This window comes from Netta rufina (assembly GCF_964035555.1).
Source record: "Netta rufina genome assembly, chromosome: 3".
In the NCBI taxonomy this organism is placed as follows: Eukaryota; Metazoa; Chordata; class Aves; order Anseriformes; family Anatidae; genus Netta; species Netta rufina.
The window spans coordinates 2,453,038-3,029,753 of NC_140125.1; the positions used below are offsets into that span (position 1 = coordinate 2,453,038).

The window sequence follows — 576,716 nt, forward strand, 5'->3', positions numbered from 1 at the left end:
CTCCCTGAGTATCACTGGTACAGGAGAAACACCAAGACTTCTAAAATGGCAGGTGATTTATTAATTGGAGGATGGAGAAATTGCCAAGCCCAAATGCATCCCTCAGCATACGCTGCTGGCACAAGGTGCAAACAGTGCGTGCTTAACCATGAGAGTGAGGGAGAGGGCTAGGCTGTTCAGGGAGCATAGCCACATAGCAGCACTTACATGTGGCAGCACAAGGGTGGTTTTCCACCACAGCTCACCCTCTTTTTGCAGGATAGGAGGGGAAGTCATTTTCTTCTCTCTTTCCCAGAGCGACCTTATTGTCAGTAAGTGGTTTGGCTGTTAATTGCTTTGATTGCAAAGCAGGAACACTTTGGAAGCCCAAGGCCAGCTGCTGCCACCCAAACAATCTGGGAAACCAAGTAGCAGCAGCAGCTCAGCTTCGTGGCTAATGGGGAGGGCAGAAATAGGAGAAATCCAGATTTGCTCATTACCTGGCTTACTCTTTCTCTTCCTCAGTCTGTTTCTGATTTCTCTCATCACGTGCCAGTTACCTGTTCCCTCTGGCCTGACCTCGCTGTCTCTCTCCTGCTCTCTAGCCACTTGCTTTACCTGTGCATATGCTTTTACCCTCGAGGAATCAGGCACCACGTTCCTGCAACGAAACACCTGAATCACCATCAGGGGTGGGAAACTGCTCCCGGCCCAGAGCTACTCTCCATCCCATCGAGCAAACTGCTTCAGCAGCCCCAACTCCTTCACCAACACCTCTTGGAGGACTTAAAGCAAGGCTTTAAAACAGGCATGTGATGACAAGCACAGATCCCTGCCATGTCTGTGTGGCTGCTGGCATGGAGGCTGCATGGATTACTTTGTGGAGCAAGACCCTGCCAGTACATTGTGCTTTGGAGAAAACTGTCAGCCAGTACCAGAAATGAAGTTAATTATAAGGCCTATCAGCCACAAGGCTGGGTAGTGGAGGCAGCTGGAATCTTCCAGGGTAACAAATTCAGCCACAGTAAAACCATGGCTTTGACTTACGTGATTTTTTTTATTTTTTTTTTCTAAGAGAATAAGTGGGTTCTTTACCTCCTGCTACTTGAATGTGCAGTTAGTCACACTTTCAAGTGTTATTCTCTACTTCCAAAAGGAGTAGAAATGACTGGAAAATAGCAAACAATATGACAAAAGAGAACTCAAATCCTCTTGACTACAAGAACTTGGACTTTAAATCTCCCTGAATCTCGTAAGATAGAAATGCAAGATTTAGCAAGTCTATGAATATTTTAATTGGAAAAAAAAAAAAAGCACCAAATTTCAGATTATGTACACACACAAGCATATGTATCTGCACACAAACTAGGAATGTACATGCTCTGCCACCTTCACTGGCCTGTCCCCTCTTGCTGAGGCTGAGCTCAGATGCCACGATGTAGTTTAACCTGGACCAAAGGGAGACTTGCTGAAGAGCCTGTAATTCCAAGCAAGCATGCCACCCTTTTGCCTCTCCTCTAGACCCCGCTCCTAAAAATACTCATGCTGGTGCCAGCAGCGAAGCACTGCTAAGGCAGGAGCCATTTCGACATCTGGCTGCAGCACCGTGCTGAGACTCGCGCTCACTGCCTCTCAGCATGCCAAGCAGAGCCCCAGAAGCTTGCTTCCCAGGCAAGATAAGAATATTTCATCTGGCAAAAAAAGAAGGCTGAGCACCACTGTGAAGGTAGGCTGCAAAGGCAAGCTTTAAATACAGCGAAAACCTTGTTTTCCATGGCTGCAGTGAATGCGGTGAGCAGCAAGGGAGCAGTGATGGAGCACAGGCTGGATGTTGGGAAGCTCTGTGGCAGGACAGCTAGCAGCCCTCGAGAGGGGCCCCAGAGGTGACAGCTAGCATGTGTGACATGTGGAGAGGCTGGGAAGGGAAGGAAAGGGAGAATGAAACTTCAGGCACCTTATGGGAAGGTGCTGGAAGGTCGGGTGAAGCTTCAGAGATGCTGGTTTGTGCTGCTATGGTGGAGACACATGGACAGGCCATGTGGAAGGACTCGGTAGCTCACTGCAGGGCCAAAGGATGAAGGATTCGGGGCAAAGGCCAAGAAAAGCCCTGGCAGCACCTTTGGCCTGGTTTTGGCGAAGGATGGGAGAGAGCAGGAAGCTGGCAGGGCCCATGACAGCCCAGTGCTGGTGGGATGGTGAGGAGCAGACTGCCAAGGTTGGGGAATGTCACATCACACACAGTGCTGCAACAGGCGTCAGTGGGCGTGGGAGCCACTAGGACCCTGGTCAGCACCTCTGACACCTGCAGGCACTGGTAGAGCTAAGTGGGCATGGCCTGAGGCCAGGGAATGGAGCAGAACAGGCCCAGAGGGATAGAAGAAAGCTATGCTATCAAAAGTGAGCAGCAGCTCCTGCACCAGTGCTGAGCCATCTGCTACCCGAATGCTGCATCGCAAACCACACCAGAGAGCAGCTCAGAGGGATGCTCTCCAGCATGGCGTCACTGTGGCAGCAGTGCCATCAGAGGAAAGGGAGGGCTCTTCATGTGCTTGTCATAATGGGAGAAACATCCTGGGGTAGAGGTGGTTTCTCACAGAGGGCTCTGCACCCACAGATCGCCTTGCGCTTGCTTGCAGGCACTCAGGGGAGAGCCCAGTGCTGCACGTGCTTCCCATGACCCAGCGGGGCCAAGCTTTAAAAGCAAGGCATGCTGAAAAACAGTGTCCTTAAAATGAAAGCTCCTGATTTCTAGCTAGCTACCTGTCCCATTATTGTTTTTTGTTTTGTTTTGTTTTGTTTGTTGTTGTTGTTTGTTTGTTTGTTTGTTTTTCTTCAGAATTTCATCTTAGCAAAAATGCTAGAAATTACATTTTTTAAGGGGAAAAACTTTCTCCTATCCCCAGGAGCGGGAAGACTTTTAAGAAGACATCAAGATAGAGGCAGCACAGTAAGAGTTAGAAAGGTTTTAACATCCTTAACAGAGGCATCCCTGGTGCCAGGTGTGGGCTGGGGTAAGAAAAAGGTGCTGGAATCTGGATTGTTTCTTTCTCTTAAACTGAGATGATACAGAAACGGTATTGCAATGACTATTTTTGGGTCTGCCTAAAAACACACAGCTGTATTTTCTGACATAAATTATGAACACTGCAGAAATCCAAACATGTCTTTTTGTAGCTAGTCATCTGGGCAGAAAGCCAACAAACACTGAGCTGCCAACCCCAGCTATTCAGAAACCATGAGTCAAGCCCCCCAGATCCTGAGGTTGACTCAAGCACTGTGAGGCTTCAAAATACAAGGTCCAATGGTGCTGTGCTCAGGAGGAAGCTGAAGCAGCACCATCACTTATGATTGCCTTGCTCCCCTTCTCCATGTGGTGCCAGTTCCGCAGCCCTTGGCCACATGCATGGTCAGGGACCCAAGGGAAAGCCAGGTCAGAGATGCAGAAAAAAAGCTGGTATTGGCAGCTATCTATAATGATAACACACACTTGGCGCCTCCAAGCACTGCTCTGACAGGCGCTTCTCAAGTGATTTACCTTAGCAATGCACTCTTTTTTTTTTTCAACATTTATAGTGCAAAGAGTAAGCACAAGAGACAGACCTAAACTTTGCAGAAGTCACAGTGCCCATAATCACTGCTGAAGCCTGCAGCCCCATCCCATCTTCCTGAGCAGTGTACAGACCTCAGGACAGCAGACAGAAATAGGTTATTTCCCTCCTAGGTATGCAATGTTGAGAGGGAGAATTCCTTAATGTCCTTGTGGCCTTGTGGCTGTCAAAACCAGAAAGCAGATTACAGTACTTCAATCCTTCTTTAGTATTTTGACTGCAACAAGCAACATCCCAAGTGACCTGTCACAAAAATTCAACCTCAAATTTCTTGAAACAAAAGCAATGCAAGGAACAAACCCTTTTCCTATCACTTTTGTAACAGAATTGAATATAAATTGCTGGTTGCCCTTCTGATATCTGACTAGTGTGAGGGCAGAGAAGCAGTCAGAAGATATCCCAAAAGGCACTGCTGCTGTAGTGCTAGGATGCTCTCACGTGATGGAATCAGCACAAGATGTGCTTCCTCAGCTTTGGGCAATACCTTTTCCAGAGGGCTCCCAGGGCCCTATACAGAGGTGACCAGCTGATGTCTTCAGACCTGGCTAAGACATGTCAGAAGGCCTCGTGGTTCCAGGAGGCTATATCCTGCACAACACAGGGCACCACTGCTGCGTCATACCTGGCCTGGCTACAAGGCTGGGCTCAGGCAGGAGTGCCGCCATGTTACCCAGGGGAGCAGGCAGGTACCAAACCCCACACACCATGGAGTCAGCTGGTGTTAGCTTTGTCCTGAGGACAAAAGGAGAGTTCCCTGTCAAGAAACAACAGCAAAGCTGTGTTATACTGCCAGCTTGTTGTGATATACAAAATACATAAATATTCGGAGGAAGGTGGGTGGCACAGAAAGGCTGACTGAATGCCATATCATGGGGCATGCTTGTATGAGGAGCACTGTGAAATGTTTTAGTGCAATACTAAATTAATCACAGAATCACAGAATCACAGAATTTCTAGGTTGGAAGAGACCTCAAGATCATCGAGTCCAACCTCTGACCTAACGCTAACAGTCCCCACTAAACCATTTCCCTAAGCTCTACATCTAAATGTCTTTTAAAGACTTCCAGGAATGGTGACTCCACCACTTCCCTGGGCAGCCTGTTCTAATGTCTAACAACCCTTTCGGTAAAGAAGTTCTTCCTAACATCTAACCTAAAACTCCCCTGGCACAACTTTAGCCCATTCCCCCTCGTCCTGTCACCAGGCACGTGGGAGAACAGGCCAACCCCCACCTCACTACAGCCTCCTTTAAGGTATCTGTAAAGAGCAATAAGGTCACCCCTGAGCCTCCTCTTCTCCAGGCTGAACAAGCCCAGCTCCCTCAGCCGCTCCTCGTAGGACTTGTTCTCCAGGCCCCTCACCAGCTTCGTTGCCCTTCTCTGGACCCGCTCAAGCACCTCGATGTCCTTCTTGTAGCGAGGGGCCCAAAACTGAACACAGTACTCAAGGTGCGGCCTCACCAGAGCTGAGTACAGGGGGAAGATCACCTCTCTAGCCCTGCTGGCCACACTGTTTCTGATACAAGCCAGGATGCCATTGGCCTTCTTGGCCACCTGAGCACACTGCTGGCTCATATTCAGCCGACTATCCACCATCACTCCCAGGTCCTTCTCTGCCTGGCAGCTCTCCAACCATTCCTCTCCCAGCCTGTAGCTCTGCTTGGGGTTATTGCGCCCCAGGTGCAGGACCCGGCACTTGGCCTTGTTGAACTTCATGCAGTTGACCTCAGCCCATCGGTGCAGCCTATCCAGATCCTCCTGCAGAGCTTTCCTACCCTCAAGCAGATCGACACACGCACCTAACTTGGTGTCATCTGCGAACTTACTGAGGGTGCACTCGATGCCCTCGTCCAGATCATCGATGAAGATATTAAAGAGGACCGGCCCCAGCACCGAGCCCTGGGGGACGCCACTAGTGACTGGCCTGCAAGTGGACTTGACTCCATTTACCACGACTCTTTGGGCCCGGCTATCCAGCCAGTTTCTAACCCAACGAAGAGTGCACCAGTCCAAGCCAAGAGCAGCCAGTTTCTTGAGGATAATGCTGTGAGAGACGGTGTCAAAGCCCACCTTCTTGTTCTGCAAATGCCTGCTACTGTGTGTACAAGGGAACTGCATACAGGAGTAGGTCTGTAATTCACACAGGCACTTCAGAAGCAAGGTGCAGCATGCAGCACAGGCAGTGCATCCTTCCTGAAGGCTACTGCAGGCTCCTTCGTGAACCATGCAAGCCTCATGCACCTGACCTAAGAACAGCTCCAGCCTCCAAACACACACGTTGCTTTTTTCCTGTGGATTTCAGACAGCTGAAGACAGGCAGTTATTTTAGTTACCTCTGAAGCTAGCGGGAGAAAATGAACAAATCCTGAGTGTGGAGAACACCCACTCCTGAGCACAGACGCCTTCTGTCTCACCTGCTCCACTGGCAAACCCACAGTTTGACATGGTCAGCTCACATTCTGCTTTCAGGAATTCGGGCCACACTTGCTATGCTCAGGAGAAGCAGCTGAGCTGTGGTACAATTAGCCATGCTGGCATTCTGACATCCTCCCCTTCACCCTTTTCCATTTGAAATATATTAGTAACTAAGGAAACAGCAGTTCTGTGGCTTGGTGCACCGCAATGTCCAGAGGTAGAACTGGACAGTGATCTGCCTGGCCACAGCCCCAGCAGCAGCCCGGGTGCAGCAGGACCCTCAGGCGTCCCTTGGGAGCATCAGGCTGCCCACCTACCCAGGTGCTGAGCATGCACCGTGGGACTGGGCCAGCAAACACGAGCATGCCTGCTCGCTCACCAGAGTGCAGGTTGCAGCGCTACACACAGGGAAAATGCTATTGCTCAAAAGCAATACAGCTGAGTGAATCCTGGAAAGAAGCAGCTGAATTATGTTCACTCACAGTTTGGCTACTTGCATTATATTTATAAACCTTCATAATTTTCTTTTTTCCTCTTTTTTTTTTTTTTCTACTCACATAAAACAGCCTCCAGAAAGGGCAGAGCAATCAGACTTTTTTTTAAAAGCAACAACAACAACAACAAACATCTGTTTGTAATGAACCTTTTAGCACTAAAGAAGAGAAAGCAAATCCTTCTAAAGAGAAAAGGCACAAGTACACCAACACAAGCCTCTGCTCCCTCCCACCACTAATGTGCACCCAAAACCTCACCACGGTGTCACGGATGCATCAATTTGCCCTGTAGCTCCACAATCTCACTTTGCTGTTCTGTTTCCCAAGACTTAATGCACTTGCATATAAAGGAAAAACAAATTAGCTTAGGCTAATGCATTTTTCCATTGCCAGTAGGCAGTTCTGGAAAAGTATATGGAGGAGATCAAAGAGATAGGGTCAGAAAGGAGAATGTAAATGTTTATACCCTGCTAAAAAGAACAAACTGCATTCCTACTGTTTAGGAGCACACAAAGTAGGCGAAACAAGCAGATCTACCTGCTCCGAGGCAAGGCTACTTCATAACACTGTTCTCACCATGTTTTGCAGGGGTGCCCCATTTACTCATGCTGCGCCTTGCTCCACATCCCAAGCATGTGCCTCCTCCTGCTCCCTCTGCACTCCCAGGTGGGACCAGGGCAGAGCAGGTGCTGAGGTGCCCATGAGGCTTTCTTCACAAAGCAGCAACAAAGAGGAGCATAACTCCCCCAAGGCAAATAATCTGCTTTGCTGCCTGCAGCTTCCCTTCACAACTTTTAATGTTCCATATTTTCCACCCTAAAGCAAGTCAGGAATTATGTGAAGCACATTCACCTAGATAGGCATAGCTTGGAAAGGGGCTTTCAATTGCAGGCTGTAGCTGAGTTTTACAGCCCTGGGACTGCTCAGTCCCAGGAAAGATGTCATGTCATGCACAGGGCTGCCTCCCTATGCAGAGTCCTGCTCATGCTTGGGTGCTTCTTGCACGTGAACACAAGAGATGAGCCCAGGATCCCTCCTCATCTCCACATCTCCCCTGTGTTCAGAGCAAGCAGCAGAACCATCTTAGCAGTTGATGCACAATTTTCCGGAACCCCTCCAATAAATTAAAAGGTTTTCTGCTACAGCTTCTTGCTAGCATGCTTACAGACACAGACAGGGATTTTCTATACCAAGCTTGAATCAGAGAAGAGAGGGTGAGATGAGAGACATCCGTCCTCTTGCCTGAAGGCAAAAGTAACCATATCCTAATGTTTGCAAAGAATTACTTAATTTGCTCCTAAATTCTACCAGAAACTTTATTCCAGCACCTCACTGTCCTTTCATTTATAAACCTTTTCCTTGTGCCTAACAAACCACCTCAAGCAAGATCCAAACCAACTCCATCCTTTTCCCACCCACAATAAAAATTCATAGAAAAAAAGTGTTTAATTTTGGAAGCATTTTGTAAAAAGAACGTAACCCCTGTTAAACTCTGATGAATTAAAGGCATGTCAGAAAGCAACCCAAATAGCACAAAAAATTATAGTCTTAATTTCAAGGCAGTTGAGAGGGTGTCTCATCACAGGTGCAGAAAGAACATGGACATAAATCTGAAGAGTTACAGCCCTGTAGACGTGTGCTATCCAGCTCTGCAGCACTGGCTGGGAGCCCGCAGCCTGGAACAGCCCGTGCAGCAAACCCCAATGAGGTGAGGTTGATGATGGCTGTACTCTGCCAGATGCCAAGGGTGTCTTGCACCATGCTCAGTGGCTGGGGGCAGGCACGACAGTGCCCAGCACCCTTCCATACCTCACCCATCAGAGCACATTTCTCTTGCTGCCTGCTTGTGCCCAAAGACCCTGGGGCTTTCTCAGCCACTGCTGGGCAGGGTGCAGGCACGCCATCAAGGTACTAGTGCAAAAATAGATCTGGTGAGGCGCTGGAAGTGATGCTGAATAATTAATGTTCCCAAAGCTATTATTAACCTTCAAGCAGCAGCTTTTTCAGGCCACAGGCTGCTGGATGGGAGACAAATTGATGAAAACAGGGAGGAAATGGGGTTACCTGAATTAGGCAAGCATTCAGCTAAGGAGCAACAGAGAGGCTGTGGCTGCTGCCGTATGGAGCTCCCAGCCCACCGGAGCCTGGACACAGCTGCTGCCAGCAGAGCCTGGCTCTTTCAGGACAGGCAGCACACTCATGAAAGACTGACTCATCATGGAGTCAGGCTCTTACCTGCCTGCCCCTTCCGCCCAACCCACAGCCTGCAGGGATAACGGGTTCTCTTAGGCAAGTGCCATGCTGTCTCTTATTACAGAATCACAGAATCACAGAATTTCTAGGTTGGAAGAGACCTCAAGATCATCGAGTCCAACCTCTGACCTAACGCTAACAGTCCCCACTAAACCATATCCCTAAGCTCTACATCTAAATGTCTTTTAAAGACTTCCAGGAATGGTGACTCCACCACTTCCCTGGGCAGCCTGTTCTAATGTCTAACAACCCTTTCGGTAAAGAAGTTCTTCCTAACATCTAACCTAAAACTCCCCTGGCACAACTTTAGCCCATTCCCCCTCGTCCTGTCACCAGGCACGTGGGAGAACAGGCCAACCCCCACCTCACTACAGCCTCCTTTAAGGTATCTATAAAGAGCAATAAGGTCACCCCTGAGCCTCCTCTTCTCCAGGCTGAACAAGCCCAGCTCCCTCAGCCGCTTCTCGTAGGACTTGTTCTCCAGGCCCCTCACCAGCTTCGTTGCCCTTCTCTGGACCCGCTCAAGCACCTCCATGTCCTTCTTGTAGCGAGGGGCCCAAAACTGAACACAGTACTCAAGGTGCGGCCTCACCAGAGCTGAGTACAGGGGGAAGATCACCTCCCTAGCCCTGCTGGCCACACTGTTTCTGATACAAGCCAGGATGCCATTGGCCTTCTTGGCCACCTGAGCACACTGCTGGCTCATATTCAGCCGACTATCAACCATCACTCCCAGGTCCTTCTCTGCCAGGCAGCTTTCCAACCACTCCTCTCCCAGCCTGTAGCTCTGCTTGGGGTTATTGCGCCCCAGGTGCAGGACCCGGCACTTGGCCTTGTTGAACTTCATGCAGTTGACCTCAGCCCATCGGTGCAGCCTATCCAGATCCTCCTGCAGAGCTTTCCTACCCTCAAGCAGATCGACACACACACCTAACTTGGTGTCATCTGCGAACTTACTGAGGGTGCACTCGATGCCCTCGTCCAGATCATCGATGAAGATATTAAAGAGGACCGGCCCCAGCACCGAGCCCTGGGGGACGCCACTAGTGACCGGCCTCCAGCTGGATTTGACTGCATTCACCACAACTCTTTGGGCCCGGCTATCCAGACAGTTTCTAACCCAACGAAGAGTGCACCAGTCCAAGCCAAGAGCAGCCAGTTTCTTGAGGAGAATGCTGTGGGAAACGGTGTCAAAAGCCTTGCTGAAGTCAAGGTAGACCACATCCACAGCCTTTCCCTCGTCCACTCAGCGTGTCACTTTGTCATAGAAGGAGATCAGGTTCGTCAAGCAGGACCTGCCTTTCATAAACCCATGCTGACTGGGCCTGATCGCCTGCTTGCCCTGCAAGTGCCGCGTGATGACTCTCAAGACAATCTGCTCCATGAGCTTCCCTGGTACTGAGGTCAAACTGACAGGCCTGTAGTTCCCCGGGTCTGCCCTCCGGCCCTTCTTGTAGATGGGCGTCACATTTGCTAGCCGCCAGTCAACTGGGACCTCCCCCGATCACCAGGACTGTCGATAAATGATGGACAGTGGCTTGGCCAGCTCCTCTGCCAGTTCTCTCAGTACCCTTGGGTGGATCCCATCCGGCTCCATCGACTTGTGCACATCCAAGTGCCGTAGCAGGTCACCAACCAGTTCTTCATGGATAGTGACGGCCACATCCTGATCCCTGTCCCCTTCCACCAGCTCAGGGTACTGAGTATCCAGAGAACAACCGGTATTGCTGCTAAAGACTGAGGAAAAGAAGGCATTGATCACCTCCGCCTTTTCCTCATCTCTTGTAACTAAGTTTCCCCCCGCATCCAGTAAAGGATGGAGATTCTCCTTAGTCCTCCTTTTTGTGCTGATGTATTTACAGAAACGTTTTTTGTTATCTTTAACGGCAGTAGCTAGATTGAGCTCCAGATGAGCTTTGGCCTTCCTAATTTTGTCCCTGCACAGCCTCGCTACATCCTTAAAGTCCTCCCTAGTGGCCTGCCCACTTTTCCAAAGATTATAAACCCTCTTTTTTCTCCTAAGCTCAAGCTGCAACTCTCTGTTGAGCCAGGCTGGTCTTCTTCCCCGCCAGCTCGTCTTTGGGCACGTGGGGACAGAGCGCTCCTGCACCATTAAGATTTCCTCCTTGAAGGGTGCCCAGCCTTCCTGGACTCCTCTGCCCTTCAGAACTGCCTTCCAACGGACTCTGCCAACCAGTGTCCTGAACAGCTCAGTCAGCCCTCCAAAAGTCCAAGGCAGCAGTTTTATTGATCCCCCTCCTGACTTTGCCAAGAGTAGAGAACTCTACCATTTCGTGGTCACTCTGCCCAAGACAGCTCCCGACCACCACATCTCCCACCAGTCCTTCTCTGTTTGTGAAGAGAAGGTCTAGCGGGGCACCACCCCTGGTAGGTTCACTAACCAGCTGCGTCAGGAAGCTATCTTCCACACTCTCCAGAAACCTCCTAGACTGCTTTCTCAGGGCTGTGTTGTGCTTCCAGGATATGATGATGCTTGTGGCTGCACTCTGGGCAGGGGACCCCACTAAGGTCTGAGAGGGGACAGCCACATCCCGCCTGCCGGTCCCCGAAGTGTCCCTCCTGCACATACTGAAGGAGTTCTGTGTTTTAAGTGGTTTCTTTGCATGGGGAGATGAGCGCCACATCCTCCAGCGTAAGTTTTCCATAGGCCCTTTTGTTAGGAAGGGTGACTTACAAGAATATCATTGTGAGATGTTTTCTCGATATATTTTTAGACAACAGAGGCGCTGGTCCAGTGAGTTACTGCTCCAGTACTCCCCTTAAGCTGGACGCAAAGCAATGGGATCTAGCTTAATGGATCGCTTCGCAGCGCCATTGCCATGATGCTCTGCTCCCAGGTGTCATGAGCTCTCACAGCTGCGTCTATTTCTGTCACTGCATGTCTTAGTGACGTGTTTTGCTCCTTCCTTGTGTACAGAAGAACCAACGCATCCATCCAAAAGCCTTTCACCTCAGCTTTACTATACTCTGTGCTTTATCCGACCATGCACAGCAGCGTCTGTTCTGAGCACGGCCAGGCACAGCAGCACCGCTGAGGTGCGCTCCAAGGCTGGGCTCAAGGCATTGCACCATTTCACACTCACTCTTGTGAGTGAGCACTGTGCACATTTAGTACTGCTACAGCATCATGAAAATGAGCAAGGTTTGTGCAGTAAGGGAAAATCCTGCTTCTGTTCAGCTTGTGAGCAGTGTCTGCTCTTTTGCAGCACCTGCCACCATGTTTTACACACTCTGAGAATTTAGCACAGTTAAAACAAGTATGGAAGGCAAGATTTTCCTGGCAGCGTGACAGATAGGCACCTTTGCTGCTCAGTTTGACACATCTTGTGATGGGAGCATCCTGATAGGTCTACAAAGGGTTGGGGACAAAAAAAAAAAAAAAAAAAGACATCTGACACTAATTCCTCTATATGTATAAGCAGACAGGCTAGAGCTACAGGCGAGTCACACAAAAGCTCCCCAGATCATAGCAACAAGACAGTTTTGGAGATGGGACCTGCCAAAACAAAGCATGTGGCAAGCAGCTGCAAAAAGCTCCCAGGGGGGCACCATATGGGGCTGGGGCAGCCACCCAGTGTCACAGGGGAGCAGCTATGGTGACTTGGCCACTGCTGTGCCGAGCCTGAGCACAAACCACCTACAAAACCCACAGCAACACTTCAAGAAGCCTTCACCGGACCAGCAAGAGGCAGAGAAAGGAGGGATAAAAACATGAATTATTTCCCAGTAAATCACCACCTAGCAGCTCTTATTTGAACACAAAATACATTCAGCACTGTAGGAGAGAAATCTCCTGCTTTGCAGTCACTTCCCTGCAAGAGTGAGTAGAAAGATGCTATCAGCCAAAGTTTCATTTAAATCTGATGCAACCAACCAAAAATTTTCAATGACACATTTTGTTTTATACCACTGTCCACTAAGATAACAAAGCAGAAAAAGGAAAAAAAAAAAAAAAAAAAAAAAAAAAAGCAAAAAAAAAGTCATGTGCAACATTTAAAAAGTTAAGACACATTGTGACAACATCTTTCAACAATAAATCACTGGTATTACTAAAAAGAACCCATGAGCTAGGTATTTTCCTTTTCATACAGCTTTTAACACGCAGTGGCTCAGGACGCTCAGCTCTGTGGCACACAGCACTGCTCATTTGTGGCGTTTGCCCCATGAACCAGCCTGGGCTCCTTACCCTCCTGGTCGAGCCCTGCCGTGCACTGCAAGGAATCCCCCTGCATCACATCCCGCCCACTGCATCCCCCGACTCCACAGGGTCTCAAGTGCTCAGCACTTGGCAAGAGCAGAGCTAAAAAGCACCATCTGTGGGCAGACCTTTGCTCATTTTTCATCACTAATGATTTAAAAAAAAGCCAGTGTGCAAGCAACTTTTAAGAGACGAGGAAGCAAAGAAGATGATTTGAAGAAAGATCCTGGAAGGATGCATAGCCACATCTGCTAAAATTTAGCTTAGAAAAATTGCTTAGTAAAATGGTAATCATTCAAAAATATGTTTCTACAAATAAGCAAGTCTCTTTGAAAGGCAACATTTAGGTCTGTGCAGACACTAAGTCCAGAGCTTTGAAAAGTTCTACTCTAGCTCCTTACTCTGCTGGATTTGCCAAGTCAGAGGTTGGCATACCAGGCTTCTTGTGTTTGTTTCAAAGCTAAAGTGTTTCAGAAGAACAAAAAAAAACAACACTAAACACTCACAAATGAAAACTGAAACAACAAAACAAAAGCCAAAATGCAAATAAACCCCACCAATCCCCATGTGTGACTTCAAAAGCAAAGAGCTCCCCATCCCACCAGTGGGGCAGAAGGTACGTCCATCAAGAAGGGCTGTAAGTGCCACTCCACACTGTCCTGAACACGGAATTTGGCTAACTCAGTGGAGAAAACAGCCCTGCATGTAAGGGACTGTGGAGACCGTCAGCAGCAGTGTGGGATGGACGAGGGGATAGATGCGGAGGTTGTCTCCCATAGGAGGCACTGCTCGACACCACTCTGAGGCTCGTGGGATAAAAAAGGTGACTGTTGCTCTCTAGGTGGTGCACAGTAATAGTACAATGGACTTTTTCTGTGGGTGAAAGCAGAGCTGCGGGTGTCAAGAGCTAAAGGGTGGCACAATGGAAGAAGACACCAAGCAGAGCGCAGAGGCAGCAGTGCTGTCTGCCACAGGACACTGTGGTGCCTGTAGCCGCACGGGCTTCCAGAGGGACCTGAGGGTGAGCTAGGCCACCAGCAGCTGCCAAAGAGTAGTACCACAGCTTGGATGTGACTTCCTTTCACCCAGAATAGCAGCAGTTCATCGGCAGGTAGGGGTGTGCTCATCTTTAGCAGAGAAGCTTTCCACTTAAAATAGACACAAAAAGGACCAACCTACACAGGCAGCATTGATAAAACTTGTTTCACTAGCTCAGAGCAAGAGCCGGGCATGGGTGAGGCCACAGCCTCCACGGGTACCGGAGCAGAGACCTGCTGCAGAAGGATGGTCAACATGAAGAGGGCTTGCTGAGCCGAGCACAGCCGTGTCTAGGAAATAAGGGAGCAGGTCAGTGAAGTGCTGCAAGTTATTTTGAGTCCAAAACCTGCCACCATGCAGCCACCAACATGGCACAGAGGGAGCTGCAGCCAGCATCTCAAACAAGATTTGCCGAGAACAGCTCTGTCTAAATCAGAGCATTTTTAATTCAGAACTCACACCGGCTCCAAAGTCTCCAAGGAGATTTCCTTTGGAAATTTTCTATTGAGAAAATAAAAATAATTTCTGAAGAAAAATAAGACCTGCAGTAAACTGCCAGAGTACAAGTTTCAATACATAATGATTTTCAGCCACTCCATTGCCAGGTGGTACTTTAAACAAGAGTTATGGGAAATATCTTCATTCAGATGCAGCACGTCATACTGATACCTGCTGGGCACCTCTAGCAGGCTGCCTGCTATGCATGAGCACCACAGGATGCTCGTAGAAATCCCACCAAGAGGCATTTACTGTAATTTTACAAGCGCATTGGTTGTAAATACACAACCACTTGTTAGCACACAGCTACACTGCGGGTGCATGGAGGCTGCCAAAAATGTATATTGAACTGTAAATAACCAAAGCCATAACTAAAACCACACACTAGTGAGCTGGCTTTGCCGCAGGGCTGTACCACCAGTCCCTCTGTGGCATTTGTATCATAGCCATCTCGCCCCAAGGATTTGTGGGCTTTTTACCCCTGGGCCCTCGGAGAGCTACTCTCAGGCTGCAGCTGATGGATGGTGACCGGGTGGGCACTGGCAAAGCTGCCTCCCATGGGTCAGGGCAGAGAACAGGGACGAGAAGTTGCGAAAGCCTAGCTTGTAGAAAGGGGCTAGGTAAGCAGCCACTTGCTCATCATTCCTGAATTTCATTCTTCAACGTTTATAAATACAAGGGAAAAAACAAGCAAAACCCAAGAAGACAAAACCAACCCAACCACCGTGTCTTTTTGCTAAATAAGGCCATTTGCAGCATTTAGGGAAAAAAAAATCATTCCATCTGACTTCAGATTTGCCTTGCCACATGGAGCTGAGAGGAGCAAAGCAAGCACAAGAACAAGACTGGTTGGGCAGAGCAGTCCAGAGGCAACACTGCGCTCGCGGCCAGCTACAGGCAGAGCCCCCACGAGTGGTGCATCAGAGGTCACCAGAGCACAGGGCAGAGAGGGGCCAGGCACAGTGCAGGGTTTGCAGTCAGCACAGCTCTGCAGGGTACCAGGGATGCTCTCAGTGCTCAGCCCTGCACCAGCTACACTGCGGGTCTGGGCACCCACTGGTCACAGTCAGGCAGGGAATAAGCATGCCTTTCTCTTGGGTTGTATAAAGCTGCTTTACCACTTCCTGCCTCCCTGAGAAGCGCACACGTTTACTTTTTGACTTCTGAAGTGACTGTTATGTTTTCATCTAGCATTTGCTAGCCTACCTTTCAGGATTCAGAGGCTGGTGGAATTTCTTGTGGCCATGCTGGTTTCAGGAAGAAGCTGTGGATCAGGCAGAGACGTTCCAAAGGGCTGGAGTCCGCACAGGGCTGAAGTGGGACTGACTCGTCTCCTGCACACCCCCAGTGCCCAGTGGTGGGAACATGAACGTGTGATGTCCCACAGGACCACATCAGTGGGACCAGGCACCGGGCAGCCCCTGGTCCTGTCTCTCTAAAGAGCCATGTGTTTCTGGGAATGTGAGCCCAGCTGCAGCAACAAAGGTACAACTTCATGCACAGCAACTTGCGTGCCCTGGCCATGTTTAAAATGATGTAAACTCCACAAGATTACATGAAGGCCTTCACTCTACACTGGGTACTGACAGCTCTTTTAAATACAAGTAAAGATCGTATTGGGCAGACCACAGCTGGCATTTCAGCTTTTTAATTAGTCAAGTTGTTGTCACTGTGAACGCCTCCTGCCTTGGTATCAATACTGTTTTTGTTGTTGTTGTTGTTGTTGTTGTTTTTTGTTGTTTTTTTTTTTTTTTTTTTTTGTTTTTGTTTTTGTTTTTAAATGAGCAGTTATAAGCAAAATGCTAGAAGAGGAAGGCTTCAAAAGACCCATGTTGTCTGCGGCAGTCTCATATTCTGGAGTAATGCAAACATGGCAAGCATTTGGATTGAGAACAACAATCACCACCACGTCACCCTTGTTAACAGGTAAGGACAGCTGTGGCACAAGCATCCTCTCAGACAGTGGCCAACAACAGACAGCAAGGGAATGGCGCAGGGCTAGGGCACAACCAGCAGATGTATGGACCCAGCACAGACTTTCCCAGCAGCCAGCACTTGGAGATTGCCAGAGTTGGAAGCTGCCTCTGAACCCCTCAGCAAAGCAGTCACAGGTAGGTTTAGACCAAAGATTTGTTTAATTGTTTTTAAGTGTTTCTAGTTTTGCCTTCCCTAAAATGTCAAAAATCAGAATTTATCACTTACCCGAGCATGGGCTAAACTCTCCCCTCGTGTGTCAGGGGGACGGAGAGAGGTGTGAGCAGCCCCTGGCTCTGGGCAGTGAAGGACATACGTAGGACCACACGCTCCATCCAGGTGCACCATGTATTTTAAAATGGACACTCCTGCAGCTAGACCTTGGGAGCCAGTTCACCGCAAAGCTGCTTGAGAGACCCCAAACCAAACCCAGGCATTTGGGGGTATTTTGCAGTGTTTCTCTCGTTGTTGAAGGCACCACATCCCTGGGTCAGTTCGCTTTGTCAAAGGTACCCGCACCTTTGAGGCAAGGCAGATACACAGCCAGCAGCTCCCATATCCCCTTCCCTCAGCTTGCCCAAACTTCCTCATCTCTCATGCTCACAGGAGAGTGGCTCTGCAGACCGCCACTTCCCAGCTCCAGCTGTCCTGCTGCAGTTCCCTGAGGCTGCCCTGCCTCTGATGAGTCCAGACGTCACCAGCTGCAGGACGCAGAGCAGCACACGGAGCGGGTGACTCACAGAACCCCTGAGAACAAAAACATCAGGAGAGCAGCCTAGCACGAGCTTCCAAAGGAGAGATGGGTGAGCTGCATGGGCAGGTGTTTCAGGCCTCTTAGTTCTGCTGCTGTCAGCTGTCTTGTAGTACCTCAGGGGATGATGAGCAAACAGGCAACGGGCTAGCAATGCTTGTTTTCTTGAGATCCTCCATTCTTTAAAAAGTTTACTAGAGGAATGTGTTCCACTTGAAAAGTGACTAGTAGCTGACCTTTGTCTTAACTTGGTCTATGTGGAGAGATGGGGCTGCCCAGCAAGGCAGAGCCCAAGCACCAAACCAGACGCAGACACCGCCACAAAGACAGGCCCATGGGGAAAAGCCTCAGCACGAGCTTGCTGGGCAATGTCCAGAACTGAAGTGCAAGTTCAAGGAAGCATCTCGACTTACCTTTGGCAAGGAGCACACACACTGGCAGTGAACATCCTGCTGCCGTCTGCCCACAGGAATCCCTCACTCAGCCAGGGTTACAGTGTGAGAGGTGTAGAAACCCCACTAGCCCTCTTTCTGCTGATGCCACATGCAAACATCTGCATCCAATGGCTTTGGTTGGGTTGTTTCATCACACAACAGCACAGGTCTCCAGCGTCATAGTTCCACTTTCCCTGCTTTCCTGTCTTCTAAAGCTCCAGGAAAGTGGTGGCATGGTGAGTAGCCCCCAGATCTCCAGCAAGCCCCTCCAGGGTCCAGCATTGCTTTCACATGGAAAACTGCTAAAAGCAACAGAACAGGAACATATGTTACAGCAGGTGGAGAAAGTCAGGACTCTTTCACCTCACAGAAGGAAAAGTACCCAATTGCCACAGCTTGCAATTCAGTAGTGAATTATTTGACATTCCTCAAATGCCCACCTGCCCATACCTTTTAACACTGTTAAAAGTAATGGGCTGTCCAAAGCACTCTGGACAGCATGGGAATGACTGCTCCCTAAGACTTGGTTTTCAGCATGCCCCCCCCAGAAACAGCGGGGGTAAGACCCACAAGTGGCACTTCCGCAGCGAGCCCCGCAGTTGCTGGCAGTGCACTTTGCTGCACTGTCCTGGGCCACACCATGCAGCCCTGGCTGGGACTGCAGTTGGAAACTGTGGTTCTGATCTGTCTCCAGCTTTCACAATGTTTTCCACCTCAGATCCTGGGGATTAAGTGTTATTTGGTATTGCAAGTGTCTGGACTGTGCAGCACGCAGGCTACGACTTGGTTGCCATCATGGAGACATGGTGGGACCACTCTCATGACTGGAGTGCTGCAATGCCTGGCTATAAGCACTTCAGAAGGGACAGGCAGCACAGAACGGGTGGTGCTATGGCTCTCTATATTAGAGAATCTTTTGATGTTGTGGAACTCAAGGCTGGGAATGACAAGGTTGAGTGTCTTTGGGTTAGGATCGGTGGGAAGGCTAACAAGGCTAGCGTCCTGGTCGGGGTCTGTTATAGACCGCCGAACCAGGATGAGGAGACGGATGAGGAGTTCTACAGGCAGCTGGCCGAAGTTGCGAAATCGTTGGCACTTGTTCTCGGGGGGGATTTCAACTTCCCAGACATATCCTGGAAGCACAACACAGCCCTGAGAAAGCAGTCTAGGAGGTTTCTGGAGAGCGTGGAAGATAGCTTCCTGATGAAGCTGGTTAGTGAGCCTACCAGGGGAGGTGCCCTGCTGGACCTTCTCTTCACAAACAGAGAAGGACTGGTGGGAGATGTGGTGGTCGGGAGCTGTCTTGGGCAGAGTGACCACGAAATGGTGGAGTTCTCTACTCTTGGCAAGGCCAGAAAGGGGACCAGTAAAACTGTTGTATTGGACTTTTGGAGGGCTGACTTTGAGCTGCTCAGGACACTAGTTGGTGGAGTCCCTTGGGGGGTGGTTCTGAAGGGCAGAGGGGTCCAGGAAGGCTGGGCACTCTTCAAGAAGGAAATCTTAATGGTGCAGGAGTGCTCTGTCCCCACGTGCCCAAAGACAAGCCAGCATGGAAGACGACTGTCCTGGCTCAACAGAGAGTTGCAGCTTGAGCTTAGGAGAAAAAAGAGGGTTTATAATCTTTGGAAAAAAGGGCAGGCCACTGAGGAGGACTATGAGGATGTTATGAGGCTGTGCAGGGACAAAATTAGAAAGGCCAAAGTTCATCTGGAGATCAATCTGGCTACTGCCATTAAAGACAACAAAAAATCTTTTTACAAATACATCAACGCAAAATGGAGGACTAAGGAGAATCTCCATCCTTTACTGGATGCGGGGGGAAACCTAGTTACAAAAGATAAGGAAAAGGTGGAAGTGCTTAATGCCTTCTTTGCCTCAGTCTTTATCAGCAATACCAGTTGTTCTCTGGATACCCAGTACCCCGAGCTGGTGGAAGGGGACAGGGAGCAGAATGTGGCCCTCACTATCCAAGAGGAAATGGTTGGCGACCTGCTACAGCACTTGGATGTATGCAAGTCGATGGGGCTGAATGGGATCCACCCAAGGGTACTGAGAGAACTGGCAGAGGAGCTGGCCAAGCAACTTTCTATCATTTATCGACAGTCCTGGTGATTGGGGGACGTCCCAGTTGACTGGCGGCTAGCAAATGTGACGCCCATCTACAAGAAGGGCTGGAGGGCAGACCCGGGGAACTACAGGCCTGTCAGTTTGACCTCAGTGCCAGGGAAGCTCATGGAGCAGATTGTCTTGAGAGTCATCACGCAGCACTTGCAGGGCAAGCAGGCGATCAGGCCCAGTCAGCATGGGTTTATGAAAGGCAGGTCCTGCTAGATGAAACTGACCGTTTCCCACAGAATTCTCCTCAAGAAACTGGCTGCTCTTGACTTGGACTGGCGTATGCTTCATTGGGTTAGAAACTGGCTGGGTAGCTGGGCCCAAAGAGTTGTGGTGAATGCAGTCAAATCCAGCTGGAGGCCGGTCACTAGTGGTGTTCCCCAGGGCTCAGTGCTGGGGCCGGTCCTCTTTAATATCTTTATCGATGATCTGGATGAGGGGATCGAGTGCACCCTCAGTAAGTTTGAAGATGACACCAAGCTATGCGCATGTGTCGATCTGCTTGAGGGTAGGAAAGCTCTGCAGGAGGATCTGGATAGGCTGCACCGATGGGCTGAGGTCAACTGCATGAAGTTCAACAAGGCCAAGTGCCGGGTCCTGCACCTGGGGCGCAATAACCCCAAGCAGAGCTACAGGCTGGGAGAGGAGTGGTTGGAGAGCTGCCAGGCAGAGAAGGACCTGGGAGTATTGGTTGATAGTCGGCTGAATATGAGCCAGCAGTGTGCTCAGGTGGCCAAGAAGGCCAATGGCATCCTGGCTTGTATCAGAAACAGTGTGGCCAGCAGGGCTAGGGAGGTGATCTTCCCCCTGTACTCGGCTCTGGTGAGGCCGCACCTTGAGTACTGTGTTCAGTTTTGGGCCCCTCGCTACAAGAAGGACATGGAGGTGCTCAAGCAAGGCCAGAGAAGAGCAGAGAAGCTGGTGAGGGGTCTGGAGAACAAGTCCTACGAGGAGCGGCTGAGGGAGCTGGGCTTGTTCAGCCTGGAGAAGAGGAGGCTCAGGGGCGACCCTATTGCTCTCTACAGGTACCTTAAAGGAGGCTGTAGTGAGGTGGGGGTTGGCCTGTTCTCCCACGTGCCTGGTGACAGGACGAGGGGGAATGGGCTTAAGTTGCACCAGGAGAGTTTTAGGTTGGATGTTAGGAAGAACTTCTTTACCGAAAGGGTTGTTAGGCATGGGAACAGGCTGCCCAGGGAAGTGGTGGAGTCACCATCCCTGGAAGTCTTTAAAAGACGTTTAGATGTAGAGCTCAGTGAAATGGTTTAGTGGAGGACTTGTTAGCGTTAGGTCAGAGGTTGGACTCGATGATCTTGAGGTCTCTTCCAACCTAGAAATTCTGTGATTCTGTGAGTGTGTGTTTGGGAGCACCAGGAAGAGGAATATCCTGCTTGGGAGGACAGAGCCGGACACCGGCCTCAGCCACTGCTGCATCAGAAGACCCAAACATTGGATTTCCAGTGCTTATGAAAGCTAAAGCACTGGAACATTCCTAGGGCTGGAAAACAAACAATCTGAAATTTATTCCCAAAAGCAGATGCTGAATCACTCTGATGAGCAGTAGGTTGTTTACTGTCAGTTTTTGTGAGTTTGACATGAATCATCTGGCAGCATGGAAGAAAAGTAAGGGAACAAGTGAGCAAAAACACACAGCCAGTGTAACAAAAATTAAAGAAAAAAAGAATTAGTCTAATTTCACCAGCTTTAGGGATTGGACAGTTTTCAGAAGCTTGAACTACATACATATCTCCTTTTCTGCCTAGATTCATACCACCCGCTCTTGGGGGTGCATTAGGAACCGACCCACCTGAGGCTGTGATCAACAGAGAGATGAGCACACGCATGGGGAATTTGTTCTCCACTGATGATGAAAAGCAAGTGGGAGCAAATTTTATATCTAAACTGAGGTAGGATTATTGACGTTCTTCGAATTTCAAGTTTGAATTACATTTTGAGTGCCTGGATTTAGGCATTCTGATCCAAGAGAAATGCTCAGAGCTGTACAATTCATTACGTATAAGACTGAGAAGACTCCTGTGCTTATACATGTACATTGCCTAGGGTATCACAGGCAGCACCATTTACACACCGCCATGTGGTCTCTAGCCACCTCAATGGCATGCAACACACAGCAGCTGCCACCTGCGATGAGGACAAACTACTACAGTGCTGCTGAGGGCGCTACATGGTTTGCAGGGTTGTTTCCCCACCCTGCAGCCAGAAGCCACTGCAGAGCAGGGCACTGGGAGCAGAAACCAGGGGACATCTCCCCACAGGTTTCCAGGAACACGGGACACAGGGCACCCAGACCATGGACACAGGGCACCCAGAGAGAAAAGTGTCTCTGGATGGCACCCGGCAGCTTGCGCTGCACCCAGGGCATGTCCAGCAGCCATTGTTTGCCAGCAGGCCCTCTGCCCCTTCCCCTGGGCCAAGCAGGAGGGAGCTCCATCCCAGGACCCCAAAAGCCAAGTCTGAAGTCTGTGTCTCCCCATCATGTTCTTCAAAGCATCCTGCTACTTGCAAATGCAGAAAGGAAAGAAAATATACATCCCGCTAAGCCACTTAAAATAAACACTGGGTACTGCTTGAAACTCTGAACTCAAAAGCTGTAATCTGCAGCAGGTTGCTTCCGAGCAAGTTGCCGACTGCCGAGGTGGCCTGACAACAGCCCTGCAGCACCAACAGGGCTATCAGGATCTCACCTTTCAGCATCTCCAGGACAACTCTCCACAGCCCCCAGGTGCTGCTAAAGTGCCCAGCTTAGGGATAAAGGAGCAGGAGGGGACAGCCCAGGGAGGAGGAGAGCCTCCAGGATGCATCTGTCTGTCCAGGGACACATCTGCTGCAGTCACCTTCACTGCATTCAGATGGCACCTTGGTTCTGGTCTTTTTTGTGCTGCTGTTTCAGGTTTCTTCACCTATTCACAAAACAAAGAGAGGTAGAAACATTTAATGGGATAATATCCTTGCAGAAGATATTTGGAAAAAAATAATAATCATACATCATGCATTTGAAAAAAAAAGGGGGGGGGGGGGGGAGGGGGCAGCTCTGAGAATATGTAAATCAATAAAATAGGAAAAAAGTACCAAAGCTGAAGTCATTATCTCCTGATATCTCACAATTATCACCATTATAACTCTTATAAATGAAGTCTCAACTCAATCTGAATTTAGTAATATTTATACTTATAAAAGGTATAAAAGGTATAAAAGGCAAGTAAACAGTGCTGGGTGTGCGGGGAGTTTATGCTCCACCAACACACACACACAAACATCAAACATTCTAAATATACAGAACATTGCTTTTACATACTAAACCCGAGTATGCCTATACATTTGTACAGTCAGGAAAGGTAACAAACAATCATTTAAGTTCCATAACTTACTAAAATCGAGTACACCTATACATATTCACGATCAGAAAAGGTAACAATCCTTTAAGTTCCATGACTTAACAGTCTCCATTTTCCGTTCCTTTTCTTGATTACATACAAGTCTCCATTTTCCATTCCTTTTGAGCAATATGTCTCGCTTTAAGTTGTCAAGCAACTCGGTCTTCAGGCCTTATGTATCCCATTCTTCCCGGATTGAAGAAAAGCATATCCATCTCCTTTTCAAGGCCAATGAGGCCTGGGACAAAAGGCACGTCCAGGTCACCAGGGGGGGTAACAACAAAAGACTTCGATGGCTGTAGCAGTTGGATCAGTAAAGGAGCCCGCAGCTCCCTCACTCTCTGGCAAGCCACACGTTTGTGACTGTGGCTCCACAGGGCTCTTTAAGGCCTCAGAGATTGCTCGCCAGGTGCCAAGCAATCCCACTGCAACCTTGCCATTTTTAGTTGCAGAGTCCCACACCTTGACCTCAATTTGGCCCCGTGTTTCAGGATCATAAACTGTCTGATTGTTAATAAGGAGAACAAGTTGCAAGGTTACCAGGACAGTCTTTGTTCTTAATGATGTATGATACCCCATAATGCGCAACTGCTGACCAGTGAGGGGCAGTTGCGTGCGTGGCTCCACTTCTCTCAGCTCGAGCTTCTCTCCAGCTCCAGTGCGCCCATTTCCAGCGACTTTCTGTACAAGCTTCTCTGAGCAGTTTGCTGAGTCTGGCCGAACCTATCTTTATGAGGCAATCAATGTGCCTGTTCCCATCCTGGTCTCCATTCTGCCAGCCTGTTCCTCTTCACTCCTTTTTTCCTGCTTCTTTATTGATGTAACTTAATCGTGTTGCCTTTTTTATCTTGAGGGCAGGGTCCCCTCTTATACCCTTCTCCCCACAGCAGTTCTTTTCCAAACAACTTTTCATTGGTCAAACAATTTTGAATGTAACAGCAACAGCAAACACCCAGAAACTTCCATGCCTTTATGGCTGGAGAACAAGAAACCAGAGACTGCATGGAGTCTCGTGAATCACCCTTCTTTGTTCCCTCTAAACTCTTTTACATTCCTGATGGCCTCGTCGTTAACAGTCTAATGTTATCTCAACCACGGGGCTTTCCAACCCCCATGGCCACATTCCCAAATCTCCCCCTTCTTTATTAATATCAATCATTTTCTCGACAGGAATTACCACTCCATATATAACAGTCTGATAAGCACTTGTATTTGGAGGATGATCCTCTGCTTTTCAGAGTTCCTTTTCTGCCCAATACAATCCACTGGTACGACAAAGCTCAAACGCAAGGGCCAAAACTGGGGAGCTGAATTCTGCCAAACAATCCCTTTTTTTTTTTTTTTTTTTTTTTAAGAGGCATCTTTGTCTTTGTCACCTTCAAGTTCCCAAGAGCAATGCAGCACACAAGACCTCCAACAAGAATAAATTTATTCCTACATAGATATATGTTCCACAGGGTCATATAGGATAGAGGAGATCCATGTCAAACCAGATTGGAAAGAGCAAGCGCTGCCTGGCTGCCTGGCTGCACAGAGCTTTCCATGCTGCAGAGGGCGAGCTGAGCAGAACAGGTTCCACTTCTGCCTTTCTCCCCCATTTTTCAGAAGGACAGGCTGCATCTGGCACTGGGGACACTGCAGATCAATAGCTTCTTAAGTGACGGCAGACACTTTGTTCATGCAGTTTGTCAGTTCTGCCAATTTCCATGATCTACTGAATTTCTCAACCGCTTCTGCCATAGCTCTACCTAGATAAAGCACACTATTCATAGATATGTCACAGCCAACGTCAGACATCTCCAAAAGGGTGCCATTTCCACAGAATCAGGCAAGCTGCTGCTGCATTAGGGGTGCTAGCAGCTGATGCAGTGAGAAAACAGCCCCATGTGCCCCCTGGGATACCTGCCCTTAGCTGCTGCAGAGACAAGGCCCTGGACACAGGCTTCTCACCAGCAGAGCCTGCACTTATCTGGCTGTCGCATGGGCTTGAAGCAGGCATTTAACCACACAGGACAACAGCATGCACATGCAACCCATGCAATTGGCATGGTGCAGGCAATTTGAAAGAATATTTTAAAAATACTCATTTACAAAAGACTGAGTTGCATGCAAGCTGAAAAAAGTTGAGATTGGTTAAGATTTGGTATTAAAATGAATAAAACCAGAGGCACACAGTTCTGATTCAATGTAATACATCTTGAATGCTTTCTATGCAGTGTTTCACACTCATCTCACCTGCAGAAACACTGTGAGCTGTTCGCATCAGCTGCCTCTGGCTTTTGCTGGCTCTGTGCAGCACTTGTACAGGTGCTGCATTTTGCGCTGTGGAGCTGATGTCTGCTCTTTTCCCAGGCTCCTTGGGGTGCTTTGTGGCATGAGATGCAGCATGGCACTGGGCTGCAACACAGAGCCTAGCTGCATCAACGTGGGGCTGAAACACTCATGGCTGTAACAGTGGGACGAGACACCGCAGGTGCTGGGCTACAAAGTGCTGCAGGCAGGCAGAATCACACACATGCTTAAAGTCAACACCCCTCAAACCTTTAAGACAGTCATTACTGCTGCTATGCTTCTAGCTATCAAGCCTGAAAGCTCAAAAGGGGAATAACTTCAGATGCAGAGAGGCAAGCACTGACCCTCATCGCCTCAAGCCCCAGCACTCTGTTTTTGCAGCCTCGAGGACTGCAGATACGTGTCCTGCACTGGCTGCTGGCACACCGAGGTGAGTGATCGTGCCAGGGCTGGCACTGCCCCTGTGTTGGGGAGACTCAGCATCTCAGGGGAGACTCACCATCAGGGAGGACAAGAACATACTAAAACTTGAATTTGCTTAAGTAATAAATGTAAAGTGTGGAGCTGATAATAAGCACGCAACAGCCATACCTGACTTTGTACAGAACTGCTCTCGTTTCACACTAAAACAAGTTACAACATGTTGGAGAAAAACAAGAGGATAGATTAAGTGTGCTCTTATAGTGCTCCTGTGTTGTTTTGCTAAAACCAACAAAGGAACAAAATTTTCTTATGTGCACAAGAACTTTACTGGAAAAGTGAAATTAATACACCTATTTATTCACCTATTATTGAAATAGAACAAAAATGCAGAAATAAAGCAGCATGGTTTAAGCGGTAAAAGAGTAATTATTTCTCATTCCAGTACAGAATATTGTATTAGTAATGAAGTTAAACAGTTTTAGTCAAAAAAACATAGGCTTTTAGATATAATTCAGTTTTCTACATTCAAATCAGCTATGAGAAGAAAAACAACCAGATCTATTTCCTGTCCACAGCCCATGGCAACTTAAACATCCAAGATTCTACCTGGGACTCCAGCAATGTTGTGCAAAACAATATAAGCCAGCTTCTTTCCACACATTTGTAAACTAAAAACAGAAAACAAAACCAAAAAATCACCAACCCAGCTTTATACGAAGGCATTTAGATAAGGCACATTCCTAATGAAAAGGGAAAAACGTATAATTAGATGATGTGGTATTATAGTATTATTCCCAACAGCGATGCAAAGCTGCACAGAGATAAAACAGCTGTCAGATAAGCTTCATGATTAATACCAAGAAGTCTTTGCTTTCAGTTCTGTTGCTCTTATAAGATATTCACCAAAGTCACAAACTAAAAACACAAACAACTTTCATAAGACGAGTAATGCAGCTTTTCCTTCTTACAGTCCTTTCAGAGAGAAAGAAAGGCAAGAACTTCACTGCAGTTTAACCTTTAACTCCAACCACTTTTTTGGAAACAAACATACAAAACTAGCCACATTCATTTATAAAATCCACTTAGTATGCATTTGCTCTGATTCAGGGAGGACCAAGCAGAAAACACACTAGACTTCCAGTTCCAGAAGCCACATGGATGAAGCTACAGGTATTCACGTAGCATGGTCTGGCCCCTGGCTAGACCATGAAGCCCTCAGCCAGCACACAAAACACCAGGCAGGACCTTGGGTTAGCAGCTTCTGGGCACATTGTAAAATGGGACACCTGCCCTCATTATGGGGGTGTGAGCATGGAAGATGTCCTGGTTTCAGTTAGGACAGAGTTAATTTTCTTCCTAGTAGCTGGTAGAATGCTATGTTTTGGCTTAGGATGAGAAGAGTGCTGATAACACCCCGATGTTTTAATTGTTCCAGAGCAGTGCTTACACCAAGCCAAGGACATCTCAGCTTCTTGCTCTGTCCTGCCAATGGGCAGGCTGGGGGTGCAGTAAGAGCTGGGAGGGCACAGACCCAGGACAGGTGACCCAAACTGGCCAAAGGGGTATTCCATACCATCTGGGGTCATGCTGAACAATATATAGAGGTGGCTAGCTGGGGGAGGGGGGCCAGACTGCTCAGGGTTAGGCTGGGCATCTGCCAGCAGGTGGTGAGCAATTGCATTGTGCATCACTTGTTTGTATACATTATTATTAGTAGTACTATTATCATCATTGTATTATTATTGTTATTATTATTGTTGTTATTATTATTTTCCTGTCTTATTAAACTGTCTTTATCTCAACTCACAGGCTTCACTTTCCCGTTTCTCTCCCTCATCCCAGAGAGAGAGGGGGGAGGGTGAGCGAACAGCTGTGTGGTGTTTAGCTGCCGGCCAGGTTAAACCACAACAGAAGAGAAAGGGGAAAAGGCTCGAGCAGCGTGGATGCTGCCCAGCCAGATCCAAAGCACCCCTTGGCCACCTGGTCCTGCACAACAGATCCACCCCTGACTCCCTGGGGGACAAAACAGTCACCCCCCACAATGCACAGCAGAGCTCAAATGCCAAAGCCCACACATGGCTGCATAGAAGTGGGATTGTTCACCATTTTGCTGTGGTACTCTGAACACCGCATTGAGCTCTGCTCCGCTTTTACACTGTCAGGGAAGAAAGGCCACAAGTTCATCCAGTGAAAATTTATTTTCCACCACCAAAAGCCTGGTTCGGTCTCACAAAAACAGCATCTTTACCACTTAAATCAAACAAGATTAAGGCTTTCGGTACAAACCAGCTGTGACTGTTTCACTCGCCAAGTTTCGAAGTCATGAAAGATTCGGGATTAAAAATACAGCAGAACATCAGGGAAAAGTTCTGTCCTGTCAAAACAGGACTGGCAAGCACCAAGCCCACCCCAGCTGTTGCTACCCCGTTTGCCAGGATGGCTGCAGCAGAGGTCACTTTGGCAGACTGGAAGTGCCTTTGCTTCCAACCCAATGAGGTAACTGCTGCTGTAATGGGAACAGGTTGCTTTACACATAGGACTGGAGCACCAGAGACACACAATACTCACTGGAAGGGAGTGGAACCCAACATCTTAATGGGTATTCTTCCATTTCACGTGGATGGCAATAGGAGGTGCCAGCCCTTTCCAAATGCAACTCTTGAAATGCTTCTGAAATGCCCAAATGCCCTTCTGCAGCAGTAGCTTTTAAATGGAAAATGAAACATCTTAACAATAGAGACATACCCCCTCAACAAGCTGAGACAAAATAATGTTCACTTAGAAATGTGTTCATCACAGAAAGCAGGATGAGAAATGCATGTACTTTACTAGTATATCAAAGATTGTCATCAAGAAAATCCACAATGAGCTATAAATGTAAGGAAATTTCATCGTGTTTATGGGAGAAGCAAGTTTTTTCCTGCAAACAGATGTGAAAACAAGGCAGTGAGAACAAAGACCTTGTTCCCTAAAGTAAATTTTTACTCATCCCAACCATTTTCCATGGCAAACACACACTTCTGTCCCTGTGCTGAACAGAGGGTCAGTTTGCTGGAATGAAATGCTTTATGGACCATGAATTTTAAACACCAACCTCCAACAGCTCTACTGAATATTATTAATATAGCAGAAAGCAATCCATAGATATGCAAACAAGAAGAGATAGTATGGTCTCCCTAAATGGTATAATCCATCTGAAAAACAAACAAAGACATTTCAGTAAAATCACCCAACACTTCCCATTATACCCCGCAGTACTAGCTACTTTTAGTTTTTATCCATCACTGGGGCAATTCCATCATATTCATACAACTGCTCTCGGGATGCGCTGATCATCGCTTCAGAACACGCCAGCACAGAAATCAGATAGAACACATCTCCAGCAATGCTTTCCATTGCCATCTTGGTAAACATCTGCTCTAAATAATCATGTTTCATCAATAATACATAAAGAACATATTCAGCATGGGTTGTGAAACAGATGTATATTGAACCATTCAATGAAAATGAAATTTCCATAAAGAACAAACATAGTCACGTACTGAAGCAGGAATCCTGCATTCAGTAAAAGCCAGCATAAGTAGTTTTATAAATTGGGAACTTTGTTTTTCTTTTTAAATTTTTAGTTGTCCTTGTTTTCTGTCATTCTTATTATTGTTTTTCACGTGATCGTTCTCCATGTTCTCTACAGAAAGAATGCTTGATCAGTTCTTCCAAAAGCCAACAATAAGAAAATTAAATCCCTTTGGCATCACTGCACAGAGCAGTTGCATAACAAGCCCAGTATATATAGAAATTGCATTCCAAGTGTTTACATAAGAGCTCCAAATAACACAGATGTAAAAAATAAATAAATAAATAAATAAATAAATAAAATCAATTTACAAGCCAGCCCTGCAAGCGCTTTTGTGTCTAATAACTTGGAGCAAGTGGATCAGCTTACTAGTGGTACATGGTTAATTTTGTCCTTGTGCTGTTTACATAACTGGAAAAGAAAGATTAAAAATTGAAAAGGCAGTGTGTAAAATAGTGATTTGTTCATCTTGATGACAATACTCTCTCTAGCCAGAAAGACTGGCACAGAGGCTGATGTTTTATAATAATACAAGCTATCTAAAATATTATCCAGTTTCTTGTATTCATGCAAATCACCGTGTACTCTCAGATGAGACTTCCACAGGTATTTCTGCATGTTCTCCTCCCAGTCTTAGTTTTAATGCCTGCATCACAGATCAAGAAAATCTAAATTGTTCCACAAGCTTTAAAGCAACTGAAGTCCTAAAAGCAACCATTACCAGGGGGATCCAGGCTTCTAGCAATTCAAAGAAAAACAAAACAAAACAAAAACAAACAAAACAAAAACAAAAACAGGGTAACTGCACTATATAAGGCTGTCCTACGCAGGAGAGGGATGCTGTGTGCTGAGGAGGTTGCTGGGTATGAAGTCACATCAGTTCTAATCCGACCTATGCATCTACAGTCTGAAGGCTATACATTTGTCAACAGGCAACAGGTATGAACTAGAAACTCTGATGAAGAGGTCAGCAACACTGAAAAACAAGTCATCCAATGTTGAAACATGGGATAGAAATTAGAAAACAATTGATTAAGAATGAATAAGTGCTACATTTGCGATTGTGGGAATAAAAATGTTTTCGCAGTTACATTGTTTAAAGGTAAGGAATGTGTTATTGAGATATGCTTGCAGTGATAAGAAAATGTAGTGGGCGACCTTGCAAAATGCAGATAACGAGACTCCTTAGAACAATTAGGTGAAAATCACAATGTTAAGTCAAGTCAGGTAAGTGAAGAAACATTACCACTTCAAACAGTAAAAAAAGTCAAAAGACATTTGAAATTCAACAGGCCAGCAACTGAAGGCCACGCATTGTCTGTGAAGCATCAGATAGACTGTGAACCTGGATTACCCACTCCGTGGGGAAACAGGGGAGGGTCCTGTCATCAAAAAGTACATAAACTGTGTTTTGGAACCAGTAGGTGCGCATGACTTTTGTGGGACTACCCCCTGTGCTGCCCAGCACTGAATAAACATAACTACTTTACAGTCTTACTGATTGTGGAGTCTGTTTCCGTGAATCAATGTCACTGAGCAAACTTGTTCATTTCTAGCTCAATAAAATGTTTTATGCATGGATAAAGGGGGATTCTAGGGAGCAGAGCCCCACAGCCCCACACAGAACTCTGGGGGCAACAGGCACCAATCCCTGGGGGCACAAAGCCACGGCTCTGAGGGGGGCAAAGGGGTGTTCCACAGGCAGGGAAGGTACAGGCCAGCTGCAGCAGGCTGCAGGCGGGCAGGGCAGCTGGAGGCAGACAGTGAGGAAGAGCTGGAGCCACAGAAGGGATGGAGCGCTGCTGGGGTGTGACAGTGCCAAGAAGCCAGGTTAGGATGCACCCCAAATGCAGTACATTACAAATACTACCCAAAATTATCCCAGTAAGAAAAGCATTTATAAACATCATCTGACACTTACGTTTGAAGAAAAATAAATTTCTGGAATTGCCTTTCTCTAAATGGGCAACATGGGTTAATAACAGACCATCTGCCAGTACCTGGAGTATCTTGCAGAACCAGATTTAAAAAGGCAAATTTTTCCATGTGCGAAGCTGCAGGACGTCAAAAGACCAAACCACAGTGGAAGAGATGAGGGAAGCTCCAGCTGTAAGGAACAGAGAAGAATAATTGCCAAGATCACAAAGCAAGAGGCAGCTGCAAGTACAGTGCTGTGGGGGCTGCTAATGGGATTGAGAGCACTGCATTTAATGTTTGCATTAGCAATCCAGTCAGACTGCCCTGTTTCAGCCACAGTCAAGTTTCTTAGCTGTAAAACTGGAGCAGAGAAACCTGCAGGAGGACCAGAGAATGCTATGAACCATTTGGAAGTACAAGACAAGATGCTCAATGCCATGAGCCAAATCTACTGTTAGTAAGTGCAGAATATATACATACATACTATACACAAAACAATATATGAGCGTGCGACTTTCATATCTTGCATACAGTGAGTATAGGTGTAAAACAAGTACAAAAAGGAGTATATTTTAGAGCAGTACAATTTACAAGTCAGCCTGCAGGCAAGAGGAGGCCGACATGAAGCCAGGCCCACAGGAGATGCCGGGCAATGCGCCAAGGCCATGCTCCTGCCACCTGAGCCCTGCTTTGGCTGCTAGTGCCAGGGCAGGCTGTGCATGGGCCCATGTGGGACAGGGGGAAGTTTCACGTGTGCCTTAGCCCCGTCATCTTCTCCTGACATGCTTTTCTTGTTTCTGGTGGGTTTTCTATAACCTGACGTATAGAAAACTGACTCCACAATCAGTAAGATTGTAAAGTAGGTATGTTTATTCAGCGCTGGGCAGCACGGGGCGGGGGGGGGGGGAGGGCAGGGTGTGCATAATCCCACCAAAGTCAGACACACCTAATGTGGCAACTTGCTTTGGTTATATGCATAAAGAGTTACATACGTATGAAGTTTCCCAATACACCTATACATATGCATAACCTGTCCCCACTTAGTATTAAAATTAGCTACAAGAAGTCATTTCCATAAATTCCTCTTGTCTGCGCTTGCTCGGTGCCTTGTGGTGGTGGGTGCTGAGGGGATAAACTAAGATGTCTTCATCAGGGTTGAACTTTTCACCTCATCTCTTTGCCCACGCTCTCTGAGGCCTTGGCCACAATCTGGGCCATGAATTTGTTTTGGTCTGCTTCTCGGTGTCCAAGGGGCTCCTGTTACCTGGAGGCCTAAGCGCAGCACAGGCACAGCACATCGCAAATGTAGCACATATTCATTCTTAATCAATCACTCTCTGATTTCTAATCCCATGTTTCAAATCCACAAGTGTTTTTTTTTTGGTGGGAGGCATCCTCACCATGCATAGAAAATACTAGAAACCAGAAGGCAAATAATCAAGACAATAACTTTAAAAATTGAACTAATCTAAAAATATAATTACACCAACTGCACTAACATTGTGCTTATAGCACTCTGATATTATTCCTATGCTGCCTCAACATGAAAGTACAAGCTGCAGCATCTCTGGGGAGCCAAAATGCCTCCAGCAACATTGTATTAAAGGGTTTGAAATGAAGTGATAGAGAAGTTAAAATGCTGGATCTGGGCTTTATTCACATTCAGGAGAGAAATCATTCTTGGTTGCAGAGTTGTGAGAATACCACACAACTGATAGGTATCTGGAATTCATAAAATGCATTTCTATTATCGAAATCCTGCCACCATTTTACATTGCAAATCACTTCCACTCCAGTCTCAGGAAGATCCCCTTGTTATAAATAAAAATACAACTCAATCTAAATTTAGTAATATTTATAAAGGCAAGTAAACAGCACTGGGTGTGTGGGTAGCCTACACTCTAGCAACATGCACACACGAACATCGAACGTTCTAAATATATAGAACATTGCTTTTACATATTAAACCCGAGTACGCCCATACATATGTACAACCAGAAAAGGTAACAAACAATCCTTTAAGTCTATTGCTATTAATGTCCATGACTGGGGGAGCATAGTTGGAGTTGGTAATCCTGGTTGAAGTGCTCCCATATCTTCCATGACTTCATTAATTTTTCTCAGATCATGTAACAGTCTCCATTTTCCATTCCTTTTCTTGATTACAAACACTGGAGAATTCCAGGGCTAGTCATGGGAACAATATGTCTCACTGATATAGTATAAACTCACTTTAGGATAGAATAAAGCTTGTGGTTTGATATTGTATAAACTTACTTTAGGATAGAATAAAACTTGTGGAATGATATTGTATAAACTTACTTTAGGATAGAATAGAACTTGTGATTAAAAGTTAGCAAGGACAAAGTAAACAACATCTTGTTATCTGTAGACCTTCTGTTACGTTTAAGCATTTTATTTGAAAACACCCCATTATCCGTTAACACTCAGTCAGGCTAAGACTTGAGATAACTTGAGTCAACTGTCTGTTATGTCTTGTTAACTGAGACATCCTGTTATCCGCCGACCCCCCCAGTTAAACCGAAAGACAACTCAGCATTTTTACAGCCTGGAAAACAACTGATTAAGAAAGTGCATTACAAGGAAGACCTACGGCCTTCCTCCCAAAGACCACTGCCCACATCCTGGAGACCCTGGCCCACAATTCTTGGAAGGCTTTGCGCAAGCGCAAGGACTAATAAGCTAATTAGCATACGAAGTGAGGGTAGGCGGGGTTAGGTAATGAATATGTATATGTGCTAATTGAATATTCATTGTTTCACTGTATAAATATGAGATAGTTTGTCACTTCAAACATGCACGATAAGCGGAAGGATACCCCGTGCATCCAGCGCTGCAATAAAGAATATACCACTTAAGGAAATTCGGCTTTGATCTTTAAATCAATTTGGCATCCCGGATGGGACAACCTCTCTGCTGGTCCGCAGGACCCGCTGGGGACAGGACTTCCTAGGGTACCCCTGGGATTTCCCGGAGGGACTCCTCGACTCACTGGATCACTGCAGAGGCAGACAAGGACCCCATCATTGTAAGTGAGTATATTCTTTATTCTGGTTTGGTTTTCTGGTAGACCGGTCATCTGGAACTGTCCGTTAAGTCGGAAGGTGATCTTCTGCAGGACAGTATTCGGTATATACTTTGTGGTTAGTACCACAAGTATATCTGGGGACCTTGAGGTCCATCTGGATCTGGAACTGTCTATAAGTCGGAAAGTGATCTTCTGCGAGGCAGTATTTGGTATATACTTTGTGGTAAGAACCATAAGTATATTTGGGGACCTTAAGGAAAGAGCTCGCTTTAAGGTCCATCTGGAATTGTGTTGCCTATTTTGGTTTTCTGACTCATGGATTGTGTTATTAAACTCTGGTTATTGTTACTGCGATTTTGGCTATTTTCTTGGTGATAATAATAAGTTTCGTGACATTGTTATAAGAAAGATATCGTTACAGTGTTACATATTTCGGTTTTCTGACCTATCGCATGTGGAATTTGACTCTGATTATTGTTATTGTGACTTTGGCAATATCTCCTGGTAATAATAGTAGTTTTGTGACATCGCTATTGAAAGATACCCGCGTGCCCACATTTTTGTAAGTGATACATATATTCTGAAATTGTGAATTAGAAAATGGGGGGGTGAGAAAGCAGTGAAATTCCTAAAAAAAGTACGTTGGGCTGTATTTTAAGTCATTGGAAGGATATAGGAGGGGTCCCGGGTGGAGGTGAAAATAAGAAAACTCTGATAAAATATTGTAATCAGTGGTGGCCTCTTTACAAATTAGAAGAAGGAGAAAAATGGCCCAGAAATGGGACTTTGAATTATAACACTCTATTGCAATTAATGTTATTTTTAAGGAGGGAAGGAAAGTGGGATGAAGTCTCATATGCGGATATGTTTTTTACTCTGAGAAACCACACAGAATGGCAGAAGGAGTGTGGCATTAATCTGGCTCCACAAGACCCTTTAATCTTATCAATTGAAAAGGATATGAGGAGGAATGGTGGGGGGAAGATAAGGAGGTGTTGTTCGGCATGTAGCATTGGGCAGAGATGTTTAAAATTAGATGAGCCAGAGGAAAGGATGGAAGATTATGTTTTGCCACCTATGACTGGTGATGTAGGTACTGGAATAGAAGTTGGGAAAGTTGAAAATGACATAGAATCTAAGGGGTTTACTCCAATAACTGCTCGTACACGGAGTAAATTAGGACCGATAATCCAAGCCCCTCTGCGGCAGGCTATGGGAGCTAATGGACCTGCTAGAATTAAAGTACCCTTCACAACTAATGAACTAGACTCTTGGAAAGAGGCAGTGACAGGGTATCGAGATGATCCAGAGGCGGTGGCTAAAAGGTTTGAATTGATTGTGAAAAACTTAGACCCGGATTGGAGGGATATAGAGATAATGCTGGCTGCATTATCAGAAACTGAAAAACAGTTAATAGTTAAAGCTGCTAGAACGCTGGTACAAAGCCAGGTAGCCTCGGGAATCCTGCCCGGCACAGTGGAAGTACATGTGCCTAGGGCGGATCCTAATTGGGATTATAGTGATAAGAATGATTATAGGATACTAAAACGATATCAAGAATGGATTAGGATTGCTTTAGAAAATGCAATACCAAAGTCTGTGAATTGGTCAAGACTATATACAATAAAACAGGGAATCTCAGAAACCCCGTCAGAATTTCTTGAAAGGCTGAGGGCGGCAATGCAGAAGTTTACCACTATAGACCCTTCCTCAGAGGAGGGTAGACTTCAGTTAGTATCTCTATTTTTAGGTCAATTGGCAGAAGATATTAGAAGAAAGCTTCAGAAAATGAAGGAACCAGATGTAAGGGATTTAGAAAGATTAATAGAAGAAGCCTGGAGGGTGTTTAGAAATCGCGAGCGGAATGAAAGACAAAAGTTAGGTGAAACAATTGCAACTGCCACTGTGGCAACCCTGTGAAAACAGGAAGAGCCTCTTCAAGGCAGGGGAAGGGGGGGAAGGATGATGCGATCCTCTTTGCGGGCTGAGCAGTGTGCCTATTGTAAAGGGGTAGGACATTGGAAAAATGAATGCCCGAAGCGGCAAGAGGGAAACAAGCTAGTAATGATTACAAACTAATGAGGGGGACCGGGGGACTCTACCCTAGCAGATCCACTGGTTAAACTTAAGCTAGGGAAATTGGAACAGGAGATGGAATTTTTAATAGACACGGGAGCTTCTTATTCAGTGCTGAACCAGAAACTAATACCAGAAGATAAAGACTTTGTGACTGTGATGGGAACCACTGGCCAACAAGAAAAAGCCTTTTTCTTAAAACCATTGAAATATAAATTGGGAAAACAAATGGGAATACATAGATTTTTATACCTGCCTGGATCTCCAAAATCTCTATTAGGTCGAGATTTGTTAGAACAATTAGAAGCAGAAATTATCTTTGAAAAGGGGAAAATGGAATTAAGGATAGGAGAAGAACAACTAATAAATGTGTTAAGCTTGGCACTAATACAAACAGACCCTAAAAGTGAAATACCCTTAGAGATCATAAATCAAGTATATCCAGGAGTTTGGGCCACTGAAGTTCCTGGAAGAGCTAAAAATGTGACCCCAATAATTACTAAATTAAAACCAGGAGAGAAACCTGTTAAGGTTAAGCAATATCCTTTAAGGATAGAAGATAGGAAAGGAATTAAAGAGATAATTGATAGATTTATACAGTATGGATTATTGATTGAATGCGAATCAGAATACAATACACCCATATTGCCAATTAAAAAGGCAGATGGAAAAAGATATAGGCTAGTTCAGGATCTGAGGGCCATAAATAAGATCACTGAGGATATACATCCAGTAGTGGCAAACCCTTATACTTTGCTGACTAAATTAAGGAATAGTCAAGTCTGGTTTACTGTACTGGATTTAAAAGATGCCTTCTTCTGCCTACCTTTAGCCACTGAAAGCCAAAACCTATTTGCCTTTGAATGGGAAAACCCTGACTCAGGCAGAAAGACACAGTTAACGTGGACAGTGCTACCACAAGGATTCAAGAATAGCCCCACTATTTTTGGAAACCAATTAGCAAAGGAACTTGAAACTTGGATACCTCCGGACACTGAAGGGGCTTTGTTACAATACGTAGATGATCTCTTAATAGCTACCGAGACTAAAGAGAGTTGTATTCAATGGACTATAAGTCTCCCTAATTTTCTGGGTTTAAATGGATATCGAGTCTCTCAACAGAAAGTCCAGCTGGTTCAACAACACGTGACCTACTTGGGATTTGGAATTTCGGGAGGTCAGCGAGAACTAGGAACTGAACGTAAGGAAGTCATTTGCCGGACTCCAGAACCCCAAACGGTAAAGGAGCTACGAACCTTTCTAGGAATGACAGGTTGGTGTCGCCTTTGGATTTATAATTATGGACTAATGGTAAAGCCTCTATATGAATTGATAAAGATTAACCAGTCAAAGTTAGTCTGGACTGGAGAAGCACGAAACGCCTTTAAACAACTTAAATGAGAATCGATGCAAGCTCCGGCTTTGGGATTACCGGATCTCTCGAAACCCTTTTGGTTGTTTTCTCATGAGAGACAAGGGATAGCTTTGGGAGTACTAGCACAAAGACTGGGTCCCTATAAACAAGCAGTAGCTTACTTCTCTAAACAATTAGATGAAGTAAGTAAAGGATGGCCCGGATGCCTTCGAGCTGTTGCAGCTGTTGTTATCAATATACAAGAAGCTCGGAAGTTTACAATGGGACAGAAAATGACAGTGTTAGTCTCCCATACGGTCTCAACAGTTTTGGAACAAAAAGGAAATCATTGGCTTTCACCACAAAGATTTTTAAAATATCAAGCAATATTAGTAGAACAAGATGATGTGGAAATTGTGGTCACTAACATCGTAAATCCAGCTTCTTTCCTTAGTGGAACTCTGGATGAACCTATAACTCATGATTGTATGGAAACAATGGAGACTGTGTATTCTAGTCGACCCCGAGTTGATCTTTAAATCATCACTTTAAGTTGTTAAGCCATCGGCCTTTGGGCCCTATGTATCCTATTCTTCCCGGATAGGAGGGAAACATTTCCTTGTCCTTTTCAAGGTCAATAGGGCCTGGGTCAAAAGGCACGTCCAGGTCACCAGGGGGCGTAACAGCAAAGGCCTGCGATGGCAGTAGCGGCTTTTACAAGGTCGCCTGCTGATTTTTTTTTTTTTTTTTATCACTGCGAGTATATCTCAGTACCACATTCCTTACCTTTAAACAATGTAACTGCAAAAACAACATTTTTATTCCCACACAAGCACATGCATGGTGCTTTACAGGACAGATGAGGGCAGGTCCAGGGACAGATATATTCAATGCTTTCATTCTTCTGATTTCTCCCACCACCACATCCAGATCCAAAATACAGTCTAAAATAGAATTCAATTTATTTCCTTCTGGACAGTGATGGAACAAATGGGCTGAAGGAGATCAGTTCAGCTTTCTATTACTGTGCACACATTAAACATTAAAGTTGCTATATTCCTTCCCCTAGTAGAAGTATTAAAAATGCACAGAACATTTCCAATTTGAATTCCATAACTATCCATAATGCTTTCATTGTTTTTTTTGTTTTGTTTTGTTTTTTCAGTTGTTACCCTGTCACTTCCCCAAGCAGCTTCTTAACCCACTTCCTTATCCTATTCTGTCTGCTTCGTACTACCTTTGAATACAGACGGATTCCATCACCCCAGGTTCAATCTAAACAAGAAAACAAAGAAGTCCAGGAAGCATTCTGGGCATGGCTAACCCTGTCTCAGCAACGAGTACATCAGACCTCATTGACAGAGCAGAGCAGTTTGCTACACACTTAGTATTGGCCTCTAACTCCCAGTTTCATCTTATCTGACCTGGTTCTTTCGGGCTCTCCCCAAACCTCAGATGGTGCTCCTGGCAAGGTTCATGCTCGCTTCCACAGTAGAAGACTGCTTTCCAAAAACAGGGTATTACCCGAGGGACCGGTAACCTGCAGGAGCAATAACGGTGTGTTATGCATCCTGGGGAAATCCCCTTTTCCCTCCTAGCCCCAGAGACAGCCTTCACAGCCCATCAGCACTCTGCTTTAAAGCCACCACAAGGAATACCAGAGGCAAACTGCCATACACATAGCTCCAAGTTTGCATATGAAAGGAGAAAAAACAAACAAAGGAAGGAGTAACAGAGCATATTACTAAATTCAGATTGAGTTGTATCTTCATTTATAACACGAGGTACATGGCAGAGAGTAACCTGCCAATCCCGAAGATAAAGCGAAGAAGGGCTCACACCCACAACTAGATAAAGCTTTCTGCTTTAGAAACCCAGAATTAAACCTCTCCCTGTCCCAAAATTACAATGTAGGGGTGTGTGTGTGTCTGGAGGGATGATCAGGATGTTAAAAAAGCTTCTCAAATGTATTTTTCAGATGATTCATCACCAGGACTGCAACTGTTGATGTGACTTCTATGGATAATTTCTTTGTCCATGAAAACCTGTTTATCAATATTATTGAAATGAATACATCTAACTTCGGAAAAAGATATCTAACAATAATTTTCCAGATTAAAGCTGGAAACTACAGCACGTGTGATTTCCACTGCTCTGCTAACAAAAGTCCTTTTGTTATCTGTATCACAACCAAGAGTGAAAAGAAATACTTTATCTACCCGCACTCTGAAAGACTGTAACATATTTCATTGAATTTGTCCACACAAATGTTACACATTCAGCCAATTTGCTCACATCCCCATGAAGAAACTCAATTTTTCTTGTTTTCTATAAAAAGGAAAAAAATATTGTCAGTATGAATCCCATAGTGTAGATGCTAAGCCCCTATTTTTTCCCTAGAGAAGTGTAATCACTGTCATCAACTATGAATGGAATAGGAGCATCTTTACGCTGACCCTTTGTCATTTTATGCCTCTGTATTCTCTCTCTCAAGCACTTTATAATCCATGGCTCTGTTTTGCCTTTCAAGCAAAACTTTGTGACAGACTTACAAGAAAATGTTTTGATAGCTCAGGTAAGTGTCAGCTAGTTCTTTTTTTTAACTTTTTTTTTTTTTTTTTTTTTTTTTTTTTTTTGTTATATAAACACGTTCAAAGAATTGTGAATTTGCAAGTTGCAGGTCTTCTGAAAAGACCCAGCTTCAGCACATACTGGTGATCAAATACAGTTTTTCTTTATACTTTAAATGTATGTAATTTGAGTAAGATTGAAATAAATTACAGCAAATTAAACTTAAGTAGATACCGCTTTTTACTAAGGTTTCACAAATTGCTGGGACATTCTCTTTTTACAATTTTTATTCTGTAAAGGGCATTTATTTTCTGAATTAATTCTGAAAGCAATGCATTTGTAAGATTGCATCACAAGGAACAAATAAAATTATATTTCAGTTATTTATACATTACACTAATGACACATTACAGAGCAATTATAAAGATCAGATAACCAACTGCTACTGGAAAAAAATAAAATAAAACAACAAAAATGACATTTTTACTGTAACATTCAATGACGTTAAAGAATTATTCAGCAGGAATTAGTTGCCTAATCTCTGGCTGTCAGCATTGCAGGATGGTTTATCTGTCTCTTCCTGCTGAAGAAAGCAAAGACAGAAGCACTGCTGTCACGCAAGCTCCCAAGCATGAGCAGAACAGCCGGCGTGACCACAGAAAGAAATGCAGTGGACAGGGAAGACAAGAGAAGGACAAGTTTAAGTTTGTTTCTTCCCCAGGCCATGTTCGCACGATGTGGGAGGGATGGCAGCACATATGTCAAACATCATCGTGAGCACCAGCGGCCAGCCCCATGCAGGGGCGCCCACCAGCAGCTCCAGGAGCTGCAGCACACGTGGACAGCGTGTCTTGGGAGGAAGAGGGAATAAGCCTTGATTCTGGCTGTTCCCATACAAGGACAGCCTGGAATGCACCCAGCAGCCACACGGACACTGGGCACTTAGTGTAAAAGCTTACCTTTGGGCAAGGAACAGTGCCCTGAGCATGTCCTGCAAGCCCCATCTTTAGGTATGAAGAATGAGATTCATGGATTAAGGGAAGAGACCAAAGCAGTCAGATGCTCACACAGCAAACAGGAAACTCAAGCAGGAGGCAGGCAGGTAACCTGCATCTTCTCCAGGCTTTTGCCAATGTCACTACCACCAGCAAGGCATCACCAGAAAAAAAAGTCAACAGGGGAAATTGGCAGTCCATACAGTGAGGGCAAAACCCTTGAAAGAGACAGCTCCTCCCCAGAGAGGGGCAGAGGCTGGCAGAGCCCTGCTGACCATGGCGTGGTTGCACCCTCACAGGGGCAGGGGTAAAACAGCACATTGCATTTTGAGCCACTCCATGCCATCCCCCAGCAGTTTACCTGTCCCCACCTCACCAGCTCCCACCAGGTGACCTGAACAAAATGAATGTCTCACCAATTTTGCTAAGACCCTGTTATATATGGAGTGGTAATTCCTGTCGAGAAAATGGTTGATATTAATAAAGAAGGGGGAGATTTGGGAATGTGGCCATGGGGGTTGGAAAGCCCCGTGGTTGAGATAACATTAGACTCCAAACGATGAGGCCATCAGGAATATAAAAGAGTTTAGAGGGAACAAAGAAGGGTGATTCAGGAGACTCCATGCAGTCTCTGGTTTCTTGTTCTCCAGCTGGTTCTCTTGTTCTCCAGCTGTTAAGGCATGGAAGTTTCTGGGTGTTTGCTGTTGTTGTTACATTCAAAGTTGTTTGACCAATGAAAAGTTGTTTGGAAAAGAACTGCTGTGGGGAGAAGGGTATAAGAGGGGACCCTGCCCTCAGGATAAAAAAAGAGAAGGCAACACGATGTGATGAAGTTATGATCAATAAAGAAGCAGAAATAAGGAATGAAAACGAACAGGCTAGCGGAACGGAGACCAGGATGGGAGTAGGCACTTTGATTGCCTCATAAAGATAGGTTCAGCCAAACTCAGCAAACTGCTCAGAGAAGCTTGTACAGAAAGTTGCTGGAAATGGGCGCACTGGAGCTGGAGAGAAGCTCGAGTTGAGAGAAGTGGAGCCACGCACGCAACTGCCCCTTGCTGGTCAGCAGTTGCGCATTATGGGGAATCATACATCATTAAGAACAAAGACTGTCCTGGTAACCTTGCAACTTGTTCTCCTTATTAACAATCGGACAGTTTATGATCCTGAAACATGGGACCAAACTGAGGTCAAGGTGTGGGACTCTGCAACTAAAAACGACAAGATTGCAGTGTTATTGCTCAGCACGTGGTGAGCAATCTCTGAGGCCTTAAAGAGCCCTGTGGAGCCACAGTCACAAACGTGTGGCTTGCCAGAGAGTGAGGGAGCTGCGGGCTTATCCACCAATCCTTCTGCTACACCATCAGCCACCCCACACTGATACTGCCATCACAGGCCTTTGCTGTTACGCCCCCTGGTGACCTGGACGTGCCTTTTGACCCAGGCCCTATTGACCTTGAAAAGGACAAGGAAATGTTTCCCTCCTATCCAGGAAGAATAGGATACATAGGGCCCAAAGGCCGATGGCTTAACAACTTAAAGCGAGACATATTGTTCCCATGACTAGCCCTGGAATTCTCCAGTGTTTGTAATCAAGAAAAGGAATGGAAAATGGAGACTGTTATATGATCTGAGAAAAATTAATGAAGTCATGGAAGATATGGGAGCACTTCAACCAGGATTACCAACTCCAACTACGCTCCCCCAGTCATGGACATTAATAGCAATAGACTTAAAGGATTGTTTGTTAAACACTTGTCAGAATTTGGAAAACTTTGCCATGTTTATGTTTCAATTGATACCTTTTCTGATTGTACATATGTATAGGCATACTCGGGTTTCTTATGAATATGTAAAAGCAATGTTCTGTATATTTAGAAAGTTCGATGTTCATGTGCGCATGTTGGTAGAGCATAGGCTCCCCACACACCCAGAGCTGTTTACTTGCCTTTTATAAATATTACTAAACTCAGATTTAATTGTAGCTTCATTTCTTATATGCACCATCCAGAGGGGAGAGGAAAGAGCTCTGTTTCTCTGCTTTCTAGCTTCCTACAGATGCCCTTTCCTGGACAAACCTTGCAACAGCTCAGTTCCTCCAAGCAGGAATGCAGGCAATCCTCATAGAGGACCAGGCTGCTGCGTTTACACACAATTTGGGTTGAGGACATCTTGTGCTAAAGCTGTGAGGGTACAGATGAAAACAGGTGTACGCATGATGGAGGTAGTGCTTTTCTGTGCGTGTGGGTGGGTGGTAAAACATCACCAGGGGACATAGAACAGAATTTGGAGTTAAAGGAAAACCACCTTCTAAACAAAATACTTTGCCCATTTAAGGCAACAGAAATATCAGCCACATGCTGTTTACAGATTGTTGGTTTATATAGTTTTAATTGCAACGTGTTCTACTCTCAGATGCTTTAGTCATATACCCTTGTAAAGAAGGTTAGCCTGCTAACTGATAAGCATCAGTTTTTTATTTTTTAAAATTTACCAATTACACTTTCGGGCAGCAGGAGGAAGAGGGTTGAAGGTAATTCTGGTAATAAGTTCCACTCTTTGAAACATACATTGTTGGTGTTTCCACTGGGGGAGTTAACAGCTTTGCTCGAAGTTGCAGTTACAAACCCTAGCCCTCTGATGGGACTTGGGTACACAGAGATACAGAGCAGAGTGGGACTGGTGGGCATGGCTGCTGGGGAAGTGCCCAGCCTTGCCCAGCTGTGGCCAGAGCTGGCTGCAGGGCACTGCCACACACAAGCCCCAGGTCGCACATGCTAGAGCAAGCCTTGCCACAACAGGAAAGTATGTCTCACCTGCAGAGGCTGCCTACTCCTCCTCCTCCCCAAAATACTGCTCTGCAGGAACCAAGCCCTCTGTGTGTCAGCCCCTTTGCTTTCCACACTTGCAATGCTCAGCTGGGACTGCAGGAAGAATATTTTCAGTATGCTGTCCTCAGTTTTAACCTAACTTTGAGCTCTTGCAGAAGCAGATAAACCATCTGCTAATAAAACACAGCGTACAAGCATATACAAATGTTTATCTTCCTTCAGGAGCAGTGTTTTATTGACTGATTGTATCTACACAAGTGGAATGAAAGCACAAATACTGTAAATCTCTCAAAGAGACATCTTTTTTATGAAAAGCAGGAAAGAGGCAATTTCTATAAAGATAACTTGCAGAATTAAGAGTAAGGAAGTGAAGAATGTTCTTAAAAAAAAAAAAAAAAAAAAAAAGGAAGAGCAGACTGCAGCTTCTGAACTTCAGTAATTTTCAGACACACCATCACGGAGTGAGCTTCCAGCAGCTACGATTGCCAAGTTGGTTGGCCTGCCCAGGCAGTGACAAAGACTCTTGTACCAGGTATGCAGCCCACACTAAGTCCTATCACAGGCCTTTGCATAACAGCAAAGGTGACCCCCTGGTGACCTGAACATGCCTTTTGACCCAGGTCCTATTGGCCGAGTTGCTTAACAACTTAAAGCGAGACATATTGTTCCCATTACTAGCCCTGGAATTCTCCAGTGTTTGTAATCAAGAAAAGGAATGGAAAATGGAGACTGTTATATGATCTGAGAAAAATTAATGAAGTCATGGAAGATATGGGAGCACTTCAACCAGGATTACCAACTCCAACTATGCTCCCCCAGTCATGGACATTAATAGCAATAGACTTAAAGGATTGTTTGCTAAACACTTGTCAGAATTTGGAAAACTTTGCCATGTTTATGTTTCAATTGATACGTTTTCTGATTGTACATATGTATAGGCATACTCGGGTTTCTTATGAATATGTAAAAGCAATGTTCTGTATATTTAGAAAGTTCGATGTTCATGTGCGCATGTTGGTAGAGCATACATGTCGGCTCCCTGCACACCCAGCACTGTTTACTTGCCTTTTATGAATATTACTAAATTCAGATTGAGTTGTATCTTTTTAAAAAAAAAAAAAAAAAAAAACACCCAAAGGTATAACTGATAACCTATTTGCTCAGCAATAATCCTGCAAGCATGCCACATTGCATCTCTGCCCCCTGTCCTTGCCAGCTTGTGAAATTCAGGTCATGGTCTTTGTGCTATTACTCAAAGCCCTCCATCTTCAGGAGGCTGCCTATAAATATCAGAAGCCATTTCCTTCTCTGTGTAGCTTCAAAATCCTAGTATAACAAGGCTGCAGAGAGGGCACTTTGGATCAAGGCAGTGGCTGCGAAAGATAAGGGAGCCTGCTAGAGGAGTCATGGCCTCCACTTCCACAGCTCACCTCCCCAGAGCCACCACTTGAGGAGCTTCCAGCTCAGAGCCAACTGCAAAACTAATTTCTTTGCCTGAATTGACCTCACAGAAGTGCCTTCTAAGCAGGGAAACACAGCAAGCCCATAAAGCATCAAATAAAACAAAACCCTAATAAAAATAATCAAGTTACTCTTCCTATGTACAAGAAGAAGAAGAAGGAGAAACAAGATTATTTCCACATTTAAGTGCTTGTGAGGAGCTCGGATGCTACAATTGCCATTACATCAGTAAGGAAATGGCTGACAGCTGGCTCATCAAGACATCTACAAATAATGCAATACATCTTCAGACCTGTAGTTAATTTGCCAAAACATATGCTACAACTAGCCTGGACACTATGTTCTTTTAAGTAGATGAATCAACTATAGGGTGACACATAGTATATTAGCATTAATCGTAAGTTTATATTACCTATGTTACCTATATGGGTAACATAACTGTGTTATAGGTATTTTTATGTGCATATACCCAAAGCCTTCCATGCCAATTCTGGAAACACACTTTGCAAGGAGAGAAGCAGTTCCCCGTGCTCTGAGGCATCACCCATCAGTGGACCAAAGCACCTTCAAGACAAGGACTGCCTGGTGCCTGTGGCCGAGTGGCCCTCTGCAGTTATCACCAATCAGTAGGTATTTGGTGTGACCTCCTGCAGCCCCATGGGTGTTATACACCCGTCCCCTCCCTCAGACAGCTCAGAGCAGCCACCCGTACAAGGGCTGTCCAAGGATCTCCTCTGTCACAAGCTCAACTCATCACCTGTTTGAGCAGCTCCTGCAGGCCTGCTCCCATGGGTTCCCCACATCAGAGGGGAACAAACAGGCTTGCTTTTCTGACTGCCCAAAGCTCTGCTTCAGCAGTAGCTCAGAGAGTGGCCACCTCAGGTCCTCGAGTGCCCACAGAACTGATGAAATAAATAAATAAATAAATCACTGGCCTTAGTTTTAAAAGATGTGAAGTCTGAATGGATTTTTCTTTTTTTTTTTTTTTTTTTTTTTTTTTTTTTTTTTTAAGAAAACACAGACCTCTGTGAGGCTGTTCCTACAAAGTCATCTTCTGCAGCATGCTTTACAGTGTCAGATTTTGCTGTGTTTAGTCTGGCATGGGAAAAAACAACAGCTGATTTTATCATAAAATTTCAGAATTTGAGTCAAAATACATCTCTGCTGACTGCTTTTTAGAAGCCAGATGTGTCATTGCACCATTAAAAAGAAATTACTTCTGCATCTGTTCTAACCATCCAGCAGTAATTTAATCCTGCTTAGTGTCCAGAACACAACTGTGAAGTACCACTTAATAAAATTGCAATTGGTCTAGGAGCAGATCTTCAATCCACTATTCTGTATGCCTTCCCCCCCCCCAACCTTTTTTTTTTTTAGGACAGTTCTTTGCTTGAAGATTCAATATCACCAAAACATACCCTAGCAGGTTTGCAAAGATTAAAATTGAATTTGGAAAATACAAAGAATAAACCTTTAAATGATCTTTGAAGTGCATGGGAGAGTATTCAAAAGGCTTATAGTTTAAAAACAAACAAACAAACATGCAATGATCCTGCTGTACTTATTTTTAACATGCAGTTTTTCTAATCCTCATATTTGACAACATTGTCCAGAACTGGGCTTTAGCAGCACTGCAGTGTCTCTCAGACACACAAAAGACCTCACACTTTACCACATTCCTCAGGTAGCAGCAGGGATGTTGCAGGCTCAGTTTAATGAGGCCAGTTGTGTTTTTGTTTTGCTGTTCCTGTACAGAGCCAGTCTTCATGCTAGTGGAGGTCTGTGAATTATTTCCCAAGACAGACTGTGGGAGCTTTGCAGCTCCAATTCGCCAGCACACCACAAAACCCCTGCCACAGGTGCAGGACAGGAGCAAGCCAATGTCATGGGCACCAGCTGCTTGAGACAACCACAGGCTGCCCTGGGAGCTGCAATTCACCTTTCCCTCCTGCTTTCTCACCCACCAGATATCACTTTGGAGCTCTGGCTTCCCCAGATCAGGCTCCTTCCCATCTCTCATATAACAGGAAGAAGTTTGGTTGATAATGCCAGATTCTACCCAAAATTTGTGTTTTTGTATAGAACTCTCTTCATATAGATTGCTGACTGCCTTTTCCTACTCCATCCTCACAGTCAGGTCTCTGTGGCTGCTGAGAACATCTGCAGACCTCCTCCCCCTTCCACTGTTCTTCCATAAACACTAATTTCCCAGGAAGGTCTGCCTGAAGTTCATAACCCACACCTTTGTCTTCAGCACAATGGGAGTTACTGATGGGCTCCTCATCCCTCCAGCCTCCTCGCACCTGTTTCCCCACAGCCTCAGCAGATGATAGTCACAGGACCAAGCCTTTCCACTGCCACCCCATCCTCTTCCTCACATCCACACTCCAGCCACGTGGCCCGCAGTGCTCCTGAAACTGGGCCAGCAGTGCAGGAGGATAGGTTGCCATTAGCCACAATGCCTAGTTGTTCACAGAAACTCAGCCCTGAATTCAGGCATGCAGAGCTGATGGGCTTCTGCAACTAGTGCAGCTGAGGAAGACCAGGGTTATAAGCCATCCCCCTCTCATTCAGTGACCCTTTGCAACTCCACCAGCCAAGCAGCACAGAAGCATGCTGCAGTAACAGGCGTCTGACGCAATGAAACTGGGCCTGGAGGCATCTGCTGAAGCGCGTCCTTGTTCAGTCAAACTCAGGCATCTTCAACAGTCCCATGGGAGACAGTTGTGGCCACATCTGCTGTGTGGAAGGGATAGTTTTATGCGTCTGGGGGAGGCATCTGTGCAGGGGCTGGTGCTCAGGAGCATTTCTGGAGACAGATGCTCAGACACTGACAGTGTAGCTCTCCATCAGGGAGAAGACAGATGACATTATAGCCTCTACCAGAGTCGCCACCTCAGTTTCTTGATGCACACTGTAATTTAGGTCAACATCACTTTGACACGTGTTATAACCATTTCAGCCTTTCTCTTCAGAGCAGCGCAAAACTCAGAAGCCTGCAGGCGGTCAAAGGCATTCTCTAGTAGGGAAAGAGTGGGGAGGCAGAGGAAGCAGCTAGGAAACAAAGCTGAGCCTAGGTACGGCCTTGAGCAGTTCATTTGCATTTGTTCACATCTCAAAGATTCAGGAAAGGCCAGGAAGCTCAGAGCTCAGGATAGGGGAGAGCACCCCAGTGAAGTGGGGACACCTGGAAGAAAAGCCATTTACCTTGGGGAGGATGAGGCAAGGGGCTGCGGCAGTGAGACAAGGGTAGAATAACAACAAAACCACCACAACAACAAACTTTTCAAAGCAAACTTTAAATTGCACAAGACAATTTTCCACTTCTGCAGTTACCATCCAACAGGGTGTAGGAAACTGCAAAGGCGGCATAAATCTCCTCTAAACTACCTCCCATCTAGTGCAGCTGAAATATTAGTTCTCTTTTAACCTAACAGAAGCCAGCCCCACCTGTTTAATCAAGCAGGCAGTTTTTCCACCAGCATGAGAGCTCTTTAGATCTACCAAAAAATAATAATCCTTGCAAACAGTAAATTGCTATTATGCTATTATCAGGGCTATGGCTTGCCAGGATACAAACACTATTTCAATATAAGGATGAAAAATGAAATAAAGACACCTAATGATATGTCATCCATACAAACTAAAATAGCCTGTATAAAAGCCACCACTGCATTATCAATACAGTTTATCGCCAAGTTGCCTCAGTTACTAAAAAAATGTGAGTTCTTGCATTCCTCCTTATCACTAGGAGAGGAATTCTGTTGAAATTATTCAGAATCTTATTAATTATTCAGAACTGTATACATATGCATTGTGTGGATTATACATGTTATAAATTCTCAACTCAATCTGAATTTTGTAATATTTATAAAACAAATTTTTCTAAACATTATAAAAGGCAAGTAAACAGCACTGGTTGTGCGGGGAGTCTACACTCCACCAACACGCACACACAAACATCAAACATTCTAAATATATAGAACGTGGCTTTTACATACTAAACGCAAGTATGCCTATACATTTGTACAATCAGAAAAGATAACAAACAATCCTCCAAGTTCCACGACTCAACAGTCTCCATTTTCCACTCATTTTCTCGATTACATACAAGTCTCCATTTTCCATTCCTTTTGAGCAATATGTCTTGCTTTAAGTTGTCAGGCAACTCTGTCTTCAGGCCTTATGTATCCCATTCGTCCCAGATCGAAGAAAAGCATATCCATCTCCTTTTCAAGGCCAATAGGCCTGGGTCAAAAGCACGTTCAGGTCAACAGGGGGCATAACCTAATTGTCACCATTGAAAATTCTTTTGCTTAATGTAACAAAAAAGAGAACCCCCTCCCCTTCTCTCCTTCTGCATCTCAGTTGCCTCTTTTGTTCAAAGAGGTTGCTGCAAAGCTCACGTAACCATCTCCTGATAAATTGCTAAACTAGTGTATCAACATCCTGCCTTCCTGTCTCACGCTGGGCCAACATGACCAAATAAAAAAAAAAAAAGAAGTTGAACCACAACACCGAGGAAGACTACGGCCTTCATCTTCACAACCACCAGAGGGACAGAGACAACCCCCTAGCAACAGTGCGTGCAGTCACAGAACATACCAGGATGTGCTGCATAATCCCGGAATTACCAAGCTATAAAAAGGGACCGTGGCAGGGGTGAGGTGCACGCTGTTGGTGGAGCCGAGACTCCCCGGTCACCCAGCGCTGTTTTGCTTGCTGTTGCTTACTCAATAAATTCCTTTCTATTATTAATGCAATACTCTCTGAAAATTAATTAAGGGGGTAACTTATAACAACCATGTCCTCCCTCATATAAGCAAACCAGCAGCAAATAGGAAACAAATTGCCTGTAGCCATCAGAAAGACAAGAACCCGGCACATGTCCAATTGTACAAGGCTTGCACGGTTTTCCACAAATGCCTGGTCCAACAGCAAAGCAGCCAGGCACTTCAGCAGGCCGCCTGCAGAGAGACTGGCACCACTGTGCTTCCAAGGGCAGGGCAGGCTGGCAAACTCCCAGCTTGGTGCACCCTGTCCTGCTGCCAGGCCAACCCACACACCCTGATCTGCCTCCAAACAGCAGCCGTGCACCCAGTGTTTTGCTTCTTCCTGGCTCACACACAGAGCAGGAAAAGGGGAATGGTGTGAGTCTTAAGTGACCAGAAACACCTGTGCTCTGTAATGCCCACACAAGGAGCAGCTCACTCCTCTTCTTATCTGGTGCTCTTCATTCAGCTTCTGTCTTCAAGACAAAGCAAACATCGCCCCAGCTTTCAGCAAAGAGCTCAAAAAGTCAGTTGTCACCATAACATTGCTGCACTCAGCTTCTCTTACAAATATTTTTGAGAAAAATCTTTAATGGGCTTGAGTAAAGCATGCAAACCAGGAGAGCTTTATCCAGAAGATGGTAAACATTTCAGATTTTAGCTACAATTAGTATGCACACATTGTGAAGTCCAAGGACCCACCCAGCAAGCCCTGGAAATTGCAGCTGCCCTACAGACCCTCTTCTCTGCCAGCAGAAAAAATGTGCACGCGCCAAAAATCTCTTTCAAAATCTGCAATTTTAAGGAAAAACTACTGCAGAAGACATTTCTTCAGCTGTTCCCATTAGATCTCAAGTACGTTTCAAACGTTTCGAGCTATACGCAAGCCCCAGGACGCACCGATCACCCAGTATTTCCTGGTCTGTAAGAACCAGGAAATGTTCTGTGCCCTGAACGAGTGCCCTGGAACTTGCACTCGAGCAGAACACCTCAGACGAAGTGTCTCTGCTGCCGCCTGGTGCCCCAGCATGCCTGGCCAGCCGAGAGCTGAGCTCGGCTGCCGGGACACAGCTGGACCACAGCAGCTGCCTCCCACTGAAAAATTTAAAGACTATTGGCAAAATTAAAGCCCAGAAGGCGTAAAAACTAGTATAAATTTAGATAAGCTAGATTTTACCTTGTACGTCAATACAGTATGGTTGGTTTTACAAACAGCACTGATTTACTGTGCAAGCTTTTAGGAAGATTCCACAAGAAAGAATTGGCACAAACATACATCAGCATCACAGCCACCAGTTGCACTGAAATTATCAAAGCAAACAAAAGCACACACACTCAATAATCAGGCTTTAAGAGAGACTGTATAAACTTACATGGCTGATTAGAAAAAACAAACATCTAATCCTACCTGAGAAGAATGAGGGTTAACAAGACCATATGAGCAAGACTTTTCCTTGCTGGTCAGCCAGCCGCATAAAATAACATTACTGAACATGGGACAAAACAGGGCTGTAAGGACTTACCAGGTTAAGCAGAGGATTGCACACTCATCCTGTGAGCGCTTCATATATGCACCCACTCCAGCAGATACCCCAAGAGCAAGGGAAACACTTCCCCAACTCCATGCTCTCAGCATTCCCATGTTTGCAGGCACATTCCCAGCAAATGCATTCTACCTTCACACTGATGCCTCTCACCTACAGCCCCTACCTGACAACCACCACCCCCACACTTAACCTGAACCCCCACCTGCTGCTCTCTCATTCCTAATTTAAAGCCACTTTCCTCGCTGGATTGGTCAACCTGCAGGCAAGTAGGGCCTGCAGGTTGACCTAAGGTTCTAAGGTTCCTAAGGTTGACCTAAGGTTGGCCGAAGGTTCTCCATGGCCAGGTGCATCCCATCTGCCATCAGCCTTCCAAAAGGGCTCTGCAGGGGTAAAAGCCCAATCACTGTAATTGATACCAGCTAGCACTGAAACCAGGCCCAGGCCCCTCACTGGGCAGGGTCAGGGGAAACCACCTGGGCTCTCCTGCCCTCGAACATCACCCAGGGCCACATGGGACCCTCCTACACAACCTTTCTGTACCTCTTCTGGACATGAACAAGAGTGTTTTCTATTGTACTAATGATTTTGTTTTTAATTAAAAAAAAAAAAAAAAAAAAAAAAGAAAAAAGACTCCCCCCAAAACTTTATGAAAGAGAAATCTTATGCTCATTGCTTTTTCCCTCTGCAGTACAAAAAGTAACACTGAGAAGCCTGCTTATGCTGTTTCTACTTTATTTCCAATAGATAATTTACTGTAAAAAAATTGCCAATATATTTATCTAAATATCTCTATTATGTAATACATGTATATACATTTTTTTGTACTAATTTCTATAGAATTGTCTTTCAGGTGTTAGTTTCAGTATACTTAGTTTCTATTATTGTCCATCCTGAATAGTTTTCTGGGATAAAAATTGACCTTGGTAGGAAGTTGAACAGATTGCAATCAATAGTATATACTGTTTTCAACTATCTACCGGATCATACATATTTTACAGAACTACTGGAAAAAAAAAAGTCAAATGAAGAATGAGCTGAAGATATCTTTCCCATTAAATAAAGTAGATCTGTTGTCTTGGCAAGTTAATATCCCTGTGCAGTACTGTGATGTTTTCTAGGAGCCTGAGAAAACAGTTAGTCTTGTCCTAAAAACAAAGCTGCTGTCCACTTACAGTTCTCAGACTGCTGCAGATTCCTGTACTTGCCTCAGGATGCTGCCTTTCAGTTGCTAGAAATAAGACATGATAAAAGAGAATCACCTCCAATACAGTACTTTTTTTTCAAAACAAGAATTTCTCTGAAGTCAAAAATAGTAAAACCCTTCAAGTACATTTATTCATCACCAATGAAAGTACTGTACAACACCCAAGAAAAGGAACAGGGGAAGGCAATGTATTAATGCTGGCTTTCATCAATGTCTTTGTCTGGATCCACTTCTGCAGCTTCACTCTCCTGTTGCTGTTTCTTCCAGAGTTTAGCCATTGCAAGTAGTTTGAGATTAGGCTGATTGGCAGTATCTTCTGGGAAAATATAATCATAATATTCCTCCCAGCCAGCATCAGACTACGGAAAAAAAAAAAAAAAACAAACACAAAGCAGGTTTAATTTGCATGTTAATGTTAGCTATTAGAAGATGCTTCTAATAAGCATAAAAATGAAATAAAATTAAAATTAATGTTGGTTACAACATCCATAGAAGCTAAAACTAGTAAGCTGAATGGGTGTGAGACCGTACTACTTCTGCTGTGCATAACAACCAAGCAGATGTGATTAACAGCTTACCTAGTTTCTCCAAGTTGCTAAACAAACACTGTCAGTATAGTACTACCTACAGCTAGTTTCATTTGCCTAGCCTGCTGAAGAGCAAGGAGCTTAACAGTCTGTATTTCACGCCAATGGTTGTCTTCAATCAGAGCAGTAATACTGGTATGCAGTTAGAGCACTCATCACTGCTGAATTTGTAAGGAATATCAGATCCCACCATAAAGCCATCAAAGCTTCAGAAAAAGTACTTGCATTATGTTTTCTCTTACCCCATCTTCAGCCTGCAGTTTTCTCCTCTTCTTTATTTTTTCAGGCATAAGTTTTTCTATTCTCTCTTTGGTGGTATCAGTTCCGAATTCCTCTTCAAAGTTCTTCCAGGATTCCAGAAGCATGACTCTCTCCTCTTTCTCCTCACAGTTTCGCATTGCCTTATTAGCCTCTTCATAAATCTGCCGACATCTTGACAAACTCTCTTCCCTTCCAGCGGATAGTTCAAACTGTGCAAAGCTGATCCATACCTGTGGCACAAAAAAAAAAAAAAAAAAAAAATCAAGGTGAAACATCCATCCTAAAGTCTTACAAAAATGACAGGTTAAATGATAGTTTAAAAGAAAACAAAGCAACCAAAAAATGAAATATCAATGCAAGTCTAAAGTACTTTTGTTTTTTATAAGCAGATACCCAGAAATTTCATGTTTGTTTCACGTGTAGTATTTACCTCATTTTGACAAGACAGAATATTCACATGAGCAACTTTGGCAAATCTCTTGCGCTTATTTTCAGGTCATGATAAATCTGTTTGAATTCAGTCAAATGACAGCACCAAATTACACCATGAAAATCACAACTAATTTTTCTTTCCAATATTTTAAAATCTAAAATTCCAAAGCAATTCAGCAGGAAGAGGGCTGCTTTCCAAAGCTTCTCCAAAGCCTTCTTTCATATAAGATATTCCTTTTGTTATAGGAAAGTTAAAAATTTATTTTCCCTTTTAATACCACTGACATGAAACTGAACTTAGATTCTCAGTCAATTTCAGACAGCCAGGTAACCAAAGCAGTCAAGGCTTTCCATCAACCATGGACTGAATTCAAGCCCAATTCTGTACTCTGAGTACCTTAACATGCTGTGTCCGTTGAAGTAATCTGCGGTAAAGATTTCTTGTTTTCTCATACTCCTCTTGCTCAATTTCAAAGTCAATGTAGGATTTCCAAAGAACCTGCAAAACAGAAGTCTCTCCTTACATTCACAGCCTCTTCAAACAACCCTGTATCTAATACTGAGATAATGCCCCCAAAAAAAGTTTTTAATGGAAGAGCATGGATAAATGTGAACATTGTAAAAATGAATTTCAGAGACCTGAGTATTAATTCACTGTACTAGCTAAGATTAAGACTAAGTAATATGAAATCTTGCCCACATAACCCATTTAGCTTACTCCTGTAAGCATGTTTCTCTCCATTCTTTGTCATGGGTTTTATAGTCTCGTGGTACCCTGCTAAGAAACAGATGCTACATTAATGAGACACAGGCTAGGCCGCTATGGAAAGCGGTTCTGTTCAAGCTGTTAGATCATTTACATTTTAATTAGACACACTATGTAACAAATACCTTAAAATTACTCAAATGTTAAGTTCATCTTCCCCCTTACCTCTGGCATGTCTAGCCGGGGCTGGCCAATAGCCAATTCATATATTGCACGGGCTCTGTCAATATCACCAAGAATGGTCTCCAGTTCAGCAAATTTAATCCATGATGTGCAGTTTTCTGGTGCAAATTCCAGGAATTTTTCATACAACTTTCGGCAACGATCAAATTCTCGCAGTTGTAACTCCAGTTCAATATAACCCTTAAAAAGTTTGTTTTTTGGACATTTACCTATGGATGTTCCCTGTTAAGAAGTCAAAAGCCAAAAAACACTTACAGATACTGCCAAGGAGGAGAAAAAAAATCCTGCTATTTCTAAACAACTTTTTACTGTTTGGTATTTAACTGAAATGCATTTTTGAGCGGAGTCTGTTTTAAGACACTGGTCAGGGTTAATATGAAATCTAATCAATGTCTGCAAAATGAGTTTGCGTACGTAAAACATCAACAAAAACCTGAAAACAGAAAACTTTCTGCCTGGTTACACTTTTAAATAACACCAACTTGCCATGAAGTATTAATTGAATCTCACCATGGCTCAACAAATGAACGCTTCATCTTGCATCAAAAGCTGAAGAAAGCACAGTACTAGTCTGTGCCAGTCTTCCAGGTAAGCAGTTCTGAAGTACCTTATAAAACAAATTATACCAAGAGAAACCATCTCCTGGACCACCAGTACTATGCATCATTAGATAGAGAATTGTCCACATTACCTGACTGCTGACTTACAGTAATGGATAGATGGAGAAGAAAGTTTAAACCAAATTTGTTTTGATATGCTTCAGCATCTGAACAAAACTGTCTGTCCTCAGCCACAAGTATCAAGCCATGAGAAAGCAGTTTCTGATTTTTAATTTGGGAATCTTTTGAAGCAATAGTTAAGACTGACCACACCTATGACATGTATATAGTGAGCTTCACTCTGACACATTTCTGAAGACAAAGATTATTTATTAGGCACTGAAACCTCTGCTCCTTCCAGCTGGTATGAATAAGTAATTTGAGACCAAATTCCCTTAATGCAATTCTCCTGCACAGCTTCACTACACATTCCCTATATTGGTACTTAACAAAAATGGAGGAAATCAAAACTCTGAAATACTGATTTGGTCACCATTAGGTCTCTCCAGCTCTAAATATGCATTTTCTGTTTCAAAATACGCTTGGTTCTTCCCCATGGCCCACCCCACTACTATTTCTTAAGCAGCATAGGGTTCAGCCTGTCCTGGCTCCAAGTCCCAGCGTTTCTCAAACCCTAAGAAAACAAAGAATCCATGCAACATCTGCAGCCAGTGAAAAATAAGGCATAACAATGTACTGCCCGCATGCTGACAAGAGCTTCAGGATCAGGAGTTGAATCTGTTCTTCTGCATGGTGACAGTGTGAGACCTAGATACTCACCTCAGGACAGAAGCAAGGCTTCTTGCCAAAGAGGTGGTTCAAAATCAACTTACTGCAAAAGCAAGGTTAACTTTATGCCAAATATAGGTCCAATCCCCCCCCCCAAAAAAAGATTATGGCTGCACCAACAAAAGCTGGTTTGAAAGATAAGCAAAGTAACCTACTACAAAAAGGTCTGTCAAACTAAACAACAGAAATTAAACAACAATAGGAAGAAGAGAAGTCTAAAAGAAACTGAGGAAACTGTGGTTTTCCAGAGAGACCAAAAGAGCCTTTCCAGAATATACTAAAACTATTATGCCTAAAACAAAAGGTCTGGAAGCAGGGTGCTGATTGGTGACTAAGGTAATTTGGAAGCATCTTAAACTAAACTAGAACAGAAGTGTGCTTCAAGACAGATGGTTGTCCTCTCCTGCAGGGAGACATTAACAGCCTCACAGTGGACTTAATCCCTCTGCTTTGTGTTGTTGTTGTGGTTTTTTTTTGTTTGTTTGTTTGTTTTTTTCTGGCCAGGGGCAGTAGTCCAGCTCAACAGAAAGTTTTATTAGCACATTAGAGGGTAAACTTGATCCAGTGTCAGCTACAGAAGGCCATTCACATTTATAATCTTATCATCACTGTGACATGCGTACAATCAATTTCCTCTTTAAAATCAAGCCACCTCAACTGCTACCATTACTATCTTTCTCTCCAAATTCCTAACAGTCACCCAAATTATTGAAAGTATCTGAACCAAGGGGAAAGCAAATTTTTCATTTTAGAAGGTTTTCTTGCCAAAATGCATTCCATCATTCTCTGACATGGTAGTGAATACTGAAGAGAAGCTCTCGAGCTGCCCCAAAGTCCCCATGATTGCTTTTGTCAGCAACCAAGTAGCTGGGACTTAATCTATTATGCAAGTCTGAATTTCTGAGAGTCAAAAAACGCCTACTGATTTGGCTTTTTAAACAGCTATTGTTAGTATAAGTATCGTTCAAACAAATCACCAGCGGTTAAAAATTTTCAAGTGTACTAAGCTTATTTGGGTACTCTTGTGTTAAGATGTATGTTTTGTCAACTGAAACGGGAAAGATGCATTCATTTCAGTCCGTGGCTAATTCATCGTATCAAGCTATGCTTCGTTTTAAATCATACATGACAGTAAATACTGGTCCCTGCAGATTTTCTAGAATGCTTTATTTAAGTGGATTAGTAGTGATTTATAAAGGACAATTTAAGATCTTTTAATGTCATTCCCTTGTTACTATTAGTTAGTAAAGTCAATTATGGAATTAACCAAAGCTTACCAAAGCTCTTCTGGCAAGTGGAAGATTTTTCTGTCGTATTTCAAATTGTGCATACAGCAGCCATATTTTGGCAAATGTAAACTGAAAGAAAAACAACAATGTGATGCCTGGGTTGGAAGCTTAGCAATTAATTTGCACGTGTTCACTAAAAATCACCTCTGTCTACATACAGAGACACATTATTGCTACTGCAGTTAGTTGCATTTGACTTCTGTGTTTTCCTGCTGAAATTGATGAGAGACTGCAACCTAAAACAAACTCTCTACTCCAAGACAATTTATTCTACCATGGATGGAAAGTAAAAATAGCCAGGACAGAAGTCTCTCCAAGGAAAAAAAACACTAAATCAATCAACTGATTGGTAAAACATCAGCTATTACTCAAAAAAAAATTGCTAATCAACTCTTAATTATTATAGATTAACACTAATCCATCTAGTTGATACTCATATGACGTGACAAATGACAGATTAGAGAAGGACTAAGTACAGGGACTAAGATTTCTTGACATTCCAAAGCAACATGTTGGTTAATTGTTTTCAAGGTTTGGCCATGCAGATATTTTAGTTAAAATTCACTAGGAAAAAAAAAACAAAAAAACAACACCAAAAAGTCAGAAAGTCAGGTATTGAAGACTGTAATGGAGGATGTAAACTCTAATGATGGTTTATGAAATGTACCTCCCTCAGCTGGGACCAGGTAAACAATTAGAAATAGTTACTACAAAAGGTGGTAACTCTACATAAAATTGACTAACAGATATTTTGCAAAGACTACAAACAAACAGGTTGAGAACAGGTATGAAAGAACTAACTTGAGGAGTAAATTAAGGGAAAAGAAGAGATAGAACAATCTTCTACCATTTAACAGCACTGAAGTGTCCACTAAGTATGTGATATTTCAGCTTTTTGTAGCATTCTTGATCACTTCAAAATACTGATGAAACATTAATTTCATTCTGTACGAGGAAATCTGACATCAGTGTGTAGCCTACTGTTTCCCAGTGATGATGCAAGTTACAGACAACTTATGCCTTAAATGGGGGGGGAGGGTGCACACACTATGGATTTTGGAAAATTAACTATGAAACTGGAAGGGAGTCTACTTAAAACCATGTATAAATACCTCCCTTGTTCTTGAGCAGTGTCTTCAGAAATGTGCTAGTAGCATTTTGGAGGGGCTTATGCACCTCAGCCTTGCTTTCTACACTATGCCTGATTAAAGACAAATTAAGGGACTTCTGAACCAGAAAATAGTGGAAAGAAGTAAGGGCAGAAAACTAAAGGATCTCAGTCCTAAGGATTTTAATCCAAGACTTTATATGAACTTGAAGGAGCCATACCTTCTTGTGGGGAATGAGCTCAATACATGCCTGATAAACTTGTCTGGTTCGCTCTGGATCCTGTAAGAACAGGCAAAACTAAATATTTCATTCACTACTCAGATTATGCTACACAGTTTTATATCACACAGTGATTACCAAATGCAGAACAGAGTATTTTTAAGCACAGGAGTTTAGAATCACATATACTTAAAAATATATATTTTTCTACATATCTGTATGCACAATTTAAAAGATAGTAACTTCTGAGTGTCATTAAGTCTTTTGAAACAAGGTTCCTCATTAAGAATGATACAATTATACCAATAGTGTTGCATTTAGGGTGAAAAAAAATATCTTTTTTCCTTTTACCAGACACAGAACTATGATTTTATGAAATAAAGCACAGCTATATTACATGACTGATAACAAGATAACTTGACTGATAGACAAAGTCTTGAAAAGCCACTGTAGTGAGAATTTATCTGCTTCGCAGAACTTCACAAATAGTTTTATCATACTACTTGTAATACCACTGTATTTGTAAATTAATGTTATGACTGATAAACAAAAGAAATAGTGAAGCTTAAATACTTGTCTCCCATGTAAGGGAGATGTTACACACAAATGCAAGTGTCTGTGTATAGAGGGAAAGATTTAAATAGCAAATAATGTAGCAAATGACACAAAACTTTTTTTTTTTTTGTATTAACGTATCTGTAGCTATTTAGTGTAAGGAAAATACCTGGGAAAGAAAAAGACTTAGAATTACTACTTGCCTTTGCTTCCAGCTCTTCATATAATGCATAGTTAATCCAAAGATAAATATATCTCTTCCAGTGTCTCTTCTCTTGAATTGGAGGAACGTTGGCAATGGCTCTTTCGTACACTTCTCGGACAGTCTCTGCATCTGCATCGCTTTCAACTAACCTTAAGTAGTCAAACCATGCATCATAATTATGTGGATTTGCCTTTCAGAAAGATGGGAGCAGAGAAATAGGAAAGAAATGTCAGTAACTGGAAATAACAACATTTGTTCCTTTGCTTACAGTTTCTATGTAGGAATTTCTCTTTTAAAACTAATCACTGAAATATTAGTAAAAATTGTCAGTCTCCGGTATGCTAGAGGTAGAGGTTTTGAGGGGAGGAGTTTGGGGTTAAGGTTGGTGCAAGTGTCGTTATTTCTCTGTTTTTATTTTTACCTACAAACGTTCTTTGAGAAGGCAAACCCAAGTATGAGCAGAGGAAATGAAGAACTGTGCAGAATTGAATAATTTGGTGAATAGTAGATAGGTATGGCACATCAGTTTCCTTACAAAAAGGTGTTTCTGCACAAATGAGTAGACGTTACTGCATAACAGAAGTGAAGGAATAAGTTACAAGCTAATTTGTGAAGGGTAATGAGTTCTCAGTGCAATCAAAAACTTTGGCTCCACCATCTACACTAGACTGCAGAAATGAAAGAGCAGTGAACACAAGTATTGTTCTCTCGCCTGTGGATGGGATTCTGTCTCCACAAAGAACATTTCTTGGAATATTTTTTGGCTGAAGTACCACAGGTAAAATAATAAATATAATAAAAAGTCAGTCTTCCTGTTATGAGACATTTGCTTCCCTTAAGCAGCAGGTGGATGTATGATGAGCCCAGTGAATATCCGTAATAAATACCTTCACCTCCTCTTCATACTGGAATCTTCTCTTGCTGACAATGATGTCTTCAATTCCCCTTCTATCTCCAAACTTCTTCTCAAAGATGGTGTAATTTTTGAAGAGATTTTGAGCGTCCTGTTTTGGAATTCTATCCAAGGCATATCTGTAGATCACCCTTACTCTTTCAAACTGAAAACATTAAACATCACTTGAATTGTATTTGGAATGCAAGTCTTCTACCCCATAATGTGTGTTTTAGTATGTCAATGACCTTTTAGCGGTATTTAACGTAAATGATTGTTTCAGTACAGGACTAACACAAATCTCCCTGAAGAGTAAGACTTGAAGGGGAAAAAAAACACAAAACCTATAAATACCAAAATCTATCATCACTTAGTCATTTACAGGTTTGGAATATTTAAAATATTTTTAAGGGTCTGTGGTCTGGAGTTCAGAGAATGTTTTGAATTACTAAATAGCCTGAGCACTTCAACAAGAGCATCTGGGAAGTACATGGCTTACGTAATTCTTCTTTTTATCAAGCAGTCAGTTGATATAAAGTGTCGAACTTTTAAATCTGAGGACAGGTATTGGATTTAAAGGTGCTGTTTTCAAGTTTGGTAGATTTTGTGCTTACTTTATTAGAATATATTTACTCAATATCACCAAAAGGCAAATAGGAGCTAGGCAAAAAAACTGATTCCTTAACTCAGACTACAGTAAGACCTCAATGATTTTGGAAAAAAACAGAAGTATTGAAGAGATCGTTAAGCAGCCTGGAGTTTGATATTCAAAAAGAAATCTTGTGGGGATAGTTAGTATCAGCCTGATGTAAGGAAGTCTTACTTCTTTCTGGTTCTCCTCAAATTTTGCAAAAGCCACATACAAGTGCTCATCCATATGGTCTTCTCCAAAGAACTCCACTGCTCTCTCATATACTTTCCTTGCGTGAGCAAAGTAACAATGCTTCTCTTCAAAGCGAGCATACTTGATCCAGTTCTTCACATCAGGGTGAACAATAACAAGTAGAGCTACGTTAAAGAAACAGTAGCACTTGAATCAGACATCTCAAATTTCATTCTTCCCAATGACTACAAACTCATGGACTATATGAAACAACTTCCACAGATGATATATACAAGGGACACAACTGGGAAGAATACAAAACAGCTCTGAGTATGCAAAGGCTTCATGTTCAGTACTGAGAACCTGAATCTTAAAAAATATAAAGAAGTCAGACAAAGGTCAGGGAAAAGGTTGAGGAGGAAACTGAAATAAGTGACGACTACAAAAAAGCCAGAAGTATGAGTGCTCCTGCATATTCACTGTTGTGGCAGGATATGTCCATTCACGTAACTGAATTTGGAGGCAAAGCGTGTGTGCAATACCAACTGCTGGATCTCAGCATGGTGTTTTACCCCAGCACACCCCGGTAAAAAGGAGCCTAGGGACATACCTAGAGACAGAATAGACAAGCAAGAAATGAAGAAGTCTAAACTTGGCTAGCAGTGACCACGCACTAAAAAGGATATATCTCTCATAAATGGTACGTGCCCTATCCACCTCCTTGTATCTCAGCTCGAAGTTAATATAGGAATGCCAGGCTTGCTCCTCTGGTTGCCACTCCATCCAACGTTCAAACACCTGACGAGATCCAGCAACATTCCCCAACATCTCTTCCATGTAAGTATATTTATACCTTGGAAAACAGGATCAAGTGTTACGATCACTTTGTAAGTACATAAATTTTAATCATTTTTCAAGTGCTTAATACAAGCATCACTGTGACTTCTACACCTATTCCCCACTTGCACTCCAGAAACACCTGTAGTGTTGTGATGGGCAGCATGCAGAAACATGAATATCCTTCTCTCCATACTCTTACCATTTGAAAAGTATACAACTATTCCAAAACTAAGCCTTTACCTCTGGCTAGCCTGAAGAACTGCAGAAAGACAATGTACTTTTGCATGATGCCAGAACAAAACAAAACAAAAGATCTCTTTGGGGGTAAAAGAAACGTTCCATTCTCTGTAAACGTACCAGAACTGGTTCACCCTAGGGAGGGTGGTAATGGCTCGATCCCAAATGTTTCGGGCATGATTAACCTGGCGGTTCTTCATTTCCATTTCTGCATATTTCAGCCAGAGTGTGACATTTCTGTAGTCTACATCTAGAGCACGCTCGTAAATGGAACGGGCTCTGGAAAGCAAAGAAAAGTTAAGTTGTGCATTTAACATGCCTCTAAGACAGTGGTTATCAATGTTTCTTAAGAGGTTTAAGAGATCTACAGCTATATCATAATTACCTCTGTATTTCTTTTAGGCTTTCCTCCCATTGTGCGTACTTTATCCAGTTACTGATAACAGTTCTGTTTTTTCTTATGTTATCTTCAAAAGTCTGAGAAAAAAATTATTTCTGTAAGTAAAAAAAATTCTTCTGTGCAGACCAATCTTTTTATAAATGGCTTACAGATTATTATTACTAGAATGAACTCTAAATGTCTTGCATAGAATCACAGAACGGTTTGAGTTGGAAGAGACCTAAAAGATATCTATTTCCAACCCCTCACCATGGTCAGGGACACCTTCCATCATTTTGAGGTTCCTCAAAGCCCCGTCCAACCTGGCCTTAAAACACTTCCAGGGATGGGGCATCCACCATAGCTTCTCTGGGCAGCCTGTTCCAGTGCATCACCACCCTCACAGTAAAGAATTTCTTCTGAATGTCTAATTTGAATCCAGTTTTTTAATTAAAGTCATTAATCTTTGTCTTATCTTTGCACTCCCTGACAGAGTCCCTCCCCAGCTCTCCAGCTAGTCCCTTTAGGCACTAGACGGCCACTCTATGGTCTGCTTGGAGCCTTCTCTCCAAGCTGAACCACCCCAACTCCCTCAGCCTGGCTTCATAACAGAGGTGCTCCATCTTTGTGCCCTCCTCTGGGCTCATTCTCATACTTCCATGTCCTTCTTGTGCTGGGGCCCCAGAGCTGAATGCAGGCTCCAGGTGGGGTCTCATGAAAGCAGAGCAGAGGGGGACAATCCCCTCCCTCACCCTATTGCCATGCTGCTTTTGGTACAGGCCAAGGTATGGGTGCCTTTCTGGGCTGCAAGCATATGTTGCTGGCTCATGTTGGGCTTCTCATCAACACCCCCAGGTCCTTCTCCTCAGGGCTGCTCTCAATCCATTCTCCACCCAGCCTGTATTTGTGCTTGGGACTTCCCAAGCCCAGGTGCAGGACTTTGCACTTGGCCTTGTTGAAGCTCATGAGGTTCACCCAGGCCCACCTCTCAAGCCTGTACAGGTTCCTCTGAATAACATCCCTCCAGCATGCCGAGCGCACCACACAGCTCGATGTCATCAGCAAACTTGCTGAAGGTGCACTCAATTTCACTGTCCACATCACACACAAAGATGTTAAACAGTGTCAGTCCCCAGTGCTCTTCCCCTCTCCACTAATGTTGTAACCCCATTGTAGAAGAACACCAGATTTGTCAAGCACAACCTGTCCTTAGTGAAGCCATGCTGGCTGTCACCAATCACCTCCTTATTCTCCACGAGGATCTGCCCCACAATCTTGCCAGGCACAGAGGTGAGATTGACTGGCCTGTAGTTCCCTGGGTTTTCCTCTTCTTTCCTTTTTAAAAATGGGACGTTATGTTTCCCCTCTTCCAGTCAGTCGGAACTTCACCAGATGGCCACAGCTTCTCAAATATGATGGACAGTCACTTAGCAACTACATCCCCCAGTTCCCTCAGGACCCATGAGGGATATGATGATATATATCATCAGGTCCAGCAGACTTACGCACCTTTAGTTTCCTTAGGCTGTCTCAAACCTGATCTTCTCCTACTCTGTGTGGTTCTTCATTCTTCCAGTCCCTAACTTTACCTGCTGGGGCCCAGTCCATGTGGCTGGAGCTCTTGTCAGTGAAGACTGAGGCAAAAAAGTCCTTGAATACCTCAGCCTTTGCCTCTACCGTGGGTGACCAGGTCTCCCGTTTCCTTAGGGAGAGAGCCTAAAGTTTCCCTAGTCTTCTGTTTATCACTGATATACATGTACCTACAGAACCCTTTCTTGTTGCCCCTGATGTGCATGTCCAAATTTAATTCTAACAGGACTTTCGCTTTCCTAAGTTAATCTCCAGCTGCTCAGACAATGTCTTTGTAACCCTCCCAGGCTAGCTGTCCTTCCTTCCACCCTCTGTAGGCCTCCTTTTGCTGTCTGAATTTGGCCAGGAACTCCTTGTTCATCCATACAGGTTTCCTAGCATTTTTGCACAGCTTCCACTCTGTTGGGATGCATATCGCTCCTGAGCTGGGAGGAGATGATCCTTAATATTAACCAGCTTTCTTAGCCCCTCTTCCCTTCAGGGCCACATCCCTTGGTACACCACACCAAGCAGATCCCTGAAGAGGCCAAAGTCTGCTCTCCTGAAGCCCAGAGTAGAGAGCTTTCTGTGCTCCCTCCACGTTGGCCTAAGGATCCTCAACTGCAACTTCCCACAGTCACTGCAGCCACGGCTGCTCTTGACTTTCAGATTCCCCACCAGCCTCTCTGTTGGTGAGAATGAGGTCTAGCATAGCACCTCTCCTTGTTGGCTCCTCTATCACATGGAGAAGAAAGTTGTCAGCAATGCATCCCAGGAACCTCCCGGATTGCCCACACCCTGCTGTATGACAGGTATCAGGGTGGTTGAAGTCTCCCCGAGGACCACCCAGACTTGTGAACAAGAGGCTGCTTCTAGCTGCCTGTAGTGGACTTCATCTGCTTTACCTTCCTGCGCAGTTGGCCTGTAGCAGACTCCCACTATATAATGTGGCCCATACCCACCCTCTCTGTAATCCTGACTCATCAGCTCTCCAGGCAGAGCTCCAGGCACTCCAGCTGCTCACTGACATTAGCGGGCAACATCCCCTCCTAACCTTCCCTGTCCGTCCTTCCTAAAGAGCCCATGTCCTTCCATCCCAGCACTCCAGGAGAGCCAACCCACCACTAATGCCAATGAGGTCACAGCCCTGCAGGTGCGTGTACATCTGTAACTCCCCTTCTTTACACCTCATTCTATTGCTTAGCACAGAGACACATTGAAGTTGGGCCCCTGATGAAGGTGATGTATGGGCTGGAACAGCTGGAATTCCTTTGTGCTGCTCTTCAGGTGCTCTCCTACATCTCTCTACATCTACACAGATGTAGTGACAATACATACTCAACACAGCACTTCCTAAAAACTGCATAACAGAGCAGCTAAAAATGTTGATTGCTATACAGATAAGGACTAAACTCAAGTTCCTGCAAGCTGATACCTGAAATATTGATGGAACAGTAACTGAGAGCACTAAAACTGTGAACTCTTTTTCAGTCTCCTGGTTAGCAATTCCAGTGTCAGATGGAATCTAGTCTGCGTGACCATGAATACACTTGAATGCACCAGCTTAAGTTTATCCGCTTTGATTTGTATACAGCATTGTTTTACGTTTTTCTTTAAAGCATGCTGCCTTGTGATTATTCCCTGGAATTAATATTTTGGCTTCAAATGTAATAAATTTCACAGCTCAGTGCGATGGTGACAGTGTTGTGTTCGGCTGCTGTCAAGATCAATACTATTGGTATAAAACATGTGGCTAAATACGGTTCAAACACAGCCAATGTGGTGGCTTTTTATTGCAATTCATACAAGCAAATAAAAAAAAATAAAAAGTTTGTCTCTAGTTGTTGACTATATCTAAAAAGTAACTGATCAAGCCTAGTTTGTTCAAGCAAAGCAGTCCTTTTCAATAAAGAAAAAAAATATACCTCTAATCTCACATGCAAAATGGTTGTTTCAAGACAACTGTCAAGAAATAAGCATGATTAGTACAGAAATCTGTTCTAATGGGTGTCCCACAACGCTTTAGTTCTACAAAACAGAAGTATTGCTTGTGAACACTGTGGGTTTTTTTAAACAGTTGACATGGAAATATCACCAGCACTACTACAACGATTGCTAACGTTACATCATACCAACTGCCACAATATTTGTGAAGAAGCTACATACAAATCACGTATGCAACCCACCTTGCAATGCTTGAAACATACTGAACGCAGACACATAACATGTATTACCAAATTTCGTTAAACATGTTTATACCTTAGTTTTTACACAATAGTTTTTCTAACAAAGTGCTATTTTTTAAAGCGTAAAAAATGCAGAAATAATAAATATGAAGAACACTGCGTTTAAATTAAGCATATTAAAATTTTGGTGCTTTATAGATTTTTTTATTAATATTTTTTAAATTTATTTTTGCTTTTACCTTCCTTTTCCGAAGTTTGTAATCGTTTAGCTCTTCGACATCTGTGATCTTCTGCTGAGGAGGTGGTGGGAGAAGCTCGAGCTCTCTCTCCTTTGCCTCCCTTAACAGCTGCTCCGCTGTGATCTGGACTTCGGCGGGTGCTTTGTTTTTCACCTACGAAGCGAAGGCCCGGTTAACGCTTCCCCCTTCCAACGCGCAACCGCAACCTCCCGTCACGACGAGGACGAGCTCGGGCCTCAGTCGCCGAGCCGGGGCCAGGGGCCAGGGGCCAGGGCCCAGCTGGGCCGGGCCGGGCCGGGCCGGGCCTCCCCTCGTGCCGTGCCGTGCCGTGCCGTGCCGTGCCGTGCCGTGCCGTGCCCCGCTCCTGCTCCCTCCCCCTCCCCCTCGGCCCGTCCCCAGCCGCCGCCCGGCCACCTTGGCCACTTTGGGGATCCGCTGCTTCCCGGCTGCCGTAGACGCCATCTTGTCGTCCCGCGCCGCGCCGCGCCGCGCCGGCCCCGCCCCGCTCCCGCTCCCGCCCCCCGCGCAGCCCCGCCGCGCGCCGTTGCCGGGGTAACCGCGGCGCGTCCCGGCAGCGGCAGCGGCAGCGGCACGGCACGGCACGGCGGGGCGGGGCGGGGCGGCGGCGGGCAGCGGGTTAGTGCCCGTCACGGCCGGAGGCCCCGTGCCCCTCAGGGCCCCCTCAGGACCCTTCAGGCCCCTCAGGGCCTCTCAGGGCGGTGCGGTTCGGTTCCTGTCTGTCAGGATCCTCTGACTGCGGTGCCACCGACCTGAGCTCTGCTTTGGCCAAAGTGCACCGAGCTCTCACGGAGCTGCCGTTAACGCTAGGCCGTTCTCATCCCCAGCGCTGCAGGCTCGAGGCTGTTCAGAGTTTGAGGGGACCGGCGGTGGGCACTGCTCGGATAGGTAGCGTGCAAATACATATACGTGAATAAATGCAAAAGCAATTTGTGTCCCGTTAAGGACATTTCCTGTGTAGCATGTAGAAGGCATGCAGCAGGCGTTATTGTCTACGTTATTTCTGCATGTGCACTGTGAGCACACTGTACATGTGTGTGTGCCGGCAGTAACCCTGTATACAGAGAGAGTTTCACAGGAAACAGGCACTGAAGTCCATCTGATTGCACTTCTTCACAGCTGTTATAAACATCCATTTCAAGTAACTGCATTGAACAATGGATTGCAACAGGAAAGATCTGCTAGAACCAGCAATGTTTTCTTTCTTTTTGTTACAGTTTACAAGATGACTACAATAACATCTTCAAGAGGACATACAGAAGTAGTTAGCGCCAGAAGGACAGACTTACGTGATGTTTCTGATATTATCAGCCTCTTCAGCCATTTTACAGAAGATGTTTTTGGGAGGATTGATGTCATGCACCTTTTGTAAGTGACACTGGTTTTGGAACTTTTATTTGGATATGACTGGCAGAGACCTGCCTCTAGGACAGATTAAAGGGAAATGCCCGTCTTCATGTTTTTACACCCTTATAACAGCTTTTGTATCTGTTCTCAAAATTTTTAGAATACAACCTGATTATTAAGTGTTAAACTTCCCTATGCTTTTCTTTGGTATAGTTTCTTCAAGTTCTGAATTAAATTGTTTTCACAGAGAAAAATCTAATCTTTCTCTGACACTCTGCAATGAGAAGAATGAGGTTATAGCCCATGCTGTCTTTCTGGATTATCCAAATTGGAATATCACTGATCAATCTGATTGGGAATCATTCTTACATAAAAACTACCTTAACAACAAATGCACTGTAAGTAAATTGTGTGATTTTAGTTGATTTTTTTTTCACTTAAGTCTCAGGTACAAAAATATACATAGGCCTCTAAAATCCCTTTTAGGTAGATCTGAGGTGTTCAGGCCAAAGAAGGTGGTTATCTTTCTAAACTCTCAGGTGCTCAGAAGTTTATGAGTACCTGTGCTTTTGCCACTACTGTAAAATAAGTTAACTGTCATCCTGACAGAGGCCATTAGGGAATGCAGGTTCTTTGCTAGACATGTCCAGAACACATCTAATGCACTGCGCTAGCACTGAGAGCAGCGTGAGCTATAGCTGCCACCAACATTTTTTGTTCAAATACCTGTCCAGCTCTGGTGCTATCTAACAGAGCATTTACCCAGGAGGTGGAGACCTTGCTGTAACATACTTCTTATTGTAGGGGAACTGAAATCCTAATTTCTCACCTTTTGGAATAAAGTTCTGCTCTTTTACACAACGGAATCCAAATTTAATGGCTTCAGAGAAGAGGAGCATACTCCTCTTTGGAAGATGCTGAATTACACTGAGTAGAGGACTGTGCTGGCATGAGTATCTTGATTCTGGAGAGAGTTTTTTCAGTGCTGGTGTAGATATGGCTGCACTCCATTCTGTGTGGTGCCAGTTTTCATAACGGCTCCTCAGTCAAGTTTGTAAATTACCCTTAGAAATTATGGACTAGAAATAAGTGCTTAGAAGTTTATTCAAATGCTGTCCCTCATTCAGTCCATCTAGGCACTGGATCATCCTGTTATTGTTGAGAAAAGACCAAAAACATTGACCATAAACCCTTAAAAGCTAGGGAGCATGTGCCAGAATAAGGTATTGGTGATACTGAAATTACATCCCAATGTTCATTAGTTTTCTGGTGCTGTTCTGGGTGTTATTAAGCAATGGCTTGCAGAAAAACTGACAAATACACTGATTGTATTTAAAACTGCTGTGCGTGCCATTAAGAGAAATAAAATTATTACAGCCAAAGGGAGTATAGGGGAAAAAAGACCAACATGCAATTTTCTTGTAATCTGTTTTCTTTGTCACTTGAGTACACTTTGTGTACTGGCATATTGCAGACACAACCACTTCATTCACTGTGCAGCTGCTGCTGTTGGTTTATGCTGTGCTGTCAGTTCTGCAAGCTCTTCCTCAGGCTGTCTGCTTGACAGTATCTTGCAGTAAAGCTGCAGCTGACTTCAGTGTCAGGGGCATACAAAGAGAAAAGGAGACAAACAGACAAAGAGCTTTAGCATGTTAGGAATTACTGCTCAGAAGCAGGAGTAAAAGATGCTTCAGAACATTAACGAGGAGCAGAAGAACCCTTGCTTTGCTTAGAATGGAGATTATTTCCTAAAATCTAAATAGAATATTCAGTAGATCTTTCATGCTTCTGTACTGGTAAAGCAATTGTACATGTTCCAGTTGAGATTCTAAGTGAGATTCCTTTACTGTAAGGTGTTTTCCAGGTTAACTGGAGGTAAATAGGAAAGACATCTTTTAGTCAGCTCTGTTTCTGGATATTTAAATGTGTCTGACAATGCAGTCATAAGATCTTGTATTTTTTCCTACATCTTTTAAGGGAAGAACAATTTTGGGAGCATGAGGAATGTGTAAGCTTTTTTTTTTCCCCCTGAAAACCTGGGAAGAAATAATGTCTTTATTAATCAAATGTTAAATGTTGTTAGTTGTTGTGGTTAAATGGAAATTTTATTAGTTAACACAAATAAGGAACAGAACAGTGTTACAAATAAAAAAGTGATGTTTATAAAATCACAGTAACTAGCAGTAACTTACAGGAACTATAACATCACTAAGAGTAAGTTGGAGTATGAAGCAAATTTAAAAATATTACATCGGCACAAATCATAATATAAAAAATGTCCTTTATTCATATAGCTTTATCCACACATGCCTTGAAGGCAATGAGTTACTCACATGCAAAGTTACTCACTTGAGTGTGGATCACAGATTTTGGATTCGTGCATGTTAACATTTGGGTAGACCATAAATACAGTATTCATGGTGTTTAGATTCTCATTCTTCATGTTCTAGCCTTTGAACACGCTGTTCATGCATCTTTTTGTGGCAAAAGAGGAATATGCAGCTGGATGTTCCCAAGAAATTATTAGGTGAGTTAGTATGCAACTTTCTGTAGTGAAGCACGTGCACTCTCCTCCCATTGTTTGCTATCAGTATTGCAGTTGCAAGGCAGATTGAATTTTTTTATTTTCTTAAATTTCCACTCCAAAATTCCATGAACTACAGATTATACAGTAAAGTCACAAGCTATGCAGTACAAATAGCACAATATATCATGTTAGCTAAATACTCAGTGATTGCTCGGGTTATTTGGTATCGCTCAGAACCTACTTATATAAGCAGAGTGAATTGCATTTGGTGCTGCTTCTGTGAAATGTAGTTACTTTGTCATGTCAAGCCAGGTCACATAGATGCCAGGTCAGAGATGTGCCAGCAGAGATCTGGCATCTTTAATTTTTTCACTACTGTGGAATTGATATAAAAAGCAGGCTGTTTGAAATCTAAGTATTAGGAAATTGAGGGAGAAATAGGGTAGAAGAAACAGTAAATGATGCCCTGATTAATTCCATATCATATTATTTGTGATAAATAAAATGCTTTAATTTTTGAGCCATATGGGCTCTTGAAGTAAGATTGGAGACACTGGAGAAAAAAAAAATCATGCATTAAAAGACTAGCTTCTGTTTCTGGTTTGGTGTAGTGATGAAAGACTGAATACAGTCATGTTATTTGTCCAGGAGGGTTTTTATTGAAATACCAGAACTGCAGTTCATACTTCTCTTCATACCAGCTGATGAGAATTTAGGTAAGAATTTAAAACTTTTTTATTCTTAAAATAACGAGAAGTAGTTATCACTATTATACTATGTTGATGAAGTGTGGTGTTTGTTTGTTTGTTTGTTTGTTTAATATATTGAGAACAGTTACCTTTTTCTAAACATAGAGAAACCACAGTCTTAAACTATCCTCTAATGGACATCCCTTGTAAAAGCGGTTTACGTAGCTGCATGTTCCTTTCAGCAGTCTATCCATTTCCTGCAGTCTTAACATTTGCCAGAAATGGATAGGGCTTCAAACAGAGGCACAGGTGTCTCAGAAATAAATTCCCACAAGTTTTGTGAAAACGTCTGGCTGAATGGGGTCAAGAGATTGAGATGTGTTTGTTGTCTGGCAGGCAATGACTAACACACCAGTCAGCCAGGCATCATACCTATGCATCAAAAACAGTAACATCCAGTACTTTCTCTCACTTGACCAAGTGAGTACAAGAGGAGAAGAGGGCTGTTTGTGGTAAGGCACGGAAGGAGTGCTGGAGACATGGAAGGAATCTGGGGTTTAAATTCAAAAATCCATTTTCCTCAAATAGTTTTGCTTATAATTTTAAAGTTCAAATAATTAAGTTTCTATGCTTCTCCTAACAGATTTTTATTGTTCACAGAGCCAGGCTTGGAAAGCGCCTTTGAAAAGATGATAACTGCTCCAGGTTCAGCAGTGGATACAAACTTTACTTTGCTTGTGAGCCCCAGACATCGGTATCATCCGCAGCTGCATGTTCGCAAAGCAAGGTAATGCAGTTTTCTTGCTTCTACATTTATGAGAAGATCTCTCGAGCAATTTAAAGAATTCCCATTTTGATTTACAGCATCAGTATCTTAATTCAGAGGCCATGATTTTTCTTGATAACCTAATTAAGTAGTTGTTTTATGATTATGCTGTTTTTATTCTACTTCATCGCAAGATCAATTGTATTTTTTGTAAATCTGGTTTTCTATCTAGAAATAATAGAAATAATACATTTTTTGGTCAGCAATGTTTATTCTGTGAATGTTGGCTTTATTGTCTTGTGTGTTTTAGTGAGTGCATATAGTTTTCAGGAGCATATTCCAATTAATTTTTCGTATTTTTTAATTGTATCATACTTTGACCAGATGAGCAAAAACTGAAGAGGAGGGTTTATCATCTAGAGCTATTAAGTAGAAGTAGAGACTCCCTAGTTCCACTAATCTGTCAGACATGGAAAGTAACCCCTCTGCTCTTGTACGTTTTTTTCTGCATAAGCACTTCACTAACTTACGTTCCCTGTCATTGTGTATCAGGGGAGCAGACCAGCAGGCTCCTCTACATTTTTTTTAATTTACTGCATAGTGTCAGGTATTTCAATGTGTACAGTTTGGAGCAAAGACTTTTTTTTTTTTTTTTTTTGTATGATATGTTTGCACAATGTGCCTTTCACACAGCTTTGCAGTTATTTTGGGACTCATCATAAATGTCATTAAAAAGTTGAGAAAGAAAAAAATTAATATTGAGTCTCTCTGCCCATGTATTGGTAGTGTACACCAGGTAGAGAAGCAGGTTCCCCTAGCCGAATGCCTACTGATGTCTACCTATGTATAGACCATTACAACTATGTTTTTTTCTTTCATTTGAATTCTGCTGCTTATGCCAAATTGCAGTTTTCTGCAAGTGTCAGCACTGAGTACACTAAGCAAGAAATGCAGTTTTTGCCCCAGACAGGCTTTATGTTTTTCTGTATAGGTTGCTGTATCATATATGCTATCAGTGCTTTGTAAATGCTTCTCTGTACTGTGGTCAAAATATAATTAGTATGTATCACATTTTGGTTCACTTATTTTCCTCTCCATGCTGCAAAGAGCACATGTAGTGTAATGTTTCATGAGGTAATAATTTTGATTCTGAGTCTTTCTGGTGTTGTTTTCCTTTGTTCTAAATGGAAGCGCTGTGTTGTCCTTATGTAGCAGTATTATGATTTAAGAGATTTTTCCAGTCCTTGTAATAGAAATTGAAGTTTAGGGACAAGCACGCCTCTGGGAGGCTTCATCATACAATACTGATGTATAAACAGTGCTAATGGAAGGTAATGCCACAATAGGAACCTCTGTCTGCCTGGTAAATCCACACCAATCTGTTCATGAAATAGTTCATGCTATCATCTTGCACTGGGTGCTGACAGAAACCTCTCTCTCATAGAGAGATGTTTTATACATACTTGATTTTGCCAAATAGGCCTGAAACAAATCTGCAGACTGTGCTATTTATCCTACAGTTTTATTCAATGCTTACAATATCCTATGGCTTGGGTTTAGAGCATTGTGAGATAAAGGGCTGAGACCTGATGTTGGCCACTTAAAACCATTCTGCTGTTGGTCTGGATATTTCATTATGTTGCAAAATCATTTGCATACCAACTTGATCTACACTTTTTTAAAAAGTAAGGTCTTTTTAAAGGCTTTTAAAAATTATTTCCTTTGAGTAGTCTACCATCTATCAATATATGAACAAACCCTTAATACTAAAAAGTTATCAGTGGGTGAATTAATTCCTAAGGATTTAAAGTTTTTCTGTACCCTTTGATTCTAACTGTTACAGTTTTTCATTTAATTTGAATCACATTATTTATTTTGATGGCCATCAGATATTGGCAATAGGGAATATTTTTGACATGACTGGAAGTGTCAAGCAGGCTGTAGCAATATAACACATAAGAGATACTGTCTTGCCTGGGACTTCTGTAGTTTTTATGAATAATATACATGATTTCATTTTATTAAAAACAAAACAAAAACAAAAAAAAACTAAAAAACTAGAAAACTAACCAAGAAACTGCTTATTTTGTTTGAATTACACAGTCTCTGTTGATATTCATATTTAAATAAAGATGTATAGATAATACAGATTCTCTGAGTAAGAATTATATTTCCAGGAGATGCTTTGCCTTTCCTTTTGCTCTGTATTCACTTTTGTACTTCGCTGGCATCCATAGTAACATTCAAAGGAGCCCTTTAGAGATTTATCTGTGTTGCCCACAGCCACCTGCCTAGCAACATGTTCTGGGTCAATGATAGGAGATTAGGGTAATCTCTTTTCCCTCTTCCCTTACTTATGGTGAGGGGAAGCAGTAAACTGATACTTTGCTTAACCATTAATTTTGAAATTGTTCTCTATCTGACCTTTATATTGTGAAATAAATCTGTAGTGTGCCTGAACCCAGTCCACGAAGCCTTTATGTTCTAGTTTCTAGCTGATGTATCATCTTTAGATCCTCTTCCTTGTTTTTGTACCATGTATGTAAGACATCACAAATGTGCAGCTCTGCGGAATTCCTTTATTGTGCTTGTTCTCTGTCCAGGAATCATATAGTGTTTTTATATATTTTTAAACGATTTTTTTGTTTTGTTTTGTTTTGTTTTGCTTGTTTGTTTAAAAAAGGTCTAAGGTACTGGTTGGGGGCGTTGCAGAAACTAAAAATAGTTCTGTTCCTACAGTTTCTAGTTTGCTGGGAATTGACTAGGCATATGCAGAGCCTGCTGAGTGTCATGAGCTCAGTGTATGTATAGCAGTCTCTGCACAACACAAGTGTGCAGAATTGCCACCTGCGTCTTGAGAGGTGGCCTTGTGGTGTTGTGCTTTGCAGAGCAGAATGCTGTGAGGGACTTGGAGCAGCCTGCATGGTGAGGCATTGCATTGGCAAAGCATTCAGTTTGGAGACAGGGTCTGTGTTGTTATCTATCCCAGTGAAACAACAGATTTCAATTAAGACTTCAGCCTCAATCCTCTACCTATAAATCAGTTTAGTTTCTTTGAGGTTTTATAACACGTTAATGAATTTGCTATAATTACTATATGAAAGCAGTGAGGTTCTGATAATAGAAAACCTTTCTGCTGTTTTGCCCTTGAGATACTACTGCCTGGAAAGAATGGTAAGACTATCATTTTAGTTTGAAATACAAAGAATGGGCATTTATAATATATTTTTACAAGGTTTCATTGTTTTTGGAGCTTCATTTCACTTACAGCATTTGAAATGATTCTATAGACAAGTGATTTATAGTGTCTTAACAGTGAAAAAGGATGAAAAAGTGTGGCTTGGAAGTTTGTCTCCCCAGCAGCTGTCTTCAGTTTTGAGGGAATAGTCACAATATTCTTTCTTAGTTTCTCAAGCTGGCTTTCTTAACTTAAAACTCTATAAAAGAATCTGGTGACTGCCTTCCAGAAGAAAAATTAAATTATCTAAAACTCCTGGCAGATGGAATAGTTCTGTGACTCAGGGCATCCTAAAGGTCACAAGTTAAGCATTTATTCACCCCACTCAAAAGGCTGTTAATAAGGCGTGTGTAACAGATACCCACTGGAGTCTGGAACAGCTCCCATACTGTCCATCTTGCGTGAACAACCTGCTCGGCTGACCTGAACAAAAAGAGGTCAGCGCAACTGGACCAGGAATGGAGGCGTGTACAGGTCCTTATCTCGGGGCTGTTCTGGGCAACGGGAGCAACAAGGGCAAGTGGAGAGCTCTCAGACAGATGGCCTGAGAATAAGAAATAATGTCAAATAAAGGGGGTCTGTCAGAAAGGTGGTCTTACTCAGAAGGTCACATCCTTCTGGTGTGTAGGAGCGGCAAAAGCCATCAGAATTGTCCTTCTACCACTTGAATTGTCCTTCAGTCTTGTGTCAGAGTCCATCAGTACTTTGGTGATCAGACTGTGATTGATAAATTAGAATGTCTGGCCCAGCTGTGTTAACTTTAAGGCTTCTGTGAAATCCAGAAACATGCAAAAAGTGAAAATTAGAGTAGCTTTATTTGTTGTTGTTGTTGTTGTTTTTCTGCACTTGCTGCCTGTACAGAGCTAAGATTTCTAAGCTATGGGTACAGGTACTTGGGTACAAGCGTGTACAAACTTGAGCAGCCGCAGCCTGAAGCAAAATGCAAGTTTTCCTAAAGCTGATGGAATTGTTATTAAGCATTCTTGATAACGATCTTCAGAAACATGTTTCTACAGCATGTATCATTTTCAGAGAAAAGAACTATTTTACAGTATTTTTCTACTGACACTGCGGGGGGGTTGGGCAAAGGATGCCCCGGCCTGAGGACTGAGTGGGGCCGTGGAGAAGGGAAGGGAAAGGAAGAAAAAGGAAGGGAAGGCGAGGCGAGGCGAGGCAAGGGAAGCGAAAAGGGCCTAGGCCTGCAGCCCACCCGGAGGCCGCCAGGGGGCGGGCGAGCCCCGCGACGCTGCAGGCCGTCGGGGGGCGGCTGCGGGAGGCCCCCCGGGGCTGTGCCGGGCTGGGCGCCCGCTCCTCGGGGTGTGCTGCACGCTGCATCCCGCGGGGGTCACCTTCCTCACACGGTTGCGCTAGCTAAGGTGGTCTAAAGAACGCTAGGAGGAAGGGATTTCCTAACCGTGCCGTGAAAGCGGCTCCTCCTCACTGCCCACCGCAGGCCGATTTTTCTGAGCCCCTTCCGAGCTACAGAGTTGTCTCCCGGACCGCTTACGTTCTGGCATTGTTTACAGAAATAAAGCAGCGATTTCACCCTGTCACGGGAAAGTGTTCTGTGCTGGAGCTGCTTGGCCCGGGCCTACATGCCACGGGTGCAGCACATACCTCTGTTGAATTCCTTCATGGCAATTTCTACACGTTGGTAAAAGCAGTGAGGTTTTGGTGAGACTTGCATTGATCCTGCTAAAGAATTAACTTTTTTTTAGGTTGATTGATGAGAAAGAGCCTGTTATCTATTTAAATAAAAATCCATGCAGTCTGGGGCCTGTATGATTCTAACACTGAAACTTGGACAGCTTAGGAGTCAGCTCTGGCTGCTTTACGCCAGCAGCACGGACACCAGACTGGAGCAGCAGAGGCAGACCTGCGCTCCCACCTATGCAGAAGGCTTTTCATGAGGCAGAGGGATACAGTAATTGCACTTTGGCCTTTGTATCTTTTTCAATGGTGGAGCATTAACTTGACCTTACAAAGGCATAATGGTTCAATTTCTGCCAGTTGACTCCCACACTGCTGTGTGTAATAACAGTAATCAAGCCAATACTCACTACTGTTTCTCCCATACAAGAAAGCACTATTTTGTATTTTTTTTTTTTTTCTTCTTGTTCTTAACAGACACAACTGACTTCCTAAATTGCACTGGTGTAGCTCTTCTTGAGATCTCTGCCAACTCTAACAAACTGAGATTGGGCTCGCTGAGTGTAATTATTTTAAATGAGGCCAAAAGCCCAGATCCACCTGGCCTGAGATGCCTTAGGCAAGAAAATTTTGAACAGGGCTACCCTCAAATTTTTTGCTTTGGGGGAAAGATAGCCATCTCCATGGTGAAATCCAGATCTAATGTAGGTTGCGTTGGCTCTTAATAATACTTTTGTCTCTCTGGTGCTGAGGCTACCAATTTAGTGTGTGTTAGGAGATGTCCTACATGAAATTACTTCTTCACTGGTAGGGGCTTTGGATCAGGTATTTTTAATATCTGTCAGTATGCTAACAGAAGGGAACAGAGGTATTGGGACCTGTTAATAGGAGAGTTTTAGGGCATTACATAATCTCTTTTTTATAGGTTGGAAGATTACAATGATCTCATGCCAATCTGGACGCGTCAGAGTGAGACTCTGAAAGAAACCTATAGTGAATATTTCCTTGCTGATATAATAGAACATCAAGATGAAGAAAATCAAGCTGTTGTTTGTGAGGTCAGTCTGTCATATGCTCCTGTTTGATCTAATCACCATGTTAGTGATATAAATGTAAGTAGCTCATGCTGCAGCTCAATGAATAAAAAGAACAAGCTCACTTTTGGAAGGTAGAATTCATAATCTGCACACACACAATGCCCTCTGCCACTTTCTTTGCGTATCTCAGTTCTTTAGGAGTGGTATCTGCTGTTAAATAAATGAAGCAGCAATTCCTGGTAATTGTGTGGATTCTTTCCAAGTAATTGGAACAGGCTACTCTGAAAAAAGGGTTACTGTTTTAGACATTTTACATTATAGATAACCAGTTTTAATTCCTTGTGAAAATTAATATTGCATGTGAAAACTAGTAGCAAGTAATCATTTCTCAGTTAAAAATGATGTATTTTTTTCCATCTCCTGGCTGGGGCAGTCGGATTTATGCTGAATTGAAGACAGAAACTCAGGAATTAATTTAAATAAGAAAGAGGTACTAATAGCTATCCGTCTGAAAATTCCTCTTAATATTTTCATGCGTTAGTAACTGTGCATGGTATCGTAAGCTGATAGGCAACATAACCTACTTAATTCCAGAAGTCTGCTTTCTATACCAAATGATTTTATAAAACCTTAACATGTAATCACTGCCATTGGAAGCCAAATAGGAAACAATAAGCCATTAGTGTAATAGCACATTACAAACGGCTATCTTATAAATATAATACATTTCAATTGTACGTTCATAGCTCAATATGATACCAGCAAAAGGTGTTTCAGGCCCTCATATTTTATACTTGCCTCTGCTGCTGTGAAAGACACCTCCATGCAAACCAAGATAGATGCCAATTTTCCCTGCAGAGAATGAAGCTGGCAACCTCTTTTTGCACATATGGTAGATGGATTGGTTAATCAGCCTCTGCTGAGCCTTGGGCCTAAAATTACACAGCAGCCAGACAACTGCAGTGACCCAGCTTTTGTTCAGTTACGCAAACAAACAATCACTTGTTGTTTGGGGGAAAAAAATTAAACTTGATTTTTTTTTTAATTTTTATTGGAGTGCTGATGGCAGAATAAAACAGCTATACAAATCCATCCTGTGAGTTTTCATAATGTTTTTAAAGAAGGCTTTCATTATGTGTATTAAGGAAAAAAATATTTTGATTATTTGTTTTATGAGAAAGTTGAATATAGGAATAACATTTGAAGAGTTTCCTACTACTAGACTGGTCTCAGCTTGAAGCCAAACCCCTCCAACATATTGGTTCTAATTTTCCAGAGTCTGTTTTCCTATTTTCATCTCAACACTGCAACTTTCTGGAAACTTTCAGTAATAATCAAACATTATGTGACATGCCATTTCAGTGTTACAGGGATCTTGTCATTCCCAGGGCTTTTTTTTTTTTTTTTTTTTTTTTGAAGGCTGATTATTAGATATTTTTAGAACCGGAAAATACTCAATGCTTATAATTACTTTTTATAATACATACCGTATAACATTTTAGAACTTTTTACATACTGTACATTTTTTTTTTTTTGTAGGAAAATAAAATATGCTTTTCAGTTTGAGCACACTTTATTTATGAAATAGCATCAAATGATTAGTCAACCATCATGGTTAGCTAAATCCAGATCGTAGGTTAGTTGCACTTAAGGAAAAATTATGCCCTTTTTGGAGTTCTCTAGTTGAAGGGTGTTGTATTGAAATAGTAGATCATATTTTGATCCATATAAATAATTCTAATCCCCCTGCAAATCATAACCAGAAGAAGAAGAAGAAGATCTAATATAGATGGTGTAATACACTTAATTGAAAAAAAAGATCTTTAACTTTCCCTTATACTTTTCTTTTACACACAGCTACAGCTAGTATGCTGAAATTCTTGTTTTGCCCTTTTTTTCACCCTTTCCTCCTCACAACCTTTTTTTTTTTTTTTTTTTGTCCTCAACTAAAATTATCTGCTCAATTTTTGTGTGTGTATGACATTGTTTTTATATTGCAGGCTGGAGACACTGTAGTGGGATTCATGAGCTTATGCTCTCAAGTAGATGTTTCCTTGTTTCACGCGTGCTTTGACTTACGACCTTTCCATGGACTCTGTAAACCACATCCTGAAGATGTTCTCAAAGCGCCATGGGAGCCAAGCATTCCAGAAGGTACCTATATGCTAAAATTATAGGCAGATTTAAGGTGCATTTATTTCTAGCTTCTGAACAGGTTTTGAAAAAAAATGGAAGAGGACATAGGCTTATATTAGTAAGAAAAAAAGAATGTGTCTGCGCTTTGGAGATGGTTGCCTGGTGTTTTTTAATTCAGGGGGGCTGGTCTGTACAATGTGTCACACTGAAGACTCTCATCAAAACAGAGGTATGAGGTATAAGTAGGTTTCAAGTTTTGGAAAGCCAAAAAATAGCGTCTACTTCCCATCAGTTAGCTACAGTTGTGCTGTTATATTAAGACTTTATTTTTAAACTTGGTTCTAATGTCTGTCAGCCACTAAGCAGCTGGTTATCAGTGGCTGTCATGTTGTCTTGAGATTTGTGCCCTCTTATTTCCTTGAGGCCCATTTTCTGCTCTGTCTGCTTACTGTTTGCAGTCATTTAGGTTATGAGGTTTTGGAAGATCAGGAACTGTTTTCATTGTATTTTTGTGTTGGACACAATATGAAAAACCACCTACAAGCCATCTTACTGCAACTAACAAATTGCAGTAACATGAATATGTTGCCTATTTAGAGACCACTAATAATTTACAGCTGTCATCATTATTTTTCAGTGTTGAAGGTCTTTTTGTCCAGAAGGGCAGCATTTTGCTGTCTGCTAATTATTAGTAATAGAATTAAAGAAACACCACTAGGTTGTTACATATCTGCTTGTTTGAACACAAAGCACCAGGCAAAAATGCAACTGGGCAGCTTCAGAGCAGTCTCCAGCTGGTATCTCATAGCTGAAAGCCATGGAACAGTAAAGGGAATGAAAAAAAATGCCTTCCAGCCACACTTGTGGACTTCCCCTCCCCTGCAAAGAAGAATATTACTGGTAAGAGATGAAGGAACCCAGCTGCCTTGTCCTGTATCAGTCCACGCTCCTGGAACTTCAGGAGTATTATTTCAAAAGAGGTGACAGACATATACAGAAATGTAGATAGGACTGAGGGAGGAAGAAATATCATTTATGATAGTCTCTTCTAAAAACTAGACCTCTTTTTCGTTTCCTGCAGTTCTGGGCCAGCCCTCCTTGCACTGTTTGGTCAGGAACAAAGTTTGGGAAGAACTTTCCCACCCTGCAAAGTCATGCAAATTTTGCTCAGGATTAGTTCTTCAATAAGCTATATGAAAATGTGCAGAAAAGTATGAAATATATTTCATTTTAAAACTACAAATATTATCTCAGTATTTTAAATTCTCATTAACTATGAGTAGTATTGACTTCACTTTGACTTCTGTCTTACTGCTATATCAGCAGGAAGTTTAGACATATATGTCACCTAATCCCTTCAATCAGCAAATTTGCTGATGATACAAAACTGGAAGGAGGAGCCGGTATGGCAGAGGGCTGTGCTGCTGCCCAGAGGGGCCTGGATGGTCTGGAATAATGAGCTATTGGATTTTTTAATTGTTTAAAAAAAAAAAAAAAAAAGCATGTAAAATCAGCATAAATGATCCTTTTCAGGTTTCTGTAACACCAGCTTAGCATCTGAGTGCTTTTGAGAAGCGCATTAAGCACATTGGTTAGCAATCTCAGACATGATTCCCTCTCTTTTTCTTCTCCATTTAAAAGCTGTATTACCTTTGGTGGTTGTTGGTTGTTTGCAATGCTGTATTTACTTTTTAAGTACAAAAAAAAAAAAAAAAAAGGAGTAGTATACCTCTATTTGGAGTGGCAAATAAGTTTTGTGTCATGGATCCTGTGAAATACCTGCCTTCAGCACTGAGACAATTCTCAACATCTGTCTCCAGAAGAGAATGGCATCAGGAGCTGCTATGACCCTACTGTCTCCTCCATCTGTCTGCTGAGTGGGCAGCCTGTGGGTGCACTTGCAGCTGCAATTCTGTTAAGCTACAGCCACAGATTTCAAGCTTGTTGTGTTCAAGAGCAGCCTTGGGGAAAGAGAATTATTGGTAGGCTTTTTCAGATATCTTGAACACAAATCATTAAGGGTCTCAAAGACAGACACCTGAGAAGGAACTTGATTATCATCAGTGAATTGCCTGGCTCTGATACCATTCTTAGAGGGTGAGCCACTAGAAATTTAACAGTAAAATTAGAGGTAGCCCATGGCTATATATTGCTCAGGAATATTAATTCTATTATCATGGAATAATAATAAAAACTGTTGTGGTAACTCTACATTTTAGAGCATAAAAAATTATAACATCTTAAAATAGTTTTGCTTGTCCTAAAGCATTGCAAACTGTTGTTTGTGCCTGCCCAGTATAGCCAAAAAGAAAGAAAGAAAGACAGAAAGAGAGAAAGAAAGAAAGAGAGAAAGAAAAAACAAACAAACAAATATATACTGTTATTTGTCTAACCTTTAATAATCAATTCAATAAAGTGTTAGCTTGTCGCAAGTTACTAAAGTTTTATACGGCTTATTGAAAATATATGCTTTATGATGGATATTTGATAAATGTCTTTTATAAACTATTAACAAATTGTTTATGTAAACACGAAGACTGCATTTTTCAAATGGTTGGAAAAAAAGCTCTGATTCAGGTTTTATTATTGCATGAGACATGAGTCAAAATTCATCTCAGCAGTCATTCGTGAAAACATCCAGGAAAAGCAGTGGTGTTTCCTTTATTTATTTATTTATTATTAAGAAAGGAAAAGAAAAGAGCCCACCATTTTAATAAAGAATTTTAGAGACCCCCCCCATTGGCCATCATTGCCAAAAACAAAAAACAAACAAACAAACAAAAAAGCATAAGCATAGTTCCCCTTCTGTCTGAATTCTTCATTTTATTAAAAATTTAGTTTGAAAAGGGAATTGTATGAATTGTATCTTGGGCTTTTTTGGTAAATGGAGACCCAAATAATAGTTCCAACCTGGTAGTCCATTGATAAACCTTTCCAATATAAGGTCCTACCTATGTCCTTGTAATTTACTATAGTGTCATTGACAAGTAGTTTAAACTTGATTATATAGTATAACATGCGCATGGCTGTATAAATGCTGTTATAATGATGGCACCATTTTTGTGGTCTATTGTATTGGAAATGTGCTGCCAAATTGTCTTTTGTCTAGGGAAGCTTTGCTAACTTTGCATCTTATATCAATAGAGGACCTCGACTTTCTTTTATTGAATTTAAAGGCTGAGAATTTAAAATGTGAGCCACATTCCTTTGTAGAGTATTCACATGTTCCCATATGAGAAAACAAACAAACAAACAAAACAAAAAAAGGGTATTTTTTTCAAGCTCGTTAGCTTAAAAATAGAGACCACAGGTTGATAGTATTTTTTCCTTTCAAAATGTAGTACTGACTAATAATGAAAGAGTGTACAAAAATCTGTGTTTAACACAATATTGATATGCCACTTACATTTCAGGGTAATTACAGTAATTTGGTTGTTACTCTATATGGTGTCACAGATTAGTAGCCAGAAAACATTATGATGCAGTGGGAATGATTCAAGGGCTTTTCATCAGGCTTGTTGTTGAACTGGCTTCTTGATCCTGCTGACTGATACCTCTGCTAACAACCTAGCAATCACAGAATTATTTTAATTTTCTTTTTGTTCATGTTCCTTACTTCACTGAGCGCAACGATATTTACATTCTTTGCAGTCACTTGTGTACAGCATATATATAAACAGTGATGCAGCTATATTTGACAGTAGTGAATGGTGGAGCCATTAAGGGATTCATTTTAGTGTGAAGTCAGAAACATATCAATATTTACATGACAGCAAGAGGCTTGTATTAATTAACTTTTGACACCTGCAAGGCTGTTCATAATGAGAAGTGTAGCTGGGTTAATCAAAACGACATTTGATCATTTCTGTGAAGTCTCACATCTGTGATACCACTGGAGAAACCATGATTTCTAACCCCTGTGTTTCTTCTTGCCCTGCAAATTGCATCTGCATTCTTTTCTGCTAACAGTGAAACAGATCTTCAGATAACAGATTTTTTTAAAAAGACTTTGGGCTAAACTTCTTTTTTTTTTTTTTTTTCCTTAAGTAGAAGAAAGCTCATTACTCTATGAAGAAAAATGCTCATGTCAATGAATGTAGCTTAGATGGATTTACCAAATTCAGACAGAGGAGTGAAGAATCCTATTGTGCTGTAATTTTTGAAACTTTTTCTCCTTCTCTTGGAGCTCAGAAACTATGACTTTCCTGTGTCACTGGAGCTTTCACATGCAGGGATGTACTGGCCTGATCTGTTTTCTACAGCCATGATACCTATATCTCAAGAGTTTATTGGTTAAAGTTATTTTCAGACTTCATTTTTTAATATAAATGCAGTAAACTGAGATTGTATCTGTAAGATTAGGGAGGGGATGATTTAAGGAATGGCAGAACTATTGAAGAGAGACACTCAAGGACTAAAAAAGAGCAGCTGACATTTAGCTTTAGTAATTTTAAGTGGTTATTTGGTGTCATATGTAGGCTTTGCTAGTACTTCAATGGTTCTTCTCCAGGTTGATGACTAGAATAATTTTAGTCCATAGCATTAACTTTAGACGTGGCCTTTATGGGTTATCGGGTGATCTGTGGTTCTGAATACCCTCACCTTCTACTGACTTTAAAGGGAATAATCCATCAGCATGCAGATTTAGGAATTGCTTTCCCAAAAATACTTTACATGTGCTGGAATGGTGATTGCCTGCTGTCAAATGAGCATCAAGGTGTTGTGAAAGTTAGTAGTCTGCTCTCTCACATTGGTGCCAGGTACCAGTAGAGTTCTGTAGGGCTGTTGTGTGTTGCTGTGTAAACTGTCAAAATCTGTCTTAAGATACAGGTTATGTAATTAAAATAAAATATAATGCATTGTGTATGTTCCACACTGGTACTGGACATTTTTATTGTGGTTTGTTAACATTTTAATTATCAGCTCTGGAATTGCTCCCAGCCAAAGGGGTAGAATGGCAAAAAATGCATATAATAATATTTAGTTAAACTCCCTAATATGTAGGTGTTTGTTTTAATTGGATTCAGCACTTTATCAGAAATGCTGTAGGTATGTAAACGTATATATTGCATCATGTACGTATATATTCTGGCTGTTTCTCAGGTCAGTCATTGATTAAAAATCGATTCATAACATGGCTGCAAGTAATTTAGCCCTATCAGCTAAGGGAGCTGTTTTACTCACAAAAATATTACTACTCTAATTGGGATGAACTAAACTAGAGTGACACTGTAATGTTGCTGAAGAAGGTAGGACGATCTTTCATGTAGATTTAAAACCTGGTTTCTGTGACTTTGATTGTCAATTGTATTTCCTTTCCACTGAGCCTTTTTTTTTTTTTTATGCTGCTAATGTCTAAAAGCCTGCCACACCTGTGGTCATGGCTACTGTGGGCATTTTGCATGCAGTTCAATGAGTGTCTGTTTTTTGGCTGAAAAATCATACACGAAAGAATTGCAGTGGTTGATGAAGTGCTTTGAAGCAGTTGCTTCAGCATCCAGGAAAAGCGGCAGAGAAGAGCATTTTTTAGATGAGATAAAGAGGCAAAAATAGGCAAACTGAGAAGCGTTGACCAAATGGCAATCACTTTTTATAAGAAATGAAATAGGGGTTATAAAGCTAGTTAAATTCAGCAAATGAGAAGGGAATTTCAATCCCTGTTTCTTGTCCCTGTTTGTTCCAATAAGTAAGGGTTATGGCTTGCCTAGGTTTTATTCTGAATTTCAGTTCTGTTAGGAGAATTAATGTGAGAATCAAGAGCCTTCCTCATTCTTATGGTCATCAGAAAAAAAGGTAGCAGCAGACAAAGTTTAAGATACCAGTCAATACACTACTCACTCATATTTTTCTCTTCAGATAGGGTCAACATTTATTACATGTAATAAAAGAGTTAGAAATTGCTTCCCAACTGTGTCTTGTTCAATTCCTATTTTAAAGCCAATTATCTGATTTTGCCTTGAGATCAAATTGTCTAATGAAGTTCTAGCCAAGTAAATACAGGAGTCTATTTTAAATGTGGTTATTACAAATAAATAAAAGAAATCTGTCAACAGGAGCAGTCTGGCACACTTACTCTTTAGTTACTGCTATGATTCTGATGGTTACACTCTCATTTTTATACATGTTTATTCTTTTTCATTACACAGATGAAGATAAAAGCAAACAAACAAGTCAGGAAGCAGAGTCCATTTCATCTCAAAATGTGGAACATATTAGTGACCAAGATGCGGCTGTGCAGGTAATACGCCTCTATACAGCAGTGCTGCTAACTTTTGAAGTTAATTTGAAGAAGACGTGGAGGCTGCTAGGACAAGCATTGTTTCCACTCCTGCACTGTCTGCTGCATGTGCCCACACTAGTGTCTGCTGTTCTGCATAGCTCAGAAGCTGCTCTAGCTAGGGTCTGGTTGGAGGTGGCAATTGTGATTAACCAGAGGAGTTCTCCCATCTAGTTCCACCTGAACAGCGGGCAGCATGGGAATTGGAACAAGTGGCACAGAGGGAGAAAAAGGATGGGGACTGCTGATGCACATCTGCCACTGACTAAAATAGACAACCTCAACAGTCGAGGTTGGCTGCCATGGAGCCGGTGCAGCTGCAACCGCAGCACCCGCCCATGAGTTACAAGGGGACCTCTGTCCCTTGCTTCGTGGCCCGGGACAGCAGTGTGAGCACGCTGCACGTGCCGGCTCTCCCGAGAGAGGCTGACAGGGAGCGGGTTGGGAGGGGGTCCCTGCTTGACACTTTGAGCAAACTCTCCCTCTGCTTCCCTCACATCCCCAAGCCCCCCTAAGCAATAGGTTTGTAGCATTGGACAGTGAAGTGGGGGGAGGCGCGGGAAGGTTCCCCTAAGAGGTTACCAAGGACGAGGCAGTCGACTCCACGCATTCAGACTGCCTCTGCCAGGAAAGAAAGAAGGATGGTTGTGGGAGGCGACTCCCTTCTCAGAGGAACGGAGAGCACCGTTTGCAGACCAGACCTGAGCTGTAGGGAAGTGTGCTGCTTACCTGGGGCTTGGGTCAGGGGCATAACTAGAAAACTCCCAGAGCTGGTTCACCCCACTGATTACTCATAGGTCAGGCAGGCAGCGATGAAATCGCTCAGAGAAGCCTGTGAACTATGAAGAGAGATTTCAGGGGGTTAGGGTAAATAGTTCAAGGAGTGGGAGCACAGGTTGTGTTTTGTTCTATTCCTTCTGGGGAGGTGAAGGACATGGAGCGGGCTAGGAAAACAAGGGTAATGAGTAAGTGGCTGAGAGGCTGGTGTTGAGACAGGAATTTTGGGTTCTTTGAGCATGGGGCAGTTTACTTGACCCCTGGTCTGTTGTCGATGAATGGAACACACCTGTCTCAAAGGGGGAAATGAATCCTGGTGCAGGAGCTAGCATGACTTATCGAGAGAGCTTTAAACTAGCTATGATGGGGGAAGGGGGGTAAAACAGCTCACCAGAGAAGTGCCTAGGGGAACAATACTGAAGCTGGGGGTGAGGCAGATGTCTCATCTGAAGTGCATCTACACCAATGCACACAGCACAGACAACAACCAGGAGGAGCTAGAAGCAATTGTGCGACAGGCTAACTCTGACCTAGTTGCAATAACTGAAATGTGGTGGGATCACTCCCATGACTCAAGTACTGTGATGGATGGCTACAAGCTCTTTGGAAGGGATAGACAAGGTAGGAAGGGTGGTAGTGTGGCTCTTTAATATAAAGAGTGTTTTGATGTTGAAGAGCTTGTGGTTGGGAATGATAAAGTTGAGTGTCTATGGATAAGGATCAGGGGAAAGCCTGTAGGGGTGACATCTTGGTGGGGGTCTGTCTACTGAGACTGCCTACTCAGGATGAAAAGATGGATGAGGCATTCTTTGGGCAGCTTGCAAAAGTTACACGATCACCAGCACTCGTTCGCATGGGAGACTTCAACTTCCCTGATATAAGCTGGAAATATAATACTGTGCAGAGGAACCAGTCCAGGAGGTTTCTAGATTGTGTTGAAGATAGCTTTGTGACACAGCTGTTTCAAGAGCCTACCAGGGGAGGTGCCCCACTAGACCTGCTCTTCACTAACAGAGAAAGACTGGGGGGAAATGTGAAAGCTGGGGACTGTCTTGAGCAGAGTGGCTGTGAAATTGTAGAGTTTTCTATCCTTGGTGATGTCATAAGGGTAACTAGCAAAACTGCTGTCTTGAACTTCCGGAGTGCAGACTTTGACTTTGTCCTGAATAGGACACTTGTTGCAGGGGTCCCTTGGGAGTCGCTCCTGAAGGGCAAAGGTGTCCAGGAAGCCTGGACAATCCTCAAGAAAGAAATATTACAGGCACATAAGCAGGCTGTACCTGAGTCCTGTAAGACTAGATGGAGGGGAAGAACACCAGCATGGATGAACTGGGGACTTTTATTGAGATTTGGGAGAAAAAGACGTTCTAAATGTCTTTTAAAGACCTCCAGAGATGGGGACTCCACCACTTCCCTGGGCAGCCCATTCCCATGCCTAACAACCCTCTCAGTAAAGTTCTTCCTAATATCCAACCTAAACCTCCCCTGGCACAACATTAACCCATTCCCCCTCGTCCTGTCACCAGGCATGTGGGAGAACAGACCAACCCCAACCTCGCTACAGCCTCCCTTGAGGTACCTGTAGAGAGCGATAAGGTCGCCCCTGAGCCTCCTCTTCTCCAGGCTGAACAAGCCCAGCTCCCTCAGCCGCTCCTCGTAGGACTTGTTCCCCAGGCCCCTCACCAGCTTTGTTGCCCTTCTCTGGACCCGCTCAAGCACCTCCATGTCCTTCTTGTAGCGAGGGGCCCAAAACTGAACACAGTACTCGAGGTGCGGCCTCACCAGAGCTGAGTACAGGGGGACGATCACCTCCCTAGCCCTGCTGGCCACACTGCTTCGTATACAAGCCAGGATGCTGTTGGCCTTCTTGGCCACCTGAGCACACTGCTGGCTCATATTCAGCCGACTATCAACCAATACTCCCAGGTCCTTCTCTGCCTGGCAGCTTTCCAACCACTCAGCTCCCAGCCTGTAGCTCTGCTTGGGGTTATTGCGATCATTGGGTCCAACCACCCTGCCAAACCAGATTCATTAGAGCAGGCCACCCAGGTAGGCATCCAGACGGGCCTTGAATATCTCCAGAGAAGATAACTATTATTTTATTAATATATTGGTCTTTGACAACAATTTCTATATTTTTAAAGAACATATTAATCTAGTGTTTTAGAAATGAAAGCATATTAAAAATACCTCCTCAAAGTTTCGTGTTTGTCAAGGTGACAGGTAAAAACTACATCCTTGCATGTCTGCTTGGAATGTTCTAAGATAGGAATGATACAAGACTTTAATTTAAAAAAAAAATTTCTTCTGCAATGTTTTAAGTGATCACTTCTCTTATTCTTGCAGAAAGGTGAAGTGACTACCATTTCCCATACTGAACTGCTTTTAGATGATATCATGCACAAAGATTTTAAAGCCTCAGCAGCACCCCTCCTTGAGACTGAAGAAAAAGATACTTTCCGTCCAGTGTACAGAGGAGCTTCGAATGCTGTCTGTATTCGTCTATTTTGTATTGATGAGAAGTATGAGACTAGGTAAGTGTGGATGAATATTTACTGCTTTCCTAATCTTAGTGACAACTTTTAATGTAACATTTTTGGACAAATCTGAAAGTGACAGTACCTGCTGAAACTAGGTTAGATTTTTCTTTCCTTTTTTTTTTTTTTCTTTTACTTTCACTGGTAACTTACTGAAATTTTCAGCCTCCAACTAGAACTTCCTACCTCTGATAGAACTATGGGGACAAAAATTAGCAAGTTACTTTTGGTGGAAAAATGCTGGTTGAAATTGGATGTTTCTTTTTCTAAATAAACATTAATTTCAAATCTAAGAGAGAAGTGCAGTGCTTGTAAATCTGTGCTCATAGAAACACTGATACATACAAAACACTGGTACATACAAAAGAATAATCATGTTGCAGGAAGTCTGTACAAGAACAGTTAATTTATGGACAATCTAGACTAAAACAAAATGAAGCAAGTCAATTATTCCAGAATAGAATAATTTTTTATTTTAAATTAATACTGAGGTGAGGGACTTGCTCTGAAATGACTCCCACTACACCAAAGTAACAATACAAAACTGTGATCTGCTGCAACTATGTTGAGAAATAATTTCTCTGTAGCCTAGCTGAATTCTCTGTTCATAGTGTCCTTCTTAGGATAAGGATCTGTCATTTCTTTGCCCACTTCTGACATTCTGTTCTTCATGTGCACCACTGTTGTTCCTGTTCAAGATATGTTCATTGTGTTTATCTCTGAACATTGCAGTCTCTTTCGTCTCTCCCTGGAGACATCTCTGGAACAGTTTGAATTCCAAGATGGATATCTGTGGAGAAGATAACATTCCTTTCCATAGTGTTCTCCTAAGATTTACACTCATGCAAGGTCCTCTCTTCAGAACTGAGGAGTCTGTAGATCGTGGTGTTTTCAGATATTTTCCGTGTATGCTTCCCTAACTTGCACTAGCTTGATCCACCTGTTTGCAACAGGTACTGACTGTTAGAAAAGCAAATATGTCTGAGAGGATGACATGAAGTAATCCTGGCTGTATCTCAGAATATTGTCCTGAAGGAGTTACTGCTGACCCTGCATGGCATGGATCCCAAAATAGTAGTTTGGTTTTAGTGTAGGTATGATTGAATCTTAGCCCTCAAGGGAAGTTCACTGCTGAGGCATTTGTGTTATCCAGTAAAGTTGCTAAATGTTTCCATCTCCTAGGTGTAGAGCTGTCTTGTGGCTTGCTAGTGCATTGTAAGTAAAATGCAAAGGAACCAAACTGCTAGTATATATCTGCAGATGTTTGATACTTTTTTAAAATCCGCTGAAAAATGTCCTACCTCTGTGCTTGAATTCCTTGCTACCAAGAAGGTACCAGATACCAAAGAATATAAAAATATGTTGCTGCAACATTTATCCTTTCCCTTAGATATTTTCCTAACTAGTCATAATTATGAATTACATGTATATAGGTGAATATATAATACCCTATCAAATATGTATTTTTAGCAATTTTAGTTTTCACATTTTTCACTTAATCACAAATATATTAATTTTAAAATACCTCTGCTTGCATCTAGTAATGTTGTTGGTGAAGAAATTAAAGGGAGCTTAGTTATTTTAATTACAGGTCTAGATGGGGAGAGGTTTTATCAGTATTTTTAGGTAACCTATATCCGTATAGAATATCTTCAGAAGACAAATCTTGTACTTTGGAACAATACTTCATAAAGCTTCATCATAACTCTGTTTGATGGGTTTAGAGCTCTTTGGTATCCTTAAACACAGGAGAAATAGGATTAAATTATTAAATTTCTTACAGCTTTTTAAACTCAGATGTCACCTTTCACTGTCCCTGTTGGACAAAGAGTGTAATTACTCCAAACCAGGAGGTGAGAAGTGGAGAGGTTAAATGGTCAGAAGCGATTTCAAAATATTGGTGTTGCCATTAGTCTGATAAAGTACATTGGATAGGTTTGCCAAATGGATACTGACACAAGCCTTGGAAATACTGTGGTGCATGACAACAACTTTTTGTAATCTCATTTAACGTTTACTATATAATGCTGTTCTCTTAGCCCATGGAAGTCTTCTGGAAAATATTTCTTGAGTCAGTAACATCTAAGTCAATTTTTTCCATTCAGTGAAGAAAGCAATGTTTTGATATTATTTCCGATGTTGAGGCTTGTTCTTGTTAATAGTGATGCTTCAAGCATGCTGACGTGCAGCATATGACATCTACAATTGATTAACATTGAGTTAGCAGGACTGTCCAATTAGCATTATGCATAAATATTCCTTGCATTTATGGAGAAGTAAATATTGAAATGTTTAGGATCTGTTTGTTATGCATTTTATGTAATAATGTTTGCTCTTGGTTGCAGATCACTGGATTTTTTGCATTATGTTTTCAAGCTTTTTCCAGTACGTATACTTTAAAGTTTGTGTATGCTTGGTGTGACAGAAGTGCAGCTGTCAGAATGAGTATTTAGGTCTGATGCCTGAGTAATTCAGTGACTCACAGGAGTACAGCATGGCTAGCTACACTGTGCTGAGTTACCCTGAGTCTGACTTCTGTTTTTGGCTGATTTTGGCCTTTCTGTATTGTCTATATAAGTTCTTTGCTTATGTTCCATGGGGGATTTTTTTTAATACATTTTTTGAGGTGCACATTTAGAGAGCAAATGTTTCAAACTCCTTTAAAATTGTGTATAGATCTATATGGTACCTAAATTAAAAATAATACCAAAGAAAATACATTACAGGAGCCAGAGTTAAATCATAGGAAGCAGCACTATTAAGGGAATCTGTATTACTTGCCTATATCTTAAACCGTGGGTGTTTAGGGCAAATCTAACGTGAGGTAAACTAGGATATGAATATACAGTGCAGTAACTACTTACCAGGTGTAGTAAGAAAAAAATTAATCACACAATGTGCTCAAATTGACTGCAAATACGATGTGCATTTGTATGAATAGGCAACCTGTAGCACATGCACACCAACAATGCCAAATTCAGGACAAGATGAACATCACTGTATGTATATAAACTTATATTCTTCAGGTTTAGTGTGTGTGCAGTGTAAGCTATGGTACTGTGCATGCACACTGACTATTTGTTCTGGATCTTAGGACACCCTGCTCTCCTTGATGGTCTCACTTGGCTGCAAATGTGCAAAAGATCCCCGACAGGCATACATTGTCTTAAAATTCCACTGCAACAGAATTGCAGGGTAGAAAAAAAAAACTCTCAAGGAAAATAAATAAACCCTAAAGGTGTGGGCATAGGCATAATGTTTCCACTGAGGAAGAAAAGAAAAACAGGGAAGGGAAGGACCTTGAGGGAATGCCAGCATTTTAACTAATAAGTCTTTACTACTGAAGCTAAAAGGCCCATTTCTGTAAGCCAAGTTTATGTTGGGCTCATCAGTTCCTTTGTGCTGCCCAGGCATCGAAGTATCTTAAGTAGAACAGCATTTGGAGCATATGGATGTTTTAAGCATATTTTTTAAGTTAATTTATTTTCTTTTTATCCCATCTAGTCAGAAGCTTTTGTGTAAAGCTGACATTGAGATCACTAAGAACCTATATTCTCTGCAAATGTTTTCAGGACAAAGACTTCTGTATCATCCTTGTGCCACATCATGTGCCGGAGTTCTGCTTGATCCGGAGTTTTGTTCGTGTTGTCCCTTACTTTACTACCCAACTTGGCCATGAGCTTTATGTGTTCCACCGTGCAGGATTGCTCAAGTGAGTCATGCACCTCGTGACAACAAATGATGTATTCTGAGTTACTTTTGTGGAATATACTTGCATCATCAAACCTAGCACCAGATGCACATTCCTTCATTATCTCAGAGCAAGCTGATATGTCTGCATGGTACAGCACAACATCTTGCAGAAATGGTAGCTTGAGTTCCAAAACCAGTATAGTTGAATAGCATGGGACTGTGCTTGGAACAATTAGGATCCAGGGCTAAGTAACTTAGTCTTCAGCAGCATTACTGCAACTGTCTCACTTCTTGTAGAGTGAATTCTAAGCCTACTCAGATGCATCTCCACATAGCACTATACTAGATGGTGTAGAAATATCTTATATTTTCAGTAAAATAAATTAATTAGTGACTTGATTTTTAATGAAACAAAAAATAAGGTAATTAAACATGTAAAAGCAAGTGGTCTTCTGACTGCCAGCATTTATATGGTTTCCTGTAAAGTAAAAAGAAAATTGCAATAGAAGGATTCCTTGAAAGTATGAATGTATGGTACTAACTTAATGAAGATGAACATTATTATGGATGAGTAGCTTCTCCAAGCTACTTCATTGTAGAACAAGGCCAACCAAGAAATATGGTGCCATGTTTGACCTTTAGACTTGAGTTGGTTTGAATAGCATTGATATTTGAAAGCCAGGTGTAGATTTAATTCTTGGAAACATGATAAAATTCTCTTGCAAGAGAGAACTGCAGTAATGTATTTCTTGAACATACACAGCAGTAACTTCATTGTTGAGTATCTATTTTACCTAATTGATCTCTTTTTCTTGTGTGTGTCAAATCAGGTATTTCATGTTTTTCAAATTTATGCTACTCTGAACATTTCTGTAGTCTGAAGTATTGGTAAACTGGGATGCAGAAACTCTGTCTTTATAACTTCTGTCACAATCCTTCATTTGTATCACAAGCCTGTGCTGGCCCAAACACCAATCTTAAATTTTTGACACAGTAGGACATTTTCCTTTTGTTTCTTATTAATGTAGCTAAATACTCTGTGATTTCAGAGAAATAATTCTGCTTTAGTTGCATACGTAATCACCACTGATGGTATACAAATAGTCTCTGCAGGAACTGGCCAGCTACTCTTGGACATACGCAGAAGCCTTTTACCATGAGATGAAATTTGGCTTCTGTGTATTGTGTAAGAATCCAGCTGGACAAAGATAAAGCCACTGGAGTAATTCCTGTTAATCTCAGTCACAGCTGTTCAGTAATCCAGCAGTAGGATTGGTAGTCATGAGTCCTTTTGCGATTTTGTTCAAAATTAAACTCGTTATCAAGGTTTTTAAAAGACCTTAACATTCTGATTAAATTGTGCATATTCCAAGTCATACCAGTCTTTCCATGACAACAGAATAGTGTCATTAGTAGCATTTTCCAGCTTTCCTGCAGCTGTGCTGGAAAGGAAAAAATAGACTCTAGGTGAGGTTTAGGATCAGAAGAGGTGTGGAAGAAACCAGGTGAAGCTTTTAGAAAGTTTCTGTGCACAACTTGGTGTACAACAGTAGATACTCCCTTCGGGAAGAGGGAAGAAAAAAAATTATGAAAAAGTAAAAGATCAATATATTATACTTGCACCAAAAGCTTTCAAAAGGCATGTGAGTGAAAAGGACATCACATAAAATGGATTAAAAGGAAAACAGGGGTAAGAAGGTGGGAATGTGAAGACATGAAAGGGCAAAATCAGAAGAGGCACAGGCACAAAATGAGATACTGATTAGCAAAGGTTGTAAGAGGAGTAAGAAAAAGTGTTAAGTACACAAAAAGCAAGAGTGCAGCAAATGGAAGTATAGGTCTACTACTTAACAGTGAAGGAGAAAAAATAACAGATGAGAAGGCATAGGCTGAACTGCTTAATGGGTACTTTCCTTCAATTTTCACTAAAAGGCATAATAATAATAATAGTATACTGGCTTCTGAGCAGTCAAAGGAACTGGGCATCTAAAGTGAGTTAATTCTTTGCTGGAAGAGAAATGAGCCCAAACCTTGGATAGTCCTTTCTGTTCTTTCATATTGATAGTGGATCTGGATGTTTCATTATTTATATATTTATTTTATTTTTAAAACAATTTTCATTTTTTATGTGTTCTATTTTTTCTAATGCTAAAAATGTAGTTCATGATTGGCCCAATTGCTTTCTCTTGGCCATTGGAGGGGGAATAACTCAAACCATGGGCACACTAGAGTGGCAGGGAGATAGAGTGCTCACAGGTTGAAGAGTTAACCAGATTGCTGGTCTTGCTGGCCATTATCCTCATCACTTGTTTCATCTTGCAATTAGCTGTCTGTGGAAATGTGTTAACAAGTGTGGAAACTGACCCAAAGCTCACTTAGAAATTCAGGATTAATTCATAATTTGGATGCCAGCTGCAGGGTTTCTTACAGAATGCAGTAATCAAATGTATTGTATGCTTTTGAGCACTCAAATAATTGAGTTGAAAGTATTCCATGAGATCGAGCTGTGAAATTTGCCATAACATATCATATATTAGGTAGGTATATATTTTTAAAATTACTAGAACTGATATTAGAACCATATTCCACAAAATCAATATTAATGTGACTTAGGATGAAGAATAGCACATACAAGTTTAAATTGAAAACAAGAACTACAGGAATGGAAATTATACTACATGAATTGCAGGCTTTTGTAAACTGTGGGTAAAAGATCTTAATTCTTGGAAATTAAGTTTTAATTGAGTTCCTTGAACAGCACTCCGTAAGTCTTAATTGCATGTGCATCTTGTTTAACCATGAAGTGTTGATGCCTTTAAAAGATAACAATAATTTCTCAACTGCTGTAGATGGTTACTGTGAAGTAAATTTTTTCGTTTTTGTGTGGGAACATGTTTTATAACCAAGTGTGTGAACTAGTTAGGTGCCAGGGTATTCCTGTCTGTAGTTAACATGTTGGTGTTTTTTGCGCAAAAAAACTGTTGGAACATGGTACGTTGCATAAACATTTTTATACCGTGTCACCGTCACGTGATTAGTAATTGGCAATTTTATGTTTAGCAGAGGCATTTTATTTGTGTAAATTTATCCTCACGTGTAACTGTTTGAAGAATTGAGGCCCAACACAAGTGTTAGTCATTTGGTGTTTATTGGAGAAATTCCTGTGTTGTATTGATATTTCTGCCTTTCTTTTGTTCTATATCTGAAGATAACAGTTGGCTCTACTTATTTTTTTTTCTCCCCCCACCCCCTTTTTTTTTGCCCATGCTTGTATATTAATGGATTCTATTTTTATTTTTAAAGATTTCTTACTTCTTGTCTCTGGCTTTTAGTCTCAGGAACACATGATACCTTGTGGTTACAGCTATGGCTAGTCTTTGCTTTGTGCAATTGGGATTTAAGTGTTTAGTATCAATTAAAGCAGCATTCCTGAGTTGTTTTACGCAGATGGTGTGTGATCTTTCCTGTTACTACACAATAAAATTTAATATATGCATTTGGAACAACTGTCATGTTGCAGCCAATTTCGGCTATGAAAAGACATATTTAGTGCTTATAGAAGAAAGACATCTTCACATGTGTGATAACTGTAGCCTTTAACTTGTAACAGAGAAAACTTCTACTTTTTTTCTTTTTTAATAGATCCTTTACTGTAAGAAGAGCAACAACAAATGATATACCTGGTGTCAAAATGCTTATTAAAACCCTTAGCTTGAATGAAAGTATATTGAATGACTTAAAGATATTTACTTCGGCTCGCAGGGAACCAGTGAGTATTTGCTGCAAATGCATTTACAATAGAATGGATAAATAGAGATAAATACATCAAGAATTTATTCTGTTACTCCTAAACAGGTGTACTGTGTCAGTACCAGCAGTTGGTATAGGCTGTATTCAGCCTGACTTGATGATTAATCTGATCTGTGGACTAGATCAACTGCCCCTTTTTCTGGTGATTCTGCAAATGCTGAGACAGAAGCAGGATGGATACTTTGTTGTTGTTGGCCACCCACAGCCTGATTTCCATTGTTGGTTTTCTTGCATGTACATCTGACTGCATGATGAACATGTGTTCATGTAACACGTGTTTTGTGACATGATAGGGGCCTATTTCTCCTTCCCATAACACAACCAGACATATGCTTAGGAAGCAGTAGGGAACATCAGAGTATTTTTGCTTGCTGGAACACACTACATGGACAAAATGTGCCTGTGTTTATGTTGCTGTTGCCTTTCAGGATGGGACCCCTGTACAAGCATTCATAGCAGAAGTTTTGGATCAAATCGTTGGCATTTCAGTCATTAGAGATGAAATGGTAAATTCTATTTATATTTTCCCCATTTGCTATGTTTGTGTTGTATGAAAATAGTAACAGTGAGCCCTCAGCAACAAGGGCTGAGTTCTGTGCTTGTCACTATACATGTACCTAACAGAAAATACATGTGAAAAATAATGCTTCTCTAAGCTTTCTATCTCTTTCCTATGTAAACTGTATTATTTCCCTTCTCATGGACTATGATTGACATGCAGATGAAAAAAATATTATCCCGTTATTTGCAAGAAATTGTTTGATGGGTTCTGAAAGTATGCCTCCTGCATCCTGTTTTGGTTCTTTAGCATAAAGCCATTCTGCCTCCAGGTGTTTGGAATTACTTATTTTGCCCCCAGTATCCAAAGTCAGTGAGCAGTTTTGCTAAGCATACTGCAAAGAGTAGCAGCTGTCCTTCTAGATTTCCTTTCTTAACTTCTTTTCCCAACAGTAGTTTATAAATTGCACTTGACTATAAAACAAATGAGCAAAAAACATATGCTCTAATGGAGTACCAAAAAAAGATAAAGTTGCACATTATTCTTGGAAAGTAAAAAAAAAAAAGTTCTTTAATGCTTAGTTTTATGGACTTCTGCTATTATTGAAAAGGTATAGATCTTTCAACAAGAAAGATCTTTCAACAAGATCTTTCAACAAGAAAGATCTATAATCTATAATAAGATTTTTTGTTTTGTTTTGTTTTTCCCCCATGAATGTCCATTAACCTTTATCAGCAGTTGTTGTGAAGGGGTCAAATATGCATTCCCTGTAAATGAAGGTGGACAAATAGAATAGTAGTTTTTGATACAATTAAAAGATTTCCAATAAAAATGTGTTCAGTCAATGTGCTTTTCAATTGAGAATAATCCTTAAAGGCTCTTAATTTTCACTGGAACAGGCTGTCCAGGGTGGTTGTGGAGTCGTCTTCTCTGGAGATATTCAAGGCCCATCTGGGTGCCTACCTGGGCAACCTGCTCTAGGGAACCTGCTTTGGCAGGGGGGTTGGACCTGATGATCTCTTGAGGTCCCTTCCAAACACTTCAATTCTGTCATTCTGTGATTCATTTTGGTATTCTTATTTAATTCCTTAATTGATAAAAAGCAACTCATTGGCTCTTGCTAAAATACTGTGGATGTAGCTGTTTCATCACTGCTGATTTCCAGTTTCTTACTTTCCAGGATATTGAGTATATTCGATCACATTACAATATTGAAGACTTTATTCATTTTAACCACCACGAGCAAGAGGAACATGGACATCTTAACCACTTTGCCTTAAATCCAATATTTCATCACTATACCAAACACTTTTTAAAGGAGATTCTTCGCTTAGCCCACAAATCTTCTCTTTACTACCCTATTTATCCACAGTATACAGAGGCCAAGGTAATAAGGAAGTTGTTTGCATTTTACATATGAAAAATTGTCACCTTTGCTCACTTTGTTCTTTTTGCTTCTATGACTGACTTTGAACAGGAATTGTCTTAGCAACCTGGAGCAAATTGTACTTTGTTTTCTTGTGCTACATAACCTGCATTCACGGACAAATCTGTTGCATAGCAGGCCTAGTCTGTAGTGCTGTTAGCAGTGCACGCAAGTCATGACTTCCTCAGTATCTTCAGGAAGTACGTGGAGGACCACAAGTTTGGTGTGTACTTGTCCATGGCTCTTTACCTAGGCTGTTAAGAGAGAGGAGCTCTTCTTAGGGGGTGGCTTCTTCTGAGATGAGTGAGTCTTTGTGAGTGTCTGTTTTTCTATCAAATTTAGAGGATCCTAGGGCAACTGTCCTCTAAATGTGGTTAGATGCCTAAAGTTACACACGTTAGTATGTTGCCCTGGGTGCAGCACAGTAGAAGAATAATTTGTTTGCTACCTCCTCATTGTTTCTGAGTGATGTACATCCTGCTTCTTACCCACATAGGTCCTCGTATTTGTTGTATGAGCCCCTTCCATTAAATATACTGTAGTACTTATGGTCAAGTTTCTGCCCTTTATTGTCCTTTCCCATTAGATCTGTTACAGGATGAGGTAGCAAGCATTCAGTATTCCCAGTCCTGCCTAAGTAGGACTCTTCGAGTTAAAAGCTGTAGTTTGAGTTCATTTCTTGCCCCTAGGTTGGATGTGTAGTTTCAACTTTGTACAAACAAAGAACTGTCGCAACTCATCAAGTGAGTTTTCTGTTTAATTGCTTTCAATAAGCAAATACATCTGACATATCTTTGTCATTTGCATATCAGTTACCAAGCAAATATTAAATGACAAGGTATAGTGCACATATATCACCTTTATATTTAACAATTTATATTTCTTGTCATAGTTTATTACTAGAACCAAATTGAGTTGTGCTGTCTCACATACAGCTACTCAGCTACACAATGAGTTTTGAGAAGTACTCCTATTTGTTAAGATTCAGAATGAATTGGGGGGCAGGGAAGAAAAAAGGAATTATGTCACTGAGCATTGTACAACATGAGCATGTGCAAGGGAAAAGTATCAAAACAACATCCAAGTGGTTTATAAGAACACTTCGAAAGTGATTTAGATACTTCAGACTTTCATCAAAACTCAGGAGGATCTAGGCACCTCATTGTTACTGAAAACAAACGTGTTTCTGCAAGCGCTACAGAAGAAAAATAAGAACCTAATCATGGATGAGAAGATTAATTTCCAAGAACATAATTTGTGGAAGCAGAAGAAAAGATTCTTCTAAAAATACCCACGTCTGTCTTGTTATCAGTCTCATGTCAGGCAAGAAAAAGGGAGCACAAAGTAAACTTTACAATCATGTCAATGCATTTGTGTGCAGCCATCTACGGCTAGTATCTGGTCCAGCCAAGTCACGTAGGCTCCTTGCAGAATTAATTGAGAAAACACAGTATGTGCAGAGGGCAGTTCATCTATCGATCATAGCTACCAATCTTAGGACAGTAAGAATTGCCCTCTGGAGATGCTCACCTCTTTCTTCAGCTCTGAGGGGTGTCTGCGTGGCTAGCTGGACTAAGCTCCAAGCTTTTAGATGGCGACTGAGATGAATTCAGTCCTCTGACTTATGTGGTTTTGGAATTGTCACCTTTTTTAACATAGGAATTTTTACGAGTTGGACGGGGCCATTTTCAGAAGGGTGTATTTTTCTGCTTCTCCAATGTGCACTTTTGTGGAGTTCTATGAAGAACTATTGGTTTCTCTCTTGAGAAACCAATATCCTTGTATAACATTAGGTTCTCAAGTTCTTCAGAGGCACTTACAAAAATGCAGTTTAATGGCAGTGGATAGAAGGAGACGTTAATCATACTAATAATTCCAGTTTGGTCTATTTCCAGGTTAGAGTTTCTTTAAGTTACTTTAGCTCATCATTGCTTTCTAATAATCAGTAGAAGTGGTATTTTACTCAGTTCTCAGTGTAGTAACATTTTTTTCGATCTTTGTGGATGGAATGGTACTTCAGTGTAATTTAGTTTGAATTAATGGTCGTTCTCTATTTCCTGTAATTCTTTTCTTTTTTTCCTTTTCATGTCATAAGTTATGATGGAGCTAGTCATACCATAATAGATGGAATAAAGCTACATCTAATGATCCATGCTAGTCACATTAACATTAGGGTTTTCATTCACTTCAAGTTTATGCCAGTTTATTAACATTTATCACTTGTATGAAATTGACATTTTAGTTGGTATAGAATTTTTGTATAAATTCATAACCGTTCTCTGCCAAACAAGCAAAGGTTAACAGTAAGTAGATAACATAGCTTAATGAGGTCAAATCAAGCTGATTCATGATCACTATAGAGAAAAATATCCTCCTGGGGAAAATACTTGTGCTGAATAATCCCATAAACCAAACCACTTGTTTATCTGTCATTCCCACAGAGATAGTAATGTAATTACTCTCATAATTATCTTCATTAGTGTCAGGAATTATCTGCAATTCATTCCTCTGCTCTGAGTATGTTTGTTTATTTACTGATTTTTCTCTCAGATTTAGCCAACAGACCTAAGAATTTTGTATTTGCAAAGCCATACAAGAGACATCTGTGATGCACTGATCTGACATTCTCTCTACTGAAATATAGATCTCTGTCTTTCAGTTTCAGAATCCCCATGCCCATTCCCTGACATCTGCCCTTCATTACATGGTTCCCGTGCGACCAAGACGACAGATTGTCTATCCTCTGGAAGAGCTTGGCATAAACGCTCCATCAGAGCAGGTCTCCAAGGATCAGGTGGGTAACAGAAGCAGTAGCAGACAAGAGGCGTAGTGCCAGCTAATGCAGGGTTTGGCAGATGGGATGGCATTACCAACTTCATGTTGATAGGTTGCTTCTTAATTACATTGAACATGGTGTCCGTACCTTTACAATCTCAGCTCTGCTTCTGCACTACCATCACTTCTTCTAAGCTTGAATTTAAAACATATTGCAACCAGCAATCACTGAACTATTACATTTACCTACTAATGCATGCTTATGTTTTACCAATATTTTTCCACGATGGTACTTTCAGACTCATAACACATTTTAAATGTTCTGACTTACTATTTATTCCCGCTTCGTGGTAAGTTTATTTATGTATTATGCTCTCCAAGTGCAAAAATAGTTTTATGCTTCTGACAATTTCTGTAGAAATTTCTTATATCTTTTTTTTTTTTTATCAATCCCAAAGTCAGTTTTCTTCAATGCATAGGGTACCTTCAAAAATGCTTCAAAATACCAGGAATAATTTAACAGCAAATAAAAAGTTTCTTTTCACTACCAAACAGTTTTTACTTATGTAGGACTCATACAGTCCTTACAGAGGGTCCCTACAGAGTTTCTGAAATTCAAGTCTCTTAAAATGTCATTGGTTAAATAACTTACACTTCATGCTATCTTATAGTTTTAAATAACTAAAATATGATGTGAAGAGGCTCCTCACAAGAATAACTAGTAAAGCTGAAATACTGTGGAAAAAAACAATTAGTGATAGATACTCTCAGTAGGTGGCTGTAATTTACTAAAGAAATATAATTAGAGAGCTTTATGTCTGTCTACTACCTTCCAGTTGGCTGAGATGGATTCCCATATAATATTTTTAGTGCTGTCCTTTTCGCAGTTAGTCAGTAATTTTTGGCATTCAAAACTCTTAATTAGGCAGCAATTGGCAAGGCAAAATCCAGAGCATGGCTGAGCCCATTGAATTGAGATTGGGTTTGTTGAACAAAGTCTTTCCCTCAGCATGTACATCCTTACCTTCCTCTTCTATACAGAATAAACTATCTAACCCTTCTTTTTTAAACTCCTTCCTATTTTATCTTTAAAGTGTGCTGTTACTCCTACTAGAAGAGCTCATCTTAGTGTTTTTATTTGAGATAGAAAATTACAGACCTCCAATTTCTAAGAGATTTGCAAACTGGTGTCTGTTCCATTCCTGGGTTCTTTCTGAGCATTTCTGAGAGTTGCAGATAGTGAGATAATTGTTTAAAATCTCCAATGTTTAATAAATTTATGTCGAGTAAAACACACAAGGATTTCACTAGCAAAGTTTTGCTGGGGGAAAAAAAAGTTAGCACTGTGTAAGTATCTGTGCATATGCACCAGCATTAATTATAGATTTTTGACAGACTGTGTTCTACCAAAACTGACATCTGGGGTTGATCCCTAGGCAGTAACTTGAGGATAAAACTAGTCCTGTACTGCTGTCTCTAGTTTTCTGAAATACCAAGAATGTGAAACCGTACAAAGCTAAACTGACTCTTCTGTTGAGTGAAAGAAATGACCTCTGGTCAGCATTGGTTGGGAAAGCTTCATAATTTAAGAGGTAACCTACCATGGGGAACTGCATATGCTAGTATAAGTAAAAAGCTGTTGCTGCTTTCAGATCTTGGATATTTTGTTAGCTCTGGCAAGTAGCCAGGCATAAGGCATTTGCCCTGTCTTTAATGTTGCAGAAAGGAAGATTGATGCAAATCAATAATCCTACTCTTCCCTGCAAAATCCTGCAGCTAAGTTGCAAATAAAACTATGTGTATTTTTATAAAATTAGTATATTAGCTTTCAGCAGTCACAGTATTATTATACCTCTACATTATTTTAGCAATCAAAAGGTGTGCTCAGGCACTCTGTAAACAGAAAGGCACAATTCCTGTTGCAAGGAGCAAGATACTATATATAACTCCTTGATAGATTAACTCTGCCAAATGGAAAGGTTAAGAATATCAACCTCTAAAAATAACGAGACACATTTTGGCCATGGAAGAGAGATGCTAGCAGGCTATAAAGTGAAGTGAAAGGGAAATGAAAAAGAATGTTGGAAGGAAAGCGTGGAGAAGAAAGAGGGGAAAATGAAAGGCAGAAGAGGCTGGAGTAGGAAACTTTCTGAGGCAAGCACCTTAATGACAGCAAGGAGAAAATGTCATTTACCATCTTTGTCAGGATGGTTTTAAACAAGATCTTTCCCAAGCTGTTGTGTAGATACGGGCAGGAACTTGCAGGGTCTTAAAACTGTTGGGCAAGCAGGGCTTCCAAGTAGTTGAGACAGCTCCACCTGTCCTTTTCACATGTTTCTTCTGGCTTGCTAAGCTTCTTTTAATTGAGGTGTCTTTTTCTTATTATATTAAAACAAACAAGCAAGCAAGCAAACAAACAAAACCCACTTATTTCTGAAATTAGTGCAAGCTCACTTTGTTCCTGAAAGCTGAAGGACTTGCAATTCCTGTTTTAGGTAGCTCTGCAATGTTGGCAGTTTTTTCACATGGCATTTACAATCTCTGTGTTGTAATTTAAGTCAATTTTGAAAATGTAGAATTTTCATTTGAAAATTATTTTTTCAATTCTTTTTCAATTCTTTCTTGAAAATTCTGCCTTTCCTAATTAATCGCTTGAGTATCTCTGTTAAGATGGAGATAATTGTAATGAAATTCTTGCTTAGACACCCACAAGATGCCCCTTGATATCTAGCCATCAACATCTGCTTCTCATCTACTGCTTTTGCAGCTTTTTGCCCTCCTCTTGTCCCAGCCTTTTTTAAAGCTGTCTCTCTCCTTTTCTTGCTGCAAAATTTATTTTTCACCAGTAACAGCTTGGGGCTCAGCAGCTCAGCCATTCGGTGTCTGAGCACAGCTCTTGATTTGTGCATATATATCTCTGTAGGCCATTTGTAACTTAGTATCATAGAGAGAGTACACAGTGGGAGCCTGGGGGCTCAATCAATTTGTGTCTTTCTTTAATACGTTCCAGCCTGCTTGTGACCTTGACGAGATTCACTTGTAAACAGTGACCAAGTACAGATAAAGAGGACCTGCAAGGACTCTCTTCCCTGTTTCCTTCCTCCAAAACCAGAAGCCAAAGCAGTGATCTAAATCAGGAAAGCTTTGCCCTCAGCTATTTCCCACGTGTTGCCAGTCCAGATGGATTGTGACTGTGCAGAAGAGAGGTGGTTTTCCTGCAGGTCTGGATCAGTTGTCATAGACAGATGAGCACCAGAAGTTGATTTTTTGTCTGTAATAACTTGCTCCCCTAATCCCTCTGTCAAAGCTCTAGTCTACTCCAGAGTCTGGAAAAAGAGAGAAGAGGAAAACCCTATGTGCTACTCCGAATGGACTCCTGGCCTGCTCACACCTGTTTTTAGCAAGCAGAATGAACTGGGTTTTATGGTGTTTATGACAGCATGGGTCCTTCCTTCTGTAGTCTTTCTCAGAGAGCTTGGTGTAAGATAGAGATATTAGCTTTTAATGCAGAAATTTATCATATGAAAACATAACTTACGAATAACCAAGCAACTATTTAACTGCAATTATCCAGCCACCCCATTCACTCCTTGTCCTTTCATTCAGTATTGTTTCTAGTTTGAGACAGGCTTTGGCCTGTGTTGCCTCTTTGCTCATGGTTAAAATGGCTGTGACTCTGAAGAAATATAGTCTTTAGACACTCTGTTCCTCTTCTCTGATTCTTGTCCTTGTTATTAAAGCCTTGCACTGGTTTTAAGGCAAGCACTGTTTTTTTCACTGTTGTTCCTAAATCACGACTCTGTACTGCTTTGTCTTGTGCTTCAGAAGACCTGACACTTCCCAAGCAGTGCCTGTCCATTTCCTAAAGGGCTGAAGATTCTTATGACCATAGTAACATCTTCCTGTAATAGTCACTAATGACAGTGTGTGTTTTTACTGCATTCCTTGAGATGGCAAATACCTTTTGCTGCTGATTTTCTGTCTGATCCTGCAAAACTCTATCTTGCATCCCTTTACGGAAGAGATTGGGATAAATCAGGTGAGGATTTACTGAGAAGGCACAGAGGGGGGGCAGCCTTATGCTTCCCAGTCTCCTGCTGCAGCCCTCTGGAATGGTGCTATTGTTAATGGTCTTATTTGCATTTAGTCCTGGAAGTATCCAGACTTTGAGATGCCTGTTAAGCCTGCACTTCTCTAGCAAGCATATCAGAGGTTCCACATATTAGCTCAAAATTGCATCAGGCCATACATCTGCCAAGCTATAGAGTTTCATGACACAGACCTGAAAAAACTCCTGTCTGCTCATTAGATCAAACACTTTCTACAGCTGTCCCAAATCAAAAAGAAATCTCTGATTTTTTGTTTTCTAAATCAGTAAACAGCATTGAAGCGCCAATTGGCAGAAGATCCAAAGATTCAAAATCTTAATTCCCACAGTGTTAAAACAGATTATTATTGTGTTTTGCACATCTGTCAGTCATTTCAGTCATTTATGTTAAAAAGCAGTTGGTTACAGCAGAATACTAAATATCTTATGAAGTGCTGCTGGCCTTTAAGGTGCCTGTACTTGTTGGTGGAGTAGAAAACTGTAGATAATGAAATAATTTTTAATGATATCTTCATAAATAAACAATTTGTAAACTTGTTTGCTTTCTCACCATCTGGGAGCATTCTGTTATCCATCTGCTTCATGTAATTATCAATAAAAGGGAAGAATAGGTGATATAATTAACAAGAATAACTGATCCACAGCGAAGAACAAAAATGTCACACATCTGTCAAATTATTTTCTTGTTTCTGCCCTATCATTATTATTCATGCTATTGGGTTTATTATATATGTTTTTATTTCATGGTATCATTCAAGCTGTCAGGTTTTATTGCACAGTTCAGAATTGTTTCTTGTGCTATAGCTTATAAAAAGAAGGAAGAACAATTGAATGTTGTGGAAGTCTACACAGCATTGTATAAATCTATTTTAAAATAACACACACAATAAATCTTTCTCGGGTAATTTTGTACTTCTCAAGTCATGCTACAGGTGCATTAAAGGAAATGTCTAAACTGGGGCAAGAAGTAATAGGTGAAGGAGTGACAGGCAAAAGCATGGAGTGAGGTGCTCAAGCCAGACTTGAGCTTGCAGAGCTAGTCCACTGTGAACTTGTTCAAGGGTTGAGTGTTGCCAGGGTGCCTGGATTGATGTCCAGGAAATGACTAGGGGGAAGATTACCTGTACAGCAGTGGGTTTGATGCTGCATCCCACCACAGAAAAAGTTAGCCATAGTTCTGTGAATGCCTTCTCTTCAACATTATTCAGTAAAAAAATCGAAAGTGCACTGAATTACTAAAAGTGGTTAAGAAAAACTGTTGTTGCTATTTTACATTATAGCTGTCTGCCCTCCCCTAAAATGTATTTTGACTTCATAGAAAATCTGTAACGATAGGAAATTTCATTTTGGCTCAGTTTGTTCTATGTAGATTGAAGTGAGGCAGTGGAATATATTAAAAGTGGCTAAAACATGAAAGTTGTTTGTTGTTTTTTAAATCAGTAAGCCTCTGTTAAGATAAAAGAGAATTAATGTAGAAAAAAAAAAAAAAAAAAAAAAGCTTAAGTAAAATGGGCAAGAGAATTCCCTGCTTTTTAAATGTTAAGATTGACGGATCGAAGTAAAAATACAATCATTCCTACATGATATAATTTGTATGTGAACATGTTGATATTAAAAACAAAGGCTTGGCATGTAGTTTTCATTTAAACAGGGAAGTAGTATTAATTTTTAAAGAAGTAACTGTTGCTTAAGATGCTATTGTGCCTGAGTAATGAATTTTTAATGCTGTTGTAGCATATGCATGGATTAAAATCCATTATTTATTGTACCTCCACTTGCTCGGTGAAGGTGATGATTTTTATAGCACCAATAGTCATGCAAACACAGCCATTCTGAATTGATGGCTGATAATAAATTTCCTTACTGTAAATGTCAGTGGGTTTTGTGTATTGCTGCCATTACATCTTGTTTGGAAGGCTGAGTATTACACAATTATGGGAGGCACCAGATGGCATCATTAACAGGAATGCTCTGAATGTTTACCACTTATGTGCATGTGTGAAATTAAAAGTAAGGTGACCTATCTTTATTTTGAAAGCATGATGTCAGTGCTATACAGGTGTTAATGACATTTGCAGCTAACTAAAATAGTAATTTCTGCTTAAAAACAGGTCAGACTTGTTTTCAAGCTGTTTCAAAACATTTCCAAAGACTTTGAAAGTGGTATAATTGCAATTTGCAAGGAGGGAAATAGATGTTTTTTTCTCAAAGAAAGGTAATGTTGATTATTACAAAATGAAGAACCACAGCTGTTGTCACTAAAATATGACTCTACTGCAGTAAGCTGTGAATCAATCTCCCCTTGTATCCTCATACTGTTAGTAATTATGTTTATTATTTTCAGTGTGAAATGTGATGCTTGCCTGTCTTTTAGATTTTATGTTTTAAAGCTCTTAATTTTATACATGTTTTACATTCTTCAATGAACTTGGTACTTCAGGAAAAATCTACCTATGTGCCTTGAGCCTGTGTGTGGAGTAGGTCTGACGGACAGAGATGATTCTGCCTTCTCCCTTCCCAGAGCATATACAGTCCTGTTTTGAGATGGGTATCGTGGAAGTTATGATGTGCTGTGGTGGTTTTCTAGTGGTACCTGTTATTAGCAGCCATATTATTTATTTTCTAAAGAGAAATCCCCAGAGGGAAACCCTCCCGAGCCAGCCATCAGTGACAAATTTTTACCGTGAGGTCCTGTCAGGGATGTTCAGCTTTTACAGTTTATAAACAGAGAGGTGAAGCAGGATTTGCTTAAAATCAAAGCTTAAGAAAGTCCTGTCTTGTGGAAAAAAAAAAACACATTGTAAGGTCTGGAAAGACTAGTGGTATTTTCAGTTGCCTATAATTTTGCTGTTTATAGGTAAATCTTGATTTTAATTTACTTTGTTTATTCTACATGAAGGTAATACAGTCGATGTGCATTGTGGTGGCACAAGAACTATGTACAAATAAAATACATAATAAAATAATTAAAAACAAACAAACAAAAAAAAAACACAAACAAGAAGTTAAGGAAACGTTTAAGTTAATAATGGTCTGTGGCTGAGACCTTGGTCCTAGTGCAGGAAAGTATTTTTCCATATCCATTTATGTTTAGAGCCAATTTGAATAAATGACTGTTATCCCATTAATTTTAAATGGCTTTGGTTCAGACTGTTAGACTCTAACTTCTCTTGTGAAATTACCAGTAACAAATTAGTTTTGTTTTAAAATGACTACATTTGCAATCTACTGTATTTACCTTGGAGTTGGAGTGACTTAGTAGATGTTTGATAATTATGCCACTAAAAGCAGGATTTGAGGAATTCTGTCACTTCTGATACTTGGGAAGCGTTTGCTTGTTCTTTTGACCCTTTGGGCTCCAGCCTTCTCTGTGCAGAGAAGGAGGGCAGAGCGCCACAGCTCTGATTTTGGTGCAGAGTAATGATCAGGACCAAGCTTCAGGGACCTGCTTGTGGGACCAGGATTTGGAAAGAAACTTCTGCCTTTTCCCTATGGAAATGCACGGTAAAGAAAACACTTGGAAATCAAGGACTGTAAGATTAGCAATGAAAGCTGGGTTGGCTATTGTACTAGTGTTCAGATGTCTTAGAAATTTGTTCAAGTAACTTGTTTAAAGATGTCAGTTACCAAAATTAATTGTATTGGTAACATGGTTATTGCAAACTATTCTCTACGGTAATTTTCAACATCTAAATTATTTGACACGCGTTTTTCATGTTTTTCAATTAGCATTTTATTGCAGTCTTAGGCTGATAAAAGAAAACTTTGTTATTTAGCATCTGCCTGCTTTAAAGGTGTACGTTATGACTTTCTCAGGGTCACTGTTGCAGGATCATGGTGAGGCAGGAGCTCCTGGATGCTCAATTTCTGAGGTGGTTTGCACCAGCTGAATTGCGGATACAGTCACCAGAAAATCTGAAGCACTTGTTTAGCTTTCTTGCAGTTGTGCCTGGGGCATCTGGTACACTAAATGGTACAAATAGAGAAACTATGGCTATTCTTCCCTGATGAGAAGGCAAGAAGCTGTTACTGGTTACGGATTAATTGCATTCTTTAGGGGAAGGTATGTCATTCAGGGGAGCTGATCAGTGGAAAAGCAGAGTATTCTGCAAGAGCAGGCCTGCTCTTACCCCTGCCAGGAGGCATGTGGGCCACAGGGAAAATGCAGATGAAAGTTTGCTTCCTTGGGCACCCCAGCGCTACTTATCACCAGCACTACCGAGCATGGCACAAAGGTGCGCACCGGGAAGCTGCTGGTACCCACTGCAACTGCCAGCACGGTGCAAGTGCCAGGAAGGTGTCCAGCAGAATGGTTTCCATGGCGTCTCCCCGAAGTGCCTCTGCCTCTCCAGAGCAGAGCCATCTCCATGCCGATGAGCAGCAGAGGACTCAGTGCCATCCCTGTCCTCCTGGGCAGCAGTGCCAAGTCTGTGGCTGTGTGCTTGCAGCAGCCTGGCACTGTGTGCTCACCAGTATCGTGCAACCTGGGAGAGTTTTGGCGCATGACGGTGCCACCTGAGCTGCTGCTCTTGGCAGTACCTTGAGGTGCTGGGAGCCCAGTGGCACTGCCAGGGCACAGTGTCCACTGCAGGAATGCAGCAGGTAGGGCTCCATGGATGCCATGCAGTCAGCAGCTCAGAGAGATGCAGTGCAGCCTTGGGATGTGTGCTGCATCACTCATGCTTCCACTGGGGGGAAGTGCTGTCAATTAAGAGGACGGTCTGTGGGGCTGCTGTCAGCACTGCAAGCCTTCATACATGTAGATGCTGGGTTTGTGTGCAAGATGGAGGCATCGGTTGTTCTTCTTGGCAGATGACTGAGGGATTATTGGTGGCATCTGCAATGAGACATTGGGATAACCAACAGCACTGATGAGCTGTGTGCAGTAATTTACCCGCCCCTACACATTGGCCCAGCGTCCAATCCAGTTGCTGTTTCCAGAGTACTTCAAACTGCTAGGATTCTTGACTTGGTTCGGTGTTTCTGTGCAAGCTGTGTACAGTCAGAGCATTCTCATTGGAGTCCTTTATCCAGTGACTGGCTGTCTGCACTTCTCTGTTGTATGGACTTGAGCTACAGAGGTCAGCTCTTTGCAAGGATTTTCAAAAAGCAGGACAAGGAGAGAACCTTCCAGCACTGCATCAGTAGCATCTACATTGTTATTGCGAGCTCTGGTTTTGCTGCTGTAGCTTCAGGCACAGCTAGAGCCTTCCTTGGAGAAAATCAATATAGCTTGTTGATGTTATGTGCAATAGACCTTTGATGGTTTATATAAATTTGGCATACGGAATTGTAAGCCATCTAGTCCAGCCCCTCCTGTATTTCCACATTTGTGCTTTGAGTCCAACTATATAATATCTGGAAGGTATTTCAGGCTGAGGCTCCTAAATGTTGCTACATTTTTGTGTTTTTGTTAATCTTGTCAAAAATAATGTTTCCATTTTATTGCCTGCTTCCCCTCTCCCCTCCAAACACTTGTGGGATAAAAATAAGTAGACAAAGATGAACTGGGAAGCAAGAATTGCCAGCAGAGCATTAGTGACTTTCTCAAAACAACAGATGAGCATTGACCTCTGTAAAGCTGATTTCTTTATCTTAAAATCTGAGGAAACTAACTCTGAGAGCCAGCTGTATGCTTTGCCCACTTGCAAACCCACTTTACGCACTTGAGTGGCTCTGCTGCAGTTCCTGTGCCTTCCTGCACATCACTTTCTTCAACCAACATGGGGGAGAACTGAACTCTCTTTGAAAAAGGGAATGTTTAGAGTTTAGTCATTTGTTCTTTTAAGCTGAGCAGCAATCATGAGATCTTCATGCAAGTGCCCAACCCTCTTGGGGTTGGACAAAGAGTTAATGTTAATTAACTGGCCAAATGTTAACACTAAAAGGAAAAAAAGAACAGTTTCTTACCATGGTAACAGTGGTTCTGCGAGGATATTAAAGGTGTCCATGTCTGCTCTCTTTTGCTGCTCTTTGGAGTTTGACAGTGAATCCCTGGTTTCATAGGGAGTCATAGGGATTGTCATAGGAATGATCATGAATGTATAATTTGTGGTTTTTCTAGAAGCTGAAGATCAGAGTTTCCTCATATGAAGACTGATGTAATAATACTGACTTCATTCATAAAGGCCTTTTGAGGGCTGTGCATGAAAAATGTTAAATAATGGCTACATTTTATCTGGTTGGTAAAACTGAGTTACTAAAGAAAGGTTCTTCTTAAAAAAAAAACAAAAAAAAAACAGTTAAAATTAAAAAGTTATTCAGACTGCATTGTTGTTGTTGTTTTCTTTGTTTGTTTTTCTTGTGAATCAAATGGAGCTTGAAATTAAAACAGGTCTGTTTGTTCACTCTCTTGTTTGCCTGCCACTGTTGCTGATCTCAGCACTGGTCCAGGAACAGGTTTGTTGATTGTTTTTATTCCTTCTGATGCTTTTTAAAGTAGCAGACTTCAAGTTAAGTAGATCCTGCATGGCAGTACCTGTCATTCAGATTTCTCGGTAGCAAGTGCTCAGTTAAAACAAAAGCTTTGCATATAGGTGTGAAATCACAGAAAACAGTGCTAGAAGGTGCTCCTTGCTGGAGGCCTCCCCAGGTGGTGCACTGTTACCTCCAGGAGTAATAAAGGGTCTGTAAAGGTGCCGAACACACAAGTGAGTCAGTTCCACGCTTACCTAGTAGTGCCCTGAACTCAAGAGTCAGGCCTTCTGAGTACAGTGGCACTCTCACATATTTAACATTTAGCAAACACTTGATTGTTTTCAGCTGGATAAGGCCCAAGTGCTCAGTGTGTAATAAAATCAAGTCCAATCTCTGCAGCTTTATGGAGTCTTTGCACGAACGGGTCTAGCAGTGGCTGCAATAGCTCTCCTTGACACACTTGGGATGTTTTACTAGGATGTATTTACCAATACCCAATTCAGAATATCCCACTGCTCCTTTTCTGTCAAAGCCCTGTCCAACTTCTTTTCATTCTTGTTTGTTTGGTTTCCATTGTTTCTGTTTAAGTGAAGGTGGAATTTAATATAAAACCAAACCTATTTTAAAAACAATAGCAATAAATACTTGTATATATCTTACAAATAGTCCAGGGCCCATTGCTTAAAAAGAGAACTAAAAGAAACTACAAAATACTCTCTACCTGAGTTTGTACTACCATTGTATACTGTGAGTAAATGTACAATTAATGCATTCCCAGGCACTAGGCAAACGGGGTGGCTACCCAGATGAGAGATCTGCATGTGCCTTGTGGATGTATGATGCTGCTTCACCTACTTTGGAAGTGGAGAGGAAAAACTGCATACAAACGTGTTCGCTAAAACCAAATTACTATTTTTTTCACTGCTTACTTAGTGGAGAAGGATGTGTGATTTTTTTTAATTCTGTAAAATTTCTTCTTCTGGAACATATACTATGCGATGATGAGTAAGACATGATTTACATGCAGGATTTGTGTTTTCAGTGGCGCATTGTGAGAAATGCATATGCATTTTTAATGTAAGTAAAGTTTGAAGGCCTCTAAGTGGATGGCACTGATGGTCTACATGGAGACATATCCCCCATGGGCTAATCAAGAGAAGTCACCTTTGTCAGCAGCTGGAATTGAAGCCGTAGGTGGGCGCTCTGCCTTCCCAGGTGGAAGCAATGTGACAGGTGGTGCAATGGCAGAGCCTGTCAGATAAGAGAGTAGAAGGGAAAAAAATAAATTAAAAAAAAAATCAAATCTCATTTTGATAATCAAAGAAAATACTTTTCTCTGAGCTATGTGTGCCTTTTCTAACAATGGCAATAATTGTTTTTCGCTTCACATTAGTTAATGATTTTTTTTTATTTAATAAATCCGATACAAAGTAAACAAGTTAGATTTTGCTATTGACCTATCAATTATGATGTCTGATTGTTCCTCTGGGGAACATATGTAGTCATTTGTCCTGACATTTTGTTAAAATAAGGTGGTATTATGGGACCAATCCACCTAATTCCTTACTCCCTGGGGTCATTTAGTGTACTTAGCCGTTAGAAAGGTGATTTCTGAAGCATGACAGCTGTTGGTATTAGGACCATTGTGTGGCAAACAAAAACGGTTATATTCTACTCATATGCTGCCTTTGTATCATTGATACAGAAGCCATTTCATAAATTAGATACAACTCTTCCCTAGAAAATCGTATTACTGCTTTATATTTCTTTGTTGGAGTGCATTAAAAAACAAAACAAAAAATGACAACGACAACAACAAAAAAAACAGCACTGCAGTGGAAGATGTTTGAACTTGGCATTGCTGTAAGGTCTTTTGGGTTTATCCTATTAGTGGCCAACATTCCTGTCTAGTTATTTTGGTTGATTAGACACATTAGAAGTTTCTCTTCATGTTCTTCTTACCATTTTATTGAATTTGTTAAAAGCCATGCTTCAGCAAAAGCATCACTGATAATTTTTCCTTCAGAAGGTGTTGCTTTTTTAGAAATTTGCTAATATGTGTACAGCTAAAAATAAAATAAAATAAAAAAAGCCTTTCATTGCTCCTGACTGCAGAATTCACAGACTCCAGGGTCTGAACACACAGCACCCTCAGCATGTATTTGTGGTGCCATGAGATCTCCATCTCAGCCCTTGCAGAATAATGCTAGGCGTTGCAGTCAGGGCTTACCCATTCCGTATGCTATAAAAGCATAGCACAAGTTTTGTTTTAAGCAATGCTTTTATCTGCACTAATAATTTTCATCTATTCTTGTTTCTGAAAATCTTTAACAACAACATGTTTTCAGTGAGATATATAATGTTTGTTCAGTTTCTGAAATGTGGAAGTGTTCTATCTTCATTTATGATCAAACTCTTCTTATTGGCAAACCCTGCTGTAAAGAGTGTTTAACCATGTTAGAAAGCACAGGCTTTGGATTAGAAAGTTGCACTGGATCACAGAAAGCTGTGGATGCCCTACATATCGTCAGCTTGGGCAGCACTGCAGCCATTACATGCTCAGACTTGGCTATGGCTCTTCGGTGTGGGGCTGGCTGAGACTGCGGGCACGTGTCAAGCTTTGCACTGCCAACTTCCCCATTAAGCAGGACAGTGGTCCAGTATACTTTCTAAGGTATCTTCTGGAATTTTCTCAGTGGAGTTCAGCCTACTCATCTCAGAGATGAATCTAACTCACCACTGGATGTCATCATTGCACTGTGAAGAACTACAGCCAGAAGACCATTTATCTGGCAGTAAAAAAAAAAAAAAAAAAAAGGAAAAGTTGCCTGCCCAAAGAACACATTTAATTGCCTTGTCTTAAGTTGTTTCCTCTAAAGTGATGATGGTTTGCAAATAGTTGACCCATAATTTTGCCTTAAGATGTGGCAGAACACTCTAGTGTGGTATACAGCTTCTGTAGCGAGACTGCTGAAATCTCATCTGTAGGTCACCACTGCAAAGACATAGCATAACAGATTGCCTGGGGATCTCAGTATGCCATATTCTTCTTGAAAAGGCCAACGTCATTGCCACGGCTTTAAAATAAAGTACTTATTCTTCATATGTTGAGTTACTCTGTCGACTAATATATAGCAAATATTTCTACTGTAATTTTATAGGAGGAATTTAGAGGGCTTAATTTTATTAACCTGATGTATCCCACTAGTAATAGAGGAAAACCTGTCAGAAGTCCTACATTGCTTCCTCTTTAAGTGACACTGCAGAAACATATAAGAGAAGTGGCTGACAAAGTAGCCTGGTTTTCTATTTCTCCCTTCAGTGCATCCATAAATCTATAATTATTCAGTCTGTGAAATGTGAAGGTATATAACCCAAAGCAATACAAAAGAAAAAAAGCAGAGATGTGCTGTAAGTTGGAAAGTGTTTCCCTGTCTTTCATCAAAAATTTGAAAACTAAATATAGTTTGGGGCAGAAAAAATAAAAGTCAAATGCAATGTTGCCTCTTGACTCTCTTACATTTTTGTTAATCTTTCAGTTAGTTCAGGAGGTCTAAAGAAACAGTTACAATGAAAATACCTGAAATTTATTGTCTTAACCATGTATGCATTACATGTGTATGCATTGGGAGAAAGAAAACTGAGAAGGTTGTTCTGTATTTAATAATATATATGTATATTTTGAAAGAGATTGTGTATTTAGCTAGCACATTGAAAACGAAGGCATTCAAGACACAGCTTCTTAATGATTTTACAAGTAAAAGCATTTCCATAAATGAAACAGCAGGAGTAAAAATTGCTCCAGAAGGTAAAAAAAATGATATTAGCATGATGTAAATATGTGCCCCAGGAGTTAACTAAGTGGTGGTAAATTCTAGAAGAGACAGTATTTTTAAACCTTACAAGACTTTATAGTGTCTTTTTAAAGAGAAGCCAGAACATCAAGCTCTGCTAATTTTGTGACCTATTAAAGATGCATACATTTCACCATTTTTAGTACCTTTTATCTACTGTATTATCTTGTGGTGTCCATGGGAATATCATGATGATAGTCATGTCAATGACCTGTAAGCTTTGTATGAGTGCAAGGCAGGACAGTGCTGATGCCTTAATAATTCTTAGCAGACTTTTCCAGTTATTTTTAATGTATATCTATGTCACTATGTCATCTTTTTTTTTTTTTTTTTTTGGTTGTTGTTGTGTACAGCTGAGTTACTCTTTGAACCACATAAATCGAAAGTTAATAACAGAATCTAAAACGTCCATCAACAGTAGAATTGTGGTGGTTGGTGCATCTGATGTTGGAATCTCATTTCTAGAAACGCTTGTTTTTTGGTAAGTTTTTAATTTTATTTCCTTTACTGAGAAGAATACATTACTTTTGTTTGACGGGGTTTGCTTCTTCCATTTAAAAATCATTTCAAGCTGCTTTTTTAGTCAAAAAAAAGGGGGAGAAAAAAAAAGTGTAGATGTGCTTTGACTCTGTATCCAAGTAGAAGCTGTTAAAGTTCTGAGCCTGTAATTTGAAAATGTAGAGACGTTAGTGTCTCCACCCTGACTAACTGTGGAATTCAGAAGTACTTGCGAGGATACATGTAGATCCTCAAAAAAAAGGCCCACCAAAAATGCGAATTCCACATACTTACAATCACTTTGACCATTAGTCTTATACAAAACCACTGTAGGTAGAGATTAAGTCCATAGCCCTTCACATGTGCTACAAAGCACTATTGATTGTTAAAGCTAGTTCTGCCTATTGGAACCACAAATCACTGTCTGAATCCCTCCATTCTCCTACCTCATGGTGTTGTTTCCAGAGCTGTGCAGGATGCCTAACATGAGCTTGTTGAGATGTACCCTCATGAGATGTACCCATCACCTAAAAGGCGAAGTAGCATACCTCTGATTCTGATGAGGTGTTTGTTTTGAGTAGTGCTTGGGAACTGGAAAATTGCTGTTTCTGGCCCCTCTGCCATTTTTACTGTAGGCCCTGGAGTGAGCATGGGAAAGGTCTGCTCTCTGGCAGTTACAAGCCTGCCTGGTGGCCCAACAGAAGGACAGGCTGTTAGCAAACATTAAAGAATTTTTCAGCAGTAAAACTGGAAATTGGCTTTGTTTACCTTGGGTTATCCAAACTGGAGTAAATAAACTATAAACTGGTTAAGAAGGGGGATAAATGTATGCAACTGTTTTTATACCTTCCTCTCTCTAAGCCAGAGCCAGCTGTGGACACAGTCTGTTTTACAGACTTTCCAAAATTAGGAAGGGGGACCCTCTCTCTGCTATCTCACTGCTTACACTTTCTATGCCAGTACCCCATCCATACCGATTTTATGGGGTTATCAGAATGTTAGTCTGTGTGAGAATGCAATTGTTGTTTTCCTCGTAGGTTAAACATACACATAAGAAATGTCCTGAAAGCATTGCAAAAATGAACATAAAATGCAAATTCTGAGTGTGATCATGACAACAAAGCGCTCATTACAAAAACTAGTGGAGTTTGGCATCTGTATGGTGGGCAGAGAATGGAAAATTTTGCCTACTTTTCCAGTTAAACCAGAAGTTGGTACTTCTACAACCATTAATGACATCACAAATTAAAATATCATTATAGCAAGAGAAGTTGTTGCACTGGTTTATGAATATTGTTAAATTACTAGAACAGTGAAGAAAAAACATCTGCTTCTTACTCTTTTCTTGGCTCCTGACTTTTAATGTAGAGCATCCTCTATCCGCCTTAGGGTAAGAGCACTTTATTCTCATCTTCCTGTTCTCAGCACTTTTAGGCATTTAGTCCTACTCAAAGTTCAGCTGAAAACATATTTAGCGCTATTAGCTGCTTTCTCATTATTCATCCTGTGCTGCTTATTTCTATGCTTTCGGTACAAAATACTGTGAGGGGAAAAAGAAAACTATTTGTGCACCAACCAGGTCTGTCCTCCTTAGCCAGAAGGTGTCTACCTGTAGTGAACAGGACATACAGATGGCATAAGGGTAGTGGGGAAATCGTTTATAACTCTGAGACACCTCAGCCAGTTGTTTTATTTAAACTATATTCTAGGAAAGAGTTTGTGCAGAACATGTCCTTCTTGTACATAGGAGAGCACTTGTCTTCAGCACTGCACAAATGGAGTGCTCCTGCTTAGGAGAAATTGAGTATTGCTCAGAGAATGCAGAAAGCAAGCTGTACTTAGTGCAAAATGTCACAGAATTTATATTAACATATGTACAAGTTTAAGAAAGATTTTTTTTTTTTTAATTTTCTTAGCAGCAGCAGTTAAAGAAAGTCTGATCAATGTGAAGGTCTTTTAATACAATCTAGTTTGATTTAGTCATAATTTTCTAATACTCTGTGCAAAGGTTACATGCACTAAAAATAGCTAGATTGAATCAATTTGTAAGCCCCTAATCCTTAAAAAGAGGAAGTAGTTTTCTCCTCATTATTCTTCATACTTAATTATTTTACATTATCAGTCACCATGGAAACACACAAATGTAATTCACTTACCTACCTAACAATTATTAGAACTACATTTTACAAGTGTTTTCAACCTGTTTGAGACTAAAGAAATATATTTTTCAGTGGACAGGAAAATAACAATGAGAACAGTGTCTCCTCCCTCGAGCATGCAGAAGGCTGCCTCTTGCTCCACCGCGCTGTGCCAGCGGCACTGCAGCTCTCGGCCGATGTGCCTGGGGCAGAGTGCGGTGGGGCAGGGTGCCAGGGAGCAGCCATGGGCACTGCGTCCCATCCGCCGGAACAGAGTGAGCTTTGAAATGCTGCTGCAAAGGGGGGTGGATGCTGGGAACCACCACCTTACAAACTGCTGCTGCAGTCCTTTGCTCTGGTTCGTTACTGTGCTTTGAGAGTTTCTTGGACCAGGTCATCACAGAGCTCAGAGCGCTGGTGTTCCCAAATCAGTCCTGGCTGTTTCAAAGGGCAGTGCAAAAATGCTGCAAGTGAGTATATGGAATGACCTGCCAGTAGGGGAAACTTCTTCCTAGTGCTGGCGTACCGTGAGCCTTGGAGTACCACCTCCGATGTGCTTAATCTAATGCCAGGTCAGTGAAGGTGATCTCATTGGGCACGTTGTTTACCATCAAAATAAATAGCTTCTGCTGATTTTCTTTTCTTGAGTGCAGTCACATTCGGATCTGTTCCGAGCTATAGTGCTGCGTTTTTTCAGGACACATACGAATTTTTTATCCAAGGGACAGGCAGATGTTGGAGGAGGCAGCTCTGGGCAGTGGTACAGCTGTGGGCTTGGCTGTGCAGCTGCCAGCAGGTACAAGTGTGAACGTGGGTGCCCTGAGGGCCTGGTCAGCATGTGAGGAGCTGCAGCAAGCTAGGCAGCAGCTCCAAGGTGCTGCAGAAGGGGGACAGCGAGTTGCATCATAAATTGCTTCAGTAATTAACTTTCCTGCAGGAGCACAGCAAGCAGGCAAGCAATTGTGATTCCTACAGTTCCTGCATGAGGCTTCTCCTGGGCAGTGCAATTATGCGCTTCCCCTTGCACAAAGCTGGGACTCTAGTCGCTCTAGCACTAGGATGGGGCATACACAAACTGCAGCAGCATCAGACCACTTGTTAAAGCAATGTAAATTCTGAGGGATGGCTAGTCCTAAAGGAGAAGTAGTAACTGAACAAATATTCCCCTTGTGAGAAAGCAGTTCAGCCCGGCAACGCGGAGGCTCTGCCTCTATTGTTCCCCACCCTCCAAACCGTCGTTGCAACTGGCACTGCTGCCTCCCCGTTGCTGTGGATGTGGGGAGAAAACTGTTTCAGCCTCAAGCCAATTAAATCCAAAACGTGGTTAGGCTGAAACTGCAAGGTGTTTTTAGTTTCGTTTGAGTGACTTGGTGTTAAAAAAAAAAAATAATCAATCAGGAAAAAGTTGTAACAGGTCCTCCAGTAGATACATCTGACCTTCACTTAAGCTTGCAGTGCTGAGTCACTACCACTGACAAATTATCATGAATGAAGACCCTAAAAAAGTCTGATTTAAGAAATTTTAAAAAGTTGTATTTTTGTTGTCCACACGGAGTTGTATTTTTGTTGTGTACACGGAGTACACGTATAGTTTATAAATAAGAAAGCTGTTTTATGCATTCAGCTTGCAAATGTTAAATGAAAATTGGATCTGAAAATGATTTGAGCACGAAAAACCTATTTTCATTAATATGAATATAGAATATCAATAGCTATGAATATGAGAACAGGGGTAATGGGTTGAATTCAGAGTTCTGAAAATACCAATTCTTGGAGGTGAGCTTCAGCAGAAGAAAGAGCAACTGCAGATAAATAATAGATTTCAAACACTGTGAACACCTAGACATTGAAGTACCAAGCTGAATAGATATCCGTTAAATCATTTTCCCCTACATGTAGTTCCTGGAGGATGTCAGCTCTAGCACATTTTAATCTCTTCCTATTCCCAAAAACTGAAATTATTTAAAAATAAGCTCATTGTTAAACACTAATTTATCAGGAGAGCAGAGTGTTTTGTTTTTTCTTGTTTGCTTTTATGAGTTAAGAATGATGGTCGTAGCAGCAGAGTTAGGCCAGAAAAACATACAGTTCAAAAAATAGCATTTGTACTTAATTCTGGTGAATGATTCACAGAACAGCATGTTAACTAGTATGCTCTCAGGGCATGTGATTGAAGTTTGGCTGCAAGAATGCAAAAACCTTGCTCACAGCAGTATCTTGTCATTGGTTCTGCTGTAGTGAGCCAATTAGCTTCTTTTCCACCTTTTTGCATATAGCTGTGGAAAGCGTTATTGTCTTCTAATTATAGGGAAAATCCTTTTTAATCCATGATTTCGAAAACCTTTTTAATCCAACCTCTTTTGTAAACAATGCCTTATTCTCTGAGGATGGTGCAAATATACATAATGTACTACACAAAATAGCAATAAATGAATGGCAGCTAAGACCACATTTTGTATGAAAAGGTTGTGAAATACATTTCTCTTTCTATTTGGATGCTTTAAAATGGTTATTGCATTAAAAAGTGAATGTATTAAAGTATTTTTTTTTTTGTCAAAGTCATGAATTTTTCTCTTAAAATAGAGTTAGAATCCAATACAGTCAGTCTGCCTGCAGGACAGCTTCTCCCTTCCTGAGTTAAAGGTGTCTGAGATGAGCATAGAAATGGCTGGGGATTTTAAAGCATGCTTTCTGACAGAACAACTACAACTGCCGTTATCTGGCAGCACAGTATTATACGATATCCTGCACATCTGTCCTGTTTGGCAATAGTTAGCATAATGCTTGCTGTTTAATTAGGCTTTTTACCTTTGCATTTGTCTGAGAACATCTGAAGCCTTCCATGTTGCCTGTCACTAATTAGTTGACTAATTAAATAGTTAATGCTTACTTGCTGATCACAGAACTAACATGTAATGAATGGTTTAGTGATCTTCATTGTTTTATACTACCTGTCTTTGCCACAAGAATCGGTATGTATGTGCTTCCTTTTGACTGCTGTTTTTTCATACCAAGGCAAACCCAGAACAATGTTGTAGTTGACCATGTGTTCACTGTCACCAGGCCCGCATCCTTCAGACATTGTTGCCTTCCATCATTTCTGATGAATAGAGATCAAGTTGTGACAGAGATAAATATGATAGGTCATATCTCGCCTTGTTGTGTAGTCACTATCACAGTGAACGTTGTCAGTGACTGATACCAGACATAAACTGGGGAGAGGACATGGGTCCTCAGCATTCCCAGCAGCCATTTGACTAGCCTCTGCCAAAAAATGGCACTCAATTAGCACCGATGTTTTGTTTATATTCTTGTTTTAGAGAGCTTTCAATTTTAAGTAAGATTATTTCAACTTCATGTACTTGTCCTTTAAACATACGCAAATACTTGTCTCAGACCAAACTGTTCTTTTGCACTTTCAACTTGTATTTGCAGATTTTATTTTGTTAATATTTATATGTCAGTAGTTGTAACTTCTTTTTGTATATTTAAAGTGATCCTGGAAATAGTAGGTTTCTCATAAAAGGCCTGTTTCAAAATTGATGTGAGTCAGAAGAATTTTTACAGAATTATATTTATCAGGCCTTACCTGGTGAACCAAGTGTGCCATCGGTATGGCTGTTTCAGCAGCTCTGAACAGAGCTCGGTAACCTGACTACCCAGAGCAGCTCTGGCAGCAATCTGGTCAGTGCAGTTCAAAGCAAATAGAGAAGCATTGCAAGTGCAAACACCACATTTACGCTTTTCAGTTACTTGCTGAAGTGATAGAGTAGCTGTACTTTCTGTTCTGTTCATATTTATTTTTCTTTGTTTTGAAGATTGCTTCCCAGAGCTGCTGCAGAGGTGTTGTAAGGATCAAGTTCTTCAAACCAGTCTATAACCTGCCTTTGGATTGGTTTGGAAGCAAAGTAAACTTCTCAGACTAGTAAAATGGAGAAATAATTAGTTGGCTGATGGTTATGTTGTGATTCTGCCCTCTAGCGATTGATGTAGATTAGATTCCTGTTGGTCTATATTTACTCTAGCATGCAGTGTAAGGGTTGTGGCAAACGAACATCAGAAATCACAATACAAATGAGGGTAGTTTCTTTTTCCTTTTTTCTTTTTTGAATGTGTGATGAGCTGAAATTTTAAATTTTCTGGATTGCTGTAACTCTTGTCCAGATCCCAGGAAGGAGAAGAGCGTGAATGCAGTTTACATTGCAATGAGAGTTGGGTGTCCATAAGATATATTCATGAGATGGTGAATCTTTACCATATGCCCTGTAATCTGGATTCCCTGAGTGAAGATTGGCTAGGTTCGATGGAGCTCCTCAGTGCTGTATCTTGGTTGCTTCCAGTACCCAAGCACTATGCTGCCTTTCTGCGTAACCTGTAGCACACTGTGCTGTGTGGTTTGTTTACCTGGGAGCTGCTAGCATCTTGGCATTAATCAGGCACAACGCTGGTTCCGCATTAGCTGCAGGGCACAGGCTGTTTGGGAAGGATGCGCTGTTGGGGAAGTGTCACATTGTCTGGGTAAAGAGAGGGGCACTACATGGTGCATGGTGCTGTACCTCTCAGGGCTGCTTCTCTTTCCCGGATGCAATATCAGCGAGGCAGCTGTGCTCATCAGACTGCCAGGGCTGAGGGTGCTGTGAGGCCCAGATTCGCAGCTGCTACATGCAGATGTTTGAGATCAGGAATTTTGGCCCAGCTGAATCCTCTGCCAGCCATGCCCCCATCCTTCCCAGGCTGCCAGCTTTCTGCCAAGAGAATGTGGTGCTGGGGTGGTGCCTCGGAACATGCAACTTTTATGAGCATCTTCTCTTTCTTCATGCTCTTGCTATTAGGAGGATAAATATTGGTACAAATCTCAAGCTCATCAAATTCAAGGGGAGCCCCACATCCGTGGGCTTTTCTAGGGTACATACTTTTTAATCTGTGTGAAAGCAGCATTGCCAAATCTGTTTCAACCACTATCAGAGTCAAAATTTTAATCTCCTTTGCCATAACATGCAATAATTTGTGGTAAATAGCCCCAAAAAATAAAAAAAGCAACTTAATTTTGACCTTGATAATTGTCCTATAACATTACAAATGTCCTGCTACTGTCCTGTCCTATTACGAGTTGGAATTTTCATTCTCTGTTATTCACTGAAACATTCACACGGGAGTAGACAAAACAGCAACCTCTCAGCCACTCTGTAGTTTTACTTCCCAGTTTGTGGTGCCTTTATTTGTGGAAAATGGTGATGTGACTTTGAATCTGCCAGGTGATTAGGTTTAAACAGCTAGAGACTGTAACTACCAGTGTCATCATGAGATATCCCTCATTTTCTGTCTAGAAAAATAATTGCCCTGTTTTGTGCTTTGAACAGTGTGAAATACTGAAACATTCGTGGAATGAAAATTGAAATTTTAGTTAGGAAATGCTATAGCAAAGGCAATGGCTAGTGGTACTTGGATTTGGTCAAATTCAAAGCCAACATACATTTGGGATGACAGTGCTAATCTTGTAAATTTTGTAGGTAGGGGTGTTCCCGCATAGGGATATGTATGCATCAGATTCAGATGTGTGTTTTGTATGGGTAATGGAAACAACTCTTCAGATTTTGTTCTGTTCTGTTGTATAGCAATTCACAGTATAAGGTCTTTGCCATGCTTTTTTAATAAGCAAGATCCTGAAACTACAACGAATCTGGGTGAATATTGTAGTTTTGTAAAGAGGTTTCTAAGAAACCTGTCATTGGGTTGTCTGACCAGTCAGAATATGGCTCATATGATGCTACAGAAATGCAATTTGTGTGGTAAATGTGTAAATAAGCAAGTACCTATGACTCAGACCTGTGTGCCCATTCAAAGCCTTGTATCAGATGCCTTGTATGTACCTTGCAAGTACTGGCAAGACACAGTCAGACAGTAGGAGAAGAGAGCTGAACGAGAGGTGGTTAAGGGACGGGGAAGAGCTTAATGGTAAAATTGCAAGGGTCAATATGGGTTGAGAAACAAAGTGTGGAAAAGAATTAGTCTAACAAAGGAGAAAAGCCTCAACTGAATTAGTTTAGAGTCACAGTCACTGGAGAAGAATGATGCGAAAAAGAATAGGGGAAGCTGAGTTGACATAGGTGAGGAAAGCAAAAAATGTTGCTGGGAAATGAGAGGTGGATAGAAAGGGTAAAAGCAGTGACAGGAAAAGGGTGGCAGGGTTGTTTCAGAGAAATGAGTTATGATATGGAGAGGAGTTTGACAGAACATGGAAGAAGACATGTTTGGTAACATTCAGGGAGTAGTCGAGATTAGGGGGTGATTTAAAGCTACCTAAAAAGGAGAAATTAAACAAAGAATTGAAAGTACAAAGTACAGAGAGAAAAACATAGTTTGTGCCATCGAATACCAAGTTTGTAGAGAGAGACCCAGTGAAGGAGAGCAGGCAGCTGGGGACAGAGAAATACTCACAGCATCACTGAAGGCTGTTACTGAAGGGTCAAACTAAAATAGTTTAGTTTTTTGAAAGGATTCCTGCATAAGATGTCAGAAGTGGTGGTCATGTCTTTCACAGCCTGGGCTTGTAGGCTGCTCTCCTTTGGAATTCAGCATCTGATACAATTAATCAGCAGTACAGCCACTGGGAAGTTTCAGGAAAAAACACTGTACTTTATTAAAAAGTACCATTCCACCCAAATGTAAGTGTTTTTAAGGGCAAACATTTTCATATAAGGAGATAGTTACTGGGACATCACAAAATGTTTTGTTGGGGTTTCTTTTTTAAAATAAATTTCATCTTGAAATATTTAATAAATTAAAATCAGACCCAAACATTTCTCTCTTAATCTATGTTCTAAATAATTTAAAGAGTATTTTCTGAAATTGAAATCAGTGGTGTATTTCACCAATGTTGTGGCCTGTCTTGGAACAGAAACAGTCATGTTCTGGGATGAAGAAGGTGTGAATTTTCCCACTGAAGTAATCAACTGACTTACCTATTGCCTAGGGCCAAAAGCGTTAGTCACATTAAATGCGAGCTACTGACAATCAGATTCACTTATTGTTTTAGTTTTGCTGTTGTTCTTCTTGACACATCTGTCACTGGTCTTTGGAGGACGAATTATAAACAAGCAGGAAGAGGAAGAGTCTATAAACAAGCACAGTTCATAGAGCAAATGAATATGTGGAAAACCTCTTTCTTGACTCTTGCATTGAAAGGTGTCCCAGTAAAGACTTTATTGTTATCCCTTCTTTCCTTGAGCAAATTCATTCACAATCATAACACTTTTTTAAAAATGTTGATCCAATGGAGAAATGGCTTATCTTTGTTTACTTGTAATTAGAGATGGATGACTTGTAGATGGACATCTGTTGGTCAGCAGTTAAGCTAAAACCCTGTTCTGAGGTTTGTAATTGATGCACTCACTAAGGTTCTTGAGAACAGAGGCTTTTGGTAATTGTTGATGCAAACAATAAACCCTTTCTGCTTCGGTCACTGACTATCTTACCAAAAGCTTACTAACTAGGCAGTGTAAGATCAGCTGCAGAGCCTTCATAATACCAGGATGGCATCACATAGCACCACACAGGGAAACAGTTCTGCTGTGTTATTTTCACATAGCTTCATATCTGATTCTTACTTGTCTGAGTTGAATGTAGCTGTTTGAAGTGTGGGAGGAAGAGGAAAGGTAGAGGTTTTTACAGCTCTGCCTGAGACAGCAGTGGGCTTTGTCTGAGTAAACAAAAGCAATTTAGTATACTGCAGTGTGAAAATGCATTGCTCGTAAAGGTTGCTCCTAAAGTCTATAGTACTAAGCAACATATTCATCACTTAGTGAAAATATGCATATGTGGTGTTTTGTTTTTTTTGTTTTTTTCACTATTATTAGCCACCTTTGCTAAGCTGAGCGTTTTTATTTGCAGTTTTGTGTGGATCTGTAAAATGTGTTAGAAAATCTTTTCCTTTTGGAGATGTCTGTTCTTGAAGTCATGTCTTGATGACCTTGCTCTTGAAAAGTGTGGGGTGCTGATCTTCCCCTTTTTTTTAAAAAAAAAAAAAAAAAGGTTTGCATAAATTGTTGTATTATTTGTGTCAAGAAGAGGTTCTGCCTATACCTTCCTTGTGGGGTGAGACCTGTACCTGGACACGTGGACTTTCTGTGCCCTAAACAGCAGGGTATTGCCTGCTGGGACTCGTTTTGTATCACCTCTCTCTCATTCAGGGCTCCTTCTTCCCCACAGAAGTCATAAGGTTCATTTTTTTGTTGCAGAGCAGTGGGGAAATTTCTCTGAATCAGAGTTTCATTAATGAAAGAAGTTCTTAACCTAATTATTGGAAGTGCTGAAAACAGACTGTTACCATTTTTAGAATTATCTAGATCTGCTGTATTTAAGTGCACTGCTACATGAAAGTTGAGGATATAGTGTAATTATGACATTTTGGAATTTTGGAATACCAGATATGAAAGTTAAATTGTTCAATGATTATGCATACAGGAGATCAGTAAATGGAGCTACATATTTTGGTAGTCATGTTGGTATTATCTTCTGTAATCCTTTCTTATTTTATTTTTTATGAATGACTGGAAAACTTAAAAAAAAAAAAGTGTGATGCTTAGTTTCAAATAAATTGAAACATATAGGTTCATGTAGACTATTTTGCTGCACTTTATTTGCTGTCACAAAAGTGATTTGACTCGTTATTCGTGATAATGAGGGATTAATGAATTAAATAATTCATTCAGACAACTTTTTCACCATCTAAACCTATGTTTTTGCACCACACACCCAAGAAGGAAAAGCATGGAGGCAAAAAATCCTGAGAAACTAGCCAGGAATATTTGAACAGATTTGCAGATATACATAAATGACATACTAAAAATTTTGTTCATTTGTTCCTTTTATTTTGGTCACAATAAATTGGCAATCCAATTTAATTTCAAGGACGGGTGTTTAGACTTGCTTTTGTAGCTGTCCACTAGAACTGTGCAGTGAAACCCTACACCTTTTACTTATTTCCCTAGATACTCTAATCCCTCCCTGCTTCACCAGTATCTTTGTGCTGTTCTTCCCTTTGTATCCACAGCAACATGAATCCCAGCTGGAATTACTTGCTTCTGAAATGCAGGTGCACTTGTTTAATGTTGCATTGGTTCGGGCTCTTAACTTGAAGACTTTTTCAGCAGATGGGAACCTGTGCTTTTACCATGCTCCCTATAAGGCATCGGCATATATTTTAGAAGCACATAAGACATTCTCTCTTCTACCTGTTTCTCAGAGCCTTTGTTGTTTTCCCATTATTAAGAGCTTTTAGGCATCAGTAAGGAATCCCCAGCCATCATAAATAAACCATCTTTTTGTTAGTCTAGAAATAATAATGATATGTGGAGAAAAGGGTTGAACGATGTCAAGTGGTAACATGCCTGACAGTCGCTGTCCCAAATAGTCGAACCCATTACCTGCCTGTAACTCTGTGTACCACTGCCTGACAGTAACCACGGCCAAGCACCTACAGGTTGCTTGTATTTTTCAGGCTCATATTTAAGTGCCTATATATAAATTTAAAATACTAAGCTGAGGCATACCAGCTGCACTTCTCAAATCTACCTTTATAATCTTCATGGCTAGTTTTTGCTTTTATTTTCGTACTTAAAGATTCTGATAATTTTCATGAATGTCAGTTTGTGTTTAAACCCAATAATTTTGATCCTTAGGTGATAAAGAATTTTACTTCCCTGTTTGCAAACATGACCATTATTTGCATGAAATTGACAGAGATAATTATTTATTGCCTGACTTTTTTTTTGAAGGCTCTGCAGTTGTCAAGTTTTCAGCACATCACAAGTGTCTAACCTTATGCCCCATTGGCTTTATCAGAATCATAGAATTAGAGAATTATCTAAGTTGGAAAAGACCTCTAAGATCATCTAGTCCAACCCTAATCCGACCAGAGCTCCTTGCTGCAGCAAATGTGGCAAGTGGCTGAAGTGCTAGGGGGAGGATTGTCTTCTACTGTGGAGGCTTTGCCATTCATCTCTTTGTGGAAGTCAGTTAAAAAAAAAAATCTGTTCACCTCCCACCATCTGCTTCCAAACTGGGGAGGCTCCCTGCCATCCCATCTTCTCCGCTGTGCTCACCTCTAACCTCCAGTCTTCCACTGTCTGCTCAGACAATGCTTTACCTCACAGTTTGTGGTTGCAAACCTTGAGTTCTTCTTTGCAGAAGAAACGCAATTCATGTCACCCACAGTTTGAGCCACAGTGTGGTTAGTGGCCACAGGGCTGCTTAACAGTGAGCCTTTCTCCAAACCGAGGTGCCCGTGGGGTGTCTGCCTCTTTCTGTCGTGTGACACCTCAGTGCCAAGGGACAAAGGACCAAAGCCAAGGAAGCCTGCAACTGTTCTTCGCTCACTTTTGGCAATTCCAAGTTGAGATCTGGGACTGGAAGGGTAGTATCAGGTACCACCCCTGGGTCTCTTCTGTTCTGCCTCTGACATCAGCACCCCCTTTTGATAGCTTCAATCCAATTTCCTTTGTGTATTGATTTATTTTTTTTTTAACATAAAATAGGAATCAAAGTTATTACTGATTTCATCATAGTATTTCAAAGAGTTGCTAATTAATGATTTGATGCCTACAAGATGAACGAATGGGAAACATGAATTAATGTTTGGGGCGTATGGGAATGCCGTGGGAGTTCTGAGGTAGAAGTAAGTTGTTAGTAAATCGTACTGAGTGAGAGGTCTGAACTGAAGCCTCACATTTGATGGGAGAGAACTGAACAAATACCATATGGACTAAATAGAGGTACAGCATCTGTAGAAGAAAATAGTATGTGATCAGATCAATAATGTGCACCATTGTGCAGCCATGCAAAACAGGTACATTATTGTTGCTTGGGACCCTTATTCTACCATTTTTCTGATGCTTGCTTGCAGCATTTTCATCCTGACTATAGTTAATGTAATTTAAACCTAATGTTATTATAGCACCTGGATTTGGAGACATTGGCAAGCGGCCATTGGGCAAGTAGAGAGATGATTTCAGCTCTGAGTTGAAAAGAAACTTCGGTATTGGGAGGGCAGGCAGGATAGAAGAATGTCTGGGATGACTGTGTACTGTTGTAGCCATTTTCCTCATAATTACGTGTAAACTATGTGGCAAGCAGTTATACCATTTAGGTGTCTATAGTTTATTGCAATTACTCACATTTGCACCCAACTAGAAACACTCCATTAGCACAGATGACATCCTGTACACTTTAAATTCAGTTCAATGTATTGGGATAACTGTCATTTACCACTTTATATCACTCAAACAGCATAATGTGGCCATAAATGAAGAGCAAATTCTATTTACACCCACTTCTGCAGAGTGACCTTAATTTAAATGAGAATCAGGCCCATAATCTGTATAAATATATGCACTCTGTTACATTAAGGTTATTTATTACATTGTGCTTGGCCTGAGTATGCATGGAGATTTACCATAGATAATCCATAATCCAGAATTAAACTATTAATACGCATTTTGAGAGTGGCAGCCATAACCTCAAAATTCCTTGGTTTAAGAATGACCTTTAACTTTGTTTGAATATATTTTTTAAATGTATGAATAACAAATTAACATCGGTTGATAAAAAACATTCTGATTCCTTTGTACCATTTGCATCAATCCATACTTAACTTACACAAAGCCTTGAAGATTAGAAGGCTTAATCACTCATAATATTTATTTGTTTTTAAATGTCAGATCACATTTAGTTCAACATACTGTCAGTCTTGTTCCCCTCCACCCTCTGGTGTTAATGAAACTACAGAAGTAAGTACTCTTCTTTTTCTGTACGAAGACACAATCTTAGCAAGATGACAAACCACGTTGTGCCTCGCCTGTGTAAAGGAGTTGTTTTCTGTATCCTCCTGCACATGGAATTGAAGTCTGTCTTGTTCCCCTGATATGGCTTCCTCCTTTCAGTAGACCTGGTGCAGGAAGCAGCCACATTTCTTGTTGTCAGGAATAATTTTTAACTTTCCTGCAGCCATGTCTCTGCTTATGGAAGGTGAGCTATGAACAGCAGTAGCTGGTCCCAGTTCTCCAACAGAACCACAGCTTCCTGTGTTTTCACATGTTGTGTGATGGTGTACTGGAAAGAGTGCATTACTCATGAAAATGACACAAAGAAGTACAATGCTCTGGACAAGACCTTGCATGTTTTAGAACCCTGCTTTAAGCATAATACATTGCAATGTTGCAGAGATTGACTTCCCTTGTAGCATGCACTCAACAAACGACATAAAAGTGATAATTAGAGTATTGCACAGTTTTTCACCAGGTGTCTAAATAACTGCAGATTTCCAGCATGATTTTTTTTAAGTGCTTCTTGACCTTTCTTCTGCTGGTACTGAAGCACATTCTTTGATCCACTCCTGTTAAGCAAAGTGCTTGAAATCAGTGAGACTCACCAGACTGTGTACTGGATTTCGTTTTTCATTTTTTTCCAGCCTTTGAGCAAAGACATGGTGGTCTTGCAATATCTACTGTAGTCATGGAAGTTAAGTCCTGCCAGAAAGTCTTAGGATCAGCATTTCTAGTGACATCAGAGAATCTAAATATTTCTGTCAGGATTGCGACAACGTTGTGCTACAGCTCAAATAAGAGCCATAAGGATGGACTGGGGAAATCAGTTATCTGTCAATACAGCTTATAACTATATGCTAAAAAGCACTCACATTATAACTGTACCAAATGGAGCCTCAGAAAAATTTCATTGGTTTAACTGTGGCATGTCTTTCTTTCCACAGTCCGCACCTGAAATTTAACAATCTGACCTTGATTTCAATTCATGGCCTTCCAGGAAAAGACCTTCCAGCCTCCAAACATAGAAGATTTTTAATTAACAGGTTTGATTTAATATCTAAACTCTACCGTAGCTTCAAAGGAAAGCATAACACTTTGTAATTTTCTGTGAACTTGTGCTAAATTTTAAATAGGAACATAGGCAGGTGCTCTCAAAATGATGCAGTCTCTCTATAAAACATGCATTCACCTGTGAAATGCATTAAATATAACTGTTACTAGGGAAATAGCACAAAGCATTACTAAAGCAGTAACTTCAGGGTAGTGGTCCATCATATTATACCAGGACGCTGCTCTGCTGTCCAAGACTTCTTAGATTGCTTAGATCTCCAGGCTAAGGATAGATGACAAAAGATGTATGTTTGATGTTTAAATATTGCTTAATTTAACTGCCATGAGTTTTGTTCCAAATAATGCTGATAACCTGTGAGGGAGCTGAGTATGCAGGGGAACATTTAAGATTAAGTTGACAGACTTGGAAGAACTGTGCTGCATCAGTCCTGCTGCTTGTGAACTGTTTGTGTGTCAGTCATTGGCCTGTGTTTGGAAGTCTTGCTTCAGTCCCTTATGCTCGCTACCCCCTGGCTGGCAGATCTATGATTCTGGTGCAGAATATCTCAAGGGAAGACTGAAAGATGCTTGTGTCCAGTGAGTGGTCAAATATTTTCACAAGTTTTCTTGTTTGCCAATAAATAGAGTAGCTTCCAACTAGTAGGATAAAATTTTGCCTCATTAAAATTGACAGTGTATAATTCTCACTTAAATTTAGTATATTTCTTTTAGGCATTTTATTTTTTATATTGGAGTAGTCGCTAGGAATCCACACTCAGGACAAGATCATGGTTGTTCTGGACATTGAGAAGCACAGTCATTTTGAGTAGCTGGCGATGAACTTGGTATAATTTATGTGGATTTGGCATGTGACATTTGGAACCAGCACATTGTTCTTACCAATTTTTTACTTAGAAAGCAGTAAAGCCCTAAAGAGACAGCTCTTTAAATGACAAAACAACTCAATGTCTCCTTAAAACGGAAATCTCTACAAAGCCATGGAAATAGTGTGATGTGGACATGTTTAAAACTAACTTACCATATTTGGAATTTTGCCCTGTGAAGAGCAAGAAATTTTTGATAACTAGTTACCAGAATTAATTTTTTACTGTAGAAAGGGGTGTTTTTAAGTACAAGTCTAGGAAATGAAGAGATTGTATACTCACGCAAATGCATGTACAGTTTTTCTGGAATATACTGTAAAAAAAAGACTTGTAATAACAAAATATCCACCCTGACGGAAAGTTGCTGTTCATGGCTGCCTCCCCAGAATTAGCTGTTAACATTTGAAAGCAGATTAAGAGTGAAAATGGAACTCTGCAGGGTACGATTTTTGAAAGCATCCCTGTGATTTTGGAGTGTCAGTCTCCCAGGAGCTGTGTACCTCAATTATAAAGGTGCTTTTGAAAAACCTAATCTCTTCTTGATGTCCATTTTATTTATAGATTTCTGCATGATTATAGTTTAGAATTGTCAGTGGTTTTCTTCCCTTATTTATTTCCTTCTGGTATTTGTGAGTATAGAGAATGCAGAGCACCTCAGAAAGCCTGGACATTCTGTTCTAAAATTCTTCAGGTCATGAAAGCAACTTTGTTTGTTTCTCCTTTGGTTCTCTATTTGTTATTTTCATCATCCTCTAGGATAATTTGGGGAAATCACTAACAGCAATTAATGTGTACCAGTCAGCTCTGATGTTTTAGAATGTATATTTTGGTACTAGGAGTAAAATATTTTTCGGTGTTGAGTCTCTGAGTTCATAGAATCATTAAGGGTGGAAAAGCCCTCCAAGATCATCTGGTCCAGTCTTCCCCCTACCACCAATATCACCCACTAAACCATGTCCCTGAGTTCTCTTAGTGAAGACAAGCATTTTTCACATCTGCACATTTCCCTCATAAACCTGTCAATTTTGTTTTCTTTTGGATAACCAGTATGATAATTTCTCCTTTATGCCTGTTAATATTCAGTTCATCTTGCAGAGGAATTCAGTTGCATCTTATAGACTTCTGAAAGTTTGTGGGTAGGGATCATTTTAGGGAGTTTCCAACATCTTTCATTCTTGTATTTTGGAAAAGTTCATTTGGAAAAAGATCACCAAGAAAAAAATGGATATCCCTGCCTTCCTCTTTCACCTCTGACAAGCATTTTCCTACCTTTCTACTTATTTTTAAACTTTTCAGACTAACACTTTGGTACAAAGGTGTTAAAATACCAGTGGTGCCGTAACTGTATTTGCATCTCACCATATTTGCTATTGGTGAAGCTGAACACCAAATGAAGCACAAGTGAAAAAAAATAACATGAGAATCTAGAATAGGATAAAAAAATGGATTATTAAAATATTTTCTCTGCAGGTACAAAGGTCTCCTCCTCACATCAAGCTGCAAATGAAAAGCAGAATAAAGCATTTATTTTTGAGTTTGTTTTTAAATTATGTGGTTGTATGGCCTAGTGCTGGGAGGGATTATTCGGTTTTAGCAGAAAGTTGTCAATTTGTAACTGAGTATTTCATAATGACTAATCTTTTACTATAGGCTGCAGTAAACTTCACAGCAAGAAAACAGACTTGAACCACTAGGGGACTTTGGCTAACTCACCAGATGTCTAATTAATGCCTGCTGTCAGCTGCTGAAATGTCACTTACAGATATTTTTTCTTCACAGCCACTGTTTTAATGATGAAGATTATGCACAGATGTCACTTTGTTCCTGGGTTAACGTTGTGGTTGGTAAAATGACTGGCATAAATCGCACTGCCAAATACGTAGTTATTTCCAAGCAGAGAAAAGTACCGTATGACTACCTTGTTCTCTGCACAGGACAGAAATACCAGGTAAGATTGTGTGCAGAGAGAAGGAATAAATAAAACAAACAAACAAACAAACAAACAAACAAACATTTTTTTACAGTGAAGAGCATTTCTGTGATTGTGATCAGCAAAGGAGTAGAGTACTCCATGGCAATTGTATAACCAGAAAGCAGCCCTACAGCATGGCAGGTTGTTCTGTTTCAGTGCAGCTATAGAGTTTGGAGCGGATAAGAGAGGGAGATTTACAAATTTTTCTACCAGTAATGTCACTACTCAGTACCAGATATTAAGCAAAGCTGTCAGTATTTTGCCACTGTGACCATTAAATCCACTGAAGAGTAGGCCCAAATGACATGTGGCCCCAGCCACAGGAGACTTAACTCCAGCTGGTTTAACACCGTTTGACCTAGTTTTGGCAATGGAGGGAATTCCTTATCAAATTAATTACTCAGTTCTCATGATGACCATGCCTAGTGCTGTATGTTATTGTAGCACACGGTTGTGTTTCAAGTGAGATAAAATGCTTCAGGGAAGGTGACCTATGATATTCAGTGGAGTCTCACAGCATTTATGTTGGGGGACACAATCCTGGGAAGTGAAGGCTCAAGAGTGAGAAGGGCCAGTTTTCCAGCTGGGCTGCTTTGTTTTAGCCTTGGTGACAACTAAAGCAATTTTGCCATTCCCCTGGTTTACAGCAGCAGCACAGGTCTCAAAAGAGTGTATGTGTAAAATGAACTTGTGTGGGGTGGAACTGAGAGCTCTGTCTTGCTGCTGAATCAGACCTCTGTGTGCTAGATAGCTTCTTCCAGTTCTGTATCATTAGTTTAACTGTGATTGCACTATTGACTATGAGATGGGTATGGGGTGTGCTCCATGAAACCTCTGCATTACATGGAGTACAACATGTGTGCAACAGATTTGTGGAGCAAGAAAAACCCATTTTTTCTGTAAACTCTTCAGAGTTGAGACACACTTCAAATGACAATCTATGTTCACTATTCATCAGGGATGAAACAGAAGTTAAAGTATGGTCTGAATGACTTTAAGTGCTCCTAGAAAAAGATATTTGGAGGCAACTCTTAATTTGAAATATAAGTTGTGGGAAATAACTACACTGCAGGGGAAAGAAAAATAAGAAAGCAAGAAAAAACTCAGGTTTTATCTGTCTTCAAGAAGACAGATATTCTTACTTCTAAGCTCTATAAAATAAAACAGGAAGGAATTATTTTTATCATATGTTTTTTGTTTTATTACATAGAGCTGATTTTAAAAAATCTTTTGTAGCAGTACTCCAAGATTTATGCCATATATTCATTCATTCATTTGTTCCAGGTCCTGTCTCCTACTGGAGCAGATATCAGTAAACTCCCAACTAATAGAGATGTCCTAAGTGAATGGCCACAGAGATACACAGGGAAAGTCCCTTCCAATCATTTTAATCTCAATGACGATCAGGACTGTTTAAAGGCATTGCACTGGCTGGAAGAAAACATTGTCAACTCAGAAGGTAGGGGTCTTGTTAAACACACGCACATTTGCAGAAATGTTTTCTGGGCTTATTGTTTCCTTAATTCCATGGTGTGATTGGTACCTGATTAATTCTAGCAAAGTGTTTCATCTGCTGTGCTTTGTTTTCCAGATGAACTTAAAATTTGTTGTCATTTTTGATACCCAGCATATTTAGCTAGGAAAAAAAAAAAAGAAAAAAAAAAGTTTGGGATAGATTAATTATCTGTAATTATCATATAAAACAAAATGAATCCCAAATGCAAAGCTAGTTGGAGTCATTAATTAGGCAACTAAATAATAATTTAATTAGTGAGTGTGTTTTTATGTTGTATAGAAAAATACCTAGATTCGAGGCATAACGTGTCATCTGTGTTCTGTTGCATCAGTTACAGATTTACACATAGAACTGCAGGCTCCCTGTATTTTCTTTTATCCCTTTATATCACACATTTGTGCAGGTTTTTGTCCATCATACCTGTATTTCCTGAGCCTGCTCATGTTTGTGTTCTTCATATATTCACTGAATGTGCATACTATAGAAAACACCTGGTATCGTCCAGGCTTCTGAGTTAAACTCTTTCAACTGCAGAAAAAGAGATCAAACAGTGAATGAACTCACATGTCATCTCTTCTTTGTGACAGATCTGAGTCAGGGCAGAGTTCAGAGCAGGAAAGCTGTCTTTGTAGAAAGTTCCTGTCAATTGAATGCAACAATAATTTCCTAAAAATGTAGTTGAACTGGCTTACTTGGTAGAGAGTAGAATAATGAAAATTGATAGTTATTTGCTATGGTCTGCTAAGTTTGTGCTTTGCTTGGCAGACCTTTAAGGAAGTTCTCAAGATACTGGAGGTTTCTTTATCATCCTCCAAGTCTGGCTGTGGTCAGGTCAGAAGACAATAAACGTGGTGATGTCTCAGTTCACATTTTCCTCAAACAGCTTCCTGGCCTCAGGCATGTAAATGGTGCAATCTGTATGGTTTTGCCTAGTGTCCAGCTGACTGGCACAGCTGCATTTGCATAAACAGATGAGGTGGTTGCTTCTCCCTGTTTGTTACTGCTCATCTTTCATGTATATCTGTGCATGCCCAGTCCTGGAATGTGCTCCAACACATCTGAGCAGAAATGCATCTGAGAAGGGGCCAGTGTCCAGGATGCAAGGCACCCAGAACTGTTCCGCAGGCACAAGGGCAGTCTTACTACACCTCATCTTTTTTGGGACCAACGCACCTTTATTACTACTAAGTTAATATTAATAATTTCAGTATTGCTGCTGGCTTTTGCTGTTGTGTAAAGATGGATATATTAATTAGGCACTATCATGTCTTCAGCTGTAAGCTAAATTTACGGCTTCTGCTGTGTCGAGGCGTGTTTTCCTGCCAGAGGGTGCCTGGAAGCACACGGCAGGGTCCTGTGGGACTGAGCCCTGGGCTAGGGCTGGGACCAGGAGCAACACCCCCAGAGCTGGGGCAGCTGGCACAGGGGGCTTGGGGCATGGGTCTGTGCTCAGCTGCCCCAGCTCCATGGAGGGCTGAGGAGGAAAAGCTCTGGACAGGAGAGGGAATGAATATACCTCCAAGACCACTTGTAGTTCTGGAGCTTTTTTTGAAGGGAAGTGTTAAACACTGAACTTCACTGTGTGAGTCTTATTAGCCTAATTGGGTGAAAACTTCATTTGGTAGCACTGATTTTGAGAATGGCTTTTAATTAAGAGTTAAAGTAGAGGCTTTAAACTGCCTTTTTTTTTCCCTGTGCAAATGCTGGGTACCACTTCATTCTGGTTGAAACCAGCGGGTGCTTTTTTACCAAAGTTAAGCAGAGCAGGATCAACCTGGTAGCAGGTTGGCAGGAGGAATCACACATGTGCTGAGCAGCAGGAGATGCTTGAGGACCCGTGGGACAAGCAGCGAGCCACATCCTTTGCTGCTCCGCAGTTGACCGCTCCTGGGCCAGTAACTCAGAACGGGCTGACTGCTGTCTGGGGCCCGGAGCAGAGCAAGCACCAGCCCCTAGCCCTGGTGCTTCAGCTTCTCTGATGAAACCCAGCCAGCTAGTGCGTGTAACCTATTACAACTGTAATTGTAACTAATTGAAATTCATCTCCTATTAGCACTGCACTTTCCATGAAAATAAAAAGTAGGATGGGAGTAAAGTAAGGAACAAAACTGTTTTAATGGCCCAAAATGGAGCAATTATTTTTTCTCTTTACCTAAACATAGCTTACTGCTTTATTAAAAGCATGTTTGTAGGGATACTACCGTATTAAAATTCCAGTGCCTGAATCACCAACCAGAGACACTGATGCTTTAGCTAATACAGGTTTTCTTCTTTAGCTTTTGCAAACTAAAAAGAGTCAGGTCATGCTGGGGTCACTGAAATCTTGTACTTCCACTTGTGGAAAATGAATGAGCCTGCTCTGCAGCAGAACACTGACATTTGAGTAATAAATAATAAAACTACTCTAGCAGTCTTTTTTTATGGCTGCTTTTTTTCCATAGAAGATTATTATGTTTACTCACAGATAGATACATTTTCATGTAGTTAAATAATAAAAGCATCCTGAGGAATTGCTATCTGTCCAGTGAACATAATTTCAGTCCATAATGAATATCGGTAGTTCCTTGACTACTAGCATTGTAATCTAAAAAGCTACTAATATTGTAATAAGCAGAAACTGTAAATTGTTGATTTACAAGAGGTCAGTAAAGGAGCATTGCTTTCCTTAATCTAATGTAGTTGTATTAAATATTACCATATAAAACAGAATTTTAATTTTCCTTGAGAAATGCGGGGCTGGAATCTGATCTTGTATATACAGAAATGCCAACATGTAATGCAATCACTGAACTCCCCCGCTGAAGAGGCTGGTTCCACCAAATGGTGAAGATCTCTCTGCTGCCCAGACTTTTATGCCTTAGAGTCAGAATGACACTTTGCTAGCCTGCACCTTAGGTAAGCACTTCTCATTCCCTGTTGCCACTGAGAAGGGAATTCTCAGTCTGTCCTACAAGAGCTGTGCCATTTTGCAAGGGTTACCTGAAGGCGGAGCAGATTGGAGAGCCTGGCAATGCTTTCTATTCTGACAGAGAGAGCAGGGAGCAGAGGAGCAGTTTTCAGGCCTTGCTCGGATGAGTACTTAGTGCTTTATATTACACCGACCTTAGATAAAGCACACAAATGCCCTGACGTATCCAGGTCTGCCTGCCCCCTTGCCAGGAGGGCTGCGAGTCCGTATTCTGCTCACACAGAACTTGCTACCTCCCGTCCTCGCCTGTTTGACCTTGTCTTTAACTGCACAGTTTGAAGTGGTACAGCTTCAGTGGGCGAATGCTGCAGGATCCTACTGTTATAAATGAAGTATCAACTCAATCTGAATTTAGTAATATTTATAAAAGAAATATTCATTAAAAGTTTAAAAGGCAAGTAAACAGCGCTCGGTGTGCAGGGAGTCTACGCTCCACCAACACACACACACGAACATAAAACATTCTAAATATACAGAACATTGCTTTACATACTAAACCCGAGTACGCCTATACGTATGTACAATCAGGAAAGGTAAAAATTCTTTAAGTTCCATGACGTACTAAACACGAGTACACCTAAACATACGTAAAATCAGAAAAGGTAACAAACAATTCTTTAAGTTTCTCCATTTTCCATTCCTTTTCTTGAGTACAAACAAGTCTCCATTTTCCATTCCTTTTGAGCAATATGTCTCGCTTTAAGTTGTCAAGCAACTCGGTCTTCAGGCCTTATGCATCCCATTCTTCCCGGATAGAAGAAAAGCATATCCATCTCCTTTTCAAGGCCAATAGGCCTGGGTCAAAAGGCACGTCCAGGTCAACAGGGGGGGTAACAGCAAAAGCCTTCGATGACTGTAGCAGCAGAGGGGCCCATGGCGTAGCAGTTGGATCAGTAAAGGAGCCCGCAGCTCCCTCACTGTCTGGCAAGCCACACATTTGTGATTGTGACTCCACATGGCTCTAAGGCCTCAGAGACTGCTTGCCAGGTGCTGAGCAATCCCACTGCAACCTTGCCATTTTTAGTTGCAGAGTCCCACACCTTGACCTCAGTTTGGTCCCATGTTTCAGGCTCATAAACTGTCTGATTGTTAATAAGGAGAACAAGCTGTAAGATTACCAGGACAGTCTTTGTTCCTAAGGACGTATGATTCCCCATACTGCGCAGCTGCTTACCAGAGAGGGGCAGTTGTGTGTGCGGCTCCGCTTCTCTCAGCTCGAGCTTCTCTCCAGCTTCGGTGTGCCCATTTCCAGCAACTTTCTGTACGAGCTTCTCTGAGCAGTTTGCTGAGTTTGGCCAAACCTATCTTCATGAGGCAATCAATGTGCCTGTTCCCGTCCTGGTCTCCATTCTGCCAGCCTGTTCCTCTTCACTCCTTTTTCCTGCTTCTTTATTGATCATAACTTCATCACATCGTGTGACCTTCTTTTTTTTTTTTCTTTTTTTATCTTAAGGGCAGGGTCCCCTCTTATACCCTTCTCCCCACAGCAGTTCTTTTCAAAACAACTTTTCATTGGTCAAACAACTTTGCATAAAACAGCAACAGCAAACACCCAGAAACTTCCATGCCTTAATGGCTGGAGAACAAGAAACCGGAGACTGCATGGAGTCTCCTGAATCACCCTTCTTTGTTCCCTCTAAACTCTTTTAAATATTCCTGATGGCCTCGTCATTAAGAGTCTAATGTTATCTCAACCACGGGGTTTTCCAATCCCCATGGCCACATTCCCAAATCTCCCCCTTCTTTATTAATATCAACCATTTTCTCGACGCGAATTACCATTCCACATATAACACTACCAAACAGTCTGTGGCTTTGGAGCAAAAGGCATTCCCTCAAATGGTGGGAAGTGTAGGTCTGAATCAGAGCTCCCTTTGCCTGTGGGGAAAAATGGAGCTGGTTGAAATAGTGGCAATGCACTGTGAAAGGTGCAGTGATATCCAAAGGCTGATTTCATACCGCTCACAAGCGTCTGCCTTGAACGTGCTGGTTTCCCAGCAGTGTGCAGTTCTGGGCGGGCTGCTTCGCAGCACAGCATCAGGCCGGTGGGTCTGGGACCTCCCAGCAGTCACCTGCACAGAGCAGTAGGGGCTGCATCCGCAGGGGCCTCTCCGCTGTCTGGAGATGGAGGCTTGGCAGGAGGAAGCCACAGAGCTGGTGACTTCCTGTACTGCACAACGGCTGGTTTTCTCTATGTTGGTCTTTTCTAGTTTGTATATGTTTTTCTGCATGATGCGTTTAATTTGCTCCTGTTCCCCATGTCCCTCCAGTAAGTGCTTTGACTAAGCAAAACTGAGCAAAATTGAGGAGAGAGAGGAGAACAAAATAAAAATGGGTGTTTTTTTTTTTTTTTTTTTTTTTTTTTTTTTTTTTTTTGTTGTTCCCAAAGGATTTTCAATCAAAATAATTTCAAATTATGGGGTCAAAATGAATGTCATACTTCTGTGTTAAGTACTTGCCTACTTTGTGGGATGTTTTGTACAGATTCTTCACTAAATTATCTTAGCTACTGTTGCTAGGTAACATTGTTTGCTTCATAGCATCAGAGAAATAAGAGGGTCAAAGAGAGCAATTTCATGTTATTATCATCTGAGTTACACTAATAAGGTTTTCATTGTACATCTTAGAAATTTGCCCCCCTTTTTTTTCCCCCTTAGGGAACGTCATTGTCTATGGGAATACAATTGACATTTACACCACGGTAGAAACCCTCTTATCTCTTGGAATTAATGGATCTCGCATACATCTCGTGCAGCCTCCACTCACCTCAGATGTTACTTGCCTTAACAACAGTGAAATAGAAAGTGCTGTTCAGGAGGCACTGTCAGAGGCTGGCGTGTCTGTTTATTATGACAGTATCCTGGCACAGTGGAGCAAAGGTGACGACCCAGACCTTATCACTTGTGCTGCTTTCACTACTAATACAGAACCATTCAAACTGCAGTGTTCAGTAAGTATATGCTTTCATTGTATTTCCTTCAGTCTGTTCTTTAAGACAAAGACCATCAAATCGTGATAGAGTCCCTTGATGATTTATCTATTTTCTCATTGTCGCTAGAAGAATTAGCATTCACTCATTAGTCTGAAGGATTGTTTTGTAAAAATCCAAATAATACCATTGTTAATTCCCTGACTGATTTGGATTTAAATGTATTTTAGTCAGCTGACTCACAAATAGTTGAGTGACAAATATTCCTAATACATTTTCAACATAATTCTAGAAATTTCATCTCCATGAACCTTATCTAGGTAAATTACACACACACACTCACACATCTGTGAGATCTGAGATGTTTTTTAACCTTTCCCAATGGGCAAAACAGTCCTGTTTCTCATCATTGGGATAATCTGTGTGAGTGGGCTTCTAGTAGAGTCATTTTAAAACATGCATCCTTAGGAAGCCTTAAGGCCCTCACAGCACATCCCCACAGCCAGCAGGCTCCTTTGTGCCTCAAGTCTGCTGTAGTTCTGGAAAGGAAGGACCACATAGCACCCCCAGAGAGCTCCCCAGCCACCAGTGGTCCCTCCAAATCATTGTTTTTTTTTTCCCCAGTCCTTTTCCGTCTATGGATATCTCAGCCTTTCCTGAAGGAGCTGAAGACCTTGTACAACACTTTTATCCACTGGCAATCACCTTTGATCACCATATCAGTAGCGATGTTCCTCTTGCTCTCTCCTCATATACAACTCTTCAGTTTCTCCCCTCTTTCCCTAAAATCCCTCTATTTTTATTCTTCCACAGAGATGTGAATCTGTTTTTTGTAACTTAATATCCATTCACCACCTCCCCACGAGCCCGTCGCCTCTTCCCCATCACTTTTCCTGTGTGGCCTGTGCCATTCCTTCAAGACCCCCATTTCCTCGCGGTTTGTTTCTCTTGCCCGTTGTGCCCCTTGCCTGTCTTTTCTCCGGTCATGGCTCTCGTCTCTTGTGGTCTTACCCAGCCTCTAAGCTGAGGGACATGCAGTTACTTGTGATGTTGGGGGCTTTCTGTTCTCCAAACCCAGTTCAGCTGTCTTGTGGGGCTTGCAGCCGCCTGTGAGGACGGACTCCAAGGACAGGAGCTCCAGCAAGCAGCTGTGTCTGCCAGGGAGCAGGCTGTGCAGGAATTGGCACTGCAGCCGCGCTGGGCCTTTTGGGATTTGAGCCAATGTCAACTGTTGATTGGCAGTTTTTAGGGGCTTAATTTGTAGAGTCCTGCAGGATAAAAACAACAGGAGAAAATCTCTTTCTTGAATGCGGCAGCCTCCCTCTTTCCCCTCCCAGGCTGACAGATGGCTCCCAGCCCAGAGGCTGCAGCAGTCCCCTCCCTCCCCCCCTCTCTCCCCTCCCTCCCCTCCCCCTCTCTCTCCTCTCCAGTCCAGTGGCACTGTCCAGCCTGTCAGCAGGCAGGACACCAGCCAGAGCTTCCCTGATTTTGGATCTGCTAGATGGTTAGCCTTTCCTTAGCTGCACATTGTTCATTACCTGTTTATGTACAAAAAGCACAGAGGCTGTAGCTCCTCTGCTGCTGTGTGCCTGCCTCACCAGTAGTGCTAAAATTTCGAGCTCTCTTGGCTTCCCTCTCCTGTGCCTTTTCTCCTGACTGGCTTGTCCAGCTGGCAGTAAGCATTTCACACTTGCCTTCAGTCCCTAGGACAGCTCCGTGGTGGTGTAATTGGGTAATTCCTTTACCCTGGTCACAACTGTGTCCTCCCTGAGGCTGACTGTAAGCGACGGATGTGTTCCTGATGGCTGTTTACCCTGATGCGGTTACGTCTCGGGCTGCTGAAGATGAAGGCAGTAATGTAATGCACACTCATCCGATAACTTCTTTCACCACCCTTTCCTTGGCTTGCACAGTAATATTTCTTGGTTGTGGACAGGAGTATTCATTGTCATGTAATCATTTTAAAAGCTGAGGGCACTGATGAAGGAGAAAGCTCCTTTTAAAGGATCTGGAGCTTCAATATATATATATTGCAGCAACAAGATGATAAGTCTTTGTTCCCTTTGCACACCATGTGATCTCACTGAAAGCATATCTCAACTTTGTCATTACTACTTTTAACCCTCAATGCCCAATTTACACTCTTGTTCTATGCTCTTGTTGGGAGCTGCCAGCCATAATTTCTTCCTTTGTAAGAGACATCTGAGAAGATCCTGTTTGTAGCTGTAGCTTCTCCCGCTTCTGTTGCTTATGATGCTTTCTGCCAGAGGTGAAGGTGTGGGGCAGGCAGGAGTTTGGGCTTGTGCCCCCAGTCCCAAGCTGTAGTGACCCAGGCTCACTCACCAATGCTTCATTTCTTGTGCCCCAGGACTTGGGCCCCCCTGAAGACACAGGACTTTTAACTTCACCGGTACCTCTCTCATCTTGGCCTGAATAGGCACTTCTTTCCTGGGTGAGCACGTTTTTGGCTCCAGATTTCAGGTGGGCATTTGCCTCTCTAAATCACTTCTAAACATTGTAGAAAAGCAAATAAATCAGGCATCAAAAGATGTGTTAGATGTACGTGATTCTGAGTGCGGTCTGAGAGCCTCTCTGTTAATCAACATGCAGAGCCGTGCAGAGCAGGCAGACAAAAGGGGAGGGCTGGCAGACCCTGCAATCCTCCCCCTCGCACTGCGCTGGGTTTCAGAGCAGCTCTCGGGGCACCCAGTGCGTTTTGCATGACGTGCTGTGTGCACATCTGTTCCACACCGGCGCCTAACGTGGGTGGAAATGGTGGCTGCTTCCAGCGCCACCTGCTTTGTGGTGCTCATCGTGGTGGTGCTGCCTCAGCTCCCATTCTGGGGAGCGGGGGTCTCATCTGCTTTCTGGCATCCCAGGAGAGGGACTAGGCAGATGCCACAGGAGGACAAAAGAAGGGAATTATCACTAGCTTTTTCTTTCAGACTTAGAGGAGGAATTCAGGGATTTAGGGCTATTTTCTTTCAATGCCCTTGAAATCCCCTATGGGGAAGACAAGCTCATGGCCTCAGTAGATGCTGCTCCTGGAATAAATCCCTACCTCAGGGCCAGTTCTGTAAGATGAGCAGTAGGACAGAGGGGGCGGTGTTTACAGAGTGGAAGTCGTGTCTCTTTTCACTCCCATAAACCAAAATGTACTGAATATGTATCAGCTCCATTTATTACCAGATTCAGAAATGGACTGCCAGATATACCAAGGATTTCACTTAGCTATGGTCTCTGCGCTGACCCAGATAACCAGCGGGTCTGTCTGACATCCAAGACCTGTGCCTCTGAGAGCAGGGTAACTCCAAGCAGTAAGGGCGTGCAGAGTAATCTGCTTCCTAAGGCAAGCATTTTACAGGCCTGGAATAGTTAGAGATGTGTTTCAGCCCTGACAGAGTTTGAATGTGCTCTCCAAAGTTTAGGTCACTATGAGGTATATTAAATTTGAGCGCTTTCCTTTTCATGTACATGTTCAGTCTTTTTATACCTCTCACAAACTTCTTGGCCTCCACAGCACTGACTGGCATAAATTCAGTACTTTGAATGAGGATGAAATTTCTTCTGAACAATTTGAGTTTCCTATCTTGTAATTTCATTGAATGTGCCTGTGCTGGTAGCCATGGTTGCATAGTTTGCTGGCATACAGTTAGGCACAACAGTTTGAAAAATATTTGTAATACATGGTTATGCTGCTAAAATACAAACTACATTGTGCTTTTTCGATTAATTTGTTTTTCAATTTAGCTTCACCATTTGAAAGAAGCAAAACAACTTCACGAAGAATTCAAGTCTGTTTCATACACTAACACAGAAAATGTGCACATCTACTCAGGCTATCTGACATATGTAATCTTAGAGTTTTTTTAAATCAAATTAATTTACTTAACCAGAAGTAGGTGAGTCTGGTTTAGTAATCCCGTTCTGATCCAATATTTGTAGCTTTAATTTTAGTTGCTATGAATACTGGATAAGAAGGATTTATCTGTGTATACAAAATCAAACTGTATTTCATGTTCCTGTTTTTATAAAATAAATAACATTCAGAATGAAATGTATATTTTTATTGATGAAATTAGCCAGTAACTAATGTATAATAACCTGCATTTGTTTACATTTCTTCTTAGGCATTTTTCAGCTTTGCCTACAGGACTGTGGATTATGAAACCTTTAAGGCAATTAATGATGCTTGCCTTGTTTTTGATGGAAGACTTGTGATTGATACCGAATTCCATACTAATGATGTCAGTATCAGGGCTGCAGGTTCTTTAACAAAGTACTCCAGGAAATATTATGCAGATGAATGGACACACAGCAACTTCAATTCAAAAGAGATTGGCTTTGAACTTGCTACATCTATGCTGAATCTCTTTGATCCAACCCTTAAGCCCTTTTCTAAGCCACCAGAAGGCATGGATAGCCTCATCCCCATGTACAAGGGGTGTAAAATTAAAGGTATGTGAAAATAGAATTCTGCCATCCTTTCATACCCTCTTTGTTATTTTTGCTGCTATATAGTCAGTGTAGGTCCATTTCACTTCAGTAGCCATCTAATGGCAGTAAAGTCATCAAAACTCCCTGTACAGTCAGTGGAGAGAGGTGATGGCCTCTAGGTGATACCAGGGAGTGATTCTGCTTGCATTCACGCAAGGATTCATTTCTTCTTGTCACCACCTAGCTCAAGATATTTAAAAGCTTTGTCTAACCTATGCTAGATTCCCTCTATTTTCAAGTGAGAGAAACAGGAGCATCCAGAACATGACTGATGCAGTCTACTGGGAGGTATCTCAGATGGGATGCATTATTTACAAGAATTACATGTGAAATATACCATGTAACCTAACATTTGCCATTCCTCATTTGTCTTTAGCTCTGTAGACTTGTCTAGGAATTGGGAGGAAGGGGAAAACAAACAAACAAACAAACAAAAAAAAACCAAACAAGCTTACACTGAAGATTTTTGCTAATAATGGACCAAGTTGTGCTTTTATTTATATTGCAGTCATGATCAGAACTTTTCAAGATGTGGCTGCTGCACCAATACGTATAACAGTACCAAAGCACATGAAGCCACAACAACAAAATAAATTTTCCTCTTTAGACACGGTTAAAAAAATAGTAATCATTCTGGGAAAAGGAGGATAAAGAGACACTTTATTTTCTTTTCTGTGCATGAGTGAATAAATCTCATCTTTTCATTTATGGCAGGAGGTGTTCTTCCCAGAGGTTGTAATTACTTGCATATTTCCAAACCAGAAATCCCCATCCAGTTGGACATAGAGCTTGCACTGTCTGACCATGTAAGTTATGTTATTTAACTTTTCCTTGTTTTTTTCCTCTGTTGGGAAGATATCATGTTTGCTTTTCCTCAGTCCTCTCTTTTTCAGGATGGCCTTCTTTTTGCTTGTTTCTCTAGAGAGACACAAGTCATTTTCTCAGTCACATGGAACACGTTGCTTTTGAAGTTCCTACCAAATAGGTAATACACAGAACATCATGGTAGTGGTGGTATTTGCCATCAGATTCGTGTAGTAAATCCAGAGTCTGATAAGCCAGCGTGCATCATATAAATCAGGTGCAGCTGGTGAATTATAACAGTATGAATTAAAATGAACTGAACCTCTTAGATATTCATTACCATACTTTCTGATATTTGGCTTTCTCCAAAACTGTACTTTTGTTATAAAGAAGAGATAGGATAGCATTAGCTGGATTTCACTGAAATATGCTTTCAGCCTTAGCTCTTACCTTCTTTCCTCTGTAATAAGGTGCCATAAATGCATACAGATGATAAAATGTCACAGTCTTATCAGTGAAAATCAGTTGATTTCTAGACTAGAAGGAAAAGAATGTATCCTGGAAGGGATGGTGTGTACTTTGCTGCTAGAAAACAGCCAGTCCTAGAACCGTGAGAGACTTCTTTCTCTGAGTGGGAAAGAGGGAAGCACTTCGTGCAGTTAGGCTATGTGGAAGATTCTCCCATGACACTAACGTGAAGCCACTTCTCTTACTGCAGAACCTCACTTGTGAAACGTGAAGACTAGATTCATGTATTTTAAAGCCAGAAAGGACCATGCACCTATTCAAGCTTTGTACCTTTGTACATTGTATCTTTTTCCTTAGGGATTTCTACATCAAGCCCATTCTTGTAGATGAGGTAGAGTGTTTTCTCAAAGACTACTTCAGTGTTCATTTTAAAACTCAGGTAGCAATGGTCCATAGAAAGAAATGATGTTTTAAAAAGGGAATCCATGCTTTAGAGAGGGAAGGAAATCAAAGCATTGCTCACCTTGTTTTCCAGCTTTTCAGATCCAGGATGAGCTGTCCGAAGCTGCACATACTGGGAAGCAAAAAGGACTATCAGAGAGAGAAAAATAGATTTTGTCAGTCCAAATTGCTAGAACATGATAAGAATTCTTTTGCTGCAACTTTGACTCTCCATTGTCTGAAAATATAACATCTTTAAAGCTGCTCCACAAAATTCATGTAAATCCTAAAAGAATTTCCCAGGAAAATAGTAAAAGAAGCTAGTGAAATGTATTAACTGAGAGATGTGGAAGTTACAAAGGCGACTGTAGCCTAGCAACAGGTTTTAAAGATATATAAATCGGAACATGAATACAGCTTTAAAAAATAGCTTCAAGCTATTTGATCATCCCACTGTGAGGTCTAAAACACATTTTTACATTTTTGTCTTGTATTAAGTAATTGGTTTAACTAGCTGAAACTAAATGCTAGAGTTTGAGCATCAACATCGAACACTATTATTTTTTTATTGATAGTGATAATGTAAGCAATAGTCGGCAGCTGTGTTTGTATTAGCAAGAGGGTGTCACTGAGAACAATTCTAAATGATGTGTGTATATTTGCATGTGTGTGTGCGTGTGCGTGTATATATATGCATATATATATATTTTTATGTCATGTATGTATATGCATATATTTTAAAGTAATTGTAATTCCAGGTAACATCCAAAGAGATCAAGCCCAGCCTCCTGCAGCTGCAGACAACCATCTAGTTCATAGTCATTTATAAAATTTAAAGACAGGGTCCTTCTTGCTGGTAATTTTATTGTTGGAAGGCTGCTCCTACACATCATACCTTGGACTACTACAGAATGATTGACATGTGATAAAGCTGTGGGTTGTAACATTGAAGCCTGCTTGTAACTGATTAATGTGGTAATATCAACTCTCTGTCTGTTGTCATATAGCTTCTACAATGCACCATAAATTTGGACTCTGCACATATACTGCTTGTATATCCATATAAATATATATGTATATACACTTATAAATCTGTAGGGAGAATGTAGGTATACTAGTGTGTTCTTTGTTCATCAAGATGCTATCTTATAGTAAGTTATGATATGCCATGTGTATGCAATAGTATGGACACTGTATAGAATACAAGGACAAACAGGTTTCGATTTTCCATAAACAGAGTGTTCTTGTGTTTGAGATGCCCCAGGTCATCCCTTCTGACCTCCAGCTGCTGCTCCATAAGGTCACAGGTCTCCCATGGTTCCTTTGTCATAACTGCCAGCCCAGTTCGGATGTCCCAGATACCCTTAGGTGTCTCACGTGGCACTCGGTCATGGGCAGCTGAAGCCTATGCTGTGCTCGTGGTCATATGCTTCACAGTTCCTGTGCAGTTAACCGAGGTCTAAATCACAGAGCAAATCTTTGTGCCCAAATGATGGTATCTTGTATAAACTGTGGTACCAGGAGTGGATATTCTTGGTTAAAAATGTTTGTGGATTTTAAGAAATGGTAAATATCAAATATCAAACCCTAGCAGATCCTGTATGTATGCCAGGTCAGGTGTTCTTTCCATTTGCATAGTTTGCCTTTTATTTTGTGTTCCAGGGTATGGAAATTATAACTGGAAAGGCAAGACATGGGAATTATTTTAGAATGCATATCAACAAATATAGTATGGTAGATAGCATCACCTGCTTTTCAAAGACACCTTTTCCTGTGTCCAACTACATTTGCTTGTATGGACAGCATGAATGTCTTCTTAATGATCTTCATTATCGCTGGAATGAAGGGCAGATTACAGACCTTTACAGGTAAGATTAATTCAACATTGTGCGTAAAATTTATGTTCTGGATGAATTGTAGTTTTCTTTTCTTATGATTTATCTTCTAGCTGTTTTCCCTTAGAGCTCAAGATAGATTTAAAAAAATATATTTTCAACTACTTGGCAAAATTATCAGTGGCAATGCAAGCCCTAAAGAGATTCCTGGAAAGAACTGTCTTTCTCAGATTTATTTAGAGAAGGAGCAGTGGTTTACTTGAACAGCTTTCATCTGAAAGAGCATTTCAGAATCATTATAACATTTGCTTAGAACAGTCAGTAGGCTTAACTCATTAAGCTGAGTCTGAAGAATCCTTTTTTATTTTTTAACTCAAGATTAATATTCAGAAGTCAAAATTAAAAATCAGTGCTTTAATCACTTCAAATCAAATTTTTATCCAAAGTTTTCTAGGGAGGTTTTAAATCACACATAATGTTAGTCACACTGCTTAGCTTGCCTGTCAGCTGATGATAAAACAAATCCTAGAATTTATCCTGTAGACTGTTGTCTGTCTAAATGAGCATAGGGAGTTACTTTTACTTAATTTTATAGCCGAAAGCTGTGGCAGGAGTCTGCATGCTTAGTGGACGTTCCCCATCCAGCTTGCAGGCCTCTAAAGCAGTTTGCAGCAGTGAAACAGGTCTTGAAGATTTTCTGACGTGCTCCCCTCCACCTGAGCAAGCGCAGGGCAGTTTTGGGGACTAGGCATTTTGGGGCAAGGACTGAGACTCAACTGGAGAGACTGAAAAGCCTGGCTATTTCTATCTAAGATCTATGTCCTGTCTCTTCTGAGAGACATTCTCATTGCTTTTGAAAGCGCGAACTTTAATTAAATAAGTTGTTTTGGAAAAAGGGGGGTGTTTGAAAAATGAGATCTACCGTATCTTTAATCTTCTGCTACTACTGCAGAACTTGATATTTCAAAAAGTTACATGGACTAAAAACTCAGACTTGGTTTATTCCTTATGCCTCAGCTAAAATAAGTGCTTTTGAGTTCAGGCATGGCAAAAAAAATCCTGAGTTTCATTCATGTGATAGAATTCTTTGAGCATGTAATTAAAACTTGTCAATACATCTTATTTGGATTTTTTTTTTTAAATCCCTCGCAAGTGATGGCTTGGGACAAAGAATTGTCACAGGTACAGTGTAAGTGAAGTACTTCCTTACACAAACTGGTTTGGAGACAGACAGCCAAGCACAGGAACAACTGGTAAATTTTCATCATGATACAAAGCTGATAGTGGTGCCTTAAAAGTCTTTAGGCATGATTTGGTTATATTTTTAACTGATTTGAAGAAAGACATAAATGACAGTAAAGCTTTCAGATTAAACAATATTATTTAGATAACATTTAGTAAAAGTTTGATGTAAAGGATGCACTGTGGTCCAAGAGAAGTTTTGTGTGATGACAGAAGTCTGCTAGTCCAAAACAAGCTAGTAATATGTAGTTTTAATGGCACAGTCCTCCATGCCTACATTGCATTGACTGTGCTGGTAGTTGCAATCCTCTGTAGGAATGAAGCACCTGGTATCTTGAGACAGGGACTTATGAGTCTCTGAATTCCTGTACCTCTTTCTCTAGCTTTTGCACTTCTGCTGGTTCAGTGTCAAAAAGCTTCACTGGAATATGGATAAGGCATTGTACGTGGCTGAGGACAGAGAAATGAGAATGTCTGCTGAAATGGGGGAGGGAGGGAATCCAATCAAGCCTTTCATTTAATGACAAAAGATTGGTTTGTATGCCATGTCTTGAGAATAGTGGTATCAGCTGTCGTCTCAAAGGGTGAGCTCCCCTGAAAAGGACTCGGTGCGTCACTGCAGCTGGATGTGCGTCTCTCTTATTTCTTCAGATGCTTTGCACTCCTCTTTCTGCAGTCTGTCCTCATTCTAAATATGTCAGAGACTGACTCCTCATTCTTTGTTATTCCCCATCTTTTACAGGAAGATGGGATGAACTCAAATGTTAACTGTGGGTTTTAGAAGTTTCTTGTAGAAAAATGCTTCTTTACAGATTTCACTTCAGGAGATCCAATATGCCTCTGCTGGGAGGCGTATTGATTTATAGAAAAGGTTGGGTTTGTTTTCCAAGAGAGCAATGGCACCCAGCAAATGTAAAGTTCACATAAACAGTATTCTGTCAGCAGGTGTTAAGTAGAAACTGAAGGTGGATGGCACAATTGTATGAGATAAAGGCCAAGACTGCAGAAAATTTTCTTCTCACAGCTGATCAGCTAATACATTTTGAGCACTGGAAGAAGCTCAGTATTCAGGTTGTGGCAAGGTATCATCAGCCTTGTTCATGGTGCTACAATATGCAAACACAGCTGTGAACTAATCTTTTCTGTGAACCAATCTTTTCTGTGAACCACAAACATTGTCAGACACACTTGTGCTGTTTGCCCAGATGTGGTTAGTGTCAGTAGTTACATGCACTAGCAAGTTTCACACCAACATCAACATCTGGAAGAATACGTCATTTTGCTTTGGGATTTCTGTCTGCAACACAGGTAGCGGTATTTTCCTGACATTGACAAAACCAGCATTTTTTCCCTTTCACTGTGTTACTCTGCACTGGGCGTGTAGCCCAGCCCAAGGACCTCAGTGCAGCTGCACGTCTGCACTCCTGATAGCCACACACAGATTTTAAAGAGATGAGACGTTATCTTTACAAATGGACAGCTTATTTCTTCATGAAAGCAATTAAGTGTGTATTAGCCTCCATTGCTGTCATGATGGTGACAGGATCCCTACACACTGTGCAAGCTCATCAGGGGTTACAAGCAAGATCAAGTTCTAAACATACATGGAGATTTAAAAAAATCTCAGGAGAGATGGAGATCCCAGTGACAATCTGTTAATAGGATAAGATAGGCCAGTCAACATAAGAAAAATATATAAAAATAAAAATATAAAATTTATATTTTATAAAAATTTATTATTATTTTAAAAATTTATTTAAAATAATATTATTAGTATTATAATTTATTATTATTTTAAAAATTTATATTTTTAATATATTTTTATATATAAAAATATAAAGAAAAATAAGAGGGGCAGCTTTATCTGATGCCAGCACTGACACTCAATGGAGGAGTCATCAGCTCTTGCAGAAGACTGGTTGCATCTTAGCTGGTCTTTGTCAAGGCTGTTTATTGGCCGAAACTGCTGGCAGCCTAGCAGGCTCTGAAGCCATGCAAGGTCAGGGTCCTCTTGCACCCACATACTCACAGGCACCTCCACAGCCTGCGTGTCCAGGAGGTCTGGCCAGGATCACAGGTGTGCCACACAGGGGCACACTGCTCATCAGTCCTCATAGCATCTCTTCAGCTCTTCTTAAGTAGTGATGCTGAACAAAGGTTGCCAAGGCAGAGTGAAAGGGCTAGTGAGAAAAGGAGGAGACGGTAAGAAGATGAAGCAAGCTGCCTGTAAGCTCCATGTAGCAGTCCTAGTGCAAAGCACATCAGCACAGGAAATTGCTTCCTTCAGGAAGAGGTACAGCAATGGAAGAAGGCTGGGAATACAATGTAGTCTTAGAGTGTGCATATCACAGAACCACAGAATCACAGAATCCTCTAGGTGGGAAGAGACCTCTAAGATCACCCAGTCCAACCTCTGACCTAACACTAACAAGTCCTCCGCTAAACCATATCCCTAAGCTCTACATCTAAACGTCTTTTAAAGACCTCCGGGGATGGGGACTCCACCACTTCCCTGGGCAGCCCATTCCCATGCCTAACAACCCTTTTGGTAAAGAAGTTTTTCCTAATATCCAACCTAAAACTCCCCTGGCACAACTTTACCCCATTCCCCCTCATCCTGTCACCAGGCACGTGGGAGAACAGGCCAACCCCCATCTCGCTACAGCCTCCTTTAAGGTACCTGTAGAGAGCGATAAGGTCGCCCCTGAGCCTCCTCTTCTCCAGGCTGAACAAGCCCAGCTCCCTCAGCTGCTTCTCGTAGGACTTGTTCTCGAGGCCCCTCACCAGCTTCGTTGCCCTTCTCTGGACTCTCTCGAGCACCTCCATGTCCTTCTTGTAGCGAGGGGCCCAAAGCTGAACACAGTACTCGAGGTGCGGCCTCACCAGAGCTGAGTACAGGGGGAGAATCGCTTCCCTAGCCCTGCTGGTCACACTGCTTCTTATGCAAGCCAGGATGCTGTTGGCCTTCTTGGCCACCTGAGCACACTGCTGGCTCATATTCAGCCGACTATCAACCATCACTCCCAGGTCCTTCTCTGCCTGGCAGCTCTCCAACCATTCCTCTCCCAGCCTGTAGCTCTGCTTGGGGTTATTGCGCCCCAGGTGCAGGACCCGGCACTTGGCCTCGTTGAACTTCATACAGTTGACCTCAGCCCATTGGTGCAGCCTATCCAGATCCTCCTGCAGAGCCCTCCTACCCTCAAGCAGATCGATACATGCACCTAACTTGGTGTCATCTGCAAACTTACTGAGGGTGCACTCGATCCCCTCATCCAGATTATCAATAAAGATATTGAAGAGGACTGGCCCCAGTGCTGAGCGCTGGGGGACTCCACTAATGACCAGCCTCCAGCTGGATTTGACTGCATTCACCACAACTCTTTGGGCCCAGCTACCCAGCCAGTTTTTAACCCAATGAAGCATACACCAGTCCAAGCCATGAGCAGCCAGTTTCTTGAGGAGAATGTTGTGGGAAACGGTGTCAAAAGCCTTACTGAAGTCAAGGTAGACCACATCCACAGTTTACGTGTTTGTGTACAATATGCAACAATATACAATGTTAAACCTAGCCATTAGAAGACTATCCATTAGAAAACCATGAAATTGAAAAATGTTTTGGCATCTCTTGTGGAATTAAGATTGTCTTGAGGCTTATATGCAGGTGAAAAGTGGCCTTTGGCAAGGAATATGAAAATGTGATCAGTGATTTCTCTGTGTGGGATAGAAAGAAGAACTGGTTTGGGTGATGTTCACATGGTCTGTAATGATCTCACAGCACTGGGTGAGTGCAAACCTGATGTTAAGGCTGAATTTCTCTTGCTGGGAAAAAAAAAATTCCTTTTAAACTACTACATGTTACACCTATATCCACTTGCAGCATTTTCTAGCAAGTTGTGAAGTGCCATTAGTGGAAAAAAAAAATAGACTGAAAATGTTGCAGTTTGTTAGTTAAGCTTACAAACTTGCTGGTTTGCAACATTCATTCCCTTCATCCTTTCTTTATGCCTTATTTTGGGAAGGGCCTTCTTATAAGCCAAGAAAATACATCGCTTTAATCTTTTGCTCTGCATTTAGATTTCACGGCATGGCATCTAGTTCCAGGAACGGACACAGTAGAACAGCTGTCACCTGGGAGCCAATTTATTTCTGTGTAGCAAATTGTCTTTTAAATAATTAGAGACTGCACCTAGCAATGAATTTCCTTGATGATTTGCATTTGGTATGAAGGCTGAAGGTTAACCCCATGATACCGGATTTCCTGGCCGTAATGGGCCAGTGCCATTTTCAAATTAGCATTAGTGACAGGCCCTCAAGATTCAGCTAACTTGAAGAAGTAACCCCTTCCGGTTGCACGCATGAAACTGCTACTAAAGGAGATAAATAATGTTTCCTTGTATGGAGGGAAGAGTTCCATTGATTTCAGTATGAGTTCAGCATGATTAAAAGCTGCCTCTAAAAGAAGCCTCTAGGACTTCAAGTTGGCAGATTTACAAACCTGGTGAGCAATAACTGAAAAATAAAACAAAACAAACAAACAAAAACAGCACATAGTTGTGAAACTATATTTCCTTGGTCCCATGGCTAAGAAATGCACTAGGGCACTTGAGAGTCTGTTATCGTTTAGTGAGCTGAATACTCCTCCTCCGTCTGACAGTACTTTGACAGCTCACTGAAAGTCTCAAATGCTTTTGAATTATTATCATGTTTAAGGGAAACAATGCTTTTAGCTTTGTGTTGGCTGTTCTAACTGAATCTGATGGAACTAATGATTTTCCAAGTTTCCTTTCTCCTACTTTAGCGGACAGATACTATGGACATCCTTAAAGGAGGTCTCAGTGCAACTCTACAATTGCAGAGTTAAACTGAATGCTCCTCAGAATGCCCAGCTGCCTTAGCTGTGATCTCAGTGACATAGATATTAATGTGATAACAACAGATACTAGATTTTTCAAAAACAATTGCCTACAGTTAAGCCTGATCCTACCATGTGTTAGGTACTCCAGCTTAATTTAGAGTAGCATCTGAGTGGCCCAGTCCATTACTTAGCTAAACATGAAATTAAGAGCCAATGTTTTTGTTTCTACCTATGCAAACAACATCTGAGGAAACAGGCTGTTAAGCCAAAAGATGGTCACAACCAGTCAGACAGCTGTCTCTTCTGGCTGCTCATCCCTCTGGCTGTTTTACAGGATGCCATGGTCTGCCGGGCAAGTTGTCAGGGTCGTAGACAGGCAACAGTCCCTGACCATGCAAAGTCTCATTCTCACTTGTCATTGTGCTCCAAGAAGCCAGCACAGCATCAGCAATGGTCAGTCTTCCATCTGCCTGGTGCCGCCATGGCTGGTGCACTCACTCCGTCTGGGCCTTCGGCCACTGTGTTCCTGAGCAGAGAGGTCTTCAGATGTTGCTGTCAGACATCAGGCAGATACAACCTTAGGAACCACAGACAGTATCCTGAAGCTGAGGATTTTGTGTACATTCTTTTCATGTCACTTGGATGTTTCACAGTATTACTACCTAGATTTGGAATCCACTTCAGGAAGGAATTTCTGCAGGTTTTATTGATTTTCTGTAAGGTTGCATCTTGAAAAGGCTCAGATGGAATTTAAGCACCTAAGAGTGAGGCTCTTCCCGACAGGGAAGATTTTTCTTGAAGGGAAAAGAAAGCAAATCCCAGCAGGTGTAACATGAAGCACTCCCTACACCACACTCCTTCCTTTCCCTCGGAGGTCTCTAGTGCTCACTGAAACCCTTCAAATCCTTCCCATTCCCATAGCAGCAGATAAAAGAGGCAGGTGTGGGAAGAGGCCTGAAATACTTTTTCTTTTAAGCTTGTGCATTTGGTTTTGGTTGTCAGTGCTCCACACTGCTTCACAAAGGAGGAATGTAACTGGCCAGTTGTACCCTTTTGTATGCTTCTGAGGTGAAGGCAACTGTAAGGCAGTTGCCAAGTTATGGAATGTGTTTACAGAGCAGTGGAATCTCCCTTTGCTGCATCTTGAGTACAGAACATATAATTACAGGGGTCTCCTGGTACTTGGCAACCAAATGGATGCTCACTGGCATCATGCCTTTAATATGAGAGAGAAGTGCTTCATATAGGCTTCATTTGGCATTAATGAAAACCAAATTTACTAACACAATGCATAAAAATCTGGCCCACTAGTTTCTAAAATACTTAACTAGCTTATTTATCAAATTAGGTGTGAGTGCTTTTCTTACTTGGGATGTTGTAGGGGATTTTCTTGCTTGGGATATTGCATTAATGAACTTGTTTTCAGACATGACCTGCAGAAGATGCTGGTTGCATCCAATTAATGAAGCAGTAATGCTGATGACAAGACAAAGGAGCACCACTATTGCATGACGGCGAGAGAAGCAAAGGCAGCAGTGCTGGGACAAACAGCACGGATTTGGGCTGGCAGTGATGAGGAATCCTGTCATAGGCACACCATTATGCCGACCAGTTTCTAAAAGGCACCCTCTGAAATGTTGTGTTGATCAGCCATCCCCTTCTACAGTTTCTTCTTGGGCTCATTCAGAGTTTACTCTTAGTGTAACGCTGAAGTTAGGAAGATGCTGTATGAGAAGCGCTTCTGGTACTTACCAGTTTGTAAAGCATGGTGATAGACTAATGCATGATGTGGCAAAGTGCTTGAATCACACGTAACACAGAGTACTAAGTGCTCTATTTATACTGCATTTATATTTAGCTCTTACCAGAAATGTGTTTTAGCCATCTGTACTCACTAGGCTTCGGTTTGCATCCTGGAGCCATCTCGGTGCACACAGGCTGCATGCCTGGTGGAAGAAACGAACTAGCACGATGAGTTGCATGCTGGTGTCCTGCCCATGAGACCACATGGCAGTCAGCCCAAGAGAACAATCAGAATAAAACCCTGAAACACGTCCAGTGGGGGTGTCACATCCACTCCACTGTCTGAACTGTTTGCTGATATAGACAACGCCTTTGAGATTCATACAGATAAGTGCTGAAATTTTGCATTAGTTGATTTAAAATAAGGACTGCCCTTCTTCAAAAAATGAGAAGAAAACAACGTGAAGGATTCTCAGAAGTATTTTTTCTTGTTGTTTTGATTAGGGGAGGAACAAAAAGGCACCGAGTAATTTCTGAGTGTGCGAAGTAGTAAGTTAATTCCTACTTCTTATTTTGAGGGGAACACCTGAAGATTCAGACGTTGCTCTATTATATATGTCAACTTTCCAGCTATAACTGGGAAGTGCATATGTAAGATAAGACTTTGCTGCTCAGTCACGGTTAGAGAGATGTACTTCTGGGCATCTCCACAACCAGATGTTTAGGAGAAAAGCCTTGCAAGGTTACCCAGTAACCATGTAGAAGTTTTTGAGGTACCCCTGTTGGCATAAGTACCTAAATCTTGTGTAACGCTCTGTGCCTATTAAAGTCTAATTTTTTATTTTTTTTTACCAAAGTAATCCCTGATGCAAGAACCTAAGTCTTACTGATACGCAGTCAGACAGAAGGCTCCCAAACACACAACAGCAAGGAGTGAAGGGGGTCAAGCTGCCATTCAGTAAGGAGCCTTGGAAAATTCCACCCACAAACTATAAAAGCAGATAATACCACTGGATGTTTCCGTAGCTGTTCTCTTCAAACACACTCATTTATGCTCACGTTAATTTTTTGTACTAGCTGTTCAAGCTAAACGCTTAAATATTTTGAGCAGTATAAACAACATTTGCTTCTTTCAAAGTAACTGTTGGGCCTTTTCTGCTTAAATTCAATTCACACATCATAATACTATGTACTTTAGGCTAAAAGTGATGTATTAATCAGTGTCATTTAATGAGAGTTTAAGCAGAAATGCCACAGTGGATTGTTTAATGGCACAGCTCTAATAAATCTCACAGCATAATAGAAAAATTAGGAAAAAGAACATTTGATGTTTCCAATATTATTTTTTAAAGGACTAGTTACTGATATACATTTATTACATATAGCCTGGATAATAATTGATTAAACAAGAAATACATTTTACATACAAAATCTGGTTTTAAAACAGACTTTCCAAAATGGAGCATGATTGTTCATTAAGAGAAAAACTAGACTGCAGTGCTGTCCGAGATGTGCTGGGTCCCATACATTAGCACACTGCAGTTACATTTAAGGGATTCCACCTGAGGCTTTTGTTCATCATGCGGACAGTGAGACTTATTTTCTGCAGGCTTGAAAAAAAACAGAAAGGAAATGTGGCAGGTAGTGAGCATGGCTGAAAGGGACTAATGCTACTCAGTACACTTTGCAGCCTAATTAGAGGACAAATTGTGTGCTTTTTATGAAGAGAGAGCAAAGGAAAAATGAACGCATGAAGGGATATCAAAGCACTAACATCTATTTTCCTTACTAGAATTAAATGCTAACCCCAAGGTACCCTGGTAAAGCTGTACTTTCACAGCAAATCAATACCAATGGTAGACCCCTTTAGGTGACTTTCAGTTTTTATATATTAATGTAGTTTTAAGAAGCAGCTAACTTGCTAATGAAGAGCTACGTTACTAAGAAACCCCACGTCCAAATTAGTAAGTAAAGGCCAGTCAGCTGAGTCTTACCACACTAATTTGCAGTCAAACATTGCTGATTCATATTAATAATTATGCAAACCATTATGAATGATTGAACTCTGAATTCATAAGCAAGTAATTACAGAAAAGCAATCATACCACTCCACACAGCATATTTGTTGATTTTGTGAGTCAGATTTAATTTCCTTTTAATTGTTTTTCATAATACATTACATGTGAAATAGTCTTATGTGAAAAAATGCAATAAACCTTACATGAGGGTCAGCTATAATTTTTCTGTAGAAAGAACAGACAGCAATGTTTTTATATCAGATCTAAAAGGCACAAAGTTTAGAAAGTTTAAAGAGTAGCATTTAGTGACAATGAGATACACAATAACTGCTACTATCTAGTAAAATAAGCACTGGACACAAATTCCCAGTGCTGAAATAATGGAGAATGTCTCTATGTGGTTACTGAGAATAGGAAAGGACTGCAGCATTTCAACAGGAAGCAAATGCTGCTAAGATTTGTTTTTTAACGGTGCCTCCAGGTAATGGCACTTTATTGTAACATTTCCTGGATATTAAAAATGCAGAAAACAGAAGTGATTTATCAGTCATGATGGATAACTGGCCTTTGCAAAGTGAAGGTGCTGGCAAGCAGTAAACACTGTAAACCATGACCTACCATTCCTACTGAAGTCACCATGTCTCTGCAGTAGCCCCAGTGTGATGCTTGTGTGTGTGTGTGTTGTTTGTTTTTGTTGTTGTCTTGTTTTGTTTTGATTTTCTCTTTGTTTTGATTGGGGGCTGAGCCTTGCCCGCTACAAAGGCTTGAGTCAGTGGCCATTTGTCTTGAGCAACAACTGAGAGATTCGTTACACTGCACTGTTTTTTGCTCTTTCAGCTGCAAACAAAAGGGTTCGATAAACCAGAGGTTTTAAACCAGTTGTCTTCCAAGTGGAAGGCTTTACTGCTTCTGTTAAAAGTAGAAAAAAACCCACAGGCTTTCTGTCTATGATTTACTTACCAAAAAGGACAAATGAATCATCAGCCTATAAGTTAATGAACTGCATCACTATTTTGTAAATATCCCTAACACAATAAATCATAGATCCAGACTCATTGTCCATAAAAGTACTGATTTCACTAATTACTGGGTCAGAGCAGTAATAGTCCCAGATTAATGAATTCAACAGGAGTAACTCAAATGCTTGGGCAAATGGGTGTTCAGTGAGTGGAACTATAGAGCAAGGAGTTAAATAGCATTCTTGCTATTAGCATGCCATTGTTCCAACTTGTGCTTGATTGTTCAGCAATTTTAAGTGAGTTTTAAGAAACTGCAAACCAGAGAACATTTTATATTCTTTGTGATTAAGAACAATGTTTTCAAGTGCTTCATTATGGGAGTTAGCACAAGTTGGTGTTGATTTTTACTTACATATACAAGCTGTTTTTCCAAATTATTGGTCAGTTGATATATAGTAGGAAATGCTCAGTGTTTATGGTATTTGTATTGTCAGCAACTGAATTTCTACTCTCTGATTTCTGGTCCACTTATACAAGGTATAGCTACAAATATTCTATATCTTCCACTAGAATCACGGTATTTTTGTAATAGATTCTTAAAAATATCAATTATTTTCCCCAAAACAATGAATCTTCTCTTTTCATGGCAAGATGGGACATTTCTTCTTATACATACTTCTGTCCATCCCAACAACAGTTTCCTCTCCCCACTCCTTGGAGTGGAATTCCCTGCTCTTCATAGGTACTCGTGGTGTAACTGTAGTATACTCAAGCCCAGGTCAGCTGAGCAACTGTTTAGTTTTGTCTGTGTTTGTCGTTGTGGATAAGTTTGTGTCTGTAATTGCAGCACCTTTCCCTTACTGTGGCAAAATTTAGCAGAAGGAATGAAGTATGCTGAAGCAAAGGCACACCACCAGTAGGGTAACTTTTTCCATCACATGCTAAAAGCACCAATGAAAAAGTCAGCTTTCTTAAATGGCCAAAATCATTTCAAGTCTGAAGAATCTAAATGTGTTAAAAAATTATTTTGAATATTTTGAAGGCTTAATATTTGACAACTGATCAAATTGGAGCTGGCAGGGCTCATTGAGAGGACTTTAAACTAGGTAAGAAGGGGGATGTGGAGGCTCATTAGAGATGAGCCAGAGGGAACAATGTCAGGGCTGGGGGAGAGAGCAATGGCCCAACTGAAGTGCATCTACACTAATGCACGCAGCATGGGTAACAAACAGGAGGAGCTGGAAGCCATCGTGCAGCAGGCAGGCTATGACTTGGTTGCCATCATGGAAGCGTGGTGGGACCACTCCCATGACTGGAGTGCTGCAATGTCTGGCTATAGGCTCTTCAGAAGGGACAGACAGCACAGAAAGGGTGGTGGTGTGGCTCTCTATATTAGAGAGTGTTCTGATGTTGTGGAACTCGAGGCTGGGAATGCTAAGGTTGAGTCCCTATGGGTTAGGATCAGTGGGAAGGCCAACAAGGCAAGCATCCTGGTGGGGGTCTGTTACAGACTGCTGAACCAGGATGAGGAGACAGAAGAAGCATTTTATAAGCAGCTGGCAGAATTCGCGCAATTGCCAGCACTTGTCCTCGTGGGGGACTTCAACTTCCCAGACATATCCTGGAAATACAACAGAGCTCAGAGAAAGCAGTCTAGGAGGTTCCTGGAGAGCATGGAAGATGCTTCCTGATGCAGCTGGTTAGTAAGTGTACTGGGGAGGTGCCCCGCTGGACCTTCTCTTCACAAACAGAGAAGGACTGGTGGGAGATGTGGTGGTCGGGAGCTGTCTTGGGCAGAGTGACCACGAAATGGTAGAGTTCTCTACTCTTGGCAAAGTCAGGAGGGGGATCAATAAAACTGCTGCCTTGGACTTTTGGAGGGCTGACTGAGCTGTTCAGGACACTGGTTGGCAGAGTCCGTTGGAAGGCAGTTCTGAAGGGCAGAGGAGTCCAGGAAGGCTGGGCACCCTTCAAGGAGGAAATCTGAACTGCTCAGGAGTGCTCTGTCTCCACGTGCCCAAAGACAAGCAGGCGCGGAAGAAGACCGGCCTGGCTGAACAGGGAGTTGTGGCTAGAGCTTAGGAAGAAACAAGAGGGTTTATAATCTTTGGAAAAGAGGACGAGCCACTGAGGAGGACTGTAAGGATGTTGCGAGGCTTTGTGGGGACAAAATTAGAAAGGCCAAAGCTCATCTGGATCTCAAACTGGCTACTACCATTAAAGATAACAAAAAAATGTTTTTATAAATACAACACAAAAAAGAGGACTAAGGAGAATCTCCATCCTTTACTGGATGGCGGGGGAGGGGGAACTTAGTGACAAGAGATGAGGATAAGGCTGAGGTCCTTAATGCCTTCTTTGCCTCAGTCTTTAGTGGCAAGAGCAGTTGTTCTCTGGGTACCCAGCCCCCTGAGCTGGTGAAGGGGATGGGGAGCAGGATGTGGCCCTCATAATCCACGAGGAAATGGTTGGCGACCTGCTACAGCACTTGGATGTATGCAAGTCGATGGGGCCAGATGGGATCCACCCAAGGGTACTGAGAGAACTGGCAGAGGAGCTGCAACAAGTCCTACGAGGAGTGGCTGAGGGAGCTGGGCTTGTTCAGCCTGGAGAAGAGGAGGCTCAGGGGCGACCTTATTGCTCTCTACAAGTACCTTAAGGAGGCTGTAGTGAGGTGGGTGTTGGTCTGTTCTCCCACGTGCCTGGTGACAGGACGAGGGGGAATGGGCTAAAGTTGTGCCAGGGGAGCTTTAGGTTAGATGTTAGGAAGAACTTCTTTACCGAAAGGGTTGTTAGGCATGGGAACAGGCTGCCCAGGGAAGTGGTGGAGTCACCATCCCTGGAGGTCTTTAAAAGACGTTTAGATGTAGAGCTCAGTGAAATGGTTTAGTGGAGGACTGGTTAGTGTTAGGTCAGAGGTTGGACTGGGTGATCTTAGAGGTCTCTTCCAACCTAAGTGATTCTGTGATTCTGTGATACAGTGATACAGTATCATTCAGAGATAGCTGATGCAGCCTGGAAACTTTTGCATTTCAAGGATTACATTTCTTTAAAAAAAAAAGTAACCCAAGAAAAATGGACATCTAATTTGTGACTTCACCAGTAAGTGTGGGAAGCCGTGGAGACAAACAGAAACTTTAATCACAGATTCACAGGAGATGAGCTTACCAGTGACTGCTTTATTTTATGTCCTAAAAAATGCATGCCGCTCTGACAACCAACTGCATGTGCTTACAGTGCTGGATGATGGAAGATGCAACATTGAGCAGAGTGCCTCTGACCTGAGCAGGACATAAAGCAGGTCATTATTGACCTATGGGCTGCTTTGTTATGACACAGATGTGATTTCAAGAGATCCATATGGATCCTAGCTATCTAGAGACATTTACCAGAAGTTACAAAGGGATGCAAACCACTTCATAGATTCTCTGTGAAAGAGTGGGGATAGCAGGAGGCAAGGAGTTCAATTTGGTTTCATTACTGTTGCCATAAAAGTTTTACATAACAAAAGAAGACCAACAAACAGCATCAGACAACATCACCCAAAACTGTGGTTCAAACATGCCAGTGGTCTACCACAGGATTCTCCGAAGGCGTTCTCACAAGGAACCAGTGCACAGCTGCCCTCTAGGCTGTTGGAATCCTCCTTCATCCCAGACTCGCAGCAGAGAAGTCACCAGGAGCGCAGGTGGGGCAGCCACAAGCATCCAGCTGGCGAGGTCCTTGGCTTCAGTTCTCTTAGCTGGGTTCTGCATGAGAGCCTTTCTGTCTTGGCACGCGCACACCTTCTGGTAACCTGATGAACTCACCTGCAGGCAGTGACTGTTCCTCCGTAGTTTAATGAGCTGTTGGCTCTGCACTCCTGATCCACAAGGTGTGCCCCAGGCCTGACCACAGTGGCACCAGTTATTTCTGCTGTCATCTGCCTCATGGAAGCAGCAAGAAAAGGAATGGACGTAATTAAAAACCTATTACAGTCCTTGTATTAAAAAGTAAACCATTGGGTTTTAAGTTGTAATTAATGAGATTGGCTTTCAAATTAAGAGGAATCAGAAAACAAGCTTTTTTTTAAAAAAAAAAATTGGTTTCTAATTTCTTTTTGCTACTTTTGATACATTCACATCACTGCTCTTAGTTTCTCTTTCCACTGGTGATTTTTTTTTTTGAGAGAATTTCAGGTGAGATTTTCCAAAAAAAGTGCCAAATATAAAAATGACAAAATCGGCAACAATCTTTATAAACGTATCTTTGACGGTATGCGTGGGAGCTACTTGGGCCTCACTTTGTTTCATTTTTATGAAGGGAAGCCCAACTTGCAGAAGGTTGGAAAATACTGCTGTGGTGTGATAAAACTGGTCTGTATGAGTATTACAGTTATGCCAAGCCTGCAAATGGTAAGGATGATTAGCATTTTCCCTATGAGGAAAGACTGTGAGACCTGGGTCTGTTCAGCTTTGAGAAAAGAAGAGTGAGAGGGGTTCTTATCAATGTTTACAAATATTTTAAGTGTGGGAGACAGTGGGATTTGGCCAACCTCTTTTCAGTGGTTTGTGGGGACAGGACCAGGAGCAATGGCCACAAGATAGAGCACAGGCAGTTCCGCACCAACATGAGAAAGAACTTCTTCACGGTGAGGGTGACGGAGCACTGGGACAGGCTGCCCAGGGAGGCTGTGGAGTCTCCTTCTCTGGAGATATTCAAGGCCCGTCTGGACACCTACCTGGGCAGCCTGCTCTAGGGAACCTGCTTTGGCAGGGGGGTTGGACCCGATGATCTCTTGAGGTCCCTTCCAACCCCTACAATTATGATTCTGTGATTCTGTGATTAAATCTATCAGAGTAGATAAGCTCAGCCTGCAGAGCTTCACCCTTCTGCCATTAGTTTCTTACCACGGGACTTCAAATTATTTGTAAAGCTGTAATTATTTACATTTTTTTCTTAACTTTGTGTTGCTTTTTTGTTTTGGTTGTAAGAATTGATTCTTATTTGAAGGCTTCTGCTTCAATCGTTAAGATTTCCTGGCTTTCACATCGTGCAGTCAGCGGCACACCTCATGCCTGCTGCACCTGGCTTACCCGACAGGACCATTGCCAGAGGTCGGCACCAGGTCCTCACTGCCTTTGAGAGGACACATCGCACAAGTGTGGCCACTTCAGAATTAACTTCCCTAGAGACAACAGCGTTGTTCTTTGAAAGTGCTGTGTAGGTGCAAATGAACTGCAGAGTAAAGCTCTCAGACTGAAAACCGTTTCCATGCATACTCCATTTTTGCTTGCTAGCAGTAGCCAACTTTACCCATTTTTTGTTGTGCTGTATCTCTTCAAAAGTGAAATATTCCCTGTCTTTTGTACAGGATGCCACTAAATATTTTCCTCCTTCTTCCCTTTCATCTAATATAGGCTATATATGACAAATGAGGCAGAACAGACTTTAAATATTGTTTGTCAATGAAAGGCAAGAACAGCTCCCTAGCAACAAAAAAGATGTCGCTTACTGTCTTCAAAAGGAGACCATTTCATCCCATCTCGTTACAAATGCCTTCCTGTGATAGCTGCTTTAGATATAAAAATCTGCCAGCAGGGGATCCCCGTTAGGAAGTGACCAAGTTTGAAAACCCGTTATGCTTCTGGCAAACATTGTCATCTTGTACATATTTAGCCTGATCACTCTGGCAGGTTATGAAAGACTAAATGGTGCAAACATGTGGCAGATGCCGTTCTCATGATAGTTGAGGAGCCTTTGAGCCTCCATTGGTAGCATGCCAGCTTCATCTTGTATACTGAAGAGCATTATACTTTCAAACCTTCTACAGCTTGCCCTGAGGGACTGCTGCTAAATTGGTAATAAAATTCAGAATAAGCCTCAGAAAGTTGACTTGTTGGTTTGGCTTCGATTTTTTTTTTTCTCATTATTAAACTTTGCTTTAACAGCTATACATAGATGTGCTTTCTCAAAAATACCATATGTCCTTTTAGAAAGGTGCTTAGAATGGAAAAAAAAAATAATAATTAAAAAAAAAAAAAAAAAGAAAGATAAAAATGCAGAGCCAGCACAGCAACGGAAAAGTGTTTCTGTGAAGTACCTCTATAAATTGCCTTTGATGCTTACGTTTCTTCAGATGAAGAGAAGTAAAAGAAATCAGAGAGTAAAGGTTGTTTACTGGTAGCTCCTCTTGGCAGTCTATCTGGAAAATGCAAACAAAGCATTTTCCAAAAAGGGCATTTTATTCACATCAAATATTGTAAATTGGTGGCAAATTTAATTTTTTAAGCTCCAAATCTGGGAACAATGACAAGAACTGGCAAAAAAATGCACTTACTGGCTGAACTGGTGATGGTAGCAGCAACATAAAGCATCCCTGAAATATTTTATAAACATTATTTAGTGCGACATCTTGGTGAGGTAGGTGAATGATGTAATGAATGTAAGGCAGTTAGATGTGCCTCAATCAAGAGATGAAATCACCATTAGGGTTAGAATTTGAACCCAAATACCAACGTGTAAACATAAAATGTTTGGCTGGTGGAACAGGGCATATCAGTAAAACTGGACAGCCTTTAATTATCTTAATGTATTCTTATATAACACACACACTCACACACCGCCCTTCTCCTTGCTTTGCTACCTAATTTTGACATTAAGTTAAAGGTTTGGGTTGGGTGGGGCTTTTCTTCTGAAACTGAACTTGCTTCAATATTTGGGGAATATCCTGTTCTCTCTGCACCTTACAGGTACATAATTACTTAAATTAAGATACTTGAAGCTGAGCTCTTTAGCACATTTCATATCCAAATGACCAAGTAGCATCAGTCTTGGTCACATGGTGCCAGAGACTCTGAGGCTGGGCAGGATTTACCGTAGCAAGAACATAGTATTTGTAATAGCGTCAATAAATATTCATACTGGGAAAACATCTACCAAGAGCCCCACTGTGCCAGACACTGCAGATCATATGTAGAGGCAGCCCCAGCCCAGACAGCTGACAATACAAAGTGAAATGCAGATGAAGGGAACACAGTGAAAAGGGAAAAAAGAGCTTATCATGAGATGAGCGTGTAAAAAAACAAACTAAGTTCTGCCAGGTACACAAAGTGTTGTGAATTGTGCAGGCCATTAATGAGAGCTGAAGTTTAATTCAAAAAGAATGAAACTTTTCATTCAAGAAGAATAAAACTTTCTGAGAGGCAGAAAATAGGGCAAATTGACATTACAAAAACCTTTCTTCTGCCAAAAGGAAACAGCACATTTGTTTTCTGTAGAGACAGATAAGTCAGACTTATTAAGTTTACATGTCACCTTTTAAGTTGCTTTTACGCAGATGTTCACTTATTGACCATGCAACTGCATTGAGCAGTAGCGCAGGTGCACTCCTAACAGCAGTGCCAGCAATGCCACTGACTTTCCAAAGAGAGCAACATTGGTTGTGGCCACGCAAGTGCACCCCTCGTAAAGCCTCCCGGGTGACCCTGTTGACATCCGTTCAGTCGTTCTTTGGGTGAGCCTCTGGTTAGCATTAGCAAGACATACACATGCACAGCATTTTGTGAAACTGTAAAAATTATTTTTCCTTATAGAGGCAACAGAAATAATTCACAGCTCTGTAATTGAGTTGCCTCACATTGTATTTGCAGCATTGAAGTTCTACGTCGAGTCATGTCCTCGCCATCCTTTTACTCCTTTTTCACAGAAGAATGCTGTCATGAATGCTGTCAGTGGAAGAAAAAGTTACAAGAGCTTCCTCCTAGAATAGCCTCAATTTAGCTTCAGCACACTACTGCAAAGAACATATTGCAACATTGTTGTGGCCTGTTTTTCTGGCCTTTATTAATCCAGAAACCTTAATGATGAACAACATTTGTGTCATTGTCTACACAAATTTAATTTGTTTATGCAGCAGTTCAGTTAATCCTGCAATCTGCTTTTCTCAAATGAGGACAGATAATGGAGACACCGTTCTTTACAGGTCTTTGGGCTTTTAAATTCTGATAAAATCAGGATTCTTCACTGGGTCTTGCCACAGCTCTGAATTAAGCCACTTTAAATGTAATTACTGAAGCTGGCTGTACATCAGGAACATCCATTAAAAGAATTGATTGACCATGCTGTTACGGGAGGCATTTCATGAACAAACGATCATGATGGGTTCAGAACTGTAATTTATAAAGGCAAAAAAGCAGGTAAATACTTTATTAGTGGTTAATGAGAGGTTCACAAGATAACTAAATTTCTTCTTTTTTAACCAGCTACTTCAGGGAACCTTGGTCCATGGCCATCTATCACGATCAGTTTATTGATCTCAAGAAGGAACTGCGCCAAATCCTGCTGTCGGAACAGGTAAGAAAAATGACCAGTGAGTGCATTTTATTATTTGGACAATTTGTTAGTGTTGTTCACTTTGGTTTCTTTCCCCATCCTTCTCCTAAAGTGTTGTGTTTCTGTTTAGCTATTTCCTTTGGGAAACCTGAACAGATCCTATACCTAGCCAAGGGGTTTTACCACGTATAGCATACTGTTTGGTTTCATTGTTTTGGCACATTTTTAGATTTGTCAGTAGAACTTTTCACTAAATTGCTTTGTTTTCCAGCACAGCATTTTTACATTACACGTGCAGTTTAGTAAAAATATCCAGGAGGATCTGGAGGCTTATTTTGTCCAGTTATCACTTAAAAAAAAATATCCTAATAGGAACACACTAAATGCCATTCTAAACCTGTCTCAGTTGAGGCTATGAAAAGTAGATTTTTCAACATCTACACATAGGGAATGGCCTTTGTAAATAAAAGAGTCATTTTTTTTTCAGTGATAGGTGGATTTCCTCAATAAGAATTAAAATGTTTGCTAGTGCTGTTTACAGCTTTAGCCTTCGTACTGTAGACAAGAGGCATAAAGCCTCAGTAGCCTGTAAAAACCCCTGCTCAAAACCCAAACCCACAGCACACCGTGAAACAACTGCTGTCTGCAGCAGATTTCCAGCCACCCAAGGACTGCCCCACCCCAGCGCATTTCTGGTTGCTCTCAGACCTAATGGCAGCCCGAATCCTGATCCTTCCAACCTGCTCTTAGGGACCACTTGGCCTTCCCTTTCCTCATGCTGTCTTTGCTTTTGTTTTATGCAGTGAGATTCTGTGTGAATGCAGTGTTTTTAAGCATTCACTTGCAAAGTTTTTAACTGCAGAAAGCAAACAGAATCAACTATGGACGGACAGAGGCTGACAAAAGCAAGGGATGCTGCGTGGACGGCAGCCCACCTGCTCACAGGACCCAAACTGGTGTGCTGTCTTGTGTCACAGCTGTAATACACAAATGCTCAGCCCCTGCCTCCTCCCAAAGGGCAAGATGCAATTTTCCTCCTATTGTCATGATACTGACAATGCCTTGGTACATTTTTTTTTTTTTAGATTCTCTTGAAAGATACCTATAAAAGAACACAAAATGAAATTCTGTGCAGAATGGGAGGCCTGATGAGAAGTGTTTCTCCTGCCATCACTCAACCACATTTCACATGCTGTAAATGTGAACAACTTTAGAGAAAGGGGAATTGGTGTCCTACAAATGTCACTATTAGAGATTTGCTTGCCTTACCCTTTTCTAGTGGCAGCAGACCTGACACACAAAAATAGTCTCACTGAATGCACCAAAGGCACCTCTATGAGCCAGAAACACAGATGACAGTAACTGCATCTGGATGCAAATTTGGCTTTGCTTTTTGTATTTTTGCTTGGATTTTCTTCATGGTGATTTTAACAATACTTATTGACTGCCACTTTTGTACACTTTCCTCGGGCGCTCCTCCCTGGCACGCTACCAGAGGCATGGTATGGAATACCTCACACGTGCCTTGGGACTGGCTCGGTGTTGCTGTGTGGGGCAGGAGACCTGCCGTCTGTGCTTCCTGTTGCTCATAGCTCAGCTCACTTCGGCATGCAAATAAGCTAGTAATGAAATGTAAAAGCGAGGAAAAAGCATGTCTTATAGGGAGTTGGTTAAGAACCCAGAGTAAACACGCACAGGTCAGCCGTTTCCAGTTACGGTTTCCACAGAGACTGGTGATGAGTCTCACGCGTTTAGGGGCAACGTTTAAGGAAATATTTAAGGAACACCGAAGCAACACATGCCTGGAGGGGCCAGCTGCGGCTGGCACGGGGAGCGCTTCCAAGCCCCGTGCAGAAACCTTCACCCAGCGCCGCAAGCGGCGTGCGCACGGCTCGGGCGCGGTGCCCGTGCCCAGCGCCCGGCCCCGTCCCTTCGGCTGGGTCCCCGCCAGCACGGCCCGGGGCTGGGGGGGGGTAACCGGGACCCGGGGGGACCTGAGCCTGGGGCGACCCCGTCCCGCGCCGCGCCCCGGCTGAGCGCTGCCGCCCCGCAGGTGCCCGAGCCGCCCCCGGAGCGCCTCGCGGACGAGCGGCCGCTGCCCCCAGAGCCCGTCCTGCGCTACCTGCGCCGCCACCGCCCGCACCTGCCCATGTACGCCCCGGCCGCAGGTGAGCGGGGCGCCGGGGGGGGCGGCGGGACGGGCCCGGCTCTGAGGGGAGAGGAGGGGGGGGGGGGAGCGGGGGCGGCGTCTCGGGGGCAGCCCCCGGCGGGGGGGCGCGGCGCGTGCCCGGCGGGCCGGCAGCTGTATGCTAATAGCGGGACGGGACCGGGCGGCACGGGGGGGGGGCGGCACGGGGCGGGCAGCGCAGCCCGTGGGCCGAGCTCGACCCGTGTCGGCCCGGCCCGGCCCGCCGGCGCCTCCCCCGGTGCCGGTGCCGGGAGCGGCCCCTCCCCCTCGGCCCTTTGTGCGGCCCCGGGCGGCGGGGCGCAGCTTTATGCTAATGCCGCGCACAAAGGCGGCCGCGCCGGGCCGGGCGGGGGGTGCCGCGCGTGCCGCCCGCCCGCCCCCGCCCCCAGCACCCCGGGCCGGGCCGGCTGCTGCCCCCCACCCCCCGGCCGCCACCTGCGGGGCGCTGGGCCCGGCCCGGCCCCGGGCTGCGGGGCGCGGACAAAGGGCCGAGGGGCAGCCCTAGCACCTGCCGCGTGTCCGCGCGGCCCGGGAGCGGCGCTAACAGGTAGCGGCCGACCCGCGGGGCTCGGCCCCTCGCGGGGCAGGGGCAGCGCCCGGTCCCCCGCCTCCCGCGGCGCCCCCCGCCCGGCTGCAGGGGCTCCGTCCAACGCCTGACGCCGAGCGGCACCCCGGGCCCCCGCAGCGCGCCGGAGCCTCCGGACCCGCACCCCCATGGAGGGGGGAGGGGGGGGAACGGGGACGCGGCCCGCGGCGAGGGGAGGGGAGGGGAGGGGAGCGGGCCGGGCCCCGCGGCGGGCGGCACACAAAGGCCCACGCGTGCCGGGGGCGGGCCGGGCGTGTGCCGCGCCGCGGGGGGGCGGCCGGGGGCCCGGGCTCAGGTGCAGCCGCTCCGCCCGCCGCCGCCGCCCGCCGCGGCGCCGCTGATTGGCCGCGGCCGCCGCCGCCGGGCCGAACAATGGCCCGGGCCCGCTTAAAGGCGGCGGCGGCGGCAGCGCGGGGCCGAGAGGGGAGCGAGCGCCGCTGCCGCCGGGCGCGGAGGCGGCCTCCCGCGGAGGCGCCGCCAAGATGCCCCGCGGCTTCCTGGTGAAGCGCAGCCGGCGGCCCACGCCCGTCTCCTACCGGGTGCGCGCCTGCCGCGAGGTCGCCCCGCTCCCCGCCGGCGGCGGCGCCCCGGTGCCCGCCTGCCCCGCCGCGCCGCCGCCGGCTCCGCGGGACTCGCCGCCGCCGGTGCCCTTCGGGACGCCAGATGCCGCCGTGCAGGCGCTGTACAGCCCGACGCGGCCCGTCAGCAGGGACAAGTACCTGGAGCGCGGCTTCAGCCTGGGCTCGCCCGTCTCGGCGGAGTCCTTCCCCGCGCCGGCCGTGCCCAGCACCATGGACCCGCTGCTCTTCGCCCCCGCCGAGCTCAAGCTCTGGGCCGCCGCCGCCGCCGGCCACGCCGAAGCGCCCGCCGCCAACAACGGCCCCGGCGCGGCCCCCGCCGCCCCCGGCCTCGCGCCACCCCCCCCCGGTTGGGGCCCCCCCCGCCGCCGCCGCCTCCGGCCGCCCCCAGCCCGGCAAGCGGCCGCCGGGCGCGGCGGAGCCCGGCAGGCAGAAAGCGCCGTCGGGCAAGAAGGCGAAGGCGATCCGCAAGCTGACCTTCGAGGACGAGGTGACCACGTCGCCCGTGCTGGGGCTGCGCATCAAGGAGGGCCCGGTGGAGGCGCCGGCCAAGGCGCGGGGCGGCTGCGCCCGGCCGCTGGGCGAGTTCATCTGCCAGCTCTGCAAGGAGGAGTACGGGGACCCCTTCGCGCTGGCGCAGCACCGCTGCTCGCGCATCGTCCGCGTGGAGTACCGCTGCCCCGAGTGCGACAAAGTCTTCTCCTGCCCCGCAAACCTCGCCTCCCACCGCCGCTGGCACAAGCCGCGCGCGCCCGCCGCCAAGGGCGGCCCCGAGCCGGGCCGGGCACCGGCGGAGGAGCCGCCGAAGGAGGCGAGCGGCAGCGAGCGGGACACGCCGAGCCCCGGCGGCGGCTCGGAGGCGGGCTCCGAGGAGGGGCTCTTCGAGTGCCCGCGCTGCGCCAAGCGGTTCCGCCGGCAGGCCTACCTGCGCAAGCACCTGCTGGGTCACCCGGCCCCGGCCCCGGCCCCGGGAGCGGGAGCGGCCCTGGCCCCGGCCCCGGCCCCGGTCCCGGTCCCGGTCCCCGGTCCGGCCCCCGAGCCCGCCGCCGAGGTGCCGCCCGCGCCGCCGCCCGCCGAGTGCCGCCTGTGCCCCGTGTGCGGGGAGACCTTCCCCAGCAAGAGCAGCCAGGAGCGGCACCTGCGCCTCCTGCACGCCGCCCAGGTCTTCCCCTGCAAGTACTGCCCGGCCACCTTCTACAGCTCGCCCGGCCTCACCCGGCACATCAACAAGTGCCACCCGTCGGAGAACAGGCAGGTCATCCTGCTCCAGGTGCCGCTGCGCCCCGCCTGCTAGAGCCGCCCGTGCCTTCCCGGCCCGCCGAGCGCCTCCCGCGGGCTGCGCACCGGACTCGCCGCACCGTTAGCTTTAATATGGCTTGTGAACTGCTGGAATCTGGCTTTACAGTTACTTTTCCGGGTTCTCTTTCTCTCTGTGTCTCTCTCTTTCTTTTTTCTTTTCTTTTTTTTTTTCTTTTCTTTTTTCTTTTTTTTTTTTTTTCGCTTATTCTTTTCGTTTTTTATAAATGTGAACAGATCAAAGCGCTTCAGGAGAAATGAGAATTTCCTTTAGTGTAGCCACAAATGCCTTGACTCTGCTGTTGTTGGTCTCCAGAAAATGCTGTAGAAAATGCCTTAACTGTGACATGCCAACTTTCTGTTTTCGTTTGTTTTGCCCTTTCTAAGGTAGCTTATGAGTTGACTATTTGTATATGTTGGTTTGCATAATTATGTTATTTATTTGTTATTTATTTATATTAATTATGAAGATTGATATTATTTGATTGCAGATGTTCTAATGCGCTTTTTTTTTTGTCTCCCCCTCCTGCCATTTCACTGTGCATTTCAGAAGATTTTTTTTCTAAAGGGATCTGCTAAAAGGTTTTAACTTTTATACCTAGAATAACACACAGTCTGAACCATTTTATCCTGTGCAACCGACAGCTCTTACTTTTAGATGCAATCTCTTTTTCTACACACATTATTTTCTTAACTGTTAGCTATTTATAGAGTGCTTCGATAGAACTGTTTCAACTGTATAATTATTTACTATTCAAATAAAATATTTTCAAATTCAGACTTGCCCCCACTGCCTCCTGCTTGGCCCAGCCAGGGGGACTGGGGCCGGACCCTGCCTGCCCTGTTGGAGGGCACCCCAGTAGGTACCGCGCTGCTCTGTGCTTTCTGATGAGATTAATTAAAAGGCAGTTATGGGGGGGGGGGGGGGGAGGGGGAGAAGAGCGAGGTGAGGCAGGCTGGGTCCCAGGGGGGCTGACAGGGATAGGAGCCCCAGGTGTTGGCCCCCAGCCCGGGTCAGGCTACAGCTGTCCATGCACTGCGCGCTGTGCTACGGCAGGCGAAACAGCCATGGAAGAGTGGTGCAGGGGAAGCAGAGGGAGGGAATGTGTGTGTGTCACATTTGGGGGAAAGGGTGAGAAATTGGAAAGGTTCTGGCATGTAGGAAGGCTCCTGGGAAGCCTTCCTGTGCGCTCGGAAAGGCAGGCTCTGAGGCTCCCTAGGACGGCTGTGCCTGGTGAGAGGCAGCCACGCGTGTGCAGGACCCACTGGGGCCCGAGCCCGCTGCCCCATGGGGGGCTCTGCAGCACCCCCAGTAGCTGTGGGGACCACTCCAGCTAGGAGAGGCACAGCCCAGTGGTGTGAAAGACCTCAGGGCAACGGCTGGGGCAGATGGAGCAGCAAGCAGGGCGCTCCACTCACCCTGCGGGCTGGGGCAGTCAGCCCTGACGTGTGGTGGTGCACACACTTTACTCAGCAAGTAATTTCTTCATTTTTTTAGCAAAAAAAATATAAAATATTAGCATGACTGGGGAGGATGCACACTGGGCCAGTGAAAGCCCTCTGGCAGGCTTTGTGGTGCCACCGTGTCATCTCTCCCTCCAACAGCAGAAGCCTCGGAGCCACCCTTACGGCATTATGGCACACAGCTCTGTGTGGGAACGATGGGCCCAAACCCCTTGTCACTTGCTGGTGTGCTCAGGGCCTGGCATGGGCTGAGGGCATGGCTCAGGTGTTTGGTTGCTCCAGGCTGGGGACAGGAGGGCACGCGGCCACCTTGGGCATGGTGCTGCCTTCAAGGCATTCATTAACCAACCTGTTCCTGCTGGGCACGCTCACCTGGAGGCTATTGCCTGAAATGGGGCTGTTCTGCCTTGGGAAAGGCAGGCGGCCATCTGGAGATCCCCAGCTCCCCAGGAATGCTCCAAGTATTTGTTTACTTATTTATTTATTTTTGATATAGCTTTTATAGGAAGAAAAAGATAGTTGCTGAGGTTTTTGTTTGTTTGTTTTGGGGTGCTCGTTTATTTTTTTATTTTTGCCTTGTTTAGTCGGGCCAAAAAGCACTGAAGCCACCAGGCACTCACTGTCTCCACTCCTAGGAAACCAACCTTCTTACACCAGGACTGGCCTCAGGTCTAGGCAGAGCTGTGGTTTTAGCAGAAAATTGATACACTGAAAATGAGCGTAGTCTTGATAGCCTCAGAGCTACAGGCAGCAAAACATGTTTGGCGAGAAGTTTTGCTTTGCTTTTCCCTGTTCCTTGGGGCCTGGAAAGCCCCAGGGATGGGTCCGTCACAGCCTGCTGGGGCATAGCTTCCCATGCACCGGCAGTGCCACTTCACCAGGTGTCCAAAGCAGGAGCTCCCCAGGGAAATTTTTGAACACACGTTGAAGCCCTCCTGGGCTGCCGGACACTGTTCCCAGACCAAAGCCCAGTGCATCCATCAGAGAGGCCCAGAGGATGCACGTCTCTTCAGCGGCATCCCAATGGAAATCTTTGTGCTGAAAACTTGCTCCATATCAGTGTCAATTTCCTAATATTCAGGAGAATTCTTTCCTGCCCAAGCAGGAGCCAGATCAGATCTGTTGGAGCCAGAAGAATTTCCCAGGTTAGCAGGGCTATGTCAGGGTAAGCATCAGTACCCACGCTTTTACTGCATCTGCTGCTGGGAACCTCAACTGCTGAGGGAAGCATGGGCAGGGGAGGCTCGGGCTTTGGGGAGGAGGAAGGAGAGAGGAAGCTTGAGTGCTTTGTAGAGTGAGGTCCTTTCACAAATCCCCCGTGAAACTGGGGCCTCGCTTTTGGAGTCGCGGGGCTATAGAAGTCTTGGCAGAGGTTGTGCACTGGGGTTTCACCCCTTGAGAGACCCAAGCGGCGTGGCTGAAACCCAAGCTGCAGCTGCCACGCACAGCAGCTTCTGGGAATGCAGGTGTTGCCTTCCTGGTGCCATCTTCTCGCCATCCGGCAGCGAGGAGTGGCCAGCGCTGTGCAAACAAAGCCTTCTGCTGTCAGCTAACAAATCAATTTGCTGATGGCTCTGAATTCATCCAGCAATAACAGGTTTGGGCACCTCAGAAAATGCTGAGCCTACCCAAAACGTGATCTCCATTTTTTTGAGGCAGGTACAGAGGTCATCAGCTTTCCGTGCAAATGGCCATATATGTTTGCCTGTTTTGCAAAGCTCTGGATCTGGCCCCCTCTTTGAGCACACAAAGAGTTGAACACATGGTCTGAAATGGATTGTTTGCAAACTGAAAGGAATCAGGGAGATTAATTACAGGAACCTTCAGGGTCCTGAGAAATGCAGCTCAAACACCGTCACTGGAGCGTGGGCATACAGCTGGTGATGAGCTGGAAAGAGTTTTCCCTGCAGCGTTGTCAGCACAAGAGGCGGTGCAGCTAACAGGGGAACAGCTGAAACGCTCTGTAATTAGATGATCTTTAAGGTTCTTTCCAACCCAAACCATTCCATGCCTCTAATGCCACCGCTCGGCTGCATGTTAACAATTGTGGTGCCGACAGCACTGTAAAGTAGCAGCTGTTAATGCTGTCCATGCAGCAAAGGAGCAAAGGGGTCTGGGACAGAGCTTTGGCTTCAGATTTCAGTTTCCTTCCCCACACAAACCTGCTTAAAAACTGGTGTCAGTTTTGAAAGAGCAGGTGAGCGGGGAAGCTGCTGGAGGTTCCCCCAACACTGGTGTGGTGGCATGGGCTGGGACTGGGTGATGCAGGTGGCGGTGCCATCGCTCTGCTCTGCCACTGTCCCACATTCCTCACCCTGAGCTCAAACATCTCACATACTGCCACACAGATAAAGGAAAGGGCCTCATTATGGCCATAAATGGTTTTAATTAAAACTAAGTTTACAATTTGCATAACAAAGGTCTGCCTAGTGGAAGGGTTGAGAAGGCCATGCTAGTATGGCCTTCCACGTTGCAGGTGGGGGCACCAGGACAGGGCACTGTCTGGCTTTTCTTTGCATTTCTGTTGTGAGGTGTTAATGAACGTGCTGCTGGGAAGCACCACCGAGTCCCAGCACTGCACTGGCCCTGCCACATCTGTGCAGGACGCCCCAGGAACTTGTGGAAAGTGGCTCCCAGCTGCTGGGACTTTGGTGTGGCTCCTGCCAGGCGGCCTCCTAGGCTGGGTAACTCACCCATTATAGGCAGCAACAACAAAAGACCTGATTGCCTTGAAGCTCAGGGAGCACAGAGCCCTCCCTGTTCGTCACCTCGGCTCCAACTTGCCATGTGCCTTATCAGCATCCTTTGGGCCACAGTGGCTTTAGACAAACTTAGTTTTTTAAAACGCCACCCATGTGCCAGGCACTGGCTCACAGCAAGCCCTGCACAGGATGGCAAAGCCCCGGGCAGCTGATGTAGCTGCTGCTGGGGTGCGCGGGGAAATGCTGCATTTCAGCCTGAGATGTGGATTTTATTTATTTATCAGGATAAGGACCCAGGTCATCATTTCATTTGCTAATTTTATAGTTTTTCATATATATGAATTAAATCTATTCCAATAACAGTGTAAAAGAAAAAAAAAAAAAAAAGAAGGGAAAAAAAAGCATCTGCATCCAATGGTTCCTTAGATTCGGACCTAGAAAATTTAATACATGTAAATGAAACAAATTATAAAACTAACTAGATGATAGCTATAGAATTTATTCTGTATAATAAATTATAAATATGTAAATTAAATGAATGAAGATTAGATGTTCATATACAAATTTATCAATATTTGTATACGTTATATTATGCAGTATGGCACATGAGATATATAATGTATTAGAAATTATATGTTGCCTGTTATATAAAACCTGTTATAGAAAGCATATTATAAAGCACTGTATGTAGTATATATGTATAATTATTTATACTTTATTATTTAGATAATGAAATATTTTCTTATATAATTTTGTATGTATTAGCTTTCTAAGACTATACTGTTTAGTGTATAGAGTGTTCATTATAGAATGCACTGTTTTATATGTATATGCACATATTGCATACGGGGCATATACATGCATGCACAATGTATGTACATTATATATTATGCATAATCTATGATCTATAGTCTATGTATTGTCCATATTATATTGTACATTGCATCAAATATTCTATGATGTATGTTATACTTTCATTATATGACATATATAGTATCAAGTATTATTTTGATAATTAAATATAATCTATGATGTGTTATTTATACATTACTGAGATTATATAACCATGTATAACTTATAGTAAGTACTTATGCTTTAAAGAAATATACTACATATAATATGAAATATTGTAGTTTATGTAGTATATACAGAATATATTATAGTCTATACAGCAATGTGTGTATGTATAGATGTAATATATACATGTATATATGCATATCTAGTATATATATGTGTGTGAACACATGCATAATATAAATATACTAAAAATAAAGTAATATAATATACAATATAAATATTGTATATGCTTTCTGCAAACCATAATATAGTTGGATAAAAATAATAAATATTTGTATAATAAAATTTAACATTTTATTGTTACATATATATTAATAATGTACAAAGAATATAAAATTTATTGTACATAGGACATTTATACTACATTACAGTGCATATTTTATAATATATATAATTTATAATATATTATGTATGTCATGCTCCTGCATGCTGGCCAGCGGGTGCAGTTAGGGGTACAAATGGGGCAAGTGAGGCCTTTACCAGAGTCGTTTGGATTAATTCTCCATTGTGGAAGAGAGCAATTCAAGAGAGAACTTGGTTGTCCCTTCAGAAAGAGCAGCAGACATTTCAAAGCTGCTTTCGCACTGCCAAATAATCCTGTATCATTCCCACTGGCCTAAGTGGGTATTAATGCCTGAGCACCCCCAACATAATTACGACGGAGCACACAACCCCCCCTTCATTTTTGTAAGTGATGTCTCTGCAGAGTAGAAAATTGCCGTAAGAAACATTGTTTTTAATGTCTATGCAAATTCCCAGCAATGGGGCATTACACAGCTTAGGAAGGGAAGCCTTGTCATCATGCATTTCTTGCAATGAATGGTATATAAATAATGTCTTCTGGGGTTTAGTAATGCTCTGTAAGTGTTATTAGCAAGATGCTGCAAAGCCCCTTCAGAGGAGGCTGGTGATGATGTGTGCTGGGAGCATGCTCAGCCACCGAAATACTGCTGAAGTGCACGTGCGCTTGCTGGCCAAGTGCCGTCATGAGTGTGCCAAAGCATGAGGTGGGGAAACACTACCGACAGCAGTGCTGCCTATGCTTAACAGCAAAGTCTTTTGCTGGGGAAAGACCAGCCAGGTTGGCATCAAACGTTCTGAACCGCAGCAGTCACTCTTAAATGTGTTACTAGGTGGCCTTGTGATCCCCTTTGCCTTGCATTTCAAAACCCAGGATAAAACAAAAGCTACCTGCTGTCCACCAGAAATGAATTATTTGGTAAAAGTACAAAACCTTTATGAGAAGATGCCAGAGGGTTTCAGCAGGATGTCTTTCAGGTGGGTTGGTCTCTCCCTGTCCACAGGTGAGCGAAGCACATTCCTGAGCAGCCTGCAACAAGTGCTCACTGCAGCAACGCAGCCACAGGGCCTTGTTGCACACCGCATGCACTGGGCTTTAGCCCCAGATCCTTGACCAGGTTTGAATCAGACCTGAAAAACCATTAGGCATGCAACATGGTGACCCATGCGGGGCAGTTCGTGCTTCCCGAGCTCAGCTGCTGCCCCTGGGCATGGTGTGGGGACAACAGCCCCTTGGGAATGGCCACTGCCAGTGGCAGCAGCCCCAGTGTCACAGTGCTGCTCACTGCTCTTTAAAGAAGAAGCTGTTGTGAGCTCAGGGCTGTGAAGTTTCTGAGGGGTAACAGGACAACTTTGTTATTTACTTTATGGTACACAACTTCAGTTGAGTTTTCACAAATTAATATTACTTTTTCTTTTTTTCTTTTTTTGACATCAGGAAAACACTTTTTACTGGTGTTTTAATTCTTCTCTGAAATAGAGATGTGTATTGCTCTAAAGAGAAAAGTCTCACTTTATTCAGAATGCTTTTGAAATTATTTCAGACCATTTATTAGCTAACTAAGAACAAGACAGCATCGTGTATTCCATCATGAAAAAAAATAAATTAAAATATGTTTTATTTTCCAATTTACCCCCACACAATCAGTAGAAATCAAAACCAAAATGTGAGGCAGAAAATCAAAATGTCAGTCAAACACTTGGCCAGCGGACTCCTTCCCTGCAGGATTCCTGCGCTCACCTGGATCCCAGGAATGCCAACTGTGCCCCGCACCCGCTCGCTGTGTGGCTCAGCTCCCACCCTGGATGGTGAGAGTGCCCAGCCAAAGGCACGCTGTGGGGATGTGCCGCCAGTAAGCTGCTTCACAAAGCTAACAGCAAAATGTCCCATGAGCTTGGTGGTACTGTATTTGTGACACAGTGTTGCACATTTACAGGGAAGCACTGCAGAGAGGTGATGACGCAAAAACAGGCGGACACTCAAGTTAACACATAAGTGGAAGTGCAAAAAATGGTGGCCCAATCATGCATTTTGCTTCACTTAAAAATCAGTCCCCTTCACTTCAGACAAATCACATTAAGTTCAGAGACGTTCACTTAAATGCTGAGTAGCATAATAACCAAAAATTGAACAAAAAAGCAACAAGAACCAGACCTGAGGAGGAACAGGAAGGCCAGCGGTATATCTGTCATACTGGACAGAGATACTGATGTTCAGAACACCCAAAAACCAAAGGTAATGCAGATGAGCTTTACCGCCACATGCCCCAATCATCCTCATATGAAGAGTGGCTGGGGGATCTGGGCTGCACGGTGCCTGCCCCACCACGGCCACCATCAGGTCCTGCGTCCTGCGGGGGCACTGGGGCTCGTGCTACTGTGCCCTGTTGCGTCTCGCTGGTGCAGCAACTGCCCATTCCTGCCTTTGGTCTGGATGTCTTCCTCATGCTGCCTGTTTGCGTTCATGCAGTACATCTTCTGGGTTGCTGTTTTTATAATACATGTTTTCTTAAGGTATAAAAAGTTTTCACCCCTGGAAACATAGGATACATGTAGTATGAAATACATTTCCTATTCAAAATAAAAGATTTGCTTACTACACAAAGTGCCAACAGGACACTACATGTCCTTGAAAACCTTCAGATTTATTTTATTCTAACTAAGTAGAGATGTTTCAATTTGCAGATTATTGCCCTGATGTGAAAAGGTGAAGTGGTTACCTCAGAAGTATACTGTCTCACAATTATTCAAGCCCTGGTGAGTAGTCATAGCAGATGTGCAGCATTTGCTCTTCAAAAAGAAATGTGGCTATTTTTATTTTCCACGCATAGTGAGCAGTTCACATTATGCAGCCACCACAAACATTACTGGAAAGGACTAAACAATCCTGAAGCTAAAGCCAGTGCTGAGAAAGAGGTCTTTTGGCTAAAACACGTGCAAAGATGTGAAATGTTTGTACCAAGCTGGCACCGTAGCTGCTGACTAGTGGCTGATGCCTGGCACAGGGTGCTGCCACCCCCAACCCTCCGTTTGCCACAGGCCGGCATGTACTGAGCATGCTGAAGAGGAGCTGAGAAGCCTGGATTGCTGCGGTGCTGAATGCACCGAGCACAGGCTGGAACATCCTCAGCTTCAGGATTTTGCACAATAGGTAGTGATGGATGACCTTGAATAAGATAGCATGATTAAGCAGAGCGATTTCAGTGCAGGTGCTGCCATTTGATGAAACTGGCAGCACCCTCCTGCATTTCAGATCAATGGCTTCTCTGATTATTACTAATTCTTAGCTACATGCACAAAACCTGCATTGGATGACTACTGAAAACAGAATTGGAGCAGAGGTTGAATAGATACTGAAAAGCACCTCAATCACTCACCCACACTTCAGAGGAGGAGGAGATTTGTAATGTCTAGTCATTAGAAAACTCTTCTCTACTTTGACAAAATTCCCTAATACACAATTATGTGTTGGACGGAATGACTACAATCAATGCTCTGAAATTACATTAGGTAACTGGTTTCAGCACTGGTTTGTGTCCTCTTGCTGCAACAGCTGCCTTGCACACAGGTGCCAAGGGAGGAGAGGCGCATGCTGCCGGGAGGGCTCTCCAGCACCGCCATGCTCCTTGCAACAGCAACAGACAAGAGAGCACATGGTGATAGCCCAGGTGATGTTTGGTCATCGAGGATGGCTACGTGAATACAATGATAATTTTACAGAGCAAACCCCTCGCCCATCCCCTTCAGCACATGCTCATCCCAAATTTCAAGTTCTGTTGGCAAAATACATGGCTCGATACATGTTGAGGTCTTTACGGTTCCTTGAAGGGGGTGCATTCCCACAGCCCTTCAGCTGGAAGACTTGCTGAGTGTGCTGGTGGAGCGGCGAAGCTTCCCAGAGACTTTGCTCCTGGTGGCACGTGGCAGCGTTGGCGAGGTTGGCTCCACTAGCTCTATTCCTACGGTGACAGTAAGGTCGGCGCTTGTGCTTGTGGTGAGGCAGCCTGGAATACAGAACGGGCATAGAGAAGGTGCCTAAGAAATGAGACAACCTGCCTGCAACTTGTGCAGCTGAACAACTGCTTTGCAAAGGGCAGCCCCTCTCCACCTCCTCTTCCATGTTACTCAGGGGTATGACAGCTGATCTGAACATTTATGTCAGAGACTCTGCCCAGGCAGCTGAGAGGCTTAACCCTGTGTTTTCAGGAGAAATGAGTGGTTTCTGTGCTAGCTTCCAGGCAGAGCTGGTGTGGGACTGTGAGTGGCCCCCGCACTGGTCTGCACAGCACCTGCAGCAGCCTGACACAGAGCTCTAGCCACAACCACAAAGGCAAAATGGAACTCAGAAAATGTTTCTTTCACGTGTACAATTACAATGATATTTCTTGCTGCATTTCACCAAGAGATTTTTCTGTATGTGGTCTATGACAGAGGTCTGAGAGCAAGCTTCCAGAACGTGCTCATGAGGCTCCCTGGAACGTGTCTTGGTAGCTGATAAAAAATAAAGAATGCCAAGTTTTTCTCCTTAGCTCCATAATTCAAACAGGACACCAAATGCCCATCAGTGTCATTGTTCTCATGACCAGCACTCAGGAATGGTGTTTGTGAGCTGGGAAATACTGGACACCAGCAGTGCATGCTACATGCATTTACACTTTGTTGTTCAACAACATGAAGTTACACCTCAGTTACTCCCCAGAGGTGATTATGACTACAGGTCAGGGCTAGATGGGTTGTCTGAATAAGCAGCTGGGGATATGACTATTGAACTAAAAAATAAATGAATAAAACTGAGTGTGTGTGCACACAGCTCTCGCCTGTCCCCTGCGCAGCCCCTGCCGTGCGCTGGGGAATACTTGCATACATGCTGCAACACCACACTGCTCTTGCTGCTGGGGCTTTGACTCGTCCCAAGGCATTTCTTGGCGTGAATGTCATTTCATCAGCTCCCTTGGGCTGCAGTATTTTTAAATCATGTTACAACTCTCTCTCCATCTCTGTGTGTTTTTTTCTGGTGGCAGAGGAACAGCGCCGTGCTCAGGTGTTTGCAGCCCCTGTTTGTGTTACAGAGTGGGGCTGAGCCCAAACCAGAGGCCAGGGCCGGTCCCTGCAGCCAGATGAACACCTCTGAACTCAGACCAATGGCTGGATTTTGCAGCACAAACCTACTTCCAGTTTGACAGGGGTCTGTATCTTCTGGCTGTGCCTTTATTTGCCTTTAATCTACATGATGGATGACTGCAGGGATGTCTAACACACCTTCAGCTCACTAACCCGAGTGACTCAAGCATGCAAGAAGTACTCTGCAACTCAGCACGTGCCTGGGTTACATGCTGAAGGCATCAAAATGCTCAAGTCAAATGTGCTGGTTAATTGGTTCAGAGACCTGCAGCTTTAGGGAGAGCACACTTTATCAGCAAGCCCTGCAAACAAAGGAGCTGCCTGCGCTCCTGATGGGGTTTTCTGGTAGCATTGGCAGTGCCACCTGGTACGTCCACACAGCGCTCAAACCTCGTGACTGACTGGGAACTCTGCAGTGCTTGTTGGGCACAGGCAGCCCCTCATTTTGTTTCCTCACTTGAAGGATTAAGACCTGAGCCCTGTGCTGTAGCTAACTCTGGATACGTTGGTGAATCAACATGATAAACGCTGTAAAGCTGAGGTGTGGCTGCAGCTAAATCTAAAGCCTGTCCTGCTTCTCTGAAGTCCTGTAGCCAGTTTACAACCTGGTGCTCACATTTCGGATGCAATCTTTACTTACCACATTTATACTTCAAGACAACTGACTGAAGGGAAAATAGCACATTAAAAAAGGGTGAAAAACATGAAAATGTGCAAAGGCATTTTCTGTGAAAAATGTGGAGCTGTCAGTTTGGGATTAAAAAGAAAACCTGCGGTGTTCTTCGCAGGGAGAAAAGCGTGGGGGAGAAAGGGGGTGTGAGGGAGGTGCCGTACTTTACATTCCTGCAGTTGAGCGGCATGGCAGATGGTCAAAATAATACAGTTTTCACCAAATGGACAAGCTCAAGCAATATTCATGCAGGCTCCCAACAATGACTCGCCTGCGCATATGAAAGGCTGGGCAGCGGCGGGCAGGGCGTGGGACGAGGCGCAGCCCGGTCCCCCCATCCCAGAACCCTCCGGCCCCCAGCCCACACATTCCTTCAGTCACAACTTTCTCCTAGTGAGTCCTGAGCTTAGCAGTCAACCTTGGAGCAGCCCCTGAACCACCATGATTGATAGGGAGACGGCAGCTGCAGAGTGAGCGAGTAATAACCACAAAAGATAAAGGCTTTCATACAAATATTATAATTCCACTTGCAAGCTGTCTGACACGGACTCTAATTACATGGCCTCCTTGTGGGGGAAGCCTGCAACTTTGTTCACTCGCTTGGCTGGGGAGAGGGCACGGGGCTGTGCACGGGCTGCTGAGGGGCTCGCTCGTTTTGTCGCTGCTGCTGTGGTCCTGCATTTGTTTCAGAGGGTGCACAGACAGCGTGCAAGTGGAAGTTGTAAAAATCAAGCAGCAGCTCTGGAATGGTGTATTGAATAAAAAGTATTCATTTTCAACTCACAAGTGGGCCCCTGGAGTGCTCGGGCCCTTCAAAATTCAACCAAACAGGTGGAATTCGCCACAGGGGGAATTTGCCCATGGGGAGCACATCAGCCTTTCCCTGTGGGCAGCAGGAGGGCAGGGGTGGTGGGACGGCGTTAGGGAGAGGCAGAGACAGCCTAAGGCCAAGCCGCCAGCACAGGAAGAGTAAGAAGAGGAGGAGGAGGAAGAGAAGGAGCATGGTTAGTGATAGAGCACGACGCCAGCAGTGTGGCCTGTGGGAAGCATCGCTCTTACCTGCGGCAATTACCGTAACGAGACCATTACATATTCTAATCTAAAGGGAGAGAACACAAAATGGTGTAAATACAGGAACAGCACACACATTGCGCTCACGCGAAACCCAGGCCGGTTGCCCATGGGTGCTCAGCAGCAAGTCAAGCACAGTGGGCAGTGGGCTGAGTGAAAGGGCCGCCTCAGCACCAGGGACCTGGGGAGAAAGTGGCGACTGCTGGCGTTCTTCTGGCTTCTGCTGGTGCATTGATTGGAAAAGCAGAGGAAGGAAATGTTGGCAAGAATTAGAATGAATAATTGTCATCTTCAACTTCTGCCAAACTTGCAGACATGGTGCCATGGGCATCCAGCATCCTCTTACTCCTACATTTCCAACATTGTTAGTGGTCATACAGGTTCAATCTGGGTAAAATTAAAGACTTCTTGGAGACCTAGACTGCTATTACACTGTAGCCAGGTTAAAAAATCAGAGTGAACAACATACACGTCACTGTGTCACATAAACTTCACGCAGGTGGAAAGTAATGTTTGTGCATAAAAACACAGCACGTGCAGGGTATGCCTGCACACCAACAGGATCAGGCACCTCCGCAGCTCTTGCAGGTATGAATACTTTACGGTGATGCAACCTTAAGATCTTAGAATAAGTCCCTTGCAGAAAGGGATTAAAAATTCAGTTAGTAATACAGACAAAAGCACGCTTTAAATGAACAATTATCTTTTGGAGAGCTGCAGAGATCTGATTTGCTTTAATCTACTGAATAGAACAAACCAGGCTTCTCACACAACACCAGGGTACATTTCTCCAGGAAAAAACAAAACAAAACAAAACAAAACAGCAAAAAAACTCTTTTAAGCAATTTTCCCCCATCACAGGTGGGGTACACATTGGGAGCTCCAGCCTGTGACGGTGGGCACAGCAGGCCTGGCTCGCTTCGTACCTGGTCAGCGTGGCTGGTGCACAGGAAGACCAGGGTGGCCACTTGGGGCGAACCCATGTGCATGAGAATGGACCCTAACAGCATGTGTGATCACTGAGGATCTCAAAGCTTTGCACTTGAGGTAGATCCATGAGGTTTCCACATAGGTCACGACTTATCCCCACAGTGAGCCTACCGGCCACTAAGGTTTCACTGTGGAAACCTTTGTTTCTTCCCCAGTAAGTGTGGAGGCAAGAAAATTGCAGAGAGAATCACATGGGAAATCCGCTTAGCATTTTGACCTGCTCTGCTTTCCACTGACAAGGACACAGCTGAAAATACCATGTGAGTGTGTTCTGAAGCCATTATCAATAGGTAAAGGAACTGTGGCTGCATTCATTCAAAACCAAACATGTTTGTATGCCAATGACATGAAATGCAGGTACAGCAGCAAACTATGCATTATGGATGTAAGAGATCGAATCTTTGGCTCTGCATCTATACCGTGTGCTCCTTTGCTCAGGTGTCTTGTGTAGCACCATCTGATGAACTATGCCATTGTTCTGCCACCAGTGGCAGCTGCTTGACACCTGCATTTGGCCCTTCCGTGGAAGAAAAGGCAGGTATTCTGGATGGGGCCACCCTGACCTCCCCCTGCTAGTTTCATCTGGAGTTTTCAAGGGGCTGGACTCATGCCATCCACTGCACTGCAGGCCGTGGCAGCAGTCCCATGCCTCCCCTGCCATCCTGCATGGTTCATATGCCCCCAAGCCAGCCCAGTCGGCACCACGCACATTTGCCTCAGCGTACTCAGGTCAGAGGAGCTACAGAGGGCACAGAGCTGATGCCACCTTAGGATTTGCTTCATGGTACCTAGCATGACTGTCCTGTTGGGTAACAGAGCATTTCTGACCCTCATGGGGAAGCCAGGAATTTCACTAACTAGACAAGAGCATTTCATGAAAATATGTAAAATACCGTGCTGCCGACACACACAAAATCCAGCTCTTTACAAACACGAGGGGTCTGACCAGCCCTGGAGAGTGGCGTGGCATGCCAAGGGCATGGGAGCTTCCTTTGCGTTCCTCCCATCTGGCTGCTAGTGGGGTGCTTGAGCCCCTCAGAGTGCTCCGGGCTGGAGCAGATTAATTAAGGGGGATGCCACAGCCTGCAAAAGATTTTCACTGACTGACCGAATCCCACAGAGGAAAATCAGCGTTTCTGATTTCTAGTGTTGTCTCTGAAACTGTAGCTAGTGCTTCTGTGTGGGAAGGGCTGTACTTCCACTTGCTCGCTGCCTCATCATTCGGCAAAATTCTGACTGTTCATAGCACCCATCTGTTATCACAGAAAGCGCCAGGGTTTCTCAGCTTTGCCATGAGAAGAGGCAGAAGGTGGACAGAGTTGCTGTGTCACATTGTTTGGATACCTCATGCGGGTGTCACTAAGTGAGAGGGAAGGAGGGAGTGGAAAACATGAGATTTATTTTGTGCATCTTGCTGAAAGGCATCTCTGGGGAGAAAGGGTAAATTTGGGGTTTCTGCAGAGCCTCATGACTTTCCTCCTTCATTAAATCAGGTAATTATGCTTGATTCAATTGAAAATTTCATTTGGCACCTTTTCATTCTCTGCTACCAAGCAGTGACCATGGCCAAGAGAAAAATTTACCAAGCAGGGAGAAAAACACTTTGGTGTCTGAGGGCTGGTGAGGTTCATGACATGGTTCGTTAGTGTGTGTACAAATACACTTGCGAGCGGCCAAGCAGGGAACAGTGCACTTACGATCGCAAAACAAAAACTCTGCGACTGGAAATGATGGGAGGTAAAATTTCAGCATCCCACTGGGTTCTGCCTGTTTGCGATGCAGAGAAACAGGCAGGGCCTCCAAGAACTGCTGGATGAGCAGAGAGCTACCATGGGAGGAACACTGTGATGGGACGCCTCCCCTTCCGCACCGAGAGCTCTGCCACCAGCAGTGGGGATGGAACAAGTTCTGGAATCACGCACACATGGCACCACAGGTCCTGAGAGCTGCTCCAAACCAGCACGTGGCTTGGCTTGGCTGTGCCGTGCACAGACCAGTGGGGTCAGTGACCACGCAGCCCTGAGATCCACACGAGAGGTGGCAGGGCCAGAGCTGAGCCAGTGTGAGAGATGCTCCAGTTGGCCGAGTGTGGGCCACCCAGGGAAACGGGGTGGAGAAGCGCCTTGCATCTTGCACCTCCTCCTGCATGATCTTCACAGGGAAAGAGAGAAATATTTAATACCTGCAGTCCCTTCCCATTTGGTATAGCTTCCCACCCCTCGCTCCACCTCCCCAAGCCTTCCCCCCTTTGTTTACTGCCTGGACAACTTCTACCACTGCAACGATTCGATTCGCTTCTACGACTGCAAATTTCTCTCTGGCAGCCTCCCACGCAGAGTGCAGCCAGCTCCCCACAGCCCTCACAGCGAGCTTGGCACGGCACAGCATGGTGTGCGTCCTTCCACGCAGGATGGGCAGCACTGCACTGGGACATGAGGAGTCTGCCGCTCCCACTGCAGCACATCCATGGACCTGTCCGCAACCGCTGCCAGATGGTTTCAGCACCGCCTCCTTTCCCTGGAAAACTGGCTTGGGGGGGGGGCTCTGCTCTGCCAGGGCATTAGGGAATGCTGCACCTCTCACTTACTAGGAACTCATTTTTCAATTTCAGGCACCATGCTTGTGTCGTTAAAACTCAACACTTGTCATGTGCTGCACTTGCTGTAAGTAGTACCGTGACACAGCCATTCGTTTTCAGATGGGCATTTTCTAATATTCAGCTCCATCCAGCTTCCCAAAAATACGAATATTACACAAAACCTAGAGAGACTTTTATTCTGCCTAGTACATAAAACTGCCCAAACATCCTACAGATTTTCAAGTAGACAGGGATTCTCACAGACAAGGAATGAAAAAAGAATAGCAAAACCAAACCAAACCAAAAAGAGTCACTGCTGAATTATATTTAAAAATAGTGCAAATATGTTCAAGACAACAGGAACTTCCAGGTTCTGTTTTGCTTCTGCCAAAAATATATTTTAAAACGACGCAGCCATTGGAAATGTTCTTTTTGCTTTAAAGTGAAAAACATAAAGCTCAGCACTTAGTAAAAAGCATTTTAAAATAATCCAAATCTTGTTTGTTGTACGCTTACACGTTTTCTACAAGAAATTTATGCGTATAAAAGTCCAGAGACAAAAGAGAAGCATGTGTCATCTTTTCAACAAAAAGGCTGCAAAATCTCAGTTTTATGTAAATAAGCACACAGGGTTCCCAAGGCTTTAAAACCAGGGAATGCTGAAAACGTCTATAGTTCCTGAACTCAAGTGTTCCTCCTGGGCAATGCTATAATATTAATTAAAGAATCCATTTATCAACAGATACCACATGTCAGTGTTTTCCAGCACAGTTTTCCTGACACTCCAGTGAAAATGATGCTTTAAAAAATGAAAATGGAAAGCAATAATCCGAGATTCTTCTGCCTGCTGTTTCATTCTGCAGTAGCGATTAGCAACTAAAAAAGTAAAGATTTAAACTATATCCCTTCTGATAACGTCAAGCATTATGCTTTATTTTCCAAATCATTAGCATGCACAAGAATGACCTCATGGTGAACAGATGCACTTGGATATGGCAGTGATTAGATCAGTCCTCTCAGCAGTCAAGTGTGCCCATTTCAATTAACCCTTTGAAGCACTAACAACAAGCCTGCAGCGCTGAAAAGCAGGTTTGTAGGTTCTCTTGAAAGTAGAAAGCTACCCCTGCAAGTATAAAAGTGTAGAATCTAAGTACTTCTCTGGCCAAACAGCCATTTCTTTTCCCTTCTAGAATATCCAACTAGTTCTGTTTTCGAAGAGTCAATACAGTTCTGGCTGCTTAGCTTGAATGAAAAAATAATGATTTTTAGACACCAGAGGCAATTAAAGTTGGAACGCTTCTGTATCTGTTTGCACCTGTTTAGTTTTTATGTTTTTTTTTCTTTGTTTTGTTTTGTTGTTGTTGTTGTTTTTTTAAGCATATACAAATATTTTGTTGGATAACTGTTTTCTTTTTTTTTTGGCGGAGGGAGCAAGAACAGAATAAGATAGCAGCTTAAAAACCCATCCTTTAGAAGGAGAGAAGTCTGCAGAGGGAAAGGATAAGAATAATTCAATAGTGTTGGATTACTGAGGATTTCCTGGGCTGACTCTCATACCCAGCCTAATTAAAATACAGCATGTAATGCACCAGTTTAACAACAAAGGACTGTATTCTCATCTTTTGTTCCTAATCTGCACATCCCCTAAATGAGTTCGGGGACGTCTATTCTGCCCACCAGCCTGCATTTTCAGCGTTTGAGATATACAGGGGTATCTATGATACGTATACGGAGTTTAAGGCTCTACTTCTGAAAACAGCAAGTGAGGTCAATTGGACTGTGTTTGTGCATAAAACAAACACCTGCAGAACTATTTATGATATGAGAAACTAAGCCAGGGCAGATTTTAAGAAGCCTGTTTGAATCTAGGGGAAGCATCCCCAGAGGCAGTATCAGAAAACAAAAACAGATAATTCAAATAAATAGATCGTGGTTAGTAACACACCAATAATGTGTGTCATTAATGGCTACATATTGAATCCATTTAATGCTTCTGATTTGCCTCTTGTACTGTATTAACTGCTTAAAACAGTCTTAATTTTAATAAACATGTAGTTACTCACTGAGCTGTTTTATTGTGCACATGTATATGCAATGATGACAGGATTAAAATTAGGTGGCACTAAGAATAAAATCAGAATAGAAATAACCTGAAATTGACCTGAAAACTTTAGAAGCCAGGCAGGGTTGGCGGTTTCAGCTGGCTTCCTGCTTGAGAAAGGAGAGAACACAGCCCGGTGTCAGTCCCACACATTTACATCTCTGTGGCTCGTTTTTCCCCTTTCTGAATAGCGGTTCCCCTCTCGCACGAAGACCTTGCCGTGATTCCCCAGGGCAGCCACCCAGCCTACCCAGCTCACACCCTCCCGGCTGCACCACCTGCGCTGCGTCGGTGGCCCCAAGCACTTTGTGCCCTGTCTAATCCGTAACAGGGGCAGAGAGATGGCTGCAAATCTATTCAGACTTCACCTGGGTTGGGTCTCTGTTTCAAAGGACTGATTCTACAATTTGAGGAAAGATCAAAGTATGCCTTATCCTCTGCTAGACAGAAGTGTCAGCCTTGTGTGTTCGTTCCCAACGGAGAACAAACCGCAAGGACTTGGTGACTGGGGCATTGCCGGGGCAGCACTTGCAGGCACTCCCTGGGCTGTGAGTGCCAGAGCTAGGCTGAAGGCTGCCGTCAGCAGGCTGCCCTGCTTCTGGATGCTGCCAGTACGTTTGTCAGCACTCACCGATGTAAAACACCATCGGCGTGTCAATGCCAGCAGCGCTGTCGAGCAATACTCAACTGAACATACAAGTAAGTGAGTAGGTAACGTGGGGAGACTTCTTCAAACAAAGAGCACTCCCCGAGGCATGGATTCACATCTCTACCAGCAGCAGAGCTCATCCCATCCAGAAAACCTTATTTTCATGTGCTGACGAAACTCTTCTTGCCTCATTCCTGCCCCACAACAACTTCCAAAGCCCTCAGGAGTGAGATGCTGGGGGTGCCCCCAATGGCACGTTGCCTCCAGAGAGCACCTGGGCTGGGTCCAGCACCGGCAGCACTGCTGTGCCACCCCCATGCTCCTGGTGCTGGCAGGAGAGGGCAGGAGGGACGTGGCTGACGCTGCCCCAGCCCATATCAGCCCTTTATCTCTGCACATTGCTGATCAGAAAGGAATTGTAACTGACAGACTGGGGGCAAGGTGGCAACTCTGACCCTAGAAGTCACAGCCAGACCCCAGCTTCTCCAAGAGCACGAAGTAAAATTGTGATGTTTGGAAGCCTGAAAATCAGGACCTGACAGTGGCAGGTCTTTAGAAAATAAAATCGTGAAATCATAACATCACATTCAAGTACTAATTATTTAACAGCATTCTGAAAAATGTAAATGTATTTAAAATAATTTTTGTATAGAAAATAGATCACAGAATTCAGAAAGCATGACTACGGTGTTATTGAATGAATGTGTCCTTGTTTGTTGAACTAAATTTGATTAGAGTAGGATCCCTATGTGCTGCAAGAGGAACATGAAAAACAAACAAATGGAATTATGCATAGAGAAAAACATTTAAAATATATCAATATCTACTTTTTTTTTTTTTTTTTTACTGATGCATCAACAGATAAATGATCCAAAGTGCTAACAACACTGGGCACAAAATCTACATTTCTATTGAAATTGATAATTATTTTTTTTGTCTCAGACTTTTGGCAGAGAATATAAAAGAATTTAATTCACAGCTGCTCTACTTTTTAATGTAGAAAACATTAATCAAAGCTTTAAGTTATAAGCTTTTCTAATGTTGTTTAGTATTCCAGTTCAACAAAGATCAATAGAGGCCATCCCTGTGTTTCTTGACGCCTCTCCAGGAAGCAGAGGCGCGATTATGTAAATAGCACTGGCTCCCCTTTACTTCTGCCAGCTTGCTTATCTCCAAAGCCTTCTGCCTGCTGCTACTGGCGACCAATGCAAGTACATGCATACACCTCTTATCTCCTAACAAAGCTCTGAAAGCACAAGGATTGGAGCCAGTAATGTTAAACAATGATGCACGGCTGATTTTATTTGTAAGTGATTTATTTTAGTAAATTTAATTTCTTCCTTCAATTTTTCAGTTTAGATGGAAGATACATTATAACAAGTCAGGCTGAAGAAAAATAGAGCAGATGTCCTGCAACATTTATACAGGTTTGAAAAAATTTGTTAAACTATCTGAAAGTGTAGCAGGAAATAATTAGAAAGTGCCAGTTTCACCCAGTGAGTGTAAAAAGGGGATTAGGGAATCTTTGTTAAAGAATCCAGCATGTAGTAACTGTATACTTTCTGAGGATGGAAAAACTGGAAATCTGCATTTCAGAGCCAGTGCTCCCTTTGAGGAGACACGCATTTAAACTTAATTTAAACAGCAAAGTAGCAGTTCATATCTTACTCACGCATGCTAACTTAAAACCTCGATAGGACATATGAGGAATAAATTCACAGAGTTCTGTATTAAATTTTTGTCTTTCGGTAGAGATGATGAATTATCATCATCATAAAAGTCTGAAGTGTGTATACACATAAACACACACACACACATTTATTCATACATATATTAAAAAGAAAATTTAAAAAAACAAAACAAAACAAAACAAAAAAAAAAACAAAACAAAACAAAAAAACAAAACAAAACAAAACAAAACAAAACAAAACAAAAAAAAAAAAACACAAAACAAAACAAAACAAACAAAAAAAAAACAACACAGATTCCAGACCAGGTGTTAGAAGAAAGCCTACAATTTGCTCATATATATGTAAAGGAAATGCTAGCATACTGCATGTGGCTATGATTTTCCAGTGGAACACCATTCTTACATTTCTTTTGCATTAATCCCTGACCCTGGTATCTCAGCAGCATAATCCCCATTTAGCATTAGTAGCAACGGCTTCTACTGTGAGGAACTATTTTTCGATAAGTAAGCACCGATTCAGGCAAAGCTTTTGAACAGCATATTCCCAGCTCAGCAAGAAACCCACACTCCTGAATGAACCGGAGCACATTACTGAGAGAAAGTTCATTAACCTTGCTAGATTCAGGGGTTAACAGGATAGCTGAAGAAAGGAACAGAGTGAATAGCTTTGATGCAAAACAAATTAAAATGAATGTCATCATTCCTTTTGATATTCATTAGTTGATTCAGGGGAAGAATGGTTTTCTTAAATTTGCAAGCATTTATCTACAAAAAACAGGTGTACATCTGCTGCTCAAGTGCGTCTTAGAGCTAAAGAGAAGAATAACATGCAGAGACTCACCAGTTCCACCGAGAGAGTAGCTGGGAGAGGGAGAAAAGACCTGAGCAGCAAAATCCTCAAACGTCATTACTTCTTTATGGTTCTGGATTATTGCTTCAAGGTACAGAGCTCTTTCCTCGTAGCTGCAACAGCCAAGTTAAGGAAATGTGTGCACAGAGTTAAATGCTCTTACATGACGTGCAACACCAGCAGTTCAAGGCCACAGAAACACTAACAAAGCCGTATGCTGGTGTGGAAAAGAGAGGACCCAAACTACACAATTCTGCTTAACAGTTCTGAACAGGGGCAGCCAGGAGTGAGCACGCAGTTGCTTGAAATGATGGATGACACCTTTTAGCTTCATTCGTGAAAAGTTGTGACTCAGTAGGTCCAACAGATTGCTAGTTACAGGGGGTAAACCTAAAAAAAAAAAACAAACAAACTCCAGAGTGCAGGCTTTTCGAAACCACAACCCAATTTTAACAGAAATTAGCATTATGGAAAGCTCCTGGCACACCGTCTTCCTGTTAAAATAACCCTGTCAGACTAGAAAAATGGTTAGACTTGGGGGAAAAGCTGCAGAATAGAAAACAAACAAACAAACACATTTATTTGATCATTATACTTCTTAAAAGAAATTAACAGTAATAAAAGCAAATCCTAAAAGTGTGAAGTTTATGTTGAAGGCAGATGCTGGAAGGTGTAGCATTATGTATCCTAAATGAATGATGCACATGGGAAAAAAAAACTTGCACGCATTATTGTCTGCATAATGCAGACAATAAAGCAATCTAAAATCAAGACTATTGCCTTTTAATTAAAACTCGGCAACCTGGAACACACAGCATTCAAATGTGTAATCAAAAACCAGTCACCAATAAAACTTACAAGCGTAACAAGCTGAAGCAACTTTCCAGCTGTCTTAATAGGACCCCTGCTTGCGGCAGCTTTTCAGAGTGGAGAAAGCAAATCTTTTTCTTTTGTGTGCAGCTTCTGTTTTCTCAGAAGGTGAATCATACACTTCCAATAACAGGATAACGCCTGAAACAAATCTACAATGGGCTGAAGAACCTCACGTATGACTTTATGAATTAACGCTTGCAGGAGCCAGTATGACATCTCATTTTCCATTTCCTTGTTTTAAACAAAAGTTTTCAGATCCTCATTGTGCTTCTGTTGTGCAGAAATGTATTCTAACTCTACGAGGCTGTTATGGGGGAGAAAAGGCCAATTTAAATTTAGAAATTAGGAGCAGACAGAGGAACACCAGTGACAACATAATGCAGGTGAGGGTATTTAAAATTGAAAAGCATTACTAATGAATATTGAAGTGCCATTTGTGACTTTCATCACGTTAACAAAAACACTTTTAAACAGCATTAAAAAAAAATCAGAGCACTTAAAAAAGGGACACGGTGGCTCTAGTGTTTTGCCTCAATGGGAGAAAGCAAAGCGCATCTTAGCTGTATGCAAGTTCCTAGAGTCGCTGTGGATAAGACAAAAAAAAACACAAAAAACGGTAGTTTGGGCTTTAATGCTAGCAGAAGACGGCAGATATGTGATAAATCTTCTTACAAACTTCCCGTGGAAGCCTGAAGAAAGAAAATCAATAGATGCCGTTTCAGAGTGTGCACCTGCTGACAGCGTTATTTGCTTAGCGGTGCTCCCTTTTCTCCTCTAAGCCCAGGAGAACGCATTCCTGATAGCGCAAGCATTAGCCTGCCTGCATTTGGGGCTGCCTCCCTATTATGGGCTGAACTCCTGATGACTCTTGTTAATGAATAGGCTGCCAAACTTCCTAGGAGAGGAGGCACACGCCTGGGCCCTATTCTAAAGGGACTGACGGATGCCATTCACTTCTCATTACGAAGATGCTTATTCTGTGGCGTGCTTGGCTGTTGCCAGGGCTGTGCAGCGCGCGCTTGGGCTGTCAGCGGGGCGCACGGGCGGCACAGCCGTCTGGCCAGCAGCCCCTCCGCCGCAGAGCTGGCACGTGCGGGCGCAGCAGGGAGGGAGCGAGGCGTGACAAATCGCTGAAAGGGCTCAGCCAAACCAGCGGCTGCTGGCCACCTGAGCCTGTCGCCCCGCCATCCGTGCGCCCTGCGCTGCACGCCCTGCGGTCTGCTGGCAAGCCCATGCGAGGCGAGGCGGGCAGCCCAGAAAGGCTCTCCTTGCCACGCCTAATTGCATCCTGCTGCTTAATAGAAGGCCTGGCACATCCAACACCCCAGCGGACAACGTGCACAACAACCGCCAGCACGGCAGAAGTTTGTACCCGTTTTGTTGAAGGCTGCTCAGAGAAACAGAGCTCCAAGGTTTCGAGAAGGTTAGCTGCACAGCTCTTACAGCCTGTCCTTACGAGATGGAAGATAGCCCAAAGTACACAAAAAAATGGCCAAAATCCACTCGGCCAACCAGCTGGGCAGCCAAGGGAGAAGCACCTGAACAAGATCACCAGGCACGAGGGCTATGTCAGCACCCAAAGCTGTGCAAACTCAGCAAGGGCTGTCAAAATCTGTTGTGGGCATCGTTAGTCAACAGTCAGATACCCTGGAGTCCCAATGATGTATTTTGGAGGGTCCAAGAGAACACAAAACACCCAAAGAACAGCAATATGAGGTGGGGTGTGCAGAAGGCTTGGGGATCAGCATTTCAAAGCCACTTTTACCATAGCAATCTGCAATGGTCTCTGAATTGCAGCCCCAAAAGCTCCCTGCCCATCACCACCCAACAGTGCTCCCACCCCGGTAATCACAGTACAACACCCAGGCTTGTCAGGGCTGCAGTTGTTGTACATTTGCTGTGCCCTCACCCTGAAGGACCAGGGATCAGATTTTACTCTTTTAAACTTATTAGAACATTAAGTTATGTAAAAACTTTTTAACATGAAATTTGTGTCACATCTCTGCAATGAGCATGTGACATGAACCTGCCCCTGAGTGCGAAGCCTACCTGCATTATTTAGGTGAAGCCAGTATTTGCACAGGGCCATATAATCTATGCCTTGCATGCATCAGCAGCTCAGCTTCTGCTGCTCATTGCTATGCTGCAGGTTGAGCAGGGCCAGGAGAAAGCCCAAAGTGCCCGGCTGGTGTTGCTGCAGAAGCCTCAAGGCTAAATTGCTGAAGTGAAGCATGCAAATCATTTCTGGGGATGGCCTGGCTGCAGAGGATGGGTTATGATCTTGAACCCTACCCTGCCAAAGGAGCTGGACAGCTGGCTTCCCTGATTAACTAAGCCCCCATTTATCTGAAGGTTTTGGACATCCCCTGAGATCTCCCGATAAATGGAGTTATACCAGACATTCAAAGGAGATGATCAAAAGCAGCCTCTTTTAATATGTACGGCAATTTGACCTACCTCTTACGCGACTGTATTATTTTACATTTTGCTTCTACTACGACAACACTCTAGAGCAAAATGCTTTCAATAGGAACAAACATTTTTATCTGATTCACACGCTGAATGCAGAGAGCCATGAGAAGGCATGAATTTATCGACCATGACTATATATATATGAATGCATGACAGCAGGAATTTAGCTGCAAACAGAATACAGCAAATCTCAGTACCTCAATGCTATGAGGTTTTATAATTCTTTTATCACTTTTGAAATTATTTTAACAGCTCAACTATGCACTGCAAGCCGAGTGACAACCATCGCAATGCTCAGATGAGCTGCTTGAAACACACCGCGCTGTCTTACTGCAGGTAGCGGGATGTGCCGTGAAATCATGTGAGCCCCACTCCGGACCTCCTGCCGGATGGGGAGCCCCACAGCAGACAAAAGGCAGCACTTCTGACAGCTGCCCCACTGCAGGGAGCAGCTGGCACAGCCCCAAGCCAGCTCCCCCGGCACACAGCGCCACGCCAGCACAGGGAGCTCCCTGGGAGAGCCAGGGCTCTGTGGGGCTGGGGACTTGCCGGGGGGTCGGGAGGCATGCCGTCCTGCTGCTGCCCCTCCGCTCTGACTGCAAGCTCGCTGCCACACAGCCGCAAGCTTTAAAGGGGGTTCTGTGCACATTTTGCCAGTAAAAGATGTGATCACGACCCGCAAGCATCAGTCCCACATTTAACCTCTACGAGATGGTGACAGCTTCAGACGTGCAGTGCAAAACACAGAGACTTTGGACATCCCTCCAAGCCCTGACTTCAAGCAAAACTACCAGGTAACCATCACTGCCAGCAATTCCTTCTGGACCCTATTTTTAGAAAACAAAAACATTTTGGCAACATTTTCATATTCTCACCAATATATGGAAACAACCATGCGTTTTGTTGACATAGCACTCTTTTCATGCAAACAAAAGCCGAAATTATTTGTGTTTTTTTGAGCAGGCAAAGCGAGAACTGCCTGGCTATCCTCCATGGCTTGTTGTTTGCGGTGTGCCAGTGCCAGGGGGCTCCTGTCCCGGACTGGGACCCAACTGCTGGAGTCCATGAGGAGCAGACGGTGATGCGACTGTTCCTCTGGCTCCGGAGGGTTTGCCAGGGAAGTTAATGCCGACTGTTGGCATGAACTGATTGCAATTCCCATCTGTGATGTGAATCCCACCCCAAGAAGGGCTTTCAGGGCATCTGGCCAGTGGAGAACCTGAAAGTATAGAGGCAGACAGCTCTTTCCAACCCATCAGACACCAAGGCTGTCTACATGATCACAAGCCAACTCCTGCTTCCACCCAAACGGAGACTCGAAGGAATGATAAATTCTTTGAACTTATGGTTAAATGCAAGAAGCACATTTCACAACTCTACCCCAGGGGTTTCCAGCCTCATCTCCAGCTCATGCAGGTGATTCGCAGGTGTTGTGCAGGCAAGACACAGAAAAACTATTTTGCAGGTAGCTGTTTGCTTGGGCTGGCCTGACAGACCCTGCAGCAGAGGAAAGGCAGTGCTGTTTTACTGGCTGGCCTTTCAAGATGTCAGTACTGAAGAAGTACAAATAAGTCATTTCTGACCGTTACATTTATTTCAATATCCTCTTAATTTGTACCATGAGAACCAAAGCTGGGTACACAAAAAGATTTTGCCCCTGACACAACAACAGTGGTTTTGAAAACAAACACAAGTATAAATGTTTGGGACTTACCAAAGTAGAATAAAGCAGGGGGCATACAATTGAGGCCAACAAATGTGGTGGTAGATGACCTTTATATGCCTGACTGTCCCCCTCATGGCTCTGAGCACTGAAGAGCTACTGTGCTTTTAAAATGCTGTGATAGGTAATTTCAGTGTGAAAGTCAATCTGCTTCAGTCACTTATGGTCTAGTAACTGTCACCACTGTGTAAATTTAACTGAAAACTTTTCGGGGAATTTCAGTAACATATATCCTTCACTGAACAGGTGCAATTAAACTACACCTGTCAGCAGCTGCAGATTTATTTATTTATTTATTTTATTTTAAACCAAAACATCTGAGATTATTTAGAGAGTGATGAATTTTTAAAGACTGCTACTGTGCCATGGAACACCACCAGAGGAGGCTGCCTCTGTGTAACTGTCTTGACTCAAAGCAATGGCTGCATGAGCAGGAGCGAGTTGGCTCTGCACCCTGTGCCAGCCCCATGGATGCCGTCTGTTCATCTGTCTGCAGAGCAGCCAGGGCAGAGGCTGCTGCTCGCAGGCAGGTGCCAGGGCTGCTCCTCCTTCTCGCCCGGGCAGAGGCGGGCAGAGGACCCTCTTCTACCGAAACGAGGAGAGCATCCTCTCTGCAGCATGACTTCCCTCTGCTCAGCCACCCTTCCTGCAATTTGCTTCTCCAGCTGCTGCATGCCACATGGGGATCTGCAGGCACAGGGAATGGCTCAGCCAGAGCCCCTGTTTTTTTCAGAGCCTTTGCTCTCACCCAAACCAGCAGGTATGGAGAGACTTCCCAGCAGATTTGTGCTCTGCAGAAGGCGTGCCTGGAGCCTCAGTACCACATGCCAGGAGCTTTGCCATCGTCCTCCCCAGTGTGGGGCTGGTGTCCTGCCAGCGGGCTACAAAGGATGCTAAGTAGTGACTGATACAGACAGGGCTTCAGGTACAGCTGTAACATAGAGCAACATATAACCTGTAACTGCTTAAAGTAACACAGCAGACTTCCTCAGCACTTCCAAAATGTACTGACACGTTTGTTTGCCCGTGGATGATCACCATTAATTGCTTTAAAGAGGAAAGTGAAGCAAAACAACAAAAACATGCTTCGCACTGTCTGAAACCAGCTCCCTGGAAATCAAGCCATGTCACAGCAAACTCTTACCCAAGGGCCCCGTGGCAGAGAGCATACGCTCTTGTTCTTCGAGCTGAGCCTGCTCCGGTGCTGGCCTGCAGCTCTCACCAGGCAGTGCACGGCCCAAGGTGTGCTGCAAGCCACCAGCCTGGCAGCTGTGCTCACACTGCCCTGGGATGTCAAGAAGCTGTGGCACATTAGTCATGGCGAGTGCTGCAGGGGAGACTTTTGCATTTATTATGAATAAGGCAGAAAACAAGCTTTCATCTTAATTTACTCCTCTTCCTCCTTGCAGGAAGCCCCTAGGAGAAGACAGCATTATAGAGCAATCACATAATGGTAGGAGGGAAGGAACAACAGGTTGCTTTCCTAATACGACACAGTTCTGTACTCGGCGCTCATGTTTACCCACATCTTGAGCTTTTTTTATTCTAATGTAGAGTACTTGTAATGATCCCCTGTCAGGTATCCGTGTTGGTATAGATACCAGCAATGTTGACAATAATGTTAGAAATGCACCTCATTTCCTTTATCAGTTTTGTTTAACTGAGACTGTTCTTAATATAGCAGAAAAACAACACTGCAGCACTGCACAAAGCAGTGGCAAAACTACCAAACATACATGTAGATAGAAAAAGGGCACCCTGAGCTCTGTGTTGTACAGATGGCCCTCTGCACATCCCAGGTCCAGTTACAGCTGTACTTCATGCTTCACCATACTGATAGACTTTGATTACAATATTTCCATTGATTAAAATGATGCCATAATTGCCTATTGCCAGTTAGTGCACCAGAAGCCCTAGCTAGTAAATCATTCTGCAGAGCACACAAAGGTTTAACCACTAAGAAGCTTTCTCTGAAAAACGGTCTGTCATCCTGCAAGAACTGTGATGACTTCAGTTATGCAAGTTTATGGCCAGTGCATCGTTGCCTATCCCACTCTAACACATACCCTACAGGAACAGACACTGCCCAGGTCTGATTGAAAGCCACCTTCCCAGGGTCCCGAAATGCAGTGGCTTTCTCTCCCGAGGACAGTGGGATCAGATACCTACTGGCCATCTCTGCGCACTACTTACTCCTGGAAAAGAGCTGCACTGGGCAACAAAAAGGATGGGTGAGAGAGGCACAGAAAGAGGGGGGCCAGGGTAATCCGCAGGTCTCCCCACAGCAGAAGACCCCTGGCGAGACAGACCTGCACGGGAAGTTCATGGAGAGCAGAGCCTGGCCATGATCTGCCTTTGCCTACACAGCGAGTGGGAGCTGCTGTCGTGCAGACACTTCGCTGCCTGGGTCCAGAAGGAAAGCTGTCCAGTGGCTGCAGAAGACAAATCCCTAGCTCGTATTTTCACAGAGATCATTATAACACTGTAGCTGTCCCACTTTATCAGTGTATGTACAGCTGCTGATGCTCATGTTCTGCAATTATCTGGCTTGTTCCACAAACTGGGTGATCATCGAGGGCTAAATAACTGCAGGAAAGGTCACATGTTACCGAGCAATGCTTCCCCCATGCTTTGTTGCAGTCTTAATTTCATTCAAACACTAACAAAATGCACCTATTTCAGTAACTCCACTAATGGGCTGTTACTTTTGGACATCTTAGAAAAAGGGCAAAGGTACAAAGGTTCAATTATTTGTCATTTACTTATGCCATCCAGTTCCTTCAAATTGGCTGCTTGAACACACAGAAATAATATATTATCTTTGGTCTACTATTGTTAAGCACATAGCAGCAATACTATGCCCTTTTGTTGTTATTAGCATCTTTGTTACAGCAGACACGTGTTACAGGGACGGGGAGGCTTCCTTTCAAAGCGTGAGTATTTTTGCACTAGAACAGTGTTCTGGTAATTTGTTGTTCGTGAAGAACAGCCATAGGGTTTTCAGCCCTGCTCAGAACTGCCCATGCTGCCCTGTGGGACGGATGGCAAAACTCCTGAAAGCTTTTATCAGGCAAACTGGGAGAACTTTTGAAAACCCAAACCCCATAATAACAGCAATAAAGGCCAACAAACATAACACCAGATGCAAGACTGTGAACCGATGTCCTTCCAAACACGTAATCATTTCAGAGGTATCATTCAAGTGGTTGCAGAAATGATTTCTTGTGAAGCCTGACATTGTGTTGCACTAAAAGCCTTCACAAAACTTTGTGGAGAAAGAACCAGCTCTGTTTGCATTGACTGGTTGGCGTTTGCAATTCCCATTCTTTGAAGAAAAAAAGCATGACTGAGAGACTGGACACTTCAGTGACTGTTTGGGAGACTGCAGTGTTGTTTTGGAGCTACAAAACCAAAAGCCACAAAACATTGCTAGCAGGATCGTGCCTCTGCCTCCCGCTTCGTGTGGGTGCTTTCTCAGAGCTTGCACTGTGTGCGTCAGGTTAAGCATAAAACTGCTAAGTCATTCATTTTTGCAGCATGTGTGGACCAAATATTTAACTAAAGTCAAACCTGGTGTGTGCTATCACACAATATAGCCTATCTGAACGTGTGACATAAAGACATTGTCCACCAGTGCCTGTGATTAATTCACCACTTACAGATGGCTGAGCCATGTGGGCATTATTCAGCCTGTTCCAAGAGCGAGATCCTCACTGCTTGGCTGGGTGACCTACTGGAAACGAAGGGCCGGTACGTGTTAAGTGAGAAACAAATATGCTGTGTCCACACAAATAAATTAAATATGCCCAGGAATGCTCTGGCTCTTCATCTATCTTGCACAGAGCACCTTGCATCTGTGCTACTTAAATTCCTTGGTTTCCAAAGCAGGATGGCTACATTCAGGTATTTTACTCATAAGAAGCGAGAAAACCTTGCAGAGGGGGTGCATCATTACCATCATTTTACAGTTGACAGAGGTACAGAGAGATTGGAAATGTATTTCAAAGTGATAAAGGATGATTTTGTGGTTAAGGAACTGTATAATAACCAATGTCCTGCCTCCTCAGTAAGGAGTGCTTGGAAAAATTTTAAAAATGCAACTGATATATTTTTTAAAACACTTCCACTAACTAATCTTAGAAACATAAAAGTGACTTAAATCGGGATTTTTCATGAATAAGAATTTTGTAGTTTTAAAATCTTAGTCAAGTAGCTCTCTTGCTCCCTTTTTGCAATGCTAGATTTTTTTTTCTTTCTCTTAAGATAAAGCATTTGCTTTTGGCAGCAGTAGCACACTGTGAAACACCCAAATCCAAGCCGTTGGCTAATCTTGGAATTCAGTATCTTTACCTTCAGGCCATGTATGTGTATTAAGTAGGGAATCAAGTTCAGCAGAAGAAGCAGAAACAGTTTTTCTCATAGCTTATTGTTTGTATTTGACAGCTGTTGGAAACTGCTTACATGCTGGAAATATTAATAGTCTTGATGGAGATAAGTGAGTCAGGCAAGCAGGAATTACAAGTGCTGTTTATCACATGGCTCTACTATATGGCTGCAACTTCCTCTGGACAAGGCAGATAATGAGATTTGGTCACAAAATACACGCAGCAGACGCTGGAATGTTTACTTGGAGCAGTAACCAGAAAATAAACAGGGTGGCAGGGCTAAGTGAAAGCCTTGCGCCTTCTCATAAATGCGATGCTGCTCCCACAGGTCCACACAGTGGCAGCGATTGCTGCTTGAGCCTATGCAGAAGAGGAGAGCATCTTTCTCTCTCCTATGGACCTTTTGCCAGTGCCTCACAACTCAGCTGCTGTAACATCCCACGCAGCGCCCACCCTCAGGGCACTCAGACATAACGCCGGTGCAGAACGCAGCCGTCTGCTTAGCAAGAGAGGCCTTGGCCTGGATCCGCACTGGATCCCCACAATGGTCCTAGGTGGAGCCTCTGACTGCCGGGGTAGGGGTCTCCTCTCAGGGATGTGCCTCACAGGGATGCTCTGTGGCCAGTGCCAGCCCACCCTGGCTGGGAGTCCCCCACCATAAACACAAAGCAGATGCTAGTGGGGGACACTCCACCACAGACCCAATCTTCCAGCTTTTACTGATGCTTTTAGGAAAGGAGCAGACTGGACTGTAGGGCCTGTGGGTTTTGTTTATTATCAGCTGATGACAAAATCCTGTTGGTAGTCATTTACATCTTTAAAATTTAATAAAATAAAAAAAAGAGGGAATAGTCTGTAAGAGCATAAGAAAGAGACTTATAAAGTCTTCAAAACTGTTGCTGTATTTTGTCATTACATATTTGAAACTACAAACACAAATACATGCACATACATCCACAGGTACACTTCTCCTTATTTCAACACATAATTGTATACACCCTTCTCAGTGTATGCTAGCATTGCTACCCTTACTGCTATATATGGAGTGGTAATTCATGTCGAGAAAATGGTTGATATTAATAAAGAAGGGGGAGATTTGGGAATGTGGCCATGGGGGTTGGAAAGCCCCATGGTTGAGATAACATTAGACTCTTAATGACGAGGGGAGACTCCATGCAGTCTCCGGTTTCTTGTTCTCCAGCCATTAAAGCATGGAAATTTCTGGGTGTTTGCTGTTGCTGTTTCATTCAAAGTTGTTTGACCAATGAAAAGTTGTTTGGAAAAGAACTGCTGTGGAGCGAAGGGTGTAAGAGGGGAGCCTGCCCTCAAGAGAAAAAAAAAAAAAAAAAGGCAACTGGATGAAGTTATGATCAATAAAGAAGCAGAAAGAAGGAGTGAAGAGGAACAGGCTGGCAGAATGGAGACCAGGACGGGAACAGGCACATTGATTGCCTCATGAAGATAGGTTCAGCCAAACTCAGCATAACTGCTCAGAGAAGCTCGTACAGAAAGTCGCTGGAAACGGGCGCACTGGAACTGGAGAGAAGCTCGAGCTGAGAGAAGCAGAGCCGCACACACAACTGCCCCTCACTGGTCAGCAGCTGCGCATTATGGGGAATCATACGTCCTTAGGAACAAAGACTGTCCTGGTAATCTTACAGCTTGTTCTCCTTATTAACAATCAGACAGTTTATGAGCCTGAAATCTGGGACCAAACTGAGGTCAAGGTGTGGGACTCTGCAACTAAAAATGGCAAGGTTGCAGTGGGATTGCTTGGCACCTGGCGAGCAATCTCTGAGGCCTTAGAGCCATGTGGAGTCACAATCACAAATGTGTGGCTTGCCAGAGAGTGAGGGAGCTGCGGGCTCCTTTACTGATCCAACTGCTACGCCATGGGCCCCTCTGCTGCTACAGTCATCGAAGGCTTTTGCTGTTATGCCCCCTGTTGACCTGGACGTGCCTTTTGACCCAGGCCTATTGGCCTTGCAAAGGAGATGGATATGCTTTTCTTCGATCTGGGAAGAACAGGATACATAAGGCCTGAAGACCGAGTTGCTTGACAACTTAAAGCGAGACATATTGCTCAAAAGGAATGGAAAATGGAGACTTGTATGTAATCAAGAAAAGGAACGGAAAATGGAGACTGTTAAGTCATGGAACTTAAAGGATTGTTACCTTTTCTGATCGTGAATATGTATAGGCGTACTCGATTTTAGTAAGTTATGGAACTTAAATGATTGTTTGTTACCTTTCCTGATTGTACAAATGTATAGGCATACTCGGGTTTAGTATGTAAAGCAATGTTCTGTATATTTAGAATGTTTGATGTTCGTGTGTGCATGTTGGTGGAGCGTAGACTCCCTGCACATCCGGCGCTGTTTACTTGCCTTTTATACCTTTTAGAAATATTTGTTTTATAAATATTACAAAATTCAGATTGAGTTGAGACCTCATTTATAACATTACTATCATCACATTCTCCAAATGCACATATTCACCTGAAGTCAGACATGTCACCACACTGGCATGCTGCCTCTTAAAAACTTCACATGCCACACCAGGTTTGCTCCTCACGCTGCTCTGCTGCACAGTGCAGCTCGAGAAGGGCACAGGTCACAGCATTGCCTCAGAGTCAGTATTTTCTAGCTCCATCACAGCAGTACCAAAGCGAGTGCACGTTTAACAGCCTCCCAGCATAATGGTGTACTCAACACCATAGAAAAACTGAACTACCCAGTGATATTCTAAGTCATTCTCAGCCTTTAAAATGAAACAACTAGAGACAGGAAGCGGGAGATGATGACAGATCTATTATTCAAAATCCCTACCTGGAGAACTGTTCATCAGCCTTATGAGACAATTTGCATTAACTTGCAAGATAATTTTGCTCCTGTAAATCAGAAGTCAACTTTTGTCTCACCATTACTCCTCAATCATAAGAGACAGCAAGCAGAAATTACCAAAATATTTTCTCGTACACACACTTCAGAAATCTGGATGCTCTGAAAGTTGAAAAAGTAATTACTGACAGGTTAAACATGACAAGAAGCGCAAAGGCAGGAGGATGATTGCAAAATAGTTTAAATAACTGAGGAGAGGAATCTGGTGTATGTAGCTGTGCACCACAGCACAGAGCCCGTGTCCTGTGGGTGGGCATGAAGACAGCTCCTGCTCCTTGCCGAGCCTCTCCCTGCAAGTTCCCCACAGGGCTGGCCATGGAAAAACAGAGGATGTCTGCCAGCAACCCCCTGATCTGAGCACCTTTGAAAAGCACAGAACCTCTCTATAAACTGGCTTGCCTTGCCTTTAAAGGGCATCACAGTGACCTTACCTGAGAAATTGTCTGCTACTACCAGCTGCCACACTCCTGACAGCAAAAGCAGCACATGCTGGGGCAGATTAATGTGTAACACTCCTGCCACAATGCTCTGCGGTGCTTACTGATTTACCTGGTAGGTAAACACACAGCCCTGCAGAACGGCAAGAACAGAGGATGATAAAATTGCCTAGAAAACCTGTGCTGAATGAGGAAGGCCAGTGCTTAATCGTGCACTTGCACATGCGAACTGTGGGGTACTTGTTGCCCACTGCATACTTACAAACCAATTGAGATTACATTCATCTATAATTTGGTAAGTCTGCTTTTCATGTTTCTGTGCAAGATGCTACAGTGGTTACTTAAATGGGGTGTATATGCCGGGAAGTCAGGATACTGCAGTTATCTTCATGTTAGGCTTCATGGCAGATCACGTGCATATTGCAAGACAGCTTTTGACTGCCTTTCTTTTTGTTAAGTACAAAAAAAGTCTTCTCTGTGTTACACAAAGACACCTGAATAGATGCCTTTCTGCATCACAGATGCTCTTACAGAGGCAACGTCAAGCCCGATCCCGAGGTCACAGCCACAGTACAGTGGACTGTGACAGAACAGGGCCGCACTCCACATCTGCATGGGCATGAGACTGGCTGCACCGAGCTGCTGCCGAGCAGCACGCAGAGGTACTTGAATGTACAGGTGCAGAACTTCCTCTCCTGTCACACAGGCACAAAGGTCACCTCCATGCCTCAGACACTGCTGATGAACCAGCAATCTCTCCACCAGATTCCCACTCTTTGGTTGAGGAAAAATCTTTTCAGATTAATTTATAATCATATGTTTTTCACCTACTAAAGGTTAATAAACCATCACTGTCAGATTGATAAGAGTATAAGGATCAGGCTGCTGCAGCCAGAACAAAATATAATTACACAAAATAATTTTGCCCCTTCTACTTTATTACAGATCTTTTCATTATGTCTGGGACCAACACTGAACAGCTCAGTTTCAGGTCTATTATACTTGATAATTTACATTCATTACAATCAGGGATAGGTAACTGTGGGGCTTATTATCACATCCATTACCAGTGACACCATTTGCAAGATGCTCAACACTAAATGTACTTGTTGCTGCAGCAATACAGGCTGGGAAATTGCTCTACATTAGAGGGTAGGAAGGAATTGTGCATCAGGAAAACATGGCCAAGAAATCAGGGGGGATGTCCTGACTTTAAGTTAAAAAAAAAAAAAAAAACAAGGTTGCGGGTGTTAACATCATAATCCAGGCCATTCGTGACCAGTGTAGATGTCCCAAAGTAGATCTGGGGACGAGAGACCCCCAGGCACAGGGGCTCTGGGTCCAGCCCAGTGCGCACCTGGCATCCTCGCACTGCTGGGTGCTGCAGCCACTGGTGCCCGGTGCCCAGTGTCCATGGGGTAGGCACAGCGCTGCACCTGGTGTGCCGGTGCGGGGCCCTCCCCAGCAGCTGACTGCAAAATCTCCCTGCCAGGTGGCTGTGCTTCAATTGCGTCAGCTAGGCATTGTAGGGTTAACAAGTATCCGAAGGAAATCTTTTATTCATATAACACAGTACGCCTTTTGTTGATCTTTGAATAATGTTGCTTAAAATCCATTAAATTAAAATACTCTTTCAAACATGCAGACGGCAACAGGTACAGCACTATGCATCCACTGCTTTCTGCTCTACCAGCTTTGTCATTGGCACGAATGAAAATCTGATCCCCAAAAGCAAATGATTAAGCCAGCATTTAAAACAACATTTTTTTTTTTCCCTGGAAGTGACCTCTCAGTAGGGGGAACGGATTCCCCTTTCACTGCATAGCTCAGCCAGTGTACATGCTGTGATGTCTCTCAGTTTCCCCAAAGGAGTAAATTAAAATTCTGGTGCATGTTTATGAAATCTGCTTTTTTACTTATACAATGGGCAGTGTGGGGGGAGGAAGCAAAACTGAAAATGTAAGGGAGTCCTTCACAAAGAGGCAAGCTAATACGATAGCTTCACTGCTGCTAAGTTCTTCTAAATGTTCTGTTGTTTCTAGAACATTTAAAATATATATTTTCTCCCCCCACAGGCTTTAAGAAATTCCACTTGGTCATAGAAGCTTACCATCCTATTTAATTAAGGGTCAAAAAATGAGTTAATGACTGAACTGCGTAATGTGGAATTGAAACAACCACATTCTAAATTCAGGCATGCGATGCAGACAAGGCACATCACCAGGAGAGAGGTGGGACAATCACCCCCGATGCAAAGACCCCAGGTACTCTGGAGACTGGGGTTGCACAGATATACAGGGGAAAGCATCCACGAGCAATTCCGCCGTGAAAGCAGCAAGATGCTGGCACAGGCTTTGTGCTCCTGCCCATCACCAAGGTGCCTGGGTTATGGAGTGTGCATTTCCACCACGATGAGATTATAGGCTGATTCCCAGAATGACAGCACTTTGTTAAAATGGAAAATTAATCTGATTTGAAAAGGCAAACGAGAGAGCTAGTGCTGCTGTAGAGGAGGCTGCCATACGGAGTAGAAATCCTGCGTGAGTCAGAAGTGGCTTCTGCTCTCACCTCCGTGAGCAAGCACCAGTGAGAAGCGTGTTGCCTCAGTGCCTTTCCCCACGACCACCCAAAAACGCACAGGAGCCCCAGCAAAGGAGCCGAGCTGCTCCGCCCCACACAGCTGTGTCCACCTGCTTCCCGATGCGTCTCACTGTAGGCAGCATAGAAACCGCGCTCCCTGATGTGCCGTGCTACCACGACCACCATCAGCCACGCACCTGACCCGTCCCCAGTGAGAGCCTCAGCGCAGCGCTGCAGCCGCCTTCAGCTTTGTGGACTGGGAGAAAGACCCCTGCAGAAGCAGGGGGCTGGGGAGCAAAGTGCCTGGTGCACAGGATTGCTGGATGCTCAGCGGAATTGCTTTGCTCTTTTATTATTTTTTTTTCCATTTTTAATCAGGGTACCAAAAGGAAAGGCTTTGGTGGCATTCAGGCTCAACAGTCCTTGTCACAGACACAGGCTGAGCAAAGAGGGGGAGTTTTCTTTTTGTTCTTAGCTTTCATTAAAACACATCAGTTTTTTCTTATTCTTAACACTGTTTCTTGAAGACAGTGCCCTTTAAGTTGAATTTCTGAAGTTCTTTGAAGCCCTTCACTGCTGAGTCATTTCAGACATAAAAGGAGGTAATGGGGATCCCAAAGAGAAAGGGGAAGAGCAGAAGATGAATTTTTAATGAAGCATCAAAGCTGGGGGAAGTAAACAGGGAAGCAGACTAGGGCCAGTGATGCAGGCAAGAAGGCACGGGACAGGAATGCTCTGTGCTGCTGCCACTGCACCTTCAGAGAAAAAAATTCAAGTGCAGGTGTAAGTGCAAGTGCAAGGCTTTTTTTCCATTTTTTTAAAGTCTTAATTTTATCAATTAAATACTTGACAAGCCATAAGCTTTCTCAACTCCCACCTTTTAATTAAATTTTATTCTTTTAATTACCTAAGAGAAATTGCATGAGAAACACTTTTGAAGATTTCCTGGTTTATAGTTTAATATGCAACTTACTATTTTTACGATTACAACTTTTACAAAGCTTTAGTTTTCTACTGCTTGAGAAACACAATAGGCAATTTTTCTGATTCCTGAGCAGAAGACTGTTGAGCATGTATGTGAGCTTACACTTTCCTAAAGCATCCATCCTACAGCTAGTTTATAGTTAGTGAGTTTACTAACTCAAAACTCAAGCACCAAATTTCACCCAGTTTTAATAAGGAAGATTTTTATCAGTTATTTGTCCACTACTCTGTCTTCCATAGAGCACAATCAATGCTAAAATAGCTCCTGTACAATCGTACACTAACACTTTCCATATTTATCTTCACAGGGGATTCAGTGAACTATTTCTTAGCAGTCAAGAACAAAAGGAAGATCAATATTTTGGCAAAAGTGAGAGTAGATATAAACAGCCTTTCTCCCTGCAAATCTATTACGGCAACTGTGTTGTGACCTGCATCAATCCCCTGCTACGTGAGCTATGAGTAGCCTGCAAAATTTCATCCATTTTCTGGAAAATATCCACTGCAACACAAGATGAGCCCATCCAAATAATTTCACTTGCTAATTAACTTTGGAAATACATTATAGCCTTGTCTTCAACAGTTATTTTTACAGACTACAGCACCCACCACACCACCAAGCTTGCTTTCTATTTTAAAACCGAATTGTATGACTTGGTATAACAGCAGTAATGCTGCCACCTAAGTGGATTATTTAAAATAAAATATTTGGCTTTTTGAAACATCTATTTTCAATAAATGCCTTGGCTTTGCTTTGGTATTCATCTGTGCAGGCACACTGTTATCTGATCCCAGCATATAATGCCATTAATATTATTGCATATTTATATTATGCTACCTCGAGCAAGGTTTGGCTACCAGGGTATTAGAATCTGCCTCCATGAGGCAGATACTGTTCTGCAGCTCAAAACAATGACCAGCACTTCTGAATGAAAAGAGAGAAAGTGAACATTAGCACATCAAAGGCCCCTTTCTGAAAGAAGAAAAATTGCATGATGCACACTTTAATCTTTCTGACAATCTATGCATGGATTGAACTGAATTCTATTTTTCACGTACATGTGAATGCTCAATACGAGGACATCTTTACCAACAGCAAAAAGAACACAGGGCATGGTAGTGCAATCTTTGAACTTGTAAAATATGGATTAACATGCAATAATATTTAACCACTGAGAGAGAACAGCGTCCTTCTTGGCTTTCCTCATAAACCCAAATAATGTAAACATACATTTCACAGGCAACATACTGAGAAAATGTTATAAATATTTTTATCCTAAAATAAAAAACAACTTGAGAAATGTTCTCCCAAATGGAATACAGCAAATATTAAAGTCTTCAACTGAATGTCTATTATTTAAAATCAGCTACCCATCACAGAACAGCCTTAATTGTTAATTCGCTTAATTAGCACTTCTATTTAGCTGAGGGCAGAACAGGACTCGTGTTTACAGGTTTAAGAGACAATATTGCTATAACATGTATGCAACGTATATTACACTAATGACGCCCATTCTGCTGCCGTAAGCTCAGAGATTTCTGCACACCTCTGCCATCACCCTGCGGAAGATGTCTGCTGGTCGAAGCCTGGCTGGGGCTCCCAGCTCCTGGCACCAGGCGCAGCGGGAGACGCTTCCAGGCAAGGCGAGGGCATACCAACTGGCTGGCACGGCTCTCCCTCGACACCCTCAAGCAAGTCCTTGCAGTGTAACACTGAGAGCTTTGATTGCCTCTTTTCCGCTGAGGCGAAACGCAGGTTCATTCTGTTTCCTCAGGAGCAAGCCAAGAGCAGAGCACTGGTGATGAGAGCCCCGGGCAGGCGCCTTCCAGCAGCTGCACGCCTGAAGCAGAGCACGGAGCTGTGGGGACTGCAGCATGGCCTCTAGGCACAGCCAGCCAGACCCGCATGGCCTGCGGAGAAACCAGAGGGAAAGGGCAAACAAGCGAGGGGCAAGATCTTCTCCTCCTTCATCCTTCATCAGGATGCTCTGTTTGCTGTTAAAATTTCGCCGAGGTGGCCTGTGCATTTTTTCCTGCTGACAACAGGCTGAAGTGTTGAGAACAAATGCTTGTGGGGAGCAGGAAAGGCACTTCACAGGAACCATGTCCTAGAGTTTTCTTCTTGTAAGCAAAACTGCATCCTCCAAACTAGAAGCTTGTAAAGGAATGTCATGGCTTTAGAAGCAAGACTTACTAAATGCACATGATGAGTGAATTTGTCTCTAAATAAAAAAATAAGCCTAATTCATTTGGTTGTAGCCCAATCGCAGCCAGTGGAATGAAGTTCCAGAACAAGCCAGATGAGATCCCAGTGCTCAGCTTGCAGAACACCACCAGTGGGGAAAGCCGAGGCTCTGAAGCTGAGCCAAAGAGCCCACACCTGGCTCTTGGCACAAACCAACACAATCCTGAACCTAACATGCACACTTCTCAAAAGGTCTGTGGGACAAGCACTTCTCTCGCAGACGTGCCAGTGCCTGGCAGTTGCACGGCTGCAGCCACGCGGAGGGGCAGCACACCGCATTTTCCACTGCCCTGCACTTGTCCAGGCGGGGGTCAGCACAGAGGGGAGGAGCACATGGGTGAAAATAGTGGAAGAGGAACTTAAAGATAGCTCTTTGGAAATGTTCCCTTTTAGGGCACTGGAAACCTTCGACATTCAGGTTGGAACTGGTCCAAAAGAGGACAGTGACTTGAGGAAAACCCCCGGTAAAAGATCAACATGGCCGGGAACCCCAGCAAAACAGAGAAGATTGCCTGTGCCTTGCCTTACGCAACTACGATGCCATAGAGTAGCATACTGAAGGCAAAACAAAAAACAGGTGCTCTTGATACTGTTTTCACAAACAACTTGTGAAATGTAGAAGGCAGGCAACACAGCTCGTTTTTCTGAACACAGCGGCTGCAGCCCTGTGCCTAAGGCTCTTATTTCACTTCAGATTTTGCTTCTCCAGGCCATGCGCTTACTCAAAGCACCAGCTAAAACGCATGCTGCGGGAGAAAAGAGTGGCTGGCCCGGACAGATGGCCTGTTTTAGAGGCAGAATAGGATTTTGAGTGAGTTGAGCGGTATGACTTAATTCTTGTCCTGAATATTTAAGGTGAACACAAGCCAATCCAAAGCGGGTGAAGCACAACTACAGAACTACAACACTGCACCATACCAAGAAGCCAGCAAGAGACCAAGAACGCGAGAACACCCTCAGGAAAGGTGTCCTTTTCCTCCTTTGCTAACCACTCAAGCTCCAGAGCTGCTTGTGATTGTAATTTGACATTTAAATTCAGTACAGCTATTTGCCTATGAATTCCTAATGCACAGAAACCTTCTAGGGCTGTTTTTCTGAAAAATTATAATACTCTTGAAATATGGCCTCTTCTGTCTGATCAGGGAGCAGAAATGTACTTTCATTTTTAAAAATGCAGCCATCTGTTCATTCTGCACAAACCACTGACTTCCCATGCTGCTGCACAGCCAGAACGCCCGCAGATGCCACAGCAGCAATGCTCAAAGTATTTAGGAACTCCTGTCCTACTGCTTTCTCGTTTTTCGCTGTTCTGGCCCATTATTGCCACCGTCCCTATGATACCTCCCAGCAGCACTAGCCATTCCACTGAGCCCTAAAATCTCATTATACTGAGTATTACAAACAAGTAAAGCTGTCTCGGTGCTGATGTTCTACATGCCACAAAAAGATGATATACAAGGAGTGGAAAATGTGTCTGCGCACACTCTATTTCAATTTTTCTCCCAATAAGTGCTAAGTATGAGCAAAATGAAACATTTTGCTTATTGGTCTGTGGGTCTGTGTATATCTTCTTCAACAATACCAGGGAAGATTAAAGCACTGCTGTTCTAGGCTTTAACAAGAACAAGAAAGTCCATGTGAGCCTTTTATTTGCAGCACCAGTTTTACAGAGATTGCAACTGACATGAAAAAATTATACTAAAAGTAAAATTTCTCTAATTTGCCTTAAGAGATACAAGTACTTTGTGTGTTGACTTTTGGGATTCCAAAATGCACGTTGCTGTGGTATTAAAAAAACAACAACAACAACAAAAAAACAACGGAAATGCTGGCATGCAAATCCTATTCAACAACTTGAGAATACTAAGAGCTTTTACAAGGAAAAGAACATGTTAAAAGTTCATTAATTAAACAGTGCTTGTGAACAGATGGAATGGCTATCTGGGCTCTAATTACTGTAAGTTGGTACAGAGGTTTGCAGACCTTAATGGGGTTCAATAAAATGAATGATTACACATCAATCACAATTAGAGAAACCTGTAAGATTAGCTGAATTATCGTGGCAACAAGTCATAAAACATGGGAGCACAACCCAGCAGGCTCTGCAAAACCTAATAAAGAAAACGTTTCTGGCTTAAAACAGTTTTTCTGGATTTGAACAATTCTTAGCCCTTGACACCCCCACAAACATGCTCAGTGCTTTAACTAGAGGGTTATACCGTCTTCCTCTCACATCTGCATAATTGATGAGCTGTAGAAAAGTGCAGGGGAGGACAGCACTGAAAGGGTTAGCAGAAAGAAGGTGAACAGGGCAATGCTCTGAAAAATAACGGGCTACGGAAATGAAGGGAGCAGGAATCTTTTGTTGCACATTAAATACATTATTGAAAATAAAGACACCAATGTGTCTTTTTATCTTAATAGCTAAATGAAGATGTCAAACGTCGGGTACACAGGCTGCTTAAAACCAGTACAATTAGAAAACAATCTGCAGCTAGCTGGAAAACTGTAGTCAAGGTTATTCAAAACTGCTAGGTGTGGGTGCAGCTGCTATTTCTGCAGTGCCAAGCCTTTAAAGTAACAGCGAGTTTTATTTAGCAATTATGGACAGAAAGCAGATCACAGCCCCTTCTGTGTCTTACCACTGGGCCTGCACATGGGAAATGGGACTGCCAGAGCCTCGAGTGTCCCAGCTGGGACAGACTGCAGCAGCAGGGACAGGAAGGTGCTAGGCTGGGGACGGAAATTAATAGTGAGGGGAGGAGTTCACTTGTGATACGCCAAGTCTCCAAACATCAGCTTCAGTGCTTGTTCCATGAAGGAACATGCACGGCTCTCTACTTTTGTCATTTTTCCAGTCAGGCAGGCACAGCGCTGAAATACTCCAGAAGTCAACTTTCAACAGCAGGGAGCTCGATAGAGTGACAGGTATGGCACAAAATCAGGTAAGAGCTTTCAGACTGAGAGAAAAGAAAAATGCATGTGAGCTTGGGGTTATTTTCTTTAGGTTAACCAGGTCACTTTCAGGTTGATGTATTTTTGATGTCAAGGCTTTGCAGTAATGAACAACTGAGCGAACGCCAAGCCTGTTTCAGTGATAGCACTAACATTTCTAAGTGAAAGTGCTGCTGCTGAAACAGCACCACTTTGTCCAGCTGAAAGGTGGGCAGGGGAATGCCTACAAGTTCCTGTTTAGGAAGCCAACAAATTGTAGACCAGCAAGGTTTTACAAGATCACCTGTTTTAGCCTGTTAGGCAGGTGAATGAGATGGATAATCCTAAACCAATACCAATAAATCTAGCTGCTCAGCAGAAGTTATTGGATCTAAAAAAAAAACTGGTCAAGGCCAATTTAGAGACAGTATTAAAAAGCAGAAAATTAAGTTTTTTTTTCTTTCCTTTTTTTTTTTTTTCTTTTTTTCAGAAAATGGCATGTTTACTAGATACTTCCTTAGTATTACATGTAAGTAATTATTATAAAGCCATCTGCTCTTATACACACACAAGAACACAATCTTACTCTGAAATACACACAAAGACATGATACTGCGGAAAGAAAATATTCAAGCTGAATAAGCCAGACAATGAGCCAAGCATTAAAAAGTATCTTTCTCTCATTCCTCTCCCTTGTTGTCTCCAAGCTTTTGTCTCCAACCTAATAAAGATGTCTCCAGTAACAAGATATTCCAAAACGTCTTCAAGTGCACATAGAAGAAAAAATCTTCCTTCTTTAAGGTATGAAGTAGGATTACAGTGATACCCATTAAAATAGCTCTTGTGTAATACCCATTGACATTATGTATGTCCTTGTCTTAATATTAGATTCACGGAAACCCTGGACCAGCCAGGCTGCACGCAGGCCAGGAGGGGATCTAGCCTCACCTCCTCCTCAGTGTGGCCAACAATGAATTCGGAGCCTCACTTTTACTTAGAGAAAAACAAAGCAATTAAAAAAAATCAAAGCTACACTTAAAACATCTCTCCCATTGAGAAAACTATGACTCAACTTCTGAAGGAAGTAATTGCAGCATGTATGGCTGATGAAGAACCTATACTGAATCAGGTTTTCTCTAAAAATGAAAACAAGGAAAAGTTTGAAAAAAATGAGTTAGAAATACCTTGGAGATTGCACCTTTGCACTAATGGAAGTGCCTGTGTAGTCAGGCACGTGCCCGAGAAGAGGCCCACGTGTGTGTCAAGCATCTCCACGCCCTCCCACAACCCATGGAGGTGCACACGTGTGGCTCAGGGCCCTGGGAGCTGCCCTGCAGGATGGAAACCACAGCTCCTGAGGTTGGCACCCAGGCTTTGGGAGAAATGAGCAATCGTGCGTCTCACTGGGGCTGTGACAAGCCCCCTGGCAGGCCGGCATACGGTCACCTGCCCCTCCACAGCTCCCAGCTGCCCCCAGCTAAGAACCACTTCTCCTCACAGGTGTCACCTGGCACAAGGGCCAGCCCTGCTGGGCCAGGCCCAGAGGCTTGCTGCAGCACGACGTGCGCTCACAAGGAGCCCGAGCAGCCATGATCCTGCCACCTCCATATTTCATCTCGCATCCCTTTGTTCTTTTGTTGTGACGGAGGAGCGCGGGGCTTCCTGCCACACCATCCCGCTCGACCCCACGTGCACTTCCGTCGTGCTTTGTGCCTTGCAACAAAAGTGGAGGAACCCGAGCTTTTCACTCTCCTCTAACGAGTTTTCTCATGACCTACATAATCTCACTTTCACGCAGAGCACCCGCGTACCATGCAACCAGTATGTGCTTTAGTTTTCTCTGATTTTTGCAGCTTAATTTGATGATCACGCTGTAAAAATTAAGACACATCCTTTTAATCTAAATTACTCAGGGTAATTCCACATAATTTTATTAAAATGTAGAAATCATTGCTGTACGTTCCGCACAAAGGAATTAGTCTGGAAGGCTAAGAACAAGCATCAGTGGTAACAGCAGCTCCCTCTAGTTGGAAAGAATGTTATTTTTCTCCCCGAAGAACTAGCATACAGGAAAGATAACCAGATATTAAAAGCTTTTTATCACAAGTAGCTAGTTAACTGCACTGTTGAATATGATCGCTGCAGACCCACTAACAACATTGCTTTGATTCTCTCTAAAATGAAAATGACTTTTTATCCTCTGTGCTGACTTCAGACTACTTTTCTAATATGTAACTGCCAAAGAATAAAAACAAACAAACAAATAAACAAAAACATTTCACTGAAAATCTACTTTGGAACAAAACGAAACAAAACCACCCATATGTTAGAAAAGCGCTCTGAAAACAGCATTTTACAGAAATTCAAAATAACTGTTAGAACTTGCATATGCTTTAAATAAATATAGGGTTTCATTTATTGATCCAGAAGCTACCTCCTTACATTTCCAAGGCTTTGAAACTAAAAGAGGAGGCTTTTTAGCCCGAGGGGTTAAAAGTGTGGGTGTGGAAGTGGGCTTTTGTTAGAAAAATTAGCAATGCTATGAGTCATTGTGCATTAGCGGCAGAATAGTTTTGCATCTTGTATGAATCCAGACACCATATGCCATGCGAGGGCCTGCTACTTTATGCGGTGCTGCTGCTGTCGGGCGGCCACGTGGGCATCCCCAGTGGAAAGGCTGTCTGCGCGCGGCGGCGGGCGCAGGAACCCGGTGATGCGGACACGCTGGACATTGTCGTGAGCAGCAGGAACAGCTGGTAAGCTAGCGGAGCTCGCTGAGCGAGCAAAGCCAGTGCGCCGCAGAGCCGGCGCCCAGCCAGCATGCTAATGAGCGTGCACAAAGCCCCTGTGGCACAGCGCGCGCAGCCTGGTCGCTGGCTGGACTCGCTGCCCCAGAGCTCGGGGCAGTCGGGACACACCTCGGGGTGGCCACAACGCTCTGGCCAGAGCCATGGCTGCATGGCAGCCCAGGCCAGGCAGGACTGGCGGCACAGCTGGCACACACTTTGTCCATGCGAGCATCGCACAGCCTAAGCTGAATGCAAAATCTGTTCAGATAATATTGCCTTTTTGTAATTTTTCCTCCTCCACCTGCAACAAAAGCCAAAGAAGAATAACCCACATAATCCAAAGCACAAATGAGTGCGTGGGAGCAAGTTTCTAAAAGATGCAGTGGAGGTTTCAGCTACAGAAATCCCAATAAAGTTTACAGGGGCAGAAGAGCAAAGCCATCACAAGCTGTTTTGAAAACACCAAGAACATAAAACTGTTAATCTGTCTGGTGTATGCCTGAAAAAAAAAAAAAAAACAACAAAACAAAACAACAAACACACAGAACTTTGAATGAAGTAGTTAGTGTTAGCCTGAACACATCCATTCTGGCTGCCATCGCCACCGTGAAGAGACCCACCATAAACACGGGTTAGGTGCTGCCTAACGTGATGGAAAGCAGCACACAGCAGGCGCTTGCACCCCTGCGCGTCTCTCTCGAGCTCACACCTGGCTGCCAGAGGCACGGTTACCAGCTCAGTTGTACACAACACTATACCACACCGATCTGTACTTGCTATTGCAACTTAAATCACAGATTCCACTGCAGGTAGGGCACTCACAAAACTGCCCCTTGAACAGAATTGCTTTATTTTTTATGGGGAACAACAGGAACAAAACTGTGCTTTACTTGGGAACATCCAAGAGTTGTGCGGTGCTTCCATACCTGGATGTGGAGAAACTTGACTTCCAGCCACCTTAAGGGCAGCAGCAGGACACAAACCCTTCTGCACAACTCGTTTGATCCAGTGCCTAGGACACAGCAGTTTAAAGCAACACTTAGAACAAAACCCCAGCTTCTTGCAAAGTTATCCACGTACAAACAAAATGACTTTTTTATTCCATTTCTTCACCAGTAACGAGAATATCATCGAAAGCAGCAGCTTCTCCATGACGGCAGAGGGAAGTCAGGATTCAAATTCCCAACTCCAAATCCTGACCTGCTGCTTCTATTCTATACATTGTACAGTTTCCAGCATGATCATGACTTTCCAGTCTCTAGCAGGGGCTGAAATAGCATAGCTGTGTATTTTAATAAGCTTGTTTTCAATTAGTGCATGTGTACATCATTCAATGAGCCCAGAATTGCCTTTTTTTTCCTGTTTCTTACAGATCACACACTGAATTCACTTTTCATTTAAAAAAAACATTACATTCATGATATTACTTAAATACAGGCTCTTTTTTAGGACTATTCATTAAGTCACTTAGCAAATAAAAGCCTTTAAAAGTGCTGGGGTTTATTTACTTCTACCAAAGAGAGACCAGCTCCAGCAGGAGCAGCAGTTAGTGCTGCTTCAAACCCTGTTACAGAATTAGCCTGGGACTTTCTTAGCAGCCCTCAGTGATCTGTACAGCTTCCGGTTGTGGAGAAGAATAATGATGCTCTCTATGTTATAGCAGAAAAATGAATTGTATTGTTAACAGGAAATTACAGACATCCAAAAAGGTGGGAAGACTCAGGGTCACTGGCCTGATAATATTTTTGGAGGGGCAAGAGGTATTTTATCACACAAAATAACTCAAAACCCTGAGAATAATTTTTGTAGCCATCCGTGGGGAACGGACTAGCTGAGAGCAATGAAAGGTGAGAATCCATCTGGAAGGTCGGGTGAGGAGTTGCCACAGTCATTAGGATTACAGGCCAGGCAATCTCTGAATCAGGAATGAGGGACACCACCAGGGGAGCCAGGATGGCACAGCTTCCTGTTGGCACACATGTTCCAAGAATAAATAATGGACTGCGCTTTCTTACCCTGCCTAGAGCTCCACTCGCTTTTTATCAACCACTTATACATGGTGCAAGCTTCACTGCTGCCTGCCTTCCTCCTATAAAACAGTGAAAATAACAGGCCGATAACAGAGGTACATATGCAAGATGTGTGTTCCGAGGGAACGCGAGCAGGGACAGGTGCATACAGATTTGTGCACAAAAATACAGAAACTTAAAACCATTGTGTCCACATGCGAAGTTCGGATCGGCAGAATCATTATGCGCTCTTTAGATATTCACAAGTGGGATGCAGTAGATTTCTCTGCAAGTCTATGAAGAGCACTATGAATAAGAGCTGAAGGGCCGCCTCCACAATCCCATGTAATGCCACCTAAAAGCTTTGCCACGCATGACTTATTACAGGCTGCAGCAGATTAGAGGCATCGATCGCTGCCTGGTGAAGATTCTGGCTGCGAGGCGGGAAAGCAGCCGCAGAGGCCGGGGCCCAGCCATCAACTGGCTGCTGCGGGAGCTGTGCCACACACCAGAGGCCAGCGTTGCCTTACGCCACCCATGAAGCCTCCGAGGCGCTCGCCAGCATCCCCTGAGCAGCATCGCATGCTGCTGCCTGGCACTCGCCCCGCCATGCCAGGGCTGGTTTCGGCAACACAACGACTGGAGAGGCGGCAGACAGGCAGCTCTCCTCAGACAAAGCAGCAGAGGAGCCTGTGAGCCACAACCCATCATTTCGGCAGAAAACTGTCAGATGCTATGTCATATAAATTGTCACAGCTCATGTGACACAAGATTTAGAATTTCATAGTCATTTCTAACAGCATCCATATAGCCCAATGGCACAACTTCTTTGGATGAAAAAAGGGGAACAAATTACAAACTCTTCTCCAAAAAGAGTAGCAGGCTTTCCATTTTGCTTGCAGTGCAATCAAGCACCCCTTTATCATCAGAATACAGTTCTGAATGCAAGCTGAAAAAAATACAATTTGAAAAGTACCCGAAAACACGTTTTCAGGCATCTTGCTTTACGTGCACCTACAAAATGTGACAGTCATTCAAACGACTGGCTCAATCACAGCAAATGTTTATTTTTTAGTGTCCAACGAAACACACAAGCAGATCAATTGCCCTATATTAAACTAATCATAAATCAGTTTAAAGCAACAAAAGCAATTTGTTTTGAATTCAACATTGATAATCTTTGCTTAATCTTGATTCCAGACATGACATATTAACATGTAGTAGATATGCTCATATCTTAATACAATGTAATGAATTAAAGTTATGGGTATTGTTTTTTTTGTTTTTAATCCTAGTGAGCTACTTGCTTCGTATAGGTAAGCTGGCATGCCCTATTCATCACAGAGCATAAACCTTTATGACTTATGCACGTATCGGATTACCTCTCCAAAGGGCTGTTTTCTCCTGGCCCACATGCTTGCAAATCTTAAGCAGGGAAATGGTGACATCCAGTGCTCAGATACTATGTAAAGCATATGCATCCTCGCAGTGCTTTTTGTTTGTTCTAATGCAGACACATTCACGATCTACTGTACAGACGCACTAACACAGAGATGTATTATGTTGCAGCAAAGCCCTGTGAATGTTCAAGACAAACTCAGGAAGAATTGAAAACTCAGTATCAGATTTTCCTCTCAGACTGAACAGCAACAGAAACTGCAATCAATTTTGGAAACAATTCTTCAGCCTGAAGCTGTGGCAGTAACTAAGTAACTACCTAAGTAACTAGTAGACTAAGCAAATTTGGATCGGCCCTTACAGAATTCTATTTGTGTAAATGAAAGAAAGAAGAAGCAGCACAGCTTATATGAGAGATTACTGTGAGGACTGCATCTCCAAACACACTTGGACAGCTACCTGAAACATTGTTTTGACAGCAAAAAGAACAGCCGAGTGATTGATGAGTTGGCATGTTGCCCCTGCCATGAGATATTTCTTCTTCCCCTGAAGAGCATCGCAGTACTGTCCTCTAATCAAGATGCTATAAAATACTACAAAAAACACACAATAATCAAAAGGCAGAATAAGAAAAATAAAATTCCGTAAGACCAAACCAATTTATCCTAAAAGTCAGGATGCTTAAAAAGATAGTTTTACAGTAAACACGTTAATTCTTAAACCCTAAGAGGCACTAAATCATCATGTACCCATTCACAGGAAAATAAATGTAGCTTAAATTGCTAAGAAAATATTTCAAAGACTACAAAAAATCACTGGAGAGTATGGTTAAAATCAAATGGTGCATGTACACAGGGAGATTTCATACTTTCCAGCAGATTCCTCACAAAGAGCAGGTCGAACTTGGGGCAACATCTCAGACATGTCAGAATCTCTTCTGCTTTTCTTCAAACTCAGTTAGTGAGAGCAAGCAGGACTACAAGTACAGGGGGGAACAGCAGTAAAACACCACAAATAACATCAAAACATTTTTTCAATTAAAAAGAAGCTCTTTTATTTTTTTAATCTCTTTTTTTTTTTTTTTTTAAGTGACGGGTACAAACAGAGAAATGTGGCCATTCACATTCAGGTACAGGGGTCTGCTTCTCAAACTTATCTTTTCCTCTGCATCACTGTACCCATTTTTCAAACTCTAATAAGCTTTTCTCCCAACTTAAGAAGCATTTACAATTTTTTTCTAAGCAAACCATGGTATAATCTTTTAGCCACTGCGATTTGAAGAATAGCTGTCTTCTTGTGAAGATAAGCTTGCACTACTATTTTTCTCATTTTTAGAAGGATAAAAGAGAAGAATCTGGGATGTTCATTCCTGTTGTTATTATGAAATGTGTGAGATGAGAAAGAATAAGCAACCTGGTTATAAAAGTTCATAAGTAAACCTGAGAGTGACTAAAAAATCTAAAAAAAGAACAATGTAATTCAATGAGCAAGGAAATTACTCCATTTTGCATGACAATCTGGATTCAGGATAATCAAAATTGCTTTTCCCTGTGTGTTCTAAGGGGATCTTTTTGTGCAGACATCACTATACCCAGATTCCAAAATCTTTGTGGAGCAGTATATTATGGACCAGCCACCAAAGTGCCTGACACCTGCAGGTTTAGTTACATTTCCACATTCAGTGATTTGCTTGCACCTGAGCTTTGATACTATCAGCTTCAACAGCATCTGTAAATCAGACCCAAAATAACATCTTGGGGACAAGCCATGTTTTGTTTCCCCCCCTCCCCCAGTATTTATCTTTACAGATAAGACCAGCTCTCAAAGATGTGTACCACTATATACACTGCAGCTTTGGGCAACTGGGACTCCAGAACAGACCAATGTTGAAAAATCTTTTTCCAACACACAACTAATGTTATATTAACTGGAAGAAAGCATAAAGATACAATTTTTAAAGTATATCACCACCCCTAACATTCTGGGAAATGTTCTGTACTACTGGAACCAGAGCAGACACTTGCTCAGGGGTCCTGCTCGACAGGCCCCTCGCTGAGTGCAAACAGCCAGTTACTGCTCTCCAGCTACGGCTGCCCGAGCAGTTGGCCTTCCACCTCTGCCATGCCCTCTCTTACAAAATACAGATCACACCCAGATTCCCCCAGCAGCCTGAGGGACTGATGTGGTGTTTTCCAGTGGCACCAGTCCCGCTCCCCCCAGCAAGCTGTGCTTCCCTCCCCTCCTCTGGCCCAAAGAGCTGCCCTCATCTTCCCCCGACACCTCACCTGTCCCCTGCGAGCTCTCTACCTGCAAGGAGCTCTGAAATCCTGTCAGGCCTTGTAATTGTGAAATGGTAGGAACGAAACAGAAGCCCAGACATTTGTGGGTGCAATCTGCCAGGCCAGCACACGTGAAACACCTTGGCTCAGCCAGTCCTACTCCTCTGTCAGGGGCTCAGCAGGTGACAGAAGTGGTTTACAAGAAAGAAACGGGAAGAACTGGAGAAGTTGCCCACAAGTATAAGGGGAAAGTCATGTTAGTAGTGATTAAAGTAGCTGGGAAGGGTGACTTAACATTGCAATTCCTCCACAGAATGCTGCAGGTGGAGGTGGAACAAGGCTGGCGCTGAGGTGCTGCACAAGCAGCAGGCCGGCAGCACCTCCAGTTGCAGCTGGCAGGTCTCAAATTACTCACAGTGGGGTATCTGTGCCCTTACTCTGCTCTGATACCAGTAACACACACAAAGCAAAACAGGATCTGGATATTTTGCGGCAGACTGCATACAGAGAGATGGTTTTTTTTTTCCCAGCTCGATGTTTATTTTCAAAGACATAACTCACTAAAATATCCCAATTTACATTTGTTCAAGAGCTACGTTTAGGGAGTTCTGAAGAAAAGCTGTTGCACAGCTGTGAAGAAAAACACACGCTTATTGGAGGAAACACAACAATTTGATATTTTATTCACATGCGGATATTTTTTACACTGCGTCACATATTTTACACAGTCCACGGATCCATGTTTTCCTCCTTTGTGTCCAGTTTCAGTTGCCAAAGTCTTAAAAACTGACTGGTTTTCATCCCTGCTCTTACTGCCTAAACCCTTCTGCTTATAGACTGGCCTTACTCTCACAGACCGAGATTAGCAGCCTCTGCTTTAACTGGGCTCTGTAAGAGGAACTTCAGTTTTTGCACAGGCAATTGTTTGTCTGGGAGATTGTAGTTTCCTCCTTTCTCCATCAAACAATAAGGTGCCTTTAACAAACTCAAAAACTTGCATTAATATATACAGAATCACAGAATCCTCTAGGTTGGAAGAGACCTCTAAGATCACCCAGTCCAACCTCTGACCTAACACTAACCAGTCCTCCACTAAACCGTATCACTAAGCTCTACATCTAAACGTCTTTTAAAGACCTCCGGGGATGGGGACTCCACCACTTCCCTGGGCAGCCCGTTCCAGTGCCTAACAACCCTTTCAGTAAAGAAGTTTTTCCTAACATCCAACCTAAACCTCCCCTGGCACAACTTTAGCCCATTCCCCCTCATCCTGTCACCAGGCATGTGGGATAATAGACCAACCCCCACCTCGCTACAGCCTCCTTTAAGGTAACTGTAGACAGCGATAAGGTCACCCCTGAGCCTCCTCTTCTCCAGGATGAACAACCCCAGCTCCCTCAGACGCTCCTTGTAGGACTTGTTCTCCAGACCCCTCACCAGCTTCGTTGCCCTTCTCTGGACTCTCTCGAGCACCTCCATGTCCTTCTTGTAGTGAGGGGCACAAAGCTGAACACAGTACTTGAGGTGCGGCCTCACCAGAGCTGAATACAGGGGGAGAATCGCTTCCCTAGCCCTGCTGGCCACACTGCTTCTTATGCAAGCCAGGATGCTGTTGGCCTTCTTGGCCACCTGAGCACACTGCTGGCTCTTACTCAGCCGACTATCAACCAATACTCCCAGGTCCTTCTCTGCCAGGCAGCTTTCCAACCACTCCTCTCCCAGCCTGTAGCTCTGCTTGGGGTTATTGCGCCCCAGGTGCAGGACCCGGCACTTGGCCTTGTTGAACTTCATGCAGTTGGCCTCAGCCCATCGGTGCAGCCTATCCAGATCCTCCTGCAGAGCCCTCCTACCCTCAAGGAGATCGACACACACACCTAACTCGGTGTCATCTTCAAACTTACTGAGGGTGCACTCGATCCCCTCATCCAGATCATCAAAGATATTGAAGAGGACTGGCCCAGTACTGAGCCCTGGGGGATGCCACCAGTGACCAGCCTCCAGCTGGATTTGACTGCATTCACCACAACTCTTTGGGCCCAGCTACCCAGCCAGTTTTTAACCCAATGAAGCATACACCAGTCCAAGCCATGAGCAGCCAGTTTCTTGAGGAGAATGTTGTGGGAAACGGTGTCAAAAGCCTTACTGAAGTCAAGGTAGACCACATCCACAGCCTCTCCCTCATCTTCCAGCGTTGTCACTTTGTCATAGAAGGAGTTCAGGTTCATGTAGCAGGACCTGCCTTTCATAAACCCATGCTGACTGGGCCTGATCGCCTGCTTGCCCTGCAAGTGCCGCGTGATGAAACTCAAGATAATCTGCTCCATGAGCTTCGCTGGCACTGAGGGGCCTATAGTTCCCCGGGTCTGCCCTCTGTCCCTTCTTGTAGATGGGAACCATGTCTGCTAGCCGCCAGTCGACTGGGACCTCCCCTGATAGCCAGGACTGCCAATAAATGATGGAAAGTTGCTTGGCCAGCTCCTCTGCCAGTTCTCTCAGTACCCTTGGGTGGATCCCATCTGGCCCCATCGACTTGCATACATCCAAGTGCTGTAGCAGGTCGCCAACCATTTCCTCGTGGATTATGAGGGCCACATCCTGCTCCCCATCCCCTTCACCAGCTCAGGGGGCTGGGTACCCAGAGAACAACTGCTCTTGCCACTAAAGACTGAGGCAAAGAAGGCATTAAGGACCTCAGCCTTATCCTCATCTCTTGTCACTAAGTTCCCCCTCCCCCGCCATCCAGTAAAGGATGGAGATTCTCCTTAGTCCTCTTTTTTGTGTTGTATTTATAAAAACATTTTTTGTTATCTTTAATGGTAGTAGCCAGTTTGAGCTCCAGATGAGCTTTGGCCTTTCTAATTTTGTCCCCACAAAGCCTTGCAACATCCTTACAGTCTTCCTCAGTGGCTCGTCCTCTTTTCCAAAGATTATAAACCCTCTTTTTTCTTCCTAAGCTCTAGCCACAACTCCCTGTTCAGCCAGGCCGGTCTTCTTCCGCGCCAGCTCGTCTTTGGGCATGTGGAGACAGAGCACTCCTGAGCAGTTCAGATTTCCTCCTTGAAGAGTGCCCAGCCTTCCTGGACTCCTCTGCCCTTCAGAACTGCCTTCCAACGGACTCTGCCAACCAGTGTCCTGAACAGCTCAGTCAGCCCTCCAAAAGTCCAAGGCAGCAGTTTTATTGATCCCCCTCCTGACTTTGCCAAGAGTAGAGAACTCTACCATTTCGTGGTCACTCTGCCCAAGACAGCTCCCGACCACCACATCTCCCACCAGTCCTTCTCTGTTTGTGAACAGAAGGTCCAGCGGGGCACCTCCCCTGGTAGGCTCACTAAGCAGCTGCGTCAGGAAGCTATCTTCCACGCTCTCCAGAAACCTCCTAGACTGCTTTCTCTGGGCTGTGTTGTGCTTCCAGGATATGTCTGGGAAGTCGAAGTCCCCCACGAGAACAAACGCTGATGATTTTGCAACTCCTGCCAACTGCCTGTAGAACTCCTCATCCGTCTCCTCATTCTGGTTCAGCAGTCTGTAACAGACCCCCACCAGGATGCTTGCCTTGTTGGCCTTCCCACTGATCCTAACCCATAGGGACTCAACCTTAGCATTCCCAGCCTCGAGTTCTACAGCATCAAAACACTCTATAATGTAGAGAGCCACACCACCACCCTTTCTGTGCTGTCTGTCCCTTCTGAAGAGCCTATAGCCAGACATTGCAGCACTCCAGTCATGGGAGTGGTCCCACCACGCTTCCATGATGGCAACCAAGTCATAGCCTGCCTGCTGCACGACGGCTTCCAGCTCCTCCTGTTTGTTACCCATGCTGCGTGCGTTAGTGTAGATGCACTTCAGTTGGGCCATTGCCTTCTCCCCTGGCCTTGCCATTGTTCCCTCTGGCACACCTCCAACAAGCCTTATTTCAGCCCCTTCCCCCTTCTTACCTAGTTTAAAGCCCTCTCAATGAGCCCTGCCTGCTCCTGGGCTAGGATCCGTTTTCCCCTTAGACATAGGTGAGATCTGTCTGCGGCCATCAGGCCGGGTGTCAAGTAAAGCGCCCTGTGGTCAAAAAATCCAAAGTGTGGCTAGAGGCTGGTGCCAACACAGATGTGTCTGGTGCGCTTTCCGTGTCCTCTCTGTACCCCTCCCTGCCACTGTAGGGATGGATGAAAACACCACCTGCACTCCTGCTCCATCCACTCCCCATCCCAATCCCCTAAAGTCCCGTTTGATAGCCTTCAGGCTTCTCTCTTCAATATTATCACTGCCAGCCTGGACTATCAAAAGAGGACAGTAATGAGTGGGGCAAACCAGGCTGGGAAGCTTTCTGGCAACATCCCTGACCCTGGCCCCAGGGAAGCAGCAGACTTCCCTACGGGTAGGGTCAGGCTGACAAATAGGGCCCTCTGTTCCCCTAGGAAGGGAGTCGCCTACAATGATTACCCTTCTGTCTTTCTTGGTGGAGGAAGTCTTGAGGCATGGAGTTGACTTCCTTGCCCTAGGCATCCTCCTGGGTACACTTTCTACCTCATCCTCACCCACCGGTCTCTCAAGCTCCAGGGCCTCAAACCTGTTGTGTAAGGGCAGCTGGGAAGGTGGGGCCAGCAGGGGGGTGCATCGTCTGCGAGGTCGAGCAGGGACCTGTCTCCATTCCTCCTCAACTCCCAGGTCCCCTCCCTCTGTCCGACGGCGACAGGGCAGGGGGTCCACCCCCATTTTGGGTGTCCCACCCCGGTACCTCTCCTTCATGCTCTGCAGGGAGTTGCTCCACCAGTCTATCTCCCGCTCACACTCCCTGATGGCCCTCAACCTCTCCACCTCCTCCTTGAGCTCTGTCACCGGGCTGATCAAGTCATCCACCCGCTTGCACCTCACACACACAGTATCTCATCGAGTGGCCTCGATGCCAGAAAGAAAGCCCTGCCTGTCCCGATCCCCTGCTCTGCTGCAGAATGCGTCTGCCTCGGAGCCGAGCACCTCGGCAAGTTATGTACATTAAGTATATTAAGTATGATAATACATATCATACATTATCATGTAACAATTTTAGAAAGTTTAAGACTTAATCTTTTGCGTTCTCATGTAATTTTAAGCCCCCTTATTGTTTGTGATTTCCATAAAACACACACGCATACTTAAAATGACAATTACTGCCTGAAAAAGCAGAGTGGTGAGGCTGCTGAAAGACATTACCTTGCACTTAACAGTTACTTAAGTACGGTGAGAGTACCAATTAGTACAGTCTGCGGCCGCTCAGTCTCAATGCTTCAGTGCACCAAGAATGGACTGTTCCTGAAAAAATGATTATTTTGGATATACACTAATATACAATCAGCCATTAACATGTAAACATTACAGCAGTTGCAGAGAAAAATGAGCTTTAACCACTCCACAGACAACTCAGCTATGCGTAAGTGCCCTGCTTTTGCTTCAGTGCAATGCCATGACATGCCATTTGATGTACACAACTTGTAGCCAGAACAGCTTTAAACTAAGATTTAAATATAGTTAATTATTTTTAATGAATATTTATCTTGGCCTAGAGAGTGCCTTAAAACAGAAGCAGTTACTTGAACACAAAAAAATGGATTAAAAAACCTTGTGTGTTCTGCCATAGTTATGTTTCTCATTTTCAGAGGTATTCCTAACAGAAAAATGTATTTGGGTACGACAGCGGAATTTGTGTCATCACAACCAAAGGATTACAGTGCAAAGCGAGATTCTCCCGTGGCTCTGTGGTCCTGGTCCCCATGGAAACCAGACTCAGATACTGTCCCCCGCTTGCTGGAGCACCCAGCTCGGCAGCCTTTTGTGCCTGATGAGATTTCTTCCACAACCTTCCAGCAACAGACCCTACCGCTTCCTCCTGATTCTTTCCTAATTGAGATGCAAATTAATCTCTGGCTGATTACACTTCCCTCAAAGCCCCTGACAAGTGCAGCTGTAACCGGAGTTTGCAGACTTTCCAACAAGTGACTTCAGCTGTCACTACTCGCATGCCGCTGCCAGCACCCAGCAGCATGCAACCCCGCACAGCACTCCCGAGGGTCACAATGCTTCTCCCACCTGGGAACCACGGCAGTGGAGCATGAGTGCTTTGCTTTACAGTGAAACTTCCACAGGTGCCCGATAAACCAGTCCCTCTGCCCTCCACTTCTTTTTATTACTGCCCCGTGATTTCCCTTGGATTTGTCAGTGTTTTATTACCATTGAGCCATTTACACCAGACGAAGTGTTCATTCAATTCCTAACCATGCTGGAATTGAGAAAAAAATTACCTACTAACCCTTACTACAAATGCTGACTTGTAAAATGTCCTGTACAACAAACAGCAGTGGAAGACTCTCTGGCTCTGCCTTAACACAAGTGTTTCTGTGCTCATCCAAACTGCAAAGCTATGTGCTGCCAAACAGCATCCTTCCCTTTTCCAGGATTATCGCTTTTTATTTCTCCATTCCATTCAAATATTTTATTTCACCTTTGAGTTATTTTTGCTCCCAGTATGACAAAGTTACTAAAGTCCTTTATTTACCTGTTAAATTGTTGGGGCTGCTCTCCTTTTGTTCTCCAAATAACAGCTAGCAAAACCAACACCAGGGAGAAAAGTCATACTGAGCTTGCACATTTTGCGGGCTACAAAGTAGTGTTACTGCAATGGACAGGTTCAAATACCTCCTTTATACATCCATACATTTACATGCCAATTTCTGGCTCATTAAGAATTTTAGTATATCTTTGTGTTTATAGGGAGCAATTATTGTTGACCTTTTCTATTCAAATAAATTTAATTTTCTACAAAAAATGTTGTTGATGTCTTTCTTTCCTACTCCAGCATCATCCTGATGGGACCTTCCCACCCCATTATCTTTGTCCAGTTTCAGAAGTTTCTCAGTTCTCTTTCATCTATCAAATGGAGATGTAGCAGTTGATCCACAAGAGATACCACTGGTGCAAAAGCAGACACAAAAAAAAAGGAAAACAAAACAAAACAAAAGTAGACACAAAAAAGGAAAACAGGAGTCAGAGGAGAGAGACAGTTTTAGCTCGACCCCAAACATATGCTGAAAAGTGGTATGTGCTGCCACATTTGTGCTGCTCATGTTTCAACAGGGACAACGAAGGACCCAGAAAGGGACCCTGTAGGAAAGTGGGAGCACAGCAGGTGGGTGCAAACCACCTGCTCACAGAACAGTGTTAGCCAAAAGACGAGCAGGATGCAGAAATCTAAGGACTCTTGGGGAGCTCAGTGGTGGGATTACAGGAAGAGGCAATAGTGACACTTCATTCTTGTCAGTACTGTTTTTTACATTGATTTTTCTACACTATTTCATTATTACACATTGACTTTACCAGCAGATGGATTAAACTAAATTCCACATAGAAGAATTTTAGTAATTAGCTAGACTGCTCTCATTAAACAAAAGTGGAAAACCTGGCTAGTTTTGAATCATCTGTTAGGTACTGCCATGATTTTGCAATTGATGTACTGCACTCAACTGCTTATGCAGCAACCACCAACTGGCTTTGTTTTGTGTATGAAATGAGTAAACAATGAAGTTGATCAAACATGAATTTATTTAACTACAATGTTATTTTTAAATTCCAAGGACTCTTGAAAAGTATACTGGATAAAATTCAGCCTTACTTAAAAGAAGACCATTTTGAAAATACTGTATTTTAAAAATGTGTTCCAAACTAATTAATCAATATTCTTTCAAAGCTAAAAACATTTATGAACTCTTCCTAAAACTCATACTATTAGAAAAATCCTCAAATCAAGAGTTCCCCAAAGAAAACACTGTATAGTAAGTGTTGTTCTGGAGATAAGTGATAAGATTAACAAACAAGCAATAAAACATTTCTTGCATAATCATGGCATTATGAGAAAATCCTAGAAAAAGTGAAACCCAATAATAATACTATTAGTCTGCACATCATGTAAGAATAAAAGTTTATCCTACAATTTATGTAGGAGAAAAGCATACCGTCTAGTTATCTCCCATCAACTGTTAGAAAATGTGTTCTGAAAATTCCCTATTACAGAAATGGCTTGAATAAGACTGGAATTAGGGAACTGAAACATCCATATGAGAGGCCAAATCCCATCTGTCTTGTTAATATAATGAGTCCAAGTAAAGTCAACTGGACTACTTTCTTGAATAAGATAAGAATACAATTAAGCTATGTATTAGCCTAATATACACTATTATTGGCATTAGAGAAAATTGATTATCAATACTTATGGTTCAAAGCATCAGTGTTAAGTCCAAGCCCACCATCAGCGAGAATGTCTGCAACCTCTGGTGAGAACATTCTTGTGATGTTATGATTTTTTTAAAAATAGTGGATGGCAACTGGGAGTGAATGACTCTTAAAAACATTGAGCTTGACATGAAGAAAGCTTTGACCTTTTCTAGGAAGTATTTATTAAAGCTTACCTCTTAGTAGCAGGATATTCAGAAGTAGGAACCCTACCAAGGGGAACTTTGCATCATCAGCAGGAAAGGATACAAGCTCTGGTAGAGTGGGATGAGCGACTTGACAGCTCTGCTGGCGTTGATGCATGTGGCACATATAAGGCTTGGCAGAAGCTTTGCAGTCACAATGGCTCCATCAAAGAGAGGACCAAAAAATGGCACCTGTAGACCCCAAAATAAAAACAACATGTGAAATTGAGCCAAAGGAGGCTGTGGAGCATGGGAGCAAATTCCACTGTTAGAAACAGAAACAACACACCCAATGCCCACAGGGTTTTCACAGCAAGGCACCTGCTGCTTGAGAAAGGTAAGAGGCAAGGGGAAGAAGATTTCACACTTCCCAGCTCTAGGCAAAAGACTAGTAAACTATTTTGCCAGGAAGCAGTATGACCACATTGTTTTACATACTGACACTTCTAGTATGATATTAATCCCAATTTTTTTTAAGCATTTAACCTTCTGTAACTATTACCAGTAAGTTTGATGTGCATATGTACATGGCATATTTAATGAGGCAAGCACGAGCTCATTATATACATTAACAAAATTTGCCAATGAATTTGAAGTTCATGCTCCATTTGGAGCAGATACTGAGAGAGGTTTGTTGTCTTATATTTCAACGTGAGACCATTGGCTGAGTCCCCCCCTGGCAGGAGCTTTGGCAAAGAAGTATTCATTTCAGATAATCCTCTATAAACTCCTTCCATGGACTTCTCTAAAGGAAATAAAATAAAATAAAATAAAATAAAATAAAATAAAATAAAATAAAATAAAATAAAATAAAATAAAATAAAATAAAATAAAATAAAATAAAATAAAATAAAATAAAATAAAATAAAATAAAATAAAATAAAATAAAATAAAATAAAATAAAATAAAATAAAATAAAATAAAATAAAATAAAATAAAATAAAATAAATAAAATGCTGAACCAAGATAACGAGGTTCAGGGAAAGCAGGGGAGATGGCACCTGTAAGCAAAGCTGGCACACAGGCAAACAGGTCCATCCAGCATACGGCATCAAGATGTTAGAACTGTGTTACTGCAGGGTTACCTCCAGAGAAACCCTCCACATAACGTCATTTGGTGGCATATGGCTCTTCAGACAAAGGCTACATTAGGTAAAAGAGCCCCACACACTTTATAAAAGTGAAAAACATCTGCAGTGAGGAACATATAACAGGCTTTGCCATGTCAAAAGCAGAGACAATCTTAACGATTAACTGTAAATTTCAGCATCGACAAATAGTCAAACTCACTTCCTTATCAACCTCAAAATGAAAAAAAAAAAACAAAAAAAAAAAACAACAAAAACAAAAACAAAACAACACAGAAGCTAGCAGCAATTAACAATATTTAAGCTGTGGATTTTTCCATCTGTACAGGGGCTTATCACATAAATAAATACCCTCTATTATTCTTCTGCAACTGCTTGTGGGTGACTGTGACAGTCATTCAATAAATGGACAAAGAGAATAATATAAATCCCCTGCATCTAGGGAATTCCTCTAATTAGAAGTGGCAATGAATTACAGGAGAAATTTGGATTTAATATAACATCTGCAAATGACAGCTGTCTTTTCACAGTTTTGTCATTCCTTTACTTAAAATAATGAACTCCCCCTCAAATAAAGACTAATGTAAAATGTTTCAACAGTATTCCTTTTTCCTTTCCTTTCCTTTCCTTTCCTTTCCTTTCCTTTCCTTTCCTTTCCTTTCCTTTCCTTTCCTTTCCTTTCCTTTCCTTTCCTTTCCTTTCCTTTCCTTTCCTTTCCTTTCCTTTCCTTTCCTTTCCTTTCCTTTCCTTTCCTTTCCTTTCCTTTTTTCTTTTCATGCTAGCATTACTAACTAGCCAGCTGGAAAGGAAGGTGACAATAAGAAAATCTATGCCACAAAAGTGATAATGTTCTAGAGCATCAAGTTTCTCCAGTTTAAGCAATAACATTTCTAAGTGAAATTTTTAACACACACTCTTACCTTTCAAGTGTTGACAAAAAGAGAAAGAAATGTAAAACTATGTTTTTATATAAGCACAAATAAGCCTGTGAAGTACATATTAGTATTAACATTATATCACACGCAAATGCTAGATATTCAAATCACATTAGCACTTACATATGCTACCGGACAAAGAAATTCATTCTCAGTCTTTTCGGCCAGCAAGCTGAGGGCTTACAGGTTGTTGTTACACTATTTCAGAAGCACCTGGAGTCTAGGGAGTGAGGCAGATTGTCTTAACCTAGGATTACTGAATTTTTATACTGAAAGTATACACAAGGTGTGTTTATTTTGTACACCATTTATTTGCATACATTTTTAAATATCTTTCAATGGGCACTCTGCTGCAAATTTTTCAAAAAATATCTCCAATCTGACAGACTTCTTTAAACAAAAAGTTCAGTAGTGTTTTCTATTGTACTCTGAGAAACCACACTTTACTACAAAAAAAACTTTTCAAACTAAAAAGTAGGCTCATTTGAGCTGAATCACAAAACTTGGGCATGCTCCTTTGCTGCTTGTGGGTGCTTGTGCCTGCCAGCTTGCCCCCAGCCATAATAACGCTGCCAGCCCAGGTACCGAAAAGGCAACAAAAAGAGGCGTGTGGAACAGTTGTGAAGTCTATTACTTACCCTGCACATGATTATTTTGTAAAATACAGAACTTTCAGAAAATGCGGAAACATGCTTTTTCTCAAGAAGAAAACTACATTATTTAAATTATTGCGTCCTAGGCACATACTTTGTCAAAAAGTATTTTTCACGAGCCAAAGTTAGCATACACTGTCTGATAGGAAAAGAAAGCAATGAAGCAGAGGATAGAGGTGACTTTGTCAGAGTGCAAATGATTTTACATTGGCAAAGCAAGACAAGCGTAGCCCACGTGAAACCAGAACCAAGAGCAGATCCATCAGGGTCATTAAAGTTAATGGGACGCCATGTACCGCCAGTCTCCATCCGTACAGCGCCTGCCTTAGAGGGAGCACGAAGGGACAGAGAAACCGAATGCCTAGGAACACACTCCCCTGTCAGTACTTCTCTGTAAGCCAGTATTTAAACAGCCATTTGAGGAAAACAGGGTTTCGAACGGTTACAAAAAAAATCAGTAGGCTTAGACAGGAATGAATTTGAAAAAGAAAAAAGAAGTCAAGGGAAATTACCCCCGCCCCGCTACTCCAAATGTCAGTGCAAGTTATCCACGAACCAGAAATTAATATTCACCACATTGCAAACACCTGCTTCATTATAATTTCCAAGAAAAAAAATAATTATTTTTGTTGCACACAGTAAAAGTAGGCAAGGTTAAATAAACCTTTTGAGCACAAAGACTTCACTTCTATAGCAAGCAGCACTAGTTAAAAGACTGGGGAATGGGTAAATTATTGTACCAAATGGCTGAGAATTAATCTCTGATGACTAGCTGCAATCTAACGAGGCATCTGTGTCCCAGGGAACCCACAGTATGTCCCTGGCGGTATGTGCAGTGTGTAGAGTCTGCCTGGCATTCTTTGTCCTCTTTTGCAGGCAGCTTTTCGTCTCATTGTTCAGAATATCCTCATGCATCTGTGACGCGTGGAATGCATTCACACTAACAGACTTACTATTGTCTTCCCTCAGAAGCTTTGTCGAGCAAAGACTGCATCACGGTTCCTGATAATTATATTGCTTAATTAATCAAGACAAAAAAAATTTGCAAATCATTGCCCGGTTGCCAAGCAGGGAGATAAAAAATGAAAACAATACAAGCTGAAGCAATATAACAAAAGTAACAGCTATCTGATCAGAAATTCTTATATAATGAAGCTATTAATGCTAAATCGGTTAATGTTAACATTGCTCCAGGTGTCTCTACTTAGATGCAAACAAAAAGGCTAACATTATGTATATAAAAGGCCAAATGTTGCCATGGATTCTGTAACCTGATAGAGAGGACAGCCTTTTCATTTGATTAGGGAATGCAATTTAAATACCAGGGACCGAAGCCAAACAACAGACATTTCTTTCTGCAAGCCTCTTTCATTCACCCTGGGGTCAGTAGCTGGTGAACAAAAGGTCAGCCACACTTGCCCTGGAAATGTCTGGATTAATTTTATTACATTGTAATGGTTTGTACTTTAAATGTAGGGATAACACTAAATTTCCAGTTAGCTATTATTCTTTCTGCTGGTTGGGTATTTTTGACTAATATACAAGATGACATAGCTGTTCTCGGGTTGATTCATAGAATTTTCAAGCATGTTCATAGAGCTAAACTTTGATTTTCCTTATGGAAGACTAAAAGCTAAAATTCCCAAGAAGTAAACTCTAGAGTTCACCATCAAGTACAAGGGAAAAAAAACACTCTTTCAAAACATAAAAAAAAAAAAATCAAGTTTGAAATGTCTAGTCTGATTAATATGTAATAGCTCCCATCATTCACAACTCCAAAAACATCATATACAGCTGCTAAATATGTCACCTGGTGAATGCATTTTTCCACTGCTGGTTATTTTCTTGGACAAATACTGTCCCTCATAAAAGGGAAATAGTATTTACCGCATAGATTACTTTCATAAAGTACATACTATATATGCCAGACAAATATAAATACCAAAAAAAAAAAAATCCATTATTTGAAAAAAAAAAAAAACAAAAAAATCAAAATTTAGTCGTATGACAATTAATTAAATGGCAAATAATAAAACTCAAATACTTTGCTTGATGTAAGGATATCCAATGCCTGTACCATCCCACTGAGTCAGAATAGGATGAGGGTCTCGAAAATATGCGAGGTTATGCCCAGTGTCGTATGTACAACAGTTGATAATTCTTATGGGGTGAATCAGTAGCAAATGAGAAGCTTAAATTTTTATTATTTTGCTTCTGTTGGCTCACGTTGGAAATTCATCATGATTTTAAGCTGTTTGTACAATAACTTCTATTGGTTTAGAAATCTGAAATGTTTCTTTAAGCGCTAAGCAAAATATAACATGAATTAGTAGCCATTTCAATTGCTACTCACATTTCTACATTTAAAACAAAAACTCATTGCTCAGTATGCTTTTAAACTGAGGACAGCCTATATATAGTATTTGCTGGGAGAAAAAAAAAAACAACGCTATAACACTGAGCTTTATTTAAGCAACAAAACTGTTGGTCACATGTGCAGCACAAATAATAGATCCAATACAGCAGTCAAAACATACCTCTGGTTTCTTCATTATCTCTATGAAAAACATGTGATTCTTCATTGGATAAATAACAATTAAAACATCTCCAAAATCTGTTGGTATAATGCCCCTGCGGTAGTTCCTGGTGTGTTCAGACCAGACGATGTGAACCTCATCATTTCCCAAGTGACGAAGCTGCAACAGCAAATTGGCTCTTTATTAATCAGAGCGATAACAACAGTTTATGAGGGGTCATGGCTTACAAATTGAATTACAATGCTCAATACTAGAAATAATTCATTACAGAAAAAAGTTAAAATATTGTTTTTCTTCAGTTACTCATGAAAAGATCAGCTAAATAATTTGCTTCATTCAGAACACATTGTTATCTGATAGCTTAATTAAGTAATTATCAAATTAGCCATTAACATGGTATGTAAATGTACATTACCTACAATAATTTAAGGCGGAAATCTAAGTTACTAGAACAAAATGTTAGGCAGCAAACATCATATGTCAGTTACAATAATGCAGCTCTCACAGAAATGTGAAATGCCTGGACTCTGGATGTCAAGAAACTTTCCATCATGGACCTCTCTTTCTTTCTCTATTTACTATATTACAAATGTTTTCTTGAGGTCTCCATATATGGTGAGGAAGACTCCTCTTTTGTTTGAAAATGGATGCAAAATATTTTGGACAGTGTAAATTACAGAAGAATGGGAAATACTGGGTAAGTTACTTTGTTTGGAGCAGTCACATAAAATATGGATCAATTATAAGTAGGACATACCCCAAATCCATCTAAAGATCTGTGTGTTTGCTTTGTTAGATGGGAGGAACTGGAGGTGATCTAACAGATGGTAAAAATTATTTGGCAATCATGTACAAGCTATGCACAATAGTTTCAACTGTAAGCTTTAAAGTTAATATTTAATCCACATGCAGAATGCCAGCCTAATGTATAAAGAGAGTTTAAGTCCCACTTAAACCTTAAAAGACCACCACCCCTAGTTTGGTGCTAGCCCCTGAACAATGTGGACAATAGACCTAACGAAGCTAAAATGTAGCTCTGCTTCCTGCATTCTCTGTAAAAAATTAAAAAAATAAAAAAAAAAAAAAAAAAAAAAAAAAAATCGTTGGTAAATAATCTCTAGGGACCTCATAGCAGCTGGTATTATACCAAAGAATATTCCCTCTTCAGAACCAGGTAGCATCTTTAAAAGTAAAGAATTTAAATCCTACAAGGTTGGTTGAGTGGCAAACGGTACCCTAGTTGTAAGAGAAACATGCAAAACTGTGAACCGTGACAGGAATCAATATGCCTTTTGCCTATACTTTGTACTCCAGCAGAGTGAAATGGAGCTACACTCAAAGTAGGATTGAGATTCTCAGTTTGTTCTAAATTAAATAAAAATTCAGAGTTGTATTTTGTTTAAAGCTATACATAAAAGCCATTTTTGAAGAAAATGCAGTCTGTGCTTACAAGAAATTTGGAAACATTAACAATACTAATAACAGCCTCTTACATGTAGAAAATCAGAATAAAAAACTGTTCTCATGGTCATCCCAACTTCTATTTTATTACTCAGTAAAAACAAAGTCATACCCAAGAAAATACTTATGCTGACAACATCACAGTGCAGACCAGTACATACAAAGCTAGATAGTAATTTAATCGAACATCCTGACTTTGTTTTCACACTCGTATCTGAATAAGCAGACGCAGCTAGGTCGCCTCAGAAATGATTAAGGCAACAGGTGAAGTTTTCTATGACCAACTCTGCCCGGTGCTAGGGCTTTGCGTAGAAAAGTTATAGACCGCGAGGATTTGGCATGGCCGCTCCATGCCTGGCTGAAGTCGAGCTGCAATTCCTGCAGAAGCTGGGAAGCCAGGACCTAGCTCGCAGCAGCAGTGCTCAGAGCAGGCCAGGCACTGGGCTCACAAGCCATGACCCACATTTGCTCGGCGGAGCGGAGGCACCCAGCTCACCTTACAGAGTGAGTACAGGCACTTGCTCTGTGGCATGGAGAAAGCCCACAACGGCTTTAGCAACCTCTGCTTATAAATAAATAAATAAATAAATAAATAAATATGAAAACAGACTTTTGCAAGGCTATGCAGTTGCCCTGTTGCATAGGGAAATTCAAACTGGAGACAGCTCACTTGTTTTACTACAAGAAAACCAGGAAGAAAAGGGTTGGTTCTGCCTTTCTTCATGGTGCCTTGGGAATGGTACATGGCATGTATAGCTACAGAAACAAAATTCAAAATAGGTCCCAATGCTGGTAAGAGACCCTTTTTAATTCACAACAAATCATTCTCTTAATAATCAAACACTTTTCATACTGAAAAAATCCCCAAACGCTTTATACCTGTATCACACCCCAGAGAACAAGACTCAGTAAACATGAAGTCAGTGCGACCTACACTTGTTTGAGACTGGAAGTGATGGCTCCAAGCCCCAAATCCTGCAAACATCAGTGCGATGATGAATTACTCTTTGCTATGAGTACCACCTCATTACATGCAGAGAACTGCTTTTAAAGCACAAGTTACTATCTCTTTGGTTTTAAACCATACATCCCTAACCACTGCATTTATACAATGCAGTGCCACAAATGTACAATTGGCATCAACCAGAAGTATTTGTCCTTGTGAGATCATTCCAGCGATAAAAACCATTGCAATAATCTTATCAGTGGCAGCACACAGCTGCAGCTTCCTGGGTCACTCGCTCACAGCACTGGCTGTGGTGGCCTGGGCTCCCCAGTGGACATCACCGAGGTTTGCTCCACAGGCCAGAGCCCGGGTGCACGCCAGGTTCCCCGTGCAGGTGGAAAGACAGAAACACCTGCATCCGAAAGCCCAAAACAGCAAGAGCATGAAGCACATGCTAAAATCCCGGGGAACGAGGAGCAGCCTGAACGCTTGAGTTTATCGTATCCATGTGACCCTGCCTGAAGCTGGGCGTTGCGCCGATGCTGGTGCCTCGGGTGTGCTGCCGGCCCGGGTGACTGCAGGGCCCTGGGTGGCTGCAGCGCGTGGCGGCAAGGCAGTGCTCACAGCATATACCTCGCGGCCTGACCCCTATCCCTGCTAATTGCGTTACAGAGCCAGCTGGCTCCAGAGAGGAGTCATCTGTTTGACTGAAAAATTCCTGCTTGTGGGGAGGCACGGCTGCTACTTTCGCTAAGTAACAGTCAGGTCTGACATCCCCATTGTCTGGCTGACAGTGCGCCCATCCTAAAATCTAAGTTTTATTTGTAAATTAACCGAGAAACTTCCTGCCAGAACAGTGCTGCCTGGAGACTGATAATGTGTGCCTTTCATTCCCTTTCACTCTTACTGTATCACTGCCAATTTGTTTTTCTGCTGCTCGCCAGCCCTAGGCTATAAAAGCCTTGTAAGACATAAGTGCAATTATAGTCCTGGAGTCAAATGAATTGGACAAATCCAATAGCACAGCTCTGTCCCCACTCTGCAAACCCCTACAGCAGTTAGATTAGCTGCTAAAAATCTAATCTAGCTCTAGCTAACAAATTTCTGCAGCGAAGGAGCAAGAGTTCAGTATGGGGTTGCAACCAGATTTCTGAATTGAAAAATTTCTGCTTTGACAATGGGGGGAGATGGAATGAATCACTTGAAAATTTTGCAGCCCATTTTTAAACCGTTAGATGCAATTTAGTTAGAACAAGAAAGGGGTCTGCAGGATGCTGTTACTATGATTGATTTTCGTTCTTGCCACAAGACATCCAGATAAAAAAAATTTAGAACCAATGATGCTGAACCCTACAGCAGCAAGAGATATCAGTTGAATTTTAATTATTCCACAAGAAAGCATTTCTTTCAGGGCTAAGTCTTATTTTAGAGTGGTTTGTTGCGTTTTATTGTGTTTGCAGGGGTGTTGTGTTTTGTTTATTTTGTGTTTTTTGTTTTTTTTTCGAACGATATAATACGTCAGCATATACTTCATATAAAGGAATACAAAGTGCATATTACTACTGTATGGCACAAAAATAAGAGGCCAAACTCATCCTCAGTGGAAGTGCACTTATTCTTGTGAATTTATACCAGGAATGACTTTATCGTCTTGTGTTCAGTAAAAATAAAGAAACATAATAACATTTAAATAAAATTATTGCATCTGCTAAATTCCCCAGCCCACAGAATTTATGGCCTGCTGTACTACTTTCCTGGCCAGCAGGTGGTTAGACCTTCTGTTCAGCTCCAGAGTTTGAGAGCCAAGCAAACTGGTATTGAATGCTTTCTGCCTGTCCAGAGGCAAAATAAGCAGGGAAGAAAACACAGAAATGACAAAGATTTAGGAGATAAGGGGGAGCTTAGAACCCAAATAGTATCCATGCAACCCTATCTGATGGAAGCATTAGGAAGGCAATAAAAAAAATCTGTGACCCCCATCACACCCTGAAGGCAGCACAATGACATTTTCTCCTCCCAGCAGTGTTGGTCTCTAATAGCATAAATTCCTTTTGCAGCAAAAATGGAAACGAAGCAGGTACTAACTTACAAGATCACAACCTTCCTTCTTCTCACAGCTGCTATGAAAAAGAAGAATTAACCAAAAGAGGTAGTAGATAAATAATGTTTTAACCATAAAACACCTGGATGTACTGCCTCGTTAATCTGAGGTGAAGACTTCAGCCCACCACGCGCTAACTGTTCAGTGAGTAAGTGGAATTATTAAAACACTCGCAACGATGTTGAGCGCTGCTGCAAACAAAGAAGAGGCTTTCACTGCTGGATGAATGACACACAACATTTTGTTTGAACGTGGCTCTCTTAGCCAGGCACATTGCTCATAAGTGCAGTATCACCAGGTGGGGAAACAAATACTTTTTCTTCTGCTTTAACAGTATGTCACAGACAGGCACACGTTTCTTTTCAAGCACGCACCAGTTGTGGCCTGCACACAGAGGAGCTGCCAAAATCAACATGGGTCTGTGGCAGACCGAGGGATTTTTCTACTAAAGCATCAATGCACTTGCCTTCCTGTATCTCAGTGTAAGGCCTCCTTCCAGCTAAGATTCACAAGTGAAAAATCAAAAAAATGGACACTTTAGAGTTTACTTTTAGGGTGATAAGAGCTCTTAAACAAATATTGTCATTAGAAATGGTTTGGATTTACACTCAAATCACTGGTTTCAAATGAGGGCTGTTTCATCCATCAGCATTGCCAAGGAATTAGAGAATTATCTATCTTCCAGAATTTTATGGTGCCTCGTACATGTATCTTGTCCTCTGCATTTACATGAAGTTTGCTAAGAAGTCTGTGCTAATTTGTACAGAAATACATGCTAAACCAACACATTACCAAACAGCTATGGCAAATCAAAGTTTTTTTTGTGCAGAAACACAGCGTCACAAAAGATTGTGCAACCCACTGTTTACAGAAGGACCAGCTCCCAAGCTCCATTAGGTTGCTCAGAGCTTTGTCTTCCCTTACCGGAATACACAGTTTGATCCCTGCAGGGCTCCCATTCCTATAGTAGATTTAAGATTTTTTAAAGTCTTAAAGCAATTACTGTGAGGTGTTTTCTGTGGATAGTATGTACTGGAGCTGGCCTTGTTTCCTAACACTTCCTGACCCAGAGACTGGCAACTACTAAATGCTTTTGCTTTTTTTTCTCATGAAGAAGAAATTCTCCCAGAGTAAATTTAGGGAAGAAAATTAAATAGAATAACCAGACTCTCTCCATGGCTGTGTTAATTATTAATACATGTGTAAATTAGGGGAATTAGTAAAATAGACTGTTTGCAAGTAAAGCCCATTTTTCCCTGCATGGTGGGCTCTGTCAGACTGTGCTCTCTCCTTTCCCAGCTAATTTATTATTCAACAGCTAGACGAGATATTTCACTACCTTTGCTATGCTTCCATAACATCCAGGAGCTATGACTTAAAAGGGAAGATTGGACTAAATGACTACAATTTGTCCAGGAAAAGACTGAAAAGCATGGTAGCAGTTCTCAAACATGAAAAGATCTGCTGCAAAATGATCTCTTTGTAGCTACCTGGGATAGGGTAAGAATAAATGGACCTAAACTGAAGCAAAGTAGATGCCACAAAATATTTTCTCATGGCACAAAAAGTAAGTCATTGGAGTATGTTGCTGAGGGAATCTATAAAGCATTTATCACAGGAGGTTTTTAACTAGCAGCTGGATAAACACTAGCCAGGAACAGTAAAATACGGATAGATCTACCTTGGTTCAGTGACAGAGACTATACAGCTTCTCAATACATGTCACAGCACTACCACCCTACTCTAAATTACTCTGATGACTCTTTTTTTTCCCCATAACTATGTAAAACCCCTAATAAGAAGATAATGAGTTGCATATTTGAAGACAAACGTTATTTTGTTGATATATATGTATATTTTTAAATGAGAGGCATTAGAAAAAAAGAGAGGATCCAGCTTTACTATTAAATGCTGGGCAAGTTTTTAGAAGTGGTAATCAGAAAGTCCAACTTTTGATTTCTAGGAAAAGCACATGCTATTATGAAAATAACTGGAGAACAAATAAAATCATCTAGTGACTTTTATAGATAATTTTCAGAGCACAATAGTATCACATGGTAGACTGAATGGATGTGGTAGCATTATTAACACACATTAACAACCTTGTAGGACAAGTTGCCAATCCTAATTAAAAAGGCAAAGATTTGGTATGCACCTAAAATCTTCTTTGACTAAGCAGCAGTTGGCAAGCACCATAATCTCAAATCACTTCTTGTTAGTAAAGACAAATGATTAAGTACTGATACCAACAAAATTTTGGGCTGGGTTTTGGCCATCTTTGAAGCAGAGTCTGCTTGTCACAATTGTGAATGACTGGATAATGGCTTTAAATATCAGCTGGCTGCTTTTGGTACTATGCTTGTCACTTCTCTTTCACTTCTTTTCTTTTCTGTTACACACTGGACGATTCATCTGTAAGGTTTTATTATGCTGCATTTGGTTGTTTTGTTCTACCATACTACAGCAGCTTTGGCAGGCAGACAACACACAAATGAAATTATTGCTAATATTATTACTAATGGTGGTATTTGAGGCTACCATGGAAATGTTAATTGTGTTGCAGAATCCAGAATTTAGATGCCATTTAATTCAGATAATCTGGCTGCAGAGCACCATGTGGCACAGAAAAGATGGCCTGCTAGGACCAGTTAGCATGGTCTGTTTTCAGTGTAAACTTTAATTTAAGCACAAGACTACATCAAATGTTTTGAAATACACAGGAAATGAATTACCTTTTTGGTCAGTGAATCATCTGAATCTGACGGCATTCTTGTAGACACATGAAAAATGATTTCCACGGTAGAGGTAGCATAATAGGGTGCTGTTTGTCCAGTGCTGCCGTTGCGCTGCAGGCCACCCATAAATCCACCATGTGTTGAGAGATCAACCTAAGTGATTGAAAGTCATAATTAGAAGAACCATTCTTTCTTAAAGACTGACAAATAACCCTACTTATTAATAAATCAAGACCTGGCAAGTTTGTTACCATCCCAGACACAGAGAAATCTTTCCATACAGGTTCATGATCTTAGCACTAGATCTGTTGGTTTCCCATTCCTGTATTTGACATTTACTGAAAGTAAACAACTATTAACTAGGTACTGTGTGATTATCTACAAGGCTATTCTACCTTTCTATCAGCAACCTGCAGCAAGGAAACAAAAGTACTGTCATGCACAGCTGCTCTAAGGGTTACACATGGCTTAGCAAGCCCACGCAAAGCATACACAGTGAGAAATAAGGTGCTAAGAAAATATAACCAGTAAGAAAAACTGAAGAAGAAAATCTTTTTTTTTTACAAGAATAAATATTTTAGAAGAAATTACTCAAAAAGATTGTTCAGGAACAATGCCCTTCTGAAGACGAGCCTGTGTCTGAAAACTTGCGTGTTTTCCCAACTGCATCATTCTAACTGGGGATGCTACCTCTCCCTGTAGACCCTGTTTCACTTACATCCATAGATGTGAAACACAGCTACTGTGTATTTCCAGAAAACCATAAATGTTCACACCACTTAGGTTACTGACACACCATTTCACCAATGCTAACTAAATCCAAATGTTTTTGCCTTCTGTACAGCAGTCCTTTGTTTGGGTAAGTGGTCTGACCATGTGAAGAGCTCAAAAGAGCTAAAATTAAGGTAAAAATTAAGCTACAGCTTTTAACGATGCCGAAAGCAGTAATGTCCAGTGCAGCGCCACTTATCCATCAGAAACAGGAAGGATGTACAACAATAGTGCTAATAAATTATAAAATTATATTAGAAGGGACTGTACTTTGTGCATGCCAAGCGAGTGGCAGCAAACAAGTGAGTTAGAAGAACAAAGTGCTGTACGCTCTTCCTTGGATACGTGCGTACAGATCATCTAAGGCAGACCTGAAAATAGCATTTGCTTCAAGCCTAAGAGGTGACAGATATTTTTTTAAAAAAATAATTAAGTACTTCATCCCATGCATGACTGCACAATGAATGAATGAGTGGTCTGATGGTTTTCTAGGCTGGACATTTTTAAGATTTGACTCAGTTTCTTCCTTAGAGATACCCAACAGCTTTCACTGGTGGAAAGCACAGAAAGGATTCTTTCTTTAGCCACTCTGGCAAAGGATCTCAGGACCTTTGTCAGAGGACAGTCTGACCAATACTGCAGCCTGATAACACTGAATGAAAACCGCCCTAAGCATTCTTATTTTCTTGGCTGAGCTAGGGATGAGTAGAAAAAACTCTTTTGTGCCAAAAGGCACAGAAAACACAGAGAGAGATATAAAGTAAGTAAAAGTTTTGAGAGTATAAAGACATGGGAACTTAAAGAATATGGGAAACTTGACTTGTTTAAAATGATACAGTTCTGGGACACAACTGGCCTGAAACTTCACATCCACTTTCATAGCAGTGTCTGCTATAGCAGGGAAAATGGAGAGACACTTTATCCCAGCTTTGCATAGCTGTGTCACATATTAGCCTCAAAAACATCATCTTTCTGTTCTGTAATACAACATTCTTGTTGTATCACATTCCTGCTTTCCTGTTTCTGCTAGCTAACACAAATCTAAAGTAACCTACAACGTATCCTAGCTTGTAGGAACAATACGAACACTTTAATTATTTTGTAACCTGCTAATTCAAACACACAGTTTCCACAGAAACTACTTTAATAAAGTAATGATTAATAATATTTTAACATTAACTAATATTTTAGATGTTTTTAGATTAAAGCTTTTTTCATGTTAGAAGGAAAGTGTACTTACATTACCCATCATATAACTGAAATTCTAAACAGTGAACTCTGATGATGTTAATGAACTTAGTTTATAAAGAAGGTAAAAACCTTCTAAAACATCCTAAACAACATTTCACTGTTCCTGTTCAAACAGAAGTAGCATGTGGATTTATAGAATTCTGTTAAATTAAGTGATCTTCTCAGTACTGATAAACATTGCCATACATTAAAATTTATCTTTCTGTTTTGAGAATTTAAAAATATGCAATTACATAAGCAGTTTATTTTCCATTTACCTATTTTAACTGGCTTACACTGATTTTTGTAGGTTTTCAAATCAAATATGTTAGTTTGCCTAAATTTGTGATTATTACCTCCCAACCCAGTCCAGCAACAAAATCTTCATATGCCTGGCTTCCCCTTGCATTGGACAGTATTGAGCATTTGTCCTCCTGTCCTTCTGCAATGTAAAACACTGCAATCTTGTGAGTTTCACGGCTGTAATTAGATATAACAAGAAATGAAAATTAAAATAGGTTTTAGCTCAAATGATTCTTTAGATCACCTGCCCTCCGAAAGCTATGGACAGATGACCTCCTTTTACTCTACATCTGCTTCTTTTCTGCACACAAAGACATCACTTAAATTAGAAATATATATGTTCACCATTTTTTTCCCACATGGCAGAGATAGTGCAGTTTGGAGTGCAGAGCAGGGTATATTCTTTCTGTTTATCAGCAAAAGAACTGATGACCAAGTTCCATTTACAGGCTTTATCACACACATCTGTGCAACCTTGCTGAAGACGGTAAGATTGCACAGGTGTTAATGAGAACATAATTTGATCAACAGAATTTTAATTATGGGGTGATGATATATGAGAAAAGAAAAAAGCATATGTAGACTTTCAGCTCCTGGGTTAAATTTTACATGACTGACAGTTATAGTTGGCTCCTTAGACAATGAGTGGATTGGGTATGAAAATTGTTGGGATGAAAGAAAATCAGAACTCTACAATACTGCAAACACTTTTCAAATAGCTATGGGCCAAGGAAATAAAATAAAACATAAAAACATAATATTCAGAAATCTATCCTGACACTACCTGGCTGAAAAAAAAAATAAAAATGGAGATTACCCCTTGAGTACCGCTCTTGACAGAGGGATCATTCTGAAGAAAAGTCTTTTGAGTGAATCAGTGCAAGGTTATCAACAAATTTTGGAACTTCTTCCCTCCCCTCTCAAGTAAATAAACCAGGAAAAGGGCTGTTGTGTCTTATTGTTCACTATTTTGAATTCTATGTATATAGTACCATTGAAAATAGCTTCTCTATTCAGTCTACGGAACTCTTTAGAAACAAACAGTCCATTTCTCATACAAATATTTGTATTGCTAGCACATGCAATTTTATTTTTTTTGATGAGGCATTTATTCTTTAGAAACTGAGTTTATCCACAGTGTGCTTAGTAAACATTACCTACCATTGGCGAGAATCCAGATTTTTCAGTTCTCTCAGTAATTTTGAATTTTTCTTAAGAATATGAAAGCTTTTCCTACAAATATATTAAAAAAAAAAAAGAAGGAAAATGCAACACAGATAGACACAGTATTTTTTCATTCAAAATCCTAAGAGAAGTAATCAAACTAGCGTGATTCAAATGACTACAGTCAGACCCAGAAGCAACTCAGATAATTTCAAACTGACCAGACTTGTTTGGATGACTGTAAGTCAGAAGAGCAGTGCTAGAGCAGGGAAGGGACAGTGGGTGGATCTCGATTTCTTTTCAAGGTCAGAAGCAGCAAGAGTACTGTAAACATGTTCTGAACCCTCTGTTCCTACCTTCTATCCCAGGAGTTCATTCCCAAATCATTTAGCAACAGCCGACAGAAATAAAAGGATGCTTGAGGTTCAGCAGGACACGGTTCTTCTTGACGGGCCACCTTCATACTGAAGCCTGAGCTGCATTTAAAAATATAGTCTTTTTCCTGGGCACTCTGCCTCATCAGGGCTTCGGTGATTGCATTCTCTTGTTCGTAGCTCATACCAAAGGGTGGTGGCGATGGCTCATTCAGCTTCCGCTGGGGATGTAAAAGGCATTCAGGACTAGTGTTACCAATCTTCTCCAGCAACTTGTCAAGAGCATCTTCTCCTTCTTCCACATGAGAAATGTCTTTATGGGAACTGAACTGGTGCTCAGGGTTGCCTGAAATCACAAATGAGCTCGGAGTACTCTGCCGTGGAAGGCAGCCCTCCAAAGGTCCATATAATATTCTGCCATCCCAAGAGTACTTCCCTGAGATATCTCTGACAATTACCCTCACATCTGAGGGGGCTACTGCTGGCTCAGTGTCCTTCTTCTTTTCTGCAGGGATCTGGAGGTATGATATAAGAGTACTGTCATTAAACACAAAGAGCTGCAAGTTGGGGCTCCGGAAAACTTCTGATGACAGCTCAGAAGATTCCACATAGGAGTTGTCATGATTCTCACTAAGGAGACTGTGAAGGATGGCAGGACCTCCGCTGAGTGGGTAGTGGCTCAAGTGGTTCACCAGATGAGTCATAACCATGCGTGCCGTTAAAGGTATTAATTCTAAGTTCCTTCTTCTTTTTTCTAAAACAATCAATAAAGAGATTACAGATCAGTAAGAGCAGGAAGAGGTAATTAAAAAGAGCATCTGCAATTTTCTGAAACATTTTGAAGCTTGCCTTAGTTGTCCTCCAAATCATTCATTTTCAGTAAATCATTTACAACCACTGCACAAGAAATTCTATGCACCACATGTTCTACACAATTTCTTTGCATGTTTTTTGCAATTCTACGCAAACTCAAACCAGAGATGCAACTGGAAAACAGTGCTTCTCCAGCTTTAGCAGTCATTTGAGAACAGCATCATGGAAAAGTTCATTGCATCAGGTGAGAGGAGATTTTCTGGATCCACAAGCCCCTCTCACATCGCAGGCAAATACATCACAGTTATCTCATGAACCAGTGGTGCTCTAGAGTTACGTTGTGCCTCCAGTTCTCCTACTGGAATGTTATTCCAGAATTATCTCTCTCTTATAGCCAGAACTTTCTCATTGCCAGTCTAATTTTTTTCATATTCAGCTTAAATCCATTTTTATTTAGCTTATATTGTTTTCCTCTTTCCTTGGCATTTATAGTTTCAAATACACTTTCAGACAGCATGCATATCCCTTTTCAGCCTTCATTTTGCTAGACCTCAAAAGCCAAAATTCTTCAGCCGCCCCTCTTAAAAAGTCTCTTTATTCTTTACCTGAATTCCCTGCTCCAGTTTGAATTAATCTTTTTTTTCAGAAACAATTAAACCGAAGCATTTGTAGAGCACTAACACACCCGAGATGAGAAACACCTTGTTCTACCTAAAATGGCAAATGTACCTGACACATAACTTTTTCTTTCTGCTGTTCACAATATGTCCCTAATCAGCAAGAAATCTGTGTAAAATAGGTTTTTAGTTATTTTTTTCTTGTTTTTTAAACTGAAAACACATATACCAAAAAAAAAAATAACAGGAAAACAAGCTGTAGAACTCAAAAATAGTACAGTAATAAAATCTGAAAATACTATTTTAGAGCATCATTGCAAACCCAACAGTAGCTCACACCACTTAATATTGCATCTTTACTTTGACTCTTCTGCAAAAATATACTAATGCATATTAATATATTATTTATAATATATGTAATCCATTGTTTTTAAAGTTTTTAACAAGTGTTTGAAATAAAAGTGGTCTCTAAGATAGAACACTCAAATATAAATTACTTCATATGCTTGGATGCATACCCAAGGTGATTTCATGTAGTCTGTAACATGATGCAGCTAGATCCAAATAATCTTTTCACTTTTGACACAGGTTGAATTGTGAATCAGCAGGAACAGCTTATTTATGCAGATTCATAATTTGGTTCAAATCACACATGTCCTTCCAAAACCACTCAGAATAGGTAAATCATCTGTGACAATGGATTCATTTCTACTGAAAAATTCAAAAAGGCAGCTGCATGCTTCTGAAAGAAGCTTGATCTTAGTTGTTGAAATTCTCTATACCAAATTTTAAGTCATACCGAAGGCAAAAACAGATTCTCAGTCTACTCAACACCTGCAGAACTTTTGCACTGTATGGCACCACAATGTAATTTTCTTTCTCCTGTGACAGTGCTAAAGAGCATCGTCAGCAACAGATTCTCTTACAGAGGCAACAGCAGTTCATAAAATAAATATATTAATTAAAAACTTCAAGGAGTAATTGCTGCATGCAGTAAGATAAGCACATTTGCAAGGGAGAGATGTAACCTGGAAACTTTTGTTTCCTAGCTGCTGCATGTAGACATGCTGGTCCTCATCACTGAAAATTCTCTTACCCTCAGCAACAGTAAGCAGGTTGCCCAAATCTGTGACAGAGTGGCACAGGGCTGGCTCAGAGCTTGTGACATTTCCCAGTGGCAAGAAAGGGTCATAGTCACTAGACGAGAGATCCGCAAGACTCAGAACGTAATGGCTTTGCTGAGTATACGTACTGGAGCCATTCACACAGCAGTGCAAAACCTGCGAGCAGACAAGCACAACACTGAAGGAGCAATGAAGTATATGCCAAAGTACCCACTTATACAGCAAGGAGTGACCCACCATGATTTTACATTGTGAAAGCCAGCCCCTGCTACAAAAAAAAGCTCTGTCTAAATTCAGTGTTTTTAAAATAACTCTCTTTTTCATGACCTATTCTGTACTTTAGCAGCTCACTTAAGGACTTATTTTGTATTTTAACACACCACTCCAAATAATTCAAATATTTCTGCCAAGATTATTTTCCCTGGCTTGTTGTTTTGAGTATTTTGCCTTTCTCTTTTCACTGCCCTCTATGTTGCATGTCTACCTCAAACAAACTGCTTTTCTTCCTTTTCAAGATCCTTCACATTGATCTTATCCTCTTAATATTTTAAATTCTTCACGTCTCCCCTGTATGACTCTGCTCACACTTTGTGTTTCTCTACAGCTTGATAAAAAATGCTTCTGTGACTAACAGGATCTGTAAAAGGCATCTTTAAACATCTAGATATAATAAATCATGTGCATTCCTCATACTCACTCTATAAATATAGTCCAGTAAAGGAGCTTTGGATGCATGTTGATCTTCAAGGACACCAGCAGACACTGGCTCCAGAAGCACTTTCATGGGTAATGCCATGCACCAATCCAACAAGCAAAGTAGCAGTGAAACTATAAACTAAACAGAAACATGTAACACAGTATTTAGGTATTATCTATCAAGCTCACACAAACTTAGAGGTACATTTTTAGAAGTTTAAACTAAGACTTTGTTTCAAAGCCACTTCATTTAATGAGTAGTTCAAACAGCACAAAGAAAGACAGACACTGCTCACTTCAGCAACAAACCTTTTTATCTGCTTCCACAGAGGAGTACTCCGCGCTTGGCAGAAGAAATGCAATAGTGGCCAAGAGGATCTATGTTAAAAGAAACAGAATTACAGAAAGACATTTATCTTCTTTCATTACAAAGACAGAGAACTAACTTCACTTGAACAGGGCGTGAAAAAGGTTAAATTCTCTTAAGAGCATCTAACTGCTTTTGTAAATAAATGTCCAAGTGAAACAAAGTTTCACTGAACATTTTAAAAATACATGACTACAAATGAGAAATGCACACTGCTCCTAGGATTACAGCAAACCTAACAATACTTGCAGAAGAAAGCATTAACAGAAAGCTATGGTTCCAGCAGCTTAAGTAAGGAATTAGGGGAACTTCGCACACAATTTCCATAAAAATGGTTTAAAGAAACTGACATACTTCAGTAATTTTTCTGGACAGAGAGGATTCATACTTCTGCAGCTTTTGCCAGTAAGACACTAGCAGTTGAAGAACATCACAGGCTACCTGAGCTACCACTTTATTAGAAAACTGTAAGAGAAAAAAAGGTAATTAAAAACAAATAAAATATTTAGCTATCATACAGTACAATTAGTTTTTCTACTTCTTAAATCATTTTACATCTATAAAAACAATTCAAAATGTTAATGCCACAAAATCACACAGTCAGCATTAGGAAACAGCAGACAACATTATTGACATAATCCTAGCTTGGTCCACTGTGGTAGGGGTCTTTAGATGCATAATCACATCCTATGTTTGCAAATATTTTGCACTTTTATATAGGATGTCACCTTGGCCCCACTGAAGAACTATACATATACTCCTTGGCAACTTCATAGGAGCCATAAGGATCTGAACCACGCTCACTAGAGATAATGAGCTACTAATTACATGTAAAGGTTCAGAACCAGAAGGTATCTTTTAGAAGATGACCAATGTCATATCACTAATACTATGGAAAGACCCCCAAGCAACTTCTTGTCAGTGGTTTAAGCAATGAAAAGAAAAACCAGCACACTGCACTCCATATAACCAGCAACTGTTTCAAAAAATAAAATGTCTATCAATTACAGAGACCACCTCAGTACTACCTTTAGTGTCACACCTATGACATTGATTGCTTCCTTCACTTGGGGGTGATTTGTACACTGCATTAGTTCTTCACATATCCAAACTCCAAGGCCACAAATGGCTATGCATCTTTTTTAAAGGGAAAAAAAAAAAGAAGTCAGAAGTTTTAAAAGTATCTTGTCTTCATCTACACTTCATTCTTTCCAAATTTGCACTTTGGAAGGTAACCACTCCTCCACCAGACAGCAGCTATCACTGTACGGTAACACTAGACAGCTATTAATAAAAAATCTCAAAGGAACAGTGACTTTTCATCAGTCAAATAAAAAAGTTAGAAAGAAACCAGTTAGAAATAAATCAGCACTGCAAAGATGTGATTTTTTCCAAATTTACTTTTAAGTAAATTCAAACAGAGCAGAATTTTGTAAGTTCTAGGCATTTAACCACAGCATATACCATCTTTGGAAACCAGGAATATTCCTTGAAATCAAAGACAATATAAGCAGGCCCTGTAAAAACAAAAAGCAAACAGGGAGGAAAAAAGCAATAAATGAAGGATGTGCTCTCTTCTCCCTCACACAGTAGGTCTACATCTTCACAGCACAGAGCAGACCTCATCACAATGCCACAGTAAGGAACTCAACTCAACAGGGTCAAAAAATAAGGCAGGAGTAACAAATCAGCTGTACAAACACAGAAAAATATGTAGGGAGAAAGTTTTTCCAATTTTCCCATTTTTAACTTCATTCAATATTTTACCTTGCAGCTTCACTTGGCTCCTCTGTAGCATTCTTCAATAAAATATTTATGAGGTAACACTAAAATGATAAAATAAATCAGAGTAAGTGTCCTTTTCATACATGCACTTTATTTGAACTTGTTTAATTTTGACATAGTTGTAAATGAAACGAGTTTTAAATCTTAGTCTATTCTTAAAGGACTTTAACTACATTTTGTTTACTATTTTTACCACAATTTTATTTCGTCAAAAGAAGATTGCTTACTGATTGCACTTCAAGTATACAGACCCTTGCAGATGAAACTAATCAATCCAAAATCATGTACAGGCAGCAACGTGGAAATCAATTCATTTTCAGAGTTGGAAGGTGTTTACTATGAGTGTTCAGCACTTGATAATACAAACTATGGTGTACAAATTTTCAGCAAGTTAGATTTTGACCCAAAAAAAATCAACACAAAAGACTTTAAAATCTAGCCTGCTTTAACACTCACCTGATGAGACTCTGGGGTGTGATAAAGAAATCCAGAATGGAAGCACTGGAAGAATGTTTTGCATTCTGTCCATTTTTACATTCTAAAGCCATACAAGGAATTCAGAAATTCCTCCCCAGTTTTAGCTAATTTTCCACAGTGGATCAGCATGGTGTCTCAAGTTTATCAAGGAGCAATAGAGGTTTGTACAAGGGCAACCACCTGAGCAGGTTCCACCAGCTAGTGATGCTCTAGGTCGCGTTTGTTGGGGTCTTTGTGGGAGGGTGTGCATGTGTGATTTTTCCTTTCAATGTTATTTTTTAAGGTCATTAAATTACAAAGTTTTCCACTGAGCAAAATAATTAATATTGCAGGGTATTTCACTGAAGTTAATGCCTGGGGAAAGACCATTCATATTAAGCTAATGGTTCTGTGTAAGAGTGGAATCAACTTAGCATTTTACTGTAATACCAGTAAGGCAGAAACTGTCTCCCCTCATACACACTCCACATCTCTTAGAGAACAACCTAATATACATAGATGCAATGAATGGGCACTTTAAATAATACCACGTCCACTGTTTAATGAATTGATGTGACAGGCATCTGGCTGGAAAACATAGCATTTGATCATAGCCAGTTCACTCTCCTTGAAAATAAAATGTAATTTGTACTATCTAAGCTTTGCTAATTTTATGGTGCATGTTAGGAAAAGCAATGCTTATCAAGTAAGTACATATAATGTGCGCAGTTGTGGGATTTTGATGAGAAGGAGGGATTTATTATTTAAACAAAAAGTGTACAGTAAAAAATAAGTGATTAAATAATAAAGATATGTTAGACTTACTAATTAAATGTGGCTTTACCTTTACATCTGCACTTCCCGCGATGATCTCACCAGCTTCTGAAATGGGCCGCAAGAGTGGGATTTCTTGGTAGATATTTGGAAAGCAAACAAGAGAACCAAGGATGGTATGAGCTTCTGAACGGGGAGCCTAACGAAAGGAAAAGTAAACAAAAATATTTTCTTCATCAAGTTATGAAGATAACATAAGCTGTGAGGCTAGTGTATATTACTGCAAATACTAAAAGTGCTGTATCCACAATACAGTGCAGAAAGTGTCCTGAGGAACATGTCCTGAGTAGCTTTTCCTTTAGAACTACTGCAAAATGAGCACTAAAGCAGTGACTAGCAAACGTTTCTTTGTCTGTGCTTTTTGCTGCTGTGTTTTTCTTTTTTCTGGTGCAGAACTCCTCCATCAGTGTGGATCTGGCACTACTCATGCTTTTTTTGTAACACTGAAAATACATTGCACACTGTTTTATGCTTATAGGAGAAAAGAAAGGTGTTTTGTGTTCGTTTTTTTTTAAGAACTCTTTCCATGGAAAGTCAAGCTTTCACTTCTTATTCGCATTTTAAGATTTATCAGAAATCAGGCTGATCAGCTTTTTCAGAGATGCCAGAAAATTAATGTCTAAGCGCTGAGGGACAATGCAACCAGACTCGCTGTTTTGTTTCTGCTTCAAGCTGGGAGATCTGTGTCCCCGTGCACCACCGTCTGCTCAGAAGCACAGACATCATGAGCAACAGTAAAAACATGTGGCCAGAATGGATCAAAAGGTCTCCCCTAAATTGCAGTTCCAGTGCTTTCCTGTTTTTTTTTCCAGGGCTGTCACATCGTTACCCTTATTTTGGCATCCACCATTAATTTGCTGGTTTATTTTACTTCATTAATTTAATGGTTTAGAATCCCATTTCTGTTAGCGTTGATACTTCGTAAAACATTCTGCATTACAAAACAAGTTCCATATCTCAATCAGTGAAATCATCTCAGTGAAAAATGCTAACAAGATTCTAAGACCCAAGTCGTGCTTGTAGCACACAAACACATGGCAGCATTGGTGAGGATATGATTTCTCACACTTTGGCCTTTTGATGAAACACCTCAGCAATGCTAGTATATCACCTTATCCCCCAGTTTCACACATCAGCTGCCATGGTATCTGCCCCCCAAGAGCCCCATTTCACCTTGCACTAATAAGCCTGCACCTGTTAGAGTGGAGACATCCCAAGCTTGTTAGCAAGCGGGCTCCCACAGGCCGGGCACAGGTCATTGCCATACTCACCTCCAGCATGTCTGCACTCAGCACTCTGGCTGCTGCTGTAATGAAGTCTCCTATCAGCATCGTAAAGCCAGGTAGGCCCAGGAAGAAAAACCAAGGTGGGCAATGCTTTATGACAGTATTCAAGATATCCTGAAAAATGAAGATAAGTTACCTGTTTGAGTAAAAAGATTAAAACAAAACAAAACAAAACAAAACACCAAAACAACAACAGGAGAGTTTAAGAGGATTTAACTTTGTAATTCACCAGTTCCCCACTCATCGAAGTGATGTTTCCCAGAGCCACATGCCTTGTCGCATAACAACTGCGGCTTTCTTTTGCATGTACATTTAGTAAGAAAACGGCATTTTGTATTTCAGTGACATTTGCACTCTTAAATTCCTATGAAAAAAACAAACACCTATGTCTCTTCATGTCTAAGTGTAAAATAACTGTTTGCTTGTGAAACAAGACTTTGGATAAAGCAAGACATCCAAACTGTTAATCAATTTAAGACGAAGTTTTACACCATCCCAAATGAGGTACCTCCTAAAACAGTATTACTCAGAATTCTGTAGCCGTAACAATAATGAAATGACACAACTTACTGTCGCCTTTCACCCAAAGGAACTTGAAGCACTACCTGACAGCAGGTAGCTTACACCTGTTAGGCTGCTCTAGCACATACATTTCAACTACACTGGGCTGGCTGAGAAGCAGTGATGTCAAATGCAAGAAGTGATTGCACTCAGCACAGTAACAAAGATAAACCTATAGTAACTAGATTGCTACTATTTGCTATTCTAAATAACTTAATTGCAAGTACAGATAAGCCTTGGGGGGAAAAAAAAGATTAAAGACTTTTTGCTGAACTTTTAAAGAAAGTTTTCTTACTATTTTTCAAGAGGTTGCACTGCACTTGTAATACTAGACCACCAGCAACAGCTTTACTCTCATAATTACCCCATGGCACAGACCATATTTGAGATAAGCATTTCGAATTTAATCCTTCCTCATGTTTCAATTCTTCACAGTCTCTTCAAATCAGAGAAAAGTTTCTGCATTTAAGACTTTCTTTCTAGGACATTTCAGAAGGCTTATAATTAGGCTCAAAAGCTAAATTATCCTTACCTAGAGCATTACATTTGCAGAAGAACATGCTACAGTTATTTCTGTATTGAGTAGAAAATTATTTTTCTTCTCAATAAAATTTAAAAAAAAATTGTGAAGGAAAACAATTGTCAGTGTCCACCCTTACTGCTTTTATGATGTGTGAAAGATGGTCTGAATGTAAATTTTAGTCTGAAAATATGTCTTTATGCTCACTTTCTACATCAGAAGCTAGAGAAGTTAAGCTGATTTTTCTCTGTTTGAAGATATGCTTTAGCCACACTGGTATTTTCTCAATGCACTGCTCAACACCTGGGCAAAACCTATTTATTATTCTCCTGAAGTATTTACAGCAGTAACATCCTACAAAATAACAGTGTTATATATTTAAAATATTACCAAATAAATATTCGTTTTTAACATAGTACAAGATAATGCTTCCACTTTCCTGAATAAGCTAGAATGCCACTCGAGTTAATGTTTAAACTAGTTTTAATCACTTCCTTTGATACATTTTAAAGTCAATATCAGTCAATGCAAACATTCAAAAAGAAAGAACAGATGGATGCAGCAGCTCATAAAGTGGGTGGTAAACTCACGCTCCAAGCAGAACAAAAGACCCACCTTTTCATAATTAAGGGGCTGATTAACGCACCTCACTCCTCGCAGCACAACACACCTGTAATTACGAATGGAGCCAGGTACTGAGATGTGTTTGGTCTCTGAATAATTGGGCATCAAACCATAGAGCAACAGATGGGAGTACACTTCTGTTGACATATGCCACAATAAAAGAGCCTGTGCTAACCTGGCTTAAAAGGTAACAGAACATAGGAAGTACAAAGACCTGCTACAAACAACTGTGTTAACTCCTGTCCTTGTTCCATCAATCCCATCTGTTAAATACCACTGTAACGATCGCCTTGCATCATCAGCTCTTAGCCATGGTCATTGAACAGAACTCTTAGAAAATTAGGATAAAAAAATGTAATTGTAGAACTGTTGTTTTAACACCTTAATACCTATAAGCTTACAGCACAGCATAAATAATGCAATTTTTCACATATGCTGTGACAACACATTCACTACAGAAAGCTGCTAGAGTTCCGTTGCATGGATCTATTTGCTGTTTATGAGATGTACAACCACTAAAAAAAATATATTTTTCATAGTTAGAAGGCAAAAACCTTTGGAAAGTTTCTTTTTGGAAAGCTAATGAAACAATCCTCAGCTTTTCTTTTTTGTTACGTAGAAATACAGACCTTCTGGCACAGATCATATGCTGCGATGATACAACAGACTCAGAACCAATAAAAGTTAGCACTGTGCACAAACAGCCTAGTTTTCCATTAGTTTCCAGTGCCATTTTTCACCTCAGGCACTTCACTCAGTATTAGTTTGTGACAGCTTTAGTGACTTCATTTAAATTAGTACAGGGCGGAATACATCCTGAACATCATCTTGCTCTACTAGAGCTTATTGCAAACAGAACAGATTGGAAAGAAACCACACCCCAGGAAGGCGTTTGCAGGTAAAATTTTACAATTTTTCTACTGTTTCCCAGAGAGCACACTTTCATGCACAACACAGCTAACAATAAAACCATGACTTCACGTATTAATTCAGTAGCATTGCAAACTTATCAAAAGATTCAGGTTTATGAGAAAGTGGCCCAGTGAGAACATACGTCCTATCAGTGATATTGCAAAAATCAGGTAATTCAAACAGAGGCAAGTTGTTTCCTTCCCTTTAAAGCACTGTTCTATAAATGTAAACTGTGTTCAGCAGCTTACAGCTTAGTAAATGAATCACTTTAATTGAATGCTATGTACACAGTAACTGGAAAAACACAAGCAATAAGAAAAACATATGGTGATGGCAATAGAAATTGGTTTACTCATTCTGTACAGTGTTGTTTCTTTACTTCTTTCATAATTGACCTTTAGAATGATAAATGTGTAAAATAATTTTGGCTTATTATGGCTCCGAACCTTTCAGCAATTACACAGAATGAAAATTTAAAAGGAAGTATTCATTCTGGAAGCATTTCAATTGTTTACATAATTGCACAGCTATAATTTAGTGTTCATGTTGTTAAAGAAAAGTGAAAAAAAAAAGGACCATTATGGACTATTTCAATTCAAAATGATGCTCTGTAGCGTTAAAAATGGGGAGGAAGGGAGAGAAGGGGGCAAACACACACACATCTGTTTCAAATGGATTAACCCTATAAAAGGCATAATATTTCTGTATAGGGTAATCTAGTAATCCAAATAATTTGGTCATAAACATCCAGTGAGTAAGTGGAAAAAAAATTCAAGTTCACTGAAAGGTTGATTACAAAAATATTCTTCACCTAATTTTTGTTCAAGGTTTTGCAGATTACAGGTGTAACAAAATAGCCTGCCATCTGCCTTCCTCACGTTTCCAATTGTCCCTCAACAGGAACAACATGGATTTTTTACTTAAAGTTCACTCTGTTCTTCCCAGAGACATACCTCATTTGGGGCTGAAATTTACAGCACAGAGAAGATTATTAATTTAAACAGGACATAAGTGGTAAATCCTTCATTTTCCTTTTATTTTAAAGTAACGACTGATTCCATTTACTTATTCCAAGCTCTCCCAGCTGGCATTACATTTTAGGTAAGAGTTAACTTGTCAAAAATTAAGTTCCGATAAAAGTTTGTGAAGAATTTTAACACACTCAGAAAGCACAGGACTGCTTGTCAGAAAATCTATTTCAATCTGTCATTTAAACCTAATCTTCAAAAAAAATTATCTTTGCTGAAGTATCTTGTGATTAGATGCAACAGAGAGAGAGACTGAAAACCAGAATACATGTAATATATTGGATTTGGAAAACAGATGACAGACAGATTATCGCATAAATTACCTGCTGGTAATTGTTACTTGCCCCCAAACTACATTAGAAAGCTCTTTTAAAGGTGCATTTGGAACATAAAAACAACCTTTGTGCTCATATGGAGAAGTGCCCAGATGCCTTATTAACAGAGATCAGACAAATATCTTAAGTGAACAGAAGTTTGTCCCATTTTAAAGTATGTTTGATATTTCTATTGCCTACTGCCTGAAATGCTGAGACAGCTTTGTGTTGGCAGACAGACTTCTCCCAAACACCTGTGGCAGGACCACCAGGGAGTCTGGCAGTGAGATGCCAGCACATGGTGCCAACCCAGCTGCAGTGCTGGGGTGACCCCCTCATGGGGAAGGTAGCTTAGGGACGGGATGATGAGCAGGCATTTGTTAGAAGAACACACAGCTCCTACAGTTGGCATTACCTGGTTCTGCCTTTCTTCCAGTCAATCCTAGCAGCTGTTTTTCTCCAGCACTGCCAGTGTATCCTCCTGGTGTGGGTGAGCAGAGGGGCATGCAGAGTCTTCTGAGAGAACTGCTCACCCAGTACAGAGCAGGTAAATGTTCTGCAGAAAGGCAGATGTGGGGGAGACTACAGAAGGAGAAAATTGAGGTAGCTACTGGAAGGTCACAGCAAACTAAAATATGTGACTCTAAGCCTTATTATCTAAAGACTACGTTATGATTTTTTTTTAATGGCAGTCTGGAGAGAAATGTAAATATGTGCTATGGTTTCTGAGATGTTGTATAACTAAGAGTCCTCATGTGAAACACTATCAGACAGAAATCTAGGCAAGAAGTACTTATCCCACTGCATACATGAGGGAAGCTCCCATCTACAGTACCTTTGGAAGACAACGCCCCACACAGCTACCACACATCCCAGTGCACAGCACCAGTGATCTCGCAGCCATGAGTTGAAAACTGCTTCTTGTTGCAGAGTAAGAATTTAACAGAAAGATATAAAAGCTTACAAGCAACTCTATTACAAAATGTTCCATATTACAAATCAGCAATCACACACAAAACTTCAATCTTGCCATACTCTGCATTTCTACATGAGCTTACTTTGAAACTGACAAAGTTTTCTTTCCACAGTAAGCAACAGTTTATTTTAAACAAACTAAGGGGCTTATAGACAAGCATAACATATATTAATATATCATTATCATTACTGGTAAATTATTAAATCTAGCTCCTTTCTTATACCACTAAAAGGACCAAGCTAAAAACGTGGCTGTTAACTTCTCCATCTTCAGCTGCACTGCATGCTGTGGGCTTATGCTGTTCTGCATAGCAAAAGAAGCCAGGTCTCTGTGTGCTGAAATTCAATCACCAGGGACATCTGTCAACTCATTTGGATCTGGGCTTTTTTCCCCCCATATTTAAAGTTAGTACTGCATTTAATATCATTAAACAACAAAAAGCCCTTAGTGCAGTCTTTAGCTGTCCTTTTCAGAGAATCTCTGAAGTATGTATTTTTTATTATGTTCCTTACTATTTCTTTATGAAGTAACCTGCTCCAAAAATATGCTGGCAAGCCAGTATAATTGCAGATTTACTGAACCTAATTGTTGAAACTCTCTTCAAAAGCCAGGAATATAACTATCCTGTCAGCTCACTTTTCAGATAACAATCTCTAACACTACAGGCCAAAAATGCAGTGGCATATGTTGTCAATAGCTTACGGCAAGTGTGTTAACTGATGCCAAAGCCCTGGTAGCAGGGTGAGACTCTCCCCAAAAATGACACGAAAGAGCTGGCAGTTCCAAAACTTGCAACATTTTGAAAAGCTGCCTCTTCTTCTACAGAGAATACCAAAAGTTGTAGGAATTAGAATTATCTCAATAGTTGTTTTTCTGAAAAGGGGGCTGAGTAGCATTAGTAGAATTTTGGAATAGAGTTTTAGGGTGTTTGGTTTTTTTACCAGAAAAAATAGGGAAGCTATAAAAGAAAAAGCTTACATACTTCAAGTTCGTGATGCAAAAATTACTGCTACAGTAAGCAGCCAGTAGAAATAAGAAAAAATACATTTCTTTTCTACACCTAGACATTTGTGCATTGCAATATTAGAATTCAGTTGAATTTTAAAAGCTGTATGTATCATCCAAATCAAAAAATATGAATTCTTACAATTGCTGCAAGTGGGGGCTTTTCAACCCTTAAACTCACACAGTTATGCCCACCCAAGCTGCAACAGGCTCTCCTGTGGAATCCTCTAAAAATCTCTTCCCAAGAACATGCCATGATTCTCCATAGTTTAAACCAGGAGCTGGAGCAAATGCAGGTGACACCAGGATGGCTTTCATGAAGCTGCAGACTGAATGATACAGTAAAGAAATGGATGTTGCTGGGAAAGACCTAGGCATTCCTGTAACCACTGCTGCCTGGCTGAGTTGATACCAGAAGAAATACTGGATAGAAAAAGTCTGTCCTGCACAGGTGTGATGGACTAGAAAGACCCTGAAGGCATTTGAAGGCTGACAGACCTCAGTGGTATAAAGGGCAAAAGAACTGAAGTTAATGCAAGCAGTACCTCCTGCATCCTGTCTGAGTGATTCCTGATACACTGTCTTCTCAGGATTTTCAGTCAAGCTCTGGATGCAAGTGGAAACATTGCCTTCGCTACCAGGTGAAGATAGTGTATAAAAAATGAAACCATGCTCTAATTCACTTTCCTCTGTACTGGTGAGGGAGGGGAGGTGGAGAACCTGAGTGAACTTTGTTCATAAAAAGCAGTGGGAAAATCTGAACTCACTAGAGCATCAGAGAAATGCCCACTGGCTCAAGTGGTACAGGAGCAGAATTGTTGTTGCACAGTCACCTGTGCCCTGGGTTCAGGGCACTTGGCACACTGAAAGTAGTTGTGGCGCCAGGCTGTGACTTACTTCTCCCACCTGAAAAGGTGATGCAATTGTTGCAGAGAATTGTACACTTCTTCAAGTGGAGATGTTTGTTGTTTGACACTCAGACATGGATAAATTAGCCATGGCTTAGCTACAACACTGTCTCCTTTCTCATCTGCTGAACTAATTGCTAAATCTTGAACTCCAAGTATCATGGGAGCTTTTTATAAAATATACCTTTACATTGCTCTTTTATATGCTCCAGGGGACAAGTCTTCAAAACTAGGTTGCACTTTGCATGAATGTATTAATAAATGTATTATTTTGTTTTTTACCATTACCAAAACCTACACAATGCAGCAGTAATTTTGTATACTCATACCCTCAAGAGAGGAGTGAAACACAATTGAGCAATTTAGAGTAACAGGTAATGGAAACAGTGCATACATTAGAGGAGGAGGGCTGCATTCTCCCAAGTCTAGGAGAAACCTTTTTCACCTATCCAGATAGCTACATGTATCTGGACATGTATCTACTGAAATAAATACAACTACTATCTGCTCAGAAAGTCCAATTACTGTCTTTGGTAAGGTATTTATCTTTATATTGAAGTCCGGCTTTCATTAAAATTAATTGTATAACTGCACTTTGCTCATGTAATACAAGATTTGTGGACTTTTTTTTTTTTCTTCTAAGAGAAGTACATTTCAAAAAGATATATTTCTGATGCTAAAATACTGATAATCATATTCAGATTATAAGGTTTCTGACCATAACTTTACTAAATTATGTAGCCATATAAAAGGCTCATCTAAAACAACCAATGTGATTTCCTGGAGCTGGTCTACCTTTGTGTTGCTTCTCTCCATTAATTTTTAAAATTGTACTAGTCACATACATAGAATGAAAATTCCCCCATGAGAAAATCCCCTTCTCCTTTCTTCTGTTAATGTTCCATAAAAGTGAGAAATATATGCTTATGTTTAGGAAAAAAAAATCACAAAGCAGATTGCTCTTTCTTTCCACTACAAGATCTCCAATTTCCAGCCCCTTCACGCAAAACAGATCAGATTTCCCCCACACCTGGGTAGTTTAATCTTTTGGCGGCAAGGTAAAAGGCTGGTGAAATACCTTGCCTGCACCATCAATCTACCTGTGGAAGAAAGACCCTGTGTTCAATCATTAGGGTACCAGATGGCATCTAGCATAAATAACTCCCTGGCTCCACCAAAATACTTGAGAAATATATCCATGACCCATATTAACAGTTGTTCTGTTATTCTGCCTCAAACAATACATTCCTGCAATTGTATTTATTGCAGGTGTTACCTTCAACATGCAAAATATTGAGCTACTCTAAACACCCATTGAGCAATGTGATCCTAATCAAACTGCAAATATGGAAATAGGTATAATGAACTGGCTTTGCATCAACATGTTGCACGAGAATTGAAGCCCCAAAGCACCATGAGTGAACATCTCACATCATCCAGTATCATAGCTAATGAAAGCAGAACTGGAAGGACAGTAACACAAGAGAAAACTTGCGGTCAAGTGTGCCACCAAGAGGCAACAAAAGCAGAACCAAGAGAGCCAAGGAAGAATAAAAGAGCAGCATTAGTGTGCAAAATATCTGGGAAACCATGGAATGATCTGTACTGCCTTCATCAGCCAGTCTTCACTTCTTGATCTTAGTGTCTGCATTGCAAATTTGCACACAGACTGAAATATGAAGTGCAACAAAGCAACAGGCTTAAAATCAGTGGAGCTGTTATTAACACCAAACCACAATGAATGGTGAGAAATACAGCTCATCAAGAATCAATACCAGGTTTTAAAAATCACCAAGTCTCTATGTAAGAAACTCTTTTCCAGGATTTTTCTCCAGTGTCACTAGTAGCACACCAGGACAACTAACAGAAAAACTCTGGCCCAAACCATCTGTAGGAGACCTAGTCAGTTCTCTTCCTAAAAAGAGAGCATGCTGTGAGTCTGTGTAAAGAAAAAAACAAGTTATCCTAAATGCATGCCTTAACTTTTGAAGGTGAGAACACAGGAAGATGTTTTTGCATGTATCATAGTATTAGTGTTTTGCTTTTAGGAAGTATAGTTCAAAGAATATTCTGCTACTAATAGTTTTTCTTCTTCCATACCTACAGAAGCACTTGGGAGCAGGTGGAAAGCTTGCAGAGAATGCACGACAGATGGTTTTCTTTCCTTTATTTTTGCAAAACAGGGACACGTGAAGTTTTCAAGTGCAGGGTTATGCAGGCCAGCACAGAGAGAAGGACTGAGTTGCTGATTGCAGCAAGGCACCCATGTTCAAGGTGTGAGCAGCATGTTGCACGCTGGTAAAGCTAAAAACAGCTTCACAACGTTTAAAAAAATGCACCACTAACCCAGCACTAGTTATGCAAAAGAACAGGCCTTCTTGGGGATTACAGGAGTAGCAAAGATTGGTAACAACTAGCATAACCAAATCTGTGCAAGACTGTTCCCTTTGGCTTGATAAAGGTGCTAGAAGTAACTCCCTGAAGCAGCAAATACCTCTACAGATTTTATAAAGAGGTCCATGTGCCCTCTGCTGGCATCTGCAGTGCAGCTCTCACCATTGTATACATCAGAGTATTTCTTTTAAGGATGAAAACACACTGTTACAGCTATAAAAACACAGGCATGGTTTTAGAATGTCTATTTTGCTGAGAGTATTTCTTATAATTCTTATGCATATTTAGCTGCTTCTGTGGTCCAATAATCCTTTTCCAGCTCAAGTTTTTTCCTCATCTCCCACCGACTACATTATTGGTTAGGCCAAACCATGGCATATAAACCCAGAAATGGCATTTATTCACATATTTATTCACAGACACAGAATGTTTAGCCAAGAACAGCTGTCCAGAGTGGTAAGATAACCTGAAGAGTATGGAGAAAGTTCAGACTGTAGTCTAATCAAAGAGAAGAACGGACTAGGCTATACATGGATAATTTCATACAATCGTTTCTTTCTGCTTCTTCAAAAATGAAACTAAAAACATTTCCATCAGCATATGGAAAAAAATGTATTTTTTTTTTTAAAGAAGGCTTTTACCTGGTCTTCACTTGTTAAGCCAAGGTGCATCACAAAATAAAAATGAACTAGGAAATCAGAATTCGGCAGAACATCTTGACGCCTAGTCATCATAGCACAGATCAGCCTGTATGCCTGAAGTTTTCCTTCCTTATATTCATTTGGCAGGGTGGTTGCCTAAAAAGAGCAAAAGCCTTGTTTTACTACATTTTTCCTAGTAGTTAGTTAATACAAAATTGTTATTTTCAGCAGATTTTCCATACAGCAAATCTATTGTATTTATTAAAATAGACTTGAGTCCAAATGTCCTCTGGAAGATATCTGTTGTCTTAGAAAGCAGTGATTGTGACAATTATGAATTATGCAACTGAACACTCATAAATTTAATATTTATACAGAAAAAAACACTAATGTGAAAATTTTAGAAATAACTTACCTTGAATAACCATGATGCAAATATTCTGAGAGGAGGAATTAAGACAGGAGGAGAGGGAGTTGACTGATTATCCATACTTATAGCAAGGTTGTCCCTTACCTGGTGTTTTTAAAGGATGAGAGTTAATAAGCACAATAGCTTACTTTATTAATGTTATTTATTTCATATTATTATTTTTCTATTTTATTATAGCACCTCAAGGCGCTATACCCTGTGCTACCCAAACAGTTCCTCTTTAAGCAAACACCTCCAGGAAAACACATTCTATAGTGCTATATAGCCTAACCAAATATTATCATTTTAGGTTGTACCATCTGCTTTTACACTTAACACAACGTTTGCAATATTCTATTCTATACCTCTGTTTTCTTTGCTACCGTTTCATGATGCCATGTAAATCAACTAATCTAAATTCTCATGATTAAACAGGAATATTTTTTTACTCAGGATAGCTACTAGAAATCAAACAAAATCTGACAAAACTTATGACAGAATCCTCCAAATATCATGCTTGTGTTCCATATACTAATCCTAAACTAAACTTAAGTATCATTTTTACAGGAAAAAAAATATTATATGAAAGTTTGATATACTATACCTTTGCAAGTTTATACCACAGCTCATAGAGATACCCAAAAACTTTTGCATGAATTTTAGGTGACTGTATATTGTTCACATCTCCAAGAATTCCCAAGATCCTCCTCCATAGCACAGCAGCAGAATCAGGATGCCAACCAATGAGACTTCCACCGGCAATTATACTGCAGTCATCAGCAAGATATTCACTGCTGTCTGTAAATTTTAAAATGCTCAATTTCACTGAATTACAAATGCAGTGTACAATATAAATGGAATCAAAAAAGTGGGAATATCAATACAGAATAGGAATAGTAATTCTGAACATTTCTGATGGGATCTCACCGAATATAAACACTAAGCAAATACAATGACTTGGAAATTACAAGCAAACATCAGAAAAACATAAAGCATTAGGCTGGATAATAATTTAAAAACATCAATCACTTTTGCAAGAGTATCACAGTAGTTCTACGAGTTGTACAAAAGTATGTCTATACCTAAAATCTCTACATAATAGTTTCTTCATTTTTCCTTTTTTTTTTTTTTTTTTTTTTTTTTTTTTTTTATAAATCAAACCATTATCTTCTAGAAATCATGAAAGCCTACAATTCCACAGTGTTTGTTTCTTGGGGTTTTACACAGATAACAAGAATATTATGGAATTCGAGAATGAAGCTTAATATTATATAAAGCAATTCAGTGAAGCATATCTAAAAGCCAATTATATAAAACATATATGAAATCAACAAGTGAGATTAATTTTTCCTATGTGATGACCTTGGGCTGTGAAGAGGGTTTCTCTTTCACAACAAAGTAGTCTCTAAGCAAAACTCTTTTGGGTTAGGGAATTGCATTTCCCTATGACACAAGGAAAAGACACATCAACTTTTACCCAGAAAAGATAAAGAGCAAAGATTTATGTTTTAATATAAACAGGAACTTTAGAGTAGAGATACCTGAAAGTTTTGGTCTCAACAAACAGAACATACGTAATTGTCATAAATAATTTGTCACTGAGTCGCACCATTTTATTTCTAAAGAGTACGCCTAAAAATGTTTTGTGACAGAAGTACCAAAAACTTAAAATGTTCATTGTGAAGTTTGGAAAGTTTACTACCATGCATAAAGACCAGAGCTGTGGATTTATTTATAAAAGGACACTTTGGCCTTCCTGGGTAAGCACACTCACAAATTAGAGGGGAAAAAAATGACACAGAAAAATAGTGAAGGCATATTGCCACTCCTGCAGGCCCTAGGCACAGGTAGACTTTCTTGATGATGATATACCTGCATGAGATGCTGCCTCCACGCATCGCACATTGCAGAAGAACACAATGATCATCTTCCTAGACTAAACGCAGAAGGCTGTTAAGACCTATTATTCCTTATAATTTTTTTTCATCTCAGAAGTGATCTCTCCCACTAAATCATCTCCCTCTTCTACATTACTCAAGGGAGCACATGGTTCAAAGCAAAAACTGGCGAGAAAACACAAGCTAAAGGGCCTTCTGTATAGAGACAACCCAGCTATAAATCAGTTTTGTATCAGACAGACTGCCCTCACTCAAGGCTTTTTTAGCAGGAAGGCAAATGCAGTTAAATGTACTCTGTACATGTCTGAAACTCATGTACTCTGAAAATATATTCAATCAATAACTGGCTTTTACAGGTAGTATTTCCATTGCTAAGTGTCTTTTCTCTGTAGAGAGCAATAAGGTCGCCCCTGCGCCTCCTCTTCTCCAGGCTGAACAAGCCCAGCTCCCTCAGCCGCTCCTCGTAGGACTTGTTCTCCAGGCCCCTCACCAGCTTCGTCGCCCTTCTCTGGACTCTCTCAAGCACCTCCATGTCCTTCTTGTAGCGAGGGGCCCAAAGCTGAACACAGTACTCGAGGTGTGGCCTCACCAGAGCTGAGTACAGGGGGACAATCACCTCCCTAGCCCTGCTGGTCACACTGTTCCTGATACAAGCCAGGATGCCGTTGGCCTTCTTGGCCACCTGAGCACACTGCTGGCTCATATTCAGCCGACTATCCACCATCACTCCCAGGTCCTTCTCTGCCAGGCAGCTCTCCAACCATTCCTCTCCCAGCCTGTAGCTCTGCTTGGGGTTATTGCGCCCCAGGTGCAGGACCCAGCACTTGGCCTTGTTGAACTTCATGCAGTTGGCCTCAGCCCATCGGTCCAGCCTATCCAGATCCTCCTGCAGAGCCTTCCTGCCCTTGAGCAGATTGACACATGCACCTAGCAGATCGACACACACACCTAAACCTTTCTTTTAAAGCTTTGGGGATTTTTTTTTTCCTTTTTTGTTTTGTTTGTTGCAGTATTATGAATTCCCAAAGTGTTAAAACAGATGTTATTTTTAAGTGTGTTAGAATGCTCCTTCAACAGAGAAGAGATCATCTCTCATCAGAGAATTTAATCCATCTATTCTGTTCAGGTGATAGCATTACACTATTTTTTGCCTTACGCTGTGGAGGTTTTGACAGCAAAACAAAAGGTTTTTTATTTTAGAAAGCCTCCAAATCTTAAGACCAAATATGTATTTTGTTGGAAAAGAAAATTAAACACCCAAATGAATCCAAGTAACCATATGACATATCAAAATCCTGAAGGCTCAGCTTGTGACATAATTTTACTACAACAGTAGACATTGTTCACAAGTGAAAGATGAGGAAGGGACTCAGATCCTTCCCGCGTTCTCCATGTAACAACCATGCAGCAAACAGTAGCAGGTTTGACTCAGATAAGGTGTTCAAAGGAACAACGTGAAGGTGTTCTCTGACTGTGTGGATGTACAGTGAGCAAAAAGAGGGTTGTGTACACCATAAGGATAACTTAGATTTTCTAACATGCCAGTCTGAAATAAGCTGTACACTGTCTTATACGCAGCCACACAGTATGAGCGGACACACGGACAAACAAGTTGGACAAGAACCAGAAAAGCAGCGAGAGCATGCCAGATCCATTGGGTAATTAAACATTTGTTACCACACTACTCTTTTAGTCCACATTACCTTTCAGATTATTTTATATAGCTCATTCTGTTTGTGAACACAAAAGAGCAATTTCTTGTATCACAGACAAAGCAATGAATTTATCATACATAACAATCCTTGCCAGGTATTGTATTACTACCTTTTATATAATGGTAATCTGAACTATGGAAAAAGGTGCACTGGTTCGTCAAACCAGCAGTATTTTAAAGAAAAAGCGATCATGAAAAAAATACCCTTGAAACTATACAGCTCATGAGTAAAAACAGCAGATAAGATAGTTTCACATGTTACAGTATTAAGTTACTGAAGTAAAAACCCTGACTCACATCTTGCATATTAGATGGAAAGGTACCCGGCTAAGAATCAAAACATTTTAGCAGATAACTGTAAGTGTGGGATATGTCAAAGATACTATAACTAAAATTAAAAGGCAAAAGAGCTTTATTTCCATATTAACTTTTCTGAGAATGCTACTTATCACATTCTGCTGGAATACAGGCAATGCACACTCTGAAGTATAAATAAGGAGGGTAACAGGATTAAGATGAGAAAAGTTGTTATGCATTAATCAGTTATTTCCCATCAGTTAATATATACAGTAAGGAACTCCCTGCACTTTCTTAGGCAATTCTGCTATGAAATAAAATCTATTAATTTAATAGAAATTTAATTAATTAATTTTACTTGAACACTAGTGCAGGCTAAGAGAGCACAAAGATCAACTATCACATTTCTGCTGATGAGCAGTAATTTGACATAGCAAGCAATGCAATCATTTTCAATTGTGCTTTCATTTTCTGGATTAGAATGTATTGGCACCTATGTCACCTTCATTCTAATTATACAAATTCCTTAAACTCTGGCCATTTAAATCTCTTTTTTGACATAACAAAAGCTTGGTGACATGCCTAAAGGAACATACTTTTTAATATGCAAACTGAACTGTATGAACTGCTTTTTGATACAAAAATCTAAAATAGTAAATATAGTTTCTGGACTAGAGTACCTGTTAAATTTGCATTATCTGAAGGACTAAGCTGAAGCCAGTGAGGTGCATCAGTATCCACACAAACATCTGTTGATGCATTAACTTCATGGTCTTCTTCAGAAGCTTGCCAGGGGATGAGTGCAATCTCTACTTCATTATTATACCCAATGGATGTGTCACTGCTAACACTTTCACCTAAAGCAAACAGAAGATTAAAAAAGATCTCAGATCCTATTTTTAAAAATTGCATTAACAAAACCTGGTGAGGAAAGTGCCTAATGTATCTGTAACAAGAAAAAATTATCACACTGATTTAAATTGATAAGCTTAAGAAAAATACTATATTTCTTGGAACTCACTTTTTTCTCTCTCCCTACAGTTTCCATGTGTTTGTTGGAAGTCTGCTTTCAAATCTAATTCATCTGTACTATTGCTCCTTTGTACTAGTACCTTCAGAGAAAAAAAAATAGTATTAATCTGAGTTTATTAATTACATTTTTGAGAACTACATATTCTTGCAAATTCAATACACAAACACACATATAGAGAAAGTTACTAAAAGTTAATCATAACTGAGTCAATATATTTTAATCTATACCTGGACTACCAAATATCTTTAGATGTCTTAAGGACACCATCATGTTTTCAGTTTCTATTTCTACTCCCTTTCTTAAACTCAGTTTACCTACTAAGAGGCACGACTTTCTACTGATGTTTTTCCACAAAGCTGAAACCATTCAAAACTTTCAAAAGTATCAAAAAACCTTTCAGGAAGAAATTGGTAGTCATCTCTTATGTTGATGCATTACTTTGTTGCAAAACAACCCATTTGAAAGCACCTAATCTTTTGTTTACCTTAATTTTTTATTAGTTTTTTTTTTTTTTTTTCAAATGGATTTATAGCCTACTTGCTGAAAAACCATCAGGCAATTTTCTGCTTCTAGATGATACTCCTCCGTCCCTAAGCGTAATTGCTTTGCTTTACATCTGGTAGATCACCTTCAAATTCACATTTCTTGCATTTCCATGTCATCTATAATAGCAAAACTTGGTTTCTGCCAGAAAATAGAATACCATGTTGTTTGTCACTATATAAGTGTGCAACAAAACCCCCATGTTCTGCACCTCACCCCTAGGAGCATACCAGATCTAACTGCTAAAGGAATCTCTGCTCTGAAACTCCTCAATTCAACTAAAAATTCTGAAATTCCCTTTTAATTTTGTATTTGTAATTAGTAGTGTTATTTTTAAATAAAATTCTATTTTTTTCTGATTTGCTGTCCAGACCATTAATCCATTTTCTTTCTCCATATATCTGAGAAAGTAAATTATTGCCACCAAAGACATAACTAGCTCACAGAAATTATTATTATATTAATGAAGGCTGTAGGTTTGGTTTGTTTTGCTTTGAGCTGGGCATCATTCAAGCATTCCCAAGAAAGAAATGCTTCCTCGTGCTGCCTGATTGACTGCAGAATCATTTCTCCTCCATGGCAAATCTAGCTTTTGGTGATTAGTGATGACAATATGCAATTGTGTTGTGATATTAAGTCAAACTGGTCCACATAGAACATCAGCAACTTATGTTGTATATACATGGTCAAACCTCAGCTTCCAGTTGCAAAAGAAGGTGAAACTACAATGTGTTTGACAGCCCCAGCAGCATGTGCTTGTAAATATTTTATAATACATGCCACAGGAATAGAATGGGGAGACAGATTAATTTTTAATTTAATTTTAATTTAATTTTAATTCTCCACAACTACTGAACCTATTCCTCTCCCTCTCCCCTCACCTCCATCACATGTAGTCCACTAGATTTTCCTTCCCACTGTAAGGCACTTTGTTATTCCTGACGTGATTAATGAAAGCACTTCAAAAAAAACCCTTGTCTCTCCAGAGGTGTTAGTATTTTACTAACAGTACTTTAAGTCCAGATATATGGGAGAGCCACGGACCAGAGATGAGATTCGTCTTGAAGTCCTCCATGTTGCATTGCATTATACTTCCACAAAGATGAAGTCATTTATTATTTCTACTGCTTGTTCCAAAGTTGCATTAAAAATTTACAAAGCTTGCCTGTCCTAATGTTAACTTATACAAATAATCTGCAATAAATAACTAGTGTTACAAATTGTGCTGAAGGAAATTATTTTCCTCAATACTTCAAACCATCAACCATTTATTCCACTGTAGTGTAGCTCTATAAAAGCCATGAATTATTTACCAAAAAAAAGTGGTGAACTTGTTTATAATTAATAAAGGAAAGCAAAGATGTCTTTTATAAGAATAGCATATAGCCAATTACATAAAATTGTGTTGGCAACTTACAGTATCAGAAGTCACAGAACAAGCATACCAAATAGCATAATGAACAGCTACAGTTTAATCCCAGATCCTATATTGGAAACGTGACTAATGAATTTTCATACTTTCACGTTGCTAGTTTCAAAACACTAATAAAAATCTGATCAGAAATAAAACATTTGTTTTATTTAAAACATGATATCATCAATAATCATTCTCTATTTTGCCTTACATGCTCAGCTTCATGTTCCTTCTTCATATATTCCTTATTTTCCTGAACTGATCTGGAGTCTGAAGAAGATAAATTATGAGAACTTCCAGCCTTCTTACCTAGAAATTTTAGAAGGTAAAAAAGAAGTATAGAAATTTGTGGGATGAAAGTGCATAGCAAATTGCAGGAAAAAATCAGCTACATTTACTTATATACTTTTCATATTTACAGGTAAGTGAAGTAATAAATACTACATAATTTTCAGGGCTTAATCAATAAGATGGAACGTGACGTTTTAAAAATCCTTCATAAGCATAACGCACTTACACAATCAGAACAGAAGTAGAACTGTTAACTCGGATACACAAAATTTAAATGCAAGTCAGATAAACAAACATAAAGAGTTACACTGAAAATGCATGCTTTTAACAAAGCCCTGGTTTATTAAAGGTTGTGCTCTGCATTCACAGTCCACAGCTTCTTAAAAACAGTTTTTTCAACAAGATACCAACAACAGATTTACTAAGAAAATGGGATAAAAAGCATTTTAGAACCATGGCTGGAAAACAAAGAAGATAAGAGCAGCATCTGTGAAGCTCAACAAGTCTCAGCACTTTTTCTTCTAAGTGTAGCATTGCTATATTTCATCAATATTACCTTGAAAAAAATCGGATGGAAACTGATCTGCAATATCTGAAGTGCTGCTACTTCGAGTTATTTGCTGCTCCTGGTCTACAAATAGGCCTGTGACTTCTGTTCCTGCTGAAGTTTCCAACTGCTGGGATTCTTCAACTTCTGTTGATTTAGTTAAAAAACAAAATATTTGCACAGCCTCAGAATTTTATACGAACACTAACTCCTTAGCTACAAAACCTATGTGAAAAAGCAACCCACCCAAATATTTGAAACTCCAGGTTACAAAAGCTAGAATGTGACCACTAGTTAAAGAAGTTAAATTATTCTTAGAAAAAATGTAAAGTTCGGAGAGAGATGTATGAGCAGTTTCAGTGGCAAAAGATCTAGAGAAAAGAGAAGAATTACTTCAGGGATTCAGTGTGCACAATGAAGGGTTGGAGGACGTCATGAGAATAAAGCTATCTTTTCCATTGCTAGATACCTAAACTAGACTCTGTTTGTTCTGGAAAAAGAAAGAAGAGAGGCAGCAAAACTAGTATAGAGTACAGAGAAAGTTACTGTGGTTACTGACTTTTCCTCCATAAAGATGGAATGGGGACATCAAAAAGGGAAAGAATTAAAAAAAAAAAAAAAAAAAAAAAAAAGCACAGATTCTGGAATAATTTGTGAAGACAAACTGAATCATGCAGCTTTTTTACTGTAACTGAAAATCCAAATAAAAAGAGAGGAGAGAGAAGCATGAAAATTCAAGTGAGAAAGTAAATTGATACACTGGGGAAGGAGCAACAGGAAAATTTTAAGATGAGCTAGCAACACACTTATAGAAATATAATTCTCTTGGCATTAAGTGAAAAAAGACAGTAACATTTGGGACCAAGTGTGCTCCTATTCAGTAATAATGGCTTTAGTTATAGCAGCAGTTAATGCCACCCAACCTAGCTATTAACTCTTCTCCTAGAAATCAGTCAAAGACGTGACACACAAATCCCTTCAAAGCTGACCTAACAGAACTGTCAGACTGTCCAAGAAGATCTATAGCTGAGTGTTACACACAGTGAATGAGATTTTTTTTTTTAAATCAAGTAGCTCAACCTTACAAATTTATTCACTTGCATATTTTGCTTGCACTATCTCATACATTCAAGCATGTAACTAGTTTCTACTCAGTTCCTTGAAAAGACCTTGCTGTCCTCATTTTCCCTTAAAAGGTTACTTATTTTGATAATGAACACAGTTCTGGTAACAGAATAACAAAAACATTTACCTAACCATTCTTTTTCACCCTTCATAACTTTGAAAAAGGACAAGATATACTTCCATTGAACTTGCTCATCTCCTGATGGCTACCAATATTACTTAACACTGTGTTTTGAACAGATCCAGGCAAGAGACACAGAATCAGAGAAAAACATCTCATTCCACAATCCTAAAGAACAATTAACTGGACAGAAAGAAAGCAGACAGACAGCAGCTTAAAAATATAAAGAACATTTATAAAAACGATGACTTTAAAGTACAGTACCTGACAGTCTGTGAGAGCAAGAAGTGTAAGAGATACCAGGTAAGAGAGAGCTCACAGTGTGAAGCAGAAGAGGTACACTTTTAGTAGCTGGCAAAGCCTCATAAAGATGAACACAGTTGCTGATAGATTGGCTTCGCTTAGCTTCCAGGAAAAAATAAAGCAAGAATTATGTCAGAAAAAATAGCAAAATATTTGGATTTTGGAATATCATGATACAACAAAACACATAGCTTTTGAAAAAAATTTAAAATGTTAAGCTCTGAAATATTTCCTAAAGGCTGTAAGTCAATAACATGCAATGCATCTCACACACTGTAATTACAATAATCAGTAATTTCTGAATCACAATTCCACAAAGTGGAATCTTTCATTTTGTCAGCTTGTGATTACCATTCATGGGCTAATTTGACTTACCCTTTTTTCTTCTCAGTGAAGTACCTGTAGCAGTACATACAGCTCAAAACTGAAGAATAGAAAACTTATTCAGCTTACCCTCTGTTAGCTATGCTCCACCCTGACCCCCTGACCCTCAGACTAACTACCTCTTCCATTCATTCATCTCTGCTGAAAATAATCCATTTTCATCCAAGAAGTGGGTTACTGTGCTTCTCAGAAGTTAATCTAAAGATACAGGTACCTCTGCTTTTGCTTTTAAAATTAGGGATCCTAGCTCCAGCCTGGATAAAGCCCTGAGTACTCTGGTCCGAGCAGACAGCTGACCCTGCTTTGAGCAGGAGCTTAGACCTGATGACCTGATGTTCCTTACATGCTGAATTATCCTGCAGACTCTGTGTTGGGGGTACTGAGTCTTGCTTTCTACATTTATGAAGAGGATGATGAAACGGATACAAATTATGTGAAAGGTTTTGGACTCTTAAGACATGATGGGAAGGTAGAAGCGCTCAAAATATTGTTGGACCTGTGAAATTTTTCAAAACTAGAAATGAGAATGAGAAATGAAAATGAGAAATGAGAAAAAAAATCAAAATGAGAAAAACATCTCTAAAATAGCAAAATGTTACATTTTATATCCAGTACTCTGTTGGCAACTTTTCTCATAATTTGTAATAGAGATGAGCAGCTCTCTCTCCAATGGGATCTGAAAGTGGACCTTTTATAACTTGTGGATTAAATACTCTGTATCACGCTACAAGAAAGCACTTTCCAAGGTAGCTAATGCTTTAGAGACTTTTTTCCAAAATAGTGGTAGTGTTCCAGACATCCAGACATAGGTATGAAACATCTGTGTTTAGGCATTTAGTTAAGTTGCACTATTTTTGCAAGCTGTCACAACTCAACGGTTGATTTAAAACTCAAGTGTTATTGAATGTTTGGGAACATACACATTTAGTTATGGTCTATACCTGTCGCTCTCTGACGAACAATATTTCTTGCTTTCTCAACTCCTGGGGCTCCAGAGGTGGTAGCACTTCTGAATCTCATTGGCTCTACAACTTCTGGATGACTTTTCCAGCTTAATGAAAAAGATCTTCCAACTACAGCGGTCTTCTGAGGCTCTAAAATGCCACCTTAGAGATAAAGAAAACAAACTTTTCTAGCATCGTATGCTTTGGCATGTATTCTTCTACAGTATGAATGGTACAAGCACTCCAACGTGAAAAAAATATTCACCTTCAAAACAGCATAGTTGAAGGAGTAACTCTTTTTTAATGATAGTAAAAATTCAGCTATGTGCATCAGTTGCAAGGTGGCATATAAATGCAGCCAAATAACTGTAATTAAAGTTCGATGAAATTACATGGAAAGGAATTTTGACATCGATGACTATGCCAGACTACAGCACAAGAAACCATGTTTCATTACTGTTCTAGAGAAAACACTGATTTTGAACGCATACTGAATCTGCTAAATAGCTACTATCTATCGACCTCAATTACCTTTCATACCTCAGTGAATGATGAGAATATAAAAATTCAAAGCACTTTATATTTGATTAATCAGGTTCTTACACTAGGATTGAGAGGTATTTAATGTTAGATTAAATTAATTTTTGAACTTAAATATCTAACTTGTTTGATACAAAAAGCACTGAAGCATGGAGACTAACCCTTTCCTCTCTGCTTTTTTTCTTTTTGTTCACTGAGTTTATCCAAGGGTAAGTTTGTCATTTCTACCCCATACACAGTTCTTGCCAGTACTGCTGTTAGAGAGTCCATGATATTGGCCCACTCGTTTATCAGCTCCTCCCAGTCAGTCAGGGCAGACAGAACACTGAGCAGTTCATCCCACAGCTCCCGAGAAATGTAAACGCTCAGATTTGCTCTGATCCAAGCCACAATAAGGGTCTGAGAGGAAAGAAACAAGTGATAGGTCATGCATTTTTACTGAAATTAATTCAATGCACCAATTCACATGCTGCTAAATTCAACACCAACCTGCACATTAGCACTGATTATCAGTGACACACAGATACTATGCACAGATACTTTTCATCAAAAAATACTCCCAGAAATATGTGAAAGTTACTAAGGAAATTTTAAAATTCCAAAACATATGTTTCAGGTGATCTTATGTTTCCAGGTAAGCTGAAACAACACTTTGTTTATATAATAATGATAGAAAACAGAACTGCCTGCTATACCTTCCAAATAATTAGTGATTGAACTATGCCTGTGACATTTAGGCTTCAACACTGTAGCTGACCACATTATGTACCAATGATGACCAGATATTTTCATCTCATTAAAAAGACCTAGTTTTGAGATGCCAGATGAACTTCCTCCTAGAAAAACTTACATATAGCTCCCATTTTAGAGGAACTCATTGAAAATATCCCACACTGAGACAAGTGTTTGCTACCATCGTTTGTAACAGAGCCCTGAAGAACTGATCAAATTAGCCGCTTCTGGCAGCTGGAATTAATTGTATTACTGCAAACGAGACTTATTTCATGTTTTAAAAATAGGTTGTATAGTACTGCATAATACTACTTAAGCAAAACTATGGGCAATCAGCACTGAAAACAGGTGTCACACGTACACAAAAAATACTTACGCGAAAAAGTAACCCTGACATGCTCTGAGCAAACGTATCCTTTATATGTTTTTCTTTTGGCTTCTGCATCACAGCTTCTGTTATTCTGAGGAGTATCTGTAACATCTGTTCCCTGGTTCCAAAATAAAATTGCACTTTTTGTTCACATGTGTTATTAAACATGCTTGTTATTTTTCATCTACCAGAAAAAACTTTTAATTCTCAATAAGTCTTACACGTTGGGAATGTGATCTTACACGCTCACTAAGATTTCAGAACTTTCGCAAAATAACATTAGTTGGTTCTGGACTGTAAAAATTAATTTTTGAGAAGGTGAAGCCAGGAATGGAAGTAATGACCAGAATCTTTAAATGAAACAGTATCATGATGAAGACATGGCAGAACCTACAATCTCCCAAATCAGTTCATATGGAATTCATAATTGTGATGTGTAACAAGATCTACACCTGAGTAAGTCCACTCTCCCTCTCTCCTGACAATTTTCCCATAAATTTTAAATGTTGATATATTTCTCTTAGATGCAGAATATAATAAACTTACCATGTCTTTTTATTCATTGATAGTTCCATTATCATGCGCCTAAAAATGCTCAGAACTGCCTTGCAAGCATCAACTTGCTCCTTCAGAAGCACAGGGACTTCAGTGCATGGTTCCAATAAGAAAACATTAGCAGAGTTTGTCAAGAACACCTTCAAGACAGGCATTTACAGTCAGTTTAAATAGTGTCGAAAAATTAAAAAAAAGGTCAAAGACTTACAACCAAATACTTGTCATCCTCTAGCCAAGCCTTTCACTTTTCTTAGAGCAAACTTCATGTTTTACATACCGCTTTATTTTTCTAAATAATTCTGGTAAAAAGTCAGGTAGCATTATATGCCCAACAAAGGCATGTGTTACATAGTCTATGTCTTGCAGGTATCTATTCTATTCCCTCAGGCAAGAGCACCATTCCTCCAGCTACTCATTTCCCAGCATTACATGCTTAAGCAGTCACCAATATTTTCAGTAAATGAGGTACACTGAAGCAAATGTACAGTTCTAATTCCTAGTACCAACAGTAGAAAAAAAATGCAGCTTTACCTTAAAATAGGTATCTGGCTCTAGGACATGGGTGCATGGTTTAATATGCTTTTTTAAAAAGATAAAAATGAAGTCCAAATTGTATATTATGAAAACCATCAACTCTACAGTTTCTTTCCTTAATTTCATACTACAGAAAGACCTGTACACAAGCTCTTCAACCAAAATGTGGAATTATAATTTATATAAGCAAGCAGAACATTATTTTCAGTAATACAGAAAATGATAATTGAACTACACATTGTAGCTATATCTCCCTTTTTCCATTCCCAATACAGGGTGTCTATAATTGGCAAGAATGAGAGCTGTCATGTGCTGAGCTCAGCACATCTGTTTGCATAACACTGTGTGGGTGCTAACCTAGAACCCTCACAAATTGCTCTAATCATAAAGTTTTATATGACTATATAATAATATGTAGTAAAGTGACTCCATGACTCTTAGAGCCTTCTAATCTCTATACAGCACACCTGTAATGCAGCTTGAGCACCAGCTTTAACATTTTTGTCCTCGTCTTCTAATACACATCCTCTGTTAACAGCACTGGTAAAGGAGTATGTTCTTCCCCAGCTGGATGAGCGCTTATGTCCTGAGTGGTCAGAGGAAAGCTTTCAAAAACATCATTCAGTTAGTGACCAAGAAGAAAGGAACATGTCCACATTTATTCAGTATCATTTCAGTATCATTTTCAGTATCATATGTCAAAAGCAGGAAGAGATAACTGTCACATTGTCCTATGTCCATTTCAACAAGGAATTAATGTCGAATATTTACAGATTCTAAGCAAACAGCATATGGAATTTAAAGGTTCATAAGACTTCTAATAGCTATGTTATTTCAAAGTATTCTATATTCAAAATATTCTATATTACATTTTGTTGTCACTGACTGTAGTAGTATTTGAATTTAAGCCTGGAAAAAATATAAATTCTTTATGAAAATCATCTGTCAAAACATCACAATTTTTACTACTATTTTAAGAAGTGAACCATCTTTCCTTGTAGAAAAAATAATTCCCATTAACTAGTTTTGCACGGCAGTGTCAAAGTCAACATTTACTGATGATTCATTACAGGACATGAAAAAAACGATGCCACAGAATTTTTATCTATAATTTAATTTCCTAGAGTTAAGGATCCAAAGTTTTGATAAAGTGTATATAAATTAGTAGATATTTTCAAACTCTTAAATAATTACCACTGAAATTAAATAGACCTACATGCACTAGGCCAACAGACAGTGTAAATTTTAACACTGCAGCATATATTATTTTTTTTCCATTACATTCTCATTACAGTATTTGTATAGAAAGGGAATAATAAAGAAATTTTATTTTTCAAAGAGCTGCAATCTTTCTTTGCACTCAGTAAGGCCTACTGAACACAGTAATATTTTAGATTTGTGCACCTTAGATAAAGCACTTTTTAATCCTGATTTTCTGTACTTCTTAAATTTTTACTTAAATTTTACAGAGAAAAATTAAAAGATAAATAATGCTTTGCAGCAAACAAAATAATGTAAATAACTGATACCATACATGTTTACCATCCGTTTGCACTGATGAATCCTCTAAGCTGACAACAGTATCCTCTCTGTTTTCCTTTTTGTCTGGCTCCTCCATGAACACAGGCTTCTCTTGTAATATCCACTTTCTATAGACCTTAACCACTTTTCGCGTTGCAGATATATCAGAAGAAGGCAACAAAAAAGCCTGAATTTAAAGTTAACTACTTTTACTATATATATTTGGGCACAGCAATTCATGCATATATAAACACACACGCAGCATCATCACCCATAAATAACGTAACTCAGAAAAAGAAAGAAAATGCGTTTTTTACATTTATGTCTGTACTAGGAGCTATGGTTAATCAACAACATATGCATATACCTACAGCAGTGTGGGATTTCACAATTCTGTAAGCATTAACTTCAAGTGACTTCCATGTTTTATTTGTTCAAACAATAAAAAAGAGGTGGTTTTGTTCATACCAAGTTCTCTAACTTTGGGTGGATTCATCGCACAAGTTGTTACTAAGCCAGAGAGGCCTGGCAGGCTAAACTTGGATACCACGCTGCACTTTCTGAAGAAGCTGACTTCAAATTACATCACCAGTATATGATATGAAATGCCATTTCAGCAAGTGTAGGTAAAGACAAGACAGTAAATTATGATGAGGACAGAAGTGGCAGGCATTTGATCGTTTTCTGATAAAAGTCAAAAATCAAAATAATGAATTTACTTTCATCTTGCTACCCAATGTCAGTATTTGGAACCATTCTGTAAAGATGTCCACTTCGAAAGCTTTCAAAGACCGTACCACCTGCTTTCCCATATTTCTGTTGGTCTTAGGCATCTAAAAAACCACATGTCTACAGTAATGTGTGTTAGCCTCTTCCAATATTTTAAGTCCTAAGAAATTACGCACTCACTAAACTGTGAAAAATGTCTAGATATTTTTATTGGCTGAGTATTATTCATTGTTTTGCTATAAATTTCATCTGATCACAGAAAAATTCATAGACTTTAAAAAACAAATCTCACTACATACTAGCACCAACCATTGGAAAACCTTTGGACTACAGAGAACTGGCACAGAAATCAATATATAAAAATTTTATCTGGTAGAAAACAAATTGTATTTGGTCAAGACAAAATGCTTCTATTTTGGCATTACTATGTACTATATTACAAAGACACTGAAAAAGACTGAAATCCATTTTTCAAATTAAAAAAAAATCTCTTCCAACTGTGAAGAGATTACCTGCTCTCCATAGTTAACAGGGACAAAAACTATAGCATTGCATTTCAGAATACACACTGATAGCATGTCTTCCCATAACCATTTTAGCCGCAAAACATTAAAAGGGTATCTTGCTCAGGTTGGTGGAAATCTTTGCATCATATAGTACATTTCCCTTTCTCTAGTCAGCACGAAGTACAACATCCAACAGCTTAATGGGGTTTTCAACTAATAGTCTACAGAAATTAAAGGGTTATCAAAAGCAAGCTTATATACGTCACTCAACAATTATAAGTGAAATTTCTGAAAATGTCTTCACGGACACTGTCAAGTTATTAAAGATGCAGAAACTGAAAAAGCCTAGACTATTAGAAAAACAACAGCTCATCTATGGGATGAATGACTACTACAAAAAAAAATAAAATGCTTTCTGTAAGGCTGAGAAGTAAGGTAGAAAGAATTATATATATATGTATACATATGTATGTTTATAAAGCATTCCAGAATTCATAGGGACTAGTGAGATTCCTCTAAGGGAGAGATAAACACAGAAAAGATCCAAGTGCTATTATTATCTGCTTCAGTTACTGAACACTGGCCATATTTAATAAAGATAAAAGTGCTGCATCGTACTAGCCTTTGTTCCCTGGAAGCTGGTCTAAGCTGGTCTAACTTTACAGACACTTTGAACAAACACCAGGAGACGGCAGCATACCACAGAGGTTCCCAACATACACAAAACACTCCCTGTCAAAATCACATCCATCCCACAAAAAGCTGTACAAGTTCTTACACTGTGCCACACAAAACACTTTCAGTAAAGCATGTGTGCTCACTCGTCTTCTGCACGGTGTCTCCTCTAAATTTATGTGACCTAAAACTGATGTTTCAACCAACTGCTGCCTTGATAACACATCTAAAGAAGGTGAATTGCCAGTAGATCACGTATTTTTATCCCAAACAATACAAAAGATGTCAAAGTAAAGAGTACGAGCAGAAGCAATCAATAATGTCCAAACAGACGTTAAATGCTGTCTTTGACCACAGGAATTAGAATCTTACTATTTCAAATAGCAAGCTAATAAAGTGTCAAATTCAAGTATGACAAATTGCTACTTAGCATCAGCAACAAGTTTCAGTTCCCACAGAATTTTTTTACTTCATCATTAAAAATAGACCTAGGAAGGAATCCAAAATAAGTGTGTGCTCATGTGATTAACATCATTTGACCAGTTATCTGACCAGCAGCCTTCAGTGTTCTTTCTAATGATGATGACATTTCCTTTTTAAAAAATCATGTAACAGCAACTACACATCCACACGTACCTGTCGAAACACCTCATTAACAAAGTTAACATATCCTCGTGTGGACAAGAGGATTCTCTGCACCATCTCATAAACAGTTCGATGCTGCTCTTCGATGCTGCAGAGGCTGGAACTACTGAGCCGTCGGTCAGACAAGGTGCTGCTGTTCGAATGGCTTCTCTCCTGCTCGCCTGCATAAGACACGCCAGTTTCCAGCTCTGGGTTTTTATCTTGATTTACAACACCAACAGTCTACACAGAAGAAAACATGTGCCTAATTAACTTACTGGAGTACTGCATGTCAAAAATCTGGGGTACTTAACTCAGAACTCACGATAGCAACACTCATTCACACTGCATGCAGGGATTCTAGCCACCAGGAAGTGCAACTTTCAATCTACTTCTTGATACAGGAAGGAATTTGTTCTTGTACTCTATATGATATATACTTTCTATGAGTCCTCCCAGCCCAGCACAACTGACTGACTCGTCAACCACTCCCTAAGACAAAAAAGAAGACATGCAGTGGTGGGAGTGGAAGAAGGGACACACAATGGAGAAACATCTCCAAGTCCCTTTGATTTTTGAGAAAAGATGGATCACAGCTCTATACATGGCTCGTACACTTAGGCATTCCTAACCGCTCTTTGTCAGGCATTGTTCTGCCATAGTGTTGCATGTCTTTTCCAATATTTCATCTTGAACCATATCTGGCTAAAATGATCAGTCCAGGGAAGAAAGAGGACTTAGCCTTTAGAAGACAGTCAGTAAAACTTGAATTGAGTTACCAGAAAAAGAATCCCACTTCCACCAACCGAAAGCATTGCCCAAATGCAGTTCTGCTTTTGTTTACTTCAATAAGGCTGCCACCTGTTCGTCAAAGTGAGCAGTAACAGAGCAGCAATATCATTTCTACTGCTTTTGATAATGAATGTTTTTGTACAGTCCTGCCACACCAGTGAAGCACAGGCTACAGGCAGTGAAATTTAAGACCATTAAAAAGTCAGCATGTGCCAAAAGCTGACACACTACTGCAGCTAAGTGATAACTTTTGACCAGTTTCCATTTTGAGGGCAGCAATATCTTTACGTATCGTAAATATCTAATTGGTATTAGTGGTCTATAAAATTCAGTGAAGAGAAAAAAAATTCATTTTCCAGGGTATGTCAGTTGCAATGGTACAGCAACTATTTATACAGAAGGTGTAAATTCCAACGAGAAAAAATAATAATAATAAAAAGTGCTTGTAGTAAGTAAGCTACATCTAGCTGTTCCAGGGTTTCAAAATTCTGCACTTCAAAACAAACTACAAACTTCAAAAGCAAGTAACATGAAAATATGCATTTTGACTTTCAGAGTTAATAAATGCTTTTCCACTCAATCCAGATGTGACACTGACCTACGATTCAAGAGAAGAATATAGAATTGACATTGATTCTAGATTTGTAATGGGAAGCTGGAGAGTCTCTTAAAAAAATTTATTTCTGCAAGATTAATCTTAAATCCCTAATCCTACAGAAATCTCAACCAGCAATTTGAAAGTAAAATATTTTTCTGTTATCTCATTGAAAGAGCTGCTATAATCAAGAGTAAAACAAAATGGCTTTTGATGTTACTGGAAAACGGTCTATGCCACAAATAAATTTGACAGTTTACAGATTAAATTCCAAAAGTCTAAAGATAATACTGATGATGCTGTTAAGTTAAATACCTATGAGAATAAAAAATACTAATAAATTACTAAAGGGATTCCCTTGAAGACTCCCTCCTTTATCAAAGAAAAAAAAATAATGAATTTACGAGTACATAATTTATTCACTGGGAAACTGCATTTCTTTCTTCTTTCAGTTGTCAGTGTATTGTGATCATTTGCAAGGTTTCTAGCACATATGCAAGCAAAATAAAAAAAAATGAAAACTTTAAAGCACACCTGAATAATTTTAGGGAGCATTTCTCCTCCATTTTTTGTATTCTGAACAGCAGTTAAATATTTCTTTTCAAGAAAGAAGGTAACAAGCCACTTAATAAAAACAACTCGAGCTGCCATATATGGAATTTTTGTGCTATAGACATTTTCATTGTTTCGTGTTGCAGTAATGTATACTGGTCTTGGTCTTATATCAGGAATATCTGGTGAGATAAAAAGAGAAGATGTAAAGAAAATTTAATATTAAAAAACTGTAATTGCTTCCAGACTTCAGTTAAATGCATCGAACATGTCACCAACAACATTTTGTCCATATGAAATAACAGATGCAATGACTTACTATTTTTATTATATTAACGCTTATATTCATAATTTTATTAATTCTAAAGAAAAGCAAGAGAATAAAAGCACAAATCTCTCTTGAAGTTCATAAATTGTATCAGGCAAAACAAAGGAAAGCAAAAGAGAAGGACTGCAAGTAGAAAGGTAAAATCTGAAACGAAGAACTATTCCTTCTGCAACATAAGTTAATTTTATAACTTTCAGAGTTTTATTGGTAATGTAGACAGAGAAGGTGTTTCAAGAACACTCGATAGTAAAAAGATTAAGAAGAAAAAGGGCACTTAGCACATGGAAAAGAGATATTAGTCAGGCGCAAATAGCATGGCACAAGCTGAAATAAAAGAAAGAAAATGCATGGGAAGAAGTGGAAGATTGACAAAGGGAGACTGGGTGTGTCATAATTAACTCAGAGGCATAGATTTGAGGGAAAAAAATCACTTGTATACAGCTGAAAAACAGGGAAGGACTGTGCTCTAGCTGTCAGCAACGCAGTTGAAGTGGCACAGAGGTGACTTTAGACACTAAATTGCAAAGGACGGGAGCTACAAGTCAGAGGAGGGAGGGGAAGGATGACGAAAACAAGGTTGCAGTACATCAGGTGAGTATTAACAACAATGCTCCTATTGACTCTAATATATAATTCAATAGAACATTAGCAAAAGGTCAAAGAAAAATGTAAGCATTCCTAAAATAACATGCTTTTAATCCTACAGCTGTGCTTCCTAGAGATACTTCTAGCAACGCAAACTAGCTCATTGTTTCTTTCATAGCTACATCTGTTTCCTTCCATTTGTCCCTTCATGTTCATTTTATTCTTTTCAAGGAAACAAGAAGTAAAATAAGAAAAACTTTAAGTTAGCTGCTTCCTCACACTTAGGGAAATTTCTTTAAAAAACCCTGTCAGAGAGCATGTTCTGTCTCGATTGCACATCACAGTTACATCAAGTCCTTGTTCACTTGATATAAATGCTATGCATGTGTATTTTAAGGAAACATTTACAGATTCTTCTTAGGAAAGAAGAACCTGGCCACCCCATAGGCAGCAATGAACAGCAGCAACCTCCTGGACTATCACAAAAATTAAAAGTTGTACTAGGAAAAAAATCAAATCAAGAGAAAAGAGAGGAAAAATCCTTATTCACCAGAACTGTAGTAGTATGCCACTAGATAACAGAGATGCTACTGAAAACAGTCACCATTAATTATTTTTCTATTTAAAAGACAAAATTCACTGCTTACCTAGAACAGGTTTGTAGAGGTTAGTTAGCTTTGTAAAAGATGGAAACAAGTGTGGAAGGTAGTATTTTCTAAACAAGGTAAAGAGAAACTTAAACCCAGTGTCTTGGTTCTCCTTATTCTTCCACTCCAAACTTGCAGCCTTTGCCATGGAGTTAAAAAGAAAGAAATACAAAAAAAGTTTCAAATTAATATTTTCTACTGAGAAGCATTCCACACTGATGACAAAATGCTGTTCTACAGAATAAGTAAGATGAATAATTGTGTTTTAATAAGAAAGATGAAAAATTATCACTGTCCCATTTTTTTTTTTACAATAAGAACAGTAAGAATATAGGATATTACCATGAGGACTCTAGCACATCAAACAAAGCAAGCTCATTAGAAGTAAGCATATCTGTGCTGTTTTAAGGCAGTGAAACACCAAAAATGCAGTATTAATGTTTTTAACAAACTTGCTTCTTACCTGTAAATTTAGACAAAGTTATGAATGTCTCTGGGCTACACTTTCATCACGAATAAGTTTTTAATCAGAAACATACCCAATGCCTAGGTTTAAAACAGCTGCACACATATGCAATACTCCTTCGAGATACTTGACTCGAGGCACAAGTAATTTCCATTGACAAGGAAGAGGCTGACATCTACGTTTTTAAAGGCACTCTTTTGTTCCTGAACAGATCAACGCCAAGGAATCATACATGTAATTTCAAGAGAAATCTTTATGGATGCGAAGTAAAACTGTGTGCAAGTTTGGATAACAGTAATAAATTTTGTTCACATTTCTGAGAAAATTTAGTATTTTTACCAAAAATGGCACACAAAAAAATATCTTGGGGATGATTTTCCCGTTAAAAGAAAAAAGAAAATGCAGACAACAGCTTCTTCCTGGAAAAGCACAAGAGCAGCTCTGTACAGAAACAGTGCAAATGATGTTCTAACACTATACAGTCCTTCAAACATGAATAGTTAAAAACATGATATCCTCCGCACCTGAATTACCATATATTTTAACAGTAGCTGAAGAAAGTAGCAGGTTTGGTCATCAGCAATTTTCTCTCCAGAAACAGCTGGCAAAAGTGGGGTAATTTCTTCTGGAAAGATCTTAGCTGAAATAAAAGGAGAATGCGTTAAACACAGAAAACCTGAAAATAAAGAAAAAATAAAACCAATTTGATGATTACTAATGTGCTTATAAGTTGCACAAAGCCAAAACTGCTTGGGCTTCCCTTATTTTTGCCAAGTCCCACCACATGTAACTGAGGACAGCACCAACCTTTGATTTATTGCAGTTTGGAAGGGTTAACACAGTCACTGCAGGTTAACCAGTAAATTGTAAATCTACATAACAACATATTTTGCAGTAACATGTTCATGTAACTGCATCTCAATTCAAAAAAAAAAAAACAAAAAACAACCAAACATCCCCACAACTGTTCTGAGCTCAAAATGACAAGACCTGAAGGCACTACAGCTCCTACAAAACCAAAATCTGAACCATCTCTGAATTACAAAGACAAATTGCATCATCCTTGTGACATCTTTCCCGCAAGCAGCTCTACAGCTCCATGATGACTTCAGGGGAAGGGGGAAAGCAAAACACCTAGCACAGGAATTCTGTTAGTTTACTCACCATCTGGTGAATTAGGAGGACTAATGAGGTTATCTAGTGTACAGGGACCTCGTGAGGACATAATTGGTGGAAAACCAGGCACAAGGCATGCAAATATTAATATCTGCTCTTCTGCACAGTTAGTCTGAAGTGCTTGAAGCCAGAGAAGAAACAGTCGTATTCCTTCACATCTTATCTACAAGGGGATGATTTTGTAGAAAAAAAAAATATTAAAACAAATTTGAAAGTACAGTAACACAGTTAAGTAGTTAAGAAAGTGCAGGACAAGTACATTCATTCAAATTCTGTCCTAGCAAGTCTTTCGGTCATACCATGAGTAATCACATCACTAATTTAACAAAAGCAGAGAAGGGCGGGAGCAAACTGTAACCAAGGTGGTGGCACTCTGAGGAGACAATATTACTGCCCCAACTTCAGCTAGAGGTCAAAATCCCATGGCTGTGCTCCCCCGACTGATGGGTCAAAGGCAGCTCAGCCCAGCGGTGTAGGAAGAACAGCAGCAAGTGGAATGTGCCGGGAAGCTGCCCCTGCTCCAGCCCTGCCGAGCCTGAAATCCTGGCCCCACACAGCCCATGCAAGCCACTATCTTCAGCATCAGCAGGACCAGAAGATTCTCATGAAAATTACGATGCAACAAACCACCCAAGGTAGAGTACTCCATAAACTTACTTTCTTCTTTTTCATTATGCAAGATGCAATTTTAGTTTTAGTAATTTATTTAGAAAAGTGGATTTAAAACTATTTAGCAAACAAGCAACCAATGTATTTAATACAATGCACTTAATGCTAGAGAGATCTGAAAGATGAATAATTAAGCAAAACACGTTTCTACCTTCTTTGGGTAAGTTTAGAAAGGTCACAAAATAGCAGAACAACTGCTATTATATAGCAGAACAAAAAAAAATAATACGAATATTAAAATAATCTAGTTACAACATTAAAATTTGTGATTAAAAGATGAATAATTAAAATTACAAAGCCTAACAATCTTAAAAATTGATACTGAAAATCTGTAAAGTAATATGCTTCGTACAATTTAAAGTAAAAAGAAATAAGGATGCATCATCAAAGAGAGATACCTTGAGGGAGTTTCCAGTGTGCAAAAGTTTCTTCAAAATTGACGCTGGATTAGAAAAATGAAATAGACGTATATCAGATACTAAGATGGTCACTTTCTACTAGAATGCTTTCTAAAAAAACACTACAGAAAAAAAGCTACTTTCATGCTATTTACTATGTATCTACTTCACTAGTAAGAAAACTTGAGTGAGAAAACACAAAATGAATCAATTTACAACCATCAGCATCATCATCAGGTAAATAGTTCTTTAACATCAAATATAATGTCTCTTTAGAGCAAGGTACTTTGGTTTTAGTCAGATGATAATCTTCTCAAATTGTTTTCATTGAAAAATAAAGTACCTAGAGAAAATTTTGACCTGCTAGTTTGGGGAAAATGCTTTAAACAAGTGTATTTAAAATTTTAGGCAAATGTATTAGTTTCTGCAAAGTAACAAATGGACCATAGTAAGTCCAACTTATAGGAATAATGCATTCAAATAGAGTAATATTGACTATTATGATAAGAAAAAATGCTAGAAATCGGTATGATATTGTATATGTCCATTAAAAATATATATACATTAAAATTGCAAAACATTTTTATTCTTGTTTTAAAAATACCCAGTCAACTATCCATAGCTTCACAAATCTGATCTAAAATCAGAGATCTTATACATCAAATGCTTTAGTTACAAAACATTTTCAATCCAATTCTTAGAAAAATAACATAAAGTAGCACTCAGCTATTTCACCTGGATTTGAGAATTATGTGCCTTACTTAAATGTGACACCTCAAGATTCACTATTTCACAATTTTAAATTATTAACATATATAGCAAATACATATTAACACACATGAACATTAAGCAAAAAGCAAATCACAAGGCACACTTGCAAATAATTGCAACACCACATCCTTTAGCTCATTTACTGAACACAGATGTAAATCTATCCAAATATGACTATTCAAGAGGAGCATAAATATAAAGAATATATTATCTATGAAACAACTGACTAAAAAACAATTTGTTCTAGACTAAGTCAGATGAAATGGAAGTAAAGTAGTCAAACAAATGTCTCCTTTTATTTTTGTCAGTGCTAACTGGAAATGTGAGAATAGCCCTTGCCCTGACCTTTAACTTCAACTCATTATTTCTTCTGCAACAGCAAATACATTGTTCTGAGAAAACACATTGCAGCTGATGAAATGGTGCTGGAAACCAAACCAACTAACCAACAAAAGTACTACACAGAAGAAATATATGCCCCCTCTCCTCCCAAAGCAGCATAATTTGTCCTATTTCCTTTAACAAACAGCAAGACAAAATATTGTGACCAGTTTGGTAGCACTCAGAAGCAGAATTTTCACAGTAGTAATGAATCAAAGATTTTTAGTTCAGAGGAAATCAAGTTAAACTACTTCAGTGGATTACAAATTGTTTTGACTATCAAAATTAAAGTATTTTACCTTTCAGTATTTCTGCACCCATTTGACTCTAATTTATTCAATCTGGTCAAATTAGGAGAGGAATAAATTTTTCTTTCTGTCTCCTGTACATGATCTCAGGGCCAAAATATTCATTACAAGAGCACCTCAGGCCACAGGGAACATTTAAATAATTAGAAAATTAACTACCTTGAAAAAAAAAGACAGTTAAACTTTTTCCCCTCAGCATTTTTAGAATATAATTTTAAGATCTACTCAAAATCCCTATACTACCTACATGAAAACCTAAAAAAAAAAGTTCAGAAAAATTAGTCCTGCTTTTCTTATTTCTGAAATTCACAAGTGACCAAACAAAGCCTGTGTTAAAGTCATAAATGAAGTTGTAAGCCAAGCACTCTGAGTGCCTTAACTAAGGTGCCAACTTCAGTCTGTTGTTTCTATGCATGAGTTGCAATGCATCCTCCAGTTCTATGTTTATGAGGTTTTCTACAAAATCCTTGCCTATGAAGCATGCAAAATGGTCAGGGGAGTAAGAGAAAGAAGCAGAGCTTTACCAGTTCCAAGACTTCTCTCTGTTGGACTCCTCCCATTCCCTCCCTTGCTCCAGCACCCAGAATACGTACTGGAATACCATGGAGCGCAGACAAAGAATGGATAGCCTCTTGGTTTGACGAAGTGTATGCCATCCACAGGTATCTATCTCATGGCTGTCATGGCCAGCGTCAATATTGCAACGTGGTGCTTGGCAACTCCTCCATTAAATGAAGGATCACTGGGACAGCTGGGGCCAGACTTGCAGACATACTGTGCTCAGAATCCCACTTTAAAAGGCCAACAAACTGTGGGCTGCTCAGAAAATATATTAAAAAAAAGAGCTCCTAAGAAGTTTATACTTTTGTCCTTAATCTCTTTGCTTTACCATTCTTGCACTAAACCACAAAATTCCTCTTTAATTGCCACAGTGTGATAACTGAGTGCGACACAAATATTAATGATCTAAACTGCCCAGAGAATAATATCACAGGAATATCACAGAAGAAATTAAGCACTTATCTACTGCAGCAGTCCAATGGTTCACGTTTCATTTAGCACAGCCTCTGCTCAACTACTGAACAGCCACCAATTCACAGCAGAAATGTTACAGAATATATTTCCAAAAGGAGACAAGGTTCAAGTTCAACATGTATTTTTACACAACGAATGATCTTTACTACTATGAACTTGTATGGGCAATCTCACACACGATCACTCGTGAAAGATTGTCACAATGCAAATTTGAAAGAATGTCAAATATAGATTCCATAACCCTCCTCAGTCTTGATTTTTGGTGTTAGTCTGTGAATGCAAATGGAGACCTAATTAGGAAAAGGTGTGCTGATTTAAATCCCTCATCATCTAGTAGCTAGAAAGAGATGAAAGGGAAGAGGACCCATGTACATCCAAAGGTAAAAAAAAATCCAAGAGCTTTCATGCAAAAATAAAAGTGAAGCAAACAACCAAAACCACACAAAACAAAGAACACACAGAGCTAGCTATCTTAGCAGGTAAACAGATTTTCCAGATGTTTCAAGAATTTTCAGCTGCAAATCTCATACAGAAGTACAATTTGTGTATCGCATAAAATGAAGCGAGTCTGTGGTTTACAGGACTTGCGGAACCAGTTAAGTGACTACAGAAAACATTGACTTTATTTTTACTAGAATATTTTTAAACCATTCCTTCTTACCTATACTGCGAAAATGCCATCGATAAAAAATCCTCTCAGGTAGTAGCTGCAATATTTTCTGCAGGAAACAAAACTAAATAGTCAAATTTTCCATAATAAACTGGCTCATTCAGAGGATACAGACAAACTAATACACAAAACATAAATGAAATGGTAACATACAGAGAGAGAGAACACAACAGAAAGCAGATACCTATTGTAATCAGAACTGCTGCCCATTACTTTACTCTCTTGTTACGGAGAAAGGTACTTGGAACAGTCCTGAATCAATACCATGGCACTGGCATGAGTTGCTTTTACCTTCCCCCTGTCTTGGAATGCCCCAGCATTTCAGAATATAAACTGAATTATAAGGAAGAAGTTACAGGTAAAATTTTCTTCTAAGAGGCTCACTTTGGGTTACATTTTTCTGAAGTGTCTAGTAATGACTGCTGTTAGATTGATACATTCCAGACTTTGAGCTTCAGTGGCTTAGGTCTGCCTTTTTATCAGCTAATGTGGTCTGATCTCCCAGCTAAGGCAGAGATGGACAGCGGTGCAGTTATTTTTGCTGTGAGATGATTTACCTGTATTTTCAGCTGCTGAGTGAAACTGAGCCAATTCACACAAAGACAGACTAATTTAATTCATAGCGCATGCAGTTAATAAAGCACTTATGAGGAATAAAATGCGGCAATCTTCCTCTGTAGTTTTGGGCTGATGCTAACCGAGGCAGATCAAACAAAGAGATTTGGTCAAGCCCATTTCCCCTTAGTTTTGTTACTCTGCAGGGCACCAGCAAAGCAAAGCAATTTAAGCATATGCCTAAGTGCTTTTCTGAATGGAGTCCTATAATCTCAGTTGCAAAGAATGTTCGGGGCTTCCAAATGTGGACAATAACGTTTATTAGGTAATCTGAATAAACCCAAACTATTTAGGGGTCTTACTTTGGTAAATATGGCTTTTAAAGGGAGTTTAAGTCAGCAGGTTCCAAGGCACTTTTTTTTTTTTTAAAAAAAAAAAAAAAGGATTGGCATTATAGACTAGGACTTGGCAAGTAGGTGTCTAGTAGGTGTCTTGTTAGTACAGGACAGCTAAATTACTGATGATCGGCTTCTCAAAAAAGCAAGAGAACACACATGGTTTTGCATAGATTTCACATAAAAATGCATCTGAATCTTACAACTTTTCAGCCATTTGGATGTGAAATTAGTAAGTTCTATATAAATGTGAAACTAGTTTCAACATCTACTTTTACAAATAAATTAAACAAAGCTATATATGACCAGCAGTCAGAGTTCCTTGTAATCATCAAACAAAATTACCAGAAGCAATTTCTGCATAACAGAGAGTCATTAAGTCTTCAGAAAAACCACATGCAGGATGCAAAATGAATGACAAGTCATTTAAGCAATGGTGACCCATTTGCTGGTCTTTTGCACATAAAAGGTCACAAGAGGAAATAAAGCATCACAGCAAGAAAGCAAGAATTTGGGTTTTAGACAGTCCTTTGGAGACAGCCAACACATGAATCATTATTGCGTTTAAAAACAGTATGCTTGAGAGATGGATTATGACAGACTTCTTTTAATTTTTGACAACAAAGTGCTTCAGCAATTGTATACAAAACTCAAAGTCACAGTCTTTTTGAAAATGGAACATTCCTTTCTCCATGGCAGAGGATGGAAGTCATGACAAGTTCAGAGACTTAGGGAACTAGACCTCGGGTCACACAGACAGACCGGTCTTCCTTTATCTGTACCACAGCACATGTTCCTTACACAGGATTTGGCATTTCTAAAAGTTTACCCAGAATAAAAGAATAAATCAGGCACATCCCTTCCATGTCCTCATGCTTTGTTTCAGTGCTACTCACACTGCCCCATCCCCGGGCCATCGTGGCAGCAGGGACGGAGGGACCGGGAGGCAGGTGCCGGAGGTCTAGCTGCCTGTCCGCGGGCAGGACGATGCGCTCGTGATGGAGGATCCGACTGGCTAAAAATGAGGCCATGACTCACATTTGGGCTTTACCTGTCAGTTAAGGACCACGTTTCTGCCAATCAGATTGCAGGATCCACAGGCAAAGAATTATAATTATCCACATAAATATTAAAATACTAGCAGCCCACCACTTTGCAAGACTATTTCTGACATTAATCATTTATCTGCTTGGCATGGGGCAAAAAGGAGCTCCTGACCAACATCAGGAACACCTCAGGTCACCAGTTCCAGCGCTGCAGTAGCCAGCAGGTGCAGTGCTAGGTCTGTGTTCAGGCAGCCCTTAACCCTGGCACACCGCGTGCCCACACCGCATGCCCACACGTACGTTAAGCAAACCCCTCATAAAGGTGGGCAACAAAATGCTGTCTGAATTCAGGTACCAGAATGCACCACAGGGAGCTCAAATATCTTCACATTTATTACAGGAGAAACAAACCAAAACATGTGCATTTTATTTCAATTTTTAGGTCATTATAAGAAGTATGGTAGATCATTACAGCAAAACCAATTTCCTTTCACAGGCCACCCTGTGACAAGCATTGCAACAAGATACCTTCAGCTTCTCTTTGGATGGAATTTCTATCTCTTTTGTTCCGAAACACTAACTACTGAGAACCAACTTTGTTAAACTTCTACAGAATCAAGCACTTCTGTATAATAAAGTTTCATTAGAAATCTGTCAAAATCTGGTAATAATACTAGTGAAAATGCTTATCTTCTTATATTTAAGATGTTACAGTAAAATTCTTTATTTTAGAACACAAAAAAAATAGAAAATATATGCCTTTTTCACTAAAGAAGTCTGAGTCTTAAAACACTAGGCATGGCATAATCACGTATTATTAATGAGTTTGTGAAAATAATCTGATGATGCACAACTGTATTTTCCTTAGTTGCAAAAAGAAACAATACCCATTTCCCAAGACCTTCAGCAATGTTCTTAGAGTAACTTTTCAGGTTTAAACATCTCAACTGCTCAGGAGGGAAGCAAATAGCCACCCCCTGTTAGCTGTTTCTGAACACAACAGCACATTTGGGGAAGCTAGGTTTTACCATGCCCACTCTGCAAAATGCAGAGCATGTTAACAGTTATTTGGGAAAGGCCAGAAATGTGACAGCATGAAATACAGGCAGTATCTTACACGTTACAAAATTTCCCTCAACTTAGACACAAAATTCACTTCCAGAAAGTGAACTATGATAAGGTGTAAGCTGCATAAACTGATAAGGTGTCAAAGCTACATAATGAAGACTACTTTGAAAAAGAACTTAAGAATAACTCTTGCACCTGCATGTTACTGAATTGTAATATGTCCACATCAAATCTGGAACACAAATGCTCTTCCAGAGTCTGACAACTACCAGGAAAAAGCAAGACTTCAAACCACATGAAGCTTGGAAGTTAGGAGAAAGAAAAAACATGCTTAAAATTTTGTGCAATTTTTCTTAAAAAACAACAAAAAACACAGAATCAAAACACCCTTACCAGGTGGCTGCATCACAACAATTTAAGGGTTGAAAGAAGTAGTAAGAGGACAGTACTAGTACACCACTAAGATCGTGACATAATATTGTATCATGAACAAGCACTGGTTGTTGTGTGCTTTCAACTTAGTAATTCAAAGAACATATTCCTTACTCTCCCAACCCTTGGTGTTCTAAAAAATCTCATATTGCCATTCCTATAAAACAAATGATAGCTTCTTCCACTATAGCCTAGACTTTTAGCAACACTGCTGTGAATCCAAACTGGCTATTGACATCTTGCTTGTAGTTTCACAGTACACTAATAAGAAATATTTTAAGAAACCCCACAGTGTGAAATAATGTTGGTTTTTCAGAAAACACATAGATCTATTTAATGCTTAGTGCTTTGCTGCATCTATATGGTAATCCATTATAGCACACTTGAAATAGAAATTAGGTATTACTACTGATCAACACATCAGGGTATCTGTCAGTTCTTTTAACTGATTATCCATAGTTCTTTTTCTTCCAGACTTCCTGCATGACTAGGAATAATGTTAAGTTTAAATCTTAGTTTACACAGGACACTGCCTTTTGCAAGATCTCTCTCTATTTTAACAAAGTAAAATAAAATAAAATAAAATAAAATAAAATAAAATAAAATAAAATAAAATAAAATAAAATAGAAATGAAATGAAATAAAGGGTTGAATTTCAACAGATTCCATCTGACTTAACTAATACTGAAATTTCTTTTAAAAATGATTTGATTTTTGACAACTTTACTGAATCTTACCATGCTCGGTAGCTTCACATCCATTACAGCATGCTAGACTGCCCTGATGTAGAATGCAGAGAAAGCCAAGCCTGCTGGCAAATCTTCCACTGATGATCCCTAGCCTGTGGATGTTTTCCAGCTTAACTTGCACAAATGTGAGATGATAAGCTTTGCTGCTCTGTAACACACTATGCAGAGTGTCTTATTAACCAACAAAATCAAATGTGTTCTTGCTGATTGATTGTGTTCTTGGAGGCGATATCAATGACAAGTCCAGAATAATCATTCCAGGGGAATGGATGCTGAGGAAAAAAATAGCTTTTTTGATACAACCTGTACATAATAAGCAGTTCCTATTAGTCTGCTGGCAAGTGTATCTACTTTAAGGAAAGTCAAATGTAAAACAGCTCTACTATGCCTATATGTGTAAGTACTAACTATTTGGCAGTATCTGTGCAAGAGTTTCAGAAGGTTCAACTATTAAAATCTGCAAAAATTTAGAAATGTTCTTGCTATCATTCACTGATTTAGCTGAGGCCATGAGCTCAATGAAGTTAGTATGCCTGTGGCAGCTATATCTACATAAAGGGATACCCTAGTTGATGCATCAATAAATTATTTATAGTAAACAAATAAGCCTTTATTACCCTATTGAGTTTGAGAATCAGCCAACCAAGTCTGTGTGACAGACTAAACAGGAGAAGTTGTATTCACAGTAGGAAATGGAGCCAACTGAAAAGCTGTAACAGAACCCAAAACCTGAATTTAAAGCTGAAACTTTTAATGGTAATTTGATTTGAGGCGTAAGATAACCTACAGAGGGGGAAATTAAGCCACCTACATGAGGAAAATCCAAATAGTAAAAAGAAAGTTAAATAAAAGGAATAACGTCAAGGAATTAGAAACCAGTACCTGTGGCAATAAGAACTCAAAAATAAAAACTTGACTTGATTGTTCCCTGCAAACAATTTTACAAGTACTTTTTACATTGTCTGGCTTCACTGCACAATTTTGTTCTGCAGAATTCAATTTTACTCATATTTTTGTTCAAACCAAAATGTAAGTAATTAGGAGCAACACCCTCAGATTAGAATACCACCCTAAGGAAATGCTAAAGATACTAGAACAGCATCCTTTTGCACATAATAACAGCAAAACATCTCTAAAGCCTTCCAAAATAGTTATGAATGAAAAACTACCGCAAGTTTCACTGATGCAGGTTTTTATTAAATTGAGAATAAGCTTTTAAAATCACAGTTAGTTTGAGATTGGTTTTAAACTACTTAACCAATATTGCTAACTGATGCAATAGTCCGTATAAAGTAGACATACAGTGCAGTCAAGGAGTGAAATATTTAAAATACCCTCTGCAATCTTAGACTATAATGAACAAAATTATATATTGTTAATAGATATCAGTGTCTATTACTAGGTGGCACTAAAAAAGAAGGGTACATTCCTAAACTGTATCTTTGCACAGACCTATCTATCTGGTCACCCACCATCACAGCAGGTGTTCCTCTGACAGATGAAGTGTATTTACTGCATATTGTCTGTAATCTACTTCTCAAAAGGGTCGCTAACAGACTATAGTCAATTATAAACCTGTGCTGAATTGTCACTAGCATTTGCAGAACCAGTAACTTGTGCACATCTGCAGTAATAAATTTAGGCTATACAGCTGTTTCTGCAATTGTTGCATTCAAATTCTGACAGCAGACCAATTCACATTTCAATGGATACGTACTGTGTGTTAATCTTCTGGGTATGTGGCTATTTGTAGTTTATATTTAGATGCACTTCTAACAACAACAACAATGCTGTATTAAAACCAGTACCTCCTGCTGTAAGATAAACAGCCCAATGTATGGTTGTGCAAGTTCAAATAGTTTATTGATTATCATCTCTGGAAAAATGCTTAGTGTTACACAAAAACCAAAGCAGACCATGAATGTGAGTGTATAATATGAATACTGCAAAAGCTATTAGCACATTTATTTTCTTCTATTTTACATCCACTTAATATTTAAATCTACCTGCTGTGCGCATATTCAGGATACTCCAAATCATACCTAGGAATGACACATTAAAATTTTACTGCTGAATTTCTAAGGAAGGTCAAAACAGACAGCTTTGTCTGTTCCTGATTGATAACCAAGGTTAGCCTCTCCCCTTTTCATCAGGAGAAGTTCCATACAAATCATGGATTTACAGGAATTAAGAGATTACAGCATAAACTTCCTTGTACAAAAAACACAGTATGTTTTTACAAAGAAACCATGAAACATGAGAGTGCTTTAAATTATATTAATGTGTATTGGTAAAAAATGAACAAGCAAAAAAATCCAGACTGATAATCTTTTAGTACATGCATGGTCTGTGGGAGGCGGGAATACCAAACCCATCTTCTTATCTGTCTACAAAACTGCAGCCATACCTAGCTACACTGATAGCACCTGAAAAACTTAAGAGTGGCTACATTGATCAAGTGACTTGGAGAAACTTTACTACATGAGAAGGAGTATTTATGAAATTCTAAGAAAAAAGTATTTCATACAGTGAATATTCAGTGAATACACTGAATCAGCATACTGAAGTTTATGACTTCACCAGCATGACACATGGTTGTTCTTAAGCATCATTATAGAGAATGGAAAGAAATGTCTATATCAAAAGCAACAGTGTGTTTTTATTTTGCTACAGATGCAGGACTGTAGTGTCTGAGGAATCAGTATTTGATGGTGCAAAAAAAAAGAATTATAAAAAAATTCCAAGCTTTCACAATCAAGTGATGGCATAATGCTTTTATGGGATGTAGCAAATTTACAAAAACATAGTGCACCTTTTACGAGTTCTGTGATATATGGTGCTCCACTGACAGCCCTAACAAGCAATGCCTCCAAGTCACGGAAAACAATAATACAAGAAACAGTATGAACATGTTCTGAAAACACACTGTAACTCTACAGATGGCTATCCCCTACCTGTTTTTCCTAAAGGAAAAACAAATTTGTTTTGCACATCATTTTGGTCTTTTAATGGAAACAAGGAAAAAATAAAAAGGTCATTACAGATGTTGTATCTTTTCTTGTATTTCTGTTTGGAAAGGGACAAGGTCAAAACACTTCAGAAAATATAAAATCAGACCTAAGAATTCTGTAATATAAATTGTAAAAACATTTTTAAATGCACAATTAAAATTTCATATTACGCCCTTTTTTATTTTCTCTTTGATTAATATGTTGTTTGGTGTTCCATTGAATGACCACACTACATAGCTGATGTGTAAAATTAAGATTTCAACAAATTACAACTGAGTAAACTTAGTTTTCTGAGCATTTATGGAGAAGAACGTTACTTTTGCTTAATATATACACTAGGTGTCACTCAAGAACAGCAGCAAAATGTCCACCAAACTATGCCAGAAAAGACATAAGTCAATTCCTTTCATAAATATTTGTGTTGATTTTCAGACAGCTAACCCTCAGCACCTGGGTTCAGGATTTGTTAATCCTAAGTAATTACCTAGTTAGCTAATTAGAAGAAAACCCTAGCTCATGCTGACAACAGATTAAATATGGCAAGCTTAACAATCAATTAGTTTCATTTCCTATGGCTGACAATATGAATGTTTAATTACCTGGCATTTATATTTTTTTCATGTCCTGTATTCTGATTGACATATTATTGGTCTGTGCATTAAAAGCTGTTCTGTGAAAAGCTGTTCTCCTACAATGCATTAAGCTATCGAGTGTCAGAGATGTAAATGGATTGCAAACTTACTTCTAGTAGATAAACACCATGAAGCAGTTCACTCCAAATTTCACACAAATCTTGAACTATTCCTCCTTCCTCTCAGCTACTGATGACTGGGCTGTAATATAAGTCTCCTCACCCTGGACCAAATCAGCACTTTGTTCATATACAACCACATGTTTCTTTCTTTCTTCATGTTTTCCATGTAGTACCTTTTCCTGATGTTTTTAAAGCTATACAAAATGGTTATTAGACACTTGTTTTCAAGACACAGGCATACATCTTTATTCACTTTAACTGGGTGAGTAAGCATTAGCTATTTTCCATTCAATGACATAGTTGCAGAAATTTAATTACTTATTCAAGACCACAGAGCAAGCTTATTAATGAGATGCAATTAAAATGCACAGCCTTGCTCAGTAAATGAGGTGATACCTACTCCACTTGGGGGCAGGAAGGGATAAGCAAAAGCAGTTTTCCTACCACCCAAACAGGCCTAGCAGATATACGGCCTCATGTAATTTGATGTTGCCTTACACAAAATCCTAAAGCAGACTCCTCTACTGATATTTGAAAAATAAAAAATAAAATTTAATGAATAACAACAACCCTGAATTGGAAGATTGTGACTGTGGTAAAAATAAACTCCCCGCCAACCCCAATCTTCTGCAGGATTTGCTGCTCCAGCTGGATGCACTTAAGTCTATGGGGCCTGATGGGATTCATTCCAGGGTACTCAAAATGCTAGCTGATGTCATCACAAGATCTCTCTTTTTTTTTTTTCTTATTTTTTCTACGTTCTTGGGAATCAGGAAATGTCCCAGGTGACTGGAAGCTGGCAAATGCTGTCCCAGTTTTCAAGAAGTGTAGGAAAGAAGACCCTGGCAATTACAGACCTGTCAGTCTCACTTCAGGGCCTGGTAAAATTATGTAAGAGTTTACTGTGGGGAGTTACTGAAAAGCACTTGAAGAATAATGCAGTCAGTCACAGCCAACATGGGTTCATGAGGGGAAAGTCCTATTCAACAAATTTAATTTCTTTTTATGACAAGGTTATCCACCTAGCTGACCAAAGGACACCAGAAAATGTAATTTTATTGGATTTCAGAAAAGCTTTCAATGCTGTTTCTCACAGTACCCTTCTGGGCAAAATGTCCAGCATACAGTTAAGAAAAGTACATAATGTGATGGGTGAACAATTGGTTGACAGGCCAGGCTCAAAGGGTTATGGTAAATCAGGTTACATCAAGCTGGAAGAAAATCACTAGTGGCGTTCCCCAGGGCTCCATTTTAAGGACAGTTTAATGTTTAAATGTTTTCATGTTTTTATAAATGATCTTTAATATTTCTATAAATGAACTGGACACAGGACTCAAATGCATACTAAGTTTGCAGCCAATACTTAAATTAGGAAGAGCTGTTGACCCCCTCAGGATGGAGAGGCCTTGCAGAGAAATGTTGACAATTAGAGGGCTGGGCAATCACCAGCAATACAAAGTTTAACAAGAGCAAGTGCTGGATTCTGGACCTGGGAAGGGGCAACCCTTGCTGTATGTACAGACTGGGGGATGAGAGGCCACAGAACAGCCCTGCAGAAAGGGGTCCGGGGGTTCTGGGTGATGGCAAGCTGGTCACGAGCCAGCAGTGTGCCCCGGCAGCCCAGAGGGCCAGCTGGCATCAAGCACAGCACTGCTGGACAGCCAAGAGAAGGGATTGCCCCACTCCCCTTTGTGCTCATGTGGCCTCACCTCGAACACTGCGTAAAGTCCAGAGCACCACAATCTAAGAAGGATATCAGACTAATAGGGGGGTGCCCAAAGGAGGGGGTACAAGGATAGGCAAGGGTCCAGAGGGCAAGACATACCAGGAGGAGCTGAGGTCTCTGGGTTTGTTTAGCCCAGAGCAGGCTGAGGGGAGGCCTCATGGCAGCCTGCAGCTCCCTCACGAGGGGAGTGGAGGGGCAGGTGCTGAGCTCTGCTCTCTGGGGACAGCGACAGGACCAGAGGGAACGGCATGGAGCTGGGACAGGGGAGGGTCAGGCTGGGTGTTCTGCACCCAGAGGGTGGTCAAGCACTGAGCCAGGTTCCCTAGGGAAATGGTAAGGGCTCCAAGCCTGCCAGAATTCAAGAAGTGTTTGGACAATGGTCTCGGACATAGGGTTTGGTCGTTGGGTGTGGGGTTCTGTGTGGAGTGAGGAGTTAGAATGGATGATCAGTGTAGGTCCCTTACACCTACAGATAGCCTATGATTCTCTAACTATCATAAAACGCAACCCCATTTTCAGATGCATTCTTGTAGCTCGAGGAGGGAGAATAGGAAGAGGGAGAACAGGAAAAGGGAAATGAAGTCCTCGGCCTCAAATTCAGAAGATGAGACCACAAAATTCCAGGATTTCATGTAATTAGTTTCAGAGATATTTTTCATATTACAGGCACATTAGACTGAAGAGCATCACTCTTAGTCTAGTTAATCTAATTTTTATATTGACAAACCACGCAATAATGCAACAAAAATGAAGCCACATCTTTGAGGCTACTTTTGGTGGTAGTTTCTTTGTTTTAGAGGAAGGGGAGAGGAGTTAAGAATATTAATCCTTTCATTAATTCCAAATCTTAGGTGCCATTGAAAATTGATTTTTTTTTTCCAAAAACATAAACCACAATATAAAAAAGTTAACATTTTTATCATTGAATACTCAAGTGAAAACTAAAAATCCAAGAGTAATTAACTAGATATTGATTGCAGCTCTCTGAATTCAGTGACAAGTAAAGCGTATGTTAAGACTTCTGGTGTGCATTATGAACAAAATTGTACATGTCAGGCTTCCTTCTGCTCCAGTGAAATTTGCTCACATCCAAATATATTACACATTCAAAATAGACGTAACTACACTGACATACTGACACTGTCATACTGACAAAGTGTAAGAAATAAGTAGTATTGCCTTGAACTAGTCTACCCTTGCGATACGGAACTGAAATATATTTAGTTTAAAAAAAAAAAGAAAAAAAAGAAAGAAAGACTATTTAACAGCTTTAGCCCAACAGAGGCTATACAGTTATTGATCACTTGCTCACAAATTCTACTGGAAAAAAAATGGACACTTTCAGAGGGTTGATCTTCAGTTCCTTCAGACATATATATTACTGTAAAATCTTCAATTCATTTTGAGAAGATACATCACAGAATCATCTAGGGTTGGAAGAGACCTCCAAGATCACCTAGTCCAACCTCTGACCTAACACTAACAAGTCCTCCACGAAACCATATCACTAAGCTCTACATCTAAACGTCTTCTGAATACCTCCAGGGATGGTGACTCAACCACTTCCCTGGGCAGCACATTCCAATGCCTAACAACCCTTTCGGTAAAGAACCCTTTCTAATTTTATCCCTGCCCAGCCTCGCAACATCCTTACAGTCTTCCTCAGTGGCTCATCCTCTTTTCCAAAGATTATAAACCCTCTTTTTTTCTTCTAAGCTCTAGCCACAACTCCCTGTTCAGCCAGGCCGGTCTTCTTCCACGCCAGCTCGTCTTTGGGCATGTGGAGACAGAGCACTCCTGAGCAGTTCAGATTTCCTCCTTGAAGAGTGCCCAGCCTTCCTGGACTCCTCTGCCCTTCAGAACTGCCTCCCAATGGACTCTGCCAACCAGTGTCCTGAACAGCTCAGTCAGCCCTCCAAAAGTCCAAGGCAGCAGTTTTATTGATCCCCCTCCTGACTTTGCCAAGAGTAGAGAACTCCACCATTTCGTGGTCACTCTGCCCAAGACAGCTCCCGACCACCACATCTCCCACCAGTCCTTCTCTGTTTGTGAAGAGAAGGTCCAGCGGGGCACCTCCCCTGGTAGGCTCACTAAGCAGCTGCGTCAGGAAGCTATCTTCCACGCTCTCCAGAAACCTCCTAGACTGCTTTCTCTGGGCTGTGTTGTGCTTCCAGGATATGTCTGGGAAGTCGAAGTCCCCCACGAGAACAAACGCTGATGATTTTGCAACTCCTGCCAGCTGCCTGTAGAACTCCTCATCCGTCTCCTCATTCTGGTTCAGCAGTCTGTAACAGACCCCCACCAGGATGCTTGCCTTGTTGGCCTTCCCACTGATCCTAACCCATAGGGACTCAACCTTAGCATTCCCAGCCTCGAGTTCTACAGCATCAAAACACTCTATAATGTAGAGAGCCACACCACCACCCTTTCTGTGCTGTCTGTCCCTTCTGAAGAGCCTATAGCCACACATTGCAGCACTCCAGTCATGGGAGTGGTCCCACCACGCTTCCATGATGGCAACCAAGTCATAGCCTGCCTGCTGCACGACGGCTTCCAGCTCCTCCTGTTTGTTACCCATGCTGCGTGCGTTAGCGTAGATGCACTTCAGTTGGGCCATTGCCTTCTCCCCTGGCCTTGCCATTGTTCCCTCTGGCACACCTCCAACAAGCCTTATTTCAGCCCCTTCCCCCTTCTTACCTAGTTTAAAGCCCTCTCAATGAGCCCTGCCTGCTCCTGGGCTAGGATCCGTTTTCCCCTTAGAGATAGGTGAGATCTGTCTGCGGCCATCAGGCTGGGTGTCAAGTAAAGCGCCCTGTGGTCAAAAAATCCAAAGTGTGGCTAGAGGCTGGTGCCAACACAGATGTGTCTGGTGCACTTTCCGTGTCCTCTCTGTACCCCTCCCTGCCACTGTAGGGATGGATGAAAACACCACCTGCACTCCTGCTCCATCCACTCCCCATCCCAATCCCCTAAAGTCCCGTTTGATAGCCTTCAGGCTTCTCTCTTCAATATTATCACTGCCAGCCTGGACTCTCAAAAGAGGACAGTAATGAGTGGGGCAAACCAGGCTGGGAAGCTTTCTGGCAACATCCCTGACCCTGGCCCCAGGGAAGCAGCAGACTTCCCTACGGGTAGGGTCAGGCTGACAAATAGGGCCCTCTGTTCCCCTAGGAAGGGAGTCGCCTACAATGATTACCCTTCTGTCTTTCTTGGTGGAGGAAGTCTTGAGGCATGGAGTTGACTTCCTTGCCCTAGGCATCCTCCTGGGTACGCTTTCTACCTCATCCTCACCCACCGGTCTCTCAAGCTCCAGGGCCTCAAACCCGTTGTGTAAGGGCAGCTGGGAAGGTGGGGCCAGCAGGGGGGTGCATCGTCTGCGAGGTCGAGCAGGGACCTGTCTCCATTCCTCCTCAACTCCCAGGTCCCCTCCCTCTGTCCGACGGCGACAGGGCAGGGGGTCCACCCCCATTTTGGGTGTCCCACCCCGGTACCTCTCCTTCATGCTCTGCAGGGAGTTGCTCCACCAGTCTATCTCCCGCTCACACTCCCTGATGGCCCTCAACCTCTCCACCTCCTCCTTGAGCTCTGAATTTCTTCTCCCATTTTTGCTGCTCTTCTTTTCTTGACTCTTCCAAGACTTTCTTACATTTTGACACTACTGTCATGACGTAATCTCAAAGAATGATGTCTTTCAGGTTTGATGTACTTAAAGAACAGTATCATGTAGGAAAAAAATCTTATTTCGAAAAGGATCATGAGGTTTAAAGAAAAACTCCGTTCACATCATTACTTCCTCGCTTCAACAACTGATTTTATTCCCCAAATGAAAATCCCATTTTTCTTTGTTATATGAATGACAAGATTCCTTTACCTAATTGTTTACATTTGTTAGCATTAAATCTTCATTCTTCAAAAGGAAAGGAAACTGATGACAGAGATCTTGTCATTTGAAGGATTTTTTTCTGCGAATTGAGTATAATCAAATACATTTTCTGAAAGAGACTTCCATTTTATTTTTTTATTATTATTATTTTATTATTTTTTTCTGATATCTTCCTGCTCACTTACTCCTGCATTCAGTCTAGCCAGTTGATGTGTCATCTTTTTTTATGGAAGAATCATGACTTCATGAAACTGTATCAATGAACTTTTCAACAGTGAGAAAGCATGCTCCAGTCTGGTAAGACTGCCTTGTGCAGACAAAGCAATTTCATATATCCTATGGCATTCAGAAGCACACATTTTTATATTCTTGGAAACAAGCTATTGACATACATGGTTACTAAATTCACATGGAAAGCCCTGTAATGAGACAACTACTCTTCAAACATTTTCTGTTTACCATCTTGGAAATCCTGAATTTGGATCAAACCCCACTGATGCTAGAATTTATTGTTCAATAATGGACAATAACAACTTGCAAAAGTAACCCAGCTTTAAGAACTGAAGTCAGAAGTAGTGTACTCTAAGAAGTGTCAGTGAAACACAAGTTGCAACGGTAATAAAGAAAAATGCTAAAGCACAAAACAAGGTATTAAACACTTCCTTCTAACATATTTCAAAATAGGGTTTACATTTTAGCAACTAGCAACTTTTATTTGCAACTTGCATTTCATCATCGCAGACATTATTTTCAGACTTGGCAACTACACAGAGAAATATGCCACCTCCTATAACTCAATTTTTTCCTGAAGTATAAGGATTTCATTAACTGTTATTCTGCTCAAACTAACAGCCATACCTTCTTATCAACAAGCATCCCACTTTCTTTTGACTTCTGAGGTATTCTTATTCACTCTTCAAATTGTGAAATTTTGACTGGCTGTGTTAATTAAAACTCTCCTTCATACATCATGAATTACCATAATATCAAGTGTGTTCAGTAATTTGAAAAAATTAAAGAAGAGCAAAACTGAATGACCTACAATTTACTTAGAACTGATGTATTGCTCATATCCTGAATGTATTCTCATTCAAGCACTTCAAGGGGAACTACAATAAGGCATACTGCTGGTGCAGAACAAATTCACCACATGAGATTTCTAAGGACTAAGAACCTACATTTTTATAACATAAATGCTTTACAGATACAAAATAAGATTTTAGTTAATCTTTAAAATTTATTTTTTTTCCATTAAAATTTAGTGGAAAACCTCAAAATTTGAAGAAGCTTCCCCTAGCCCCTCCCTCCCCCCTTTTGGTTCAAACAACCTGTCTTCCACCTGAGAACCAATTAATAAAATAGCTGTAATTAACTGCATATGACACTAGTCAGAGGCAGATTTCAGACTATTTTTGAAGCTAAATTAGTTGGCTTGTCTTTAATAAAATCTCTTAACTCTGGATATTCCTTCAAGCCACACATTTCCATTACATAAGATTTTTTTTTTTTTAATTATTGTACCTGAAAACTTAATGCACGCCCCAGTTCTTTTCTGCCTTTCACCTCATATAATCATGGACGCCTATTGTCATTTTGACTGATACCTGGTTTTAACCCTCCGTGTAAATGTATAAGCAAGCACATGACAAGATTTCAAATAAGTTACTTCCATGGTATGGAAAACTTACTTCAAAAAGAAGAAGAATGGAGTCCAGCTCCTCCCTTTGTGATTTATTCCCTGCCAGAGAGAAAACAATAATGTTCGCTGTAAGTAAATGGTCTGGTGAGACAGATGTAGAAACTACAGTGCTGTTATTCAACTGAGGTCAAAAATGCTGTATTTGGTTTATTTTTCTTCATCTAAAAAGAGCAAGATTTTTCTAAATTTCAGTCTCTCTCTCCCTCCTGACATCCCTCATTCATAGTCAAGAATCCCAAATCTGCAAAGCAACGTGATTGGACTCATCTTGAGGCAATCAGCTATTCTTAACAAGGTACCCTATCTATCCTCAACATTCAGATTTGTTCTGAAAATTTCTGATGTTTTCAGGTGGACAGACATATACTTAATACGGGAGTGTGGGAGACAATAAGAAGTTTGTTTTTTTTTTTTTTTTTTTTTTTTTTTACATATGTGAACACAAAAAGAAGGACAAAAGAAAACATAGGTCTGCTACTTGATGGGGAAGGTCACCTCACAGACAAGGACATAAGCGAAGCAGAGATGGTTAATGCCTAAAGAAGGCATTAACCGTCTCTGCCTTCATCTTCAACACTAATGATGGGCTTCAGGACCCTGGGTGCCCTGAGCTGGAGGACCGTGACAGTGGGAATGATAAACTCCCAACCGATCCTGAACGTGTGCAGGAGTTGCTGCTCTACCTGGATCCATACAAGTCCATGGGTCCAGATGGGAGTCATCTCAGGGTGCTTAAAAAGCTGGCTGATGTCATCGCAGGACTTCTCTCAATTATTTTTCAATGATCTTGGGAATCTGGAGGGGTTCCAGTAGACTGAAAGCTGACAAATATTGTACCAATTTTCAAGAAGGGCAAGAAAGAAGACCCTAGCAATTACAGGCCTGTCAGTCTCACATCAGTGCCTGGTAAAATTATGGAGAAGATCCTTGAAGCTATTGAAGCCAACGTGAGTTCACAAGGGGTAGGTCCTGTCTAACAAATTTGATTTCATTTTTATGATAAGATCACCTGTCTAGTCGATCAAGGGAAACCAGCTGACGTGATCTTTTTGGACTTCAGCAAAACTTTTGACACGGTTTCCCATAGGATCCTACTGGACAAAATGCCCAGCATACAGCTAAACAAAAACATCATACGATGGGTGAGCAATTGGCTGATGGGCAGGGCTCAAAGGGTTGTGGTAAAAGGGACCACATCAGGCTGGCGAATGGTCACTAGTGGGGTCCCTCAAGGCTCCATTTTAGGGCTAGTCCTCTTCAATGTTTTTATAAACGACTTGGATGTAGGACTAGAAGGTGTTTTGAGCAAATTTGCTGACGACACCAAACTTGGAGGAGTTGCGGACTCTGCTGAGGGTGGAAAGGCCTTGCAGAGAGACCTGGACAGATCGGAGAGCTGGGTGATCACCAACCACATGAAGTTTAACAAAAGCAAGTGCCAGGTCCTGCACCTGGGACGGGGCAACCCTGGCTATACATACAGACTGGGCGACAAGATGCTGGAGAGCAGCCCTGAAGAGAGCGATCTGGGGGTTGTGGTTGACAGCAAGCTGAATATGAGCCAGCAGTGTGCCCTGGCAGCCAGGAGGGCCAACTGTATCCTGGGGTGCATCAAGCACGGCATTGCTAGTCGGTCAAGAGAAGGGGTTGTCCTGCTCTACTCTGCACTGGCATGGCCTCACCTCAAGTACTGTGTGCACTTCTGGGCACCACAGTACAAAAAGGATGTAAAACTATTGGAGAGTGTCTAGAGGAGGGCAACAAAGATAGTGAAGGGACTAGAGGGGAAGATGCATGAGGAGCAGCTGAGGTCACTTGGTCTGTTCAGCCTGGAAAAGAGGAGGCTGAGGGGGGACCTCATTGTGGTCTACAGCTTCCTCACCAGAGGGAGTGGAGGGGCAGGCACAGATCTATTCTCCTTAGCCACCAGTGATAGGACCCAAGGGAATGGCATCAAGCTGAGGCAGTGGAGGTTTAGGCTAGACATCAGGAAGAGGTTCTTCACCGAGAGGGTGGTTGCACACTGGAACAGGCTCCCCAGGGAAGTAGTCACTGGACCAAGCCTGTCTGAATTTAAGAAGCGATTGGACTGTGCACTTAGTCACATGGTCTAAAATTTGGGGTAGACCTGTGCGGTACCAGGAGTTGGATTTGATGGTCCTTCTGGGTCCCTTCCAACTCAGGATATTCTACGATTCTATGATTAATTACAGGGTAAGGGCCTTCAGTATTTCAAAACAAGATGAGAAGATACGTATGTAAGTGCATAGTACCTGATTTTTGTGCTGAAATTACACTTAAAGCAATAAGCGTATTTAGAGCTCTTTTCAATTACCTACAACATTTCAGGCAGCACTTTTCCATGCTCATCTCTACTGACACAAAAATTAAGGTGCCAACAAAACTCAAAAACTTACCTTTTTGTTTCAAGCTATTTTCCAGTGTTATGAAGTTTTCATAGAAGATAAAAAAGAATTGCGAATAATTGTTCTCAAATAACTGCTTCAGATCACTTCCATCCACAATATCTGCAGAGGAGAACAAATGGAGTTTTAACACAACATCAGAAACCTTAAAACTGTTTTCTTCATGCAAATTGGAAGATGAGATAAATACAATACAAAACAATTTTAGTATAGAATATATAATGATATTCCCAAAATTGTGATTCCAGTGTTAGAAGTAAAATATGGAAGTTTACATTTTTACTTAATTTTTTTTTTTTTTTTAAAGTCTACAGTGTGGTTTAGGTTCATTTGTTTTCTGTTAACAAAATAAAAAGGGGATATGTCAATATGCCACTTCCATACAAATTCTTAATCCATGAGACACATTTTTTGCTATCAAATATTAAAGCTACCTGATATCAAAAGGATTCACCATTTCTCCAAACAGGGGATTACATGAAATATTATACTGAATTCAACACTTCTTAATAATCAGAAGTATACATTACTGAGAATTCTTCTCTGTGATACAAGTACAGAGTAGAAGGGCTGAGCCCAAATAAAAAGGAACTATGTGGTTTAGCCACCATTACCTAGGACTACTTTTTAGCCCATTTGTCAGCCGATGACACTAGTAACTCATTTATGAACAAGTTTTAAATTACTTTGCAAATTGCACTACTCGGTAGCTGCCCTAGAAAGATCTAAGACTCCATAGCAAATTCAGAAGATCTCATTTAGAATAAATATATAAATTCTTCACTCAAGGGTAAAATCAACCTCGTACATTGAGTAGAGGAAGCTTGCAAGACAGCTCTGCAAAGGAAGTTGAGAGCAAAGGGGTGAGAACAAGTGAAGGGTAAAACACAGTCCAAAAAGACCAAAGAAGTATTCACAGTGATTGCCTGAACACCATGATCTGTATCAGCCAATAACATTACACTAAAAACAAAGGTAAAATTCACACATTTCATTAGTAACAAAACTTAAAATTGCAGATTTTTCAATTAGTCAAATGCATAATTTTTTAAGTTTAATTACAGAAAACTGAGTTAAGGTTGTTTGTAAAAGTTTATCCTAGGGTACCACCCAACGAAAGAGAGCCTTTTACCTTCATTAACAAATTTAATTCAGTAACCTGATTCTCTGAAGAGTTAAACTTGCGTCAGACAGCAAATTGTTTCAGTAAACTAAAAATCTGAGTGCCAATAAGTCCAAATGAATAGATTTAAATTAACGTTGCCAGTAAGATCAAATGGAAGTTCATTAGAGGAAAAAAATATGCTATTAATTTGAAAAAAAGATGCAGTATTTAAGGGCCAGAACAATATCTTGTCTCATTTTTCAAGATACAGAAACTATGCAGTCACAGATACACAAACAGAAACTGATACAGAGAAGCACTACTGTGGCATCAGTGAATGTCAATATCTGAAGACCTTCGTCACCACTGCAATATCTGAAATCAGATTTAACATGCATTTTAATATTCATTTGGACGTAATTCTACTAGAAGAGCACACAACTCTAGAAACCTCCAGAAATAAATTGAAATAATTTCCTAAATTAAAACAAAATTAAAATGATTCTTTAAGATTTTGAGAATTAAAAAGATACCATGGGAGAAGATCTCTTTGCAATTCAGCATGAGACTGGAGGAGATCTCAAACTAACAAACCACTCAGGCAGGGCATATCTGAACTAATCCTGTCCCGCCATGTCCCGTACCCCCAAGCGACACAGCAAACAGAAGAAGGGTACCGTGCACGACTCGTAGCTCAGATAAGACATCAATGAGTAGTGGCAGCACCCTGAGCACACACCCTGGACTTTTGCCGCTCCTCTGCTTGCTCAGAACTGCTTTCTGCTAGCACCCAGGGACCAAGGTCCAGAGCCATGGAGAGGTGGTGGTACAGCCAGCCACCGCACAGTTCTACCCAGGCAGTATGTAAAATGGCATAAAATCTGGACTTCTAATTAAAAAGCAGATCATTATTTATTAAATACATAAACCTACGTTAGACAAACCAAATCAGACAAGAAAATTGGTGTAGGAAAGTATTTTGAATGTACAGTTAATGTTTGAAGCAAAGGTCACAGATCACTGGGCTAAAGGACTAACTGTTCCTATTGCATTCCTTCACTTCTTCTGGAAATCCCACCAGCCAATAAATACTTCTGAAAACCTGATCTGCATCTTTTAGATTGTCACAGTTAACAGCTTTTCATTACCTCTCCATCTTTAAAACCTCAGACCAGAATACTCCTCAATTTTTTTCATTCTTCTATTTCCAAACCACTTCCAGGAAAGTATTCTACAAAGTACCTTTTGATGTCAGCAGAGGTATTTGACCAAATAGTTTCTGCATCATCAAGCAGGTACTTTTGGAAAAAACATAAATGCCAACAATTATTTCCATACGCAAAATTGAAATGCAGTTATTAAATTTATCTGGCAAGTGAATCAAATGAAAAAAATAGCATACTTTCATTATTTTTTCAAACAAATTGAAAACCCACACATGCAACACTTCTTCAGGCCTTAACCTAGGGCTGAAATTTCAAATAAACTTATTTTTAAGAAATAAAAAAGTGATCTAACATTTCCTAAACTTGGTATTTGCTAAACATATTTTGATTTTGTCTGTTTCCACTTTATTGTAATTGATTTGGTCAAGGAAAGATGATGATTCCACACAGAAATAAGAGGATAAAGGGCAAGAATCATTAACAACATTTTTTCTTACTTAAGTTTCACCTCTCAAGAAAGCCATTCATTAACCAAGACAACAAAGCTGACTACAGCAAGAGCCACCAATAATATCACATATCAACAACAGAATGATATTAGCCTTGGACAGCTAATGTTAGGGTTTTGTGTTCCCCCCCCAAAAAAAAAAAAAAAAAAAGAATTAAGTAATACCTTTTCAGTAGTAAGGCTTTGTTTGGTGCTTGCACTATGGAAACAATTAGCACATGGAATCTCTTTTCCATGATATCTTTTTCCTACAAGCTGCTGGTCTTGAATTCACAAACTAAGTGCAATTATTCCCCTCTATGAATGTGTTCTGTTAAATAAGACTCTAGGAGAAAACAAGGCATTCATTTACAAGGATTTCATATGAAAGTATGAGGTCATTAAAATGTAAACAAAAAGGAAACTTTTCCTTGAAATTATGAAAGGAGGAGAAAGGAACTGCCTGAACAAAACAACGTGAATTCCTCTATTCTATAAATATGGCATTTTGGAGATGACTCATCTGCTATTCTGACATAAGCATGCATTCTTATATCTGCATCCTTTTCCTACTGAACTATCTCATAAAGGGATATAGAACTATAACCTTAAATTCCAAAACTTAAGGTTATGAAGTTTGAACCATAAATGTCAAAAGGCCAATAATACCCCCACTTACTACTCTAGAACAAGATACTCACTCCAAAAGCAACACCCCCTTGCAATCCTACACGTAAGTTGACATTCCAATACCACTGCCAACCTAACTGTAAAAGAAAAAAAAAAATCAATGCCTCCCCTCCCCAGGTCTCTCCAGGGTAGAAGGAAAGCATCTCTGTACAGGCAGCACCATGCACAGTGTACCTGGGACTCACATGCTCCTTTACTCTCCTGCTTTGGCTCTGCACGCAAACCAGCCACTTCTGCTAATTTCACCAAAAATGATTGTCACAGACGAACAGAAAATATGTCGAGAAAGACTCCTTCTCAAGATGATTTAACACAAGTCGTCAGAAAGCCTAAGACAGTAACTTGGATCACTACTACAGATCTGTTTGATTTGCAGCAGATAAGGCTCATTCTTCAGATTTTCAAAAAAAAAAATTAGAGAAAGTTTCCTTATTTATCACTAAAGATACTAAGGTAAAATACCAACTTTTGGCAAATCAAATTGACTGAAGAAGTACTTGTAAACATTCGAGGAAAATTAAACTGAATTAAATTGAATTGAAGGTGTTAGGTTCTATTTTTCTATTTATATTTTTCTATTTATGTGGACTGATAAGTAACTCTCACGTAACTTCTGCTGAAAAGCAACCACCTTGTGAATTCAGAACTCTGAGCACTAAAATCTAAGGCAAGCGGACAAACATCAGCCATCAGAGCGCTGGTGCCTTTCCAAAAGCACATATCACCTACCTCCATTCCCCAAACAAGGGCAGTTGTCATTAGCCAGTACTTCAACACATCACAGCTCTTGCAGCAATGCAGAGGGAACAACAAGATATTCGTGAGGGCACACATGAAACTTCTATATAGAATATGACCAAGTTGGCTCTCAGGGTGATGGCAAGTGACCCTTACTTGCCTTACTACTTAAGCTTAAAATTTAGGGACTCAAATTACTCTAGTGCCATTTAATAAGAATTTGTGTTTATTACAAGTTCTTATTACTCTTTGTGGTATAAAAAAATAAGAGGGGACAATAATCATGTCATTAGCGCATCAGTTTTCCTTTTATCTATTAACAACAAAATGTTATTGTATTCATTTAAGCAGCTGAAATCCTCCCTTAATTCCATGTACATCCAGAGTCAGCTGGTTTCATGTTATTTATACATAGTTCACACAAACTTGAGGGATTTCCTTTGTCTTACGTACTTAAAAAAGTAAAGCAGATGAAAAGATGAATTTGCAGTCATGCTCTGGTTAATGATAAACTTTTATGACTAGCCCCACCCCTGAAACTACATACATTTTTTACTTACCATCTCAAAAATCGCACAGTTCTTTCAACTTAGAACTTTAAATGCTAAGTAGAAGCCCAGAAGATAATTTTCCTCCCCCCTCCCACCAACCCCCCCAAAGAAATATACCTTTGGCAGGGAAACTTAAAATTACTAAAAATGAATTAAATTATTTTAGAAATCTTCTAATTTGAATTAACACCTCAAATTTCACAGGCAATCCAAAGAACAATGGCTTTTCTAAACACAGGAAGTTTACAACCATTCACTTTTGAATGTGCCTAAAATAACATCTCCAGCAAGTGTACATAATTTGAGCTGTACAGAACTGTGTAGAACAAAATCTGAGAACTAAAAAAAAAAATTCCATTCCTTATTGACTCATTTTTGGTGAAGAGATATAACAAAAAACATGATTTCTTCTCAATTTGCATTTTTTTGACAAAAATATATTAAGGACTGTGCTTGGCAACCTAGCAAGTTCCGTATTACTCTACTCCAGGAACTTCCAGCAGGAAGCACCATGCATTTGTCTACTGCTCCACAGGGAGCAGTAGACAAAGGAAGAAGGAGGACGAGCCCAGCACAATCAGCACCCGGTGCACCAAGCGCAGGACGCGGTTGCGGCCCTGCTGGCTGAGGAGCCTGCCAAGAGCCATATCTCTGAGTGCAGCCAGCTGGTCCATGCGCACCCAGGAGCCAGGTGCTGCAGCACAGGCCCCAAGGCGCACACTGTTAGTTCAGCCACCAGCCTGCATTCCGCTCTCTGGCACACAATTCACTCAGGCAGCATACTCAAAACCAAACAGGAATAAGTGTACAGTCTAACAATCCACCCCAGCAAATGTCCAAGTTTTGGACTCATGGATCTGCAAAGCTGTTTGAAAAAAAGCCAAATAATCTCCCAGGCAACCGTGATCACAATTGCTTCAAGCAGTCCCACCACCACTGGGATGAGCTGAGGTGAAATGAGGGAGCCCACACCAGACCTGACACGGGAGGCCAGATGCAGCAGCATGGGAAGGAAGCGCAGCAGGCAGCCAGTGCTCCATGCAGGAGCCAGGCTCGGTTACCCGAGGCTCACTCACGGTTTGCCTCCACCACACCTTCCAGCACAAGGTTGTCATCCTTAGCACCACTCAGAACAAGAAAATAAAAGCCCAGCCACCTAATTCAGTCATATTGTCACCATCTTTCCAGCAGCTTGCAGCACATCCAATAGCAGCAATGATAAGTTTCCATTTTCACCTATTTCTAAGCGTAACGTGAAGGTGGCAGCCAACCGAAATCACCACAGATCATTCGTGAAGCCTACCCACAGACTGACTTTATAATTTCCAGCCTTAAGCAATCAAGAAGTTTTAAGACCCAAGCATGCACTGAAGTCCTAAGGCAAATCACACTCTGAAATGAATAAGAACACCACCACCACCACCAAGGAAAGGAACATCACCTGAAATAAAATCATAGAGCATTGTGTGGTACCTCACCCATTGTTATGCATAAGCAAATAATGACATTGTCTAGATTAATGGGGAGCACCACAGCAAACAGCAGTTGTTTCTTCACAGCACCATTATTCACAAGAGGTGTTGTGTCATGGCAGATCCATTCTTGAAAGCACAAGAAAAATTCAAGGGACTGGCACTAAACCATACAAAGCTGTTAAACTAAACAGTGCAATTCCACCCGAGGCAAAAACATGGAGAGCAGCATTTCAGTTTAAAAAAAAAAAAAAAAAAAAAAGTTTTCCCCAAGAACAGCCATGGAAACAAAGCCTTGAAGAGCAAGGATACATTTATGTTTAAAAAGCCCCACGCAAAATGCTCCAGTAAATAGTACAGTGGGCTTAATTTACATGTGGAAAGTATCAAGCCTACACATCACTACTACCAGTTATAAAAAAACGATTTTTCAATCCTATCCTTAGAAAAGGCCATGCTATCAATGCTTCCACACACTGGGTTTGGAAAAGAAGTTACTGCTGACATCACATAAGTTCTGAAAGTTAGAACATCTTTATAGAAATAAAAAAAATGGAGGAAATTTTGGTCCTTTTCCTTACAGAAGTGAACATCCACTTTAAAATAGTAATGTCATAATTCTGGTCAGTATTCTGTATCATCATGTAGGTAGACAACTGTCCCAGTGAGTAACAACCCATCAAACAGAGGAAAACACCTCAAAGATGAAGCCTCCTGAAGAGCTCCAGAGGCTCGAGAGATGTTATAAGCAATGAAGACTTAAAGTGAATCTTTTTCCAGTTTTTGGGCATTAGACAGACTTACACAGATGACAGCTAAGAGACCTGAAGCAACCAGGTAGGGAAGTATCCAACTATTTTTGAGTCTTTATATCAAAAGCTTTGTTTCCTTAATTCCTAAATCCTTAGGAGAGGTTCTTACCATGCTCTGCTTCATTTTCTGTGTTTGAATAATACCATAAAAGCCATACTTGCAATCATTCCTATGAAGAAATTATATTTAAAAAGGCACCCCCATACTATCCAGTGTGTTTACTGAAGTTTTCAAAAGACGTCTCGGTAACGTAACCGGAGACTGCTTTGACACCATCCCTGCAATAAAACACACCCGCTAGAAGACAGCCAGCAGTCACACCATGGCCCTTCAGCAAACACACCACCAGCATGCCACCCAGCCCTCCAGCACCGATAGCCATTATCACTCAAAACCAACATTTAATAAGTTCCATCAACAAACTGGGTTGCTGTATCCAAATGTAACAGACACTTGGAGAAAAGATGTTTATTCAGAAGTGACACTTTCTTTCTCTAGCCAACCGGGTAATCAGTATCATTACTGAAAACTGCCAGACAACACTACCTCATACACCACCTGCTTTGGGACACAAATTAATTTTGTCATGCTAATAGGCACATTTCCCTATTTGTTCCACTCCTCAGATCCATCACAGGAGCCTGGCAACCTCCTCTGCACCTCCCTGGCTCACAAAAATGAGCACCCTGGTATACGGGCGTACCCAGGAGCCACAGCAATGCCAGCACTGCACCTTAAAGCACTCCTCTCTAATAATTGTGTCCTGGTTCTGGTCATGTCCTTCCACAGGGCTGAAAGGGGAACATGAATATAAAGTTGCCATATTTCCGATTTCTTTAGGTCTGCTTATTTTAGTGAGTGTGGAAGAGAAGGGAGAAGCGTATGGCCTGCAAGCCCTGACTACAGTCTTTTAGAACATCTTTCTGCAGGATGTCTTCACAAAGTGTTCTAAAACCTCATATTGGAAACAAAAAATCCCCAGATTATTTAAAATGAAGCTTGAAATTTTAATATTGTTTGTAAAGCACACGATCAATAAGGTAAATATATAGTTGAAACACATGGGGGTAATGCAGGTGCAATCTTCTTCTGTCTTTTCAACCTCCTCTCCTTAGGCAGGTAAATATATACTATGATTAAAAAACACAAGCAAGCAGAACATTTTATACACCTCCAATAAAAGAAAGGTACAAGCTTGGTCCCCAGTAGGGATAAACAGAAAAACGACCACCAGACCTCTTACTGTGAAGATTTTCTACATGCACTGAAGGAACAGGAGGAAGTCATAACAGGAACAGCCACGTCCTCTTCACCTGTGGCTAGCTCCAGAGCAAAGGCTGAGCGCCACCCACAAGAAGCACGACCGCCCCCAGCACAGAGGGACCGCAGTACCAGTCACCTGTCTCCTAGTGCCCCACACAGCAACCGAACTTCTCTGCCCAAACGATGGAGCTTGAACAACTACGGACCAGGCATAGCAAACCTGAACACCTTGTTGCTCAAAAGACCTGCAAAACAGGGCCACTTTTAGAGCCTGATGAGACCCCTTACTGATTTGTCCAGTACTTTCTCCACTGATTAATTACCCAGAAAAAACTCTTCAGACAAGCTAGTTAAAGGCGTAGATCGCAGGGAAATGTTTAAGTCAGAGAGAAGTTTGATTAAACCTGTAAGAAACAACAACAGTAAAAATCACTTAAATGCCTGTGACCAGCTAAACTATCAAGACTTTTTTACTCCTTTGTATCTGCACTCTCATGAGCACGACTTTCTCAAAGGTACAGTCCTGAGGGAGACTTGTCGCTACTCTTCTCACCCGGGGTCACATTCACCACAAAAGCTCCTCACTCCACTGCATTGCACTGAGAACACCCTTTATGTATTCTCTCCTGTCAGGGAAACGCCACAGGAAGAGGCTTTTAATCTCAACACCACTGATGTCCCATGCTCTGGACCACCGCCAGGTTTTCCCATGCAGCCTGGCGCAGGACCAGGCAGAGGAGCACTGGAGCACTGCACCTCCATTCTGCAAAGCCTCGACCTACTGCTGGTCCTCGCATCCTGCAGAGCACTGGGAACAAGCACATGGAGGGGCTGAGAATGAGGTAGATACTGACCAAAAGGAGAGAGGCTTCCCCAGGGAAGACATGGTGACCAACTCCTACTTTCTTGAGGAGCTGCTAACCTTGGGCCCTCTATCTCCTCAGTCAGTGCCTTATGTCTCACAGAAAATTCCACCTCTATGAGACTCTTACACAGCTGTCAATCTCGACTGAAATGGGCCAGCACACCAACAAAATAAGTAGAGTACACAAGAAGTACAAGCCTCATGCATCACTTTTTCTTCCTCATTTCTTTAAAAAATAATCCAAAATAACAAGTGTTAACACTATTACCGATTCTCCTGAACCGGAACAGTGCCCAGGAACTCTTAAAAGAGCCTCTTCCTGTCGCAGTTTGCTGACTAGCAGAACACGAGGCCACCCAAAACCCCACAAACCATAGAACATAGCTAAAATTCACTGAGAAGTTTAAATGTTCAGAATAAAAAGACCAGGGTTAAGATTTCGGCTCTACAGGGACACTAGAGAAAGAGGTTCAACATCGTCACAGACAGTGGAAGTGTATCTCAAAACACAATGACACGAAGCCTTTAAGGTTAGAATAAAAGGACAAAGCAGCATTGCTAAAAGGAGCAGCTTGTACATATGGGTCTTCTGAAAATGCCTCTGGGGGGCTGTTTGCTATCGTGTGCCCAAACAACACTGCACTACAAATATTTTCACGCCGAGCGACAGGAGCCAGTTTGCAAAACCATGGGCAGTAAATGGCACTGCTGACCTCCTAACGGCTCCTGTAGCTCCGAGAGGACAGGCACTGCCGCCTTGCAGGAGCTGTGGCCAGCAGAGCTCCCCGAAACCACAGGGGAGCTCGAAGGAGAGCTGCGGCACAGCGGCATGTCTTCAGAAAGGGCTCCAGTCCCTGCCGTGCGGGCAGCTCTTCTCCGTCCTTTCAGAAAGGACGAGACGTAACACCTAGGGGTAAAAAAGGAAACCACTTGCTGGCACAACACAACTGCTGGATTTGCTGAGACATCCTGCAAGGCGTCCTGCCGGCGTGGGGCTGGGGAGCGCTCCCTTTTCCTCTCTTCCTTTTCTCTTCCCAAGGAAAAGGGCTGCCGCAAGCACCAGCACCCCCCGCACACCCCCCACAAACCCCACCCCACCCCGAGCTCCGTGCCGTGCCGTGCCGTGCCGGGCGGTGCCGCGGCTCTCACCCAGCAGCGCCCGGAGGTGCTTGAGGCGGGTCAGCACGTCCCGCTTGGGGTCCAGCGCCTTCTGCGTGCACTTCCTGGCGTCGGCATGGCCCTTCCTGGAGAACATGGCGGGGGGCCGGGACCGCCACCCCCGACAGCAGCCGGGGGCAAGCGGGCGCCGCGCGGGAGGCCGGCGAGGGCCGCACGGCTCGGCACGGCTCGGCACGGCACGGGATGACTCCGCACAGCGCCGCCGCCGCCCTCCGCTCACGGGATGGCTCCGCGGGGCAGGACGGGCGCTGGGAGGGCCGTGGCGTGGCGTCATCGTGACGTCATGTTCGCTGTTCGGAGGTGGGGCGCTGCTGCTCCCCTGGGTTACGCCCCCGTCGCGGCTGTGCGCCAAAAACTCTTCGTTTTTCCTCAGAAGCAGACCCGGAGGGGCTCGGGCGAAACCCCTCAGAGTCCTTCAGTAAAAGCCTGGGTAGAAAAGTCATCTTTAGTAAATGCAAGGAAAGGGGCACGTCCTAAGAGAGTGCTGTGACTAAGGCACAGAAATCTTACCTGCCACGTTTAGCAAAAAATAAACTCGCCCGACTGCCCTCTTGAAGAATTCACTGCCTTGGGCATTGGGAAGAGGGACGGTGCTGGCTGGCGCTCGGCATTTTTCTAACAAAACTTTTAACAAAGCAAAATCATTTTTGTGACAAAAAAAAAAAACCATACACACACACTTTAAAAGCATGATCTTGCCATCAGAAAAAGAGAATGTGTTATTGTCTGGGAGTATATTGTTTGGAACCAACTTAAAGTTTACAGTAATTCATGGTGCATGTTCTTCCCATACACAGTTTGTTACACAATGTCTCATTCTAGAAAAGTTGTAAATCTCAAAAAAAAATCTAAAATTATTTGTCATGTGTTGCAAGTTGAGTATCTGCAGCTTCCTGAGAAGACTGAGTGAGGTTATTACAGCTTTTCCTTTTCACTGCCACAAATCAATACGTGCAGTTGGCTAAAGAAGCATAGAGCTAAAATATCGGCTTGCTTTTTTTTCTTTTTTCCTTCTCACTTTTTTTTTTTTTTTTTATTTCTTCCTTTTTACTTTAATTGACTTATAACAACAAGAGCTTTCAGTTTGTCTTTTCTGGCAATTTCTGATCTTTCCACGTTTTTGTCTTTTCCCTCTTTGTTAAAAAACAAAACAAAACAAAACAAAATGCTTTTGGAGATAAAGCTACTGTGATTATTTGGCTGCTCTAATGTCTTATAACATTTGTGATAACTAAGTAAGCATTTTGGTGCCTAGCACGTAACTGCAGAGCTTCATGCATTCGCTGATTTAAAGTTTGCCAGGAATTCCTCTGTTGAGAAGCTCCACTGAATATAGATTTCATGACTTGAATTGCAGTGCTCCAGGACAACGCTCTTTCTCTCCCTCTTAGAAGCTGGAAAATGTGGTCATGTGAAGAACTCAGTAATTCAGCACAGTTTAACATTTGCATAATTAGAGTGGGGTTTTTTGTTTGTTTTTGTTTTTAATTGCGTGCTTTAATCACAGAATTAATGTTATTTGAACCCAGTCCTTGTTCATCAGTGAACTGAAGAGATGAAAATGTGCTTCTAATGTTGTGTGTAGGAGGTAAATTCATTGTGGGCATGAAATTTGTATTTGGAGGTTAGAGGCTGGTTCTGGTGACTAGAGACATTGAGATATCCAGCTGACAGCAACCAGTGGAGGTTTGGAGTCCACCTTTTGGTGTCCAGCAGTGTTGAAAAGCCCCGTGCAATACATGTGCACCAAATTCAAACTGGCTTCTGTTACAGGTAAAATGTTAACATGCTTATTGTTTGAATGAGGCAGATCTGTTCTCTCTACCACTAGGGGTTCTTCTGAAATAAAAAAAATAAGCCGGTTGGTACAGGGGCAAACATTGACACTATTCACTGTATTCTCATGAAAAAAACTTTAAAGCTTCCAGAAATTAAGACACTTCCATATGGCATGTGATAAGAGGCTTTGCTCCTCAGAAGTTTCTTCTCCTAGTTTTTGGAGTGAATATTATTTGGAAATATACAAGCTAATAACATGTTTTACAATTGGAAGTTAACAAGATTTTTTTCCCATTTATTTTGTAATCCATCTTTGCATTTGCTAAGTCATCACAATACAAAACTGAATAATAAACCTTGGATGGTCTAACTCACATTTCCTTCCGCATGTCATGTCCCATTCAAAATATAATGAGTGCAATGTTTTTGCTGCTTGTAATTGCATTGCCACATGTTGGCTAATCTTCATGAACTAAAATTCCTTTGTCTTTTATTAAGAACAAGCAGTCGGTATAACATGGAGATGAAAGTATGTTAAACAATTTCTCCTGAGTTTTAGGTAAGCAAATACAACTAAATTAATACATACTTTTAGGAACTCAAGTTTATATGCAACTGACTTTTTACCTATCGTGAAATACAACTTCTCAAATGATTTGTTTATGACAATGTAGCATAATGGGAAATAGAAATCACAATAAACTTGCAGCAATGATTTCAGCTTGTGTAGGGGAACCACTGTGAAATCCTATGACTTGTGTTTTCTAACAATGAGACAACAGTAATTTCCCAGAAAGTCCAATGATGCATTTCCAGAAGCTGATGCTTAATGTAAATTAATTTCCCAAAAAAGATTTGATCATTCAGCTTTCAGGATCTGAAGTAAAATCTGTATAAAGCAGTCATGTAAGGAAGGAAGCAAACAAAGAGGCAAAGCAGTAAACACTTACCACAGAATTACATTTAAATGGTCACAGCACAATGTGATGTGCTTAGTGAGCTGAACTTCAGACATAAGCACAGAGGCGGTGGGAGTGGGTTCACCACTCACTGAGGTAAATCTCTCTTGTTTAGCTCCTCAAATCTTTTTAGCTGCGTGCACATGCAGGTAACATGCATGTTGGCTGCAATGAGTTATATCCCTATGGAAGGTTGTAGCAAAAACAAGACCTGGAAAGTAACATCAGGGCTGTGTGTACCGTGAGCTGTGCAGCCCTGGCCCCCTTTCTGTCTGGTGCTGTGGGTGGAGGTGGCAGTGTGGCTTCCAGGATCCCGGTACATCTGATCCCAGGGCTCTAACACTTGCTTTCAGCTTCCCCAGGCTCCCGCCCAAGGGCTCCGGATTTCCCAGGGAGCTGCCTCCCTCAGGATGCCCTTCCGCTGTTGGCATTCAGATGCTCCTGTGGGTGGGGAAGGCAGAAAATGGCTTGTTTCGCCTTGAACAGGGCTCAGGAATGTGCAGTGCCAGCTGGCCTGGGAGCAGGAAGGTGGTAGGGCAGGGGAAGCGTGCTCTGCCTGGACAGATATGGCCTCTGCCAAATGGACACGATCTGCTGAGCATGGCTGGTGGCTAGTCTTACAAACCCCAGATAACCTATGTTCACCAGGGGCTTTGATTTTAACGGGTAAAAGCACTGAGGACTAAAGATGAACTATGGGCCTGCAAACCACGATCTCAAGGGCATGCATATTTTTTTAAATTTCATGTCAGAAGGATCACACAAATCACATTCTGATGGTCAAAGAGCAGGGACTTATCCTTACATACAACAACAGGTATGGAACAGAACTGTGGTCAAAATAATGAAAAGCCATGACGCGGCTCATTTGCCATCAGATTGTAGTGGAACAGGAGGAGCAGGAGGCAGCGGCGTTTCTGCACTGCCAACAGGCGAAGCCGTGTAGGTCACAGTTCGCTAGAAGCTGTTTGCTGTTCCCTGCCTGCAGTAGGTCAGGGGGCTGATGGTAGCAAGCTGTGCTGCTTTCTGCTGCCTGCACTGAAACATGAAGCGCAGCCGCTTGGGCTTCACCAGACTTGACGAACTGGCACAGCTACTTTTCCTGTTCAGTCTGAAATTTTAATGACAGAGATTAAATTACGGAACTTCTCCACTTGCTTGTATCAATGCAACACTTCATAATGATCCCAGAAAAAAGGGTAGGGGAAAAGTAAGTAAGAGAAACTTGCCTCCTAAATAACGTACGGGTGAGATAATGATTTCTGTAGCACAAGATGCCATTACTGATTACCTGTCCTTTGAACCAAACGTTTCAAATGGTGTTTATAAAGTGCCTTCCTTCTACCTGGGCAGGACTGGTCTCGCTGAAAATGAGGGTCTGCAAAAAACGGAGTTACGGTGGGTTAGATAGGAGGAAGCACTACAGAAATAAGCCCAAAAGCGGTGTGCTGCTTTCAGGGGCTGGCATGGCAGCATGAGGCCAGGGGACCACCTGGAAAGGGCACAGGATCCGGCCCTGGCCCTTGTTGGAGCCCAGCTTCCCGCAGGCGATGGAAGCAGCTGTGTGAAGCACGCACAGAGCCAGGTGTTCAGGCCTGGGAATCCATCAGCAAAAGCAAAAGCAGACACTGGGTGCAGAGCAGTTTGGGGAAACAGGCGCACAAGTGGAGCTGAACACAAATCTCCCCCTGCTCCTGCTCAGGAAGGGCTGGCTTTTATGGAAGAAGAGAAAAGTATGGGAAAAAAAAAAAAAAAAGAGAAATGGAACTGAAGGGGAGGATTCAGTTGAGGTTTTTCTATTCAAAAGTCCTGAATTTAATCAATTCTAACAAGAATTATTTTGGAAAGCCCCTAACCACTGCAGCACAAGGCATCAAAATGGCTTTTATACAGTAAAAGCAAGGGGCAGGACGAAACAGCTGTCAGAAAAAGCCATCAGATTCCCTTCTGCACTGTGTACAGAGGGATAAACAAGAATTTATGGGTGGAAAAAATCCAAAATAGAAGGAACATGAATTGTATGTCCCTTGATACCTTCCAAAAGGAAATGGCCCAGAGAATGAGAAAACTGTGTAAAAATATCTCCCCACTAAGGAGAACTCAGGCTGTGCTTGCAAAAAACTGAACTGTGTGAAGAAGTTTGGGGCAGGCTGTGGAAGCCCAGAGCTTTTGTGCTGAGGTGTTGCTGCTTAGCTTGAAACCAGAATAAGAAAGAAGATGTGCTTTACGCAATAAAAGCAGGAAAAGAGCTGCCTTGCTTCCCTTCTCCAAGTGCCACAGCGCAGGGCTGAAGCAACACTTCCCCATCTCCCAGAATATGTCAGCAACATGATTTTAAGTATCAGAGAGGCACAGGCAGTGAGGCTTGGAGAAATAACTCTGGTCCTAAGGAATAATGGAAACAAGGCAAGAAATAGGGCTCATTTTGATAGTGCAAGTTGCAAACAAAGTATTCTACCAGCTGAAATGAGATTCTTCTTTTTTTTCTATCATTCTCTGCTCATCTTGCTTTGTTTTGGGTTCTGTCTTACTGTGTATACCTTAAGCTCCCTTTCTTTGACTCAAGTGTGTTCATATTGTTGTTTTCTCTCACATTGCCACTGCAAGAAACAATAAATAAGGAAGGAAACAGTTGCCTAGGATGACCGTAAGCTGAGCTTTGTTAACATTGTGTGACCATGCAGATTGCCTCGAACCTGAGCACAGTATATAGCATTGAAACAGACTTTAAATAACGGCTATATGTTAAATTTTCCTTCTGAGAGTGAGGCCTTGAGTTTCTTAGTACAAAAGAAAGAGAGCAAAACTAAGAAATGAAATCAAGATAAAACAGAAACACACAAAGCAACCGCTGGCCACTGGTGTTACAGAGATTGTTCCTTCATTTATTTTTTTGCAAATAAATCACTGTAGAGAGCAGTGCAGTAATTATAGCCTTCAGAAATGGCTCAGGTTTTTCCCGATAGACAAGCATGACAAAAAATAGTAAAAAATATTTTTTACTAACACAGCTGGTGTTCAGATGAAATTATGTGGTTAGCTTTGAAACAGTATTAAAAGAGAAATTTTAATTAACCTGTACCATGGAGTGAGAAGATAATATCTGACGCATATAACAGGCATACAGACAAAATATGATAAAATAATTATTTGCAATTAGATATACGCATTACAGACAATGTTGTAATTAAAATGTACTTAATGTCACAGGAGGTCCTTTATTATCAAAATTGTAGAAGGACTGTGGAAACAATGTGTGATGACTACACTTCCATCTGAAAAAAAAAAAAAAAATCCTCAAAATCTAACAAGATCCCAAAGTGTTTCCTACAGCACTTCTGTTTTGGGTGCTGGTGTAGTTGAATGGCTGCACACCTCCAGCACAGTGGTGCCACAGGTGCCACCAGGCCATTGCTGCTCCCAGAGCACTGCAGTAGGTGGGGTGAGTGCTGCCTGCTGTGGCCCCCAGACCTGCTGCAATGTCCAGCAGCATCCAGGGGCCCAGAGCAGTTCCAGTTGCCAGATGCTCCCATCAGGCCCGGCGTATTGGTGCCAACAAGGGGCTAGGCAAGCCTCTTCCTCTGATTAACGTTGCCTCATGCAGAGCCACCCCACTGCCATTTGGGGGCTGCTTCCTATTTCTTGGGCTGACTCTGAGCTTTTCTCATGGCCGCTGTTTGGATTTGTGCCCTTGCAAAATTCCTCTTGAAGCAATGGATTCTCTGCCCAAATGAGAAAGGAGCCTGGGCTCATTCCAAGGTGTGTGGTACTCAAGTGGCACATCACTCTGGGACAGATGGATAGTGGCATTCAACCATGATTAAGTTAATGTTTCTTTATGGAAATACTTACTTTGTCACATCATAAATATTAAGCAAAATTGCTGCAAAAGGTATTAAACTGAAGGAATGGCTTGAGGGGAACACTCGCCCCCCCCCCCCCTCCCCCCCCCCCGGTTATAATCTGCTGCTTCTTTATCTCTCCCAGGCTTCTCCACTTCCTAGCTTTCAAAAGAACAAAGAAAATGTGCCAAAGCTGCTTTGGGATTTCAAGGAAAAATAATGAGAATTCATTGCTAATTAGGGCTCCAATTAAAAAAAATATATCTTTGAAGGGACACTGTTAATGAACTTCTAAATTACAGCTGCAGACTTGCATCCCTATCAAGATCACTGAGGTTTGATTCAATTTGGATCTATGAAAGCAGCAAGCGGAGGATGCATATGTATGGGCTGCAGACACCACTTGGCCCCCATAGCAGAGTCGAACAGCCCCTGCTGCTGTGGGCTGCCTCGCCTGCATTTTGGGCTCATTGGAGGTATGCACAGCATACCAATGATCGTGGTGTACATTGCAAAATTGCCTACAAAAGCTCGGTGCTGCTGGAGGAGTCTCCCTGCTCTGCAGCAGTGCGTGGTGGCTTCCAACGGCTGCAGACAAAGTGGGATATGCTCCAGCTCCCAGACCAGGCATTCCTGCAGGGGAATAGACAGAAAAGTAATAATTTTGGGGAAAAATCATTTTCTTTTTGTGCAGTTGCAAGCTCAGGTAGGAACCAACCACAGCCAAGCTGAGCTCTGAGGCAAGGCCTTCACCCAGCATAGCAGCTGCTTGTGTGATCCTTCCTACTTTATTCTCCTTCATTCCCTTTTGCCAGGGGCACATCGCAGGGTGCCTTGTCCCAGCCCCTACTATCCCCTTTCCATCACAGGAGAGCTTTTTCTCCTGGAAGAAGAGCACTGAACATTGGAGGGCAATTAGCAGTGGGTCTGAAACACACCTGAAACCAGATCAGAGGATTTCTGGCCACAGGTGGCAAAACATGGATAAGTTCCACGTTAATTGAGCACATTTCCCTCTAAACTAACACTGAATAGAAGCACACAGAGGTTGGTATTGGCAGGCAGCACTGAAGATGCCCCTTCCAAGCCCTGCTGCAGCCCAGGCATGGAGCAGGTTGCCCAGGACCATGCCTGGCTTCACTTTGGGTGTCTCCAAGGCTGAAGGTTCCACGGCCTCTCTGCACAACCAACACCAGCATTCAGCCACTGTAAAGAAGTTTGTTCCTGTGGTTAACTGGAAATTCCCATACTTGCCTGGGCATTTTCCTCTCTCCCAGGGTTTGAAGAAAGTCACAATGATGGAAAGAAAGGAAAGAGAAGAATATCCCAGGCTCTTGGGTATGAGCCTCTCCCAAAATGAAACACAGCTAAACCATCAAGGGATCAAAGTGAGCAAGGACATGGTGCCAAGCTCTGCCCTCACTGAGGCAGTATGCGCAGAGCGAGGGCATGAAGTGCAGTGTGACCACAGAGAGCAAAGGAAATATTTCATCACTGTTCCAGTGACTCGTGGAAAATGGACTCCACAGTCAGTAAGACTGTAAAGTAGGTATGTTTATTCAGCGCTGGGCAGCACTGGGGGGTAGTTCCACCAAAGTCGTGTGCACCTGATGCAGCAACTTGCCATGATTATATGCTGTAAAGAGTTACATATGCATGAAGTTTCACACTACACCTATACATATTCATAACCTGTACTTCATATTAAAATTAGTTCCAAGGAGTCATTTCCATAAACACCTCCCATCTGCACTTGTGCAGTGTATTCTGGTGGTGGTCTTCGGGGGTCATGGGGATGAAGATTGATGACTCTTCCTCGTCACCGCTAGTTGACCTCTTGTTTCTGCGCAGACTCAGTTGCTCCTTGGCCCTTGTCCATCCACATGACAATTTTCTTAAGATAGGCTCACACTCTTATTAGGAGACTGACCTCGGTAAAGGGGCCCAAGGCTTCTTGCTTTAATTAATTTGAGCATCCTAGTTTCATGCTGTCTATCACTCTATCTCTACTTGATAAGATTCCCCTAACTTTGTCTCTCAGTTCCCCTTTTTGTAAAAGTTAGGAAATTCTTTTCTAAACGGGTAGTGATTTATTGTAGTCTCCTAACTCTCTCTCTCACCAGAGCCCAGAATTAACTTTTATTGTTCCACCTAGCTGTGGAGATTTTGTTTCTGGTAGTGTACAACAGCTGATAGCATACATAATGGACTCATTCAGGGACATCTCTGAATAGAAACGCTTCCCACACATAGAAATACACCTGAAATTTTCAAAGATGGTATGCTCATTGGCCCATTTAAGAAGAAAATAGAGAGAAAAAGGGAGCAAAGCTTATGAAGTTCAAAGCCTTCATAGAAAATGGACAGGAAAGTACACATACATATAAAACGATGCTGATATCTCTGAAATAAGAGATACGGTGTTTTATCTATACTATACCAAAGCCCTTTAAGATAACATGGTGCTGTGTAATAGCTGCAGCTTTAGATACTACTTCAGTTTTAAACAGTTTTCTAGAGAAAAAGCACAATTCTTACCCATAATATTAGTCTAGTACTTGACAAATTATAGCATACACTTCTTAGCTATACCTAATATAGGAAAAACTGCATGCTAGCAGAAGAAGACCTCATTTTCCTCCTCTACCACACCAGATTCACCTGTTCTTTATGCTAAGGAGGGGAAGAGGCAGAGGCTTTTAAAGCATAGAGTGAGAGGCAACGACGAGCCTTAATTGTGCTGATCAGTGCCAGCTGGAGCCCTTGTGGGTCTGGCAGCTCCATTTAGGCCTGGGGCCAGGCCCCCAGCTCCTGATTTGGGCTGTGCTGTGGTAGGTCTTCTGGTGTACTTACTCTTCCTTCTGAATGAAGGGGGGACCTGTGCTGAAGGTAGCCTCTTAATCCTTGTCCTGTAGCTATGCCTGCTGCTTTCACCCCAAACCTCACCTATAGCCTCAGGTAGGGGTGGGCCCTAGCTCTGCTTGGGGAGTGGGGGCTGGGCCTAGGGGTGGCTGCTGTGGTTGCACTCTGCTCCTGCAGCCAGCCCCTGGCCTGGCAAAGTCACAAACCTTGGTGGGATGTGGGGACTGTGCTTGTACCCTAGGCTTCACATGAGCAAAACCTTCCCTGTGGTGGCTGCTGGTGGAGGAGACTGGGAGGGAGACATGCTTTGAAAGGTCCTGAAGCACCCCAGAAGAGTAGAGAAGTCCAGGGTGGCTGGAGGAGGTGGTCAAATCTTTCCAGGAGGCCTTCTGACGAAGAGCTGTGTTAGTGCTTAAAAGTGGCTCCTGAATGCATGAATTTGTGTCCCCAGATGCTGTTCCCATCTGCAGAGCACTGGGTGAAGGCTAGCCTGTAGCTTGTGCTAACAGGTCTGAGCTCATGTTATGGGGGTGTTTTCCTTCTCTTCTGGCAGCTGGAAAGGTACAAATCCCTTTGGCACCTGCTTGGCATTAGCAGTGGTGCTACTGGCGTGTCCTTGTCTTGGTCTGGAAGCAATGCACCATGAGCTCTTTCTGGGGTATTGATAAAACAATTACCTGTCTTGGAGTTTGCCCCTTTCTTGTGGGAATCCAAATGAAGCAGAGTGTCCTGGTGAAAGGCATCCTCAGATGGGCAATGAGATTGCCTGAGCTCCCCAGACTCCTTTGGCCTGATGCACTTGTTTCTAGGATTACCTAACCAATCTTCTGGCAAAGTTTAGCAGTAAGAGAAAGTTATTTCCTAATTCTGGGTGCGCAGGTGCACCTGCAGGTGTGCTCTCAGCTAATAATGCTGAGAAAGGATACTAGGAGCCCTGACTTAAGAAGTCTGTATAATCCTTGTTTAAGGAGACAGTTACCTTGGCAGAGGTGGTGAAGCTGCTCCCTCTGAAGGGCATTTTGACTTCCTGGATGTTGATCTGCCTTAAGTGCAAAGGTAAAACAAAGCAAACAACAACAAAAAAAAAAGGCACCAAGCCAAAAATCCTTCTGCTGGGAAGTTTCTTTCAAGATGCTTAGGAACAAAATCTGGCAGGAGACTATTTTATGTACGCTGGTAAGTAGTCCTTGCAGAATGTGAGCACAATCACAGGGCTGAAGGCTGTGCCCCAGCCCCTCAGCAGCTGATGCTAGTATCTGCTGTGTGGGAGGAAGGGATTTCAGCATACCTGGTAATTAATGGGCAGAGGAAGGCGGATCTAGGTTTTCATGACAACCATAAAACAAAGTATAAATTAAACTCTGCTAGGAAATGAAATTCAAGGAGCAGAAATAGTTTCCTTGGCAAGCTGAGAATAATGCTGGCAGCACTCAGACTGGTTGCTAAGTGAGAGGGCAGAGCAAGGAAAGGATACCAGTAGCTGTGATTATTGTTGCTACCTTAACAAATGTATACATCCAAGGTAATAAAGTTATGCTTCTAAAACTGTGCAGCTCCACAGAGTATTCTTTGTATGTACCCCAAGTAAGGGAATTGAGGGTCGATAAAGTCTTGGTATGCATGTTAGAGATAATCTGTCCATGGTCAAAATCTGTTTATTTCTGTTGGTCACCAGGACGGTTTTTCCCCCTATAAAGATGCAGGGATTTTAATTTGCATGGTTTAAATGGTTGGTTGCATGTCTTTTGGTAATAGCAGCATATGGTTGGAAAGGGAAAACTTGTAAAGAACAGCTAATTGCTGGGTTCTCAGGTGGTGTAAGTCAGAACTTCTATTAATCTGTCCCCTTACATCAAGGATGTGGGACCTGGTCCAGTTTCCCTGGACATGGAGGCAGAGCTTTGCTCTGGCCCAGGAGGGCACAGGCTCAAGCCTGTGTGAAGTGCCTGCTGGAGGAAACTGAGCAAAGAAATGGGAATGCCTGTATTTTGGTTCCAGTCCTAAATCTTTGGCTTGATGACATTTGTCTTGATGAAATGTTAAAGTCTGTGGCTAAAAAAGTACCACATAAGTGAGTAGTTACAGAAAATGCTTTTGCCACAAATACAAACTGCCAGTCACATTAGGTTTTCTGTGCATCTTCTTGGACTAATGTGAATGTCATGTCATCGTAAGAAGCCAAGACATAACAGAAATACTTTTGCAGTTAAAGTTGCTGACTAAATTAAGCAGGCTGCTATTTTGGGGGCAGATAGTCCTTTTGATAGGCATGACAGGGCAGAGATCCTTTAATAGCTCTCTCTTTAATAGCTCTCCTTACTAAAGCATGTTGAAGGTGTAGGTCCCACTGAGCTGGGTGACCCTTGCTTTGCAATCTGGGAGTAAAAATAAGTTATCTCATATTTATCTCATCCGTGTAGAAGCTTGTCTATCCCAAGGTGAAGTGCAATCCCTTGAGAATACAGTTCTGCATATGTTATTTCTCATATGCAGTTCCTGTGTTACCAGACTCCAGCACAAACCCTCTCTTCCTGCTTGCTCCTCATCCCCTTAGTGGATTTCCATTTTTCCCGTTGAAGCTTGCTCTTTCATAAGCTTTCAAGCTATTCTGGAGAAGTTTGCCCAAAAGGATAGATCATTCTTAAACATACCTCTCTACTTAAGAGGATCTTTGCATAAATACAACACAGGAATTGCCATCAGTTCATGACTTTCACTTGCATCACGAACCAGGAATATTATTTCAGCCAAATGGTTACATCTTTGCTGTTTATGTTCTAGGATGAGCTGCAAAGATGGAATGGCAAACAGATGCAGCAGTCTGCACGTGGAGCCCATCTGATTTTTGGGGGACTATTGCATTTAATCCCAGGATTAAACAGTCTGAAGGTTGGTGTTACAATGCCAGTAAGTATTGCCATGGCAGAAAGATGATTTAAGGGCCTCTGGATGATAAATTTGTGGCTGAGGAACAGAATGAATGAGTGCCTCTGGGCTGGGTGCATTTCAGAGCACTGGTGATATTGATGAGGGTGTGGGAGCTCACACAGTATGGCTCTGTGTGTTAATTAACCTCCTGCTGCTGTGGGTTTGCTCAGCTCATGTGGTGCTATAGCTCTGAGATGCTGTGCCCCCTGGCTTCTGACTAAGCAAAAAGCTTGCTGGTATATTTCAGGGCTGTTGTAGAATCTGATGACCACAAATCTACTAAGGTATCTTAATTGCTCTGGAGGAACCAGATTCCCAATGTCAGACCACAGGACAGATGTAGGCTGTGTTGCAGTTAATAGAGGTAAACATCCAGCACAGAGTTCTTAGGTTTCTTGTAAAATTAAGCCAAGCAAAAACTGCTATTTAAGTACATGAAAATTCCCACTCTACCTCTAGTTTCAAGCCCTTAAAATGGCTCCATCACATGGCATTAGGACATTGTGCTGATTGCAGCAATTTCTTGAAGTCTGGGAACTGGGTGCCAGAAAATCTCTAGGAATGAGTTGGGAGTGTTCAGGTTTCATCCATCAGCAGCAATGGGTTCCATGAAATCTGACCTCACTTCCTGCAGCCTGACGTTGCCCAGGTACAGGGCAAATTGAAGTGTGCCTGTTACATTTATGCATACTTGCAGAGCTTGGCAGGAGCCCTAGTATTCAGACTGCTCCTCAGCACTGAGCCATTTTATTTATTTATTTATGTATTTATTTTACTGTGGGCCCTCACTGCAGCATCAAATATATATATATTATATATATAAATACCATATGGGGAAATTTGGGAAAAAAAAAATACTGAGTTTTGTTAGAGTTTGGTCAGGTGCTGTTCTTATATCTGATGTGTACACTGTCCTGAGGCCTCACTTCAGCACGTGGTTAAGTGTTGTCTGTCACTGTTGAACTTCAACATGCAACCAAGTACAAACACAAGTACTTTGTGTTTGTGCCTCACTTACAGCAGTTTGCTGGTTGTTGGACACCAGTGTACTAACACTTAGATGTGTCTCTTTAAAACAAAATAACCTCTCTGAAAATGGACAAAGACAGACTAGTTTGCTTATGTAGTATCAACAGGAGCATCTTGCCAAAAGGGAAAAAAAAAATTGATCTGTAACTTATTCTAAGTTAAAATATAAAAACAGGTATATTCTCCTAAATTCTGGTATTATAGAGGGGAGTTGGAAATTCTGCTACTTTTAAGGAGAAACTAGGTGAAATAAAGTAGGTTCTCGTGCTATTGGGACTGCATTTTAATGGTGTTCAATGATTAACTTTGTCATGGAATGGATACACACATTAACTTCTCAGATACCAAAAAGTATTGGGCTTAACTGAAAAAGTAATTTTTCACTTTTGTTGTTTCTTTTTCAAAAGGAAAGCTTTCAATCACTTAGAGTATTTCACTTTTAAAAACTGAATATAGACCTTCAAGATTTAAGAAGCCCAGCTGAATATTTTCCTATTTTTTTTAGTGTGAGATTTTCCAGTGTAAAAAAAAAAAACAAAAAACAAACAAACAAACAACAACAACAACAACAACAACAAAACATGCACTTTGTTTTAAGATATTTTTAGCTGTATATCAATGCAAGGGTCTGTCCTGGGAAGCAGAGCTCCGGGGAGGGAATGGAGTAACAGCTGTTTGTTGTTGTTGTTGTTTTTTTGTTTTGTTTTGTTTTTTTCCAGTTATAAAAACAATCCTTCAGCTTTTGCTATGGCCCTGAGTGACCTGGCTTGGGTGCTCCTTGGTCCAGTCCACCCTTCAAGCTTCTGCCTTCTGTTTCTGCCTTGGCTCTTCCATGCTGCAGGGGCAGCTTCTGCCAGCTCCTCTGCTCCCAGCAGGACCTCATCTCCCCGGGGCAGAGAAAATGGGAAATGGTTAATTCTCATGTGGAGAGCCTGCAAAATCAGATCTCTGCTCAGTCACTTGTGCAGCCGGAAAGACTTCAAATTTTGTTTGTAGTGTAAAAGACTCTTAACTGCCTGCTTTAGTCCGTACCACTGCAGTACACTGTAATTTGAATTACTGTTTGGTTTTCTGTGCTACAGTTGCTGGCGGCTCCATACAGAATCCTGGTTTTAATGTTCATTTGAATATTTAATTACTCTATAATAGCACAATAATTACTGTGTAGCTACAGAGGAATTGCATGGCTGTTTGTACTCTGTAAACTAGTGTTGACCTCATCTACAAACAAATAATTATGCAGCAAACATACCTGTTTAACTTAAACAGTTATTAGCAGAGAACCAGGAGAAATGTAGAAAGTGCTGTTGATTCTTTCATAATGTCATATACGGAATTCTTTAGTTCCTTGATTTCTTTTACTGACAGAATGTTAGATGATACAAACCAGCACCAGGAAAAATATTTCTATAGCGTTTAATGATGATAGAGCTGCCTCTGATGGCACCATATAAATACGCGGTGCTTCCTAGCCCTTTATTTCTGCAGCTGGCTATTAAGCAAATGGAAATATTTCCGAACAACTTCGTGTGCTTTGGCTGTGTCTCTGCAGTTGGGGGCCTGTTCTAGGAATTTGGAGGAAAACCACAAGGTGGCAATGTGCACAAGGAAATAAAGCCACTCAGATCTGCCTGGAAGCCACAGCACTCAAAGATGGAATTACTCAGCCTCGAGATCTAACAGAGCTCCTGCGTTACAGGAGCTGGGGTAGGATTTCAAGTATCTTTTCCACTTTAGAAGGATTTTAACTAAGAGTATATGTAATGGAAAATATCTCTGTAGTGACTGCTTTGTTTCATGCTGGTGGATATCTGCAGTGAACGTTTCTTTCCTTTAGGTTCAGATGCTCCCCAGTGAGTACTGGGGAACATGTTTTCTTGTCACCAGTCCCCTGCCTGGTGATCTGTCCTGGTGCACCTGTCCATGCGCCAGGCATGGGGATGCTGAGCATCTTCTTGACCCACTGACACCTTTCCCATCCCTCCCTTGCTCTGGGTTATCCTGGGCTGCAGGAGCGGCCTGTGCCTGCCTCTGACTTGTGCACACATCGAGTGGGTTGCTGAGAAGGGATGGGCAAAACAGTGCATGGGCTGCTTTGAGGAAACCTGGCTTCCCTGATAGTGCCCCTCTGAGGTGAGGGGTCAGACCTCTGTGTCTTGATGCCAGACTGAGAAACAGCAAAACCTACCCTGTTTTGGCTTGTTGGAAGATGTATATGAACTGCAGGGAATTCTGAGATCAAAGCTCAGTGATCACCTTCCTCATAGGAATGGCTTTTCTTAAGGAAATATGATGCACAGTGTCCCTGGTCCCTGTTGCCAGATCCTTCAAAGCAGGCCTGTTTTATACCCATCCCTGAGGGAAGGCATGTACTTCTCTTCCTGCTTTCTTTTTGGGAGTCAGCTCATCCCTCTGCAGCAGAGACAGCAAAATCAGCAGGATTTAACTGTTGCATACGTGCTCCTTGAGGTGCATGCTGAGGTATTAAGGTGTGTTGGTGGGATGTGATTCGGTCTAGTGCAAGGGGGGGGGGTGTTAATCTGGCAGAACAAGTGCAGTGAGTTCCTGTTTGCTGATCGGGGGCTTCGTGCTCGCTGTCTCCCGGGCTCTGCCCGGAGGAGCCCTGTCGGGCAGCTGGCTGTACCTGCTGCCCTCCAACAGCAGGTGGCATCGCTGCTGAGTGCCCGGGTGGGAGCTCAGCTTTGGGACTTTCTGGGCATGGTTCCAGGCAATAATATCTTTTTCCACCAGTTGTGACAGATCTAAACTTCACTTCACATTAGAAGCTTAAAAAGGAACTGTTTAAAAAAATAATAATAATAATCCCTTTTCTAGCTTGTTTGCAGACCAGCTATCCCCAAAATATCTGTGTAAGGCTTCCAAACAGCCAGCTGGCTGAGGAGAGCATGGGAGCATGTCATCGCTCTGAACCTGGTGAGGACCTGGGGCTTTACCAAATGGACTTCGTGTCAGAGTTGCTGCATGCAACTCTTAATTTACATTTTTGCTGTGAAAAGTCTGCCTTTTAAATCTGTCTCTTAAGACAGTGTTAGTAAAAAAAGCTCTGCTCAACACAGCTCCTTAGTAGGAACAGGTCAAGAGGAGACAAAGTTGCACGCTACCCAATGCATCCATGAGATTTAGCCACTTGATTTTAGACAACTGGGTTGTTTTTCTGTGGGTTTACAAGGGTTCCGTTCAGCACAGAAACAGTGAAGATCATGTTCTCTTACATTCATCTGTATCCTGCAGGATAGTGAAGCAGGCTTCAACAGCCCAGATGATTTTGAAATGAATTGCGGAGCTGGGTGGGGAAGTCAGTGGCTCTTTTCTAAAGAATAGAGCCCTTAGTGTCTGTGCTGCAACACTATTCCCCTTTTGTCTATTTGTCTTTAGCTCTTTGTTATGTCAACATCTGTAGTTTTGAGTAAATAGCATAAGGAGAGAATGCATATTGTACTCCTGTTAAAGGAGCGGGGCTGGGTGGGGGCCAGATAACTGTATGAACTGTGCTGCCTCTGTGAAGCAAGGAGGTCGGGAGTAAATGCATACATAGGACTCCCAGAGACCCTAATTTTATGATGAATGATATTGCTTAGTACTTAATTGACTACATCCTTGCCTTGTGCAAACCAGTGTAGCTCTTGTGTCAGTCCTTTGGATGTGTTGGTCCACTGGAGCCAAGTACCTGATGCTTATGTAGCTTCTCTGAAATGTTCATGTCTTTTGTCAGCTCCCTCCAGAAGCTTTTAGCTATGCTGGTTCTTAATTATTAAAAATATTTTATTTGTATAATTGTGCAAATATTAGAGCACATTTTATCAAGGACTTTAAAATCCTGCTCTACTTGTAGCTAATGCTGCCACCTCTCCATCCTCCCCCCAGCCAGTTCCAAATAAAATGAGCATAGTTGAAGTCCCAAAGCTAAGGAATTCTGCTATTTTTATGAAAATACATTAGAGGGAGTGAGGAACATGGCTAGTGATGTCTGAATGAAAGGCTGCTGTGTGAATTGAGTTTTTGCAAGACCTCAGAGATGTGGTGTGAGAGATGAAGATGCTCACTAGCTTGGGTTTACAGAGCAGCGAAATGTCACCTGGCTCCAGGAGGGATTCAGCATGAACACGATACCTTCACCATGTGATTTGCTGTGCGTGGGGAGCAGCTCAGTGGTGCTGAAATCAATCCACTAGCAGTTCCATGCACAGGAAACCAATTAATGAGTAGTTCTCATCTGTTTCAGTGCAACCTCAGAGCATGCTTTTCAAAGGAAACACAAGGTCACAAAAAATATTTGCCAAGTAAATATTATGAACTATTAACTGGGCTGCAAGAATAAACTTTAAGATGAGGTCCATCTTCCCCATTTAGCTGTTATTGCTCCCTTTGACCAGAGCCATGATATTAACAGTTGGAATGTGGCAGAAATACTGGACTTCTCAGATAAGCAACTTGCCTTACACTCTGAAGGGCCGGTCTATACCCAGTAGTGGATGTGGGCTAATCTTCCCTCTCACTGGGTGAGATGGCTCAGGGATCTCTGTGCTGGACTGCCATCTAGCTGCATGCGAAGTGCATACACTTATGAATAAGTGGTTCCTCATCATGAGAATACGGATCTGTTGAGATAAGAGATGATGCAAGCCCACTGAAATGGTGTGGAGCAAAATCAGGATCTGGGCAGAAGCAATGCGATGTAGAAATCTTTCTACTGATGGAGGCTCTGCTGAATCTTCCAATTTGATGCATGGTGATGCTGGATGTGAGTTGGCTCGTGCTGCACAGGCTTGGTACACTGGCTGGCAGCAGCTTAAGCCCCTGGAAGCAGGGGATGAGCTCTGTGCCTCTTGCTTTACTTGGTTGCTTGCCTCTTCCAAGCCCTGGGCAAAACAAGCCGTCTCTTATGGATACGCTTTTGTCCCATTTGAAGTTATCTGGATGTAAGCTTGTGCTTAATACTTGAAACATTTATGTATTTTGCTGGATAGAAACAGGTCTAAGAACACTTCGATTTACACATGTGGTGTTGACTTGCAGCCTTAAATCATGTATAACAGGAAGAAATCCCAAGAGGGGCAGTTTTCTTTCATTTAGCTTCATTTGGTGCTGAGCAGACCTGACAACATTGCTGTAGTGCTAACAGCTAAGGGAATGGATGTTGGTTCTTGGGAAATGTATTTGTGTAAGTAAATATGTACATGTTTCAGTATTTGCAGAGAACTTAATTATGTTTGATAGCTAATTAATTTTGTTGTATTTTGACACTTTTACTTTAATATGCTACAAAAGACAGTTCATGAGGGATGGGATTTCCTTCATTTTGAAAGCATCCTCTACCTGTCTCTTGTTCTCCCATATTCAGAAATGCTCTTTGAAGGTCTGCTAACCATTCTTTTGGTTGCAACCAATTTTTTTTCTCCTCTGGAAGCTTGTCAGTAAATCTTGTTTCCAGTGTGCAAAAGGGGAAGACTTTTAAAAGCACAGAGGACTGTAAGGAACCCAATTTCACTGTAAGGTTGGGTGCCTAATTGCCCTTTGTGCCATTAAAAATATGTCTCCATATGTGTTTTGTGTTTTTTGTGGGCTCTTCCCTCCTCACACAGGCAAAAATCAATTGATCAATGTTTGTTACAAAGTTATGAACAAACGTCTCTGGTCTCATTGATGTCAGCCCAGTGTGTTCTCCTTGCTCACAAAATGAGTTGCAAAGTCAGCAGGAGGCTTGCAAGAACACAGAGCGCAGGTTTTGTTTGCATAGCACACAGGGCTGGCTGCTGCTTAAATAACAAATCATCCGTCTATGCTTCCACAGATTTTTTTTTTTTTTTTTTTTTTTTGCATCAGGAGTTGTTTTTTGAATAAAGGGTCATTTGCTGCCTTACTGAGGGAAAACAGTGATGTAAACATGTGGCGGTGGTGCATGTCCCAGCCTGCATGCTGTTTTCCAGCAGACCCACAGAGGCAGGGACTGTCACAGCCTGGGTCTAAGCATGCTGCTGGTTGCCCTGGGTCATGCACCAGCAGCTGTAGGATCAGTCTTGGGATGAGGTAGTTTGGTCACAGCTCCAGCATGACATGCTGGTGAGCTCTGCACAGAACCAGCCCAAAAGCAAACCCTGTGTCTGGGAGTGTTGTCCAAATGCTACCTGAACTCCAGCAGCTGCCTGCTGCCCTGGGGAGCCTGTCCCAGTGCCCAACCATCTCTGGTGCAGAACCTTCCCCTAACCCCCAGCTTGACCCTCCCCTGTCCCAGCTCCATGCCATTCCCTCAGGTCCTGTCGCTCTCCCCAGAGCAGAGCTCAGCGCCTGCCCCTCCACTCCCCTCGTGAGGGAGCTGCAGGCCACCATGAGGCCTCCCCTCAGCCTGCTCTGGGCTGAACAAACGCAGAGACATCAGCTGCTCCTCATACATCTTGCACACTGGACCCTTGGCCATCTGTGTAGCCCTCCTTTGGATGCTGCCTAATAGTTTCTTATATTGTGGTGTCCCAACCTGCACACAGTACTCAACCTGTGTATAGACCAGGGCTCGTCCTGGTCAGATGCTCCAGCTGAGGCCTCATACCAAAGACTGCTGAAGTAGATTCTGGTCTCTGCAGCAGCCTGTTGCTCATCCAGTAATACTGCTGCTTGGTGCAACACCTCTTATCAACGCTGCTTTATTTAAAGTTGTAGCAATATGTTGTGTGGGTTTTTTTTGTTCTTGTTTTTTTTTTTTTTTTTTTTTTTTTTTAAGTTCTTTCCTGCTGTTCCAGGTGCTCTCACCTCCCTGCCTGTTTTGAAGCAAAATACGCTTGGAGGATGAGAAGATGGCTTGCAGGCTGTTCTTCATCTTGCATTTGCTTACAGTTCATTTGCGATGAGCCCCTTATCTACTGTACTTTTACAGCTTCTAGCTTTTTTTCTGCCAAATTTTGATCATTAAGTCTTGTAGTATTGACTGCCTTGGATTTTGCTTCACTTACGTTCAACATTTAAAGGTTATTTCTAATATGTGTAAAAAAAAAAATAAAAATACACTGTATACAAATGACAAGGAACTGTGATTATCACTTCTTCCCACCTTTTCTTCCAACATTTCTCTAGTTTCTGCTCTAACAGCGGGAACCAAAAATGTGCAAAATAAAAAGATATATTTCTAATTTATAGGAGTTCTTAAAAGGCTCCTTTAGGTTCAGATTAAACCCTGCCACAGGTTCAAGGGAAAATTTAAGAAAATCAATTTTCCCTGGCTGAAAGAGCAAAACCACTGCAGTTTATATAATGTTCTTTGTTACTTGAATCAATACCTCTGTTCCCATGAATGGTGCAATAATCACTTTCTTACATAATGTTGGTACACAGACTTATCTCCTTCAGACTTTGTTGTTGAGCCTGCAGTAAAATATTTTTGATCATTAACAGTTTCTTGCTCTTATCCTTGTTTAATTTTTTCCTGTATCAGAATCTTGCTCAGAGCCTGAAATGTGACAATTATTCCCTGCTGTGGCACTGGCATGAAATATAAAACTATTTTTCAAATTAGTTTTCAAATTAGGCTTTCCAAGAAATCATAAGAAAGGTCATGCATAACCGTAGCTAAATGCAACTTTATTAGTTGCTTTGGCTGTGAATATTTTCAAATTGTCTGTTAATCACTAATGGTGGCAGGAGACATACCTATCGTGTACATAATTGTTTCAGAAGAAACAGCTTGGATAACAATGCACTTGAGGAAGAGCTGGTTGCTCCTGCTGCCCATCCTGTCCCAAGGCAGGGTGGGTTCCCCTTTTCCTTGTTGTTTTGCTGCAGCACTGTGACGAGCCCCAGTCCCCACTGCAGGAGTGAGGGGGATGTTGGAGCAGGGGCTACTGCTTTGCCGTGACATGGGCATGTAGCTGTCTGTGTGTTAGTGATGGCAGGACACCTCTAATACGAGGCTTTCTATTGTCTTTAATGTATCTACTGTTTCCTAATTGTAGCATTGCAAATGTCCTTGCAAGGATATGATCTCTTCAGGAAAGAGGTAGGACATGCCTTGGAAAGGGTGACTAAAAACAAAAGGATTTTTCTGTTTTGTTTCAGTAACTCATGCTTATTACAGCTTTGTATTTTAAGCATCACCTTTTCCACTTACAAACAGTTGCATTATTAAAAAGATATTTTCATCTGATAGTAACCTTGGCAGTAGTTGTCAAGGCTAATAGTCTGACATTTCAGATCACCCACAACTAATCATCTGAGCATGGCAACACATTTGAGAAAGCCATTACGGATGCATGGCCACAGTGCGGGGTGTTGCAGCAGTGCTGACGGCCGCCCTGCAAAGTGCCTGATTTTCCTCTGCTGCATGGGCACGTGGCAGAAAAGCATTTTCGAGGGGCTTGGGAGCAATCCAGGCACGAGTGGTAGGGCATGTATTAGTGGAAAGCTCACCACAGCACTGGTGAGCAGAGCTGCCTCTTCCAGCCCCTGGGAGAAATCACTTTGCCTTGCTTCTTTGGTGCTGGGAAGGCAGAAGGTGCTCAGGATGTTAAAGTGCTGGGGCATGCTCAGCCCTGAGGAGACGGCATTTTGCTCGAGTGTGGGCCAGGCTTGCAGTCAGGCTGAGGGGGGACAAGCTCGGTGCACTTTGGAAGCCACCTGAGCAGCCTCTGGTCCTGGGCTGAGGCCCAGCCTCTGTCAGAGCAGGCAGCGGCCTCAGGCACTTCTCTGTTCAGTGACACGTGGCCTGACTCCTCAAGAACCAGTGGGGATGAATGTGAAAGCCCACTGTGCATAGCGAAGAAAAAGCTGTCAGAAATCCAAGATTTAGGCAAGAACTTGTCGTGGAGACTGGGTCTTAGCCCTAGTACTTGGCTTGTCCCCATCTAGGTCTCCAGCTTTGTCTGGGATGGGGCTGATGGCAAGTTGTTTTTGTGCAAAATTCTCTGAGATGTACAAGAAGCTGATTTAAGTGGAAATGTGAAGTGGGCTATAGTGTGGAGTCCATGTTGTGTGTTGGTTCCTCCAGTGCACACTTAAAGATAATGTGTTCTCATGGACACAGTTCAGTGTATAAAAAAACAAGTTTTCACTTGGTTACAGCACCTTGGAGTAAATGATGAATGCTAGGACTCTTTTCCTCTTCAGAAACAGTGAAAAGCAGTTTAATATGGCTGACACTTCTGTAACTGAACATCGATGCCAGGCAAAGACCCTTAAAGAAAAGCTGTTTGCAAGCAAACCTTGTGTCACATTTTGCTCATGTTCTTATTGTTAAGAATGTTTCAGTGGGATCTTTATTTTAGCTTGGGTTTTGTGAAGCTTGGATGTAATGCTCCTTATGTCCCTGGGCGCGTTGTCCAAATAGCTGAAGCTTGTAAGAAAATGCTGAGTTTCTTGCCTCCCATGATTCTGGCTCCTGATGCCAGTTGGGGTGTTTCAGCCTACTGGGGCTAATTAGACATCGGTGTATGAGCACAAACCCAGGGTCTCTTCAGACAAGCGCTTTAACTCCCAGTCCTGTCCATTCTCAGCTGTGCTCTCAGTGCAATCCAGCTCACTTTGCTCACTGGCAATTAAACTCTCTCTGCGTACAGGTTAGTTTAATGTTAGACTTAACCTAGCAGATATAAAAAGTTTTATTCATATACCTTCCATGATTTAAAAAGTAAAAAAATCAGCAGGTCTGTTTTGCATCATGTTGGCCATGAGAGGTTAAAAACAGTTGATTGACTTGGATGTGGAGGGCACTGTACAACAATATGCATCCTATTTGCCTGACTGTAGGCTGCAAAGAAACCAGTGATCCAAAGCTGTTTTGGTTTTGCCCTCTGAAAGACATGCTCACTCCAGAGCGGACTGACATCTGGGTTTTCTCAGAAAGGCTTGTCATCTCAAATATTGGTTGAGATGTGGTTCCCAAGACCAAACAGGGGCTTAAAAGAAGAAAATGCCTTAGCTGTCCCCATATCCTTCTGGGCTGTTAGAGGTAGAAAGCCAGCCCTGCTTAGATGTCAAAAGAAGACTTGCTCTGTGGTAAGTGAAGTGATTTAAATATAAATATAAGTGTTTAAATATTGTGTAATCTGAATTATTGGAGCCAGTTCATAGGGCTTTGTTTCCCTTTGCTCTTCAGTGTATCACTGATTTGCTTGCTTTGAGATTGCATTTCACTGCATTTCTATCCCTCTGTCTGCCTGTATCAGTAATCAGCTCTGGGCCTGCAAGAATCTGGACCAACGTATGCACATAGTTGTGTACTGCTTGTTGTTACTTTTTCCTCAGATACTTATAGAAACACAGTTCTGTTGTGTCAATATAAAGGTTTCTGCAGGTCGGCCAAAGGACACTGTATCTGAGGGAATGCAACTAGCAGGTCTGTGTGACACCATTAGCTCCATGATTACCTGTCTTTCTAAGAGAATCCTGTGTTTTGCAAATAGGAACGAAGCATGCTGTATGGAATAGGGTGGGAGGGAGGGGAAGGAGGTAAAAAGGGTAGTATTTGAGAAATGGTGTGTTAGGGCATAACCTGAAATGACATGTACCAGCAGGAAGTGAGAGGAATACTAAGTTACACTTTTCACACAGAAATTGTGTTTTTCCAACTTGAACTAGCGAAGTTTGCATAAACCCAGAGACACAAACACATCCCCTGCCCCTCTTGTGTGGTGACTGGTGTTTGGGTCTGCTCTCTGGACACATCCAGTTTGCTTCCAGCCCCACTGCTGCTCCCTGCTCCCATACCAGGCATCTTTTACTAATGGAAACACAGATTTCTTTTCTATCCTTTGACAACTGCTTGGGCTGGGGGGGAAGGGAGGGAAGAATAAGGAGAAAATATGAACTAAACATCTTTGTGTTTTCTGGGATTTTTCCTCATTGGCTTAATTGCAATAACATTTATAACACATAATATAGTGCACCAAGGTTGTAATTTTCCTATCATCTAAATTGCAGGCTGAAAAGTGTGTTAGGAAAAAACTGTAGAAAATGAATTGCTGCTTTCAAAATGACTACTGTTAACTGACAATGTGACCGGCAAATGATTGCCAAAGACAGGATGTTTTTGTGTATGTTAGTGAACTGTAGCATGGTGTTTCTAAATGTGTCTCAGCACATGCTGAATAATACATCTTTAACTAAAAGAAATCATCTCCTTCAAACATGTGCCTGTACTTCTTACAGGTGCTTATAAATAATAACAAAAAAGAAAAGGGGACAGGTTCAATATGCCTAATTCTGTATCTGTGTATTACTGAAGGAGATATAATTAAAGGGATTTTTGAATTTGAATTTAATTTCTACTATTGCTTGTGAATGTTTGATGTCCCTGTGAGACCCATCAACTTCACGTGTTTCTAACCAGCTGTGCTTTCCCAGGGCTCATGTTGTGCATTGCTCCTGCAGCATGGAAGTGTTTGGAGCTGTGCAAGACACAGGAAAGCCCAGTCTTCCCAGGGGATGTATGCAAAGAGGAATGTATATTGTAGTCAGTGTGAGGGGTTCAAGTAAGGGGACAGCAGCTGCCTAGCCTGCTGGGTTTTTCCCTAAAACCTATTTTCCAAATTTAGGTCCTTTGTGAGATCCCAGTGCTTCAGCTCTGAGCTCTGATATGTTTGCCTCAGCACAAGAAGGACCAGGAATGTTGCCTAAACTTTTTTTTTTTTTTTTCAATTTTCTTCTACTTAGCTTATTTATGTTCAAGTATATATGGAAGTCAAAATAATAACAACTCAAATTGCTTTAAAACAAATTAAGAAGTCTCAAAATTTACCCATGGTCTATGTTTATAGAAAAATGTTTCTATGGATTTAAGATTCTGGGTGGGGTTGGGAGGTTTGAGTTTTCACTTGTACCCACTCATAGAGGCTTTTTGTTTATTCCATTACTAAAACTACAAATGCTGTAAAGCTGGCTTTAATAAAGACAATTTCAGAGAGCAGCCCATGGCTGTGCTGATTTTCAAGTTAATCTGCTCTGGTCCTGGAGGATTTGTCTGGATCCCGTTTGGTTGTTGCTCCTGTCCCTTCCCTAATGGTTTTGTCTTTGCACCTAGACCCTGCAATGCCTTGGTGTTTTGGTTCAGCCAATCCATATCTAATGTTAATAGGAGGGGAGCTTCACTGCTGAATGAATGGAAGCACTGTATGAACAGGGAGAACAAAAGCAGACTGTTTCGTTCCTGTACGCTCCCATTTGCTTTCAGGCTTTTCTGGTTCAGTCAACTGCAATGCGTTGTTGGACACTTTAACGTGCATTAAAGTGCCTGGCACATCAAACACCCTGAAAGTCCTGAGGAATAATTTGAGATGTTGCAGCATGCATATTCACAGTGCCTTGCATTCTGGCTTCGCAGAAAGCATCGAGATACATTATTTCTCATGGTAATGCAGGATGCACGAGTTCATAATGAGCAGTAAATGACTAGTTAATTTAATACAATGGATGGTTTTGATATATCAGAAATATTTTAATTAATTTTTCAAAAAACACCAGCGTGGTCATGTTCAAAATGAATGCAAGCAGCCTGTGGAACTGCCAATTTAATTAGTGGGTACTGCAAGGGTACAAAACCTTGGGGGGGGGGAAGCAATTCTGGTATTTGAGGGTGGTTGTGGTGTTTTTTTTGTGTGTGTGGTTTTTTTTTGTTTGTTTGTTTGTTTGTTTGCATAGTGAGGGTGTGTGTTTTATTTTTTTCTTTACGCATAGTATTCCACAGCACCGTCAAGGTTTATTTTTTTCTAAAGATATCAAAAGGTTATTTTACTAAAATGCATATGGTGGCCCCCTTGCTCATGCTCTGTTTGTTCTCTGAATTACAGTTTAGCAAATATTTCTTACAGCACTTTTTAAACCCCTTTTACCAGACACAGGATAAAGGAATTAAATGTGGTGAGAATAAAGCCTTCTGCCTATTTATGCTGCCACAAGAAACAGTCCAAAAAGGCTTTTGGTTATTTAAGTCTTAATTTTTTTCTTGCACGACTCCTTGCTGGAAGAAAATATTAGTGCATTGCCATCTCTGAGGCCTCAAAGTACTGAAGCACCAGGTGAAGAAAGCAATTTCATGGTTCACGCCACCATTAATGTCTTGTCGTAATCTTCGGAGAGCAAGTCCCTTCTGTTTAAGTTTGGGATAATGAAGGGTTTAACTTTTCAGTTCTGTCAAATTAGTCGACAGAGTGAAAATGGGGGCCTGCTTCACTTTTGGTAGTGTGGAGATTGCCTGTGCGGACACATAAGTGAGCATTACAGGTGATTCTTTCTCCACATGGAGGTAGAGAGGTTCCATTTATTGCCATCAAATGCATTAAGCTGGAAGTCAAAGCCCTTAGCTTTTTGCTTGCTGCTAGTCTGGACCAGAAGACAATCAAACCATAAGGGTCATTTTCTGCATGAGCTAACCTTTTCCTCTCTTATGGTTTGAAGCCTTTGTTGACAATGAGATGCTCAGTGGGAACATTAAATTAACACTTCATATTCGTGGCTGTAAATTTACTGGCAAGCTGAGGAAAAGTCAGGGAAAACAAACACTCCATCATTTCTGCTTCATTTAGCTGCTGAATGGGGACACTCTCACCTGCAGAGAAAAGAGGTCAGGGCAAACAAGGATAATTTTAATCTGACTCTCAGCCTAGTCTTTAGTAGCGGTGGATTGTGTTGCTTTCTGTGCAGAAAGTAAAGGTGAGAGCGAGGTGAGAGCAAGAAAATGGGTAAGTACTGTGTGAAATGCTTGAGAGACCTTGTCGCGGGCAGGAAGGGATGGATTGTTGTACTGGTTACTACGGAAACTAGCGGGCTAAATACTATTAATTTTGCAAACTACAGAATCAGTTTGCTCTCAGATAATAGTTGCAGCAAGGTTTCCTTGCGTAAGCCAGAAGATAGCGCTGAATTTCATGGCTGAAGGTTTAAAAACCGAGCTGCTTTCTTTCACAACAAGATAACGATGCTCAAAGGTGACTTCATCTTCCCAAGTCATGTGTTACATGTCACCTGTCACTTCCCCAGGTCACAGTCACTATTGACGATGGCTTTCAGGTGCTGATGGGCAAATAATGCTCGTTTCTGTTGCAATGATGAGTAATATGACAGCACTTGGTTGTCACCACCCTTCAATGTGTGTGACAACGGTGCCCAGGTTCCCGAAAGAATTGGGGTGCCTTGAAACTAGCTGTGCAAGGCTTTATGCCTTACTCCATCAGTGTCATTTGTGAGTGGTATAAATTCTATGAAAAGGGGAAACATTAATTTTGGAAAGATGCTTGGAGATCAGAATAAGACAAACACTGAATGCTTGATCTACAGCGCTTTTATTTGGTTGCTTCTAGATGTCTGCATTTCTGTCAAAAATGTTACTGAGAGGCTGTAGATATTTCAATTAATTTTAGCAAGTCTTGTTCTTGCAATGCTTGGCAGGTCTTGCTGTGATGCTTGTTTGGATGTTTGGGTTTCAGAGCAGCTTGCTGCCGATTTTGGTGGGAGCTGTTGTGGCAGAGAAATGATGGTGTGGGGCAGGGGAATGATGCTCACTGCTGCGAGGGGCATCACTACCTGGGGACATTTCCATCATAGACCCAACCTCGTGGGGGCCAAGCCCTGTAACCCCTTGTTACCTCACTGCCTTTCACATTTGAAGCTGTGGTGGTGGGTCTGGGGGATTAAGGGGGATTTTGGCCCGTGCAGGACGGGTGGGGGCATGCTTCCAGTCTCCCTCCCAGGTGGTCCCACAGGGGCTGTGGGGCCGGGCTGCCAGTGGCTATACAGCACTGGGGCTGCCTTTGATGTGTGGTGGTGGAGGGAGCGGGGCTGCGGGCGGGCGGCTGGTGAATGCCTGGCGTGGGGCTGCCCAATTTCCCAGGGGGTCGCAGGGTCAGGTTTGTATTTAGTTAGCAGTAATGATCTCGTTAGGGATCTGAATGGACCACCGTCCTTGCTCTTTCAGGGGTGCGAGCGTGCCTTGCCTTCACCACTCCTCCTGCCTTGTGTGGGCTGCAACTGGGACGTGAGTGGTGAGCGATTGGCGGCCACGCATGGGGGCTGCTGACAGCTGCAGGGGCTGGGGGCACCAACAGTGCACCCCAGCACTGCCAGGGCTCGGCTTCCATGGGTGGGAAAGGGGGGGGGGGGGGATGAGGCTAAGTGCTGTGGGGGTAAAGCATGAGGAAGGCGTTGAGCAGCCGTGGGAGATTAAGGAGCTGAGAAAGTGACAAGCTGATAATAGAAAGCACTTCCAGTAGTAGTAATCCTTGACATGTAAGGACAAATATGAATGCTTTTGTTCTTGAATTTAAATTATCTTTCAGTGCCAGCCTAAAACTTCAAACAACTTCATGTGCCTGTGGTGTGAAGTGGGAGCTGGGATGCTGCTGGACTCGGGGAAGCGCTCTGCAGGGAGTGGGGTGAGATGCAGGGCAGAGCACTGCCTTTCTCGTCTCATCCTCCGGTTTGTATCGGGCAGTCTTACCCTGCTGCTCTGACACACAGCATCCCCAGCCTGCCTGTGCACACCCAGCAGGCCTGGAAGTGGTGTTTAATAAACTTCTTAGTGCTCTTACCAAAACATAGGCTTCATGAGGGCATTACAAATCAGGCTGTTTGTATGGGCACGTGGCTCTGCAGGAAGGTCTGAGGCAAGGAGAAAGGAGACTTATGTGGTGCAGTGACACTTGTATGATAATTAGAGCGTGTTACAGGGAGAAAGAGTGAAGGGAACTGCATAAAATAAGGAAATGAAATAAAACTGATTTTTAGCCACACAGCTTTCTGATCCAGTTGCCAGAGAATTGCAATACCATACAACAGTGCTACTACAGATATTTTAATTGGCTCTTTCTGTGGGCTGCCAGGCTGAAATAGAAGTCTGTCTACCTATGTACTTGGGGATTTGAAGTGTGAGTAAGGACCTGAAGGAAAAGAGATGCTCCTGATGGCAAGAAAGGATAGATCTTAAGAGCCTTAAAGCAAATTGTTGTGGGGAGAATAGTCAATTAAATAAAAATCCCTCCAAACATAACCAAGTGTTGCTGGGAATTCTGTGTGCGGCTTCTCCCTGCTGCTATGAAGTAAACAGCAAAAGAAATGAGCCACATCATTTGGGCTAATGAATTTACTTGGAGTGGCTGACATCAGCACACATGCACTCCCCGCATTCCTGCTGGTGGTCGGGGGCGATGGGCGAGGATCCTTCAGGGCTGGTGCCGAGGGATGGGAGAAGCGGATGGGTGGCTCCTCGGCTGTGGTTTTGCCTGTAGCAGGTCTGCAACTTCACTGCCCAAAGTGCTCCTTCGGTACCTCCATCCCTGCTTGAGGAAGGGGTGTGTGGGGCTGGGGAAGGGGAAGAAGGAGAGAGAGCCCAGACAGGGTCAGGGTTAGGCAGTGGGGCCTCTAGACCTGCTTTGCTGCTGAAAATATTGCCATTCATGTTACTGACCTCTGAAAAGATAAGGTTGAACTGTGCAGCCACACAGCTGAGAAGAGAAAAAGAGGATCAGACACGCAACCCCCATGTACATATGATAATTTCTAGTCTTGGTTTATCTTGTAGGAATTACAAGATACTGAGTAGGAAATAATTCATAATGTTAGGACTAAATGCCATTTTCCTTCTCAGTGTGATTTGCAGCATCCCAGTCAAACAGATTTTGTTCCCTCTCACAAGATTCTCCCCCTTAATTGAATTATGCCCCTGACTAGCAAATGGGATTTGTTCTTTGAGATACAGGGAAATTACCATTAGATGAAACAATGCTTTACTCCGTCGTCACCTGCACAAACATCCTTCAGGAAAACTATTATGCAGATATCCTTGATTACAGAGTATTGTTCCTTTTGATCTCTAGCTTCATTTGTTGTAATCAACAACAATGTAATACTGCGTGAATATTATACAGAGAGTGCACAGATGCATTTGAACTGTCCTCGACAATTGTTTGCTGACTGTTTTCTTCAGAACTTCAAAAGAGTTTCTCGGTTCCATTTAATTAAAATGCTCTCTGCCACAGACAGTTCATTGGCAGGCAGATACTGTCAGTGGGTTGCTGGGTGTGTGATGGTACCTACTCACTTCTTGGGGGTGGCGCCTTCAGAGTAATGCTAATGACCACCAGGAACTGGATTTTCTGAGGAAACCAAGTAACCTGAGCTGATATAAATATTTCTATGGTAAAACTGTCCTTGGTCAGCAGGAGACTTGTTAATTCTGTACTGCCGTATTTTGGTAGTTAACTCTGAAGTGCAATTTTAACAAGAATTTACGACAGCCCTGGTCACAAAGGGCTCTGCCTGACCAAGCAGGGAGCTGCCATGTGCCATGGGGACCAGTGGGCACCCAAAAGGAGCTGCTGCTCTGTTGTGGCTGGTATTCCCCTGTTAGCTACAGTATGTGTCCATCTGCCTGAAAAATGAGTTGGCAAACCTGGCAAGGTGAGCAACAAAATCTGTATCCATCTGTGAGGTGGAGGGGTGGCAGCTAATCTGCCTAGCAAGAGCTCTTCTGATTTCCTTGGCACAGCACCTGCTGATCTGCACTATTATTAGTGAGCTTATGCACCTTGCAAGAGCTGTGACAACATGCAAAAAGGTGTGTGTGTGTGGCGTGGGCATGGTACCTGGTTAGAGTATGGGCCCAGAGCAGTTAAAGCCCCAGGTGCCCAGTGAAGTTTGGCAGGAAATTCAGCAGAGTCCAAAACACCACGAGGAGCTTGGAACATGTACATTTCTCTGGGACTTTCTTTGTTGATGAGCCAGGTGTGAGCCTGGCCGTGCAGCACGGCCTCACGCTGCAGTGGGGCAGGCGTGTGCCATTTCACTTCAAGCATAAAATTGATGTTTACCCTGGCAGTCTGAAAGTGAAAAGGAAGAAAGCATAAAAATAATTATTTACTGACTGAGTGGCTAGTTTCATTTATTAGTTTCACATCTCTTACAGAGCTAATTACAGTGAATCTCATTAACTGCATGGAGTGGGCTGAAGAGCAGCTTTCCCGAGGCCAGTGGCTGATGTAGACTTAGTGCCTGCACTGGCACCAATCATCAAGAAATCCTGATTTCCCAGGGCAATAGGCTTGGTGCTAATTTAGACAGTCTTTTTTATCACATGCTGGTGTCTAGTGGTGAAGACTTAGAGGTGTACTTGAAAAGTTTAGAAACTCTGATCTAGACTGAAATGCCAGAGATGTTCCATAACATACAAATGTTTAAAGAGGTGGCAGAGTGTTGTGGTGTCTTGCAGTTACAGATCAGTGCACAATACCCCACATGTTTTTGTATTTTAACTCATGAATCAAGTGAATTTAGATTATTTTACATTTTTGCTACCTAACCCTAGCTACCTTTTGGCCCTATGAAGTACATGTATTTTCAATGTCTTTTCACATAACTTGTATTTATAAAATAAAGATATTCTTGATTTGTTCATCCATGTTATGGCCAGGAACAAGGCTGTGCTTTGGCAGGGCACTTGGGATGTATGTGGGGTGCAAAGACAGCTGCTGACAGGCTGCAGCCTGATCCCTGCTGCTGCTGTGCTCCCCATCACTGTGGTCCATCACTGCTCCTGCCCTGCCTGGCAGCTTTCTTCAGTGCTGGTGCTGCAAATGGCCTTCCTGGGGGTGGGAACGGCATGGGGAGCAGAGGAGTTGTGGTCGTTTTGAGTCTTGTTCCTCCTGAGCATTCAAAAATACCACATCTTCCCTAAGCTTGAGGGGGAAGTAGGAAAGCAGGTGCAAGAACTGGAATTTTAACTAAAAATAGCATGTAAACCAGACTCTAAAAGCTGGAAAGAGGTTTAAGAGAGCAGCAAAATATTCTTTAATTAGTGACAAAGGGAGGGAGCTGCTGTCAGAGGTGCCCATCAGAGTGCCCAGAGTTAGGCGCTGCTTCCACTCCCGCACAATGACAACTCTGACAGAGCAGGGCTGCTTTAGGAGAATTGGTTGTTTCCATATTTTTATCTAAGATATGAGTAAGGAATAAATCGTGGCTCAATGCATGTGTCCAGTACCTAATCCTTCCAGCTACCGAGAGATTAGTAAGGGCTCAGCAGAGCTAAAAATGAGACCCCTTGTCTGGATCCCAGAAGCAAGGTGTGAACTCTGGAAGCAGTAAGGTCCCAATTCCTATCATGGGGTGCTAGGTGGAAATGTTTCCAAGGGTTGGGGTCTGCAGTGGCCAGCAGATGATTTAGCAGGTCTGCTTCTGGCTGTACAACAAACCCATTGCTGGTGGAGCCCTGCCAGGATCCAAGTCCAGGGGCTCTCATTTGGTTTCTACAGCCAGGGGTGCGCAAGAAGTGATGCTGCTGGCACAGCAGCCCCTTGTTCATGAAAGATGCGTTTTTGTAAGGATTTGATGGCTGTGGCTTAATCCAGGATATGGAGGAGGGAAGTCTGTGGCTGAAGCTGCTCATTGCATTTTCTTGGATGCAGCCACTGTCATGTTCATTTGTGTTTTGTGATGATTCCCAAGACTTCGTGTGCTTCAAGTGCTGAATGTTAACAGCAGAAAAAGCAGCAGCTCCAAAAGCAAGGTCTGTTCAGCAAGGAATGGATTTCGGAAGAAGTACAAATTGTTCTGCTGCCAATTTTTTTTCTTGACCATACAGTAACTTTGTAATTAATGTGTTAGCTGGCTGCCAATTAACAAGCAAAATTGTTTCAGCTGACGAATGCTTTTTCACTCCCAATCTATTTGCTTTTTCTCTTCTGCTTTTCATCTCCGCAGTCGGTCGGGTACCACTGCTGAAGCCATCTGCCCCTCTGTTCTGGGAGCTGCTGTTGTAGCTCCTGGTCCCCTGCTGCCTCCAATCTAGCCCCCCTTGGGCTTGCCATGCACATTGCTTTATGGCTTTCTTCCTTGCTTCATTCGATCATGTTTTTCTTCATTCTTAGAATCACAAAATCACTCAGGTTGGAAAAGACCTCCAAGATCATCTAGTCTACCCTTTAACCTAATACCAAAGTCCACCTTTGAACCATGTTCCAAACCAACACATTTCTTGAAGACCTCCAGGGATGGTGACTCAGCCACTTCCCTGGGCAGCCTATTCCAATGCTGCACAGCCCTTTGGGATCAGTCATCAATACCCTGTTCCCCCTTCCCATACTCCATACTCCCCCCCTGTTACAGGCTTTCCATGAGCTCTCCCATGCTTCAGTGGTTGAGATGGGTCTCCTGGTTTTTCTACTGCTCCAAAAACATAGCTGGATCTTTGGATATGATTTCTCCAGAGTGCCAGATGGTGGTGGACTCATGTGCAGTCTTGTTAGGAGTTTTCTCCATCTCCTCTTTTCTGTGTTGCTGAGAATGGATGCTGGCTTCACCAGGATGGAGGTGGGACAGGTTAGCTTTCCTGTCTCCAAAAGGCTGCACATGGATGTGGAGATGCAGGAACCTAATCTGCAGCTCAAACTGAATAATGGTTTTATTGAAGCTTGGGCTGGGGCAGTGGGAAAGAAGTGAAGATAGATGTGGCCATGTCCTTCTGTTCTCTGGCAGCTAGCAGAGCAGGGGCTGTGGGTCACAGACACCAGTAAGGATGAGGAGGGTCCTCAAACGGATGAGGAGAGACGCCTGCCTTGCCAAGCAGAGCTGCTGTTATGCAATGGCCCCTGACCATGGATAGCTGCAATGGACAGAGCTGGGGGCTGCACGAATGCATGGCATGGGACTCACTTTGCCAGATGGGTGGTTCAGGTGATGCGCTACCTCTGCTGCTCTTTTCTGGAGAGGGATGGAAGGAGGCTCTCCCAGGGCACAGGCATCTCAGCCAAAAAAACAGGGGACCTAAACTGATCAGCTGTGTGCTGAAACCATCTTTTGCTTGGTGCTGACTGCAGGAGGCTGGTGTGGGTATTGATCTCTGCAGCTGCACCATGGTGGAGTCAGTGCCAAAGGTGTCTGATGGTGCGGGAGCTGATGTCTCCTTGGGACAAACTCCCCTGGGACTCAACGTATGCCCTAAGCCCTCTGGTTCTGCACTCCTGCTTCATCATAATGTTAACAAAGCCCTTCAGCACATCTAATTTGGTTACCTATTTATCCTCTCCATATGTGTTGTGTGTGTCTCTGGCATGTATATGTATATAATTCTTATTCTTCAGATTCATAAAATACCCTCCAGGAGTAGGGCTGGGTGTGGGTGACCCAGATGCACAAGAGGAAATGTTTCATATCTCAAGGAGTGCCGTATGTGCACCCTGACAGCCCCTCCCTCCCGCCTATCAGATGTAGGGCTTAATGGGCTTAAGAATTAGAGCAGCTGCTTGGTGCAGAATTTATTGACTGATTGTGCATAACAAGTAGAATTAAAACTGTAATTGGCTGAGCTGTTCCTTGTCAGTTTCAGAATTTTTACTTGTTTGGAGGCTTGATATTTTCATCAAGGCTCCCAGGCTCTTCCCTCCCTCCCACCTTGTTGTACCACTTTCGGGACTGAGAAGTAACCAATTGGAAACCTGCCCATCTCCTGGGGTTGGAGCTGACCCCTTCATGGGTGGCCTGGAGGAAGAGGCTGAGATGGGGAGGGAGCAAGTGTCCATGGCACCTTCTCTGCAGCAGCTACTGCTGGAGGCAGTTGGAAACCCCAGCTCAGAGCTGGCCCCCTGCAGTGTCCCAGCCTGCCGATGCAGGCTGTCACTGCTGCAGCCCCACATGAATCAGAACCAAACTTGCTCCCAGACCCCAGGTGGAGTTCTGCAGCACTTAGGGCTGGTTGCATGGCAGGGGATGAGAGCAAAGGCTCTGTTGCGGGGCACAGAGCCACTCCACAGGTCACCTCCCTGAGCAAGCATGTCCCTTTGCAGTGGTCCTGGCTCCCCTTGTAAATGCCCCTCGTGTAGCCAGTCTTTTCCAGAATAATCTTTCTTCAGTTTCCCACCATTGGCATAGAAGTAATAAGCTGGCTTGGTGTGTTAAGGCAGAAAAAGGGTCTCACATGGAAGATGAGCTGCCATTGAAGCATTGGTCCTGCTCTGTGCTGCAAGTCACAAGACTCCTGAAGTGCTGTAATAGTTTTTCCTTTTGATAAAGCAGGTCTCTGAAGGCCTCCCTGGAGAAACCTCACCTGTGCCTTTCTGCTTCCTCTTTCCACGTGTATATGGGAGGAAAAGATGAGTGTGAATTTCAGAATTCTAAATCTAGAAACCTTGATGTAGATTTTCTCTGATGAGACATGCAAAGTGTCTGTGCTCTCCTCCCCAGCCCCAGGGCATGTGTCCACTGTGACCTGCAGGGGACAAAGCCACGGGGTCTGTCCTTAATGCCAATAAATGCTTGTAGGTATGCACTAAAAAGGCAGCTTTGTGCGTTGTGCAAAGCACTGCAGTCAGAACTGCACTGCAGCCTTGTACAATATGGTACAAGTGTGTGGTCATGCTCACCACCGCGTGGATGGGGCTTAAACTCCATAAACGCTGCCAGAAACCTGCAGCCCTGGTTTCAGCCCACGTATCCTCTCTGCCCAAACACTGCAGTCAGCTGCTGCCTTGAAGCATGGTGTGCCATTGTGTTTGAGAGCTGGAAGGAACTGGGTTGTTCCCTGAATGTGCTGCTCTGCTCCTGAGCCATCTCTGGAAGGGCTCTGGGGAGGAGCAGCATGGTGCAGCTTGGAGGAGATGTTTTTAGGTTAACTTCTTAGTGGATTTCACATGGTGAATGAGAGAGCAAGGTCATGAAGCTCCCTTGGAGGCAACTGACTCTGGCATGAACATGCTGTGGGAAGCCCTGTGAGCATGCAGGGACACACCTGGGGCAGGTATCAAATATTGCTGGGCATTCAGGTGAAGTTAGTCAAAAGCAAATCCAAATTACTGCTTTTTTTTTTTTTTTTTTTTTTTTTTTTCGGGTCCCTAATTCACTACTGTCGTGTAAGGACCAAATCAGCAGCCACCTGGCTTTTCCCAGCTACTTACAACACACCTACTTTTGAATAAGAGTAGTGAGTCAGAAATAGCTTCCACTCTGAGTCTCAAACCCTGGGTCCAATGCAAGCTTCCTGAACCACCTTGATTTCATTTGAGGTTTGCCACCTCAGTAACTGTGGAGTCTGGGGCTCTTGTCTCTCTGTACCCAGTTCTCCAGCTGTAATGTGGATGTGACAGGGCTATTCTGGCATCTTGGCCCATTCAGACCATTTGTACAGTCACACAATGTGTCTGTGCAGCACCGAGCATCAGAAAGCTCTCAGCAACACAGCTACAAAACCAGGAAGTGTTTGCATTTCTTGCATGGAAATCTTTATCAATATTTCAGACTCCAGTGGAGGCAAGACAGAGGGTTTTTACAGCAGCGGAGCTTGTGGTCATCCTTGTATCCTTAGTCCTTTGTATCTAATGACACTGCAGTAAAAATAAAAGTATTCTACAGTAAATGTATACTGGGTACCTATTTCATGACAAATACCTCAGTGCAATGAAAATAAAGTGTTAGTGAGTCTCAGTAGTGTCCCCAAAGAGGGTACTGCCACTTGCATTAATTTCCAGTCCCCTCCAACAGTCCTCAATGTAATGTGCAGGATGCTGGAAAGCAGTAAGAGCACCCACAGCTCTGATTAAGGTTTTTTCTTGCAGGTTTGCCTGTGTGTATCCTCACTGAGAACTGAATTAGACCTGTCTAACTATTCACATTCCTGTTACAGATAAAAGCAGAGGACGTAACAGGGCTGAGAGGTACTCCTACTTAGCATTAAAAAAATGCTTTTGTTAACATCCTAGTAACCCTTTGGAAATATGAAAGCAGAAGCTGAAATCTGTTTTTGCAATGGATGAAAGGCTATTGAAGCCTACAGAAACCCAAAGTTTAACGTGGGAAGTCATGGTGAAGGAAGAGTGGAGCATGGGAATTTGCATTCAAGAGGGAGGAAAATGAGGGATTTGGGTAGAAAATAACAGATAGGTGCTGTGAATTCTCATTAAAAGAGGTTATAAAAGATACACTACACGGTTCTGGTGACAGACCAACAAAGCTTTTTTCCCCATCATTGTTTATACTGTCACAGGATCCTCACAATAGATGATAGTTTAGCCTTGTACTCCATGGTTCATTATCTATTATTCTATTTATTAATGCATTCTTGGGTCTTAGTGATGTGATAAACCATCCATGCTTTTCTTTTATGGCTTAATAGGATTCTTCTAAACCCCCCTCGATGTTTACATAACCTTGCAATTCACAGTTATCTATCATTTATTTCCTACTTTAGGTGCACTCGAGGGGCGCTCAGCCTGCGCAGTCTGGATGGGGTACGTGGGGGATTAACATTCTTTATAACAAATGTTTCCACAAAATCCCGTTGGTGCGCCTTTGGAGGGGGCTGCCCCTTCACAAACGTGGGATGAAGCACGTGGGTTCAGTGGCAATGGCAGATCTCACATGGCACGAGGGGGTCGAGGCCTGCTCTGGGTAGCCCATGGCCTTGCCAGCCCTCTGCAGAAGACCTACAGGTGTGTGAAGATGGGATTTAATGGTGAATAAAGACAAATTAAAGGCCAATTTAACGCTATCTCTAAGAAATGTTGAGACTCTTCTTGAGGGGCTTGGCTGAGGTGACTTGCAAGTCATGGAAGTGGTAAATGGCAAAGCTGGAACCCAAGCTGCCACTCCCAGCCCCTCTGGCATGGAGTGGCATCAGCAGCTTTCCTGCATTAAATCTTGGGAGAACAGGGCCGGTACCAGAGGCAGGAAGCCACTGAAACATGGCGCCGAAACTCTGTTAACGATGCTGGGGAATGGGACGCGAGACCTCATTTATGATTTCATTTGTAATCCCTTCAAAATGAGTTGGTACCAGTATGTGATAAGTGGATTATGTGCTAGGCCCAAGTAAAGCCAGACACAATTAGTGCTTTAATAAACCAGTTGTATGCATTACTAACAACTAAGTCATGAGGGAATTGGTGTATTTACAAACCCTAATTAGTAGTTTGTTACTGTGATACCAAATTTAAACAAATCTGTAGCATCACTGACCATCTGGGTTAGAAATCTCTGTTTTGAATTTAATTAGGAAATAGTTGTGACAGAAAATTGGTCCTTATTAGTTAGCTAACGATCAGCATTCCCCTAATTGAAATGAAGAACTGTCTGTCGGGTCTGTGAGATGTTTAGACACGAACAGAGACAATAAAAAAATATTCTGTCACTTAGGACTTTGTAAGCTGCAACAATCAATTAAATAACACATACACTGCTATTTTAACAAATAAAATGCAAATGGTGTGGTTGCAACAAAATGAGAACCGTGTGCTTCTCTTGCTTTGCTTCTGGAAGCTCAGCCAGAGCTTGGCCTGCCCTGGCTCGGGGTCTTGCTGCTGGTGCCTGGTGCTGGTCATGCAGATGGACACTGACCAGCCCTTGCACCCCTTGGGCTTTGAGAGGCCACGTCCGTGCCCAAAACCCAGGAGGGCCAGGGGCCTTCCTCAGTGTGTATGCCCTGCACTGGTGGCTGTTTGTAACAGGGGGGGTGAGGCCTGCAATCAGATATGCATCGTTTACTGCAAACATGCTCACAGCACAAGTGATCATCTCAACCTTGTGATCAAAAGACAGATAGTTCCTTTAAAACACAGGCTGCAGTTCTTAATTAATTTTCACTTCCTCCCTTTATAGTTCTCCCCAGGACTCCAGACATTAGGATTCCTGGTAAGCTTTCCAGATTAAAGAAAACATGCTGGAAATAATAAACAACCTGATTGCTGCTGTTCTAGCGTTACTTGATACTGAGAAACTCTTTATATATTGTAATGGACAATGAAGTTTCTGTAGAGGCTTTAAATCACTTAATGTTGAAAGGAATTCCCAGACGGCTTTATCAGTCACTGCGTAAAATTGTTAGAGAACTCCACCAGCTAATAAATTTGATTTGGGGTTTGTTTTGCTGGCATTTGCACAAACCCTCTGAGAACTATAGTTACTGTATTCCTATACAGTATTTGAATTCAAAATTGAAATGCCTGTTCTGCTGTCCTCTGGGAGTGGAAATAAACTTTGTAATAGAATATGAATGCTGGTTGTTTTTCTTTTTAAGTCAGTGTGTTATTATTTGAGGAGATATAGTGTTTGACAAAACCATTTATTTTGTTTCAAATATTTTATTGAGCAATAAAACTAGTTTACACTGCTGCCGCACATGGGGATTTGTGCCTTTTAATGCGCAAGGAAGAGGAGTAAAGAAAAGGGCACCCTGGCCCCACTGGTTCTACTTCAGAGCCCAGCCTGGTGGCCCTGCAACCACAACAGGTGCCAAGGCTGGCCATGGAGACATCGCCAGGGCTCAGAGTGGTCAATGCCTAGAAATAAAAGCCAGCTTATGTCCCAGGCTGGCTGTTTTATTTTTTCTACCCAGGACTCACAGATAAATCACGTGATGACTTTTCATGGATGTTTACATTCTGAAGGGAGAAAACTAGGGTTTACCTAAAGACAACTGCACCTGTTGCAGCCTGTCGGCTGTGCTGCAGCCAGCCCCAGCAGCCCTGGGCTCACCAGCAGTGCCAGAGATGCAACCCCTGCCAGAGTGGAAAGTTGCCTTTTTGTCCTTCTCCCCCCCCCCAACCCCCTCCAACCCCATTGGAGGGAATTGGGCTCCTGTTCAAGAAGCCTTGCTTCAAGTTCAGTTTTGTTTTCCTTTTTTCCTTGGGCTCCCTCTCCTGCCCTGGCAAGCACTTAATCTCCCCAATTCAGAGTCTCTTGTCTGCTAAATGGAGCCAACAGTGACTCTTTTCTTCCCACAGTGGGCTTGTGGACATGAAACCCTTGAGGGATGGTCTTGTTCTCTGGCTCTGGCTGTGCCAGCTGTGCTGGATGCGAGAGCTGCTGTCTCCAAGTCAGAGCTCTCCCTAAAAGGGCTGCAATGGCAGTGGGCTTAGCGACCTGTTCTGTGAGCATTTGGGAGAGCAAGAAGCTGAAAGCAATGTTTGTTGAGGCTGATGTGGGCAGCATCTCTACAGGGATGCTGGCTGGCAAATGTCACTGCTCTGAGTGCCAGTAGGGTACCCAGCATGTCTTGTGATGCTGTGGCGGGCACAGCTGAGCAAAGCAGTGTGTGCATCAAGGTGATGGGCTCCTTCCTCAAAATACAGAGGATGGAGCTTCTGCCAGGCCAAGTGGGCACTGTTCTCCCAAAGGTTGTGCTGCAGATTCTGTGCTGGCCATGGGTTTGTTCCCCAGTGTGGGAGCAGCAGATCATTCTTCTGCAAAGAGCAAATCTGTGTTCTCAGCGAGTGCTTCACTGCCTTTGTTCCCATGATAAATTGGGCAGTGCTGGAGCTGCATTAGAGGCTGTTGCTGGAGCCATGACAAGCACTCCAACCCTGAACACAGGGTCATCAGCCTGATGCTGCAAATCCAGCTGCTTTCCTGCAGCTGGCATGGATGCTGACTTTTTCGAGGGGGCAAAGGGTTTAATGCTCTGGAAAACTCAGGGCCCTGTGGAGCATGGTGGGATGTGTGCTGAACATTGCTGCGCTGCTGCTTCCCTGTTGCCAAATAGCCCAAAGTTGCAGATGGTGGAGATCAACGAACCTGTGGCAGCACAAACAGGGAGTATTTTCTATGGCCAGTGGTGCGTGGTGCTGAAGCTTCTCCTGCCTTGGGTTTTCACCCTTCCAAGGCTCTTGTGACAAGGTGGCACACAGTGGTGACACTTCCTCCTCTTCAGGCACTTCTGTGCAGCAGTGTGCAAGGCTCTCTGTGCCCCAGGAGTTAGTTGCCTGTGTTCCTTCATGTTTCCCAGGCAAGGTGCCACTGCTGGGAATGGCTCCTGAGTTTCTGTGTGTTTTTTGGATATTTATTTTGTGCTTTAATAGCCCAGGGTAAGCATTTGTCTGCAGGTTGCATTATCTGCAGAAAAAAATGCCCAGGATGCATGAATATGAACAAACTGGGATGAGCCACCTGGGCAGCCATTATTCCTTTTTGATTTGTAATGTTTTTATCTTCAAGATTATCTGGTGAAATGCAAGGTTTGCAGCTGTGGCCATGGCTGGCCCCCTGGGTGCCACATGCCCTGCCCATGGCCGTGTCCTGATTGCTGTGGGATCCTCGCTGCAACCTCAGCCGGCGGCAGGCATGGGGACCTGCGGCTTGCCCAGGAGATGGATGCAGGCTCAGCTTTCCCACAGCTCATCATTAGTCCTCGCACTGGAAAGGCTGAGCCATCCCTCCCCAGTAAATTATGTGCCATTTCTCAAAAAAGTGGATTAAATGAATGGGGCTAGAGCATGCCTTTTTTGCTCTTAGCTTTAGCGTATTGATTTGAACATATTTTCACGCCAGGAGTAATCAATTCTTCGGCGGATGGGCAGAATAAAATAATTTCAGGCGAACTCTTCAGATGGCTTGTCATTAATTTGCCTTTCGGCAGCACTGGCTGAGGCTGGGCGCGATGCACTCAGAATCCCGGGCGCTGCCCTGGGGATTTCCTGGGGCTGATGGGCCGGGGGGGGGCACAGGGGGAATGAATGCGCTCTGTTTGCTCATCTTTACAGAGTCACTTATTACCGCTAATTGGGAGGGACAGTTCAAACAAGCACAGAGGAACAGTTGTAGCGCGAGCGTGACATGGGTTCAAAGAAGCGGCCGTGTCCCAGCGCAGCGCCAGACCCCGCACGCATCCTGCGTGGAGCAGGATGGGGGCACCCTGCGGCCCCCGGCTGCGGGCAGGGCACAGCCTCAGATGAGCGGCAGGCAGGCAGATAGGCAGACAGACAGACAGACGCGGCTGTCTGGGCCGCCGGGGAAGCCAACAGCTGACGGAAGGGGTGGGCTGCTGGCCGAGCCGCGGGGCTCTGGAGATGTGATCCGCATTAATGTGCTCGCGTTTGGTTTCACAGCACCGTGCTGGGGGACGTTTGGTTCTCCTCCGGCACTGCTTGGCTGAAGGGCTTCTGCGTGGGGCCGACGTCGCTCGTTGCTGCCTTTCTGGAAGATTTTCCCTCCTGACACAAACGTGCCTAATGTTTCCTGGTTATTTTTACTTTCAAGGATTCTCTTCCAAGCTCGTATTCTTTTATCCATTGTTGTTTTCTCTAATAAAAACCTTTTGGATTATTCCCAGGAAAGCCAAATGTTTCCTGCAGCTGTGTACAACAAGTATACACATTTAATTTCTATGGCAGGAGCCACACGTTGCACTTAATTTTAACACATTTTTAAAATTTTACTTGGGGAAAATAGCCAAAGAGATATTTTAGAAATCAGAGGAACATGGGCTTTGTTTCTTGGTGCTGGGCCCTACTGCTGCTGGACTTTGGGACAACATTCTGCTCTGAAGCCATGCTTCCAGCTCCGGTTTAACCCCCCCACGCCCCCTTTTTTTTTTAATATAAAAATGAAGATTTTTCAAAGTGAATGTTAAAGGCTCTGTTTTTATTTAAATGAGTAATTCCTCTCCCTTTTGGAAAAGAAAATATATACATGCCTCCTGTATGTAATGCAGGAAGACAGAGATTATGTGCATCTGCAGCCCAATTTTAAATACACTCTACCAACGCATTGTACACACATTGTCACTGAAGAGGATAAACCTAACAAAAAGATCTTAATGTAAGAAGTTAGCATCAACTGCTAAAGCCCCAGCAAAAAACTCCTCATGTGTGGCTTGCATTTTAAGCGTTGCTGAAGAGGCGTGGGAGCCAAAGCTGCCAGTCAAAGAATGCTGCAGTCACGGCACCTAACAACAAATTTTTTTTTCTTTTGAATGTGTGGTGAAGATGAATTGAGTTTGTTTTGCCGTCTCTTCTGTTTTAGATTTCCTGTGTCATAACAGAATGAGTTTGTTGTTCATTGATACCTTAATGTATAGGTTGTTGGGATTTTTTTCAAGGAGGAGGACAATGTCCCCTTCTTGTTTGCATGAATGAATTCATTTATTCCGCCTGGCGTCCGGAAGTCGTTTATTCTGCCCTGGACAGCTGCAGGCTCTGTTTGTGCAGGGTGATTGCAGAGCCCTTGGCCAGCCCCTGGTCCTCCCCTGCTCCACGCCCGGCGCTGGCAGCACGAGTGTGGCAGTGGCAGCAGGAGCGCGGGCACCCCAGCAAGCCCTTCTCACAGGCACTCGTGCAAGTGTCACAACAGAGGGCAGCTGTATGCATGCCCAAAACGAGTTTGCTCTGCTTTGGGTGGAATGGTGCTGGCTGCCAGTCATGGCACAACCTGGACCTCTTCCCTGGGGTGATGCTTCCTACCACTGATTTCAATTCTTCTCTTAGCACCGTGACCTGCTGCTGATGATTGCTAATCAACAGCAATTTAATTAATACATGTGCTTTTACAGGTCTATCCTTCGTTATGGTGTAGCAGTGGCTGATGTCCACGTGGAGGATAATAGGGCTGATTTCCCTTTATTAGAGTGAGCTTGACCACCAGGGAGACCTCAGTGTTTTGGCCCACTGCAGCCTATGGCCAAGTGTGGACCAGCTCCAGCAGAGCCATGAGTATATGTACTTATATGCTCAAGCATGCAAACAAAGTCTCTCCTCTCAGTCCAAGCCCTTTCCAGTCTCCAAAAGCAGTTTCATAAAATAAATTCCATGTTTTTACAAACTTATATGGTTGCATTTTCTGCAGGTTTTTCCATCCTCCACAAACCTGTAAAAACTGGCAGATTACGATGCAGGAATGGGAGAGGAAGAAGCCTGTGTTACCATTATATCTGACGTGACAGGGCATTTTCTGGTTTCCTTAGCCATACTAAAGGCATCTCTGCTGTGACTTCAGTTTGTTAATGTAAGAAAACCTAAAACAGCCTTATTAAAGGGTGGAGATGAAGACAATGACCCTCGGTCAGCCTGGCAGGCTTCACATTGCAGCTCTGCAGTCTGCAAAGCACCTAGCGCATGCCCAGAGTGAAACACACAGGCTCAGCGTGGTGGACCCTCAGGTGCCTTACTTCCCCATAACAGTGTGGAAGCCAAGTGCCTGCCTGCGACCTGACTCCCCCTGCGCTGGAGATGGCAGACCGCCTGTGGCCATCCCAGTGGGTCTGGCAAGGGTGGGGGAACCCAGTGGGCACCTCGGCAGCCCCAGGAGAAGCCATCATTTAAAATATCCCAGTGATCTGGGGTGGGACGGGTGCATGGAACTCAGCCTCTGCTGTAGCTCTGTGCTTTCCAGGGTGCAGGATGCTTGCGGCCGTCTCGTTGTGTCGGGATGGGATGCAGACGAGCGGCACCCACCAGACATGCTCATTGGAAATAATGCGCGGCTTAATAGAAGTCCTCCATTAAAAGGTTTTGGGAATAATGTATGAAATGAATGGTGTACGCTGCTGGTTTTAAATGGCTGGGGAGGGGTGCGGAGCCAGCTAACCCTCAGACCTCCTCTGCGCCATGCATAAATGCGCTCTGCGCCTAAAACTGAGGCTCGAAATTGGTTTTGATTTTTATTTAAAATTCAAATGTCTGATGTTCTTAAACTGAAAAAAATGATATTTTTAAAAAATATATATCAGGCTCCAACATCTGCAGATTATGATTTGCATTTTGAAATTGGCTGCTTGAATTGAACAAGGATGAATACTGTCACTCTTCTTTTATTCGCTCAGTTTATTTAATGAAATGCTAGAGGTCAACCCTTTGTCCTTAAATTAGTTACTATAAAAATCTTTTTGTACTTTTCTGCTTGTTATGATGTCTTCTAAGCAGAAGAAAAGGTTGCCATTAATTATGTCTTTCTTGAATATGGATATCTATTCAGAGTTAGTTAAACAGTTTCAAACAAAATTAGCATTGAGCAACTCTGAGGCCAGCTTTAGGTTGGTTATCAAGAATTTTTTGCTAAGAGAATGCTCTTCTGCAAGTGTGCATTATCTAATATATTCAGCTTTCAGTTGCTAATTTTTTTTCCAGATGAAGATGGGCTTAATTGAGGTTGTGCTTTTAAGTTTGTAGAGCTCTTCAGCATCTCATACAAAAGCATCTAGAGGCTTTTCATTTGTCTTGAGTATGTTTTAGATGTACAAATATTATTTACTTTAAACTCTAAATCAAAAGACACACTGTAACTATTTTAAATAAAACATTATTCTCTGCTGAAATGTATATAAATTCAAAGCGGGACGTTTCCCCGTTGTCACTCGGTAATTTATTTGCAGGAGCCGCTGCCGGCGAATTTTAGGAGGGTCCCAGAGGGGGGGAGGGGTGCGGGGCGGATGGGGGCCCGGTGGGAGCCCCGAGCCCAGCAGCGGGGTCGCCCTCCGCCGTCCCCCGGTCCGCCGAGCCCCCCGGCCCCGCGCCCGTAACCCGCGTCGGGGAGGCGCCAGGCGGGGGCGGTGCGGAGCGGTGCGGAGCGGAGAGGAGCGGTGCGGTGCGGTGCGGAGCGGTGCCGAGCGGAGGATTAGCGCCCGGTGTTGGAAATGCAAATGAAAGGCGCGCTCGCTGCCGGCGCTCTTGTTCCGAGCTGGCGCTGCAGAAAAGGGCTTTTCTCGGCGCTCCCACTGCCTCCTCCTCCGTGCGACGGCGCCGCTCCTCCGGCAGCATTAAGCGTGCTCGGAGCCGCGCCTGTAACCTTGTAATGCTTTTAGGTAGAGCGCACCTATTTCTTTCGTTTTAAATGCTAGCTCGTAATGACATTGTGAAGTAGGGATCCCGAGTCAGCCTTATTATCGTGGCGTCTCCTTGAGCTGAACCTCTGAGAAATGTGAAGGGGAGACCTTTCGGAATGAACAAATCCTTTAGCTGCCTATAATTATTTATTAAAATGGGCTGCGGGGAGAAAGGACCGGGAGGGGGAGGGAGGAGCGGGATTCATTTCTGTGCAGACGTACCACGGGCACATCCAGCTCTAAAGGGAGTGACTGCCAAGCCCTGAATTTGGTAAATATAAAATCATGAGTATGCGGACAGAAAAGATAAAACACCAACAGATCACACTTTTTTTTTCCTTTTTTTTTTTTTTTTTTTTTTAAATGAAAGAAAGAAAAATACTACGTCCTGACCGCTTAGACAGCGTCCGAACCGTTTAATTTGGCTGCTGCTCATTTTCACGAAAATGCTTAGCACCAGCCTGGGAAGAAAGTGGTTATGTACCCGTACACATGACTCCATATGAAATGAAAAACAAAAAGGACTGGACCAGTCTTATCCTCCCTGTGTGTGTGAGCCCTGAAAAAGAAAACATCCTGCATGACTTTCTGGTGTGGGCTGGGTAGAAAGAAAGAAAACACACACACACACAAAAAAAAAAAAAAAAAAAAGTCAACATTTTATTTAAGGAATTGCACTGATCCCTGCAGATCTGTCTTACTTCATTAGTGAGCCAAAATAACACGTGTGGGCACTGTGTGGTTGAATATAATAGCAGAAAGGTAACATAACCCTCTCTGCACATCTTGAGAAATTTTATAAACTTAGCAGGCTGTTAAAAAAAAATCTTTGGGGTCAACTTTCCACTTGTGCCTTTAGCTCTTGAAAAAGTACTTTTATGGTTTCTTCTAATATATAGGATTTATCTTCAGTTGTGTGAAGAGCTTTTAAATTTAATCCAGCGTTGAAGTAGTAATTTGTTGCTACTGCTTTATAACAGGCTTTTCTTTTAACTTTCTCAGGATGCAGGCTCTTTGTACAGGCTAATCTTTAACACACAATGTGAATCTGTGCTGGGTATCTCAGTTTTGGACCTCAGATGTCCTTAAAATATGAGGAATGAAAGTTGGTAAGTATGCTATGATCAGAATGGTAAAATGAGAATTGTCTGCAAGTGACACTCCAGGGACAATGAGCTGCTGCTTGCTGCAGCAGTATTTCAGCAGAGAGTATTCTTCACTCATTGTCAACTTGGAAAACTGCTGCACAGTAATTATTTGTATTTCACAGGCATTAAGTTAATAACTTTTTCAGGATTTGAGCCTTTTTCATGTGCGTGCACTGATCTGCTGGTGCACACAATTTATACAAGCCACTGGAGCTTTTCTGGAAAGTCTGTAATTTTTTTATTTTATTTTTTTTACTCCACTTAGATCAGCATTTTTTACGTTTACCTTCTGTTAAAATTCATCTTACTTTGGTATTAACATATTTATTTTTCCTGGTGCAGGCAGTGGTATAGGCTGTCAATGTTTTTTTTTCTGAGAGGGAAAAAGTGATGATAATGGAAAAGAATTCTACCCCTTATTTATTTTAATCTATGTACAAACAATAATTTTTGTTTGTTTGTTTTTAAACAAGAGTTTCACCATTCTGCCTTACACGCACATTTTTCTCTTTTTTTTTTTTTCTTTTTTTTTTTTTTTTTTATTATTAAAAGTAGTATTTTTAATCCCAGATGATTAATGAATATTTTATGCCAGATAGAAGAACATATTGGGGACATGTTTCAACATAGTCCAAGCATTTGAAATAATGCACAACGAATATGAAATAGTCTCTCATAAATAAAGATACTGGAGTCGCAATATTAAAAATGGGAATAGCTCTGCCTGCCTTTCTTTTATCGGGAACATTTCTAAACTAGACTGTTATTATGTGAGACTTTTTGGCAGCTATGGCTTGGACAAGAAATTTTGATGCATCTACATGAATTATATCTGCAGTTTATATTTTTATGCCTGCGGAAAAAATCAATACCTTTATACACTGTGTAAATTTGTTCTTGAGGCACGACGTGCATCACCACATCACACTTCTTCTACATTCCTGTTAAAAACCCACGCCTGGGATTGCCGTGCACCCAAATCTTTTCTTAGCCCGTCTCAAAGCACGCCAGGGACAATTACCCGCACACGTCAGGCAGTCGGTACTTCTGCTGTTTTTTCTGCCAGCTACCACTGTGCAGAAGTTAATTAATTACAGACCAAACCGTATGCTTCAAAAAGAGCAAACCACAGCCCTGAAATATTTTTAAGCCATAAACCGGGGGACTTGCAGGTACGGCAGCATATACTGAGATTTTATAGGAATGATTTAGTGAATATTAGAGCATATTTTGTACTGCATTGTTTAGACTCAAGAAGGCATAAAATCTGTAACACCTATTTATCATGCAGCTATTTTAATGTAAACATTTGTCTATTTAGATGAAGTGTTTTCATTATTAAGCTAATTTCAACATGTTTCAGATAGACTGATGGGTTCGAAGCAGAACACTTGCTGATGAGAAACGAAATTCTGTCTCAGCTCAGCCTGCTGTCAGATACATCTTCATTAGTTTTTGTCATTCACCGATGGCAAATGCTCCATAAATGAGATGACGATCAGGTCCGCCTTGATAACTTGCCTTATCTCATTAGTTTTCACATCAAAGTTAATCAGCAATGTGAATTGTAATTGCTGGAAGAGACAATGCAATAGATCACTGGGCCTTTTTTTTCTGTATGGCATCTTGAAACATCAGCAGGCTGGTGTGAGTAGATAGGCTCAGAAAGAAAATGATGTGGAAAGCATAATAAGCAAGCTGCTCAGAATTAATGAGCTTACCCAATAAGAAAAGAATAACCAATCAATGTGAGTTGGGCAAATATAATTTAGGAATAATTGCTTGATTGGTTGTCTATAGTAGACTGATTTGACCACACACAAGGATTAAGAATTAAGATGTCAAGGCAAAAAATAATTTGGCAACTGAGGGCATGTAATTTTTTGTTTCCTTTCCTTTATGACTGAAAGAGATTGCTGTTTGATATGTTATTCCCCAAGAATGAAAACATTAGACACAGGCTGTTTTTTTTTTCTCTCTCTCTTTTTTTTTTTTTTTTTTTTTCTTTTCCTTTCCTTTATGTTTCTCTTATAATACAAGCTCTTTCAAACCTCAGTGGGGATATTTCGGTACAGGACATTAAAAATGAATAGAGTTAAAAAAAAAAATCCAAATGTTTTCATTTATAAGCGTCGCGTTGAAAAGGGATGCAAGTTGAAGGTGCTGTACACAAAATGTTTGCTTCTGCAAAACGATGTGCTTGGGTGTTTGCAAAACACAGCAATTATTTGGTCCAAATCTGAAAAGCAATTCTTGCGGTAGGCATGCTTTTAATATAATTTTCCCTACAGCCATTCACCAATTATCAAAGAACCCTTATATTCTTCTATCTAAACTATTGGGAAGGTTCAGCCAGAAGGTAAATTTGCTTTGATCTACATTACACCTAATTGAGTCACCACCAATGTCTCTATCCCAACATCAAGAAATGTGAAAATGTTAGATTATTTCACTGGGGATTAAACCTAATTTTCGCGTGTTCTGCATTAACCTATTAGGCTGACTCATCTGCATTGCTAATATGGCTCAGGCAGCTGTCACCGCTAAAGAAAAACATGATCATGCAATCCTTGAATGAATGATTCCAGCTCTGATTAGTGTTAGTGAAGTTAGCTGAGCCCTAGTGATAAGGAAGGAAAATTCCCAGGTTGCCAATAGCTTTGAAAATTATCAGACTGTGGGCAAAAGCGCACCCCTGACTGCAGGCCTCTGTCCAAGTGTGCACCGGGTGACATTATTTAGGGCTGTCTTTTTCGGCTAGCTGGCATCGGTGCTGCAGAAACGCGCCTGTTTCTTTCAAGAGGCCAATGCCATGGGTGCATATTAAAATGCTAATGGCAAACCACCTGAAAACAACCCGAAATAGGAGGCGACACGTCTTCCCCCCTCCCCACTCTGGTGCCACAGCCTTTGTTCCTAAAGGGCATTTTTAGAAGTGAGCAGAGGGGAGCAGCCACCAGAGGTGCCAGGCAGGCGCAGCTCATGGCATGTGGGCATCCCATCCCCACCACGCACTCCTCATGAGTGCCCCGGTCCTGGTGGGGGCCACAAGCCCCTGGCCGTCCCTGCAGCGTGGCCACACCGCACCACATTGCTCTGCACCGCACTGCTCTGCACTACTGCACTGCATGCTCCTGCCCATCCCTACTCTTTGTTTGCATCGTGGCAGGCGCTGCCATCATCTCAGGCTGCTGCTCGCTTCTTTCTGCCTGTCAGATTTAAATAGTTAAAAAAAAAAAAAAAAAAAAAAAAGCAACAATGACACAGCCCCTCGAGATGTGAAAAATTTTGGAATGAGTTAGCCTCCTAGCAATAGAGTGAGGAGCCAATTTAATCCGATTAGTGCCTCCCAACAATAGATGCTCCTCACCCATTGTGGACAGAGGCTTTCACTTTATTTGTTTCTATTAGCCAAGAATCTGAGATATCAGAAAAGTGGAATTTAGATCGTTTCAGACAATCAACAAAAAAACAAATTGAGGAAAATAGTCTAATGTGTCAATATTTATCTTCTTGCCCTAATTGTCTGCAGAGAGGACTTGTTGAGTGTGCAAAGTTTGCGGTGCCGGTTTATCTATGTGCACTTGATTCTCCCCATTGTATGGATATAGTGGCAGCTACTCACAATGTAGTGATGTTTAAGAAGGGTAGTAACTGCAGAGGCATAATAGAGGCATTTTAATGGAAAAAGGCTTGCATTTGTAGACCAAGCTGCAATGCTTGATAGAAAATGTAAAAAGGCTTTAAACTGATATATATATATATTTATATAAATTTACAATTTATTTGTGAAAGCACTTGCACAATCCCCATTGAATTTGATAGCAAGAAACTCATTTTAAAACACTTCTGAACACGTCCTCCTCTGTTCCAGACTGTGGTATTGATGCGATTTACTCTTAGCAGCATAAACTGGTGCCACTGGTGGCCGCCCTCCACCCACACAGCCGTGGCAAAGCTTTGGCAGCCAGTGCTGTGCTGCAACCCATGGGTTGGGCGGAAAGACACGGCACACAAGGGCATAAAGGAAAATACCACCACGCATTACCGTGATGTTCAGGATGCTCACAAGGTATGGCTGGAGGGGAGCATGGCTGTAGCCACGGGTTAGGGTGTGTTGCTACCTTTTGCTGCTGAGATTTTGTCCTTCTGGCCCCAATCCTTCAGAGAAATTATTGCTTCATTGGCTCTGTGGGTGGGCAGTCAGCACACCTGCAAGGGTGGGGGTGGTACCCCACTTGGGGCCCATCTGCCTGGGAGAACAGGTCAGGGTGAGAGGCTCCCCAGTGCTACCCCAAAAAGCTCCACCAGCACCTTCTCTCATCCTAAAACAGGATTTTCCCCCCCCCCCTTCTGCAACGATGATTGGCTGCAGGTGTGGGCCAAGCAAACACAGGAGGCGGCTACAGGTGCACAGTAAGTGTCCACATGCAGAATATTCTGGAACAGGTATTTTACTTTAAATTCACACCCTGTCTTACTCCGGAATATTTCTCCCATGTAGAGGAGCACTTAGCTGGGGTCTCTGCTTGCTGCCGTGCTGGTGATAAGATGGATTGGCTGATCTAATAGGTCTTTTCAATCTCTGATTTTGAAAGCTAAGATTGGGAAATTAATTTCAGAAAGGTCAAAACAGAGCAAGGCTATCCTGCTGCTGTGTGATGGATCCTATTTTTTTTTAAATCTATCTATTGAAGAAAAGGTTAGTTATTCAGCATCCTGTAAAATAAATAAATAAATAAATAAATAAACCGAGCAGAGGGAATACAAAAAGTGTATAGATCTGCTGACCCATTCGCAATCTTCAGTTAATGAAAATGCTGCGGAATAGGAGTGGTAAGAGCCCGCCGCTCCGGGAGGCGCTGACCCTGCCGGCTGATGGGAGCTGAATGGTGTCAGCCTTCAAACCCTCTCCAATCACAATGATGAACGCTGGCACAGACGGACCAAGCGACTTAGGAGCAGCAGCAGCAAGCACCTCGCCAGCTGCCCCAGTCCTGTGCTGCCTTGTGCTTTCGGATGCTGGCGCCAAAAGCTGCTGTGCTGTGCCAGGTCGGCCCTCACTGTACTGTCTTTGGGTTTTTAAGGGTGTTTTCCAGGAATGCTCAGTAAATCCCAGCATTAACTTAACGGTAAAGCTTGAGGTGTAAGCTTGCCAGAATCAGATGGCGGCTTTGTTCTGGGTTTGCTCAAAGTCACTGAGGGGTTTTGGAAGTTGTGGTATATGTTGATGGAAAGCTGAATGTATTTTTCTCATTGAAAAGTATGCTCCACAAAAGAAAGAGAAGGCAGAAAAAACAACAACCAGAGATCAGGTAGATAATTCTCTTCTCTTTACCTGTTTCCTCCCAACATACAAGCCAAAGAGTAAAATTTAAAAATAAACTGTTTCATTTAAAAAAAAAAAAAAAAAAAAAAGAAACTCTTGGGGACAGAAAATTGCATGCTTATGCTGAGGGGTGGAGTGGATGGGGGGGAATCACTTCTTAGAAAGAAAAGAGATTTGTGATTTTTTTTTTGGTTGCTTGCTTGATTTTTCCTTTTCTCCTGGCGTATAGGAATAAGGAAGCCCACACACAATAGATTACTTCTTAATTGTAAAAACTAAGATGCGCTACCTCCCCTTACCCTGGTGCCAACTTCTGCTGTTGAAGAAACCTTCTAATTTACCCTCAGCAGATAAATTAGAAATCCATGTTTTTAATGTTGAGCCCCTCGCTGGAGACATCCAGTTGTGTGCAGGGCTGGGCTGCGGGCGCATTTTGTTGGTGCCTTGCTTTCTACTTCCTGAGGCTGGGAACGATTTTAATTTTTTTCTTGATTTACGCTGGGGCTTGTAAACTGTTGCCTCCTGCATACTGATTGTTATTGATGCAAGGTCTGTGTTGCTTCACGTGCCTCTCCCACCCTGCGTGTGCGAATGGAGGTGCAGGGACCAAGCTGCAGCACACATCGGAAAGGCGCTGGCAGCATCCAGTCCCAGGGAACCAAGTGGCAGCGCTGGTGCTGGCTGGGCTGGCCATGGGGCTGGCTCTGTGCCACATGCCGTGCTGCAGTGGGCTGTGGTGCTGGGGAGCAGGCAGAAAGTAAGCACGGATGACAGGAGTCCGGGAGCTGACCGAGACCCCTTGTACAGATGGGCAGCTCCAACTCCTCTCTGCAAGTGGCATGGAGGGGCTGTGGAGGCTTCTGGCCATGCACTTTGTGGTGTGTACCTGCTGGGGATCTGTCAGTGGAAAAATGTTTGCAAACAATGTGGGAGTATTGCCTACACCTCCCACTTCATTTCAAAGCAAGTTCACTTTGATGGTGCTTAAGCCAAATTAAGCCATTATAAATGGAAACATTGTCTGTCTCGTGGTTTGTGCTCGTTTTCCAAGCCAGTAAACAACAGCATGAGTTTATTTCTGCTTGAGATTTAGATGTCCATTTAAAGTAGAAATCCATCTTTTTGGTTTTCTGAAACCGCATTGCCAAAGCACCAAGTGGTGGAGACAGCGAACTGGCTGCCGGTGTGGCACACTCTTCTCTCCCATAACACAGGCAAGTGAGGTGCTGGGGGGAGAACAGAGGGATGCACGTCTGGACACAGCAGGGTGCTTTTACATGATGGGGATCTAAGCATCAGGTGAAACTCTTATGGGAAAGAGGGTCTGGAAAAAAATGTATCTGGGAAGCTCTTGCAAAGAGCAAGATAGTGGTGTCTGATGTGCAGGGGTAGCTAAAGTGAAGGGCGGCACTTCCAGAGTGAGGGATGCACCTTCTCCATTTTGATAAGGACAAAGTATAAGAATCGACCTGGCTCTGCTCTGAGCAAATCAAAGAGATTACATTGATCAAAAAATGCTTCCCAAATCATTAATGCAGCATGTGCAGGTGCAGTCACCTGCCTGCACGTATGCTCCAGTACATATTCATGTTTCACGCATTACCCTGCCTGATGTTCACCCCTTCTGCATCCCTGTGGTGACATGCAGGTATGTTGTGGATCCAGCATGCCTTTACGGTGGAGAGATGGGCTCACCACTCAGGTACCAGGTTGAGGGCCAGGGCTGAGCTCTACTAACAGCTCTCAGCCACCCCAGTACGGTATTCCTACCCACCATATCTCAAGCTACAGAAGATGATTTAAGGCCTCTCTTTGTTGCTTTGCACACTGCTCTTGAGGTAGGATCCTGTCTTGAAAACTGAGGCACAGTAATGCTAATTAGTACACTCATCTTCTCGTATTCCTATAATTCAGTCTCAAACATGGACAGGACAATCTTGATTTCAAGATTTCTTGATTTCGATATCTTTACAGATATCAAAAGCATATATATTTGGGTTTGTACCCATATGGTAGCATCCTTAATATACATTATTAAAGCTTTCCATTTCTTGCTCTTGCAGTTTCCTGTTGCTTTGTACAATCAGTTATACAAAAACAATTAAGCAATACAGGGAAAAATAAACATCTCCAGATGAGGATTATGTTAACAAGCTCAGTAATAAATGACAATTATTAGTCAATATAGACAAATGACTTAATTCTTTTAACACACTAGGCAACACTGGAGATAAAGTATAACTTGGAAAATTGGTTGCATATTTCATTCTGAACAAGAGATGTGGAGAACAATGTCAGAAAAAGCAAATGCATCTGGCTCATTAATGTGGTATCTTTTCCCAGTAAAGAATCTCAAGCAGATTTGAATGGACACCAGAGCATCTCCCTAAATCAGATTTAGCTCCCCACAAAAAGTGCTGTGGAAGCTGCCAGGCATCAGCTAACCTGTCCTTTACAGTGCTCCTCTTTGCTGCTAATTCCGAACACATTGGAGCAATTCATATGTACAGATGTTCCCATAACCCCAAATACCTCCTGCTTCCCACACCCCATACTGGAATTAGGCAAGAACTCTAGCATCCAGCAAGAAGCAGGAACTCAAGTCTGGAAGGAGAAAAGTTGATGTTTTACCAAGTTATGCTGTGTGTTGGCTTAAGTGGAGGAGTCCTTCCTCTGGGGAGAGCTGAGGGCCACACACAGTACAGGAGTGGCACACGTGTGTGTTGCCACATATGCAGTACAGCATGGGGGGCATGCTGCTGGGAGGGAGGCTCATGCTGTAGGGCTGCGAGTACAGCCCAGGGAGCCAACAGTGGATTTTTCCTGGTTGTTGAAATGCCAGTATCTTGTGTCCTGCAGCATGACCCTGACCCCGCATGAGGGCTGCGCCCTTCCTGCTGCTCCAGCAGCTGGGGAAGGAGGGTGGCTGTGACTGGCATGAAAGTAGGATGGCAGGCAGCAAGGCAGTTAATCTGAAAAATGATGAGTTTTTATATTATTTGTGACCCAAATAAGTACCTTCTTCAGCAGGAGTGTCCAGCCGAATGCTATTGGTTCCCCAGGTCTGTATGCAATGCCAAGGGCATGTTTATTTGGACTGTGAACACTAAAAAAGGAACTTTTTTCCACACCAGGGCCTAGGCCAGCATCCCACTGATTTAGTCTGGTGCCCGAGAAAGTGGCTCACTGCAGCTACAAGGGGCCCGGGCTGTCTGGACTCTGTCTGGTGGGTGGTTTCAAGTGTTGATACACACCGTGCTTCAGTGGCATCATCTCTGCTCAGCTTCCTCAGCTTGATTTGTTGTGGTGTCACATCAGCACAAGGACCAACAGCAATCCCTTTGGCCATGACTGGGTGATCAGAGAGGGCACATGGCAACACCCTGGCTGAAGTAAGCTCTTGCTTCCCCTGCAGCATGCTCACGAGGTTTTGCGGAGCTTCGGTTAGCTGGAAAAGCTCCACTTTTCCACAGTAAGAGCATGTTTTGCATAAAAAAGAATGACACGGTTATTCCTTTAGGCACCTAGCTTTAAATTACCTTAGGTGTTTGAAAATGTTCATACAAGAACATTAACTCAAACATGACAAAGTGTGAGTGCTGCTAGTTGGAGGCAGGATGCTTTTTCCCATGTGAATCAGAGATGTTGACTCTGTCAGCATGGGAAACTGAACTTGCTCCTCCTTCGCTGCAGCAATGTGGCCAGGGCTGCTGCAGATCAGAAACTTTCCAGTGTTTTTGGTCCCTGCACATTATTTTTAGAAAGACCTGGTATGATAGATAAGTGAGCAGAGTTGTCATATGTTGGGGTTTGTGCCTGTAACTTCCAGGGGAATTTTGCCCATTTCCTGATTTTCTTCCCATATTTCAGTCACTCAACCCTTACTTGAGAGAGTCATTTCATACTTAGGCTCAGACTTGCACAGGCATTTCAGGTTTTACAGCCCCATGATTTCTTCATTTTTTTTTTTCCCCAGGTGTCTTAGACTTCTGTGCATTCAACCACTGCTTAGAGGTAGCATTGACGTAATGATCTCAAATTAAGTATGCATTTGTAACAAATATACATGGAAAAGCACAGTCCTCAGTGTGCAACCCCCAGCGAGAGGTGGGGGCCTGCCATCCCAATAAGAAGGAGGATGGTGAAGGCAAGTACTGTGCATTTTGGGAACAGGGAAAAGAATGGGAACACTGTGGGAGGAGTTGTTGAAGTGAAGAGGCCATGTTCTCCCCGGGCAGAGGATGCAGGTAGCATCCCTGGCTGTGGGGCTCCCGCGAGCAGCGCGGGACATTAACCCTGGGTGGATCCCAGCAGCGCCAGGGGAATAGCTCTAAACCCAATTTAAATAGGGGGGGGGGGAAGGCTGAAGGGGGGCTGAACATTTATTAACATCTAATCCTGTTAAGATTTTCTACACCATATGTCTGAGCAACAGAACATGTGAAATGTGTACTAATTACTCCTGCTTGTGTCATGTGTGTATATTTTATATGCAGTCCCTGACCTTTTTGTTAATAACTTCACATTATATTCATTGACCTGAAACAAATTGAATTCAGTGGCACTCACTCAAGAATTGAATTACATAGTCTTCTTAATTGGTCTCTTATTTAAATGTGGAAAAGTAACAGTTTACCACCTGTAATTTTTTTTTTCCTTAAGAAATTCCTCTGGAGCATGTGCCCGCCTGCCAGGGTTGTGTTGTTGGGGAATTATAAGGGAAAACCCGAGCCCTGCGTGTAGCACAGGAGGAAAGCCACAGGAGGAAGCCGTGTTGCATGGCCATCCCGTTGTCTCCCACCACCCTTGCGGGAGCTCTGTGCAGCCCAGCCCCTGTGCAGGCAGCCCAGTCCACATGGGGCAGGCAATGGCTGCTGGCGCTCTCTGCTCTGTGCTATACTGACGCAAAGTTAATTGCCAAAGCTGCAAAGGAGAGGCTTACTCCTTACTTACTATATTTAACTTAAAAATGCAAATGTTATTAGTGTCCCGATCATTGATAAGAGTGCCTTTGTGCCATGCTTTAACCTCCATTAGGGAGGATTATGAGAACATCGCCACATTGGCATTTTATAAGTGTCACTATGACAGCACTTGCTGCACAAATGCCTGGCTGTCACACTGAGGTTTATCACCAGGTTTTTTCCTCCGAATGCAGACTAATAAGCCCAGAAATTACAATTGCCTCCCTGCCGAATCTGTGATAGGCGGAAATAATGATATCAGTGCCCTGCTAATCTCCTTGCCTCCGCGCTTGGCACCATCCTATTGAGTCACCTGTCATACGCCGCTTTGATGAGGCGAATTCAATCTCTCAGCTATAATGACAATGGAGCCATTTTAATGTTTGGAAATGATTATGTGAAGGTTTCTCTTTGCTCTGTCTTGGCAAGCAAACCAGGTCAGTGTTCAGTCTGTGTCTCCTGCTGCCGCTAACGACTTGGAAGGAGCCGGGCTGTATTAAGTGAATATGCCAAGTTATTAGAAATGAGACGCCAAAGGCAGCTTCAGGGGGAGGAGTTGAAGGGGAGCAGGAGGAAGGAAGGGGTGCTTGTTTTATTTCCTTTTCCACGCCAAAACCCAAACCCAAGGAGATGCTTCATATGCACAAGCCTCTCATGCCTGCATGGCATGGCCACATGTGCAGAGCAGCACGAACCTTATGGCCAAGCACAGCGCTCTTGTTGCTTCTGTGCAGACACCCCACAGCCCCTGCTCACTCCTGTGGCTCTGCGGTGTCATGGAGCTCCCATGTTCATCTTGTGACAGCTTTAAAATAAAAGGCGATCCTTAAAATAAAACAATGAAAGAAACCTATTCAGAGCTGTGGATAGACCCTCCTGTCTGCTCATGTGTTGGGCTGGTGGAGGGGAAAGTTTCCTGCTCCGATGACAGGGGAGCAGCAGGGGGCAGGCTGGGCAGGGACAGCCCTGCCAGGTGCACAGCACTGCCTTCGTCACCCTGACTTATCTGAACAAGTTCTTGTGGAGAAAGTGAATTCCTCTCCTTCTCAAATGGATGGCTCTCTGATTTCAGCAGTTTCTGAACCCAGGCTCACCCTAGACACACAGTGTGTTTCCTTTACATATGGACTGAAAAGCTTTTTTTTTTTCTTTTTTTTTCCTTAAAAGGAAAATAACTGCATTTCTTCCAGGGGAAAGGCAGCAGAGTGAGGGGGATGCTCTGGTGCAGCTGCAGTGGCTGAGGCCCCTTCCCACCTGTGCTCTGGCCACCAGGTACCTGCAGCTTGGCCCCTGCTCTGCCATGCTCACACCTCTATTCTCTCTCATCGGCGGGGTCTGCGCCTGCTCTCAGACAAGCCCCTGCTCCTGCAGCCCTGCTCCCACCATCTCTCCTTCCTGCTCAGCCCCAGTGGCACTGAGATGCTTTAGAAGCCATTGGGCACATCGAGCGGTGCTCGTGCATGTGTTGCATGTGATCTGTCATCTTGCTTACAGCTAGCAGAGCCAAAAATGTACATTCAGATTCGTAATACCTTGGTAACTTGAATCGCTGTCCTTGCAGGCTGTGAGCCAGGGCACCAGGGCTGCGGTACACCCTGCGGCTGGGCTCTAAAGCATGCCCCGAGGAGTCTGTGCCCTGCAGCCATCTCAAACACACGCAGCCCTCTTGCTCCCCAGGGGCCAGGTCCCTCCCAAGCCTGCAGCTGCCTCTCCCTGCCGGGTCGGGCCTGGCAAGGGCTTTATCACATGTGGTTGCCAGCACTGGAGCCACCGCACCGACTGCGTGCCCGGCATTCCTGGGAGTGCTCCTCACCCCCTCCTGGCTGGCGCCGGCCGCTGGGCTGTTAGTGCTTATTAATACAACATTAATTTTCTGAAATCTTGACCAACTCTTTGATAAGGGAGGAATAAAGAAGCAGAATTTCAGATGTCAAGCTTTTATTAATGAAAGTGTTCAAGGCCATCTCTGGATGGATATTACAGGCTGCTTTCACCGTGCTCTTCAGTTTATGAAAAGCAATTGTTTAGCTGTATAGAGAGTATAGAGCAGAATCAAATTGACCTGCACGATACAGAAAGTAGCACTGAGCCCATTTAAATAAGGGTCCTTTGAAAGAAATCTTTTTTATTATAGATGAGTGCTGAAATTATTTCAAGGAAGTGATTATCTGTCTAATAATTTTAAATGCATGAGCGGCTTCAGCCCATAAAATTAAGGCAGAGCAAAGCGGCGTGCTCAGAGAGGCGCTTGGCACGCGAGGACACGGGCGGCCCTGCCTGCGCTGGGGGACGCTGCTGGCAGGGGATGCAGGGATGTGTCGGTCACCGCTGCAGAGCCCACGCGTGGGGCCTCAGCACCACCACGCGGCCCAGTGTCTCCCCAATTAAGGCCAGCAGCCTAATTAGGGCTGCGCCCCGCTGCAGCCGCCCCATGGGGGCACATCAAAGCCTGCATGGGGAGCGCATAGGGGCAGTGCACGTTCAGCGCAATTACCGAAGTTAAGAAAACATCCCTGTAATTAGCCAGGCAACTCTAAGCACGAAGAATGGAAATTAGTCACAGTGCAATAAATTAGTCGGTGCATATATTACGTGCCGCGAGCACCCCAGGGGCCTCCTGTTTGCAAGGCTTTGGTTTGCAACCCCATGCCTCTCAATAAAGCGTTCATCCCTAGGTGATTATGTTCCAGTAAAAGGAGTTTTTAACTGAATTACAAATTTTCTTTTCTAATTCTTTTGTAGGCAGAATTGGGGTCCCTCACATTTTTCTTTTCTTTCTCTCTCTCTCTCTTTTTTTTTTTTTTCCTGACAGCGCAGGGAGCAAAGCCACTTCCCTCCCCCTTCAGCTAATAATTAATTTTCAGCTTTTCAGGGTGCTTCAAGACCCTGCATTGTTTGCTTTAATTAGGAGCAGTAGTTAAGGAACTATTTTTGAAATCCCTCCCCAGTTTTGAACTATTTTAGCTGGCGTTTCTTTACTGGGGGAAGGAAAGGGAGATGGGGGGTGGGGGGAGCAAGCAGGAAATTGGACTGTAGCAGCACATAACATTTGCATCAAAATAATACAGCCGGCAACAGAAAATCACAATCACATCACTTAGAAGGAAGGAACAGAATACAAATTAAAGGAATAATGTAAATTTTTTGCCATTAAGCTTCAATGACCATTTGAAATGGTGCAAGGCACAAAGGTTTTGATGAGCATCATCCAGTTTGATTATTCATACTTGTGCTTCTGCTTGAATTAAAGTAGGAGTGCTAGAGCCTGTTAAAGCAAAATATTTGAATTGGTAGTGAACTCTCACCTTTACTTGCATCCATTTACTTTTCAAATGAATACCAGATAAGTTAGTGCATTTTATAATCGGCCTGTTTTCCAGCGAGTGCTGTCATTACATACCAATTTCTTTTAGAAGTGCTTCCTAAGAAACATTAAATACTCACAAACAAGGCTCTGTCCGTCACCAGCAGCAATCCGTGAGCAGACCCAGGGCTTCGTGCCCTCCCCGCCTGCCGCGTGCTCGCCCGCCTCGTTAAACCCAGCTCATTACCGGCCCAGCCATGCGAAGCTGCCCTGTGAGTGCCCGGACACTGCTAGCATGGCTGGACCCTGCCTGCCCCTGTGGTTCATGGGGGTTTGAGTCCTTCCCATATGAAAAGCAGTTTTTACTTTTTTCTTTTTTTTTTTTTCTTTTTTTTTTAGCCAATATCACCACCAGGACCCCAGCCTGAGGAGGGGATGTCTGAGGGAGCCGACCTTCGAGTGTAATCTCCTGCTTTGCAACGTCACCAGTATTACCCTGCTCTGGTGCATGCCATGAAGGGATGGAGATTGCTTCCAGAGGGGAAAAGTGGTGGGGAAGGACAGCACTTGGCACAGCTCTCGGGTGCTGGGTTGCAAACAATGGTCACTGCATAGAAAAAACAAGGAGAGCCAAGGCAAGACTAAAAGAGGTGGCGAGATCTGTTCCAGGACACCTCAACAAGGACCTGATGCCAATCGGCCTGAAAATGCTGGCGATTTTGCCATTTGCAGAAATGAGAGCAAAACTGGCCAGATATTTGCTAATTGTGAAGTAAGAAGACACAACGAGGTTTTAAAACTGAGCCTTTTATAAAGTAAACATATTTTAAGATAACTCAGTCTTCCTTTAAGAAAAAAAAAAAAAGAAAATCAGAGGTGAGATTTCAGGTTGCTCACATGCAAATACTGGCTTTGGATAATGAAGACGAAAGTGTCCTGGAAGTTCAGTTTTAGGTGTGTGGGTGTGCGCAACAAGGGCTAAAAGATTGTGCCAACTTACCAGCAGTGTAGCTCAGCCCTCAGTGAAAAGTTTGAGAGGCAGCCCCAGACAGGTGATTCATTTAGCTTTCTCAGTGCATTCAGGGAGTATGCACACCTCCAAAAGGACCTTTGGCACCTATTGTTCCTGCTCATTGTTTTCCATGTACACCGTGAATCTGAAGCCTCTGGTGGAGACCAGAACACAGCCTTTTGGCTTACTTGGGCCCCATGTCACCTTGGCTCCCTGCAGCTGTGGGGATGCTTTACCCTGTCTCACTGAGTCATTCTGTAAAATCGAGGGGGAAAAATCAATGCAACTACACAGGGAAAACAAACAAACCTCCGTTTGGGCAATTTTAAAGCAGTCCATCACAAGCTGAGGAAGGCCAGGTTATTTAAATGGCAGAGGATGCTGAATGAATGCATGCCTTTGTCTCTGCTGTTTCTTCCAGGGTGATCTGGATTAAAACTGTGCTGCCAGGGTTAATTTTGGGCTGCTTCCCTTTTAAAAATGTTGTTTGCCTCGCCCCGCCTCGCCTCGCCTCGCCTCCCCTCCCCTCTCCTCTCCTCCCCTCCTCTCTCCTCTCTCCTCTCCTCTCTCCTCTCCTCTCCTCTCCCCATATTGATGGGAGGTTTGAGGGATGCAATGCCTGCAGCAACCCGCAAGTCTTTGCAGATGCAAGGCTGCCCATCCCACTGCTGCCCTCTCCACCCACACCGCCAGGGTGCTCTACTTCCCTCTAGCAAAGGATGCTCAGTGCACAGTGCTCTGGGCTGCAAGAAAAACAAACCAAAAGGCAGCAGTGAAGGAGTGAACACCTGCATCTCCCAGTCTGGAGACCAGGCCTGGTGACCTCTCGCAGCCCCACCAGTCCTGATGATGCTGTGCTGAGGCTCTGGGTGCTGTGAGATGCTGAGCCTGCCCACAGTACCCAGCAGGTCCCTGTGGATGGGAAAGCAGGGCAAGACGGGAAAATCTTTGGGACGGCACAGCCGTGGGAAGAAGCTCACTCACCCTCACCACCCATGTGTGTGTGGAGCTGGGGAAAGCCCAGGGATCTCTCCCTTGGGGCATGCTGCTCTGCTTTATTCATCTCTACACACTTTGTTTTATTCTCTCCTCCCTGTTTCTTCAGCTGCTTCTTCCCTTCCCAGCACATAAAAGCCCTGCTCTCTTTTTAGGGTCATCCTTGTCATCCAGAAGCGAAGTCCCCCAGGTTGCCTGCTGCGTGTGTGTGGGCAATCACAAATTTGTGGCGATGCTGAGGCCCTGGAGGGAGAAAGGCCAGCACATTTCTGCCACAAACCACTGCTTTCAGGGATCATTCCACTCGAGTGGCTAAGAAGAAAACTGTGCTGATAGAAACTATTTTATAATAGTTGAGAACTTTATAACAATGCAGTACCAACTGAGCTGATTTATTCTAATATGCCAGCATGGGGAATTGTTATTCACCAAAGCAGAAAATGGAGCTGGCTTTTCAAAGTGTTTAAAATCAAGCAGCTCTGAAGTCACCATCCGATTATTTATGTAATCTTTTGGTGGCCAGGCAATCACATTTCATTATGGGCAGTGCTACTCTGCAAATCAAATATTGCGTATTATCAAAACAACGCTGCACCCCTGCTGGCATGGTGTGGATGCTCAGCGCTTCACATCCTGTGGCTGTTCCCGAAGGCACAGCGTCCTCTCTCCTGCATGGGGGGTGACAGCATTGGTGGCATCAGGGCCAGCGTGAGGATGTCATCTGATGCAGGAGGGTGGGAAGGTGATGCCTCCTCTTCCGCCCCACCAGCCGCATTAAAATTTAACCCCACTTATCAGCTACCTGCCAGGAAGCACCAGCTGATGGCTGTAAAGTTGCTGGTGCTCAGTAGGGAGACTGAGAGTGATGGAAGGGTGAGCAGGGAGAGGTGTAAGCACGGTAGCTTGGCTGGCAGTGAGAAGAATGACATATGCTATGGATTTGCTCAGAAATTAGGCACATCTGCCCAGGCTTGCTCTGGGAAGGAGGATGTGAAGGGCTGTTTGATGAGGGGGGCTGGCAGCACTACCAGGGTGAGGGACGGGGTGGCCGCGGGTGACAGTGGCCACTGGGCAGGGCTGTCTGCCTTCTGCTCCATGCCGCCAAGGAACCATGCATGGAAGGAGCTGCAGCCCCACACACAGGGGCCAGAGGTCAGCACCCTGCGCATGTATCCGTGCCTGTGTGCTCATGTAGCTGCTGCACACACGCACCCGTGCCCTCGCCCTTCCAGTGCCATAGGTGTGTGGCAGGTGTGCATATAGCCCAGTGCTGCTGACATGCTAGGGAACACCACGTGCAACTTGTGAGCATGTGTGTTTTTTCTCAGACTTTTCACCCCAGTGGAGGTACAAGAGAGGGCAGCAAACACAAAGGCGCCAGCAAAAAGGAGATGCTCTGCTAAGAGAGGGGCAGAGCTGGGGCAGCTCAGGCCTGCAGAGCAATTTTCTGGGAGTCACTTTTAGTGCTCACCTCTGTTAGGTGCCACATGGGGCATCCCCGGGGATGACGGATGCCCAGGGCCCACTGCAGCCCCCTCTCCCCTGAGCCACAGGTGCTGCCCAGCCTGGAGCAGGCTGGGACATGGGGAGCATGGGCAGAGAAAACCTCTCAAATGCACAGAGGGGCCAGCTGCAGCCAGCACAAGAGGAGGTGGCAGCAGTGACCAGCCACTGGTTCAGAGCAGCTTTATTTCCCCGAAGCAGAACTGAGGGGGGAGAAGTGATCCAGAGCCTGAGTGACTTCTCCATCTCTTGCCTCAGTTATCTTGAAGGGAAAGGACAGGATTTACAAGCAAGCCTGAGTATTGTGCTGATGTTGCTACCAAAAACAAAACAAAACAAAAACAAAAACAAAAAAAAAAAAAACAAACAAACAAACAAAAAAAAAAAACAGGTGAGAAATGCTGTCAGGGAGAGAAGAGAGGGCTGATGAGTGCACTGCTGCGGGCTGAGGGGCATTAGCAGGGAGCCCTGGGAGTACTGCTGGCAGCGTTTCACCCAGTGGAGGTTTGCTGTGGGATGTTCTGGTGCCTGATCCCCCAAAAGTGATCCCTGCCCAGGCTGGGTGTAATCCTGGGTCCTCACCACAGCTCCTCTGGTAGGTGCCATTCTGCGGAACAATGTTTTTCAGTTACTGGACACCAGCTCACCCACACGCTCAGCAGCTGTCATTGCACAGGCTTTGTCATTCCGCTTTCCTCAGGGTACCTCGCACGGCTGAAGTTGGTTTATGCGATAAATGGGCTGGGTTCAAAACTATGACTTCTCTGAACTTACTAACCTTACACTAAGGGGAAGGATTCCAAGAGCAATGGATAAAATTCAATTAACTGAGATGACAGAAAATAATCTACTAAGCGAATACATCAGGCAATTGGGGGCTTTCATACCTTTCAAAAAGGAAATAACCTATTTCTTTCCTTGTTATCTAATGACACAGGAGTTTATTTCTCTAGAAGCAGTTACAAATCTACCTAATGGGGCCTAAACACTGTTGCCAGGCAATTAGTGTTTTTATTGTGTGGCTAATTCTTTCATTTCCGTAGCTGGTGATTGTCATTACCAAATGCCACAGCTTGCAAGCTGCCCCCTCGTCAGAGAGCCTGTGTTTGCCTGTGCACGCACATCTGTCTGTATGCATGTCTGCATGTAGGCACACACACTCGTGTGTTTGTATACATATACGTGTCTGTGGTGTACTGGGAGCAGGCTATGGCTGAAGCATGCTATTCAGCCTTTCAAGGGGCCCGTTTGCTGCTCCAGCTGCAAACGGGTGTTTTGCTGCTGAAATGCTCCCCCCTGAAGCAGGCAGCGCCCCAGAAAGATAAGGTTTTCAGGGGGGTGCCAGTTAGATGGCAACTCAGTCAGCAAGTGGGTGAAATCATTGCAGGGAGCATGGGATAGGTGGCACGGTGCCTGCCGTTGCCTGCCAGTGCCTGATGATCAGCGTGGGATCTGGGCAGCCTCTGCCAGGTGCTCTTAGGAGACCTGGTGGTGTGCAGCTGTGGGGATGGCTGCAGGAAAGATGGTGGAGGAGGCGAACAGGAGGCTGGGGAGCTCCCACTCAGGTGGGGATTCAGCCTCACGGGAGCACCAGCAGGTGTTTACCATGAGGTTATTTAACACTCCTTGACAGGCTGTCTGGGTTTGAGCAGCTGGGCCCCACACAAGGTATGGGAGTAAGTGCTTAGGGTTTTGCTGGGGTGAGTGTGCAGCCCCTAGGAGCTAGTGTTGGGAGTGCTGTGGGTTGTGGGGCTCTGGCTGTGCACTGGTGACAGCAGGGAGCCTGCTTTCCTGGGAGCCAGTGGGCTTAAAAGTAATAATCTTTAAACTCTTGAACTCTTGGGCCGTATTTTTTGCTTGCTGCCTGTGTAGCTGTACAGGACTGTCACCCATGCATGTGTATTTTTTATTTATTTATTCATTTATTTTTTGTGTAGGAGAGCTGAGTTTCCCAGGAAGCCCTGTAATGGCAGTAGGGGATTTGGGGAGAGCCCACAGGTCCCTAGGATGCACCCCAAAGATGTCAGAGAAGAGGAGACAGGGCGGGGAGGGGTTTTTGGGGCTCAGAACCTGAGCTATTGACAAAGATGATTGGAAATAATCCTCTAAGTCGGTATTAGGGTTGCACCTCCTTTGTAAATCTTTATTTAGGAGAAGTCTCCTTTTCCATGCTGTGGGCTGTAGTAGCTCCTTTAGAAAGTAAATGCATAGGACTATTAAGTCGGCAGATTATATGGCCATCACCCATGCATACTGAGTCTGCTTAGCCTAAACCTTCCTGAAGCCTTCATTAAAAAATGAATATCAATGTTCAGTGCATCTGCAACCTGCCAGCCTGGGCTGCCCACAGGTGGGGCCATTGAGCATCCTTCTGTCTGTCTGTTCCTGAGCACTCAGGGGTGATGGTTGCAGGGGTTCAGGGCCAACCTGCACTTGGCCCCAAAACTGACTGTGGGGTGAAACTATGCCCTGGGGACCCCAGCTGCCACCAGCTGTCCTGCACAGGCAGGGCAGTGAAGATCAGGTGCGTGCAGCATCCCACAGCTTTCACGCAGTGCTTGCAGTTGCATTATCAGCTGCAACACTTTAATATGCCCCGGTAAACTAAGAGTGTGCTTAATTTCTTATCAAGCTTTTTTTTTTTTTTTTTTTTAATCGGGGGACTTTCTTTTGTGAGAATTCTTGTTTTGCGTTCTTTTGTTGTGTCAGTTTGCTGATAAAAGTACACAGTGGATTGCATTATGCTGTTAATTTTCCTTTTGGTATGCTTGCTACAATGACTTATTTTGTGTCTGATATATTATACAATTTTTGTAAGCTGATTTTAAATACGTTACTGCGCAAACTCTTTTTACAGCCTGTGTGGCTTTTGATTATGAATGAGTGCAGAGATACACGCAGGAGTATTATTTATATAAAATATATAAGCAGGAAGAATCTTCATAAATCACAAAATGCTATTATCCCAGGGGTTCATGACAGCCATATCTTTTTATACGGAAAACCAGAATACATTAAACAACACAGGCATTTGAAAGGGACATTTCAAAAACTGTACAATTGCTCTATTTATTCAATTTGTTTATCACATAGCATTTAATGTCTAAAGTCTGTTTTACAAAAAATAAATCTTGAAATTAAGATTTAAGTAAAAATTTATTGAGTGAAGCTACCGTATCTGCCTGTGGTGTTTGTATGTTTTATGGTCCGAGGAATACGGAAATAAACAAAGCAAGCCTCAGATGTGCAGGATTTAGCTGTAGCTATCTGAAATAAGTTGTCAGGCAGAGCCCTGTGCCCATGGAGTGTATCCATGCCTGCTGTAGTGCTGGGATGGAGGTCCTGAGTGGAGCATCGCCCCACTGCCACCCTGCATCCCTGGGTCTGGGACAGCAAAACCTGGCTTTGGCTGCACTAATCAATAGCTGGGCCTCCCAGTTTGCTATTCCGTTTAATTAAATAAATTTACCTTTTGAAGTCAAATCCATTGCAAGCAATTTAAATTCTGGTGTATTGCAATGTTTTTTGAGGTTACTAGTGCTTTTAACCACTGTCTAAAGTGCATACAGTGTTAATTAGCATATTTAGGATTAAGTAGATTTACCATGCAGTAATCATTCTCTAATTCACTAAGAACTATCTCTGGTGAATAGTGGACATTAATGACAGTTGCAAGAGCTTAGATATTACATAATCACTAATTACATTCTGCACAATTAGCGGAGACTCCTCAATGTGAATCACTAATGGCTGATTGGTGTCAGGCGCCTGCTCGGCTGCGAAGGGACACAAACTGACTGTGGGGTGGCTCAGCAACCGCGGCCTCGCAGGTCCTGGGCTCTGCAGATCAGTGCCTGGGGATGACGAGCACCCTGCTGCTGATGGGCGGCAGCAGGGTGCTGCTTGGGTTGCCCAGCTTCTTCACCACTACCTGGGGAAATAAAGATGAGTTTTGTGCACTACTGTGTTTAGCAGTTCCTTGCTTCTAATAATTTTCTCAGACAAACTAGGAAAGGCTTTGTGATAAAATGCAGCATGATAAAACTGACTTATTGAGGGGAAGGATCTCTCTTATTAGTTAAGCATGACAAAGGCTCAGGCAAGAGTGAGGTGTCTGTTATTCATCACCAGTTTTTAAAAGGGGAAAAAAATCTTCAGATTGAATTGTAAGGATGTTTGGATCAGACCCATAGTCACTTGAAAGTAGAATTCAGCCTCCCGCATTTGTCTGATTAAAATAAGGCTGTATGATTAAATAGTTGTTTTCAATTGCTTTGGAAGAATACCGAACTGGAAAGCAGCATTGGGCCCCTCTCCCTTCAGGTGTTAGGTGTTTTAAATTAAGATTGCATGTGGTCTTAAAAGGCATTGTCAGAGCAAAAGCAATTTAACAAAAGGCAATGTATCTGGCAACTACTCTTCTGCCTGCCAAGTGCTCTTCTCAGCGAGTGCATTGTAGGGATGGCAGATTACATCTTCTGAATATTTTTGTCCATTGCTTGATTCATTTTCATAATAATAACTTGCATCCTTCTCTATCCTTTCATGTTGAAGGGTTGCAAACTATTACACAAACAGACCCGCTCCTGAAATGCTGCCACCTCTGAGGGAGAAGACAGCAGCTTTCGGTGGTGGGCAGAGATTCCGGGGGACTGGGAAGCAGCAGAGCTGATGAGAGGGATGCAGGGGGCATCCAGTGCCTTGGCTGTGTGCAGTGTCACCTATGGAGCACAGTCATTAAGATTTAAAGCAGACACCTGCTGTCTTCCTGGCATGTCCCTGAACCTTTATTTTCTCCCACTCACTTGTCAGCACCATGTGCTGCTGGTGGAGAAACCTGCAAAGGGGGTGAGCGGTCAGCAGATTCTGGGGTGCTGCCTGGGCTTTACAGCAGGAAAATAAATAAAATAAAAAATCCAAAGCATAAGTAGATCCCATCTTTCATTCTGTGTGTGAGCTGTGCTGGGTCAGTGGGAACGCAGACTGCCATTGCAATGGTGTCCAAGCCGCACCTCCCCACACCAGCCAGAAATAGGTCTGAAAGAGCCTCTGTTCATAGTCTTTTTAGAAATATATACATATTGTTTCTCTGGCCTCAGAATGGCTAGCTGCTTATTTGGGTCAATGCATGTCACTGCTCACATACCATAGGTAGCTAATTGCTAAATGAGAGCTGTGTTCCTGCTGAGGTGCTGCGGAGCCCCCTGAGCACACTCGGCTCTGCACTGCCACCCCAGCCCAGTGCAGCAAGGTGGGTTTGTGAGGCCCTGAAGCACCTCGCAGTGCTCCTCGCCTGAATTTCCAGCCACTTGTCCTGGAGTCTGAAAACAGTGGCCCTGAAGCATCTTGCCTAGAAACCCTGGTGTTAGCCTGCTGGGGGCTGTGATGCTCAGTGGGCAGGCACTAATCCCTCCCCAGCCAGCAGCTGCGGAGGCCCAGCTGCTGGAAAATGACTTTGGGAGTGCTGGGTTTAGTGCTGAGCCCTTCGAAAGCCAGCTTTCTGCGTGGCTGGCATGTTTTCCCCTCTTTCCGCTGCCTTCCGCCCTGCGTGGTGTGCGGATCTGGGCACTGGGCAGCATTTACATAAGTGAGGCTGGTGAAAGCAGGTGCTATTCCTTACATTAGCAGCAGAACATTTAAATCTTAATGACCGGCATTGTTATCTAAAAGACAGTGTTTTTCCTGCTGAGAAACTGCATTAGATTGAAGAAACAGAGCTCATTTCCATTCACTCAGCAGTCTCTCTAGAAATGACATGCAGTGCTTGAAACTGTTTATTTCCAAATTCAGGCCTCCTCCGCATCAGTCATCAGCTTCAATTACCAGTTTTCCGGAGCCGAGCCATCAGGCAGTCTGACACGAGGGTCCAACCTAATTCCCACCTTCTCCAAAGTCAAGAGCATAATGTGCAGATGAAAAGGTGGAAAATAGCCTGGACTTCATTAGCATGCAGCGCCCGGCTGTTCATTTGCTTGCTGCGAATGGAAGTTCTGACACTCGGCGCCTTCTGCAATATGAGAAAAGTCCTCTTCAGAGTATGTGATGTCCTTACCCGCGAGGAAAGGTCATCAAAAAGGCAGGCTCTGACCTCGCTCCCTGCTCTTCATGACTAGTTTATTGATTCCGGGAACACCTCATTACATGCTGGATCAACATATTATTGCCATGTTCAGCGACTGAATTGTTTACAAGTGTCTTTATAACCAGCAAAAGCCTTCCGGATGATGCATGACTACACTCATTTGGATGTGACCTGCCAATTATGTGTTATCCGATATGTTGCTGTGTGTCTTGATCCCTGACCAGGCCCACTGCCCTGCATCAGCGCAGTCCCATTTACTACTTCTTTCTAACCGCTCTTTGGGAAAGTGTCCATTAGCCTGTCAGTGTGTAAATTTTTTTTTTTTTTTTTTTACCTCTGCTACAGGAAATCTGAGCGTTATTGCTCTGTCATTTGCTATGCATGAGGTTCATAATCAGTTGGGGGAAGAATTTTTTTATGGCATTGTCTGATAACCTACACAATTTGCAGTCAGCGTGCATGGTGGGGAGTATGGCTGGCTCCAAGCTGCACGCAGCCCTGCCGGAGAGACCTGTCATATTTTATTCAGGCACAAGCACTGCCAGGCCAGTGATTTATTCATGGGAGGGAAGGCAGAAGCAAATGCCCCCTCCTTCCCAGCCTCTCTCTTCCCTGGCTCTAAAGGTTCAATAACTTACCACCTAGTGCATGTATTTTTCTCTTCTACATATTTTTCTGTGGTTTGCATTATCATTTGCCAAATATATTGTGATACATTATTTATCTGTGGTCTTCAGCTGGGTGACTTTGTGTAGTTCATGCACACACTGACACAAGAATTTCAAAAACAAATCACAGGGCACGACTAGTCTTTTAATCGCTCATTACAGACACTTCTATAGCTCAATTTAAAAAAAAAAAAAAAAAAAAAGTGGAAAAGCAACTCGATCAGAAAGTCCATAAAGAGAGATTGCTCCAAAAAGAGCCACTGAGAAAGCTGCTTAAATGACTCCATTTGCTGCTCCCCTCCTTTAGTGATGATTCTTCTGATGGTGCCTGGAGGGTGCAGAGCCAGTCAGAGACACAGGGGAAGGAGGTGGGGGTCCTGAACTGTGCTGGCCCTTAGGGTCACCTCTGCTTTGAGGCTCCAAGGGAGAAATGTGGCTCCAGGGATGTGCTCCAGGGATGTGCCTGGGTGGTGCTGGAGGAAAGGCCGGGGCACTGGATGTCAGCCATTTCTGACCACTGGAGATGTTTTCTCTTGGCGCTGGATTTCCATGTGCAGCCAGGAGTGAACGCAGTGGGACTGGTGTGTGTGGGAGCAGCCAGTAGCACAGCCCCAGGGGTTGTGGGGAGGGATGTGAGTGGAGTATCCTGAGATCTGGGGGTGTCTTGCTGTGGGAGAGGTGGAGGGGAGCACCATGAGCCCTGACATCCGCAATAAGATGCGATGCCCTGGGCTTGGTGAGCACCAGGTGTTATTTGTCATAAGTGTAATTATGTGGGAGGGGAGAGCCCAGCACTCTCCAATAAACTGTCAGTGTTGGTGGGGTGGACTTGGCTGGTGGAGGGTCTCCTGCCCTCCTCTGGTGGGCTGGGTACTCTGCTGGCCCTGCTGAAGAAGGGGTTGCAGAGTCACTGTGAACCTTTGCCAAGGAAGCAATGTGGGCACTACAGCTCTTAGAAAGTGCTTTAACAGCAGTGAGGGGAACATTTAAATCTGTCTCTGTGTGGAGAAGATACTTAAGAGGGAGCTCAGTGCTCTGCAAAGAAGCCGTTATGTGTTTGTCTGCCTGGGGATGCTCTCCTGAACCAGACCCGCATTGACCTTAAATTGGTTGTTCTTTAATCCCATGCCGAATGGATGAGGGAGAGACAATGTGTGCCTGAGGCATCCTGTCCTGCCTCTGCAGTAATGATGGGTACTGGTTTAAAACAAAAACAACAAACAAAAATCCACAGCAGCGCATGAAGCTGTTTGCTAGCTTATTTATTTTGTATCTGTGGTTTGCAGATGGCTTTCTGTAGAGCTGTTTCCTATTCGAATTAGCTATGGGCAGCAGCTGTGATGGGGCATGGCTGAGCAGCAGGGAGAGGCTGGTTTGTGCTTGGCCACCTCAACCCAGGGAGACCTGGGGTGCCTGCGGCAAGGGGGGACCCCGTGCGGGGCAGGTGGCGCCTCCGCAGGGCTTTGTGGCCTGGCTGGAATGCGACACAATCTGTGCATGTGTAGCACTGCCTGCTCAGAGCTCTGCAAACATTAATTAAGTTGCCTAACACCCGCTGGCAAGTGTTGGTGCTGAAATCCTCTCCCTGTGGTTAAGTTCAGGGACCAAAGGGGCTTAAGAGCTTCAAGGGTGAGCTGATGGGAGCAAGGAGGCAGGGTCTCAAGTGCCATGCCTCGTTGTATCTTCCTGCTTTTAAAAAGCACCATGCCAGGCCTGGGCTCCTTTGGAGTTGCCCCTGCTGCCAGAGGTGTGGGGCAGGCAGGGGTGTCCCATGGCAGGCTCTGTTCGGGGATGGGTCCTGGCGGGGACCTGGGCTGCTGCTGCCCAGAGGCATTGGGGGTAAACAGCAGCTGTGTTATCATCACCTGCAGTGGCAAACTAAGGGGTTTGTGCTTTCAGAAGCACTGGGGCTGCTCACGCAAAGCACAGACAGAAAGCAGGGAACGGCTGGAGCTGGGGATGTGCCTGCAAGCACCACATCCCCCTTGACCATGTGGGAGCAGCACCTCGTGGGTTTGGGCAGGCAGCGTGTGGGTGAAGCCCAGGGGCACTGTGCGGAGGTGGCGGGGGGGTGGGAGCAACAGAGCCGGGTGGGGGGCGTAGGTCCCTGGCTGCAGGCGGGGCCAGGAATGCTCTTCTTCCTCACAACAGCCCAAAGTGTTCAGAGTTTGGGGTTTATCCAGGCCCGCCTTAACAAGGGGGATTTGAGTTTCTTAAAGCAGCACATTTAGTTTCCCAAAGAAAAAATGGGGGTTGCATTCGGGTGCAAAACTGATGTGTTTTTTATAAGAAATGGAGCAAAATATAATCTCAGGTCAGAGCAGCACCAGGCTCTGGAGATAGCACAGCGGATTGAGCTGAATCTGAATTTTGGAAAGGAGAGAGAAAAGAGCCCATTTACCTGCAAATCCCTGGGCCTTTGCAGCCCTGAAGCTGCAGGTGTTGAATATGCAGGGCTCTGGTTCCCCATTGTGAGCTCTGGGTTTTATGCTGGTGTGACTGCTGAATCCCGTGTTACAATCAGGTAATGCCATGCCCCAGCGAGGGCTGTCAGTGGCAGGAATTGAGTCTGCAACCTCTGAATCTTAATGGAGGGTCTCTGCAGCAAGTGCCGGGCGCTGCCCCTCAGTGGCATCCCAGCTTGCAGCCCCCTCCCGATGGCCAGGCCAGCGCTGCCTTGCGTCGTGTCACCTCTGCTGGGTGAACCTGCAGGGCTTTATTGAGTCCCAGGCACCCATCCACGTTTGGCACTTGATCCTTGTGTTTCCATTGATGTCATTATTCCTGGATTCCTATTCATCGCATAAATTTTCTCTTTAGAAGGGAGAGAAAAACCAACTAATCTTCATGATGGCAAACACAAAACTTGCATGACTATAGAGGAGCATTAACCTTCCCTTTACCCTGGAGAACTTCATAATCTTTTAAAAACCACCTTTTTATTAATCTGGAGTGATGCTTAGTGCCTGGTGGTAGTGAGTGGCAGCGATATCGCTAGTGGACCCTTGGCAAATTTTTGTGTGGTTTGCAGCTGCTTGGCACTGCAGACACATGGTAGAACCAGCCCTGGTGCAGCCCGGGGTGTAAGCTGGGGGTGTGCAGGAGGTGCCGGTGCTGCTGGGGCTGTGGAGGGCCTCCACCTTCATTGTGTTTCTGTGCTGCACCTGTGGCAGGCTCTGGAGAGGCGAGTCGGTGTGCAGCCCTCCCAAGGAGTTTGCACATGGGGACTCGGCACGGACTCCTGTGGGGTCAGGCTGGGGGCAGCTCCACACCTCAGCACACGTTAGCCCTGCTAGCCCCAGCTCCCAGCCTGCTGAAGCTAGCCAAGGATCCTCGCTTTGTGCCTGGCTCCTGGAAGACGGGTGATGCTGCCAGGCCAGGTTTGTAAAAAAAGTGGCTGTGCCTTGAAACTGCAGTGTCAGGATGCCCCATGGCACTGCCCCTCGCCATAGCCCCCATTAGCAGAGGCATGTTGGATTTATTACAGCATTCAGGGTACAAATTTAATTTTCCTTCTCATTGCACTCCAACAGAGTAATTGGACATACAGCCCAGGACTGGGACAAGGGCAGTTATTTGTCTGGCAAACACAATTAGACGGGAGCTCTGAGAGGCAGTTTGGGAACTGCATTTCCCGGCCACATCTCACTCTGCCACGAGCCACCTGTGCCTGCAGCATGTGCTGTAAATGGGCTTTCCGCAGGCAAGCTTGGCTGGTGCGTGGGGCACAGCTCCTGCCGAAGCCAAAGCTGGGGGATTTGGAGGATTTGGGGGCAGCAAGCACCCAGCTGTTGTTGCTGTTGTCCGCTGAGCAGGTCTTGGTGTGGAGCCGCGCATTCGCAGCTCTGCACTGAAGAATGTTTGCCAGTATGTATGGATCGATGCTGCATACCCTCATTAAAGTGCGAGGACATCGAGCCTAGCGCTTCTTATCGAGACTACTCAAAACTTCGATGTAGTTTTCAATTGCTTCAAGCGCTTTTGCTGCTAGTGTTACATTAAGCAGAGAAAGGAATGGTTCTGTACATTCAATTTAGACCTGTGAATACAAGAGATGGAACAGCAATTTGAAATACAGCGTGGCTGCCTTGCTGGGAAGCCAATTTCTTTAAAAGACCAACCGTGTGGTGGGGACGGATCCTGCAGCAGTGCTAGCACCTGCCTTTGAGCTGGGGGCTCCTCACACTGAAAATGAAGGTGGCGTATTGCCACACACTGGAACAAATTAGCCCTTCCATTCATCTTCATTATCCACGCAGTTTCACTGGATCTGAGCTCACTACAAGTGGATTCCCAATATCTATGTAAATCTCTCTCTTTCTACATGTATCCATTCACACTTATTAATACCTATCAGAAGCAACGCTAAAAAAACAAGCCACGCAGAAGAGGAAATTAGCAAAGACCATCCGTGTCTGTGCAAGGTTATCATCCCGATTATACAGCAGAGAGGGGATTGTTGGGGTATTACCCCTATAATTATTGCTGTTGGTTGTATATTAAATGTGTGTATTTAAAACTAAGTCAGGCAAGTCTGGTGCCACTGCCGTGGTGTCGGAAGCTGCAGTGGTTGGCGAATGTGGCGATGGGCTTCCAAAACCGTGCTGGGGGGAGGAAAGAGCTGCTTTGGTTTTACAAGGCTGGATTTCCTCTGGAAAGCAAAGGTACAAGTCAGGCTGCCCTTGCTGAGTTGCAAGAGGGGTTCAGGAGGCTGCTCTCAGCCTCCCTCCCTTTGAAGCTGGGGCAAGGGAAAGTGGGAATTTCCAAAAACAAGCATTGCCCCTTTGCAGCTTGTGCTGCAGGGAAGGAGGCAGCTGAGGAGCATAGATCTGAGCTGCCCTGCAGCCTGAACGATTAACCGCCGTTTGTGTGGGCACCGATGATGCTGCCCATAAAGCCTGACACAGACCGAGCAGGGATGTAAACCTTGAGCCCCAAAGGTGCTGGCAGGGTCCGTGGCCCCACGGCAGCTCCATGCAAGAGGCGCGTCACCCAGGCTGCAGCTCTGCACATGCAACCCCACTCCTGCAGCCCAGGCAAAAATTGTCTGAAATTGGGGGGGGGGGAGCTTTTATTAATTACCGGTAATTACTTATTTTACATACTGTTATTGATGCCTTTTTGTTGCAAGAAGCTGATTATATGTAAAAGATAAGGACGAAAAATGTCCGTCCAGGCAGCTAAATCACGGGAGCAAGGCTACAAAGCTCTGTCCACACGTAGCAGGCCTTGCCAAGTGTTTCAAAACTGAATAGTCATTGGGTTGGCAGATAATTCAGAAACTATTTGTATGAGCTGTTTATCAAATTATTAACTGCACAGATGTTGTTTGGTTGAAGAGCAGCTGAACCTTCTCTTTGCCAGCCGTGAAGACAAAGGTCTGCAGGAATAATTGGAGATGTGCATGGAATATTAAATTAATTTACTGCTCTTAATTCTTATGCAAATCCTGACCTCTGATAGAGCCTATCAATTACCCTGCACATAGGGAAAAGAAAGGAGAACAGTTTCTTTCTTTTCTCCCCCCCCCCTTTTCTTTTTCTTTTTTTTTTCCCTGTTGTTCTTCCTTTTTTTTTTTTTTCTTTTTTCTTTTTTCTTTTTTCATTTTGAAAAGGAACTTGGAAAAGGAAATATTCAGGGGAAGAAAAAAAAAAAGCCATTTGTGGGAGAAGCAAAGAGCTGGGATTATTTAATTGAGTATCCTGGTTGCAGCGATGTCCTCGGGGAGTACGGGTGCAGTTTTTAAAATAATGGGGGGAGCCGGGGAGGCCTGGGAATGGAGGCCAGGGCCAGGCCGAAATAGCTCCACATGTGTGTGTCAGGAAGGCATGGGGGGACCGAGGCTCAGCCGTGGTTTGAGGGGGATATGGCCCTGCTCTGGCTAGATTTGGGGGCTGGCTGGAGCTTGGGTCTGCCACGAGAGCAGTCCCAGTGCTTGCCACCACTGCCAGGGTCTGGGTTTGGGGTCGGGGTGGGTGCCTTCGCCCCATGAGGGCTTTGCGCCATGAGGAGCACGGCCGCCTCTGTCGGTAATTAACAGCAAAGAAGAAAGGCAATTTGTTGCTAAGTCTATTGTGAAATCCCAGGTAAAATGAAGTACAATTTAATTGGTCCTCGTTAAAAAGAGCTATTTTTCTAATATGGAGAAAAGGCCTCGTCTTCGGCACTTTTTTTAATTGGGGTTGTGTATGCACTGTTTAAAAAAGACTCCGGTCCTTATTCTTTCATCATATTTTCTAATAAGGATAAATAAATAGGATGAATAATGCGATCGGTCTATCCCTCGACCTCTGAAAGACCTCAGCAGCGAAATGATGTTTCAAGCTCCTTTCGTCACATCCAATATGCGCTGCCTTTCAGCTCTCCGCAGCCCAAACAAAAGCCATACAACAATATCAATTAATCATGCAGCAGGCAAACAAGGAGATTTATTCCACTACAAATAGCCTCACAGAGAGACGCTGAATGGGTTTGATTAGCATGAGAAAAGAGGAGCAAAACTCCACAGTTCAACAGCTAAAGAGCAATTTGATGGGGCTGGGATTGGGAAATTACTTGATTAGCGGCTGGCGGAGCACAACACGCTCAGGACGCCGCGAGTCGCAGCCCCGCCGCCGCCAGGGGACGGAGCCCGCGGGGCCGGGCATGGGGCAGGGAAAAAGGGGCCTGGGGCCGCCGCGGGCCACGGGGAAGCCTCCGCTTGTCTCGCGGGTGGCTTTGCTCCACGGGGAATGAGACTGAAATCGCTTCTGTTTTCGTAAAATGATAATAAACCGGCTTTAAGGCTGGAGGAAAACAAACTAAACTAAAAAAAGAAAGAAAAAAGAGAGAAAAAAAAAAAGAAAAAGAAAAAGAAAAAGAAAAAAGGGAAAAAAAAAAAAAAAGAAAAAGAAAAAAGGGGGAAAAAAAAAAAGGCCAGACCCCAGCACCCTCCTGCCGGCCTGCGCGGGGTCGCGCTCCGCGGGGCTCCGCCAGGTTTCCCCGTGCCGCCGGGCAGAGGCGCCCCCTGGCCGCCCCCCGACACTCCAAGTCCCAGCCCCCCCCGCCAAGCAGCAGCCGGGGGCGGCCCTGCTGGCCCAAAGGAGTAAACCAAGCATTTAAAAAAACGGGGAAAGAAAAATGAGGAAGGGGCAGCGGGAAGCGGGACAGGACACGGCCGGGCCGGCGGCGGCGCCCCGCAATTTGTTCCAATGGGTGGCTGTTAGCAAGCTGGCAATTTGAGCCGGCTGGGTGTTATTTAGTGCAATATGAAATCAAATGATCCTATTTCCCAAATAACAGCCTCTGTGAGGAGACGCGGACGCCCTGAAAAGGTAATTGTCTCCTGATGACATCCCCACCGCACCGCCGGGCTGGGCGGGCAGGGCCGGGGGAGGGGGTCCCGCTCCGGTACCGGCCGGGCTGGGGGCTCCGACGGGCTGGGGGGCGGCCTCGGTACCACCAGCACGATTTCCTCTCCCCACCGGGGCGGGACCCGGAGGGAGCCTTTGGAAAACCCCAACTTGTTGCCGGCGTTGTTCTCGCTGCCCTCTCGGCAGAGCCGTTGCCCGCCCGGTGCAAAAGGGCCCCGGCCGAGCACCGAGTCCCCTGCCACCCCTGACGGGGTGCGTCCCGGGGGCTTTGGGGTTTTGGGCAGCGCTGGGACTGCAGACGGGGACGAACATCCCCCCTGCTATCCCCCGGCTGCGGCTCCCGGCCCGGCCGCGCTGCCGGGGGGCTGAAGCTGCCAGAAGTAAAGCACCCGAGGTAGAGAACGGGGGAGAGGAAGAGAGAGGGAGAACAAATAATAATGATAATAATGATAATAATGATAATAATAAATTTTTAAAAAGGCGAGCACGGAAAGAGGAGGAGAAGCCGGCGGGACCTACCTGGATCCGCTGCCCGCCCGGGGCGCAGCCCGGCCCCGCGGCGATGTTTTTCCTTTTCTTTCCCATCTCGTTTGCGGCAGGCAGCGGCGTGGGGAGAACAGCGGGCGGCTCCGCTGTCCCGGGACCGGCGGGACCGAAGGAGAGCCGGAGGTTGGCAGCAACTCCCGAAACTGCTGGCGCCTCGCGGGTGGAGGCTGCTTCCTTTGGTTGCTCGCTCGGGGTTGGGGGTCGGTTGGTTGCTTGCTTTTCTTTTTTCCTTTTTTTTTTTTTCTTTTTTTTTTTTTTTGTTAAATATATATCTATATTTAAAGAAAAAGCCTTTGCCCAGCTCAGACCCTTCTCTTGCTGCCGGTGACGGGTTCGGCGGGCCTGAGGGAGGCCGCAGGACGCAGCGCCGGAGTCCCGGGGGGGCCGCAGCTCCGCGCTGCTGGCACGGCTGCCCGGGCCGCCGCGAGGTTCCCGTGCGGGGAAGGGACGCGGAATTGCAACAGAGCCATCGGGGGTGCCCCCGGCTGGCTGCGCGTCCCCTCCCCTCGGCGCTGCTGGGGGAAGCGGCGCGGCTGTGTGTCCGTACGCCTGTCTGTCTGTCTGCCTGCCCGGCAGAGCCGGGAAACCGCGGAGTCCGCGGTCTTTCCAGCCGGGAAGCGGTTATGAACTTCCCTTGCACTTCTTTTTTTGTTTGGTTCCGTGCGGTCTTTTATTAAAAAATAATTAAAAAAAAAAAAAAAAAAAAAAGCGCATAATCCCTGTAGGAGAATAGGTAGCTTTGTGAAACAGTTGCCTTCCCTTTTAAGTCCGTTTGGGGAAAAAAAAAAAAAAGGCAGAAATGTAATCCTAAAATATGCGAGTAGAGGGACTCAGAATAAGCCATAGACTGACTTGCATGTGAGCTCTGGGTTCGTCTTTCTGCTAAAACCTGCTGAGCAGGGTATATTTACTGACCAAGAATAAAGGCTTGCTCATGGAAAAGTTTTTGGACTGCTGCAGTTGCCATTGCTGCTCGGGAGACAAGGACTGGCCTGTCAGTATTTAGCAGGCAAGCCCCAGCCACAGTGGGTGCTGAGAGCCCGGCTCAGGTGCCCCAGTTCCCCCTGTCCCTGTCCCATCCTGTCGGGAACAGGCTGCCTCAGGGCCACCTGCCTGTGCCCAGTGCTTGCTGTGTGCTTCTAGCAATGGGCGAAGCGCTTGGGACCTCTAGCCTGAAAGTCAGCCCAGTGAGACAGACCCTTGCTATTCATGCATCCTACCTGGTTACCCGATTTACATCAGTGTTTACTCAAAAGTAGAGCTGAAGCCAATTTTAGAGTACTCTCTAAATGCACCGTTGGAATATTCTCCATCTGTTTTCAAGCCTTTTTGAGAGCTCCTGCTTCAGGTTCCTATTTTATATTCGACGTGATTATTTACTGTTGCATATACTAAATGGAGTGCAGAGGGCAGGGCCCAGTGATGCTTAGCTCTGAGCAGACACAATTTAATTAATTTAATAGTCTTATGCTTGTTCTCCTGCTTTTCAAATGAATGAATGGTTTATACACATGGTTGATTTCATTCATCGCCACAATAATCTTCTACATAGGACAGAGGAGAAAATAATAAATCACAGAAAAGCAGCACAGCACTTTGGGACGGGAAGTGAAAAATACTATGTCCTCTTGAAACTAGATTTCAAAGGAAGAAAATAGAGAAACAGCATATAGCTGTCACCCTGCGTGGCATGCAGACTGGCTCTACTGGAAAGCACGCCAGCTTCTCTGGCTGTTCATGGGGTCAGGATGCCCACTTCCAAACCTCATGCAGAAGTAAAAATTAAGTGGATACAGTGACCAAATGGTCACTGGAAATTAGTTCAGAATTAAACATAATTCCAGCTCAACAGAACAGATTTTCCATGCATGCTGCTGTGGCTATTTTGCTGATTTGCTCGCTTTCTGTTTTACAGAGACACCGATGACTCACAATCATGCTGAAATAGAAACATCTTTAAGAGGGTTTAAATATTTTGTTTTATGGTAGTGAGGGATCCTCAGGAGGCTCTCTGTTTGTAAACGTGTGTGTAAAGAGGAGCACCTCGCTACCTGTGGCAAGGGCTAGGAACAGCCACAGAATCTGGCTTCCCTCACCCCAAATGCCACTAAACTGCAAGACTCGTCCAAGTGCTTCCCTTTGTTTCAAACCCTTGTAGCTTGGAGCACTTGTTGAACCTGATGACAAGTGCATCAAAGTGGCTGACAATTACGAAATAAACAAATATCATTTGAGGCATTTTTGAGCAGAATCCAGTAATACATAGATTAGCTTATTGATGTCGTTATCATGTCGAATATTATTCATACTTCTGATATTTCTGCTGTGCAGTAGCATTCCATGCTCAGTAAAGATCACATTATCTCGCTATGCAAAAGGCTTCATTAATCAAAACAGACAATAGGCCAGACATTCTCCCTTTAAGTCTAGGATTTTGGATCCTCCAGTCTTTTTACCTTGTCTAAATGCCTCATCCCTGTCAACATGGAAAGCAACTCTACAAAACAGATCACTCTAAAATGCGGTGCTAAAAGGAAAACATCTAACTCAAAAGAATTTCTCAGTTATTTTATATCTTCCTTTTAGCATTTCACGATTTGTGGAGAAAAACTTTCTCAGTATTTCATTCAGTGCATCAGATCAATGCACTCAGTTGTTAAAATACTAACAAAAGAGCCCAATGCATCTTTGTCCTGTAGAACAGTGGGCGCAGCATCTGCTGGTTCAAGGATTGCGGACCTTGCTAGCCGTGCCTTGGCAGCAACCCCTTGGTGGTGAAGCGCAGCCATCAGGTCACTGCTTCCAGAGGGAGGATCCTGGCAAAAATGTGGCATGGCCCTGCCTTGGCACAAAGGACCAAGCTCTGAAGGAGCAGTGGGATGCTTCCACTTTGCCTGGTTGCCCCATGAATGGGCAGCTACAAACGCCAGCCCGCATGCAAAGGAGGCAGGGAGGTGCTCGGGCACAGGTTGATTCATTTGCAGAGTTTGGAGATGTCGGGTTGCACTTGCCATGGCTGGTGATTTCCATCTGCAGGATTTGACAAGGTTCAGCCCTGGTGGCTGTGGTCATGGTCTGTGCTGTGTGGTCGCGCAGGGTGCAGCCGCAGTCTGTGAGGAGGAGCAGCACAACTGGCTTTGCACCTCTGCTCCTGCAGTGACCCCAGCAAGCATAAAATGGCCTTTCCTGCAGAAATACAGCACAACCCTTTCAGTTGGAGCAATGGAGGTTAAAGTAGTGGTTGTATGGGGTACTCTGCAGCATGAAGCAGGCAGATGATTTAAGATAAGACAGGAGTCAAGCCCTTTGATGGCTTGCTCTGAGTAGCCTAGCTCAAATTCAGCTTCTTGTCTCACATCTCAGAAAACCTAAATCCAGTTCTCGTTTCTCCAGAGACAGGGAAACTCAGTGCCGTCAATCTACTCATTCCTCTTCAGACAACAGATATTTAAACAGACTAGAAGCTGCTGGTTAATTCGTGTCTACATCTTAGAAACTGCAGTGACTTTGAATTATTGGGAAAGCAGAGAGACCTACAACCTCCCAGAAATCCTCTCCAGACTCATTGCCTTGCAGGAAACAGAGAAGAGTCAGGTCATACATGAGCTCTCCTGGTCTTAGAGCTTCCCATGCTGTGGAGGAGACTCAAAAAGCACTTTGAGATGGCTGCGGACAGGGGGATTTCCCAGCAAGGGGCCTCTAAACTGGTCCCCTTCCCATGGCATGGCGTTTCTCACTCATTAACAACACGGCGGTGTAAACAGTGGTGTGTGCTTGTATCTAAATTCTACAGGATTAATTCTGAATTCACTGACAATGGCATTACTAGAGACTTTTCAATGATTTCAACAGGCTTTGGATAAGGCCCTTACATTCTTAATAAACATTATATGGCTTTAAATGCTGTATTCTTGTTCTTAAGTTTGTATTTAATCATTTATTATCAGTGGCTCCTGTGTTAACAAGTTCTTGCTGGAGAAACTCATTTCACCTGTCCTGTCGACAACAAACACTGCGTTCTTCAGTAAGACAATGTATTTTCTATTTATGCATCAGACACAAGTAATAATAGGTTTCAAGGAACTGTAACATTTAATAAAAGCATTTTATTACATTTAAATTTATTAAAATTTAAACATTAAATTCAACATGTTAATTACTGCTTCCACGCATTGACACTGACAGTCAGAAATGGATCCACATAACTGCTCTGCTGAGATATGTTCACTGGTGCTATTTGCTCTTTGATTGCTAATGTATTATTAGTGCTCTTCATTTGGGACTTGATTCATTAACAAAAAGACTTATATGGGCATTATGCAAATTTTTGTATGTCTTTTACATAGCTACCAGGGCATGTATTATGAATCTAATTGAAAAAAAAAAAAAAAAAAAAGAAAATGTATTCAGTTATGTCCTGGCTTGTGGGCAAGCTGCAGCTAAATGTACAGCTGCTCTCAAAACCAAATAAGAGCATAGAGGAAAAGCCTCTTTTCAGTATATCACAGCCTGGGCTTCTGCAAATCCCCTCCCAGTGAAATCACACAACCCCTCCAGACTGCTGTGTTTTGACAGAAATAACAAAATGGTGGCAGAGAACTGAGAATAATTTTTCAGGCTCTGTTACGTATATCATCTGTGTATATTCTGTATACATCAGTGTTCCAGGATGACCACCCTTTTGTTTTTTACGAATGATTTATCTTAATGCTTTTGAAGTTGTGATTTGGTTTATTCTATTCTATCAATATCTGCATTCCTCACAGTAAGTGAAAATACACAGAGGGCCCTTAATCTGTAAAGCCTCCTTGCTGTCATTAGAGCAGTCGTGCCGAGGGCCGTGTCTGTTGGGAGGCAGTGTCCCAAGGCACCCTACGGGAGGATACCAACAACTTCTGGTTGTGCAAGCAGCTTCCTGTCATTCCCAGACCTAGTGGCATCTCGGACCTCTCTGACCTTCTCCAGCTGGCCCTAAGCCTTTTGCTGGATGAGCTGCCTCTGGAGGGATGTCTCTGGAGGCGTGTGCTTATCATCTGTCCCTTGTCTTTTTTTTTTTTTCATTTTTCCCCTACAAAAATACCCTCTCTTTTACTTCCTTCTTCCTCGTTTTCTCTCATTCCTTTTTTCTCCTCAAGGTAGGCCACCCCACAACCAGATGCTCACCACGACGAGGCAAATTCTGCACTTTGCAGGGTACTGTTATATCTCCAGAGGAAAGCAGGACACCAAAAGCACACATTGTTTCTTCCCTCAATTAAAAACAATGCGTTGAACTGTAAGATTAGTGCACATCAATCCCTTCTTCATTTGAATTGAGAGATACCTTCATTTGGCAGCTATTGAGGAAAAACATAATTTCATTCAAAGTGCATTTAGTAAGACAGAACGAGACAGATTTCTTTGACAGTTGTACAGCTCTTATCAGATTACATTAAAATTAAATTAAAACAATCTAAAAGAAGTGTTAAGTACTAAAGGAAGAACACAAACAAAACACTCCTCTTTGTAGGCTTTCAGGGATGGGGTACTGATGTTAGTTATCAGGGATATGAGTAATAAGATTATTCATCAGTCAATTATGAGCCCATCAGTGTCAGCATGAAGGATTTCATCACAGACCTGGCTCTGTAACGCCTCAGAGGATTTGAGTGCACCCTGCATCACCAGAGACTAAAGGGACAAGAGGGAAAAATGTGGGAAATATAGTGGAGGGACTGGGTTCCGGCTGCTTATTTGCACAGCTGCTCCTGTGTGCTCCTAGGAAATGTTCCTAGAAGTGTGCTCACTGTGAGGAGAGCTGCTTGGTGGATCAGGGGCAGGGGAACCTGCACCCCATGAGTAAGCAGTGGCAGCAGCTCCCTGAGCTGGCACCATTCCCTTCTAGAATTCCCTTCTGCTGTGCAGGCAGTGCCTTGAGACCCCTGCCCCCTGTGTTTGCTTGGTTTCACGATTAAAATATCACCAGTGTTGGCATGGGTCATGAGATGAATAAACTGTGTAGTCCTACAGATCTCTCTTCCTGAGCCGAGCTGTCAGGTGGACATCAGTTTCTTTGAACCGAGACTTGCAAATCTTAAATTGGGTATAAAAATTTTCAGTATGTAAATATAATATGCGTTCATAGTTTCAGCAATGTAAGTGTTTGAAAGTTTTGATATTATTTTAGCAAGCACAAATATTTTCAAAAGCAGTTTAGTCTTCCAGAACCAAACCTGGTATGTCATGGGTACAGGCTTAACAAAACCAAATTCTTTGCCTGTTTTGAAAAATAACAAAAATGTAGTGTATGTAAGTGTTTTCTTGTTCAAATGCCAGGTAGCATTTGACAGTTTTCTGCACTGACAATCAGTGATGCATTCAAAATATGTCAGACTGATGGAGGGTGTTTCACATCTGACATTTGGAAATAACAAGTTTTTAGTGTCTCACCTTAGTGTTAAAGGGGAGACTATTTATTTTGATGTAGATATTAGCAAGGAGAGTTCATATGAGAGATGCTCAGAAAAATAAAATAAAATAAAATAAAAATGATGCAAACCTTGTTATTTCCATTTTATCTGTCCCCATGACTGAGCAGGAACATCATGCTGGTACAAAGGCTGGGGAGATGTTTCAGTACTATGAACAGTTGGGCTAGCCAGGGGTAGGATCCCACAGTTAGCTTTGCACAAGGGCCATTTGTAGAGGCCTTCACAGAGTGCTCTCTGGCACCAGACAAAATCACCAAAATGAGGTGAAATGGGTGATGCTCACAGTCTGAACTTCCTCACCTGATTTTGAGCAAGGCAATCAGGGAGACACACCACTCCATCTCGTTGGGTCCCCGCACTGAGAAGCGGTGACTGAGCCGGGGTGGCTTCCAGCTGGCATGGCCAGCACTCAGGTGGGATGTCTGTGAGCAGACCTATGGCTTGCTCCCATGGCATCAATGCGTTGCAGTCGCTCAAGGAGTGGGGCTATCTCTGCAGCTGCGGTGTCAAAGCTCCGTTCTTTTTCCCTACACATTTGTAAAGGGAATGGCAGTCACTGATGGACCTGGACCTGAGCTATGAAGCCACAATCCAGGTAAAAATGTCCAACTTTGGAAATTTAGGCAAGGTCAGACCTAGATTCTGCCTCTCAGCTCTTGTTAAGATGTGAAATTGTGCTGCCGCAGAGGTCTCAATAACATGTACTTGCTTTCAGTAAATAGAAGAGTAAGAAAGAACAGTACATCTTTTATTATGAGTGCATCTTATGTGAATTCAATAATAAAGGCTCCCAAATCTGCAAATCCTTTGCATGTGTATTTTCTTGAGTAGGCAGGCTCTTACATGAGCTAAAGCCTTCCATATCTTATTGAGCCATTTATTTATAATAGATATGCAAAGGCTAAGCCAGACAGCAGCTATGGTTATTCAAGTGACAGAAGCTAATTTGGGAACTGTTAAGTACCACTGCATCACTGCAGCAAAGCTTTTTGCTTTACATTTGAATTTGGTTATCCCGGTTTGAGGATGCAGGTGAATGGAGCCACACAGGCTCAAAACCTGGCAGAGGACCCAATCCACGGGACAAGGTCACCGCTGCTGGAATCTGAAGCTACTCCTGAGGCTCTGGAGCGCGTGAACCCCGCGCAACTAGTGTAGCGTCTCTCTTCCAGGGTCCCAGTGATGCCCTCAGTCATGGCAGTATTACCTTGCAAGTGAAACTGATTCTTTCATGTCCCTGTTGTTGAGCAGAAGTTCTAATGAAGGGTAATTATGATGATGATCCTGTACAAACTGTATAATGATTCCTGCTCTAATTATGCTTAAACATTTTCTAGCTACACACAATTTTGTCCATTGATGTAGCATTGCTTTGCCTTAAATTCAAATACCCTCTCAGTATGGGAGGAACCATCTTTATTGGTGAATTTAAGCACTGGTTTCACAACTTCATTTCAAAGGGATCTAAGTTTTAATCTGAAAATTTAAAAACTGTGTTTTTCTTTCCCACTTTGTTTATGCTGGAGATCTGAATGTGGGGCTTGTCTCGACTGCCCCAGTGCTCACTGAAGGTGGTGTGACTTTTTCCACTGACCAACAAAGTTTTGTCTGAAAACATTAATAAGCTGTGCCAACTGGACAAGGTCACAATTCAGAGAAGGAGCAATCGTGAATTTTATTGAAATGTTTGGTTTCTGTACAAATGGAAATTAGCCATTTGCATTTTTTTTCCTGTGTACCATAAACTCAATAAAGCAAACTGTTAAAGGGAGTACAAACAAAGCTGTCATATTTTCTCTGTGTATGTTAGGATTTTAGACTCACTGTGCCCCAGATAGTATGCTTGCCTTACTGGTTTTAACGTTTTTAAAGTCTTGGAAATTCCCTGTCTTCCAATACCCACTCCTCACATGATTAATGCATTAGCATTGGTATTGGTACATCACCATGGCCCCTTTTACTGTAAGTGTTCAGCAGCTCCCAGTTATTTTTGGATTTATGTCCTAGCACCTTGCAAAGTCTCTATTTTTCAGAAAAATTCTGAATTTTTTTGAGGGGGGATGAGACATGGAAATTACTACCTCAAGGTTATAAAAAAGATGGCAGACTGGAGACTTGACTCTGCACTACAACCATTTGAACAGCTGTAGTAATCATTGAATTAACAGATTTCATGTCAAATTAACAGTGTAAGTAATAATTTGGGAATAAATAGTGTAAATCTCCAGTCCCCTGTTGTCCCAAAGGTCACGCTGCAGATTTCCCTCAACAAAATGCCTCAGGCCCTTGCTAGGTCTGCACAATGACCCTGTTCTGGGTGCAAGGGTGCTTCCCTCGAGCCCTGCCTTGCCCCAAGGACAGCTCTCACCAGGGGGATACCTCTCGCTGTGGGGACATCTCTTGATGTGGGACAGCTCGCTGTGGGTCCGCTTGCTGCGATCCCCTATGTAGCATTGCCGGGTCTGGGAGCAGCTCAGGCACAGCTCTGCAGGCAGCAGTGCCTCAGGCATCTCCTTGCCATAGGGGCCAGCACAATGGCTGCTTACCCACATGTATGTGTACGCATATGCATGTATACATATTTATGGACGGACAGGTATACATATCTGTACGTATTTACATACATGTGTGTATACATATGTATATATATTTATGTACACGTGTATACCTATGGATATGCATTTATGTACACACATGTATACGTATGTATCTACGTACACACATGTTGGGCCCCTCGCTACAAGAAGGACATCGAGGTGCTCGAAAGAGTCCAGAGAAGGGCGATGAAGCTGGTGAAGGGCCTGGAGAACAAGTACTATAAGGAGTGGCTGAGGGAGCTGGGCTTGTTCAGCCTGGAGGAGGCGCAGGGGCGACCTTATTGCTCTTTATAAGTACATTAAAAGAGGCTGTAGTGAGGTGGGGGTTGGTCTATTCTCCCATGTGCCTGGTGACAGGATGAGGGGAACGTGCTTAAGTTGCACCAGGGGAGGTTTAGGTTGGATGTTAGGAAGAACTTCTTTACCGAAAAGGTTGTTAGACATTGGAACAGGCTGCCCAGGGAAGTGGTTGAGTCCCCATCCCTGGAGGTCTTTAAAAGACGTTTAGATGTAGAGCTTAGGGATATGGTTTAGCGGAGGACTGTTAGTGTTAGGTCAGAGGTTGGACTCGATGATCTTGAGGTCTCTTCCAACCTAGACAATTCTGTGATTCTGTATTTATGTGCACAGGGGCATGCATACACCACGTGAGGCTCGAGCCTGCTGTTTTCACGAACTGCGGGCGCAGGGCGGGGAGCCGTGCCGTGCCGTCCCCGTTTGCCGTGCCACCCCCCGGGCTCCCCCGGGCCTGGGGCCACCCCCCGCTCCCAAGCCTCCCGCGCGCCGCCAGGCCCCGTCGCCATGGCAACGCGCGGAGGGACCTTCCGGGGCGTGGCGGCGCGGGGCAGGGCGGGAGGCGTCGCGTTGGCCACGGCCGTAAACAGCGCGGCATGAGGCGGGGGGCGGGCCGCGGCTCCGGCACCGGCAGCGGCACCGGCGGCCTCCTGCGGCGCCTCCGCGACAGGTGAGGGGGCCCCGCGCCGCGCTCCCGGGGGGCCGCGCCGGACCGGGCCGGGCCGGGCCTGCCGGGGACCCCGGTTGCTGCCCGCCGCAGGGGCTGGGAGCCGCTTCTGAGCGGTGATGGGCACCGGGGCGTGCGGGTCCGGCGCTGCCTGCGGTAGCGCCTTGGCAGAAACACTGCGGGCGGCTTCGCTGAAGTCCTGTGTTGGTCCGGAAGACCGATGGGAAACAAAACAGGAATGGCTTTCTATTGGGGAAGAAAGTGGGGGAGAATACGTGTATATACAACACGGTGGTGGCTTTTTATTGTCTAGAAGTTACAGAAGTTGTAGGTTCTTGATAGGGAAGGCAGCGTGTCTAGAGCGTGGCATCAGAAAGTGAAGGAGGGGAGCAGACTAAAATCCCAGTGCTCGAGCCTGCATACTGCTGTGAGCACTGTGTCTGTGTGCAGCTCTCCCCCTGCCAGGAGCAGGGGTGCCTTGTGCCCCCTGAGGCTCTGGGCCACGCCGGCCACCTCTCTGCATCAGGTCACCTCTCTGTCATCAGGTCCCGTGCTGTGCGTGTGGGCTGCCCCTCAGCAGCTCTTCCGAAACCACCAGGAACAGGCTGCATCTCAGGCACCAGCTCCTCTGTCTCGTTTGCTTACGCCAGGAGGTTCAGGAGACATTGCGGGCAGGGGATTACAGGCAGGCAGCATGATCGCGTGAGCTGTGCTTCCTTTGCAGACCCAGCTGACAAATGTTGTGATAATAAACAGACCTTTTCTGGCATGCTTGAAGTGCCTGTGCTTTAACATATATATTAAAAAAAGAAAAAAAAGAAAAAGATTGTATTGATGGTGTTGACAAATGTGTAACCGTTTATCCCAGATCCAGGTAAATAAGTTGTATGCTGCTATCTGGGGAGTTTGAAGGGTTGCCTCTGGCAATGGTGCTGCAAAGCCAGTTGCCTTTCTGGAATTTCACAGGTAAAGTGATAATTTATATCTAAACATTTCTTTAATGTAAAAAAGTATAAAATGTTTAGTAAAATCATTGGATCACTTCAGTTTTTTAAGTCACACCTTGGAAATTCTGCACTGATCCAATTTCAAGTCACCTCTTTTGAGAGCTGAAGTGCCCAATAGCTGTTTCACTCCAGATTGCAGTCCTGCTTTGAGCTCTTCAGTTTAAGCAAGCAGGAGGCCATGGCTAAGGAGCCATATATGCAAGAGCTTGTGTGTGGTGGAGGAAGCTGCTGCTTGGTTGTGTCTCCCACCTGTCTGTTGGTGAGCTCGGAGGGAGCTCTTGTGAATATTTCTTTTCTTCCTGTTTTCATCTCTTCTTTTTTTTCCCCTCTAAATATCTGAGTTTTAAAGTGTCTGAGAAATTAGCCTTGTGCAAACTAGTCTTGTGCAAAAAACATAACTATCTTAATGTATATCTTAGACTTTATTTGCTGAATTTTATTTCTTAATGCTGGCACATAGTCCAGTCAAGATATGAACAGTACTGTGGGCATTGGTCTCTGTAGACAGGTCAGTGGTGTCTGTATGCAAAATTATGGACAGTTAGATATTGGGTGTCTGAGGTAATAAATGAACTGGGGCGGAGCGTTTACTTTGGTGTTTAATTACAGAACTGACTGTGTTGTGATTACTCAGCATTTACTCTTGCTGGTGAGAGAGGCAGTGTTTGAGATGAAGTAGATAAATTATTTAGTTAAGTGCTGTACTTAACACCGTGACTAACTTTGAAATTAGCATCCTTCTCAAACAGTGAGGCCAGATGCCTCATGCTACGGGTGACTTGCTGTAAACATGTGCAAATACTGACAAGCCCTGAGCAGAGAGTGTAAAACAGGTTTATTAGCTTCCAAAATATTTGCTGGTATCAGTTACATGTGTTTGTAGAAGGTGGTGCTGAACAGGCCCTCTCGAACCTGTCCAGGGGATTGGATTTGCATGCAGGAGGCTTTGAGCATCGTGTTTCTCCAGGATTCGAGTGGTGAAGTGGCTGCTGCTCTTACTGAATCTGTGCCACCTTTCTTCCTCCCTGAGAAAGCTAGCTTGTGCTGTTCTAAAGGAAACTGGCTACCTGCAAACACAACTCTTTGTTTCTCTTTTGCATGCTTGCTTGTATCTTTTACAGAAGTGGGCTGTATTTGCTGTAGTTGGTTAATTGGCTTGTTTTGTCTTTCCGGCCAAAGCCTTACATGATACCTACTGGTATACCCTGAGCAGGCTGTCCAGGTACCAGGCTAGGCTGTTGGATACAGCTCAGTGCTAAACAGTTGGTTTAATGTAAGACTGGTGTAGAAATGTAATTTTTACAGTTGTTTTTCTTACTTCTATGGAAAGTTTGCATTGTATTTAAGTGCTTCACAATTTTCTCTGTACTTTTCTCAACAGGGTGTCACCACAGTAGTACTGTTATTCCTATGTTATAGATGCAGTACTGAAGCACAAAGAGACCAGGGCCCAGTATCTCAAGAAATATTGAGGCAGATCCTGCTGCTTTGACTAGGAGGTGAAGGATCAGATATCACTACAGGTTGATGCCTGGTGAAATGCCAGAGATTAGACGGAGCTTGTGGTTGAACAGAGAATTTAATTCTGCTTTCAAATCCCAAAGAAACACGCTTTCTCTGCAGACTGAAGATTCAGGGTTGTTTGAAAAAGCCACCTGGCTCCTTACAAAGTCCTGAAGTGTTCTATTTTTGCCTATTTAAGAATAAAGTTTATAACTGGCTGTTTGCAGTGCTTTAACCTGATGCAAATAGAAGCTTCAGGCTGAGAGCTTTATTTTTCAGGTAAAAAGGGAGGTGATGTAGTAATGGAGCAGTCAAAATAGTCTCTGTATTGCTTCAAGCTTCACTTCTGCCACTGACACTAAGAAACTGCACTGGAACTTTGTTGGAATCTGGGCTACCAAACAAAATAGTTTTGAATGGCTTCTAAATCATGTCTTGGACAGAGGTGTGCTGCAGAACACCCCAGGTGTTACAGTAACCATTTCAGGCATCTGTAATGATGGTAGTCAAATGCTGTGAGGCTCATACCTGATAGTTTTTATACTTCGTCTTCCCTCTAGAGAAGACCTTATTTATATACTCAGGTGCTACCTAAACATCTGTAGCACTGACTAGCAAGTGGGATGCTGGTAGAAAGGAAATGATCTTTCAGGAACCGAGGAGTGAGATGTGCTGTGCAACCTGTGGTATCGGAGGATGAGAAACAGGATTGGAGCCAATGGCTGTTCGCATCTGTTGACTCTTACATCCATCAGGATATCACAGTGTTCTTCATCGAGTCATGAAAATTACTTCTAGAAGTGTAAAAACAAGATCTTGAAATCTGCTTTTGCTTAGCTGTCCATCATGTAAAAGGAAATTGAAAGGATGAGATCCCAGATGAAGCGTGGCTTTTAAATTGCATACATGACATGAAAACGTAATCTTGTTTCAGACAGTGGCAGGATAAGATGGATAAAATGTATGCCTTGATCTTGCAGACTTAAGAAGCAGGAAGGATTTCCTTGCTTTCCTCTGGTGCAGGGCAAGTGGGAGGAGGCAAATATGTGTGGCTGTGACATGCACGTTTGTAGGGGAGTGCATGGAAAAGCACGTGTAGCCATATGGCTGCATGCAATCTCACATGTATGCCCGCAGTGCTCTCGCCTATGCGGCCTTCATAGCTAGTAAAAGCTGGTGATTATTTTTAATGAACAACTTAAGGTACTTGCTTTGATTGTTGCAGGATTTGTGGTGTGTGCCTACTGGAAGCCCTTGTCTCATCAATTGTTTTTTACTGATGGGGTAGTTGCTCCTTTTCAGAAACAGTTTGTAGTCATTAACTAATATTACCACCTTTATTCTGTTGTACTCCTTCTGAAAACGGGTATCTGAATTATGCTGTGGGTCAGGCATGGAGTTTGTTTTAAAGCAGTATGAATTTCCCCATGGACCTATACCATTGCACTGCTTTTGGCAGATACGGATGTCCCCACAGCGTTTTAACAACCGTAAGTTTTTTTTTTTGTTACATTTATCTGTTGCCCTTTAGTAGTTCCAGCAGGTAATGCTAGCGTATCTCTAGATGTATTTGATCTTAATGCATGAGTCTGAAATATGTAGCTGATTTTAAGTTAAAAACTATTATGTGAAATACTGCCTGTTTGAGGAAGTTAAGCTAAATATTTCCTGCATTGAAAGTGGTTTGTTGAGTGACTCGGACTAGGTGAGAGGATCTCAGTGCTTAGAGCATCTCCAGAGGCTGCTGGAGAAAGGACTTGAAATAGGAACTTTAACTGTGCAGGAGTCTTTTTGGCTGTGCTGTTGGGGTTTAAATGGATATATACGTGTTTACGCGTTGTCATCTCTTTGCTGCCCTCCCTTTAAAACAACCTAGCTCTTCTTCCAGTGAAGAGCAGAGGGAGAAGTAAGAACTTTTTTTTTTTTGTGACAAGCTTGGCTGGCGGATCAAGACATAAGACTACCAATCTGTAGGAGAAATGTGTTCCATTCTCTGATAAGTATATGCTCTGAATAATGTTGACTTCTTGCGCTTTGAGAATTTAAATTATGAAATTTTTTTGTTTGCTTTCTTGTAGTGAAACCAGAAGGCTGGAATTGGAAAGAAAACTGGTGGAATACAAAAAATCTGATGCATACCTGTAAGTTTATTTAAAAAAAAACTTATAGACTTTTTTAGTTACAAAGACTACAGTATCACAGGATGCTTTTAGAATGTTATCTTGATGTTGGTTTTGTAATGGTCTTAGAATGTCCTTAAACTTTTAGGAAGTACTACAAGATATTCTAGGTTCTGGTCCTAGCTCCCTGGATTGTTTCTGCATTAACTATTTAATGTGAATTGCACATACAGTTTGTTTTGTCTTTTTTTTTTTTTTTTTTTTTAAAAAGAGGGTGGAGGTTAAAAAACAAACAAACACTTGTTACTCTGGCCGTGTATATTAAACAATTGTTCATATTTCTGCATTTGCATTCTCTTGTCCTACTGATATTGTTATATACATGTATAACATGCATGAGGTTATAAGCATTGCTATTAACAGCCTTATTGAGGAAGACCAAATGATTTGAACTTGCTGCCAATTACCAAATTACCTGTTAAGTTTAGTTCAGTGTGGTTGCTTCTCTTATGAACAAAGCTTCTTGCTTTTTTATCTCCTTTTTATATTTGAACTGTGAAATTCCTGCCCTGAGCAAGTTAGAATGGAGGGGAAGAGATTCCAGAACTGATGGCCTTCCAGTGAGCATATGAGCATTGAAAGATCCTAGCTTTCTTATAGCCTATGTAGTTCTATGGTGGTTTTTTTTTTTTTTTTTTTTTTGAGTTTGGGAAGAACTTTGCCATAAATCTGTTCTTAAAATAAAATAGTATGAAAAGCATGGGTTGTTTATTTGAAATTGACTGTAGAAGCCTCCCTTCCAGAAGAGGATCTGGAATGTGGTGTCTGCACGGATGGAAGTCTCTTAGCTTGCCAGGAACGGCACCTGGATTCCAGAGAGGAGCAGATTTTTAGGCATTCTTGTCTCTGTAGTGTTTGTTTTCTTAGCTGTGTTTTGTAAAGCCAGAGAGGTGACTCTTCAATTTTAGTTCAAGTGACTGAGGGCTAGGTGCAATCATGGCCAAATCCCTTGGAGACTCCTCTTCTGAAAGAGGGACTTTAGAGTAGAAAATTGAGATTATCTTGAAGAAAAAATACCTCAAGAGGTGTGGAAACATGCACGTGTACTTTTTCACTTTTAATTTGATTTATTTTAATCCAACAGAACTTGAACTGGAGTGTCTGTCAAAATATTGGCACTTTGGGGGGAGTTAGGTCGCAATTTCACAACCAATTCAAGCTGACTTATAGGCGGGTTGAGCCCTAAACAGATGAGATCCTGTCTGCCCTTGGTTCATGTGTTCCCTTTAACACTAATACTTGTCCAGCTGACTTAAAATCAGACAAAAAAAACAGGTCTGTCTGAAAGTGAATCTGTGTTTTTCGATGGGTGAGGGAGAGTTCAAACGGATTTTCAGTTGGATTGCTCTTGGCTTAATTTGCCATGTGTGTATAGTATATAGTATTGGCACAAAAAAGAAAGAAGGGCCTGGAGTGAGATGCCCCTTCTGGTGGCAGCATGGATTTAAGTTGATTTAAAGCAACTGTGAAACCACAGCCTTAGTTCACAGTATGCTGGACTTGCAGAACATGTTCTTCTAAATACAGTTTTCATTTTAGACATGCATATCACATTAATTCAAAGCATAACCCGTTCCGAACAAACTTATGAAATTTTTGAAATGTGTTTATCTTTTTGAGCACCAAACCAAAAATCCTTTTTAAACCTTAAGTTATACAACCAAAAGGACATCACTGTTGTTTAACGTAGCTTTGGACAGTTGGGCAGCTCCTATATAAATGTTAGTATGTATGTGCCTGAAGAAAAGTGGTTGTAATAGAAATGTTTGTTTTAATTTCATACTCCTTAAGTACATGTTCTTCTTCTTCTTTCTCTTGCAGAATAAAACTAAAGTACATGAAGCTGAAAAAATACTTGGAAGAAATAAACGAACGACAAAAAAGAGCTCTTCTGCGAAACCAGGCCATTTTAAAGGAATTGAACCAGTTTGAAGCTCGTATGAAAACTTCAAGTTCGGAGCTAATTCAGAAGATGGAAGTAACTTTCTAGAAGACTTACTGCATTAGTGCTTGTCATTACTACAGGGGTTGCTGAATAGGTTCTGTCTGTGTATTTTGCACATCCAGGCTGGTGAAACTTCATGCCATGTTTGAGTGCTTAAAGCAGAATTTGAAATAAACCCAAACGATACTAGTAAATGAGGTGGTAGACACAACGGTAGCTGCAGAGATAGTCAGTAACACTTCACAGAACTGTACCTTTGGCCTGTACTACAGGCTAGTGTCCTTATGAGTTTCTTGGAAGTGAGTGAGAACTGACATCAAAAAATTGTGGAGATAGATTGTATCATGTTTGGAGTTATAGTGGTAATAAAACAGCAGGTCTAGGTTAGGACAAGAAGAGGACTAGAGTTGTAATATTTTCATAAACTTTTTTATTAAGATTATATTTTACTAAGGCTTTCTATCACCTAAAAAGCCACAACATATTTCACTGAAGCTGTTTCAGGACACGTTTTTAATTCTGTTGGCGTGATTGCCCTAAGCAGACATAGCTAGGCTTGTCTCTACCTATTGCGCTTTCTTCACAAAAAAAAAAGGTATAAGAGTAAGTGACTTTTGTTAAAAACAAATTACTGTGTTGGAACTATTTGGACTAAAGCATATCTAAAATGAGTTTGCAGTCAGTTCTATTACTAGGCAGTCCTGTTGAATCACTTAGGTCTTTGCTTTCAATGGTTTTATGTGTACATATGTTTGATTCATTTGCCTTCAGAGCTGTAAAATTTAACTTTTTCTCTGGGCTGGTAAATTAAAACCCAGGGAGTTTTCATGACCTTGAGTAATTGAGATGTTACTATTTTGTGTTACTTCACTGAAGTAACTGAAATATTTGAGATATTACAAAGTGATATAGATTGGAAATGATCTCAGATTCAAAGAAATGGCTTGTGCTCATGCCATTTATATATGGAGTCAAATTTTGGGGGGCTGAAAAATCAAATCTTTTTTTCTGGGAGGGAAGTTTGTTTATATCTGCTTTCGAAGAGAAGCAGCATTTTTTGAAAACATTTGATGGGGACATTTATGTGATTCTGCCACTCTTTTTTTTAACTTGCTGGAATAAAAGAGGGGAAGAAACAAATTAGTTGGGGTGTTCTAAGCCCCTGTTGTGTGATACGAACGCAATACTGTGTGGTTGTCTAGAACTCAGCTGTGATGGCTTTTATTTGTCTGAAATGCAGTTTGAATTAAAACTGGAACAACCTTATCCAAGTATATTGTTTTTTCTTTCCCTTTCCTACTCAGGGACACATGCAATTTCATCTGAGATAGTAGAGCTTAGACTGTGATCCTTTTAAAAGGAGTTGTTTAAAAAATCCTGTGTTTGGGTTCAAGAAATACGCACCAGCACCTTTGGATGACAATGATACAGGGCTGAAAGAAAAGGTGTGGATTGGCTGATCTGGGGGGTTACAGTTACAGCAACTATAGGGAAAGAAAGGTATGAGCACTTCTGAAAAAAGGTAAGAGAAGGAAAGAATCAGACTGTAACATAAACAGGGAGCAGGAGGGAGGAAAAGTGTAAAGCAATGTAGAAGTTTTAAAAACAAGTGAACCTTCATTTAAAATATTCTTTAAGCTTTTCTCATAGTATGCTCTGGAAACAACAGTAGGAAGCATTGTTAGAGCTTACTCTGAAGTAGGGATGTAGAAGCATCAATGTGCTTTTTTTTTTTTTTTTCTTACTGTCTGGTTTGGCTTTCACTAGCTGCACAGGACAAGAAAGCCTTTGAATGCAGTTTTTCGTTTAGAAAAGTTCCTTTAAATAGATAAATGTATGACTTGAAACGTGAATCTGTTCTTTCAAAAATCCTCTAAACTATTGATACTAATGTTTATAAGGATTCAAAGACCCTTCATTAGCTTTTTTGCATCAGTGTAATGTAACAAGTCCTGCACTCTAACTTTGTACTGTAGTTAAAAACATAATGTTTTTAAATTAGTTCTCTGATTGCATCAAGGATCTTGGTTTTGTATTAAGCAAAATGACTAGCTGGCTTCAAACTACTCTGCCATTAGTTGTAACTCACAATATGTTAACCCTGCCTTCCAACGCTCATCTTAAAGTAAATAGCCCTAATCTTTTCTTTTGTCTCTTCAAATTGAATTTTTATGCCTGTAGTAATTTTTAATGATTTTTCTGGAATGCCTTTGGTATCCCGTTTGAGATGGAGTGATGAGAACTGTTCATGTTAATTAACACTCCCTTTGAGATGTCGGTGGGCTTGTGCTTATGTTTCTAGTTTGGAAGGTCGCTTTTGTGTTGTCATGGACTTCAGTGTACAGAGCAGGTGCCTGGGGGCTTAATAGCTGCTCTCCCTGCCTTTGGAAGTGAGGAAGCTCTCCGAAGATACAGATCTCTCTCATGGTGGCAATTGACTTACACTCATAAACCAATCATCTGGCAAGCATCACATGGCTGCATACCTGCATTCATAACTTCCTTGCACAGCTATATTCCTGTCAATGTCTGGTAATTTTTATAGCCTGTTGGATCTGGTGACATTGAAGAAACATCTTTTCTTTGCTTCAGCTTAGTGATGTACAGTTTAGAGACTATTCCTGGGGTGGCTGTGCAAGTCTGTTTTGTTTCAAAGCAGATTGAGGTCAGGAGTATTTTGTGATGCTAGATTTTCCCTGTTGTGTTTAGGGATTTTTTTTGAGCAACCCTCCTGCATACCCTTGTGGTAGGCTGTTACAATGTATTTTTGTGAGTCACAGCTGTGCCATGGGCTGATATGCATGTAGTGTTTCCATTCATTGCTTCCATTTTGGTATTTCTGTGCCATCCATTTTATTTTTGCTGGCTTAGACTTGCTTTTTTTGAGCTGTTAAACAAAGCACAGATTACATACTCTTTATACTACAATTATGAAAAGCTACCTTGTTGTGGAGAATTGTGAAGCATGTAATCATTTAATCTAGCATGGAAGTACAACTGACAGAAATTATTACTTTTTATTTTTTTTTGCTTGAGAGAGAATGTCCTTTAAGAGTGCTTTATCATAATTATGCACACAATTTATTACTTGCTGTAGCTGAAAAAAGTTTTTGTTTTTTGAAAGATTTGCTATTTTGTTGTTTTCTTTTTTGTTTTCTCCCTGTGTTTGTCTGCAGTCTGTTAAGTATTTTGGGGGAGTTGAAGTAAAATCACTCAAGCTTTCAGGAAAATCCAGTAGTTATATCTGAGTTTCTTTTGAAGTTAATTCTTGTGAGGTTAGATTCTGTTTCTTAAAAGTTGTTGTTGTGTTGTTTATAATTTTACGAAAGGCTTCTGTTGCCTGGAAGACAGAAGACTTGCTGAGTACACCATTGGTATGAAGTGCAGGGTTGGTGAAGTTAATTGTTCTAAAGATTTACCTTTATGCATATTACTTGATGCAGAATAAGTGTTGAAGTGCTTTCATTCAGGACCAATGTAACTTGTTATTGGGGTTTACATTTACTAACAAATAGGATTAATTATAGGTGCTGCATGTGCCTGGCTTTAAGCAGTAGTCCTACTACGAATGCATTACATTTGGTCAATTAAACAATGTAGTGGAGGTGAAAATGTTTTACGCAGTTGTTTGTTAGTAACATTAGAGCAAGTTGCTTTTCATGCTGAGCTGCTCTTTATAACATCTGCCATATATTTTTCCTTATAAGAGCTCAATGAGTTATAAGATATACATAAAAGAAAAATTCTGAAGCTCACTTAATCCCAAAGTAATCCCAAAGCAGTGGAGTCATTGTCTTGATACAGCAGAAATAATACTTTAGTGTTACAAAACCAATTGTGATTAAATAAATTCGAATTAGCAAATTACTATTTTGTAGACTTCTAGATTAAGTGAATGAATGAATGTGTATGAAAAACCTACTGAAGGTTGTGTAGAAGTCATAGCGTTTGTTTAGGTAAGTGGTAAAAATTAGGAGAAAAGGGGGCTTCTGGCTTTCACTTAGAACAAGTGAAAAATGTTGCCAGGATACTACAAATGAAAGTGTATAATTCGGAAAGCAGTATTTAGTGATTTATGGTTTATTGGCTTTTTTTTTCCTCTATTTTTATGTAATGGATTTTTTTTCCCACACTTAGGAATGGTATGGGAGAGAAATTAAAAGTGTGTTGTCGCTTCAAGAGGGCAGCTTGTCAGCACGAGGTGACGAGGAAGAATACAACAAGCAGGTAACGCGGAGAGTGTGTGTGTGTGAAACGTGTTTTATTACACTGATGTTCTTTAAACTGAGCTGCTGCATTAAGAGGCAGACAGGGCGAAGCGGTCTTTGTGGGGATTTTTTGTTGTGGCAGCTGTAGTGAAATATTGCTTAGAGCCTGAGTGAAGCAAAGAATCTGGTTAAAAAGTGCAATTATTTTGATTAAAAAGGGGGAGAAAGGTAAATGTTCGTGGTGTTTGTTGTTCAGCACAGAAGTTATAATGTGCAAATGGTATTCTTAATGAATGATATTTAAAAAAATGCAGATGTTGATTTGTGTAGTGTATTTACAGTTTTGTGCATTTTGACCTTTTCTCAGAAGAAGCAAAAAGAGATTGCCTATCTAAGTAACAGACAAAAAGACTGACAAGGAATACTTAAATATATTCTGCTATATATCTGCAGTAATGCAGGCTTCTAATCCCTCCTCCTATCTCCATATAAATGATACAGTTCAAGACCATAGCTGTTTTCTTTGCTAAAAGCAGTAAAGCTCTTTTAGATGAAATGTCTAAAAACATCTTGTAATAACTTGGAGCATGCTGGCAAGAGTAGTCACTTGTGACTATGTGTGAAACCCCCTCAGCTAGTCGATATTGTAATAAGCAAAAATGGTAGCATCACTCCATTATTCAGAAAAGCCAACAGCATGCTTGTCCCTTAGGCTACAGCATTCATTAAGAAAAGCTTACTGGGCTGAAAGCTGGAAACAGATGATAACGGGATATGATTTTCATATTTAATGCATTCCTTGGAAGAGTATGTGTGCTGCAGATTGATAGAAGAATCAACTGCTACTTTACTAAAAGACTTTCTAGTTTGCCCTATAGCTACCGATGGAATCATTCAGCCAAGAAATTAACTTTTTCCCCTTTTACCTGCTTTATGTATCTGCTAAGCAGGCTGCCTGGCTGCCAGTAAATGTTATTATGCAGTTAAATGTTTGGTATTTAAGACTCTTATCAGAAAAGAAACAGAGGCCACACTATTTTGTTTTTATAGTAGGAAGAAGGCTTTCGTTTTTCTTTCTTCAGTGCATTAGCAGTTGTTAATCTGAGTTTACAGGAAGTTTTCCCTATAGATTAAAAAGTTAAAAACCTTGAATTTAGAGCATTCTTTAAAATGTAATATACAAAGCAATGAACCCGAGCAACCTTGACTTATATAAGGAGACCTCCAGCAGTTTGTGAATTAGATTTTTAATTCAGACATGTGAAAAGGTGAGTTTAATTTTGAATACTGGGTTCTTTGATTAAAAGCAGTTGGTGTAGGAGATGCTATTTCTAACCTATAGAAAAGTTGTTTCCACGTAAATACTGAAACATCAAAGGATTGCAGTGACTTAGACTTAAAAAGAAAAAAAATATTTTGGACAGTACAAGTACTTGCTGCTTTGTACAGAATTACAATTAAAGCTTTTTTGTGAACTTTCTTCCCCATTCCCTTTTTCTCCTTATCTCCCTTCTTAAGTGGGAAGGTAAGTTCATCTAGGCTGTGCATCATTTTGCCTCGTCTATATGCTGTGTCTCAGATCTCCTATAACTCCATGTTTTTCAGCCTGACTGTGTTTATTTCCCACTACCTTCACCTCACTTGAAATCAGCCTAATCTTATAGTAGAAATATGTGTTGCGGTGCCAGCTTGGATGTCAGCTCACCCTCCTGTGCAGGTGTCGGTGCCCACTGGCATTAGCAGGACAATGCGCTGAGCCTCTGTGCAGCATGTGCTCACGTGCATTGGAGACCAAGATGGACAATAACAGAACGCATTTTCTAGAGGTGCTTAGCATCCCTGTGCCCCTAAGGCACCAATGTGAATATTGAGCACTTCTCTGAGGTGTTGGGTGTGCATACTCTTGTTTTTTATGGGAATCTTTAATCTCCTAAATCATATACCTGAACAGTGATCTAGAAAACCATGATCCTTCATGGAAACGACTTGAACACTGTTACATTGAAGCCCAGTGTAATGGCAGCCCACCATTACATGTTGAAGGAGTTCCTGTATTGAAGAGGTCCTTCTTGGCTGAAAGAGCTATGCAATTTGGGGTTCTGAAACCTTTGTGCAGTGAAGTCTGACTTCAACTTTGAAGCATTTTCTTGAAATCCTTGGACTTGTGCATCTTGGGAATGATGTATCTGTTAGACATTAGGGATAGGGTACCTCCCAGGAACACTTTTGAGTGCCCAAGCATCCTTCCCTGAACCAGGTGAGTATAGTAATCTGCTGCCAAGCAGAGACGATGCCCTCTTACAAGGCCTAATGGAAGGGACTTTGTTCTCTTCAAAGCACTTTAATAATAATAAAGATTGTTAGTGGAGGAGCAAGTGGGGAGCCTGCATGCATTCCCTCCACTCCACAACTGAAAAGAGGCCTATAAGTGTGCTTTGTGAGAGGGTTCACTTAGCTCCTGTCTGAGTGCCATGAAATTCAGTAACTGATAACTTTGTTTGCTGTTTTAGGTAGGTTATCTACAGGTTTCTACTGTTTTGTTTTTGGTGGTAAAAGTTGTACCTCAGCCAGCCTTATCTGTCATACAGTTATTTGGAGAATCCAAAGGCAGTGAAGAGATTTTTATTCTGTAAACAAGAAGGAGCTTGTTGGCAATGTACTTCTGCTAAGTGCTATGAAGCACTTGTACCTGAATTGCATTTGTTTTGGAACACTAAACTCGGGAGCTGCTAAGTCCATAAAATACCTGCATTTTAAAGCAGCAAGTCCAAGACCCCAAAAGTAATTAGGAGGAACCAAAGAGTAGTGGAGATAGAATAAGTTGTGAACTTGATCTCATTAGCAAATCTTTACTACTTAAAAATAACTCCATGGCTTTTTGTTCTGTTTCTTGTTATGTGGAATTTGAGCCTTTTAATGAAACAGTCACGGACTAGACAAGATGTCTTTGTTTCCTTTAAGCTGCGTTTGGCAGCTGACTTTGTGTGGTAGGAAGAGGTCAGTCAACAAGAGAGAGAAGAGAGGTATGGAGGTGACTGTAAATTGCTTTGCTGTGATTTGGGGCTGAAAAGCAAGCCGTGCTTAGTATGAACAAGGGCATTACGGTAACAAATTTTGGCTTTGCATAAACTGTCAGTGACCTTCTGGTGGTGGTAGCCACTCCTTCTAAATTGCTGTGACTGGGTAAGCGTACAAAGAGCAAAAAGCAAGTATTAAAGCCCTGGAATGTGGAAGCAGAGTAGTTATGTTGTTGGAAGTGATTTTATGCAAGTTCAACAGAGTTTTTGGATGAAAGTGTCATTTGAAATATTTCCACTTGGTGCCTGAGTTCTCTTGTGGAAAACAAAATTTCATCTACTTGGTGTTAGCTCAGTAGTTCTTCCTGTTTGGTGTGGATTAAATGGAGGAAAGAACACAAAGAAGACAATGAAGAAAAAGATTTTCCTTACTCTTCCTTGCTTTGTTAACATACCGTGAGTGAAGCTGGATATATAGACAAATGAAGACAGATGTAGGTTTCAGAGTCTCTGGGGACTCCTCCCTATCCTACTGCATTCTCAAAGACCCATCTGTGCTGTGCTGTATGTCCAGGAACTTCTCTTGCTAGTGCTCCTTGGAGAAGGATGCCCCTCCATTCAGACTTTGGTCCAACTGCTGATGGTATTGCTGCACCAGACACAAGTAGAAAAACAACCAGAAAAGTTCTAAGATGCACTGAGTGTTAAAGTTTGGCTTGGCCAAGGAGGATCATTGGTGGTGCCTCGCTGAGAGGCTGGTGGGGCAGCCAGCTGCCGTGGCTGCATTCAAGGGACTGGTGTGTTCTGGAGGATGCCTTGGAGCCACGTCTCCTATCGTCATGTCTGCATCGTTGCCTATAACACCATGGTGTTGTAGAGCTGGCTTCTTGTTGCTTCCACTCCCCAGCAGGACAGGGAGCATCTCCAGAGCTGTGCTGCTGGGAAGGGCAGCCCCCAGCATCACAAGTGCTGGCATGGCACCAGGAGGGTGCTGATCTCCGGGATGTTTGGGCACATGGCTTTCGGCTTTCACAGGTGCTTGAGAACAAAAGGAAATGGGTAGTGGGATTTCTAGCGTTATGGGGTTTTTCTTTAAACCAAAGGAGGAGGTGGTTGCCCAGGAAATGAAGCTGTTGTAATGGCTAGGAGCTGTGTCTTCAGTGGGATTTCAGCAGCAGCTCTATGGCAGTTCCAATAGAAAGGTGCACAAAGTTCCAACTTGCTGGCAGCTGAAACCATGCCTGCAGTGTGGGAGATGACACCCATCAGCTTATGTTAGCATGTCTTTAAGAATTATTTTTCTACAAATACTTTTTCTGGGTGACATGTGCTTAGTTTCAGATGTGGTGAAGTAACGAATGCCTGTATTAGGCACAGGGGGCTTCACCTTTGCTGGTTGTAGTATTTTGTCTACTCCTTCGGTTTCTTTGAAAGCAAATGGACAAAAAAGCGCTTTCTCTGTATCAAAGCAATAGTACAGCAAATTCTTGTGTGACACTTTTTCCTCCAGGAAACCGCCATGCAATCCTTGAAAAACTCCAGGTATATAATGCTGCCTGCTTGTTTCCTTAAGCAGTCTTCCACCTGTGTCTTCCAGAATCCGTGGGTTGTGAGACCAGCAGGAATTCACTCCGGGACAGCCATGTCAAGAGGCTTATATCACCCAGCAACAATCTTTATGGGCCGCCACATGTCAGCTGCCTGGAGCATGCAGCAGAAAGCCTCACATGCTGCTGAGAGCCACTCTGTGCCTGAGCCCTGCTCCCACAGACAGGCAGCACTGAGCAGTGATGAGACAGGCAGATGCTTCCCACGGGTGGGCAGTGACATGCCATGTACGAATAAAGCTGACAAACAGGATGTGAAGGCAGATGTCCTGGTGCAGGAGAAAATGCCCACCACATCCGGAGTGGCATTGGCAGAGAGCAGCATGTGCAGTAGCCTTACTAATTTAACAGAGCACAGAAATCCTGCTGAATGCTGCTTGCTGTCACCCAATAGAGGAAGTGTGGAGAGCAGGACTGCTGACTTAAACAGTGACACCTCAGTGGAGGAGGAGGATGTGACCCGTGAGCACCTGGTAGCAAGTGCAGAAGACAAGCAGCCTGTCCCTGTGGCATTTGTTCCTGAGCCCAGCATCTCTGAGGAAGACCAGGAAAGCATCCCAGGTATGATGGAGCCTCCGCCCGACTGTGCTGGAGCACACGTATTGCAAACAGATGCCCCAGGCTGCTGTTTTTTTCCCTACACCTCTTGTATTTTGCTTGAAGTATACTGTCACTCTCACTTATTTTTTTCTTTTTTTTTTTTTTTTCTTTTGACTGTATTTACTCCCAGGCAATTCATCACAGGCTCACTGGGTGCTGAAGCTACTCAGTTTTTCACTTTCCAGCTGGGGTGTTTTGATGCAAGACAGCTCTATGCTTCTACTCTGCTTTGCTCACCTCTGTTGGCAGAGTGGCTGTTGATCATCCTCTGCTCCATCCCTCAGGGTTTTGGCTTCTTTCTGCACTGTGAGCAGACAAAAGGGAGGAGGAGGATGAAGGATGTGCAAGGCAACAATCAAGAGCAAGCAGCTGTACTGGGCTTTTTGCATCAGTGCCAGACCTTCTGCAGTCCCTTTCAGTGGCTCCTATGAGGCTGCTTTGTCCTGGCAGCCTGCTGAAGATGGACCTCAAAGTTTAGAGGGGTCCTATTGGATGCACTCTGCTCAGCTGGATGACTTCTGTAAAATAAAGCCTCTTCATCCATCTGTGGCATGCTGTTCTTCTAGCAGATGTGAGACTTGGTCAAGTCTAACCTGAGAACTAGGGGATGGAACCTCTATTAGAAAGGGAAGATTTTTTTCTCTGCTGTGACCACAGTTGTCTTGAAGTAGTTTGAGCCTCATTTTAGGAGTCTTAATGTCAACATATTTCACTGGCAGCATAGGTGACTTCTCTTTCAGGTTGATTTCCTTCTCCTTCAAATGCCTGTGCAGAATAGCTCATCCATTTCTGAAAATGAGATTTGGAAATGTAGATCAAGAACCAGCATTCTCATGAATTAGGCTGGATTAACTATTACTTGTTTCATGCTTTCTTGAGAGATGTGATGCAGGTTCTCCAGCTGGGATGTTCTCACACAGGGATGAAAGACTGTGCTTCCTCTTGAAGGCTGCTTCCCAACTTCTCACCTTTTTTTTTTTATTTTTTTGTCAAGACAAAATGTGTTCTCTCCTGTTTTTACTGGCTTGGTTGCTTATTCTGAAGTTAGCTAACAGACTTGTTTTTGAAGTTGCGGTGACAAAGATTTGTCTCCAAGGAACAGTTTCTTCCATTTTTAAGACCTGGAAGAAATGCCGTGCCCTGCCAGTTAACATAGTGATTTTTGACTTAAACTAGTTTTCCAAGCTGCATAAGAATAGCTAAAATGGAGCTTTTTAATGGGAACTGTTGGCAACCCTAGTGATGCAGGGACTCCAGCTCTCCTGTAATGCTTATGGCTTTCTGTATAGATGAAAGCTGCCATCCCCATTTTCTGATGATCTTCTGTACTACTTGCTCTTTTTCTCCCCCTCCCTATAGCTTTTTCTTTCCCATAGAAATCTATTTGCCTCTGATTTTCTTTCACCTGGCACACCTTCCACTTCTGTGCTGCTGTGAGAGGCTGTTCCAGCTGGAGTTGGGGGGGATGGATGGTCCCAGGGCTCTCCTGGCAGCTCTGTGCTGCCCAAAGGACAGTGCAAGGGGTCAGTGCTGTGTGGCTGGAAAAGGAGTGCTCCTTTAATTTCGGCAGTGGGGTACCTCTGCCTTCAGAGAAACCATGCAGCTGGGTTTGAAATTAAAATGGACATTTTGTCACAGCATGGTGATCCCTTTGGGCTGCCTACAGGGCTCGCTAGGTCTGCTGCCAAGCGCGTGCTGCAGAGCGAGCGGGCTGATGTCAGCCAGGTTTGGATTTGTACAGCATAGTCTTCCAGCTCCTGAAAGTTGGCCCTTTGTGCTGCAAGTGAGGGGAGCAGAAGGCGATTGGCTCCACTCTGCATAGCAGGAGCAACATGTGCCAGGCTTTGTGCAAGGAGAGGAGGTCCTGGTATCGGCTGCTGTTTATCACAGCCCTCCATAATTTGGGCCTAAGCTGAGCAAAAAGCTGGATATGCTGTACCATAAGCAGCTGCATGGATACTGCTTAACTCAAACCCATGGTGAACTTAATGGAGAACTGGGAATTTCTGTGACCAATGCTAATTTATTCCAACAATTGTTGGTCCATTCAGTTTTGGTGTTTTTTAAAAAGTAGGTGTGTTTTTTTCTTTCTTGGCACATGAGTCAGCCCTGTATTCTCCCTCTTTAGAAAAGGTAATTAACGTGCTGAATTTAAAAGCCTCTGGGCAGGCATTTCTTCTGCAAGGTTTAAAAAAACTGTGAAAGAAGCCTCTTCAGGTGCATTCCCCCCTCCCCCCCTTGGCCCCCCAAGAAAAGCTTTTTTGAAGCTTTCTCAATAAGTTTTTTTTTTTTTTTTTAAAAAAACTTCTTTATTTTCTTTTCCAGATGCAGTTTTGGGAGGTAGATGGTCTTCATGGCAGGGCTCCTTTTGGCTGGTACTGGGCATCTCTCCCAGCTGCCTCCAGTTGCAAATCTAAGCTGGGAGTGCAGCCAGGGCCTCCCCAAACTCCCCCTTGTGAGGGAAGTGCAGAAGGACACGGAATGTGGGGAGAGGGCATGGAAAGCCTGAAAGCAAAGCAAAGGCAAGAGGGGTGCTTGCTCATGTCTGCAAGTGAGATTGGAGAATGCACCGGGTGGCTCATCCTGGCTTAATCCCATGCACCACGACTCATTCTTTGGTCCTGCTAATGTTTTGGGAGTAACTTTTTTTTTTTTTGTGGTGGTTACTGTTCTGCAGGACCCCAGGATGGCCTGAGTAATGGGCAACCATCACAGGCAGTGAGTGAGGACAGCAGCAGCGAGCCCCTGGTGTGTGCAGGCAAGGGGATGCTGATGGCAGCAGGGAACAGGACATGGGCTGGAGGCACCCACCCTGCAGAGGTATTCTCTCCACAGCCATCCAGCCCCTGTGCAGCAGAAGAAGAGCCCCTGGGCAGCCTGGCAGCAGATGGGTATGTCCTTGCGATCCCTAGCCCAGCGGGGCAGTACCTGTCACAGAGGTGTCCCCAGATGTCTTTCCAAGCTACAGAGGACAGCTGGTTCTGCTCCCTTGCTGTGCCCCAACAGAGCTGTGCCACTGCTGGCATCGCTGCGTCTTGTGCCCTGAAGGCAATAATCACTCTTTGCACGCTGCTTTTCCTGACCACAACAGAAATAGTGAAGGCTTTGCTACCAGCTCATGTACCTCCCTCACCTTGTATGCCACTGGTGCTGGGCTTCCTTGCCTTTGGGCTGGCCCCACTCATATGTGAGATGTGCCCAGTTGAAGTGGCTGTCGTGGTGCAGGGCTTGCTTGGAGGCCTGCAGGCTGAATGAGGGGTGGCTGTGGGCTGGAGAGGGAACACATATGGAGGAAAACAGCATGCTCACCTGTGGAGGGTGAGGAAATATTTTTTTGCAGTGTTTTTTTCCCTGTTTGTTTGTATCTTGATCTGTTTAGCACATTTGTTCTTCCTGTATCCATGTTTACAATGTATTAGGAGCTGATTTCAGTATCAGTCTGTTTTTTAATAAATGCCATTAGAGCAGAAGCTAATAGGCACCAATATACACTTATGTAACCTCACCATTTCACATTTGCATCAGACTGTTGCTTGCTATAGAAACATCATCTAATTTACATCTAAATAGCTTTTACAGTTTTTCTTTTGTATAACACCTGTTAATCATAACACTTTGCAGGGAAGTTGCATAGAGTGCTTGCCTTTGCTGGAGAAGTCATAGCTGAGCGGTGGTAATTTAACCTTTTGTTCTCTCTCTGTAGATGCTAGTGATGCCTAGTTGTTCATGAACTGATGAAAATATTATGCAATGCTCTTGAAGCCCAGCTAAATTATAAGAAAGGTTTCACTGTTTGCATTATCTCTGGAGCATGACTAAAATCAGATTGTAAATGTTTCCTCTCACATTATGTTGAGTTGAATACCTGTTTCTCAAGGCCATACAAGTGTGATCTCCACTGCTGTGTGTTTCTGCAGAAGAGATAGAAATTTTAATTTTTTTTACCTGAAGACTAAAATGCAGATAAAATTTCAGAAATGTCAGGCATGGAAGATGCTGTGGAGCGATACGTAGCCTCTACATTATTGAATTGATAACCAATTGTTTTTAAAGTCCATCTCTCCAATGTACTCAAAATTCAGTGCATGTTCCTGAGTCCCGCAAAATAATTCATGAGCTGAAAGTCTTGGAGAAACTTTCCCAGTAATTAGCAGGTGAACTTCAATTACATAAATAGCAAACTATGCAGGCAGTTTTGAGGTCAATGCTCACTCAGCAGGCAAAATCCTTCTTCCAAGATAGGAAGTCCTATGTTTTAGGTTTTGGGTGAAAGTTTCTTTCTTTCCTTACTTTAGAGACATCACTTTAACTGAGCTCTTGTTTGGAAAAAAAAAAAAAAAACCTTGTTCCCCCAGAAGAAGTGTTTGTATGTTGTATTTTACTTCAGAATTAACCTGTTTCTTTCCAGTCTAGTTTCAGCCTGCCTTTTCCAGGTGGAAAAACAGTGATCTCATGATAATGCTGTCAGGTGGCCAAGGAGAGGTGACCTTGCTGGGAAGGGTCTCCTAGGGCAGTCTCTGAGGCTGGGTCACAGCCCACAGTGGGGTGATGCAACTGCTGTCATAGTCACTGAGGATGGGGCTTCTGCTGAATCACGGCTGTGTCAGGGCGCTGCGGGGCAGGTGTGCTTGACTGGAGGCTGCATGCACGCCTCTCCCAGCTGGTGCCCTCTGCTCCAGCCCGTGGTGCCTGGCAGGCACAGGTCTTCCAGGGGACTTGCTGGGGCTGCCCCCAACTCTCCCTGTGGCAGGCACCTACCCTGCTGCCTCTCTGTCCTTTTGGAATTCCTCAGGGCACCCAGTGCTTTATTCAAGGGCTTAAAAATGGGGAGCGGGAGGGGGGGGAAAGGGTCTCTGAGAATTAGTGCGTGGAAAGATGATGGCTATTTTAAGGCTGGTGTTGAAGGGGTGGAGAAAGGCAGAGCTTATGCCTGTGCTGCTTCAGCTGCATTGAAGAGGGCTTAGCACAGATGGATTGTGCATTACAAAATGTAACACATAATTCAAGCTGTCAGCTTAATCAGACTGTTTCCAGGAAGCAACCTGTAAAAGAGAAGGACCTCTTGTTTGCTGACCTCTGATCCGTAGCCTGCTGCAGATTGTCATACATTTTGTTTTTTCTTTATGTTGGTGTCCCTTCCTTCCCCTTCCCTTTTTATTATTGTATCCCTCTCGAGTGGCACCCTGGAAGGACCACCCAGGGGGAGGGAGACAATAGGAAACGAGCCAGCCACTGAAATACAGGTTTTGTAAGACTTTGGGGGAAGAAAAAGCACTGTTTAACTGCATATGCTATCTCCCTGGTATTGTTTTGCTGATCAAATGTCTAGGAAACTCGATGCAATGCAGGGCAGCTCCTACTCAAATGCTCACTGTTGCCAAACAGTCTGATGGAAAACAAAACTTTGGTATATCTTAGCATAATTGCAAACATAACGCGAGCTGTGGCGCAGAGTGTTTTTCAGTTGGTAAAGCAAGGTTGGCTGTGTAAATAGCAGCTTCCTCACAAAAACCTGTTTATGTGGACAGGCCCTGTGGGCTGGTGGAGACCTGGGCTGGAAAGTGCCACACAAAGCGGGCAGCCTGGCTGCGGGGCGAGCAGCCACTGTACCCCTAAAGGCTTTGCCTGCTTTGTTTCAGGGTGAGGAGACCCGGTTCTGATGCAGCGCCTCGGCGCTGCTGTCCTGGGCAGTGAACGGGAGTGCTGCAGAAAATGCCGGGAGGAAGAAGCTGGCATCTGGCCATCTAAGGAAAATAGCAGAGTTTTAGGAAAGCAGAGAATATTTCCCAAGGTGGCATATTGCCTTTCCCAGTTTTGTGTGCTTTTTTACAATGCATCAAAGAAAACTTGGTTCAAAAAATCAAGCTGATCTCTTTCAACCTTTTGAAACCACCTCATAATTTACATTGTTATTACACTGACCATTTTTCTCAGGCGTTCTTTCCTTTTTGGCATATTCTTTTTGACTTTGAGATATTTACATTTCCCAACAGCTGGAGAGAAAAGGCTAGGGATGCAAGAGCTGGCTGGCTCCTCAGCTGGGAATAAGAAGAATGTGCAGAAAAGACTTCAGTCTAAAAAAAAAAAAGCTGTTTTTTTTTTAATCAGGATTTGCAATGAAGGCAAAGCTAGCTGTTGTTTGTTGTTGAGCTGCAGGACATAGTTTGCTGCGTGTGCTTATTGTGCCTTGTCCCACCAGTCCCTGGTTTGCGGGGAGGCCAGTTTGTCTGCAGCTCTCCCATGCCCAGGCTTTTCCTAGAACTGGCCTCTAAAATACAGTTTCTTTTGAAAGCTGTGAGCCTCTGTACACAAAAGGGAATGTGGATGCAAATAGGAAAGCTTTGCTGGGGGCTGGCAACTTTTTTTCTTTCTTCAGAGCCTATCACCTGTGCTTTGCTGCTTTGAAGAGCTAAGCGAAGGTGTTTATTTTTATAACTTGCTTGACAGAAATGTGTTTAAAATGTCCCCGACAGGTTCCTGCAAGCCCTGTCGGCACCCGGCACCCTGTAGCTCATTCCTGGTCGCTCTGCTGCTCACCCACCCACAGCAATCATGGGCATCTTGCTGCTGGTGACATGCACAGTGCAGATTGAGCTCTGCAGGAGCTGCCTATCAGAGCTGGCCTCTTCATGCTCACGGTTGCATGTGGCCAGCTCACAGAGCAGTGGGGACCTGCAAGCAAGCACCTGGGAAGCCTCCCTGTGCTTTCGTGGCTTCAGTGTCATCATTGAGCTGAAACATGGCACTCAGAATTGTGTACCCAATTATTTTAACAAATGCTTGTGCCTAAACTCATTGCCTTTTGCAGCCCTGCTTTGCAGATCATGCCTGTGAAATAAAAACATGTTTCCATGAAGGAGACCGTCCGCTTAAAGTGGCTAATAATGCTCTGCTGGGGTACAGAATAACAACTAGAAAAAACCTTTCTTAAAGGAGGAAAAAGTCACCAAACCCCTTATGTTAACAAAAGCGGGACCAGATAACCCAGACTGTCACTCAATGGCAACGGGCTCCTAATTGCAAGAGCTGGGAGGAGCTTTGTGGTTTTACTTAAAATTAAATGTCAGCCTTCTTAAGCTAGGATTTTCATAAACACTTAGTTGTTGGAGGATTTCTGGGGAGTTACAAGGAAGGGTTTACAGGACTTGGCCACGCAGCCCGCCGTTAGGAATGGGTTTCAATATCACAGTTGATTTGGCCAGAGCAGATGCAAGGTGCCATTTCAGCTTTAACTTGTCATGATGTTTCTACCCTCATTGTTTGCATAACCAAACCCTTGCAAAGACCTGGTCATGGGCATGCTGCTTTTGGCTGTCCCACTGGTTATCCCATTAGCCAAGGGCTATATGACAGGCCTTGCATCCACCCCTCTTCTGGCTGTCTCTCTGATCTTCAAATAAATACCTCACATCACACCTGCTTTATTTTGCAGCTTTTATAGTCAGGCCAGCAGCCTGAAAGAAGATGACCTTGAAGCTGGAGAAGCAGCTCCCTGTCATCAGCCAAAGGCGTTACTGCAGAGCCTGCGGGGTGGCCACCCCCTCCCTGGGAACATACTGTGTGCTGCCCGTGGGGTTGGGGAGCAGAGCAGGTACGTGGGGACCAGCCTTCCCTGGGGGACTGGCATCCTTCTTCCCACTTCCTTCTTTCCTGTGTGTATGCCACAAGGACAAATTAGAGGTCTCTTTAGTACAGCAATGAAAACATTTTCCATTCTTTGTTACTTACCTAGTCCCCTGCGTTAAGCAACACTGGAGTGTTGGCAGGATCAGGCACCTCTTAGTACTGAGGAGGACTCTGTAACTGCCTAGCATTCCTTCCAGGGCAGATGTGCCTTTGAGTTCTGTGTGTTATTGTTCCTGATGGCTGCCTTTGCCTGACCTGGCTTGCCACAGTTCGTCCAAGTCAAAAGTGACTTATTTGCTTTTGATGCTTTTACAAGCAAAAATAAGGAAGTGTATGCTGTGAGTTAAGGGCAAAAGGGGTTGCACATTTTCTTACTGCATACTGACCTGCCCCGCCAGCCCCAAGCAAGCAGACAGGCAGGGTAGCTCCCATCTGAGCACCGTAGGCTCTGAGCCTTGCCTTTGGTTGTATTCCCTAGGGCAGACCTGCCACAGGATGTGGATGTACTGGATGTACAGGATGTACTGCAGGCTCCCCTGAGAAACCCCATGTCGTTTGTGGCAGGGCACTGCTGTCTGCTTGCCGAAGAGGTGGTGGCGATGTTTGAAAACCTGCTGGTTTCGGGGAAGGAAGTGCCAGATGACCAGGTTGGTTTTGGTGTCCGTCCGTCTGTTTGGCTCAGGTCACTTGCAGCTGCTGCTCACCACAGTTGGGCTGCACCGAGCTCCCAATGGCTGTTTGTTAGAGAAAATTCCCACAGCTTAGCGTCACTTGTAGCATGCTGCACGTCTGTGGTAACAGGTGCTGGGGTTTTCCGGTGCACTTGGCAAGTTTGGTAAATGCTCACTCTTTTCCCTGCCTGGGGTTGTTAAAGAGGGAATCATGCAATGGTGCAGTGATTAGTGGGTCTTCCCCCAGTGTGCTGGCCTTATTGTAGGCAGAGTGAAATGGAGACACTGCTAAAAACAGGTATTTCTTAGGGTAGGATGTTCTTCTGCTGCTATTCTTGTAATTCACAGGATGTATTTGACTTTTTCCTGTCTTGCTCTTTCTGTGTTTGGAAGAGAAACCTGAATTCCACAGAAAATGAGGTACTGGAGGCCATGGGGGCACTGAAGAACCAAGTAACCACAAAATGCATGACCAGAAGTTGTTGTTTCTCAGGATCTCTGTCCCCTTTAGCATGCTTTCTTCTAGTTGACATCAGTCAAAGTGGGCATTTTAGTATCCTGTAAGAACAACATAATGTCAAAATCAACAGTGCCAAAGGACTAAATTGCACTGTTAAAGTGCAGCAGGCCCTGTCTGCGCTTCTAACAGTACCCAGTACCTGGGTCCTGGGGAAGGACGAGCAATTAGTGCTCATTTATCAGCCCTTGGAATTGCTAGAAGGTGGGTAAGGAGAGAACAGACTTTCCATGTGTCTCAGGACACAGGCGTAGGTGCAGCGTATTGCCCCGTGGAGCAAGCAGCCCTCTGAGGTCTTCAGAGGTGCCTGCTCTACCCTTCAGATCTGTTACTGATTTAAAGAAGCTAAAGAAGCTCATGCTTGCTGTGGTGCAAGTTTATCACAAGGCTTAATTATCTGTCTTTCTCTGTGACTTAATAGCTTTTTATCAAGCATGATAGTGTTTTTTTTTCCTTTTAAAAAAAAAAAAAACCCTGAATTGTCTGGTATGCTAAATATGCAGCAGATTTTACAGATAACAGCATCTTTGTCCTTTTTAAACTTTAATGTGAAAGATTATAAGCAAACTCTACAAATTTTGTAGGAGTTATTTTTCCTTATGTGTAAATGACAGGGAAAGAAAGGAAAAAGTGTATGCACACGTACATATGCATGTATGAACATATATGTAATACTGCCAGAGCAAAAATATTTGTTAAAGTTCTTTCCCCTCTAATTTTTAATGGGAAATTAGAAAGCAGTTTAGGCTATATTTTGGTTTTAATATTTGATAGAAATAAGGATAATGAAATGTTTTGTTTAATTATACACTTTCATTGATAGCCAAGGTAACTTTTTTCTGTCTGTGGATTGTATTCTGCCTTAAAACATTCAGCCTATTAAAAAGATGAACAAGGAATGTGTCCTTGCACTGGTGGCAGATAAATACTGTACATAAATTTATGATTGTATGTAAAAATTTGTATCAAGTCAAATCTCCATAACGCTGGCTTTATGGGTGAATATAAGCAGTAACAATCTGCTTATTGCTACTTTTTACTGTGGCCTACGTATATGCATTTAACTCTTATTTTTCCATTTAAAAGAATCCATTCACCTGAATGTAATCCCAGGATTCATTTTATGCTTTGAAACACCTGACTTCCAAGCAGGCTGCACAGAACAGTAGCTATATAAATTACTATATATATATATATATTTATATCTTTATAATATTTTTATTATGTGCAGGAACAGTTGCTTTACCATGAAGATGTATGTAATGTAGTTATGAACTCCATTAGCCATCTGTACCTGGGGATCTTAATCATTTGTGACTTCAGATCTTGAATTTTGGGTGAGTCCGGCTCATGTGGGACAGCCACAGCGAGCTGGCTTCCTCGGAGTTCTTCCAGAGAAATTAGCAGAGAGATGCTGCTAAATGGCAATGAATTCTCATGGTAAAGACATCCCCATCCTACCAATAATTAAAGGGTTTCATTATATTCAGAAAAGGAGACATAAAATCCCTGTTTTTTGCTGCTGAAGTAGCAGCTTGCTTTCCTTGTTTTTGTGTGGAGTCTTCCCCTGTGTAAATTCAGTAGGGGGGGGGGGGGGGGGGGGAACCAAAACACAACAATATATCTGTTAAAGTTACTTGCTTGAGACTCAAAAAGTTGCCATTCAGGGCTCCCAAATAAATATGTGATTGAAGAAAGGAGGCGGTGAAATCTTGTTGAGAGTCCAAAATGGTTTTGGACTTGAAGTCACTTCAGTCTCTTAGGTAAGCATAAATAAATTAAGTTACAAAAGTTGGGATTATCTCTGAGGTGCTGACTTACTTAGTATTTAATAGCTAATTTAATAATAAGGTGATTAGAGTTTAAAAAAAAAAAGACTTGTAGAGTCAAATCCATGCTTTGTGACACAATAAAAACAAAAGAATGCCCTACAAGTTTAAAAAAAATAAAATAAAAAATGAAAGAAAGGAAAGATGCCCCCAAAGCCTTTGCTGCTCCTTGTGGAATAATAAATGACAGAAAGAATGTTTTCTTCTGCTCTTAGAGTCTGATAAAGCAACAGACTTGGATGACAGCTGAAGAAATGCTTTTTTTTTTTTTTTTTTTTTTAAAAAAAAAGCTAGCTTTTAACTTCACTATGTTTACACTAAACTCAGCTCCTTATAAAGAAGTCTGCTTCCCATCTAATGTTTTCATCATTGAAAGTAATGTTTCATTAACAGAGGTCAAAATAGTGCTGCTACAGGGATCTGCACATGCAGACGAGAGAATAAACTTGATAAATGTGTAGTAATAATACAGACTAAATTCTGAATTGAGCCCGAAGGAAGCCAGTGATGGGTCAGGTTCTTTGGCTTCAGATTCACTTACCTCAGTGATGTTTTGTTGCAGCTATTGCTGACAATATGTGTTAATTTGCCTTTTTGCTGTGCCTGAAATGGAGAAGGAAAGACTTTTTTTTTTGTTGTTCTATTGCTGTTGTAGCATGTGCCATCCATTCTTACATTTTGCTTACAGTAAATGCATAAGGCACAAAATAAGAACAGTTTCCGGAAAACATAGCGGTTAAAAGAATAATTCAAAGTTTGTGTTACTTGAAGGCAGAATGCAATTGCTGGGCTAGCACTGATTTAACTCAGAGGTAATTCAACATCTAACAGAAATACACTGGAAACAGATTACTCTGTGAAGTATAGATTAGCCTAAATGTATGTTGGAAAATGCTGCTGCTGGAGACTCAGGATAATAGGGCTGCGGTTATTTTTATTTTTTTTAATGCTGCAGGCTCCACCGCTGTTGAGAGAGGTCCTTCCAGAAGAAGGGTGTGGAGATAGGTCATCTATTCAGAGTAATGAATCATCTTACAGCTTGCCATCGATCCCAAATGATGGTGGGGAAATAAAGCAGGCAAAACACGCTCCCCAGCTTGATGGCACAGGAAAGCAAGGTAACAAGTGCTAAAAGGTCTGCCTCTGTGCTCCAAGTTACTGCTGTGCTCTGCTGCAAGGTACAAATGTGTTATCCAAATCTGCTGGGGACGGTTACACCTACGGGCAAATTACAAATATATTAATGTGATTTTTCCGAAACATTGCAATGTTGTTCGTCACTCTTGTTACTTCTTAAAATGAATGCTACCTGTTGTGACTGTTTTCTTTCTGTAGAAGACTGGATATTGTGGTAATTATTGAAACAGGATCTATATGCATATACATATTTTTAAAATGTTTGTTTAGAAATTGTGTGATATCTTAGCTGTGTTTTTTTATGAAGCCAGACTGCAGAACATATTTTCCAAAGTAGGAGTGTTGATGCTAAGAAAGGTGTGCAGTGCCATTTCAGAGCCTAAAAGGTGGATGTTAGTGAAAATCCAGTTAATTTCTTTAGATAAGGAAGTAATAGATTAGTTCAGTGTAATAACTGGCGACAGCAACTTGCTCAGCCTGCTCTCATAGCATCCCTTACATCAAAGTCCAGAAGAGACGGGCAATTAAGTTGCAATGCTCTTTACACAGCAAATGTAAACAAACTGATTTAGGCCTTCTAAATCCATGCCACTTTTATCTGCAGAGGAGATGGGGACTTTGATTTAAACTAATTTTCAGTGGTTGGTATGATCTATGCTGTCGCTGTCGGGCTTCTGGACAAGATCGCAGAATTACTGTTGGCTGTTTGTTTCTGAAATCCCATTGGGTCTTAAATTATTTAAGACATTTGGTTAGCTTTTCCTTTTTCTCTGGGAGCTACAGAGGCACAGCAGCGCTGCATTCGAGTAAAGTTCACAGTAGGCGCCTCTTTTAAGAACGGTAATGGATAGTTTAGATCAATAAACAAGAGATAACAAAAGTGAGAAATTAAAGGGAGTAGGGCTTAAAAGAAAACAAACCAGTCTGATCGCCACCACTTTGAAATGTGTTTCATTATGGTGTGTTCACATACAGAAGTCACAAGCTGGTGTGAAGATGAGAGCCAGGAAGAAAGCGTGGTAAAAAAGATTCCTATTACAGGTAAAAGTAATGGCTGCGTATTAACCTCAAATGCAGTATTCGACTTTATTATATAATCAAAATATGGCATTTTAGGGGCTTGGGTCCACTAATAGTGAGTAAATTCAGCTATTACATACCGAGCACAAAGATTAAATGCAGGATCATAAAGTACACACTCATGTTAATGTAAACCAAGATGGAAAATAACAGTGCCTATTTAATTCCTTGTAATCATGTTACACATTTAAACCATGTGAATATCCCGTCATTTAGCCTTTCAGGTCCTAGTATCAGTGTTACAAAGGTCAGTCTCTGTGGGGAAGATCCAGTAATTATATGGCAAACTACAGATGTTTCTGATTTGATTCTTTTCCTTTCTCTAGTAATTGAATGTGTATCATTAGAATAAGCGCAGGGAAAAATCCCGCTAGACAGTAAGCTGTGCTTTTGCCTCTGTTACAAAAGCTGACTGATAACACCAAATTTTTAGCAATCAGGTTTTATCAAACCGTGTTCAGATCTCCCTGCAGCAGATGCATTAGGCTTGCTTAGGATCCTGTGATGCTGTTGCTTTTCAGTTGTGAAGTATCAATAATGCATTAGTATTCAGGGCAGAGCTCTTTGCAATAAGTCTCAATTTTCTTTTGCCTGATTTGGTGGTGGGCTGCTTCATTATAAATTTTGATGTTTGGCTAAATATTTATTTATGCAGGTGTGTACTCTGACAAAAAGGTGCGAGGGCATCTGTTGCATTTGCTGTTCTTGTCTGCTCTTTTACGGCTTAAAAATAGCCTGTCTTTGAGTGCAATTCATTTCTCTATGGAGATTTTCCTCTGCTGCTTTTTGAGCCTAATTTGCAGGTGAAATATAAAAATTTGCTTCCTGTATTCCCAAATTACACTGCAGCATTAATATTCTGATGTTAGCCACATAAGTTAGATTTTTTTTTGAGGTTTTGAGAGTAGAATGCTTTCCTTTTTTCCTGCTGCTTAAAATGTCCTTCACTTGCACACAGCAATGTATTTCAGAATGTAAGCTGCACTGATATTTTTTCAGACGAATTAAAAGCACACAAATTACAAACCACTTGAATTTTCAAATGACAAGTGTGATTTATTTCATGAAAAACATTTATCTAAAACTTTGCAGATTTTGCGATAGGTTTAATTTTCTTTGTAATTTAAAAGGATTCAGATCTGAGGATTGCAGTTCAAGCACCATAATCTGTAGACAGTATTGACCAGAATGATGTAAAGAATGGCGCCTTCCTCCAACTAGTGACGTCATGGATTTTCTTAATTTGTTGTTGTTGTTGTTGTTTTGTTTTGTTTTGTTTTTTTTTTGTAAGGAGAATGTGAGCTCTTGAATATCTAGAGTTCCCAAGGCTTCTAGTTTGCTTCTCACCCATGCTGGATTTTAGAATATATCAGGACTCTTTTTAGCTATGAAGCCTGGCAGATTTTGTGTACAAATGTGTCACAAATGTGTCAGAGTAGTCCATTGCAGTTTTCCTGCTGGGGAACTGGATGGTGTGCTGGCTCCTGATCTGGGTTGCAGCTAGTCAAAAGCTGAACTGCGTGTACATCCCCTTTCCCTTACCTCTCCCTTAGCTTTCTCACCAAATGGACCTGCAAATACTGATACTTCCCATTTGTAAAAATGCTGAGAAAATCGTACTTCAGATTAGAACACCAAGAACAGTAACTGAAGTTAAAGCAGATTCAGAAGGAAAGGATTTTTATTTACTACTGTTATTGCAGCATGTTTGCAGTGGCCTGCGTTCTCATTGTGTCTAAGGGTGAGGCTTTTCATATCTCACTTGAAAGCAAGGTCCTCCTTTCAGCTGTGATTCATCTTCAGTCCATGATCTTCTCCAGGCTTCTCATTCTCTTCTGGCTCCTTGCTATTCCAGCCTGTCACTCTTTGCTTTTTGCTCATCATTACATGCTGCAGGCTAGCCTTGGAGTATTGAAATTGTTCAGTGCCCAAAATAGTGGCAGTATATCTGCACCTTGCTTTTTGGGCTCAAATGACTTTTTAGAGGGTTTGGTTTTCTTTTTTTTTTAGATAGGCTGATATTTAATGTCAGTTAAATACATGACCGTTTTGTTGTACAACTATTTTTCACTGACATTCTAGTTAGGGGAAATGGGCAGCTGTCTGTGATGGGAAAGCTGCAGGGCCGTGAGTGTCTCCTTGTCCTGTGAGGACAGGCAAGTGGCTGGCTGGGAGGGTGCTGGGGTGTGAGGAGGGAGTGGGCACCTTGAGTCCTCTGATGCATCACCAGCAGAAACCGAAGGGATTTTAATCCATTTCTGACAATAAAATGCTTTACCGGCTCTGCAGCAGTCAGAGCATCCCATGCCTTTGGTGAGCTTCCAAAGTCTCCATTTCAGAAGAAAGCACCACACAAAGTTTTCTGTCTGGCTGGCCCAGCAGTGCTGGGTGGGGTCTGCCCTTTTCTTCTATTCCCATGTGAAGTCTGGCACCTTGCAAAAGGCTGTGTTGTGCTAAGTGACCTTAAAAGGATTTTATTTTGTGTAAGCTACCACTCAGCTTAAGTAAGGCTATTGGTATCACCCATAGAGGGGAGAGCTTGAGATTTCATTAATAGCAACCTCATTTTTACAAGGCTCTGAGAGAATAGAGGACTATATGTGGGTTCATTTTAGTTCTCTTCCTGGATGCTTTGTTTTTTTTTATCTTGGGAAGACATGTAGAAGAAATTAAGTGTTCGACTTTTTTGCTATTTCTGAGATAGGTGAATAATGGGAGATTAAAAAAAAGAAAATCTTTTTTTTTGGTTTTGCGGATGACTTTAAAAGTCTCGTGAGTAGGAAACTGCTGGTTTTATTGAAGGGGCAGGCTTGTTAAATCTTTAACAAAAGCAGATTGTCTCCATACCCTTCATTTATGTATTTGATTTAAATAGATGCTATAGTTGAAAGCATTAGAATAAAAATGGCATTACTTCTCTACTCATCAGGCTTTCATAATGCCTTGGATATCATGTGCCATCTCCTTTCGAAGTAGAAAATCTTCCTTAGAAACAAGGAAGAAAAACCTTCCTAAGAATTAATAAAACAAAAAAACTTTATATAGTGTAAAAAGCTATGAAAGGGCACAAATCCAATTCTGTTTTCCTTTTTTGGTCACCCTTAATAAGCCAATAATCCTGCCAACACTTTGCCTATGGCCAAGCATCCTTCGTACTTTGAGTTTGAAATTAAAAGGTTCCTAAGGTTCTGCTCGGAGTGTGCTAATAAAGTCATTAATAAGTCTACCCTACTTTTTGCTTCATTTGATATAAATCCACTAGAAACTACTGTTGGGGGGGGGGTACAGGTAACCTGTACATAATTAATAACTGTTGGTTTGTTGTAATCTGACAGAAGTACACTGGGACAATGTAAAACTGCACATTTTGTTTAAATTAGTTCAAGTTACATTCTCCAGTGGGTGATATTTTACATTGCTTAACATGAAGAAGTTTTGGAAAGACATCCAAGTCCTTTTTTGGTTGCAAATTCAGTGTGAAAGATCTTGGTCTCTCTTTAAATGGGGCAGCGACTTTTAGCTAAGTGTTCTCACTGGGATGGTGTGCTTCACTGGGATTCCCTGAGTCCTTTGGTCATCAGACTTCTCTGCTCTTGAGAGGGCAGCATCGTGTCTTGGTGTACTATTATGCTAAGAGCATTCTTTTCTTCCTTCAAAGGAAAGGGGAATATTTGTTGGTATTTGACCTATTTCTGGATACTGGCTCCTGCTCTGTTCTGCTCAGCTCTTAATTTGGAGATCTTTCATCTATATGCTCATCCCTCTATTGCATCCTTCTATCAGAAGAGCACATCCTCCCATTGGATGTGCAGGTAGCCCTTATCCTCTCCCTGTACCTGTTTTCTGCTTTATTGCAGGAGAAATCACATATAAAAGCCTGTGTACGGATGACTCAAACCTCTGGTCCCAAGGCAGAGGTGTGCACAGTTGCTGTTTGTGTTCTGGCAGTGGCACGGCAGCTGATTTCCCACGTTTAATCCCAGATGGCTCTTTGTGGATGATCAGCAAGTGCAGTAATTAGTGTTAATGTGGTGGAGGAGGCTGTTCAGATTTGTTAGTTCCCTATTTTCGTGCCACAGCTAGCAGTGTGGCAGCCCAGACTGACCAGCACTTCTGAATGTGAATGCAATAAATATTGCCAAGGTAACTAAAACTACACAGCTTGCAGGCTCAGCTGATCCAGATAACATTCCTTTCAAGGCATTATTAACTTTGAAGTCTAGTGACAGCTGAAATACTCAAGCTGCTAACTATTTTATTGTTGATAAAGGTACACAAACAGCGAAGTTCCTTTTTGTGGATATTCTCACTTGTGTATGAGAGAGATGTCTGCGTTAAGCTTGCAAAGGCGCTGGGATCTTTTGCCCCCCAGCTACCTCTGTTTGCATATGGGGTTATTGATTATTATTGGAAATAATGTTTGATAGCTGTTTATAGCTTTTAATTTCCATTCAGAGTGCTCTTGTTCCTCTCCCAGTAGAGCAATGCCTACTTGTACTGCTTGCTTATGTGCTTTGTGCTTAGGTCACAGCTCTCAATTTCACTTGTGGACTGTATAGGTTGCATGTGAGCCTTGGGGTGAATACAGTAGTACTCCTGTTCTCCCAGTTTGCATTGTAAAAAAAACAGCAACTTTGGGAACTGCTTGCACTGCTCCCATTTACAGATGTGCCAAGTCAAACGTTGTGTTGTTACCAACAACCTCTTCAGTGTTTGTAATGACTTTCCCTCCAGCGAAGGGTTTTAAGTGTAACAGCGGTATAGATGCTGGTTTTGATGGCTGAAAGGTGTGTGCTTTTTTTTCTCTCTGAGAGATAATACAATCAGAAAGATATAAAAGTTGAAAGTGGGAGGCCAAGAGCATCACCTTTTTTTTTGTCACTGAGATGTTTAACTATAAATTGATGAACACTGGCACCTAGGTTGTAGGGCAACACATGGAAGGGGGGGAAAAAGTATCTTCCATATTCTGCACTGGTACAGTATGTTCAGGGTCAAAGATCATTTTAACTGTTGCACAGAACAAAGTGCTAGTGGTTCATTATGCAACTGCGGCAGTTTTTCCTGGAATGCGAATGAAGAAAAGTACACCAATTTTGTTTTGAATAGAATTGTAAAAGCTGACGTGAAAGCTGTTCAGACCCACGCAAACTGTGCAGTTAATTCAAAGTTGAAAAGTGTGGAGTGTTTTTTAATTAACAGTGGTATCTCAGATCCTTTGCTAATTCTGAGTTGAGGGAAGAATACACTGGGGGGAAACAGTGTGAGGAGAGCTGTGTCATCCACGGCAAAACAGCTTCTGTTTTCCTGCAGTATTGCTCAGACAACTGGATTAAGAATTTACTTTTCATTATTAACATCCCAATTTGAGTTTAAAGGCTGAGTTTTATCAAGCTTCCTCAGTTGTGTTTGTACAGTAGGCCCCAGCCGTTCATACAGCAAATGCTCAAAATGCCAGCTTTTTAATGTGGAGCTGAGGAACTCCAGAAGCCTTCCTCACCATTGAAACTGGCTAAAAGAAATCTTTTAAGTGATGCTTCTTGCCACTAATGTGAGCTTGTCCATGGTGGTTGTCCTTTGTGTCCTATGGAGCTGATGGTTGCTGCTGGGCTCTAAACCAGTACATTTTTTGCTTCTTTTCCACTAAGTGCATCTTCTTTACTAGGGCCATAGTGTTCTGTTTTGTGCTTGGGGACAAGGCATGTGTGCTGGGGGAAAAAAAAAGACAAAACAAAGCAACCTCCCCCCTATAAATGTACTGTTTTAAATTTGGCAGTAATTTGTGTTTAGCCTGAAATATGGTGGGCTTTATGAAGGAAAATACCCTGATCTGCACAATGTGGTTATATCCAGAGTGAAGAAAAGTGCTTCAACACTTTCTCCTAACAATCTATTTTTTATCTTCTGTTTCCCACCCTGCGCATTGCCCCAATTGCTTGTGCTTAACCACCATGGTGAATGAAGTGTTGCAGGACAGCCAGGTTGGTTATTTTTGTCATAAGTACTGAACGTCTGCAATTGAGACTGTTTTCTTCTGTTAACTTACAATGCAGACACATTGTTAAAGGCATGGGGATTAGGCAGATGAATGGGGTAGGATGAGGTAAGAGCGAAATGATTGCTTGGTGCACAAAGTGGTGGTTACTGTGCAGTAACTGCTTAAACATTGTCAGATGCTTCATGGGCATTGCAACACAGCTGAATCACCCAGGCTGTCTTTAAAGGTAAGCTGGTGGATTTGTGAGTGCCTGGAAAGATCACCTGGTGATGTAGGGTAGGGTGCATAGCATGTAAGCAAGCACAAGCTCAAGGGGGCAATCAGACTAATTGGCAAGGAAGTCTGGTGTAATTAAAGCAGAAGTAGGGATCGATAGCCCAGCATTGTATTATAACTGACAGGTAGGGCAAAGCTGGGCTCTGAAGGGTCTCAAAGGTGAAGAACAAGTAGTTTGTGCTACTGTTTGATGTAGTGGAGGAAGGAGAGCCAGTGGAGGCACTGAAAGCATGGTGAATGGTCTTGGGGCTTGTGTGCATGCTAAGCTGCAAGATGAGAGTGTCCTGCCTTGAGTTTTAGCAAAGGTGGCAAAGACATGGGCTGGAAGTGCCACTGGGTAAGGTGTGGTGGGTACATCTGGATCAGAGATGGGCTCCGTGTTACGGGGGGATGGGATGAGTGTCCAGCGAGAATGGAAAAAGCCTGGTGGAGGACCGATGGGGAGGCTCATACGAGGAAGGGACAGGTGTTGGTATCTGGTTTCTGGAGCTCTTGTTAAGCAGAATAATGAGAAACTAGGACATGCAGCACAAAAATGGATCAGAGTGGAGGGGCACGCCCAAGTTGCTTGTGCATGGTTGGCACCTCCTTGGGTTTGTAGGTACACCCCTGCTGCAGAATGGGTAGTGGTGTGAGCCATGGGTGGAGATGCAGGAGGAGTCCCTCATGTCAGGGAAGGAACAAGCAGAAGGGCCACTGCTGGGTGAGAGCTGGAGGGATCAGGATAGCTAGCAGAGGACCCCTCTTCTTCTATCCTTTGCTTGTTTGCTCCAGAGAGATACAGAGGTTGCAGGTCTGTTACCTGTCACTTCTCTGACATTAAAACCATGATGGTACCAACCTAGATGTTCATCTCCCTCTTGGAATGCAGTGAGCTCATCTTAGGAGCAAGCTGTGAACTTGCTGAAGCCAAGCCTGAGAGCATGCACAGGTGGGTTCTGAATACTTGCCCACAGCATTTTGTTAGCTGGGCACACCTTGCTTTATGCAAGACGTTGTTGAGGCAATGAGGATTGTCCCTCCCAAAGTAAACCCAGCTCTACACCCAGGCAAGACATGAGCATGTAATTTCAGCTGCTTGTGCGTTGTACTTTGAACAATGCATGAGGAGTCCTGAAAAATACACTTCTGTTAAGTGTTTTACTGCTGGAGTGAAAAACAATTTCAAGGAGTTCTGAAATGATTACATTGAAATAGATTATTTTTCTCTTTACTTTCTGAAAGTAATGTGCAAAGAAGCACAAATATTAATTTCTTTATGGCCAGTGGTTTCTCGCTGTGTGCTTGCAGCACTTGGTCTGCAGCACTGAGCTACTGGCAAGCTTGCATCTGGGAAATTCTCCATGATCAGGGCTTGTTTATAATGTCCTGGGGCAGGAGGGGAAGACTGAAATTATACACAGGTGTATAAAGGTTTTGTTGTGTCCCAATTCTAATTAGCAGTACAAAGTAGCCTTTTAAAGTGAGATTTTTACTTGAGTGTCATGTTCTTTAGAAAGTATGAAAATGAGCAATTGTACCATTCCAGTGAATAAATTTTACTCTATTTACTTTTTAAAAATCAATCTATCTGTACAGAACTGAAACAAGATGCACAGAGCAGAGAGGAAATAAAGGAAAGCATGGATAAAAGACTGAAATAGTGGGTTGTTTGGCTGCTAAGTCCTAAAGATCATAAGACTTGTGTTTCCCTAATGCAGCTTTCTATTTAAAAGGGAATGGTTGAAAAAGGTGTTATATTAAATAATATTAAAATAAATTAATATATATTCATATATTCAAGAGGAAGAAGAATAAAAATATCCAGTTTTCCTGATTAAGTAAATAAGAATTAAAGGATAAAAAGGAAAAGAAAATTAAGTTTGGCTTAAAGTTGATGTGATAGAATACAATTCTTAATGTCAATGTACTTTTTTTTGTGTAAAATGAGTTAAAACATGCAAAAGTTTCACAAAAAAAACCATCAGATAATTTAAGTGATTAAGGAGTCTTGTTTTCTATATTTTTAACTCATTTTTACCTAATCTTGAGCAAAATATCTTGAGGCACATCCTGTAACTGTAGTGGTTCCTCCTCTCTAAACTCTCTCATCGATCCAGCAGCATGGCTGTTGCATGTATCCTTTTCAAAATAACATGGGTGCTTGCTCAGAACGGCACATTATGAGGTCTGACTGTTGTTCAAAAAAAAAAAAAGTGAAAAATAAAGCTAACTGGAACAGAGGTAGAATCTAGGCATAGGTACATGTTTTTTCCTTTCCAGCATGACAAAAACCAAATGTGACATGGAGCCCCTCTGGGTTGAATGTGATGTGGGGTAAATGAGCCTTAAAGGGTCTTCTATGACAAGGGGCTTGTGGCTTCTGGCCCAGGAGCGAGGATTTCTCTGTCCGTCTGTCCAGCCATGGCAGTAGTGCCTGGCCCACTCAGTGTGTGCAACATGCAGCTTATGCAAAGACAACCGAGAGTAGCTCCAAGAGGAAAACGAAGTGAAAATATTGCTGTGTGCTTTTCTAAATGCTCATTTGAGTTTCACTGATTGCAGGGAATGTAGATGCGTTTATTATGTATTGTGCAGTGTGCAAAAATACCATCAGAATAACACCTCACTGGAAGCAGAGAATGTATGGCTTCAGACTGATTATTTTAAAAATTATATTTTGTGTTAACAGGTTGCGATATTGGTAATGATAGTTCCAGAAGAAAAGAAAGCCAAGAAATGTGTTCAGAAAGGAGTTCATCCAGTGAAAGAAGTGGTGACCTCTCAAGGTAAAGTTGTTAAATCCTTTAACGTTTGAAATGTTGCAGTAGAATGAGAGATGCTGGTAGAATGTGACTGAATTCCTGATTATTTTTATTTTTTTCATGTGATCTAGGGTTAAGGTTTGTATTTAGGTTTGTCTAATGAAACAACTTAAACTCTGGTACACCTTAGAAAATATTTGCACCAAAGCCAAGTATTGTTTTGCAGCTGTTGTTTTCTCATTTTAAGACTCAATTGACATCTCAGTGAACCACAAATTAGCGTGTACAGCTGCTCTCAGTAGGGCTACTCAGAGGCCAGACAATAGAAGTTGTCAGGAAAAGGGCAGACAGAAAACATAAAGTCTTCAAGAAATAAAGTGGTGGGTTTCTTCTTGATGTAGCTGAGATGTAAACTAGCTGTAACTGGATAACACTTCTCACAGTCTATAGATTTCCTCCTCCCTCTCCCCCCCTCCTCCCCCCCCGGTTATTTTTGGGATATTTACAATATATGTCTTGCTTTCTGACTGAGTAGGTTTAATGGCCTTTTGTTTACCTAAAGAATGCAGTTTGTTTCTTTTTTTTTTTTTTTATTCTTAGCAAAACCAAACAAAAAACACTTCTGTGCTTTTTAATGTGGCACTTCGCTATTGGTCCCTGAGCACTTCTGTTAGATGTTCCCTGTATTCTTCATTGGCATGTAATGGTAATCAAACAGCAACAATCAAATTAGTGGTCAAGCAGCAGCAGCGGAAAATAGGATATAACACAGCCATCTCATGAAATATTGGCTTGGCTTTAGATTCTTATCTGCTCTTATTAGAACAGCCCAGCAAGCGGGTTCTGCTGTTGTGTGGCTCCTTGGCTGAAGATGGCCATTAATAACACTCAGGAAAAGACTTTAAAGCATCCTGATAAATTTTTAACTCATTCTCCTGATAAGACATTGATATCTTTCTGTAGCTTCTTTGTATTGTTATTGATGAGACCAGTTTTGTTATAGAAGACTATTCTGACTTTGCAAGTTTTGTTCTATATTTTCTGTTAAAAACCATAATCTTCCTGCAATTCTTCAGTACGGTAAATAAAGACAAGCTGTAATAGTATATTGATTATTGATGAAGGACATTCATGCTTTTGTTTAGGACTAATTCTCATGATTCAAGCTTTTCTTTTTAAATACTTTCTGGAACTTAGTTTTGCTTGAAAGTGATGCACCGAATAATACCAAATGTTATGAAATTCGAGGGTACTCCTGTAGATGAATTTTAAATGTTAAATTTTAGTCATTCACTGAAGCCCAGCACAGCAGGAAGAGAAGGATTGGGCCTTGGGGAACTTGCTTACAGGATCACTATTAAATACCTATGTTTAAATAGTACATTTTTAATTATTTGTATTTAAGTTTCCAAGCTTTTTTTTCTTAACCTTTTGGTACTGCTTTGCTTGCTAATAATGTTTGACAGCTTCTGTGTTTTTCAGATGCTGTTCATAAGACACTTTTTTTAGTGGTTTTTTTTTTTTTTTTTAATTCTTATTTGTAATGGATTTAAAAATCACTCTGCCCTATTATTTTATGCCTCTCATTGCTGGGAAGCAAGAGCACTTGAGGCACTGATACGTTGTGGTGTTGCTTTAAAAATAATCATGCAACAGCTTATTTTGTTTCCAGAATGCCTCAGAAATAATGCACCCTTTTAAACATGAAGTTTATTAATAAACTCTTGCTTTTGGACACTTGACATTGGATTTACTGAGAGCCAGTGAAGCAAAAGTAGTAAAGCAGGCAAAATGGAAAATGCAGCTTGCTGCTTGTTTGCGGTCAGGACGCAGTGAAATTTCTTGGCCGCTTACGTTTAAGCGCTCCACTTACTGCAGTCACTTCTTGTGCTTTATTGCTTTTACAAGTGGTCTCGAAACCCACTACTTGAGAATAAACATAACTGTGTAGTACTGCTGTGGTACTTTTTATAAATTCTTCTTTGCTCTGTTTTGTCACTGAGCTGATGAGTGACCTCGAAAAAGACCCTGCTGGACCTAAATAAAAAAAAAAATGGCTTCCTCTGATGTCCTAGAGACAATAATTATGATGTGCCAGTTAAGCCCAAACTACAGCTGAGGGATTTTACTTTAAAGCAGAGGCTTGGGCGCAAAAATGCATTTATAGCTCTTTGTCTGGCACCTCATTATGTGTGGGCCTGATTCATTAAGTAATTGGTTTGCAGTTGTTTACATGAGTATTAAGGCTTTCTATTCAGCAGCCTTTGAGAGATACATTGTGCAAATGTTGCATGTTATGAATGCAGAATGAGGGGAAGGGGACCAGTCCTATTGGCTAAACACTGCACTCTGTTGAAAAGCAAGAGAAAGAGATTGGGTGCTGCTTTGCATAGCAATGACTTTCTTAATAAGCTTTACAGATTAATACACACAAGCTATAAAAGATGCAAAGAGATACTCTTAGCACATTTATACATGCTCATTTCACTATTATGGTACTGGAGATGGGAAGAATTGAGTTCTTTCATATTCGGTTTTTCAGTGCATGTCTTCAGTGCATGAGACTTAATAGAATCTGATGTTTATTGTATTATAAATCATGGGGAAGTAGGCAGATCTGCAACAGTTTATTATTAAAGATTCTTTCAATGTAAATCTTTTTCTACCATTGTATTTCCTACAGCAAAATCATTTTGTGGTTGAGTGGGGATGAAAGGCATAATGTACGAAGGAGTGAGTCTTAATAGGAAGCTGCTCTCTGAGTAAAGACCACTTGTTCCCTTTTGTTTGGAGGTGCATGCCAGAGCTTCCTCTTCTCCTGCAAATATTGTCCGCTTCTACCTTAGGTATCAAACTGTTTTTTTCCAGGATTTGTTTACTTTACCGAAAGAATATCTAACTGCCCGGAGATACAACTTTTAGTTTGAAGTTGAGGTTTTGCAAGAGAAAAGAGCGTACTAAATTATATAATTACTTGGGGGAAAAGGCATCGTAAGTCAGGACTGAATCGCCCCCAAAAGAGCGGGCAGAAGACGATGTGTGTGGCATTTTGTAGCCCTGTAGCAATAGATCCAGCCAGAGGAGGTCACTAGCTTTCTAGATAATTCTGTATTTTAATGCAAGCAGTTTATTTTTCTTTCACTTGTTTACTCTGTCTCATTTCAAAATAATCTGAAGATTAAGTATGTATTATAGACTGAGAACCAGATAAAAATTCTAATTTGTCAGGAAATAAACATCATGTAAAGTATTTTAAACTTTGATTAATCTGTTTTCTGGAAGTAATCCAACCTGGTCTCTGGAGGCTGTTTTTTAGTCAAAAGCTACCTCTAACAAACACAGATTTAATGATAGGTAAATAAAAGTTTGCAGATTATAATTCATCCTTTTAATTATTCTCAGAGGAGATATTTAATAATAAACTAGCTATAACTAATAGGGCACTTCCCTTGCTGTGTCACGATGTATGGCAGCAGGTTGACCATCAGAGGGCACTCAGACTTTGCTGAAGTACGAGCTCTCAAATTCACTTTTGCATCTTCTACCTCTAATAAATAAATTAAACCTTGATGATGATTAATGAACTTGTGAGGGGAAAGATGTCTATTTTGGCTGGAGCTTTGACCAGAGATATCAGAGGTTTGGGGGTTTTCAGGATGTGCATTTACTAGGAACTTCAAAAACAATGAAATAGGGATTCAGAGCATCGGAGGAGCCCTGGGAATGCAGGGGCAGCGTGGGATGATGCAGACCGTTTCCTGAATCCTTAGAGATGTGTGTGCGTAAATGAGTCCATATCTGATGGTTTTATCCTTCTGCAGCACTTCTAATTGTCAAGCCACTTCCTTAAGAGGTTGGTTGTAAACTCAGGTGTGTTTTCTGACATTACAGATGTTCCTGAAAATTCTGTATGTATCGCATGTTTTCTAAATCCTAGAAGCCGAATGCTGTGGAAACAGTGATGCTGTAGTGGTGATGCTTCAGGAATATTAGTGAGGAACGGTTTGCAGGGAGAGGCAACAATATGTATCTGTGTGCATTACATTTGTATGAAGGAGGAAATAACGTTTAGTTTGTTACTTCTGCAGCAAAGCCCTGTGTCTTTCCAAGATAGTTTCATGGGACCTGCAATAGAGTAAGTCCTTAGACGGTTACAGATTTTGGTCTCAGTTTCTCTAGGCAAGAATATTTTTTTCCTTCAAAGTGGGATACCGAAGTAGGGAATGACCTTAAATGTAACTTGATAGAGATATTTGTATCCTAAAATAAGGGAGTCATATTTGCAGTATAATTACTGAAATTCATTATTACTCTTTCAATTTTTCAGAAAATGTAGGGGGGAGGATGATGAGTAGACTTGTTAGTTTATTCCCAACCCTATAAATTCAGTATGTTTCTGTGATGCCCAATTTCTAGCAAACTGTCAGCAGAAAATGATAGTGCCGTCAGGCTCCTCCAGCAGCTTGCAGGAAAGCTGCATTTATCACACAGGGGCACACCGCACTGAGGCTTTGTCACATCAGAAGCACTGGCACTGAGTAGCCTGGCTTGATATTATTAAAAGGCTTTTAGATGTTTTCAGAACATGATTTTTACAGGTAGATCTGCAGCTTTGCATCCCCACATAGCATAGGGGAAAAGCTCTGTCACCTCTTACAATGAGGGTTATTAAGCCTACCTTGTGAAAAATAAATGCTCTTTTTGTGTTCTGCAGCGTGTTGCTTCAGCGCTGCTTTCACACAGCAGAGGCACACAGACCTGTAAACCTCTGACAATGTCAGCCAGAGTATCAGTGTTCCTGAAACCTCCATGCTTTTCATTTTGTTTTTCTGATGAAACTTGGTGTTTGGGTGTTTCTTTTGTGACGTGTTGGATGTGTTTTTTTTTTTTGTTTTTTTTTTTTGTGGCACTTGAGTGTCATTTTCTCTTGATACCGAAAGAGTAGTTCAACAAGTGCTTTAACAAAAAAGATACCAAGGCTACAGTGAACGTTTTCTGTTGTTTTTCAGTGAGATGCATCTAACTTGGCTTTTTTTTTTTTTGTCTGGTGTTTTCCTCTTAATGTTGTTTTCTTTATGGAAGGAAAAATATTTTCTTGGAGCTTTTTCATTTCTTACTGTTGCAGTATCTTCAGCACAAAAAAGTCTATTTCATCAGAGTAAAGGATGGATTAAAAGGCCCTTTGAAGTTAAACTGGTTTGGGTTTTTTCTTTGTTAGAGCCTGGGTTGAGTTTGCCATTATTTTAGGAAAGAAGCAAATGTGTAAATGGATATCGAAGGGTCACTACGGGGGATTAGTCGAGGCAGGGAAACTGGCCTTTCTGCATTTATGCTCCTAAAATTTCTCCTCGGAGGTCTGTGTGGTTATTGTGTGCTCAGTACAGCAGATGATAACGGTCATGATTGAAATTTTCTGACTTCTCAGTATGGACATTTTGCAATGTAGAGTTTTTCTTGCATCTTGTCAGCTTTGACTACCACTTCAGACATAATTCAAGAATTCTGTTCCCTGTTACAAAACTGTCTTGCAGTATTTTTCAGGTTTGGTTTGGAAGAGTAGCTGTTTCTGAATTGGCCTTTCTAACTTCCTGGTTCCATTTTCTGTATCTCCCCAAGCACTTCTCTATATGCCAACAGCTTTTGTGCCAGACCTTTTCCTAGTGTTTTTATATACTCCCTGTTCTGTCACACCAAAGCCCAGCTGCTGATGTGCAGCCCTAAACCTCTGTGCTATTTTGGTAGTGAATTCTGCTCTAGGACATAAGTTTGCCCTGGGAGGATGAACCCTAACAAACTGAAGTTTTTTGGTAGAATTTGGGCATCTATTTTCCCCCTTCTTCCATCATATTTGGCCACTTTCTTCAGGGAAAGCTGGGGGAAAAGGAGGGAAGGTTTCCAGGTCCTCCTATGGCTATGGTGGTCCTTGTCCACCTACAACTTTTGAGACATTGCCTTTCAGGCAGATCTGGAACACCGCATAGTGCTTTGAGCTGTGCAAGAGGGACTGAGCTCCCTGAGAGCTGGGTGGTCTTCCTCTGGTCGTCCCGTGTCCAAGCTGTATGTGATGGTCCATGGCTCTGCAGAGGCTCTGGGTCCACATGAGCAGCCCCCTCATGTCTGATCTTGGCTTGAACCAAGGAGAAAAGTGGAGCAAAAGGTCGCTTCCAGGCTGAATAGTAAAAGCCCATACATCTCCCTTCCTGACAATGGAAGGCGAAGCAGTAAGCAGTGTAAACAGTCACTGTCAGCTGCATGATCTTGTTTTAATGAAATACTTGAAGATAAAATGGCTCTTGTGCAGTCTGCCACAGAAGTCACCTCTCAATTTGCAACTCAGCAACAAGTGGCTTCCTACTCTGTGCCCAGGGGAAGAACGATGCAGCTGCCAGAGCTGCATCCTCTTGAGCACATGTTATGGGCCGAGCCTGGGATATATTGAGCACCTCCAGGGAAATGCTGAGGGTCAGAAAATCTCACCAAAGTGAGCAAGAGCTAAGGGTGTTTGGTGTACTGCGGGATTCAAACCGTAGTATCTGCCTTAAAATACTTGTTGAATGTACTGTCAAGTGAATGAATTGGAAGTGGGAGTGTAATACAGGTTAGGATCTGACTGAATAAAACCAAAGGGGGTTTGGAGGGCATGCTAACAAAATGTCAGGTAGTCTTTAAGGCTAACACATTTTAAAGTTATTTATTTAAATAATATGTAACTAGTTATGTCACACTGCTACTTAACTAGTATTGTTACTTGTTGCTAGTACTTTAATGTTGGTTTGGTATCTTGGCTGAACTTTGGGTATGTTTAATATTCTACTTTGGGGAATTTTTGTATCCCTTGAAAGATTTGTGCTAATGACATTCACAGCTCGTAGAAAAGGAATATGATGTAACTAGCATGAAGGGAAGAGTTGCTGTAACATAGGTAGCTGTAATGTGCTGAAAGTTCCCCCTGCTTTAAGTTTAGCTTTCCAGTTGTAATCACAAGTTCTTACTGATTACAGTGGTATAAGACAAGCAGTGAATTATCTTTTTTTTTTTTTTTTTTGTATCTCCTTCACAAATACCTCCCTGGCAGTAGTGTTTGAATACTTTTAAGTACCTGCTTCAAGTACTTATGTGTTAGCTGCCATGTCTTTAAATGAAATGCAGCAAATTTGTTTGAAATTTTGACAGCTGATTGGAAACTGAGTTCTATTCTAACTGTAGCAACCACTTCAAATTGCAGCTTGACATTTGCTTATATTTTACTGGTTCACGCAGTAATGTCACAAATATCTCCTATTTGATCTTCCTTATTAAAATCAGCTGAGGCTTTATTTTTAGAGCTTATTGCAGGATTGTTAATATAACAGTTAATTCTCCTACATCATTGCCCCTATGAGATTATTTCACAGCACCAACACAATACACATGCTACACACAAAAGATCAAAATGATTCCAGCTTGTTTGAGAGATTCAAAAGGGCCTGTGATGCTCTAGACACAAGAGCAGTCATTTAACAGAACAGACTTGTAACTGCATATACATCAAGGTAGATCAAAGGCAGCTGGGAGATTGCACATTTACATAGGGACACGGATGATGCTATGGGAACTCAGTAGCTAACTTGGAGGAGTGCACTGACAGGAAGGGAAATGAGGAAGTTCAGTGACCATCAGTGGGGGGGTGCTTTTATTTTTGTTTGGATTTTTTCTTTATTTTCTTTGTGTATCTGAAAGACTGCAAGAGATAGATGAAGCTCTGATCCTTTGTACCCTTAATTCACTACTAGTGTAAATCAGCAGTGCTAGCAAGGAATGATTCCAAATCACTCTCCTTGAACATCTGGACCAATGTCCCTGTTGCATGATAATTTTTCCACCTTTTATAAAGTAAAAAAAAAAAAGTGAAGAAAAACCCTAGGAGTTTTTATTAAAAAAAAGTTACAGAAGTTGCTGATGTTTCTTTAATGTCATAGCTTAGAAAAAAAGTCACCTTATATTTTAATTTTGTGGCATTGTGGTAAATATTTAAAATCTTTCTATTTTTCCAGGACTGGAATCAGGAAAGGATTTGTAACTGCTATAAAATCCAAAGGTAAGAAACAAATGTTATGCTATTTAAAATCAATATCTTTTTTAGTGTATTTTTTCTTAGGGATTTTCTACAACAAACGTTATTAAGGAGCTGGGAAAACGGTGAATTTCCCTCTGTCGGTACAGGCAAATAGCTGACATAAGAAATCCTGGACCACAGAGGATGCATTTCATAGTGCATATGTTTTGGAAGCAGTACTAATCTTTGTGCTTCAGGGTTTAAATTAAATAGTAACACATAGCAGGCAGTGAAGAAAAAATCTGACTGTTTCTTGATCTTCCCCTTTGAAATACTGGGTGTAGGAACAGGTGGGCAGCAGCATGTTTGTTTACAAGCTTACTGTAGTCATGTGCAGACACCCTCATGTACCTACCTGTGTCTGGAACAATTTTTTTTTCCACGAGCAAGCAATCTTTCCTTTAAAAAAAGGTCTGGGCCCTGTGTGTTTTCATTCTACTTGATTTTACTCTTAACCACCATAACCACTGGTGTCTGAAGTCAACTCTAATCGAGCCTTCTGTAAGCAAAGGCAGCACTGGGACCTATGAGCTCTTTGCTTGGACGTCAGCAATCCTGAACTGTACAGAACATATTTCAGAAGAGTAGGATCTGCACTGGCTTAAGGATGGCTGTGTTGCTGCTGTTCATGTGCCTCTGGCACATCTGTCACCCGTGTACTTCTCTGCTGGGAGCTTTCTTTTTTTTTTTTTTTTTTTTTTTTTTTTGGAGCCTTTTGACATGTCTGTTCTCTTCCCACATGTGCAGCCTGCATCACTCTGCTGTTCATGGCAGGCCTGGGCAGAGCGCAGGCCTGCGGGCCAGGGGGCCAGGGATATAGGATGAAAGATGCAGCTGCTGCATTTGTAGATAAGGTGTTTATATAGCTTGTGCCATCAAAAGCACAAAGTATGTGAACAGTACTTCAGTCAAATATGAGCTGCAATTTCTGTATGAGGCTTGACAGCTTTCCTCTCTTGCTGCTGCCTGAATCCGTATTTGGGTCTTGCCTCATTTGGGGCATCACCGCTATTGTGCTACTGTTGGAGAAACAACCACCCTCTGACAAGGTCAGGAACAGGCAGACAGTGTAGCTCTGGAAGTAACTGTAGGCTTGACATGCTGGCTTGTGGCCACTTTCTGCAGTGGGTTACAAGGGGGAAAGATGAGTTCTTTCCCCCTTGTAACCCACTGTAGAGAGGGAATTCATTGGGGCAGGGAAGGGAGAAGTGTGGGTTCAGGTGCCCATGTCCCTCCCCTTCCCCTGCACTGCCCCAGGGCACTGTGAGTCCAAGGTGGAAAGGAGCACTTGTGCTTGTGAATTCTATATTGACTTGTGCTTGCATTTTCCCCAAGTCCTTTAGCCTATTTTTATTGCTGTCCTGGGACTACTTTTAAATTCAAACGCTGTCTCAAAGGTTTCAGAGTCCAGTGTTGTTGCTGATCAGCAGCAGTCCTTGGTGGCCCTTTTGTGGTGAAGAAACTACTTTTGCTGGAGAGAAAAGGATATGTTTTGTTTTGTTTTTTTTTGTTATGGTTTTGTTTCCTTTCTCTTTTAAATCAAGGGAAATGGAAAAATTAACAGTTACTGCACGATTGAGCTGGCAGCCTTCACACATGAATCATCTCATCAGGCCTTCATCCTGAAGAGCTTTGTGTACTTCCCCATGTGTCAGGCTTCTGTTTTTTTTTCCTTCCATGGGTCAAATTAATTTACATATTGAGGAATCTCTCAGGCACTTCAAATTTAAATGTGATTCTGTTTCTGTGAAATTGCTTGCTAATTACCAGATCTATTTGTTAAAGCCGTCCAGGTCTTTGAAGTCATTTTTGCCTGAATTTGATCCTGTCACAAAGTGGCGTTTTTCTATTTGTGACATCATTTTCATTTTTATGCCAACTCTGTGATGTCATGGTCTGACTGTGACTTCACTTCAGGGTCAAGTAGAGGGAGAAATTAGAACATGATAGACAAAGCTGTAATTCATGCAGCAGATGGTCAAGTAAATTGCTTGGAGTGGAAATGTTCCCTTAAACTACCTTGAGGAACAATGAAGTGAGACTTGTAAATGAGTGCACTGTTTCTGCACAGCAGCTCGATTAAGAGACCACAACTTGTTGACAACACACTGTATCCAAAGTGCACACCTAGGCTTGGCAGTGTTTTGAAACACTGACCTTTTTTACAAACCTTGGTGTCTGGCTACCTCAAAAGAGCTGTAAAATTATGTCTGTGGTGATATAAACATGGAAAAGATTTTATAATTTTTTTTTCTTCACTCTCAGCTTTCTGGGGCATATCTGATGTCAGCAGCTCGGAGAGTGAGGCTGCTTTGCATCCACAAGTTCACAGCACAGAAGCAGATGAATTTGACTTCTATGATTGAGATTCCACCTCTGGCTTTTAGGAAAGAAATCAACATCTTGGACAAGGTCGGAGTGCTGCTATGGTGAAAGTGCACCTCATCACTTTGTATTTGAAGAAAATTTTAAATGCAAAATAAATATTATATATAGCCTCCTTGTATGTGTGTTTTCTCTTAACTAATAAGTTGAAGGAAAGGAAATCTGAAGGAAATCCTGACCCATAAGATTGAGCCCACTTGTGACGTCTTTGTTCTTGGGGACCAAATGAAGATGTGTCCACTGGCCCTGAGATGGTTACATAGTGCTAGTCCCTGAGTGTTTCACCTCAGAGGGTTGCGGCTGTCTTTAAAACAACTTCCTTGAGGAGGGAGCTGGGTCCATCTGTATGGTACCCCATTTCTTTCTGCTCCTGGAGCTGGCTGTCTGCAGGTCCTGCCCAGTGCCAGCAGACAAGGCCAAGGATGCAGCTGTATTGTGGGTAATCCTGCGTGACAGAGATGAATAGCTTGTCACGAGTGAGGTGTCTGTCAGTAACGATCTGGAAATCATACCCATTAAGTCAAAAAACAAACTGGCTGCTAGCTTGACAGAATTAAACTTACTCTGAGGGTGGTCCCAGCTACTGGAAGTATGAAACGTGTCGTTGGGCAATATTGCTGCGTGGTGATGGCCATCTTTTGGGCAGTGATGACATCATGTTGAGTGTGTGTATTTCTCTGTGAATGTTTTCTGTCAGCTGTGAACTTGGGTCAAATTCAAATCAAAATCTAGAAGAGGCATTGACAAATGGAGAGGCAAATCTGTTTGTTCCTTGTCACAAATGATCCAAATGTATTTCTCTGTGTTTCTCAAGAAAACTGTGCCTGGACAGTAGTATTTCATGGCTACATCAGCCTTCTCTTTTTGCTGGAAGCTTTTTAGGCCACCACTGCTTGGTAGCAATACTACTGCTGACCAGCTTGGTGGCTGCTTTTGTTGCACTGTGAATGCGAAGACTATCCTCTTCTGATGCATATATGTATTCTAATATTTTGACTACAGATCTAAATGTGGTTTTGAAAAAATAAAGGCATTCTGGGTATGCATACATATGCTACTCAAGGCTGCCTGGCATGTTTGATCTTTATCTTCTGCAACAGATCAAGAAGAAGAAATGCATAAAATGTACATTTCTAATTCAGCACATTTTGGAACAGAACAGCATTTACATGTGGCGATCCTCAGTGATTTTCTGCTTTTAGTTGCTTTGTAAAATCCATGCTGGCATTGCTGTATGGACATCACAGTAATTGGATGACTCTAGGAGCTTCATGCATTTTTAATTTTCTTCTTTTAATTCCTTTTATCTAAAATTAAGTTCATTAAATATGAGATTTTCTTTCGAAGGGAGAAACCAGGGGACATATTAAAAAAATAATCTGTTCATAATTATGATAAGTTCAAAAGCAAAAAACAGCACCCCAATTAAACTCTGCAGCAAAGCGGTACTGCATCTTTGAATACAGGCACCAATCTTTGGTTCTAGTCCATCAAAAACAAATTTAAAATGGTAACAATATTCTGTGTAATAAAAAGAACATGTAGTCTGAGCCATGCTTGAAAATATGGAATACAGACTTGCAGAAGGCTTAAAACAGAAAAAAGGGTTAGCATAGCTGTCTGTTGGCTTGCTTCATCTCATAGGTCCCGAGTTTGAAGTTGGCAATGGTGTGGTGTTGATTATTTCAACAACTGGAAAATCAGCTGCTGGTGAGGATGGAGCAGGGTGAGTGTGTGACCAGGGCTCTTGTAGTATGAGACAGCTGCGTGCAGTGGTCATGTGGATCCCAGCCAGTGATACAGGTCTGCCTAGGTCAGAGCTGTTTGCTCTGTTTCCCAGGCAGGAGGAAGAGGAGCGCTTAGCTGGGGTGACCCTGGGACAGAGGCGACTTCACCAGAGGATTTTGTGTCCTCTTCCACTGTGCTGGAGTTCCTGTACCCATCAGATTGCAGGTAACTTTGGATTAAGGCTCCTGTGATCTGCCCTTCAAAGGCTGATGGCCAAGAGATGGTAGGTTAGAGGAGGAGAAGAGGAGCTGGCAGCACCTGGGGACCACAGGAGGTCTTCTGCTTCCTGAGGCAACAATTCCCATGGGACAAGTGATGGTGTAGGATGGGCTATGCTGGGCTGCTGGAGAGGGTGAGTGGCAAAGCTTCCCACTCCTTCCTCATAACTGTGGCCAGCCTCAGTCCATTCCTAGCGTCAAAGCCTCAGCAGGACAAAAACACGTTGCGGGACTGTCATGCAAATTTTCAGCAATACTCAAGAAAGAATTCTGCAATATAGGGGCAGTACAACCAGAAGTGTTAACACTGTCATGCTACTGCTCTTGGTGGACCACCAGGTAGGTTTAGGAACTTCTCCTCAGCCTTCTGGCAGTAAGCTAGAAGCTTATTTTCCTTTTTGTAGGTTCAGTATCACCCAGGAGAGTTGCAGCATAACAAATGTCTGAACCCATCATGGTAGGGCTGGTGCCTGCTTTATTGCTCCTTGGTTCTTTTTTTCTGATCAGCTGTGGTAATTCATTCCTGATGGTTCTAGCCATTTGCTAAATATAAGCTCAGCGGTGTGCCACGCCACAGACAGGCTATTGCTACATGACTTCCAGTGAATGTCAGACCGAAGTTCAGTTGGAAAAAGTCTCTCTAGCAGGCTGCATTGCAAAGTAACACTGCATCAAATCTGCACTGCCTTTGTAGTTTTAAGCTCTTTGAATGATTCTGGGTTGTTGATGTCAGCCCACTTTAAATCTCCTTGCATGATACAAGGCACCCATCACTAGTCTCTGGTGCTTTCCATTCCCTTAGTCCAGCTCAGCCGTAGACATGCAGCTCATGACAGATGACAGATGGCTTTGGGAGTTTCTGCTAAGGCAACATCTTTCTTTCAGTATTTAAGCGATAGCAAGTTCCTCCAGAGCACTTTTTTTTTATTATACTCTTGTGCACAGACTCATTAGATGCAAAACATTCTGCCAGTCAACTTTATTTAGCTCCTTGACAGCTGCCATACTGGCAGCCCCAAGATGATGACATGATGCTGATGGACAGCAGGACTGTAATCAATGCAGCTTGAACAGATTTAAATCAGCATGCCACTCATCTACAGAAAATACTATAACAAGAAGTGTGCTGTGTATTTACCATGACTTAGTGCTATGTCCTTTTTTGTGTGTCACATCCACACAGCTGTACAGAGCTGAGGCCAAAGTTCAGCTCACGCCCGCAGAAACAAGTTAGCACATAGGTGCCTGCAAAAAAATGCTGGATAGGTGCTGTCATCTGGTGAGGTGGCATAGTCTGCGGGGGCACTCAGGTAATGTGCAGAGCTCCAAAGAGCTCCTGTTTTGAGAAGGGTTAGTATGACACTTCCTTGTAGACTGGCTCATTTTGACCTACGTACATTGGGGTTTATTGCCTAGTGTTCAATGCAGGTCGCACTGAAAATAGTTGGAGAAGGTTCCAAAAACAAGCTAAATGTTGCTTTTTTGGGGTATCTCATGCCTCAGCTTGAGAGGGCACGGTCCTCTTTGTGACTCCGCTCTGGCTGGGAGTTGTCCTGCTCATACAGACGTCAGCATGTTCTGTGGGAGACAGTTCTCCAGTGCTGGCTGTTGTGCAGTTTTGCTTTAGGACCTTCGCAGGATAATTTTGTTTATTTTGTTTGCTTTTCTTCTCCCCGTAAAATGTATACTGACTTCTTGAGAAAATGTTTGTTGCAGTATTAATTTTTTTCAGAGCTTGTTTATGCAAGTAATTACAAGATAAATTATAAGATAAGATGATTGTGTTTCATTTGCTGCTGTTTTGTGTGTTTTTTTTTTTTTTTTTTTTAGAGTATTATCAGAAAAACAACTGATGACAACACAAACTGTAAATACAAAGCTTCCTTACTATATACTAAAATTCCAGAAGGAGAAGCAATACACTAGGAAACTTCAATCAGGATTGGTTTTCTAAGGAACAGATAAAGCACAAACTCGAGCTGATACAACAGCTGTAGTGCCAATACAAAGTTACCTGGGTAATTATTCAAGTCACAAATTTTGTAAGAGGAGTGACAACAGCAAATGGCTAAGCAAGGCAAAGAATACAATATTTGGTTAATTTTTCCTCTGGCAAATTAGCAAGGTTCTTCTCCCCTCACCAAATCAGCAGCATTGACTCAATAAGCACTGCTGAGGTTTTGTTATTTTATTAGTGATTCCTGGGCTCCTTTCCCCTATCCTCCCTCGCCTTTGTCACTGCCCTCCTAATCAAGTTGGTGTACAGGGCCAGGACACAGCAGCGCACAAAGTCTGCTGCACATTAATTCTTTTTAGTATCTGAAGCTTTAATTCCATTTCAACACCATCAAGCACCTAACTTAATAGTGTTTACTTGTGTGGGCGCAATGAGGTGAAGGGGTTTCTTCATGCAGCAGTCTCTGCCCTCCTGCCAGTCTGCTTGGCTGACCTGCACCGAGTTCACCGTGCCAGGTAGTGCTTTCCTCTCTTCCTGCAGGTGAAAAAGACAAACTTTTATTCTTAATAAAAAAAGCGGAGGGTCTTACTAAACTTGCATGCAGCCCCGCAGCATTGGCTTTGAAGGAGCAGCCCTTCCCTGACCCGTTTTTATCATCCGTCTTCTGCCTGAGCCACCCCGCAGAAAGGCTGAAAGACAGCTTTAGTTATTTTTTTTCATGTACCTTTTATTATTTTTTTTCAATTAGTTTTTATTTTTTTTTCCCAATAGTTTTTTTTTTTTTTAACACGGCTTTCTGCCAGCCGAAGCTCAGCCAGTGCCTCCCCTGCCCCGCGCCTGCGCGTGCCCGCCCCCAAGATGGCGGCCGGCGCTGCCGCCCCCCGCCCCGGAAGCGCCGCCGCCGCCCGGCCCGTTCCGCTCCGCTCCGTTCCTCTCGGCTGGGCTGCGCCTCGGCTCGGCGGGCCGCCATGGGGGTGCCGGCCTTCTTCCGATGGCTCAGCCGCAAGTACCCCTCCATCATCGTCAGCTGCGTGGAGGAGAAGGTGAGCCGGGGCGGGACGAGACGGGACGGGACGGGACGGGACGGGACGGGGCCTGCCCGCGGGGCAGCGGCCGTGGCGGCCGCGCTGTGTGGTAACCGGCGGGGGCCGCGGGGCCGCCCTGAGCGCCCCCTGAGGGCTGTGTAATTTTTAGGTCTTTCTAATTGTTTTTGTTTGTTTGTTTGTTTGTTTTTGTGAGGCTTTTTTCTCACTTACTGGTCTTTCTGCAGCCTCCTGTCTGTGCTTTTCTCTGTTTTTTTTTGTTTTTTCTTTTGAGTACCCATCAACACAAGATGTTGTGACTGCATCCAAGATCAACACAGGTCTGTACTCTTGAGCCTGCTGCTGGGCTCGTGTTGTGGCTTGCACTTTCCCGCTGCATCCTGCCCTGCCCTGGGAGAGATGTGCCTCTTATCTGAGAGTTACCATACCATGAGGGAGATAGAAATGTGCAGGAAAAACGTGGTAAACTATGTATTGATACCGTTTTTTGACTTCGTACATTACGTGTTTGTCTTAAGCAAGGTTTCAGTGTATCTGAGTGGCAGGCCATTAAATCGTAGTTACTGTTCAGCTCTTGTTGTAGTCATGGTGTTCTTGCTTTTCAGGTTCAGGCAGGGAAACATCTGCGTTGATGAAATGCTGCAGCTCTTTCACAGTTAAAACTGTGAGTTACTCTTTATCACCAATGCGGCTTATTAGCTTGCCTTAGCAGAATGTGTGAAGGTGGTTTCACCTGCAGCTGGAAGAAATGAATTTGTGACTGGTGCACAAGTGAGGTTTGAGGAACTGCTATAAAAAAGGTGGTTTGTTTGCTGACGGGTATTGCTTGAGAGATGCTTGTATGAATGCTTTCTCTGGAATAGGCTGTTGGCATCCAACAGTGATGGCTGTGGCCACTTTGGCCAAGTCTGGTTTTCTGTGCCGTCTCAGATGTCGTCCATTCTGAGGATCCAGGCTCAAGGAGACAGTGCTGCGTGCTTGCACGTGCTGGGGAAAGTAGGTGGCAAGTGTGTAATGTGGAGTCGGACCTTTATTTAATCAGAATTCCTATGATGGCCAGGTAAAGCGAAGGTGTGTGCAGAGGTGTTTGGAGTATGTTTTTGTGCGTCTTTTTACTTCTAATAATCCAAATTATAACAGCAAACATTCTTTATTAAAAGAAAAGGGAAAAATATGGCAAGTCTTTTGAGTCAAATAGATAGATGATAGTGGAAGCTTCAGACAATGATGTCTCTATCTGTGTTGCTTTGTTCCAACTTAAGAGCATGTTGCATTTACAGCTAGGAGGGCTCGTGAATACCTCACATTTATGAGACCATATATGAATATAAAAAGTTGTAATAAATTTGAGAGTTGACTAGGACCGCAGGGAGAAGCTGTAGTTTGTCTTACTATAGAGGAATTTAAATTTCTCACACAATGTAATCGTTCCTATGTGTGTTTTAGGATGGCTTTGAAATCCTTCTAATCATAAATTTTGTACCTCCTGATAGCTTCTCTCTGAAATATTAAACAGTTGATCCTCATTCTCTTACCTAGCTAGATCATTCATTTTTCTTAAATCTGATTAATCTTTCTTAAGCTGAGCAGGAAGAATAAGAGGAAGATCTTGAAGATAATATAAAATCTAGGAGATCCTTAATCAAATTCATTCAAGCTGCATCTAAAGTATCATATTTGAAGATCTATTTTCAGTCATTTCAAAAGCAGCTGTAGATTAAAAGTGAACAGTTTAGTTATATCACTCCCAGATACTTAAGTCTGTTGCATTAAAAAGCTGATCGGTTTTGAGCGTGTAGTGGCAAAGTTGCTGACATAACAGTATGCAAATGAAAACTGAATGGTTTTCGAAACCATCTGAAAGAGATCAGACTTATTTTGCTTTACCTTTAAGACTGAAAATAGGACCTGTGGAGAGGGCAATTTTATTTTCCATATCACATAGTTGTAAGCCTTTGATATCTTCTGAGTCACAGTTAGCTTTGGCAAGAGGTTTGATGAAAGATCAAGTAGAACACAAGACAAGCTGCTTGTCCTGTTATCTGATATAAGTGAGAATGAATACTCTTCTTTTAGAACTGTAGGTCTGGGTTGCCCAGAGTGACTTTATAAAAGCCATAAGCTGCGGTATGGTGTTTCCACTTGACAAGTAGTTTCTGCTCAAGCCAAGGGTGTTTTTGTGTTTTAAGAAGTTCAGTAACATGCTAACATGCTTTTTTTGAATTCTGAAGGATCCAAACAGTGGTCAAGATTTCATCTGTAGGAATTTGACTAATTTGAATGAATGATAGAAGAAAGATGTGAATTAGCATGAACTTTGTATGTCTTAAACATGAAATAGAGGTACTTAGTGTTATTTAAAATCAGCAAAATTGCACTGGAAATGTTGCATACTTCTTCAACTGTGAAAACTGTAAATGCTGAATAAAGACTTTGGAGGTTTAACTTTTGCCTTTTATGACTGGAATAAGTTCACCTAGTTCTGCTCCTACTCTAGGCAGGAAGACTGTAAGGAAACTGGTGCTATGGCCTGCGGGTTTTAGCTTCTGAATGCAGTGGTTGGAGCTCCCTCCTAGAGATGTGGGGAGCTCAGTACTGTTAGAAGAGCAGCAAGTCTGCGGGTGGGGGTTAAGAGGAAGCACTTGATGCTTGCACATTGGCTGTCGATGGGTTTCACCTCAATAGGAGAACCAGTTTTCCTTGTGGCCTCATGTAGTTCTCTGATAGTTGCCTTAACATAAAAATAGACACTATGAAATGCGAACTGTTCTAGAGTACTCTGCATTCCAACTTTGTCATACTTTATAACCTTTTCCAGCCATGACTTCTTTAAAAATGCATTTGACTTTATCTTGGTCACTCACCTCTCTTCGCTCCCTGACGTTACTGGTGTTCAGTCTGGTGATTTATACCTTCTGCTGTAGTACTGTGAAAAGGACAATGCAGAATTGCTCATAATTGCTGTGCGTGTTGCTAACTACTTATTGACAAACAAAACCAAACACACAAAGAAGTGTGGCGAGGAATCAGAATAGAATGTGATTGCTAATCCACTGTGAACAGAGGAGATGGATCTCACCCGTGTCTCCAAGCTTATTTTTTTGACTTCTTGGGAGAAGGGGATGAGTGCTCACGTAGGTATTATAGGTGCCAGTGCTGATCTCTGCCCAGGGCTGGTTACAGAGACTGTTCTCTTTGCCAAGACAGTTGCTTTTTGTTGGCGTGCCGGCATGAATAAAATAAACTGGTATTATGTTGACCCCGCCTCTCCTTGAGTAGTGGGATCATTTATTACTTCCTGGGTGTTCAGCTGAGATTAATTTTCTCTGTATTCGTAGATTTACCACACTTAGTTTCTTGCAAGCATTCAAGAACACTGAACAATTCCCAGAATATAGATGGCTGTAGGTGTTACTGTTTAACACTGAATTTGATGTTTGGCATGTAGCAGCCTCGTAGTACAAAATGCACTAACGTAAGGAAAGAGAAGCATTAGAGCTGAAAGTTGACCCACTTTCAGAAGTGGGAAGTAAAGACGGGGATTTATTTAGCATTTCAAATATATCCATGGACAAACTCAGAGTCAAGAATTCAGAGGTTTGAGCACTTCAGTGCATTTGATAGCCAACAGGAAAAGTAATATGTATATATCCCAAATGGTGACTTTTGTCTGCTGGGATCTCCTTTCTATGTATAGCAGACTCCGGGGGAAAAGAAAATGTTCTTTTCTTTTGCTCATCAGGATGTACTGATACACTGTTACTTGCATAAGCTTGTCATGTCATCTGCTTCACTCCAATATGCGGTCACTGTTTTGGCTGCCTCCCCCTCCCCAGTTGTGTCTGTGAATTAAATGTTGGATTGCAGTGAGGAAAGACAATGGTACGAGTTTGTTTACGTGTGTCCATCTGGAAAATTGAGTGTTAAAAGTAAGAAGATTTTTGACATTTGTTGTCACATTAACTTTAGAGCATTATATTAGAAACTTTGAAATCCCTTTACTACATTTTGAGGGAGTCTGTATGGTTCTGGTGATAAAAAGAATTATTTTCCTGGAAAATGCAAGGTGTGGAAACTTCTTGAAACAATATTTATAATACATGCTAATCAACAGGTATGAGCCAGCTCTGCTGTAGTTCATCATAATGCCTTCAGGTCATGCTAATTTATAAAGGTCTTAAAACAAAATCGCTTTAATACTATAAGTGTGATACTCCAGGTAATTATCTTGTGGGTAGTTTGTTGCTGTCTTTTTCTACTGTTCCTGAAGTAATCAGCTCCTGTGTGTCCGTACATTAGTGTTTCAGTTGGTTATTTTTTGCAACTTCCATAATTGAGTACTAAAATAATTGTTTCATCTGCTTTCACAGGCAAAAGAATGCAATGGTGTCAAGGCTTCAATCGATACAAGCAAGCCTAACCCTAATGAGGTTGAGTTTGATAATCTATATTTGGACATGAATGGTATAATTCACCCTTGTACACATCCAGAAGACAAGTAAGGCAGTTTTTTGTATCTATCTTTAAATAGGAATTATTCATAGCATTTCACGTGTTAAATGAAATAATCTATGTTTTAGGCCAGCGCCTAAAAATGAAGATGAAATGATGGTTGCGATTTTTGAGTATATTGACAGGATTTTCAACATTGTACGACCAAGACGACTTCTATACATGGCTATAGATGGAGTAGTAAGTATTGATATATGTATATAGTTCCTGGTAATAGCTGTTGTCAGCATTAGGATCGATGACATCTGCTATTATAAGATCCTTTATGAAATAGTTTCCTAAAATGAAAAACTATAAGTAAAACGTGCTGTTAATTAGATTTAGGTGAGGGTATTTAAAACCATTTGTGAGTTTTGTTGTCTGTGGGTTTACCTAGGCTAACTGATGTAGTCTATTGCAATTAGAACTTTGCTTCTACAACGCAGGAAAATTCCATAAGACGGTAACATTGCAACTATTTCTTATCTTCCTCTATTCTATGGCTTTAGTAATGATTTATGCAACAGTCTTGTTGCATAAAGATGAAAGGGAAAGACCAGAAAACCATTTAAGCACATGCACTTGAAACAGGCAGTGACTTAATCATGCTATGGAGTGTTTCACAGGCTAGCTTTACCAGGACATTTAAGACTATCTTTTTCCATACCTTTTCCCTATCCCACCTGGCATATCAGTTGGTCTGATGAAAGATGCCACCTTTTTGTAAAACCTTCACTTTACTGAATTTATCTCTATCCAGACTGTGTTGTCTCAGTGAAAGACACCAAAATACCCTAGCAGACTTCTGGTAGGTCTGCTAAGTTTTGGCTGTTTGTCTAGGCTTTGCAGTTTCTTCAAGGTAAGATGAGCATTATTAAATAGAAAGATTTTTACTTGCATTCAAGTGCAGGAATTAGTGAGATATTTGTCTCTATAAAAGTGATCCAAGCTAAATGTTGGTGTATCCTTTTAAAAACCCCAACATACCTGCATTAAGTAATAACTAAGTACCGTCTGCTGTAGTCTTTTTATTTGCAAAAGAGTCACGAATACAATTTTACGAAATTATTTTTGGAAAAAGGGTTATTTAATAAATAATTATTTTCAGATACGTGGCCCTGCAAGGTTAATTTGTTCTGTGAAGGAATCTTTGAATTCTTGAGCACTGTGCATTTCTGAGATGGTGGTAAGAGATGTGCATACTGCTGGGTTTCCTCACTTAGAAGCTGAAGAAATGTATTTTAAAAAAATTGTCCAGACCCCTGTCCTGCCATATGAGTGTTAGTAGTGGTGACAGGGGAGTGAGAGAACAGAATCCCAGTTTCAAAAGACTTGTCTTAAAAACCAGAAACAACCAGAAGATAGAAAATACTTGGCTAGATGCAATAACTGACGCATTGTGGTACCTGTTAGGCTCCTCGTGCAAAAATGAATCAACAGCGGTCAAGAAGATTCAGAGCATCAAAGGAGGGCATGGAAGCTGCTGAAGAGAAGCAAAAAATAAGACAAGAAATTCTGGCAAAAGGTAAAGCTGTGACCACATCTGGTGTTTTTCGTGTTTTTTGGTTTTGAGTGCTTCAGTAAAGGGTTGTCTTGCTCCCTGGATATTTACTAGAAGAAGAAGGGTATAGTAAACCTATGGAAGGATGGATCTGTTCTTTTCCAAAGTTAAGATCCAAGATAAGAGTGACATCTTGTTTTACTGTCCCCCTGCCTGAAATAGATTTGTGTTGAGTGTTTTTATTTTTTTTTATGGAAAAAAAAGAATGAACAGAAGAACAGGGATAAATGTAGTAGTGGGACACTAAACAAAACTCTTAATAGAAGGAAATCCATATCGTAGGGCTTAACAAAAAGAGTCACAGCTTAAAAGTAGGGATCGTGAAAATAGTACGGCACAGGAATAATGAATGAACGGCAAGCAAGTGTAGTTACTTGTCAGAGTGGAAACTGAACTCAACAAGGGAACAAAGCACAACTTAAGAGTGACAGTAGCATGACTTGAATGAAAGCAGTGTGTGTAACTGAAACATGCTGGTTGGTTTGGAGAAATTAATTCAGGTGACTGTGTAGGAGGAATGAATATTCCAAGTGAGAGGGCCATTGTGTAACCTAAGTTAGAAATAAAAAAGGGAGGACAAAGACTTTTAACGCTTTTTCCTGTAGCATTTCTAGACTATGAAGGCCCTTTATGAAGCTCAGAGATTAAAGAAGTTGGTGTAACCTTGTTTGGGACCCCAAGTGAATAGATAGTGGAAACATAGGGGAGAACAAGTAAGAAAATTTCCTAATGTTTTATCTCGTTTAGCAAGTTCAGTTTTTTTGAGACTTCTTTCATGATTTTCGCTAGAATAGGTAGTGAAATCGCTTCTCTGAAGCAACAAGCAACATTTATACATGTACGAGTATCATATTTTAAGATGAAGATAATGTAATGGTAAGAGCTGTTTTGAAACAAAGTAATTTTTCACTAAGTGTTAATTGTTATCAGGGAAGCGTTCAGGGTTTTTACGGAAGTAAACCAATATCGAACACTCAAAACATTTTGGCATGATAAAATGTCTTTATTGCTCTAGGTGGCATTCTTCCTCCAGAAGAAGTGAAAGAAAGATTTGACAGCAACTGTATTACCCCAGTAAGTAATCTTGCACTTTAACCAGCAATTGCCAGTGTCTGGATGATGGCTTAATTTATTTTCTTCCGTCACTTTTTAGGGAACTGAGTTTATGGACAATCTTGCTAAATGTCTCCGCTATTACATTGCTGACCGTTTGAACAGTGACCCAGGGTGGAAAAATTTGACAGTAAGTTTCACAATTTCATACTTAAGGAACATTTAGGTGATCTATCAGGCTATGTTGGGATATGATTGAAGAATATAAATTTAACAGATTTATCTCATCTTCTGGCACCATTGTTATTAATATTGGGCAAACTTGCACATTTTTCTGGACTTCAGGTATTAGGGTGAAACGCATAATACAATCTAAAAGCACCATTTGTTTTGATTTCATTTAAGAGCAATGAAAAGATTTGATATGGGGAGCTACAATTTGATGTAATGGGAGACAGTGTTTTAGGAATACTTTGTCATCTTGGGGACAAGTGTCAAGATCCACCGTATATGTGTTCTTTTCACTATTTTTAACTTGTTTGTTACCTCGGACTACATTTTCCCTATTATTCTAACGATGGGCAACAGCAGACGATCAACTTTTATGCTTTCTGGACTTTGAGATTCTCCCCTCTAGTTCCTCAACAACTCCACCCACATCGAGTTCTGTTTCTGACAACAGCCCTGTTTTTGCTGATTTGTACAAGAGGACAGAATAGTTAAATGCAGATGCAGTGGTCTCTTATTTTCTATAAGTTGACTGTAAAAGTGTTGTAATTAGAGAGCAGTTGACTTAATTCTTTCCATCAGACATGAGGTTTTAAAACCCTAATGTCTAGTTCAATTGCCTTAATAATATATCAAGAAGCTAATGATGTGATAATTTCAGTGGTATTTGAATCAACTTGTCAGCTTCATCCTAGAATTAGTAGAGGAAATGAAGGTCTATTCATTCAAACTCTTAAATAACTTATTTTTATATCATAATATTCTAGTTGACACTACAAATTAAGATTTCAGATATTTGTAAATCGGATTCAGTATAAAAACTAATTTTTATTTTTTTTAACTGTGACAGCATAAATTGTTTACCTAATCTGTAAATCTTTCACAGGTAATTTTGTCTGATGCTAGTGCTCCTGGTGAAGGAGAACATAAAATCATGGATTATATTAGAAGACAAAGAGGTAAACTTGAAATAAATGTGATAGTTTTGTTTTAAACTAAGGTATTGTTAATAATTTGTCTTACATGACTTTGGTTCGCTAAATGTAATTTTCTTTTGTATAGCTCAACCAAACCATGACCCGAATACTCATCATTGTCTGTGTGGGGCTGATGGTGAGTTCATGGCTAGCAATGTCTTATCATCAAGAGACAACATAAGGCAGCTTAACGAGTTGGGCTGTAGTGTCTAGGCTTTCATTTGTATTTGTGTACCTAAGCTAATTAATCTGTTAATTTTTCAAAAACTGTGTAATACTTGGGGAAAGATCTAGCCCTGTCCATGAGACTGAAGGGCCAACTTTCACTTAGTTGTATTTGTGTTCACGCTTGCTTAAATTAGAATGTATTTGACTTAAGGCTTTTTCTTTTTCGAAAGAGCTAAACTGTTGATCCTTCATTGTATTTTACTCTTCTCTTTTGATTGGTAGCTGATCTAATTATGCTCGGTTTAGCTACACATGAACCAAATTTCACCATAATTAGGGAAGAGTTCAAACCAAATAAACCCAAGCCATGTGCTCTTTGTAACCAGATGGGTCACGAGGTTAAGGATTGTCAAGGTTTGCCTAGAGAAAAACAAGGCAAGGTAAGAGTTTTGATATTTCTAGAAATTCTTCTAATTTGTAACCAAATTTATGCATTGAGATCCTCAAGTTATTCTTGCTGTCAGTTTTGCAATTTGTCAATACAAATTATGTTACTGGAATTACCTGGATTTCCTTTTATATTAATAAATAAAGATTGTAGTTCTGTAGTCTATAAATACTATGTGGAACTTAACTTCCTCACTTGTATTGGTTTGCTTTCTTTTTCCTACTCGTGAGAGAAAGCAATCAGTCACTTAACAGATACATAAAGTATCAAGATACATTCTTGCATAAGAACTTGAGAACCTGTGCTTATCTCTCTCTTTAAGTTCCTTTCAGAGTAAACTGTAAAATTGAGCTGGTTAAACGTTAAAGTGAGCTTGGATGTAATGCAACTTTTGCCTTTTACTGTAGCATGATCAGTTTGCAGACAGTCTTCCTACTTCTGAACAAGAATTTATCTTCATCCGATTATGTGTTTTGCGAGAGGTATGTTGATGCAGTTACAACATCTGTTTTGTATAAATAATGTTTTTAAACTCTATGCACAAAACTTTCTGATGTCTTTTGTGTGTGTTGCAGTATTTAGAAAGAGAACTCACTATGGCCAGCTTACCTTTCACCTTTGATTTTGAAAGAAGTGTTGACGACTGGGTCTTCATGTGCTTTTTTGTTGGAAATGACTTTCTTCCTCATCTGCCATCTTTAGAGATCAGGTATACACAAATGTGTTTCACTTTTCTGTATATATAGTACAAGTATATATACCATATATGTATATGGTATACATATGTATACCATATATAGTATAGGTACTGTGGTTTTAAATGTCAAGTCTCATGCTTTTGTTTGTTTGTTTTTAGGGAGGGAGCAATTGATCGCTTGGTTAACATATATAAAAATGTGGTGCACAAAACTGGGGTAATTTTTTTCTCTTTTTTAAATATCTGGGTGCTTACCACAAAAATTGTTTAGATTTTTAATCATTTTATTTTGTATTTTACAGGGCTACCTCACAGAAAGTGGTTTTGTCAACCTGCAGCGAGTCCAGATGATCATGTTAGCTGTTGGAGAAGTTGAAGATAGTATATTCAAAAAGAGAAAAGATGATGATGTAATTTTCTTGTTACATTATAAGAGTTTCTTTTTGTTTTGTTTTTTTTCATGACTTCTGTTAGGCTGTGACATTTCTCTAATAGAATATGAAAAAAAACCCTGTTATCTCTAGTGACTTCGTCTGTATTTGAAAATGAGTTGAGTGCTTCCAGTTGATTTACTTTTTCCTGGACTGCAGGACCTGTTTTTCTGGTTGCTATCCCAAGTAACAGCAAACTGAAAACTGTATGTGAGTTCTGTTACTGCCTTGGACTTCTTGAATAGCTGCTGTGAACACTAAACAAGGAATTATTCTGTACTTTGCTGCAACCTGTGGAAGAGCAAGCAACAGGCAGGGGTGGAGTACTAAATAGTAGTTCAAAGTGCATTCTTGCCTTGCAGCACCTCCTGCCATTTTAAATGTGTTCAGAAATTATTTGTCTTTTGGTCTGCCTCTGCAAACTTTCTGTGCCATTTTTGGCACATGTATTTTGATTGCAGTGTATTCATTAAGCACAGGATAAAGAAAATTGTCTTTACTATCCAGTCAAAAAATGGTCTGCCAGTGCTGGCAAAATGTTTTATTTATAATCGCCCCAGTCTATGCTACTCTTGAAATAAAAATGCTGATTTGTTGTTCAAGTTCTCAGTATCTTTGGTTCAAGATCTTTCCTTGTGCCTCATCTTTTCCCCTTTCTAGAACTTTCTCGTTTGTTTGGTTTTTTTTTTTGGCAACTGTTCAAGTCCAGACAAGGAGCTTATGTATGTGTTACCACTTAGAGTCCTTTGATACCTTCATGTCACCTTGAACTTAGTCTAGTACCTAAGCATAGTAGGTGATATAAATCAATCAAAATTATGGGGCTCTGAATAAGCACCTACTCTTCACCTTTTTCTGTAGGTTTTCAGTGTAAGGTAGAAGTTTCTAGCCCACTTCCATTGGATTTACAGATAAAAGAACTGATCTTTATCTTATTCAGAACATTACTCTAAACGTTATGGTGGTCTTGTTGGTAAAGGATTATAGTATCTTTCCAAGAAATCTGTATGTTTGACTTTATTTCTCTTTATTCTTTACATAGGATAACTTCAAAAGACGGCAAAAAGAAAAAAAAAAAAGAATGAAGGTAAATTGATTTCTTTCACAGTGCAGAAACTTAGGAAGAATTAAAATATGTACTGTAGAATATGTTGAAGCTGCAATTGTAATCGTGATGTTTTCTGGACTGTGTAAACTAATTTTTAGTGTTTTGTTTTTTTTGGTGGCTTTTTGCAAACTGGGGCTTTGAAGGAATTGTGTATTACAGGTTTCTTAAGGGGAAGGAAGGAGAGAGCTGAATATGTTGGCTGATACCTGTATGTTTTGTCCTTCAAGTGTACACAGTTATGCACTTTCATTATGACTTAATGGTTTAACATGAACACTGTACAAGAATTGCTTTTCCATGTTTTGATAGAAGTCTTCTCAGCAACCCTGTTGTTTAGGCAGATAGAGTATAACGTAAGAGTTTAGATTTAAATATGTATACCCGTTTGCGTTAAATTGGTTTGTTTGGTTAAAGACACATTTCTAACAGAAAAAAAAAAAGCTTACCCCAGACTTATAGTTACCCATTCTGCCTGCAAGTAAGTCAGTGTTGCCAAATATCTCATAAATGTAATAGAGAAGCATTAACTGTTGTTGGAACATTTGCCCTTTCTGATCCATGTAAGCTGAATTCTTTAAAATTGTGATTGGAAAGATACTGAGTTTTCTTTTATTCGTGAAGTGTTCTGATAGTTTTAAAATGGGTTATGGTATGTTTGGTTCAACATAGGTTTTCTCTTGGTTAGGATATTCATGTAAGTGCAGCTTCCAAAATTTTCAAGGTGCATGATATACCTACGTGTACTCAGAGTACTATAAGTATTCTGTATTTATTTTTTAAATTAGGTGTTTTCATATTATCCCTGTTAGAATGAGAGAGGTTATGCACTTTGCATACAAAGAGTACAATGTTCCTAGTAAGCCAGATGGAATCTCACTTCCCGAAAAAACTGCCTTTCAGCCCAACTAGAACATTAGCAACAAAAGTGTTGTTTGTTTGTTGTTTTTCTTTCTGAAAGAGATTAATAAATCACAGGAATGTTAGGGTCTCACGTGTCATCTTATGTCTGGCTAGGATTGTTAAACATAACTAATTTAAACCGAACTGAGAAATGTGCTTGTTTATGTAAAGTACTAATCTGAAAATTCTGAGACATGACCATATTGCTGTGGAGATTACATTTCTTTTTCAGTATTCCAGTATGTATTTATTTTTTAGAGGGATCATCCTGCTTTTATTCCCGGTGGTCAGTTTTCCCCTCAAGCTCTGGGAAATCGATCCAGTCCTCAAGCAATCAGTAACCCTAGACAAGCTGCCTATGAGATGAGAATGCATGACAGACCGAATTCTGTAAGTAGAAGTTTAAAGGTATTTATAAATAAAAAGGAAAATAATTATATCCTGTGTAATTCTGGACAACGTTTTTTCTAACCTGTCAGGTCATCTTGAAAAGCGGACCAAGAAATATGTATTTTTCAGAGAAATGGCTTTTAATACTCAATCATTGTGAGACTACTTAAATAAAATGGTGTTCTTTATTTTAATGTTTGAAATAGTATTGCTCATTAAGTCGTTAAGGGAATGCAGATGTGGGGTGAATGCATCTGAATCAAATATGGTGACTACTCAGCAAACCACTTTGGCATTTGTGGAGTCAAACCTTCTGAGAATATAGTTTTAGAAGCTTCATCAGTAGTTTTGTGCAAGACACAAACTGATTCCCTGAGCTGGAGATGTTCTTTTAATACATATATTTTCTGTTTACTGCTTTTGGAATTTGTGACATCTCTGCACTCTGACCTGTTCGGTTATTAGTTTTCTGTTGGGACTTCCTGCCTCTCAGTACTGTGAAGAAATAGTAAAACAGGCTGAGAATTATTGAGGTATAGCTTGAAGCTGTTCTTTCATATCCAGACTTGCATGCTTGAGAGGACGTATGTGAAATGCACATAAAATGTGTGCATTTTGTTTGTTTCAGCGATTGATGTGTGTATAAAGAACTTGTTTTAATCAGGAAACTGAAAGACCAGTATGTACAAAAAAAGATGCAAGCTGCCATTTACCAGTGTGTGCACAAAATATGGTATCATTCCCCACCATGACTTTTCTCCCAAGCTGTATGTCTCCATTATATTTCAATAAGTTCTCAGAATTTCTAGTATAATAATAATTTTCAGTACCTTTTTTTTAGTAAGAGCTTTAAACAAAAAATCAGTCTTCAATAATAAACATCTGTCTCCTAGATCACTTTTAAAGAGTACATGTATGTTTGTGTACATATATAGGTAATACCTAATTTCTAATACCTTGGAAGGGTATCAGAAGGCGATGGGTAACTGGAAATAAGTTCAATGCTCTGTTAGCGGTCTCAATTGTTATATTGTTATTAAAGTTAACATTCTTTCTGTTCATAATTTTTCATTGAAATACTGAACGTATTTCTGAGAAAAGGCTCTTTTCATCATGAAGATTTACTTTCTGTCTTTTAAGTCTGAATAAATATAATTTGCTTTATTTAAAATACAATTTCTGCTGTTCTTCCCTTTTTAATCTTGAAACTTTTGCACATGGGTTAAGCAAATCAGTTCTTTTATGGAATCTATGTACTTGTTGAGGTTTCTTTTAAAATGCCAATTCTTATTTTATTGCAGCTATTTATCTTCACTTTGTAGAACTGAAAATGGCAGACTTTTTTTTAAGACTATCATATTAAAATACATAAATTTGAAAGGAGGTCAAAGGATCAGTTGTGAGAAAACAGTATTTCTGCCAGTTTTGAATTACAACCAGTATTTGTATGGTACTCTGCATATGCATTTTTCACTGTCACTGCAAAATGAAGTTGTAACATGAGCTGTAGGACTAAAGACAACAGTTGTATTACAAAATTGGAATATGTCAGTGGAATGTCTTATCATTTTATAGTCTTGTTTGTTTCATCATGTTTTTTTTTTTCTTTCTAAAATACAATGAACTTTTTGGCTGTATGAATCAGCACCTGCCTTCTAATAGAAAGATGTGTTCTTTTCTTTTGCTGCTTGGCTTCATAGCTTAAGGATTGTGTTGCCTTGATTTTTTGAGGAACTAAAATGATGAGTGTGATTTTTCTTTATCAAATAGCTGTTAATTTTAACTTGAATTTAAAATGTCTAATAAATCCTTCCCCTCCCCCCCCCCCCCACTTATTTGTCATAATTATGACCCTAGACAACTTCATCTCCAAATACCAGTCTCAATTCTGATGGCTCCCCATCCCCGGCAGGAGGAATTAAGCGAAAAGCTGAAGATAGTGACAGTGAACCTGAGCCAGAGGATAATATCAGGTGAAGCCATTTTTTGTAGCACTTTGTTAGCAAATTGCTGAAATAGATGCAGTCTAATTAATGCCATTTAGCTTAGAGCAGCAGTGCCTTCAGATGCTTTTCTATGATCTTTTTATCCACCGGTAATTAATGTGGAGGGTTAGAATATTCAGTGAATTCCAGTGAGATGTGTAAGCTATAGCTGTTAAATCTAAGTATCTAGATTAGTATGCGCGCAGGTTTTCATCCTGCAAGCCACTACTCCCTTTGAGACCATGCGCTAGATTGGCTAGACATCCACTGTTCAGCTTTGATTATGTGAGCTGAATGCCTCTGTTTTCAGGTTGAATTTTTGAACTGTTTAACCCATAAAATTCAGTTGCACTTTCATGTGCAGCATTATTTATTTTGGCTATCACAATAGGTATTCCTCCATCTTTGATTAGTAGCAAGCTCATTTTTGGCTGCAATAAATTTTAAAATATTGCTCCCTAGATGATTAAAGGATAGGAATTTTAATAGAATTAACTGACAGTGAATTACCAGTGAGTGTAAATTTATCAAAGGTTTAAATCAGGCTATTACCCTTTAAGTCAAGGGTGAACACCTTGTAATCTTTGTTGAAGTTGCTGTCCTGATAAATGCAACCGGTGGATATTGTATTCTGTTGAGCCAGGGGACATATTTAGTCATGAGAAAACAAAAAGGGTTACTTCATTGTGAAGTACTGATCACTAGTGTACTGTAGTGTTGTCATAACATTTGTTGCATCTAGCCAATTTGATCTTCCAATAAGATAACCTGGCTGTCATTCCTATTTTACTTATTATATATACAGATCTGAATGAATGGGTTTTGTCATTGTGTTTTCTATATTGATCAAGCAAAATTTATGTCTAATATCAGAATAAATGTTAGTGTCATGTTTTGCATTTGAATTTTAGAAGAGATGCTAAAAGAAGCTTTAACAGTGTTTTATTTGTTCATTTTAAAGCAACTAGCATGAGTGAATTGTGGGGATTTATAAGTAGTAAATTTTTTCACAAAGGTGGTACTGACAAGCCAGTGGATATACTACATTTATCTGCAATTTTTTAGTTCTGCTATAGCTCAGAATATTTATTTAGATCCTTTTCTGATTGAAAAATACTTATTTGATTTTCATTGTATTGGGAAATGTTAAACAAATGAATTTTCTTAGACTTTTAAAAGTGTGATTTGTATCAAGTTGTATTTAGATGAGGGTGGAAATAGATTTAAAATAATCATTTTCAGGTTACTAAGTAAAAATGAATGCATAAGTGGACTGGATACAGAAGTTGTTTACAAAAATACCTTTTGTAATTAGAATGACTTTAAAACTAGCCCAAATAGTTCTAGTCAGCTAGCAAATTTGGGTGTTTGCTGTATTGTCATCTTACGGAAAGGATTTTGAAGCTCTTGTAGGAATCCAGCTGCCAGGGAACTCATAGAGTCTTCTGCATGGACTGCAGATGTTCCTGACTCTTTCCTTAAAGACTTCAGCACAAGCAGCTCTTGTCCTTGCTTGTCTGGCTATTTGTCTTAAACTCTTGAACATGTCCCTTGTTTTTTCTACCTCCTCATCAGTTTGAGCCATCTTTGAGCTGGCTCAGGTTGAATATAAGTACTATCCCTGTCCTGGTCAACCAGCTTGAAATGGAAGCAAGGAAAAGATTCTTTCTGCAAAACAGATATGCATCTTGGGCTGGTGTTTTTTGTTTGGTTGGTTTGTTTTTTAAATAAGTTTAAAGCAACCTTTGTTCACTTTTAAAGGCTTCATATACTATATCTACTGTGCTATGAGACTGTCATGCCTAAGTTTGAGCTGACCTGTCTGAATTACATACAGAATCTGTAGGACACATGTAACCTGACAGGTCAACTCAAAATTAAAGGTGCAATAATGACAAATTTTGAATTGCTGAGAAAAAGATTATACATAAAAATGAAAATCATTATTAGGGCATTATCTGATTTAACCGGTTTGTAACTTGCTTTATTATAGTTCACTTAAATACCGAAATTCACATGCAGGTTGAGATGCGTGTATAAAATGCATGCACCACATGAAAAAAAAAAAAAAAAAGATAGCTTTGTGAGGAAGGCCAGTTTTTGAAGCATGACATTGTGGTTGAAACAAACTTTAAGTAGAGCTTAATCTGTCATTTAAAACTGGCTTTGTAGATAGCAGTTTCTAAACTGAGCCAGAATTTCCCCCAAGATTTCTGTGTCTGTTAAAGCTAACAAATGGATGTTTTATGTCCATGTTAATAGCTTCTTGCCTGTGGCACAGTTGTTCTCAAAATTCACATCATCTCACAAACAATCAGGAACACGGTAGTTGTAGTGAGCTGATAGGTGTCCTAGGAAGAAAAGCTTTGTAGTCTGCAAGCGGTGATGCCTGCTGCTGCCCATGACATGCATTCCCCCTGCTCTTTTTTTTTTTTCTTTCTCCTAGAGGAGCCTCGGGTATATATTATCATTACTTTTCATAGTATACTTTTTCCTTGAAGTGTGGCATTATGTTGTGTTAGAACTGATGAGGGATTCAAATGCTTGTCAGTGATGAGCATGCAGTTGTTTTCCGTGCCCCATCCCTAAGTAGACATAAGGGGGAGCTGTGTGAAGTGTGATAAATAGTGTCTGAGACTGCGTTTCTGACTCCAGTATCCCCCTCTGGCATGAAAGATTGAAAATCCCTCTGTTAAAAGGCACTCATCTAGTGCAAGACAGCAAGCACCGGGTTCCTGAGTTGCAGATAATTCTGCTGGTAGTCATAGCTTGTGTGAAAAGCAATAGAAAAGTTGGTGATTATTATTAATAAAATAATAATTTGGTTACTGGCCCTCTTTCGCTTGGGAAGAGTAGTAAGAATAGAGGTTAGTGTGGCTGCAGGAGATTAAACCACCTTAGATAAGGAAGAAGAAGAGTGTTTTTGTTTCTAATGGAAGAGTTGAAGAGCAAAACTCAAATATGAATTTTGGTAGTAGATTCCTGATAAGGAAGATGAAATTATGGACTAGGAATAATAGACTGAAGAATTTGAAGAATCTTGACAGTAGCACCCTCATTTTGAAAATGTACTCTGCTTCTAACTAGGACTTTGAGGATGTATTTGTCAGGATGATAGCTTCAAAATTTCTGTGGATTTTCCGTATGTTAGCCATTGGATTCTATTATCTTGCTGCTGAGTATCAGTTTTCATGCTTTCATTTAAATCAGTATTAGTATAAAAGTGCGATTAAAGTAGAGAGTTATTTTGCTTTAAACTTTGATTTAGAAATGTAAATTGACATATATTAACATGTATTGACATCTATTTATATTTATTACACAGGTTGTGGGAAACTGGTTGGAAGCAACGCTACTATAAAAACAAATTTGATGTTGATGCATCTGATGAGAAATTTCGTCGTAAAGTTGTACAGTCCTATGTTGAAGGGCTTTGCTGGGTTCTCAGATACTATTATCAGGTACTTAAGAATTTCTTCCCTGGAACTTTAGTTTCCTTTTGTGTCTGCAGCCTTCCTCTTTTCAGGAAATAATAACTTTTCATTGCTTATTTTCACAAAGCAATCATTTTCTGAAGATATAAATGCATTCCCATTCTATTTGACACTTGAAGTTTGAATGCAGTTTTTGTTTCTATCGTACAGTAACAGTTTCTTAGTTTATTAAGAACTGATGCATGTTTTTTCTTTGCAATACATGGCTGGTGAAATCGCAATGACAACGAGCAAACAAAGGACAATGCCTGTGAAATCCTAGTAAGAATTTTGAAGGAACAGAGTCATGGTCTTCTCCATAGATTGTAATAATGTTCCATGAAGTGCTTTGTGATTGAAGTAATCTGTATCTGATTTAAATCTTTTGATAATTGAGATGTCAGATTGGCAGGAGATTAGTTAGACGTATTGGCGTTTGTTGCACTGATGGTTAATAACTAGTTTCGTGCTCTGCGAACAAAGTAAGTTATATTTTGTGTGTGACCTGGGAATAGAATGTGCCAGCAAATGAAGTTTATCTGTCTCAACATGGTGTGTAGTGTGAATGCAGTGCCTTGCAGACAAAAGTGCACGCTTCTCATAGGCAGCTCGTACCTGTCTGACTTAAAGTACAGGCGGGGCAAATATCTCACATGGATGCAAAAAAACATAGTTTTATATAATATGATTTTTTTCCTTCCCTTGGAACAAAAAAGGGGGCATTCTTTTCTCTTCTGCTGTATTTATCAGAGTTAGGGCTCTGACTTGCATGTTGTGGTGGATGAAAACAATAGAGCTTAAGGCTTGCAAGTTTGTTGCAGCTGATCTGCAGGAGAGCTGAATTTAGCTGTGCACATCCTTGAATAGCTCCTCTGGCCACCTGGAGTTAGTGGCCACCTTGACATGCAGAAATTCCCATGATCCTGCACGCAGTTAAGGTCTGCTGAAAGCTTACTGTGTTCCTGTTAATTGTGGCAAGATGTATTCCTAGAACTCTATACGTGCCCGTGTGTCTGAGTTGTGTAAATAGATTAGCTATAGATGTCTGCTGGAAAGCTGTGAGTGCAACCTTCAGTATTGCAGTGGTTAAAAAAGAAACAAACAAACAAAAAACTGCAGAAGACAGTGTGAATTATAAAAGAATTTGTGAGTAGATGTTTGTGAGAAAATACTTATGAGATCAAAATATTTACATTCATTTGAGCTTTGTAAAAATTAAGGTTCTTTTATTCAAATGAGTGTGATATACAGTCATTGCTCTGTGTTGAGCATGCCACAGCCTAGTGTAAATATCATGGTGTGTTTTTATAACTGTTCAAACCTTGGTACTTCTGAGAGACTTGTGTTTTTAAATGCCACAATGCTTTAAATACAGGAGCTGATAAACTGACAGATACCCAAACTTAAAACAATACAAGCAAGTCCCTATGCAGTGTTCCCTAGTTTAACACATAAAACCCATGTAGTTAATGAGATGTATGTGGGTGACTCCTTGTTCTCCGGAGTTTGTAGATGGAAGTAACTGATACACACAAGGATAGATTATTATAGCTGCAAAGAAAATAAATCAGTGAGGTTGATAACTTCAAGTTTCATGCAGGACCACAGTGCTCTCAAGAAAATTGAGGAGGAGTGCAAATAAGATCTCAAGGAAAAGTGGCTGTATAGAAGTATTTCTGGTTGAGTGAAGTTCCAAAGGAAAACTTGAACATACACAAATGTTTAAGGCTTTTTACTGCTTTGCTTTGTATTCAGATTACTCTAAAAGAAGGCAAATCTCTCTAGACCTTGTTAAAAAAAAAAATAAAATACATTGCTGACTTAAAACAGTGTAGCAATGAAATGCTTGCATGTGCTAGCTATACTTGCTGAACAGAGCTATGTGTAGGCAAGATTCTACAACCTGCTACAGGTGGGCAGTCAGTTGTATCAATATGGAGCAGCAGGCAAATCACTTTTGGCCCCTATGGAAGTTAGATTAGCAAACTGTTGGACTGGGGGAATGTCAAAACAGGTTTGCTTGATTTTTGTTTTTGTTTGCCATGGTACAAATTGCTTCCAGTATCCACTGTTCATTGTCCATAAAACGTCTGAAAGAATGTTATGTGCATTTCTACTCCTATAAAAAGCTAATAACATAGAACATGCACCACTAGTAGAAACATCTGTTTCAGGGGAAAAAGATTAACAAAAAGCACATATCCACCTGGCTTCTGAAACAGACTGAAACCACCTGAGGAATTGTATCTGATATTAAAGTTGCTGTAGGTTTTTACCAAAAACATCACTGGAGGAGCCTCATTGACATTTACTTATTCAGAATTGGAAGTCAAAATAGTAGGCATTGTTTCAAGTGCTCCTGCTAAGATAGCTAGCTGAAAAGGTGAAAACTTGACTTAGACCTTGTAGAGCCACATTTCCTTTAAAGTGTGTTGTGTTCCGATGTGTTTGAGTTGATTTTTTTTTTCTTCTTTTTGAGGATTATTTTATGACTTTGAAGTGAATGCACTTTATATTTACCAGTATTCAAGACGAAAGAGTGAGAGGGAAAAGCAAAATATTACCTCAAGTGCTTGTTAGTGTTTTTACTGAATAGAAGAGTATCAGTTTAAAACAATACTTTCCAACCTGCAACTAATGCTGTTCAGATGGAATGCAGTCTACATCGTGTGAATGTCAGGTTTCTCTGGTCCCTCATATTCCCAAGTTAGCAGTGGGATATAGCTTTGAAAAATGGTAGCGCAAGTTCTGTGCTGCCAGAAAAGTACCTCTATTCCTGTTGAGACCACTGTAATGGCTTTCTGAGTTGCACAATTCTACTGTTTATATAGTTGTGGAGAACTTGAGATTCCTCCTCTGCGTTTCTGTGTTCTGAGATGTGCCAGCAGCTCTACACAACTTGAAAATATGTCCAGTTGCTGTAAGCTCCTTGACTTAACCCCAGGGGCTGGTTAACTGTATGGATAGACTGTGTTTTCCTGCTCTTTGCAAGACACTTGTTTGATTTTATTGGATTTCTTGTGCGTGTGTGTGTGTATGTTTTTTTCTAGAGGGGGAAGAAAAAAGCGTGAAGTACGTTACAGTGTCCTGAAGTTAAGGTTAAGAACCTTCTGTAAGGTGTTTTGTGTTGTTATGGTGCTAGGTCTGTCTCTTTGGCTGTCTCCCTTAGTGACTCAAACCTAGCACATAGCAAGAGTACTTTGGCAGAGAAGTCAATCTGCTGTTCTGTGCTGCTGAGGAAATGCCTGAGGTCTCCATTCACTGTCCAGTGATCTCACTCGCTCTAATCTGGCTATGAAAAGTTAAGCCCCAACCTGAAGTCCAGAGTACCTTTAGAGGCAAGAGCTCTTTCTTTTCTAACAACGGGGATTCCTCTTTCTCCCAGTTGACGCTGGGTTAAATTTTGTCAACTTTAGTTACTGGGCTACATGATATTTTTTTTCCTTTTGCACTTTTGATTTGCCTGATTTTGCTTGTCTTGTTTTGCTGTCCTAGGGTTGTGCCTCCTGGAACTGGTATTACCCTTTTCACTATGCTCCATTTGCTTCTGACTTTGATGGTATTGCAGACATGCCCTCGGATTTTGAGAAGGGCTCAAAGCCGGTAGGGCATTGTTTATTCATTTATGATTTAACAGCTCATTAGGAATGTCCTTCATCAACCTGATTACTTTCAACAGTTCAAGCCTCTTGAACAACTTATGGGAGTATTTCCAGCTGCAAGTGGAAACTTTCTGCCACCAAGTTGGAGGAAGCTCATGACAGATCCGGTAAGAATCCTTAGTGTATTCCTCTCTGTAAGGCATCCTCCTTAGCAAAGGGTCAGCTAACACAAAACTAAGTACAGCTACATAGCGAAGCTTCATAGTATTCTGAGCCAATTTCATAATTGGTTTTAATTATTTTTTTGTTTGTTTTTCTCATATACAGGAATCAAGCATAATTGACTTCTACCCTGAAGATTTTGCTATTGACTTGAATGGGAAAAAATATGCTTGGCAAGGTAAAATTTCAAGTTGCTTCTTTTGAACTACAGTACGCTGACCTTAGTCTTAGGAATATATGTTTTAAAAAAAGAAAAAGAAAAAAAAAAAAAGGAAAAAAAAAAGAATAAAATGGAAAATCATCCTAGTGAGATAATGACACACAAAGTAGCAAAGGTAACTTGTGTTACTTGGTGTGGGGGAGATGTATTTTGCAGCAGGCTTATTTTTAAAAAGAAATTTGTGTGAAGAACAAATTATGGTTGAGTAACTGATTTAGGATTGGCAATGATTAGTAGTAATTTTAGCAGTCATTCTAGATCTGTTAATTTGTCCTGAACTAGATTAATCATTTTTCTATTTTTATCAGCCTTACTATGTAATTGTCTCTTGTCTCCTTTGCATTTAATTAATGGATTTTATTCTGTTCAATCAGTGGCTCATTAGTACCTTGTGAAAAATGCTGTGGGGAATGTAGAAGTATTTGAATACATACAAAGAATGAAAAAATAGATACTGTATTTAATGTGGTCTCGTCTTTTAGAGAATATTAGTTTTAATGAGCTGCCAAATTTTCTACCTGGTATGTAGCCAATAGTGTAACATCTCCATTAGGTGTATAAATAATGATTTGGGCACAAACTGAAACACACAAAATTCTATCTGAACATATTAAAACACACTTGAGGACTTCAAACACTGGAACATGCTGCCTAGAGAAGTTGTGGAATCTCCATCCTTGGAGATAATCCAAATCCAACCGGACATGGTCTTTGGCAACCTACTCTGGGCCCTCTGCGACCATACTCGAGCAGGGGGTGTTGGACTGGATGATCTCCAGAGGTTCTGGCCAACATCTGTGATTCTGTGGTTCCTCCTCTCCCAAATCCTCTTCTGCCTTGAAATAGCCAGTCAGATACACTAGTGCCTTATTCATGATAGTGTTCCAAAACCAAAGAGAATACACCTAGGTATTAAGAGATGTGTGTTGCTTAGCAGGTTTTCCCTCTGTAACTTGAAGCCCTTCCCCTAGGTGTAGTTCTGGCAACTTTCCTCAATCCTTATGTCTGGTTATCAAATTTACAGTTTAAAGCGGTAACGTTTTAGATAGCTTCCAGTAGCTTTTGGTAATCTGTGATGTTACTTTTGATTAATTTAATGCTTAATTGCGTTATAAACTTTTTCTAGATTGGCATCTGGAATTTTCATGTTTAAGTGGCAGTTGTGAAACAAGAAATATTTTCCAAGCTAGAAGTATCTTGATTAAATATTTTCTAGTGCTTTTGATGAAATGTTTGAAGATCTTCCTTTTAGAGTTGTGATTATGCTTCTAAAAGCTCACCATTGATCCTTTTTGTAATCTCTGGAGTTAAGAACGCTTCCCATTTTGTTGTCATTCTGCCAGTGGGTTGTGAAGGTGAAACTAAAGCGTTTTCTAGGGTAGGCTTATTGCTGTTTCCCCTCAGTAGTAGTTATGTTCCAGCTGAAACTTGAACTTGGCTGTGGTCCGGTGCTGTCTTTGATAAAGCAGTAGTCAGTCAGTGTGGAAGTTATCCTCCTGAACTTGGTGATAATGAAGAGCAGTGCAGCGTTCTTGCTTGGTGTGGTTGGCAACAGAAGTCTGTATGGCTCTGCGCCTTGCTTCACAGTAAGCTAAATAATATTCTGACACGTTCTGTCAGTCTAAGTACTGACTTCTTTAATGCTTTTTCATGGTTTCTTCCAACCTGCTTTTGTAAGAGAGGTAACAAACTTAAACGTAATGTGTCATTACATTTAAAAGCCAAGTTTTTGGTTACACCCCTTCCTTCTTCCACCTGCTCCAGGATAATAGTATAAGTTTTAATAAAGCCATGTGAAGACCAAACTTGCAAAACAAAAGTGGTGCAGGCAGACCAAGTTGTAGATAAGGAATCCATGCCTGTGGAAGTTCAGAGTCTCCGTGAATGTTATGTAGCGGAGTTTAATGACAAAGGTTTCTGAGGTCTGCCTGCTGGTGTAGAACTGTTACTAGATGCAAATAGGAAACTGTGAATGTTATCAGTAGGAAACCTTTGCTGTCATCTTGGTCAGATAAAGCTCTAGTGTTTATGGTAAGGGAAATAAAGTAAAAAACTAAAATAATGACTCCAAATTCCTACCTTTAGTAAGGATAACAGAATGAAGTCTTCACAGAACTTTTGTAGTAAATTTCTTAGTGCTTTTTCAGCATTGATAATAGAAGAAGTATACTGGAGCACACCAGGGAAGGCTACTCTCCAGTTTCATCAAATGTGATTAAGAGTGGGCTCATAGAAATGTGAGATGTGCTGCTTAGCAAGGAATTGTGATCCTGAGAGGAGCATCCATGTTATTTCAGAGTTGAACTAGTAGCTGGTATGAATAGTCCCTAATGGATAATATAACGTGTCACCTCATCGCTGAGCTTCATGTGATTTCTTCCCATTATTGTCTCCTAACAAATTGAACAAAGTAGCATTGAATTATTTCAGGAGAGTAGCAAATGAGATAAATAGTGACTGTCCTAATGAGCTCATCTTACTCCTAAATGTAGCAGGTATGGGTAATGGATACTTCTTGAGTGTCTGGCCCGGACTGTGGAGAGGGAGGAGGAGAAGAGGGATGCTCAGATATAAGCATCCCCTTCCAACCTGTATTACTGCTGAACCACATTGGGTGGGTTTGTTTGTTTCTCCTAAACAGCTTGTGGGGTCACAAACTGAAAATTTAGGCTGTTTTTTCTGTGCTGATGTGACAGTTCTTTGTTGGGTAAAGAATTTATTGGGGCTCTCTGTCACATCTTTTCAGCGCTACCCTTTTAAGAGCTCCTGCTTATCCTTCCTGAAGCCATAGCAGCTCAGAATACAGCAGTTCAAAATCTTTTCTTTGTGATTTATTACAATGTCTTGTTAAGTTGAGATGTCTGAGCTGTCTATTTCAAACTTTTGCCAATCAGTCGTCATTTTGAGAACTTGGTATTCTGGGTGGTTTAAAGCAGCAGTAGTCTACAGAATGGTGAATCACACAGAGTATTGCACTGTGTAAGTAGCCTAGGTGGTTTCAAACGGTGGTAGCCAAAGCTAAATCCTGTGACAGTCATGCTTTCCCAACTTCCTGTGCTATTCTTTCTCTCCTATTTTCCCTTTTCATCCCAGAATGAGAACACTCTAGTTCATTTACTCTAATATAGCTTGATCTGTTATGGAGGACCACATATGATATTTATTCTTCTGAACAGTGTGTAGCAAAGATAACTTTCAGTGAGATGGTGTCACAAGTTAAGTGATTTTTGTAATGTCTTGACTTTTTCCACTCGAAAAGGAGGATAGTATTTTGTCTGTTGTTCTACTGCTAGATGTTTTAGATTGGGGATGAGGGATGGTTACTTCTCTGGGTAGGTTGTTGGGTTTTTTTGGATGCTTTTCCCTTAGAATGTCTCTGAGATGAATAATTCAATTTCAGCAAGCATGACAAATAATGGTTTGGTTTTCACAGGTGTTGCATTATTGCCGTTTGTTGATGAGCGACGCCTTAGAGCTGCCCTGGAAGAAGTCTATCCTGACCTCACTCCCGAAGAAAGTAAGAATTGTGATATGTTGTTGTGACTGTGGTGTATTCACTAGAACTTGTTCTTGCTACTGTTTCACGTACCTTTAAACCCTAAATGAGCAAGAATTGAATTATGTCAAGCTATATCCACTTCTCTGTGGATGGTGTTGGTAATTAGAATGCTCTGTGATGGGTTTATTTTTGTAACTTTCACTTGCTTTTATTTTAATGAAGTAGACTTGCATGAGATCTAACCTGAAAATTAGATGGCAGCTTAATCATATTAAAAGCTTCTACCAGTGTAGTCAAAGTAATTGTTAGATTAGTATGTTGGAATCAAAAGAATAAACTTGGTTTTCAAATTTAGTCATTTAGTGGGATGGCTGTGTCCAGTTACAGTATGCAAAGCTTGATGTTCTACTTATACAGACAAATTTGGGCTTCACTTTCTGCATTATGACTAAATGATAGCTGGTTCTTTTAGGTAAAGTGGTCTTTGGAGTTGTATATATTTTTTTTTCAGCCGATGTCTTTGTCTTTGTTCTGAATTCAAAATTCCTGCCACTGAGCACAATATTCTTATTGTTTTCCTGTCTACTACTAGTCTGTGTGACTGGAGGCCTCCTGTTTTAGGCACAGACATGATAAGAATTTTCAAAACTTTCTCATAAATCACAATGAAGCTTTCCTGTGGAGCAGAACTGGTAGAGGTCTCACCAGAATGGTGTACTGGTATGCTATATTCCTTACCTCCTTCTTTCCTCTGAACTCTTACCTCGCTCTCTTCATCTTTTTTAGACAGAAGAAATAGCCTTGGTGGTGATGTTCTCTTTGTTGGAAAACACCATCCACTTTGTGACTTTATTGTAGAACAGTACAAGTCCAAAAATACAGAGGTATGTTATGTTTGTTGTAAAGGGATTGTGGAAGTGGTGAGGGTGGAGTTCTCATAATGAGCTTCAGCTGAAAAATTATTTCTTCCATAGCCAGTGGATATACCGCCAGAGTTGTGTCATGGAATCCAGGGAAAGCTTACACTGAATGAAAATGCTGTTCTTCCAGATCAGTGAGTATAGCTTTCAGCATGGGATGTGTGATGCTAAAGGATACTTTGTTCAGTTACATCTGTATTTAAATTAAAAACAAAGAAACAAACAAAAAAACATCAACTAAAAACCTCTGCTCACAATGAGAAACCTAAAACTTCTGGCAAGGCAGTGCATTTAGTTGTAAGGCTAAAAGTGCTTTCTGCTAGGACTTTAAATAGATATGTGCTATAGTTAGCATATAATTTAAAAAAAAGTAAGAACTCTTATTCTACAAGCCTATTTTATCCCATTTTATTATCACAGAAATAGTCTTTTAAAACAGCATCGGAAATCTGTAAAGCACTTTGTGTGTTTATAATTGCAGGTATTTTTTTAATTTGTAATTTCATCTTTTGAAGCCTGTTGTTGTTGCTTCATTTATGTATTTATTACTGTTTGATGAACTTTAATAGGTAATCAGGGATCATATACTAAAAGCTATAGTGATCAGTGGCTTTCCTGTGTAACATCATGTTGTTTTGGTCTCTGTGCTATTTTATGAATGCTAATTTAATAGACTGATATAACTTCCACTAGGGCATGCTGATTTCTTTTTTTTTTTTTTTTTTTTTTTAAAAAAAAAAAAGCTTTTTATATGCTAATCTTAATTTCATTAAAGAAAAATACAGATGGAGATGTATTTTGCCATTTTCTATTTAGGGTACAGTGCTAAATTCAGGAAGGTACCTTACCAGCTACATGTACAAAATGCGCTTCCCCCCCCCCCCCCCCCCCCCCAACATAAGTTTGAGAAATCATCAGTGTGATCTTCACATTGTTGGAAATGCATTCATTTTTCTAACTTTCCTTAGAGGCATAAGCATGTGTTCAGTAACTCATTTGCATTAAATGCACAAATACTCCGATTTTGTTGGATAGATAATGTATCATAGGTCACACTCACTAATATACATTTCTATATTCTTGTCATGGCTTGTGAAGGGTATGAGCAAGTCAGAGCAGTTCTTGGAGGGAATAGTAATGCAGGAAAAAAGAAAATTCTTATGGCATTGTCTTCCCTGTATAAGGTATGAGAAATGGATATCTATTTTTACCTAGAGAGGTACTGTTTGCTAGGAATTCTGTGAAGATGAAGAAGCATTTATGTCAACACTTCAAAATATGTCTAGCTTTGCTAAAAAGGTTTGGATTAAATTCAATCAACGTGTGCTGTTTGTGACCCGGGTATAATATGGGTGTGTGACAGTTGTGCATAGTGGCATGAACTGGAGGCATCTAGCTCCTGACTGATGAGGTTAATTTTTTTTTAGCATATAGTTTGTCTGCTTGATGTGAAGATACAAGTTCTGAAGGAAAGGGTTAAAAAGCATCTGCATCTCAGCCTATTGAATCTCAGTTAGAAAGGAATCTCTTCAAGTGCTATGTAAAACGGCTGCTAAAAATATTTTTTCCTTCAAAGCCTTTTTTTCCCGGGGAAGTCAGTTTGTGTCCACAAGGTGTCTGTATGTCTGTCACTCTTGTCTTCTCCTGCCCTCGTAGAACCTGTTGGCTTGTTATAATCCAACCTCAACGATGTGGAAAGGTTTCCAAGATGCAAGGTAGTTCTAACTTGTAAACAGATAGCTGGGCAGCAGGAGGTGTGTGAAACCACTATTAGATGTTAGAGAATGCAAATGCAGGATCAGCTGCAAAAGTGATATCGTTAGGAAATAAGAGTTCAGTAACTGTTGCTTAAGAACTATTTGATTTATAGAAAAGATTATGTATTTTTGAAATCCTTTTACTTGTTGTAGGTTTAGTTGACAGAGTAATTTGAGTGGTAGCAACAGAGAAAGAGGAGCCAATGATGCTAAATGATGATGATGTTAGATGTTTTAACAGAGCTTTTTCTCTTTATCAGGACCGTGGAGTCTCCTGTTCCAATGCTGCGTGATCTTACACAAAATTCTGCAGTCAGGTAAGTAAATGCTGGATTTTAATACAATGTTGTACTAAATGCAGTAACAAAATTTAGTTTACTATGTTGTTTTGTATTTTTGAATTTGTTGCGGAATCAGTCTCTTAACTAAAATGATTTTTTTTTGTTTTAAATATTTCTTTCTTTCTGTGAAAATTGAATCTAAAACATTGTAACATAGTGGGCTTGAGTTACAGCAGTTAAGCAGAGTTTGTGCTGGCGTGTCCTGCAGGGGTATCCAAAATGGTTGTTTCTTGGTCCATCAAACCCGGTATTTTTCATCCCTTCAGAAGGACCTCATTGTGCCTGCTGTTGCTTTTTTAGTTGCTCTCTGTCATGACTTTTGTATCGTTGGCAAGCAGAGAGCAACACCTACAGAACTCTGTATTCTCTATCACGCCTTTTAAATTAAAGAAAACCAAACTTTCTTAAGACCAGGTCTCTGAAACAGAATTGGGTATTGATTTTTTTCAATCAAGAGCCCTCCAGCTCTTGATTTGTGCTTCTTGATTTTTTGTCCATTTTCATTCCTAACAATTCCCAGAGGATGTCTGAGAATATAAGCTTTGTGTTTTAAAGAAGAGTAAGCAGTGAGGAGTTTTTTCCTTTTTCTCTCTGTGAACGGCTGGGTTTCCAGCCCCGTAAGAGGTGAATGGCAAAGATCTCTATAGAAACTGTTTCCATTGCTAAGATTTCTTTTATTTGTTTATTTGAATGCCTTCTCTCTTCTGGAGACTTGTTCTCTTCAGCTCCATGTCTTAGAACTCTTGGTTAATGGAGAGGTTCTCCTGATCACTGAGACTTGTCCACCTGCACATTGGGGCTCTCATGACGAACCCACCTACTAATTTCAGCCCCTCAAGTGTTGGCTGTTCTCCATCATTCTGGTGCAGGAGGCTGGTGTGAGGCTGGTAGTACCTGCTGGTTCCTTTAAGAGTTGGTTCCTAATCTGTTAGGTTAAATAATTTGGATGTGGTAAAGGTGACTGCAGAGAAAGGAGTTCCAAGACAAAAGCTTCACCTTTTTTTTTTTTTTTTTTGCCTCCTCATTGTTTTAGATAGTATGAATAATGCTGACTTGGCCTGTGGTGTTTGGGAGAATAATAGGAAACTTAAGAATGAATAAAAAAACAATGAATTTCCAATGATAAATCCTGTGGTCACCAAAGAATTGAGTTATTCTTGCACTTGACAACAAATTCCTGTATGTCATTGTTACTTAATTTGACACAGTTTAATAAGTATCTAAGGCTTGAGCCTATAACCTTTCATGTCTTAATGTCATATAGGATACTTGGGACACTGAAAATCACTTGTGATCTGTTTGCATGCTTTGTCTCCGAGGAGACATAACTTGTTTCTACTAGTACAACTATTTACACGCCATAAGAAATGTTAAGTTGTGGATTGTCAGGGTATTGTTGAAATGATGTTCTGAAATGGGAATTTAGTTACTTTGAGTTAAAGGTAGTTTTTAGCTTTCTATCTGCCACTGTCAGGAGGTTTGAATTGTTTTATGCTTTTCTCCATTCCTTTGTTGCAAAGAGTTTTCTTCCTGTCTTTTGAGATAGTATGGGTGGTTATTGCTTCTGCTCTTCAGTTCCTTCGGTTGAATTTTCCAAGGCACCATTATTCTCTTTCCTTGGAGTCTAATTCATTCTCTGTGCTGGAAAAAAATAAAAATAAAAAAATTATTTCTGCTGGAGGAATGAAACTATTCTGCTTAGTGGTTTGTTTTTTGTCTTTCTTGGTATCCCAAGCATTCTTCTATCAAATGGTTCTTCAGACTGGTTCCTAGTAGCTGGTGGGGCCTTCCTGAGGCATGGGTGCTCATACTGGAATTGCTAGCAGTGTGGATGAATTTACCTAAAGCAAACCCAAAGTGCTATAAAGTGCATTTTACCAGCAGAAATTGAGCTTTCAGCCACTAGTTGCTCTACTAGTAGTCAGTGTAACACTAGACAGCTCAAAATGCAGGGTCTGTGAGATGTCACTGAAAATACGTGTACCTCTCTCTACTGGAACTACATGCAACCGCAAAGCTGCCTTTTGGGATAAAAACTCCCTGTTACAGGAAATTCCACTTCCAAGTTTTGTACATTTTTGACTAGACTGCACAGCAAGCTCATACCCTTCCTGTCTCTGGACTGTTCTCTAAGCATGGGACTTAGTTCCAAAACAGTTTCAAACATGGGACTGTTGACTAAGCATTAAACTTTCTTTTGGATTGACTGTTGATACAGAGGAGGAAAAAGGTCACCCTGTGCAAGATAATGGAGATATCCAACTCCATTAGATGGATATAGTCAATATATCCATGTATAATAAATGCATTTTTACAGTTTAAGTCATGGGTTCTTGCATCTTAACCTTATCTATTGCGTACATCACTTGATAGATCAGTGATTACTTTTTCATCTTGCTTGTCTTGATTATCAAGTAAACCTAATCTTCAATTATTTTTGTGTAGCATCTCTTTCAAAGATCCACAGTTTGATGAAGACTTTGTTTTTAAGGCTACAGTGTTACCTGGTGCAAAGTAAGTATCAGTTGTCAGATTTCATATAATTCAATTTTATTTCATTAATCTGAGCATTTGCTGTAATAACTACTTACGGAACTATTTTTAATGTTCAGGAAACCTCCTCCAGTTCTGAAGCCAGGAGACTGGGAAAAAAATAACAATGATGGCAGGCCTTGGAGACCGCAGCTTGGTTTTAATCGAGATAGAAAGCCAGTCCACTTGGACCAGTCAGCGTTTAGAACTTTAGGGTAAGACTCGCAGCAGGGCTACTGACTATACCCCTTTATTGCCCCTCTTAAAAACAAACCACCCCCACCAAAAAAACAGCAAGGGAGTGGAAACAATCAGAGATTAGATGCTGGTGCTCCATGTTGGAAACTTTGGTATATGATATTTATATTCAGTGTTAATTATCATACATGATCATAATTTTGCAGTGGTACCGTGCATTCTTCTTAATTTTGGGGGTGTTTTTTTCTTAATATTTCTAACTAGATTTCCTGTTGTTTTTTTAACTTGTTTGGTGATACTTGCCTGAAGTACAGAAGATATGATGAGGTTATTTCACACAAGAGTTAGTTAATATTATTACGAAGACAGGAATGTCTTTCATGCTTTTAAAAATTAGCGTGTTTTTTTTTTTTTTTTTTTTTTTTACAAACCTTTGTTTGAAGCACATGTTGCATGATGCAATGTATTTGATCATCATGTTTCAAGGCATTTTCACAGTTGTTGTTAGTTCTCCAAAAGTCCAAATAACTTTCATCCTTTGCTCCAAAGCATTCTCACATACTATGAGAATAGTTCTGGAGCATCTGAGAGCATGAGCTGAGATTATGTATTACAAATAAAATGAAATGTTCTTCCCTTACTGGGAACTATAAGGAGCTGTATGTCTGTCAGAGCCAGAAAAGGGAATGTTTTAAAGGAGGCTATGCCTGTGAACAATCTTCAGTTCTTCCATGTTACAGTTACAAGGAAAAAAAAAATGTAGTTACGTTATTGATCATATATGATGTCTTATTAAATTGTTTTCTAAAGTGGAGACACTACAAGCGTTAATTAAAATCTCATTAAGTCTTAATGAGAGTGTAGTTCTGCACAGGATAAAAACAGCAAAGGCCTGGCAAACGTTGACTCCATCATTTATAGATCCCGTAATTTCTGTCAGCTCTCACTTCACAGGCAATGTGACTAGTTCATTTTTACTGAATACTTACATAATTTGTAGAAAACGTTTTTAGTGTTTGTTTGTTTTTTTTTTTCCTGCTTATTGTGGCTTGCTATGAGAGTTTTTACTGGGACCAGTTCACAAAACATGTGCTTTGTTTGTGGTGTGTCTGGGACCCTTATCTGTAAGTGAGTCATCACATCGTGTTTGTGTACGTCTCCACTGACGCATTGGAGAGAGCTGGGTATTTAATGGACTGGGTAGCAGCTGTGCTGTAAGATGGCATTGATAAAAACATCCTATTCTTTTTCCTTTCCGTTTCTTACGCATAATAGCCATACAATGCCAAGGGAAAGAGGGATGCCAGGAATGTATGCCAATGCTGTACCTCTTGGAGCTTATGGGAGCCCATACAGCAGACCACTTCTGAGTGGGCAGCAGCAGATTCCTAAATTGTTGTCAAGTAAGTGGGTTCTGCTTTATATATTTCTGAGTTTGAAAAATATTGCAGTTTGATTTTGGTCTGTTGCACTGTTACAAATAAGTGGATTCAGGAATTCATCTTCGTCCTGCAGGAGATGCATTTTGACTGCTTTGATGTTCTTCTGTCAATGGACATTCAGGCAATACTTTTTTATACACTTTTTTAAAAATTTCAAATGGTTATACTCAGATATCCTAAGTGATTTGGTGTCCTTGCATGGTGAGGTCCTGAATTTTGAACACTTTTCACATCAGTGGATTGGAAATGTCTTATATTGCTTCATTTGATGTTTGTTATGGAGATTGATCCTGCCAAAAAGCAAATACCATTTCCTCCCTCACCCCTGGCCACATAAGCAAATAACTTATGCTTTTAGGAGAGGAAAACCTCTTCTTTCCCATGAGAAAACAATGCTTAGTTCACTATAAATCACTATAAACAGTGATTTTAAAATTTTTATCATTTTTCCTTAAAGTTGCTGCAATAAAACAGCAAAGTATATGTTGTTCACTAGGAAAAGTGTGCCATTATCAATGCCAGTTCAACTTTGTTGTTTCGTTTTGACTAGCCTTGCTATTCAGAGCCTGACCAGATAGTTTTGCCTGTAACAATGTTAACGCAGTGCTAGAAAATAATGAAAATACACCAGAAAAAATGTTCTTGAAAGCCCTTTTTTCCTCCCTTTATCTGTTAGTTGGCATCAGTTTGAGGGTGGGGGAAAGGTGTTTGAGTTAATTCACAAAATTATTTTGTTTAGACTTAGTTAAATGTCAAGTCACAATTTGAAATGAATGCAACTCTTTTTCTAATGTCTGTCTTGCATGAGTTGGTTTTATTTTTGAAGAGTCCAGAAGTACATACAAAGTTCTGAGCACTTTTGTCTGTTTGGAAACTGGGAAGCAGAGTGATTAACCTTGTGTTGCTCTTCTCCATTACTTTTCTTTTTTGGAATGGCTGTAGTGAAATGTACTAAATTTGTTCTGACTCTAAAACGTGAGTATGTGCCTGTAAGCAAGATCCCACTTAAAATACTGTGCCCAATATTCAAGTACAATAGGAAAAATTGCATTTAGTGTAATAGGGATTTTCAGTGTCCATTATTCTGAGCATATTAAGTATGTAGCTGAATCTCAACATCACCAGCATCGGTGAGCTTAGAATTTTAATGCTTTGTGTCTGAAGAGAGGGTGCTGGCCACAGAAAATAATCAGTGCACAATACATGGTGGCTGCTCAGAAAAGACTGTAGGACTCTGAGAGAAGAACTGTGGTATCTATCTGAGAGTTGCTCCTGCTGTGCCTGAACTGCCCAGTCCCTTTTGAAGGTTTGTGCCTCTGTCTTTTTCCATCTGCTACTTTTGTTTTGGGCAATTAGCTTCAGTTACCCAGGAAGGAGGGTTGTTAACGAGTCCTGTCTCTGTGTGTGATCAGGAGCTGCACTTCTGTAATGGTGGGAATGAAACGGGATGAAACTTCACTAAACTGCCTAAAAAGGTGCTTTAAAGTTGGAAGTTCTCGTTTTTAGCTGAATTTGTGCAGTGTTGAATTATGTAAATATTTGAAGCTTCAGCAGCTGAGATAGGCGAGTTTGAACTACAACATTTTGTCATGTATAGGAGACCAGATCACTGCTTAAAGAAGCTGTCTGACTTTTTATAGTTGACTTATATTTCTTGGCTGCATATAAAACAGCAAATAATTAATATCAGTGGCCACTCTGAATTAAACTTATTGTCTGGGTCCAAAGTAGATGAAGTGTACTTAAGCTGGGCATGCAGAAGCTTTCCTGTGTGAGGAATCAGGTTGGTTCAAGTGGACAGACAGATTGAATATGAGAGTCTGGAGCTATTAACTTTGATTAAAGGAAAACAAGTGTTTGGTTTTTTTTGAGCAAACAGAAATACAATTTTAAAAGAAGACTGTGGGGAATGGGAAGGCAGAATTACCAGGCAGGCATCATATTTTTGTACTCCTCTCTAAGGAGAATCTGTGTGGTTTTGTGGGGAGATAAAGTATTCGTGAGCCGACGAGTACCTGTACTATTGTTCATGTCTTCTGAAACTTGAACCTTCATGCTTTCAGGGAAATAGTTATTTCAAAGCAGTTTTATGAGCTTTGCATACATGGAGCTTATTTTGCCAATTAGGTACTTACAAAGCTCTCATCCTCATGGTATATGAGCACCTTGTGTTGTATAGGAAACACTCCAAATGCAAATATGCCCCAGTGCCACCATTCTTTCAAATTGAGGAGGCTTGAATCCGCTGATCAATATGAAATCCCAGTCCATCTGTTGGCCTCAGAAATTGTCTGGAGGCTTTCCTTCACACATCTCTTTCTCCCCTCATCTCCTGCCCCTTCCTCATCCTCAGATTGTCTCAGGCATCCCCAGTTACTGTTCCTCAGGTGTGCCTGGCAGATCTAAGAGGAAGGCTTTTTTTTCCCCCTTCCCCATTGTGCCTCTTCCTTAGCGTTTCTTTTTCCATTAGGCAGAGGTTGTTTTCTTTCCTGGACATGCAGTAAAAAAAGGTGTCAGGTTAGCCCTCCCTGTTCGGTGCTGCCCATGGTCATTGTACAAAGGCTCTTGCACAAAGCAGGGTTGGCGGGCGGTCGCGCTCCGGGCTCCTCATTCCAGAGTTGAGAAGCTGGTTCCTGGCACGCTGTTTTTGCTGTGAAATCTCAAAACTGAGGAAAGGAGTGTAACGCACTGAAAATGTGTCTTGTCAGTTACTTTTGCTGTTTTTTTTTTCCCCTTTATAAATGTTAACAAGTTGTCCTAGGAGATTAGTCTTAAACCCTAATTAACTTCTGATTTAAACTGACTGCAATGTGAAAACTTGACAATTAACGAACTACGGTGGTTCTTGACTTAGTATTTGGAGAGTATCTTTCTTTCAGCGTCTTGTCGTTTCACTGAGGTGCAAGGACAGCCACTGTCTCGGTCAGTGGGACAAGGCCGGGTTGGACAGCAGGGGCAGTGTGCCAGCTCACCCAGGAGGCCAGCAGGGCGTCCTGCAACCTGGAGCGTGGGACAGGCCTGGCCGTGCCAAGTGGCCATGGGCATCTGAACGCTCCTTCTACTGAGTAAAGAATGAGACCTGCTCACACCATTTAAAGGCACTTGTTAAAATACCTTCAAGTGTCGTAGCCCAGAATTTCTGCTGAGATCAGTCTCTCCAATGTTTGCACTGAAGGATGCTTTTGAAAACGGAACCATGAAAACATCCCTACATGGTAATGTGTCATGGGTTTAGTGTCAAGCAGATTTGTTGAGATGGGAGCACATCAGCATCCCTCTGAAGCTTGCTTCAGTAGGTGGCATCTTTTTGAACAGGAATAGCCTGCGTGGACAGCATGCTTGCTCTGATGGAAATTTGTTGTCAGAATTAAGCATGTAGGCCTTATCTCTCCTTGGCACCAGTTTCAACCAGTTTTCTGTCTAGGAGTACCAGGAGGTATTCCTAGATCTGAGAGTACAGCTATCTTCTTGCCTTTGCAGCCATGCCTTTCAGTTCAGGCACAAATGCCTCTGTCAACGTGCACATCTTCAACTAGAAAAATGAATTATGAGGAATTGGGAAGGAATAAGCAGAATGTTCTTAATGGGGGAAATCTCTTGTGTCAAAGGTGTTCATCGGCTAGATCCCTGCAAGAGTGTAGAAAGTAGAATGTGTGAAAGAACATCTGTATGCTATGGAATAATTGGGCTGGGAAGCTTCCTGAAAAGGCACGTTTATATATTCCTGAAAAACTAGACCTCACGTGGTTAAAATGCCCACATTTTGTGAGACTGATGCAAAACAACTTTTCATTTTATATATAACACTTTTATATGTATGATGAAGAAAAAATAGAATCTAGAAGGGCAATGCGGTCAACCAAAATGCCATCTCTCCTTCAAGAGCCGTCTGTGGGTGTTCCTGACTGTTGTTCTCTGATTTGACTTTGATGTGCCAATTTTCAGTTGATGAATAATTGCCTGTGCTGATAACTTGGGGAGTCAAGTGTAGTATGGTAGTACTCTATGAATGGCATATTCGGTTTCTGCAATACATGGTATCTGATTTATGACTTTCATTTCAGTCAGTAAACTTGTCAATTAGCTGTGTTTGAAAAGTGATTTTGATTAGTGCAATCAGTAAACACAAAATCTCATCTTTGATTGCCACACTGATTAGATAAATTGTTACTTGAGGAGCTGCTGCAGAAGGCGGTTTATTTGGCCTTATAGCTCTAGGAAATGCCTAAGTTTTGAAGACTAAATAAAATATTAATTGTCATTTCTCTTCCGATTTTGTACCTTTTTGAAGTGCAGTTTACTGTTCCAAGCTTTTTCCCCTTCAAAGATTGTTCTGTCAGAGTCATACAAATGAACAGTAATAAGGTGGCTTTCAGTGTTTTTATAATGATTTCATTAAACTCTGTCTTAAACTGTTCTTAAGCTGCAAAAACATGTGGTTATAGGAGGGTAGTCAGGCCTTTTCTTCTCCAGGTGGAAAGAAAGTGATTAAATGTAAATCACTTCAGTGACTTCACTTTAGTGAAAGTAAATTTTTAACTAGCCCTTATTCAAGGATCCGTATGAATGGGAAACGCCATACAGGGCAAGACCAGTATCTTCTCACTGGTTTCCTCACTAGAGCACTATTTGACCCTGGCTCTGCGATGGAAAATGTGTTAATAAATTTCAATTACATGTGAAGCTCTGACCAGGGAGGGTCAGGAAGGGAGAGATTGTATTAGTCTGTGTAATTGTCAGGGGGCTTTGCCTAGCTCTGTCTGCATGGAAGGAAAGAAAAGTGGGGGAAACCTCACCTTCATGAAATATGTTTTTTTGTTTCTCCTGGTAGCTTTTCTCCCAGCAAGCAACAAGAGAACTGAGTCCCCTTCTCCCATTTTTTTTGTCAACTGATACTTTGCATTGCAATGTGACACAGGTATCTGTGCAAAAAGCTATAGCTTAAAAACTATGGTGTATCAAGGTATGGAGGAGGAAAATATCAGACCTGTAGGTCTCCTGGGCCAGGCTCTGGCAGAGACAGAACTTTAGAGTCATCCTGCTGGCTGCAAGTGAAGAGCTGGTAGTTAGAAGCTACAGATCACACTATCACAGAACTGTAGGTGTTGGAAGGGACCTCCAGAGATCATCGGGTCCAACCCCCCTGCCAAAGCAGGTTCCCTACAGCAGGCTGCCCAGGTGGGCATCCAGATGGGCCTTGAATATCTCCAGAGAAGAAGACGCCACAGCCTCCCTGGGCAGCCTGTCCCAGTGCTCTGTCACCCTCACCGTGAAGAAGATCTTTCTCATGTTGGTGCGGAACTGCCTGTGCTCCATTTTGTGGCCATTGCCCCTTGTCCTGTCCCCACAAACCACTGAAAAGAGGTTGGCCAAATCCCTCTCTCTCCCACACTTAAGGTATTTGTAAACATTGATAAGATCCCCTCTCATTCTTCTCTTCTCAAGGTTGAACAGACCCAGGTCCCTCAGTCTTTCCTCATAGGGAAGAAAGAGATGGAAGATTTTTGTATCTGAAAATGCTTTTAGCAGAGCTCAGTTCTGCTGTGTTGCATATTTTTTGTGTGGTGCTGGTATCTGCAAAACTGTGAAATTATTGGAAATGAAAAGTCTTGCTGGATTTTTGGATTGAAGGGAGTGATGCTCATGGGCTCTGCCAAATTTACAATTCTATGTAACAATTTTGGAAAGTATTGGTATTATCTTCACTATATACTTTCTGTTTAAGTTTCAGGTTAAGGCTGTGTCTTCGTATCAGTCAGTGTGTGTGTGTGTATATTATACATGTGTATAATAGATTTAAAAGAAGATGCATGCCACTCAGCTGTGGACTGTTCCGTGGCCTAGGCCACGGAGATAAGCTCCGGCTGGAGGCAGCCGGGGCAGGAGCAGTGGTACTGCAAGGATCAGAATTTATTTCCACTGACAAGACTGTTGTTTCAATAAGGCAGGCAGGCCTTATTGAAGATCTATATGCTGTGCTCTCAAGTGCTGCCATGAAAGGTTTCTGTCCAGGTTAGACCATTAAAGCATGCAGACAATCCAGCCAGAGTTAGGAGAGAGGCTCAGATTTTCCTCTATCCATTTTTCTCCCCGTTTCTTTCAAATTATTGCAAAGCTTTAGTGTACTTGAATATTGGCAGTTTAACAGGGTGTTACTGTCCCACCGTAGTGTGTCCATCAGACAACTTTTGGAACCAGCTGTTAAAATCAGGTCACACTTAACCACCATTGAAGATAATCAAAGGTGCCACTGAAACTGAAGCTTTTGATTGATGCACAATTTGAGTGTTGTGAACTGACCAGGGAGCTATTGATTAGCTGTGTCTTTTATCCTGTTTGCTGACCAGTTTATTTAGAGGAACAACCACCATTTAATTGCACGTCCTGTTAAAGCAATGTTGTTACTGCTACGCCTTTGTAAAGAGTTAGTTTGGGTAGAAGAAACAATTGAGAAGTGGGTGGTCCTTTTCATTGCAGTTTCTTATAACTACAGTGCTGTCTTTGGCCAAGTTTTTTTACCCAAAAGGATTTAACTTGGTCTAATTATATTATCTGAGAGATCACTAATAGATTATGTATTATTACCGAAGTTAACTTATAATTGCATCTTTAATCTCTCATTTGTATACATCTCTAATATCTTGAAATTTTAAATATAAATCAAAAATTATGTATATTTAAACACGAGTAAAGTGAAACTGCTCACGTTATTACATCCTCTGGTTGTTCTTTTGGCTTATAGAATAATTTAACCTAATCAGAGGGAACCTTGCACATGCTGTGAGCATTAAATATTCGTTGCTTACAAGCATGGAGAGTCCTCATGATGATACAGCAGTGGTGGTTGTTTATATACATATCTATTTCTTTTCAATATAGTGTAGTGATGAATATACTTCTGTGAAATGTAAATATTAAATTAAATCTTCAGTTCTTACAGTAACAGACATGGTTTTTGCATTTTGAAACATCCCAGACAGCACAGTTACCCGTGGAGTGTCCAAGCATTAATCAATGATAGTTCTGGCGATTAAAATCGTCTTCTTTTATAACTTGAAGCTTTTTGAACATATTAGAAAGGTCGCCTTTTATTAATATTGAGCTTGTCACCAGCCAGCATAAAGGGGCTCTGTCAAAATCAGCAGTAGTAACCAACAAAGATTTAGTGAAATGTGTTCTGTAGTGTATCCAGTCTGCACTTTTCTGTTCTGTTTGCCTTCTTAAAAGAAGTGCTATGGCATGTTTAAAAGTGATGGAGTGTGGAAAATGGAGCGCAGTTCTTTTAAATATACTTATTCTGTTTTAACTTTTTGTTTTACCCTGTAGATCTTAGACCCCAAGATACTTGGCGAGGCCCTACACCTTTGTTTCAACAGACACCACAAAGGTAAGGCAGGTGGGACTGGTGTTTGGTTAGATGTGGCTAGGAGTATGTGCTTGTTCCTGTCAGGCTTCACAATATTTTTACTTCTGTTTTGAACTTGGTTGTTTAAATTTGTTCAAATCATAAGATACAACAGATTTTTAACGTTAATTAATGTCCCATGATTTATTTATGTTTATGAGTGCACTTTGCAGTGTTCATCCTTTAAAAGGTTTGAGTACTTTGTATTAAAAAAGGAAGGCAAAAACACTTTCCATTAAAACTCAGACTTCAAAATTAACTTTACTGTTGGTGCTTTGGTACCGTTCTTGGTTCTTTGGCCTTTATCTTATTGAAGCTTTTGAGATACTATGAAATTGAACACAGAGAGCTTAAAACTGCATTAGATTTTGGACAGGCTAAACAAATTTCTTTTTAGGAGGGCTGTGGAGCTTAATGAGGCATAACTAATGGTGTTCCACTTTTATCGTTTCTGTGCCGCAACCACAGCATTAGTACAGACTAGCCATTGATTCTTGCTACAAACCTCTTGAAGTCCTAATCAGCTTCTTTGGTACAAGTTTTTCAGGCCTGACAAGCCTATTGTAGGGCAGTGTCACTGTAGGTCAGTAGTTATTAGTTGCCACTGAAAACAGTTTCTTTAACTACTTAAGACTGAACTGAATTAAATGCAGAAGGGACTCAGAGAAGGATTATGGAATCTGCAGTCCAATAAGTGCCATCGAATAGAAGGAATGTGACATGGTTTGATAATAAGGGATGTTTTACATGCGATCCTTCATTGATAGGTTGTATGCCCTTAAGTCAGGCTGACTTTACAAACTTAACCGTACCTGTGAAAGCTATGAATAATTATATTTGTTTGCATTTGTGGAAGAATAGGAGTATCTGTGAGATCCTCTGAAGTTTCTGCTCTTAGGCAGATTTTTTTCCTTTTTTTTTTTTCCACATTTTTATTTGCAAATGTTAACCATTGAAAATATCAGCTTTAGAAGAATTTATTGAGCCCTCTGCAGTCACACTTGCCATGGCAACCATTTTGATCCCTGTGGAAGTTCAGCTCCCTTGTCCTGTGCTATGTCAACGTGGCATATTGCATTATAATTGAATCTTGCATTAAGGACTTCAATATTAGTTTGTCCAGGAGAGTTGTTATCCCCACACCTTACATATATACAGTTTGTATATTGCCATTTTGTGAAATACTGTTTTTTTGAATTACAGTTCTGTAATTATTTTTTACAGTGCTATACTTTTGCCATCTTATCAGGCTGTTTAATTTTGGAAAGTAGAAGAGTTTCTTGGTTCACATGCAAGTAGTTCCTTTCTGACAAATTCTGTTGTTTCCCACTTGAAACATATATTTTTTGGTTTTATTTGCCATAGTGGTCTGTCTCTTCAGAATCTTGTCAGAGGATTCCTCCTGCACTTGGTTCATGCTATAATGTTGTTAGAAGTGATCACACGCTGTCCTGATACATTTTTGCAGACATACAGTGCTGCTTGGAGAGCTTCATTCATGAATTAGAATTACAGCAGTGTATTTACAATGCTTTCCCCTCCTGTCTTGTATTTTGTTGCACCTCTGGGAGTTCATGAAAAGCACTAACTTGCCAGTCTTAGTGCTGAGGATAAGTAACTTTGCCATAGTTTTGGAATGTATTTGATTTGGGGAAGAAGGGTGTGCAAACAGATGCTTAGGGCTGACATTGAGTTAGTTGCCATACAGAGATAAGCATAGAGGTTTAAGCAAAAGTTTAAACATAAAGCTGCATCAGGGCTACCTACCTTTAAGAAAAAATGGTCAAACCAGTTGAACTCAGCCCACCCCAAAGAGTTTTCCAGTTTCCCACTTAATTCCCTGGCAGCTGCCAGGCCAGCAGTGGGCTGTGTGGTGCTGCACAGCTGCTGTTGTGTGCACTGCTGGCCCTGAGTCCATTGCTGTGTACTGCTGCTTCAGGTGCTCAAAAAGCAACCCAGAGCTGCACGGAATTTCTGTTCTCTGCCACTTAGACTCCCAGGAAGAAAGCAATGGAGGGAGAGGCCAGCCCCAGCTCCAGCCTTTTCAGATGAAGAGGGTTGACAGGAGGTTGCAATATACTTGATCAAGCAAGGGATAAGCGAGGAGCCTGTCCCTGCCAGAAAAGCTTTGAGCCTTTGTGCTGTTTCTGGGATAGAGTATTGCAGCTGTGGCTAAACTGGCTCTTCTTTCATAGGCCTGAGTGGAAAAAAAAAAAAAAAATCAATAGTGTAAAGGTTTCTCTTCATAATCCAGATGATCTTGTCTCCTGCATGAGATTTTCCTTTTCTTAAATTTAGGGATGCAATTCCATATATAGCAAGTTAAAATAGAATTGGTGAGTAGTTGTTGAACAGGACACCTTTCAGCATACTTGAAGGGAAACAGAAGGTTATTTTATATTCTTGCCTTCAATTTTTGTATATTTTCTACCAGTTTTCTTTCCTAATTGGAAGGTTGTAATCTAGTGGTTAAGCAAATCCTTTTGCCTAACCTGTTCGTAGAAGAAATCTCCTAGGAGGCTGACTTTGTAACACAGATATGCTTTACTATATAAAGTTTACTGAAACTGTATTTTAGCTATTCTGTCTGTATATGCATTAGTTTAATTATTAGTTGATGTAACTCTGGGCAGTGTATTTGTGTAACTCTGACAATATGGATTCAGGTGATATTTCAAATAGCACAATTTTTTGTTACCCACAAGGCACAACTTTACTGTGTACAAATCTCCACTCTCAGGTAACTTAAATCACTAATCAATGCATTTAATAGATGGACATAAAGTCAATTGCTATGAGACCTGTAGTTTCCTGAGTTGTTTACCCGATGATAATGTAAAATTTTGATTTATAAAAATAGGATATAGCTCAGTGAATTAAGAGCAGCAGAAAGGTGTAATCTGCTTTTCTGACTTTAAGATCAGAATATGTACTGCACCTTTTTTTTTTTTTTTTCCTACTACGTTTATCCCCGGGAACATGTAGTTCTAATTGATCATCACCAACTTCAGTGCCCTCCTTAAGAGGGCCTTGAGACTAAAATGCTAAATATACTGACTTTTCACTAAAAATCACTTTGTAAAAATGAAACGTTTAAACTCTACACAAAATGCATATTAATGTCAAATTAAATTTGTTTTGAAATTTCCCATTCCAGGCATATAATAAAAGTTTTTGCCTGTTAATTTTCAGGGCTGAAATTATTTATCATAAAGACTTTGCCAAAGTCATAGAAACTGATGAATGACTGATAAACATCTAGAACTGGGGTTGTGTAGGTAATTCAATAGACTTTTTCTTAAGGCTGAGCAGTATATTCTTCCTGAAGAGCCTGCTGTCTTCTAAGAATAATGAAAAAATATTAATATTCAAAACAATCAAAAGGAATATCTTACATACAATACTGATTTTGAGTGGCCCCTGAAAGTATAATGTGCTGTGAAGTTCAAATATGATATTGCTCTTTCTAATGCATGATTCAGATAACATCATGCATTTCTAAACATCTCTGAAGCTAAAAATAAAAATGCACACTTCCGTGTTGCCATTTAGCTTTTGTGTCAGTTCATTTTTAGTACATTTGTGGCCCATCATGTTAATCAGTTGCATATTGATCAGGTTAGAGCAGTGCTTTTATAAGCAGGTATCATTTGTTTCATTTTGGAAAATGGTAGGGGGAGGTGTGTTTTGGTGGTGGTTTCTTTTTTCCTTTTTTTTTTTTTTTTTTTTTTTTCAATTCAAAATTTAGCTCCATTCCATTTGGTGAAATTTGTCGCTCCCTCACTTGCCCAAAGCTGTGTTTGCTTGCCATGGTGCAGCTGGCTACAACTACTGCCTTGGTCAGCCTCTTCCTGAGGTCATACCTCTTCCTTGAACTGTGTGTGTGTTCAAAAGTAGATATCAAACTCAGCCTCTGGGTAAGGTTGTTTGTCCAAAGCTGCAGTCCTACCAATTTACTCGAACAAATCTAGGGAAGGATTCTTCAAAGACAAGCAAAGCAACTCTCAGAAGTGCAGCAGGTAAATATGAAACGCAGTGCTCATGCTCAGTGTGTTCCCACTGCTGTCTCTCAACAGGCAATCCACGCACTGTTCAACAGGCTCTCTTAAACAGGGGTCAAAAAAGATTAACTGTTTTGACTAGCCAATAGTTGTCCATTACAACAATATATTCTACTGCAAAGCACAACTGCTATGAATTCCGTAAGGAATTGTACCCTCACCAGTGCTTAGCTTTAAAGATTATATCATGGCTATATCATTTTTCTAAATATTTTTAATCAAACAACGATTTGATGTATTATACCTGTTGCTTTATAATTGTAATGTTAGAATAGGTACTTGAAGGCAATTAAAACATTTCTTGCTGTTAGTAATCCGGGATGGCAAACTAGGTTATAATGGATGTTGAATTTGCGTTCCCATATAAACTGTACACCAAATGTCAGTCAGTCCATGCCAATTAGTGCTTATGTTGCTAGGTCACCATGGTCAATTGAAAACGGCATCAATAGAACTTGAAAAGGTTTCTTCCCGATCAGACCTTCTGACATATTGAGCAGAATAATGGATGGGAAAAAGCAGCCAAGGCCCCTACCCTAGATTCAGAATACTCGCAGTAAGAATTCATTTGCAACCTGCAATTAACTAGAAAGAATGGACTCCCAGAAAGAGTCTGGACATTTAGAAAAGAAAGCCTCATTCTCCTGTATTGCACATGTTTACTCTTTGGATGGTGTGTTACGTTTAGCTAACTTGATGATATCTGGGTTTTAATCAACATTCAAGATCACTGTGGATGAACTGGCAAATTTGCCTCTAAAATAAACGATGGACAGAATCCTTTCAAGGAATTTGAAAAATATGTGGGTTGTAAAGTTGCTTATGGTAATGCATGGGTCTGTAACGTCTGAGCTGTGGTGACGGAAGCAGGGAGCAAATGTGGCCGTTTCGTAAGAGAACCTCAGAAGTTGTTTTTTTTCCCCTATTTGTCTCCAGTGATGTTGCCATCTGCAGTACCACTGCAGGAGTGGTTGGATGTGACAGAGTTCAACTCTGAGGCAAATGGCAGCATGCATCAAACTAGGACGTAGAAATTTAGATTTTGTAGTATGAAACTCTAACCCTGCGAGTTAAGCTCCTGCTGCAGTGTGTTTCTTCTCTCTTATAGAACTGCTGGGGCTGCCCCTCTGCTTGCCTGGAACCGCGTGCTGCCATCCCAAAGTCAGTACCAGCCGGGTCAGTACCAAGGGCTGGGCGGACCAATGAGTTACCCGCAGAGACCTGAAGATCGAATGGACAGGGGAAGACAGGTATGAAAACATTGCCTGATTTTTTCCTTGTTTTGCTCTCCTCCTGAGTAACACTTTCATGCTGTGTGGCAGAAGGGTGTGAGCGCAGCATAGGTGGGCCTTCCTGAGCTGGTTTTAGTCTGATAGCTATGTCACCAGTGCAAGTACTGACAAATAAGCTTCCCCTCCTTGCCCGGTCCCTCTGCGGGTGCTTGTGGCAAAAGGCCCAAGCCATCGTTGTGCTGCTGCTGCTTTTCATTAAAACCAGATCAAGTGTGTTACCAAGTCATACACGTCTTGCTGCTTGAGAAAATATAAGCTATCGTTATCTTTTTTGAAAAACTGTTTAAATGTTAGACTCTGGTGGCCAGAGAGATAAACATGACTGTGAGAGTACACGTGAAAATAGCTTTGTGTGGTTAAACGAAAACAAGCAAACACAGTAAGAGGACCTCAGCCAAAATTATAGGTAGCTTTGTCATCAGTTCCTGAAAATGCAACAGAATTAAAATACTTAAAAGCAGCAGCTTGTTTTGCTTATGAGATATTTCTTGTGTGTGTATGATCCCAGTAAAAATATAATTTGAATACACCTGTGTGCTAGAAACTTTGGCATTACCATGCTATTTTCTAGTTTTAAATAAATTTCAGATATTTATATTAAACTTCATATTCTGTTGATGTTTTTGTAAATCAGAACTAACGGGGGAAGAGAAAGAACACTCAGCTGCTTGCTTACAGCACTATTTCCCAGTCTTTATATGGAAACTGAGGCACAAGCAACTCGAAATTTGCTTTCTGTTGGGACCTGGTTCTTTGGCTACCTCTCATAAACGTGCTCCAGACAAGTCACTTTTTAGTTTTATGATCTTAGTTTTCTTTTTCATCATCCCAGTCTGCAAACACGTGTTACACGGTGTGATGCAGAGTCAGATCTGGTGATTGATTTCTCAAGTTTTCTCCTATTTTTCCATGCTTCTGGAAGCATATAGTGATCTTCATGTAGGTCAGAATTCTGTCCTGCGGTGTGTGTTGGATAACATCCCAATCTCCATTGCTTATGCAGCGCAGGGGCTGCAAGCACAATCCATTTAAAACGTAACGTCACACAGCACACTGAAGTCTTACAACATTTTTACGACTTTTGATTCGTTGTCCACTTCATGTTTTTACTTTTCTGACTGGGAGACTCGGGTAGCATGATTTATCACCACCACTTTTGCACCATGACATTGTTACAGTCTGGGTTTTGTAAGGCAGCCAATGTAAAAAGACAGGTACTGTCAAACCTGGTCTGTAACAGAAGAGCCTTTGGCCTTTGCCGAGGAAGCTTTCTACAGAGTGCCATGTGCTTCTGTGTCTGGTGCAGCTCGTCAGAACAGCAGCCCAGCAGAAGCAGCCTGCAAGCCACTAATACCATTCTCAGCATTGTCTGCTGGCTGCCGGATTACATGTTGCTGCTGAAAAGATCTATAGCCAGCAAGCAGCCTGCCCTGGTGCTCCCAACTCTTAAACTCTTGTTTGGCTCTGCCCTTGTTAGCAGCAGTGAGATTCCCTCCTTCACCCCTCCCCAACTCCTACCCTGAAGCATTTTAGCGCCAGGGAGGTTTTTAAGACAGGAGTAAGGCTTGTCTCCAGTTCATTCAGTTGTGATACTGGTGTTGCAGCAGGAAACGAGAGGCAAGTATACCATGCGCTCTTCCTCTTGCTGTAAACAAAATTAGGCAGGGTGTGTTGTGATCACTAAGCCTGAGTGGGGAAATGGTGCTCTAGGCAGGGGTTGAATCCTGGTTGTGTTGCCCAACTTGTCCTCAGTAGTTTTTCTCAGTATATTTGACATTTGGGTAAGGTATGTTGAGAGGATCAGTTTTCAAAAATCTTTCTTTTTGAGTTACTCTGGTTTAGTCAAAACACTGGAGACAAAGAAATAAATGCATAATTGCTTTAATACCTAATTGAAAAGTCTGTCTGCTACAACATACCACCCTGCTCCTTCATCCTAAGTAGAGTAGGTGGGTATTTTGGGGAGAGGAATCGGCACTGAGGCTAGTTTGTTTCTGACCATAAATCTTAGTGAATAGCAGCTGCAGCTGGACGAGGCAAAAATGAGCAGGAATTGCCTTAGAGGAAGGTCTGCAGCATGGGCACAGGGAGGGCACCCAGCTGGTCCCACCTGGGAGGGCATATTGTGGCGGAGACCTCGGGGCACCCAGGCATCCGCAGCCCGCAGGACTGACCAAGCTGGCTGTGGCATGCAGCCTCTACCCACACAGCTCTCTAGGGGCTTGCCACCTGAATGGTTAAGTAGGAAGCATGATGCTGGTAATAGTGTAGCTCTGCCCAAAATGTAATTCACCTGTCATTAGCATGGGATGCATCTGCTGGATCGTATTTTGAAGTTACAGCTGCGTGGTTTTATTTGTATTTGTGGCGTGATGGTTATTAAGGAAAAGTATTTCTGGCCAAGTGAATTTGCTTCCTTAAAAAATAAATTATTAGCAATTATGTTGCTTTCCAGCTGTTTTTGATCTCCTTTTTAATTTTTGTTGCTAGTACTTTTTGTGTTAGTTTTAAAACTAACTTTAAGATGTCATTATTTCCTTGGGGCTGACAGCAATGGAGTAAAATTAGAAGCTACCTGAAAGGGTTTAGGGTGCAAAACCAATAACTGAATGTAGCATTGCTGCCTGTAAATTTCAAAGCTTTAAAGCCTTGAAAAGGGATTCAAGTGGAAGTGGTGACACATAGCAGCATAAATAATTATCTTTGGTACCTTTCACCTCTGAATTCTTTTTTACAGCATACAGAACATGGCCTGAAGAGGTTAATAAACGCGCTGCTACAAAGTGCTTACAAAATTAATGCAACTGCCATGGATATAGGCTGCTCAGTGATAGTGTGTGTTTGTCGGTGTCTTTGAGGTGTTCAGAGAAATAAAGAATAAATCCGATCGTGTTGCTCAGATGTTTGACATCGTGATTTTAGCCTGTAATAATGTGTAACCGAGTGTCCAGATAAATTCCTTGTGTAGCTGGTACAAGCGCTCCTATGCTGCACTTCTGTGCACATGCTGGCAGGGATCTCCGCTGCTCATGCAACTGCAAGGATTATTCAAGGGTTACAATCGACTTGGTTTTTAATTGATTATAATTAAAACCAAACAGACCATCTTCCTGTGAGTGGAAGCAGTATCTTCTGTGCATCTCTTCCGAGATTCTGTTAAGAATGGGGTGTAAAAAATTGTTTTCTGTTGAGAAAGTCCTTTTTGATTGTCTGATGCAAACATGCTGCAGCTCACCCTGCTGTCACTGGTTTGCTCGCTGTCTTGCCAGTTTCAGTGGTTGTCTCTGTGCCCCCATAGGGCTGGGCAGGGTACAGATGGATTTCTCTTTTAAAGCAGGGAGTGAAGCCCTCCTCGCCACCCCTGGCCATGCCCCATCCCACCGTGTCCTCCCCCCAGAAAAACAAAGCCTCTATAGCTCTTGTCAGCAGAATGAACTTTCTGGTCTCTGCAACAGATCAGGTTTTAAAATCATTTGAAGTGTTTCAAGGGGACATCTTTTTTTATTAAATTTTCCAACAGTTTTTTACGCTGGATAATTGTAAATCAGATCACTGTCAGATCTAAATTTAAATAGAAAAATGTATCTAATGTGCAATAATTTCCAATGTGACATTTTGGGATAATTCACCTATAACTTAAAATGAGTGAGTGCTAAAAAATGCTGCTTCTCTAACAAAAACAGTTTCTTTTTTTTTCATAAAGATACCTGTCAGTAATAATGTCCAACTTGTTTTAGCATAGGATTGCTTATAACTAAAACAAAAAATGAGTAGTCAAGGGAATTTTTTCTCCACAAAATAATAAAAATAAACCTGCCTAATCCTGCTAATAGCATACAGGCATCACTGGTAATTTAGTTCAGAAAAATTACACGTAGACCGTTTGTCTTTGTAAAGAAAAAGTGCATATACTGCAAAACCCACATTTCTGTAGGATTTAAAAATTGGCATTTCAGATCTGCCCATCAGGTGTGGGTTTTGTATGTTGTTGGTTTTTTTTTTCCGCTTTGTACCTTTTTGTTCCCAGTATTGCTGAAAGCCAGGAGTACGCAGTGGTGGTGTAGCTTGGAAGGAGCCTGTCATTGGTGCTGTCTTGTGATGGTTTTATTTCTTATTTAGAAACTATGCTGCTCCCACAGCACAAACGTAAGCGTGGGGTTGGTGCTGTCCAGAGTTGCTCTCCTTTAGTGGAAGTTAAAGCTTGTGCTTTCAGGAGAGTGTCTGGAAACGCTGTGAAGAGATGGTCAGCTCCATCAGCGGTACCTTTCTGTGTAAAGGATGCATTGTTTCATTTTTGTATGGCGCCTAAAGCTCAGCTAACTTGTTTACTATGATGTTAATCCAAAAAATAAATGCTTGCTTTTGTTTGTTTGTAGGCATATGGCCCCGGGAGGCCCTACCCGCTGCCACCTCCCTCAGGAAGATACAGCTGGAATTAGCTCTTGACTTTTTTTTTTTTTTAAGTATAGAAAACGTCTGTTGTTTTTGTTCTTTTATTAATTGGAAGGGGGGGAATGGAATCCTGTAGTTTAAAACTATGATACTTGTTTTAAACGTGCACATTTCTTACTGAATTGATTACTTTGAGGGGTGGGGGGCAGGGGCTGTGTCGCTTTGAAATAGTGTATTGCAAAATACGAGTAAACTAGATTTGCTAATTTGCTTGTGAGACATTTGATGAGGTAGGAGTGCTGTTTTGTCTTTATTATGTGTACAAGCTGTGCTTAGCTATGCCTGTCAATTTGAACTCCAAACATCCTTTACTTCACACATAAGAGCCTGAAGCCAGACACGGAGTTTTAAAGAATGCACAGAAATCGGATTTTATTAACTCTAGGAAGACACAGCAGGCAGTCTGGGGAACACGATGTTTAAAGACAAGTCTGTCAGTATTCCTTATAAGATGCTTCTTTGAATTTCTCATAAAAAGAAGAGATTTTTGGACTTTGTAGTTAAAACATTTCAACTTTTACAACTTGTGCCTGTTTTCGACTTCTGTTATTGTAACATAAACAAGCACAGAAGGTGTATTTGTTTGTTTTGATAGATAATTTAAAATCGCTCCCAAGTATGGAGTTTCCATTCATTTTTAGTACTCTTTCTAGGGGTTTCCATGTGAGTGTACCAAATCAGTAAATATTTTTATTTGCTTTATAAAGTGGCTTTTGAAATTCTAAGCTGTATCGAGTGGTTTATTTCTTTCCCCCTCCAGAACACTTTTGTATCTGTGTATATGCGCACACATTCCCTGTTATTTATTCAAAAAAAAAAAAATTGCATGCAGCCTCCACAACAGTTAGTAAAACCTTTGTTTATTCAAAAACTCAGCAGCTTTCTGCTAACAGTAGAGCATCCAGGTAAGGTGAGCAGGTTAAAGCTGATAACCTCTCTCTTGGTTGTGCCACCTAACCTTTTTTCATTAAACACGCGTATCATATCTACCAGTAAATGTGGAAGTTTTGCCCGCAGGGTTGTAATAAAAGGGTGCTGCTTTAGCTGTCTCCTTGGAGTGGTTTTCAGCCCCTTCCTCCGTGGGCCCAGATGTTGATCACCAGCACCAAAGAAAAAGCCCAGACTGCTGTAACCTTGGGAGGAAGAAATCACAAAACTGGATTCATTATTTTCAAGTGATTGAGGTGGAGTGGAATCCTTCATTGTAATGCAAAGAGTTGCCGTCTTGCATGGACCTGGAAAATGCTCGCAGCGGCCTCTTTATGCGCGAAGCTTTAGGTCTCAGAAATAAATTTTGCTTCTCGGGTGGTACAAAACCGGTGGCAAACGCCAATGCTCGTGCAAAGGTGGCGGCCGGGAGCGAGGCTGGTCACAGGAGCGGATGCCCCTGCCCCTGGGGAAGGACCCGGGCTGCAACCCCCGGCTCTCCATGCCGGGCGAGCCGCGTCGGGGTGGGATGCGCCCGCGGTGGGGTGAGGTGGGGTCCCCCTGCCCGGCTCTCCGCCCCCCGGGAGCAGGTTTCGGATGGGCTCCGCGCCGCCGCCGCCGGCGGGGATGACCCGGCCCGAAATCCGTTTTCTCCGGCCCAGAATCGACCCCGTGCGGCTCTCTGGGCCCGGGGTAGGGCCGCTACGCAATCGGGAGTGCGGCGCGGAGCGGGGGTGGCCGCGGTCTGGGAGCGGGCGGCAGGGGCAGAGCTGGCGGCGGGGGCCGCGGGCGGGCGCCGGGAACGAAGCGGCGAACTCCTCAGAACAACGTTTCCTTTTATTGGTAAAAGGAGAGAGAGCAGAGAAAGAAAGAAGAAGGTAAAAAAAAAAAAAAAAAACGGAGGAGAAAGCACAAAGGAACAAAAAAAATATAAAAGGAAAAAAAGGAAAAGGGAAAAAAGAGGAAGGAAAAGAAAACAAACAAACAAAAAAAAAAGAAAATAAGGAAAAAGAGAAGCCATCGGAAGCTTCCGAGCTGCGCTTCTCGGCGCGCCCGCGGGGCAGGCGCGGCCCCGTCCCGTCGGGTCCCGTCCCCTCAGGTGCCCTCGGGCAGCCTGGGCCCGGCCGGGACCCGCAGCGGCTCCGCGACGCCGCGGCCCCGGCTCCCGACGGAGGCGCGGGGCCTGCCCGCGCAGCGCTACCGAGCCGTCCTAAGAACGAAGAAAAGTTTCTCCCCCGCGATCCGGGCAGCGAAGCTCCAAGGCTTTCCGCCCCCGCCGCTGCGGGCCTGCCGCGCTTTGTCCCCGGGCTGCGAGCGGCCGCGGCCCGGCGCGCCCCGTCCTCCAAAGACAGCGGCTGCTCGCACCGCCCGCCGCCTCCTCGGCCTCGGGTTACAATTCCATTTACCTTCAATCAAATAATGATGAAATTGCACTTCAGGGGCACCCTTATAAAATTAATTCTGCCGAGATAAGTTGCACTTCAGAGGATTTATTGTTGGCGGTCAATGGGTCTGTAAGGTGTAAGCGCAGCGGCTCTGGCCCCCGGGCGCAGTTTGCTTCCGCCGCCGGAGCGGGGCCGGGCGGGGAGCGGGGCGCGGATCCCCCTCGCCGCCTGCCCGCCACATCGGGGCCGCCCCGCCGGGGCACAGCGCCGCGCACACGGGACCAGCGGGCAGCCGCGCACACCCCCGGCCGTGCCCGCTCCGCCGCCCGCTTCCGGGTGAAGCCCGTCTGCCAAGCCCCAGAGCGTCTAAAAATGAACGGGGCCGGGGTGGGGGGGAAGGGAGGGAGGGGCGGGAGGCACGGACGAGATCGGGAGGCGGCGGCCCGGAGGTGCCGTCGGGGCCCGGTCGCGGGGCGCGGGGTCTACGCCGGGGGCGGCACGGGGGCGATTACCACGTCCTGCCGTACAGCAGGTTGGGGCTGACCATGCCGCCGCTGTAGTCGACACCGACCGAGTCCATGGGGGCCAGGGGGGGCACCTGGCCATGCAGCGCCGGCGGGCTGGGCGAGAGCTCCTCCAGGTCGGCCGCCTGCCCCAGGGAGCCGGGGTGCGGGTGTGTGGCGGCGGCGGGCAGCGCCCCGCCGGAGCCGCCCGGGGGCGCGGGCGCGGGCTGCCCGGGGGCCGGGGTGCCGCTGCCCGGCGGCGGGCAAGGCTTGCCGTCCTTCACCAACACGGGCACGGCGACGCGGCGCGGCGAGTGCTGCTGGCAGAGGCCGCCGGCGCCGTCGGGGTGCAACTGCTGGGCGGCCGCCTTGTCCTTGGCCTGGCGCTTCATCTTGTAGCGGTGGTTCTGGAACCAGATCTTCACCTGCGTGGGCGTCAGGTGGATGAGGCTGGCCAGGTGCTCCCGCTCGGGCGCCGACAGGTACTTCTGCTGCTTGAAGCGGCGCTCCAGCTCGTAGACCTGCGCCTGGGAGAAGAGCACCCTCCTCTTCCTCCGCGGGGCCGCGTGCAGCGGCACGATGGCCTTGGCGCCCTCGGCGATGCCGCTCAGGCCGCCCATCCCGGCCACGTTCATCCCCGCCGACGGGCCCATGAACCTGGAGACTGGGCGGGACGCGCGGCTCAGGGCCGGCGGCCGCCCCGTCAGGGGGCAGCGGCCGCCCCCGCCCGCCGCCGCCGCCCGCCGCCCCCGCCCGCCGCCGCCCCGCGCCCGCACTTACTGCCGGGGTACCGGGGGTCGCCGCCGGCCCCGTACCAGCCGCCGCCCGCCGCCGCGCCGCTCCTCATGCCCTCGGGGTAGGCGGGCAGCTCGCCCACGTTGCCCAGGCCGCCGTTGCAGTAGCCCCCGACGGCTCCGTGCGGGAACTGGGACACGCCGTGCGGCATGTGGTAGGCGGCCGCCCCGGCGGGGCCCGCCACGACGTGCTGCGGGACGGCGGCGGCGGCGGCGGCGGGCACCGGCGGCTGCCGGTAGGGCCCCAGCGGCGCGCCCAGCCCGGCCGCGCCGTCCATGCCGCCGAACTTCTTGTAGCTCTCCTCCATGGGGCTGAGGATGTCGGTGACCGAGAAGGGCGTCGTGTGCTTGGGGCTCAGCGACATGGCGGGGCGGGGCGGGCCGTGCGCTCCCGCCGCCACCGGCGAGCCGTGCGCTGGCGAGGCGCGGCGGCCACCAGCCCCTGGCCGCCCGTAGCTCGCCGTTTCTTTTAGCCCGGCGCCAGCTTTACGCCAGACCCGGGGGGGCGGAGCGAGCGCGCCCGGAGGGGGACAGCGGCGGCGGGCGGCCCCGTCCCCTCCCCGCCGCCGGGCAGCGCCCCCGCCTCCCGCCCCGGCCCCCTCCTCCCGGCCATTGTCCTGCGGCCGCCGACGGGCTCTTAAGCTCGGCCACCCCGGGGCACCGCCAGAGCGGCTCCGGCCCGGCCCTTCCCGCAGCCCGCAGCCCGCGCCCGTAAGTACCTGCGGCGGGGCGGGCGGGAGGCGAGGAGCGGAGCAGCCCCCCGGACCCGGATCCCGGACCCCCGCCGCTCCCCGAAGCGCCCCCCGAAGCGCCGCCGCCGCGGATCGGCCTCAGGACGGCGCGGCCCCGACGGCGCGGTCCCCGCTGCGGCCGGGAGGGCACGCACCGGGGAGCGCCGCTGCCGAGAGAGTCCGAGTCCCCGCGCAGGAGGCCGCTCGGCGCCGTTTGTAGGTGGTCGGGTTGGAGACCTTCTGGTTTTATTTTTTGTTGCTGTCGTTCGTTCGTTCGTTTGTTCGTTCGTTTTGCGACAACGAAATGCCCCCTCCGGGCTGCCGCAGCCTCCGAGCCGGAGCTGGGCCGCGTTCCCCTCGCTCCGGGCTGGGGCGGCGAAGCCTGCTGCGCCGTCGGAGGCCGAGCGCTGCCTGTCCCTCCGGCCCGCTTGCGGACGGGGAGCCCGGGGCGCTGCTGGACCCTTCCCCGCCGCCCGCAGCCGAACTTCCCCGGGCCGGGACGCGGGAGTTGCGCGCCGTCGGGGCGGGCGGGCAGGGGCCGCAGTCGGGCTCCGCTCCCTCCTCCGGGCGACGGGGCGGCCGCGCCGTGCCCATTCCTGCGCCCGGTGTGCGGACATCTGCACGCGGAGGGGCGGCGGGGCCCTCGGGACCGGGACCGGGACCGGGACCGGCCCGTTCCGCACCAGCGCGGCCCCTCGGCGGGAGCGAGGCGTGGAGCGGGGCGTGCTCCCGACCGGCTGCTCTCAGGCCCCTGACGTGCGCACGGCAGCTCCGGTACGTGGTGAGGCTGCTGCGTGCCATTGGGCTGCTCCACGTCCACTGCCCGCACTGCCCTGCCCGGGTGTCCCTGCCGTGCCCTGTGCCAGGGGATTTTCCCTTCCCCAAACCCCATCCTTTTCCTGACACCTTGGGGAGAACACGACAAGATAAAACACCCCAGAGGAGAGCTCTGTGTAACCTTCATGCCCCCCCCAAACCCTGAGGACCCTGGTGCCGCGCAGTATTGAACACATCCACAGCTCTGTGTGCTTTGCTGCTTTTGCAGGTTTGGCTGTCTGAAACTCACGCTCCCCAGCCAAGTTTACCTGCAACACTTTATTCAATTCCAGTTTTTCCAGAGATTAGGCACAATTCCTGGTGCTTGCATTTTATTTTTTTTTCCTGGTGCACCTTTCTTCCCCTCCACATCCCACCTGCCTTGGCTTAGTTGCAGGTGGGGGCCTGGGGCTGGTGGGGCCATGGGGCTGGGCTTGGCTGGCTGCCCGAAGGGCACCCAGGGCATGAGGGCCAGGTGTCAGCACCAGAGCTGGGCTGGGTCCCCAGCATCCCAAAAACAGGGCATTTCCAGGTGCCAGCAGAGCAGTTGCTTTGCACATGGGCTGCTGGGCAGCCTTGTAGCTCAGCTCCTGCTCCACCAGAGTCTTCCTCAGAAGGCTGGCAGTTACACCCATGTTTTATATTTTGTTTCAGTCATTTTATCATTTTGTTCTGCTTTGTTCCATGTGTTCTGTCTGCCTCCTGAGGCTGGCCCCCTTCTGGAGCACGTCCCCTACTCTTCGGCAGTCCCACTGCAGACAGTGGATGCTGGATGCTTCCCCCACCTGGAGGGGGTCCCCTGACTCACGGCCCCTCTGCAACACAGCCCGAGGCCCCAGGCAGGCAGGGGATGGCAGAGTGGAGTGGCTGAGCTGGTCTGGGATGCCGACATGAGCCCATGGCAGCTGCTTCGGGGCTGCGTGGCTGGGCAGGACATGAACCTGGCAATTGGACCGGGGCCTCAGGGTCCCATGCAGCTGATGTAACCTGATGGGGAGCCGTTGAGCCAGGCACAGGGCTGGTAGCATTGCAGAGACAGGCCACAAACGGTGTGGAAGGGGTGGGCTGGGCAAGAAGGGGCCCCACAGGCCAGAAGTGCTGCTGGGAGAAGTGGGAGGGGGAGCATGGCAAGGGGGCAAGGTCCCCAGGGGCTGCGGCACCCCCAGGATGAGTGCAGCCACCACAATGCCATGCCTGCTCACGCCGGGAGCACCCCTGGTTCTTATTAATAAATGAAGCACTTTGACAAGGCCAGTGTGAAATACCTGGTCCCAGTTCAAATGAAACATGGAGGTGATTTTTCCCTTTGCTGTTTTACTTTAGCAGAAACCTGGTACATTTATTTGTTTCCTTTCGATTTCAGTGACTCTGGCTTTGCCAATGGGAAAAAATATTTAATTTCTTTAAAATATGTTTGACCAATGCTAATGAAAATCCAATTAATAAGGCAAAAGTTGCGGACAAAAAAAAAAAAAAACAAAAAAAAACACCTTAAAGTCATTCTCATTTATAAAAATGTATATTCTTCTACCTTAATCAGTCATTATCTAGAAGTGGCATGCAAAAGTGGACTGTTTCCTTCCAGAGCATGGGAAGGTCTAGTTGCAGAATTTAAGCTAAATGCTTTCAAAAGAAGATTTTTAAAAAAGATATACAAAATGCAATAAGGGTGACTGATAGAAAAGCACCTACCAAGAAGTCAAACTATTAGGTTTTAATTTTTTTGAGTTATTTCCATAGCTTCTTGATTACACATGTAGCCCCAAAGGTCACCGTTACTTAAAGCTGTGGGAGTGCAGGTGTCATTTCAGAAACCAGTTTGTCTTTCTGATAATAATGACATATTTTGGCCATATGGCACTCATTTCCACAGATAAGTTGTTCTTGCTATTTTAGACTGTGTCTATTACAGTAAAGATATTGACCTTGGCAAGACACAATTGACATATAGATAGAGGCTGATTTTTTTTTTTTGTCATTTTTCAATAATCCAGTATAAATGCTAATTTATTTCCGTGGCAGCTCACCTAAAAGCAATAGTTTCTTCTAAATAATCAGCAGTAGTCACTCATTGCTGAGGTACAGTGTTGTGATCACGGCTGATGGCAGTTTGCCTTGATTCTGCTCTTACCAATAATTTGCAGAGATTAAAAAGGTCTTGGAAATGGAAGCTTAAAGAATTGCTTTCTAAAGACGTTGTTAGATTGAAAAAGGAACCTGGGGTTTCCAGTGCACTCTAAAATCATTTCCACATAAACCCCAGATTTAGTAGTTTTAAGTGTCGCTAAATGGCCTGTTCACGGGGAAGGGATGATGTTTATGCGGCACCGAGAGATCTCGGCTCCCACTGCAGACGTGGCTCCTGCTGTCCGTGCCCAGCCGGGTGGTGTCTCCTCGCCAGGGATGTCGGCACCTGGACAGCAGCTGCAGGAGGCATTTTCTCAGACTTTGTTGGCTCTGCTTACACAGAATAGTCACTGGCAGACGCAGGCGGCAGGGGTGGTCTCCTCACTGAACCTGGCACCTGCCCACCCCGAGGGCCCCCTGCCCCATCCATCTTTGCTTGATGACAATTACCATTACACAATTACCGTTTGCATTTTTTTCCCTTGTGACTGCAGGCGTTGCACATTTTGCTGCTTGGGATGAACACCGAATGCCTCGGACATCTCAAACCTTCCCTGGGAGCTGCACACGCTTGATGGAGTTTCCCTTGGGACTGCCTCTCCGGCCAACCCTCACAGCCCTTCTGCTTCTGTGCTTTGGGCCCAAGTCCTCTCCTGGGAGCCCCCATCACCCTGCCCTGGGAGGTGAGCATCCTTCCACCCACCCGTGCTGTGTGCCCTGAAGCACCATGCCCCGTACCCATGTGGGTCTCAGCACCCTTTGGCAATAACCAGCTCCTGCCGCTCCTGCTGGCCAGTTCATCTCTGTTCCTGGAGCATGGCTGGGAACACCAGCTGGCCCCTCAGGCTTCCTGCCAAATCACTGCAAAAGGCACCAAAAGACTCAGCACCCTGAGGGTTGGCACTAGGTGCAGGCGTTGTCTGAGATCAGCTCCTGTAAAGGAGAATTACACTGATTTCAGCTGTGTCTCGTTCTGTGCTTAGCAAAATCCCTTGGGCCTGGGTTAGGTGGTGCCAGTGGTCACTTCCACTGCATATTGCTTCAGTCTCACTGAAATACCACAGGACTGCTCGTTCTGCTCCCTTCTGCACACTGAGGGGCACTGACCATGCCGCTTGCTCCCCATTCTTGCATTTCTTGCCAGTTTCTCCTTTTTTGCATTTCTTGCCTCAAACTGCAAAGAGGGAACTGGGGGGTGGCTGTGGGCTGGCACAGGTGCTGGCTGTTACCAGCCAGCCTTGTCTGCCTCCTGTGTGGGGCTGGGCAAGGCTATTAATGCCTGTGGGCAGGGCAGGCTGCTCTGTGAAGACTGTGCAGCAGGAGTAGGAGCAACAGGGCAGGCTCCAGCCCCTGGTCCTTCTGCCCCCAGAGAAGGGTGCTTTCAGCTGCAGAGACCCAGGCAAATGTCCTGTGTCCCCAGATTTGCCTGGGTAAGGCTTCTGTTGAGAGAAATGGTGTGGTGGTGTGAGTAAAGCCATCTCCTGTCAGCTCCCAGGTGCATCCTCCTCTTCCTCCTGTGAGGGCCCTCAAAAGTTGGTCTATTCAAGAGTGCATGCTGCAAGCAGCTTATTTAGCAAAGTACATTAAAAGGAATATCCAAGAGCTATTTTTATGTTTCCTAGTCACTAACACTGAAGAATATACTCCAGTGCTGTGTTAGCATCATCTTGTGCAGCTTGCTCTCAGACAACAGAACACAAATATTTATTTAGGGCTTTGGCCTTTGTTGCAAGGTGTCTCACACTGTGTGTTACTCTGGGCTGGCAGCAGGCCTGTGCCCTGGCTGGGCTCCTTTGGGTGCCTCAGCAGCCTCCTGGTGAACTCTCTCTCCTGGCTGATACAGCATTCTTTCATTCTGTGCTGGGTTCGTTTCATTTTTATTTAATATAGCTGAGTAGCAAGGATGGCTTTCCTCATTGCTGCAGTGTACAAGGCTCGATGACTTGTCTGCGTGGAAAAGCCAGTTGAATGTCTCAGTAAGACCTGGGCTGCAAAGGCATTGCCATGTTGCTCTATGGCAGTGTTTAAAGCTTCCTCCTGATCCCTGCTGCTTGTAGTTAATTGCTCCTGGCTGGGGAAGAGGAACTGACGTGCATTGGAGGTGTCTGTGTGTCCACACCCTCCCTGGTGCTCAGGACTTCACACCAGCGGAGGAGGCGTCAAACATCCCTGTGCTGCTGGGTAGTGTGCTGGGGTGAAAGTCAGCCTCCCCTTTCCTGGACTTGGCAGAGGTGTCCTTTCTGCAGACATGAAGGCCACTCAAACCCATGCAGTTTCTTCCCCTTGCCAAAGAAGGCTTGGTGCTTCCCTCAAGCACAAGTTGTGTGCTAATGTAACACTAAATTTTTGTCCCCTGGCACCCATCTCCTCCTGTGCCTGGATCAGGAGGGAGCTGAGACGTCTCTTCTGTCAGATCTGGAATCTCTGCTGGTCTGAGAAATGCCAGCCTCTGTTTGTCCCAGTGATTGCCGTAACTGCTGGGTTCTCGTCTGTGGGAGGTCTCTGTGGTGGGGCTGGGGATCCCTGCCTGGTGCCCCCTGCCCTGGGTGCTGCTGACACTGCAGGGGCCGGGGACATCCTGCACAGGCTTTTCGCCCTTGCTGCGTGCCCTGAGCTGGATGTTAGAATGGCAGGTAGCAGGGTCTGGGCTCCTTGGTGTGTTGAGTCTCTTCTGTTTGCTTTTTTCAATCCTGAAACTTGTATTGCCACTGAATTACTGGCTTTGTGCTTTACAACATGGAGTGAAGTATGGCATTTCTCTACGAGTCATGCAAATAAAGGTTCTGATCCTAGCAATGAGCAATGATAAACCCAGCTAGAGAGAAAGGGCCCAGATTCTGTGAAGGCCCTCAAAAATTTGGTCTGTAGGCATATTCAGGAGTCCATGCTGCAAATAGGTTACTTAGGAAAGAGTCTAACGTGTTTTATATTAATAGGGAGAGTCAAAGGGTGCCAATACCTAGCCTGAGCAGTAGGTAGAGAAGTTGGACAATCTGCAGATATGTAGTTGGCTATAGATGAAACTGCAGATAGGCATGTAGCATCACACATGTTTTCTTTGGAAAGGGGAAAGAATCAGGAAAAAACCTCCACGTTCATTTGACATCTCCTGATTTCTTTTGTTTGCATCCTTATGTCAGCCTGTGGTCAAGGTGACTCTTTGGGTTAGATTTAGATACAGTGTGAGGGAATCACAAAGTAGAGAGACTTACTGAAGGATCCTCTCCATTGCCTTTGAAGTCAGAATAATATTCCTTGCACAATTAGAAGTAACCATAGTTACTCAAAGCCCTTGCTCCTGGAGGCTGAGTGGAGCAAGGTGGCAGCCAGAGGGGGAGAAGGCACAGCGCAGTGGAAGGGGTGAGCCCAGCCAGGAGCATGTGAGAGCAAGTGCTTGTGTGGGGCTTGGGGGCTGGAGCTGTGCTGGGCATGGGGCTGTGGGTAGGGAGGTGCTGGGTCAGGGGCTGAGCGCGGGGGCCCTTGGGTGCTGGAGCCAGTGTGTGTGTGGGTTGTTGGTGGCCCTGCAGCTGCAAGGCTGGGATGCACAGGACAGCAGGACAAGTGTCCTCAGGGGATTGGAAGGGGGCAATGGAGCTGCGGGGCGGAAGGATGGTTTTCTAAGGAAATGACACCTGAGCTTTTTCTTTTAAGTAAATTAAAGAATGTGCATGCTGAGGGAAGCTGTGGTGTGTGATTTGACTCGCAGTACTGGCTATCAGGAGTCCCTGGGCCATGCTTAAAATTAACTCACTGAGCTTGGGTCCGAATGCTGCGGGAGGGACTGAGCAGAGCCGGGCTGGTGGTGGGGTGGGCTTGGGTCTGTGGGGAAAAGTCAGGTGTCCCTTAGGGTCACCAACCTCTGTCTGCCTCGTGTCACATTGTGCTGCTGTTCCACAGAGTTTACCTCTTTTTGTGTGCAGTGTTTTAAAAGGGTGACTGAAGAAAGCGTGTGTCTTGTGGCCATCTATAGCCACCATTCGCCATGAGAGGATCCACCAGCTTGGAGCAATTTTTCTCAGTCAAAACGGTTTGTGTGATGTGAGTGGGGTTTTTCAGGCTTTGTGAAGGATGTTAAATGCTGTGAGGGGTCAGTGCTCCTAACCAGGAGGTGGTGTTGGAGAGGGTACCAGCTACCTTGTTGCCACAGCTCTCCTGTGTGCTCAGCCCTGAGGTGCTCTAATGGCTCTGTCTTGTTAGGTGTGTCTCCAGCTTCATCCAGCACCTTCTGCCTGGGGCTGGATGAGACCATGCAGGCACCCTTAACATTTGGTCTGTATGCTCACTGAAACTGCAGGCTGGCCTCTTTCAACACCTGTGACAGTTTGTGGCACAACCTGGCACGGAGGAGGCCTGAGCTGGGAGGATTTGGTTAAATGAGCTTCATGGATGAAATGCACTTGGAGCAAGTGGTAGCAAATGGGGTTCTGGGGAGGCATCACCAGATTCTTCCCTGGAAATCCCCATTGTGGCAGCCACTGTTGTCTTTTGCCTAGATTGCAAGCACTTCTCTAGGGGAATTACCTTTGGATTTTGGAAGGCTGTAGGGGTGAGTGCCCTGCTGATGCCTTTCCAGCCTCTGGGGTAGGCTGCTGCGTATGGAAGGGTTGCATTTGCAGCCTGAGCCTGGCAGGGTGCTGTCCCCTAGTGATTACTGGGCACAAAGGAGCCCTTATGTCACTGTTCCCTCCTGTGGGAGGCAGCACTGTTGGGGAGAAGCCTCTGTAAAGGGTGCCCCTTTGGAGTGCTGACATAGGCCACTAAGATGGACAGGTGTGTGGAAGCAGAGGAGGGGTGGGAAGGAGAAGTTTGGTATTTGAGCAAAGCACCCGGGCAGATGTTTAAGATGTGCTGGCCTCTTCCAGATTGCATTAATGAAGGATTTCATTAGGCTGCGGAAAAAAGGTAACTAAGGTTGAAGGCCTTCTCTTCTCTGCTGTTTTCTCATCACCAAGGCTATGCTACTTTCATACCCTGGGTTACTGCTCTGACTCCTTTTTCTCCTTTGGTGCTATGTGTGCTCTGCAGGCTCTGACCCCCAGTGTCCTGGGTGCCCCTGTGGCACCTGTCCTCCTGCAGCTGATGCAAAGTGATGGTGGCATTAAAGACTGAAAAAGAAGCCTTGCCTTCTGTAACCAGCAAAGCAGAACAAACTGTACAAGTGGTACTGCTGTGGGGAAGCTTGGGAGGGTGGTGGCTGGTGGAACTGCCCCGTTTGTTCACTTTTTTGCCCCCAAGGAATGCCTGAGAGCCAAGGTAGAAGAGGGGGAAACGAGAGGAGCAGTGTGTGCCTGTGCACAGTGTATGGAAGGAGCCCCGTACCCCAGCATGGAGATGTGCAAGCTCACCCCGTTTGCCCCTTCTACATGAGCCCACTCTGCTCCAGAGCCCTGGGGCCTTACGTAGGTGCTTTGAGTCTGTTCCTTTCAAGGGGCTGGGTGCGTGGGGATCAGGCTGTGTGTAGGATCCTCCCGCTGCCCCGGTCCCAGGTGGCAGTGCCCTTGTGGGGCCCTTCTCCAGCGGGCGGTGTGGACAGTGGCATCCCTGCCGCATCCAGGGCGGCTTGCCCAGCGAGCATGCTGGTGTGGAGGTCCTGTTGCTTTAATATTTATAGCACCTTTGCTATGTTCATTCTAACACTAAACTGCTAATTAATTATGACATTTGTACTACTTCATTTTTTTGCTGTGAATCTGCAGGACCTGGCAGGCAGTTAATTAGCTCTCTCTATGCAAAGGATACTAAGAAAAAATAATTGCTTGAGGAATCATCATCATGTTCTCTCAGAAAGGTCTTACCTATGAGCTGGCTTAAAGCTTGCTGGATTTGCACTTTGAAAGATGCCTCTGTCAAAGGCCAATCCTTTGGAAGAGAGATTTGAAGGAGAAGGTTATCTGGGAGATGCAGCTCAGAGGGTGTTATTTAGTGCTTGTAAGTCCAAGGGAAATCAATTATCTAAACAACCCCTGTTCTAGAATGGATTTCTTTATTCTTTTAAAAATATGTCCTCATCTTTGTCTCCATATTGACATGTACAGTCAACACACCCAAGCTGGGGGAGGCAACCTGTCCTCCTCGGGGCTTCTCACTGCTGTTGCGCAGGGACAGATGAGGATCTTCCCATGGGATGTTTTTCATTTTAAAAACAGAATTAAAAAAAAAAAAAAAATCTGTGGGGCATGGTGCTTGTGAACAACTCTGGGCTTCATCCTCGTCTTCTCTTCCAAATACTCATATGCATGTACCTGCCTTGTGTACCAAGTGCCTTGCTGTGTGCTGGGAGTGTTTGCATGGGAACAGCAGCACCTGGGGGCCCTGGGCAAGAGCCCTCATGGCTTGATTCCTGCTCTGGTGCAGCTTCCCTGTGGCCTGGCCAGCCTCACTCGTCATCCATGCTTTCTGGATTCTGTAAAGAGGACAGGTCAGGCCACTGACAGCTCTTCGGGGTAGCATGTGGGGCTTTGGGTTCTGTTGCCAAAGATAACCAGGGAAATGGGGTAATGGAGGTGGTACACGTGCCTATGGGGATAAAGAGGCATTTTCTTAAACAGATTGAAACCTGCAGTAGGTATGCTTGCCCTCAGCGCTTCCTTTGAGAAACTTGTTTTATTAGCAGATAGTTACATGTTGAGGTTACAGAAGGAGCATTACAGTAATGGAGTTGACATCTATATAATGGAGTTGACATTTTATTGAAAAAGGAAAAAGAAAAAACCTTAACAGGGTTCCACCTCCCTCCCCCTTCCTTTATTTCCTTATTTTGCTGTCATCAATTGCAATAAGGCGCACAAACTTTGAACAGCCGTTGATGCTGGCAATTTAATAAAATTTCATACAACAGTAGGTGCTTCAGGAATGTTAGCAGGACTAATCAGTCTGCGGTAAACTTGAACTTTGCTGAGAAATCAAGGCAATAGCTTGTTCAACAGCAAATCATAACAATTTGAATCAATTCTTGGCAGTACACTCGTGTTATTAACTATTACGCACAGTCTTGGCTTCCAGTTTGTGTTAGATGCTTTTAGCAAGAAGTTCAGAACAGGGATCCTGGAGGACAGCACCGCATTTCTAAATGAATAAATAGATGTGCTTTGCTCTGTTGTGGCCTCTGGTTGTACTTCACATCATTTTGAATTGAATTGGTCTGAGGTGTAAAGAAAATTCTTTGCGTGGCAGATTGATTAGGGAAGGTTTAGAATAAGAAGGACAAACAAACTGGTGTGGGCTTACAAAAATGAAACGAGGCACCAGAGCAAGGTGCCAACTGGACTGCAAAGAAGATTAGAAAAGGGAAGACAAAAGCATCTTCAGGCTTTGAGCCCCCGAGAAATGTCAATGAAGCATTGCTCAGACCTCCATCTCCAAGGGTTATGAGTTGGGATTCTCACACCAGCTCGTGGCAGATGAGTATGTGGCTGCCACTAAGCACCTGTAAAATGTGCCACCTCCTCGTTGCAGGAGGGCAGCCCTTTGGGCCCCATCTCTCTGTTGGGTGGCCAAGAAATGGGAACCACCTGCAGTTCTGCTTGTGCTGGGGCTTCCTCTCCCTCCCTGCCAAGACATGCTTGTCCCCTTCTTGGGGAGGCTGCCCTCATCCTGCACAAGCACTCAGGCTGGCTGCCATGTCAGCGCAGGGGGGATCCCGGCTTGGGGATGCTGCAGGAGCAAAAGCAGTAGAAGTGGAGCCAAGCATTGCTACTCAGAGTGCTCTTATCCAGTATTGCTAGCTGTTATTAATGTAGTGTTTTCCCAAGTTCACAGCTGCTGGGTTCCTCAGATGATCCTCAGTGCTTCTTTTCTTTTTTTTCTTCTTGGAAGAGCTGCAGACCTTACTGTCCATCTGGTGCAAAAGGAAGTGGTGGCAATAAAAATATAGTAATTTAGGAAGCTCTGTGGTTTTCTCCTTTGTGTTTACAAAGGCTGCGATTGCATCCTCCCTGTCTTTCCTTGTTCTGACTGTGACAAAATAAAGTTTAAGAAAAACAAAAGTGAAATACTTTTCAGAAGTAATATTTTATTTTTTTTTTAATTAATTAAAGTTCTAAGTCCCTTGTTGGCTTCTGTTCTTCTCTCTGTCCTACAATTTAAATAATACATCTTTCTTCTTTGGATAACTTGGGTTACTACAGCCCATTGACATTTATATTTCTAATGTAATAATCAAATGCTAAAATACAGAGATTACACTTGGATCAACACATTCAGTTCTTAAACCGTGAAAGTAATTATCTTTTCTCATGTACAATGATATGAAAATATTTTCAGTTAACCAGTAGTGGCTGTGTTGTTTGAATGTCAGCTGGTGGCACCACTGTGGTGCCCTGTGGCTTCTGTCAACTTGGAGCCTGAGGTTAGACCTGGTGGGGAGCTTTGGGGGAGCTGCCTGTGCCCCTGGGCTTGTCTACACCAGCCTCCCATGCTGGGACAGATCCTGCACTGCAGGAAGGTGCCTGGTAGCAGAGGCAGGGATTTCCTGGCTGAGCTTGGCCTGCTGTGTGTCTGTTTCTGCGCTGTGGCACACAAGAGGCACAGCTCTCAGCAGCAGGTGAGAATTGGCTCAAGCATCACAGTGTGCCTGGAATGAGGAGACCCTTCAAGGTTCCATGGCTGAGTGCGCAGCTGAGGTCTGGTTAGCTCCATCCCTGACTCCTAATTTAGAAAAACTTTCCAGAGATGCATGGTTGAACTGAGCCCTGAGACACCCTGGGCTTCCTGGAGCAAGGCTTGATCTCAGCCATGTTGTGGTGATTGTTGTTTTTTTGTTTTTTTTTTTTTTTTTGACCCATTATAAGTTCAAAACCATGCTGCACAGAAGCTGTTAAACTTTAAGAGCTTCTTGCAAATTCCCATAAAACGAGGAGAGAAGGCAATTAGTCCCGTGGTGAGGCTGGAACTGTTCCTGACTGCACGACGCTGCTCAAAGAAGCAGTGGGTCCTGCATCGCTGCCAGCCTGAGCCCAGCAATGTGCTGTCACGATGAGATGTCTTGCAGCAGCCCTGGTGTTTCCCTGCCTTTGTGGTGTTCTGGCTCCTCATCTGAACTGGTATAAAGTCTCCTGTTGGTCCTCGCTGGCCTCTTGGGTGGGTAAGTGTTCATTTAGCGTTCACTGCGGGTGCCGGTGCCAAGCAGCTGAGCTTCAAACCAGGCTTTAGGTTCTGGCTTTTTGACCAGATCACCCCATTGTTTGCCCCTGAGCAGTTCTGTGTGCTGACAGCTTGAAAGCAATGGGCTGCTACACGGTGTGCTGTGTTTGAAATAGATGTGTGTGGCAGCTTTGATGGATAAATGGCCTGAACAGTTCCTGTGCCAAAAAGGTCCAGTTTCATGTGAATCACTGTGGGCAGATGAGGAGCCCTTTCCCCTTGTCTTGGTTCCAAGGCAACTGCTTAAATGCCCGGAGGTAAGGATCTGGGCTGATTGATAATGTGTTTGCCCAAGTCTAAGTATTTCTAAACTGTGCAGAGATATTCTGTTCTTAAACTCCAGTGTGTTTCAGACGATGTGTTTTTATCTCTCAGCTGTGAAAACAACATTGAAAATCTTGTAACAGTTTCAACCCCTGATGACAATCTAAACTTGATGGTACAGTGGTACAGCACCTAATAGAAGTTTGCAGATGTGACAGTGATCAGTGGAGACCTGGTGCAAGGTTTCTAGGAAGGACTTCAAACACCATGTTTAATTTCCTAGTGCTGTAAAGCTGGAAAATCAAACTTCCATCAGCATGTTCGCATGGTCTCATAAGGGGCAGAGATGAAGCTGTGTGTCCTTGTTAGCACCTGTGGATGCATGGCAGTGATTATGTTCCATGATGCTGGAGCGATACTGGGGCAACCCAGCAGTGAGTGGTGCATTGTAGTAAATATACTAGCATCTAATTCCTGGTTTGGAATCGCAGCTAAATTCCTTTGGTGTCCTGGCAAACCTGGCTTGGGGAGGGGAAGGAGCACTTCTACCTGGTGGTGAGGACATGGGTGCTGGGTGGTTATGGCTGGGCCCCTTGGAGGGCCGGAGGCTGGTGCCAGAAGGAGTGTGCCCAGCTTGCCTTGTGAGTCCCTTCCAAGGCAGGAGGATGCTTCAGAAAGCATTTGATGTGGGGAAACTGTGCAAGTTGATAAAGAAGTCGATAACAGTGCGTTTCTGAAGTGGAACTTAAACTGCTGAAAATACTTTGAAAAGCACTGACCACAATTAAGCACTTAATCAGGAGAGCTGCAATTTTCTGAGGCTCAAAGTACAAAAATCATGAAGTAGAGATCCAGAGATATGAAGGAAAATGTCTCTTTGGCAATTAAGATCCATTCTGCTCAAAGGCTGAAAATGGTATCATTGAATTACTTTTGTTGTACAGTTGATACACTGAATTATCTAAAATGTAAACCATTGTGCCTAAAATGCCACTCAATAAGTAAAACAGCTTCTCCTGCTCAGCTGTTACTCGCTCTGTGGATTGGATTCTGATGGTATCTTATTTCCCTTCTTTAAAAGAAGGTTTTTAATCAACTTCTTCTTCCCTCCCCCATAGTACAGTGCTGGCTGGAAGGAGCAATGTGGAGCACCAAGGAGAGGTTTTCCAGCCCTCGGACCTGCCCCCATCACCCCAGTTCTTGCAGTGAAGCACGTGCAGATGGGCAGGCTGTCTGGGGCTGGCAGGTGTGCTGACATGTCCCAAAGGGACACCGTGCCAAGCTGGGTGCCAGCCACACCGGGAAGCAGCAGGAGGTTAACAGGAGGCACAATTGCCCCACTTGTTTCTCCCTCCCAGTGGAGCTGCAGTGACTGAATCGTCGCACATCCAGCTCTGTTGTGTGAATGTCTCTGCTCTTGTCCTTCCTAACCCTGACTTGTTGATCGCAGATCGGCGGTAAGTACCGCTGGAAGTGCTTCGTGCTGAAACTGTTGCTGTTTCCACTTATTTTACACTTGATTATAGATGATGTAAAAAAAAAAAAAAAAAATCAACAACAAAACTCTACATCTGTGACTTGTCAGAACTCTTTGTCACATCTCTGAGTGCCAATAAACATGAAGTCTGCATCCATCAGTCACTTCTTGTAGCTTGTACTCCCTTGAGAGCCTGATTCAGAGTCTGCTGAAGTCAACGTGAGTCTTCCCATTGATTCCAGTGGGTGGTAAGTCAAGCTCTTCTCCAGACTGAGATGGCAGGCGTTGTCTTTGAATTGGTTTGGAGTGTCCCACACCTAGTGTGGTGGGACCCTGATTCGTCTTGGGGCAGCCAAGAGCTATTTCAACAGTGAAGTCATCATAAACAAATACAGATGAAATCCTTTCTCACAAGACAGCTTTTTTTTTTTTTTTTTTTTTTTTTTTTTTTTTTTCATGGTGATGAAGACACAGAAAATCTCCCTGAGAGGCATGCAGACTGTGTGCACTCCTGTGTGTTTTTATTCAAGCAGTTTAGGAAGTGGGACAAGGAGGATGGAGCATGGGGAAGATGCTCAGATAACATGCATTTGGTAAAGACAGTTAAGGTTGATAGAGGTGGTGGCAAACTAAGTTGTTGTATACATCTCTGGTTGCTCCACTTTAGTGTTTGTTTCCAAAGCTTATAGTGCAGTACAGTGTCACATTAACGTAGCCTACAGAGGAGTTAAGGGTGGCTTTTATCCTCTGCTGACTAATGTGCTGCAGCCAGATAGAATGGTATAAATCTCTTCTTACACACAACAAAGCCAAAACAAATATTATGCAATGATTAAGTGACAACCCAAACAGAAGCAGGCATCCTGTGGGCTGAAACAGGAAATCTTGGGTTACAAACCTCAAAATACATTAATTTAATTTGATTATATATTTGATGACTATCTTAAGTGGCCCATGAATAATTGATGAAAATTAGAAAAGCTGTTGTTTGCCTTTAAAATCAGCCTATGAAAGGTAGGAACTGAATGTTTAGGAACATAATTACTGTTTGCATGGGTTGTGTGAGAGGTCCCCACACAGCCTATGACTGTCCCTGGCAGTGCCAGTAGCCAGAGTAGTGCATGTGGAATTTCCCCAAGTGTGGCTCCATTAGTGCTGCACCACAAATTAAGTAAGGATGCTTACGCTTGGTCTGTCCAAGCTGTGTGAGGAATCGTTTCATGCTCATGGGGATGTGTCTGCAAACTGGGTGCCTCTGCTTCGGAAGGCAGCACGGTGTGCTGACCTGCGGCTCCATCCCACCACGCACGCAGTGTGCAGCCTGGCTGAGGGGCACCGTGGCTTCCCGCAGCACTCCATGGCTGGAGGCCACCAAGAGCCATGTCACTGGCTTGCAGCAGCCCCCGAAGCCGCTCTTGAAGGCAAACCCAAGTGCCTGCTGTGCTCTGCCCTTGCTCCGGAGGAGGAAGAATGAAGCTTTGCCCTCATCTGTGGCTGAGACAAGACAGGAGCCTCCTGAAATTCAGGTGGGTGCCGCTTTCCTCAATTACATAAGCTACCTGTGGTCTGAACGAGAGGGGACAACAGGACCAAGCTTCTCCCACTCTGCCCTAACCAAGTGTGCCAAGATGTTGAACAAAGAACAAGTCTGGGCCACTGTGCCTGCTGCTGGGAGGGCAAGAGGGCAGGGCAAGCCCCATGGAAAGTGTGGAGATGTGATGGGGTCATGTGCCAGTGTTTCAGCTGGGGAACTGAGGACAGCATGGCATGCTTGTCCTGCAGTAAAAACCACACAGCTCGGCCTGGGGCACACAGCAGCCGATGGCGGTGCATCCTTGCTCATTGAGGAGGTGTCTGAAATGGAAGGGGTGAGCTGGCAGTGACTACTTGCTGTCGTCAGGGTCAAAGCCAAGATAAAGGGAGAACAAGGAAGATGGGCAAAGAGTCATTTTTAAAATAAAATAAAAAACTTTTATTTGACTGGGCCTTTGAAGAAGCACAGTGACCCAAGGCACAGAACGCATTATTTACCTCAGGAAGCGATCATGAATTATACAGAAAGTTGTCCAGGTGCCCCTCTGGAGCTGTGACCTGTGGTGATTTGTGAACAGAGAGCGCGCTTGTGGCGGGTTGCTCTCAGCTGCAGTCAGTGTCACACCCCACGGGCTCTAATGGAGAGACGCCAGCTTCCAACAGCTGAAGATCTGACCTTAGGAGTAACTGAGAGGTAAAAGCAAGTAGATAGAGAACAAAAGCCTGTCTTTAGCATACTTTAAAGTTCTTAACCTAGATACAAAGCATAGCTATAAATGAAAAGACAACCCTAGAATTTTAGTTTAAACCAAACAAAATTGACTGGTTATGGAAAAAGTCTTGTTTACTGCTGAGTTTCAGTTTTACATTTGAGATGAAAAGGGGATAAAATTTAAGTGATTACTTTTAGCTCCCCATTTAAATATTCACATAATGATTTTAGCCAAATGGAAAGTCTAGACCAATTCAGGTTTTTTTTTTATGACGTTGTTGTTCTTTAAAGAACTGATGGTATGTTAGGCCAGATGGCTTAGAACGTGCAATTGAGCTGATTTATTCCTTCACCAATGCTGGGGTGCCTAGAAAAATCCCAGTTCCTTCTGCATGTGCTGCTTATTCTAGCTTTTCTATGTGAGTTTTCTGAAGGCAGAAGCCTTCTTTAATGAAGTTATTAAGCATCTTCAGATTTCAAAGGGTTTGGGGCCAGCAGAAGGTGGACCCATAGCTGTCTGGATGGAGTGTGATGTTCAGGTGCTTTTTTCCCCAGAGGTGGTGTGCAATGGCCACAGTAACTTCCTTCCCCAGCCTCTCCTGCAAAGCTGTGCTCACTGCGAGGACAGTAAGGTCATGTTTACCAGCTGGCAGTCACTTATCCGTCCCACAGTGGGTTTGGACAGGCCATGTGCTGACCGGGTTGTTGTCACACGGACCCAAGGCTGCAGCTGAATCATCATGTTGTGCCGTGAGGCAGGTTGCAAACACAAAAGTGCGCAATTCAACAAGAATTGAAAAAAGCAGGGGGGGGGTAAATCCAAAGTGTCCTGGACTGTAAAAGGGCAAAATTGCTGTCAATGTTACAGCTTCTCTGTCATTTTAGGCCAATTCTGTGATCCATTCAGTAATCTCTCCCCACCAAGTTGCTGTCCCCAGGTCTTTGACACCTCTCTCTTTCCCATGTGGTTGCTTTACTGGGGCATTACCCCACACAAAATGCACTGTGGCAGCCTGCTGGTGCAGCATGGGTGGTGATAGCTTCTCTCTTTCCATCTTCTTAATCAGCTTGGATGTTCTTTTTTGAGCCTGGGTTGAGCTTTATTTCTGCCTCTTTCTGAAATGCTTACCTTAAAAGAGAGCCGAAATACAAAAAGGTAGGCAAGTTCCAGTTGTGCTTTTGCCCATAATATGGAGTTTTAAGTGGCCTCACTTGACAAGAACAAATTAAGCAGTTTTCTGAAAAATGCAGCATGCAGCTGCTACTGAAAGTCACTGCTCATGATTACACTGAATTCTCTTTTGTAGTGGATTTTTGCCTGGCTGTCACCTAACTCTAAACAGGACCATCAAAGGCAAGTTCCACCCCTATTCATGGCTTGTGGGATGCTTTTTGAAGTAATGGGCAAGTTTTTCTTTTGACCCTTAAAGCCTTTGTCTTTGGAAATCATTGGTAAGAGTTCCCTTCCCCTCCTCACTTATTGCCTTGCCTGGGCAGGAAGGTGATGGGGCTGACACAGTGCCACAGCCCCTCTCCAGGTGGGAGGAAGCTTTGGGAGTTCCCAAAACCTTTGGATACATGTGATGCAAGCTGAGCTCTATGTGTGTTTTGACAAAGGTAATGCTTCATCTTGCGTTTAAGGCAAGATATGGCCGGGTTAGAGGTCATTCATAGTGTGCAAATGGGTCTTCTAGGGTCACTCCATGGCTGGTCCATACCCAGCTCAATCTAAGGCACCACAGTATGCTTTGACTTAGGTTCTCACAGCTGCTGTTTTTTTTTGTTTGTTTGTTTGTTTGTTTGTTTGTTTTTTTTTTTTTTTTTATTATTATTCCCTGCAGAGGACTCTTTCTCCTGCAAGATGTGGGCAGCACATCCTGAAGGCTGTGGGGAGAGGAAGCTCTGCTGCATGTTGTTTGAAACCTGCACACCTCCATCAGCCCCAGTGGGCGCTCCTGTCAGTGGTGTGACCAAAGGATAGGAACACCATGCCTGCCCTGAGCTCAGGGGTGGCATGGAAATGGTGCTCCTACAGCTGGGGCAGAGCAGGGCCTTTCCTGGCTACCTGGTGCTGTAGAGCTGCATGTTCCAGGAGTAATCACCACTTTTATTTTACTGGTGTGTATGTGACCTTAGATGCTAAAAGGGTCCTGAGCCTTTAAGCCCCCCAAATCTCCCCCATTTTATGTACTTCCTGGGGTCAGAGGGGGTGCTTGAATTCTTTGAGGTTTTGTCTCTGAGTTTAACTGGTATACTGCTGGTTTGTGTTCTTGGCACTAAAAAACAAGAGCTGTCAGAATACATATATGCTGTTCTAAGGTACTCTTTCCTTAAACAGCTGAAATAGTTCAGCCTATTTGACCAGACCAGGCTGTGATAACACTGTTTTACACAATTTATTCTGAGCAGCTTTGCTTGCAGTTTTCTTGATGGATAACTTTCTCCCTGAAATGGTACTAAACCCCATGAAATACAGCAGATCTCTATGAAGAATTGAGGGACTCTGATGTTTGCTTAAGTCAATCTGCAGCAATTCAAGGCAGGTTGTTCTGAGCTCTCTGATTTGTACATTGCATTTTGAATGTTTTCTATTGGTAGCATTGAGAAGGTTTCTGGCAGCTAAATCCCCAATGTGTAAGTGGAATTAGGGGCCATTGTATGCATCCCAGTTATCTCTGACAGTTCTAACCTTATTTGTGTAAAACAATAAAACACCTAAACATTAAAAGGAGATGTGATTCATGTTTTTAGATGACTTTTGCCTGATGTGTAAAACTTTGAGAAATAATTTGTCAGATTTGCATGCCAGCACATACCTGTGGTAGGGGAAGGGAAGATCACGCTGCTCTCAGACCCTCCTTGTTATCTGTGGGAAAGGCTTTATATTCTGTGACCAGCCAAGCTTGCAGAGTGCTGTGGACTGTGCTGTTGGCCTGGGGTGCCTGCAGGAGGGAAAGACTGTGCACCCAGTTGCCTGGCATTGGTCTCCTGTCCTCATTTCCCAGCCCAATGTCTGTCCCTCGCATTGGAGCATCATTCCAGGCCTCTGGAAACCTGCCTGTTGATCAAGGGTTTTGGGGAGGCAGCTGGTGTGGGTGGCATAAGTGGCCCTGGGGTGCTCCCTTCAGGAAGCAGGTGAGGCTGAGGCAGCTGGGAGAAGGCAGGACAGTGGAGTGCTGTTCTGTGGGCCTGCCAAAACCCAGCATGGGGCCAGGTAGGGAGGGACAGCAGGCAGGTGCCTCTGATGGGTAGCTGGACCCCAGTGCCTCCAGCCACCAGGTGCTGCTCTGTGTGCTTCTGTGTTCCACATGCAGGTGGAGAAAAGCCAGAACTGTGTGTTCCTTATTTACAAAGTGCCATTAGTCGCCATGTTTTGGTTCTGAAAGAAACGGCAGCTGTCTATGGGATGGGTGAGAGTAGGGGGGTTCATGTGTGAACGTTCCGTTTCCAAGGAAGATCTATGTTTTAAAGGGAATGTCAAATCCTGGAGATTGCTTGGCTTACTTACTGAACTAAAGCCTCGCTGTTTAACAAATTAAATGCAAAAATTAGATATGGATCATCTGGAGAGAAGTAAGTGTGGAGTGGGTAAGTCTCTAAAGAAGGATAAATATTTCTGGGGCTGGAGCAGGGTGATGTCCTGGGAAAGAAATGGGGATCTCCCTCTTCTAAAGAGTGCTTGTGCTCTGTCCTGGGGAAAGCAGCAGGCTGGCTGCTGTGGAGCTGGGCCTGGGTGTGCCTGGGTGAGGTGAGGGCTGTGGTCCCTGCTGAAGCACCCCAGCAGGGTCAGCCTGGGGGTGAACAGACCGTGCTGCTCCCAGCAACGAGAGCCACCACTCATTCCATTTCACTTCCTCTTCCAAATGAGGTTACAGAGCTGTCCTGACTGCTCTGATACTTTCAAATGCCAGAAGAGGGGACAAAACCGGAGGCTGGCCTTGGTTTTGACACAAAATGTGACTATTGACATCCTTTTAGACTTTGCTCTAGCTAACACAAGAAACCTAATAGGCCAGAGCACAGGGAAAAATGGTGCCTCAATGCCCCAATGTGTATGAGCAATGAAGGCAGCCATGGCTATCCACGTACTTGCCCCTGCTTTGACTTCAGGCAGCGGGTAGAAGAGGCTGAGTGCTGGGTGAGAGCTGTGCTGTCAGCACCATGCACCCATCCTCGCTGTCTCCCCCGTCCCCCTGCACCCTTGGTGCTCGGACTGGAGGTGAAACGTGGGCTCCTGGAGAGGGGGGGTCCCACGTCGGGTAGCTCTGCTAATAAATCGGGCTACCAGGGGCCCTGCTTCTGTGTCTCTTTGCGCCGGGTCGCGATTAGGGGACAGCCGTTTCCCCATCGTGGCTCCCGACGGGGGGGCTGGGGGAGCTGGAGGGCGCCGGGGGGGCGGCGGCCCCGACGGCGCGTCCCTTGTCCGGCAGCGCCGCCGTGCGGCCGTCCCGTCGGGAGGGGGCGGGGGCCGGTGCCCACCGCCTCAGCTCCCCCCGGCCCCCGGCACGGAGATGCCCGGTCCCCGCCGCCTCCCCGCCCCGGCCGGCTCCGCGGGGCTCCGCGGCGCCCTGCGCGGGGCTTTGCTGCCTCCCAGCGGCCGCCCGGCCCCGCGCCGCTGCAGGAAAATTAGAAAAAAAAAAAAAAAAAAAAGGCACCAGGCAAATCCCCGCAGCTGCAGAGAGCAATAAACCCCGAAATTGTTTCCTCTGCGGAAGGATAGCGAGGCCGTTTGGCTCGGGGGGGGGGGGGGGGTGTCTGCGGGTTTGGGTGCGGGGCTACGGGGCGGCGATGCGTGCCCGCGCACAGGAGCGCGTTCCTGTAGGGCCGCATCTCGCCACCCCGGGGGCACTGGCCACGGCGGGGGGGTGGGGGAGGGTGGACGGCCCCGGCTCTCCCCCGCCCCCGGAAGCCCTTCCCCGCCGGCCCCTTAATAAACACCGCCGAGAATTGTTCTTATAGTCGGTAAATATTGGATTAGCTTTTCATTGACCAGCTCTCTTGAAAAGACCCGAAAAATCCACACCGGTTCCAAACTAAGCCAAACAGTCAATAGGTGACGAGAGTAAGTTATTTCCAGGGCTTAACGGGGCTTCCAGCTCATTATCAGGTTATCTGATTCGCCTAAAGAGTTTCTGCCCTTCGAGAGGCTGGAGGAAGAAGGGGAGGAGGACGAGGAGCGGAGCAGGGCAGGAGGCGAGGGTGCAGCCCCCGCAGTGCCCGCTGCCGCCGGACGGGTGCGGGGGGCTTCGGCCAAACGGGCGGGAAGGGTCCTGGGATGCCGGGGTCCGGAGCCCAGGTGAAGTCTCCTCTCCCCTCTCCGGGCCCGCTCCCACACCGGATCAACCCCAGCCCCCCTCGGCTGCGTGGGGGGCGGTGGAAGCGTCAAGGATGATTGCTTTTTTCTTTTTCTGCCTTTCTTTCTTTCCTTCTGTCTCTCTCTCTTTTTTTTTTTTTTTTTTTTTCTCTCTCTCTCTCTCTCTAATCGCCTGACTTGCACAACGACGAGCTAGGACAAGAGAGAGACAGTTCTCTGGAAAGGACCGGGACTTGGTCAGCGCGGCGCTGCCGGGCTGCATAACATTAGAGGGTGAATGCGCCCTTGTGTGCGCCCCGAGCGGCTGCGGGGCCGGCCGGGCGCGGAGCGGGATGCGCCGGGGGAGGCGAGACGAGGCGAGGCTCCTGCGCAGCGAGGGGCGAACTTGTCAGCGGGACCGGGAGAAAAGGAGGGCCTCTGTTATTCTTCAAAGAGAGAGGGAGAGCGAGGGAGAGAGGGAGAGAAAGAGAGAGGGGTTCTTTTTCCCTTTCCTTTTTTTTTTTTTTTTTTTCCAGAATAGATATAGCACGAATTTTTAATTCGTCTTCCTTTCACAGACAACAATGCTGGTTTTGAAAGCTGGGCACAATTTGGGTTTTGTGAGGGATCCCCCGGCCCAGCTGGCCATATGGGATACAACATGTAGAACATGCCTAACAATGAGCACGAGTGACAGCCGTAACAAAACGCAAAGGACACTGCTCCCTGACTCCGAGATGTACTGCCTCCGATAAATGAATTGAAAGGCCCTAAAAAGAGGGAAGGGGACGGAGGGGGGGGTGGGGTAGAAGAGAAGGAAGGCGCAGGGAGGGGGCCCACCCCCCCAGACTGTCTCTCCTTTTTTTTTTCTCCCCCCTCCGGCCCAGCCCAACCCTGGCTGCCTTTGCCTCCGTCTCCTTAATATGCACGCCTCTAACATGCTCACCTCCCTGCCTCCCCCATTGTGCTGTTTTGTGAAGTCTACTGTATATTGTGCAAAGATAGACTGCCCGGAGCTGGCCCGGCAGCATGGGAGATATAAGGCCACGGAGGTTAGGGCCACACAACTGGTTTTATAGACTTAGCAGAGCCTGGGGGAAAGAAAACGGGGAGGGGGGTGAGGGGGTGGGTTAGAAAGTGAGTATTTTCCTGCACTCCCGCGCCTGGCTCGTACGCCGCTCTGCCCAGGGGAAACCAAACCCGCAGAAGCGCGGCGGGGCCGGGGGCGCGTAGCTCCCGCGGGAGCGCGGTGCGGGTGCCAGGGCGCTGGGCGCTGGGCGTCGGGGCCGCTCCCCGGCCACTGGTTTCCGGGCGGGTGAGAGAGGGAGAAAAGGGGAAAAGGAAAAAGAAAGAAAAAGGAAAGGAAGGCAGTCCCGAGCGCGGTGGCTGTGCCGGCCCTTCGCTGCCCGCGGAGGGCTGCTCGGGGGCGGAGGGGCGCGGACCCCCTCCCCCGGGGCCGCCGGTACCGGCTGTCCGCCGCTCTGCGCGCTGCTCGGCCCGGCAGCTGTAAAGATATATATTTGTGGTACCTCCGGCAGCCTAAAATCGCGGAGCGGGAGAGGGAGAGAGCGGTGAGGGTATGAGCGCTCACGTCCCGCGGCTCTGCCCGAGAGGACCGGGTGTCCCCAGGCAGCGCTGGGTGCCCGCCGCTTTCCCCCCAGCCTCTCTTTTAGGGTGTCGTCCCTCACCCCGGCAGGCGTTAACCCTTTCTTTCTCCCTCCCGCTCGCGCCCCGGCGTAGCCCCGAAGTTTCCGCGCTCCGCCAGCTCGAGGGAGGCATCTGTGGCGACAGCCTCCCCCCGCCGAGGGACCCCAGCTACCGGAGGAGGTGGTCCTGCGGCGTGGGAAAGTGGCGGTGCCGGTAGAAAAAGCCCCGCTGCCCCTGCTCCTCTCCCGGCCGCGGCGGCAGCAGAGCCCGGCCCGAGGCAGAGCCGCTGCCAGGGCAAAAGTTGCCGGCGCAGGGCGGGAGCGGTGGGACCCCAGCCTCCACCCGGGGGTCTCCCCGCCGGGCCCCGCCATCCTCAGCCTGGCCCCAACGCGTCCCCAAAACCGGCGCCGGGCCCGGCAGGGAGGAGGAGGCGGCGGCGCGAAGTCCAAACAAAACCGGGGCTCGGAGTCACTCTCCGTCCTTTCCTTTCCTTTCCTTTCCTTTCCTTTCCTTTCCTTTCCTTTCCTTTCCTTTCCTTTCCTTTCCTTTCCTTTCCTTTCCTTCCCTTCCCTTCCCTTCCCTTCCCTTCCCTTCCCTTCCCTTCCCTTCCCTTCCCTTCCCTTCCCTTCCCTTCCCTTCCCTTCCCTTCCCTTCCCTTCCCTTCCCTTCCCTTCCCTTCCCTTCCCTTCCCTTCCCTTCCCTTCCCTTTCCATAAAAATCCCAAACCAGCGTTTCTACTAAAATTTGTAGTAAAATGCGGAAGGGCCCTATTTGCACACAGCTCCGGCGCCGGGCTCTCCCGTGGCGGCGGGCGGCAGGTTTCGGCTGCGTCTCCTCTCCTTGTGCCCCTGGCTTCCCGGGAATAGCCGTGCGCGGCCCCGGGTAAGGCAAAGCAGAAGGAAAGCCCTGGCTGTTGCATACGGCGGCAATACCAACAACGATTTCTAAAAATACCCCTGCTAATAGTTGTCGGGAATTACGCACAGGCAAAATTGTGCCAGAAGGGGAGAAATCGATCTCTCCATTTCGGGGGGCTCTGCACGGCGCTGCCGAGGCCGGCAGCCGCGCTCTCAGCGTCCAGACGCACCTCACAAAACCACAGGAGCACCGGGGTTTTTATTCTTTTTTATTATTATTATTATTATTCTGACGACCCTCCCCCCCTTTTTATTTTAGTTGTAGGTAGACAGGACCACTGTGAATGGCGCAAAAAATTCTGTAAACAATGACGCACAAAAACACCTCCCCTCCCTTCCCCCCGCCTCCCCCCGAAATGAAACCGAGCCCCCCAGAAATGGAGGGGAAAAGAAACAGGAGAGGGAAAAAAAAATAAAATCAAAAAAACAAAAACAACAAAACCAAAACCAACAAAACATAATAATAATAATAATAGCAATAATAATAATAATAGTAATAGCGTTTCCCTCTCCATTCCTTCCCCTGTAGTTTTGATTTTCTTTTTTGGAGCATCAGTCTGTCTGTCTCTCTCTCTCTTTATTTTTTCCTCCTTTTTGCGTGTGTGTGCGTGCGTGAGGTTGCGCGCGTGGGACGTGTGCGTGTGTGCGCGCTCTCCTACAGCGTTCACCAAGTCCATTGCTGAGCCTGTACCAAGTGGTGTGCTGTGGGGTACTGGGGGTTGCTGGTCGCGCTGTACTGGGCGTTGTATTGCATATGCTGTAGAGACTGGGCGCTATAGGCGGAGAAGGGGATTCCCGTCTGGAAAGTCGCGGCTGCCAAGTCCTGAGCTTTGAGCGTGTGGCAGGGCTTGCCGTCCCTGACTAAGACCGGCACGGCCACCCGCCGCGGGGAGGGAAGAGGAGTCACTTCCATACCTTTCTCGGCCCGGGCCCGCTTCATCTTGTAGCGGTGGTTCTGGAACCAGATCTTCACCTGTGTCGGCGTCAGGCGGATCAGGCTGGCCAGGTGCTCCCGTTCGGGCGCCGACAGGTACCGCTGCTGCCGGAACCGCCGCTCCAGCTCGTAGGTCTGCGCCTTGGAGAAGAGCACCCTCCTCTTCCTCTTCTTCCCCGCGTCCCCGCCGCCCGCTGCCTCCTTCTCGTTGTCGGGCGACTCGTCGGCCGACGGCTCCGGGGACTTGGCGGCGGCGTCCGGGCCGCCGCCGCCGGCCGTGAGCCCGTGCACTGCGGGGAGCGGCGGAGAAGAGAGGCGCCGTCAGCGGGCCCCGACGGCACTGCCCGCCCCGGGACGCGCCGCCCGCCCGGCCCCGCGCGGGGCGAGCCCCGGGCCCCCGGCCCCCTCCCGCCCCCGGGGCAGCCCCGGCCGTCCCCCGCCCCTGGGCCCCCGAGCCCGGCCCGGCCCGCCGCACTCACGGGAGTACTGGATGCCCTCGGCGCTCGCCAGCCAGCGCGTGTAGGGGTTGTCGCTGTTGTCGTAGAAGGGGCTCTTCAGGGGCAGCGCCTGAACAGTGTCCAAGGGGGTCTGTCCCAGAACGCCCGCTTTCTTGGGGGGCTCCGGCGCTTCGCTTTCCTCCTCGCCGCCCTCCGCGGCGGAACCGTCCTCGTCGTTGGTGTCGGGGAGGTCCAGGATGTCCTTCACGGAAAAGCCCGTCTTTGTGTTGGTCAGAGCCATGGTCCGGGTAAATTGGGGCAGGGGACTTGGAGGAGCAGCTTGCCGAGCCGCCGTGTCACCCGCGCGCACGCACACACGGGGCAGCGGCGACACCAAGGCACACGCACACGGCGGCCGGGGGGGGGGGGGGGGGGGAGGCGCGGAGGAGGAAAAAACACGGCGAAAAAATAACCGGGGGGGCTGCGCGAAAGAGCAAGAGGAGCCCCGGCCGCGGCGGTGGATCTCAGGGTTTCTGCAGGCTCCTTCTGCCGCGGGGGAAATTTGGAGAGCAGGAGCAGCAGCTGGCTTCGAAAATAGTTTGTAACTCCAGGGGAAAGGGGGAAAGACGCACAAAAAAAAAAAAAAAAAAAAAAAAAAAGAGGAAAAAAAGAGGTAAAAAAAGGATCACTTCTGGATCTTGCTTAAACACCCCGAACCCGTGCCTGCCGCTTGAAAAAAACAAGCCATTGCTGGAGCGAACAGTCCATATAAGGCTGGTCCCCACACATGAACCTGCCGAGAGGAGGGAGAAAAAAAATACATTAAACCCGGGAAAGGTTGGCCACGTGTGGGCGGGTCTTGGAAGTCAAGTGGATGAAGACAGTGTTTGCAGATGCGAAATTGCGGGTTTTGGGCGAGCTCCGAGCTTCCACCATTGGTGATGAGTGGTATAACGTGTCAGTTAATTACCGGCGTGGGGAGGGCCCTTCCTCGTGTGTGCGCGAGAGAGAGAGAGGGAGTGTGTGAATTCTTTTTTTTATTAAACACAGTATTTACATACAAAGAGCCTCGCACCAGCCCGATATTCCGCACACTCCAAAGTGTGTTTTTCCACCGATTGCCTTGAAAAGCAGCTAACAAAAACAAAAAATCGGGGGGTGGAGTGGGGGGGGCGAGGAGCCTCAGGCCGCCTGCCCGCTCTCCGCCCCCCCGGCAGCATCTCCCTCCCGGCCCACCCGAGACCCCCGCCCGTCGCGCGGGGCCGAAGCACGGCGCGGCTCAGATGGCAGGGGACCAACTTATCTAAACCGCCTAGGTCAATATTTTGGTTGAGGCTTAAGGATGAACGCTGGAAATTAAACAGCAAGTAATTGATTCTAGTATGCTCCGAAATTAACAGAACTGGCAAAATGCTATCGTCAGTCACGACCCGGAGAGATCTGCTACGCGATTAGTGGGGGAGTGTTGGCGGGGGGGCTTTATTTGAAGAGGTCTCAGTGATTTTGCCTCTTTCTTCCAGGGGAATGGAACCCAACCCGTCTGGTTAATGTAATGGGCTGGAGCCCAACGGACTTTCAAATATGACTGCCTACATTTTTATTTTATTTTAATTTAATTCTTATCACTATTTCTGTTCCAGGACCTGTGGAAGGAGGAGGCTGGAGGAGGGCTGGCTGTTCCCGAGGCGGTTCCGGAGGCCGTCCCTGCAGGTGTCCCCGGCCGCGGGTCCCGGCGCTGCGCGGCCGCGGCCTCCCCCTGCCCACCCGGGGCTGAGGCCGCTCCCTTCCCAGCCCCTTCCGCCCCTGTCGGACCGACACCGACTGCTATTTTAGCACCGCCACCCCCCTTCCTACACCCCAAAAGGACCCTGCTCGGCCGTGAGCGCCCTTCGCCGTGCCCGGCCCGCACCTTCCTGGTCCCTGAAGCAGCCAAGGGCCGGGGGCTAAAATCTGGGCACGGGCTTCTCACCGCCACCTTTATTTCTGGGAAAGAAAAGTTGTCTGAGTTTGTCTTCCCGCAGGAGGCAGTGGGAGTCGGGCTGGAAGCGGTGGGCAGAGAGGAAAACGGTCCCTCAGACATCCTCCTATTTGCCGATCAATTTATCCGCATCTTCCCCTCCTCTCCCTCCCCGCTCCCCCCATCTTTCCTCCCCCAGCCCCCAGCCTGCCTCCCATAAAGTATGTGATGTGGCTGACAATGCCCAGGGATTTTTTTTTTTTTTTTTAAGCGAGCCCCTGAGCACATCCTGGGTGGTCGGACCCGCGCAAACACAAATACAACCCTATGGCTAAGCTGGAGACAATGTCCGCAATGTAGACAAATGTCCGGCTTCTGTTGGAACCCTTTGTCTCGGCGCAGTTTTTGCATTTATTTCAGTGGCGAAATAATACGTGATTGACGCCCTCTTTCAATGTGTCCTAACTGTTGGGAATAAATCTGAGGTTGTTCCTAGTTGTCATGGTATTCAACCGCACTCAATGGCTATCTCTTCATCCATTTCGGAGTCCTTCCTCGATATTACGGGAACCCCTTCTTGTGGGCTCTCCCCCGCGACTCTCCTTCCCCCGCGGGGAGGGGCCTGGGCAGCTCCCCGAGCTGGGTATTTGTCCTCGTGTCTGGCCTCATCCCGGCCCTATAGACCCTTTTATTGCCCCGGCCCGACCTGCCGGCGCGGGGGCGGCGGCCGCGTTTCGCCCCGATGGGGCAGGATGGGGCTTCGGGTCCGACAGAGAAAACAGCAGCAATAAGGGTGACAGTCGCGACAAGCGGCGTGACGGCGACGAAAGGTCCCGAATGAAGGCAGGCCGGCGGCAGCCGAGGGGCAGCGGGGCGCTCGGTGCGGCTAGGAGTCTCGGCCTTGCGGATAAAAGCCAAGAACCCCAAAACTCAAGGAAAAGAATAAACACACACACAAATAAAAATAAGAAAAGACGCCGCAAGGCACCCCACTACCCAAGGCAAATGGCCGCGCAAATGCCGCAGCAGGCAGGCGGCGGCTGCCGACCGCCGGGGGCTGCAGTGGGGCGGCGGCAGCCCCACGGCCACGGGAGACGGCGGTGCCCACGCGGGCTGCGGGAGGCCCCGGCGCGGAGGGGCCTCCCCGGGGGGAGCCGGCGCGGGCGTCCAGGTTCCGGGGGCAGCGGGGAACAAAGCTCCCTTGTGGGCCCGCACAAAGCCCCGGGAGCGGGCCCGGGCCACGCAGGGCCGGCGGCAGCCGCGGGCGGCCCCCACGCGTGGGCACCGAGCCTGCGGGCCGGGCCCCCCGCCAGATGCGGGCGTGACGTCACGGGCGGGGCGTGACGTGAGAGCCGCTCGGGCCCTCTGACGTCACGAGGGGCCGTGGGGCCGGGCCCGTGCCAGGAGTCGACGAAGGGGGAAAACCCGACGGCAGGTCGGCGGCTGTCGCCACTGAGCTGGGGAGCCCGCGATCGCGACATGCTCCCCGCCGCCCTCTGTGCCTGTCCACGCTGCGCTGTCCTCCCCTCCCGGCGCCCCCACGGAACTGGCCGCCCCCGCCCCACCCGTATACGCAGGGGGAACAAAACGGAGGAACAAGGCGGGGAGACCCCGCAGAGCGCCCCCGGCTGCTGGGAGAGGGGGAGCAAGGGGCCGGGGGCCCGGCTGGCTTGCCCGGCCCGGCCTGGCGGAATTTGAGCCCCAGCCCCGCGGCCAGAGGGGCTGTTTGCACAAGCGAACAAGAGGCTGGAGGTGAGGTGCGTGTACACAGGCTAAGTGGCTGTACTTCAGGACAAGTGCCCTCTAGGAGCGGGGGAGTGTTTACCTGTTTACTTTCGCAGGTAGCTCAAACAGCCCGCATTCTCTCTCCCTCCACCGCCCCCCCCCCCCGAGCAGCGCGGGGAGCCCCCACCCCGGCGGGCGGCGGCTGCAGAATTTAGCTGTGTTAAAGCTCTTCCCTTCCCTTCCCCTTCTCTCCCTTTCCCTTTCTTTCCCCCCCCCCCCCCCCCCCCCCAGAGAGGGGGAAGAGACACTTGGTGGGGGATAAGAGGGGAAAAGAGCCCTTCTGAGCGGCTGTCAGCTGCTGTGATCCCTGAGAGGCGGCGGCGTGCGCGGGGCGGCCGGCGCTCCCCGCAGCTCCGCGGATACGCGTGGGGCCGCAGAGCAGACGGCTGCGGCTGGCCGACACCTCCCGCCCAGGGGCCGCGGTTTTGGGGCGGCGAACTGCTGTCCTCCGCCGGCCAGCGGGGAAAAGCTGCTCCGCGGAGCCTGAGCTCTGCTCGCTCCGAAGCACCAGCCGTTTCCCACTGTTTTAAGCCACCGACGCTTCGTCCCCCTCCCCGGCGAGTGATATCATACACATACACTATATGTAATAACATGTAATATGTGTATAAATGAACGCGAAGATGCTTGACAGGAGTCTTCCGCTGCTCCTCCCGTCCCTGTGCAGCTCGTTCGCGCTGACCTCTAACCCATCGCCACATCGCATCTCCGATAACAGCCGTCAAGTGGATTAGTTTATTGTCTGATTAGACCAAAGGTGCGAGCTATTGTTTTCCTTCACTCCAGACCACAAATAAACAAATAAAAAGAACTGCACCTTGCCGCTCGTTAAGCGAAGCCCGCACAAAGCCTTTGTTAAGGGAACAGGTTTATTTTATCTCTTAGAATGAGCTACACTTGAAATAAACAGGGGAAGGGAAGCGTAGTTCCTGATAATTGTTATTAGGAGATTCACCTGAAGAGCATCCCCGGTAAGCAATACCGCCTTTGTTTTACGGGGGAAAGGAGGGCTGCGTCATTAAGAGAAGACATCTTTTGTCGGTGATAAAAACAGCCACCACCACCCTGCCACTTCTAGCTTTGCCCTACGCGAGCCCCGCACAGGCGGCGATAAATTGCCTTCGCCTGGGCATCGCGGCCGCTTCCAGCCCCGGAGCTCAGCAGCGGCCGCGGGGAGGCTCAGGGCGCCCGCAGCCGGGTTACCTTGCCCGCGGACCGCTAAAAAAAAAAAAAAAAAAAAAAAAATCGGATTTCCTGAAATCACGGGGAACCGGGGCCCTCTGAATCCTCTGTGGCTTTCAGGAACTTAATCGTGATGGGCTCGGAGTTTCTGGTGGGTGAAATTCCCTTCTCTGTTCCTGGCTGAAAAAATTGTATTAACAAAGGCGTTAATGATGTTTTTTGGGGGGGCGTAAAAAAAAAAAAAAAAAAAAAAGGGGGGGGGGGGACGAGGGAGGAGAAAAAGGGGGAAGATTCCCCCGCATACAGAAAGGGAGCTGGCAGCAACCTTCCCTATCGAGGCTCGGGAGAAATCGGCGCTACCCCCCAAAATCCCCATGCCGGCCTGCCTTTCTCCCGGAGACAATTAAATCTTCTCCAGGACATAGGAATCTAAATGAGCTTTCCTATTCTCACGATTACTCTCTCTTTCCCCTGAAGCTTCAAAGATGGAGAAATCCTTCAAATTCACCGATATTACTCATAAATTTGTAGATCTAGATATAGTCAACCCCCCAGCCAACCTCCCGAGGTGGTGAGTTGTAATAGAAATTCGGATTTTCCCCCTCCTCCCTGGGGGCTAATGGGGTTATGTCGGAGCCGGAGGGCACATGTTAGGGCTTTGATAAATGCACTTTAATGAGATCTTTGAAAATATTGCCAGTAGAGTCGGAGGCAATGCCAGCGCGAGGCAGTTTGTTAGCGCAATGCGTGCTAGCACAAAGCCGGCAGATTGAAGCCCCCGCACCTCGCAGCCACCCGGCCCAGCTATTTGTTTGTCTTATTTAGTTTTTCCTTCCGGCCCAAGCTGTAAGCCTGGCCCGGGGCCTCCCTTCCCGTTCCACTCTATTATAACTGTTTTATTTCCCGGCCAAACGTTTCGTCCCCACCAGCGAGCCCCCCGGCTGTATTCGTTCACATCTCTCTAATGATTAAACGTGTCCCAATGAGATTAAGCTTTGTCAGAAATGTTCTTCCTCGCGAAGAAAAATCCAACTCGTTTCGATAAGGGTAATTTGAATGCGGGAGATTTATGGCTCTTTATGAAACGCGGCCCTGAGAGCACTTTCTTATCTGAATTTACTTCTTACACCCGCACGCACAACATGGAGGGCTCGAGGGCCAGCCCGGCCCCGGCTCTGCCGCATGCGGACCGGGGGGCGCGGGGAGGGCGCGCACGGACTGCGCGGAGGAGCCGCGAAGGCTCCTTGCGGGAGAGGGACGGCGGCGAGGGGGACCCTGCCCGGCTCCCAGGCGGGGGGAGCCGCAAGGAAAAGGCAGGAAAGGCACGGCCGGGGATGGATGGAGGGAGCGGCGCGGCGGGCAGAGCCGGCCGGCCCCCGGCGACGCGGTGCGGCCCGGCCGGGCCATTCCCGGTCCTCTGGCGGACTCTGCCGTCGCAGCCGAGAAGTGTCCCGCCGCAGCCTTGCCGGGCCCGGGGGCGCTGCCCCGGCCCCCCCGGGGCGGGGGGGGCCGCTCGTCCCAGCCCTGCGGCGCACGGAGGGCGCAAAGGCCCTGCCCGTCCCGCCGCCGGTACCGCCAGGCGCTGGGGGGGCACACGCGACGGGACGGGTTGGGACGGGCAGGGCAGACCCCGCCGTCGGAGCCCGGGGAGCGGCGCTGCCGTCGGTGCGCCCCAGTCGCTCCGCGCCGCCTCTCGCCTTCCCGCAGCGCCCTGCCACCGCCAGCCCCCCGCCCCGAAAAAAAAAAAAAATAAAAAGGCATGAACCCACCTGCTGCTCCCCCGCCCAGGCTTCCTTACACCCCCCGGCCCCGGGGGACCCCCCGCCCCAGCCCCCCGCCCCGCTCACCTGCGGCCGGCTCTAGGCTGGCGGGGGCTGAGCGCGGCGGCCCCACGCCTCTCGCATTGTCCCCGCCGTGTGCGGGCGGCCGCTCCTTCACCGGCTTTACATCGCCCGCTCTGTTTGCTTTCCTCCCCGGCGTGTGACGCCAGGCGAAATACTGGCCATATGTTCGGCGGTAATAAATTGGTTATAAGCGCAAACACGCCGGTTCCTGGATGGCTCTTTTAAGCCGGCCCCGGCCCCGCTGCCGAGCCGTCCCTCTTCCCCCGGGGGGTAGAGCCCTCCCCCCGGCCCCCCCTTCCCAAAGACGCCGGGAGCCGCTTTCTGCCCCCTCCCAGCGCTGCCCGAAGCCGGCCCGACTCCGGCCGCCACCCCGCTCCTTCGCACCTCCCAGCCCGCCCCGCCTCGGGCAGCCGGCAACTTCCCCGGCAGCCCGGGCTGCTCTTTAACAAGCTCGCCCTCTATAAATCGCTCGGTAGCTAAGACGCTATAAAAAACAAATAGCCAGATGTGGCACGTTATTTATGTGTGAAAGCTCGTTTACATTAGATATGCTGATCCAAGCTTTGATAGCGGGGGTTTGCCAGAGATTAGAGCTGGGTTTCCATAGACAACTCCAGCTACAGCCCCCCTCCTCTGCCCCTCTTTGGTTTTCTTTTTCTTTTAGCAGAAATTTTATTTATTTGTGCTTTTTTTTTTGTTTTTTGTTTTTTCTTTTTTCTTTTTTTGTTTTGTTTTGTTATATAGTATGGGTGAAGAAAAGCCAGTGGAGCCAGTGGTGCTATCTGACTTTCCTGAGGCTGTGGACAGAGTAATAGAGTAATACCAGTTTGACAGAGGATCCTCCTAAAGGTACAGCCCCCTGCAAACACAGACAAACAAGGAGAGGATTCCTTGGCACCCCACCCTATAACCTGTGCCCCCCAGACTGGCCCTGCTCTTGTCCCTCTCATGCTGCAGCTCGGGAAGTGCATCCAGTCCTGCTGTGAGGTGGGACCCCAGCCACCCCTCACTCTGCCAGCCCCAGGCCAAAGCCAGGGTAGCTCTTCGGGTGTCAAGCCCCATGTACCAAAGGATTTTGCTGCTCCATTTGAAACCCAGGGACCTGCAAACACCACGACCCAAGGCATGTTTTCAGCATCCTCAGGAGAGCTCCCCACCTCCACCAAGCTCAAAGTCCTCTTGCAACGGCGTCACTGGTCGCTCCTAGGGCTGGTGGGAAGGTGACAGAGACACTTCTCCATCTCACCTCACCTAGATTCTCTGTCACCTGCTGTATTTTTAAAAACACTGGAGAGACCTTGGACTCCTCTGTGAAAGTCTCCAAGGCCCAGGTCAGATATCGCTTAGCTAAATACACCCTGGTCACAGGCGGCTCTAACAGAGCAGCCTGCAGATAAGGAGATTGATCCTCAGAGTAATCAATAAAGATCTTGTTCTGGGCGGTTAATAACTTTGCCAAACTTGCTTTGCTTGGATAAAAAAGCACCCACATTGCTGACCAAGAGAGTGAACTTTGGGGAAAAACTAACTATCCTGTTGATGAAAAATTAAAAAGAAAAAAGAAAAAAAAAAGCTAACAGTTAGATATGTATTCACATACCTGGAAAGTCTTTAGCCTTTATAACAAGAAATTCAGTCCAGATGTCTGGGGCATGTCTTGCTACATCCCCCCCCCCCCCAGCTGCTCCGTGTGGAAGTGTGCTGTGCCCAAGCTGTGGGAATGGTGCTGGGAGGAGGGGAGCCTGGGAGCAGCACCAGGCTGCAGCAGCAGGATTTGAGGTGGGTGAAGGAGGGCTCGAGGGAAGCAAGCTGGGACCTGTGGGAGGGCAGCAAGGGTGAGGAGGGCACAAAGGTGGCCAGTGATGTGGGTGGCAAGCTGTGCCTTTGGGAGGCTAATGCCTTTGGGATGCTGCCCCTTCCCATCCCTTTGCTGCCAGACCTCGGGAAAAGCAGGTGTCTCAACCTCCGTCTGATACTGGCTGGCACAAGACCTGCCATGCTGATGGTGGTCCAGAGGGAAAGCAAGGAGTGATGGACCACAGAGGTGCAGACGTCCCGTCTGATAGTGACAACCAAGCTGTGTCTCAGATTGTATTTCAAAACATGCATTTACATTTTTGTTAATAAATTTATATTTTTGTTCATTAGTACAAGCAAACCTTTTTGGAGGCTTTCTGGTTCCTGATGCATGTGGCAGAGCACTGCACCAGAACTGCTGCCAGCCAGTGTCCTGAACATCTCAGCTGGCCCCGCGCATCAGCAAGTGCTGTGGTCATCTGTGCTGCACCCAGCTCCTGGGGTGTGGGTTCCCAGTGGGTACTGCTGTCCTTTGCACTTAACCAGGTGATTTGAGTCTTTATTGGTGAGTAAAATCTGCCTGGGGGCTTATTGGGTGGTGTGTTTCACAGGTGGGGAGGCTTTTTGAATATTGATTTGTCTGTAGGGTCACCAGGAATTGTTGCTTCAGGAACAAAAAGGCGTTCCCTTTTCCTTGAACAGCCCCAATAATCACAATGGCTTTGTTGGAGGAGGCTGGGCTGTCAAATTGTGTGGATGCATTGGGAAGGGCTCCCAGACACAGTGTAACTGCAGGGAGACAACGGGTGCAGATGGCTGCTGCTCCCGTCCATCCCCTTCGCCCTCCCCTCCTGCACCCAACACAATACCCTGCCCATCTCGAAGGAGGTGAGGGCAGCAAGCCCAAATATGCTGGTTGTGTCCCAAAGAGGCAGGGGCCCTGTGGCTGCTGCTGCTGCTTACTTTGAATCAGTTCAGGCCACCATGTCCCCGCTAACACCCCCTTCCTGTGTTCCCTGTGTGTAATCCCTGGTGCTTCAGGAAGCAAGGTCTGCGGGGCTGGGAGGTGGGGGGGGGGGATGAAGCAGTTGGGCAGAGCACCAGCATGACGTGCAGGATGGGGCTGTGCTCCTGGTCCTGATCCAGAGCCGTGCTGGCTGCTGCGGCTGGGTCCCCAGGTCCCAGGACAGATGTTGCAGGTCAAAGGGAAATGTCAAGGGCTGGACCCTGGACCTGGGGAACTCAGTGTTGATTGGATAGGGTGACTATAGCTGGGGTATATATTCCCTGCAGGGGTGTATTTCCGCTTTTCATTTACATGCACCCACTCCTTTTTGCAGATGTGAAGGAATTTGGAGTGACCAGCAGGCAATCCTCCCCTGGTGAGGAGAGCTGGCTAAGGGGCTTCTTTGGCACCATGTGTCCAGAGATATCACATTTTGGTGGTGAGCAGGGACCGCTTCCATGAGGTCTGGAGGACACCAGGTGGGCAAACAATGCCTGAGGTGGCCGGCAGGGCTTTGCAGCACAGGAGCTGTGGACGTGTGGACCCCAGTGGTGTGGAACATCAGCCAGGGCTGGCGCCCACCCTCCCGGCAGCCCCACGCACACCACAGCCCATGACTGGTGTGTCTGAGGGTGCCTCTGCTGCAGCCTGTGCCGTGTACACACCTGTGATGAACAGATGGCCACAGGTCATCACTACTGGTTTGAACACACAGCGCAATCTGTCTGCTCCCCGGGATGGCTCCTTGGCTCTGGTTCGTGTTGGTGGGAAGAGGGGAGGAAGAAGATGAAGCCCATGGAGGAGGAGATGGGATTTGCTCCTTTCAGCCAGATTTGATTTGGAAGAGGGCACTAATCCTTCACTTTTCTAGTTGGGGAGGTGTTGCACAGGATTTGGCCCAGAGCTGTTGCACAGTGTTGCACAGGATTTGGCCCAGAGCTGTTTCCAGACCCCAGCCATGGGCACAGGGAGTGGTGGGTCCCCCAGTATCACCCCCAGAAAGGGCAGGGGCAGGCATCTTCCAGTGGTATTTACAATTTCCCACTGGGACTGGTTTTCTTCTCTCCTCTTAACAGCCCATCCATCCATTTCCTTTTCTCTGTAGCTGATCTCATTTTTTTTCTGTGTGCACCCAGGTTTTTGTATGCCATTTGCACTTGTGATGTTTGGCTAAGAATTGCCATGGAAGATGCTTCAGAAGGATCCAGCTCTCACTGGGCCTGCCAGGACAAGTAGGTACCAGTCTGTCCATACTTGCACACACTTTCTATGGACAGTTGGGAAAGCCATTCATGCCCCGAATGGCTTGTCCAATTTTACTAATCCTGAAACAGAGTCACTGGGGTGCATGAGTAGGTGTGAAAGAGCCAAAGCAGGCTTTTTTTTTTTTTTTTTTTTTTTTTTTTAAACAAACAAACAAACAAACAAACAGAAACCCAGGGAAAGACAGTGACATTGATGTTGTAAACCCTGAGAGCGACGTTGGAGCCAACTGGGAAGCCACAGATAAGAAGTGTATCACGGGCATCCCATCAATCACGCGTCCATCTCTGGGCACCCAGACACCGGCAGAGCAGGTGGGAGCACAGCTGCAGCATTGCTGTCAGTGAGGATCAGCAAGGATGCTGGTGGGGCTGCTGCTGCCTCCTGGCTCCAACCTGGACTGAACCTGGGACCCAGCACTATCCCTGGTACACTGATGGGGACAGGATCTGCTGGCATGGAGAGGGGGCTGCTCTGGGAGACCTGGGAGCTGGAATAGAAGCTCTGCCAAGAGTGATTTTGGCCTGTCATCACGTAGTGTGCTTTCCAGGTGAACTTGCCATCACCAATGACAATATTATCAGGGCTTTCTTATACAGAGCCACAGTGGAAGCAACAACTGCCAACCCTTATGGGCATTTCTACCTCGAGCTCTGTGCTTGGTGTAGTGCAGAAACCATGGTCAGAGCAGGTGAAAAGAGCAATGTATTTCAAGGACTTACCTAGGAAAAACGTGACACATCCAAAGTGACAGTCTGAAAGATGATACTGGAAGGGCTGTTCAAAGTTGTTTTTGGAGGGGGCTTGCTGCCTGTTTTCTTTAGTTTCCATGGAAACCAGATGCAAACCCAGTGATAAGGCAGGCTGAGCTGTGTCCCTGGTAAAGCAGCACAGCTTGCACCAGGGGGATGCTGCCCAACAAAGCCAGGCCGTGCAGTCCCGCACCTTCAAGCTGAGCACCAGCGTCAGCACCGGCCCTGCTGGCCACAGTGGCAAGTCCCTGCCATGACCTTGACACCAGGAGAAGATATTTCCACTAGATTTTGGTAGCTCAGCCCTGGCCATCCACCTGTTTCAACAAAGCTGGTGGGGCTGTGTGTGGTTGAGATCTCAGCCCAATCCAGCGGTCAATGGACTTGCAAAGCTCCATGGAGTGGAATAGGACAGAAGTAGAACAGGGGAAACAGAACAGGCACACACACATACATGGGGTGCTGGCCCGTGGAGGGGGGCAGGAGGGTCTGCAACCAGGGGCAAGGGGGGGCCCCGAGGTTTACACCAGCACCAGCAGGTGCCACAAGACCAGGACCTGCCCATGAAGGGTCTCTGAGGGTGCTGGCGAGGACAAACTTCAGCAGGTTGAGAAGCCCCTGCCTGGACTCCCCATGGCTTCTGGCAGATGCTGACACCACAAAGCAGGCGAGCAGAAAGCTAGGTAAAGGTGGCACGAGCGTTACACATTAACAGCATGACCGACTGCTGTCTTGTAACCCTTCCTATTACCAGGGACCTTGGTGCGGCTGGCCTGGCTAATGTGTAATCCCAGATCTTCCCCGCTCCCATCCCCAGGGATGTCCCAGTAGTCAGGATGGTGATGGGAGGTGTGGGCTGGGGCCGTATAGGCAGGTCGTGCATGCTGGGGAAGATATTTGATGGTGTTGATCTTTATGGATAAATATTTTTCTAGTGGTCCTAAATGTTTCCTTGTGGGCATAAAGCAGACCTGGGAGCTCGTGAACTAAAGCCACCTTACAATGAGTCTGTTTTTCTGTGAAAACATGACTGACAAGACACTAGTGTTTCCCATGCACGCTTGGCTGGGTCGCCCGAGACGCTGTGGCTGTTGCCACCCGGTTCACAAGATCACATTTGGGGTGGAATTACAGACAGTGAGCTGCTGGCGTCGAGTGGTGTGGGGAGCTTGTTCAGCTGCTGCTAGATGTTCAGCCTTGAGCTGCCGCCCTGTTATGGCTTGTATATGCATGGAGATTAATGGTGTTTCCGTGGTTATTGCTACTCATGAGTGTTGCCACAGAAATAACTAAAAGAAATTTTGATTATTACTTCTCCTTGGTGTAGAGACTTACTATTTTTTATTTTTTTCCCTAAGACTAAAGTATCTGGGATTTGAAGCCATGGAGGAAGCAGGACAAACCACTGGCTGGCAGGGCACGGGTAGATGGTAAGTTGTGATGTGCTTCTCCTCTTCTCTGAAGCCCGTTTCATTGGGTTTTGTTTGTTTGTTTTTAAGTAGTTATGTTAGATAATGACTCTCAAGTTTCTTTTTTTTTTTTTTTTCCTCTCAGTACAACTAAGTCAACTCTTTTGCTTATGAGATAGCGTTATACACCCCATTTATTCCAATAGTAGGTCACATTATATACTAATCAGGATGCTAAATACTCTCTGTAAACCCAAGTTTTTCATCAAAGGAAAAGACCTGAGTGAACAGCTGAGTCAAGTAATGAATATCAGGAGGGTTCTGCTCTTCAAAGGCAGAGAAACGTTTATTCTTTTTAAGATAAAAGCCTGATGTTTAAAAAATAATTGGAAGTAGACCTAGACGATTTACTTATCACAAAACACTATTCACACAAATAGCAGCAGTCTGATTTCCTCCCCCACTGTAGACTGCACTTCAGTCGCAGGAAGACCTGACTCAAGAAAGGTGCAGAGGAGAGCCAGAGAGGAGCGGCTGCTGTTGGGTAGAAATTGGACAGAGTAGAGACTCTGATTTAGGGGTTCCTCAGAAAATTGTGTGCTTTAAAACTTGTGCTTGGAGGGGAGCCACGAGAGCAGGCACAGCATCCCCGTCAAGCACTGGCAAGGCAAGGCTCGCCTTGAGAGCTGGCCCAGCCACACTGGGTACCGGGATCAAATCCCTTCACCAGAGCTGTTTGGGGCTGAGGGGAGGAATTAGGAATTGTGCCCTACTGCTAAGTGTGCCACAAAAATCAGCAGGCAGGCCTTGAAAATGAGGAGATTAACTTAAAAAGGAAAAAAAAATACCCTGAGACACAAAAGGGAAATCTTGCTCTAGTCCTCCACAGAAGGCGAGCTCTTCTGTGGAGCAGAGATGCAGGCAAGCTGATAAAGCTTTTGACTAGTGATTTAGCTGAATCCTGAATGCCTGACCCACATTATAATCTGAGAGTAATTAATAGGCTGTGATGTGTGTAGAGAGATGCCTTTTTTGTTTTTGTTTTTGTTTTGTTTTGTTTTGTTTTGTTTTGTTTTCTCATAGTACCTAGCCAATTTCGGATTTCTTTCTCCCACTCTCAGATAACACTCAAATGTAGTGGAATGAAACTAAATGAGCTTCTTCAAGTCATTTTTGTATTTTGTCTCTGTAATCTCTGGGTTTATTTAAATGTTCTTGTTGCAGTTATTTTCTGAGACTCTCTTTTCATGTCGAACATCTCCTGTTGAATAACTCCTCAGACACTATAATTTCAGGATCAACAATGATGCTGACAATAGAGGAAAAAATTACCTTGTGAGGCACAGAAAAATGAATCCATATCCCCATCTTTATTCTGCCGTTCAGGGAGCATGTGTGTGTGCAGTGCCCAAATGAATACCATCATCGACTTTTGCTCAGCGATAATTTTGGAAGGAGTCAGTCTTGTTAAATGCCGGGAAACACTCGGAGGTGCGTAGGCACTGTTTCATCCCATGTGTCCCAGCGGGGGCACGCTATGGGAGGTAACTGCTGGTCCTGGGGCATGCTCAGCCCGGCTGTCCCCAGGCACTGGCACAGGCTTGGGATGCTCACAGGGAAAGGGCTGGGCATGGGTGGGATGCAGGGTGTGCAGGTGGGCTGCAGCTCTGCTCTGGGAGCCCTTGCTTCTCACCCACCCCTCCCAGCTGGGTGCCTCATGGGGTGCCATGGTTTTCTTTCCCCCAGTACACGATCTGTATGAATTCACTGAATAAATTCACTGATCCTAAGCCCTTCAGAAAGAGCCAGCCAGCCCAATGCTGGGCCATCATGCAGCAAGTCACCTGTGGCAAGCAGCAGGGCAAGAAGCAGGGCTGGTTTCTTTGCCATTACCCATCCGTGGGGTTTCACTGACTTCCCGGGGCAAGTTGCTTTAGTGGCACCAGAGGAGAGTTTCAGACCCAGTGGTTATTATTTTTTTGCTAAGAGGCAGGTCACATCACTTAGGTGCATAGGGCTTGCATTCAGCAGACTAAAGGTTTTGGTGTTATTAATCATTATTCACCAAAGCAGAAGCCTGTCTGGAGCAGGGGGTGCAGCGTGCAAGTAGGAGGAACAGATGACAGCTCAATGAAGGAGGTTCAATGACTTGTTCTTCATGTCCTGGGCACCTGGAATGTTTTCCTTGAACTTCCAGCATTCAGTCAAAAGCCCTACATTATTTTCTGAAGGACATCAGAGATAATTTTATTCATAACAGAATAAATTCTGTGACTGTCTGTAAAAGAATAAATGAAGAGACTTAACACAGCGGAGGATATGGAACATGTCACAACTGTGGCATTTCATTGAATATGCAGCATGTCTTTCTCGACTTAAGTGAATTGAAGAGCTTTAAATATATTCACCAACTCTTGTAACTACAAAAAAAGTAAAGCAAGTGCATTACTGGGGTTGCAGATGTCAAGTGACTTAGCATTTTAACATTTTCATTATGCTTGGGAACAGTAAACAGAAAAGCAAGCCAAGGTTTTTTCCTATAAATTGCGTGAGGTTTCTGAACGGTGCATGGTGAACTCAAAGCCAACACAAAACTCCAGTGAAGTGAAAGGAAAAGCAACAGGAAGCCATCGGCGTTTTGTTCTACAGGTGACGGGCATGCGGAGATGGGCAGGTGGGTTTGCCACAGCTGCCCGCTGCAGTTTGCTTGTGCCCCCCAGCCCATGAACCTGGTGGAGAGCCTGTGGGCTGCTTGATGGCTCAGTGCTGCCAGGGAACATGGCAGCAAGTGACCCAAACCTGGCGGATTTGTCCCATCTGCCCTGCAGATAACCGGGTGCAGGATGTGGGCCTGGTCCTGCTGTTGGCTCTGGAGGCACAGCCATGGTGGGATGGACACATGGTGGGTGCCAGGAGCTGGCCTGGCACCTTGGGTGCTCTCACCATGACCAGTCTGGTGGGACTTGGGTTTCTCTGGAGGCTGGTGAGGGTCAGGTGGTGAGGGGAAATGGGACCTGCACTGAGACAAAGGCACCATGAGGATGTGGTGATGGCATGAGTGCTTGGACATGTGGTGACCTCCTACTCCGTTGGATGGACGCGGCATCAAAACGCGGTGGGCTGGCTCTCCATGGCTGCACTAAGTCTCTGTGCCAAGACCCCAAACCCACCAGCTGCAGAAGTCACGTGTGGCCTGTCCAACCCTGCTCAAAATGCCAGTGGATGGGAAAGGTGCTGACTTTCCCCACCTGCAGCCCCTGCTGGCAGTTTGGCTTGGCTGGCATGAGAAGCTGGCCTTGAACTGCCCACTCCCAGCCGCAGCGCTGTGTGCAGCCACCCCGCCGCAGCCCCTGCTGCTGGATGCGACCCAGCCGGGTGCAGCATGGTGCCCGCTGCACAATGCGCCCAGCTCCTTTGTGCCTCTGACTCGGGAGCTCTCCGCATCTGTTCGATGCTGAAGTGGCTCTTGGGCTGTTTAAAGGTTGAGTGCTACTGCTCCACACGACGGAAGGCAGATTCGGTTAAATAAACACAGGGGCTTAGAAATAAATTGAAGGTTACGTGAAGAGCTGGATCAGAATATAATGTTGTCAGACACATTACAGCACGCCGATCTGAATGCGGCTCTCCAGCCATATTACTCTGAAATGGGCTTTGACACATTCCTGTAAGTCCCTGCTGCTGCGAGGAGGGGGGCATGGTGTGGGGGCTCTGACACAGACTGTGGCTGGGAGGAAGAGGATGGGTGACATGCTGTCAGGACACTCTCCTTTCCCAGTTGTGTGGAAGATGATCTTTGCTCATCTATTTAGCAATCTTTCTGTTTATCAATCTATTAATTGCTGTGTGTTTAACACCCCACCCTCCACCCCCCGTACATAGAATATCCCCAGTTGGAAGGGACCCATAAGGATCATCGAGTCCAACTCCTGGCACCGCACAGGTCTACCCAAAATTTTAGACCATGTGACTAAGTGCACAGTCTTAAACTAAGTGCACACTTCTTAAACTCCAACAGGCTTGGTGCAGCAACTACTTCCCTCAGGAGCCTGTTTCAGTGTGCGACCACCTTCTCAATGAAGAACCTCTTCCTGATGTCCAGCCTGAACCTCCCCTGCCTCAGGGTGACACTATTCATGTGCAACTGCTCTTTGAGTAGCTGTACGTGGCCATGAAGATGGTATGGATCCCCTGCCAGCAGCTTTGGGTCTCTGCTGTCCTCAGTGCCCTGTCGTACAATATATCCTTTATAAAGACATATTCTTCCTTAATAACTGAAGATACTGTTTTACTGTCTGGAAGATTGTTTGGGTTTAATTCTAGCATCTCAACAGCTTTCTGCATGGTGAAGGCAGCACACTTCCATTTAATTCCTGCCCTCTATAAACAGGTATATGATCTGGATGTTGTTTTTGTAGTGCTATAACAAATTTGATTTGATGAGAACTTTATTTTGGACTGAAATGGCCATAATAACATAACTCTTATTACACTGGTACCAGCCTGCCTTGTGCTGCTGCAGCTTGTCTTCACGCTTACTGGTATAAAGGCTTTTCTGCTGGTTGGCTTAGTAATTATGTGCCAGAGTTATGACTTTTGTGTTTAAGCAGTGCCTGTGGCAGTGGAAGCCTGCTACTGACCTGTGGCTCTGGAGCCCTCGGCGCGCTGTGCCGGCGGAGGTGAGGGTTCAGTGTGTTGTTTGTTCAAGGTGTCTCATTGTGGAGCAGACCTCCTCTTTATGCCTGCGCGAGTTCACAGATAATCTTCTGACTGAGAATAGCATTATGTGAAGTGTGTTTATGCTTGCGTTGGAGAGCAGAGAGTCCCAGTGGATGTACAAAAAGATTATTCTGCCATGGCTTAGCCTTGTTTTCCACTTGCCTCGGTTTGCAGTGCTTCACACCATCCTGACTATTGGGCTGCCCCAACGTGAAAACTCCAATTTAGCCCATGGAAATTTTGTGTGGAGAGCCCGTTCCAAGCAAAAAATACATGTATTTTGTTTTGAAGAAGACTAGTTTACCCAGAAAATATCCGTCCTTTGTTCTGGAAAGACAATCAGACCTTTTTTCTTCTGGTCTCTGGGGAGCGCATCTCTGGGGAGCTCTTTCCCATTCCCACTGGCAAGGATGGTTTGGTACTGGTGCCCCAGGGGCCATGTAACTGGCCTGCAGCTCAGAGCCTTGATGCCATTTATCACTGCCTTGGCTCTGGCGGGTTTTGTGTCTGTCGGTAACTGGAACCCAGCACCTCATTGTGCTGGAAGAGGGATGGTTCTGGCCAAAGGGAGCGACTGCATTTTCTTAATGCCTACAATTGTTCTTTGTAACAGTCTGTCTGTGTCCACAAAATGCCTGCCCTGACACCCTAGCTGGATTTAGATCAGTTTCATGTTCCAGAAGGACATAAAATCATACTTGGGGCTTATCGATCCCTTTTATTGGGTTTTATTTGGAACCCCAGAATACACATCTAGTTTTAGAACCTCATTTACTGGATTCATGCAATTACATTCTTGTGTGATCTCTGCCCTGGTTTAAAGGGGAAGAAAAATTGCTAGCACCACTGCTTGTGGTGGAAAAACTGAAGTAGGTGCACTCAAAGGGCAGGGACACCTGAAGATGGCTGCAGAAAAATCTACTGCATTTTTTAAGTGGCACTATGTTTGAAACTAATCTTACATTTTTTTCAGGGCTTTCCATTACCTGTTTGGACAGGAGTGGGGAAGGTGATAGCCGCTTTCCAGGCCATCACTGGCCCATCATTTTTGATGATGCTGGTGTTGCCCTGCCTGTGCTCCCATAGGTTCTGGGAGAGAGGTCCTTGTGGGCGTCCTTGAGGCAGTGCTTCGGCTGGTCACATGCTGCCAGCCACATAGTGCCGCCTGTGCAGACACAGGTGTTACTGCACCAGTTGGCCCCTTCTCTTAATGCTGCCTCAGTGGTGCCAGAAAGAAAGCTTGAGAGTGACAGCAGCACTTTGCTTGAAAATTTCTGTCCATTTGGTAGCACCTCTCATGGTGTGTCAGGGGTTGGCTAGGATCAATGCTGGGAAGTTGTATATCAGAGCCGTATGTCTGCCCAGTCCTGGAGTTAAATCAGTAATGATTTACAGGGCTATGTTCATAGCACACACTATGTCACTGCAGTGCTGCTAAAATTGTTTGACCCAGTACCTAACTGAGCAGGCAGCTCACAAGTTAAGCACCCAAGAATTACAATATGAGCACAGATGTTTGGCTGTGCAGTGAGAGAACAAATTGCACTGTGCTGTGCCGTGTTGTGCCATACTGTGCCATGCTGTGCCATACAGAATCACAGAATTGTAGGGGTTGGAAGGGACCTCCAGAGATCATCAGGTCAACCTCCCCTGCCAAAGCAGGTTCCCTAGAGCAGGTTGCCCAGGTAGGCATCCAGACAGGCCTTGAATATCTCCAGAAACTCCACAACCTCCCTGGGCAGCCTGTTCCATCACCCGCACCGTGAAGTTATTTCACATGTTGGTGCGGAACTTCCTGTGCTCCATTTTGTGGCCATTGCCCCTTGTCCTGTCCCCACAAACCACTGAAAAGAGGTTGGCCAAATCCTTCTGTCTCCCACACTTAAGACATTTGTAAACACTGATAAGATCAATACCACGCTGTGCTGTACTGTTTTGCCATACCATGCCGTTCTGTTCCATGCTTTGCCTTACCATGCCATGATGTTCCGTGCTGTGTCATACCGTGCCGTGCTGTGCAACTGTGTGCCATTTCGTGCCGTGCAGTGCTATGCCATGTTGTGCCATACTGTACCGTACTATGCCGTGCTGTGCTATACCATGCTGAGCTGTACCATACCGTGCTATGCTGTGCCATACCATGCCATGGTTTGCAATACCATACCGTGCTGTGCCATACTGTGCTGTGCTATGTCATACCATGCCGTGTTGTGCCACACCGTGCTGTGCCAAACCTTGCCATACCATGTCATGCTGTGTTACACCATGTCATGGTGTAACATACTGTTACACATACTGTGCCGTGATGTGCAATAGCGTGCCGTATCATGTTGTGCTGCGCCATAGCATGCTGTCCTGTGCCATACCATGCCATGCTGTGCCATATCATGCTGTGCTGTGCCATTCTGTGCCATACCGTGCTGTGGTTTGCCATATTGTGCCATGCTGTGCCATACTGTGCTGTGGTGTGCCATACCATGCCGTGCTGTACCATACTATCTTGTGCTGTGCCATACCATGCCTTGCTGTGCCGTACCATGCTGTGCCGTGCCATATTGTGCCGTACCATGCTGTGCTGTGCCATATCGTGCCATACCATGCTGTTCTGTGCCATGCTGTGCCATACCATGCTATGCTGTGCTATGCCATTCCATGCCATTCTGTGCCATGCTGTGGTGTATCATGCCATGCCATGCCATGCCAGGCTGTGCAGTGCCCTAAGGGCTGTCGCTGTTTGCCACCCTTTTGTCGTGTGGAGGGGAGGCCAGCGATGCTGGAGAGATGTCAGCACAGGTGAGTCAGTGGGACAAGATGTGCAGAGTTGGAGGAATAGAGAGCAAGCATGGAGAGGAGACTGGGGGAAACCAAGGAGCTCCACGCATGGCTGGAGGCCCAGTACCGGCGTCATGCCCCCGTGTGCGGGGCAGCTGGGCACAGCCCTGATGCTGACTCCTGCGCTTCCCACCTTGGGCAGTGCATGGCGCCCAGAGGCTGCCAGCAGAGAACCGGGGGGGCTGGGGGAGCCAGAGGGACCGGCGGGGGAGGGCCAGGAGGACCGGGGGCGCCCGGCCGAGAGGGGGCGGGCGGCTGCGGGTAGCGGAGTAGGCAGGCGGGCGGCGATGCTGCGATCTCCGCTGACATCTTGTGGCCGGGCCCCGCATCTCTGCGCCCGCAGCACCATGGCACACGGCTCTGGGCCGCCGGGGGCGAGATCAGGTGTGGGATTTCCCCACGAGGCCTGTCCGGATCTCCGCATGTCACCCGAAACGCTGCCGTGTCCCCTTCCCCACCACCATCCCAAGTGCTGTGCCCTCGGTGGCAAGGCCGGGGACCTCTCAGCCCTGCTTTTGGCAGCCATAAGGCTCTGGGGAGGAAGCATGCCTGCAGCTGCAGGCTGCGTGCCTCCTTAGCAGAGGTGCTTTCTCCTTGGTGCCACATTAAAACCCGCCAAAAGGCCAGCACACCAGGTGGGGTCCACCTCTGGTTTTGGGTGTCTGGGTGAACCCCCTGGAAGCCTCCCTGAAGCTGTCCAGGTTACCTCTGGCTCCTGCTTATATAGCTGGGGAGAGCCATTGTGTCTAATAAAAGAGGAGCAGCAGCAAACAAAACCCCGATCTGATGCAGCACGCAGCTGATGCACCCTCTGCCTGCAGGAGGGTTGCCCTGCTGCAGCCAGCCCGGTTTGCAGGAAAACACCAGGGCCATGAGGCAGCAAGGCAGGCAGGGAGCACTGGTGCTGCTGCCAAATCGAGCTGTTATCCTACCAGCAGGAAAATGTGGTGTTACTTGTTATTACTACTCATTATTAGTAGCACAAAAGTGCTAATGAAGGCAGGGATAGCTTTACGTGGCTGTCACAGAAGGTGTGTTTAGGGGAACAAACATCCCTGTGCTCACAGCAACGGCAGGACCCTGCAAAGACACTTGCTGTGTCTGAGCAGTGTGGTGTCTCTGCTTTTCGGGACCTCTGGACAGGAGGAGAACAGAGCTAAAGGAAAATTTAGAGCTCAGGAAAGAGCCTCAACAGTAGACAATGGAGCCATTTATGGGACAAAAAACAACTTTATGTCCTGTGAGATTGTCCTATTGAAGTCATGGGGTGAGAACCACATCGAGGGGAATGAATGGGTGTTTTACTCTTGGTTTCAAGGGAGCCAGGACTTTACCCACTGTGCAGCCACTTCAGATGCTGTAGCTGTTTTTGTTTTTGTTTGTTTGTTTGTTTTTCACAGGATCAGAGCCAGAGAAAGAAAGGGAACAAAAGCATCACATTTGCTGTTGAAAATGGAGGAGGGGAGTGAAGGGGCTTTAAAATAAAACACTGATGGGAAAATATGAATATTCCCCCTCAAAAAGCAAAGCAGAAAGGGCCCGAACCTCTTGCAGAGCTGGCTCTGATAGCGGCCCGAAGCACGATGCCGGGGCAGCCTCTCCCCAAGCACAGGACACGGGGTGGGGATGTGCAAACTGCACCTAGCCCTACTGCAGAGAGCAGGGGCCAGGGGTGTGCGCGCCCTGTGTCCGACACCCTGGCATAAGGGGGCATGTGGGAAAGGCATCTTTTTGCCCCAGCAAGCCCTGTGGGACACAAGCTGGTACAGGCAAAGGCAGAAAGTTGAGGGAAGGATGCTGCAGGCACCCGTGTTCCTTTCCCATTTATGCTCTATTTTACTTCTGTCTGTCTAACACTCAGATTGGTGGATTTCAGTAGTGGTTTGGTGCAGGAGCAACAGGCTTAAAGAAATATTCATCCAGAGACAGGGAGGAAAAATGAGAGCTGCTTCCTTTGGCCTAACTTAGCCCCTCGCTGCAGAGGAAGTGGGGCTGCTCTCCTCCTCGAAGCCTGATGGCACCCGGGTTTAGTGTCACAGCCATTATTTCAGTTGCCATTATTTTATTGTGTTGTATTCGCTGGGAATTAGCTGTGAGATTTGGAGAGCCTACAGGAAAGTTGGAGGGTTTTCCTGGAGTTTATTAAGTTAAAAATAGCAATAATTTGAGAGATCAGAAAAATGGAAGAAGGACAAAGCTAGCAAGGGAGAGCTGAAGACGTGTGGTGGGTGGGTGCAGGAAGGATGCCCTTGCCTGCTTTCCTGCCCCTGGGGCTTGGTTTCTGTCAGGGCTCTGATCCATTTTCAGGTGCTTGCTTCCACTGATAATTGCTTTCAAACAAGCATCTGGCATGGGATGGGTGCCCATTCTCTCGGTGGTGATGGCAACACCTCTCAGCTACTGTGAGCCCTGCAGTCCCCCCACACAACCCCCCAGCGCTGTTCTGGGTGCAGTTTGGGCAGCATTGGGCCATAACACCCGGGGCCCTGGGCTGCTCCTGAGCCGCGGCTGCTCAACCACCACACGGCCGCCTCTCCCTGCTGCCAGCTGCTCTGTGCGCGGGGTTAATTAGCACAATTAATAATGAATGCTCTAATTGCAGACATTTAGTGGGGGGCTTTATGATTATTGTTTTCTAATGCAATTGTGCTGAACACTTGGGTGTCTCTTTATTAAAGGAAATAAAGCCATAATTAGTCACAGTCTAATCCTAGTGCTGGCAGGAGACCTGCAGGGATGCAGCAGCTCAGTCTGGAGCCAGGGGTCCTTAGCAAATGCTGTCATTCCCTCACTCCCAGGCTAAACGTTGTGGGATTTGGGGTGGGCTGATGTCCTTTTGACCCAAAAATGGTGGGCTCCAGAGGGAAGTCTGTAAAGCAAGGCTCCCAGAGTATGCAAACAAACAGGGGCTGTGGTGTGCATCAAAAGCAAACAAAAACTTAATGATGTGCCTGAAAAACCCAGGGCTGGGTCAGCCCTCATTGTGTAGAGATATGGTAATGAATTTCTCTTTTAAGTGAAATTAATGCACAGATTGTATATGTATAGGAGTGCTATGCTGCACTATGAGATATGAAGATGTGTCTGAGAGTTTCATCTATACTCCGAGTGACACTATTCATACAAATTTATCTCTTTTATGGATTTGAAGCTTTTTCAGATACATATCAAAGACCTTTCCTTGCCTCCAACATGAATAATATATGCTGGCACTGCTTATAATAAATCATCTTGGTTCTCTGTGCCCCAGCGAGCAAACATGGCTATTTTGAGCACAGCCATCTGCATTACAGAGCCCCTCTAACACCTCACAAACATATTTTACCTTCTCCTGTACAGGTGCACATGCTTGGCTATAGCCAGGTGCCTTGGACGCACTGTGCTGGCTGGTTCATTGGGCTGGCAGCAGATGCCAAAGGACAAGGAACATCTTAGATACCATTCTCCTCCTCTGAGACTGTGGGCTGCAGAGAGCCAGACCTGGCCAGAAAGGAGACACAGTAAAAAGGAAGAAAAAATCACAAAGAACATCTCAGGACCTGGTTCCTTCATGGGGCTCCTGGCTTGCCCTTGGTCCCCAAGGATGCTTGATGCCCACAGGTGGTGCACCCAGGGGCATCATATGGGGGCCAGGTGACCACACGGGCACAGCTGCAGCCCCAGGCTCCTCTCGCACCCATGGGAGCAGCTGAGCATGGATGGGGCTCACATACCTCCACCCCAAGTTTGCCTCACACACCCTTCCAGGTGAAAGCTTGCTGTGTATAGCACGTGAGAGCATTCTCTTGAAAATCAATTGTTTTGAGTTAACGGAGTGCATTTTCTATTACCTAACGTGCTGCAGCCAGTATATCTGTTGATTTCAAGGATTTTTTTATTTCACCTTGGCATGTCTTTTATCAGAAATCATTTTGAAACTTTTTAATTTATGGGCCTTTATTGCAATACTCAATTCATCCTGAGTAGTCTATTATTAAGTGTTCTAGAGTCTCTTATTGTCCTTTATCAGAGGATTGTATCTCTGTGCAATTCATCTGTAGTCATTCTTCATAGGGAAAATCTTTCATATTAGGTTTCTTTCATCATTCGATGACAACTCTTGAATACATCATTATTCAGCAATGGGTTTAGAAATTATAATCATTAGGCAATTTTTCATATAATCTGATTTTATAAACTGTTTCTTTTTATTATCTTTTGATGGAAAACAGTAAATGCATCTGTCTATTTTGATCCTCTCTGATAACAGTAATAGAAAAACTAAGTAAGGACATCTTATTGAGGAAACAGCCCAGCTGCATTTTTTATATGCACAGAACCAAAGATTATTTAATGTGAAGTAAAGCTCGCTACTCTCTTGAATGCAACACACTGAGCACAAACATCCAAATGTAAATTCTGCAGTTCTTGCGCATGACTTTTCACCGCTCAATTGACTCTGTACTCCAGGTGGCTTATTGTATCCTGGGACTGGGTTTATGCAATTAAATAACATGTGCACATCAGTATCAGAAGGAAAAATTACACCAACAAGTTTGGGGCCAGGTTCTCAGGAATAAGCATCCCCTTTCCCCTCAGCAAGGTAGGAAAAATGTCACATATATTTGCAATCCCCTTCCTCACTCTTCTTTTCCCCCTTTCCTCTTCTTTTTGTCCAGATCCCTCCATTTTCCTTTTCCAAATGCCCTTGTTCCCGTTTTGCTGCACTGCAACCATCACCTCTGGGAGCTGCAAGGAAAAGCACAATTAAAAACTAAAAATGGTGGTAAACACATCACAGGGTTTTCTCACATGGTTGCAAAGGCGGGCTATGTCTATTGGAGCCGTAAATCAGATTTCTTTCGGAGCCTTACAGTAATCAGCATTGGCTGGCAGTCCAGCTGTGGCGCAAATCTGGGCCTTCTTTCTTAAAAACTTGCACCTTTGCTTTGTATTTATGGAAAATCTATGGCAAAGAGCTTATTTCCCAATTATTTTTCCCCTGTTTCTGGGCATTTAGAATGGGTCATTCTAAACCAGCCATGACTTGGTTGCCTGGAGAAAAGCATCATAAAGAGGAGTTGTCCTGGCTGCAGGCTGGGACTGGCACCCCAGCAGGAACAGCCCCTTCACCACCTTGGTAAGAGGAGGCAGAAGCTGAATTGAGTGGGCTGAGGAGACGGCTTGCCCTGTGGCCCCGGGGTTTGTCAGACCCACTTGTGCTGGTCCTGCTCCCTGCGGACAATCAGTGAGCTCTCCAGAGGCTGGGAACCCAGTCCCTTTGCCCTGCTGCTTTGCTGCTGTCTGAGCAGCAGTCTTGCTTGTGGGGTTGCTGCAGCAGCACTGCCCCACGCCCCTCAGCCTCTGCTAACAGAGTATTCCTGCAGCTTCCCCCTGCATTTCCCTGGGCACGGCTTTTTCACCTACTTTTGTCTCAAGCCCCAGGAGTTACAATTACTCTGGAGTAAATATATGTATAACATGAAACACACATGTGTATGTGCATACACTTATAAACACTTGTATAAACGCACACGGCCAACACATACCCGTTTGTTTATCACCTCATATCTGTATATGTGTTCCCAGGGACAAACACAAGTGTTTCTTTAAGCCTGCTTCTAGAAACATGGCACTATGCGCACAGGGCAGCTTGATGTCTTATTTAGTGTGGCCATAGCCAGCCTGCGGTGACATGAGCCAATAAAACATTGTTGATTCAAAGCTTAGTTCGTGACGCCTCTAATCCTACAGCAGATAGCAAACAGATAACAGAGACACTCTAATTTTCAATAGTTTATTCGAGAATATAGAAGCAGATGATGCGCCGCAGGGCAAATACACTTTATTGCTTTAAACAGAAATTAAAATAGAATAGAATAGAATAGAATAGAATAGAATAGAATAGAATAGAATAGAATAGAATAGAATAGAATAGAATAGAATAAAATAAAATAAAATAAAATAAAATAAAATAAAATAAAATAAAATAAAATAAAATAAAATAAAATAAAATAAAATAAAATCCCCAGTTGCTTGAAAACATTTTGGAGGCATTTCCCGGTTCTGAGGCCAGCTTCTCCCTGGGAAGGTTGATGTGTGCCCCCTCATGGGTTTCCTCCCTCATGCCATTCTGGTTTTGGCCCCCCAGGGGCTGTGAGATTGCTCCTTGGAGGGGCTGTTCACAGGCTGAGGGGTCGTGCATGGAGCAGGGCAAAGCACCTGCGTTGTCTGTTGCAGGGAGGTGGCTTGGGGCTGCCCAGGAGGCAGTCAGCAGAGCAGCCTGCTTCCCTGTTGGTGACCACAGGGACGGTGGCGCAGACAAGCCTCTTGTGTTTGTTCCAGGGCCTCTCTGCAGATGAAATGAATTGGATTCCCTGGGCAAATATTTGACACATAGCACTTCTGTGTGTGTTGGCGAGTACGCAGGTATATAATAAGGTATGTAAACTGGAGCTTGGGCCTGTCATTTCCTATGATTTTGTGGCTGATGTAATGGCAGGGCTCAAAGGTGAGGAGAACAAGCAGTCTGCAGGTGAGATGCACAGTGTTTATCACTCCTGGTGTTGCAAGGCTGAAGTTGTCAGCCTGGCCTGACCAGCAACAATGGCAGGGCTCGAGCCATGCTCACACCTACCTGGACAGAGCAAGAGACCCCTCCTGAAGCCCAGCAGTAGGTGCCCGGCCTCCGAGGCTGCCAGGAGAGAAGCTGTGCATCCCTGGCACCCTGCACTGCGGGGAGCTGCATGCCCCGACCCCTGCACCACCACACAGCCCCTGCACCACAAGCATGGCAGTCAGGCCATGCACTGGCACCCACTCCTTTTTTTTTCCTTTTTTTTATTTATTTTTTTTTTTTCCAGGTCAGAAAACTTTCTTGTTGATTCTGACAGCTGGCTTGGCATGCCCCAGCCTGCTCCAGAGGTGTGTGTGGAGAAATGGCCTGGCTCCAGAGCTTGTAATCATCCCAGTGACCCTCCCATACCAAAAATACAAAACAAAACATCCCCAAGCATAATTTCACCTTAGAAATCATTATTTTGAGAAAAATAGCCTTTTTTCTCATTTTAAAAATTGAAAGTTTTTCCCAAAAGGCATGTGTGGAGGGGGGTGCTGACAATCCATAAATGTTTCTAATTTTTGCCAAACAAAGCCTGCTGAACTTCATCTCCATTCTCAAATGTCAGACCTTTGTGACTCAGAAATGATGGCTGATGAGATAAATTACCTCTTGCATCTCTGCTTTTTCATTTCCTCTTGAATCCAGCAACATTGCCAAAAAGAAAAAAAAAAAAAAGCAGCTTCAGTGTAAAGATATATGTGTGTGTATATATATACACACTTTTTTTTTGTTTGTTTATTTTTCTGTGACTTAATGAGTGAAGATTTAAAGAACCCAGCAACATTTTCTCCTCCTCATGTGGACTTGTCCCATCCCTTGGTGCTTGCTGCCACGTTCAGACACGGCCTTTTCACTGCAGTGTTTGGCACAGGATGCAGGAGTGGTGTTTGTCCTCTTGGCCAAGAAAAGAAGGTGGAACCAGTAATCCTGTTCGAGTTGGCTCGGCCAAGGCTGTAAGAAGTTTCCAAGGAGTGCCCACCAGTGAAGGTCCCCAGATTTGCCCAACAAATGGTATTGCTTCAGAGGCTGGGTCTTTTGGTGCTGGACTGATCTCCAGCAGTGTGTTGGAGGCTGTTCTTCAGTGTGCTGCCATTTGCTTGGTGTACTGCAGGCTGACCGAGCTTCCTGGCAGCTCCTCCTTCACAGGGCTGCACCTGCATTCGGTCTGGTTTAGAAATGAGTATTACAGGTGGCATCGATAGGTTGAGCATCCAACCCAGGGCCCCGCAAGCACCTCTGTCACAATCAGGTGGGGATTTTTCAAAGTCATCGGTTTATTTCTGTGCTCTGCTGTGCCAAAGAAATGGGGTATTTTCAAGGCATTTCATGTCAGAAGCACCCTCCTGTAGAAATGCAGCACCCCCCTCCGGGCTGGCCATGGTGCAAGGACACGTGGGGCAGTGCTGGGCAGCAGGAGGCTGCCTGGCCGTGCACACAGACCTTTTGCAGCACTTTTGGCACAGCCGTGGGTGGTGCATGGATTGCACCCGTTGCTCAAGTGCCCTGTGCCCCCCCTGCCTTTGCAGGGCCGGCACTGTCATCCCCACTCTGTGGGGGATGATGCTGGTCACAGTCAAAATCGATGCTGAGGCTGCTGCCGTGAACCCTGCCCAGGGCAGAAGGTGAAGAATCCAAAGTGGTCCTCTTTGTCCACCCTGTGCAGCTGCCCAGGAGTGCAGGCATGGCTGCCCCAGCTTGTACCCGAGCACCCTAAGATAGACCAATGGTGCTTATACTGTGCTGGACATCAGCAGATAACCACAAAGGAATGAAATGGGGCTGTTTTCCCCATGAGGGCACTTGTGTTCTCTCTGCAGGTTGTTTTTTTTTTTTATATATTTTTATTTTTATTTCCCCTAATAAATGATCCTGGGGAACTCACTCACCTTTTCTGTGCTTCTGGTTCTCTGCTCACCTCTCCCCATTTTGCTGATCCAGACAAGCTCTATGGCATGGAGCCTCCTCTGCAGTAGGGCTATGGTTAGCACCCATGGTCAGGACACCAAAAATTGCTGCAGGACGAGTAATGGGGAGCAGCTCTGTGGGCAGCCAAGCATGCAGAGCTGGCAGCCAGAGGTGGGCTGTCCTGCCTCCTACCCCCGTATCCCCAGGGGATTTCACCCCAGAGCAACATCTCTTATTGTAACTTCTGAGGGAAATGGATCACTTCCAGGTTTATTGGGGGCTTTATTAAATCACAAGTTTATTTCACAAGTTTTCACTGGGAGAGCAGATCCATTAGAAGGAGCTGCATGCTCTGCTAAGTCCACACCTCCTCATTTTGCTCATTGCTCTGCTAAAGAACTTGGAAGAATTAAGTTAATTATATATATATATAAATACGATATATATATATATATATATTTTTTTTTTCTTTCCCATTTTCCCTCCAAATTTCACTCGTGCCCGATTTTCTGGCAGGGCACGGCCCCAGCCATTGCCTGCTGGCCTCGGGGATGGCTTTGTGCCTTGCCCACAGGTGCAAGTTCAGCATACAGGACCTCAGCCAGCATGCTTGTGTCATGCCCTGTCTTGTTTCCTTCGGCAGCCTTGTCTCATCTAATCAGAGTCGGGGAAACAAACAGGAAAATAATTAGGGGCATAAAAGAAAATCAACACAGCTTGGCAGTTCAGAACTGCGAAGGGTCTGGTCCATGATGTTTGAATTTTCACAAGGATGCATGTCAACTGGATGCGATCCCAACATGTTAAATGCAACTCGCGTCTAATTGCATTGTTTCCGCTGATCTCTGACAAAATTATTTATATGTATAACAAGCGTGTTTGGCTGTAATAGTTTTAAACTTTATATGAATTTTCCATTTGCTTGTTTGCTAAAAAGAGACCAAACACTAGCAGGTTTGAGTTATTTTTTCCCTCCAATTAATTTTGTTTTTCTTTCACTCCCTCACATATATTTTTACTCTCTCCATCCTCTCTGGTAGTGCCAACAGCAGAACAGGAAGGGTGGCTGGAGAGAGGCCAAATTTCGCTTCAGATCATTTCTCTTCAACACACACTGGTCTCTGAAAAACCAGATTCTGTTTGTCATTTGCTTTGCTCTCCCAGCATTGTGTCATGGCGATGGTATTGCTGATGGATTTCGAGCTTGCCTCGTAGAGCAGTGCACAAGGTTTTCATAAGCACATTAATCTTAAAAGAAAAACTGTCAGAAGCAAACAATACCCCTATGAATGATGTTGTAAAGACACATACTAACTCTAAACATCCATTACCAAAGAATATTAACTTATAGAGGAACTCCATTTCCTCTTACTCCTTTTTAATAGGTACCTGAAACCCAAAGTACTTCCACATTTAAAAATTTGCTCCGAGATTTGAAATTGCACATGGAAAAGCCCCTTAGTGGGATCTTTTCCAGTGAAGCCCCAGCAAAGCGCACATGGGGACAAGGAGGAGGGTGTCCTGTGGCATGGGGCCAAGGGTGCTCTGCTGGGGTTTGCTCCCCCTGCAGGGGTCCCTCTGTGCCCTCAGGCCCTTGGCCCTGTCAGACACCAGCACTGCCCAGCCACTGGTGCATAGCCCAGCTGGCTTCACTGGCGGTCACCATGCTGGAGGAGGGAAAGCAGCGGTGACACAGGGGCCACCACCACTTTGCTGCCTGGAAGTTGCTTTTCATGTGCCCATGTTGGTGGCTCTGCGCAGCCCCCCCCCCCCAGCCCCAACACACACACACACTTTTTGTTCATAAGCAAGCAGCCTGTGTGGCAGAAATAAAACATCTGAGATCACTTTAAATGTCACTTGGAGCCAAGCCAGGAGCATAGGCAAGGAAAAGCTGGTAGCTTGTTTTAATTTAATGGTGTTGAAGTGTTCTACTGCAATTAAGCATCTGAAAATTAAACAGAAACAGTCATTAAGTCTGGTGATACAAACCCACTAGACCAGAGAATATAAATTATTTCAAATGGTAAATGCCAAAGCAGTGTTTATGATAGGGATGTTTCCCCTTATTAGCCATTATCTGTTGTTTTAAATCAGAGGAATTTAATCCTGAGGAAATTAATCACTGCAGATGTTGAATCCTGGAGCCGGAGCAGGTCACTCACTCACTGCAGGTTGCTAAAAGCAAGAGTCAGGGCTTGTGGCA

General features: G+C 43.2%; 8 protein-coding genes across 11 annotated transcripts; 4 read left to right on the top strand and 4 right to left on the bottom strand.

Moving 5' to 3' along the window:
• Positions 1-53,341: 53,341 nt before the first annotated feature.
• CRNKL1 (crooked neck pre-mRNA splicing factor 1) lies at positions 53,342-67,886 on the bottom strand. Its single transcript, XM_084283333.1, has 14 exons — positions 67,810-67,886; positions 67,396-67,548; positions 63,408-63,499; positions 63,143-63,301; positions 62,632-62,798; positions 61,946-62,124; positions 61,118-61,288; positions 60,229-60,420; positions 59,471-59,530; positions 58,130-58,210; positions 55,447-55,686; positions 54,913-55,014; positions 54,065-54,313; positions 53,342-53,594 (listed from the first exon to the last, which is right to left on the bottom strand). The coding sequence occupies exons 1-14, from the start codon at positions 67,855-67,857 to the stop codon at positions 53,427-53,429; spliced, it is 2,061 nt and encodes a 686-aa protein (XP_084139459.1). The 5' UTR covers positions 67,858-67,886; the 3' UTR covers positions 53,342-53,426.
• Positions 67,887-68,606: 720 nt separating this feature from the next.
• On the top strand, positions 68,607-173,093 carry CFAP61 (cilia and flagella associated protein 61; the record flags this gene model as incomplete). The annotated part of the gene is given in 27 exon segments (XM_084283381.1): positions 68,607-68,625; positions 68,628-68,781; positions 69,008-69,158; positions 71,211-71,287; positions 71,936-72,003; positions 72,637-72,763; positions 78,556-78,688; positions 80,668-80,821; positions 86,950-87,041; positions 90,204-90,391; positions 92,740-92,779; positions 93,967-94,106; positions 97,730-97,856; positions 98,326-98,403; positions 99,577-99,783; positions 102,482-102,616; positions 117,330-117,457; positions 132,379-132,477; positions 135,148-135,316; positions 136,625-136,799; positions 142,482-142,774; positions 146,884-147,211; positions 147,965-148,056; positions 150,626-150,831; positions 169,859-169,949; positions 171,982-172,232; positions 172,802-173,093. Coding segments are annotated over 27 exon segments (4,014 nt in total).
• Positions 173,094-173,184: 91 nt separating this feature from the next.
• Positions 173,185-174,574, top strand: INSM1 (INSM transcriptional repressor 1; the record flags this gene model as incomplete). Its single annotated transcript, XM_084284766.1, is given in 2 exon segments — positions 173,185-173,618; positions 173,620-174,574. Coding segments are annotated over 2 exon segments (1,389 nt in total).
• A 7,090-nt stretch (positions 174,575-181,664) lies between these two features.
• Positions 181,665-323,914, bottom strand: RALGAPA2 (Ral GTPase activating protein catalytic subunit alpha 2). Of its 4 annotated transcripts, XM_084285126.1 has the most exons (41): positions 323,670-323,914; positions 313,362-313,472; positions 310,934-310,983; positions 295,618-295,675; positions 292,462-292,505; positions 291,383-291,557; positions 290,743-290,858; positions 289,753-289,891; positions 288,175-288,374; positions 286,266-286,496; positions 283,733-283,906; positions 282,666-282,803; positions 281,656-281,804; positions 281,116-281,227; positions 280,169-280,406; positions 279,465-279,629; positions 278,101-278,241; positions 276,600-276,737; positions 275,964-276,061; positions 273,784-273,874; positions 273,443-273,619; positions 269,458-269,651; positions 268,860-268,958; positions 268,445-268,600; positions 258,547-258,675; positions 257,286-257,414; positions 255,968-256,026; positions 255,229-255,337; positions 254,555-254,665; positions 254,143-254,211; positions 253,835-253,972; positions 253,110-253,293; positions 250,566-251,337; positions 250,207-250,278; positions 249,099-249,222; positions 246,739-246,894; positions 239,499-239,657; positions 234,350-234,477; positions 195,831-195,952; positions 186,970-187,009; positions 183,991-184,123 (listed from the first exon to the last, which is right to left on the bottom strand). In XM_084285126.1, exons 1-40 carry the CDS (start codon positions 323,773-323,775, stop codon positions 187,005-187,007), a joined length of 5,766 nt encoding a protein of 1,921 aa, XP_084141252.1. In that variant the 5' UTR covers positions 323,776-323,914; the 3' UTR covers positions 183,991-184,123; positions 186,970-187,004. The 4 variants fall into 4 exon arrangements, with proteins under 4 accessions (XP_084141250.1, XP_084141251.1, XP_084141253.1 ...); XM_084285124.1 differs by lacking the exon at positions 186,970-187,009 and having other exon boundaries at positions 181,665-184,123; XM_084285125.1 differs by lacking the exons at positions 186,970-187,009; positions 278,101-278,241 and having other exon boundaries at positions 181,665-184,123.
• An 88,515-nt stretch (positions 323,915-412,429) lies between these two features.
• On the top strand, positions 412,430-460,950 carry KIZ (kizuna centrosomal protein). The gene is made up of 13 exons (XM_084283382.1): positions 412,430-412,539; positions 417,125-417,187; positions 419,048-419,204; positions 423,309-423,398; positions 427,994-428,564; positions 431,281-431,494; positions 436,036-436,194; positions 436,708-436,876; positions 440,202-440,364; positions 441,359-441,424; positions 450,409-450,505; positions 458,515-458,558; positions 460,842-460,950. Exons 1-13 carry the CDS (start codon positions 412,466-412,468, stop codon positions 460,940-460,942), a joined length of 1,968 nt encoding a protein of 655 aa, XP_084139508.1. The 5' UTR covers positions 412,430-412,465; the 3' UTR covers positions 460,943-460,950.
• Positions 460,951-465,671: 4,721 nt separating this feature from the next.
• Positions 465,672-516,545, top strand: XRN2 (5'-3' exoribonuclease 2). The gene is made up of 30 exons (XM_084283561.1): positions 465,672-465,967; positions 470,338-470,465; positions 470,548-470,659; positions 471,872-471,983; positions 473,035-473,093; positions 473,173-473,262; positions 474,187-474,259; positions 474,363-474,413; positions 474,728-474,885; positions 475,301-475,375; positions 475,469-475,602; positions 475,750-475,807; positions 475,893-476,000; positions 477,064-477,108; positions 478,288-478,419; positions 480,277-480,392; positions 483,730-483,865; positions 487,373-487,480; positions 487,557-487,646; positions 487,807-487,879; positions 491,355-491,438; positions 492,207-492,304; positions 492,395-492,474; positions 494,358-494,414; positions 496,884-496,952; positions 497,051-497,185; positions 498,444-498,571; positions 505,937-505,997; positions 511,185-511,326; positions 515,745-516,545. Exons 1-30 carry the CDS (start codon positions 465,893-465,895, stop codon positions 515,805-515,807), a joined length of 2,850 nt encoding a protein of 949 aa, XP_084139687.1. The 5' UTR covers positions 465,672-465,892; the 3' UTR covers positions 515,808-516,545.
• A 2,095-nt stretch (positions 516,546-518,640) lies between these two features.
• On the bottom strand, positions 518,641-519,794 carry NKX2-4 (NK2 homeobox 4; the record flags this gene model as incomplete). The annotated part of the gene is made up of 2 exons (XM_084283385.1): positions 518,641-519,299; positions 519,416-519,794. The coding sequence occupies 2 exons, from the start codon at positions 519,792-519,794 to the stop codon at positions 518,641-518,643; spliced, it is 1,038 nt and encodes a 345-aa protein (XP_084139511.1).
• Positions 519,795-544,751: 24,957 nt separating this feature from the next.
• On the bottom strand, positions 544,752-545,759 carry NKX2-2 (NK2 homeobox 2; the record flags this gene model as incomplete). The annotated part of the gene is made up of 2 exons (XM_084285250.1): positions 544,752-545,311; positions 545,501-545,759. 2 exons carry the CDS (start codon positions 545,757-545,759, stop codon positions 544,752-544,754), a joined length of 819 nt encoding a protein of 272 aa, XP_084141376.1.
• Between the last annotated feature and the right edge of the window lie 30,957 nt (positions 545,760-576,716).

Bases quoted from the DNA above. Each gene is read 5' to 3' on its own strand.
- CRNKL1 (XM_084283333.1), bottom strand. From the start codon at position 67,857: ATGGCGTCTACGGCAGCCGGGAAGCAGCGGATCCCCAAAGTGGCCAAG. The intron at 63,500-67,395 runs GTAAAAGCAAAA...TTTTTTTCTCAG, and splicing joins ACAAACTTCGGAAAAGGAAG to ACTTTTGAAGATAACATAAG. The intron at 54,314-54,912 runs GTACTCAGAGTA...TTTGTGCCACAG, and splicing joins AACGGACACAGCATGTTAAG to GTATGGATCAGCTTTGCACA.
- RALGAPA2 (XM_084285124.1), bottom strand. From the start codon at position 323,775: ATGTTCTCCAGGAAGGGCCATGCCGACGCCAGGAAGTGCACGCAGAAG. The intron at 276,738-278,100 runs GTACTGTACTTT...CTAAATCAACAG, and splicing joins TTGCTCTCACAGACTGTCAG to AAGTTGAAGAATCCCAGCAG. The intron at 256,027-257,285 runs GTAAAGCCACAT...TTATCATTTTAG, and splicing joins CGGGAAGTGCAGATGTAAAG to TGTTACCTCATAAATATTTT.
- KIZ (XM_084283382.1), top strand. From the start codon at position 412,466: ATGAGGCGGGGGGCGGGCCGCGGCTCCGGCACCGGCAGCGGCACCGGC. The intron at 428,565-431,280 runs GTATGATGGAGC...ACTGTTCTGCAG, and splicing joins AGACCAGGAAAGCATCCCAG to GACCCCAGGATGGCCTGAGT. The intron at 431,495-436,035 runs GTATGTCCTTGC...TTTATTTTGCAG, and splicing joins GGCAGCCTGGCAGCAGATGG to CTTTTATAGTCAGGCCAGCA.
- XRN2 (XM_084283561.1), top strand. From the start codon at position 465,893: ATGGGGGTGCCGGCCTTCTTCCGATGGCTCAGCCGCAAGTACCCCTCC. The intron at 465,968-470,337 runs GTGAGCCGGGGC...CTGCTTTCACAG, and splicing joins TCAGCTGCGTGGAGGAGAAG to GCAAAAGAATGCAATGGTGT. The intron at 491,439-492,206 runs GTAAGAATTGTG...CATCTTTTTTAG, and splicing joins TGACCTCACTCCCGAAGAAA to ACAGAAGAAATAGCCTTGGT.